The 576,716-nt window shown below is 39.2% G+C and overlaps 10 protein-coding genes and 1 long non-coding RNA gene across 18 annotated transcripts; 3 read left to right on the top strand and 8 right to left on the bottom strand.

Moving 5' to 3' along the window:
* Window positions 1–83,714: 83,714 nt before the first annotated feature.
* Window positions 83,715–99,322, bottom strand: Agpat2 (1-Acylglycerol-3-phosphate O-acyltransferase 2). The gene is made up of 6 exons (XM_065238627.1): window positions 98,607–99,322; window positions 85,856–86,034; window positions 85,302–85,435; window positions 85,025–85,206; window positions 84,791–84,956; window positions 83,715–84,725 (listed from the first exon to the last, which is right to left on the bottom strand). Exons 2-6 carry the CDS (start codon window positions 86,032–86,034, stop codon window positions 84,565–84,567), a joined length of 822 nt encoding a protein of 273 aa, XP_065094699.1. The 5' UTR covers window positions 98,607–99,322; the 3' UTR covers window positions 83,715–84,564.
* A 17,345-nt stretch (window positions 99,323–116,667) lies between these two features.
* On the bottom strand, window positions 116,668–163,332 carry LOC135715289 (1-acyl-sn-glycerol-3-phosphate acyltransferase alpha-like). The gene is made up of 5 exons (XM_065238626.1): window positions 162,565–163,332; window positions 117,887–118,065; window positions 117,668–117,801; window positions 117,407–117,588; window positions 116,668–117,337 (listed from the first exon to the last, which is right to left on the bottom strand). Exons 1-5 carry the CDS (start codon window positions 162,589–162,591, stop codon window positions 117,023–117,025), a joined length of 837 nt encoding a protein of 278 aa, XP_065094698.1. The 5' UTR covers window positions 162,592–163,332; the 3' UTR covers window positions 116,668–117,022.
* LOC135714484 (odorant receptor 24a-like) lies at window positions 128,371–129,970 on the top strand. Its single transcript, XM_065237862.1, has 7 exons — window positions 128,371–128,689; window positions 128,749–128,950; window positions 129,015–129,272; window positions 129,335–129,434; window positions 129,505–129,606; window positions 129,666–129,821; window positions 129,905–129,970. The coding sequence occupies exons 1-7, from the start codon at window positions 128,371–128,373 to the stop codon at window positions 129,959–129,961; spliced, it is 1,194 nt and encodes a 397-aa protein (XP_065093934.1). The 3' UTR covers window positions 129,962–129,970.
* A 5,434-nt stretch (window positions 163,333–168,766) lies between the features above and the next one.
* LOC135714718 (1-acyl-sn-glycerol-3-phosphate acyltransferase-like) lies at window positions 168,767–179,852 on the bottom strand. Its single transcript, XM_065238112.1, has 4 exons — window positions 179,783–179,852; window positions 179,511–179,715; window positions 179,316–179,449; window positions 168,767–169,326 (listed from the first exon to the last, which is right to left on the bottom strand). Exons 1-4 carry the CDS (start codon window positions 179,811–179,813, stop codon window positions 168,767–168,769), a joined length of 930 nt encoding a protein of 309 aa, XP_065094184.1. The 5' UTR covers window positions 179,814–179,852.
* A 5,364-nt stretch (window positions 179,853–185,216) lies between these two features.
* Window positions 185,217–188,525, bottom strand: LOC135714709 (zinc finger protein 436-like). The gene is made up of 3 exons (XM_065238107.1): window positions 187,976–188,525; window positions 187,119–187,918; window positions 185,217–187,065 (listed from the first exon to the last, which is right to left on the bottom strand). The coding sequence occupies exons 1-3, from the start codon at window positions 188,252–188,254 to the stop codon at window positions 186,186–186,188; spliced, it is 1,959 nt and encodes a 652-aa protein (XP_065094179.1). The 5' UTR covers window positions 188,255–188,525; the 3' UTR covers window positions 185,217–186,185.
* Window positions 188,526–196,080: 7,555 nt separating this feature from the next.
* obst-E (obstructor-E) lies at window positions 196,081–198,376 on the top strand. Its single transcript, XM_065238096.1, has 3 exons — window positions 196,081–196,264; window positions 197,644–197,720; window positions 197,786–198,376. The coding sequence occupies exons 1-3, from the start codon at window positions 196,201–196,203 to the stop codon at window positions 198,302–198,304; spliced, it is 660 nt and encodes a 219-aa protein (XP_065094168.1). The 5' UTR covers window positions 196,081–196,200; the 3' UTR covers window positions 198,305–198,376.
* Window positions 198,377–198,406: 30 nt separating this feature from the next.
* LOC135714696 (beta-1,4-glucuronyltransferase 1-like) lies at window positions 198,407–225,656 on the bottom strand. The gene is made up of 5 exons (XM_065238085.1): window positions 225,424–225,656; window positions 210,105–210,371; window positions 209,703–210,051; window positions 198,697–199,263; window positions 198,407–198,630 (listed from the first exon to the last, which is right to left on the bottom strand). Exons 2-5 carry the CDS (start codon window positions 210,323–210,325, stop codon window positions 198,436–198,438), a joined length of 1,332 nt encoding a protein of 443 aa, XP_065094157.1. The 5' UTR covers window positions 210,326–210,371; window positions 225,424–225,656; the 3' UTR covers window positions 198,407–198,435.
* Window positions 210,652–212,333, top strand: LOC135714517 (uncharacterized). The gene is made up of 4 exons (XM_065237897.1): window positions 210,652–210,932; window positions 211,049–211,234; window positions 211,292–212,107; window positions 212,171–212,333. The coding sequence occupies exons 1-4, from the start codon at window positions 210,652–210,654 to the stop codon at window positions 212,331–212,333; spliced, it is 1,446 nt and encodes a 481-aa protein (XP_065093969.1).
* A 343-nt stretch (window positions 225,657–225,999) lies between the features above and the next one.
* LOC135715394 (uncharacterized) lies at window positions 226,000–232,759 on the bottom strand. The gene is made up of 2 exons (XR_010519068.1): window positions 229,564–232,759; window positions 226,000–229,530 (listed from the first exon to the last, which is right to left on the bottom strand). It is a non-coding gene; the product is annotated as an uncharacterized LOC135715394 (long non-coding RNA).
* A 526-nt stretch (window positions 232,760–233,285) lies between these two features.
* On the bottom strand, window positions 233,286–435,633 carry LOC135715142 (beta-1,4-glucuronyltransferase 1). Of its 2 annotated transcripts, none has more exons than XM_065238542.1 (12): window positions 434,796–435,633; window positions 434,156–434,562; window positions 363,078–363,110; window positions 279,085–279,380; window positions 257,522–258,219; window positions 254,563–254,900; window positions 254,310–254,489; window positions 240,515–240,677; window positions 240,185–240,450; window positions 239,952–240,127; window positions 239,760–239,893; window positions 233,286–239,692 (listed from the first exon to the last, which is right to left on the bottom strand). In XM_065238542.1, exons 5-12 carry the CDS (start codon window positions 257,846–257,848, stop codon window positions 239,495–239,497), a joined length of 1,782 nt encoding a protein of 593 aa, XP_065094614.1. In that variant the 5' UTR covers window positions 257,849–258,219; window positions 279,085–279,380; window positions 363,078–363,110; window positions 434,156–434,562; window positions 434,796–435,633; the 3' UTR covers window positions 233,286–239,494. The 2 variants fall into 2 exon arrangements, with proteins under 2 accessions (XP_065094614.1, XP_065094622.1); XM_065238550.1 differs by having other exon boundaries at window positions 435,416–435,633.
* Window positions 435,634–446,222: 10,589 nt separating this feature from the next.
* Hr39 (Nuclear hormone receptor FTZ-F1 beta) lies at window positions 446,223–575,762 on the bottom strand. 7 transcript variants are annotated; one of them, XM_065238512.1, is made up of 9 exons: window positions 574,472–575,762; window positions 492,734–492,775; window positions 459,628–460,805; window positions 459,353–459,564; window positions 449,849–450,168; window positions 449,552–449,788; window positions 449,337–449,486; window positions 449,014–449,271; window positions 446,223–448,962 (listed from the first exon to the last, which is right to left on the bottom strand). In XM_065238512.1, exons 3-9 carry the CDS (start codon window positions 460,716–460,718, stop codon window positions 448,861–448,863), a joined length of 2,370 nt encoding a protein of 789 aa, XP_065094584.1. In that variant the 5' UTR covers window positions 460,719–460,805; window positions 492,734–492,775; window positions 574,472–575,762; the 3' UTR covers window positions 446,223–448,860. The 7 variants fall into 7 exon arrangements, with proteins under 7 accessions (XP_065094584.1, XP_065094593.1, XP_065094551.1 ...); XM_065238521.1 differs by having other exon boundaries at window positions 446,223–448,950; XM_065238479.1 differs by having other exon boundaries at window positions 449,552–450,168.
* Between the last annotated feature and the right edge of the window lie 954 nt (window positions 575,763–576,716).

Raw genomic sequence — 576,716 nt, 5'->3', positions numbered from 1 at the left:
ATAACCGAAATGGGAACATGCATCGTGGGATGATAAAATTTATGTTTGGAACGAAGGATAGGGCAGGATATTCTATGAGAGTCGAGCTACATTTACAAGTTTATTATGTAGAATAACTGATAAACGTACATCAGCCTGACGTACTTCGGCTTAATGCCCTATAACCGAATAATCAAAAAGACAAAACGATTATCAAAGGGGGTTTCGGCCTGGTTCGAATATCCGTTTTGCTGAGAATCTTCCGGTATAGAATTTTTCTCGTTTTCCCCTGAGTGTTTCAGTTATTATTGCTTGTCATTCAGGCCTATTCTGCGAATCGTGTGACTCTCTATTCCTAGTGAGGTGACTCTCCATTTGATTTGCATGGAGTTTCACCTCACTAGTTCAAATTTTTCATCGCAAGAGGCCCCGGTGCGATGGGTGGCCTTCCGATCTGAATTTAGAAAATTTGGCTTGCTGCAGAGTGAATTTTGGTGCGCTCAGCTTGACGATCGTAAGCAATTTTCCTTTTAGCAAAAGCCTCACAAGATCCTATGGGTGTGCAGATGAGCCAACTACAGTGTGTAACACAGATTTTCAGATTTCAATCACCTGAAAGGAATCAGTAATTCTAATAGACATCGAGTCAGAATCTTGTGGATCGGTCGATTTTGCTTGAACACCATATGGGTATGATAACTTCCGCTTTCTCTTTCACCTCCCGCTCCGAATATGAAAATTTAAACGCAATCACAAATGGCAATATAGCTTCAGGGTTGCCAAACTCGTGGGATATTTACACATTGATTGGCACACTTCGACCTACTGCGGCACGTTCAACATTGCGCATGGCACAGCTAAAACACTTGGCACACATTAAGGTGTACAGAGTTGAATACCCCTTGGTTCTTTCTCAATTTGCATTTTTTTTTTCTAAAAAGACAACTCAGTTTTCTCCCACATTATCTCAGACGTCATTTCGATTATTATGCGAGGTATGATGTATTAAAAAAAATCGAATACGCCTTTTTTACAAATACAGCGTGAGTCAAAATGGCCGAATGCCGGCACAAACTTGGTCATAGCCCCTAGTGAACAGTTATGCGAAGTTTCATGCAATTCGGAAAGGGAAATATATAATCGATTCGTCAGTTGAAGTGGAACTACTTTACATTCTTCAGTGTTATAATCGTTATTCATAACACATTACAACTCCCCAGTCTGAACATGGCACTAACAGTATCTTCAAGATTCTGTAGTCAAAAGTACTTTCAAGATCGGAGTGAAATTTTAGAAAGTTTTCATGATTTTGAATAAATCATTCACTCCTAGGAATGCCATTAGGTTTTTACCATTTTGACCAAGCTCAGTAAACTCCTTTTGTGAAAACAATATCAAGCTCTCATAAACCTTGCTCGCCATAAATTCTACTTTTAACAAGTCCCCGACACAGTTGGCGTGATTAAAAAATATTTGCAACTTCCAATTGTCATTAGTCCAGCACTCCTTCCGCCGTGTTTCCATATCGGTACGGAAGTTTTCCCCAAGACCCCAAAACCACAAGCATCCCCAAAGTTCATAAACTAAAAATTACGTCCTCGTTTTCGCACCCAACCGATCGCAGTAGCCACTGAGACTGACTCGAGTGTTGTGATAAGCAGACACTTACCACCAGCCTACTATTTACTCGGTCGGGTATAGCACCAAATTTTCGCATCAAACGACCGAGCACCGGGCGGAAGAGATAAGGAAACCGCTTTGCTACGCCTACTGTGCTGAAACTTTTGGTCGCAGCAACAACTGCCGCCACCGCCACCGGGGGGGAAGGCCGGATGTTTCCTTCAAGGATGCCAATCACACGCCCATATGTCATAGGAAATTATATCCTAATTTCATGTTAATACCGCATAACTGTTGGCTCCTCGACAGGATCGTGTTCGTCGTGGGCTGTGGGGCGAAAACCGGGCGGACCGAAGGAATGCGAGAAGGGTTCGTCAATTACCGCTGCGTGTCTTGGCTGTTTCATGTTACGGACCGAGCGTTCTAAGAAGACTATCTTATGACACGAGAAAGTGCACAGATGCTCTCGTTCTCAGTTGCCAATTAATTGGAGGCGGATGGCAACATCTGCTGTGTGCGATAATGGCATTAGGTTTCACCTTGTAATGGAATTCGCCTCAAGCGTGGAAGAAAAAGAACAAGATTATCAAGGGGAGCACATTGCACTTGTTGATGATCTATAAATTTTCGCTAATACACGATCAAAAAGAAGAGTCCGTCATAAAGCGCAACAAGAACGACCCCATAAAAGAAGGCTACAAGATAACTGTCGCGACAAAGTAGGCCAAATGCGGCGAATTAATCAACGCATGCTTTTATTTCCTGAACTTAGCGCTGTGGGCAGTAAATTGCAGAGCTACTTGGATCGGTGCTCATTTCTTCGGATGGACAACCCCCGAGGCTGTCTTCGGACGGGATATCGGTGGTTTTATGAACGTCGCGACATAGCACTGCAATAAAAATGATGAAGAGCGCAACAGTGGAATAGACCGGAGGGAATTACTCACACACTGACTCTGGTTCCGGTGGCAAAGCAGCGGAGGAATAAAAAGCGCCACAGGGGAAAGTACGACAAAAAGAAACGAATTACGTGACAGTTTTCCTTAATGAACTTGTAAAATTTCCTCATAAAATTGCAGGATGCTATGTCCTGTTTGCGTTTTCTTGGAGAGATTCGATACAGCGGAGAAAAAAAAACTTTTGGGGGAGACTTCGATGTGATCTATTGGGTAACAAGTTGATGACACGTAGTTGTAGACGCAGCATCACGTATAACTTTCACCCGCCAAATCGGAAGATTGTTTACTGTTTGCTTTCAAGGAGTCAAATCAAAGGCGGAGAAGAGAAACTAAAGTAAACTTTGCTTCGACAATAATGGAAATTGGATTTGAGTTCACCGCCGTCGGTCGGTGGTTGATGGTTAAAAAGCTTTATATGCTCATTCGCTGAGCAGGGTTACCAGCAGAACAAGAAAATAAAATCTGACTTTCATTGATTCAGCGATCTTTATAAGTGTTTCAGATTCAGGATTTTACAATTTTTCCATTATACGTTTAAGATCTTAATAAATTAGACTGAAATTGAACAAACCCAAAATGATTGGCTAGGCTATCTAATGCGCCTTGCATTTTTTTTTTTGCATTTTGCATTGGTAACCCTAACCAAGGCTGCAGCTCTAACCAAAGCAGCCCTAATCCTCACGAGAATCCCTACAACGCGTGACGACTGTAATTCTTCGTAGGATTTCAGCCGTGATGACGAAAATAGCTCAAAGGACGAGACGTTCGGCTAGTCGCCATCAGTAGACCACTCGTCTTCTTCCCCGCAGCTGCCCGTGCCCTTTGGCCCATATATGTATTTAATTTTATTTATTGTCTGGCCTGCTTCGGTTTCTGACTTGTGGGCCAAGGGTCTCTCGCAGCCGTGGTTCGTGGCTTACTATGGTACGCGTATGGGGATCAGCGAGCGTTGTCAAGGAATGATGTTGAGGAGAAAGTTTTCCGGCCTGCCACATGTAATCCCACCGCTTGCTCCAGGGATGAACCAATGTTAATTTCAATTTCTGACAGAAAAAAATCCTGACTCCCTGGTTTCATGGGGAGTTTCGATGATTAATAGGGGGGACAAGTTTTGCAAAGGGTATGTAAGTAAAAAAAATCTAATGGCTCCCGGAGTTGAGAAAGCAACCGTGAGTGCGAAGCAACCTCCAATCGACGGACGTTGGGTCCATAAAATGTGCTACATTTTAGCGAATTCAACATAATTTATGTCGGCAATAAAAGTGGAATGAAAAGATATTTAATTCTGTCACGACATACATTATGGTCGCGCCGGACTTTTTCCACACATCTAATGTGAAGGGGTGGATTCTTTGTAGGAACTTTGTAGGCACGGAACTTTGATTGAATTTCATATTATGGTTTTGGATTTTTTTTTAGCCAACTCAAATACATTTCTCTTTCAACAAGGCCGCAACGAAACAAATATGCCACCATCAATCCTTCTGTCGATACACAAACAACAGATCAAAGTCCCATCTACAAATGAGCACCAATTAGCATCCTGGCAGCTAGCTGTGTGCAGAAGCACACGGATCGGAGGATAAATTAATTACCAGGAAATGACCCTGTTGGGCATTCCGATTCGACACCCATCGACATTGGATGAATGCTGATTGCCCCAGCTTCAGGAAATCGTTGACCGTGACCAACCCCTTTTCCGTTTCGGGTAACAACATTCGTTTGTCGATCCTGTCAGAAGCTGGAGCTAATTTCGTAGTTGAATGCTTTTATGGACAGATAATTCCATATTTACTCCTAATGGATATCGAATAAACATAGATTTTTCCACTTTTGCTTGGTTTTGGGTTCCAGAGCAGAAAATGCAACGCGTAATGACACATGTAGCAGGCGGCAAAATTCGGAAGTTGTACTCGTAAATTGCTTCATCCGTTCAGTCCCCTACATAAGGTTACTTCGATGCGAGTGGATGTCGTGCACCAACAAAATAAATATTTCAATATGCGGGGGAGGGCCATGGCGAAGAGAGGGGAAATTCCACGGAAGCGAGAAACTATTGTCAAAGCGTGCGGGGAATGTGATGGCGAGATTGGCTTTTCGGTTCAGCTTGTTGTAATTCCATTGTTACGTGGCAGAGCCTGGCGAGGCGTTAAAGTGATTATTCCTGATAAAGTCCAAATACCGACGGTGACAAATTGAGCGTGTTTGGGAGTAATCGGAAAATGCACCAATTTACGTGTTTTGCTACAATGCAGACTCACTGTAATCAAAAGTGACGTCGAGCCGAGTACACCCGTCGTGCATCCTAAAAGCATCTAGTCACCCGTGTGTATGGTGATACTCCCATCCAAGTCGGCGGAGGTGCAAAACCAATAAAATTTATAGCCTCCAATGTGTGCCGTACCTTTTGACCATGATGTACCAGCCCCAACAGGATAAGAGCTTGTAAAAATGCTGCTTCCTGATGCGATGGTACCTTCCGGATAGGTCAATTAAATGCCAAGCGAATAGGGACATATTATCCTACACAGTGCAGTTCACCGTTTTGTTCGTATATTTGATCTTGGATGACTAATCGGATAAAGTGAGAGAAACAGGAGGTCCCTGAACAAAAGGTGATATTTTATGGACTGGACCATTCGATGATTGGGCAGTGTTTTACCATCGTTACTGGGAACTTGCTGCTCTGCTGTCTAGACAAAATTTATTTAGTGACAAAAACTCGGTGTGGTTCCGAAGAGCGCTCTGCAAGTCCAAAGTTGGTACGATTTATGGGAGCACGTGGCAGAAAGGCTTTTCCAATAGATCCGGCTGCTGTCGTGTGCGCTCAGTAGGATGGTTGAAAAATCGATAATCCTTGAGAAAATTTTCACTTTCCTGAATGTGCCCTCGAGCCAGAGCTTTTTTTTTTTGTAGCTCTCTGCGCTGATGTACTTTAAGCAGCTGCTAGTGGGTAAGAGATTATGCCATCTGGTGGATGGAGATTTATAAGCAGAAGAAAGTACGATTATTCAAATAGGAAAAGGGAGTTCAAGCGATGGGTGTATCTGTTACAATTGAAAATTGAACAATTGAACCTTTGAAATTTTTGAATTGAAAGATTTACACTATTGTAATTAAGGCAGAAATAGAAAAGAAGTAGGCAGCATCACATTATTTAAAGGAACTTATGTTGTACGCCATAACAGTAATTTATTCCTGAAAAAAAAGAAAGCAGTATCAGGTGTAGAATAATTAGGCAAATTACCAACCATTTTCAGCACTCCCCCTTATAGCCTGTCCATTTTTCTACGAACCTTTTTTTCCAGCTCCCCTTCTTCAGTTATGAAAAATGATAACGATGCTGAGGAACTCATTAGGTACATCGGCATGTTCTGTCCAATGAGTGCTGGGGCTAGTTCAAATTTTGCTTTCTCATTTTCCCCTTGCGTGTTTTCGGGAGAAATTATTCGGAATACCATTCTAATTATGCGGTTCGATGGCTCACTTATTTTTGCTTCTTCGTACAATTTTTTACTTGTTTCTACTATTCGCCAATCATGGCATCTAACACGGGGGAGAGGCACAAAACTTTCATATCGAACCTAATTAAATAATTAATTAGAAATGTTGCGGCTAGGCAGAAAAGCTTCAATTTATGATCATTTAATTGAGATTAGAACGAAAAATTGTATTTACTATCGGTAGTCAATAACGGTATTTAGGGTTGCTAATTTTTCAAAGACAGGGAATCAAAAATGTGTTTAACGTTACAAAATAACCTACGAGCCAAATAGTAATGGGCGATCACTGATAAATAATTGCAAGCAATAGAGATAAAATGGAGAGAGAGAGTTTGTCATGACAATCGTCGCAAGCGTTTTGTCTGTATTGTTGCTTGCTCTGTGTGTTTTGTCTCCCAGCTCAAAAGACATTCAACTCTTACTCTTGTTTGTAGATAAGTTAAAGTGAAATCACGTCTCTCTGTATTCCCTTTCCCCTTAATTTCCAGATGCCATCTCGATTCATTTCCAGAAGAAAGCACACAAGCACATTCGCATAAATTAGCGTTCACGTAATTGAATTAAAAGTTGTAATCCGTCCGATTGCCTCCAACAGGATGTAGTTCCTTCCTCTCAGAAGCAGAGGGCTCATGCTTCCACAGCTTCCAATGGCAGCTTTCTCTTCCTCGACGAGGCACATATCAGTGCGAAATGTAATTAAACTTACACCATTTCACCTACATCTCGGTGTAATCAAGCGAAGGAGGATGCTCGTCGAGTCCATAAAACCACACATCCACACACGCAGACGGCTCAGATCATCAACAGCATTTCTTGAGGACGTAAACGATTGCCATCAGAGCCCAGGGGGAAAGCGGCAAGACTGCGAACAAGTTTATGTTCATGTGGTTGCGTGTTCAATTAACTTATTTGCAACGCCACTTCCATCGGTACCGAAGGAGCAGCAACGCCTTGAGGGGGATGATTACAGTGTTTGTTATGATGGGTAAGCATAGCGATGCGGAGTGGGGGACTTGAGTGGAAGAATTTGATCTACCTCATTTGTTCTGCGGTTTCACGAGCAATCGTATTACGGAAAAGTTGGAATTCTTCGCAGTTTTCCTGATGGTTGTTTTTCAAGGGAAGCGCTTCTGTTGTTGCACATGTAGGATTTCTTGGATTTTCAAATGGGTTTTCGTTCGGTGTCGATGACTTATTCAACTGAGTTCTTATTGATGAATATCCGTGGGGGATTTTTATCAATCAAATTGTGATAAATCTATTGTAATCTTTTCCGTGTTATATATCACTCATTTAATGCAATTTTTAAACATTTTCTGATTGCGTGCTCACCTTTAATCAATTTCGATATGTTTTATATTTCAAATTAAACATTTTCATATCATGATAATTTATCATTTTTGATTTTTTCCATGAAGGGTGTCCACAGTTAAATTTATTAATTTAGAAGTACTCACCAAAAATAAGTCTCTTAACCGATTGTCACGAAATTTTCAGGGAATGGAATACTATATACACAGTTCGAAAAAGTAGTGTAAATTTCTGTTCAATATGATGCACATATGAGCGTCACATAGCATATACGTTTACATTACATATCATGTAAAGTTCTGATACATTTCATGGAATGTAGTAAATACTGTATACAAAAGCCCATCATTGTAAACAATATTGTTTACAAGTTGCTCAGTTGCGTGAAATGAAATACAAGTTTACGTGAATGAATGTTTACATCACAATTAAAATTCAGAATTTTTATCTGTGTAAGCTTGGTTTACGTATATTTATATCACAGTTCGCGTTTGGCTTGCAACGTTAGCAGTTGAGCTCGTGCCGTGTTCTGTGTGTGCATTTTTTCTTCCCTTTGTTTGTGCGTGCTGGCGTTCCGCCTTCCGGGCGAATGTTGTCATCGTCGTGTTTGTGCGTTGAGGTTGTGTTTCAGAAATGCAATCGCAGTGTGCCGTGGCCGCTGTTAGGCGCGTGGGTTTTCGGTCGCTGGAGATTTTGGTTCTGATTTCGGCGTTGGTCGCGAGTTGATTCGGCCGATGAAGAGCTGGCGTCGCGAGTGATTGGTGATGGAAAGTGGATGCAGTCCTTTTTTTTTCTCTGCTGAGATCCCTCTAGTTGGAGCAGCTAGAGTGTATTTCGTGGTTGATGGGGTTTGCGCTGCTGTGTGAGAACCGAAAGGCGAGAGTGCTGTTTTTAACACCGGTTGAAGAAGTAGCGCCAGCATAACTATTGGAGCTCTTCGAAATCATCGTGATGTTACGGATTCCTTTGCAACATATCGGGTGAGATCTTACCTTTATTTTTCTCGTAATCCCATTCTGTTGTTATTTATGTTAGTTATACATCACACTTTACATTTACATCCTTACATTATTAGTAATTAGAGATAAAATATATTAGGCCTATTCTGCGCGGCGTGTGAGGTGAGGTGACACGCTGTCACTTCTGAAGTGACAATTCTCGCGTCACTTTTCAAATAGACCAATGTAACATATCCACCATTTTGAGAAAATCGAAGTTGAAGTTCGACAGATTATTAATTTAACTGTTTAAAAACAATACATTTTGCAATACTATTTTTAATGTAGCCAGTGTATAATAAAGTTGAAAATTCAGAAGAAACGGTAAAATCATAATTTTACTTTGAATTTCATGCTACAACATAGAAAAAACCACATAGGACGTTTTGACAAGTAGAGTTGTACATCGGACATGTTACATTGGACGATTTTTCTCAATGACATAATCAATGAGTGTTACATTGGACGTTTTGTCTACATGATACTAGATTCCCTTTCACAGATTTCAGAGTATAGTACCTAACTTTAGATTGGCCCCGCCTTTGAAAAATGAGCACCAATCATGTTAGGCAGTCCGAATGACCGAAGTAACAATCATGTACCCATCATTTCAAACTGTACATTGGACAATTTTTTACCTATGATTATCTTAAATAAATGAAAGTGAATTTGGATGGATGTTTTTGTATGACATACAATGAAAGAAGAGCAACAGTTTGTATCGCTTAACTCGGTTTGTTTACATTTGTTACATTGGTCGATTTGAAAAGTGACGCGAGAATTGTCACCTCGCGTGAGGTGACTCTCCATTTGATTTGCACGGAGACTCACCTCACCCGAGGTGACCATTGTCACTTCACTGTCACCTCACCTAACACGCCGCGCAGAATAGGCCTATATATTTGCTTAATATAACCTTGAAATTTCAGTGTTACATCCACTTGATATTGTGAGCTGAAGAAACATAGAGCTGCATCTTATTATATGTAAAATAATTATTATTTTCATTGCAGAATATCATCTATATAGATAAATTTATATTCATTATTTCATATTTAATGTTCTGATATATTTCATTTCTCTATTACATATATTTTCATTATATAAATAAATACTGGGTTGGGAGGGAGCATCAGGATATCTTTTGACCTGGAACTGGACGATTGGAGTGGTATGACAACCGGAGTCTAGGAGGGAATAAACACTATCATTTTTTGTATCCTACCGATTCGATTGTGGTGGTGTGAATTCTACTCCAACAGTTTCAATGACATTGACGCGCCCTTCTTTACAAACCATCCTGTAGAAAGTTTAATATTTATTGCGAATTGCGTTATCCGATTTGTTGGATCGTATCGTTGGAAGGAGATTCTTAAATTCCCGTGGATTTCGCGTAAGTGTCTCTGCTTACGGGTCCGCACCTCCGTTTTGGCCCTTCATACAGCGATATTGTGAATTCAGATCGGTAGCTCAAATTGATCTTGCTATTAAGTGGACAAGATCTTTGAAGGGATGGTGGCTACCTTACATACATACATACAAGCTTGGTTTACGTATATTCATTTCACTATATTTCCTCACCAAATCAAAATGCCCAAACTTTCTTCTTAATTCCACCGATTAGGTTTTGAACAACGGTTGAATCGAAATTTTTTTTCTGCTTTAAACCATGATTTCAACATTTCCTGCTCCATAGTGACAACTTTAGGATGCTTACGGAGTTCGTACTTCATTATAGCCCAATGTCTTTCGATCGGCCACAACTCCGGTGTGTTTAGGGGATTGAAGGCACGAAATTGACCCCATTTGTCTTGTCACTACTCCAGAGCGTCCTTGGAGTAGTGACAAGAGGCTCGATCCGGCCATAAAATTATAGGAACATTGTGTGATTTGAGAAACCGAAGCAGTCGTTTCTTCAGGCACTCATTCATGTATACTTGGCCATTTACGGTTGTAGTTGTTACGAAAGGCTTGCTTCGTTTTCCGCACGAACAAATCGCCTGCCAAATCATGAATTTCTTAGGGAACTTCAACACGCACTTCTCTTTCGCAGTCACATACTGGATTCCCGGAATTTGTTTGAAGTCCAATTTTACGTATGCTTCATCGTCCATGATACAGCAGTGTGGTTTTGTCATCATTTGTGTGTACAGCTTACGTGCCCGTTTCTAGCTGTTCTATTTTGTCGTTCATTGCGGATTGGTACTTCCTGAACCTTGAATGAACGTAGTCCTGCTCGTTTCTTAGCTTTCAGCACAAAACTCTTTGCCAGGTGCAGTTTTTTCGCAACATCTCGAACGGAATAGTCGGGTTTGCGTTTGAAAACAGTAACCGCTCGCTTGTGGTCTTCAACTCAGTCAGGAAAACTTTTTTTTTTGCACTCACTTGCTTCCGATCGACAGTTAAACTTTCTCCGAAACGTTTTATGACACGTGAAACAGTAGATTGCTGGATTCCCAACATCTTTCCGATGGCTCGGTGCGAAAGATGTGGGATGTTCCTTCGACTCCATTTTCAAAACTACTAGACATTTCACAATTAAACTCACGCAGTGTAAACAATACACGCTGATGCCATCTCAAACAAAATGTCATTAAAATTAACCCAACGGGCAGAATGTTACAGCTTTTTGAAAGTAATGCAATTTAACTGTGGACACCTTTTATCTTGCTCCATTCTCTTCATTCTTATTTTAAATTTCTGATTCTAAACGTGATATGTTTATTGTATTATTTGTTTATTTATCCATGAATAATTCAACTGACAACTAATGTCTAAATGAATAAAACTTAAACTGTTTAGTTACGGTCAACGTTACGAAAGAAGCTAAGTAGCCGATGACGAAACACAAAATTGAGGCTGATTGATCGAATTGTCTCATGTAGTGCATAATTTTTCTTCCATGGTTCCAAAAACAGAAAAACACGTTGACGAAGAAGTCTCTCGATGGCGTACAGATTTAGCTGTACCAGCAATGTTGGGCGGTCGATGCAGCTTTCCAGCAAAAATATCTTGAGCGACAGTCCGTCTCACCTCTAGAGGTTCGATACTCAAGAGATGGCAACGCTCCTCGTACGGTTGCAGGTTCGTTAGGGTCACGCCAACTGATCTAGTTCACATGAAATGGATGTCGTAACTGGACATCATCCTACTCGAGATTTGGCTGGATTGCGCTACTTATTCAAATAAGAGGGCTTTCCGTGCCAAGTTCTCGATCGTAGTAAGCTGCTGCTGTTTGCTGTTCGGTACTCGGTGGTTGCCTTGGTTACCGTCGACAGAGGGCTCGCTTGGGGACTCTCGCTTCCAGAAGAACAAGACGGCTCGCTTGCTCGTCGTTTGGTCGATTGGTTGCTTGGCTGATTTGCTGCTGCCGGGTTGCCTTGGCTACCGTCGAACGACAGAGGGCTCGCTTGGGAACTCTCGCTTCCAAAAGAAGAAAAAGATTTGATATCAGACAGGTGTCTCTGAACCATTCCAGGATGAATACTCTCCGTTCTTCTAATGTCTGAATTCCAGCCAGGAGGTGGATCTCAGAATTTCTAGTCCGCGGGGTACTGTTTATGCTTCCTTATGGAACCCCAGCACCGATGTTTAAAGCATCCGATGTGATGCCTTTCAGAGAGACTCGGAACGTCCTGTTCGATAGGTAGTTGTTAATTATCTTCACTAGGAAGATTGGAAGACCGTAGTGCTGCAATTTGAACACCAAGCCATCATGCCAGACATTGTTGAACGCTTTTTCAGCGTCTAACAACGCCATGGCAGATGTTTTCGAAACAGACTTGTTCCGTATGAGAATGTTTGTTACTCGAGTCAGCTGGTGGACGGTCGAACGACCTTTCCGAAAACCGAACTGTTTCTCGAGTAACAAGTTGTTTTCTTCGGCAGATGTTAGGAGCCGGTGGTAGACTGCTCTTTCGAACAGTTTTGATAACCCTGAGAGAAGGCTGATTGGTCGATAACTTCAAGGAGAAGACGGATCCTTCCCAGGTTTTCTGATGGGTATGACTTTAGCTGACTTCCAGCACGAGGGGAAGTAGCCAAGTCGGAGGCACAGATTAAAAATCAGTGCCAGATGGTTGTAGATTCTGGAGCTCAAGTGTTTGAGTTCCAGATTCAGGATGCTGTCGAAACCAAGGGCCTTCATGTTTTTAGATGATTTGATATAGGCCAACAGTTCGTCAGCCGTAATCTCGGATACCTTGGAAAAAATATTGGGAATCTTATGACCAACGTCTAGCAAGGTCATGGCTGTGGACTTGGATACAGCTTTGTTACTTCGGATGTTAATCATCACTCGTAATAGCTGCAGATTTATGGAGTGCCCCTTTCTGAACCCGAACTGTTCCGGAAGGAGAATTTTGTTTTCCTCCTCCTTGAGCAAACGATTGAGAATGAGTTTCTCGAACAATTTGCTCAGCTCTAAAAGGAGGCTGATTGGTCGGTAGCGGGTTTGATTGGTATAATTTTTGCTACCTTCCAAACCCTTGGAAAGTAGTGAAGCTTCAAGCATCTATTGAAGATAGTAGTCAAAAGAGACATGCTGAGTCTCTTCAGCAGTGTCCGCCGGAGGCACGACACAAGAGGAGGCATCTAGGTTTTGTACGCATTGCACAACCTGATCTGCGAGCGGGCCAAGCAAATGCGATGAAGCAACATGCTCGCCGATCGTATTTGCTTTCTCCTGTGGGGTAATTAAGAGCCGGTTGTCATCAATTTTCAAGACCTTTTCTATCTTACAGAATGTTACAGTTTTCAAGACCATGGCTATCTTACAGAATGGTCTGGAACGGTCGTCCAGATTCTGGAAAACATGCCCTAAACTTTCATTTCAGAGTGAGTGAGTTCAGATCGGCCGTTTTTTTGTCCAGATCTCCAGTCATCTGAAACTGGCGCCCACGCACATTTTCCAAGAGAATCAGTAATTGGGTGTGGGAATCAATAGCAACAAACGTACCCCTCACAGGAATTTGTCGAACACTTGTCGTCAGCCCCGGATATGGCCTGTTGGAGTCCTTCCAACGCCCGGTTGATGTCATCTACGGTGTCAAGCGGCGGATCTTCGTCGATGCCTCTGTCAACCACACGTCCAAATTGTACCCAGGATTGGAGCAGAAGCCACGTTGACTTCAGCCACCACCGACAGGAAATTATCTAGGGTGGAGGGATTTCCCGCCGGAGAGATGAAAGTTGGTTCGTCCGGAAATTCTACAGTGTACAGCCCATATTGTGCGTGATCGAATAGTTGAGTTCCGTTCCGGTTCCGCTAGTAGTCACCCCAACGATGAATCGGGAACTAGTACGAGTCATGGCGGTCAGTTCGTTCTTGAATTGGATTCCTAGTCCGTTACTTGTGGTACACTGGCGTGGGCAGTAAACAGCGATAAACCGGACGTTTCCAGTTGGTGATTCCACCTCCAAACTAACGGCCTCGATTATAGAAGTGCGGATGTGGCGCAGAGTGCAGAATTTTATTCCCTTCCTTACGATGACCGCTACACCACCCCCTCTGGATCTGGTGCGATCAAGCCGGATAATGTTGTGGTCAGGCAACCAGATGGGTCTCGGTTAGAAGACCCAGGTCGATACTGTAATTGCGGAGGAAGTCGGCATGCTCAATCTGTTTTGCTCAAGCATTCCAGGTGACGATAGTTAGCGGTTTAGACGCCATACTGGTTGACCAGGTTGGATGCGCACCACCACAGTTGGCGCATTTTAACGCCACGGCTCCATCCGCAAGGCAGTTGGAAGTCAACCTGGTCTATACAAGGTGTGGAATTGTAGGCCTGAATGTATTGGTGCACTTCATTTTTCACTCGGCTTTCATTCCGCTTCGCACGATTCGTTTCTTTCGTTCACTCAATCACCCTTGTAGTGACGTCATAGCGTTTGTTTCGATCGGCGCTTGCATAGGAAAATTAATATGGATTATAGAATTTATGAATGTTACCAAAATTTATGAATGGTCTGCCACTAAATGTTGAGATAATTTATTGATTATTGAATTATCACACTGTATACCATGATAAAGCAGCCTTTTTATGAGTTTTTGCATGTTTTCAAGTAAGGAGTTATCATAAAATAAAAATTGCAAGCTGATATTTTGCGGCGACTTTACATAAGAATACAATCAAGCAAAAATAGCTAGGATTTGTTTTACTTCTTATTTTTCAAATTTTTTTTCGAGTGTTATGACGTCGTCACCATCGTCTCCCGCAAAGTTTACATTTTTACCTCTACCAACACATACGTGAAAGCTAGATCTCTACACCTTGTATAGACCAGGTTGGTTGGAAGTGGCGTGCTTGAGCACAGTTGCTGCAGCATTTGGCCCCTTTTTACCACCATGAAGGGCTTCTCACCAGGGATGTCCTGCGTGAAGAATTCCGCCTTAAAATCCTTCAGGTAATTGACGGCCACTTCATGCTCGCGCTTGAACGGAGCATCACCTTGGTGCTGATCCTGCTCAGCGTTTTGAGTGGCACTTTCTTCACCACCAGTCTTCAGGAAGCTTCACTTTTGCCGTACTCGGGCCGGCAGAATTCTCGTGATCGATGGTATCACTGAAGTCACCGATATCGCTGGCGTTCGTCGCAGTGGTATTGTCTCGTCCATTCGTACCATCGGACTTACCCTGTTTTTTTTTTCCTTTCTTCGTCAGCTTCACCTCCGTGATGGCTTGTGGGACATTCCCAACATCGGTGGGAAGAGTAGCGTACCTATTCGAAATATGTACCGAGCTACCTTCTCCACTGTTCTTGTTCTCCGCTGTTTTTGGAGTCTACTCCGGGAGCGCTGCCTTCCCATCACACGATGCGACCGACACAACTGACGACGCGAATAAACGCGCAGTAAATCTGCGAACGTTTGGGACAAACTGGAAACTTATCGAACAACTCGACATAGCGAGTAAAAACCGAACTGAACTGCTTGACGGTCAAGCAGAAAACACAAACGCATGAGCTCCGCAATCCAGGAGAACACCGAGATCCTTTCCCAAGTAATAATTTTGGTTTTATGAAGGTTCTGTAGACTATGATTAAGACTTGTATCATGCTTTAAAATTCAGATAAAACTTGAAATGTTACTTGGGCTATGTGTTGCACGCGAGCAAGACAACGTCCAAAAAGGATATAGTCAATGACGATTGGTCCGTTTTTTCGATGATAGGAAATTATTTTAAATTTTCTGATGCTTAGACTACAGAACTACAGTAACTTACCAGCCTTAAGAGCGACAACACAGTGTTTTCCGTTACACAGTTACCACTGAAGATTACGTTTGAACTGTCACTGAGTTAAATTCCGATTTAAGTGTGACTCAATAGCTCGAACACAGTCTAATGGCGGTAAGCTCCAACTCGGATTAACTTTTAATCCCGTCCCTGTTTGGATGATCTGCAAAGTGTTTGCTTAGAACGTGTTGATTAACTCTCATGTCGACATCAAAGCAGTTGGACAGTCTTGATCAGGATTTAATCCGAGGATAATACCAGTTGGAGCTTACCACCATAAGTATTCCTAAGCTACAGTGGGTAGCATTTTGTAGCACCCCATCTCTCAATAAACTAAACCTAAAAAAATAACTCCTGCCTTCAATCATCCTAATCTCCAATATCAATTTACTAAACGGCTTCCCTTCGTCAAGTTTCAACACCATGATGTCGAATCGAATTTGTGTGATGATTGCTTTTCAATCAATCACAGAATTCCCCACCCAAAAATCGAAAGCAACGGAAAAAAAATGAATCCAAACTCCCCCCTTGACCGTTGAACAAACGGAATCGAATCCCCAATCTTCTTGACCTGAGTAAAAGTGTCAGAAGCACTAGCGATGAGGGTGATGGGTGGGTGAATTCCCATTTGGCAGTGCATGTCAACATATTAACAATTTTTCATCAACCAAAAAGCACGAATCGATTGGAGCAAGGAAGCAAACTTTTTTTTCTATCGCATAGATATCTCCTGCTTGGATAGAACATATTTATTTGCTCAATATCACCACCATCACCCAGTCAGTGGGTGGCACATGGAGCGAATGTTTTCGAGAGGAAAAATTACACTCGGAAGGGCCATTACACCCTTTTCATAATTTTTCATTGAGCTGAGAGCACTCGTCGTATCGTGTTTGTGTTTGCCGAGCATGGACTGTTCGTTTTTGCCCGCCGATATCTAAAGCCACAGTAACGGTAGATTGGCGATCTGGGTGGGCAAAAGTTCAACAGTTTTAATAAAGAGATAAAGGGCTTCATGTAGTGTGCCTTTGTGCTGCTGGACGTGTTCTAACGGGGATGGGACTTAATGACATGGTAGGGTCATTTCGGTAGGATTGTGTCAACTTCGTGATTTAATTGTATTCATAATTTTGTAATCAAATTAACTTTTGGATACTTTTCACCCTTTAATGATCCCATCGTCGGGATTAGAAATGGGTTATGGGGATTTAACGTTACATATGGTGAGTTTATTTCGCCAAGTCATGACAGTTAATATACCACTTAAAATATTAGGTTAGTAAAAAAATGGTAACATATTGTAAACAATTCGTTTTTGGTAAACTATACTATAATTAAAAACTTAACCACATAAACAGAAAATTATTACCGTTGAAATATCTCAAAACCTACCAAACAAAAGGAAACAAAGCAAAAATCATAAATAATGCGAACCTTCTGCCTTCCTCGCGATTTAAAAAAAAACAAAAGAGGAGAAACATTCTACTACTATGTATACCTTTTGAGTTTGTTTGGTGGAAGAGAGTGGAGAGAATATTAACCTCAGCCGGCAATAAATTATTCATCCTTTTCCAAAAGCATTATGACCAACAGAACGACGACGTTTTGGGTGGGGGCGAAGAAGTAGCGCTCGGCTTTTGTTGCAAGTCAACTTGATTAAGTGCTCACCGGAAGTTTAAGTATCATCAGTTGCCCGCTGGGTGAGATAGGCTGTATTGCTGTGAGTGAACAATAAGGTTCCTTCTTCACCGTGGTTTTGGTGTTCTTCTCCTACCATTGGCACTTTTCGAAGCCATTTCCGCATTTTCATCGTCATTTAGATTCTTATTAATAGAGTGAAGTATGACCTGAAGTTAACTAAATGTGATTGAGGGGGTGGTATAAATTTTATTCTACCTTTTCTTGTTCTCGTATACCTTAGAGTTATGTAGCCTTAACTCGATAAAAATGAATCAAATATAAGAGCCTTGAGCCAGTGGATCAAGTGTCAGCAGAGAATTCGAATCATGTCAGTCTGAGACCGAAAAATGTATGACTATATGAATAGGGCTTTTCATTGAACAGAATTTGGCGTCTGCCCATCGATACCGTTCATTTTTCTAATAATGGCTTCGAAAGCCTCTATCTAACAATCTCCTGTTGTTTTATTTTCTTTTGTACTTTGGAGAATCTTTATCTGTTCCTCCTTTGATGCCAGATGGGCACTGACTTCAGATCATTCAACACACGCCCACGGCTCTTTTTTCGTGGGCAAATGATCTAGTCCTACACATGATAGGTGAAACCAGCGATCGCATTCATCGCAGGCCACCATGTTATCTCTATCGTCTTTCTTAAAGCAAAGACGACAGTGTCCATTTTTGTTTATTACAAAATTTTGGCTCATCTTGATTATTATTGTCTTTTATTATTTTTATGATTGAATTCAGTTCATACAAGTTTTTTTTTAACTCACGTTTGATATGGTCTTCAGGGTTGGCGTATAGCTTTTGTGTTATTTCGGCCTTCACCCGAGGAGGCTGGATTCTGTTAATAATAAGATGATGATGAATATGATCAGCCTGATGATGATGGAGATGATAGTCAACGTAATGGTGATGGTGATGATGGAGTCGATCAGCTGCTTTCACGTTGGTGTTTTTAATGTTTTCTGATGATCGCTCGTATGACGATTCGTTGCCTTTGCTTAAATTTCAGGTCTCAGGATGGCGTAGTGTAGCGTAAATTTGCTAATGTGCGGCCAGAATAATTTCTCCTTGGTAGTACCACGCCACAACACCACTGGAAACGAGTTTGATTAATAATAGCTTCCTTTTTGGAAGGTTGTAGCCACTTTCTAAACGCAACTCCTTTCTTTACTTGATTTACTTGAACATGAATCTCATTAAAATATTCGACCAGCTCATTTATTTCGTCCAATAATTCGCACATATTACTTGCTTCGAAGGGCTTTCTAGATGCGGCCGGAGCCCTGTCAAGTTTATTGGTTTAACAATGTTGGCACGAGTGCTCACTTGAACCGACGAAATTCTATCTTCTTTATTTTGACCTTTGTCAGATTTAAACTCCGGCACTAGCAGAACCGTTAGTTGTTCTTTTATCTGATCTTCATCAGAGTTTAATGCACTCAGTGTTCAGTGTTCTGAGTGCATTGCACTCACAATTCTTCGTTAGTTCAGCACTACGGCCCACTTGAACTGCATTTTCAGCTATAAAGTTCTCTTCTTCAGAGATTATTCGACTCAAAAGCCCAAAATTTCGTACTATCTGACCTTTTGTCAGATTGACACTTTGGTGCAACTTGACTTATAACAAGCCCAAAAGTTCGAACTATCTGACTCTTGTCAGGGTTCGCGTTTCGGCGCAACGGCCCACATGAACCGCCTACTTGCGATTCTTTGCAGTCAGATTTCAACTGATTGCTATTTGGCTTAACGCCACACTATTTGGCACAAAGGCCCACTGGTACTTCCAACTTGCAGTTCTTTGCAGTCAGATTTCGAAGTACTGGAAGTACGCGGGTTCTAAGCGTTGGAAAACGCCCTCCAAGATTCCTCTCTGGAGCCACCATGACATGTCGCGGCCAAAAGCTAATTTCTTCTCCGGTTAGGGAGAGTCTTTTGCTTACTAGGTCAAACACTGTTTTTGATTTTAGGAGCTACTTTTTTCTCCTGTTAAGTAGAGAAGTTTTCGCTTCTAGGCCGAAAGTTTTTCGGATTCAAAAATGAGAAGAATCTGGAGTAACCTAGGAACTTAGTTTAATTTTTCCATTCTGTACAAGGTGATCTTAAATTTATGTGTTACATTAGCGATCTATAATTATGTAAAATCATTTCCTTAGCTAATTTCTGCTAGTTATAACTGAATTTCTACGCGGGCTTAAATAGAGCTAACCTAAGTTTTCGAGTCCTTATATACTATGTCATTTTCGGAACCAGGATTTCTCAATATGCTCATGAATTTATTGCTTTTTGTAACTCAGATCTGATATGGCTCTACAAATAAGAATTCGAACCTTTGTAACGTTTAACATTAGATTACTATCCTTCGTGAAGGATGAACAAAGAAGGAAAACGAATCTTAATCTACATGCGCAGATATGTCGCGTGTGGGCGTGTTTATCCTACTCGAGCGCATATGCATCCTAAGTAAATAGTGCCGTCGGATTGTGTAAGCAAGCTGTCGTTGTTTTGCCCTACTTTTCATTTCTTTTCCTTGGCCTTGGTATCGACATCAGCTAAGACTTATGCAACTATGCGGGTTGGCTTATAGACTTGATCCTAAATTAATTGCCTCGCGGTAACAAGAAAAAATATTTTCAGTAATCAAAGAAACACATCTTAGTCCTTGTTACTTTTTATGCCTTGTTGTGACAAGACTCGGCTTTGTCCACCGAGGATGATCTTGAAACAACGAAAAAAAAAAATGAGTTAGTTAGTCTTCATCTATCTGATTCCTAATCTTATATTCGTTGTTCTCTAGTTGGAAGTGGTTAAGACTAGGGTTCTAATGCATGGTCAATGACCCAAACCCATTTCTTCATCGAATTTAACCTTACTTTAATTCTAATTTTTCAAATATTTTTTTCTCCTTATTAATTATTCCATTGAAGCGATATCACCTGGTTTTATTAAAAATCTGATTTACAATCCTAAAATCATTTTGATGTACTTATATGCAGAACATGTTGTATATCGTATCATAAAAAATAACACTGAACAAGCACTGATCCATCTAGCTGATAATCTCAAAAATAAATTTCGCAATAATTTCCGGAATCCATACCCTAGGTGGGTAGGGTAAACGCTCATAGGGTGCTGTTACGTTACCAAATACGTTGCTATAGTGGTTTTCGGAGACGTCTAAGCCACAATATGAACACAATGTGCTTTTCCCGTATGCACAATCATTGTTCCAAAAGTGATGGGTCCCGCGGCTTGGACAGGATGTCATGTTCAAACAGCGGTACCAATGGAGAAGGTCCGACGCTGGGTCTGGCGGACTCGTAATGGATTTAGAACCAATTTGAACTGTCAAAATCGAACCATTTTTTACAGTTCTTATAAGAGCTCATATGGAAGAAACAGATAGGGAGTATTGTAATCTGAGTAAAACGTAGTTTTTATTATTTTTGGAAACATATTTATAGTTTTGATGAACTGCGGTTTCCGGATCAATCTCGCAAAAAATCAACCACGCGCGGCGCAAGAAACGATCCTTTAGAAAGCGAAATAAACTTCTCTTCACCGGTGCACTTGCAATGTAGCTGCAAAACTTTGCGTAACATCGTATTTTAACTGCTTAGGAACTTTTATGAAAACCATTGGATTGGCATATTGGCCGCGAAGAATCGGGGTTTCAATTTGAAGACATAATTCCTAAAAAAATACGGTTGTCAAACATTGTCGTACAATTTATTCCCTCTTCATCTGTTGATAGAGATACTTACACTAATATTTCTGAGCATTCTAGCTCTAGAATTCAGGAAATACAACTGTAAATAATACTTCATTCAAGACAATGTCTTTTGACTTTCAAAATAATCTATCCCGTATGTTTTGATATGGGCTTTTTACGATGGCAATTCTAATAAGAAACGAAAATAAAACAACTTTTTCAATTACGTTTGTTATTCCAACGTTCATTAGACAGAGATAAAACATACATGGAGAAAAAACACCACCCAAAATTTGAGTTCTTTTTACTTAATATTGACTTCAGCCTCTCACCCCGTCGAAGTGTGTGGCCGACCCACCTCCACTTTCGCTCTCGAATTTCTGTTGCTATCGGCTTCTGATGACATCGACGATGGAACTCGGCATTCGAGATCCAGTTGTGAGGCCACCAGGCACGAATTATATACCGCAGGCATCGGTTGATGAAGACCTGCAGCTTTTGAGTGTTCTCCGCTGATACACACCACGTCTCGCTGACGTATAACAACACAGATTTTACGTTCGAGTTGAAAATTCGGATTTTGGTGCGTTGACTAATCTGGTTGGATCTCCATACGTTTCGTAAACTCGCACAGGCAGCCCTAGCATTCTAGATTCGTGCACCTATGCCGCTCTTGATCCCGCCGTGCGACGCTATTTGGCTGCCAAGATATTGGAAACTTTCGACCTTCTCCACTGTTGCCCCGCTACCGTAAAGTTGGAAGGGTTGCTCGTGTTGATATCCAACGATTTGGTCTTGTTGACGTTGATGGTGAGACCCGCCGCAGAGGAGCGTTCGGCTAGGTCATTGAGCTTACTCTGCATATCAGAGCGCCGTTGTGCTAGTAGAGCAACATCATCAGCCAAATCGAAGTCGTTGAGATGCTCCATGGTGATAGGCTGCCAAAGCATCCCACGGTTCGGTACACGGTCTATTGCAACTACCATGATCTCGTCGATTACGATGAGAAACAGTACCGTACCCGCATAGGGTCGGACAAGGCTCCGTTATGCAGAACTCTGCACGTGAAAGCCTCATACTGCGCCTCGATGAGGTTGACGATTTTATACGGGACTCCCTTGCGTCTCAGGGCGCCCCACAGATTCTCGTGATTGAGACGGTCGAAAGCTTTTTCGTAGTCAATGAATACCAAATAAAGGGACTCTTGGAATTCATTGACCTGCTTCAGGATGATGCGGAGCATGACAATATGGTCCACACAAGATCTTCCGGCTGCCGTCGGAGAGTTGCGTCGATCTTCTCCTCTATCCGATTCAGGATAACTTTGCACAGAACTTTGAGAACAATACACAGTAACATAATGCCTCGTCAATTGTCGCACACAGTCTGATCCCCCTTCTTTGGGACCTTCACTAAGATGCCCTGCATCCAGTCGGCCGGAAAAGTCACGGTGTCCCAGATATTACAGAATAGTTTATGCAACATTAGTGCGGATAGCATGGGGTCAGCTTTGAGCATCTCCGCTGATATGCGATCGACCCCTGGAGCCTTGTTGGATTTCATGCTTCGGATAGCTGCTTCAATCTCCTGCAGTGATGGGGCCTCGGAATTGACGCGAGTGATGCGCCGCACCCTAGGCGGATCATGCCGAGATGTTGATGGCTGGTTGGCCGTCGAAACTTGAAGAAGTTGTTCGAAGTGCTCAAACCAGCGTTTCAGCTGGTCAGTGGGGTCGGTAAGCAATTGTCCAGTCGTGTCCTTCACTGGCATCCTCGGGTTCATCCTTGCTCCACTCAGGCGTCGTGAGATATCGTAGAGGAGGCGTATATCGCTAGTGTTTGCAGCCAGTGTTTGCAGCCAGTGTTTGCAGCCAGGGAGTTCACCCACGCTCGCTTGTCCCGTCTGCAAGAGCGCTTGACTTCCTTCTCTAGAGCCGAGTACCGTTGACGGGCTTCGTTCTTGGCTCCTCTGGTTCTCGCCCACTCTATCGTGGCTTTTGCTTCTCTACGCTCCTCAATCTTCCGCCAGGTTTCATCTGTGATCCACTCTTTCCTCTGGGTGTGCAGCTCACCCAAGTTGTTCTCGCTTGTTTCTATAAAGGCATTATTGATGGCCGTCCATTGTTCTTCTACGCTGCCACCTTCTGGAACGTACGCAGCTCGAGTCTCAAGTTCTTCAACAAAAGACCTTTTTACCGCTGGATCTTCAAGTCGGCGTGTGTTGAACCGCCGCCCGAGTCTCTCCTCCCGTCGCTGAATCCGCGCCATGCGTAGGCGGATTTCACCGATTAGAAGATGATGGTCAGACGCGATGTCGGCGCTGCGTTTATTCCGGACATCAAGAAGGCTCCGTCTCCATTTTCGGCTGATGCAGATGTGGTCGATCTGATTCTCGGTATGTCCATCACGGGAAACCCACGTGACTTTGTACACTGGTCGATGGGGGAAAATTCTGCAAACAGCTCACCGTTCTCGCTCATTTCGCCGAGACCATGGCGTCCCATGACACGCTCATAGTCCGTGTTGTCGGAGCCGATCTTCGCATTGAAGTCGCCAGTGTAGATCTTGATGTCACCCTTTGGATAGACGGCATTCAGTTGACTGTAAAAATTCTCCTTGTCCTGTAGCTCGGCAGCATCGGTTGGCGCATAACATTGGAATATGGTAAGGTTACGAATCCGTGTTCTAAATCTGGCAACGATTATCCTCTCATTAACAGGCTCCCACTTGATGAGCGCAGCATTTTCCTGGACGCTAAGTAGGAGACCAACTCCACAATGGCGGGGAGCGTTTTCACCTCGAATACCAGAGTATAGTAGTACCTATCCCGACGGCAGTTTGTGTTCTCCAAAGTTTGGTCAATGAACTTCACTCAGTCCCACGATTTCTAGCTTCATGCGTCGCGCCTCGTTGGCGAGTTGTGCCAGTTTACCCTGCTGGGCTAACGTCAATACATTCCATGATCCAATTCGTGTCCGTTGTTTTGCGCTAAAAGTCGTTGCCGTTAAATCAGTTCGATGTCTTTCTCTGTTGGTTTCTGTAACAATTGTAAAGGTTTCAGAGACAGCAGGTGGTTGGCCTAAGGTCTCCTATCCACCGTGATGGGGCTGCCATCTTAGGTGTAGCTTCCGGGGAAGAGCATTTCTTGTTCAGCCGCTGGATGCCAGTCAGACGCTGTTTGAGCCGCACCTCCATGGTGAACAGACGCTCGGGTTGGCGAAGCATTTCCTCTATCACCGTGCTATGGTTACCGCGCCAGTGTTCGTGTCGCACCTCCTCACTCTGCTACTTTCGGATTGACAACATTGCCCAGGTTACGCCAACCAGCTGTGTCCATGTTTCAGCTGGCATTTTTTTGTGTCAAACAGCAAAAAAGGTTATCTTCCATTTAATTCCACTTAATTAATTTTGGTATCCATAACAGATACGTATTTCGACTACAATGTGCAGTCTTCATCAGCGTCATTCCCACTAAAGAACTTATCAAAATCTAACCCCCTTAAGTACTCATCCCTAGGTAAAAAAAAGTCAAGATCATAGGTATAAAAATGAAACTACAATGTGTTGAATCGGAACCTACCTAACTAATAAAAACCAAAGATTTTAGTAAACTAAAGGAGAAAAATCTATACAACTCTCTAATCTCTATAATCTAAAAACTCTCTCATATAATCTTTTGTGATCATATGACTCGAGGAGGCTTGAGGTAGGAACTTGTGAGGATCGGAGCTAGGTATATTGCTCCTTCGAGATTGTCACTCACCATTTTGTAGCTCAAAAAACATGATTGATCAGTGGTAAAAATGTAAATAATAAGATTGAAGCTGAAAGACTACGATATCGTTTGAATACATACAGCAAAACGTTTTGATAGGAAACAGTGAAATTAACGTTTAAATTGTTCATGCCGAAAACAGTCAATGGGCATTTACCCTAGTAAATACAAAAATAGCCATTTATTTAATAATTGGGATTGAAGTTTTTTAAATAGATTTACATTAAATGTTCCGCATTTTTTGTGTTCATTTTTTCACGTTTGAAAATTAATTTTCTTCAACTAATCCTCAGACACTATTTCAGTACAATCAATAGATTTTTAGATAGGGGAATTGACGGCTTCGGCATGACAGACTATTTTCGGCAACCCAAATTGAAACACTATTTTCACTGGATTTTCTTACGAAAACACTTCGCTGAATGCATGCAAACGATTCTTTATGCTTTCAGCTTCAATTTGACTATATTTTTACCACTGATAAAAAGCAATCTAGCAAGGTTTTCTTGAAATGCAACACACGCACTACAAATTGTAGCTGATTTCAAGTTGCCGATAATAGAACAGCAGATTTACATGCAGTTCAAATGGAACGGTTGCCGAAGAAAAACTGGTTGCCGACAATACTCGCTCTCACTAGAGAAGATTGGAGCTTCGTAAAAGCGTTTCAAAACAGTTTTTGACCATTTTTTCGACTGAACTTGTTAGAGCAGCTGGCAGCAAAAGATTGTAAACAAACCAATACTGCATATGTGTGCGTTCCTTAGAGAAAAAGGCTATAGAAAGAAGGTCACTGCTTAGGTTGCCGAGAATACGTAAATTCCCCTATATTTGTTCAGACATAGTGCTCATGAAAATACATATTCCCTTTTTAAATATGACGTTTAGATCAATATTTCGGCAACCATTTATTTTGATTTAAAAAACGGTTTTCGAAGCTGATTACTCATGGAGTAGCCATAACCAGTCTTGTAAGCGGTCACGGTAGTCGACACATTTTCTGTGATAATCGACTGCCTTTGCCTCCGACACTTGCAAAACAAGCTATCATAGTACAGTACCAAACTCAAATGTCATTTGATAGGCTCTGTCATACGACACTGTCGCCGAAGACCGTCACGAATGTATGTATTTTAGTTTCTCTCATTGTGAGAGCTGCTGATGTTGTGCTTGTGTGAATTCTGAAAAAATCAAGCAATGGTGTCCTAGGAATAACATTTCTGATCAGAAATGGTTTAACTTACACCAAACTGAGGAATTAGAACAAAATCACTCATATCATATTATAGTTATTTGATCATTTTCTTTTTGCTCGAATGTTATTCTACCGGTTGTGTTGTGTGAGAGAGACGACGGTAGAGCATGAAAGTACGAATAAAAACAGACTGTCGCGCATGACAACGAAGCGAGTGTCGTAAAAAACGTCAACAGTTTCAACCTCTGGCCATAACAAACCACCATGACATACCTGTCCTTAAGGAACGAATGTTATATTCAAAAGGATGCTTCTAAATGTCGGTCTCAGAGCACCGAACTTTTGATGAGTTTTTCATAGTATACGGCATTTCCAGATACCATAATTTGAAAGCCTCACAAATGCAGGGCGTTGCAGCATCTCTCAGTACTTAAAATTTACATTTATCGAAGCATTACATTTCATAGACATGACCTACTTCACCTACAATCCGATGAAAGTCATTTCACAAAGAAAACTGCACACACTCTTCTCGACCTACGCACCATCAATAGTTTCATTGGAAATTATCATGACTCAGCTTGGTGCCACAAGTCTGCCATAGATTCGTTTAATCAAACAATCACATCCTCAGTTCACATCCACTTCCCATCGGCTAGCCATCGTGCATCGAGCTTCGAGAGCCTGTGGAAGGCAATCATCACACTTTTGCTGCTACCCTCGACAATGGACCACTTGTCATCACTCTGCAATCTGGACGGGGAAAAGAGCCTGGGATGGTGAGTGGGTGGTAGGACGTGCTAGAGCGATAGTTCTTTTACTGCAATATAATGAGCCTCCGGAGAAAATTGCACTCACACACACACAGTTATTTACAGATCCTAGCTTTCCGTTCGTGGATTAACTGGGAAGCCGGTAGTCGCATTATACGAAGCGGCATTTGAACCCATAAAATTCATGGCATTTAACTTTTATGATTATTGCAGTTGTTCGTTTGGCTATTGCAGCACTAAAGCAACATCATCAGCAGAAATAGTAGTGGTGGAAGTAGCAGAAAAATAGTTTGTTTTTCTTGGCCCTTCCTACCTCCGTCTGAAGGGAAGCTTAATCGCTTTTTGATCTGCCCACGTAGTTAGATGGCAGAATGGTAGAATCCATTTCGACTGCAAGGTCGTCGTTACGGAAGATCGAAGATCCCGGTGGCTGGGCCGTTAAATTCAATTGGGTTTTTTTGATAATCGCTTTTTGAAGCTTATCCCTGCGAGCGTCAGAATCGATAGGAGAACGAAACTAACGAAGCGCAACGAAGTGAGGGCTTCTGTAATCCAATAAAGGTAGCAGAATGCTGATGTTCACTCACTGCTGATGGGTTATCTGTCGCTTTTGCCTGTGTGACATTCTGGAAGAATGGAAAAGGATCACCTTAACAGATTTTTTTTTACAAAAGAAACGTCTTCATGTATTACGTAACAGATTATCGCTTGCGTGATGCATCAGGAATTAGAACGAGCAATGCGTTCCCACAATCCAATCTTCTTTTTTTTTCCTTTATTTAACGTCGGTCTCTGTTCCGCAATCTAGTGCCAATCACCGACGGACATCGACTGCCATCCATTGACGGCAATCGAATGTGCAGGAAGGCAGCTTCCACACCTGCGTAGGATATCGCACCCATTCAAACACACATGGGCCGGGACCAACGGCTTTACTTCCCTTCCGAAGGAAGACGTGACCAGAGATTTTTATGACTCAGAAAAATCTCACCGACCTCGACTGGGATTGAACCTAGACCCGTTGGGGTGAGAAAGCAGTAACGCTTACCACTACACCACCGGCGCCGGCTCTCTCATTGTATTTGACTTTTGTCAGCTGCTCAACCCACTAGCAAAGTTTCATAATATGTGATCAACCCACGTGAATCCACTTTTCTACGTACATTCAAATGAAGCACTTCCGAGGGTGATTATCATAACTCAAAGACCTGCGTAGTCCCGAACCCGATGAGGTTATAAAAAGGGATAAAGATCGTTAAGGTGAAAGCGAGACAATGTCGACGAATCATCATAATCATCATCGTCATCATCGTCATCTCTGAGGTACAGGTAGCGTGACATGGAAACATGGAAAACCAGATTCTTTGTTCACCTCTCCGCTGATTTTTGTGTGGGAGGAAAATTCACCCTGCCAGCATGGGAAGACTGTCTGATGCTCATATGAAGGGAGGAAACATAAAAGGGAAATTATTGCTTACATATTTTACAAATAATTTCAACAATGCAATTTCGACACCCACTGGAAGCTCGCTCGTAGGAGGATTGTGGGGATTTTTACGATGTGGTTTGGTGGTGTAATGCAATTTCGGTCGGGAGATTATTTTCGAAATTGGAGTCACGTGGCATAGATTGGTAAATGGGAAAATCATTCTTATTTGACAGCTTTTGACGTCCAGTAGATTGTTTCAATTTTTTTTTCCTCTATGAACGACTATGTATCATCCTTTACTTCTATCCGAAATCGATCAAAAACCACATCAATTTTCGTGACTCGCAGGGCTTCATCCTTTTTCGCTTCAAACATTCCTTCCGGAGATGAATAGTAGACGTTGCCGACCGACCGAGTGGAGAATGATTTTCGGACTACCTTCACTATATGCAGAGATGTAACAAGCTCAACAGAAGTGCGACAGGGGCAACTTTCCCGATCCAATGTAAATCCGGAATTGCCTCGGTCACGAACAGAATTCTAATGCGTGGAGCCAAAAACCGCAAGAATGCTACCCACAGTGTCTCGTCCGTCATATGATATGAGCGACTGAGCACCATCAAGCATAGGAAAGAAATGAGTGCTCAAACGAAAAAAAAAAAGTTCCATCGGAGATCACCGCTCTCGGACGAAACGACCAAGTTTCCTCCCCCACTATTACTTTTTTGGGGGCAGTTTGTGAAATGGATAACATTTTTGGCCATTTTTCTCCTTCGCTTCTTTATAGGCTTCATTGCTTCCGTCAATCGTGTAAACGAATGGATTTTGTGTGCAGTTGCTTACCGCAGTTGTGTGGGCACTGCGAATACAAAGCGAAAGATGGGAATCCATGAAGAATAATAGAAAAACAATGATACTCTTGGTGACCATTTGTTACTGGAATTTGAGAAGTAATTGGCCTTTGTAGGATGGAGGGTGTATGATTTACATTGTTCCATAATATTTTATGATAAAAATGTACTTACATGGGCTGTTCATCTTTACTTTTCACATTATGTACGCAAGTCGAAACGGCTTTTTAACACTAGAGCTCATACGAAAAATGCTTCGTTTCGACTTCCACAATGAGGCCCTAGTTTGTCGTACCAGGTCAGAATACGATTTGAATTTCCTCAGGTACATCTCGTTGACCTATTGTTGTAATTTAATAAATGTCACTTTACTGATATGTTCGCACTACGGCTGTATAACAAGGGTGTTATCGTTCTGATTCTTATTTTGGACACTTTGAACTTCTATGGCATCCCCTAAACTATTCCAAGCACAAACGAAGTGACAGACGACTAAGTGGCGAAGAAATCAATTAAAATGAAGAAAAAAGTTAGAGGCAAATGAATGTAAATGAATGCACGAAATTAATGCAAATGATTTTCCATGCCTGCTTAAGGCCCCTGTCAGAGTGAAAGCTGGTGACTGAGCAAACAAAAGATTGTTTTATTTAACTGTTATTCTTTTTCGTTCAGCTCGGCCACCAGCTTTATCTCTGCCGGGCTTAAGACTTCTTCGTTGCAGGATGGCTCTTGAATTGGCGTTGGCTCCTAGCTCCGATCAGCTCCACTGCCTGGCAGCAAATGACGGTGGGAGCTTTTTTTTTGACGTAGGATTACATCTTTCGGCACATATTGGGGGTGCAATCAAAAAAAAAAAAAACAAGATCGACCGCGCTACGAAAAGTGGTCAGGTTTTGACCATTTATAACTCTGTCAATCGCGGATGGATTTAAACTCTGAACAAGCCAATCGATTGGTAATTTTTCTACGAAGCTGCTAAAATGAATACTTTATCAATTTTTAATAGGTCACTATTGAAAATTACACAAGTGTCCAACTGTTTCAATGATGATCAAAATTATCACCGATTGCCTGCAAATAGTGGTTTCCATAGCATAGTCGCCAAATATTCATACTGAGCACGTAATCCTACGTCAAATCTACGGTCGAGTCTTGTATACTTTAAGTGTATTTCTTGTATTTGTGTGGTTTACATGTATGACTTATCAAGCGACACAGATGCGTCTTTTCAAATTTAGTTCTTTTGAAATTTCAATTACTATTAATTACAGTTCCTAGTCCTATTAGGCCCGTTTTAGAGAATGACCAGCTTGGTGGGATTGGTCTGTAGACGGTAGGAACGATTAGGCAGTCATTGTATGGACGCTGCTCTTCGCCTCCTCTCATTCTTGCGTTACTCTGAGCTCCGATCAACTCGCCGAAATGAAAACCGTCGATTGAGCAGTCGCAGTGCGAGTTTGATTTTTGCATGAGCTGGAAAGTGATGATTCTTGCCTTCCACCCGCTTTTCTGACTGCTTCACAAAATATCACTATTTTGTTCGCTAAATTTCTTAACTGTTTAATTATTTTCACTATTTGTACTATACACCAAAAAATTGCTGGATAATGTCTCCGTCGAATGAGATACTGCATGGCATATTTCTCATTAATGGTTTTGAGAAATATGCGTTTGAAAACACCCCCCATTTTCGTTACATGCCACATTTTCGATTTCGTAATGTGACCTCCAGTATAGTAAAGAAAGACGTTTCTTGAATAACCACTCTATTATATGATCGAAAAACGAAACTCCTTGAACCTTTTCACCATACCACTGAGCTTATCCGAAATTCCCTGAGCGTTTTTGACGTTCCCTGAACTTGTCGTAAGTTCCGACAACTTAAGGGAATTTCCGCAAACTCGTGGGAAGTTAAGTCATTGTCATTGTTCCGGGAAGACCCTAAACCATTTATTTGAATTTTGCTGAACATTTTTCCTAACCAAAGTTGCTAAAACTTCGAGGAAGTTCATTCTGCAATTTTAAAATCAATTATTTGGCAAACTGTTATGAAGATCTATAAACTAACAAGCCCTCAAGTTCTAGAGAAGTTTACTGAACTTGTACTTCTACAATGTTTAACAAACTTTACCGAAGTTCATCGAATTCCAACGTAATACGCTAAACTTCCACAAAGTTCGCTGAACTACTAGGAAGTTCGCTGCACATCTACGAAGTTCTTGGAATTTTTGAGAATTTTGATGATTTTCTGCAAAGTTTTCTTATGTTTTACTAACATTTCCTGAACCTCTACGGAAGTCCTTGAACTATTTCTAGTCCATTAAATTTAACGATGTGCCCTGAGCTTTAATGAAATTGCTCTGAAATTGAACTTCTTAACATCACGGCCCTGAAACTAAAACAAGGTCTCAGAGGTTATAATAGGTTTCCTAAATTAAACCCCTTAACACCAAGGCCTATTGATGTTAATCTCCTTATCAACACAGTTTTTAAATCTATTACAAAGTTCCCACTTTTACGAAGTTTTTATGATTTTTTACAAAGCTCAACTAAGTTTATTTAAAGTTTTCTGAACTTTTGCAAAATTGGTTGAGTTTAATAAAATTCTCTGCACTTCAACGATTTTCAATGTAGTTATAACAACGATTTTAAATTGGCCCACTACTTGACTAGCCTATTGGTCCCAAGTACATCTCAAAGCGTACCCCATTTTAGACGAAATCCTAGTACTACACATAAAATGATAAAATGAGGGGTTCGTGGATTTTCCTACGTTTCGAGGGAACCGAAGATAGTACCAGAGGTGAGCCAAAAATTTGAGCACGTTACTTCGGGACCTTCTGGTCTTAGAGTTACCTCTATGGTTCTACGGTGTTCGTCGAGCATTTACAAAATAAGCTGAACTCCTAAGATGTGATCCACTTCTAGAATGTTTCCAAAATTTCAACGCAGTCCTCTGAGCACCAATGAAGATTCCTGAAGATCTATGATGCTGATTGAAACTGTACTCCGTTCCTGAACTATTACGAAGTGCTTTAAAATCAAATGACGCTCTCTTAGCCTCTACGAATAGCCCTTGATTCTTACGAAATTTTCTTGAATTCCCTGAACTTCTGTAATGATTCAGTTGTATAAATTGGAAACATTGAACATGTTTCTCCCGCCTAAAATTTTAGAAATAACGAGGTGAAGACATGTGAAGACATTTCGTAGATCTCGTCAAAGATTTCTTTAAATACTCCTGGCATCCCTGACAAAGACATTCTTCGGGTGCCAGGGGAAAATAAATCAAGGGAATGCTAGAGAGAATCGTAAGATTATTTAGAAGAATCCCCTGAAAGCAATTCTGAAGACATCTTGGTATGATTCTATGAAAATTCTAAAGAAACTTCCATAGCTTTCTATGAAAAGTAGCCTTGCAAAAATTAAGAAATAATTTGCAAAGGTAATTGAGAAATTAAAAATTTTCGGTTAAGAAATTCCAGATAGAGGATTTAGTAAATAGATTTGTGCCTGCAGCTAAGACTTTTAATGACTCTCTACCTCTGACCAAGGAAAATAACATCGTTTAGTGTTTCACCTCTGGAAATTAGGAATCTACACAAGTAGAGCAAAATTCATACAGCAGAGAAGAAAGTACATAATTCGATCAAAACATAAACAAATATATTTTGAGAATGCAACGAAATTTGCAGTAATTTTACGCCTGATTTCGATTCCCGGTTCATTGCTGTTTTTTTTTTTGGAAGAAAGGCCACCCTAAATTCCACACTTTCTTATTATTATTATTGAATTCGATGGAATCTTTTGAAAAATTACGTTGGTTTTGATTTCCAAACATCGAACAAAAACTTAAATTAAAAAAATAAAATGCATTAAATAAAATCATGAAGGTAGTAAAATGGATTGGGCGTATCGAAAAATTACGTAATACCAAAACATAATTGAACCACTAACAATTATTTTTCACTCGTCAAAAAAGTGACTTTCAACCAAGTGACTATTTCAACGAAAAAAAGTGCCTTAATGGCTTTCAGTCGAAAATAGTGACCTTTATATGACCAGCTTAAAAAAAAGTTACCAGGTCACTTAAAAACTACAAGGGACAACCCTTTGGGGTTCTACGCAATGGTGACGTAGAACTATGGGGTCTTATATTATAAATCTTAATTGTTAACTGCAGCAGGAGCTTGTGTTTTGTGTAGGAACAGGAATTTGAGTAGGATTCTCTTTAGTATGACGCGCTTTACATAGATGGCCCACAGCGACTTACTAAAAGCTACTGATTCCGATCAATAGCGGTCCGGCTTTTTCCTCCTTCTATGGATGCTCATAATTTAACAGATGCGTAGAAAAAGTTCCTATCGTTTGGCGTATTATGAATTAAAATCCATCATTTCTGGATCAAAATAAGACCACTTTCATGTCGCGACCGACTTTCATTTTTGAAATTGCACCCCCCCCCCCCCCAATGTTGCTTTCAAGAACATGGTATGTTAGATTTAAACATATCTACATAGAGCTGGAATTAGGCGTAACAGCATTTGTAAACAATGACTTCTATCGATGATTTTTAGGGATTCAAGGCACGCCCCCGCAAACCGACATTACCGTCTGGTAGGGGAAGTCTTACCCTACGCGATGGTGATGTTGATTTGCGTGTGCGAGCCTTGATTTTTAATACATGATCGAAAGAAGTCATTGTTTACAAAAGCTGCTACGCCCTAATTCCAGTTCTATCTTGATATGGGAAGTGACATCCGATTGATGACCTTGACAAATGTCCTAAAAATACTATTTTACAAATTTATGGTGCTCCTGAAAAGGACAGTTTTGTCGTGATCGTTGAGTAATGCTGACCTATTAGGGTCTTAAACACATATTAGGCTGGTGAGCTGTATGTTTTTTTGGAATGAGGGTGACGCGCTTGACACAGATGGTCCACAGCGACTCTCGAAGAGCTACTGATTCCGATCAATAGCGTTACGGCTTCTTCCTCCTTCTATGTATGCACATGTGCGCTGCAGCTCACTGCTTGCAGGCAGCCTTTCGTTGTGCACTGGAGAACAGTGTCCAACGCCACGCGCTGAAAGCACTGCTGCTGCTGATGGTGACGACCGGACACCACCACACACGGTGATTGGAACTGAATCCGATTAGTGGTTGAGGCCAGCCTTGATAGCTAGCTGCTTGCGGGGAGCCTTTCGTTGTGTACTGGAGAACACCACCACTCACCACGCGGTGATTGAATAAACACCGTTTGGTGAGACCGGATGAAATTCAACTTTGAAATCTGTGATAGGGAAATTGCTTTTCGCAGGTAATCGGTGATAATTTTAATTATCATAGCAACAATTGCACATTGGTGCAATTTTCAACTGAAAAATGACAAAGTCTTTAAATTAACAGATGCATAAAAATATTTTTGATCTATTGGTGACAAAATTTTTAAAATTGGTCCAGGGGCAGCTGAGTTATTAACGTTTAAAGTCTTTCATAATTTTGTTACGTGTTCCATTTTCGGTTTTCACAAAGTACCCCCATATAGAAATCGTAGTCCTACGTCAAAACGACCAGCTTCCAGTCCAATATAAACAGTTTGTATTGTAAAGAATGATGGAAATGTATCTTTGATTGCTCGTCACATCGTTGCAACCATAACATCGGCTACACACTTAGAAATGATTAGCGATTTGTTCAGCTGTTAAAACTTTGGTGAACTTTGAATGAACTAATTTAGGGCCGATGTTTTACCGGCGCCGAAGCTTTAAATCAGGTTGAGGTGTATGGATAAAGCAGGTTAAGCAATTGGCTTTTAATGAATTTGACTGAGAGGTTTCAAATTATCGATCGTCGACTGTATCGAACACGAGTGACAGCAGTGTGCGGTGAAGTCGTTTTCGCTTGTAATGTACATTGTGGTCTTAAGTGGACCCTACACGATTACTTTTATTGACAATAATCGTATTGTCAATACATTCTATATTGACGTCAATATATCGAGATTGACAATATTTCTGAATTCACATCATCAATATTATTGTCAATAATTCCCCTTCGCGTCAATATATTGATGCGTGTGGGGTTTGCTTTAGGCCAATGCCATAGTGAGAGCGAAGAGAAGCGAAGAGGCGAATGTAAGGAATAATAACAATAATGGGAATTTCCATTTTTGATAATATTCCTTAAATTCTTTTCAACGCTTCGCTCTCACTATGAAATCGGCCTTAGAAATAATGAAAGTAGCCGAATATATTTGGATGCGAGTGTTTGAGTTTAACTTAAAGTTAGTACTGGTTACTTAGTCAATTTCTCAAACGATGATAACTCTGGTGTAGTTTTCTGGCAATGCAATAGATTACAAGATTTAAGAGTATACAACTATAGTGCACGCGAAGGAAGTATAGTTCTGTTTCCGAACAGGAGATGCTGTAACTTCTCCTTTTTCTGCAGAGGAGAGGCAAGAGCATGAGGAAATATATAGAATTTTTTTAGATACTTGTGCCATCAGTCACCAGATGGACTAGTATTTTTGTTTTAATTTGAACTAAGTTGTTTTTGTGTGCAATGATCTTTGATAGTGTGCAAAGAGTGTATCATTTTGTAATTTTTTATGCATTTCAGTTTTGAGTAGAGTGAAAGAGATAGAACCAAAACATTCTAGTGCATTTGGTGAAAATGCTAGTACAATCCAGTAGTAGTGTTGACATGTGGTACTCTGAAAAATTGCAATAGCAGGTTCGTCACCAAAGTTTTTGAGGCGTTCCGTCTGTCACTTCATTTGTGATTCCAAGTCTAATCTGTTAAGAAGCCCTAATGTTAAAAGAAGGTCCTGGAATTTTAATAAAGTTTTCTGTATTTAATAAAACAAACGTTCTTCATCGAAGCTCCTCAATCTAGCACAAGTTTCCCACTTTTACGAAGTTGTCCAGAATTATTGCAAAGCACTTAAAAAATTTATGAGATTCTCTGCATTTCTTCGATTTCTCTTGATCGTTTTCAAGTCACTAAAGTTTTAAGAATATCAATAAAGGTCAAGAAAAATGCCCGAACTTCTAATATCTATAGAATTTTACACAGTTTGATGTAGTTCAAAGCAATTATCTGCATTACTACAAAATTCATTGAAGTTTAACGAAGTTTAACGAAGTTCACTGGAATTTCAATAAAGTTCCCTGAGCATTTACAACGATAGCTGATCGCCTATATAATTTGTTGCACTTCTAAAAAGTTACCAGAACTTCTATAAAATTTCCTAAACTTTTACGAAGTTGCCCAATCTCCTGAAATCAAATGACGTTCTCTCTTAAGTCCTACCTTCTATGAATTGCTATTGCAATGGGAAGTCTGGAAGCGTCATGGCTACGCGAGTTTGAAATGACACCAACGTAGCATTTTTCTGAGGAGACGTCATACTCACAAATCATTCCACCAAACCTCACAGCTTGTTAGCGAAGGAGGATAAAACGGGAGTGAGGTTTAATGCCATTCATCTTTGTGTTTTCTTTCACACGCTCTTACTCTCACCCTGGATGACCTCTGAGCTTCTTACCTGGTAACAGGATCATGATATGATTCTAAATTCTAGAATTTTATGTTTCCTGACTCATGAGATCATTATTTTTTTTTTGTTAGTCTGAATTTCCTTGGAATTCTTCACAGCATAAATATCAAGCTAAACATTGCATTAGGTCCTAAGTAACATTGATCGATTCTCGATAACGACTTTCTCTTTCGTAAATAACATGGGTATAGAACCATTTCTTGTCATGTTATGTCGATCTGTGAGCTGAAAATAGCTGGGAATGTCTTAACATGGAAGAGAATCTGTCAATGTTACCTAGGACTTAATGCAATAATCAGCTTGATATATTCGTCTTTTTTCCAAGAGTTCCCTTTGCATCATCCTAGAATTCCCCTAATATAATTATGATAATCTCCAAACTTTTTCAATATCATCAATATCTTTAGAATCCTCTTAGAAATAACTCTACAATTCCATCATTTCTTCAAACTGGAGATAATTCTCAAGAATTCGTTTATAATATTACAAATATTCTTGATAATGTCCTTGGTTCACTCTTCAGAATTACCATCATACTTGAAACTCTCATCTGTTTACCCCGGGAGATTCTGCGCCGTCCCAGAAGGCGACATGCCTAAGACCCTAGCTGCTGGTCTTAGCCTGTCGGCAGCCACTAGGGTGGGCACCAAGGGGCATGAAATAGTTCGCCTCCTCGTGGTGTGCCCTGGAAACATTAATTATCGAACCCAAGGGAGAGATATTGCGGCTAAACGAACTACTGCAGAGTAAGGACGCTGGAACCCCATCCAGCTCGTCCCAGGAGGTTGATAAGCCCTGCACAAACCCTCGTTGTGCAAAGGCAGGAGTGACACCGGGTTCTTAGAGTGCTTAGCACACGCAGCTGGTAAGCGGTCACATCAGTCCTGTTTGGCCCTAGATAGTTGGCTGGCTATCACGTCTGCTCTAGAACTCAGGCGAACAACTAACAGCGATCAACAAGAGCCCTGGACAGCTGCTTACTGTGCAGTAGCGAGTGTCACGTCTGACACAACACTTAGTGATGCGCCATAGCGCAACCGGCCCCCTCCCATGACATAATGCTTTCGGGCGGTTCCGGGGAGGGCAAGGGCCTAGAGCACAGGGTAAGGTTTAGTGGGTCGGGAGTGCTACTTCTCCCATCCCCACACCCTGAGTTATCTTCTTAGGTGTCTAGGAGCAGATTCCCCCTGTATAAAAAAAAAAAAAAAAAAAAAAAAAAAAAAAAAGTTGCACCAAAGACCTCTTTTGTTCCCGGATCCCAGGGTTTCTCGGCGATTTAGGCAGTAACGACGGTGAAATGCAACAGCCGGATGGCGATGGCTGGATGGCGATGGCCGGATGGCGATGGCCGGATGGCGATGGCCGGATGGCGATGGCCGGATGGCGATGGCCGGATGGCGATGGCCGGATGGCGATGGCCGGATGGATAGAGACGATTCTTAATCCATCCCCAGTATTATATACGATGGCAATACAGCAGCTATTTTTTGCGATTTATGTGACGATTTCAACTTGACTATTTTGAACACTGGTGAAGTGACACGTATAGCTAAACCTCCGGCTCGAGAAAGCCGACTCGATCTATCTATGTGTTCAAGATCGCTATAATTGGATTGTTTGTGGAAGGTTATCAATGATCCCCATGGTAGCGATCATTTACCAATCATGTGTGGCCCTCAATCTGCTGAACCATCTCGAGTTCCATTTGATCTAACAAGGAACATCAACTGGCAGAAGTATGCAACAGCGGGGAAAATTGGTGTCGAATCAATAGATACGCTTCCACCATTGGAAGAATATCGATTCTTCGTCGATTTGATATACAAAAGCTCACTGGAAAAAAGAAAAGTTCCAAGTGCATCCTTCATAAGGAGACCAGCCACACCTGGATGGGACGAAGAATGCACAAAATTGTATGTTGAAAAATTGTATGCTTTCAAAGCTTTTTGTAGACACAAAACCTCCACATACTTCGAGGAATATTCAAAGTTTGAGACAAAGCTGAATCAATTAGTCAAAGCAAAAAAAAACGTGATTTTTGGCGCAATTTCGTCGAGCGACTCTCACGAGATACCTCAATGGACACCTTGTGGATGGTGGCTCGCAACATGCGTAACTACTCATCTTCTAATGAGAGTGAAGGATACTCTAACCGATGGATATTCGATCTCGCTAAAAAGGTCTGTCCGGACTCAGTTCCAGCACAACATATTCTTCGAGAAACGGCGGCTTTCTGGATAGACCATTCACAATTCCTCTATGGCTCTACTTTCATCGAACAACTTTTCACCGGAAAGCGATATGATTAAATTCATCTTCTGAAAAAATCTCCCAGACATCGCTAAAAGACGCTTGCTAGACTTATCAATTCCTTACTAGAAAACAACATTATACCGCCTGAATGGAGACTGGTCCAAGTAATAGCCATTCGAAAACCTGGCAAACCAGCGTCTGACCATAACTCATACCGTCCGATTGCAATGCTTTCGTGCATTAGGAAATTGTTAGAGAAAATGATCCTTCGGAGACTCGATCAGTGGGTCGAATCAAATAACTTGCTATCAAATACAAAGTTTGGGTTCCGCAAGAGCAAAGGAACAAACGATTGTCTAGCGCTGCTTTGCACAGATATGCAACTGGCCTATACGTGCAATGAGCAATTGGCTTCAGTATTCTTGGACATTAAGGGGGCTTTTGATTCAGTTTCCATTGAAATTTTGTCAGACAATCTGCACAGATGTGGACTTTCTGGAATTTTTGAATGGTTTCTTGTACAATTTGTTGCCAGAAAAGCAAATGAACTTTTCCCTTGGACAACTGACAACTTCGAGAATTAGTTACATGATCTCAGCCCTCTTCTCTATAACTTTTATGTCAAAGATTTCGACAACTGTTTGGCAGAACAATACACGCTAAGGCAACTTGCAGATGACGGTGTGGTTTCCGTAATAGGTCCACAAGCCGTGGACTTGCAAGAACCATTGCAAAGTTTCTTAGATAAGTTGTCTTCTTGGGCTAGGAATCTAGAGATCGAATTCTCGCCGCAGACAGCAGAACTGGTAGTGTTTACTTGAAAGCAGTACCCAGTCCAAATGCAGCTTAATCTTTTGGACAGAAACATTACTCAATCATTGTCTTTCAAGTTCCTTGAAGTTTGGTTTGATTCAAAGTGTCCTTGGAATGCCCATATTATGTATTTGAAGCTTAACTGTCAACAGAGGAACAACTTTCTCCGTTCAATTTGCGGACCATGGTGGGGTGTTCATCCGGGATACCTCATAACGCTTTATAAAACAACAATTCTTTCTGTTCTAGAGTACGGCTCTTTCGGCTTTCTCTCGACAAGAAAATGTCGCCCAATAAAACTGGTATGAATTCAATATAGTTGTCTACGTATTGCTCTCGGCTGTATGCACTCAACGCATAACATGAGTCTCGAGGTTCTGGCACGAGTAACACCTCTCCAGAACCGTTTCTGGGAGCTCTCTCTCTCAGGATACTAATCAAATGCGGAGTGACAAACACACTTATAATTGCAAATTTTGAAGAAATTCTTGGGCTCGATTTATGAGAATCTTCCTTGGTATACTCCAGACCATGCTCACTTCACCATTAGCAGTTCCTCAATTGAATATGATCTGCCGATGAAACAAGTGATTCATGGGATTCCAGATCAACTTCGAACTATTATTATCCCACGTATTTTACTGAAAAGTACCAACACGTCAATTGCGTGAACAGATATTTTAAGTCGGATCACGTCTCAATTGATCCACTGGCTTCGGTGTCTTCAACAAACTTCACGAACCTTGTTCCATTTATGTTGCTCAGCTGGCAGCAATCAACTTTGCATTGTGGATGATTTCCAACATGCCCGCAGAGCATTACTTCATCTTCTCGGATTGTCTCAGTTCTATCGAGGCTATTCGGTCGATGAAACCAGTCATCTTATTTCCTTTCAAAGGTCAGGGAGCAGATCAGTGTGCTGGTCGAAAGATCATATATGATTACCTTTGTATGGGTCCCTTCACATTGCTCAATCCCAGGCAATGAGAAGGCGGACTCTCTCGCAAAGATGGGCGCAGGAAGGCGAATTTTATGACAGGCAAATTTCACACGATAAATTCAACCATTTAGTGCGTCAGAGTACCCTGTCAAGTTGGCAAATAGATTGGGACAATGGATATCGTGGACGGTGGTTACATTTAATTATTCCTAATGTATCTTAGAGAGCGTGGTTTTAAGGCTTTGACTTAAGATGTGACTTCATTCGCGTGATGAGTAGACTTATGTCCAAACACTACTCGCCAGATGCACATCTCAATAGAATAAACTTCGTGGACAGCAACATCTGTCGGTGAGGAAACGATTACGATGTCATCGATCACGCAGTTTGGCAATGTACGGATAATGACGTCGCCAGAGAGCGACTTTTGAATACCCTCGAGACCCAAGGAAGACAACCCTATATCCCTATCACAGAGGTGTTGGGTACCCGCGATCTCTGCTATATGCAGTCGATTTATGTGTTTCTGCAATTGTCTAGTATAAGAATTTAATTCGTTTGTCTTTTGTGTCTCTTTATTGGTGTTTGTTTCTCTTGTCCCCCGTCCCGTCGCCCACTGGTCACCATACCCGATCGAACTCCAGACGAATCTAGAACCACACTACCGTTCATACTGGTGACATCGCTCTTATGAGACAACGAAACCCCAAGGTTGATAATACTCATTTCAGCTAAAACAATGTTTTTTTATTAATTATGAAATAATTAGATGCCATGATCGTATTTTGAATTGTTAGGATGCAAGAAGAGGTTACAAAGAATGTGTTTGACATACTAAATCAGTTTATTTCACTTCATGAGAGTCACAATCAGCGATTTTTCACAAACTTACCCACTCACTCAGCGATCAGCCAATCGCTGATTGTGACTCATAGAAAGCAAAATTTACAGGTTTTATGTTTCAAACGCATACTGTGTAACCTCTTCTTGTAAGTTACAAGTAAAACATGTCATTATACCATCTTTTGGTTTCATTATTCCGAAAAACATTATTTTAGCTGAAATGAGTATTTGCAACCTTGCGAAACCTATAAGACAACTTTATATGCCCCGGAACCGCTTAGTTCCAGAAGGGAACCCCCTAAACCCCAAGCTGCTGGTCTTGACCAACGGCAGCTTTCAGGGTTGGCACTCAAGACCTTTGTAGGTTCCGGGTCTCAAGGCGTATAGGCGTGGGAGACTTTTCGGACACGGGATAACCTAACCAACACTATGTAAACGGTTAAATACCTGTTTATTAGATTTGATGGCGATAGTTCGGAGGTGGCGCTGGTCCAGAGCACGCCGGTGCAGGCGGTGGGCGTCGATGGCAACGGTGCAGGTGAGACTTTGGGGTTGACGGTGGTCCAGAGGACGCCGTCCCTGCTGGTAGTGGCTTTGGAAGTGGAGATGAACGTGATGGCCGAGCCAATGGCCACGACCAGGGCGATCTTTTGGTGCCAGCGAAGCTAGTAAGACTTCGCGAGGTACTCGGTGACGCAGTGACCAGTGGTACTTCTCGTCCGTAGCACGGTAGCAACCCACACAAAGGTGGTGGCTCCGATCAAGGCGTGTTATTGTGGTGGCTGGCCGGTGGGGACGCCACTGGACAGGGCTTGGCACTAGTAATAGCCAAGACAATGGCGGCGGTGATGGAGGTTGACTGGTCGCCTGAGGCCAGAAGCGGGCCGGATCCCCGGCAGCGTAGGTGCTCGTTAGCGTGACCGACGCGATAGATGTCGCTTGGCGGAGCAGGCACGGAAGGTCATCCAACATGGCTTTTTCCAAGACCGTTCGCGGTAAGGCGAAGCCACGACGTCGAGGTGGCAGAAACTGGTCACTTAGACTCTTCGTCCGTAAACTACACGAACAAGGTTCACTCCGTGATATCCTTTCTGTAGCTCGATCCCGACTCACTTCGCACCGTTGTCGTTCTCTGCTCTCGATCATGCGCTCACTGGCTCTCTCCTGAGAGAGTTTCCGCCCCAACTTCATTCAGGTTCAGTGGATTCATTCCACCCACCATTAGCACTCACTGATTAGCTGTTCGGTCACTCTTCTGATCTCAGCCGCCCGCGCTTACAAACTTGCCGTTACGAATCGGAATAAATCAATTCCCTAATATAAACTTTCTTACTGTTCCGTGTCATTTGATTTTTAAGTCAGCAATGTTACCCGCCGGTAACAAACCCTACCCCCAACCTCCTCCCCTTAACCTATCCTTCGGCAATGTCCCCCCCCCCCCTCGGGTAAGCCGCGAGTATTTGGCTCAACTCCTACTAAATTAAGTGAATTTTGCTACAAACAAAGAACAATAAATTATCGGCTCCGTTAAGCTAACGTGATTGAGCCTTCCATATAAACGAACTAGATAAAAAAATATTTAAAGCAACATGTTTAAAAATCTGGGAACATACTTTTTTAATCTGGCGAGACGACTGAAAATCTGGAAAATTCAGATAAATCTGGAACACTACCAATGCTAGTAGCTACATCCAACAGGTAAACACATCATCGATGCCTCAAAATGAACTCAATCGAATTATTATCGCATTCCGTTTCTAGCCTCACTACACCAAACCGAAGTCGGATGATCATAAGAGTCTCGCAAAGAGTGAAGCCAGAAGTTACCAATCGAACGGTCAAGCGAGGTATTAAACGAGTAAAGTAACTAATCGTAATTTTCCTAGGGCTAATAAACTGCAATTATTACAATCTGAACATATTTAAAAAGAAAATCATACAAACATTTGTAGTTATCAATAAGTAATTCAAAGAATTTTGATTGAAATTTTGTCAGTAACCCATGGAGGTTATTTTTCCCAAAACCTTCGTTGCTGACATGAAATTTTTCACTTCCGAATCAAAGTAATTCGACGCTATCGCAAAATATATGACATTGCTACACTGATGAAATTCATTCACAAATAGTGCTGGTTGATTGGCATTTTCTTTATTTGTGTGACTCTTATAAACATTGACTCGGATAAAAAAAAAGTGGAAGCACCCGGCTCTAAGACTAACCCAAATTTGAGTGAATTTTCACTAATTTTTTGCAAAAAGTGAGATTATTCATACTCAGAGTAAACGGGCTTTAAGAACTGAGTAAATTGACACGCTGACTACGTTTTGCGTCCATTGCTGCGATGGAAGCGCTTTGCCCCCCGTTGGCGATACTGGCATACAATGAAATCACTGGAAGCGGCTTCCGTCTTGATGGAGCAGGCTAATTGGATAGCGGAAGATAAAGTGTTTATTGTGCTGTACCTTTTGACTATAGTTTAAGATGTATTTTATAGTGAACAAGAATACTCGGCTCTGTAAAGTTAATTCGATTGAGCCTTATCTAATAAATTAATAAACAAAAAAAACAAATTGCTCAGGAGTAATATACTATTGAAAATGAGCAATAGACTAGGGGGAAACATATAGATCTGACATTTTTTTTGTAGTAATATTACAAAAAATGGTAGATATCATGATATTATAATACTATAATACTACATTATAGTAGCAATCTCCACCAAATGACAAATAAGTATTTGATTTTTAACAGTGTATAAAATGACAGATCTATTCTGATCTTTTTAACGTCTTCCGCGCCAAAACGAAAACAATCGCCAGCTCGCGAAAGGAATTATTATTTGTGATCAGTCAGGTTTTTGGCTTTTAGGACTTTTAGAAACAATCCACACGACTTCCACAAGTAGTCCAGAGAATTTCAAAAAGAAGTCCATAGAACTTTCACAAAAAATCTAGATGAATTCCCGTAGGTTTTCCAGAAGGAATCCCCCTATGACTTCCAGAGGAAGTCCCGTAGGACGTCCTGAAGAAGACCCATAGGACGTAGCTATTCGATTGTCTTACCGTTTAAAAATAATTTATGATGTGTTTCTTTCTGAAGTTGTATGTAAGGTAGCCACCATCCCTTCGAAGATCTTGTCTTGTATGCAGCTCCACTTAATAGCAAGATCAATTTGAGCTACCGATCTGAATTCACAATATCGCTGTATGAAGGGCCAAAAACGGTGGGGTGGACCCGTAAGCAGAAGCACTTACGCGAAATCCACGGGAATTTAAGAATCTCCTTCCAACGATACGATCCAACAAATCGAATAACGCAATTCGCAATACTTATTAAGCTTCCTACAGGATGGTTTGTTAAGAAGGGCGCGTCAATCTCCATGAAACTGTTGAAGTAGAATTCACACCATCACAATCGAATCGGTAGGATAAAGAAAATGATAGTGTTTATTCCCTCCTAGACTCCGGTTGTCATACCACTCCAATCGTCCAGTTCCAGGTCAAATGATACCCTGATGCTCCCTCCCAACCCAGTATTTATGTATATATATAGTAAACATATGTAATGGAGAAATGAAATATATCAGAACATTAAAATACGTAATAATGAAAATACATTTATATGGATAAAAAAAACTGGTATTCCGCAATGAAAATAATAATTATTTTACATACAATATGATGCAGCTCTATGTCTCCACAGCTCCCAATAAGGAAGATGTAACCCTGAAATTTCCAGGTTATATTATGCAAATAAATATTTTTAGCTAGAATGATACTTGATATGTTTGTGTTGTGTTATGTTGTGGGAGAGCTTGGGATTAAACCCATGATGTTCTGCTCATTAAGCAAAACCGATCCCTCTAAGGTTATCGAGCATCTCAAAACCAAAACACTAGATGGCAAAACATGATTAAGCCCTCACCTAGTATGTAATGAACAACAGAAATACGCGATAATTCATATATTTTCAGCATAAGATGCAATATCACAACTGTTGATAAAAGTAACGGATCCCATCTTATTTAAGACCTGGATGACCTGAAATGTGTGTAACCGGGTTAATACTTATTTAAATGTAATGTAATATTGAAAATGCGTTATAATGCCATGTAACAAGATACAATAAACACAAGATTTTTACAAAACAGATAATGAACGATTCAGATTTCTTTTCAAGCTGACACTATGCTTCCCTGGAGCTGCTCATAATAGCTAACATTAATTAAGTATAATAAAATGTAATTTACAATAATATTAAATGATGTAAAGTCAATAATGAAAGATATGTAGTACTATAAACACTATACAAATAGGATAACCAATAGCTAGCTTAGCTTAGATTGACTGCACTCCGTGATTGATCAGAATCAGTGAAATTGTACAATGAATCAACTGAATGGGGCTGGGAGCGACCGTCCATTCTCATTGTACAAGTTTCAGTGACTCTATATGTTGTAGATCAATAACGGCGCCGGCCATGTCCTTGCAATCAGGTGGGAGTAGGGAAGGAATATTAGAGTGACCTTTGTTGTTTGTGGGCCGTGTTTACCTCTGCACCCCAACAAAAGACACAGAAAAGGAGATTTTGTTAGTAAGTTGGGTTCGTTGGATCAGGATTCACCTTGATAAGTGATGCGACCATGGTTTTAAATGAATCAGTGTTATCATGCATTATACTTGGATTTGCCCGAAGCCAAAACCAAATGGTGTATCATTGGGCCTTATTACGGGTGTCACTACACGGTGATAATAAAGTGATACTCAGAATAAGAGCCGTGATTACCGTACAAATCAAATGGGAATCACTTCACCATGACGACAAGTGACAACTTTTCACCGTGATGTGATATCCGTAATAAGCCCCGTTATAATATAAATCTGAAGACGTTCCATCATCGAAATGCTGAAAATGAACTTAGAGCATGAGCATGAGCAAAATTGATCGCCCGTCGCAGTCGCTGCCAACACCAAAGAGCTGAGTATAAATCTAGTGATGTTCCGTCATCAAAGAGCTGGAAGAAAACTCTAATAATTTAAATCAATAGATCCAGTCTGAATGAAGGCTGCAAAAAGAGAATAATTATACAGCAATGACCCCATTTTGTCAACTAGCAACGTATGTGTATCTTAAACATTCATCTTGAAGGAGGAAGGTATGAAATTACAATTATGAGGAATTATTGAAAAATAACAGTCTGATGCGCGGAGAGATTGACAGGATCGGGTCATAACTGTAATGTGAATATTAGGAAGATTTATCATCATCAAACTATTCTTGAATTGACCTGGAAGAATGCTTGTGAATAATTGTCATACAGATAAATTAAATTGATAAACTAAATGGTTCAAACAACAACTCCAGCCTGTAAAAAAACTGAAAATAGGGAATCTTTACAATGTGGATCCCCGACGGTCTTCTACTCAGTAAGCAAAAGCGGCAGCCACCAGGCTAGTCGAGCTGCTCAATTTAAATATTGAAACCTTATTTTGTGAAGTTCTTAAGAATACCAATTGAAACACAATGTAAACAAATAAAAGTTAAGAGTCTCATCCGAATCAAATGATTCCAAACGATACGCATTCATAGAATTTAAGTTTAAATAGACAAAAGTAGAAAAATGGAACAATCTCACCAAATCAGTCCAACTGAATCCCTTGCAAGCAGCTATGTCACGCTTGGTGTAGTAGCTCCGATCATAGACCCGCCCTACGGGGATCAATCCTCTGGTCGAATGTAGTCGATTGCTCCATGACGCGAACACGAAGCGACCGCTCACAAAATCATACAACGCGTAAACAAACTGAAATCAAAAACTATCACACGCGACGCCACAAATTTCTGTACCGGGAGCACAAGCGAAGAAAAAAACAAACAACGCAGATAGCGACACTTCTTCTGATGCCTGCAAACATGATGCATCACGTTTTCTTTTTCGATTCCAAAACTTCTCGGAAAGCGAGAAAACCACCAATCACACACGTATAACCGTCCGGGAGGCAGAGTGCCAGCGCTAATCTGGCAAAATCAGCGAACGCACGCACAAAACAGAAATAAACTTATACACAACCGTATCCGAACAGGTTCGAAGCTGAACTGATGTGTTTCTTTCTGAAGTTCATAAGAAAATATCTTATAATACTTACCACACGTCATGTACTCTTTGCAGCGGATCTAATCCTTCTTCTACAAAGGATCGGTACATGAGCTTCATGATTCTGAGGAATAGTACCGTTCCTGCACTTCCGTTTATATTTTTTTCCATGTAGTCAATCATGTCCGTATTCATCATCTTTAGCGTCGGCCCAAACTTCATCTTGTCTTTTAACTCGATGTCCGAAATATTAAGTTATCCTTAGTGTGCTCATTCACCAACTCTTTCAGGTGGGGTTTGGTCACGTTAAAATTATCTGAAGTATAGATAACAATGTTTCAAGCTTTGCTTTAAATAACTAATTTATTTGCAGGTACGAATTTCCAAATCGCAGTTCAATAGACGGTTTCTAAACTTATTCACGCAGTGAACCATGTCTTGGACATTAAATGGGACATTGGGTTCATCATGTACCTTAAACCACGGTCCCCACCGGGATGGAATGGCGTCCTGCTCGAGCCCAGCTCGTACCTTCATGGCTTTCAGTAGCCTCGGGTCACCGTCCGAAGCATTTGCTGCAACAGTTATATCTACCTTCCGCAACATTTCCTCGGTGTGCTGCCACCGCTTGAGCACGTCTTTGAACTCGAACCTATTATCCACATGGTACAGTTCGTACGGTGCAGCGTCTGCTGCTAACGGTAGAGCTAGTTGCACGTAGACGTACTATCCTAGTGCATACTTCTATATATCATCACGCATTTTAAACGGCGATGTTGCCGCAAAAAATGTTGGATGTCTTAGTGGTCATTGTCAACGAGTTCGCAGCTAAATATTTGTAATGCACGTTTCCAGATGTGAGGTATTCGAAACAACATATGTCTTTCTCTAATAATGTGTATCGTCTTGCATGCGGTTTGGTGTCCTTTGAAGATCGAGTCATGTCTACAAGGTTCTTCAAAACAGGTGCTCCAGTGATGCTCGAGGCGCTCGATGAAGGGCAAATGTCATGTTGGTTAGTAGCTGGTGTACAAAATAATTAAATAAAATAGAAAATGAAACAGAAACATGAATCACTAAATAAACGATTATTTTCATAAGATTTGACATAAGATGCATCGAATATATACGGTAAATGCGGTGGAGTATCAGAAACGTTTCTTTATCAAACAATGATATCAAAATGTTATTTCAGTTCAGCGAATTATGTTGACCCATTGTGTGCTAAAGAACGAGCTAAAAAATAGTTCATTTGGTAAGCTGTTAAAAATCGCACGCTCTAGGACTTGACTAGGATTTAATTTAGAATTGCACTAGAATATGTACTAGGACTTGTATTAGGATTTGGTCTAGGACATGGATTAAGATTTGGATTAGGACAAGGACTTGGACTTGTACTACTATTAATTGTCTAATTTTTGCACTCGTGCTAGAGTTGTCGCTAGAGTTGGAAACCGAAATGACCCACTCGCGACAATAGATTTTACTCTCGTGGGTCATTTCGGTTTCCAACTCTAGTGACAATATCACAGACAAACAGACAAACGTATTGAATATTGTCTAATTTTGCACTACAAATGTTATGTTAAACTAGATGGATTCGGGATACTCGTGCATAACGTATATTCAGAGACAAACAGACATAAAACATTGAATATTGTTCTCTGAATAACATGGTTGCTAAAACATTACCGCTATCTGTTGTTGACACGGTCATAGGTGTTTTCTGCTCGATAGGCCAACAACCCTATATGGCAATAATACCAACTGAGAAAAATTTAAATTTACCATTAAATGCCTGTTCGATGAACAGTCTGCAAGTGTTTTCTGTTTGTCTGTGGTATATTCGTTTTAAGTCAGGTAGCGCAGAAGGGCTTGGGCTGAGATTTGGATTAGGTGCTGGAATTTGGTCTTGAAATTGGTAGGGCTCATGTCAGAAGCTATTTTAATTTAATTAGTTTACAAAAAAATATGACTCAACTTTAGTTTTTTTTTAAATAATCCTCAACTGCCACTGCCATGATGATCTGCAACAGTCTCATCTGAAAATGAACTCGAAGAACTTGCGCATTCTGCATTGATACTGGTCGTGCTTGTTTTGTACACCACAGTAGCTGGCTCTGGCTGTGATCTACATCCGCCTTGTCGTTCAGGGGAACATTCAATCAGATCGATTGATGATTCGTTGTTAGAGCCTGTCAGTGAAATTCTGCGGGTGGTCTGCGCTCTGAAGTTGTCAGTAGTTGGCATGCGACGCACCGGAGCATCACTTCGGGATGTACTTTCACCACAGTACTCATCATTCTCGTCCAACCAATCTTCTTACATTCCTACATCTGAATGTTTGTCCCGTGAATACCTCGTTCGTTTTCTCCGACAAGGTGAAAGCGCGTAGTGGTACTGACTGCAATGTTTGACGAAATTCCCTATCAGTCATGTTCCTGCCCCCGTTTTCACAATTTTCAATCATTTCTCTGGACAGCATAAAACGCACGTCGAAGCCGCTACTAAAGAGCCACCTTTCTCTCGCGTTACTCGAGTTGGCATTCTTCTGAGCCCGGCCAAAAACTCTTGCAGCTCTGGTGAGTCTGTTCCGCTATAACAAATTCAAACGTATATTTAGGCATGATATTTGGGATGTCATCAAAAATTACATACCGCTGAGTGTAATACCATAGAGGTAACTCTAAGACTAGAAGGTCCCGAAATAACGTGCTCAACTTTTTGGCTCAGCTCTGGTACTCTCTTCGGTCCCAAGCTAATCGATTCACCCCTCGAAACAGAGGAAAAATCAATAACCCCTCATTTTATCTGTCAAACTTTCATAGCTAATCAAAACAAACATTACGTAGTACTAGAATTTCGACTAGAATGGGGTACGTTAATCGTTTGCTTGGGACCAATAGGCTAGTCAAGTAGTGAGCCAATTTAAAATCGTTAGTTTCGTATTGATTGTTGGTAATACGTTGTAAGCCTGTTCGCCAATTCTTCACTTGCCGACTCTACTACAGTCGACGGCAATGATGCTGATTCGTTTGGTGGGGCTGCCGACAACAACCTGGCTATTCCAAACCGTTTCACCGCCTCCGCCACTTTCAAAATCGCCTTTCTCTCACCACTAAAAAAACAGAACTTTCCTGGATCCCTCACGAAGATACCAAACAGCTCTTTTTTTCTGTTCCGCGTCCAGCAGACTATCCTACAGCGCATTCTCGAATTGATTCCTGTATATCGGTAATGTCTTCACCAGTTATATCACCGAGCCCCGAGCTGGCAGCCTAGCCTTGTAGCTCTAAGGCTCGCTGCACGCTGGTTGGGATAAGTCCTACAACAGCTTGAATATTACGCCAAAAGCATGCATACACATTCTAGAAATACAGAAGCTTACTTTAAACTTAAATCTTAATCACTTGTTACTAATCTCACCTGTACGGAGCACTCCATTTTTATGTTTTGTTGTGAAAAAAACCACAACAAAGGTTTTCTTTATTTTGACATTTCATATGCACTCTAAACTAAATTCGTGCGACATCATAGTACCGCTCATGATTTAATATTTTAGTACTGATATTAATGATATTATAATATCACTTTGTACTATATTAGGATATGTCTTCCCCCAAGGCAATAGACTACTGGAAAGTAGAAAATAAATATTAATATGTTGCAAGAGAAACTAATGTTTTCGCCGGTAAACCCCCAAAAAAGTAACAGTAAATTCAAAAGTAGCAATAGAAAACAAAAGAAACAGAAACTCTAGAATGCTCCACAAATAAATGAAGAATTTCCAAATAGAAATCAAAAAATTGCAATAACACCATAATATTGAAAAGTGAGCAAATATTTAAAGAGTGACCACTACATTACCACTATCTGTCCAGAATAAGCAATTTAGGTAGTGGAATTAAATTGACATGACTAATTTTGCTGTATTTCTTACAACTGGTATCCATTGTAGACACCAACGTTAATTTTGATTCACTAGAGGTACACCGAATAATGTTATTCGTTCAATGTTCGAATTTTACACACACATTTTACCTGAAAACAAAAAAGAATAAATCTAAACCCATTCGATGCAAACTTCATCACCCTTATCGAGTGCATTTGCCTCCAAATCTGTCCCCAGGGTATGTCAACTCGTCGACTATTCAACTCTCGACAGGGAAATATGTACACCTGCTCTAACGTCATCCTCGGGATGTTGTCCTCGCTTTCACATAAACAAACCTGGATGGAAACAGTCACCCCTACTGGAAGCCAGTGCTTCGCGTTTAAATATTCATGCCAGAAACATACATATTGGAGCCCCCGATAGACGTAGTGCAATAACAATAAACTAGAAGCCCGGTTCATTACGCGAATCGCACCAATCTATTGCTCCGAGGGCTAAACGCTGCTGGGCGGTGTACAATAGAATAAATCAAAACTTTGCGAGTTCAGGGGAACCTGGAATTACTATGCACAATCGCGCGACGTCGGTCGATGATTGAATGGCGTAGAAAGCATGGGAACGGGTCGGAGTTCCAAATAAACACCGTTTCCGAGAGTGAGGGCAGATTTTTCCTAAACAAATGTATGCAATTATGTTTACATTAGATCGGAATAAAGTAATTAGGGAAAAGAGCTGTGTTTACATTAGAGAAATTGTCCTTGGGGCATGTCGGGTAGGGGTGTTCAGTTACGTCCACGTTTCCTTAGAAACTCTCTTCTAGTTGACTTGCAATAAACATCCCGGACAATTTCCCAAGACGAGAAATACAGGAAAATACATAAATTAAATCAAGTGCCAGACACGAATGCTAACAAATTGTGCCCCTAACCTCACTTTGACAGAAGCAGACGAAAACAAATTGATACGAATGAGTTGGTCGGAGAAATTTGCTCAATGAAAAATTAAATAAAACGAGACAAACGCTCGCCAATGCTCATGCCCTCGTTTCCACCCCTGCTGCTGTCGAGACGAACCGACTTTCATTCGATTAAATGCTTCTTACAGCGACCAGAAAGACAATTATCCTTACAAGCGTCTCTACTTTTTTGTTTGCTTGTTTCCTAGGTCGATGCTCCCGTCCCATTTCTGAGCCGGCAAAGATTCTCTTCAAGGTGTTAAAAAGGGGTTTTATTGCCCTCGACCGGAAAGTTGCCTCTTCCAACCAACCCCATCGCCATTTTAACGCACGCAATTGCTTCGGAAAGTGCCGGATTAGGTTAGACGGCACCAGCTCCGTTAAATTTAACCGGTGAAAGTAATTAAAATTTTACAAAAGAATTTGTTCATTTAGTGCAGGTAGCAAATTGAGGGTTGAAGTTTGGAACCGAAGGGTTGCGGCGGTGGTGTGGTGTTTGGTGGCAATTTATTGCTTAATTTAATGCGGATGTCAGTATCAGGAAATCTTTGATATGAGTTGGAAGAAATTTCCTTCAATTCCACCAACAAGCCAAGAATAACCCGTCAACGGACTGCGAAAAGCTCATGAAGATGCTATCCACCGGATAAGGCGACCCCGATTTGAGCAACATCAGATACCGAAAAGGATCCACTTTCAATTTTCTTCGAAGAGGAAGAAAGTGGTCATTTTGGCTTACTGCTCTCATCCAAGATCACTGAGCCGTGACCTAAAAAGAACCGTATCAAAAAGCATGCCATGACTTTTTCTTTTGCTCATTTCAACAACAACAACAACATCACCATCACAGCAATCGAGATGGGGATTCTGCTTTAAATTTAATGGAAAATTTTAATGGGTCAATATGGTGTGCAGTCGACGGCAGCAGTGGCAGATAGTAGGCCATGCCGGGTTCTTCAAAAGCAGAAAGTCATCCTATCCTGGAGTGTAGGGGTGTGATGGAATTTGTTTGTCGCTTATCCGGAAAATCGAGCCTGATGGAAATGGAAGTATAATGGGGAAGTGCGCTCCCGACCGACCAACAACAAAGACGACGACAACGAGATAATGGCAAAAATAGCGGTGGTCGTATTAAGGAATGTGCTATTGCTAGGGTGCACGGTGTGGCTGTATAAGTCACTGTGTTCAACCTAGGCTCGGTTTGCAGATGCCGGAAAGCGATAAGCACCGGGGGTGGCGATAATGAAAGCGTGGATAAATTTTTAAATTGAAAATCAATACAAATATCATTTTTCTTCATCCGGCTCGCTTTGGGTCGGGGACGTTCATTGTGATAAGTGAGTTATGAATGCTGCATATTATATGCATGAATCAAATGGGAAAATGAATGATCATCACGCATAACACTCATAAAACTAAGTAAAAATTTCTCTCATGAAAACCAAACCATAAGGCAGTAGGTATATAATATATATATGACTTAGATCTAATTTTGGGCCTGCTAAGCACAACCCACCCTTTGCCCCTATTTTTCAAACGGATTTTTTTTTTTTCAAAAAATGGAATCTTTTCACTGCAAATGACTTCTAAATTTATTTTCCTTTCCGTAGATTTGAGTACCAAATTATTGAGATATTTTTGAAAATCAAACGCTGTTTCTTGACCCCATACTCGGCACACGGATTCTAAATTCAGCCTAACGCATTGAATCGCCATTGAATTCACTTCGGCCTATCGGATGACGATACAAATTGATTCGGTTGGAGCGCTTCTTTTGTTTTTGAAAATAATGGGTGCAAACATTCATATCACGCGTTCTTATTAACTTCGTTCGGTACCTTTTGAACTTAAGTATCGTACCAATTCGATAATTGGCTTGTGAAAGCCGAAATCATTGTTTTATTTTATTTATTCTACTCGATAGGCCCAAAATGGGCTATTAGGCCGAACAAGTTCTCTACCGAATAGTCTACAATTTATTTTCGATAAATGTGGGATTTGTTCCTAAATTATCTTGCAACCCTTGCTAGAAGCTAGCATTTCAAATGACTTTTATTTTTGATTCGATTTACGTGCAAAATAATAATTGATTACATCGCAATACTTTGCACATTCCTTGGTGCCATTCATTAACCAACGAAGATCAATTAATCAACAGAGTTAGAATATTGTTTTTGGTTCCAAAAAGTAGTTGAATTTGAGAAGCACACAAAACATAAAGGATATTGAATTTCTGTTCGATTGCAATACTCTCAAATTTATTCTAGTAAGAATAAGAAAACATCGGAAAAATTCTAATTGGAATGTTCGATTGGCTCAGATTTTGATAGTTCATTTGGCTCAAAACATTCTCTCCGCCCATCTCTCCCTGTGAGTATTTCCAGAACAACATGTGAAAAGGGCATACAAGCTTTTTGTAAACAAACCTTCTTATGCCCTTTTCTCGCCACCCATATGACACCAACGCAAACCTTTAACATCACCGGGTAGGGGACACTTTCCCTTTCCCGATGATATTGCTGGTTTGCGTGGGCGACCCTCGGTTGGTGAGAAAAGGGCCTACAAAGGTTTGTTTACAAAAAGCTTGTATGCCCTTTTCACATGTTGTTCTCGATTTCTAGTCAAAACGAAAGTACGGAAGGAGAAGCAGAAGATAAAGAAGGGCAAGATCATATTGACTTGCATGATTATAAGTAGTTGAAGCTGCCAGAGATAAAGTCCTTTGTTGAAAGCTAGCTAAAACTTATATCTAAGCTGAAGTGATTATTCCCTATTAATATTGCATATAATACACGAATTAATTTCGCGGGTCATCATTCAGTACAGTTGGAATTGTGTTATTAAAACCTATGCAAACCGAAATTTTGTAAGTAATACACCACAAACTATTAAATTATACTTAAACTAACAGAAATAAAACTTACAGCTAAAGCTACATTACAACCAATTCAACGTGTGTTGTAAATTGCTTAAAGAAATCGGACAGGGGTTCACAATTCCTAACCTACGGAACATCAGCGGGAATATGCACCCTAATTGAATACTTAAAATTTGCTCTAGCATAGTCAAACAAAGAACTAAAAATATGGTGTTTTCAGCAAAGTTACATACACGATTTGTCTAACGAACGATTCGAACTTTCAAACGGGCGATCAGATCTGTCAAACGAGGTGAGACGCAAACCAAGACAATATAAATTGTACATGGGTTCGGGTCCTTGCTCATGATATGACGCAATCGGATGAGTAGATGGCGGTAGTGTTTAACGTATTTTAAATATGGTGTCTTAACGGCGCCGGTGGTGTAGTGGTAAGCGGGATTACCTCTCACCCCAGCAGGCCTGGGTTCAATCCCAGTCGGCGCCGCCGGGATGTTCTGAGGCATAACATCTCTGATCACTCCTTCCTTCGGATGGGAAGTAAAGCCGTTGGTCCCCGGTTCATGAGTTGATGGGTCGATAGGTAGGGTCCAGGTGTGGGAGCTGCCTTCCTGGCACGTCGGTAGCATTGGTGCTCAGCACGGAAAACAAGATCGACGGAAAAAACAAACCAAAGGAAAAAAAAAAAAAATATGGTGTCTTGGGCAAGAATTTGAACGTTGCTTGTATGAGCTGTCACGTCGGTTCGTCGGTGATGAAACTACCTATAATATCTAATAAAAAGTTAGTCCCCAGGTTTTATATTAAATAGGGACCACTTTAATTAACATTTTCATAAAAAGAAGGACCCTTAAATTTTAAACAACATTTAGGAAGGGATTCACCACCATAAACGAATAATAATACATTTTTCTTGCAAAATTTCCATTCCAGCTCAACTCCGTCTTTGGTTAGGTAGAAGCTGGGAAGTCCATGTTCAGTCCGGTGGACTTCCCAGCTACTACCTAACCAAAGACGGAGTTGACCAGCACTAAAAGATTGTCACCGAGAGGAATTCGTCTGGGAACCTTGAACAGATCAAAAAAGATTTCGGCTGCAATGATGATGTCGATCGGATTGGTGCTGTCAAACGACGGATCTGCAAGTTGAATGCTAGGTGGCATGTCCCATGTCGAAGTATCGACGGATGTAGCTGGTAGATCGACGGTCACCTTCGGCAGAACGATGAATTCGACGTTGGTGCAGTACTCACCAACTCGAGAACGGATAGTGGATGTAAACTTCAGCTTAGCTTGAGTGGATGCTTGACCAAATTCGGTGATCGGCAGGTAAATCTTCTTCTTTTGAGTCTTGATGCGTTGCGAAAAGTGTTCTGTGATGAAGTAGCATTCGCTACCTGAGTCCAGGAGATGATGATCGTCGATTAAGATGATGACCGAAGTGTGAAGCACAACTGATCGACTCGACGACCGTAGCAGATGCAGATGTGGTCGGAGGATCGGTAGCTGGAGCAGGTGTAACAGATTTCGGTTGCTGGGAGCTGATAGGCTTCGAATTCGACGACGAAGAAGAATGGTTCGAGCAGAGCAGGGTATGATGACATCCACGACACTTGCGGCAATTAGTGGACAACGAACAATCCCTCTAGAGATGACCATTTCGCAGGCAATTCCGGCAAAGTTGATGACGACGGACTTCCTTCTCCTTTTCTTCCACCGAAAGCTTCGAAAAATTCCCGCATAGGTACAGAGGGTGATGGTCAGAACAGATGATACAATTCCGAACGCTGAACTGGCTGGCTTCGTGGCTCGAGACGGAACGCTGAGTTGGCTTCTTCTGTGCGATTTACGGTTGTGTTTCGATGGTCTTCGCTTTGATGGATTGTAGCAACGTGACTCATCGCTGAATGAATGACGTCAATTCGTTGAAGGTGATCGCTTGTTTGGTTGAAGAGTGCTCCTCCCAATCTCACCTTTTCGTTGGATCGAGTCGAATGCAGAGCATACGAATGAGTAGGATATCTCAGTATTTCGTACGTTCACCCAATTGCTGCAGAACCTTGACGTTTGCTTCGAATTTTTCCACTAGACTATGGAATTCCGTTTCCGATTCCCTTTTAATTGAAGCGAAGTAAAAGAGTGCGTCCACGTACGTTTGCTTCAGCCGAGCAGGGTCCTGGAAGCGTTCCAGTAGAAGGTTCCAAGCCACCGCTGATTGGGATCGTTTGGATGAGCTGCAATACTGCATTCGACAACGAGGACCGCAGATAATAGAACTTTTTGATGTTAGAGAGACCAACCGACGAGTGAACCAGTGACACAAACAAATCGTGGAAGTTTAACTAACTCTCCAGTTTTCCATCGAAGATGGGGAGTTTAACGTCGGGCAACCGCACCTGCGATGCCGACGGAGGGAATTGCACCTCTGATTGATTGGAAGAATGGTGGGTTGGTGTAATTAGGTTTTTATTTCGGGCCAGTAGAAAACCCTTTACATAACAGTAGGCGGACTCAAGCGACGTCCGCTCCTTCAGGTGGGCCTAGATGGCAGCTTCATCGAGCGTCTCCAGCTCGCTCTTGACGGTATTGTAGTCCATCCACAGTCTGATCAGACTTTCGAGACGGACAGGGACTTCGTCAGAATGTGTCTCATGATCATAGGCGCCTACGAACGCCTTGATTAAGTTAAGCGACGTTACTAAACTTTTAAGACGCATTTTGAGCGACTTGCTGCGGCGCTCGGTCGTCATTGAAGAAGTTGATCTTTGGACGCGTAGTACACAAAAACGAAAAGTAAGGAAATTGGAATGGCAATTACCTGGTAGGACAACGTGGAACTCCGGACAGGACAGTTGAAATGGTGGATGATGAGCCGGGTCTGAAAAGCAGAAGACCACGTAGCTCAAAGAATCTTTCCCTAACATAGATTTAAAAATCGAATTCCATGCGGTCTCACTGAACGATGCTCATTCAATCATCTTGTGTAGTGGTGTCCGGTCGTCGATATTAGCAGTTGTAGCAGCAGCAGCAGTAGCAGCAGCAGCAGTAGCAGCAGCAGCAATGCTCTCGTCGTGTCGTTGAACATTGTTCTCCAGTACACAACGAAAGGTTGCCTGCAAGCATCTAGCTGCATATCCCACATAAGCAACCATAGGAGGAAGATGCCCCACTGCTAGGAATCAGAATCAGTACCTCTCCGTGAGTCACTGCGAGTCATCTATGCCAAGCGTGTTACCCTCGCTCCAAACAACATTCAGCTCGACAGCCTCATCCCTGTTGAACACCCAGCTCAGCATAACTCAACCATCACGACAAAACGGTCCTTCTCAGGACCACCATAAATTTGTTAAAGAGTATTATTTGAACATTGGATTCTACAATCAAGTTTTGCATATTTTTTATTTATGGGAAAAGCTAAAAATTCCGTGCGTTTTGTGCACGAAAATGCGCAATTACGTCATCATAAAATGAGGCTTTTCCATGATACCGTGATAGCATGCTAGACCTTTATTTATGCCTTTTGATGCAAATGTTAAGCCCCTCCTCTTAAGAGAATTAAGCCAAAAAAAATTTGCCGAGTTCTCTTAATAGGAAGGAATTTGCATCAAAAAGCATAAACGTAAGTACCGTCCGGTATGCAGATTCAATTCCCGAATACCAAAATTGATGGGCAGTTCAATCTATTCAAATTTCTACAATTGTACGAAGTAATTGACAATTGAGAAATGTTTTGCGAGTTTATCGATAAAGCCATGTCGCAGAATTTGGCTACACAATACAAGCGCCGATCACGTAAGCGCGCAAAGGAAGAGCAAGCGAACCTCCGAAGAAGCAGCCGAAAACTGATGCTGAAAGAAATAGGTGTTACCGAGACAGGATCAGAACGGCTACAGACAACATTGCTTTATCTACTTGTTGGGATGCTGGAGAAGGGTCGTCAAGATAAGGTAGGACATTTGACTGTATTCCTTTGAAATAAAGATGTACATTGTTTGTAACGCATCTGAGGTGAGTGATAATTCACGATTATTTCTAGAAAAATACGTTTCAAAAGCATAAATTGGTAAACAACATATGGGTAAACCTGTTGTTTACTTTGCGGAATTGCATTGCGATAATGTTGTGCAGGCCAGAATTGAGTAATGATTTATTTCAAGTTCATAATTAACTTTATGAAAGATTAGAGACCCCATTAACTTTACAACAATGATAGGAACTTTAGAGAAGTTCTGATGAATGAAAATAAATGCTGAGAATTTCAGTTAAGCTCTATAAACAAACTGCCAGAACATAGAGAAAGTTAACACGCTGAAAATATGGGAAACTTACTGGAAGCTTAAGAACTACAAAGCAGTTCTTTAAGCACCCGAGACTTTTCAGTAACTTTTATGAAGTTCCTAGAATTTCAGAGAAATTTACAGGTGTCAAGCAAACCTGAGAAATTTAGAAAACTTTAGGCAAAAATTTGCAAATTTTTAAGAAGTTTTAAGCACCTCAGAAAAGGTAGATAGATTAAAAATCTATAATCGTAAATTTAGATAAATTCAAGATAGTTCCATGATGTGCTGAAAAACAAATCGAGAACCCTTAAAATGTTCCGCGAATTTCAGGGAAGTACAGAGACCATCAGAGAATTCATGAAAACTTCATAAATATTTCAGAAACTTCACAGAAGTCTAGATAATTTAGGGGCAATTTAAGGTGTTCACGGGAATTCTATTTATTTCCGAGCAGAACCGAGATTTTCAATATAACTAAGAGCTTTATGGAAGCTTCGAAAACATCAAGAAAGGTAAGAGAATCAAATTGCAGTTCAAATAATTCCAAGGAAGTATTAGAAACCTTAAAAAAGTTTCGAGAAATTCAGTGAATTTTCAAAAACTTTAGCAAAGCTCCGAGAGAATTCCTGGAAATTTTATTTGAGACTTCCATGTATTTTAAGGAAACTTAATTTTTCCTGAGGATTCCCGGTTTTCCAGATTGTTTAAGCTAGTAGACACCGTGACTAATACCGTGAGTTTGATTATAAACTTTCTATTGAATCTTTCCTTTTAAAGGTTCATATCGTACATCAGTTTTTATGAGATAATAATTAAATAAGTCTAAAACATCAAACATTTATTTTATGCGCCTTCCCTTAGGTCACTTTTAAGTCACTATTTTTACAACTATAAGTCAGTATTTGGTCACTTATTTATTCAACATGATCACTAAAATCACTATTTCTGACATCAGTGATCGCTACCAGCTCTGAAAAGTGTTATTGCTTACTTTAAATATCATAAATAAGGATACCGTGATGACTCGTTTTTATCGCCACTTTTGGGCATCATACTTTTAGTTCTCAATGATAACACATAACCGTAATTTTAAAATGTTTCTCATTCGTCTTAAAGATGGATGTTTAAGGTGCACTTTGGTGCAATTAGACCACTGGACAAGAGAACATTTTTATCATTCCACAGTGAAACCATTCCACAGTACAACCAAAATCAATAATTTGGTAAATATACCGTAATAGTTCACAAAATGTTGAAAACTCTAGTATATCAATATTCTTTCAATCATTTGACAGAATCGCAATCATCTGTATGCAACGGATGAACACTGCTTCCACCTTCTCCAAGAACATCAATTGAGGACTACTATGCCAACGCCCTTCACGAAACTGTTCATCGATAGCTCCAGGTGCAACGCATGAGCACCGCTATCATCTCCAAGAACATCGAGGCTTCCAAGCTTCCAACCCATCGGTCCTGTTCAGGACCACAAATGATTGATAAAAGAGTTTACTAAAGACATATCAAAAACAGAACACTCAAATTGTTTCCGAATTTCAACCTATCGAATTTTTTCACTAATAACGAGTTAAGAAATCAATTTAATATTTACTACACTTTTGCTGTGACATCCTAACTACCTTTCGTAATCCTACGTCAAATCTACGTGCCTTGGATACAACCTCTTACTTTTTTAAATAGTGTGTAGTACATAGAGTGATATTTCCGTCTAACGTCCTATAGTGAAACTCCGCAAAGTTTTCCCTTCGGTGGAATGACCTCTTCGGTGAATCGATTTTCAATGAAATAACCGTGGTGAAATTCACACAGCCCGATATTTATTGAATTATGAAGAATGGTTAGCCCGCAGACAAACAGACATAACACTCACAAGTTGTTCATCGAACACGCATTTAACGGTCAATTTGAATGTTTTTAAGTTTGAAGTATCGCCACCTGTGGCGTGCATAGTCAATTCCCTTGCGTTTGACATTTACACACTACCGCCATCTTTTCAGCGTACTGACCTTTACAGTATACTCAACAGATGGCGGTAGTGTTTTAGTGACGATTTTTATATTGAAAAATATTCAATTTGTTATGTTTGTTTGTCAGTAACCTTTTCTGATTAATCATCAGAATGAATCGGTAGTTGTCGATCGAAAATCCCTTTCTAACGACTGTCATTGATCCGTTGAGTATGACTTCTTAGCATACTAATAAGGACATTCTTACTAATAAGGAAAGATGCATAAAGACGTAGCATTTTAGAGTCACCAGACATGTAGGAAAATACGCTACCAAAGGAAGTAGAATCCAAGTTGGTTCTTCATAAAACGTAAACGTTTGTTTACATTTGATGAAGCACCAACTTTGGACCCCCTACTCCCGTGCAGTGTATTTTTATACATGGCTGGTCACTCTAAAATGCTACGTCGTTTATGCATCTTCCCTAAAAATGTTCTCAGACTCTAAAGTCAAATCAACTTTAACAGTTAACGTTTGTTTACCGCTTGTTAAATAATGTTTAACTATATTTCAATTATAAAATTTTGTGTTCATTTTGTACAGCGAAAATTTATTTCACATTCATCGAAGAACCAAGACAAATTGCAACTCCACAAAGTGAATATTCTTTCAAATTGTGTCCCGTTATTTTTTTTTCCCTCTGGATGTGTCACAATGAATCACTCCGAAGAGAAACATAAATGCCAGTCATCCTTCAAAGAACGTTCCATCAATTCAGAAATGTTCTTCATTCGCATCTGTTTCGTATCTACAATCGATGCCTCGGGAAACGAAACCCCGGCTCAAATCGTTCCTAGAGGTACAGAGGCAAAGTTCAAAGCCCGGTGAGCACGGGTGCAATAAGGCATAAAACTAAGCGTTTTATATTTATGAAAGTCAAACTTCGAAAAGGCAAAGGAGTGCAAAGCTTAATGCTGCAGCATAGAACCGATTTTTTGCCGTTTTCTCCTTAAGGATAAAGCCAAGACAAACATGTTTCCATGTCTATTTTGTCAATTTTGTCAAACTGCTGCAATGTCTGTTTTTTTTTTCGGCGCTTCTGCTGACACTATATGGTAAAGGATTCAAAATAGAGGAATCGAATCGACAAACGGCACAGATGGCTTTCTCTCAATGGCTGTCGACTGATTGGCTTTACGATTCAGCAAATATGCTTAGGCATGGCAATAAAAATATCCGAAATGCTATGATTTGATATATACTTTTTCTTATTTTTCAGAAATCAAACTGTGTTTTTCAATTTGATTGCTGCTGGTTTGGCTGCGAAGATAAATTGTCTTTAAGAGGAAAAGATTCTAGTTTTTACCCTAAAGCTTGAAATATCGATTCGATAGACAGGATTCCCATAAAGACACCGAAGGAGCAGCAGCGTAAAGCCTGGAATTGGGGCAGCTCAAATCTTTCGTAATGGGTGCTGTAATGGAGAAATATCGCAAGGTTTCAATCTTCGCCTTACTCTATACGTGTGCCCACACTGGAGGAATGGTTCTGCTTTGTAGTATTTGATCCCTTGAAAGTGATGCTTTTGTTGGAAAGAAACGATGACTTTTCACAATTCACAATCCCAAGTTATATTTTACTGGATGCTTGGCACAGTTTAAAAAAGGACACGAGCGAAATACTGATTTACATATAGATGTGAATGCTTTCTCCGATAAGAATAAGATTTTAAACATTGAATTCAACCTCATTTTCCGGAATGAAAACTTCTCTTAGGTCTTTCTAAAAAATCAATACAGTTTCACCTAATTCGATGAAATTTTCAACTGCTAAAAAACTACAAGGGACAGCCCTATGAGGTTGTACGCAATGGTGACGTAGGACTATGTTGTTACAGGAGCGGATTCAGTTTCGGATTCCTATGAGCAAACTCGTAATTTGTGTTGAGTAAGCTTTAAGCTGTAAATTTAATTATTGTTACTTTTTGTTTATAGGTTTTACAATTTTAGGTTATCTTACATTGATTTGTCCTTTACTTTAATTGATCCGTCGTGTTGTAACAATAGGTGTTTGTTCCAATTTGTGTTTATGAATAAATTCACGTAATCACGATATCCAGGATAACTAGCATATATTTTATTTAATAGATACTTTAGCAATAATAAATTCTTCCTCCACCACTATTCTATTTTCTATGTTTTCTTTATAAAACAATTGAGCTGTCCTATTGAAGCAATCCTTTTATATATGCCCTACCGGAGTAAACCTTTTAAACGTCACTCATTTCACCTCCCTTTGTGAGGGTGGTACTGAACGAGCTCATCTGTGTTGCCAACAATATATGTTATAAATGTTAACTGCCTACTGCCTACAGCCTTTGATTTGTGTAGGAATAGGAATTTGTGCGGGGTTCGCTCTGTTTACACTCTTTAGTATGACGCGCTTGACAAAGATGGCCCACAGATACTCACGAAGATCTATTGATTCCGATCAATAGCGGTGTGGCTTCTTTAATATATAATTTTTGGATAATTTTAATAATCATAGCAACAGTTGCACATTCGTGCAATTTTCAATAGTGACATTTGAAAAATGATACTGTCTTGAATTTTATGCGTTGAAATATTTCTGATCGATTGGTGATAAAATCATTGAAATTGGTCCATCGGCAGCTGAGTTATTAACGTTCAAAATCTTTCATAATTTTGTTACATGTTCCATTTTCGGTTTTCACAAAGTCATATAGAAATCACAGACGTAGTCCTACGTCAAAAAACCTGTGATCATCATTTCTACAGCTGTTTTCCTCGAAAACAAACATCCAGTGTTCTACCAATATTCCGGCTAGAAATGACTACAGACTGGAATATTTTCTAAGTTAAAAGACTTAAAAAAAGGTTTTCAATCAAATTTGCAAGGAACACTCATCTTGATAAACTAAAAACCCAATAAAGACCACTCTCATGTACAACTCGCTTATTTCACACCACCATAAAACCGGTTTCGTTTTTCGATCCTTTTCGTTTTATTTGTCCCCCATTACCATGTTATCTCGTTCCAATTACCATGCATTGAATAACAGAAACATCTCCCAACCCCGGCTCGATCAAATCCGCTCGAGACACAAACAAAAACTGGCACATACGATGATGGTGAAGCACTCGAAAAATTTTATGCATGACAAAAGAAGGATAACCTTGGTAGATGGAGCACAATCACACAATAAGCCAATCACCAATTGCAAGCCTCCCCAGCAACGTTCCATGTAGGTACGTGACCCCCACTCTTTCCAGTGACTCGATCAACCCACAGCCAATCGTGTGCTAATGGACATCAATACCTATATGGCCGTAGCTGATGCAATGGTGATTGGAGGATGACCGCTTTCCACACACACCCAGTGTGTTATGCGGAAAATGCCGAGAAACCTGAGCCGTGTGTTCCAAATGTCATCACGCGGAAAATCTCCGTGCGAAAGACGATAGCTCAATCGCAGCCCACCCAACCTCAAATATACGTTGCTAAAGGCGGCGGACCGGGGGTTAAGCAAACAAATTAAACGGTGAATTTTTGGTTTGCAGTGGACGGATTTCACGCCAACTCATCCAGTGGTTGGCAGCACCCTCTCAGAACCTTATGGAACTTTGTGGGTGTGGAGACTTAGCAATTTTAAGCAACTTTGCGTACTTATTTTTTTCAAAATTTATCTCGCCTAACATTTGATAAGGGTCAAAGTTTTTTGTCGATTTTTTTTTCAAATCGATATAGCTTAAAAATGACAAGCCCTACAAAAAAGTGATGTATGGCGAACTTTTAGCAAATAATCTGAAATTTTATAAAAAAATTTAAATAAAATAAAAAATCGGTTTCTACACTCTAAAAAAATATATTTAAAAATTAAAAGTCATTTTCCCAAAAATGGTACCCCTCAGATTTGCTTGATATTTTTTCTCATGAAAGGCAATATAATTACCTAACTTTTCTTCATACATTGCAAAGTGGGCGCTTTTAAGGAAAAAAAGTTGTTCGAACAACAACTTTTTCATGTTAATTTTTTTTTAGCGTGTTTCACTCAAAGTCGAATAGTAATACGCGCACAACCTTATTAAAATTCGATTAAACTTTATGGGTATACTTTTCGATAATCTGGGCGAAATCTAGCCTAACATTTGCAAATCGTCCAATAAGAGTTCAGAACAAAACGTTCTAATGAGGAACAGCCATCTCAGCATGGTTTGCACTTTCCTGTGATAGATTGTATTATAATATATGCATACACTCTATCCAACTTCTATAAAACCACCCTCAAATTGTTCCAAATCAACAGGTAAACTAAGTAAAAATCACTTAGTATGTTTTATTCATGAAAAGATTTCAATTCATGTATTTGTGATTAATTTAATGTATTAGGTGTGTCCATTAGTAAGCAATATGCATATATGTTTATACCTCATCTCTCAAGTGAATACATATAATAGCGCAGGTAACTTAACGATTATTTAAGGCATGCCTAAAATAATCGTTAAGTTACCTGCTATATAGCAGTTATATAACAACGCAGGTAGTCACATGAGAGATATAAGGTATAAACTTAAAGCACCGCAGTCTGTTTCTACCGACATAATCTAATATTTAAGTTTGGTGATATCACAACAATGCTCATAGTTGCTGTAGTGCATAGTTGTTGAAAGTGTAGTGCTGCATAGTTGTTGAAACGAAAAAGTGTTTATATATACAACAATGGAAAAATCTGCTGAATTGATTATTAAAAGGGTGCAATGTAGTGCCAACATAAACAATCCCAATTGCAGCCGCAATAATTTACGTAATTTATCATCAAGTCTCATAGAGAAAATACATTCATGGGGCTTTGATCATCAATTGGATGTACCAATGCGTATTTGTGAATCGTGTCGTGGAATTTTAGTGCACAATAGGACACCTCTCCCGAAAAAGAGGCGATCGGATGGAAAAGAATCAAGCCATGCTCGGAAGTTTGAAGAGCCGCAACCATCAACAAGTCATCAGCAATCAGAACATCAGGAATTTGATGATACACTAGGTAAATAATAATAACTTTAACTGTTTCAACTGTGTGGTTTAAGGATTGTACATCGAAGATACAACTTCATTTTCAACATTTTTTTAGAGCACGAGCTGGATGAACCGCTTATCGTACAAATTTGATCGATTGGTAGGCCAACCTCGGTGAACAATCTATCAAATTTTCACGACTGTACGATATGCGGTTTATGCAGCTCGTGCTCCACAAACATGGGGAAAATTCAGATGCGGCTTCGATGTACCGTAAACGGGGATGTCTTTGATAATGGAGGTAACTTTGATAATGCAGCTAATCCAAAAAGTTATGACTTAATGCTCTTCGTATTCATTATTTTGGAAGGGAACATCGATTTCCTATCCAAAATATTGCGTACGATGTGCCTTAAGTCATAAATTTTTGGCTTAGCTGCATTACCAAAGTTACCCCTATTATCAAAACCACCCCCGTTCATGGTACTATCACCTTAACAGCGTTATATATTAATGTGTGGTAATATTTTTTTTTCTTTTCTTTAATTTTACAGATACAGATCCATCGCTAGAATCAATCCCATCAGCGGATCAGATCCAAGGTCCATATAATGTGGAACAATTCAATTGTATAGCTTCAACCTTACAGTTATCACCAATTTCATCGAGAAGTATGAGAAGAATGAATTATCGTGTTCAAAAATCTGCAGAGATCACAAAGGCAGTGCGTAAAAATATATTTGGGATGGATTCAGACGATGTCAACAAATCAAATGATTTTGACGAAATGATCATGCAGTTAAAGGAGAAATTTAATTTGCCTTCTACGAGTACAAATGACAAATTAAAAGTGTTATCAGTGCTCCCTAAATCATGGTCAGTGAATCAAATAGTTAATGAGTTTAATGCACCCCATCATACAGTGAAACAGATGAAAAGGCTAGTCAGAGAACAAGGTATTCTTTGTAGTAAGAAAGCAAGAAGTGGTCATGGATTTAATGATACTGAAAAACAAATTGTTTTAAATTTCTTTGACAAAGATGATATTAGTAGGCCTATGCCAGGAAGTAATGATTATGTTTCTGAATATCGAAATGGATATAAAGAGCATGTTCAGAAACGTTTATTGATGATGTCTCTTAAAGAGGCTTTTATGATTTTTGAAGAGAAATACAAAAGTGTTAAAATAGGATTTACTTCGTTCACTCAGCTCCGACCAAAGCATTGCATACTGTTGGATAGTACAGGTACACATAATGTATGTGTCTGTACTATACATGAAAATGTTAAATTGATTATTAATAGTGTAAAATTTGATTCATATAAAGAAATTGCAGACAAAATACTTTGCAGTAGTCCTATTAGAACCATAGATTGTTTTTATCGTACATGTGAAGAATGCATTTCCACAGATAGTATCGTGAGGGAACTTACATCAGTATTAGAAGCAGATGATATGGAAGAAGTTTTATTTCAACGATGGTTGACTACCGACCGTTGTAATTTGGAAACTATTATTAAACCTGCAGATGAGTTTGTTCAATATTTGACGGAAAAAGTTGAAAAGCTCATAACCCATGATTTTATTCATAAAGAGCAATCATCTTACCTAAGTAATAAAAAAATTCTCTTCAAAACGGTGAAATTTTAGTGATTTGCGACTTTTCTGAAAATTATTCATTTATTATTCAAAACTCAGCACAGGGGTATCATTGGAACAATAATCAAGCTACGATACATCCTTTCGAAATTTACTACATAAAAGAAAACAAGTTGGAAAATTTAAGCTTTATTATTATTTCAGAAGTATTGACCCATGATACAATAGCAGTTCAATTATTTATATCAAAATTTTTAGATTTCATTAAACAATCTATTAGTTTCACAAAAATTACTTTCATGTCAGATGGAGCAGCGGCTCATTACAAAAATAAAAAGAATTTTGCCAGTTTGTGCAACTTCAAGTCCAAGTATGGATTGGAAGCAGAATGGCACTTCTTCGCAACGTCTCATGGAAAAGGCCCATGTGACGCAATTGGAGGAACTCTCAAACGAATGGCAAAGAGAGCAAGTCTTGCTCGAGATTATGGAAACACAATCACAACTCCACAAGAACTGTATGACTGGGCAGTTAAACAAACAGATACAAGCATAACAAAATTGAACTTCTGCTTCATATCAAATGATCAATACACAAAGATGTCCGATGAACTCAAGGAGCTGTTCAGTCATGTAAAAACTATACCTGGTACACAAAAATTTCATTGTTTTGTACCTATTTCTCAAAACATAATTTCTACTAAGCGATTTTCACATTCAACGGAAACTCCGAAAAATTTCACTCTGTTTCCGATAGACTAATAATCAATGAAAAACTCAAATTATGTATGGAGAATTATAGGAAAATAAATTATGCACTAAACAAAAACACTAGAGTTTTCATTTATTAAAACACCATTCGAAATGCAGGAAAATCCTCTGTATTAGGCCCTTTCAAATGTTAGGCTAGATTTTTGTTTTAAGCACGCCCAGATTATCAAAAGGTCAAAATCTTTATGCTCATTAAGTTTCAACGGATTTTAATAAGGTTGTGCGCGTATTACTATTCGACTTTGAGTGAAACACGCTAAAAAAAATTAACATGAAAAAGTTGTTGTTCGAACAACTTTTTTTCCTTAAAAGCGCCCACTTTGCGATGTATGAAGAAAAGTTAGGTAATTATATTGCCTTTCATGAGAAAAAATATCAAGCAAATCTGAGGGGTACCATTTTTGGGAAAATGACTTTTAATTTTTAAATATATTTTTTTAGAGTGTAGAAACCAATTTTTTAATTTATTTAAATTTTTTTATAAAATTTCAGATTATTTGCTAAAAGTTCGCCATACATCACTATTTTGTAGGGCTTGTCATTTTTAAGCTATATCGATTTGAAAAAAAAACGACAAAAAACTTTGACCCTTATCAAATGTTAGGCGAGATAAATTTTGAAAAAAATAAGTACTCAAAGTTGCTTAAAATTGCTAAGTCTCCACACCCACAAAGTTTCATAAGGTTCTGAGAGGGTGCTGCCAACTCCGAAGACGAGTTGGCGTGAAATCCGTCAGTGGCGAGTTAGAACGTAAACTTAGATCATGCATGCTTTCATGGCTAATGCCAGAGAATAACTGAGTGAAGTGCAAATTTTCCGAAGCAAGAAAAGCAATGTGGGTTTCCTTTTTATCGGGATGAATGTTCGCAGTGAGTTCGCCTACGTTGCGAATGAATAGGCAGAGTTCCACTCCCATGAGGCGACGAGAGAGAATTGCCACTGCTGTTGGATCAGTTGAGGGTGCGTTCACGGTGTCGCAGTACCACTCAGCGGTTTTCGAAGTTGTGTGGCGCGTGAATGCAAGCGTTATCTAAAGTGCTTCAATCAGAAATACTACTGCTGACTGAAAACGTTGACCATGTTTGAATAGGTATTTTAGATGCGATTATTTCTAATGTTGATACAAATCTTTGTATCGTCACCGCTTATTAAAGCAAGAGCTAATTACTAATTATAATTGTGCAACACACTAAGACAGACATTTCTTATCATCACAGGAGTAAAAGTCTAGATTATACTTTTGCCCTAACACGTTACGTTTTTTAGGTATCGCACTCTTTTTGCCGTTGCACCGCACGTGTATGAGACCAGCGAGTTTGTACCTCGGAGGTGGTCGGCGTTCTAAAAAGGCACTGCCTAAGTATTAGACATATCACTGAAATGAAGGGTGGAACATCGAGATAGTGTTTTAAGATGTTCTAGACAAATGTTGCTTGAGTAATTTTCTATAACTGTTCCTTGCAAAACAATAATGTAACATGCTTAGGTTGGAAGTAGTACCCCAATTCATAAAGAAGGCGGAACTTAAAATATGTGACTTGTAACACGTGTGTGTTACACTCATAAAATAAATCACATAATCAGTGGAAAATATCCATGTGAATTTCACATAACTTTCATATGATCCCATAATTGGAAATTGCACCACTAAATCACATGAACGTTATGTATCCAATGACATCTATATGATTTCTCATATAGAATTTCTAATGCTATGTGATATTCAGGTAAAAATCATTGTTTTTGTTTAAGGAAAAATACTATGTGCATTCCTAATAGAAACTAAGTGAAAACTTTTTTCAGTGTAGGTCACAGTGATGTGCATTAGACTGATGTAAAATTTGAAATTTCCGCTCCACAGTGCTCAAACGGTTCCAAATTGGGCCCTGATTAGCCTCCCAAAATTTGAACTCATTTAGCGAGAAACTGACTTGGCACAAACCACTTAAAGTTTATATGTGAATTACTATAAAGAAATCACAATTTCGGTTCATATCAATCTCAAAGTTCACCAGTTCACTCTACTTAGAAAAATGATAGCTGAGCTTTTTGATAATTTTCTCAGCTACAACTTTGTTCAAGACCACTTTTGTATCAAATATAAGGAACAAAAATTATTAATGATTCAAGTCACTGATGTCTTATGATTATGCTCAATCAATTGTTCAGCAGGCAACATTGGTGTTTCTGGCGCTTAAAATAGAGCACAAAAATCATGGCTGCAGAATACAGTGTTGCCCACAAAAGAGCTGCTTGATCATGCCATAAATTTATCAATCTCTTAAACAATTAATAACTATTTAATTTGACGTTTGGCTGAAAAACAATCTAGCGCAAAGTTGTTGCTGAGAATAGCACTAGGATTTGTTAACAGTACAATATGTAAAAAGGCCAGAAGAAACTTAACAAAAAGTTTTGTTATCCCATAATTTCAATATAAACTTCAAATGGTTTGTGCCAAGTCAGTTTCTTATCAAATGAGTTTAAACTTTCGGATGCTAATCAGGACCTGATTTGAAACCGTTTGAACACTGTGGAGCGAAAATTTCAAATTTTGTATCAGTCTAATGTGCATCCAAGTGAAATTGTGAAATCTAGTAAAAATGCAATGCAAGTCGTATTTATTACCTACGGTATCGGCTATCAAAAAATCTAGACCTGTACGCCACCGCGCCACGCCGATGGAAATCAATCGCTCAAAATTCGCCACGCCGGTGATATTTATTATTCTTTTAAAAAAAACTCTTCTTTATTAGACACAACCGAATGAACATTACAGCGCTGAGTCATCCTTCAACAACAAAAATCATTAGGGTCGGAAAATTTCTCGGTCGGAAAAGTTTCCTTAGCTTTACTTCCTGAAAATTTTCTCATCTTCTACAAGCTTCCATCACTCCCAAGTTCCATATTTTTTTTCCAAGCTCTCTCAATTATATCAAGATATTAGATCACCCATGACCTTGAACCTTTTCTACGTTTTTTTTTCTCTAAACATCTGAGCGAAACAAAGTTTCCAAATCAAAGCTCGCAGTTCTGAAGAGAATTCTATACTTCCACAATACCCACTGAGCTTCTATGAAGTTCCTTGAATTTCTACAAAATTTACTGAGCTTCTTCAATTTTGGCTGAATTAAAAAAAATATCTTAGCATATCTATGAAGTTCTACGAAGCTTTTTTTTAATTTCTACGTAATTCGCTTAAATTCTACGAAGTTCTCATGAAAGTTGGAACGGTCAAAATTGGTCTAATATAATGAAGTGTACACTGATTATGTTTGATATAAATGATTGTTGATTTTGATTTAGATTCTGCGAGACAGACGGGGGTCTTATGCAGGCCAAATCTCAAGTCTCAAGGCCACATCCCATGCTGAATCGTGAGTCCCCCCTTTTCCCATATCATTGCATGCAAAATAATAACCCAATGCAGGTCAATTGAATATGCCTAAATGAATTAGTTGCAATGATAATGGCAGTATAATATACTAATTGAATAACATGAATATTTACCTGTTCTTAATGTTCGAGATTGGTGAAAAGTAAAGGAAGCTGGTAGTTAATTTTACCATCACAGAGTTTTTACAATAGCGCGATGGTATATTATTATGATACTTATGAAGGCTTGTACTCGAAAAAAATGCACCATTTTTATCCGTGTGTAACTTTTTTATCCGTGGGTAAAAATTGATGAAAATCTGGGTACAACTAGTTTGGAGTGAATTGTTTACATGTGCAAAATTTCATAACAATCGGTTCAGTGGTTATTGAGATGTCATCGAAACAAGAAGAAAATCGCCGGAGAATTTCGCGCGCCGTCATGGAAAATCCGACTGCGACCATGAGATGGATCGGAAGACAACTGGGAATCACACATACAACTGTGTCTCGGATGGTAAAATCGTCTAAAGAGTCCCAGACGACCGAGCGGCGGGCTGGAAGTGGAAGAAAATCGAAGACAGCTGACCGTGTGAAGGCCCGGAAGGTGTTGGATTATTCCAAGCGTAATCCGAACCTTTCGATTCGCGACGCGGCTCTGAAGGCAAAGTGTTCCGCCTGGTTCGTTGATACCAGAAGTGTAGCGTCTCGGGGTTGAAAAGTAGGTGTAGTTATTGCTTCGTCGTAGTGTAACAGAATTTACTCCATCATGTCGGTTTCCTCCGGATCTGGTCCGCTGGGGGAATCGACGTCTGATGAAGGAGTGCCTTTTGGCGTACCTTGAGGCTTCCAAAAATTTACTTTAGTGTTGTCCTTAAATTCGCGAAATAGGACACCCTTGGGCCAGATTGACGTTGAGAGGGCTCTTGACTTGAGGTCCGAGTTAAGTTCGATTTTCAAAGAACTTGTATTGTCCCAAAGTATTCATAAAAGAGCTATTTTAAAAAACGAATGTCAAAGATTTAGTATCACGACTATGTGAACACAGCAGGCTGAGCAAAATTATATATCCGCTTTTAAATTAATGCCTCTCGCTTTAAAAACTGCTATTCAGTCCCTGAATCAACAACAAAACTTTTCCTATTTGATTATAGCCTCATTTTCCTCTCATCCATTTCCATTTCCATCCATTTACCGGTCCCACTCAAGAACTGTCCCTCGCTTTCTTCTATCCTGATAAAAATCTCAAAACTGATTACAGCTAGCACATATCTTCAAGAAAGCGAACTGCTCGACTATCTTTCTCAATCCTCTCAGCGGGAGACCCATTCAGCCAGGACCGACAGGACTCCGTCCCACACCTGTATAAACGACCCAAATTGAATATTATCGTTTGAGAAAGTTACTCTCCTGGTTCTCCCCGCGGCGGTAGTTCCATCAGATTGATAATGATGTTCGCTCGTACGGCTCATGGAATGGGACTTTCCGTTTCAACCAGAGAACTTTTCGCGATCAAAGCTCAAGTTTTCCCCAGGTTAGAGATTTGCGGTAATTGAATTTAGATATTACCGAAGTTTTTTTTTCAAATTCAAAAAGAATATCTCTTCTCGAACCGATGTCTTTTCGTTAGAAAGTTTCAAACTTTAAAGAACCGGTGTACTTGAATGGGTTTTATCTTGTAACATTACCCCGGAAAATTTTCACGGGGAAGATAACCGAAAAGATGTCAACTTGTGGGTTCAGCAGGATAAAAACTATACACGAACATTTTGACTTTTGACTCAACCGCAAAAAGTCATCAAGTCTCGGTATAGTATCAAACAAACTTTACCCCCACAGCATTGCGATAATACCTTTTCCCGTAGCATCCGTAATAAACCCCTCCCCGTCCCGGTGAAGCTCAGAGCCCCGGATTATCAGCAGTGACATATCTTCCTCACAGATAGAAAAGTAGGCTTTGAGGCATGTGGAAGCATTTATCTGAGTAGGCCCCGACCGGGTGCGGTTTGATCTAATAGACAGCAAGGGGACTCGCACAAACAGAGACAGGTAGGCAGTTTTTTTTTCCGAAGGGGATCCGAAAGAATCAAACAACTGCAACCAGTCAAAGGTAGTTACGAATGGGAGAGGATTTTCATGTGAAATTGAAAGTTTTTGATACCGATGCCACAAAAGTATGTAATGATAAAGAGAAAATATGTCAAACAACCAGCCGGAAGGGATTGCTGCGTCCAGCGAGGGGGTCGAAATAAATTGCAAGAGGGGATTTTCCGACGTGCTTCATTTGAGGAATTCCAATAACTTCAGCTGCCCTGCATCATACCAGAAATTTGGACTCGAGGGGAGCCAGGAAAAGCAATCAAATTTTTCTTATTTCACACAAATGGTGGATGGTGGCTGGAGTCGACCGACCGCAAGATGGGAATGATAAATTAAAAATCCTCGCCAACAACATCATTCAACACCAAGATAATGTGTTTATTTTGACAACCAAACTTTTCCGGGCTGGAAAACCGCTGTTGAAAAGCAACCGTTAAAAACTGCCAAATCATCACTCAATCATAATTAGATGCAGGGAGTTAATCCGCTTAGAGGCACTCGACTCTCCCCTCACGAAACCGAATCGCCCATCATGCTGTCATGCTGGGAAGGAAGTAAACCGCATAGACATTAGCATCGTAATCTACAGTGGCTATTCTCCTTTTTTTTTTGGAAAGCACTTCAACCGAAAATTAAGAAAAATGAGGAACCCCTCGTCCCTCACTCAGTTGGTTGATAGCGGAAAAACTTTGCGAGACACCTCTCGCCTCTCAGCATGCTATGCTCGGTCGGTGGCTAGGGGGGCGTTCGTGTCAAGTGTCTACTTGGATTGTGGGATAAAGGTGAATTCATCTGCATTTGACGTCTGGACGGCTGGGCATGTTCCGGGGGGTATTGTGAAATGGGGTGAAAAATTGGATCATTTGTTATGCAGTGTGCCTTCACGATGCAGTCACGTCTGTGGAGCGTTGGATAGTACGCCATGCTGCAGGTGCTGGGTCCAATTTCTGGTCCGAATGAGATTCCTATTTGGCTGACATTTTTCCAATCCCATTTTTGCAGTACACTGCCGCTCATCGCAAGTCGGTCCTATTTGCGTTTTTGTCAAAACTGAGTTTTGCTAATCACCCATAGATTCGTTATACTGCATGCACTCAACAACTTTGTTCTGGAAAAGTCGAAAAAACAACCAAACGAGTTGTCCCATTACATAAGAAGCAATGGTACGAAGCTTTCTTTAAACGTGTTTTTTCTCGGCTTGCTGAATTGTTCAGTGTTGTTGCTGTAACAGAGCAAGTAAGTTAATTATCGATGGCGTCAATTCACATAGCGGTAAAATTATTATTTGCTAGTTTTTATGACGATAACATTAGTTAAAAACGAACCACTTCTAAGATGCGGCCAGCGCTACTCAGTTTCTCGAACATGTTGGCAATAGTAAAATGCACGTAGGTTCAAAATTACAAGCCTCCATATAATTTTTCATTTCATTTATATACTTTTAGCAGAACGTCATTTACAAGGCAGTGGTTCTCAATATTTCGTTGATTGTAAACTAGTCACAGAATGTTAATAAACTCGAACTGCACCACAGTGTTGTAGTGAGGGTTTATGTCACTCCCTTACTCTCTTGGCAAACCATGAAAATCATGCCCCATTTTCTTATTGATTAAACCAAGTGTAAGGTATACACATGAATGGCTGGGCATTTTTTTTTTTCAACATTTCTTCGATCTTAGGCCAGCTTGATATACAGATTAATCTGTATAATATTATCTAAAAAACATAAAAACTCCGTAATGCCCAGAATCATGAAAAAAGTGTTACTCAATATTTCTTCAATTACAAGCAGCGAATCCAAACACATAAAGCAACCAACGATACAGACAAAACGGTTGCTACGACTACCATGACAAACTCGTTCTGTAACAAAGCTCGATCCGAGTGGTAGAAGGATAATGATATATTGCTTGCCTGCTTTGTTGCAATATACACGGATGAGGACATAGCTTGATATGAATCGAGAAAAGACATAACAAAAAAATTCCCATTAACACACGTGTATCATCTTCGGCTTTACTTCGTGAAGCAGCTTGCCAAAAATTTGCTTGTTTCCTTCTACCGCCCCGAATGAGTTGGGTCGCACGAGCTGCTTGTCATGAAAAAGAACGGTGAAGATTATATCACAGACAAACAGACATAACACTGGCAATTTGTTCATTGAACACGCATTTAACGGTCAATTTAAATGTTTTTAGTTGGTAATACCGCCACCTGTGGCGCGCATAGTCAATAACCCTTGCGTTTGACGTTTACACACTACCGCCATCTGCTCAGCGTACTACCCATCACAGTATGCTCAACAGATGGCGCTAGTGTTGTAGCAACGATGTTTTAAATTGAAAAGTATTCAATGTGTTATGTCTGTTTGTCTGTGATTATATCATTATTGTTTTCCACTTCTGACATAGCGTTATTATTCGGTTCGTTGATCGCTTGTTATTTTGTCATTTGGAGATATTTTTGATTCCTTGATTACAAGAAACATTAAGTAACGTTTATATTTATTTCCATGGGCAGCCTCAAAAAGTCTCAGTCTTAAAATGTCAGAGAAAATGTCAAACTCCAAAATCTGGAAGATATTTCCAGGCTGTAATTTTGAATTTAGTTTTCCACAATGAAATTACACAGAAATTCTACGTAACAATCAACAACACTTCAGAATTACCATAATAATTTCGTAGCAACACGACACAGGTATTGTTCGGAGTTTTCGCAAATATTCCATTTGAATCATGCTGCAGTTTGCCGGAGTTCTTTTAAAAATTTCTCAAGAATAGTTTTTGGATTCTCTCTTGCAGTAATGGCATAATCATTAACAAATTGACATTTTTTTGCTCTCAATCTCACGGTTATTATGAAGCATATCATGCTTGATATTGATTTTACAAGCTCCTTCGATATTGCGAAACTATTCACAACGTGTAAAGTTGAAGCTGAGAGTTGAATCGACATGATTCCGTTTTATCTCGTTTTCTTCGAAAAAGAAAGTAGAATAATGCTATCTCTTTTTTCTCTTCACCGATGGCAGACACGAAGTGACTGCTGCCAGCCGTTGTGGAAGTTTCGAAAGCATTCGGGTGTAAAGCAAAAATAATGAAACTCAATCTCACCACAGTTTGGTGAAATTTGAACCTGGTGAATTTGGTTAGCTACGATATCACAGCTTGCAATATCAGTTACTGCAAATGCAACAACTGCTGTTTGCTTGTTGATTTTTGTCAACAAAAAAAAAATGATTTTGATTTTTGGTGAGATTTGATTTTTTGTTATTTTCCCAACACTGTTCTTGCAAGACTAAATCAAGGAACTTTGCAATTTTAATTCCAAGATGATTTAAGAAAGAATTCCTAGAGCGATACTCTCTTGCATTCCATAGAAATTCGCTCTAGGAATTCTCTCTTAAATCACCTTGGTGAATTCACCTTTATGCAAAGTTCCTGGAGCTCTAAATCATTCTTGCAAGAACTTGCTTAAATTGTTCAGCATAATTATCTTAAATTGCTTTTGAATATTCTTCACAATACCCTTGCTTGCACACAAAACTCATGTAAATTTAGGTTCTCTGAGAGTGACATATACGAGCATCAGTTTTGACATAAAGTTGAGTCATAACAAACGCGAAATACACTTCAATCAAACCTACTTTTCGACGAGCAAGGAATTTTTCAGTCTCGGAGCACTTAATATTTCAGTGCCAACATTCAAAGGGGCGTAATTGCATTTGTAAACAATGGCTTTAGTAGTCGATTTCTCGCGAATGAAAGCTCACTCATGAAAATGAATAACACCAGCACGCAGAGGGATGTTTACTGTACCAGCTAGTATTTGTAATTTAGAGGAGTGGGCTTTTATTTGCGAGAAATCGACGACTAAAGCCATTGTTTACAAAAGCAATTACGCCCATTTGAAATGTTGGCACTGATTTAATGTTTGTTTACGTCTCATATTTTATGTCAAAATGGATTCCGGTACGTGTAAAATTAGTTATTTCGAAGTGCGTGGAATAATCATGGAAAACTTGGCTGCAATTCTGCCCATAATTATCATGGAGCTCTTAATATATACATATATATATTTTTGTAAACTCTCCTCTACATTATTGAAGTATTCTCGCGTCACTTTTCAAATACACCAATGTAACATATCCACCATTTTGAAAAAATTGAAGTTGAAGTTCGACAGATTATTATTTAAACTGGTTAGAAACAATACATTTTGCAATACTATTTTTAATGTAGTCAGTGAATAATAACGTTGAAAATTAAGTTGAAACGTTACAATCACAATTTTACTTTGAATTTCATGCTACAATATAGAAACAACCACATAGGACGTTTTGACTAGTAAGTTGTACATCGGACATGTTACATTCGGCAATTTTTCTCAATGACATAATCAATGAATGTTACATTGGACATTTTGTCTACATGATACTAGATTCCCTTTCACAGATTTCAGAGTAGAGTACCTAACTTTAGATTGGCCCCGCCTTTGTAAAATGAGCACCAATCATGTTAGGCAGTCTGAATGACCGAAGTAACATTTCAAACTGTACGTCGGAAAAATTTTGACCTATGATTATCTTAAATAAATGAAAGTAAAATTGGATGGATGTTTTTGTATCACATACAATGATAGAAGAGCAATAGTTTGTATCGCTTAACTCGATTTGTTAACATTTGTAACTTAGGACCTTTTGAAAAGTGACGCGAGTATTCTTTCAATACTTGAAATAAATACTAAAAAGTCATTAGGATTATTTTTCAGCATTCTCTAAGTATTCTGCTGAAATTTCGATGCTTTTCTTCTCCAGATTATCTTGGAATGCTACCAGAATCTGATGTTCTTTGATATTTTCCATTGAATTCCTTTCAAACTTTCCACGTAATTCCTATGTAATTATCCTCAGATTTAGTCTCTTCTCGATTTTTTATCAGAATTGACTTGGATTTCTAGTCAGAATGCCTTTTAAGGTATTGTCAGAAATCCCTTGGAATGCTTATCAGAAATTCTTTGGAACGATTGAAATTCTGTTGAAGTTCTCTTTATTTACTACTCAGAAGTTCGAACGCTATTATTTCCTAATAATTATCCTCAGCACTCTGTAAGTAATCTCCCCTCCTGGAATGCTGTTACAAAAAGAACATTCTCGTTCCGATTGAGATTCCCTTATCACCGTGTTCCTGGAATTCACGTCATGTTGTTTTTGTCAAAATTTTCGTTTAATTGTGACCACATGTCCCTACAAATTGCCGTTAAACTTCCTTTAAAATTATCCTCAGAAATTAAGTTGGTCTTCTTTTTACAATTCTCATGGAATTCACCTCAGATTTAACATTTAGTTCTTCTCATAACTTTGCTGGTATTCTCCATAGAATTTTCCTGAAGGTCTCTTCGCAAAGCACATGAAATTTTTTTCATAGGAACTGTTAAATTAATTGTCTGTAACTTTTTCATTTTTCATTCTATCCTAATTGTTTATTGCGAAAAGGGGACGACGAAGCAATAAGGCCTAAGCTTTAAGTAAAATTTAGACAAAACTTTTGGTAGAAACAATTTGTTTTTTACGTTCCCGGCGATTCGACCGTTTGGTTTTGGCCTTTCTCACTTTATTAAAAAAAAATGCTACAAATTAACAACAGGTCATGAAAACACCCATGTACCAAGAGGTAGGTCACTTCGCACATCAATCTTGGGTCATATTTTTTGTCAGTGTGCCGCAGGTGTGCTGATTGTGCCGATCATAGAGCAAGCTGCAATTTTTAGTAAAATACCCATCCCGGCAACCCGGTATTTCTGACACCTTGAATGTTTTGGTTTAAAATCGCAAGGAAAAATCGGATTGGAGATGACGCGGGAAGTGGTGAGTGTGCGAAATTTTAGTGTTTTATTTTCATAGGATGATAAAAATTATGTGGTTTAGGATTTTACAATACCTTCGAAGGCAGACCAGAAACCTAAACTATTGTGCTGTGAAAAGCAACGGTCTATCAGTGGCCGGAAAGAGGTGGAACCGGTGGGGAACATTGTAGGAGACCGACCATAGAGGATGATGAATAGACTTCTGTAGTTTGTTTTGTGTGAGTTGCATCATTATTTGAATTAAGGGTGCTAATAGGCTCTGAGTAACTACCTCTTTCTTTTGAGCCAACTCTAGAACCTACATTTCGTATTTAGATCTATATAAGTGAACTGCTGGTCTGAGTTCCTCTGGTATATTCAATTAGAGGATGGACCTGAATATACAGTCAAACAGCACGTAATGTTGGGAACAACTTCAATGACAGTTAACAATCAGTGCTTCAATTTTATTTACAGCAATTCAATGCCTACGAGATTGTGCCGAATCTAATTTTGGCACAATGTGCTGAGTGACCTTTGTACGTACTTACCCATGTACGCTGTTTACGATGCGTACAAGTTTTAAACCGGAAACGATATACATTACAACCCTTGAGAAAGGCCGAAACCAAACGGTCGAAACGTCGGGAACGTAAAAAAAAACAAATCGTTTCTACTAAATGACTGAGAAAGCCACCCTATAAAATATTTCCAATCAACCAGTTAAAAACACCATTAGCTTTAACCAAAACTGTATAGAATTTCTGCCATAAATTTAGTGATAATTACTCTTTAGAGTACTTTCTACATTGATTTTGCTATTACATCATTATTTCATACATCAGCTTGAATTACATTGATCGATATTACATTTTTTTTGCTGTGTAACAGAAGCTATTTATACAGCAAAAAAATAATTTTGATATCACATCAAAGTGGATGCAATACAATCATGTCGAAAATTTCATGTAATTTTTATGACCACATAAATAAACAAATGCAGTAAAAGCAGCGTAATGTCAGTTCATGCATTGTATTAATGATAATTTTGTCCTTTTTAGCAAGTAATATTACACCATATTTTCGACATGATTGTAGTGCATCCACTTTGACGTGATATCAAAATTATTTTTTTGCTGTGTAGAAGTCGTGAACCTAGAGTTATAAATCGACTACTTTTTTTTACGGTTGTTCCGGATTTTCTGGTAGATCCCCGGGGCCTCCATATCATGAATTCATACTGATGACAGATCTACAAATGTTTTCGGAAGAAGCCTGATAGGGGAAATGGATGTAATGTCGGCCTAAACGCCACTAATTTGGGCCCATACATAAATTCAGCAATCGACTAAATTTTGAATAGCAACCAAAATATACATTAGTATCGTCCCAATGACGCGTTCATTTAGATACAATTGATAAATAGCATATTTTTAGCGATGGGCCCAATCTTAGATCCATAGGCCAACATTAGAGCCATTTCCCCTATGTTTCAAAAACGAAATATTGTTATTTACGCATTCAGTTTCATCCAACCAAAGGTGGCCATCTTCCACCGACACATGTCAAACTGTAACAGCTTCTGTAATACTTCATAATTTATTGAAAACTATATATTTTTCATTATAAGTACATCTAACAGACATACGTTTTCCTTATAGCAACATTACTTTTACATGATAAATTATATGATAGCTCTAATGCAATAAATTCCGTAAACAAAAATCAACAAATGCAGGCCTCCGTCATACACAATGTTTGTTTTTGTTTGTTTATTAATTTATTTGATAAGGCTCAAACGAATTAACTTTACAGAGTCGAGGATTCTTGGTCACTATACAATACATCTTAAAACTATAGTCAAAAGGTACAACACAATAAACACTTTGTCTTCCGCTATCCAAAAAGCCTCCTCCTCCATCAGAACTGGAGCCGCTTCCAGTGGTTTCATTGTATGGTATTGTCGCTAGACTTGGAAACCGAAATGACCCACTCACGACAATCGATTTTACTCTCGTTCTGTACGTTAAACCTAACGTCGCATCTAGTGCGAACTATAGTGCATCATTAAACGAATACAGCGCAATAGATGCGACGTTATGTTTAACGTACAGAACGAGAGTAAAATCGATTGTCGCGAGTGGGTCATTTCGGTTTCCAAGTCTAGCGACAATAGTTACACCAACGAGGGTCAGATCGCTTCCATTGCAGCAATGGACGCAAAACGTGGTCAACACTCACACACTCATCACTAAACGGTTGCTTTCCTAAGTCGAAGACGCATCCACCGAAAGAACTGCAGATGAAGAACAATGAAGATGACCACACAATGGTTGCTGCCGAGAAAACAGACGATCGCGTGGCACACATCGAGAGCTGCTTCTGTCGACAGCCGAGTGAACACTGCAATGTTTGTTGTTGTTGTGTATGTTGACGTTTCACTGCATCATTTTTTTTTTTCAAGAGCTGATTGTTTCAATAATCTAAAGCGTGACCGTCTTATCCCGGGTGCCCGTCTTACCCCGTCGTCCCCTACAGTATTATTCCAAGACCTTAACAAAGTAGAACACTCGGAAACAAATGAAAATTTAAAAACATCCCCACTCAGCACAATTCTTCCAATTTATTTATCCATCACATTTAATTATTATACAATTTTTCATTGTACGTCTGAAATATTACCATCGAACAAGACTGGCGAAATCCTTGGCAAAGCAGCATCGTACGTCGAGAACAATCTCCTGGAAATGGCTTCCTTCTTCTTTTTCTTATAACTTTTCCCGAGATCCAAAAAACTAGTTGAAGGAATCGGAGCTCGTGGACTTCTTCTCGGATCAACTACGTAGGTCGTACTGGAGATAGCCTTGAAATATGGAGACCGTGGTGATTGCGTCAGCAAATCCACAGCTTGCACTCTGTCCGATTGTCTTGACGAGCTTGGTCCTTCCATAATCGCCGGGACCACCCTCGTGCCACCATCCTGTCGGCTCTGATGATCCACGGCGGTCGTGAACCGCTGATCCACCTTCTTCCGAAAGTATTCCTTGTAGCTTGAGTCACCATTCTCCAGCACACGTTGCGTGGTCAGCGAGTTGCAGTAGTAATCGTAGTACCGGTCCAACAGCGATATACAGTTGTAGCAAATCGTCTTCGAGTGGGCATCGTTTTCGTCGACAGTAATCGGAAGACACACGCGGATTTTGACCAGGATCCGATGCTTGCGGGCGTACGCCCCGAAGATGGACACTTGCAGTTCGTCGTTGGAGAGGCAAATCCGACAGACCGGAGCGTGCGAAGACATTTTGTTTCGATTGTTTTGCTTTGACGGGGATTGTTTTTAAACTCGCGACGGGCATGGAGCACGTGATTGTCTCCGCAACGGCTTGCTGTTTTTTTTGATTTGACAGTTGTGGGCATGCAATCGATTCGGACGGGGGGTGATTCAACGGAAGTGTTGTTTTCGGCTCAGAAATAATAGCTGTTGGTTTCATTTGGTTTTGTATTCACTTCTAGAAATGTTATTAAACGTGTATCACATGTACCATATATTTGTTTATTGCTAAAATTTCACCACTCTAAATAGATGTAGCTTTTTAGGAATATTGTTTTCAGTTGTTTGTTTATCTATATACAGAATCAAAGACGCATATATAAAGATCAATTATGCAGTAAATCTTACATTCTTACCGATCCATCTGAGGAATATTTCTCACTGGTCACAATTCGCACAGAAATCTACTACCATTCCAGAGTTGTATCACTACCCGTCCATTCATTGCAATGTTAAGACACGATGTTTTTAATTTATTTGCTCTAATCTTACTTCGTGCTATTCACAGAAAAAATAAAACATTCCTTAAAACCCCATTCGCGTTCTACTCTAGCCTAACGAATAAATTCTTTGGGAAAATTAAATGTTTCGGAGGCTCCAGTTCAATTTTGTTCCTACTCGGTCCAGGCGGGGAAGATTAATTCTTTGAGCAATCATTCTTGCTTTGTGCTAATTTTCCTTAAAAACTAGTCCCATTAGAAAAGGATGGGTGGTTCTGTGGCTGCAAAGATAGGGCACTATTCATCAGAGCTGACTGAGGGATGGAAAGCCTCTTCATTTCTTCAATTCTACGGCTAAAGGTGCGTCGTTCCTTTGATTTCCCATTCCTTTGCGGAAAAGGACCATCATGGATGAAAAGCTGCGGTGGATAAAGGAGCGTGTTTGCTAACCAGTTTTCCTGGAAATTAATACCCCACTCAGACGTGAACAAGAGTTCAAAAGTCTTTTACTTCGTTTACAGTTTTTTTGTAGCGTTTTACGCGTTCCATTTTCGATGGTGGAATTTAAAGACTCTTGCTGAGATTATTAATCGCCAGCGATTCATCACTGAGTGTTTCGTACTCGATTTGCATCAGTTTGTAGACCCGGTCCATCAATCGAGGCATGTCCTCCTTGGTCATGCCAGCACAGGAAATTTCCGGTAGAATTTTGATGATATTTTGGCCTGGAAAAGTAAACAACATTAAAACCGACTCTAAATATGGAGTAATTAATGTTGATTTGAAATACCTCGATTGAAAATTTTCGCCTTTGAATTCAGAAAGTGATACTTGGAAACCACCACGGGCTGGATGTAGCCTTGTGCTTCAATTGCAACGTGGAAGGATCCTTTCTTGAATGGAAGCAAGCTGTCTCCGTTGCCTCGGGTTCCTTCTGGGAAGAATAGAATTTTCGCCTGAAAGTATGCGCATCAATCATATGACAGTTCTAGTAGCGAATTTATCATAAAACTTTTCCACAAACCTGCTTATCATTGATGGCCTTCGATTCCTTATTGATGGCCGTCTTGGCTGAGCTCTGATTTTTTCGATCGATAAACAGGGTCCCCCATAGCCAGCTGGCCAGTCCAAATGGAAACATGTACAGGACCTCCTTCTTTGCCACCACCGTCGCTCGTCCTACGATGGGCCATAAATAGGCCAGCACTACAAGTTACAAATAAACAAAAAATACACAGTTCAGTTTCCGTTGTCCAAAAACTATACTAATTGCCAATTTCCCCTTCTCATTGGTACCTTACCGACTAGGTCCAGCGCACTTTGGTGATTCATTAGGACAACCCCTCCGTGCTGTCGGTTAACGTTTTCCTTGCCGCGAACTTCGAACGAGGCGCCAAGCATTTTCCCAAACATAGTACACAGATAGGCGGGCAATCTAGAACCATGGCGAACAAGTGCAAGAAAGCAAATAAAACTGTCATTATCAATAATAACGGCATCGGCTCGAGTTTGTCCAGTAACCCGGCACAAACTTGTCTCTAATAAAGGCAAAAGCAAGACAAAATGGTCCAAGGGGCGAACCGAACGACGAAACTGTGTGCGTCAATTTGCTTAATAATTTATGGGAAAATTGTCCCTTTCGATTCGTTCAGTTTGCTTATTTGCTCAAATTCTAAATAAATTACGTTAATTATCTAGTAATCCAATCACGATGTAATTCCGAAACATTTCCGTTTGCATGTAAGCAATCGGGAAGAACAATGTAATTGTCTTGTTTGTGCGAGGAAATGTGGCGGAATCGTTCTCGCTGGATTGATGAATAAGATATTTTGTAATACCTCGATTGGATACTTACAAGGCATTCCGGTAGTCCCGTGGCCGGAGAAGCATGAACGGAACTGGTCCCACGGCACATACCACCGACAGTATCACGAAGCAGAAGAATTTGAAATAATACCGGGCGGTTGAGGAGAGTGTGATGATGAAGAATGCCATGAAGGCAAGCCCCAGCAGCTCGCTGTTGGTGGTGGTCATCTGGAATTGATTTGAAGAAACTACTGTTACTGGTGTGTGCGATAAACTTAAAGGAAAGCATCATTGGTTAGATTACTACAGTGGGATGCGATTTTACCGCTCTTTACAATGTTTCCAATTGCCCCAGTTTGTTCCAGAGATTCTTCCATAACTGCTCACAATAGTGAAGCGGAAATTACAATGGCCTTTCATAGATTTTGCACAAAGCCAAAATGATGCGTTCTCAAAAATGGATTTCTACTACATATTTTAAATCATGTGTGCTTGGAAAACGTCAATGAATGAACTCAATGAACTATATAGCATGCCAGTAATATGTTGCCCAATACTCAATTATTGCAACCTTGTTTTCAGAGCAAACTGAGTAGGCTCTGCCTGCGAACGGGTGGTTTTGTTTTCGCTGGTAAAGGCAACGATCAACCCGATTCGTACCTTCCTCAAAATTTACTCACTTTCTACTCTCGATATACAATTTTCACACTGCGCTAACGGATCTATCAACTCTATACTTCCGTCTACTAATCTATCGTATAAAATGACCACTTTAAGTCTGATACTTGACGTTAAGCATATCAGCATCTCCAAGTAAATATTTTGATATATTTTTCTTCTAGAATTACGTTAAAAGTAGCCAAAATTTGTGACTTTCATTCAAACAATAGTAACTTGTTGATCCAGTTTTGTCAAAATTGCTGGTAGAAAATCACGCCAAAACTGCATGACAAATGGGTCCCATTTAGTTGATTGAAACTGATAGGGTAGACGTACCAGTTATGGCTATACGTTCCCATTATGGTGTGTTCCAATTATGGCCTATGGAATTCCATAGGCCATAATTGGAACATACCATAATGGGAACGTATAGCCATTACTGGTACGTCTACCCTATTGTGACAGCCCTTTGGTCGGAGATAATCTTTTATAATGATACATTATAGGAAATTGTCTCTACTAAAACTATGCAATTCAAAGAAAATTCACAAAAGATGATGACATTTGTTTTTAGAGACAATTTGAATGCGTTGTTACAGATCGACAGCCCAGACATGATTAAAAATATATGACTTGATAAGAAGCTACTATCAATACTAAATTTTCCATTGCGTTATGATTTCGCATGCATCCAATAACAAGCTCAATCTACGACATCAAATGATGGTCTAATTACTCTTGTAGGACGGCAATGAAAATGATAAGACTTCTCGTTAGAAGGCACACATGCAGCCCAGGAAATCATTCGAAACCTTTTATAGTGGCACGTAAATAGCCTATCATATGATAAACACAAATCACACATCACTGATTAAGATTCCCATCAGAAACAGATGACTCATCGTGGATAAGCTCGAAATGTTGTTGTTCGACCAAGAAATCGATTCCAGCCACTTCACTTTCGCTGAAATCTTGAGCAACATATGAAATGAGCCAAATTGAAACATGTGGATCAGAAGGGCGAATTTTTGAAAAAAAAAAAATTATGAAGCTGAACTTTATTCTCCTTTTGATATTTCGCTTCGACGTCGTGCTGCTTTTCCAGCATGGCTTCGATATATTACATACGTTGCCTGCCCCGCTCCTGCTGTTCCTCAGATTGCCTCAGTAAATGGATTAACTTCTGCTCGCGCTGCTGTTGACACTGGGATTCGTCCATCTCATCACGGCACGGCTGATCTTGAACATGCTGCCACCGCATCTCGTTTGTATTGCGTTGCCACACTGTATATGGTATGGTTCCCATTAGCTTAGGGGCGACACTCGGAAGATTATCCACAATTATCGGGTTTGGAAGTCGGGCGTTCTCCGAACTCTGAGCCTGTACTTCGTCCAGAAAGCGAACATACGACTGGATGTTAACTAACGGTAGAAGAGGGACATTCGCTGGACTATCGGCACGCCGTTGTTGCTGTCCGAATGGTTCCTTCGCGAAATTGTCTTCGATCCCCCGGCTATACCCAATGGAAATACTGTCGGTGGTGCGAGAGATCGATTCCGTAATTCCAGCTGGGACTCGCTGGTTACTACGTTCGGGAAATTCGTTGATTTCCATGGGCGTTGACGATCCGACAGGCCCACTGCTATAGTCTGATGGAATCTGTCGTTGTTCTTGAGTTCTCGCAACAGTGTCCGTCGCGAGTTTTGGTGGTGATTCGGTGGCCGACGTTGCCGTGAATAAGCAAGTTTTCCGCTTGCAAAAGTGCTCGGCTGCTGGTCTCTCGCCGGTGAGATTGCGAGCAATATGAAAGATGCCTCGCTGGATACGCACAAGACTGGACGGGTGGCAGTTGGTGGCCGCGAACTGTTCCTGGGGGATGCACTAGACGCGAACCTCCTCCCAGATGACCATGGCAATGCAAGAAAATTTGTGTTCGTTAAAGGAAGTATTACGACAAAGGTGCATCACGAAATGCACGAAATGACCCGACAACAACACGACATTGGGTTGACATCGAACTTAAATTACTCTTAAATTGATCCGTGATCGGGTCGACTTGTCTGTTCGGGACCATTTTGCTGGGGTTCTTCCAAACTCGTATATCAAATGATAGTCAGTGACTCAAATGACAGTGACAATGAGCTTCGAATGAGAAAAGGACTCTTCAAATTAGTCATGTGAGAATTCGTTTACACATAATTGATTGAATGGTTGTATTGGTTTATCTTCAATAACAGTAATAACAATATCCATTTGATAACGGTGATGCATACATGCGGGGCTTATTGTAAGTGAAAGTAACTTCGGAATGGGCGTGACTCTCCAGACATTCTGAAATGGGTTGCTGGATCTGGCAAATATTTTTAAAAACTAATACTGTGATGAGATTCCCTATATTTTAAGGGACACTTCTGGAGTTACCAAATATTGAAATTTTCAGAGTAATTATAGCTTTAAAATCGGTATATCTTCAGGAACACATCCATTTGAGTTTTTTGAAAACATTGTACGTTTGGAGAAGCTTTTGATTACATAAAATGACCCAACTTTACTGAAGACTGTGACTGACATACTACCTGACAAGCCTGCGAATATACAGTAATGTTTCATATAATACCTGTGGAAGAGGATTTCTATAGAAAATGGTCAACTTTGATATCTAGTTTCTTTGTCCGGTTACTATCAATTGAGTTGAAGGTACGGCTGAAAGTCTCTTCAACCCAAGGGGCAATCAACTCTGCACACTGTGCCGAAACACAGCATGGGCACATTATGGCACACTTTGATAAGTAGGACACAAGAAATATAATATCAAACGGTATCACTGTTGAGTGTTGACGTTTTGCCAATCGTTGTTAAGGTTAACTACCCGCTTCAATAGTTTGTTTACTCACAAATGAAGCTAGTGAGAGAGTGTCATACATAAAACCTAGGATCATAAAACTGGTGATACAAGGATTCAATCAAGAATTTAAAAATATCAAAAGAGTACCTACTGGTGTTGAGAATCTTTCGAAAAATTCTGTAAGTATTGTCTGAATCAGCAAAACTAAGTCCGTCTCTTCCGAATCACATCACAAATCTAAGCGGATCGTGTCTTTATCTAGAACAGCTTCTATTCGGGCCTCACTTCAGTCGACTTTATCTACACCATGGCCGGTTCTTGTCGGTACGGCAGTCAAGACGGCTGAAATGGGTTACATCTAGAGACGATTTGGTGATAAATTCGGAAGGTTACACCAACAATTTCATCAATATTAAACAAATGGAAATATACGACGGGGATGGTGGAACACCTACGCTATGCTGTTAGTCGTACGAACAGAACTACGAAGGAACTATGAGCATCGAGCTTGATGAATCCTCACATTCAGTATTGGAAAAGTTCACCAAAACTCAATATGACTCGTGATTTCCTTGATGAACTTCGTGAAATATTGCAAACTTTCCCAACGCTGCTCTCATTTTCGCCCACATGGTTTACCCAAAGGTCACCCCCATTGAAGGCGTTATTCCAGAATACAATTCTTATTTTTGAATTTAGCATTTTGTACGAAGCGTACAACGAAGCATCAGAGCGGGATCTTCTGCGATTTGAATCCCGGTCTTGCCGAATATCTTCGGAACGGTAATTTACACATTTTCTCCTCTGTTTTTCCTCTGATATTCTTGTCAGTCATTAGTCTCAATTGGAATGGAATTCGATGGCATGATCATAGGACTTTATAGGGATGACCATAGAATGCTATAAGCTGTTGAATCAAGAATCGCCCACGTCTGTCATCTGTGTGAAGCCGGGTGGATTGGGCGGAATCTGCTCGAGTTCTATAAAGACCTACAAGCACCGGATAAAACGCTTCCGCTGAAGTTTGCGGTGGCCGAGAATCCTATTTTCGAAGCATGACAGATGTTCGGGGGGAGATGTTTGATAATTTTCATCGGTGGTACATTGCGGAAGGTACCACAACGGCATCAGAACGTAGCTTGGTAGGCTTGGAGGTGGTAATCAGCAATACGATAGGCTTGGGTTATATCACAGTAGTGGAGCTTCGGATCGGAAAGTGGCTCCACTTGTCATTTGCGAACACTAGCGTACCTAGCGGTAAAAAGCATCTTCTACCTGCAGTTAAGATAGGCAGCATGCTATGATAGTGTGAGTGCACATAGAAAGCCCGTGTGCAACGCTACCACAACCATTTTTGATTCACCGATTTGTTTGCACTTCATCTTCTGTTCTGTGGTTATATCTTTGAGGACACGCACTTCAGAGTCGATCAGATGTGTGTGGGTGCAAAGAGCGCCCAATGCTTCTCAATGCAGTGTGCTGAACATTCAGCACTATCGCAGGGACTCGTAGTCAGCCATGATGAGTGTTGTGAGGACAACGAACTGGACACTGAAGGTAAGACGTGCGGCGATATCGGGCATATTCTTTTCCGGCTAATGGTCAGTTATTCACAATAGCGATCCTGTCAGAAGTTGCGACAACCCACCTTTGCTGCAACGGAAAATCATAACCTCGATTAGAAGCCGAAAAAGAATCACCCAAAGTTAACAAAGCAGCAAAAAAATAATTAAAATGAGGTTAAATTGTGGCAGGACCTCAGAGGAGAGTGACTTCGATACCGACACACACGACGATGAAAAAAAATCTAACTCGGATGGTGCATCTAGTGCATCTGCATATTGATCGAGATCGCCATCGGTTAGCTCATCTACCCCTCAAGCAATCCCCACCGAAAACGCAAGCCAGGAATAAAGATCACATGATATGCAATGTTGTTTAGATTACAGAGGCTAACACATCGCGCGCAATATACAATATTTCACGATCCAAACAATAATTAAAGCTGTTGTTTGCAATGTTGTTAATGAGACTAAGACCTTTTGAATTGAGGATAGTGTAGTTTGAAATCCTCTCACTAGACGGCACTAATGTTCTTATGAATTTAGTGTAAATGCAAGGTTGACATCTCGAGATCTTTGCTTGATACAAAGATGCTCTTTTCTACATTGTTGTTGAGAAGGCTGCGACCTTTGGAATTGCTAACATTTTAGTTCGGAATTCCCTCGCTAGGTGGCACTAGTATTCTTATAAAATTCGTGTACATTTAGGGTTGACATGTCGTGCAAGTGATAGGCCGACATCTCTAGATCCTTGCTTGATACGAAGTTGCAGTTTTCTGCAATGTTGCAAAACAATGCCAAGGCTGTTTGAATTGATGACAGTTTATTTTGGAATTCTCTCGGTATATGGCACTAGAATCCTTTTAAGCTTGATACAAAGATGCTGTTCTCTGCGATATTTTTACGAAGATGAAAGCATTTTTAATCGCTGATATTCTAGTTCGGAATCTTCTCGCTAGGTGGTATTAGTGATGTTATAATTTTCTGGTAAATGCTGGGTCGATATCTCGAAACCCTTGCTAGATAAAAAGCTGCTGTTTTCTACAAAGTTGTTCAGAAGCCCAAGGTCTTTTGCATTGTGGTCAGTATTGAATGGAATTCTCTCGTTAGGTGCCACTAGTCTTCTTATAACATCTCGAGATCCCTGCTGGATACACAATTGCTGTTTTCTGCAATGTTTTGACGTAGGACTACGTCTTTAGTTTCTATACTGGGGGTCACATTAAAAACATCAAAATTAAGACATGTCACGAAAAATCCCAAACATGGACGCAACGATAGAGCGCAAATTGAACACACGACACATTGCGCATGCTCACATGAGCGAGCTCACCATTTCACCAATGAAAGAAAAGGAGGAGAAAAGCAGTGATAATAAAAACGCTTGCCAAATCGTTTTCTTCGCCATTTGCTTTCGAGCAACGGACGGATAAGCGTCTGACACGACGTATGAGCACCAATACGAAGACGACGATAAAAGCATCCGCATCGACCGGAGAAAAGGCTTCCCGCAATAGACTCTTTTCATGCACCATCGATGTAGAGTGCGCTAGCCGATTTTGAGAGGAAATGTCATTTAATCCATTTGTTTACATCATAACGATGATTTTCAATACTAAAAATAATGTACATTTTATAGCACAACTTGCACATTTCTATCGGAAGTGGTCTTATTTTTGGATTATCTACAGATCTGAACTGATTTAGAGTTGAAATAATCACACATTAAAAATTCAGAAGATCATAACCGCTGAGACAATTTTTTAAATCCTAATTTTTCTCATCAAAAATATATGGAAGCACCAGCCGGATTACTGCAAACCCGATTCAAAAATCAAAATATTCCACGTGGATGATGATTTCAAGCCCTTGCGGTGGATAAACTAATCAGGAAAGGTGAAAATATTGTCCTCTTCCTATGCTTCACGGTAAAAAATTTCCACCCTCATCACTCTTTTCCCTATTTCCCGCCAGAGGCTGAAAAAAATGCTTAGTTTCAATTGGATTCGCCTATAGGCAGCATGACTAGGCCGCCGTCATCCGGTTGGCATTGACTTGCACTGGTGTGGCCACCATTTGAGAAACAGCCGGCCCTTTTAAGGGCCACCAATTCTAAAACGGAAAGAGTTAAGAACTACCCTAATAAAATTGGTATCATTATTTTGCTTAACGACGTGTTTGGGTTATCATCCAAACAATTTGTAGAAAAGTTCGGCAATTTGGGTTATCGTTCGTTTATGGTATTTGTTTATTAGGGTAGATGATCAACATATTTGTTCCGTCCACTAGCGGTCCTACGTCAAGCTTCCGTTCGTGCCCCTAGGCACAGACCCTTCTACTTTTTCAGGAGGCTAATCCTATTGATTTGAGGGCAACTTAGTTTGGAATTCTCTCGATAGGTGACACTAGTGTTCTTATAAATTTCATTTAAATGCTGGGTCAATATCTTGAGATCATTGCTAGATACAAAAATGCTGTTTTATGCAATGTTGTTCAGGAGGCCAAGATGATCTTTTGAATTTTTGACAGTTTAGTTCGGAATTATCTTGCTAGGAGGCACTAGTGTTATAATAAATTTCAAGATTTCTGAGTATATATATATTTCTATTAAGTAGTATGTGACTATAGCAAATCCAAAGTTACATATGCAAAAGTAAATAAATTTAGAAGTCACATGTAGTAGAATCATTCCATTTTTCATACCCGTTCGAAAAAAAACAAGGTGAGGCGCGGATTGAGCTTAATAGGGCGGAAATTAGATCAAAAACCCTACTGATGTTTTCTTTGAAGCCATACGTTGAAAATAAGTTCAAATTCCGTGGTAATTCGTTTTAAGTGTTGATGAAGAAATGGAAATGCTTTACCAGTTTTTGGAACGTTATTAAAAAAAATAAAGTGCAAATGAAAGTGGTTGGTTTTCTCTAAAAAAAAAGTAGAAGGGTCTGTGCCTAAGGGCACGAACGGAAGCTTGACGTAGGACCGCTAGTGGACGGAATAAATGTGAAGAGCATTTAGTTCTTTTAATTGATCAATTATCTATTATCTCAACTCTACCGTTTTTGAATTGTAGGCGTACCAAATTTGTAGTAATTTTTTCAAAGAGAAAGTTGATTAAGAGAATCAATCAAAATCACTTGCACCCCTGCTTCCAAGTTTGGTTACAAGATTACAACTCTGGAGAGCATTTTGTGTGGTCCTTGGGGGCTTGTGGTTCTGAATATGGACAAACGATAACAGATAAATTCTATTCCAACTCTTTACTGATGTAAGCTTGATGGCCCTGAAAAGCTGCTACTGCTGCTATTGCTGTTCACCACGCCGTCCGAAGCAAAAATGAGCCAATGCCATACAGCAGCGCTCTTTTATATCTTTTCAGGTTAAAGCAGAATGATGTGCAACCAAGTGGTATAAAAGCTACAATAACTCCTCCCATTATGAGTAGTTTGCTATCAAGTAGCGACACTGGCTCTTTTCCTTTTGCGTACACGGCGAATGAGAACGACCCAAATTTGAGTTTAGTTCACTCATAATCACCAAAAGTGCAGGAACTCAGCGATGAGTAAATTTGTCTCATGGTTTCCTGTGGAAAACCTAAAAAATCTGCCAGAAAATGAGGAAATTGACGAAAATTTTATTCAGTCTCGGAGTAGTATCAATAGACTGAGTGAATCCAATCTTTACTTTTCTAAAATTCGGGAATTTTTCCCAGGAAAATCCTGGAAAAACCTGGGAAAAGATGAGGCAAATTTACTCATCGCTGAGTTCGTGCACTTTATTTCTTATTTCTGAGATAACTAAACTCAAATTTGGGTCGATCTCATTCGCCGTGATATCACCTTGGAAGATATCGGCGCCGTTGGTTAGCGTGATTACCTCTCATCCCAGCAGGCCTGGGTTCAATCTCAGCCGCACCGGCATGTTCTGAGGCATAACATATCTGATCCCACCTTCCTTCGGGAAGTAAAGCCGTTGGTCCCCTGTTCATGAGTTGATGGGTCGATATGTAGGGTCCAGGTGTGGGAGCTGGGAGGCAGCATTGGAGCTCAGTAGCATTGGAGCTCAGTACGGAAAACAAATCTCGCGTCACTTTTCAATAGGTCCTATATACATTGATCAATTCTCTTCATCGACACTCTCTTTTGTAAATAGCTCGGCTTCACAAATGTTTCCTGCCGTCTTCGTCGAATTAGATGCTAGATTGATGCTTCTTCCATCGAAAACATCCGGCCGTGGGGATTCAAAGTTGATCAAGGTTGAGCAAAATAATTTGTACCCCTGCTTCGAGTTTGATTACATGAGCATTTTGTGTGGTCGTTGGTTCTGAATGTGGACAAACAGGCAGATGAATTCTATTCCTACTCTTTACTGTAATAAACTTGGTTGCCCTGAAAAGAGCCGTTTTGTTGCCAAAGTTGGTGATGATTTAACCTCCGAAACCAAACAGAGTGCGTATCTGTCACTTCAAAACGTAGATGACATCCATGGCCACTTACGCTTGGCGTGTTTAGTGTAGGTGACAGCATCACGGATCTCATTTTTCAGGAACACCTTCAGCACACCTCGTAAATCAGACCGGCGAGCCAGACGACGGATGGTAGTTATCTCGAAGAATTTGCGTTTGGTTCTGAGTATGGCGATGAGTGTGCAAAATATTACGCAATTCCATCCTCCCTATTCGCACGCGCCCGAGGATCGGAGGCGAATGCCACTTCGACTTGTTTCGTCTACTTACTACTCTCTGACGACTGTGCTGGGGAAGCAGCATATGCATGTAGATAATTGGTGGATTTGTTAGTTAATTCGACGATTTTGGACAAAGCTGGACATTTACCAGTTTTTCAATAGTTTCTTGTTGAAAATCAACATTCGGAAGCATTGCTATCGACGCGTTGCCATATTTCTGATCGATTGGAAATAAAATTATTGAAATTGGACCTGCGGCCGCTGAGTTATTAACGTTCAAAATCTTTCTTAATTTGTTACATGTTCCATTTTCGGTTTTCACAAAGTGTACCGCCATATAGAAATCAAAGACGTAGTCCTACGTCAAAATGAAAGTACACCTTTTAAACTATTCTATCGAAAGAAAAAAACTACCTGTGGCTCAGACCATCAAGAGTTGGGCCCACTTCTTTTATATAGTTCAAAGCTGTTTTTTCATGTTTCTTCTGTATTTTGATTCTTAAAAATGTCATACAACTATAGCTAAAAAAAAACGTTCATTTTTTTTTATATTTTTCCATGCAATCACTAAAGATTTAGGAAATGATGATTTCTACAATTTTGTATAACACTTCAATATAAAAAATCGTCAGCCAAAAAAATACATTTTTTAAGTGACGTTCCAATGAGTAATTTAAGGATGATCCCCTCATCAGATGCGCCTTCTATCAACTAAAAACCAAATTGATTTAATTTCATCTTCATGCACTTTTTACTTTTTTTTTCCTGAAATTCACCCTTCTGGACCACTGTTCAATGACTTTAAATGCCGATTTGTCTCGCACCACAAAACACCCACGCAAACCAACTACACCGTCTGATAAAGCAAATTTGCTCTACTGTCGTACTGAACTCAATGAGTCTTAATCTGCGCCCATTTTACATGTTGCTCCAGAAATGTTTACAAACAACTTGCCATCCTAACCTTTCTCTGAATCACGTGCTGATAGTAGAGATCCATCATATGAGATTTTTCCAGCACGCTTTTGCCGGTAGCCAGTCGCATGATAACCACACCGGCGCGTAGACCAATCGCGTGTTCCCTTCTTTATTACAGCTGATTACCAGTAATTGGAAACGCATTCGGTGGCGGCGGGCCACCAAAATAAAATGTTTATCCCTGGTGTTTTTCGATGCCTTGCCGCGTTGTCTGGTTCAAGTGTAAGGTTTCGAACACTTGATGTAGTACATTGACACCGACAGGCCCAAATATTTGCTTGAAACGAGCGTAATTTGAACTTGTGAGTCTTACAACACGTATGGAACATACTGCCAGTCAGCGAGCCCTAGCCAGCCGGCTGTTCATAGTCCGGCTTGTAGATGTATGTCAAATGAATTATATTAAAGGGCAATCAATAAATATTGATAAAACAATCAGCGATAGTGGTGTGAACCAACGCAGCTTTTGAATCATCATCGAGCGAGCTTTGTTTGTAGAATATAGGAAATTAATCGAACTGTGATGATCAAGGGGCATTATCGAGTAAAGAATTGTTTGTGTTTCTTCGACCACCCTAACATGTCACCCATCAAGTGTGCTTGATCAACATTCCCGCTGATGATTAACAACAAAGCGCTAACAACACCACTTCGCCTTCTCGAAACAACGGAACGCGGGATGCGGTGAGGAGGTGTTTTATTGTTGGCAGCTTGTCAGCCTCAGCGCAAATGTGATTAGTAGGTACCTATAGCCATCACGTCGGCGAGTTGCCATGATATTGAAGCAGCAGATGCATGCTCCAAATGACACATGAAACGTGTTCTGCCTCATTGATTTCGATTAGTGGGTGCTCGCTCATGTGTAACCTTTCGACGCGTGTCACGATGTTTAATTCTTACAAGGTTAAAATTGGTCACGTACCGAATGGAAAAACCCTTGAGGGTTGAGGATTCTATTTACAGACGTGTGAAAGCCCCTTAATCCGAAGGTGCAAACGAGAAAATTACTTCGAATGCGTCTGTCAAGCTCGTGGCAAAGTCCAGGATGAATGGGGAATCTATCGTTATCGTGGATTGAATACAGCAGATACCAGGCGTATTTTATTACTCCTCACCGGTTTGGCGATTAGAGTGTAGCAACAGCGATAAACCAGTATGAAAGTTTAAGAAATTTGATAACAATTAATACCTTAGTGCATGAGTATAGGGGGTAACACAGCTGCACCAAATGGAAACTTCGACACGGGTACTAATTTCTTTATCAGACACGATTCAATTGTTTTAAAAGTTAATGACACCCCGCGTAGGTAGGTGTTTTCCAATTGTTGCTGGATTAGAATGATTAGAAGGTGAAGAATATGGCCAACGGTCAACATGTCGAGGCTAATCGCCTTGATTACTAAATGTATGAATGAACTTTGATTCATTTCAAGCAAGAATAGATGACGTACGTGGGGCTTCCAGTACTTAACAATGGATAATTTTTACATCTCGATCAACTATTTCTTAAGCTCAATTCTGCACTGAACTTTAAGAGCACAAAAGGTTGACTTTAATCTGTTTAAAACGTTATACAAAGGCGAACACTGTTTACATAATTCATGAGCAGGCACATCTTTGCTTCCGTTTTCCCTTTCCAATTGCAAACGCTTCCAATACAAAAAAGCAATCCAATATAAAAAAAGCATGCTGTGAGAAAACACAAAGTCGAGCATTATTTTTTCAAACTTCAAACACAAACAAACACACTCACACCGACGTACACAAAAGCTCTCATCTCATCAACCCGCGATCCTTGCCACCTCGTCCTTGTCCTGTCCTTAATCCTTCTGCCACCCACCGAGCCGAGAAAAAAAATCCATGTGAAAAACTCCACCATATGTCCAACACAACCACCAACGTAATAATGTAAACAGGTCAGGCAATGTGAATTTGTCGTCTCCCTCGTTCTCTCGCTGTGGTTGACGGAGTGTGACGTCAAACTCCGTAATTGATTCAAGCAGCGGGAGAACGAAATCCACATCAACCAGACCTGTTTATATCACATTGCCACACCACCACATCAATTTACCTTCGCTTCGATATTGTTTTCGTTCGCAGTTTGGCAGACACGACGCGACTAAATTGGCCCTAAATTGGTCTACACATTTAATTCAATTGATAAACTGCTCCTCCCTCTCCTGGTTCGCTGCTTCAGTTCCACCGCCGGCGACAATGGCACTCCTCAACAACCGGTGGGCTATTTTTGAACACACTGCAATAATCGTACGACCACTTCGTATCGCACTATTCTCACTGATTGCCCAATTGATCAACAATAATAGAAACTGCTACTGCCGGTGTTGCCCTTGCTACAAATCTGTGCCGCGAGCTGATAGCGTTGTTGCTCACTGGAGTTCACTGGAGAGCGGCACATGTATTATATCGGACGGTGCACGTGTCGTGATGCTCTCCGAAGCTTTCACACTTTCACACTAAAGTTTCTACGCACACAAACTTCCGAGTCCTGTTGATAGTTCATGGCATTCGTTTTGGTACAGGCAGAAACAACACAAGCGAGCAACACCCACCCAAACACCGGTGGTTCGACTAGCAACTTCGTTTCACCTTTCGGTACTAACTGATTGGAAAGGATCCGATCGTCACGAAACGTTAGACCAGTAGTTTCCAATGCACTCACTATGAATCCCGCTTCCAAGAACACAACAAAACCGCTTCGCACCGGACGCCGTCACGTTCCTTCCGTGACATGTTCTTCCCGTCTACTGCAGCTGAACGGAGGCGATTGCTGTGGTTTTGTGTCGCAGCAGCAGCAGCAGCAGCATGGCAATATGGTCAGCCAGCGAGCTTCAATGCGGGGCAGGGCAGCCAGCTTTGTAAGTCGGTGGAACTTGATTGTTGAAAAATAATTTTATGATTATTAAGTACTTAATGCAAATTAATTCAGCATTTTGCGAACCTTAGGTATTTCATGCCTGACTCCGTCGAATTAAACAATTAAGGAAAATAACAACTTCGCAGTTTCCTTTCCCTATTATCAACCAGTGCTCTTTTAAGAAGTGATTATATTGTCGTCAGACGTTTCGGACTTGAAAATTGGATGTTCTAGTCTAGTCTAGTCTAGTCTAGTCTAGTCTACACATACACAGCCAGTACTTGAAAGAATCCTGGAAAATGATACATCTATCATTTTTCTTGTCATTATTAATGCCTGCTGCACATCAAGGATGTGAAACAAACAATAAAGCGGCCAGGCCTACTGTGTAGCGTTTAGTTAATTTTTGTGGAAGTGAATGTTTACCATGTCTACTTAATAAGTATAGACAGTGGTTAACATTTAATCCACAGGTAATCAAAGAGCGGGGACATACCGTACCAACCGCTCCGTATGCAGGACGGCACCGCCAACCCACTGCCATCCCTCAATCGATCCAGCCGACCTCAGTCGAAGGACAACAGAGAGCGGTGTGCGGACGTAACCTATACGGAGGGAATGCTGTATTCGCCTAGGTTATAGCGCCCTTGCTCGCTACCATTTTCTTCTAGCGGTTGGGACCTGAGCACTAACTCTTGTCCTAGCCCTATATGGCATATGGTTATAGCGCCATTACTCGCTTTCTGAAAAGAGAAGAAGGGAAGGGAAGGAGAGGAAAAGGACTTGGGAAAAGGAAATGCGGAATTCCTTTCCTCATTAGTATTTGTATCGTCAACTTTTATGAAAATTATATAAATCATTTTTCCTTGGTCAGAGGTATTATTACGACATTTTAATAAGATTGTCTTATCATTTGTTATTCAAAATTTAATGTTATAATGATCAACATAGCTTTGGATTATCCAATATATTTCATAAAAAAAAAAAAAAACACATTTTTTAAGCTGAAATGAGTATTAGCAACCTTGTCATACAGATCTGAAAATTAAATCAGTAGCTTGCTTCTCTGCATCAGACATGCTTAGACGGCTTAGACTGACTCCACAAATCAATGGTTGCTACTCCGTGATTGGCCAGAATCAGTGAAATTGCACAGTGAATGGGGTTAGGAGTGACCGAAAATTCTCATTGTAGGGGAAATGGCTCTAATGTTGGCCTATGGGTTTAAGATTAGGCCCATAGCTAAAAATCTGCTTTTTATCAGTTTTATCTAGATGAACGCGTCATTGGGACGGTACTAATGGATATTTTTGATCGCTATTGAAAATTTAATCGATTGCTGAATTTATGTATGGGCCCAAATTAGGGTCATTTTTGCCGACATTGCATCCATTTCCCCTAAAAGTTTCAGTGACTCCTTATATTAAAGATCAATGATGACGCCGGCCACGTCTTTGCAACCAGGTGGGAGATGGGAAAGAAAGTTAAAGTGACCTTTGTTGTTATGGGGGCCGTGTTTACCTCTGCGTCCTCACAAAGGTCACAGGAGGGAGGTTTTGTTAGTAAGGTGGGGTTCTTTGGACCAGGATTCACCTTGATAAGTGATGTGATGATTGCTTTGATACAATCGCAGTTTGATAAATACACGAATGCGGAGCTATGAGAAAACGAACCAATATTATCAACTCTTTATTGTAAAGATGTCTGGGATTGAACCCATGATTTTCTGCTCAGTAAGCAGAGTAAAATCACTATGAACGACGATCGTTTTTGAATAAACGGATATTGAAATAACGGTTGATTATTTGAAATATACGTATGGTTCAACCAACACTATCAGCGGCGCCGGTGGTGTAGTGGTAAGCGTGATTACCTCTCACCCCAGAAGGCCTGGGTTCAATCCCAGTCGGCACCGCCGGGATGTTCTGAGGCATAACATCTCTGATCACGCCTTCCTTCGGATGGGAAGTAAAGCCGTTGGTCCCCGGTTCATGAGTTGATGGATCGATAGGTAGGATCCAGGCGTGGTAGCTGCCTCCCTGGCGTCGGTAGCATTGGTGCTCAGCACGGAAAACAAGATCGACGCAATCAAGGAAAAAAAAAAAAAAAAAAAAAACCTACACTATCACGAAGACGACGGCGATACGACAACAGTGATTTTGGATCTCACTTTTTGTCTAGGATATAACACCTTTGCCTGTACTGCCGCTTGGAAAGCGAGAAAATAATACTCTTTGCCATTTCGAAGAACCAATATTCCAACACCATTCGAACTTCTACTGGACGATACCCATTTTGCTTCGCGATCGCGAAACACGAAACTAAAAATTCTGTAAATTTGCAAACATTAAAACATTTAGAGATAGGTCTTTGCTCGTCGATTACCTTGCCCGTACTCGAAGGAAATCCAATGTAAGTAATGTTTATAAATACATAGGCGAGACCAAAACGGCCCCACGTGGCTCCTTGCCGCACTCTCACTACCAGTTCCGGGATTCCACGTGGCGTCCTAGACCATCCTACCCTACCCTAGTATATGGCAAAAAAAAAATTAAACTGGAACGAACTCAATTTAGTTGACTGTCCGTAAACTGGGTTCTTCTGCCGCTCTCGAGCTGGCATCCATGTTTCCGTTGGTCGGCTGCTTCCCGATGTGAAAGGGTTCTCAGGCCGAAATTGTTCGCAACGTCACACATTGTCGGGATGGAAGAGGTCTCGGAAAAGTACCGGCCTTACCTGAGCCATAACCGTTGGTTCCGTTACCACTTCTCGAAAACTAAACTGGGGATTGTTCTTCACTAAATGCACTTCAGAACGGGGAATCACGAGAAAACATCTTGACAGCAAAAACGAACGCGTCCGTTCGCCGGCACAGCCTACTTCCGTCTCGGACTTGAAAATTGGATGTTCTCAGGGGACATAAAGTTATGCCGTCTTTTGTGCAGCGATCTTTATCTCAAACTAGCCCTGATGAATATCTCATCAACTGGATCGAAACATTGACGATGATACAACTGTAATCAACACTTTCTTTTTTTTTCAGTCAAGACTATTCTGTAGTTTTCGGTGCTTCCCTGAAGTTAATGAAACTGTTCATCAGGCCTTAAATCTATCTATCTATATATATAAAAATGATTTTCTGTCTGTCTGTCTGTCTGACCCTTATAGACTCGGGAGCTACTGAACCGATCGGCGTGAAAATGTGTATTCATGGGTTTTTGGAGCAGGGAAAGGATTGTTTTTTAACTTGAACCTGAGTGAAATGATTTGTTTCTAAATTATGCGTTAATTTTCGGTTACGGCGTTCGCCGTCAAGAAAGGAATCAAGTTCTATACCCTGCCTCACATTCACACTTCTATCATCGAGGCTAATAGTCGCTCACACCCACAATTGTCATCGTGTTCGACGGAAACGAAGCCAAGAATTCGACGCTGCGCGTGTACTACAAGAAGCACAGGGATGCAAAATTGTGTATGCTGGATGATGATCTTCTGCTAGACTATCGGTTCACTCTGAACGAAGTCCTGTCTCTCACAACTTTCCGAATACGGAACCTTGCTCTGAGACTTAAACCCAAGAAGTCATCAGCTCTGTGTTTATTCGAAATGACACAGTTTCCGTTCGTCTCATTGATCAATCTAAATAAATAAAATAAAATAATTGATCAATCGCTAATCAACGATATCAATCAACTCATGGAACTCACTGGCTCGACAAAAGAAGGTGAAAATTCATCGCTGTTCTTCGACGCACAGTCCTCAGTTTCTTCGCTTGGATTAACACCCTAACTGCACTACCATTTCGACGACTTTAATTCCACCAGATGACTACCTACCCAAAACAACTTCGTATAGGAAATCTCAACGTTCGCAGTCTCGTACGACATATTGATGGTGTCAAGTTAATGCTCGACCGTGACCAATACCATTTCTTCTGCGTAACTGAGACTAAACTGAGACAATCCTCACCGGCTGGACCTATTCGGATTCCCGCCTACAAGTTTATTAAGCATTCGCTTTCGTCCGGACGTGGTAGGAGTACCAAGACGTGTGGAGGGGCAGGAATTTATGTTATCAAGGCGGTGCCGATTTTGAAATCAACTTTCGACCCAACCATTCCTATCACCCAACGGCTTGAATTTCTGGCCATCCAAGCTAGGTTTGGCGATACCAACACGTGCATCGTCGTGGTATACAACCCCTCTGGTTGCAACGCACTTTTTGCCAAACAATATGAAAAGCTTCTACTCGATCTGCTGGAACACCATTTTGACAGGATCTTCCTGGTTGGTGACTACAATATCAACGTCGCCGCGAGTCAACCCACTGCGAACCTACTTGCTTTTAAACGGATTCACACCATCTTCAATCTTACAGCTCTACTACCATTGATCTAATGGTAACCGATCACCCACTGTTCATCAAAAAATCCAAAGCTGTAAACGCGAACTCCATTTCCGATCACGAAGCTGTGTATCTTATCTCCACTTCGTCGTATGAAAGTACGGAATCTCGGTAGGATAGATCCCCTACGGCTGCAAGCTGATTTCCAGGCAAAGGACCTACAGCACATCTACCAAGAAGAAGACATGGACATCAAAACACAACTTCTCACTAGCGAACTTTATTCGCTTTTGAACCAGCATGCTCTGGAGCGGATAATTAGTGTTCGTGACAAACGCACGCCATGGATAACGAATGAAATCCAAGCTGCAATCACCTTACAGGACCTAGCCTATTATCTCTATGTGCGAAATCTGAATCGTGTCAGAGGAGATGCTCAATGGCGAGACTACATCTCCAAAAAAAAGTAGGGCCGGCACCCTAATTGGTGCTGCTAAGAAAAAGTATGCTGATTCGCAGTTTGGCATGGATCTTTCTGCTAAGCAGCTGTGGTGCAACCTGAGGAGAGAGGGCATACATAACAATGCAAAGAAGAATGCGGCCATGGAGGAATTTGATGCTGACCGACTAAATCAGTTATTTGCTGAAGGCATAGGGCTGTACCTTCGCAAGCGAACGCAGAATCCGATCGACCACCCGCAAATGTGGCCGACGGCCAATTCCAGTTGAGGCGCACTAACGTCAACGAAGTCACCACGAGATTGGGACCAACACGAAAGGGACGGATGAAATCCCCATCTCATTCATCAAGCTGCTCTGCCCGTTTATCCTCCCCCTCCTGACTCACCTGTTCAATGCGATTATCGATGCTCAAACTTTCCCCTCCGTCTGGAAAAAGGCCATCGTTACCCCGATACCGAAATCATCGAACCCTACTTCAGGCCCATTAGTGTCCTACCGGCGGTGTCTAAGGTACTGGAGAAGATTCTACTGTCGCAAATAACGGATCATCTCGATGTATCCACACCCGCTCTTCTTGCCAAACACCAGTCAGGATACAGGAAAAACCACAGTACCACGACTGCTCTAGTCAAGGTTGCTCACGATATCCTCAACAACTTTGACGATAACAGGTGCACAGTAATGGTTCTTGTCGACTTTTCGTTGGCTGTGTCAGACATGGTCTACTTGAAACGAAGCTGAGGAGGGAATTCGGGTTTTTAAACTCCGCGTGTAATTTGATTTCATCTTTCCTGGCGCAGCGAAACCAGGTTGTAGACCTGGGTGGTACTCCCTCGAATCCCCGGAATCTCACCGACGGTACGCCACAAGGATCCTGTCTGAGCACCCTGCTGTTTAGCCTATACATCAACAGCCTGCCTGGTGTGCTAAAATGCGAGTATCACCTCTATGCGGACGACCTCCAAATCTACATATCAGGCCCCGTAAGCGAAATTAACAGGCTCGTCGAAGCAATCAACCAGGATCTCCTCGCTTTCGAACGTTGGGCCACTGAGAATCGTCTGTTTCCCAGTCCAAAGAAGATGCAAGCTATAGTCTTTTGTAGAGATGGTGCCATAATCCCTCAAAATGATATCCGCTTCTGTGATTAAACCATTACTTTGTTGAACAAAGTTACCAACCTTGGTCTCATTATGGACTCTAATATAAAATGGACCGACCAGATAAACGAAGTCACCAAAAAGATCTACAATACTCTTCGTACGTTCAGGCGCTTCCGTGGAGTGCTTTCCAGACAGATTCGTATGAAGCTCGTCCAAGCTGTGGTGATGCCGTTCTTCGCATACTGCGACGTCGTGTACTACCCAGGACTGTCCAACGCGCTCAAGGCTCAGTTGCATCGATGCTTCAAGTCGCCGGTGAGGTTCGTGTATGGAATCCGAGGGCGTGACACGACCAGAGAAGTGCGACACACCACCGAAACTACCACCGTCGCATCTGCTGGCCTACCATGAAAGCCTCCCAGAGTACATCACGCAGTACACACCAAAAGGTCGGAACGAGCGAGCTAGATCCTTTGTCCTACCGCAGCACACCACAATTTCCCGAAAAAGTGTTCTAATATTCGGAGCGTCCACCTGGAACGCACTACCACTAGCTACAAGGCAGCAACGGACTCTCACGTCGCTTAAAGCGGCGCTCCGCAGAGCTGATTAATTCTCTAGGCTTATACCAATAGTAGCTATCGATTTAAGAAATGTCAAATGTTTAGACTAATTTCATTCTTAACTCCCCACTAAACTGATTCAAAATGGTTGCTTCCTTGACCTGATTTATGGTTCTGTAACTAACAGGTTTTCGTTATGCTATCAATAAATTACAAATTACAAATTACAATCGAGATTTTACTCAAGAACTCTAGAATTGTTTCCTAGATCGCCATTTGACTAACAGTACAGAGGAGACGAATGGTAGATTTCTTGCAAGAAATCTATGCATGATGACCATTCGTATACTGACTCAGAAATCTATCCAAACAAGCATCAGTCAATCTGGCAACTCTGATTACGGTAAGATATCATTTGTAATCACCAGCACTAAGCAATACTTACTCCATGGATAATCAAACCCCCTCACTGAGACACTGCTAGTAGGAGGCTACCAATTCTCTTCCATTTGTTGATCGCAGAAGAAACCAAATGTACTTAAAGCTCCACTTGCACTTGTCTCTCTACAACAGAACCTTCTCCCTCTCCCGTATCATCATACTGTGTAGCACTAAAACACTGATCGGAAAACTTTTCTCTCTCCCAAGAACCAACACAACCAAAGCACCATTAGGTTGAGCTTTCGCGTACCTTCGACTCATTTCCTCCCACCGACGGCGACTGGTCAACCAACACAGCCTGCCTCGGTATGATGAAATGGAAAGCTAGTGTCACGGTTTACTGTCAGTTAGACAAAGCACCCAATCCACAAGGGTCGTCCCTACGGGCGACGGGTGGTTTCACTAAAGGTCAACTATTTTCCCTTCTTCTATTCGTAGGTGGGTATGTGGTCTGGTCTTCTAGCAAGGGGGCAACAGTTGTCCTCGTTTTACCGGCGCTAGTCAAACGTTGAACTCTGAGAGCGGAGAAAATGGAACTAACTGTCCACGAGGAATGGCTTTCCAATGAATCATTGTCTGCAGGAGCATTTTTCTCACTTCGAACCAAATTAGGTGGTGGGATTTGAGGTGTTGGTGCGATTGTAATCAGGTGCTTGTATTTATTTGCTCTATTGTTGGAACTGAGAAGGTGTTAAAGTTTGAAGGTCGAAACAAAAATAAACCACACGGTAAGTGGAAGGGCTTATGAATGACAACTGCCCGATTGATCAAATTGTGTAACTTATTCATGAGGCAAGAACGTCCGTTCGTTCACACGCACTACCATCGTTGAAATTAGCCTTGGTTTTGACAGAAATAGCTTTCGGCTTGTTTTGGGTTTACTGTTAAAGTAAAGTCTATCTTGATTCATCGTTCATTTCTAGCCTCAAACGAACCCCGTAAATAATGGAAACCTTTGGCGATGGTCAACATTTCACCGCTCTGATATGCGTCAGACGCTTCAGTAAAATTGGTATAGAATCTAATGTAGTTTTAAAACGCATAGTCGATGAGAGTAAGGGGCTGTTCATAAACTACGTAGACAGTTTATGAAGGGGGGGGGGGTTGTCAATTATCCATGGCCCATACAAATTTAAAAAAAATGTATGGACAATTGTCTACGAAGGGAGAGGGGGGGGGGGGGGGTCAAGAATCCCAAAATCCTGTTTACGTAGTCAATGAACATCCCCTAACTCAGAATTTACTTGAATTCAATTCGAATTTTGCGAAAAGTGGGGTAAGTACATAAGTAAAATTATCCTCAATTTAAAAAAAAAAGTCGGTACTATATCAGGAAAATTGACCCAAATTTCAATAAGTCTAGGAGTATCCTAATAGACAGCGTGAAACCTCTCTAGATTTTCGTCATATTTGAAAAGTCTTCCTGGAAAATCAAGGAAAATTTCACTAATCCCCACTTTCTAATGTTGAGTCCAATTCGAAAAAATGCTGAGTTACTCTCATCGACCGTGTAATAGAAAATCTTAAAGCTTTCCTTAAGGGTCCGTGCACTAATTACGTAAGGATTTTTTTTAACCAAACTAGAATGAAAATAAGCCCGAATCAGTATCAGAAATAATGTGGACTTAAAAAATAGCTACGAACTATCATAAACAATTAAACGTTTAATTCTTTGAAATGATAATACGTAAGAAGGGATCAACCCAGCTACGTTTCCGATCATATTTTGTAAGAATTTATAAGACCCCCTTGTGACATGTGCATACCAAATGTCATTGCTAATTTTCCATCATGCATTTTTAGCAGACCACACTTGTGAGAATATGCTGCGTAGCTAAATCACACCCAGCATCGAAACTTCAGTTCAATGCTTGTTCAAACCTACTCAGCATTTATGATGACAACCAAAGGTATGATCGCCATCAGTGTCCGAGTAAATAGCAGTTTGTATACTAGGTGCATCAAGTGTCTCCAACTAAGACTTTAAATGAAAAATATGAAATAGACATAATCAATTACATTTCAACCATCAAACGCGACGTTGCCGCCGTTACGTAATTAGTGTACGGCCCCGTACTCATCGCTGAGTTCCTGCACTTTTGGCGATTATGAGTGAACTAAACTCAAAATTGGGGTGTTCTCATTCGCCGTGTATGTTAATCGAAGCCTTCATCTGAACGGAGAACAATCCGCCGGGAAGTTATGCAACAAGCACTGCAGTTTGATTTTATCTTACACGACCGATGATAGTAACACAGTGAATGAGTAAAATTGAATTGGTATCCCGTTTTAACTTAGTTTCGTAAAAAGTGACATAGAGCTCTAATCAACCGCACTTTTCACGAAACTGAGTCAAATTTAAGTGAGAAAAATTTCTATGGATGTCACTGCATAGAAAATTAGAGTCACTCTGAATTGAGAAGAATTTAACTCATAGCTGCAAAAAGTGGGGATTCTCAAAGGATGTTAAAATGTTCCTCGATTTTCACCAAAAATCAGCTAGAAAATCAGAAAAATCGATGAAAATTTTAAACAAGAGTATACTAATAGCCTCAGATTTTTTTTATAAATTTTCCTGATATTCGAAAAGAATTTTGTGGCAAATCGAGGATAATTTTACTCGTCCACGGAATAAACCTATTTTGGAAATTGTGGTTCTCTGGTTGATGTCATCGGTTAGACTCAAACGATCTAGTGATCCACTACAGCCAGTATGGGAATTTTCGGTGCAGTGAAAGGATAGTACCTAGCTGGCGCCGGTGGTGTAATGGTAAGCGTGACTGCTTTCTAACACCCCGATGGGTCTGGGTTCAATCCCAGCCGAGGTCAGTGGGATTTTTCTGAGGCATAAAAATATCTGGTCACGTCTTCCTTCGGAAGGGAAGTAAAGCCGTTGGTCCCGGCCCATGTGTGTTAAATGGGTGCGATATCCTACGCAGGTGTGGAAGCTGCTGAATGCCGTCAATGGATGGCAATCGATGTCCGTCGGTGATTGGCACTAGATTGCGGAACAGAGACCGACGTTAAATAAAGGAAAGGAAAAAGGATAGTACAAAGTCCGCTATGTATCGTACAGTCTGACGTTTCACAGCAAAAACATAATTTTAATATCACATCAAAGTGGATGCCCTTCAATCGTGTTTCGGAAGTATGGTGTAATTTTACTTGCCAAAAAGGGCAAAATTATCATTAATACAGTACATGTGTTGACATTACCCCCAGCAGGCCTGGGTTCAATCCCAGTCGGCGCCGCCGGAATGTTCTGAGGTATAACATCTCTGATCACGCCTTCCTTCGTGTGGGAGATGAGATGAGGTGCCGTAATTGGACTCGAACAACGAACGTTGCGATTATCAGACCTGTGTTTTCTCCACTGCTCTCTCCATGCTTCTGGATTGATTCGACGACTCTTGCTGCGAACGGACGCAAGTGGATAAAGATGGAGAGTTACCACACTTCGGAAGGGAAGTAAAGCCGTTGGTCCCCGGTTCATGAATTGATGGGTCGATAGGTAGGGTCCAGGTGTGGGAGCTGCCTTCCTGGCGTCGGTAGCATTGGTGCTCAGCACGGAAAACAAGATCGACGGAAAACAAATCAAGGAAAAAAAATCGATCGTGTTCCCACTTGCTGTAATTACAGCCTCCACACGCTTCCGGAATGCACGACAGGTTCTAATAATGTAGTCTGGATCCATTTCTCTCCAGGTACGGGTCAATGTTTGTCTGAAGCTTGCTGTACTCGGGTGGCGTTTAGAACAGGCCTACATGACGTGCCATATTGAGTAATCCAGCGGATTAAGATCGGGGCTGGATGGCGGCCACATATCCTTCGCCCAGAACGGAAGATGTTCCTGCAACCACTTCTGAGTGCGGTTCGAGGTGTGGCACGAAGCCCCATCTTGTTGAAATACAACATTTGGCTTCGGACCGTACTGTTCTTTGAAGAACATACTTACTTAAAATCTCGATGTAGACCTCCGTGTTGACCTTGTCGCCTTCTAGAATGAACACCGGGTTCATTTTTTTACCATCGGAAGCCACCAATCCAAACACCATAACGCTAGCAGGATGCTTGGTCAGATACACATTCTTGTGTTCGTCGGCCACGTCTTTTACCGGAAGAGAACTAATATACCGGTCGGTTCTGGAATTTGATACGGGATCGACAGGATTACCAGAGTTTTTCGCTTAAGGAAGTTCAATATTTTCTTGCATCGTTCAACTCGTAGCTCCCGGATGCGGTTGGTAATCATGTGAGTTTTTTCCCGTGCCCTCGACTTCGCCCCGCAATCTTCCTTTACGATCTTCCGTGCCGTAAAGTCTCTGATCCCGTGTTCCTTTGCCATTTTCCTTATTGAACGCACTGGATTCACCCGAATCTTCCTTTTGATAGCAGCGATAACCCTCGGAACCCGAGCTGACCTCGGCCGACCTTTGGCCACCTTTGCGGATAGTTGTCCTTTCTTTTCTCGGTCTAAAACCATTTTGACGGTCCACCGGGACACTCCCACGGCGATTGAAATGTCTTTTTGGCGACATTTGTGCGTAGGACAAATCACGAATACGCTTCCACTTCGGCATGGTGCAACTGTTAAACTAAGTAAATCATTTTCTTTTATACACAGCCTACTACGGTATGACCTACACAGCAAAAAAATAATTTTGATATCACATCAAAGTGGATGCACTACAATCATGTCGAAAATTTCATGTAATTTTTATGACCACATAAATAAACAAATGCAGTAAAAGCTGCGTAATTTCAGTTCATGCATTGTATTAATGATAATTTTGTCCTTTTTAGCAAGTAATATTACACCATATTTTCGACATGATTGTAGCATAGAGGTAACTCTAAGACCACTGGGTCCCGAAGAAAATCATTATTATTTTTGGCTCACTCAGTACCAGAACAACGGTCCCAAGCAGTCCCAAGCTATTTCACTCACCCCTGCATGTTCTGCATGAATCCATACACCCCTGATGTTATCTGTCAAACTTTCATAGCGAATCAAAACAAACATAGTGTAGTAATAGAATTTCAACTAGAATAGGGTACGTTAATCGTTTGCTTGGGACCAATAGGCTACTAAAGTGGTGAGCCAATTTAAAATCGTTAGTTTCGTATTGATTGTTGATTGTAGTGCATCCACTTTGACGTGATATCAAAATTATTTTTTTGCTGTGTATAGGTTACGTGCATGCAAAGAAAACCAAGGCACAGGTGAAACGGTAACCTTATATGTACGATGGGGCAAACATTATCACGCATACGGTAACTTCCCTAACTTTCAAAAATTGGTAAAATTAGAGGTAATACATTGCCATTGTGTCGCTGGTTTTTCGAGTAAAATTAGATTTGTTTAATCTAATAAACAATAATATTTCAAATATAATTATATACCGTCCAAGCTCAGCTTTACTGTGGATTTTGATGTAATGGTTCAATCGATCGAAATTTCAATCTTCATCACAGTTCGAAGCTTTATGGTTCCTATTTTTCATTAGTTTTATAGTAAGCATAATGTATAACTGTAGCGATTTTACCTTATTCAGGTCACAAAACGATGACATGAATTGACCTTTCTTTTACCACACTTTATTATTCAGACTGCTTTTGTTTCACGCTAAAACTTCATCCAATAAAAACGATGTTTGAAAATCTATGAAGATATGCTGGCTTAATTTAATAGTGAAATTTTGTGCAGATTTGGTGATATTTTATTTTAAGCGTAATATAGCCGTTTAAACACCGACAAGCCGACACGACACTTAATTCTGACTTATGCCCGAAAATCGTAAGTGGCCGATTTGAATGTGCAGCGATCCGAACTGTCAAAACCATAGGATTTTTATTTATCTAGATAAAAATAATGTGTCCAAAATAAATCAGACATGAATCAATTCAGAACTTTGGCATGCCGGTTCATGGCTTAGCTAAATATTTCCCGCGAACACGGAGCCAGATGTCAGTAGTGTGCTTTGGTCAGAAATTTTATTGTTTTTGCTATGGTCATTCATGTCGGTTTGTCGGTGGTTTTACCCCGTCTTCCATGACCCAGCTTAGATACAGTTTAAGGACTCGAAGAGGAATCAATCGATTCAACTTCCTTGCATTATTCTCTTTTCAATTTGACCGAAAAAGAGAACTTGTCCATAATATTTGAATTATTGCACATTATGACATTGCATTATTATCTAAAGTAGGGGAAATGGCTATAATGTTGGCCTATTTATCATTTTTATCTAAATGATCGCGTCATTGGGACGGTACTAATAGTTATTTATGGTCGCTATTGAAAATTTAGTCGATTGCTGAATTTATGTATGGGCCCATATTAGGAGCATTTAGGCCGACATTACATCCTTTTCCCCTATCTGTCAGCCTTCAATAAAATCAAGCACGCTATAACGATAGCTAAATTGAATAGACTCGGCAATAGTGGTGGTACCCAAGTAACAATTTCCAGTTGAAGAAACGCTTTCGTTTTGATTTTGTTCAGCTGCAAGTTGAATAATAATTGCACAATGTGTTAACCACAACTTTTATAAAACCCTTGTTTACACTGGTTTGGACAACCTATACAACTGCAACACAAAGGTGTTGTCTAACGTATTCAGTAAAACGTTTATCCAAAATCAATTTCTTGTTGAAGAAACGCTTCCATTGTGATTTTATTCAACTGCATGCTGAATAATAACTGTACAATTTGTTTATTACAACTTCTGTAAAACTCTTGTTTACACTGGTTTGGAGAACCTGTTCAACTACAGCATTATATGTATACGCGGTATAGGAGTAGAAGCAACTTTTATACAACGTTTATAGATACATATTAAACTCAAGCTTTATTATTTTGGTGAAAGCTCTTATACAACGCTTGTAGACACTTCTTGACAGCTGCTTTGAAATTTAGTAGAGAGTAAACCTGAGAGGCGTTTGTTACACTCTTTTATGACTCCTAAATAATTACTATACAGCAAGCGGTGAAAAGCGTTTATAGCACTTTTTAATGACTCCTTAATAACCGTTGTGTAAGTACTCACAATATTCACAGATTAAAATTAGTTTAACAATTGTCGTGGTACGCCAAAATAATTGCTTGTACAGTTTTTATTAATTGAACTTATTTGTGCACATTGAAAAAATATGTAATTAGAAACAAAATTGGTAAGAAATGTCCATTCAAATCAATTTAATACAGTTGAACAAATTTCAAAACTATATACGTGCCAGATTTGGAAATAATATTTTTGAATCTGGAAGTGTGTTTATGATACCATTATCCATTTGATAAAGGTAGAGTGAACATGCGGGGCTTATTGTAAGTAAAAGTGACCTCGGAGTGGTCGTGAATTACCAGGCATTCTGAAATGGGTCACTGGAGCTGCAATAGAGCTAACACCTTCTAACTCCCGGACTAAACCTGCTTTAATTTAAGGGTAATAAAAAGCAGTTTTCTTCCATAATAACACTGCCGGACAGTGGGGGTTAGATTGTACACACACACACACACACACACACACACACACACACATTGAAAAAATATGTAATTATGTCATATTTCACATTCTGCGATCATGGAGGAAGTAGTAACAAGCATCTGTTTAATCTTTGGTTGATATTCTTTCAGTTAATCTCTCTAATCATTAATTGAGAGAATTTATCTAGAAATGTTATCGTTGATTATATGATATATGTCTTAAATTAATGTTTGCATTTATTAATAACACCTATATATAATTTACCTCTACTCCACCGAGGGTTTTCTCGAAGCAAGATTCGAACTCATGATCCCGGATTGCCAGCCGCTTCTGTTTCCATCTGCTCTATTCTTGAATACATATTTTGATCATATGAGAGAAGTATATGAAACTCATCTTGAGTGACTTCTCTTGCAGTCGAATCATTGCCTTATGGTCATATAAACGTGCCTATCACTTGTGCTATTTTTAGCAACAAAATTGTGGTTGGTGGTTGGTCAAACGTAAACAATCATTTAAGAGTGCTCCAAGCAGCTTTTGAAGCTTCTAACCAAAAAGGCAATAGGCAATACAACTACATTCTTGTACAACTCTGGAAGCTATTATTCAACGTTTGATCAACTCAGGTGTTTTATAAGAGCTCCCAATGGTTTGTTTTGATGCGTTTATTCCACGTTCTATATAGCTCTTGTCAATCGGTTTAACTAAGGTGCTATAAAAGTTATCGTAGGTCTTATAAAGCATATAGTAAACCGAACGTAAACAATCATTTAAGAGTGCTCCAACAGCTTTTAAAACTTTTAATCAAATGGCAATACAACTACATTCTTGTTCAACTCTGGAAGCTATTATTCAACGTTTGATCAACTCAGGTGTTTTATAAGAGCTCTCAATTGTTTGTTGGGTTTAACTCGAATGATCGTTAATCATAAAAAATGCTCTGTTATCTCCGCGTTGGAGTTGTTCTGGATATTCAAGTAACGTTCAAGCATCATGTTTCTTACGTCTTTCATTGAGTCGCCAAGGATTTTACCAGTGTGTACTGTTTAAAGTCATTGTACTGCTCTTTGGTCCATTCAATGCTCGAATACTATCAGAACGATTCGGAGAGTATTCAGTTTATTCAACGCCGCTTCATTCGTTTTGCTCTCCGTCGGCTTCCTTGGCGAGATCCGTTCCGGTTACCAAGTTACAGAAGTCGTCGTCAGTTAATTCATTTGAAACCTACCCTAATCAAATGTGTATGGTTACTTTGCTTAACGACGTGTTCAGGGTATCATCCATACCATTTGCGGAAAAGGTTAATCATTTGGGTTATCATTCGTTTATGGTATATTTTATTAGGGTCTTCAGTCGCACAGGAACATTGCTAGCGCTATGGTTGTAGCGGACACGAATCGACTGCCCTGCTATTCTTGAGTCGGTTGACTTGAACAGTCGTCCCAAGGCATTGCAAAACAATACGATGCTGAGGTTACCTTTCCAACGAACAAATTACGGACAACATAGTGCTTTGATCGCTATACAACGAGTGTTCAACAGGATAGCTTTCGTTTTCAATTTCCACCTATCCCGACAAACGATCCACCGAAAGTTTGTGAATGTTTCATTTTTTTAGCATTTTACTAAAATAGACTGTTATTTAATTAAATTAGTTTAAACATCATTAGGACCTATGTTGTCTGTTGGTGTTCTGCATTAATAAATGAGAAATGACGTATAGTGAGACAAATGCTATTTGTTCAGTATTTCTGACCACCATATAATTAACATACTTCTTTTTCATAGATAGCATCCGTGCCTCTCATACCAATTCATTGCAATGGTCACGACCTCAAAGCTCATCTCCGGACATGTCACAAGTGAACTAAAATGCGTTAAAGTAAAAATAAATAGCATAAACTGGGATTCAGGTTTTCCCAAGGAAGATGCAAACCTCGAAACGTTGGACCACAGACAAACAGACATAACATATTGAATATTTCTCACTGTAAAACATCGTCACTAAAACATTACAGCCATCTGTTGAGTACACTGTGGTGGGTAGTACGCTGAACAGGTGGCGGTAGTGTGTAAACGTCAAACGCAAGGGAATTGACTATGCGCGCCACAGGTGGCGGCACTACCAACTTCAATACTTTTAAATTGACCGTTAAATGCTTGTTCGATGAACAACTTGCAAGAGTTATGTCTGTTTGTCTGTGGTCGGACCATATTTAAACATTTGTTAAAAACAAAAATTACAAGACTGCTTAGTCGTCAAAAAATAGTGTCCAGAAGTTGGAACCGTTTGAACGAAAACAAGAATATGGGTGATTAATTTAGAGCTTTTATATATAGAGAAGACGAGGAAATGTCATACCCGAAATATTCTGGACTACTAGATATTCAATTATAAAAAGCATAAATCTCGATAGAGCTAGATTAAGGGCCTAATAGCCCTCTCTCCTTCCCATGGTAGAACAGGTGATCAACAACTTTTCGGTCCGTCTCATGTTTGATAATTTTAGGCTGTAAGGAACATCTTTTTTCAAGCACTTTGTTGCATCTCAAAGCAACCAAAGCCCTTCTTGGGTTAAACAATGACTTCTCTCGAGAGTTGTGGTGGTCACGTAGGCGTGTCTTTCCTAGATATCATCGAGAGAAGCATTTTTTTACAAAAGCTGTTACTCCCTTCTTCTAGCTCTATTTATAAATGTCAACAATATACAGTTCAAGGAACTCTCCTACCCAAAGCCAAATACGTCTTGAAGTTTTTTTTTTAAATGTAATACAAAATTCGGTGTTGACCAGCTTTTCCCAAAGTTACTAATTCTAATTCTCTGTGATACAATTAAAACACAAAGTCATGCGCAATTTTAAAAAAAATCAGATTTATTAAACAATCAACAATGTAGAATAAACATGATCCCCTGTCCCTAAACTTCTAGTGTCTGAATGACGTTTTAAATTTAGACTAGATTGACGGTTTCTTATTCCAACGGTTGTAACTAGTTTGAAACAGTAGTTCCGAAATGAGCATCCTTAAAGCAACATTTGCACTCCCAAACCTCACAAATTGACTACAACGTGCGCCAATACACGCACGACTTGATTTCAGGTACTGATAAATGCAAGTCCTCTGCTTGTCATGCTCAGCACAATCGAATTGAAAGAATTCCTACGCGGTTCCACACCCTACACAACCGAATCATAAAATAGTTTGCTCCCCCCTATTATAGATGGCAGTACTGTTTCGCTTCTGCACTGAGTGCGTCGAATTCGGCTTGCATCGTCTTTTGACAACTGTCCACCAGTTGGTTGATGTCGTCTTTGGTCATTCCCTTGGTCGAGATCTCCGGCAGAATCTTCACTATCACCCGTCCCCGGCCGAAGCGTTTCTTTTTGTGATCGAGGAATCCATACTTGGACACGATGATTTGTTGAATTACCGACTGCGAATCGATAGCCACATGAAATGAGCCCTTCTTGAAGGGAAGCAGCGTATCCTTGTCGTGACGCGTGCCTTCAGGGAATATGGCCAATTTGAGCTGGAAAGCAAGGAAATCCCAAGTGATTACACTAGAAAAGCACAAAATCCATGTCACATCGAGGCTTACGTTATCTTGCTGGATAGCGACTGCCTCACGCGCCATCACGTCCTTTGCCGAGGAAATGTTTTTCCGATCGATAAACACGACCCCCACGAGATAGGAGGCAATTCCGAATGGCAGAGCGTAGAAGAGTTCCTTCTTCACCACGGGCACAATATTACGGAACTCGCGCAGCAAACGGGACAGCACTACAAAAGAACAAGCATGAATTAGCAATTTATGAAAACAACTCCCTCACCCTCCTCAAAGGGGCGAATCCCAACTTACGCACGATGTCGATGGCACTCTGATGGTTGAGGAGGGCCACCCCACCATTTTTGACATTGATGTGCTCCGACCCCCGGATTTCGTACTCCACGCCGATCCACCGAATGAACTGACACGCAACGATCCCGGGAATGCTGCAAATTGATTACGGCAAGGGAAATCAATTATCAACCTGTTTTGCGACTTGTTGCTTGTCGTTGTCTAGGTATATATACTTACAGAGCATTCAACGGCCACCGGGGTTTGAATAAAAACAGCGGTATCGGTACCACCAGGACTAGGAATGAAACCGTCAAGACGGCCGTCAGCTTTGCGTAGTATTTGAAGGTGGGCCACACCAGGCTCAGGAGGATGCATACGATGATTATTTGAACGCAGGTACTACCGAGGAAGACGTCCTGGAAGAAGAAGAGAATGGAAAAGCTGGTTAGTGTTGTGTGAGTACAAGTTTGAGTTACCTGGCAATTCTGGGGAGGCTTTGCGAATCTGACATATAATACTTGTTGAGGAAGGAGTGATCGTTGGGAAATCAAATCGATCATGAAACTAGAATCATTCTTCGATGCATTTTTTAATAAAATCTTATATAGTGTTGATATCCCTAATATCTGTCATGCAGTATGCCCCATAAAAAATGTGTTCAATAAAAAATGAGAATGTTCAGCCGTACGACGCAACTTAGTCGCGATGCTCTCACAAGAGCGCTGGACAGCACTGAAATCATTCTCATTTTTTATTGAACACCCGTTAGTGTTCCTAATATTAGGCCAAAGCACAGATCTATGTCGATATAATTGTCATATGTGTATATGAAACCCAAAAGAACATGGGACATGCGTCGACCAGAACGTCCAGTAGAACGATTTTGATTGTTATCTCGCAACATCGTTCCAATACCATTAAGCAATTACGTTATCAAATTAATAACAAAATACTAAAGTTTAGGTCATTCCTTGGAATGCAAATATCAGGATTTGTTTTTAAAATGGTATTCATCATGCTGTTTTGTTGAAGATCGAAGTAATCAGGAGACACTACCCTAGTAACCTGTTTGTTTGAAGATATCAACAAGTGCAAACTTTGTTCATTAGTTATCAAAAACTCGTCATGTACAGACTAAAAATATAGTTCTTTCAAGGGGTAATCAACTCTGCACACTGTGCCAAAACACAGCACGGCACACTGTTCGGTACGATAGGGCACACTTTGACTAGTAGGACACAAACGATATAATATAAAATGGCATCACTGTTGAGTGTTGACGTTTTGCCAATCGTTGCTAAGGTTGACTACTCGGTTGAATACTTTGTTTACTCAAAAGTGAAGCTATTGAAAGTATTGATTGTCATATATAAAACTGGTAAAACAACGATTCAATCAAGAATTTAGGAACGACAAACCGGTTTTGAGGATCGCTCCGAAAAATTCTGTAAGTATTCCATGAACCGTGAATCTCTTTCAATCTAGCAAAACTCAGTCCGTCTCACCCGATTCACATTAATAATTCCAGCGGCCCGTGATTTCATCCAGAACAGCTTCTATTCGGGATTGACTTCAATCTAGTTCATCCACACCATGGTGTGGTCGAGAAGGTCTTATCGATACGGCAGTCAAGACGGCTGAAGCTGGTTATCTCCAGCGACCGACGGTTGGTCAAAAGCTACCTATGGTGCAAACTAGTTGGATCCCGTGATCATGAAAATCAAAACCAAACCTGGAGATTATGAACGTCAGTTTATACACAATCGCAGCCATTGGTCTCAATTGATATTGGCTACGATCGGATATCCACAGGACTTTAAAGGGATGTCCATATAATTTTGAATGAAGTCCCAGTATTGCTGGGGGAAGTCAATAGGTATTAACCCCACATATTCCATCAGACCTGGATCGGAGTACGATTGCCTTAGTGCAATAGTATAGGATTTATAGGGAACGGATCATTGCAGTTATAAATGCAATTACATTCTATTCCACGAGTCCGACTTTTTGCGAATTTTGCTGATGCATCTCTGTCATCATCTTTCTGTTGAACTACCTCGTATCAAGGGATCCCAGAACGATGGGTGGTCTACCGATCGGATTTGAGGCTTTATTAAAAACTGGCCCGAGTATGTTGCTCCTGGGGTGGGATTGAATGCTCGCCCGTTCAAATTCTGAGTTACTTAAGTCAAGAATAATATGACAGGGAGCAGGTGGAAATTTCATCCATCATCGATTGGGTTACGCCTTCGTTTCTGTACATCTGCAAGGAATCAGCAGTAGGGACATTGAGCCGGAATTTGGCGAACGGGTTGAACACCGTACAGGCAACAATCAATACGAAACTATCGATTATAAATTGGCTCACTACTTGGCTAGCCTCAGGCTAGGTTCTAGCAAATCGATTAACGTACCCCATTCCAGTCGAAATTCTAGTACTACACTATGTTTGTTTTGATTCGCTATGAAAGTTTGACAGATAAAATGGGGGGTTCGTGGATTTTCCTATGTTTCGAGGGGTGCATCGATTAGCTTGGGACCGAAGAGAGTACCAGAGCTGAGCCAAAAAATTGAGCACGTTTCTTCGGGGCCTTCTGGTCTTATAGTACCTCTGTGGTACAGGTTTGATGGCTTCCACTTCCTCTTCCACCTCCCGATCCGCAAGCGCACTAATGAGAATGAAGGGAAGCTGAATGCTAGCCTTGATCCATCTGATAAATTGAGAATATAAACACAATAAAAAAGTCATAACTATCGGGGTTGCCAAACTCATGGAATATTGACACATTGATAGGTACACTTTGATTGAAACCACATTCGGCATAGCGCTTGGCACAGCTCTCGGCACTGCTCAATCTCTCGACACGGATTAAGGTGTGCACAGTTGAATACCCCTTGAGTTCTTCCTGAATTTAAACCACTTTTTTAAATTCAAACGGTTAAGGGCGATACACGCAGAGAATCGGTAGATGGAAAGGCAACGAATGTGATCATCTCCTTCATTCACGATGACTTACTGGATATGATTCGTGAAAAAGAAACGGCCAAGGTAATTTGGAGCACTCTGGAATGAATCTACGCCAAGAAGTCGGTTTCGCAAACGCTTTTTCGCAAGCAACTCGCAAAGTTGAGAATGGCCGAAGATACATCAATCAAGGACCATTTAAAGACTTTCGACGAGATTATTCGGAAACTGAAGTCAAAACTAGAAGAAAGTAATCTGGTTTCGCAGCTGTTCGTAACCTTCCCGGAATCCTACGACCCGTTAGTCACAGCGTTGTAGAACCTTGATGAAGATAAGTTGACCTTGTATGCCGTTCGCGAGAGATTGTTGGCAGAAGAAATGAAGAATTCTGACCAAAGAAAAGCCGTCAGCGTTTGTTGGAATCAAACAGAAACCACGGAAGTTCACAGTTAAATGCAATCTATGTCACAAGAAAGGACATATGGCTAAGGACTGCAGAAGCAAGATTCATGCGGAAGCGAATGCGGCAAGTGGCGGTAAGGCTGTTGCGTTCATGGGTGTTAGGTCATCTGATAGCGGCGATCGATTACCTTCAAGCTGGACTCAGGAGCTAGTGACCACCTAGTAGACCAGAACGGATATTTCGAGTCCCTTGAAAGGATGAAGAATCCCGTCATTATATGTATTGCAAAAAATGACCAGTCCATAACAGCTTGGCACAAAGGAAAAATCGTCAGAGTCTACAGTCTCGGTGTTCAGTGTGTACCATAGACAACGTTCTCTATGCACCAGATTTGCGAGCAAACCTTCTATGAAGAGAAAAATCGGCTGTGATGAACAACAATGGTGAGATTGTAGGCATGTGTCCTCTGAAAGGCGATTTCTACGAGCTAGACGTTTGCCTGGAGTATGCAACCGCAATCCTGCGCGTAGCTGGAAATGCTGATTTGCGGCACCGCAGGCTAGACCACCTTGAGTTACAAAATCTGCGTAAACTAACGGTAATGACCGTGGAACAAGGTAAACTTGATTTTTGTGATACTTCGATGTGTGTGGACCGATTACGCCAAAAGTTTGGGATGGTTCTCGGTACATCGTCTCTTTCATTGATAATTTCAGCTGCAACAGGGCACCAAATCTCGTGGCTTACCGTGGATCAGGGCAGAGAATACTGCTCAAAGCACCAGTCACGATTCTATTCCGAGAAGGGTGTCCAGATAGAACCAACTGTTGCAGACACTCCACAGCAGAATGGAATCTTCGAGAGATTCAATCGGACGTTAATCGAGAAAGTTCGTATGATTCTGATCGAGTGCAAGGCACCGAAACGTATGTGGAATGAAGCTACACTAGCTCATGAACCGAAGTCCGACCAATGCTGTTTCGCAAAGCAAAACTCCTATCGAGATGTGGACGAATCAGAGGCCTGATATGACGAAACTCAGCGTGTTTGGCTGCAAGGAATACGCATTGGTTCCCACTCTGCAGCGGAAAAGCTAGATTCGAAGAGTCAGCTGACAGTAATGGTCGGCTACGCACCTAATGGGTACAGGCTGTGGAATATGAAGACCCAGAGCTCGCTTGTAGCACGAGACGTAAAATTTGACGTAGACAATTTTCCGTTTATGTCCAACAAAATAACCATAACAATTTTATTAGGGGAGCCCACCTTACGATTTCGCAGAAGAAGCAGATGCTGGTGTTGCAGCAAACCTACCAGACACTAGAAGATTCGAGCAAGAGGGGGAAGAGTCAAATGAAGATGTCGATTCAGATACTGCTCCCTTCGCATCTAGATCCTGGTCATAACCTTAACACGGCGACCACGAGGCACCGCGAACGGGAGCACAAGCTCCCCGGCAAGTAACGAGATTTTTTAGTTGGAACATTATTTTTTGCGTATACATCCCCTGCAGACGATGCCACTTAGTGAAGCTTCAAATACTGCGCTCCCTTCGTGCACTGAACGTAGATCAATTTCCGTTGAAACTTCTACGAGGTCATGCAAACGGGTGCGCCCGTTCTGCGGTAAGTCAAATACAATGTTAACTGGAACAGAAACGTTTTCTGTGACACAGGGAGATGCTCTAGATGTTCCAACTACGTTCGATGAGATCTCCGGTCGAGCTGACAAGACATGCTGGTTGAAAGCTGTGAACGATGAACTGGATTTCTTGCACTCCAATATCGTTTGACGACTTGTGAAGCGTTCTTAGGGAATCAAGCCGTTTTAATCGAAATGAGTATTTCGAGTCAAAGAGGAAAATTTTGGCTACCCTATCTGCTACAAAGCACGCTTGGTCGTTAAAGGATTCCAACAGAAGGCTGGCGTGGACTATGCTGAAACGTATGCTCCAGTAGCAAAGCTGAGCACCATAAGGACAGCACTTGCAGTGTCAGTTCAGAAGCAGTTTCACGTCCATCAACTTGATGTCAATACTGCTTTCCTATATGGTGAACTAAGAGAAGATGTGTTTATGGCAGATTCAAAAGGAGTAGAAGCTCCAAGTAATAATATGGTGTACAAGCTAGCGAAATCGTTATATGGCCTTCAGCAAAGTCTTCGATGCTGGAACGAGAAGTTTAACTGTCTGCTGCTGAAGATCAACTTCGTCCGTTCCAAACGCGACTACTGTTTGTACACCAGGGTGAGCCGAAACGGATTACTCTACGTGATTGTGTACGTGGGTGATCTACTCCTGTTGGGAGACAACATTGGTATGATAGATCAACTAAAGAAAACATTGTCGTTGAAATTCAAGATGTAAGATTGCGGGGAAGTTAGATTTCCTTGGCATTGGAAATTGGCTATGACCGAGAAAAAGGATTTATTACACTTTCGAATTTCTAACGAAATTTGGAATGGAAAAGTGCAACCCTGTGAAAATTCCGATGGAGAAGGGCCTTGCGTTTCCTGAATCGAGCTGTGGTACTGATCAACCCTACCGCGAGCTGCTTGGCAGTATGATGTAGTCAAGTCATCGAGATTGTTGTTTCGCCGCGAGCATAACGCATCAGTGCTGACCGGATATGCAAATGCAGATTGGGCTTAAGATAGCAACGATCGTAATTCAATAAGCGGATTCCTTTTCAAGGTCTACGGCTGTATCGTTAGTTGGGCAAACAGAAAACAGCAAACTGTGGCAATGTCATAAGCGAGGCTGACTACATGACACTAAGCGCTGCGGCATCCAAAGGAATCTGACTGTACGGCATGTTGGAGAACTTAGGGGTACTGCAAGCTGGAGAACCATTCCCAATATTCGAAGACAACCATGGATGTATTGCAATGACAAGTAATGCTGAATGTAAACGTGCTAAGCTCATTGATATAAAGCACCACTTTTTGCAGGACCATGTGATGGCTGGAAATTTTCGTGTGGAACCAATGAAAAGCTAGTAGATACATTCACAAAGGCACTCGAAGCTGGAAGATTCCGTGAAATGAGGTCGCTAATAGGATTGGCAGATTAAGAGGGGGTGTTGAAGATCGAAGTAACTACCCTAGTAAACTGTTTGTTTGAAGATATCAACAAGTGCAAACTTTGTTCATTCGTTATCAGACTCTCGTCCTGTACAGACTCAAAATATAATCTTCCATAATTCCAACCGCCGTGTTGTAAATTCAAGATGTTTTGACGTAGAACTACGTTTTTGTGGACTATACTGGGGTGCAAATAAAAAAAAAGTGTGACGAAATAAATTTGTCATCTATCTTCTATCTTCTATCTTCTATCTTCTATCTTCTATCTTCTATCTTCTATCTTCTATCTTCTATCTTCTATCTTCTATCTTCTATCTTCTATCTTCTATCTTCTATCTTCTATCTTCTATCTTCTATCTTCTATCTTCTATCTTCTATCTTCTATCTTCTATCTTCTATCTTCTATCTTCTATCTTCTATCTTCTATCTTCTATCTTCTGTCTTCTATCTTCTATCTTCTATCTTCTATCTTCTATCTTCTATCTTCTATCTTCTATCTTCCATCTTCTATCTTTTATCTTCTATCTTCTATCTTCTATCTTCTATCTTCTATCTTCTATCTTCTATCTTCTATCTTCTATCTTCTATTTTCTATCATCTATCTTCTATCTTCTATCTTCTATCTTCTATCTTCTATCTTCTATCTTCTATCATCTATCATCTATCTTCTATCTTCTATCTTCTATCTTTTATCTCCTATCTTCTATCTTCTATCTTCTATCTTCTATCTTCTATCTTCTATCTTCTATCTTCTATCTTCTATCTTCTATCTTCTATCTTCTATCTTCTATCTTCTATCTTCTATCATCTATCATCTATCTTCTATCTTCTATCTTCTATCTTTTATCTCCTATCTTCTATCTTCTATCTTCTATCTTCTATCTTCTATCTTCTATCTTCTATCTTCTATATACATAAAAATGAATTTCTGCCTGTCTGTCTGTCTGACCCTTATAGACTCGGAAACTACTGAACCGAAGGGCGCGAAAATGTGTATGCAGGGGTTTTTGGGGCAAGGAAAGTTTCTCATGATGGTTCGAGACCCCTCCCCCCTCTGTAAAGCGGGGCTCCCATACAAATGAAACAGAAATTTCTGCATAACTCGAGAACTAATCAAGCAAATGGAACCAAATTTGGCATGTGGAGATCATAGGGGGTAGCCCCTTAGATAAGATGGGGGGCTACGTACAATATAAAATGTTTTTTTTTAATTGGCGCATAAACTCAAGCTAATATTGAATCCCGAGCAAGGCCGGGCACACTAATCTGCTGAAATAAATAACTTTTGAGAAAGTCTAGCAAAAAGTTCAAAAATTTTACGAAAGTTCTTGCTAAACGATTTTGGTCAATTTTTAAGCGTCCAAAGTTTTCAACATTTTAAAACCTTAAATTTGTCATGAGCTTTATAGAAAAAAAATCTCACGTAACATTTGAAAAGAGCCTCAACTTTTGTAAACAAAACTTGCTAGGACCTATACGTACGAACTCAAGAACGCCCTAACCTAACCAATTTGATAAATGTGACATGGCAGTTGGATACCTGCTGATTTTTAGTACCTATTGATTAGTATACTGCCGTTATACGCATAAGAGTCCCACGGTGCATAAGGATTGCATAGAACATGGGACAGTTATGCGTATAACGGCAGTATATAAATCGTAGATAAAAGGTGGATTCTTCATTGGTGTTGAGTAATTGGCACTGATGAATTCTGATGGTAGTAGGCGAAATACGCGTATCTGTCAAAATATAAGCAACTGTAACGGAATTAAAAGGAAACGAATCAACACACTCAAAAACTCTTCATAAAGGTATTCCGTTAAGAGTTTCGACAAAATTAAAAGATTGATTAATTCTTTTTATGGTCAATCTCATTCGTTAATAACTCGGCTCCAAAAAAAATTGAGCTGTTACGCTTAGTAATATTTTCTTTTAACAGACTGTAGAAAAATTAGCATGAAATGGAAGACAACAAATCAAGAAGACTGGCAACTCTTCCATTTTCTCATACGAACTCTATGAGACACGTACAATCGCGTCATCTGCCGCTCAAAGGTAAATGCTTCGAACGAATTTGATAGCAAAGATTACATCCTCAGACGAAGGGTTTGTGTATTTGCTCATTTTTCTATGCGTTGCTTCCACCTTCACTCAAGCGCAGCGCTACTGTATCTGTCGCTTGAAATTTGGCAAAGTTGCCAGTCTTCTTGATTTGTTGTCTACGATGAAATTTGAATGTAGCCAAATTATTAATTAAAGAGAGAGTCGATGAAGATGAAAGTGACGCGAGAGTTATACTTTAATGGGCAATAAGTTGTGAATCACAATCTGCACAATCTTCTTCTTTTTCTTCTTCGCATTTCAAGCTTATTGCATATCGCATATTTAGCTTATTACGTGCTCTCAACTTAGTGTTCTAGATGCAGCTTTCGATGCCTGTACCATTTTTGCATTGGTATAATTGTGTGGCAAGTCCAATCATACTTTTATGTCGAGAAATTTTCCAACCCGAAAAATTCCTAGACCGGACCGGGAATTGAAACCAGCCACCTCCAACATGGTCTTGCTTTGTAGCTGCGCCTTTACCGACTGAGCTAAGGGAGGCCCCCACAATTTGCACAAATAAGCATATTTAAGAACACAAGCCCGCCCAAGTAACATTGCAAGTTTTATCGAGGTTTTAAAACGTTCTACAAATCTAAAACACGGTCTTCAGAACCCTCATAAAACCCAAATTGTTACTTGGGCGTATCATACTAACTAGGGTGGTTCAATTCTGAGCTCATTTGACTACGATCTCATACCACACTGGGCCTTTGAAGTTTATTTGGAAATTATTACAGGAAAAGTGAATTTTTTGTCCTCATCGTCCTGGCCTTTTCTCATAATGATTTACGTATTAGATTGCCATCTATACTTAAAGAAAATTTTCTCAGCTACAACTTTGCCAAAGATCACTTTTTGATTGAACGTCAGGATAATTAATTGAAAATTGATTAGGAAAATGATATTATTCTGACTTGCTCCATCAGCTGCTCTGCAGGCAACATTGGCGTATTTCGCGCGAGAATAGGACAACAAATCCAGACTACTATGTCATAAGTGAAAGATGCAGTGTTGCCCTGAAACCAGCCGATTGATCATATCAGAAAGATATCGGCTTCGAAATCAATCAATAACCAATTATCCAAACATTAAATTAAAAAGTAGTCCTCTGCAAAGTTGTAGCTAAGCTAACTAGAGATGAACTAGCCTTCGGTTAAAAATCTCTAAAATAAAGATAAAAAAAAAAAGCTAAGCGAACACGTAAATAATTATGTCAAAATCAGGGGGCAACCCCGGCGTAGTGGTTAGCATCCATACCTCTCACGCCGAAGTCACGAGTTCAAATCTCACCCCCGGACAAGTCACGAATGACCCAAGAGCGTTAAAGTGACTATAATAAAAAAAAAAAAAAAAAAATTATGTCAAAAGGCTATAACGATGAGAAGAAGTAAAAGTTCACTTTTCCCATAGTTATTCCATAATAAAGTTCAGTATGTGTGTAACAGTGGAGTATGAGATCGCAACAACATGAGCTCAAATTTTGCGAGAATGATCAAGACTTGATTTAGAATCAATTGAGCTTGGTGGAGCAAATTCTATATTTTGAACCACCCTAATACTCACACTGTACGTTTCAGTTTTAGGACGTGCAGAAACACCAGAGTTATTTATGTTAACTCATCTGTGTTGAGTGTGATTCTCTATTTCTGATCGCAACTAAATTTATCATTGCTTTTAATGTAATAAAAAAAACTACCATTTGTTTAGGGTAGGTACTGGTAATCAACATAAACCAACAAAATAAAAACTGGTAATCAGTTTCCTAGTGAAGTAAATACCAGTACACTTCAAGGTCTTGAATCAACTTTTTTTTTCGTGGCAATTACAATTAGTTTTTTTTTAACACACATATAATTTAATCTCTTTCAAAGGTATACTGAATTTTCTACATGGAAATAATACACAGTAAATCACCGAGAAACGAAAGACTGACGAGAAATTCGACTGTATTTCCTAAAGTTCAACAAACGGATTGACCATGAAATCATCGACTACCGAAATCATAATGCTCAATCAAAATTCAAAGCTCACTTCCTTACCTAAATACTATAATTAACTCACGCACGACATATTCTTCAGCCTGACAAAAATGAAGCTCAGAAAAGCAGATTCATAATCAAAGAAAAACCAGCCATAAATGTCCAAACATTAACCAACCAGCAACGATGACGGTCATACCCAGATTGGTGCACTTTGGCAGCCTGAAGGATGTCTATCCTTTGGTGATTCGCCTACTGAAACTGTTCGGCGCATGGGGCGATCGTCGCCGCCTGTTTGGACTGTACGGATTCTTCCTGTGTCACTTTTTCCTACGCTTGCTGCCGTCAATCATCTATCTGGATACGAGCGACATCCATGCCATGATTCGTCATCTCGGGGAAATTGTGTTCATTTCGATGCTCTATCCAGTGTTTATCGTGTATGTGTGGAAACTGCCGAAACTGATGATGTTAATTAGAATCTTGCGAGCAGCTTTCGCCGAATGTAAATTCAGTTTTTCCTTCATTTGCATCATGTGATTGATAGTTAAATTTTGAAACCAGATTGCCGTTCGTACCAACCACCGGAGTATCGAGAGGCAATTGTGAAAACGAACAGATTCATCCGAAACATCTGCCGATTCTACTTTGCCTATACCGGACTCAATATTCCCGTGTACATAGTAGTGCCTCCCGTGTTAACGTTCTACAAGTACCTCACGTGGAACAACTCCAGCGAACCGTTCTACTTCATTTTTCCCAATGAGTACCCTCGCCCCAGAGGCGGATAATTGCTGTTGTTGAACAATTTTCAAAAAATCTCATTTCAGACTGCCCTACATGGATCACTACCGCGTGTGGCACTATGTCGTCGTCGAGTCACTGATTTCACCTATCTTCTTCTGTAGTGCAATTTTCCTTGCCATGAAGTCAATGGTGTACTACAGTTTGATAAAGTACGTATCGCTGATGTTCAAACTGGTTAGAATTCGCATTCGACTACTGGACAGTGCGGTCACCATTGGAGGAGGTTCACGCTTGCAGCGAGCTGTAGACGATGTAATTAGAGGCCATTATCTGGCTCTGAGGTGAGTGACTTGCTACGAGATTTCATAATGCTAATCATGAGCGACAACAATTTGATTGACAGATGTGCTCAGCTGCTAGAGGAACTGATCAGTCCAATCCTGTTAGCACAATTTATGGGGTGCGTTATCGTTTGGTGTCTACTTCTTTTCTACATCACATTTGTAAGAATCACTAGCATAGCCTACTAGGTTCCGAAATGACATATTCTTAATTCCTTTTTTATTTAAACAGGGCAAAGGAGGCTTGGGAGCACTCACGACGCTTATCTTGTGTGAAATCGTTGCTTTTGAAATGTTGGCCTTTTCGTTCTTTGGATCCGAATTGACGGAAGTGGTAAGCAGAATTAATTACAGATTCCAAATGTCTGACAATTACAATCATGTCTCCACCAGAGCGAATCATTAGCGCACGAGATCTACAGCCATCGATGGTACGATGCCCCGCTCACCGTACAGAAGAAAGTGCTGCTCATGTCAGTGCGAGCGCAAAAAATCGTGGGCATAACCGCACTTAGATTCTACTATGTGAGCATCGAACAATTTGGCAAGGTAATGATGCGCGATTGGCGTCAAAAATATATTTAAAAAAAAAACAGTTCATATTCAACAAATTGCTTTCGGTTTCATTTCAGGCCGTTCAAACCACTTACTCGTTCTATCTCGTAATGAAGAAGCTGTTCGAGGGTTAAGTGAGTCCGATTCACTGATGTTCAATAAGTGTGAAACGAGATCGAATGCAAATGAAAACACTGTCGAAACTACGAGGGGTACGGAGAGTACGTGCCATCTGGTTTCAATTGATGGCAATATGTATGCGTGTTCAATTTAGCGACTAACAATCTGGTGAATCTCATTGAAACTGTAATTATTAGAAAACTATAAACACAATCATTGCTGTTATGCCAAGATGGTCCCTTTGCACAGATCAACAAGTCGAAAAAGTATTTCTCGAACTACGAGGTGTACCGAAAAGCTATAATATCACATGAAACACACATTTTCGATTGATACCAATTGACTCAGCTCGACGAGATCGGAAAACGTCTGTATGAGAGTTATGTGTGTATGTTTCATTCACTTTTCTCGTTGAGGGCTTAGCCGATTTGAGTGCAACCGATTCCATTTTGTTTGCATGACTGATCGGTCATTTGGTTCCGGATATATGAACAAAACAGTTAAATTTTGCTATTAAATTGAGTCACTCACTCACTTTTCTTTGATCCAATTTGAGTTCCAATATTTTGTATTTTGTAACTCAGCAGTTCCACGTCAACCATGAAACTTCGTGTAATTGTTCACAAGGGGCAATGAACCAAGTTTGAGCCGTTTCTTAAGAAATGCCTAAAATTAAAGCTAACACCTATCAGTCATAAGATTAGGGCTAAGACACCAACTCCCTTAAAAGAAGTTCGTAAGAGGGAGTCAGAATTTGTAAAAGTGAGCATTCAGCGTATCTACTCAAAGTTGGAAACAAGGTCGATGGAATGTTATTCCCTACATTTAAAATTGGCCAAAGAATTCACAACTGGATTTCCACTGTTGTTGACTAAAAAGTCAGGACTGCGAGGAAAGAAGGAAAAGTGATTGATCGAAGAGTGCTGTGCTTGTAGATGGAAGCTAAAAAAATCCTCCCGTCAAATTTTTGGATTTTGCGTTGCGCCGGATTTTTTTTACAGTAAAGTGATATTAGTGACAAACAGATACTTGAATTTCCTGAATCTAATTCCACAGTATGCGGATTGTATCAGACGGCCATGAGATATTTCAAGATTACATTTGGGACATTCCGTGCAAGCTCTACAACAAACCGGATTACCCAGTGCAGTGAACCGTCTACGACTTCCCCTTTAACACATCAAGCCAGTTCCCTTGGCCAGATTTGGTGAATTCGTTCCATTTTGTCCTTTATAACATGTTCATACTTTATTTCCGAGTACTAATACTAGTACTAGTGATACTACAAACATTTCCAACTCACTAAATACGCGTCAATCAAGCAATACCGCTTGATTGAATGTGCCAGTACATTATTAATGATTCCCACTAGGAGGCTTCGGAATGCTTGCGTTCTTGCAATGGGCTTCTGGAGTTGCGATAGAGCTGTCACCTTCTAACTCCCGGATCTAAGCTTCTTGCAATTATTTATATAACAGATGGTTGCAGGAGGATTCTATTTATAATGCCACTGCCAGTCAGTGGGAGTTAGATTGTAAATACACACACACACTGCGAGGAAAGAGGGAAACGAAAGTTACATAACAACAAACTGAGGTCACTACAATACGGTTTGAAATACACAACACGGCAGAGGGACCAGAAATCACACAGTTCAGTTAACACAGCAGTGGTTCAACCCGTCGAAGGTTTTGTGGTAAATCGCTCGACGCAACAGTTCTAAGAAGAACAATATGGTGATCCAAGAGACGTTTCTCAGTGGAACTGACAGCTAGAAATCTAGAGTGTGTGAGTGATCTGTGATCAGCCTTATAGACACTTCTCAACAAGGGATAAGGATATGCGATCTCCTCAAAACCTAACGTGGAAGAGGCCATCGTTGACATGGAGACTGCAATCACTCACACACTTCTTATTCAATTACACGAGACTGCCAGGAATATTATTTCAGAGACAATACAAAAACGGAAAGGGATATCACTTAGTAAAACCAAAAAAGAGGAAATTCAAACTCTCAAAAAAAAAATAAAAACAAAGTTGATATTCTATACAAAAGTGGACATAGGTAATGCAGTATGGCTCATACAGGCAGTTGAGGATTGACCCCTCCGATATATGGTTAAACATGTGGATAAAACGTTAAAGAGTGCAAGGCGTTTATTGGCAACACTACGAGTCAATTGAAAGTTTCAAACCCTATTCTACATAGGATCAAAGGTTTACCAAAGACTCACAAACCGGGAAACGAAATGAGGGAAATTATCTCAGCTGAAGGATGCATCACTCATAAGCTTGCCAAATGGCTAGTTAAAGAGTTTCAAAATTGCCTAACCCCTTTACCACTCGCTCAGTTAACAGCACACAGGTATTCGCAAATCAACTTCAGACATCAGGAGAGATTCGGGAAGACGAAGCCATGGTTTCATTTGATGTCACAGCACTTTATCCGACTGTACCAGTAAAGGAAGCCATCTGCGTTTTAGAGGACTGGCTTCTGAAGTAACGTGTGGATTCTACTTGGAAAATCAAAGTTCAGTCTTATCTCAAGCTTACTCATCTTTGTATGGAGGAAAATTATTTTATTTTCCGAGGAAATTTTTTACAAACAAATTAAAGGTGCTCCTATGAGCAATCTGGTTTCCCATTTTTTTGAGAAACCTAGAAAATATCCTGGAGGATAGGAATTTGTTGCCCAAGTGTTGACGTGGATGACATTTTTAGCATTGTTTTTTTTTTTCAAAACTAAAAATTTCATCCACGTGCCTAAAAGGGAAGAATGATCAAAGAATTTGGAGACCATAATCAACGTTCATAAGTACATCAAATTTATTCACGAAAACGAAAAAGATGATAGTCTACCCTTCTTAGATCTTCTCATCGGGGAAACGTCTTCATCCAGTCAAAGTGTTTTTATGTTACTTCATACGCGAAGTTAACGATTTTCAGAGTTGGTTGGAAATGCTAACATGAAGCTTTAGTGTGATGATTTATTAGCTAGAGAATGATTTTAGAAGAGGGTAGGTGGATAGTTCCTCTTCGGAGGCGAACCAGCCTAAGGCTGAAAGCCTCCTAAATAAAGCTAAATTAATTAATTAATGGATAGTTCCGTTAGAGTACGGCAGTATGAAAATTGAATAGAAGTTGAAAATGAGCGAAGGGCCATTAATGCGACAGTTTTAAGATCGACGCACAGTTTTGAAGTATGTCTCCAAGTCCACGGGCAAAAATGTGCGTCCCTCTTTTTGCTCTTAAACTGATTGCGGCTGTGGAATAGTTCTAGCAACGTTTACATCACTACCTAAAGCCCCACGTTGCGAGAGCATTTCCAGTCGATGGTGTGTTATAATGCAGTTCTTCTTTACCCAACTATTGTGTTGCTCAATTTCAACTTCTATTCAATTTGCATACTGCCGTACTCTAGCGGAACTATCTACCTACCCTCTTCAGACCATTCTCTAGCAAATAAATCATCACTCTAAAGCTTCGTGATAGATAGCATTTCCAACCAACTCTAAAAAAAATGTTAAAAGGGAGATCTCAGTAAGCCGCGCTTGAAAGCTGACGTGTTTTTCTTTTGCTGCGTATTTTTCGTAAGCGAATGAAACACTTTTTGGCTTTGGATTTGTTAAATTGTGTGCTAAAATTGAGTTTCAAGTGTTCATAAAGTTATCATTTAATCGTGTTTTGCCTTGAGTGGCTCGGTTGACCTTGAATCTAACCTCCAAAATATACGACGCAGCTTCAGTTCCATTGTTCGGTGTCGATTTTCATTGCCTCCCGAGAGCCTGGTTCTCCGCGTTCGGATGCTACACTTTCGGCATATAGTTCTATTGAGAGATCGGTCCGGTTGGTGAATTAGCCCGGGAACGTGTTGATAATGTGTCCGTCGCGAGTTTTGGTGGTGATTCGGTGGCCGAAGTTGCCGTGAATCAGCAAGTTTTCCGCTTGCAAAAGTGCTCGGCTGCTGGTCTCTCGCCGGTGTCGGAGATTGTGAGCAATATGAAAGATGCCTCGCTGGATACGCCCAAAACTGGACGGGGTAGCATTTGGTGGCCTCGAACTGTTCCTGGAGAAAGCACTAGACGCGAACCTCCTCCCAGATGAACAAAGCAATGCAAGAAAATTTGTGTTCGTTAAAGCAAGTATTACGACACAGGTGCATCACGAAATGAAATGCAAAGCTTAGAGAAAATCAAAATTATGAAACCCATGGATTGGAGGATCAAATTAACATGGTGAAACCAGTCCAAATGCATTTTACTATTAAAAAAAACATAAACTAAATACGTGCCAGGTGTATGTAATACCAATGTCCATTTGATAACGGAATGAGCGTGACTCTCCAGACATTCTGAAATGGGTTGCTTGATCTGCAATAGAGCTATCACTTTCAAACTCCCGGACTAAAACTGTCTACAATGACCATAAATGCGACATTAACACTACCGACCAGTGTGGGTTAGAGGGAACACACACACAACTCTAAAAAATGTTAAAACCCAAATATCTCAAAATGTCCTTGCCCAATTATGGAATAAAAAAAAGTTGATCAGAATGATATTGTCTAAAAACTGCCGAAGACACCATCCTTGTAATTCTTTAAAGCAGGTCCATGCCAAATGACGAATGCTAAGAAATTGACAAAAAAATAGGGCGGACGTCAGTTGCAGCTATTTGGATAGAACCCGTTATCTATGTCTTGATCGGTGATCACGAATCGTTGACACGCCTTAACGATCATAATAATGGAAATGTGAACTTGTTGACTCTTTTGTTCTCTCGCTGTTCACATGGTTAATGGAAACTGACGTCAAACTCTGTCATCAATTTAAATATGGATGTTTACATCATCCATTTAAATAGTTTACATTAGAGTCGGTGTATAATGAGTCACACCAAGAGAAAAACAGTTGAACTCGCATCACGGTTTTCGAAAGATTCCCTTTTTTTCACTTGGCAACAGAGGACATCTACATCAACTTCAAATGACTTCTAGCGAGAAAAAAAATAGCGGCTGTAGTAAATCATTATATCAGTTATTTAGTCAAATTATCTCAACCAAAAATAGTAGAAATTCTCATAAGTGATCATTACCAAACGTATCCCATGACAATTTATTGCTCACTGCGAGTTTATGATCATTACTTCGATTATATTTTATATTTTATTGCAATACCTTTCGTGGACCTTTCATAGCATCGTAATGTTTGTTTACTCTGTACGATAGGTAGCCGGTTTGACAGCTTAATAGGTAGACTTGGCTTCATTCTTGGCGTGACTCATTATACACCGACTCTAACCATAGCAACAACAAACAACGAAACGTAGCAGCAATGTGATGTAAACTAGAGTCGGTGTATAATAAGTCACGCCAAGAGTGAAGCCAAGTCTACCTATTGAGCTGTCAAACCGGCTACCTATCGTGCAGAGTAAACAAACATTACGATGCTATGAAAGGTCCACGAAAGGTATTGCAATTAGATATTAAATATAACCGAATAAATGATCATATACACGCAGTGAGCATTACATTTGTCATGCGATACGTTTTGTAATGATCAGTAATGACAATTTCTACTATTTTTGGTTGAGATAATTTGACTAAATCACTAATATAATGATTTACTACAGCCGCTATTTTTTTTTCTCGCTAGAAGTCATTTAAAGTTGATGTAGAAGTCCTCTGTTGCCAAGTGAAAAGAAAGGGAATCTTTCGAAAACCGTGATGCGAGTTCAACTGTTTTTCTCTTGGCGTGACTCATTATACACCGACTCTAGCTATGGTAATCTATCATGTGACAGTTAGAGATGTGACCCAATATTTTAGAGATGTGATTGATAAAAAAAACGATATTATTTTACGGCGAATGAGAACGACCCAAATTTGAGTTTAGTTCACTCATAATCGCCAAAAATGCAGGAACTCAGCGATGAGTAAATTTGTCTCATGGTTTCCTGTGGAAAACCTAAAAAATCTGCCGGAAAATGAGGAAATTGAAGAAAATTTTATTCAGTCTCGGAGTAGTACCAATAGACTGAGTCAATCCAATCTTTACTTTTCGCAAATTCGGGAATTTTTCCCTGGAAAATCCTGGAAAAACCTGGGAAAACCAGGGAAAACATGAGGCAAATTTACTCATCGCTGAGTTCCTGCACTTTATGTGATTTATGAGTTGACTAAACTCAAATTTGGGTCGTTCTCATTCGCCGTGTAGAGATTTAAGTGCAATTATATCGGATAAAATCAATATTCACGGAAATTATCAAACTAAAGGGTATTTTTGGAAACGGAATTGAATAAATATGGAGCTTTCAACTCCCTCAAACGCATTTATTTTTTGAGAAAACAGTTTAAAATAAATGAAAGTTTAAATTGAATTGTGGATTTCTTTCCAAATGTGGATGAAAGTAATCTTCTGAACGCAGTTAACAACTAATGGTTTTTTTTATAAGGATTGTTGAACATATAATAATTAGTCAAAATTTCAAATAAAAGCAAAATATTTAAACAAAGTTGAGCGCTAGCGATATCCAATATAAGCTATATAATCTAATATAACCATATAATTATTTTAGTTCATCCTAAAAACATCGCTGTTAACAGAAACCTTTTATCTTGGCAAGCTGTCAAGTAAAACCAAAAAACTCGGAACGACGTGAAGCATTAGTGCGAACTGATGAGTAAATTTGGAGCTAAACTGTTTACCATAGAATAGGTCTAGTCCATCTGAACGACTTTGCACTCTATCTAGTTAATATTTTAAGTTTGAGAAATCAATTCAAAATGAATGTCACACTACACCGTCCGAAATTTCTGCGAAATATAGCGCACATAAAATTGACGCTAGATATGGCATAAATTTACGCGATATTTCGTGTAAATTAAAGCGCAATATCGCATAAATTAGCAGTATTGTATGCAAGCTTGTAAACGATATCGCTGCTTATGCCAAGTATAACTCAAAATTAAACGAGTGAATTATGCGATGAACTCTTTACGTTAGGATAGGTCTTGTCCATCTGAATAGCTTTGCCGAAGACGGAAACCTTATTGTCCATCTTTGGACAAACAATGAAAAATTAATGAAACACTAGCGCTGCCTGGTGAGTGAATTCTGAGCTTGATATTTTTCCACAAAATTGGTCTTATCCATGTGAACAACTAGTCCATCTGACGGCAAACAATTCAAACTCTTTACCTTAGGATAGGTCTTGTCCATCTGAACTTTTTTTCCGAAGCCGGAGTCAAGATGTTAAGTTAGGACAAACAATGAAAATAAATATCACGCTAACATCGCCTGGTGATTTAATTATCAACTAAACTCTTTACCATAGAGCTTGTCCATCTGAACAACTTTACCGGTAACGAGATCCTTCTATCTAGTCCATATGTTTAGTAAGGGCAATCAATGAAACATGAATGTCACACTAGCGCTGTCTGGTGAATTAATTATGAGCTGAGCTCTTTAGCATAAAATAGTTCTTGTTCATTTGAACAACTTTGCAGAAGACGGGAAACGTCTATCTAGTCAAGTTGTTAAGTTAGGGTCAACAATTCAAAATCAATGTAACACTATCGCCGCCTGGTAAGTGGATTCTGAACCAAACCCAGTTCCTTAAGATAGGTCTTGTCAATCTGAACATTTTTTTTTCCAAGACGGAGTCCTTTTATCTAGTCAAGATGTTCAGTTAGGACCAACAATGAAAATGAATATCACACTAACATCGCCTGGTGAGTTAAATGAAATAAACTCTTTACCATAGTATAGAGCTTGTCCATCTGAACAACTTCACCGATGACGGGAACCTTCAATAAAATCCATATGTTTAGTTAGGACAATCAATGAAACATGAATGTCACACTAGCGCTGCCTGGTGAGTGAATTATGAGCTGAACTCTTTACCATAAAATACGTCTTGTTCATTTGAACCACTTTGCACAAGACGGAAACCTAGTCTAGTTGTTAAGTTAGGACAAACAATTCAAAATCATTATCACACTAGCGCCGCTTGGTGAGTGAATTCGGAACTAAACCCTGTTCCTTTAGATAGGTCTTGTCCATCTGAACAACTTTGCTGAAGACGGGAACTATCCATATGAGCAGGATCTGTAGATTGCGTTATAAAAAACTTGTGTTTTTCGATAGGTGAACAAACTTCATAAATCAGCTGAATTGCAAATACACAAAAAATACGTAAATTTGTACACGTTGAAACTAAAATACCCTATTAAAAATACTCAAAAATATATATATACGAAATAAAATACAAAATACACCTTTTCAAGTCGGGTAGTTGAATCGAAAATACTCAAGTTGACAGCCCTTCGGTGAATTTAAGATGCCGCAGCTAGATCATTTTCGTTTTAATGCCATCTAAAGAGCATATTCTGTCATACACTATCCATAGTTTTCAAGACCTTGTATTCTTAAATATCTTTGCAGAAGTAATCAACACCCTATGTGGTTGGGATCTCGTGATCAAAATACGCTAGCATAAAAATATGCCACCTCATGGGTATATTTTTACAACGATCCCTCCTCCGAGATATCCGCCCCTTCAACAAAATACTGATAATTTAAACAGAAGTTCTACTAAATTTACTTTAGAAAGTATTTGAAATTTCAGGAATCCATAGAAATTTCGTTAAGATACGACAATTTTAATTTGAGGTCAAATTGACTCCAGGGTACAGACGACGTACGTAAAGGGTGATACGGTCGAAATTTGGTCAAGGGAAAACGCGTGTAAATCGGTGTAATCGTTTATTTAAAAAATCAAATTAAATTTCTTTTTCAAGTTCAATTAGTATAAAATTCAGGAAAAATATTCAGTTAGGCTTCCGCTTTTCCAAATCCGAATTGCCGGGCCGTACGCTTGACCCCTGCCATCAGATTTTGTACAGCCACCTTGTCCACCTTCTTCGCCGCAGAAAGCCAGTTTGCCTTGAACTGCTGCTCGCCCTTAGCAGTTTTTTTGGTCTTCTTTAGGTTCCGCTTGACAATAGCCCAGTATTTCTCAATTGGGCGGAGCTCTGGCGTGTTGGGAGGGTTCTTGTCCTTGGGAACCACCTGCACGTTGTTGGCGGCGTACCACTCCATGGCCTTTTTACCATAATGGCAAGATGCCAAATCCGGCCAAAACAGTATGGAACAACCGTGTTTCTTCAGGAAAGGCAGCAGACGTTTATTCAAACACTCTTTCACGTAAATTTCTTGGTTGACAGTCCCGGAAGCTATGAAAATGCTGCTTTTCAAGCCACAGGTACAGATGGCTTGCCAAACCAGATATTTCTTTGCGAACTTTGACAGTTTCATGTGCTTGAAAACATCTGCTACCTTTCCCCTTCCTTTTGCCGTATAAAACTCCTGTCCCGGAAGCTGCTTGTAGTCGGCTTTGACGTAGGTTTCGTCGTCCATTACCACGCAGTCAAACTTCGTCAGCATCGTCGTGTACAGCCTCCGGGATCGCGCTTTGGCCGTCGTATTTTGTTTATCATCGCGATTTGGATTCACTACCTTCTTGTAAGTCGATAGTCCGGCTCGTTTTTTGGCTCGATGCACGGTTGTAGACGATACACCCAGCATAATTGCGGCATCTCGGAGAGTGAGGTTAGGGTTTCGCTTGAAACTACCGGCAACTCTCTTTGTCGTCTCAGCGGCTTCCGGTTTTCGATTTCCCCCCGATCCAGACTTCCTGGCTGTCGACAAACGTTCCCCAAACACTTTAATTACATTTGTAACGGTTGATTTGGCTACTTTTAGCGATTTTGCCAACTTTGCGTGCGAGTAGCTCGGATTTTCACGATGCGCGAGCAAAATTTTGATACGCTGCTCTTCTTGCTTGGACGGCATTTTGACAACTGAAGAGTGAATTCCAAAATCAAAATAGGAGCAACATTCTACACACACACACCTTCAAAATGAGGGGTGTTCAGGTTTTTTAAATGCAAAATTGAAAGAAATACGTCAAGTTGATATTGACCAAATTTTGACCGTATCACCCTTTAGTTCAATAAAATGTTTTTTGCAGCAGATATCATCTAATATTACAAACCTCTAGTGGACGCACCTAGCCCCGAAAGAGTTAGTAAAATCCATCGACAAATAAAAAATATACAGCCTTTCAAATTAACCTAGATTTTTTCACATTTACTTCTTGACACTTTCAAAACTTTTGATGACGCACAGTTCCACTTGAGCAACCAAGTTGCTATGTATTTTTGTTAGACAGCTATTATAAGTGAATAGCGAAAAAAAAAAATTAAGTATTTAATAGATGAACCAGCCCACGACTGATAATCACTTTAATAAAGATTTAAAAAAAGTTTTATGACGACAGCAATTTTGGTTTTATGAGGGTTCTGTAGAACATGATTTAAACTTGTAGCATGCTTTAAAACCACTATAAAACTTGCAATGTTACTTGGGTTAGGCTTTCAGTCTACCAACCAAAAATTTGGCGAAAATTGATCTTACTTATGGATTTAAAAAAGGGGGTAGAAGGCAACTTTCACATGTAATTTGAAAGAAAAGAGTTATGCTAAAAGAATTACTTTTTGAGAGATTCCTATTCTAAATCATAAAATTTGCTGAAGAAAAATAACCATAAGTTTTACGAAGATCGTTTCTTCATCAAAATGTCTTAAAATATGTTATCTACAACCCTGTGCAATTTGAGCTGCGTGTTAATTAGCTGTTCTATTATCGGCAACTCGAAATCAGCCGCTTTTTGTAGTGCGCGTATTTCATTTAAAAAAACCTGACATAAAAGGTTTTCTCAGTAGTAAAAATTTAATCAGATTGACGCTGAAATACTAAGGAATTGGTCCCTGGCGTACACAGGGTGGGGCAAGGTGGGACAATTGCCCCACCTTTTATAAATAAGATTTTAATTTTCACGTTTACAAAATTATGATATAAAATAAGTTTCTTTAAAAACTTGATTTGAAGGTAAAATAATATCATTTCATAATATAAGGGCACTGGAAACCTTTTATTGCGTCAATTCCTTCGCGATGGTGCCTGAAAATTGCACCACAAAGGTGCATGAAGGGACAAACTTCAATGAATTTTTATGGTCAAAAAATTGCACCACAGTGGTGCATACAAAAAAAAATCTGGTGTAATTTTTTTTCTTCAAGGTGGTTCATGGAGGGTTAAAACAAGAAGGTAAATTTAAGGTTGAACAAATTCACCGTCGTGGTGGTAAATCGAAGAAAAAGCTTTTTATTGAATATTTCTGGTGTAAAAATATCATCAAGGTGGTGCATGGAGGGACTAATCAAAATGAATAACTCTGGTGGAAAAATTGAATCACGCCAAAAAATTGGAGGTTCAAATTTAACTGAAAATTTCTGGTGGAAAGTTCACAGCACTGTGGTGAATGTAGAAGCAAGGTTTATTCATTCTTCTGGTGCATAATTTCCATCGTTCTGCTGAATGCAAGCTTCATTGAAAATTTATGGCGGAAAATTTGCACTATTTTGGTGCATGAAGAGGCAAAGCCTGAAAATTGCACCACAAATGGTGAAATAAACATCACTGGCAAGTTTTGGTGCACCATTCTGGTGATCGGAGGAGCATGCTTTATTGATTTCTGGTGCAAACTTTGCATCGCTCTGATAAATGAAATGAACAAAATATTTCTGGTGGAAAACTTGCACTGGTATGGTAAATGAAGGTACAAACTTTATTTAAAATTAAGCTACATTGAAAATTTCTGGTGGAAAATCTGCACCGTTCTGGTGAAAAGATGGGCAAGATTTTTAGGAAAATTTTTGGTCTTAATTTTGCATTCTTTACCTGAATAGAGAAAAAAAATTAATAATAATTTCTGGTGTAAAACTTGCACCATTCTGATGATTGGAGAGAAGTCGCTTTACTGTAGATTTATGATGAAAAATCTGGAAAGGGCAATCTTTATTTAGTGGAAAACCTGCAACATTCTGATGATAGGAGAAGCAATCTATATAAAAAAGGAAATCTGCACCAATCAGAAGATTGGAGAAGCAATTTTTATTGAACACTGACGGTGGAAAATTTGCATAGTTCTGGTCAATCGAAATTTTCTGGTTTAAAAATACCTGAGGGCAAGTTCGTATTGAAAATTTCTGGTGTAAGATTTGCAACAATCTGCTGTATGGAGGGGCAAGCCTAATTGAAAATTCTTTATGTGAAAATTGCACAGTTCTGGTGAATGGAGGGGCTAGCTTTATTGAACATTTCCGAGAAGAACCTCATGGGTATTGAATTGACCACTTTGTCAAACAGTTTTAGCGTGACTTTCTACCAGCGATTTCACAAAACTGGACCAACTAATTTCTATTTTTATATGAAACGCACAAATGTTGGCTACTTTTATCGTGGTTCTAGAAGAAAAAAATCTCAAAATAATGTTTTATTTCAAAGTTAGAGTGGTAGTAAACATCATTTAACAGCTCGAATGAAGTGGTTAATTCGGAAGACAGTTTCAAAAGAAAAGATTTCTGAGGATGATTTCATGAAAATTCTACGAATAATTTCTAGTGAATCCTGCAGATAGTTCCATGATAATTTTGAAAAGAATACCGAGTGAATCAAATTTTGAATGAAATTCCAAAGGGATGTTGAGGAAAATTTCAAGGTCATTCTGGAAAGAATTCAAAGGAAATTATTCTAAAACATTTGAGGAATTTGGAACTCCGAACACCGAAAAAAAAAGCTCAAAAATATTCCGAAAAGAACCTCAAGGATATTGAATTTTAAGGACAGTTCCAAAATATTTCTGGGGAGAATTCAAAGAAAATTCTGCGGATAATTTCTAGACCATCCTGCAGATAGTTCCAAGATAATTTCGAAAAGAATACCGAGAAAATCAATGTTTGAGTGAAATTCCAAAAGGATTTCAAGCAAAATTTCAAGCGAATTCCGAGAGTAATTTCTAGCTCATTCCGGGAAAAATTTTTGAAACTCTAAAAGAATTTCAATTTCAATGTGTTCTGAGAAAAAATCATGAAGAGTTCTAAGTATAATTTCAGTGAACCTCTGAGAAGAATTTCAAAAGAGCTCTTAGGAGAGTTCTAAAAAAATCCGAGAAGAACCTCAAGGATATTGAATTCTGAGGACAGTTCAAAAGGATTTCTGGGGCGTTCAAAAAAATTCTTTGAATAATTTCTAGTGAATCCTTCAGATAGTTCCAAGATAATTCCAGAAAAAAATACCGAGAAAATTAAATTTTGAGTGGAATTCAAAGGGAATTTGAGGAAAATTTCAAGGGAGTACCGATATTTGCTAGCTCATTCCGGGAATAATTTCTGGATAATACTGAGGAAATTCTTCTGGAACTCTTATGGAATTTTAGTTCCAAGGTGTTGTGAGTAAAAGTTCTAAAAATCATTTCAGATTGAAAAGTATTTCAAAAAGAGCTCATAGAGTTCTAAAAGTTTCGAAAAAAAAAACCTCAAGGAATTCTGAGGATGAACTTTTTTAGAGCTGTACAAAGTTTAAAGTCAGCTTTAAGATTCCCTAATTGAAAAGTGTGAATTAGTTTGCCATTGAACCTTGGTATATTGTTGTCTTACTAAGAATTTGTCAAAGAATCTTCTTAGAAAATTTCAAATCATTTGTTATCGTGGTTAAAAAGTTACAGCTGTTTCTGTGCGTTGCAATAAGTTCAGGATTGTCCTTTATATCATCTTTAAAACATGTTGAATGTTCGGCATTATTTCCTGTCACCCCGACTGGCGGTCATTCCGTTAACAATCCTGTACTCGCTTGTCAAAATAGTTTTGTGCGCTTTTGTTCCAATCGTTACATATACACAGCAAAAAAATAATTTTTATATCACATCAAAGTGGATGCACTACAATCATGTCGAAAATTTCATGTAATTTTTATGACCACATAAATAAACAAATGCAGTAAAAGCAGCGTAATGTCAGTTCATGCATTGTATTAATGATAATTTTGTCCTTTTTAGCAAGTAATATTACACCATATTTTCGACATGATTGTAGTGCATCCACTTTGACGTGATATCAAAATTATTTTTTGCTGTGTATTTTAAACCTTTTTAATGATCCTATTAGCTTTGGCATTAAAGTCAAAATTTGAAAAAATAGAATTACAATTCTCGCTGAAAATGATCAAGTTGAACGGACTCGCAATGGTAATAGTAAAGTGTAACTATAACAGCATATAATACCCTACAGGTGCAAAAAAATAATAGAATTAGCTAAATTGAACAGTAGGGAAACAGTGGTGGATGGACGGCACTTTGAAGTACTCCCCATCCCCAGATTAAATGCACCATAGAAAAAAAAGTTGCTCCTCCTTAACAAAATTCCTGTGCACGCTAGTGGAATTGGTTAAATTTATTCATCGAAGTGTTTTTGTGTGAAAACAAACAGTGGATTTAAAGTTTAAATTTCGGTTGCCGAAAACAGTCAATGGGTGCAAAATAGACGAAATTTAAGCCTAGTTGAAAAACGAAATCGATGACACACTTAGTGACCTTTGAACTATCTAAATGCATAAAGTCATTCATGACGTCGAGACAACATGGTACACCACTGCAGACGTATAATTTGTCTGTCTGAGAGGTAATGTGATACCCAAACAAACAAAATCATTCAATGAGTACATCACACTGATTGGTCGTGAAATTATCAATGACCACACGAAACCATAAAGCTCACCTTCTCAAGTAAGCAACAGCTGTATGATTATCCCACACGCAACATTTTCCTCCATAGCATCATCTTCAGATGAGCAGATATAAAACGGTGAAAGAAAGTATCCTCTCATTAGTTCCACTCTAGCAGTGCACTAAGATTTTTCAAACATTCTCAAAAAGAAAGCAACGATGGCCACTTTGCGCAAATTGGCGCACTTTGGAAGTTTGGAAGAAGTGTTTCCTCTGGTGATTCGCCTGCTCAAACTGTTCCGTGCCTGGGGCGATCGGCGCCGCCTGTTTGGATTGTATGGATTATTCTTCTGTCATATCTTCCTACGCTTGCTACCGGTGATCGCCTACTTGGATACGAGCGATATTCATACCCTGATCCGACAGTTCGGGGAGTTGGTATTCGTCGCAATGATGTATCCACCATTTATCGCCTACGTATGGAAGCTGCCAAAGCTTATGCTGTTGATTGAAACTTTGAAAACCACTTTCGCCGAATGTAGAACATTGTTGCTGCTTTTTTCTTAATATCAAGTGATTTGAGAAGTTCTTTTTTAGGCTGTGGACCAAATCAACCCCCAGAGTATCGAGAGGCAATAGTGAAAACAAATTTATATGTTCGAAAAATATGCAGGTTCTACTTAGTCTACACCGTATTGAATGCCACCGTTTATATCGTAGCTCCCGCTACGTTGGCCTTCCACAAATACTTCACGAGGAACAACTCGACCGAGCCGATGTACTTCAACTTTCACAATGAGTATGCTCAAGATTTCAATGCATATGAAACGTGTTGCTTTCAATAATTATCCTCGCAGAATTCCCTTCCTGAGCCATTACAACGTGTGGCATTATGTCATCGTCCAGTTATTGATGGGACCGCTGCTTTTCTGCAGTGCAACTTTTCTGGGCGTTAAGTCCATGCTGTACTTTAGTCTGATTAAATACGTATCACTTATGTTTAGATTAGTTTCCGAACGCATTCGACTACTGGACAGTTCAATCACGGTTGGAGGGTCGCGTTTGCAGCACGCTCAGGACAACGTCATTAAAGCCCATTATGTGGCTCTTAGGTGAGTGAGGTTATTAGAGGTAACAACAGTTTCAGACTTATCTGTTTCCCAGATGTGCTGAACTGCTCGAGGATTCGATCAATCTTATCTTACTAGCTCAATTTGTGGGATGTGTACTCGTGTGGTGTCTACTTATCTTCTACATCACCATGGTAATAATAATGCAACAATATGGGCTACTAAATTAACGATAAGCTTTGGTTTCATTATCTCCTCTAGAGCATTGGTAACATGAGAGCTTTTACTACTCTAATCCTATGTGAAGTCATTGCTGTAGAAATGTTGGCGTATTCTTTCTTCGCATCAGAGCTGACTGAGGTGGTAAGCTAAATTGCTCATTGCTACTAAATGAATTATTTTTATCAAACATTAAATAATCTCACCGCCATCAGAGCGAATCTATAGCACACGATATCTACAGCTGTCGTTGGTACGATGCCCCCATCACCGCACAGAAGAAAGTGCTACTCATGTCCGTTCAGGCTCAGAAAATCGTTGGCATCACCGCCCTCCGTTTCTACTATGTGAGCATCGAACAATTTGGCAAGGTACACAAAAAAAGCAAAAGTTCATTGAATATGTGCTGACTAACGGCTCTTTGTTCCATTTCAGGCCGTTCAAACCACTTACTCGTTCTATCTCGTGATGAAGAAGCTGTTCGAGGAGTAAGTGATGCAGACTCAACACTATCCTATGTTTCAAACATCAATCTAACAACTCATATGTGTTTGCGTGAGAAACGTAAATGAAATGCAAATAAAAATATCATTCAACTTTAGTAAAACGACCTCAGTAGGCTGGCGACCCTGAATGACAATCAAAGAACACAGCGCCCACTTGGACTGTTTGTGCATTGCAATCCAACTGCAACCGCGCGTAGTAACCGTTATAGTAAACAAACCAACTACTCGTGGTAGTTATCGCTCACTTCTCTCTCTCTCTCTCTCTCGTTCTCTCTTTGTTTACTATGTCTGTCTTTTTACTATTCGCTTGTGCTAGGTAGGAACGGTAGGAACCTATTTTTGCCACCCTACCCATTCAGGTGTATGTAATCGGCACAATGTGAATATATTTGAGTTGGTGCTATTTTTTGCTTCCGTGAACTCTCGGAGCAATAAACCGGCGGCGGTTACGAAAATAAATTCGCGCCGAAGCGACATCGTTGCCTATACGTAGGTAGGGGTAGACGGGGCAAAACGGTTGACCTTAGTTTTATATGTCAAAAAATTTCAATGTATATTGAAACATTGTCTACCCTAGTTCTTTCATGCCTTTTCTAATACCTACGCATTGATGCAATTAAATGTATTGCATTTTGATTTTTTTTTAACGTAACTTTTTCACACCGTCTATATTGAAGGGACAATCGAGTTATAGAATGATTGGCTAATACAATAACACAAACACAAGCAAATCGTCCATAATTTTGATAGTATTGACGAATTATTCCATCAACTGTAATATAGGGCCCTGTTTAACTACATCAATTCGAAAAATAGTTTATAAATTCATTTACGGAAGTTATGAGTAGTTAACTATGTAGTAGTATCAACAATCAATACGATTAACGTACCCCATTCTAGTCGAAATTCTAGTACTACACTATGTTTGTTTTGATTCGCTATGAAAGTTTGACAGATAAAATGGGGGGTTAGTGGATTTTCCTATGTTTCGAGGGGTGAATCGATTAGCTTGGGACCGAAGAGAGTACCCGAGCTGAGCCAAAAAGTTGAGCACGTTTCTTCGGAACTTTCTAGTCTTAGAGTTACCTCTATGGTAGTATGTAGTCTACACTGGCTTGACGAAATAAATAATAGTAAGCCAATATTAACAAAAAATATGCTATATAGCAAATAGTTTAGTAATTTTCTGAAAGTTGTTGACATTTTAATTGTCGTAGGTAACTTTGTAGCAAGGGGTGGTCACTAGACTGATGCAAAATTTGAAATTTTCGCTCCACAGTGTTCAAACGGTTTCAAATTGGGCCCTGATTAACCTACGAAAGTTTAAACTCATTTGATAAGAAACTGAATTGGCACAAACCATTTGAAGTTTATATGGAAATGACTATGGGAAAACAAAACTTTTTGTTCGTTGCCTTCTAGCCTTTTTACATATTGTACTGTTAACAAATTCTATTGCTATTCTTATGGGAATTTTTATCGGCTACAATTTTGTAGAAAATTGTTTTTCAGCCAAACGTCAAATTAAATAGTTATTAATTGTTTAAGAGATTGATAATCTTAAGGCAAGATTAAGCAACTGTATTGTGGGCAACACTGTATTATGCAGTGTGACATAGTAGCCATGATTTCTGTCCTCTATTCTATGCGCCATAAACACCAATGTTGCCTGCTGAAAAGTTGATTGAGCATAATCATAAGACATCAGTGACTTGAATCATCCTTACATTTGATCGAAAAGTGGTCTTCAACAAAATTGTAGCTGAGAAAATTTTCAACAAGCTCAGCTGTCATTTTTTAAAGTAGAGTGAACAAGTGAATTTAAAGATAGATATGAACTGAAATTATGGTTTTTCCATAGTAATTCCCATATAAACTTCAAATGGTTTGTGCCAAGTCAGTTTCTTACTGAATGAGTTCAATTTGGAACCGTTTGAGCACTGTGGAGCGAAAATTTCAAATTTTGCATCAGTCTAGTGGTCACGGTCACTCTACACATTTATATTTTCTCCGAGTGCTTGTCATCGATCTAACTTTGTTTATTTGTGAAAAATTAGATGTTTGGCAACCCGGTTAATTTGACAGTTCAAATGTTTTGTTTTGAAGGAACAACACAACAAGCAGTTGAGACCAAGGGGCAAGTCAGCTGTACTCAGAGCAAATAGTTTCACAGCGAGTAAATTTGAGCAACTCATAATTGATTAAAAACCGATCAAAGCAGTCTAGCTTTTAAAAAAAAAATAAAAACCATCAATGACAAGTCGAAACAGACGTCATCTACCTACCTGAAATTTTAAATGGTTAGCATGGTTTTAACAATTCAACAATTTAAAAGCACATACCTTCCCTTAAAATTATTTCCAAAATTGTCATGAACCTCTCGGAAATTTGTTGAATATTTCAAAAATACCCTGAGTTTCTCAGAGCTCATTTAATGTTTCAGCAATTTTATAGAAATTATATGATCTGCTCTGATGTTTTCAAAGCTTGCATAAAGCTTTCCAAATTCTTCTGATACAAATGAAACTGTCCCGAAGCTATTAAATTTTCCTGAAATTCTTGGGACTTGTTACGTTTCCAAACTATTTTTGGTGCTTCCTTAGGTTCATTGGAGTCCTCTGAACTTTCTTGAAATTCCCGGGTTCCCGGGTTTAACTGAATATAATTAACCTGTTCTTAATTTGTTGTAGCTTACCCTTACAGATATTTAAACTTACACTAAATTTTAGACTTTTCAGAAGTTTCAGATCTTCTTAAAAGTTCCTGCAATTTTCTTGAAGCTAATGTAATTGCAATAACACGCTTAAAAGCATCCTTGAAGTCCCGGGGAAGTTGAAAAACAAAGGTGGAAGAAGACGGAGAACCTTTCTAGTGAAACCAGAAGAAAGGAAGTCGAAATAACTTTCTGGTATGAAGCGGAAAATAATTTACGGGGTATGGTGAATGAAAATTTCAGAGGAAAGTTGGAACAAGCTTCTACGGGAATATTAAATAAACTTCAGCAAGATAAAAGATGAACATTTTGATGGACCCATTTTTTCACCGATTCCCAAGAATTTCCTTAATGAGTCATCAGATGTTGCTTGATTCATGGGTAGCCAAAAAAGGTGAGTAAATCGAAAAATTAGTCGAAAGAATATCAAGCATATGTGTATAGCAGACTCAAAAAATTTGGGATATTCAAAAAGATAAAGTCTCTCACATTAGTTTTCTCTGACAGTTCAGCACGGGCGGACAATAATCGTTTTGAATATTTAAAAAAATCGGTATAAAATCTAAAAAATCAGTATTCCAAGAAACCTTATCTGTACCAATTTCAACAATCAGTTTAAAAACCGATAAATCGGTATATCTGGCAACTGTGTACCCCGGTTGCAAATGAATGCTTGGGAGGGTGCTAGTGTACAAGGTAAGAAAATAGAACCCAACGACCAGTTCACTTTTTCCTACTTTTGACTAGTCTCCTTTTCTTCTTCTAATGTTGTCAAAAATGGAGGAGCAAAACCTGGGGGTAAGACAGCTTTTGATCATGAGTAATATTTAAGTTAATTTTGAGCAACTCTGAATAACTCGAGTTGCTCAATATGGGATGCACGGCAACACAGCAACCTTGCTGTGTTTATTCCCCAACTGTCAAAGAAATACGTTCAACGGTGATAAATATTTCTAAAATCTGCACCTTCCCATTGTCGAAAGGTGATTCCTGATAAATGTGGGCGTCGTAGGGGAATAGCTGTATAAATAAAGAGAGAAAATGGTGGTTTATACACCCACAAACCGACATGAATGATCATACAAATTACAAAGAAATTTCTGATCAAAGCACAAAACTGACATCTGCCGCCGTGTTCGCGGAAAATATTTATCCAAGCCACGAACACGCGTACAAAATTTATGAGTTGGTTCGTGTCTAATCTATTTCGGACAAATTATTTTTATCTAGATGAATATTTCTATGGTTTTGACAGATGGGATCGCTGCACATTTGAATCGGCTGTTATGGATTCTCGATCAAGAGTTAAGTTTAAGTTTCATGTCAGTTTGTCGGTGGTTTACACTGGATAACCATCCATAGATAGATCCCATGACCTTCCTACTGCTTCGTGCCAATCCTTTGTTAGCCGTTTTCATCCGAATCTAGTGCAGGTTGTTATCGGTCAACGTTGACCATAGCATTTGCAGATTCAAAATATGATAAATTTGTCGAAGTACATTTGGTTAAATTAACCACAGTTTGAATCTTCGAAAGGCATCAAAGTTACGACTCCTACTTTGTAATAGTATTCTCTGACTTTTGTCTGAATGCCCAAGAATTAATGCAGAACTTTGAGGCAGTAACCTTATAGTTCTGCAATAATACTTGGGCATTTAGAGAAGTCAGAAAATAATACTGGTTGTCATGATTTTCTGAAAAAAATATCTATAGGCATTTCTATTTTCCACTAAGTTCGACCCGAGATTAATAGAAAAATAATATTTAAAATTTTATGTTGCCATAAAACCAAATCAAGCTCTCATCCATCTTTAATTCTCACCTTATTCATTCTTATTTGAAATGATGCAATTTGCAATTGTAGACATGCAGACATGATTTTCCAAGCACATGAAGGCCTCATAAAGCACGTCTTTCCGGATGATACGGATACATTTTCATGTTATGCCATCTTCGGATATGGAATTTTTACCTTATTTCCCTTCAAAGCAAAGTTCTTAGATTTCGCTTAGATTTCATGCTGTGAATGAATCCAATTGATTAAATTACGATTTGTATCAAGAAATCAATACAAAAAATTAAAATTCTCCTTCTCCTCTGACACATAATGTTTATTTACACTGTGATTTGTATTTGTTGATGTCTATAAGGCCAGACTACTTTGATCATTGTTGAGTAATTAGGAGTTACTCAAATTTACTCGGAGCAAAAATATTAACTTTGGGTACAGCTGGCTTGCCCCTAGAGCAAAACCACTCAACAGTAAAGCCCCGCAGTATAAGCACAGACAAACAAGCATAACACTCGCAACTTGTCCATCGAACAAGCATTTAACGGTAAATTTAAAAGTATCGTAGTTGGTAGTACACACTACCGCCATCTGTTCTGCGTACTACCCACCATAGTGTACTCAACAGATGGCGGTAATGTTTTAGCGACGATGTTTTATTGTAAGAAATATTCAATGTGTTATGTCTGTTTGCCTGTGGTAAAAGTATGGACGCTTGTCAAAAGTTGTTCCAATCGAACCGTCAAAATGCACCGCTTGCTCGATTGGAACAGCTTTTTTCAGTTTTGTGGTTACAGTCGTCCATACTTTAACTAGAGGGCTAATTACCCAACAGGGGTAATAAAGTATGAGAACCGAATGGTGAGTTTAATAATATTTACCTACTTCTGGTTACAACTAACTTACTTTTGGGTAGAAAGCTAGTATAAAATCCCATACAAATTGCACACAAGTAAATGAAAAGTACTTTGACTCGCTTTAACTACTTTTAGGTTCCTGCACAATTGACAACGGAATGAACTGCACAAACAAATTTGACGTTGACACGACAGTGCCGTGTTTACTAAAAATGAACACATGAATAATGCTTACGTAACATTTAAAAATGGCCTATCACCTTTTGTACACAAAACTTGTTAAGCCCTTTACGCGCGAACCGAAATATGTGCACGCAAACAAACAGCACCATCGGGTAGGGAAAATTCTCCTCTTCCCGATAGTGGTGCCGTGTTTACTAACAAGTTGTTTATAAAAGTTGACAGATCCTTTTCTAAAGTTACGCGAGCATTACATCATGTGTTCATTTATAGCAAACATGGCCCTGCTCAACATCAAATTTTTATGTCTGTTGCCGGTGCTAGAACGCACTCAAAAAAATCCACACGTCATCATCATATGCCTCACACTTAATTTTGCACTTATTGTGAAACACATCCATTGCACGTGTGAATCTAATGCCTATACACTATTGGTACGAATTGTGACATACTCGGAGTCTATAGTGGACCTTACACGGTTGCTTTTATTGACAATAATTGTATTGTCAATACATTCTATACTGACGTCAATACATTGGTATTGACAATATTTATGTGTTCACATCATCAATATTATTGTCAATAATTCCCCTTCGCGTCAATATATTGATACGTATGGGGTTCGCTTATGCACAATACGCGTACAATATTCTACTTTATCGACTTCTACTTTGCCAACTTCAAAATTAAATCGACAAATATATAAACAAAGCTGCCAGAAGACAGAGCATATTCACAAGCCTTTTTTTTAATGGGTCTGATTTGGGAATTGATCCTGGACTGATGGAGTGTGCTGCTTCAGTTGTCTTCGTTCGATCTCGCTGGGATACGATTGTTCTCATATATGAGGGTAGTTGATAAGTATAAAGTCATAACTCATGTTTTCAATGTTTCCATTGCATAACAAGCATTGCAATGCAAAACACTTCAAATCCATCTGTTTTGAACAGTAGTATGATTCACTGTGCAATGCACTTGCATTGATAGAGAAAGATTTGCAACATTTAAAAGTTTCGAAATCAACGTGACACTAAAATATTTGAAATTTTGCATATGAACAATCAAGTGTTTAAACACTTCGATCAGACGTGTGGACTTTTTTGAGTACACTATAATCATGATGATGACAAATAAATCGGTCTATAATTTGAGTGACCATCCCAACCAGGCAACAAACAATTTGAACTAATTAAGAGCTGAATAAGCCATTTAATAGATGAAAAAGCATATTTTTGCATGAATAAGCTCAAGCTCTTACTCAACTCTCAATGTTTATTGGGGTATTTTAAAGTTAATTATTTTTTTCCTCGGTGCTCCCGTCGAATTCCCGGTTTTATCCCGGTTTTCCCGGCTACTTTTCAAATTGCCGAATATTTCCCGGTTTTCTTGGTTCGCTGTCCAACTTAGTCTTATTACAAATAAAAGGATTTTTTTCGATAGTCAAATTATCAGCTTGTTGATAGGTTATTGAAAATTTCTAAATAAATTTTGGAAAGTTGCATCTTATGATCATTCTTGTAAGCAGTATGAGCAGTTTATAAAAATATAAAATATGTGATTCTAATTTTGCCTCGGATGGCGATATTACCCCGTCTACCCCTACGTTGATTTGTCGACGACGACGGTTAACTACAAACGGAGATAATCGTTGCCCGTTACGTAAAGTAGTAATTAGAGGAATTTCCTCAATTGACCGGTTGCAAACGTCGGATCGAAACAAAAAATAAACCAGAGACAAGGTATTGATTGAAAAGACATTGACCTGGTGTTAGAACAGGCGGATGATCGATAGTGAAATGACACGGATTGTTTTTCTTGGGTATTGCTATAGCTTTTTGCGTCAAATGAAGCTGTCGGTTGCAATCCCAAGTAACATTTCAAGCTTTATAGCGTATTGAAAGCATTCTACTAGTCTAGATCATAGTCTACAGAACCCTTATAAAACCCAGATTCAAGAACAATATGTGAAAAGGGCATACACACTTTGCATGCCCGTTTCACGCCAACCGAAGGTCGCCTTGGTAAACATTGATACTTGAGAATGTTAAAGTTTCTTTGAATTTGCAATAATTGACAACCCTAATAAAATGAATATGGTTAATTTGTTTAACGACGTCTTCGGAGTATCATCCAAACCAATTGAGGAATAGTTCTATCATGTGGGTTATCGTTCGTTTATGGTATTTATTATTAGGGAACTTACCACCTGACACAAACATGCTCCTATGATCAAAACGCGTAATTTTTGTTTTGTTCTTCAATTTGATTTTTCTAGAAATATTGAAATATTATATCAACATCAAATTGTTAGTCCGAGTCTTGCATAAATTCACTGCAAACATTCAATTGGATTTTTTTTCTTCATGCGGTTCCCCTTAATGTAAATACTGCTCGATGCAATAAACACGACGAGCAATAATTCACCGCTTCGCGAATGGTTAATGTTACAGAGGGGTTCAGAGGGGGTTCTCTCGCTATCGCGGGGAATTCATATTTATAACCACTCTATCAATGTTCAGTAGTAAAGAAAACTGTAAACAAAGATCAAATGCGAGTGAAAGGAATTACCAATGAGATGACATGATATACGATGAAGCCTATACAATAAATGGTATAACGACCTGATCTCTCTTCTTCTCTGGCTATATTACGTCCCTACTGGGAAATTACCCCGGCTCTACACTTAGTGGTCTTTGAGCACTTCCACATTTGTTAATTGAGCCATTATTGCATTGGTACTATTACTGTGTGGCAAGTTTTATATCAATTAAAACTTTTTCAAACCGAAAAATTCTTTGACCGAACCGGGAATCAAACCCAGTTGCATCCAGCATGGTGTGGCTTTATAGCTGCACATTTATCGACCTAGCTAAGGGAGGTCTTAAAACGACCTGGTACCCGTCTTATAAATGCTACACCGGGGGTTTGTATCCCTTCGTCGAGCTGAACATCGATTCGCTTCATACCCATAAAGCCGGTCATTCCGGTCATTTAGCGCAAATGATTTTAAACTAATCAACATAAAACTTGTAGGCAAAGAAATAGATAGAAAACAACATATTTATTAAGCAATACGTTTTATTTTCATTGCATTGACCGCATTCGAAGAAATGGTGTTCGAAGCAGCATGTAGCCCTAATAACATTACTTTTTTTTTTGTTGGGGAGGGGAGTAAAACCACTGCGTCCATTATTTGAACTTTTGTGGTACCTCTATTTTCTGTTTGTATCAAGCAAACCGACCACTATTTAACGAGTGGAATGCTAATTCCTTGGACACATCTTTTCCCAGTCCGGTATAATATAGTTTCTAAAACCAACTAGCTTTCCAGGATTTGCAGACCAAATTTCACTAGGTTGCAAGCTAATACTTCCAACAAATTTAGATCTACGCTTGTGTAATGCACCACAACTGCAGGGCAGATGTTCCGAGGTTTCACGTTCCAAATTACAGAAACGACAGATATCACTCTGAACCCGACCAATGTTATATCTACTAGGACAGTGCCCAGTTACTAGGTCAACTTTGACAAGTTGTAACTTTGTTCTCTTAAGATCAATTGAGCTGAAACGTTCGCCACAGAATTACAAATATGGGTTGATGCATATATTATGTCACGCTCTAAGGGGGGAGGGGGGGTGTCTAAGATTTTGAGACAAGCAATGCATTAGGTATAGGAAAAACGTGACTATAGGGGGGGGGGGTAAATATTTCCTCGATTTAGCGTGACATAATTAATGCATGGGCGCTATGTTCAATTTTACGATTACAAAATACCAAATTTTTGGAAGCACCTGCCAGAAAGTGAGACACTAGGTAAAATTGTTCAAAATAATACGGCATGCGCTGCTATTATATTGAACACAACTATATATACTAAGAGCTCTTTTATTGAGCTCTAAGAGCTTTTTGGTGTATATTATATTAGAAGTTATAAATCTTTTCGACTGGTTGCAGTTTGTTACAGTCATCCAATTGGCCATCACCCTTTGCTCTTCCCAGCACTTGAGTTTCATTTTTACCGAACAGTATGATATTCCACAGTATGGTTCTGGGCCATAAAACTGTGAATTGGAAACTAAATTTCCTAGGTCGTCTGTCCTCTCATTCCCTTCAATGCCACAGTGTTCTGGTACCCAATATAAGTTTACTGAGTTCCGTTGACACAGTTGCCGAAGCGAGAGAATACATTCCCAGACGATCTTTGATGTACATTTGTAAGCACTCAGTGCTTTCAGCGTTGCTTGACTATCAGACAAAATATACATATTTGCACATCTGTATTTCCTCCTCAGACAAACATGTACACATTCAAGTAAAGGGTGATACGGTCAAAATTTGGTCAAGGGAAAACGCGTGTAAATCGGTGAAATCGTTTATTTAAAAAATCAAATTAAATTTCTTTTTCAAGTTCAATTGCCGGGCCTTACGCTTGACCCCTGCCATCAGATTTTGTACAGCCACCTTGTCCACCTTCTTCGCCGCAGAAAGCCAGTTTGCTTTGAACTGCTGCTCGCCCTTAGCAGTTTTTTTGGTCTTCTTTAGGTTCCGCTTGACAATAGCCCAGTATTTCTCAATTGGGCGGAGCTCTGGCGTGTTGGGAGGGTTCTTGTCCTTGGGAACCACCTGCACGTTGTTGGCGGCGTACCACTCCATGGCCTTTTTACCGTAATGGCAAGATGCCAAATCCGGCCAAAACAGTACGGAACAACCGTGTTTCTTCAGGAAAGGCAGCAGACGTTTATTCAAACACTCTTTCACGTAAATTTCTTGGTTGACAGTCCCGGAAGCTATGAAAATGCTGCTTTTCAAGCCACAGGTACAGATGGCTTGCCAAACCAGATATTTCTTTGCGAACTTTGACAGTTTCATGTGCTTGAAAACATCTGCTACCTTTCCCCTTCCTTTTTCCGTATAAAATTCCTGTCCCGGAAGCTGCTTGTAGTCGGCTTTGACGTAGGTTTCGTCGTCCATTACCACGCAGTCAAACTTCGTCAGCATCGTCGTGTACAGCCTCCGGGATCGCGCTTTGGCCGTCGTATTTTGTTTATCATCGCGATTTGGAGTCACTACCTTCTTGTAAGTCGATAGTCCGGCTCGTTTTTTGGCTCGATGCACGGTTGTAGACGATACACCCAGCTTATTTGCGGCATCTCGGAGAGAGAGGTTAGGGTTTCGCTTGAAACTACCGGCAACTCTCTTTGTCGTCTCAGCGGCTTCCGGTTTTCGATTTCTCCCCGATCCAGACTTCCTGGCTGTCGACAAACGTTCCCCAAACACTTTAATTACATTTGTAACGGTTGATTTGGCAACTTTTAGCGATTTTGCCAACTTTGCGTGCGAGTAGCTTGGATTTTCGCGATGCGCGAGCAAAATTTTGATACGCTGCTCTTCTTGCTTGGACGGCATTTTGACAACTGAAGAGTGAATTCCAAAATCAAAATAGGAGCAACATTCTTCACACACACACCTTCAAAATGAGGGGTGTTCAGGTTTTTTAAATGCAAAATTGAATGAAATACGTCAAGTTGATATTGACCAAATTTTGACCGTATCACCCTTTATGGCTACAATTTCCGCTTGAAACACTGTTCGAAAATGTCCCATCGCAACTGAAATATTTGTTCAGGGGCCAAAGATTCCTGCACCTGTTCGTATTCCAATTTTTGATCTGTGAAAAATATGATTGAGTCTTGACGAACGTTAGGACCACTTGTTTCCCAATCCGAACGTGCCGTTTCACATACGTTGAAGGGAATCTCATGGCTATCCTCTGGTTTCATCCTGTCTACATTCATACTCATCACTGGTCCTTTTTGGAAGTATTGTAAGATACTTACATGACCAACAAGATCACCTGGCATTACATTCAAGAGCCATTGTCCAATAGAGGAAAAATACACGGTATCGACATAAAAGCATGTAAGTTATACTATGATGAACAGCAAAGTTCACCCAGAACTGCTATTCTAGTTAGTAAAACATTGAAATGCTACCCTAATTCAGAATTCATCAATTCAACTTACATGTTCACGCATCCATTATCTAATTTTCAGATTACGTATCAATCCGAAAAGTCAACAGTTACTTCTCTCCATAGCTTAGTAACAAAATTTGAAAAATCTCTTTCAGTTAAAGAAATTGCACTCTGCTCTTTCTTGGATATTGAAGGAGCTTTTGATAACGCATCCTATTCCTCTATGGTTTACGCCATGAAGGCAATTAACTTCGATAGTCGCATCGTCAACTGGATCCAGACTATGCTTGCAAAATGGGAAATCACTTCTGGGCTGGGTAGCTCATCTATAACAGTAACGGCAACAAAAGGTTGTCCTCAAGGAGGAGTTCTCTGACCACTGCTGTGGTCTTTAGTTGTAGATGATGTTCTAAAAAGCCTGGAAGCAAAAGGTTTTGAAGTTGTGGGCTTTGCGGATGACATAGTCGTTATAGTAAGAGGAAAGTTTGACGTTATCATTTCTGAAATAATGCAAGAGGCCCTAAAGTTTACCCAGTTTTGGTGCATTAAAGAGGGCCTAAGAAATAATCTACCAAAAGTCGTAATCATCCCCTTTACTAGAAAGAGGAAGATTAAGGTTCAATTTACTTTGATGCTTTTTGGAAAAATTCAAAAGCAGTTTTTTACGACGCATTATTTTAGATTGCAAAAAGCTCGCACTATTCGATTCCTTTTGATATTTTACACAAAACGACGCGAGCAATGCAATCTAAAATAATGCGTCGAAAAAAACTGCTTTTGATTTTTTAAAAAAATGCATCAAAGTTAATTGAACCTAAACCTAAAAGAATTCAATCTTGGAGGAGAGCAGATCCATCTTAGTGAACAGGTCAAATACCTAGGAGTTATTTTGGACGCCAAGTTGAATTGGAATGCTCAGCTTGATTATGTGATTAACAAAGTAACCAGTGCCCTGTGGGCATGCTACACAACTATTGAAAGAAAGTGAGGTTTGAAACCAAAAATGACAATGTGGATTTACACATCAATAATCCGTCCGAAAGTAGCTGATTGTGGAAGGACATTCATCGCGTGAAATGCCATTGGAGAACGGCGTTCCTCAAGGGTCAGTACTGTCGGTCACCCTGTTCCTGGTAGCAGTGCAACCGATCTTCAGAGTGGTGCCGCATACAGTACCGTACTCCTGTATGCAGACGATATTTTGCTCGTAGTACGGAGGAATAACGAGCAACCTCTGTATCGTGATCTGCAAGCTGCAGTGAGAACTGTCTACAAGTGGTCTAAAAGCGTCGGTTTCAGAATCTCTGCAACAAAATCCAACATTTTTTATTGCAGTCCAAACGCCCGCCGAGAGCCCAGCTACAATATCTGCATCGATCGGTTGTACCGAAGACGACGCTACTGAAGATTATCGGTGTTACTCTCGACCGGACACTGACTTTCAAACAACATTGCAAGACAGTTAAAACTGCATGCGACTTTAGGCTACGAATTATGAAAATGACTCTTTCTTGTGCATCGGTTCGGCAAACATCACTTCGCGGCTTCTCTGCGGCATTGTACTTCTCAGCAGAGCGAAGGACTCCGTTATTCAAAATCTTGCGCCCGTCTACAACCGGATGATCCGGTTCGCCTCTGGAGCGTAAGTCACCAGCCCGATTCCAGCGATTATGGCTGAAGCAGAGACCTTACCGTTTGACCTCCTGGTTCTTCATGATTTAGCTCGTGTTGCTATTCGTATGCTGGAGAAGGAACACAGAAATATCGACCTTCCAGTTGTACAACGAGCAACCGACCGTCTTATGACGGTTGATCAACGACTCCCGAACATCGCTGAGCGGGCGCGTTTCGCCAACCGAAGGTGGCACGTGGCATGAACCCAAACCACGTATTGTATGGGACGTGCGTCCCATTGTACAGGAATTACTTTCAAATTGGTTCAATCGTGCTTCGGTTGTCTACACTGACGGATCAAAGTGTGACAACGCAGTAGGTGTAGGGTTATCCTGTGACAGTCTGCATAGAGCAGGCCTTTGCTATCAAATCGGCTCTCAACACGGGTACATCGAACGAATTGGTCATCCTGTGTGACTCGAAAAGTTGCCTTTAGGCCATAGAAAGCGGCAAGTCACAGCATCCCTGGATCCAAGAGATCGAAGGGCTGTTAAGGTGATTCGCTGTGACATCCTTATTCTCGTAACAACTTCGAAACTTTAAGTGCACACAGATCAGCTTCTGCGACACGTGCAACATTTAAATTGTTACTCCACGTTTGCTGCACTGCAGCATACATGAAGTAGCAATGTCAAGCGAAATGGGGTACTGATATCCGAGATTTGTTTAATTGAAAATTCGAAGTGGAAGTGCATCTATTGCCTACGTGGCGGTCATTTGTGGAATCTACAATGAATCACCTTAAGAAACCGCCCGATACAACTTTGTTGGATTCTCGGCCACGCTGGCATCCCTGGCAATGAAGAAGCAGATCGACTCGCCGTCGAAGCACTCAACGTCGACATCCCGAGGAAGGATACCATCAAGGCATTGAACCATGCCATTCGTCTGCTATGGGAAGAACGCTTGGCGCAATTAATGGAAGTCAAGTTGCAGGTGGTTAAACACGAAACCAAAAAGTGGACTGACCAGCAAAGTTCCACAGACCAGCGAGTGCTCACTTGACTGCGCATCGGCCATGCAAGGCTTACACACGAGTTGTGGCTGAAAAAATCATCACCACCGGTTTGCAAATGCTGTGGGACTGTCGTGGATGTCCGTCACGTGATTTTACACTGCAGGAAGTTTGAAACAGCCAGAGTGATATACGATATTGAATCAACCAGCGTACATCCGGCGTTATGCAACGACGATGGCAAGAAAAACAGTTGCTGAAGTTTCTGCAGGAAGTTAATATGTATCGAAGAATCTAAAGGAAAAACAGGAACTGAGAAGACGATGAAGGGAAAACAAAAGACGGAACGGATGAAACGTGGTGAAGAAAACGGAAGAAGATGAAAAGGAAAACAGAATGGAAGCTGACAAAGAAGATGGCATAAGAAAATGTAGCAACTGAGAAGATGATGGAGAGGAAATATAAGAAGACCGAGCAGAAGAAGATTAATAGGAATGTAGCCACCGACGAACCGACATGCCACTGGAGCATTTCGTTTGTCCGCAATTCGATTTGTCAAATGAGCGATTTGATCTGTCCAACGGGCGATCAGATCTGTCAAATGAGGTGAGACGCCAACCAAGTCAACATAAATGTTACGTGTGTTCGTGTCCTTGCTCATGATATGTCGCGATCGGATGAGTAGATGGCGGTAGTGTTTAACGTATTAACGTTCGTCGGTGATGTAACCAACCAGTGAAAATTAACGATTTTAAATTGGCTCACTACTTGACTAGCCTATTGGTCCCAAGCAAATCGATTAACGTACCCCATTCTAGCCAAAATTCTAGTACTACACTATGTTTGTTTTGATTCGCTATGAAAGTATGACAGATAAAATGAGGGGTTCGTGGATTTTCCTATGATTCGAGGGGTGCCTCGATTAGCTTGGGACCGAAGATAGTACTAGAGCTGAGCCAAAAAGTTGAACTCGTTACTTCGGGACCTACTAGTCTTAGAGTTACCTCTATGATGTAACTGAGCGAAATCAATGTAAAAAGGTAAAGATGCGAATGAAGAAGGCGAACCAGAAGAATGTCCGCAAAAGGCAAGAAGAAGACACGGATTCAAAGCGAAGCAAGAAAATTACGAAGGAGGTCTAAAGAAGGGAGAAGTAATTACTTGACTAGCCTATTGGTCCCAAGCAAATCGGTTAACGTACCTCATTCTAGTCGAAATTCTAGTACTACACTATGTTTGTTTTGATTCGCTATGAAAGTTTGACAGATAAAATTAGGGGTTCGTGGATTTTCCTATGCTTCGAGAGGTGCATCGATTAGCTTGGGACCGAAGATAGTACCAGAGCTGAGCCAAAAAGTAGAGCACGTTTCTTCGAGACCTTCTAGTCTGTAATAGCATAGAGGTAACTCTATGCTATTACACTCAAACACTGAAACAGACACGAATGCATCCGCTGGATGTAAAAAGTCTTAAATAAACAACAACAACAATTATTTTTTCTATAAAAAGTGAATCATTACTCATAGAAAATAATTATGCAAAGTTTGATGCAAATCGGAGCAGGTCGAGTTTTTCCGATTCGTCATTTGGCGTGGAACTGCTCTATAGATAACCTAACCAGCGAAACATTTCATTCTCAATAACTCTTCGTCAATAATTCAAGAATATGAATCACAAATTCGGTTGCACATGTGCCCTTCCACAAATCACCGGCCATAAAAGGGTCTCCGGCTTCAATTGCCGATCCAGACGCGGCCGCATCCCCCATATAACGCTCCTTCCCCCATTGTTGTTGCGGTGACCGTTTCGTTCCGTTCCCTTGTGAGCAATAATTTATCATCACACAGTGACAGTCCTGTCGGTGGTGGTCAGGGTGCCCTCAGCGAAGCACTGACTGGTTTCAACACATTTCTGCACTCTACATCCTACAGTACACAATTCGTCCGTCAAACCCTCCAGGGGAGGTTAACCTGCTGTCTTCCCCCGTCCATACCGCACATACTATAATACCCATCATCTGCGTGGTCTGCAGTAGCATTATTAAGTATTTACCTTTATTGCACTAATTATTGCCTCCATCGCCGTGCCGTGCGGTTTCGTGTCGGTCTATACAAGTGGCGTTCGAACCACTTGCGTGATGTATAACAACGATACTTCGATAGATATGGCCTTGTTTTAGAATCGCAATTCTCTGGCACTGCAGTAACTGTCAATCTTAAATGATGCTCTTATACTGCTTGTATTGCTTTTGATTTGTTTTATATTCGCCTCACATTGACCTAGTGTTTCATCGATTTTCTCTCGAAATCTTGTAATAATCTAATTAGTATTCTATCAGTGATCTCTATATCTGCACTTCTTTCCTGTTAACTGAACACTGATTTCATTCTATCGATTCCACTAAATAGAACTTTCACAGCACTTTTTAATACATGAAAATCATGTCAAGAAAGCACGCACTTCGCGACGATGTATAACTTCTGCAAAATATCATCGTGTTTTGGCACTCGACTAGGCTTGTCACATCCGCTCTCTGCGTATGATTTTGCTCTCCTTCACCGCGCATAAAAAAATCACATTCTCTCACGCTTCCTTTTTTTCCTATTTCCTTTCAGATTGAAACCACCGTCACCGTCGTCGTCACTGTCGTATGACAGATTTTCACGCGAGCGCACTGTGGCTCACTCTCAGCTCTTGAACTTCAACTTCTCACTAAGCTATCGTTCCCTCATGATACTCCGACTCCTGTGTGTGTGTGTGTGTGTGTGAGTGGGTATTAGGATAAATGAAATCACACGTTTCTGTCACCATTAAGAATCTTGGCACGGCAATGAGAATCAAGAAAACGATCTACCTCGTGCAACGGTTGAATCGCGACTGAAACTGCGTATGAACAGCGTACGATTCTCCATTGCCATAGCGTAGAATACCGTGCAACCGTCCGTCCGTCCGTTCCCCTTTCCGTTAACCCATTCATCGCACATCATTGCCAACATGCCGAGCCGTCTACGAGCGCAAAACCATTACCGTTACACGTAGCGATCAATGTATGGGTTGGGAGAACATCAGATTGATTCTCCGAGTTCACGCAGCTATCAATAAATGTAAAACGAGGTCTTCTAATCGAACCAAAAATTTCACATCCTCTACCCCAATTTGAAAAGATCACCCGAAACCAGTACATCCCATTCTACGGTAAATGCTGTAGATATGCCACACGAGCACATACGAAATACAAGCACATGGCTAGTGCCGAGGGGCTTAACTGCGGTTTACCCAGTTGGAAATTGGGTAGTTAATAACTAAACAAAAACAAATGCTTCAGAGCAGCACTAAAATAAGGCAAAGAATATGCATTAAATCGGTACCAGTGCAGATCGCCACCGCGCACCGCTGATTGGAAGCTTGATGGTTGAGGTAGACCGCATAATCGAAAAGCGGCAACCGATCCTATTAAGCAACTAGACATTGACTGTGGTGATGAATCTAAAGAGCAACGTGGATGCAGACGGATCAGCAGGAACTGTCCAGAGCGTAGAATTAAAGTTCGTTTTGATTCGGCAGGGTTGTAGCCATTGGCGGAAATATGGATGGATGGGGCATGGCCCTCCCCTGGAGAATTTAAAAAATAAATACCGGAGCAATCTATTGTTGCATTAAAGACTGGAATGCGCAAAAATTGGTCGACAAAAAAATCGTTTCTTTCAGTCAAAATTCATAGCACAAAAATTTTCTTATTTTTCTTTTGGTAGTTCAATTCATATATTTAAAGGAAAAAATGTTCGTTTATTCTTTTGGTTTGCCAAATCCGAACTGCCGTGCCTTCCGCTTAACCCCGAGCTTAACCCCTTCCATTGAATTTTTCACAGTGGTCTCATCGACCTTATTCGCCGCCGAATGCCAGTTAGATTTAAACTGCTGCTCGTTTTCCATGGATTAATTAGTTTTTTTTTTTAGATTCCGTTTGACCAAGGCCCAATACCGTTCAATACGGCGGAGTTCTGGGCTGTTGGGAGGGTTGTGGTCTTTGGGTACCACAACCACGTTGTTCGCATCGTACCACTCGATTGCCTTTTTCCCATAGTGGCAGCTCGCCAAGTCCGGCCAGAACAGCACGGGTCTATTATGTTGCTTTAGGAATGGTAGCAGCCGCTTTTCCAGGCACTCCTGGACGTAGATCTCTTGATTGATGGTTCCCGTAGTAATGAAAATGCCGCTTTTTAGATCACACGTGCATGTGGCCTGCCAGACGAGATATTTTTTTTCGGGAACTTCGATAGTTTGATGGTTTTGAAAATTTCAGCCAACTTCCCTTTTCCTGATGGGGTATAAAACTACTGTCCCGGAAGCTGCTTGAAATCCGCCTTCACATATGTTTCGTCGTCCATGACGACACAGTCGAACTTTGTGAGCAGATTCGTATACAGCCTTCATCTTCTTAAACGTCTACAACCCGGCTCGTTTCTTGGCCCGCTGCACAGTAGTATGGGAGACATTGAGCTTGCCAGTGACGTCCCGGATGGAGAGGTTAGGATTCCGCTTATATTTCACCGCCACCTTCTTCGTCGTCGCTGCCACGTCCGAATTACGATTGTCACCGCTTCCAGGCTTCCTGGCGGTCGACAGACGCTCCCCGAACACTTTTAAAACGTTTGTCACGGTCTATTTGGTCACATCCAGCAATTTTGCCAACTTGGCGTGTGAGAACGTCGGATTCTCTTGCTACGCGAGCAAAATTTTGACACGCTGCTCTTCTTGCTTGGACGTCATTTTGAAAACTGGAGAGCAAACGGTGAAATCTCATCATAGCAGCCATTGAATATACACTCAACTTCCAAATGCCGCATTTCAGGTTTTATTTATGCCATTTTAACAGAAATACACCAATTTGAAGTTGACCAATTTTTGCGCGTTCCAGACTTTACATGGAGGATTTGGTATCCAGACTTTCTAAAATACACTCTGATGCGAATATGAACTTCTTAACTAAATGCCTGTTCACCGCTGATGATTGGCTTTCATCTTTTATTAGTTATTTATTTGATACACGCAAACGTCTCATATCAAGGTTGAATCTCTTCATTCGTTTTGAAGGTATACCTTAATTTTTAAAACATTTGGAATTCTGCGAAGAAGTGTATCTGATGTTCAGAATAATGAAAACTGAAAAACATTCAGAGAACTTTATTGAACACATATTGAAAATCCATCTAAGGTTCAGTGTAGGGAAAATATCAAAAAATCACATCTCACCATAGAACAAGATCGTTTGATTTTCGTGGAGAAAAATCAATAAGCAAACACTGCGGTTGATATTGCAAGTTGTGATATCGCAGCTCGAAATATCAAATCCACCGTAAATTTCACCAAAATGTGGTGAGATTGAGTTTTATGATTTTTACTTACTTACTTACTTTTTACCGTACTTTCACTTCATGTCTGCCATCGGTGAAGAGAAAAAAGAGATAGCATCATTGTACCTTCTCTTTATAAGAAAACGATGTGCAACGGAATCATTTTGCGCCGATTCAACTCTCAACTTCAGCTTTACACGTTGTGAATAGTCTCGCAATATCAAAGGAGCTTGTAAAATCAATATCAAGCATGCTATTTTGCTTTAACATCACGCGTGATATTGAGAGCGTATGAAAGGGGAAAAATATCAATTAGCCAACGATTATGCCATCACGGCGAAGGTTCCTGTACTTTTACAAAGTTTCTTTAATTAAATTCCATGGATTCTAATAAAGCTCTCTGCGCTTCTTCCCAATACGTTTAACTTATCCCTGAGCCTCTATGGGGTTCCCTAAGACCTTGTACAAAGTACACTGTTGTACCATAGAGGTAACTCTAAGACCAGAAGGTCCCGAAGAAACGTGCTCAACTTTTTGGCTCACCTCTGGTACTATCTTCGGTCCCAAGCTAATCGATACACCCCTCATTTTATCTGTCAAACTTTCATAGCGAATCAAAACAAACATAGTGTAGTACTAGAATTTCGACTATAATGGGGTACGTCAATCGATTTGCTTGGGACCAATAGGCAAGTCAAGTAGTGAGCCAATTTAAAATCGTTAGTTTCCACCGGTGGGTTGTACTGCTTTAAGCTAGTAGGGGAATTTACGTATTCTCGGCAACCTAAGCAGTGACCTTCTTTCTATAGCCTTTTTCTCTATGGAACGCACACATATGCAGTATTGGTTTGTTTACAATATGTTGCTGCCAGCTGCTCTAACAATTTCAGTCGAAAGAATTGTCAAAAACTGTTTTGAAACGCTTTTACAAAGCTCCAATCTTCTCTAGTGAGAGCGAGTATTGTCGGCAACCAGTTTTTCTTCGGCAACCGTTCCATTTGAACTGCATGTAAATCTGCTGTTCTATTATCGGCAACTCGAAATCAGCTACAATTTGTAGTGCGTGTGTTTCATTTCAAGAAAACCTTGCTAGATTGCTTTTTCTCAGTGGTAAAAATATAGTCAAATTGAAGCTGAAAGCGTAAAGAATCGTTTGCATGCATTCAACGAAGTGTTTTCCTAAGAAAATCCAGTGAAAATAGTGTTTCAATTTGGGTTGCCGAAAATAGTCTGTCATGCGAAGCCGTCATTTCCCCTACCACAAATTGTACTTTTATGCGATTTACTCAAATTTGGGTTATTGGGCAGAACCCCGAGACAAAAGTACTTATTGTTGCATATGGACTTACGCTCACATATTGATCTATCGCAATCAGCATCTTTCTGGTGATGTATGCAGCTTGAGTAAATATGAAATTAGAGAGAGAAAGAGAGCGAAAGACGAAGAAAACGAGAGATCGAAATAAAGGTAAAGTTTATTACAGTAAATTCGTTTCAAATAGATCTTTGCGATCTACGAGTTAGGAAAGAATTTCAAGTTACGGTGGTAGATTTTGGAATTTTGCATGGTAAATGTGATTGAAGTGGCCTAGATTTCCACCGAGTTAGGAAGAATATCGTGTTGACGAGAATGAGACTTAACTGTATTTGAAATGTGATCTGATTTCAACGTAAAGTATTTATTGATTCATAAAATTAGCAGCCCATGAGCAGGGTTGTGAACCGATTACCGCCGCTAACGTCTGCAATGGAGAATTTGCATTTCAGAGATATCCACTCCCAAATAGTTTTCATTAAGCAATTAGATTAAGATCGTTAAAGTAGATACATGACAATTGCCAGTATGCAATTAACGAATTACTCCGTTACAAACGCAATGCAAAACAACGAAACCCCGTCTGGGCATGAAAGGATTAAACCCTGGCACAGAGCGACACAGCCTCGTTCTAGGCTTGTTACATATTTATCACTAACAATAACAATAAAAAAAAACTTTATGCTTATTGACTTATGCTTCTCGGACGATATTCCTTCAACGCAACCTTATCATAATTCTGATAAGCACTCGATAAAATTTATTTTCGGCTACTTTATTTTGTATAGATAGGTTAGGTATGCGATTGGGCATACACTTCCAAGAAGAATAAATACAAAAGCTTTAGTCAATAAATCAAGGACGGCCGGTCAGACGGCTGCTAGTAAACTAAAATAAATGCTAATCGGAATAAGATTTAGCTGACTTTGATATATTTAACACCTGGTTAACAGGTAGATAAACCATTGTCACGGACGATTTAGATTACAAGGTTCCGTACTTAGGTACCGTAAAGCGCCATAATTCTACCCAGCGCCTAATTCCACGCATTTCGCCAAAATTTTGCACCTCCCTATATGTTGTATTCTATTTAAATTATATACAATTTATTCCTAATTGATTATTGAGCGTTTTAATAGAATAATTGTATACCATATTACGTTGTTTTTCCTTTTAATTCTACTACTATTGTATCACTTTCACTAATTTACTTTTAGTATTTACTTTCACAATCACTTTAAAAAAAAATCTATGGCTAGTCACTGAAGAAGTTTCCAAGTAGTAAACGAAATACGTATCTGTTATAGTTTTTTTTTTTTAAAGTGATAGTGTAAGTGAATTAGTGAATGTGAAAATGATACAATAATAGTAGAATCAAATTTTCAAAACTTCCTTAGGTGCGCAGAATTATGGCACTATACGGTACCCCTTCGATTTATTTATCTAAAATAAAAAGTACCGTTTCAATGAACGACGATAAGCGCATTTATTCAACCGAAACAATGGTGAACGGTGATAAGAAATAAAGCAAACTCTTAAATGGTTTAACTAAACTTTTCACTCGACCGTCTAATCAACGGATCAACTAATTAGTCTTTTTATCATCATCATACACAACAAACCGTGGTCGGCTCGTTCGCACCCACTTCGGATCGACAAGGTTGGCCTCCATCTCAGCCGAAAGCCTCTCGTACTCCGCCAACATGGCATCCCTCGTCCGCTTTATCAGCTCATCCAGGTTGTCCTTGGTCAGGCCCGTGGTCGGAATCGGTTCCAGTACATTCATGAGCACGTGTCCCGGCTTAAAGATGTACTTTTTGGCTTCGATGAAGTACATGTGTGAGAAGACGACTGGAATAATTGGGACGCCTGCTTGGATGGCCGTGTGGAAGCCACCCTTTTTGAAGGGAAGCATTCCCCGTTCGGGATACCGGGTGCCCTCCGGGTAGAGATACATTTTAAATCCTTTCTCCACCATCTTACGCTTGCAGGCCTCCAGAGTCTTCATGGCCGAGGGGCGGTTCTGGCGATTGATGAAGGTGATACCGGCGAGCCAGGCTGCGGGACCGAACGGAAGGATGAAGAGCATCTCCTTTTTGGCGATGGAGATCACATCGCCCATGATGCTCCACAGTATTTCCAGACCTGTGGGGAATTAATGTCAGCAGATGAGTCATGATATGGTTTTCTTTGACGTCTTTGTTTTCTAGATAGTGGTCAGGTTTTAAACGATTATAACTCGGCTATTTCATGATATATTTTTAATATTTTTAAATCAATCGAACGGAATTTGCAATAGGGTAAACTAATGATTTTCAACTAATACTTGTGAAAAATTGGTGAACGTCAAGCATTGTCTAAAATATGTATGGAAATCGATGAATCAGTTAATCACGAGCATCCCTTGTGGATTTAACCTCCAGTGAATCTCAAGCGTGAGATTTGTTTTGCAAAATCGTACGCTCAAGAGTGTTCAATAAATGAGATTACATAATGGTTTTCCGAACACTTAATTCAGTACTGGTGTTCCAAGGGAATTCTGAGCTGAATGCCAAGGGAGTCGAGGGTACAATTCTAAAAAATCTGAGAAAGAAATTACAAGCTTATTTGCTGGAGTATTTCGAGAGCAGCGCCTGTGGTGTAGTGGTAAGCGTGATTATCTCTCATCTCAACAGGCCTGTTTTCAATCCCAATCGGTGCCACCGGGATGTTCTGAGGTATCTTGGGAGCCCTCGTTCACTCTGACCCAGTCGAGCCAATCGCCGTTTCCTGCCAGTCATCTGTGGTATCCTGCCGTCCAAGTCGTTCCGGCCCTGTGGTCGGAGATAGGGCGAGGGTCTCCCATCCTGGCTTTTCAGGCAAGTATGCGTGCTTTCTCGGTGATTCTCCTCGTGATCAACATTTGGATTTCAGCGCAACACCCACTCAAATTCATTGCATTCTGCCGAGGAACGGACAGTTTGTGACAATCCTTCCTCAACGACTTCCGAGCTACGCATTTACTATCAGAATGCACGAGGACTTCGGACAAAGATAGATTCTTTCTTCTTAGCTACAACTGACTCGGAATATGATGTTATCGTGCTAACTGAGACTTGGCTGAACGATTGCATCTTGTCTACTCAATTATTCGACGAATCTTACACTGTGTTCAGGACAGATCGTAGCTCTTGGAACAGTCGAAAAACTCGTGGTGGAGGTGTATTGATAGCCGTTTCCTCTAAATTGTGTTGCTGTATTGATCCAGCTCCGATAAGTAATGCTCTCGAGCAGCTTTGGATCAAAATCAAACTGCAGAACTATGATGTCAGCATTGGAGTGCTTTATCTACCACCTGATTGCAGAGACGACCTGTCGCTCATACAGCAGCATACTGACTCCATTGATTCAATCCTTTCCGGCTTGAGGCCTCATGACCTTGCTTTCCAGTTTGGAGACTATAATCATCCTGAAATGCACTGGGTACCATCAGAGGATGGTGGCCTCACAATAGATTCCCATACATCGAGATTAACGAATGCTAGTTGTGCATTGTACGATGCCTTCTGCTTCCAGGGTCTGACACAAATCAATACTGTGAAGAACTCCAGTTCACGGATTCTCGATTTAGTACTCATGAATGACTCAGCGTTATCAAGCTGTTGCGTATCCGAAGCGGCTGAATCGCTCGTAGAAATCGATACTCCACATCCTGCTATTGACGTCACCGTTTCTATTTCGGTACCAGTACCAACGTTCTGGTCTGCCTGTTTAAAGGGTGATACGGTCAAAATTTGGTCAATATCAACTTGACGTGTTTCTTTCAATTTTGCATTTAAAAAACCTGAACATCCCTCATTTTGAAGGTGTGTGTGTGTAGAATGTTGCTCCTATTTTGATTTTGGAATTCACTCTTCAGTTGTCAAAATGCCGTCCAAGCAAGAAGAGCAGCGTATCAAAATTTTGCTCGCGCATCGCGAAAATCCGAGCTACTCGCACGCAAAGTTGGCAAAATCGCTAAAAGTTGCCAAATCAACCGTTACAAATGTAATTAAAGTGTTTGGGGAACGTTTGTCGACAGCCAGGAAGTCTGGATCGGGGGGAAATCGAAAACCGGAAGCCGCTGAGACGACAAAGAGAGTTTCCGATAGTTTCAAGCGAAACCCTAACCTCTCTCTCCGAGATGCCGCAAATAAGCTGGGTGTATCGTCTACAACCGTGCATCGAGCCAAAAAACGAGCCGGACTATCGACTTACAATAAGGTAGTGACTCCAAATCGCGATGATAAACAAAATACGACGGCCAAAGCGCGATCCCGGAGGCTGTACACGACGATGCTGACGAAGTTTGACTGCGTGGTAATGGACGACGAAACCTACGTCAAAGCCGACTACAAGCAGCTTCCGGGACAGGAGTTTTATACGGCAAAAGGAAGGGGAAAGGTAGCAGATGTTTTCAAGCACATGAAACTGTCAAAGTTCGCAAAGAAATATCTGGTTTGGCAAGCCATCTGTACCTGTGGCTTGAAAAGCAGCATTTTCATAGCTTCCGGGACTGTCAACCAAGAAATTTACGTGAAAGAGTGTTTGAATAAACGTCTGCTGCCTTTCCTGAAGAAACACGGTTGTTCCGTACTGTTTTGGCCGGATTTGGCATCTTGCCATTACGGTAAAAAGGCCATGGAGTGGTACGCCGCCAACAACGTGCAGGTGGTTCCCAAGGACAAGAACCCTCCCAACACGCCAGAGCTCCGCCCAATTGAGAAATACTGGGCTATTGTCAAGCGGAACCTAAAGAAGACCAAAAAACTGCTAAGGGCGAGCAGCAGTTCAAGGCAAACTGGCTTTCTGCGGCGAAGAAGGTGGACAAGGTGGCTGTACAAAATCTGATGGCAGGGGTCAAGCGTAAGGCCCGGCAATTCGGATTTGGAAAAGCGGAAGCCTAACTGAATATTTTTCCTGAATTTTATACTAATTGAACTTGAAAAAAAAAATTAATTTGATTTTTTAAATAAACGATTTCACCGATTTACATGCGTTTTCCCTTGACCAAATTTTGACCGTATCACCCTTTATAAAACAAATTATAATCGCCTCACTAAAATCATCCAAACCAGAATGGTGAACCTCAGAAATGAGGATTTTGCCAATTAGATCCGCGCTCTCCCAGATTGTGCTAAGCCATTTTGGAAGTTTGCAAAAATCTGAAAACCCAAACCTAGGCCCATTCCACCGTTGATTTCACTAGACGATAACTCTGTGGATCGTTTGATAACTTCTGCAGAGAAGGCTACCGAGATAGGTCGAAATTTCGTCAGCTCGCATAATCTAGGACAATACATTGTCAGTCCCCATGAAGATATTGTCAACAACCTTCATCAATCTCCCAACGATTTCTCTGAGGTGATGGAGATCACAGACAAAATTATTTGTCGGCTAGAACATTCCAGGTTTCCTTGAAAGGAGCTACATCCGACGCCCACAACATCGCTGCAGGCGTTCCCCAAGGTACTATCCTGGGACCCCTGCTGTTCAATCTGTACACCTCCAATATGCCTGCACTTCCAGAAGGCGGAATTCTGTCTCTGTTCGCAGACGACACCGCGATCATCTACCAAGGTAGAGTGATCAGAGCGCTAGTAGCGAAACTCCAAAGGGGCCTGGATGCCCTAACAGATTACTTCACCAGCTGGAAGATTTGTGTCATCGCGGCGAAGACCCAGACCATACTATTCCCCCACTCTAAATCACCAAGAATTGTTCCGGCTGAGGATGTCAAAATCAAGTTAAACGGCACAATGGTGGAATGGGCCTCAGCAGCAAGCTTATCTTCAGGGAGCAAGTTAACAAAACTGTCGTTAACTGTAACGGCATGATCAGACCCCTGTACCCGCTCATAAATCGTAGACCTAGCCTGTCCCTGAAGAACAAGATTGCTGTCTACAGACAAATCATCCTCCCAATGATGGAGTACGGCATGTCTATCTGGAAGAGTTGCGCAAAAAATCATCACTTAAAACTACAACGGGCCCAAAATAAGATTTTAAAAATGATCCTGAACTAGTCGACCAGGGTGCGAACATCTGAGGTTCATCGTCTGGCTGGAATGGAGATTCTGGAAAACAGGTTTAGTGGATCTATCAAACGGTTCAGAGAGCGAGCCTCAGTTCAACCGGCTATTCAGGAGCTGGTACAGTAATGATAGTTATGTAAATTGTAGTTAGGTAGGTTATCAAATTAATCAATTATAAAATCACCACACCCCACTTCGGGGGAAAATGTACATTAATTTACAGACACTTAATTTTAAAACAAAACCCATTGGATAACTAGAGCTGAAAAGCCCATCCGGCAAATCAATCAAAAAGGATACCAAATGTACTGCACACCAATATTTTTTTAATAAAGAAGTTTCACCCTATTCGATTATGCCGGTAATATGCGTTTGATTGGCGAGGAGAGAATACTCAAGGTTTTGTTTATAAAAGCTGATAGTACCTTTTCAATTGTTGGTCTAAAATGTATTGAATTGGTTACGCTTTTTGATAGATAGAAACTATATCCGCCAGACTATGAATATAGGCGACTATATACCTAACTACTTAAACTACCCAAGTAACATTTTAAGTTTAATAAAGTAATACAAAGCTACTATAAAACAACATTCATAAAACCCTGGTCAAGGCTACTTTGCCATTGATGAATCGACCAAAACCTCATTAAGACTAGAATCTGTCTAGTTGGACCATCCTGGAGAAGGTTCTGAAGGGTATATTTTCCTAGCTCTTCGAGATTGAATTACTGCCAAAAGGTTGTATGACGAACGTATTAAGAACCATTTGAAACCCTTATTTAAGCTACAATAAAAGCTATTTGATAACAATAAAAACCTTTTTAAAGCCATTTTCCCTAGCCTCTTGCTTAATCCACAAGAAAAAAAACATCAATGAAGATAGAAAAAGATTCAAAACTACCAACCGATCTTAACAATATAATTGAAATATAAACTGATCATATAAAAAGCCTATTCAATTTCCAAAATTATTAAAATTGTTCTCATAAAGTGGCCAAGTTGTAGGTGCCATATTAAATCCTATTTATGTGAAATGTACTTGAAAACATCGAATAAAATAAGTCCGCCGTCGGAAAACGTTGATCTGACTTATTATTTTTAATCGAGAAGAAAAATTTATTTTTCTTCAGATTGATCATTAAGCTCAGCCGAGATATGTTTTATGATTATCGTATTTCAAATATCTGCTCATTCCTAAATTGACCAAAATAAAGTTATATCCATGGAAATACACATTGAAAACGAAGTTTGTGAAAATCAAACTAAATAATTGTAACATGGCCATTTGTGAAAAAGTTGTTTTGCTTTAATGAAATCCCTCACAAATTCATAAGGTTTTAAAATAGCTTTTATGAAGAAAACTTCCTGACTAAATTGTATTTATCTAAAGCCATTTTGCTTGATCCTATCCTGTTCATATTTATGGCAGCATTTATGGAGGCAAAGTTGCCTGCAAAGAGTTAAACGTCAAAGTTTGTTTATCTTTCGATAGTTGCGTTGTTCGATCATTGCGTTCTTCCAGGGGATTTTCTCCCGCTGAATTGGAATCAGTTATTAAGAAAGTGTGCGGAACTGTTTGACAACATTTCGCATATATCGCAACAACTGGAAGCTCAAACGTTCCCGTAAAATATTCCCTTTTCCGGATGATTCCCGAAGTGCACCATCAAACGATGCAGTTGAAATTAAGTACGTTTGCATGAAATTTTGAACCTTTCGCTGAATAAAATTACTGCTATAAATCGGAAACCAGCGGTTTGCTGTAGGTACAAATGCAAATTATTTCGTTCGTCCGATCTGGAGAAGGTCTGGTTTTAGACTGCTTCATAAAGGAGACGGTCGACACCGGTCAGAACGTGATGCAAGATGAACCAGATGCTCAGTCGTTGCTGAAATTGACTTCCCTTCGATCGTTAACATCGCTTGAATTTGTCATCCTACTTCGTCTACTCTTCGAGATTTCTTTGTCATAAATATTACTTTTATTCACTATGAGGATCCAACTTTTGAGTTCAATTTGGAAACATAGTAATAGGGGATTTTATGGTACACTTTAAAAAGTCTAAACAACAACAATATATGCTTTTTGCTCTCATTTAAAACCGAATTGTTTTATGGTTACTTTTATAATGACAGAACAACTTTATAGAGTATTTTATCAAGGCATTAATAAACAATAGCTAATGAAGTTTATGATTGATTTACATAACAGTTTTATGGAGTTATTAAGAGCTGCTTCAAATTTATTTTTTAAACAACTTTCTCAACAGACTATAAAAGGTCTTTAAAACAGTAATAAGCTGAATTACTAACCAGGAATGTTTTACACTTTGAAATGCTGTATTTAAACTAAATGGATTGTTTATTTCCATTATAAAACCAGAGTGGATGCCAAGTAGCTGCTGAATTGTTACTTGGGTAGGTTGCCAAATCACGAATGATCTGGTGGTTTGATCGCAGACAGGCAACTCTGAACCTTTCGCTCCTCGAGTGTTTGAAGACCGGCCAGGTAGTGAATCTCAGAATTACGTGTTCGCGATGGACTGTTAAGGATCATTCTGAGGATCTTGTTTTGGATCCTCTGAAGCTTTACGTGGCGGCACTTACCTCAACTCTCCCAGATTGGCATACCATACTCAATAGCCGGCAGGATGATTTGCTTGTGGACAGCAAGCTTGTTTTTAAGGGACATGGTGAACTATCAGAGGGTAGAGCGACCTGATCATGATGTTAGTTACACTTGGTGGATGTCTTGTCCACATGGGATCGGAATAGCAATTTCCTATCGAGGATGAGACCAAGGTAGACTACTTCACTCGACCATTCAATAGGAATGCTATCAAGATGGATCTTGACGTTAACAGATGGAACAAGCCGAGGTGAATTCGAGTGTGGAATGGGCCTAATTTTTAATATGCTTCATCTACATAGTATAAAATCGAGTTGTTTGTTCTGAAATAAAAGGAAAAAAAAAGATGAGGTCTGTTTGTCCCATCTTGCAGGGTGCCTTCCATTCATTTTGACTAAAAAAATGTTTTAAGAAATTATGGAATAATAAGATATTATGAAATTATTTTGATTGTGTAAACAACAAGAAGAGATTGTTAAGTTTGTGTTTGACACATAATACCTGCCAATTTTGCTACATGAGAGTCGCAATAAGCCATTTTGTAATTTATCTCACCCACTCTTCGCTCTTCACTCTTCGCGAAGAGGCGATCAGAAAAACGCTCATTGTGATTCTGACTGTCAAAGCTAAATTTGCAGGTTTGATGTATCAAACACAAACTTTACAATGTTTTCTTATTATTTACACATACAAAATATCATCAAAATATCTTATTATTCCATAATTTCATAAAACATTTTTTTAGTCAAAATGAATGGAAGGCACCCGCTTAAAAGTAATCGCATATCAGTTCCATTATGACAAATGTATTAAAAAACAACAACCAAAGGCATTTAGCAAGTATTTTTAGTATGAATTCTTATTTTCGTGCTGTTTTATACATAATATTGAATGAAAATAATGGAAAAATAATAATGGCATATTAAAGCGATAAAAAAAATAACCAGCCTGTTTTCCATGGGCTTTGATTAACTCTTCCCAAAACTGTTTTTTTTTCCTTCCTCTACCAATGGCAAAATAGTTTTCAGCAATGCAGCTTTTCTGTCCAGGTCAATTCCTCTGGGTTGGCTTCTCTTTATCAAATGTTCCTCCAGGTTGAAGTGCTCCACTGAAACCACTTTTTCCTGCTTGGCTGTTAATATCTTACAGCTTTTCAAATCGTCACCGCAACTATAGGAACCTAACGCTTATAACGTACCGCAACTATTGGAGCGTTTCCCCTAATATAGATTAAAGCAGCCTCTCTTGACGACAACTTTTCGTATTTTCTCGATGTATGGTCGAGGACTCAGCTTGTTCAGCACGTACTGGGAAACAGTAAAAACGTTGGGGAAGAAATGCTGTGGAAGCATGTCCAATACCTCAACTTTTTTTTGCGCCTTCAACCACAGCTGTGAAGTCTGGGTATGTCACCGGTGGGTTTCGTCTCATTGCACCTTCAACTGCGGCGTGGAATCTGTCTGCAGCCATGAAGGTGTGTCCCGATGAGGTGAAGGAAAATATTCCAATTTTTGTTTTGGGATTCACAGTTGTCCAGCCACAAAACAAGCGTTTCCACATCGCTAAATCTGGTGATAATCCTATGAAAACACCCAGCTAGGTCGTTAGACGATCGGCCGCTCACAGCTTCAGTCCACACACATGCCAGAACAGGAATTGTCTGCGTGTACTTCCCGACAGGAGTGAAGGTTTCATTAAAGGCTATTAGCCTTTGTGAGAACATATCCTGTTTAAACAAAAAAATTGGTGTCATCTTTGGAGACCTATTTGGCACATTCCATGGTAATTCTCCAAAATTGCAGCATGAGCACGACTCCGTTTCTCCACCATATCGAGCTTCCGGATTGCTGTTTTGGTCTTTTTTCTCGGAGCTTGGCTTGACTCCTCGATATCTTCGTCCATCTAAAAAAAAAGCTGTCGTCTGAATCATGAACGTACCTCGGTGAACACCGGTTTTCTGACACTGAATCGTTGCTGGGGATCTTTCTTGCACCACCAATGGAGAAGATTCGAAAAAAAGACCGTTGCAAAGTCTCATGCTCGTAACACGAAAATCGCTTACTGTCCCTAACTTCAAGATCAAATCCTGGTCACTCTTCATCGGAACTTTCACCGTACCCATAAGTTTTTATTATTTTCAAAGCAGACATTGTGTAAGAACCCAGAAATAATTTCTTTTGCACAGAGAAGAACGCGACAGATTTTATTTTCGACCGTATTAAAACAACGAACGCCGATAGCAAACTAAACGCGTCAAGGCATGCTAGGACTGATATGCGGTTACTTTGTGACATGATAGACAAAATAACCTCATGTCAGTCCCATCGATATTTTTCTCTACAATGGATTAAATTTTTAATTTATTTCACCTAGTAGTATGTTTTCATTACTTCTCATAGTATAACGTAAAAACATAATACAACAAACATGAGAAACAGGCTGTAAAACGATTAAAATTATTTCACCTTTCATCGCTGTTTTCTCGGTTTGTTAGTTTTTCATATGGGACTGATATGCGATTCTAGGCAGCATAGATGATGGAGGTGTCATCTGCGAACATTGACAGGATACCACCACCCAGCAGGGGAGGAACGTCTGACGTGCAAATGTTGAATAGGATAGGCCCACACAGGCTACCCTGAGGGACCCATGCATCAACGTTGAACGTATCAGAGGGGACATTGTTCAAGTAGACCTGCAATGATCTGCCCGACAATGCTTAAATAAAACAGCAAAAAAAGGTTATCTTCCATTCAATTCCAGTAAATTAATTTTGGCATCCATGACAGATACTTATTTCGACTACAATGTGCAGAACTTATCAAAATCTAACCCCTTAAGTACTCATCCCCTAGGTAAGTCAAGAACACAGGTATAAAAATGAAACCATGATGACTACCAAGCCTTTGGGATTTTCCTTATTAGAGAGTTGTATAGATTGTTCTCCTTTAGTTTACTTAAATCTTTGGTTTTTATTAGTTAGGTAGGTTTCGATTCAACACAAAGTTACAAGCGTTCAAAAGCTAACACTTTATCAGCATCCATATTTTTTGATTTTCACCCAGTATAGTCGACAAAGGCGTAGTTCTACGTCAAAAAAGCTGCGATAAAAAAGAAAACACACCGTTGACTACAAGGCGCATAACGACCATGATAACTTCCAAATTATCAATTACCTACTGCATCCAACAGAATGTTATCGAATGCACTGCTCATTATCGACTCGAAACGAACAAAAATAAGATAAGCCCACAAAATCACTGTCTTATCGAACATATTCCAAATATCAATTGCGCAACAATCACGTCACACACTGAGCCCCGATTAAGCCATTCCAGTCCAAATATTGCCCTTTTTTTTATCAGCAAAGCCGATTTAGATAAACGGCACTTTAGCCAATGCATTCAACTACTTTCGGTGAATCCCACTGGTGAAAAACCAAAAGCTACTCACCCAAAATATCCATTGACGTTTGGTGGTTCGCCATGACGACCGCACCTTTGGCTTCCTTCAGAATCCGAGCATTTCGCAGTTCCCAAGTAATGGGCAACAGGGTCGAGGCACGTGACGCCACCGCTGAGATGAATCTAAAAATAATGGAATTACTAATCATCGTTCGTAAGAAATAAAAAATCGGTTCTATCGCACCCAGCGTTGGCGGGATTCCGTGGCCTTAAAAGCGAAATCGGTGCAAACAGTGTCGCGAATGCCTGCGTTGCGTAGTAAATCATGCCGAACTTGGCGTAGTATTTAAATTTGTTGCCATCGCTTCCCACTTTCGAGGCTAAAATCAACAGAAACCAAACGCCCAGTCCGATCAACCATGCGTAGATGTAGTATTTGACGAAAAGTTCTGAAAGAAACAAAGTCAAACGGTTAGCTCGTTATTAGAACGCGTGTTCTAAGCAATTTAAACCTACCGACGTAGAGGCACAGTGAGCAATCCGTCATGATTATCGACAGGTCTATCCAACGATCAAAGTTCAATTTTTCAAAATCTCCCGCACAACGTATTGGGGGTACATCCACTCGAGTCGTACCACCGTCTGATACTATTCCCGAAAAAGTTTAATCTAAACAGAGCGTAATGAAAACAACAACGAGAGTGTCGTTCATTCGCCAATAATCACAATAAACGGTAATCAGTTCATTCAGCAAATTTGATAACCGCGAGCACGGTTGGTATGTACCAATTCGGTGTTGCTCGATGATGATGCCAATGATGGTCTTTAACACTCCGAATACGATGTCTCCGAAAAAACGTGTAACGGCAAGTTTACAATGGCATAGCTTAGCCATTTCTTGATGAATTTTAAAAATTGAGGTATTCCTAGAATTCCTAAGGTCTGTAGATTATTTTGGTTGTAAAAACACATTGAAAATTGAAATATTTTTTTCAAAATGCGAAAAGAGTCGTTACACGTTTTTTTAAAGTTTGTTTATGGATTTTGCAAATGGCTTAAGATCTATAATCTACATTAATGAGCACAAATATTCAACATTAGTTAGAATACCTTCATGGTTTCTATACATGGATCCTGGAGACACCGGAACGGTCCTCCGGCAGATCCGGAACATCCGTAAAAGTGGTCAATCCACAAAACTGAGTCTAGAGCTCCGTGTTTTTTAAACATTTAGGAACTGTGATATAAGATAGAATTTGTGGTCGTGACAAAAACATGGACCTGGATGGTCATAGAACTATCCTCCGGAAGAAACGGAAAATCCGTAAAAGTGGTCCAGTGGTTTCTTATGTCTCAGTTTCATGTGTTTAAAAAAGAACTGTAGAGCTCTAGGATCAGTTTCACAGATTAACAAATTTACGGATGTTCCGGATCTTTTGGAGGATAGTCCCATGGCCATCCGGATCCATGTTTATGTCACGACCCTAAATTCAATCATAAATCGCAGTTCCAAGAGTTTCGAAAAAAAACCACGGTTTTTTCACAGTTTCATGGATGATTCACTTTTACGGATGATCCGGATCTTCTGGAGGATGGTCCAATGGCCATCCAGGTTCATGTTGATGTCTCAACCCTAAATTCTTTCATATATCACAGCGAAGTGTGTTCGACAAAACTACGGAGCTCTGGAATCAGGATTATGGATCTTCCGTAGGACGGTCCCATGGTCATTCGGGTCCATGTTTATGTGTGTGTGTGTGTGTGTGCGTGCGCGTGTGCGTGTGTGTGTGTGTGTGTGTGTGTGTGTGTGTGTGTGTGTGTGTGTGTGTGTGTGTGTGTGTGTATGTGTGTGTGTGTGTGTGTGTGTGTGTGTGTGTGTGTGTGTGTGTGTGTGTGTGTGTGTGTGTGTGTGTGTGTGTGTGTGTGTGTGTGTGTGTGTGTGTGTGTGTGTGTGTGTGTGTGTACAATCTCACCCCCACTGTCCGGCAGTGTTATTATGGAAGAAAACTGCTTTTTATTACCCTTAAATTAAAGCAGGTTTAGTCCGGGAGTTAGAAGGTGTTAGCTCTATTGCAGCTCCAGTGACCCATTTCAGAATGCCTGGTAATTCACGACCACTCCGAGGTCACTTTTACTTACAATAAGCCCCGCATGTTCACTCTACCTTTATCAAATGGATAATGGTATCATAAACACACTTCCAGATTCAAAAAATATTATTTCCAAATCTGGCACGTATATAGTTTTGAAATTTATTCAACTGTATTAAATCGATTTGAATGGACATTTTTACCAATTTTGTTTCGAATACCTCTTGATTCATCTACTGGCAGCACTTACTGGCCCTTACCGGCGACCAACTCGTCTGCCCACAAAAGGCTACGTCTAAATCTCAAAGCTCTCCGGACGTCCCCTCGAAAATGCAATCGAGATATGTATAAGAACAATCTTCAACTGGAACGTACTCACCAAATCAATACATCCGGGAGCATATTCCCGATGCTTATTTTTCTCTCGCATGCCCGTCGTCGTCGAACGGCAAAAAAAAAGGAACTCGGTGAGCAATTTTGTGATACGGAATTTTCACTGAACATAAACCGCGAATTTACGAATTTCACCACTCCCAACTGCGAAACACGTTCAGAAGCACTTTTGGCACACTTTCGATCAATTTCTTTCGAAAACACAAAAAAAAAAAGTTGCAAACGAGTCAACATCAACACCGATTGTGCCGAACTCTTTCACGCACCTTTTTACGCGCAGCAGTAAATAAACTGAAATTAAAAATTATCACTCGCGATGCCACTAATTTCTGGTCCGGGAGAAAATCAAATAACGCAGATTGTGACATCTCTTCTGATGCTTGCAAACATGTTGTCACGCACGTACTCCAGATGAGAATCCGCGATGTACGCAACTAGAAGAGCCTTTGCCTTTTCGTCCTTTTCTTGAAAAGCTTTCCTCTGCGCTTCGTCAGCTGGTACATCCTTCTTGATCATTTCCTTCACGCCGTGAGCCGACAACTGCGTTTCGACCTGGAACCTCCACACGTCGTATCCTTCACCAGCAAACTGGACTATTCTTACTTTCGCCGCGCTTGACATCTTCACTCCCGTCTTCTCCGTAATTCCGTAACGAACTTCTGGATTCTTCAAATCAATTAGCTTCAACTTCAGAGGCCGGACGTAACTGGGCCCATAACCTCTAGAGAAAGACGTGTGTTCAGTAGGAAGTCTGGTTTAATACTCATTCGGGTCCATGTTTATGTTAAGACCCCAAATTCATTCTAATATTACAGTTGCACGTGTTTTCGAAAAAAAAAGTGGAACTCTTGGATTCATTTTATGGCTTACTTGCTTGCAATCATACTAAGGCCTTGTTGTTCTCTGCTGCCCGAAGAAGTCGCCTCCACTCTACTCGATCAATGGCCACACTTTGCCAGGCTCGTAGTCTGCGAAGGGTCCGCAGGTCGCCTTCTACTTGGTCGATCCACCTTGCCCGCTGCGCGCCTCTTCTTCTTGTTCCTGTTGGGGCGCTTTCGAGAACCATTTTCACTGGGTCGTCGTTCGGCATTCTTACAATGTGGACGATGGATGGTTCTCCCAGCAGCTGGTGCAATTCGTGGTTCATTCGCCTCCTCCACGTTCCGTCATCCATCTGCACTCTACCGTAGATGGTACGCAACACCTTCCGTTCGAAAACACCAAGGGCGCGTTGGTCCTCAACGAGTATAGTTTAGGTCTCGTGGCCGTAGATGACCACCGGTCTAATCAGCGTCTTGTAGATAGTCAACTTCTTGCGACGGCGAATTTTATTCGACCGGAGCGTGACTCCGGAGTCCAAAGTAGGCACGATTCCCTGCCATAATGCGTCTTTGTATTTCTCTGCAGGTATCATTTTCGGCGGTCACCAGTGAGCTCAAATACACGAACTCATCGACCACCTCGATTTCGTCACCGTCAATCTGAACTCGTGGTGGGAGGCATTGTCTTCCCTAGAACCTCTTTCTTTCATGTATTTTGCCTTTGATGCGTTGATGGCAAGTCCAATCCGCCTAGCTTCAGCCTTCAGTCTGATGTACGTTTTCGCCATCGTCTCAGTTCCGTGCCATGATGTCAATGCCATCGGCAAAGCCAAGAAGCTGGGTGGACTTCCTGAAGATCGTGCCACTCGTGTCTATACCAGCTCTTCTGATCACACCTTCTAACGCGATGTTGAATAGCAGACACGAAAGTCCATCACCTTGCCGTAACCCCCTCGAGAGTGTCCCCGATAGTCGAACAACACACATCACCTGATCCATCGTCCGTACTCGTGCATAATCTGCCATAGCTGATCTCGATCGATTGTGTCGTATGCGGATTTGAAATCGATGAACAAATGATGTGTGGGCACGTTATATTCGCGGCATTTCTACAGAACCTGCCGAATCGCGAAAATTTGGTCCATGGTAGCGCGGGCACCCATGAATCAAGTCTGGTATTGCCCCACGAACTCTCAAATGGTGACAGGTGACAGGCGGCGGCATAGTATTTGGAATAGTACCTTGTAAGCGGCGCTCAGCAGTGTGATCGCGCGGTAGTTGCAGCAATCCAACTTGTCACCCTTTTTGTAGATTGGGCATACGGCACCTTCTATCCACTCCTCCAGTAATATCTCCTTCTCAAAATCTTGGCAATTACCCAGTGCAACGCTCTAGCCAGTGCTTCACCACCGTATAATAGCTCACTTGGTAGTTGATCTACACCAATTGCTTTGTTGTTCTTCAGCCGACCGATCACCTCGTCAACATATTGAAGATCAGGGGCCGGTAGCCTATCGTCTGCTGCGCTTGCTCCAAGGTCTGTTGCCGTGCCACCTTCGTTTTCTGCTTCTTCACCGTTGAGGTGCTCGTCATAGTACTGCTTCCACCCCTCAATCACCTCACACTCGTTCGTGAGAAGGTTACCGTCCAAGTCCTTGCACATATCGGCTTGCGGCACGTAGCCTTTGCGCGAACTATTTAGCTTCTCATAGAACTTCCGTGTGTCGTTTACGCGGTACAGATTTTTCATCGTCTCGCGATCTCGGTCTTCCTGCTGACGCTTCTTCCTTCGAAAAACCGAGTTTTGTCTTTTCCGCTCTTGTCTGAATAGTGCATTTGTTTCTGCGTTCGATCTTCAAATTTTTGCTAAGTTTTAACTATCTTAAAAATTCGTTCAGAACTCTTTATAAGATTTTATTGGAACGTTCTTGAGAATTTCCTTTATTCCCCTTCACAACGCTTATTTCAGAATTCTTCTAAAATAACTTTAAGATTCTTTCTGAGAGACCATAAATTTCTATATAACAATCCAGAAATTCTCTGCAGAACACTTCAAAAAATTCATGGAATTCATGCTATTGTTTATGATTATGCCAGGAATTCACTGCTGTTTCATCCAATAATTTTAATTACAATTCGCTTAAATTCTCCTTCGAATTCTCATCCAGTTCACTTCTGAAATGTATAGGAATTTTTCTCAGTATTGTTTTGAAGTTTTCCTCTAAATGCATCTGAAAATTCACTTGCAATTCTGCTTAGAATAGTTTAGAATCTATTCTTGAGATGCCCTTGAGATGCCTTTTGAATTCGGGTCCGTCTTTCAACTTTAAATTAAAGATCTGTCATCTTTATTTCCTAAATGTCTCTGACTCCAGAATTTGCCGTCAGCTGTGGCCGTAAAATGCATCTGATCTGTAAAATGAAGGATTTGTTTAATCACATTTCATCCCCTGGCTCGTGCACCTTCTTCCCTTGTCAATTACGAAGAACGTAGAAACTCATAAATTCTCACCCAAAATCACCGACATAGGCTAATAAGGCTAATAAGAAATAGCATAGACAGGGCCGTTTCTTTCCACTAATTTAGGTTGTACAATTATTCTGCAAGGATACAACTACAGCTTATAATTTATTCATATTCGCGTATTTATTTTACATCGACGACAACGACGACATACGTGAGACCAAATGAATATCAAATGACGCTAATTATACGTGTTTCACTTTGTTCCTTATATTTGTGTTACATGATTATATATGCCCACGAACGAACACTACCGGCTAATAATGCTATACGAAGTCGTATGTTGTCATATTTGTGAGAAAATTTATAATAATAAGAAAATAATAATGATGCACTCTATCAGATTATTTTGATCAGTAAAATTTTCGACTTATGTGTGTTTGCTATTGCTATTTTAAGTGCTAATACCACTTGAGGGACCCCTATGTACTCCGACCAAATATCATACAGAGTACTGAGTAGGAAGTCAAGTATTGTTGTACGACTGTCTATAATGTCGGGTTCGGTGTTCAACTAAATGAAACTGAAAATTGGTAGATGAGCAACTGTTTCCACACGTTTGCCAATCATTTGAACTTAAATCACCGCGATTCGAAGCGAATTGAATAAAATCACTTGAAAATCAGACTCCGATCACACAATTTTCCCAAAATAATGTCATTGATCTTGAATCAAAATACACAGGGTAAGTGGCTCTAATGTTGACCTATGGAACTAAATATAGCGCACATCATGACAAAAATATCTTATGTCCTTCATTTTTTCTTAGAACAATGCGTCATCTAGACAAAAACTTTATATTTTTAGTTGCTTGTGAAAAAGTCAAACAAGGGGCCACTCAGGCCGACATTAGGGACATTAAACCCTTTCCCATTCAATTTCATGTAGGTAATACAAGTCACATGAACGCCGACCACCAGTGATCGGAGACATATCGAATAAAATCCTATGAAAATTGTGTGAACCTAGCGCTTGTTGCTTGTTGAAAAAAAAAAATGTTTCATCAGATCACTCAAACACAGCAAAAGTCCATTCACGATCTCTACCTACCTTACCGCCCTAACTCATGGAATTGTTTCGCTCGGAGTCGTTCAGAGCATGGCCACCGACTCCATTCCGACATCGTCGGCTGCATAAGCCATTACCTGTTCCATCAGCTGATCCTGCTGCACTTGATCGATCATTATGATCACATCGGATGGATCGTCCCGCACCTGTGCTGTGCAGTGTATCTTCGAATGGATGGTCAGTGCTTCCCTGCGCAGAAATTTAGCATCGCAGGCGATGCACGAGAAGAACTTGTCCTCGCGATGGACCCGCTCGTGGCGAAGCAGTTTATCTTTACGGGAAAATCTCTTCGAGCACTGTTTGCACTCGAACGGTTTGTGATTACTGTGGACTGCAGTTAGATGGCGATCCAGTTCCCGTTTTCGAATGAACTTTTTGTCGCACGTGTGGCAGCGGTAGTTTCGGACGTCCGAATGGGTTAGCTGGTGAGTGTGGAGGGTGTTTTTCGACAGGAATTTCTTGGGACATTTTTGACACGAGAAAAGCTTGGTCTGAAGTGCCGGGGAGGAGCTCGAATGGGATTGGCTCAAGGGTAAGGTTATGTTGGAGAATGTGGAGACGGCCGAAACGGGAGCAGCATTTGGGATTCCGGGATCGTCTTCTGCTGGAACTTGATCGATTTCTTGATAGGGATCCAAAGCGATGACCATGTTCTCAGCGTCAAACTCGGCCTGGCCCATCGTACCAATCGGGGCGGTTGATATGATATGAGCCATTTGCCGTTGAAGTTCCATTTGTTGCTGCTGCTGTTGTTGCTGGTGTTTGGCAAAACAGATTCGTTCGTGGCTAAGAAGCTTGTCCTTCCGAGCGTAGGTATTATTGCACTTGCTGCAGGAAAACTGCTTCCCCAGGGACAAGTGTATGTTCTGATGCCGAACCAAATCGGCTTTGTTGGCAAAAGATCTACGAAAAATCAAAACTCAAAAAGTAGTCACATTTCATATCAGAGAACTTACCTTGGACACACATTACAAATATGCGGCTTGTAGCCGGAATGGATTCTGAGATGCTTGGTCAGATTCGTATTTCTCGAGAAGCTCTTCCCGCATTCATGGCAAGCGAAGGGCCTCACTCCGCTGTGTACGAATGTATGCTTTTTGAGATCCGATCTCCGGTGGAATCCCTTATTGCACTGAATGCAAATATACGGCCGATCGATGCCGTGCACGTCGCGAATGTGCGTAATGAGAATGATGCGAATAGTTGTCTTGAATTCGCAAAACTGGCAAGCGTACGGTGCCAACAGATCGTGATCCTGCGTCTCGTGAACGTAACAAGCATTGGACATGGCGAATGCTACATCACAATATTTGCACATGTGAACCAACTTTTTCAACTTGCTATCATCCATATCCTCCGATGAATCATTATTTGTTGTCACTTTGAGGCTTTCGTCATTTGTATCATCCGGTCCAGCTCCGTCCTCATTATCCTCCTCATCGGAGAATAACTCCTGTAAACTCTGATTTGAGCTTTCGTAATCTTTCGTTGGGTCAACGACAATCGTCTCAGCGGATTCCTCCTCCTCCTCCGGCACATTGCCCACATCTTCTGCAACAAAATCATCTTCCAATATCAGTTCTTCTCTCTTGAACACATGTGGTTGCGGCGGTTCCGGAACGCTTTCCTGAACAAACACCAGCTGCTTAAGTTTCTCATCATTGCGGATACAATTTTCTCGGAATTCCGCGCAACTTTCCGTCTGCAGCAAACACTGCTGGCAAATGTGCGTCGGAAGAACATCAGCTTCATTAATCTGCAATACAAAATCCACATGAATCTCGCAATCAGCCCAAACCATCATCTCACCCACCTGAACTTCAAAGAACCGATGGATCTTACTGCTCAGCGTTTCCTTGCCCGGTTCGTTGAATTCATCGCCGAACACACTGATCAACTGGGTCCCATCGCCTCCGAGGCACAGTCGACAAAAGTCCATATCCAGCACCGCTGCCGCTGTCGTGTGGCCATTCTGAAGGGAGACCACCTGGAGGAACGTCCCGTCCGATGCCGCCACGGTGGCTGTTGAATCGTTTCCAGTCTGGAAATTACTTCCTTCGGTTGCGTTAACTTCCTCCTTCACCAATAACATACAAATTCTGCTCACAAGTGAGAAATCCGAACACTTATTTCAATTTTAAGAGTTTTTACATAAAACGCAATCCCAACGTAAACAAAAACCTATCCCGTTATCATCAGCCCAAGAGAAATCCAGCTGATATTCACTGAATTCGACCTCTATTCCTCCCAATTACACACTCTAATGATAGTTTTTCTATTTCCATCGAATGACACAATAGTTTAAGAACATAAAATTCGGTTTAAAAACAGATTTTACTGAAAATTTTCGGGAGAACAACAACTCCTAGACAGATTTTTTGTTGTTGTTTTGGCTGTAAACCATACAAAACGATAAATCAAACGAAAATCGATCGCATCAAGCGAGATATCTCGCGTATCATTTGAAACAGGCCAATAAGTCATCCAGTATGTGATGTGAGTGCTTATATCCCTAAAATAAAATACCGTATCAGAACGATAACCAAAACACTTGAACTATTCTTCAAATGGTTTGTCGTGAACTGGTCGAGATTTCAAGCCTCTTCCATGATTCACGACGTTAAGAAAAATAACGATACATATTATATTAAGGATGCCCAAGCGATTTAAAATCAATTTCCGATCCATAAAATTTTTTCTCAATACAGATCAGCATTAAAATTGCCTTATATGAGACAATAAAAATATTCCATTCAGATACAGGCTCTGTTCACGGAATACGCTAGAAAGCTGCACGAAAGGCTCAAACAAAAGCGAAACGATGCTAAACGATAAAAAAGTGGAAGATGGATTTTGTGCGGTGACAGCAAAACGAGCTCCCAATCCTGGAAGTGGATTCTGTAAATGCTCCGGGGAGGGGTCGGTAAATGGATATTTTCGAACCAGTTTAGATAAATAAAGTCAAATTCTGTCTCAATTCGTAACAAATTAATAAGTATAAGGTACACCGGGGCAAGCTGAAATGCACCGTGATGTTGAAACGGATAGCGTATCTATTAGCAGATGTGAATAACTGTGGTTATTTTTTAGTGGCATTCACAGTTAATTCACAGACAAACAGACGTAACACTAACAAGTTGTTCATCGAACAAGCATTTAACAGTCAATTTAAAAGTATCTCAGTTGGTAGTACTGCCACATGTGGCGCGCATAGTCAATTTCCTTGCGTTTTACGTTTACACATTACCGCCATCTGTTCAGCGTACTACCCACGACAGTGTACTCAACAGATGGCGGTAATGTTTTAGCGACGATGTTTTACAATGAGAAATATTCAATGTGTTATGTCTGTTTGTCTGTGGTTAATTGTTTATGTCGAGATTCCAACAGCCGAGTCAAGGGCCAACCCTTAGATGTGTGTCATTAGGTGAGAAAATCATTTTCTAAAAATTTCAGCTCATTCGGATGTACATAGAAAAAAAAGTTGTTGAATATTACATCCACACTGCTGCAACCAGGTCAATCCATCGGTTGTGTAATATAACGTTGTACGATGTACATCGATTTTGCGAACAAAATTACATCCATTGATGTAATATTGTATCTGCTTTTTGCTATTACATCATTATTTCATACATCAGCTTGAATTACATTGATCGATATTACATTTTTTTTTGCTGTGTAATACGAGTTGGCGCTTTTGATTAAAAATTGATATGGCGATATTGGTTGAAATGCAAGGAGAAATAACATTTCTTCACTCTTTCGTGTATATAACAGGTTCAGCAACCTTGATTAAGCTCAACGGACACGAATTGGATCATGGAATGTATTGACGTTAGCCCACCAGGGTAAACTGGCACAACTCGCGAACGAGGCGCGACGCATGAAGCTAGAAATCCTGGGACTGAGTGAAGTTCGTTGGCCAAACTTTGGAGAACACAAACTGCCGTCGGGACAGGTACTACCATAGAGGTAACTCTAAGACCAGAAGGTCCCGAAGAAACGAGCTCAACTTTTTGGCTCAGCTCTGGTACTATCTTCGGTCCCAAGCTAATCGATTCACCCCTCGAAACATAGGAAAATCCACTAACCCCTCATTTTATCTGTCAAACTTTCATAGCGAATCAAAACGAACATAGTGTAGTACTGGAGTTTATACTAGAATGGGGTACGTTAGTCGATTTGCTTGGGACCAATAGGCTAGTCAAGTAGTGAGCCAATTTAAAATCGATAGTTTCGTATTGATTGTTGACTACACTCTGGTATTCGAGGTGAAAACGCTCCCCGCCATTGTGGAGTTGGTCTCCTACTTAGCGTCCAGGAAAGTGCTGCGCTCACAAGTGGGAGCCTGTTAATGAGATGATAATCGTTGCCAGATTTAGAACACGGGTTCGTAACCTTACCATAATCCAATGTTATGCGCCAACCGATGCTGCCGAGCTACAGGACAAGGAGAATTTTTACAGTCAACTGAATGCCGTCGTGGATAAGGTTCCAAAGGGTGACATCAAGATCTACACTGGCGACTTTAATGTGAAGATCGGCTCCGACAACACGGACTATGAGCGTGTCATGGGACGCCATGGTCTCGGCGAAATGAGCGAGAACGGTGAGCTGTTTGCAGAATTTTGGGGGGCTCGCTCTTCCCCCATCGACCAGTGTATAAAGTCACGTGGGTTTCCCGTGAAGGACATACCGACTATCAGATCGACCACATCTGCATCAGCCGGAAATGGAAACGGAGCCTTCTTGATGTCCGGAATAAACGCAGCGCCGACATCGCGTCTGACCATCACCTTCTAATCGGCGAAATCCGCCTACGCATGGTGCGGATCCAGCGACGGGAGGAGAGACTCGGGCGGCGGTTCAACACACGCCGTTGAAGGACTTGAGACTCGAGCTGCGGACGTTCCAGAAGGTGGCAGCGTAGAAGAACAATGGACGGCCATCAAGAATGCCTTTATAGAAACAAGCGAGAACAACTTGGGTGAGCTGCGCACCCAGAGGAAAGAGTGGATCACAGATAAAACCTGGCGGAAGATTGAGGAGCGTAGAGAAGCAAAAGCCGCGATAGAGCAGGCCAGAACCAGAGGAGCCAAGAACGAAGCCCGTCAACGGTACACAGCAAAAAAATAATTTTGATATCACGTCAAAGTGGATGCACTACAATCATATCGAAAATATGGTGTAATATTACTTGCTAAAAAGGACAAAATTATCATTAATACGCGTGCCGCGACTTGAGTGAAAAGAACTTACTTTTGGGTACTTTTTTTTACCGTGTACACCAATTCTATATTTAGTTTGCACTTTTATGCTCTGGTACTCTCTTCGGTCCCAAGCTGATCGATGCACCCCTCGAAACAAAGGAAAATCCACGAACCCCTCATTTTATCTGTCAAACTTTCATAGCGAATCAAAACAAACATAATGTTATACTAGAATTTCGACCATAATGGGGTACGTTAATCGATTTGATTGGGACCAATAGGCTAGTCAAGTAGTGAGCCAATTTTAAATCGTTAGTTTCCACTGGTTGTTAGAACCTTTTTACTCATGGTTTAAGAATTTTAATGATAATGTGTGTGTGTGTATTCAATCTAACCCCCACTGGCCGGCAGTGGTATTATGGAATAAATTTGCTTACAACAATCCTTGATGTAATAATTTAAAGCAAGTTTAGTCCGGGAGTTAGAAAGCGATAACTCTACTGCAGATTCAGCAACCCATTTCAGAATGCCTGGTAATTCACGTCCATTCCGAGGTTACTTTCACATACAATAAGCCCCGCATGTAAACACTACCGTTATCATATGAATAATGGTACTGCAAACACACTTCCAGATTTCGAAATGTGATGTTTCGAAATCTGGCGCGTATTTAGTAATATATGGAAATATGCATTTATGATTGATTATAAATCAGATGGATCTCACCAAATTCTGTCTCCGAAAAAGGACCGGTTTGTTCACTCGCGGTAGTCGCAAAAATCTTCCGCGTTGTTTTTACAACCCAACACGACATTTTGAATAACATTCGATGTTTTTCATTTGCACCGAATTTTTACTTGACACCTCATTCGCGTGCATCCTCCGGAAGGCAGAACGCCAGCACCAAGAAAAGAAAAAAATACCCGGTAAAACCATAGAGGTAACTCTAAGACTAGAAGGTCCCGAAATAGCATGCTCAACTTTTTGGCTCAGCTCTGGTACTCTCTTCGGTCCCAAGCTAATCAATTCACCCCTCGAAACATAGGAAAAACCAATAACCCCTCATTTTATCTGTCAAACTTTCATAGCGAATCAAAACAAACATTGCGTAGTACTAGAATTTCGACTAGAATGGGGTACGTTAATCGTTTGCTTGGGACCAATAGGCTAGTCAAGTAGTGAGCCAATTTAAAATCGTTAGTTTCGTATTGATTGTTGGTAGAACTCTACTTGAGAGGGAGGCAAAGCACCAAAAACAAGCGAAATGAAAAACCGACCGACGCGACACCACAGCAACACAGTTACTCGAAACAAATTCTTGTCCCAGATTTTTCACGTTAATTACAATATCACTAAAAAAACTTCTTAAGACGTGATAGATCTTAATTTACACTTATCCAAACGCGATAACTAATATTTGTTTGATTTGGTACAATTAAAAAATATGCGAAAAACAGATGAAATCAGCGCTAGCGAAAACAAAACCCTAAGAATTTTAATGATAATGCCCTACTAAAAATGTTATGGTTAATTTACTTAACGACGGAGTATCACACAAACCTTTAAATCACCCGAAAAAAAAAAGAACGATAGAGGTACAATGAAATATATTGTAGCCATGCAATAGAATTGATTGTACTAAAAATAAATTGTACTGTCCACAACGATAAAATAACCATAGAATTTATTTATTCCACAATAGAATCTATGGTAAATGGGGATATCTACAATAGAACAAGGGGGTTGTTATGTATCTTAACCATACAAAAAATCACTTTTTCCCGAACAAACTTGAGCCATTTTTCATTCATTCTATTGTTTTTTTTATTGTTGAAAACTCATGTTATATGGGACGTATTGTAGATCTATTTTAATAACAATATTTTGAATTTACTTGGTTGGAATACATACAATAAGATCAATTGCTGGCAAAAGATTTCGTTGTGATTTTATATTATGTTATGGTATTATTATTTTTTATCAGGGTGGTTATGGTAGTCGGTCAACCTGACCCGGCCTGTGGAATATTAGAACTTTTACTTTGTGGCCAGTTTACCTACTTCTTCGGACATGCATCAGTGTGTGCGCTGACAATTCGATTTAGGAGAATGCACTGCTAGACTTGGTGGAGATTCACGGTTGTGGTTTGAGAAAATTGGATTTTATTGTGGCAACATCAATAACCAATTTTGACACATGCATACTGCGCAGGCGCAGAAAAAGTTCAGTGTTGCCAGTAACTTTAAAGATCAGAAAAATTGTAACCATTGGTGCCAAACAGTGCCAATGACTGTGCCTAAGTGTGCCCAAGCTTGTTTTTGGCTGTGCTGAGTGACAAACCTTCATATCACGCGAGCTTCCAGTTGACCAAATCAGAATTATTGTTTAACTCCTACCCTCAGATTATGTACACCCAGCTCGTCCGCCTGCACATTGCTGTCGGTATACCACTCCTTGACTTTTTTTTCCGATATGACAGGATGCCAAATCTGGCAAAAACAGCACGGAATAATTGTGTTGCTTCAGGAAAGACAGCAGACGTTTTACAAACATTTGACCCCGTAAATTTCTTGACGATCCCGGTTGCAATGGACGCCATTTTGATAACGGAAGAGCAAATGTCCAAATCGAAATAGCGGCATCATTCTGCACGCACACACCTACAAAATGAGGGGTGTTCAGGTTTTTTAAATGCTCGATTAAAAACGTTAAGGGTTGTGTCCAAAGCACGGCCGCATTGTTGACGTAGAACTACGAAATTGTTTTTGATGCTCCATTCACTAATATATTAATAACAAAATAAACGGTTTAGAAACTTAATTCCAAAATGAACAATTCATTATTCAAATTTTTGCAGTTGGGCGGTTAGTGAATAAACCCGGAATTTGGATAACCTTTGGCCACTTTCTTGTTGGCTCGACACATTCGAAGCGTTCAGCAACTGTCCGCGTCTAGCTGATGCAACGTTTCATGCAAATCGGAGAAGGTCGCGTCAGAACGATTGGTCATTTGGCGTGGAACTGCTCTAAAGCGTTTACCGTTATAAAACGGAGCGAAATGTTGAAGAAAAGTACATTGGAAGTTTTGGGTAGGGACCAAATATTATCACCAGGCAATGATTAATTACATTCATTTGTCTCTTACTTTTTCCATCAAAAGAATTCCGTAAAAAAAAGTATGAAGCTTTTGTAGATTTTGATATTAACAAAAACTTTTATTAGTAACTCAAATCTGTACCTCTTATGCATGACGAACTAGAGCGGGCAGAACTTGTTATTACTTTTCAAAGAATGTAATTTACATTCACTGAAAAACATTGCTGGGTTCTGTTCACTCTGGTTCACCATGCATAAGAGATACAGATTTGAGTTTTACGCAAAAGTTGTAGCTAATAAAAAAGTTTCACACATAATTTCACGAAATTCTGTTTATGAAAAAAGTTAGAGGCAAATGAATGCACTAAATGAATGTAAATGATTTCACTTAACGTCTTCTTTTAGATCGGTTGGAGCATATTAAATTCTAGTTGATTTTCAATTTTGAACAACAAATCAAGCACAATAATTGTATAAGCAGATTATTTTAGGCTCCGTTTATTTCAGCATTACGCATCCTCAGAACTAGATATCGTAAAATCCAATGAAAAAAAGCACCATTCATCGATTTACAAGAAATAATTCATTCAAAACCAAATTGACCGGTTTAACCAGAAGCTGATCATCGGCAGCATCGTCATCAACAACAGCAGCAGCAGCAGCATAACACAAAACCAATCGATTAAATGTCAAGGCAACCTTTGCTCTTCTTCGGCAGATATGTACGCGCCTACTAAGATGGAACTGGTAGCTTGATCTCAAAATCGCATCACATATGCCATGACGTTCCTCTCCACTTTGTTCATGTTAAAAGAAGCAAAAAACGTGAAGTTCAACGTGATGCATTGCCTATTTGTAGGTTTTTTTTTCTCACTGCATTATTTATCTTGTTAGTCAGTCCCATCGGGAACTCAATATATCACGCGAAAATGCTCCGACTACCGTGAGATCTATTTATCTTAGGTGGGCAGTTTCATTGTTCTGGCCCCCGGGAAATTCTTATGAATAAAAATAGCCTTTTGCGGTCTTCCTTCCTCTGGGTGACCTTTACGAGAAGCTTGAACTTAAAACCTGAAGATGCTTCCACAAGGGACAGTCTGCTAATATTCAGAATAATCGAGCAAAGGCCCCCGCAGCTTCTTGCCGCTCGCTTCTTATTTCAGAAGATTTATAACGAAACCTGTGCACGTATTCTGTCAGACTGTGCCATAAAACTTGTTAGAATCTGTACGAGGATGGCACACAAAAATTCAGATCGTAGAAAATTGCAAAATCTCGATGATTAACTTGAGTTATTGAACTGTAAATACATTTAATGTAAATCTACTGGTAAATTTTTAGTGAAATTGAACGAACAATTCACATTTCTCCTACCCCTAATGACGCCAAAGCCACATAGCACTGTGACGCTTGGTTCTGCCGCTATCGGGTGGCGGTGATCTTTGCTGTCGCGTCGAGATTCACCCCCAAAAGCAGGAAAGCAGATGCTGTCGCCAAACAACCACCATCACCACCACCACCACCATGATCACCAACCTGACTCAGGCTCTGGGCGGCTGAATCACTTCCAGCAAACAAAACAGCAGATCACCAACCGTGATCGCGTGGATCAACCCCTTCAGCAGTTTGCCTCGATCGGTTAGTGTGAATTTGGATTGCAGTGAGAACGGTTTGAATCAGCGAAATAAGCGCGCCAAAAGTAAATCGAACGAACGTCGGTTAATCGAAAGATGGCTCTGTCCAGAATACTTCCCGCGGCAGTGATCGTCTCTGTGGCCCTGTTCTGCATTCACGGTAATAATGGATTGATTGGTGTGTTTGATTCCGTTGAAAGCGAAAGGTTTCCCACTTTTGTGAAGGTTGCCAACGGGTCTAGAACAAACAGTTAGGTGATAATTGATGATCGTGATCGAGTGCCGATCCATTGCGCAATGCGTGACTTGAATGGTGTGATCATTGTCGATTTCGTTAATAAGATTTACGTCGGCAGCTATTGAGTGATGCTCTCCCTGGTCGTGAGGCGCGATATTGAGTGGTTCGTAACGGGCATGTTTTACAGTGAGAAGGTCGATTAGCCGAGTGATGAATTTATAATTATGAAGATGAGCTTCGTAGGCGGTTCACCTTGAATGTTGCTATCCCACGTTGTGCGATGAAATTAGCGAATCTCTGTCGTTCGGAGTGTGAATTAAAATTCTTTGATACTTATGAACTGTTGACTGTATTTGGGACGAAATTTAACACCTTTTTTTCTAATGTTGAATGCAGTCAGAAGGAAGACTAGTGTTTTTTGATCAATATTTTATTTGAAGTGGAGAATTGTCCGAAATGTGATCGTCTTAGTATGTAGTTGTTTTAATTCATACACAAAGCTTAGGGTGCCTAATGGCCTCCAAAACTTGACGTGTTAGGGTAAAGTATATTTTAAACTTTAACTCAGGAGACCATAGCTAGTGGAACGTTTAAAAAAAATTACGGTTCATCGAAAAATGAGTAGGTACATCAAATGCCAGCTCAACAGCATAACATCAAAAGATTTCTTTCAAAGGAGTTGAAAATCTCTAGTTCGAAGGATCATCAGAAATCCATGCCTAGAAAAGAAACCGTTAATGGCAATGCTAGGATAGCTTTAAATTCAAATTGAAACGACCTCCAAGACAACCAGTTTAGAAATCATTCTGAGTAAATTAGTATACTTTAAATCCGAGGAATGTCGAGAAATCTACGATGGAAGTGACGAAAGTAAACTGCGGATAATGGAGTCCAACCTGTAGTGTCATAAAGTCCTCTGCAACTTTGCTAAAGTTGGCGAACACTCAGCAGCGAGCGGGCCAATTTGTTATGAACTCATCGTGAAAAGTTTAATATCTACTATTGCAGAGTGATTGGATAATAAATATCAACGACGACCAATAAGGCAAAATAAAAAAAAAATCGCTCGATGAATCATAATTAATTAAGCAGATTTATCACATGATTAATTTTTAACCTTCCTACTCCAATGAAGTTCAGCAGCCTGACATATTGATTTACATATATTCAAATCCATATGGATCCAATCAAGGACATTCTCATCGTTTCAATTGTGCTAAGCTTAGCAAAAATGTTTTCCTAAACCAGTCCACCGATTATCACCTATCACTAATCATTTGGTTGATTTCCCCGCCCCACAGCAAACAGTCAATCATGCCCGGACAAAAACGGTCGATATCCCGTTCCGGACGAGTGCGACGCCTACATCGAATGTGTTGTAAGAGATGCAATGTTCCATTTAATTTAAATTTCAAACCACTCAAAGCACCCCTCTCATTGCAGGACGGCAACCCGGAGCGTAAACTCTGCCCCGATGGGCTTCTGTTCAACGAAAAGTTGAACCTATTTTCCTACCCGTGCCAGTACCCTATCGATGTGGACTGCGGCAGCAGAACACGTACCCAACCGGCCATCCCAGGCGAAGAATGTCCCCATCAGTTCGGATACTACAAGCTGGGCGATCGAGCCGATTGCGGTCGATTTATGAACTGTGACAACGGTCGAGGTCACAGGTTGGAATGTCCGTACGGTCTAGCCTTCAACAGTGCTACCTATCAGTGCGATTGGCCCGATCTAGTTGAGGATTGTGATGAAGCGGCCTACCTTGGATTCAGCTGCCCAACACAAGCCGATGGACTCATCGCCCCGATTCGATTCTACCGGGCTCCGGACAATTGCCAGAAATACTTCCTTTGCGTCGACGATAGGCCACGTGTCAATTTCTGCGGTCCAGAGCAAGCTTTCAATGAGCTGATTAACGCATGCGACGGAGTCGAGAATGTTACCGGGTGTGCCTTTTAAAGGCTAAGTTGCCATTGGATACGGGATTGTAAATAATGCCATGCAAAATACTCAATCACTTAGCATGTAGGATTAAGTCACCAGAGAAATAAAAAAGTGTAGTTTATGTAAAAATGTAACTATATTCGAGCTCACAGTCTGCAGTGTTTGTCCTCTCCGTATAAAACTTTCAGTTCTTCGAAAATCACGTCCTCGACGAAATTCCTCTGCGTCCGTTCCAGATCTGGTCGGGCAGCTTCAGTTAGGTTTTTGAATCCTGGCCTATGAACCAGAAATCCGTTATCAAGAACGTGAAAACTGTACCCCAGCACGCACATGATGTAACCCTACAAAGGAAAATAAAGCTGATTTAAAATCAAAAGACTTCAACGAACCACATTCAAGCGACGAACCTGCGTCATTTTATCGAATTTACCCTCCCAATTCAGTCGCTCCTGGTACTGTGGCTCCATTTTGGTTCCCACGTAAATTGGTTCCCACAGGTCAAATCTCCCCTCCCGCTTGGCCGTCGATAGGATGTCCATCGATTGCTCCGTTTTGGCGATTGCCAACCACTCATCGTAGTTGGGAACGGTATGGCACTGAGGGCAAATATTCTCGTGAAATTTGATGGCATCGCCTCTTTTCAGCATCTGCAGCAGTTCGATTTTGTCCTCCGGAACGGATGACGAACCGGACACTTCAAACACCGGTAGCACGTAGACGCTGGGCACGTCCAAGGTATGACGATACGCCGGATGGACGATCATTTGCAGGAACATTTCGATGAATCCCGGATTCGGGTAGAGTTCGATGTCGCTTGCCAGAACGAAGTGAGTTTGCGCGGCGTCCCGTGCGATGTTGCGCCCAACGTTGACCGGGTAGGTGTGGTTGGAAGGGCTATCAACCGTTGCCATGGGGAAAGAATGGTTCGTGGGACATTTGGCGGGTCTTTGAATCAGGTCCCGGTAGAACTCGATCTGAAAGTAATTGTGAATTGGAAAAACTGCTTTGAAATATTTCTATTGCATGATGTTGATAGGGTGGTCACTGGTCACGATTTTGTCCTGGGTGCCCATCATATTTTGCACGGTTTTACATGAACAACAAAATATGGTTAGTAATGGAATACCGGCATGGTTGATTTCAGCAATGAAAAAAAAAAAGTTGCGGAATTTTATTTTAAATGCAGAAAATCGGAACGACTCTTCAATTGATAACAGAATTCGAAATTTGAAAAAAATTGTTTGGCTCAAGAACGCAACAGATTGTCCAGTAGTGTACTATAATTTAAATAATTTTTGAAGCCAAAATTTAACGTGTAGAAGTATTAGAATTTTATGTTTGCTAAGTTACATGCAAGGGGTAAGACAACTTAGATATATTTGAAAATATCATCAAATAATTCTAAGTAAAGGGGCGTAAGTGACTTTGATCGATTCTCTTCATCGGCTTTCTCTTTTGATAACCACGGTTCTATAAACAGATTTCGCTATTTTTGCCACATAGTTTGATAAAGCAAACGCATCAAGAAATGTGTTTACTACTGAGTTCAAGCTGAACATTGCATAAGTCTTACACACTTCGGAAACTGCATGTTTTTTTAAGTCTCCTAAGACCAACACATGTAAGCGACTCAAATGACAGTCAATTGTGTCCGTTAGGATTTTTACATGACGTAAAATGAATGAAAATTGTAATTTTACTCGTTTAAGTTTGCTGACATGTAAAATTATAATGATACCTTATTCGATTGATGAGCGTTTTAGTAGAATAATTTTATGCGCTATTTTTCCTTTTAATTCTACTACTATTGAATCACTTTCACGTTCAGTAATTCACTTTCTATTTCACTTTCACTATTTACTTTCGCTATCACTTTAAAAAAAAAAACTATAACAGATACTGATCGCGCAGGGGCGGGATCCCTACGTTGTGTTTTTGTAATACGGATTGATTAATAATAAAGAACACCGATTGTTTTGCCGTCCTTTATACATATAAATGACGTTGCACAAAACAGATACGTATTTCGTTTACTATTTGCAAGATTCTTCAGTGTCTACCCAGGAAACAAGTATTCTTTCAACGATTTTAATTCAGTCTATCCCAAGGAACAATTCAAGCTGAACAGTAAGAACAAATGCTGATTATTGGTTGATTGAAGGTGTACAAAGCTGATTAACAGCAGGCTGAATATATAGTTGATTAGTAGTGCGTGAGGCTAATTGTATTCCCATAATGCAACCTCAATAAGTTAGCTGATCTAAATATTGAACAAGCCTTATTTTAACTTAACACTATTCCACAAATGAGCAATGCACTACACATATTTTGATAGCCTGATTTGTTAAATGTACTTGTCACTCGTTGCATTTCCGGCATTTTAGTTCTTCTAAATTCACTGCCTACTTTTTTAACCCAAGCAGCGGCAGCATTAAAGACAAATTAGAGGAGTTTTGTAGGAATAGCTCCAGGTTTAAGTGGGCTGCGACGACGTCGGAAGTATTAGCATTTGTATTTATGTGTTTTGACAAAAACAGTGTCCATATTGTGTCAACTACACTTGGAACTGAAAGGAATGTTTAACTGTCACCAGTTGTTGTTTACAATTCTGCATTGCTGTTTAATACTCTTCCGGTTGCTGTAATTCAATTTAAATTTGACGTGTTTCAAGTTAATGATCATACCTTTTGCCACACATATGCTTAATTGGTCCAGTAGGTATGATTGATGCCTGTGAATCAGTGACTGCTGGTTCGAATCCCGAAATGCAAAGGTAATTTTTAGACTTATAATAACAATATACATTAGTAAATCCAATTAGTTCGTCAGCACCTTGTTGCAGTTCCATAAAAATATATAAGATATGGAGCGGACTTGATTTTTTTTTTTTTTTTAACTAGAAGGCTGAACAAAGGTTGGAAAAAACTGATATTTAATGCCTTAAAAAGCTTATAATGTTTATAACTGTTAAGCTTTTGGCTGACTAAAATCACCAGATGTAGATGTTCAAAAGCTGAACAAAGGTTAACGTGGTCTATTTACAACAATTATTCAAACTAAGGCTGAATTAAAATCGATTGAACAACACTTGTTAAGCATCAAATTGTTACCTGGGATGTTTGAATAATTGTAGTACATAGACCACGTTAGCCTTTTTTCAGCTTTTAAACATCTAAATCTGGTGATTTTAATCAGCCCAAAGCTTAACATCACTATAAATTATAAGCTTTTCAAGGCATTAACCAACAGGCTTTTCCAACCCTTGTTCAGCCTTCCTGGTTTTTTTAAATGATGGGCTTCATAACTTATACTTTTTATGAGACTGCTTCAGAATCTTGCTGACTAATTGGATTCACATATTTATATTGTTATTATATCTAAAAATTACCATTACATACAATGTATCAGGCTATCAAAATATTTGTAGCGCATTGCTGGTTTGTGGAGTAGTATTAAGCATAAATAAGTCTTGTTCAGTCTTTGGATCAGCTAACTTACTGAGGTTGAATTATGGGGATACAATTCACTTTATGCACTACTAATCAACTATATATTCATCCTGATGTTAATCAGCTTCGTACACCTTAAATAAACCAATAATCAACTTCTGTTCTTACAATTCAGCTTGAATTGTCACTTGGGTAGTCATAGACTGGACTGGACACTGAAGAAGTTTGCAAGTAGTAAACGAAGTACGTTTCTGTTATAGTTTTTTTTTTTAAATTGATAGTGAAAGTGAATAAGTGAAAGTTAAAGTGATACAATAGTAGTAGAATTAAAAGGAAAAACAAGGTATAAGGTATATAATGAGACGTATTTTTCAGCTACCTACGGAATGTTCCGTCTAATGGCCATAGGAAAAGGGATTTACATTACAGATTCATCCAAATCCGCAATTTGATGTTGTTGAATTCTGGCACAACATGTGAAAAGATTCAATGAAACAAATGTGAAAAATGAATTTAAACGTCAATGATTCGTGGATTAAAACTCATTCAGGCAAAACGATAGGAATATCTGGTACAGTACATTTCGTTTACCAGATGCTGATGTCGTACCTGAATGAGTTTTAATCCGTGAAAAATGGACGTTCATTGTCATTGTTTACATATGGTTAATTGACTATTTTTAAATGTTGCACTTGAATTCAGTTGTCCTAAAATAAAAGTAATACAAACAGTAGTTTTGAAATTGTTGATTTCATATTCAAATACGCATACACAGAATGAGCACGGCATCAAAGGTGACATTTCTTTTAATAAAACTGCTTTAGAACTTTAAAGTTTGTATCAGTCGATCAGCGAATAGACAACACACTCAGAAATGCCTTATTTTACACGTGACGGAATCCATCTTTGACATAAAGGATAAGAAGTAAAGAAACATGTCATGTAAAATTAAGTGCTTCGAGACTAAAAAGTTCGTTACTTGACGAAAAGAACGTTTGATTGAGCTGAATTTCGCGTCTATTATGACTTAATTTTATGTCAAAATTGACGCTCGTAAATGTCAGCCTCAGAGCACCTAAATTTACATGAATTTTTCTAAGTGTGAATTAACGAACCTCTCACGACCGATGACGTTGAGTTTTGCTTGAGTTGGGCCAACGCTAGTTAGTGTTATTTTATGTCTTCCCACACTGAACAAAGTGTGCTCGCATAATTTTGAGTTCACGCATGTAAAATTATTTGTCAAGCAGTAATATCATAGAGGTAACTCTAAGACCACTGGGTCCCGTAGAAAATCATTATTATTTTTGGCTCACTCAGTACCAGAACAACGGTCCCAAGCAGTCCCAAGCTATTTCACTCACCCCTGCATGTTTTGCATGAATCCACACACCCCTGATGTTATCTGTCAAACTTTCATAGCGAATCAAAACAAACATAGTGTAGTAATAGAATTTCAACTAGAATGGGGTACGCCATAGAAGTACTTGGGACCAATAGGCTACTCAAGCAGTGAATCAATTTAAAATCGTTAGTTTCCACCCCCTGGTAATATCAACCGGTCAGCACTCGTGTTTATTTCAGTTACCGTGAGGACGTAATTTGTTACTAGCCCGGTTCCTTTCAATTGTTTCGGCGTAGTGGTTAGCATCCATACCTCTCACGCCAAAGTCACGAGTTCAAATCTCACCCCCGGACAAGTCACGAATGACCCAAGAGCGTTAAAGTGACTATAATTTAAAAAAAAAAAGTATCATTATTTATGTACGATCCTTATATTTGAAATGACATTCATCTATTGATGGCCGAAAAGTAAAATATTTGTAATCGGTTATATCCTGGGGGAGACGTGCTGTCAAATCACCATACTGATCATTCTTGTATGAAACTGGTTCCAAACGTAAACAAACGCTGTAGGTTTCTTATGGCTTGTTTACATTTGGAAACCAGTTATGCGAAGTAGGCGACGATTGTTCGTATTTGACAGCCACCTCCCCCCCCCTTGGTTATATCTTGCCGATAATATAAGCATTAACTTCACCAGAGGATCGTTACTCATCGTTTCAAACATGTGCTGTGCTCTCATTGGTGGAAAAATGATGGCACAGCGAACCAAAAACTAATCGATTAGTTGTTAATCGAGTAATTACGAAAAAAGACATGTCTGATTTTGGTGTGATTGTTTTAATAAAAAATTGGTGGGGTTGTGTACAAGACACAACCGCATGGTTGACGTAAACTACGTTAAGCTGTGTAGTGAAATTCTCGTGCGTTTTTCTAGATATTGTTTTAAAATACAGTAGAAGTAACCTATGATTTCGGACCTATGTACATATTTTGGATTTCCTATTTAGTAAAACTTGGTTAAATTCAGGACCTCATAAAAATGCGAATACATATTCTATTAAATTTGGTTCCTAAATAACAATCAGATATGAGTAAGGCTTTCTTCAGGTGATTCATTGAAGCGTTCAACAATGACCGTCATGATGGCTGATATTCCCTAGCACTTCAAGATTTCTAGGACATAAATCTTGGACGGTTGTGACATCACTCATGAAATTGAAACTCCTTATGTACTGGACTGCAACAAACGTGAAGTTCCAGTTTCTTTGTTATAAGTTTTGTGAGAGCTGATATCTGTACTTTTGAAATTTTTATGTGGTAATGAGATTGATCAGAAATAAGGTTTCCTCAGCGATTCAACTTCAAAACGCTAAGCACAATTTTGTACCAATGTTATGCAACATTTCATAGTTGATCGGGATATCTATTAGCCATGAATCCCTCTACTACTAATACTAAGGCTCTGAACCATTTGGTGGATTATTTTAACTTTTGGTTAAAATTTGACAGATGGAAAGTTATCGATTAACTTAAAGTTAAATTTTGACAACCTAGGCTAAGTTCTTCTCGAAAACCGGTCGATCGACAGCACAGGGATTTTCGAACATAGAAAATATCTGTCGAAATGTCACTTTTAACCACGAGTTAAATTAAACTCGGCAAATGGTTCACAGCCTAAGGCTATGTTCCATTTGTAAAATTTTCACTTAGATTTGACACTTCGAAAATAAATTAAGATGTTCGAAAATCCCTCTATTGTAGATCGGCCGATTTTCGAGAAAGCGAAATAAGTCTGCTGGAATAGCAGGTTTATTTGAAAATTTTCCATCTGTAAAATTTAAGTAAACATTCACCAAATGGAACAAAGCCTTAATAACTTGAGCACAGAATCGTTTCTTGTTATGTTTGTTGTATTACATGTGAGATAAAAATTTCTTTTATCGATATGTGTGCTGAAAATACCTGAGCCGAGTGGATTCAAGGAGAATGTCGACGAAGAGAATCTTGTCAGTGTTACTTAGGACCTAATGCAATGTTCAGATTGAATTGTTTTGCTTAGCTGTAGCAATGTAAACAGAAAATCGATGAAGAGAATCGAACATTACCAGTAGGCCCTTTTGAACACTCACTTTCGAATTTCAGAACCTCTAGCACTGAAAAAACTCGACAGTACCTCTATTTATGCTACACAGCAAAACATAAATTTTAATATTACATCCTAGAGGATGCACTTCAATCATGTTGAAAATCTAATGTAATTTTTATGGCCACAAAAATAAACATTGCAGTAAAAGCAACAATCAATACGAAACTAACGATTTTAAATTGGCTCACTACTTGACTAGCCTATTGGTCCCAAGCAAACGATTAACGTACCCTATTCTAGTCGAAATTCTAGTACTACGCAATGTTTGTTTTGATTCGCTATGAAAGTTTGACAGATAAAATGAGGGGTTATTGGTTTTTCCTCTGTTTCGAGGGGTGAATCGATTAGCTTGGGACCGAAGAGAGTACCAGAGCTGAGCCAAAAAGTTGAGCACGTTATTTCGGGACCTTCTATGGTAAAAGCATGATGTATTCATGATAATTTTATCCTTTTTGGCAAGTAATATTACACCATATTTTCGACAAGATTGAAGTGCATCCACTTTGATGTGATATTAAAATTAATGTTTTGCTGTGTAAGAGATAAGCATTGCAAGTCCCTCCTACTTGAAGAATTATGCAATCGAACGGCTGGCTATGCCTCGCCCCCATCAGCAAAAAAAACTGGGGTTGTATAAACCGTTCTATAGCATAATTTTCCAAGTAGGAGGGACTTTCATAGCTAATCTAAAAGCATAAATAGAGGTACCGTCTGATAATTTCAGTGCTTGGAACAGAAAACTGTAATCTGTGTAGGAAAATCCTTCTTATCACCACAGAAACACCCCGTTCCCGTTTTCTTATGCAAAATAATGAATGTACGTTCACAAAACGCACGAAATCTTCAAAAAAAAAAAACCATATTAAGAATTGTTTTGAATTCAATCAATAGATGAAAGATGTACCGATAATTAAATGTAGGGATTTCAAGCTAAAATGTTCTGATCGCGAAATATTGATGATCAATACCGAAATTGTCCAACCCGTTTTGTGTGGTGTGCTGCTGATTTTCAGTGTTGCTCAGTGGGAACTTTCATAAATAACGTAGTAGTTGAGGGAGGAGAGGGGTTTCAGAAGTTGGGACCGGCCATGTATTAGGTGTATTGCCAAACACGCTCCGAGGGGGAAGGGGGGTTAATTGGTCAAACAAATATACGTACTTTATGTGTGGCCCTAATTTTACTTCCAATGCTGTGTCGCAATGGGCGAGTTAAATTTATCTCGTGGTTAAAAGTGACAGATGAGTTATCGAATAACTCTGCTGTGCGAGCGTGGTTATTTCGGACCGTGACTGAGCTCTGTTGGAAAACTGATCAATTTCCGGCATTTCCGAACATTGAAAATAACTTGAAATGTCACGATAAAAAACTCGGCAATTCGTACACAGCCCACGAAGTATTTCTCAATTACTTTTTCTAAGGAACGTATTAGCTTTTGTAAACAATGCATTTGATCGTCAATTTTGCGTAACTGGTAGCTCACCCACGCATGCTAACACTACCATGAGATAGAGGAAATTTTCCCCTACCGGATATAGTGGTGTTAGCATAGAGGTAACTCTAAGGCTGGAAGGTCCCGAAGAAACGTGTTCAACTTTTTGGCTCAGCTCTGGTACTCTCTTCGGTCCCAAGCTAATCGATGCACCCCTCGAAACATAGCAAAATCCACTAACCCCTCATTTTATCTGCCAAACTTTCATAGCGAATCAAAACTGTTTGTGTAGTACTAGAATTTCGACTAGAATGGGGTACGTTAATCGTTTGCTTGGGACCAATAGGCTAGTCAAGTAGTGAGCCAATTTAAAATCGTTAGTTTCGTATTGATTGTTGGTGTTAGTATGTGGGGTGAGCTATTAATTATGCCAAACCAACAATAAAATGCGTTGTTTACAAAAGCTGATATGTCCTTTCGAAAATTAATCGAGATTTGTTGTTATCATTCAGCCAATGAGCGCTTGCGCCATCGAGGCCATGCTGCTACCAGCAGCCAGTGATCTCGACGGGAACGACGCGCAAAGTTCGAGGTGTAAAACTCGAACGCTGTGCGGTTGACAGGAATCGCCTTCCTACTGCTTCTGCTGTTGCTGCTGCTGCTACCTGTTTACCGGCCGTCCGAAGCGAAAATTAGTTGAGGCAGCGCTGTTTTATAGCTTTTCAGATTCAAGCAGCACGATGTGCATCCAAATTGTTCTTGATTATGAGGACTGGGTTTGGGGAGAACGTTTATTTCCAGAAAACAGTGATAAAATTATCACTTTTTATTTGTCCATTTTTTAAACAGTTTTTTATGAAAAATTAAAAAAGCGTTCATTGCAACAGCTTACGAAAGGTATTTCCTTTCGATTTGTGTATTTGGATTTTAATTTCATCTATAAATGACAAAGTTATAAGCGTTCAAAATCTTACACCTTTTCGTGGCGGTCGCAATTTTAGGTTTTCGATTTACCCCCAGTACCTTCCCGTAAGACGTAGTCTACGTCAAAAACAATACAAAACGAGAAACTGCAGAAAATTATACAGTATATAGAGCTAGACATTCATTTGGTAAATAATTACTCTGTTTAATGGTTTATTCTTAAATTTTTGGTATACAAATTTGTTCCTATGGTATGTTAAATTTATTTTTCCCGGTTCTCTCGTCGGATTCCCGGGTTTTCCCGGTTACTTTTCAAATTCCCGGATATTTCCCGGTATTCCCGGTTTTCCAGGTTCGCTGGCCACACTGTGTTGCCTACGCGCCTACCACTGGGCTGATTTTATGTCAACATTGACGCTCGTATATGTCAGTCTCAGAGCACCTAAATTTACATATTTTTTTTCTAATTGTTTGTGTGTATAGACGATTTCACGGATGGATTTGAGTTCACTCACTCGTCAAAAAGTGACACAACAGCGGGGCCCAGTTTACTAAAAATGAACACATGAATAATACTCGCGTAACATTTGAAACGGGCCTCTCTACTTTTGTACACAAAACATGTTAAGCTCTTTTCGCGCGAACCGAATACGTCTACGCAAACCAACAACACAATCGGGTAGGGAAAATTCTCCCCTTCCCGATAGTGCTCTTAGTTTACGTGGACGTACTTCGGTTCTCGTGGAAAGGACCTAGCAAATTGTTTACAAACGTTGATGGGCCCTTTTCAAATGCTAAGTGAGCATTATTCATGTGTTCATTTTAAGTAAACAGGGCCCCACTGTTGTGCCAAATTTTGTTTCAGTAGATGAACAAAAGTTCACCCGTGCACTCGTCTATTAGATGCTAGATAAAAGCTTCTTTTATCGATCTGTGTGCTGAAAATACCTGAAAATGTCTTTGCATGGCCGTGGATACAAAGCGAAAGTCGACAAGCTTCCGGTTTTGGAGGCGAACCAGCCTAAGGCTGAAAGCCTCCTAAATAAAGCTAAATAATAATAATAATAAGTCGACAAAGAGAATCGTTACCTAATGCAATGTTCAGAGTTATTACCGAAAGAGAAAGTTGTTGAAGAGAATCGATCAAAGTCACTTACACTACTTTCCTTCTAACCCCCTCATATAAAAAATAGAGCTTTTTGTGTTGAAGAATGTTTGTTCTACGTATACTTTTATTTTAAAGGCTAAGTCAAGAAAATATCAAAAAGTATTACCCAAGTAACCAAAAGTTCTGAAAAAAGGCTATTTGTGGCTTAAGCAGCTTGGTTGAACGTGGTCTATATAATTCTAAGCAGCCTCATTTTTAAGTCGTTATAAGAATTTGAAAGTTCCGGTACGTTAATCAGAACGGTCCTACGTTTTTAATAAGTAAAAAAAAAAAGGTTTTTGTCCTCTACACCAATTCTATATTTAGTTCGTACTTTTATGAAAGTTAATTCTACAGTCAGGTCTTTATGAAAGTTATTCCTAAAGGCAGGTATGAACGTGTATTGATTTATCATACAATATTACTAGGTGAGCTGATTGAAGAATTAAACCCAGTCCTACCATAGAGGTAACTCTAAGACCAGAAGGTCCCGAAGAAACGAGCTCAACTTTTTGGCTCAGCTCTGGTACTATCATCGGTCCCAAGCTAATCGATTCACCCCTCGAAACTTCGGAAAATCCACTAACCTCTCATTTTATCTGTCAAACTTTCATAGCGAATCAAAACAAACATAGTGTAGTACTAGAATTTTGACTAGAATGGGGTACGTAATCGATTTGCTTGGGACCAATAGGCTAGTCAAGTAGTGAGCCAATTTAAAATCGTTAGTTTCGTATTGATTGTTGATCCTACTGCGTAAGAGCCCCAACATGAAGAAATATTCAAGATTTTAAGCGAAATATTCGAGATATCAGTCTTTGGCACCCTGTTCGGTGGCCTGCAGATGGTCTTTGACAATGGAATGTATTAAAATAAAAAGATCAAGGATATACATTTTAAGCAATTGCATTAGTTTCAATATTTGGGCTTCACATTTTAACGGTTGTTCCATCTCACAATACGTACTCACCGGCTTCGGTGGAATCCGTTCGAAGTCAAAGTACAAATGCACCGATGCGTACTCCTCCACCAGATAGGACTGTCGTTCGCAGTACATCAGATACCGTAGCGCTTCAACCGCAACGTCAAGCTCCTCACCCGGTGCATACACAGCCACACTCAGCGGGGCCTGCCATCGTTCCAGCAGAGGAATTATGTTATCCAAAAACCGATAGTCCCCGTGGGTGGTGTAGGTGATGCTTTCGTAGCACTCCAGCTGGCGTTTCCGTTTGGGGGTGATGAAGTTTTTCAGGACGTAAAAGTTCCCTCGCGTCTCTATCCGGTACTCGGCCCCTGTCGATTTGCAGTGGAGAAGAGATCTACTTTGAATATTATTTAAGAATTATTGCACTGTTGAATGATCGATACTCACTTTAACGCATCTAGAAGTTCGGAATCGTTGATGAACGATTCACTGCTCCAGTTTTGGTCGTACCGATTGACGGTGCTGCCGGGTTGTGGAATGAGAAATCCGATGAAGCAAAATATTATGAAGAAAACAATGACCATGGGTACGACTAGTTTCAGAATGAAGGGCCTTTCGGGCAGTCGCTGAATATTTAACCGCTGGTAGGCTACCTTGCTATTTGTCATCTTCGCTGCATAGAAGTCTAATTGTTGTTCTTAAAAAATCATTTGGCTGAAATGAAAGAAAAATAAAGTTGTTGAATTCGTTAAATTGAATCAAAAACGACAAATTGGTACACGCAGCAGACGACAGCAGCGACAAATGCACTGGATTGGAAAAGTTAGCGAGACATGCAGCATGGTTTTCACAGACTGCATACGGTAGTCTTAATTTTCCTTTGCAGAGAAACTGTTACACCAATCTTGGGTTGCAACTTCCTCTGCAAGTGCTGCGGTGCATCATTCAGTTACAGTGAGTTGGTCGGAACGGATGCACGTTGTATTTTGCCATGATGAAGCTTTCGGTTCTTTCGGTCGTGTTGACTTTGCTAATTGGAAAGTGCAGAGGAAAGGGAATGGAACCAAGTTTTTTCACCATCGATATGAATGATATCCTGAACGAAAATCTGATGCCAGCCACTTTTCTGATGCTGGAAGGTCCAGCTGATTCGGAGCAACTGCCAGCCGAAGGAAGAACGGAGTCAGTGGCGAAGGATGCGCCAAACAGTTTGGTAAACCTGACGCTCGAAGATGGAACTTTTGGGACGGCGTTTTCGACGATGGGTTTCCACAGGTAAATTGTAGTTGTTTGTCGATTTATCATAAATTTTTTTTTTCACTATAAAGCGTATCATCGTTCCCATCTCTTGGCCTGTTAATTAATTCCAATTACCTGTTTTATTTTCTCAGAAAAATGATCAACAGCTATCTGTGCAACGGCTTCGTTGCCAACCAGATCATGTCGGAGGTGATGCCTGGCACTTTCGGAATATCCAGACGAGTTGGAACCAGTCTAATGGTTGCGGAAAATCCATCGTCCAAGGATGCAATGCTCTTCGATCAGGGATCTTCTGGTTACGTTGATTGGTTGTCAAAGTATGTCTTCCCGAACAACCTGATTGCTTCCATTTATCAGTTCTATTCCATCTCAAGATCGACCACCTTCGACGACATCTACCGGAACTACCTTTCGCCTTCGATGTCCGTGAACAACACCGATCTCTCCAATCACCGTTCGGACGGGACCCCCATCTCGAACCCTCGAACCGGTGAGGAGGAGTACTTCGATGAAGGAGTCATCACAGGATACGCCGTTCAGCAATCCGATCCCCATCCGCAAATTATGCAACCTGCCCAGCCACCCTACCACGGAGGCTACAACCCGTATCAACAACCACGCCAACCATACAATCCCAACCCATATCAACATCCCAATCCCCCACCTCCTCAGTATTCTCCTCAACCGGCCGCCAGTCAAAACCATCACCACCAGTATGAACTGCTCCAGGGGGAAACTCCGTACGACAGTGCCCGCGGAGACTACTCCTACCATCCGGCAATCGAATTCGAAGAGAAGAGTATCGGCAAGGGTCTGGGTCTGAAGGACCTGTTCGATATTGCCCTCACCACACTGGCATTCCTCTCCTTCGGAATGTTCATCCTGCAGGTGATCATGTGCATTACGATGACCAAAAGCGACGCCAACATGATGATGATTCCGGTTGACGGGGACGTGGACGGAGATGGGTCGGTGGAAGTGCGGAGAAGAACTGCCCGGTCCCTGCTGGATATGGAAAGTGCTCGACTCAGGGAGATCAACGACATCGCCCGCCGAGTGCTGGATTCAATGGATGCCGCAGTGTTTGCGAAACGTGACGACGGGCAGTGCGTGCAGCGGGAGATTTGCGAGAGTCACCACTTTTCGAAGGAGTTGAAGTACACCAGACGGTACTGGATCGCTGTTTGGAAGTGAGTTGCTGAAGTTGCTGAAGACTATAGCATGACTCAGCTAATATGTGTGTTCTATTTCAGTTTGGGAGTGAGCTGGCTGACGGGGAACATGGTTGATGGGCAGGTGAGCTCCGGAGCTATTCTCGGGTGCCTGCGAGCTATGCTGATTGGATTGGGAGGAGGAAACTGTGACAAAGTGTATGCTTGCAATGGGATCAAGAGAAGCAAGTTTAAGAATTATTAATTGCTAGAGTAAAGTGTTTGAATTATCATGTACAGTGTATCGCAAAATTGAGTGTACACCTGAATGGATAATTGAAACACTTAGATAGATTTTTAAAATGTTGGCGGGTGGTTGAACACCTATTTATTGAATTATCGGTATAGTTTTGGACTTTATTGCTAGGACCGGTAGTTTGAGTAATTTGAGCAAAAAGCTAAATTTTTATGTTTTTTCGAAGTGGACAGCTTTTAGTAAAACTAACGGCAAATGAATGATCTTTATTATAATAATAATTTCATAATTTTGCTTCATTGTATTTTTTAAGAAAATGTGCTTTTTGGAGAAAGGCGTTTTTCTAACTTCTTACACACTCAACCAAATTAGCCCAATACGATACCGATAACCAATAACTGTTGGATGAGCCAGCAGTAAGAAATTCAGAAAACTATCTTAAATTGTATTCATTTTTCTAAAGTTTAAGGACCCCTGTTCGATCAATTTTAAGATACACTGCATCAAAAAAACGAAAAATCTCAAGCATTAAATTCGATTCAATAAAGTATCAGCTTAACAGAACTGTAACAGGATAATATTCTTTGTCATCCACAAATTTCCCAAGACTAAAAAAAAACTCTTTGGGATTCAGAGACAATTTGGTGCATCTATAACAGCTACAATTCTATAAATTTCCCTAAGGAGCTCACCACACCGAAAAAAATACGTTTTAATTTTACTAAAAATATTGAAAAAGGATACCCAAAATCATAAAAAAAAAATTAGTTAATTTTTAAAAGAAAAAGAAACCTTTTGATTTAGTCCAACATTTTTTTCATTATGAAATAGACGACATATTTGTATATGGTAAATGTTGGCTTCGGCACCCATTGACTGCTTTCGGCAACAAAAATGCAGCCATTCCATAGCTAAACGATATAGTGGTTCTCAGAATTTTGTAAAAATTGGTAGTTTTGTTCCTTATCGCAAAATATTCGAACCGTATTATTTTATTTTATCATTAGGGTGACCATTTCCATGTAGTACGAAAAACCGATTATTTGTCCCGCAGTCATCATCGCAGGAGATTTCCAACGCAAGAGAGCCTGCTGGAAGCTCTGGCAAAGTTGAACGTCAGTCTGGCCAACTTAGGAACCATCAGCACCTTCCGCAATGATGGTAGGGAATCCATTATCGATGTCACTTTCTGAAGTCCGTCGCTAGTGGCAAATATGAACTGAAGAGTGTGCAAAGAGTACACCCATAGTGACCATCAGGCGATCCGGTACAGTATCGGCGAAGCAGTGTTGGCAAAATCAGAAATCAATTGATATTTTTCCGCTCTCATGCACTCGCCATATCACGCGTGATATTGGAACAAAATATCATGCTTGATATTGATTTTACAAGCTTCTTTGATATTGCGAGACTATTTACAACGTGCAAAAATCAAGCTGAGAGTTGACTCGACACAAAAATGATTCCATTGCACATCGTTTTCTTAGAAAGAGAAAGCATAGTTTGCTATCCCTTTTTAATCTTCACCGATGGCAGACGCGAAGGGACTGCTGCAAGCCGTTATGGAAGTTTCGGTTGCATTCGGGTGTAAAGCAAAAATCATTAACCTCAATCTCACCACAGTTTGGTGAGATTTGCAGTTGGTGAGTTTTGTTAGCTTGATATTTCGAGCTGCGATATCACAGCTTGCAACCGCAGTTGTTTGCTTGTTGATTTTTGCCTACGAAAATCAAGCGTGATCTTGGGCGTTGTGGGCTTTGAATTTTTGATATTTTCCCAACACTGCGGCGAACGGACACCGGTGGAAATGCGAAGGACGAAAGTAAGCGAGCGGAAGTGGAAGACGAAGGCATTTAATAAGGATCTCTTCATCGAAGCTCTAAGGGTAGACAGCAGCGTCCAGGGCCTAAGCGCGAACGAGTTGACCGAATCGTTAGCAAGGGCATGTGACACAACTATGCCGGGAAAACTGGAGCCAATGAACAGGGGGCGTCCAACTTATTGGTGGAACGAGGAAAGCATCCTCCGTGATACACTGAACGAAAACATCCGCAATACTTCAACTGATTATTGTATTGCTCGAGCCCTTTAACAATATGCTGTAGAATTTCGGATGATTTCCTTATGGTTGAATTCGTCATGAACTGATGACCATCCATATGACTGTCCTCCAAATAAATGATGATATTTATTTGAAAATTGGCTGTACAACATGCAGGGCTCAGAGGACATCAATTTAAGGATAGGATGACTTGCAAGCAAATGCTTTAGAATAGATTATTAATTCGATTATTTACATTTCTATAAGGGAAACGCTCATATAGTAGCGGTCAGTGCTGATACAAATCCTTTCTTCTACACTCAATTTAGCTGAAAATGAAGAAAACCTTAACAGATAGACCAACTACCTGCATGAATTTGAATTTTGATATAAACAAATTCCCTTGATCTAGGCAATCTCTGAGTATCAAAAATAACATTTGTTTTTCTTCATTCGTGGCTGGATTCTCATTATCGCCTCTGTTGTTGTAAATATTGATATTCGTCTTCATCTTGGTCGGGATGATATTGAGGATCAAATGCAAAATGATTATTTTCATTTTAAACAAATATAGCACTGAAGAACGTGGTTTTTAGACATAAGTCGACGGCAAATTATTGCCTCAAGCTGAACTGATGATAATATCGATGATTTAGGCAGTGTAGTCGACAATATTGAAAATAATCATTTTGCCCAAAATGTCGTTGATTATTTTGCTTTTGAGGATCACTTCTGATTATGACAATATTGGGTTTGATAATCGAGCACTGGTGAATATCAATAAACGCGTATTCGTTGATGTATAATAAACTCATTTGTTCATTTCGCTCGTTTCGTAACTACGAAGATGTTCAAAACAAACGCAATTCATCGACACTGGGTTGAAGCGATACTCCTTGCATGTGATGGTAAATGATAAAAACAGACACTGGTAGCGGTACGTTAGAAGCGTTAGGTTCCTATAGTTGTGCATGGAGACTCAATACACAACTATAGGAACCTAACGCTTCTAACGTACCGCAACTATAGGAACGTTTACCCTATTGAATAGCCATGAACAGCCATTCATCATGGATACAAAAATTCCTTGTTGGTTGGTAGAGGAAACTTCTTCCACCACGAAATAAACAATTTACGGTTTCCACGCTTTACCAATACTCGTACCACCTCTGATAGCGATGGCTATGCTTCCACTTCGTTTGTCTGCTCAAAGCAACAAATGACGTTCGATAGAATTATTTACATCATCTGTTTTAATGATTTGCGTTAACGGGCTGCGCCAATACCAAATTAATTTCAAATTAAAAAGACTACTGAACCAGCTGAAGGCCCTATCCCTTTTCATAAGAAATGTTCATCCTGTATTCGAGAGGAAAATCATCTGATTTCCAAACAAACGTCGTCCGGTTGCAGCTATCATTCGAAAAGACAATTTCGATGTTTCGATTTGAATGGTCTGAGGTTTCATTCGAACAGAGGACGGTGGTTTGGTACAGTGTAGTTGTCTTCTAGCCAGAACAGGGTGGCCAGACCTACCGATTTATAGGTAGTCCTACCGATTTTCGGGGTGCCTACCGATTCACAGACGAAAGGTTCAAAACTACCGATTTTTCACTTTTCCTACCGAGAATCAAAGATTTTTAGATTATAATTAGAAAAATTGATTTCGACACGTTTAGAGCAGAAGAACTGAAGGACAGTGTATTGTTCTGGAGCAGAGTCATCCCCCCCCCCCCCCGCTCACAAAAGTTTCAAGTATCGGGAAAGCCTTCTTAAGTCGACCTACCGATAGCTACCGATAAAAGTTTTGAGAAGCTACCGATAATGAAAAAAATAATCTGGCCACTCTGAGCCAGAAGGCGCGTTCAGAGAGCAAGAACTGAAGCAGACAGAGAGGAGCGCAGGGTGATGTTTCGAGCGGCCAAGGCTGCACTAAAACGAAAGATAAAGCTGAGCAAGTTAAACAGTTTCAAGGAGCTGTGCCGAGACGCCGATACCAACTCCTGGGGCGATGCATACCAAGTCGCGATGCCGGTTGAAATGTGCTAAAAGTCATCATGGAGGGACTTTACCCACAGCATGATCCAACGACCTGGCCACCTACACCATATGGCGAGGAAGCTGGAGACAACGTTGAACAAGTCTCTAACGCGGAACTCCTAGCAGCAGCGAAAGGGTTGAAGGCGAAGAAAGCTCCCGGCCCGGATGGAATTCCCTACGTGGCGTTGAAGGCGGCGATCAAGGCGTTCCCGGACATGTTCAGGCTGGTGCTGCAAAAATGTCTGGACGAGGGTCAGTTCCCTGATAGGTGGAAGGTACAAAAGCTTGTGCTGTTGCCGAAGCCCGGAAAAACGTCGGGGGATCCAGTCGGAAAACTATTGGAGCGGATCATCCTGAACAGGCTGACGAAATGCACAGAGAGTGAACACGGATTGTCGGATAGGCAGTTCGGATTCCGAAAAGGGATATCGACGGTGGATGCAATTTGAACAGTTGTTGACAGAGCCGAGAAAGCTTCCAAACAGAAGCGTAGAGGAGATCTATACTGCGCAGTGATAACGATTAATGTGAAGAATGCATTCAATAGCGCCAACTGGGAGGCCATCGCCGAGGCACTCCATAGAATGAGGGTTCCAGGCTATCTCGGCAGGATTCTAAGTAATTACTTCCAGAACAGGGTCCTGGTCTACGAGACAGACACGGGGCAGAAATCGCTTAGGATCACGGCGGAAGTTCCACAAGGCTCTATTCTAGGTCGCACGCTGTAGAACGGGATGTACAACCATAGAGGTAACTCTAAGACTAGTAGGTCCCGAAGAAACGTGTTCTGCTCTGGTACTGGTACTATCTTCAGTCCCAAGCTAATCGATGCACCCCTCGAAACATAGGAAAATCCACGAACCCCTAATTTCATCTGTCAAACTTTAATTGCGAATCAAAACAAACATAGTGTAGTACAAGAATTTCGACTAGAATGGGGTACGTTAATCGATTTGCTTGGGACCAATAGGCTAGTCAAGTAGTAAGCCAATTTTAAATCGTTAGTTTCCACCGGTTGATACAACGGCGTGTTGACAACGGCGTGTTTTGCTGCCCAAAAGAGTCGAGATCATTGGCTTTGCGGACGATGTAGACTTAACGGTAACAGGTGAGACCCCGGAAGAAGTAGAAATGTTAGCGGCCGAGGCGATAGATACGATTGGTAACTGGATGCAAGGAGCGAAGCTGAAGACAACCCACCGCAAAACAGAAGTGATGTTGATCAGTAACTGTAAAGCAGTGCAGCGGGTAGAAATCAACGTTGGAGAGCACACCATTGTTTCGAAGCGCGTGCTGAAATATTTGGGAGTAATGATCGACGACCGGTTGAACTTCAACAGCCACGTCAAATATCGGTGTGAGAAGGCGATGAAGGCCATCAACGCAATAGCTAGAATCATGCCGAACAGTTCTGGTCCAAGCAGCAGCAAGAGGCGTCCTCGTCGATACTGAGGTACAGAGGTCCAGCCTGAATTAAAGCGCTGAAAACGAAGCAGAACCAACGTAAATTGAGCAGTACGTTCCGGCTTATGGACCATAGCACGTGGTCTTCGAATATCCCAGATTTGATGCTCGCCCTTAGCGCGGAGAATGTCGTCGAAGAAATGTGTCGAGAGGAGGGCACATTTAACGCCATCATCAGAGCAGTTACGCAGATCATGTCAGCGCTGCAGCGAAAATGGCGAGAAGACCAGCTAGAAAGTAGTGATGACGAAGCCAGGAGAACTCTCCGTCGGAGTAGGCTGAATCCATCGCTGAGGGTTAGCCGAGTAGAACGCGACGCTCGGAGCTAAACGGCTCACAAACGGGAGAGACGATCACCCTAATAAAAATGTTAAGGTTAATTTTCTTAACGACGTGTTCGGGGTATCATCCAAACCATTTGTGGAATAGTTCAATTATTTGGGTTATCGTTCATTTATGGTATTTTTTATTATGGCAGTGAACTAAAAGCGCCAATTAGCTGAACTAAAGTGAGATGCATAATGCACAACCCCCTCCGAAGTAATACGACAATTGATCCCGGGGGAATAGGGCAATGCGTCCAAGGAGGTTCTAGTGCGGTAAGAATCCCACACACCGTGTCAGCGCGATCTTGCGCCCGGTCAGCCAGGTTTTTTCCTTGCAAAAAAAACGCACACACCAAGAATTTCCAGAAGTATTCCAAGGAAATTATTAGAGGCCCTTCAACTGAATCTTGGAAAGTAACTTCGGGAACGGTGTGGAGAGTTCCTAGAGAATTTACAAGAGAGTTCAAGTTAACTCTCAGCAGGACTTTATGACAATTCAGCGAAGAATTCGATGATTATTCTGAAGGGTATGCTAAGGAAATTCTGAGAGATATGAAAAGAATTATAGAGAAAAATATAAACAAGCTGTTTCGAGAATAATTAGGAAATGGAAGTGAGTTGAAGAGTAAATTATTGATAAAATTTCACAAAACTCTACTTAGTTGTGAGATAATTTAAATGGCATTCTTGAGAAATGTCCAAAGAAAACCTGTCAAGTGCTCCAACGAAATCCACTGCAACCCGTTATTTTAAATATATTATGGTATATCCAGTGTCCTTAGTTTAGTGCATGTCGTATTACTCCATCAATATTGAGAAATAACGAAGTATTCGATTTTTTTTTACAGTTGTCAATCTTGTATTTATCGCAAGGATCCGACTCTAACTGTAAGGTCCCGTTATTTATACCCTTCGGAGTGTTGGAACACCGTCCATTGGCGCGAACCTTTATCAGTCAAAATTGGATTCATTAGCAACAAAATTAAGGAATGACACCGATAATGACCATGCATCAGAACCCTAGTCTTAAACACTTTAGACTAGGGAACCACGAATAGAAGATTAGTATCATATAGATGAAGACTAACAAACTTATTTTTTTCCTTTTTTCAAGATCCTCCTCGGTTTACAAAGCCGAGTCTTGTCACTATTAACAAGGCATAACAAGTAACAAGGACTAAGATGTGTTCCTTTGATTACTGAAAAATCCTGTTCTCTTAGTTTGAAGTAGTCAGGACTAGGAATCGGTGGTAGATCTTACAACCCGTAACGTACCACGAAAAGGTGATCTACCCACGTTACGGGGCTTGCCTTTATAGCAAGGAAGCAATTCTAATTGAAAGGTCCCGCTATGTATACCCTTTGAAGAGTTAATACACCCTCCAAAGACAAGCCCCTTTTCTGTTAAAATTTGATTCTTTAGCAAAAAAATCAAGCAATGACTTCGATATTGACCATGCATCAAAACACTACACAGCAAAAAATTAATTTTAATATTGCATCAAAGTGGATGCACTTCAATCGTGTCGAAAAAAAATATCATGAACTGACATTACGCTGCTTTTACTGCATTTGTTTATTTTTGTGGGCATAAACATTACATGAGATTTTCGACATGATTGAACTGCATCCTCTTGGATGTAATATTAAAATTTATTTTTTGCTGTGTATTCATAATCAAACAACGCATAAACAGCGACAAGAACTAAATAAGATGCGTTCCTTTGATTACAAAAAAAAAATCCTGTTCCCCTAGTCTGAAGTACAGTCAAGATTCCTATAGTACGGAGTCAGATATTCTAGTCACAACTTCGAATTCAGTCTGATAAGACGTCTAGGAGTGGTTTCGAAAAATCCGCTGAGCTCTAGAATCAGATTCATGAATTGACCACTTTCACGGATATTCCGGATCTTCCGGGTGGACCATCCCGTGGTCTCCAGTCTCCATATTCTAGTCACAACTCCGAATTCAGTCTGATATTTACAGTGTTGGAAAAGTTCGCGATATTTCACGAAGTTCACCAAGGGAAAAGTTCGCGAGTCATAGTGAGTTTTCGCGAACTTTTCCATCACTGGTCTGATAAGACGTCTATGAGCGGTTTCGAAAAAAACTGCGGAGCTCTAGGATTTGTTTCATAAATTGACCACTTTTACGGATTTTCCGGGTCTTCCGGAGGATCAGACTGCTAAATGTTCCCAAAAGGTGGCAAATTTTCTGTTTAATAACTTTTCAGAAGACATCAAGTTATCTCTTCAAATTACCCTACAACACTAGCGTGCACAGGAATCTTGTTAAGGAGGGGCAATTTTTTTCTATGGTGCATTTAATCTGGGGATAGGGAGTACATACTGCAAAGTACGTGGTAGATGGTGCTGTCCTCCTCCCACTTTTTCCCTACTGTTCGATTTAGCTAATTTTATTTATTTTTTGCTCCGGCGGTGGTTCATCTTCTTTACATTACATTTGGCAATTTTTGGCACCTTCCGCCAAGTGTTTTTCCAGCACAGGATCGTAGTTAGCCACCAACTGGGTGGCACACTTTCCGCTCCTTCCACAAAGTGGTCGGCTACCTTTGCAAAGAATGCGCACAATACCGATTAAATGTTCCATTATATAGCGATTTTGTTGCCGCTTTGCCTTACTAGCAGTAATCATAGCTGTTTTTTTTTGTGGTCCAGTTCTTCGTCGATAGCCTTCCTGGTTTTGAAATTCTTCCACGCTTCCATACTTCCAACATGGGTATCACTGCTATTGTGTTTGCCCAGCATCTCGGTCGATTTCTTCCAATTTCTGAACCCTGTAGGAATCGTTGTAATAATTTTTTGCGGCATGCTCTTCTTTACAGGTTAAAAAAACAAATCAAAGAAAATATATTCTTCAAGGTACTGGTATCACCTTTTCTTCAGTTACCTTTCTGAAATTTTGTACAGTACGTTTTTGTATATTTTGAAGACATCGTTACAATTTTTGACTATTTCAAGTAAGTATTTTTGTAAGCCCTTATAGGTTGTTGAAGTCACTTTACTGTTACCGTTGCGAGAACGTTGAACTTGGTCATTTTCAGCGAAAATTGTAGTTTTAATTTTTTTTTCAAATTTTGACCTAAATGCCAAGGCTAATAGGATCATTAAAAGGTTTAAAAAATATATAACGATTGGACCAAAGGCGCACTATTTTGATAAACGAGTACAGGATTTTTAACGGAATGACGACTTGTGCAAAGGATTGATCATGTCAACCACGATAACAAATGACTTGAAATTTTCAGAGAAGATTCTTAGTCAAATTCTTACTAAGACAACAATCGTCCAAGGTTCAATGGCAAACTTGTGCCTAATTTTCAATTAGGGAATCCAAAAGCTGTCAGTTGCGAAAAAGTCCATCCTCAGAATTCCTTTGGTTCTTCTAGAATTTTTTAGAACTCTATGAGCTATTTTGAAACTCTTCTCAGAAGTCCTCTGGAATTATTTTTAGAATTATTCTTGACTTTTACTCAGAACACCTTGGAACTGAAATTCCCTTAGATTTTCAGAAGAATTTTCTCAGTATTATCTAGAAATTATTCCCGGAATGAACTAGAAATTATTGGTACTCCCTTGAAATTTTCCTCAAAATTCCTTTGGAATATCACTCAAAATTTAATTTTCTCGGTATTCTTTTCGGAATTATCTTGAAACTATCTGCAGGATTCACTAGAAATTATTCGCAGACATTTCTTGGAATACTCCCCAGAAATTTTTTGGAACAGTCCTCAGAATTCAATATCGGATTTTTTAGAACTCTCCGAAGAGCTCTTTTGAAACTCTTCTTAGAAGTCCACTGGAATTATATTCACAATTCTTCATGATTTTTTTCTCAGAACACCTTGGAACTGAAATTCCTTTAGAGTTTCAGAAATTATTCCCGGAATGAGCTAGAAATTATCCTCTGAATTCGCTTGATATTTTGCTTAAAATCCCTTTGGCAGTTCACACAAGATTTCATTTTCTCGGTATTTTATCTTGTAACTATCTGCAGAATGCACTAGAAACTATCCGCAGAATTTTCTTTGAATTCTCTCCAGAAATATTTTTTTTTCTCAGGACACCTTGGAACTGAAATTCCCCTAATGTTTCCGTAGAATTTCCTCTGTATTCTCTAGAAATTCTTCCCAAAATGAACTTGAAATTATCCTCGGAATTTCCTTGATATTTTCCCCAACATCTCTTTGGAATTTCATTCAAAATTTGATTTACTCGATATTATTTTCGAAATTATCTTGCAGCTATCTGCAAGATTGACTAGAAATTATTCGCAGAATTTTCATGGAATCATCCCCAGAAATCTTTTCTTTTGGAACTTCTCTTCAGAACTCAATACCCTTGAGGTTCTTCTCGGAAGTCAAGTTTAAGTTGTCCGTCCATTTACCAAAACATTGTAGTTTTTCTACGAGAAATGTCCAATAAAGCTTGCCCCTCCATTCACCAGAACTGTGCAATTTTTACATCAGGAATTTTCAATTCAGCTAACCCCTTCATGCAGCAGATTTAATCTTACACCAAAAATGTTCAATACAAACTTGCCACCAGAAAATTTAACACCAGAATATTGTACACCAGAAAATTGTACACCAGGAAATTTCAATTGACCAGAACGATGCAAATGTTTCACCGTTAATGTTCAATAAAAATTGTCCTCCAATCTTCTGATTGGTGCAGATTTCCTTTTTTTCCATTTTCCACCAGACATTGTCAATATAGCTTGCTTCTCCTATCATAAGAATGTAGCAGGTTTTCCACCAAATAAAACTTGCCCCTATTTTCAGATTTTTCAGCATAAATTTTCAGTAAAGCAGGTTCCCTCCAATCATAAGAATGGCGCATTTAAAAAGCTTGTGCCTTTTTACGCTTGTTCCTTTTTACGCTTGTGCCTTTTTACACCAGAAATTATAATTAAAGTTTGTTCCTCTATTGAGCAAAAGGATGCAAATTTGAGACCAAACATTTCCCGAAATGCTTGCCCATCCGTTTACCAGACCAGTGCAAGTTTTCCACCAGAAATTTTCTGTTAATTTCATTTGCAGCGATACAAATTTTGCACCTGAAATTTTCAATAAAGCATTCTCCTCCATTCACCAGAATGGTGCACCAATAATTGTCAGTGACGTTTGCTTTACCATGCACCTTTGTGGTGCAATTCTCAGGCACCAGAATGGTGCAAATTTTCCACCATAAATTTTCAATGAAGGTTGCATTCATCAAATTATGCACCAGAAAAATGATTAAACCTTTCTTCTACATTCACAACAGTATTGCGAACGGTCCACCAGAAATATTCAGTTAAAGGTGCACCTCCAAATTTTTAGCGTGATTCAATTTTTCCACCAGAGTTTTTCATTTTGATTAGTCCCTCCATAATTGATGATATTTTTACACCAGATATTCAATAAAAAGCTTTCTCTTAGATTTACCACCACAAAGGTTCTTTTATCCCTCCATGAACCACATTGAAAAAGAAAATACACCAGAATTTTTTTGTATGCATCACTGTGGTGCAATTTTTTGACCAAAAAAATTCATTGAAGTTTGTCCCTTCATGCACCTTTGTAGTGCAATTTTCAGACACCATCTCACAGGAATTGACGCAATAAAAGGTTTTCAGTGCCCTTATAGTATGAAATGGAGTTATTTTACCTTCAAATCAAGTTATCAAGAAAACAAGTTATTTTATATTGTAATTTGGTAATGTGAAAATAAACATCTTATTTATAAAAGGAGGGGCAATTGCCCCACCTTGCCCCACCCTGTGCACGCCAGTGCCCTACAATAAGCGTTTGTCTTCAATTAGCTCTAATAGTCTAATCCCATATGCTACGCGTATTCGTTAATGCCGGTCCCTATTAACCGTACTATAGGAATCTTGACTGTAGTTAGAACTAAGCTTCGGTGTTAGATCTTATACCAGGAACGCACCACGAAAAGATGATCTACCAACGTTACTCGGCAACGAAATTAGTTTATTCAGACATTGGACGAAGAATCATAATTCTGGCTCATAATAAATGTTCTAGATTTTAAGTAACATTGTTTCTGGAACATAATCCATTCGAGATGGCGAACATAGGGTAAATGACGGCTTCGGCAGTTATTGGCAGAATTCGGCAACAAAATGTAGAGTAGTCAGCAGCAAGCAAATGTTAACAAACAAACACTTCATATGCGTTGCGCCAAGCAAATTCTCATAGCACGAAGCTTGGATTGACGAGAATACGTAAATTCCCCACCATCGAAAAATGCTAAATATGGCAAACTTTTAAAAATCAAGGATCCTGGTGATAACAAAACATCTTTAGTATTAGTTAGAGCTCACAATATATTGGACAATCCGAACAAGAAAAAGGTTTCTTGTTGCAAACATCAGTTTCCCAGAGAGACTCCAAATTGAGTCTCATAACCGTCCACAAGAAAAACATGGGGCCAAATGGAAAAAGCGGTATATCATTTCATTTCATTCATGAATACAAACAACAGTTTCACACTTCGATACCGAAACAGTTCTAGACCAACAATTTAAATAGGTGGAACAGCCAAACGTAAGCAATGGCTTTAAACACAAAATTCTCGAGAATCAAAACACTCCCACGTAAACTAACAATGCCATTCGATAAAGGAAGTTTGCTCTATCAGATGATGGTGTTAGGTTGCTTAGATGTGCTTTGATTATCGAAGAATTTGCGTTTAAAGCTATTGTTTACGTTTGGTAGTTCCGCCTATTTCAATTGTTGGTCTAGAATTGTGCTTCATAAACCCACACAAGGCAACGTTCATTACGTATATTTCAGTCGATAACACTGGAATGCAGTAGCAATTCATTCTAATAAATACCATTTTAATACGTGCCCGAAAACTAAAATGCTAGCGAAACGTTACGTTTATGACGCCACAAGTATATAAGTGAATGTGTAAATGTTTACAAAGCCCATCAAATATTCTTATCAGACTCCATTACTCACCAAACAATTGACTTGGCCACCGTACAACCTGTGACTTACATTCTTCGCAGTGATAACAAACCAGCACTTTTATTCAACGCAAAATTACTGGTTTCATTAAATGGACTCACTCACAACGTATACACATTTTTTTTTTCTAATGACTCAAGTCAGAAAATTCCAATCTAATCAGTTAGAGAGGGATTTACCTCCAAAATCCATAGCTCCATTGCTTGAACCTGGCTTCGTGCACTTACCCGACAAAAATAAAACGCAGTAAGCGTTGCTCGCAATTCTCAGCTTAACTGCAGCACGTGGTTTATGACGTTCAACGAAGACGTCGTCGTCGGTCGCAAGGACAACCCCACCGACGAAAGCAGCCCAAACCCAAGTTCGCGCTCTAATTGGATGTTTCTACAAACAATTCAAACCGTCGTCGCCCGTCACGCTACATTAGCTTCACGCTCGCTCCAACGTCTGCAACAGCTTAGTCAACATCGGCAATCGAATCCGTCTACTGCTGACTGTGGCTGCGCGAATCTTTTAGCACCCGTTCGCGTCGACCACCAAACACTCAACTGTCGCGGCACGGGACTTCTATTTCCAGGTTTACGATTTTCGGATGCGTTCGCTTAGATTTCCGATCGATAGCGGGCGTACAAACAGGTAGACAAATGGCTGATAAGTGCTATCGCGGACGACACGTGATTTATGGCAACAAATGGTAGATACAGGTAACTCCGACCGTTTTCAATCGAAGCAAGCCAACTGGATGGAAATGGGCGCTAGGGATTTCTCATATCTTCCATCAGCTTGGTAGGTCATGGGGAAACTTTTTGTTTAATACATTTATTTCACGGATTCGCTCACTAAAAAGAGTTGGGCGCTTGTGTTTTTTCCTATGTTTTCTCACTTTTTTCACAGATATTTTGTTGTTATCAATGCTCACGCGTTGATTGGTGACTTCCATCATTTGTATGTATTTGTGTGTTTATTTTCATTGTGAATGTGTATGTGTGTGTGTGTGTTTTATTTGTTGGATCTAAATGAGGAGTGTTTAAATCTTTTTTTGTAACCTGGATGGGTGTGTTTACGAGTGATATTGGAATAGAATTAGATTTCTCTACGAAAAATGTAATAAATAAGTCGTACCTAAGTTGCTTGCTTTCGTAGTAAACATATTTCCAATAACATTGACAGATATGAAATGTTCTGTAGTTTAAAACTCACGCTACATTATTGTATGTTGCATTTTTTTTTTGTTGTTCTCACTGTATTTTGCCGCTATCGTAGTTGTGGTAAAAATTACTCGTTCTATTCATTTTCAGTAATTTCGATAACGGGTCTAGACCTATGGGTAGTAAAACTTTGCAGCGCTTCGCCCGGAAAACAAAAGACAGTTGAAAGAATCCTAGCTAAACTAAACCCTACATGCAACGAAAGTGTGTATAAACATACTAATTCTTTTGTATTTGATACAAGATGACTTACGGCCGCTGGTTCGTTGCGGAAAAAGATCCATAAATTAACAACAGCGTCTAAATGGTACACTCTACTGAACACTAGAATTGAGTGAGAATTTAAATTCAAGACTACAACTAAACTGCAACTAGAAAATATGAAAGAAATACACATAAGTTTGTGTTGTTGCTACTATTTAAAATGAGCACTTGTTCCAATCGAATTTGGTGAACCTAACCTAAAACGCTAATTTCAAACAGTTTGAGGAATAAGTCTTTTCCCTTTTACATAGAGGAAAAGCACGGTTTTAGATTGCATTTGTTGGATATTATTGTGTAGTGGAACGTAGGTTTATATACAAACGAAAAAACTAGACGACTACTTTTTAGTCATTGAAAATGAACCTCGACAGAAAAGTGTATTCCGATGAAGGATGATGTGAATGAGATTTCTAATATCTATACAAAAATGGTTCCCTATGTGGTAATACTCTCTATACAGACACAGGAATTTTGGTTTGTGTTGTATGACGTTTGATTACTAGTGTCGTTTTTTTTTGTCTTTTTTCATTTTATTTTTCCAATGCAATATAAGGCACTCATCTTAGAGAAAGAAGAAATCATTTTATGGAAAACAAGATATTCTAATGGTTGGAAGAGGAAGGTTTTCGGTTGATGGGTTGTTGCTTTGGAGGAGTGGAACGTTTGACTGTCATATCCCAAAAGTACCATTAACAAAGATTATCAACGTTTGTATTGTCATTACCATGGTCGTCACAGAATTACAATAACTAGGAATACAATGATTCATTATGTAAGAATTTGAATTTAGAGTCTGATAATAGAAACTAGAAAGGGTCTAGTGTAAGAGAGGAGCGCACTGGCTGGTTTTGAGCCAAACGAACTGTCAAAACCAGAGCCAATCGAGCAGCGCCTATCTTGATTGCATTGGCAGTGTTGCTAGAATTCGCCAAGGCGTAGGTTGCCAAGGCAGACTGTTTTGAATCCGCTCCTCTCTTATACTAGACCCTCTCTAATAGAAACCATGCGTTAAACAAATCGTGACAACTTGGTTTGGCAGACGACGTGTTTGGGCAGGGCTGAAAAATTTTAGGATGATCATTCGATAATGACTAAACAGCTTTTATCACTGTCATGAGATAAAATTACAGCCTTATTCTCATATTTTCATTAAAATTTTCACCACATTTGGACGAATTAAGAAAAATAAGAGTATGTTTGTTGGTGATCATACCTTTAGGATTTACTTTTCATCTGTAAAAAAATCGAAAAAGTACATAATAGTGAGTTCCAAGGACAAGAGAGAGAGAGCGAAGTAGTTGCTATACAGCCAAACAAACTGTCAAATTCCGAGCCAATCGAGCACCGCTTAATTTGAATCAAGAAGGCCGTGCATTTGAATTGACGTGTTTTGTTTTTGTTGCTGATTTATTTTTCAACAAATTTCACTGAAAATTTAGTGTGACGAACGTAAAACTTCTTAACTAGTGGACACCCCGAAACTTACTCAATAATTTTGCGTGAGTATGAAAAAATTCTGTGCTAGGTTGAAAGGATTTATTTTTGGATTACCGCGAGTGAAAAAACCTGTGCAATTTCGGAAACGGATTTTGGTTAGATCTATCTGATCATAAATCAATTATGAATGATTTTTTCCAATAACTACTAAATACATGCCGGATTTTGAAACCGTACGAAATCTGAACGGGTGTTTGCAGTGCCATTACATGCGGGTGACTACCAATGAAATGAAGATAGGCGCTGCTCGATTGACGTTGACAGGTAATTTGACCCAGAACTTCACTCTTATCTTAGATACTCTCACTAGAAAATACCTCGGCATAGATTCAATGTATTGGCCCTTATTACCGACAACTTATCACTCACGGTGAAGTGATTCCCATTTGATTTACACGGCAATCACTTCACCTTGAGTGACAACTGGTCACTTCACTTCGTTTTCACCGTGAAGTGATACCCATAATAAGGGCTATCGTATTTGCTTCTCTCTTATTCTGGACACCGTAATTTCCACATGGCAAAAATAAAAATGAGAAAATGATGAACAGTTTTTCCCATCAAACTTCACCCATATTACCGATGTCAATTCACGGTGAAGTGACAACTTATCACTCACGGTGAAGTGATTCACATTTGTTTTACATGGCAATCACTTCACCGTGAGTGACAACTGGGCCCTTATTACGGGTGTCACTTCACGGTGAAAACGAAGTGAAGTGATCAGTTGTCACTAACGGTGAAGTGATTGCCGTGTAAATCAAATGGGAATCACTTCACCGTGAGTGATAAGTTGTCACTTCACCGTGAAGTGACATCGGTAATAAGGGCCCTGGTCACTACACTTCGTTTTCACCGTGTAGTGACACCCGTAATAAGGGCCGAAATATTTCTTTAAAACTGAAAAATGACAGCACTCTCTTGGCACATGACAGTCAGTAACTGTTCTTTAAGTAAGGGTACAGACTTTGATGACTTCGTACAAATTTCCTATTATCTTATGAAGTGTAGATACTTGGAATACTACTCCCATCCATCCCGACTTAGGTTTGCACGTGATTTATGAACAGCCACTAAAGGCGTTCAAAGTGGTGGTTGACTGTTAATATGGTTGCAATTTATGCAATTTTTCAAATGCTTGTTCAATGAAAGCTCAAAACAGATCGCTAATGTGAACTGTCGAAAGCTAGTCAAACACTCAGAAGTCTTATATTTACTATTCTCATATACCATCTGGTATGTATTGTCGGTCTGGGGTCATTAGGCCGAATGGATCATTAGGCCGAAAACCATTAGGCCGAATGGGCTTAAATTAGAATGTTTGAATTTGAAATATTCCTTGCAACAATTCGCAACACTCTGGGACTTTGAAAATTAACAAAGATCTCTGTATGAGACATGAAAATTGTTGGAGGGGGTGGGGGTTGGTTATCACCAACGGTTATTCCGCCAAAGCAAAAATTTCACCGAATTTCAATTATGATCTTTTTAAAGAACGGAAAATGCTTAAAAAATAACAACTTAGGCGAATATGAACGGGTTGATGTCCTTTATATCGGTATGAATTTTCCTAATATTAGGCTTATGCTTACATTCCAAAATTAAGCCATTTTGATCATTTTTTTCATTATCAACCGACAATAGCAAGTAATTGTCCAGATAACGCATTATTCTAAGAAAAATAATAAAAAAATTAGATTTTTATCGATGGACCTGATCTGTTGATCCTTAGGCCAACATCGGGACCATTTCCGCCAAAGTGAATAATGCAGCAATGTACAGAACCAGTACCATTTCAAAAAAGTCTGACTACATGTTTCATCCACAAAACCAACATTTTTATAATTATAAAGGGAGAACTACTCGCGTTTAAAAAAGGAAAACGACTGTTCCAAAAAAAAGAAATACAATAATAGCAGAACTTTGGAAGATCTGCTCACCGGGCCGATTACACTGCATTGAACAATGCGCTTGCGGAAATAGATTGGCACTGTATCGAAACGGCCGCTAGTGTCAATGATGCTGTGGATTGTTTCAGCTCTGCGCTGGAAGAAGTTATTTTCCGCACTGTCCCAGCAAGACGTCCCCCGCAGAAGCCTCCATGGTCGAACCCACGCCTACGTAAATTAAAACGTCAGCGCTCCGCCGCACTCCGAAGGTACTGCAGCTCTCGCTTACCGTTCTACAAGCAACAGTTTAAATTCGCAAGTCGTCGCTATCGAAACTACAGCCACTTCCTCTATAATCGGCACGTGAGACGCACGGAAGCGAACCTTCGGTCGAACCCGAAAGGTTTTTGGTCGTTTGTAAATTCAAAACGGAAAGAATCCGGGCTGCCTTGTTCCATGTTCCTCGGAGATGATACGGCCTGCAGCGAAAGTGAAAAATGCAGCTTGTTTGCTCGTCAATTCAAACAAGTCTTCCACGATTTTTCCGCTTCACCGACACAGGTGTTGGTCGCAACCTCCGGGATGCCACGTGATGTTTTTAGTTTTGACATACCTCACATCACTGAAGACATGGTGATAACCGCAACACGCAAAATGAAGAACTCATTCGCCGCTGGTCCTGACGGAATTCCCTCATCAGTTTTAAAACGATGTGCAGTCAACCTCTGCCTTCCACTTGCGCGACTTTTTAATTTCTCGGCACAGCAAAGTGAATTCCCCTCCCGCTGGAAGCTTTCCTATCTGTTTCCAATTCACAAAAAAGGAGACAAACTGAATGTCGCTAATTATCGTGGGATTTCCTCCATGTGCGCCTGCTCTAAACTTTTCGAGATTATTGTAAATGATGCTCTGTTTATGTGCTGTAAAAATTATATCGATACGGACCAACATGGTTTTTACCCCAAGCGATCGGTTTCCACGAACCTGGTGCAGTTTACCTCTGACTGTCTGCGAAGCTTGGATGCTGGATGGCAAGTTGATGCTGCATACATGGACTTAAAAGCCGCTTTTGACAGGGTGGATCATGAAATCCTGCTTGCTAAGTTGGAGATACTAGGTGTCTCGTCTACGGCTGTGAAATGGTTCAGATCGTACTTAGTGAATCGCTCTGTACGAGTCAAGATTGGCGCGACAGATTCAAATGTTTTCTCCAACAACTCGGGAGTCCCGCAAGGCAGCAACCTGGGACCTCTGCTGTTTTCGATCTTTTTAAACGACATCGCTCTGTTGTTACCATCTGGATGTCGTCTTTTCTACGCAGATGACGCCAAAATCTACAAAATTATCAAAAGCCTCTCGGACTGTTGGGATCTCCAGCATATGCTATGTATTTTCGCTGACTGGTGCACGAGAAATTTGATGGGCCTGAGCATCGAAAAATGCAACGTCATCTCCTATCACCGTAAAAACGAACCAATTATGTTTGACTATGTGCTCTTTGGACGTTGCATTGCCCGTGTAGAACAAATAAAGGATCTCGGTGTTACTCTGGACTGCGGACTCACCTTCAAAATCCATTATAACGACATCATTTCCCGAGCCAATCGCCAACTGGGTTTTATTTTCAAAATTGCCGATGAGTTCCGGGACCCGTTATGCCTCAGATCACTTTACTGCTCACTTGTGCGGTCTATATTAGAATCAAGTGCAGTTGTATGGTGCCCTTTCCAAGCCACTTGGATCGTTAGAATCGAATCTGTTCAACGAAAGTTTGTGAGATATGCTCTTCGTTTCTTGAACTGGCGTGACTCATCGAACCTGCCACCGTACGAGGAGCGTTGCCGTCTTCTGGGCATCGAACCGCTAGTGGTGCGACGGACGGTCGCTCAAGCTATGTTTGCTGGAAAGCTTCTCATGGGTGACATCGACTGTCCAACGTTGCTGGCCCAGCTAAATATGTATGCTCCTGAGAGACCTCTTCGTCAACGCGAATTTCTGTTTTTGGAGCCACGAGGCAGAAATTATACGCAGAATGAGCCAATTCGTGCAATCAGCCGACAATTTAACTACTTTTATTGCGAATTTGACTTTAACGTATCAGCAAATGTGTTTCGTCACCGGTTACTTGACCGTTTTCGTTTCGTTGACCATAACTATTTAGATTAAGTGTTATTCATTAAGACATTAATTGTCAGTTGAATTATTAAATAAACAAATAAACAAATAAACAAATGTTCAAAGGAACAAAATCTAGCTTTCAGAATCACAAGGAACTAACTTCTATGGTCGATTATATTCACCGATTTTATCTTCTGTTAACAACTCGACCAGATTATTTTGTGAGTTTGCAATTAATCATATCGGGGCTTATTACGGATGTCACTTCACGGTGAAAACTTGTCACTTGTCGTCACGGTGAAGTGATTCCCATTTAATTTGTACGGCAATCACGACTCTTATTCTGAGTATTACTTCCTTATCACCGTGTAGTGACACCCGTAATAAGGCCCATCGTCAGACTATTTTCCACAGAGATGGCGCTGTTCCGCAGGTAGAAAGTAATAAAAATCTCCATATATAAACTAAGAGAAGTGGGAATAATTCTCCTTCGATGCATATTCAGGTAAAAGAAAGACGACAGCCTAAAGAAATTATTCATGGACTTTGTCGTTCACTTGTTTGTCGGAAATTATTGTTAAACCAGCTACAATCAGAGGTGGCAACAGTACATTTTTTGAAAAACTATCGTCCAGAGCGAAACAAAACAGCAAGCACACGGGCGGCCGTTTATAACTACATTCCAAGCGAACAGCGGAGATAGAGAATAAATAAAATCTCGCAGCTTGATTTTTCCAAACAGTTTATTGTAATGAAATTTTAGCTGCAGGCTTGCGTGTGACAGTAAATTACCAACTCCCTTATTTACGCATAATTTTAACATCAATGCTTATGACTGGTTAGTCTTCATTCTTATCTTTTATTTCCATGCAATAAACATCAAATAAATGCAGTAATAAGCCAGAAATCAGCAAAATTCTACACGACATAAATTTATGTCGCGCGTGCCGCCGGTCTTGTCTGCTTTTTTGTGCGAAAATGTTCTGTCGCTGGCAGAAAACAGTTTAAAAATGTCATGACATTTTTACCGCTTGCCAGTTTGTTTTTGTGTGTCGTCAAAATGGTTATCGCAAAAAGTATCAAATGTTAAGGAAAAAATGTTAAACTCCAGGACTCGTGCCACCACTGGCTACAATTAAACAAAAATGATTTTTCCCCATACAGATTAACCCGCTTTACTATCAGTTCCCAGTCAAATTTGAGAGAGAAAATTCACTCTCACGAGCTCAATCTCTCAACATGCCGTGTATTTTGATGACACTCGATTTGTCATTTCTCTCTCATAGACTACAAAATAGAGTACCTGACACTGCAAAACATATCTGGTACCTCTATAAATGCATTTAGATTAACATCCGAAGTCCCTCCTTTTTACATATTCTGCACAAAATATACTTTCTGTCCCACCCCATTTATAAAAAACTGGTGGGAAACCCTGTCAGGGGCGGGCTTAGAAAGTATTTTTTGTGCAGAATATGAAAAAAAGGAGGGACTTCTGATTTTAATCTAACTGCATATACAGAGGTACCATACATGTTTTGACCGCACTGCCCTCTGTTAACAATTAACGGAACTAAGTGTATGCGTTATTTCTGATAAATGTCACCATTAAGAACAGCAGTGACATCGGAAGGAAAATTAACGCAGAAGCATGCTAACATGATTAATTCTAGATATAGCTGGAATTAGGGCGCAACAGCTTTTGTAAACAATGACTTCTCTCGATGATTTCTAGAAACTCAAGGCTCGCCCAAGCAAATCAATATCACAATCAGGTAGGGGAAGTCTTCCCCTAACCGATGGTTATGTTGGTTTGCGTGGGCGTGGCTTGAATTCCTAGAAATAATCGAGAGAATTCATTGTTCACAAAAGCTGTTAGGCCCTAATTCCAGCCCTATCTAGAATTGCTTTAGCTTACCAACACATCCTTTTACGGAACTGAATTGTAAAACAATTATGAAATTGGTAACCCAAAATCGATGAAGAGAATCGATCATCGCAGTTTAGCCGTTATAATTTTGAACGCTTCATGAAATTTGTGAAATAGTATGTGACTAATTTTTTGCAAACAGGCGGCAAAACGTCTTTCGGTTAAATTAACCATTCCTTTGAAGTGTGTTGAGTACTTGGCACTGATGAAGTCTAAGAGTAGTAGACGAAATTCGCGTATCTGTCAAAAGATATGCAAATATTACGTAATTTAAAGGAAATAAACCAACACACTCAAAGCTCTTAATTCTTTGAATGTTTTGGCCGCGAAATGATCCGCTCCCAGTTCATAAAGTTGGAAACATTTTCAAGATCTCATTCAGAAAAATAAAATAAGTTTCACGATCTTGGCTTTATTTTTTTAAATCTCAACGGTTCAACAAGGTGACACACACAAGGTCATGAAAATTAATTTGAAAATATTTTAAGCAATCTTGCAAATGTTCATTTCTCATATAATGAATTTTTTGGCATGATGAATTTATAAGATATTATAATAATAATTTGTATATGTAGAGTTTGTAAAGTTTAAGTATGACTCATAAAACCTGTCTATTTCGTTTTCAGATAGTCACAATCCACGATGAGTGACTCTTCGAAAGCCAAATTGACAGGTTTTATATATAAAACACATGTTTTACAACATTCTGTTGTAATTTACAAATACAAATTTACATTTTATCATATAAATTCATCACTTCAAACATTATATTGCATAAGAAATGAGCATCTGCTATAAACTATAAAATCCCTAGAACAACTTCTTACCACACTAGATCATTCTATCGTCGGGAGCAGTAAACACTAAGTTTAGGTTCGAACATAATTAGTGTAAATATTGGAATTCTCGATTACTTTTTCGAAAGGACTTATCAGCTTTTGTAAACAATGCATTTGATCTTCAGTTTGGCGTAACTGGTAGCTCACCCACGCATACTAACACCACTATCAGGTAGGGGGAAAATCACCCTATCTGATAGTAGTGTTAGCATGCGTGGGCGACCTACCAGTTGTAACCAGTGGTGTGTCTGTCTGAGATTAGTGAGATTGTCGCGATTAGTGTTTCGTATTTTATGTATAACAATATGCCAAGGAAATGTTTGAATACAAGCTACCAACACCACCCATCGCCCACAAAATCACCCATTGGACAGTACACAGCCACACCACTAAACGACAGGAAGATCATCTACCTACCACCAGATGGCACTGTTTACTGGATTTGGAGGCCATGGCAGGAGGTGGCATAATGGGGCCATGATGAGGCGAAATAGGGCGGAAGGACGATGGCTCATCGAGGAGGAGAGAGAATAGGTCAGCCGCCATCGTTGAGAATCATTTTGATTGGCGATACTCAACAGCGATACTTCGTAAAGCAAGTTCAAGCAAGTTCGAATGTCAGTAAGAACCGGGAGGACGTGAAAAAAGTGAAGAAGGAGAGTCGCGTAGTTTACCGCTGGAAATTCATCCACGGCGTGGTCAGACCCCGTAGTGTCCGTCATTCGGCATACGGCGCGGTTAGACACGGAGCATCTTCCGATACGAAGGTATCCGGGAATACAAACCAAAGGCCCATCGATCGTTAGACGCCACGAGTATAGTGAGGAGAAAGAGAGAGAGATCGAAGAGCCGTCGCGGAAAGTACCGAAGTACGCGACCGGCTTGCGAACCAAGTCGAGGGTTCAAAGTCGAAGAAAAGGAACCGACTGGACTGTGAAAAGTGCCCAGAAGGAAGCTGAGGAAGGTGAAGGAGTGGCTGTGGAAGGACCAACAGCGAGCCCGCGCTGAAGAACGAGAAGAAACGTTAGGCGAAACGAGGTAGGAGATAGCAAATATACTATATTAACAATATGATCCACTCTCTCGCTTAGCTGACGAACCAAATTTTTAGCGATGAAAGCACCTCTGTGGCCAAAAAGGCTACCAATGTATTTGTTTATCGTCACGAGGGGTAAACCAAATGAAAATTTGTTTAATATTTCAAATGAATGTATTTCAGCATATTATTTTATTTGATGACAACAGTGAAATGTCAGACAAATTTTAAAGTAATATACACAATGTAATTAATGAAAATAATGCGACTCTTACGTTTGTAATAAGTGCTATATTCGCACCCCTCGATTGTAATTGAATGATTGTTGCTGACATTTTTCAACGCTAGATGGTGCGTGATGCAATTTTTTGCGGTTCGCCATTGCAATAGTTGGAAAAGGCATGACTGGATCATATTGTTAATATGATATATTTGGAAATAGCCAATAAGAAAGTGGGACGAAAGTGGAAAGAATAAAGGTACCTGTAGCTAAACAAGTGTTGTGTGTGTTGGATATTTGAGTGTATCCTGGGCCACGATATTCGAGCGCGCATACCGACCCTGAGGTAGTGTAAAGGAGGGTCTCATTAGTGCTGGGCAGGGAGTACCCCATCTGTTACACAGTTACGCCAAACCGACGATCAAATGCATTGCCCCTTATTACGAGTGTCACTTGACGGTGAAAACGAAGTTAAGTGACCACTTGTCACTCACGGTGAAGTGGTTGCCGTGTAAATCAAATGCGAATCACTTCACCGTGAGTGATAAGTTGTCACTGCACCGTGAACTGACATCGGTTATAAGGACCATTGTTTACAAAAGCTGATACGTCCTTTCGAAAAAGTAGTCGAGAATTGCTTTCTCTTTGTCCTCATTTAACTCAAAAGTCGAACGTCTTCGGTGGGAGAACATAGCTCCAGGCCAACATATACCAAATATTAAGGCCAGAAAAGTGATTGGCTAAGTAAGCTTGACATTAACCGATCATTGCATAACCAATCAAATGCATTACTGACAACTAACCGATGACTGTAGGACGGATTTATCTTTCTCTCTAGTTAGGTAGTCATTAATTACTACCAAGCAATGGTGAGAAAGAAACATTCGTCCAATAGCCATCGGTCCATTAAACCCTTTTGGATCCAAACTAGTTTCTCCTAAATAAATTTAAATGGCTCCCATTTTGATTTTGATGAAACAGTTTCCAATCGATCAAGGATTGCTTCAATTTTGATTGCTTGATTTGGTAAAGGTAGCTTATGACCCTGCCTATTGACCCATCAACTCATGGAGCGGGGACCAACGGCATTACTTAACTTTCGAAAGAAGGCGTGATTAGGGATGTTATGCCTCAGAAAATCCCGGCGACAGCGACTGGGATTGAACCCAGCCCCTTTGGGGGTGAGAGACAATCACGTTTACCGCTACACCACCAGTGCCGCTAAAACCCCTTATTATTTTAAACTGTTCTGACCCTAAAGAAAAAAAATAAAGATGACATGCTTCACCCGAGCGTCTGTCCACCATGAAAGTGTGGCTCAAATAGAGTCTGACTGTCATACAGCGGCTGAATAAAAAATGTTTATCCTTAAAAGCTGCAACTAAGACGGCAGCCCTATCACGGTAGACAGGGGACCTTAGGCCCAAGTAGGTGAGTTATTTGCCATTAATGTTCCTGAAAAGTGCACTATTTTGCCATGAGAAATGCCAAAACAACCAAAATACGGGCGGATTTGGACAGGTTTGGACCTGTTTCATACGATCGGAAGGAGTATGCTGGTCATAAATGCCTTACCAAATTGATTTCCTACACAAGTGATCAACATTTGTTGATGTGAATTTTGTGAATAAACACGAGAAGTATTTCTTATAGTAAAACTCATAGTTAATTTTCGTCAAAAAAAAATAACACTTCTGCTTTGTGTATCATCTATGTATTAAGCGCCTCGACTTAGGCCAGCCACCTACAGTGTCCGAAAATTATAGCTGTTACAAAAACCGCATTAATTCAGTATTAATTTAGGGAAAGCTTAAAGAAGTTCATAAAATATCTCTAATGACATCACAGTAACATTCAGAAGACTTTTATGGAATTCGAAAGAATTTCCCAGGTACATATTACAAGGACATTCTAACAAAGTTATGAAGTCTTTCAGAAAAATTCAAAGCACTTCTGGGTATGCCCAGAGGACCCCAAAAAAATCAAAAATACCTTCCAGAAAAAATCCTACAGACCTTCTAAAAGATGTTATAAGATTTTTCACAATAAATATAATCAAAGATCTGATTTGATCTCTTGATTCCATGGAACATTTTTTTTTAATTTCAAATTAAACGATTTCAACCCAAACAACAGTCAACCACCGGTTTTTATTTTTTTTCCTCACGACTAGAATCATTCCTAACACAAGGGAGAGAAGGGAGCTTCAGTGCTGATTTCAGATGCGACGTGCCGGACGTGAATCAACAGTTTTAATGTTTAGTTTTACTCTTTATCAAAAGGACACCAAATTTCAACACCGTGCGACAGCTATACATTCCCTTTGAAACTGCCAACGATTCTATTGGTTTTTTGCGTTGCGTGGTGTATGTGTGTATGTGTGTCGATTGATCCGAGAGGCAATCCTTGCCACTGCCGTCGGTAACACTAAGAGCTTTTCGTAAAACAGTTCTATTTTCCGCATTGATTTTGGTAGATAATTCCTACTCTGCATCTTCGTCTACAGAATGTTGCGTTTGGTTATTTTTTATTTTTTGTTTTGTCACTAGTGGTTTTTCTATTTATTATTTTTTGTTCAGTGTAAAAGTGATTAAAAAATATCCAACGTTTTTTAGGTTATTTTATGATCTGCTCTGCTTGCAACGATTGAACTTTCTACTTTCTTGGATCGTTTTGGTTAATGTTTCATTTCCCAACTTGCTTCTTTTCATAAAAGTACAAAAATTTACCACATTGAAACGTTACTCTATTACTTCCACTATAGAAAACAGCCTATAGCTTGCGTTGTTCTTCTATCTTCATCTTCTTCTTCGTCTGCTTCTTCTGCCTAAGTCCAAAGAGTATATTCAGACAGTATCACCTTTCTGCTTACGCGTCTAAAACTCATACTTTCCGCCTTTTGATTGCTCCTTAAAACGTCTATTATTGCATTCAGAAACACACACTACCACACTTTCAAAGTGCGACCATTCTAAAATGTACAAACCACATCGCGATCAAATTCACATTCACGCTTACCTATTTCCGTCTGACATATCCCTTCCGTTTACCCTTCCGCCGTCGACTACCGACGTGGGGTCGCTCCTGAAGAGACAGCAGAAACCCGGCCCCACCTGTGGCCATAGACGAGATCAGCAGGGACGAAGAGACGGACATCCCATCCAGACTGAAACCACCACCACTATAACCGTTACTTGGCGCGGCGAGCTCTCTGCTGTTTCGGCTCCAGCTCACCTCACCATCACCACCACCACCTGATTTTTCCTTATACTATTGGGCCGTATGTTTCCCCTTCAACTATACAGCACAGCCTTTCCGGGTACCGTACATAACCTGCAGCTCCGGGTAGATGATCTTCTTGATCAGCTGATTGGTTTTCGCCGCGAGCATCGCTCGCTTCGGGTCCTTCTTGAGCACCTTGATGCCCGGCTTATGCACTAGGAATGCATTGTCCAGGATGTGGAAATCGTAGTCCAGCACGCAAAGCGAGTATCCCTGTGGAGCGAAATTTGAGTTAAGCTTGGTCCTAACATCCTTGGTCACCAATAGGCTTGCACTGTACCTGCGTCATTTTATCACTTTTGCCTTCCCAACTTAACCGCTCGTCATAGTGGGGATCAGCGTGGGTTCCAATGTAGATTGGCTCCCAGTGGACAAAATAGCCCACCCGTTTGCCTATGTGGAACACTCCCAGATCTAAAAATAAAATTGCTTAAGTTTACCAAATCCAATATTACCAAAAAAAAGTACAAACCATCCGTTTCGTTGACAGCGATCCATTCCTTCGATTTGGGCACCCCATGGCAGCTGGAGCAGACCCGCTTATGGAACGGTATCGCTTTGCCGGTTCGCAGCAACTCCTGCAGTTCGGTTTTATCCCGTGGCACCGGCGAACTGCTGTCCACTTCGAATATCGAAAGTGGGAACACCCTACCGTCGGAACATGATTAAATGGATTCAGAAAAAAAAAACAATATGTTTACGAACCTTGGATTCTTCCGCTGCAGCACCGGTTCGTTTCTAACTATCATCTCTAAGAACTTATGCACTAGGCCCGGGTTTGGGTACAATTCGATATCACTAGCTAGTAAGAAATGGGTCATTGCCGCGTCGCGGGCAATGTTCCGACCCACGTTGACCGGATAGAGTAGCTTCTTCTGTGTCTTGTAGAGCTGCGAGCTTGACACGTTGAAGTACGGCGCCTGCAGCGAACAGTTGTAGGGTGGTTCTAATACTTTTTCGTGCTTAGGAACCTGCAATAGTAAAACAAACTTGATCAAAACCATCGAAAAAAAAAACATAAACCAATATACTCACGTTTTTAGGAATATGTTTACTACTAAAATAAATATGAAACGTGACAAACTGACGAACTAAATGACTCTCTGGTAAGCAGTCTCTGAGATACTTGATCGCATTGACGGTGGGCATGAAGTCTGTACCTGGAGCGTGCATCGCTAAGCTGACCGGTGCGTTCCACCTGGAAGAATTGAAATAAGACGATTGAAATATTTATTCATGTGATAGAATGACGTTGAAAATCTTGATAAATATGTTTTATTCACAGTCACAATATTCTTTCTAAATAAAGCATTGGAACCTTGCCAGATGTCGTTCGTTGCACTTGATCCTCAATGAACCAACTGTTGAAACTCCAGAAAATTCAAAACTTCATCCCACACCTAACACTCTTACAATTCTCATGGCTTCAGGCATTCAGATCCTGGGAACCTCCTAAACTGTGAGGATTGGTAGCACTACGAGAAATGCAGACGAACTTTCCCCACAGTAAAACTTTCGATACTCCAGGAACTATCGCAACTGTCCAGGATCTAAATAAAGAGCCAACGTTAAATATTTCGCCAAGGCCTGAACCGAGGTCAAGTATCTACGATTTTTTTTATAATTTCTTCGTGGAGGCTCCCTTGTCCTCAGCGCCTGTAAAATTCCTGGAGTACAGCAAACCACGAGGTCCCCCGGGACTCTTGGATGTTAAGGTTTGGTATGATTTAGGAAATCTGCAGCATTTTTTCCTCTATTCGGGACCTAAATCCACTGCGACCAATTATTTGATCTATTGTGGTATACCTCGTGTCCTTCGTTTAGTGCATGTCGTATTACTCCATCACTATTGAGAAATGATGAAGTGATCGGTTTTGATATAGTTGCCATTCTTGCCTTCATCGCAAGGAATCGATTCTAATTGAAAGGTCCCGCTCTTTATACACTCCAAATATTTCACACGTTTGATCGAAGTGTTTAAACACTTGATTTTTTAAATGCAGAATCACATTTACTTTAAGTGTATTTCACCTTGGTTCGATGTGTTATACACGTTAATTTAGAGTGTTTCAAACTTTGAAATGTTGAAAGTTTTTCACTTTCTATTCAAGTGTATTTCACATTGAATCACGCTACTGTTCAAAACAGATGGATTTAAAGTGTTTTGCATTTCAATACGATTTGAATTGCTTGCTCAGAAAGGTAAACATCGAAAACAAGAGTTGTCACTTTATCCTATTAACCCGCCTCATATATGAGAACAACCATGGCACAGTGAGATAGAACGAAGACTCCGGCAGCAGCTTACCCCAACAGTCCATGATCGAATCCCAAATCAGACCCATTAAAAAGATATGTGAAAGCTCTGGCCTCTGGCAGTTTTGATTATATATTTGTCGTTTCAATTTTAAGAGTCGGTAAAGTAGAAGTCGATAAAGTAGAATATTGTAGAATATTGAACTATGGTGTGCAAAGCTATTGATATCACCATATGAGACACATAGAATACAAGTGTGTCACAATTCAAATCCATAGTGTTCAGGCATGGTTCATAGCATAAGATTCACACATGCAATGGATGTGTTTCACAATAAGCGCAAAATTAAGTGTGAGACACATGATGATGGCGTGTGGAATTTTTTGAGTGTACCCTTCGGAGTGTTGGAACAATGACATTTATATAAGGTCTGGGCCAATAGGCAGCTTGCTGGTGTTAGAAGCAAAAATGTTGTAAACATTGCTGAACATCTCCGAACAGATAGAAATACGTCACTGCCAACATAATACTGAGAACAGATAGAAATACGTCACTGCCAATAGCTGTTTCGTGTAAAGGGTGATACGGTCAAAATTTGGTCAAGGGAAAACGCGTGTAAATCGGTGAAATCGTTTATTTAAAAAATCAAATTAAATTTCTTTTTCAAGTTCAATTAGTATAAAATTCAGGAAAAATATTCAGTTAGGCTTCCGCTTTTCCAAATCCGAATTGCCGGGCCTTACGCTTGACCCCTGCCATCAGATTTTGTACAGCCACCTTGTCCACCTTCTTTGCCGCAGAAAGCCAGTTTGCCTTGAACTGCTGCTCGCCCTTAGCAGTTTTTTTGGTCTTCTTTAGGTTCCGCTTGACAATAGCCCAGTATTTCTCAATTGGGCGGAGCTCTGGCGTGTTGGGAGGGTTCTTGTCCTTGGGAACCACCTGCACGTTGTTGGCGGCGTACCACTCCATGGCCTTTTTACCGTAATGGCAAGATGCCAAATCCGGCCAAAACAGTACGGAACAACCGTGTTTCTTCAGGAAAGGCAGCAGACGTTTATTCAAACACTCTTTCACGTAAATTTCTTGGTTGACAGTCCCGGAAGCTATGAAAATGCTGCTTTTCAAGCCACAGGTACAGATGGCTTGCCAAACCAGATATTTCTTTGCGAACTTTGACAGTTTCATGTGCTTGAAAACATCTGCTACCTTTCCCCTTCCTTTTGCCGTATAAAACTCCTGTCCCGGAAGCTGCTTGTAGTCGGCTTTGACGTAGGTTTCGTCGTCCATTACCACGCAGTCAAACTTCGTCAGCATCGTCGTGTACAGCCTCCGGGATCGCGCTTTGGCCGTCGTATTTTGTTTATCATCGCGATTTGGAGTCACTACCTTCTTGTAAGTCGATAGTCCGGCTCGTTTTTTGGCTCGATGCACGGTTGTAGACGATACACGCAGCTTATTTGCGGCATCTCGGAGAGAGAGGTTAGGGTTTCGCTTGAAACTACCGGCAACTCTCTTTGTCGTCTCAGCGGCTTCCGGTTTTCGATTTCCCTCAGATCCAGACTTCCGGGCTGTCGACAAACGTTCCCCAAACACTTTAATTACATTTGTAACGGTTGATTTGGCAACTTTTAGCGATTTTGCCAACTTTGCGTGCGAGTAGCTCGGATTTTCGCGATGCGCGAGCAAAATTTTGATACGCTGCTCTTCTTGCTTGGACGGCATTTTGACAACTGAAGAGTGAATTCCAAAATCAAAATAGGAGCAACATTCTACACACACACACACCTTCAAAATGAGGGGTGTTCAGGTTTTTTAAATGCAAAATTGAAAGAAATACGTCAAGTTGATATTGACCAAATTTTGACCGTATCACCCTTTAACACCAATAAGCCCTTTGGCCCAGACCGTATATAGACGTCATTGGTGTTGGAACACCCTCCGCGCGCCCCTTTGTCAGTCAAAATTGGATTCATTAGCAACAAATTCAAGCAATCACACCAATAATGTCCATGCATTAGAATCCTAATCTTAACCACTACAAACTAGACAACAGCAAATAAAAGATTAGGAATCATGTCACTATGAACAAGGCATAGCAATTAAAAAGGACCAAGATGTGTTCCTTTGATTACAAAAACAGTCTTGTTCCCCTAGTTTGAAGTAGTTCAAACTAGACTTTGGTGGTAGATCATAAAGCAGGTAACGCACCACGAAAAGGTAATCTACCAAGCTGGACATCTTCAGCACAGACAATTCCTGACTTTTCCAGGGTTCTCGCAGTTTCAGGAGTGTATTTAGTAACTTTCAAGAGATTTGCGGTCTGAATGTATCCAGAGTGTCAGGATATCCGATATGCTACGGGAGTTACGAATTCCTACGATTCCGGAAGTTCCTGGAAAACTCCTACAGTACCAAGAGTTATTGCAGAGCTGAAGTTTTGAGTTTCAAAAGTTCGGAAAAGCTATTGGTAGTTTCAGGTGTTCCTAAAGCTCTAGCAATTGCTTAAGCTAGACAGTTTGAAGTTTTAGGAGCTCACGCAATTTGGAATGTTGTCGGAGCTCCGTTCGTTTTTAGAATTTACAATGTTTGCGCAGTTCATTGTACTTCCTGAAGCTTCAATTGCTCTTGGATTTCCGGAAATTTGTTTAAGTTTAAGTACTACTAGTAACTACTAGTAACAATTTTGGTAGATTATGTTCTCATATAAATGTAATTTTCACTACAATTTTATATGTTTCGAATTGAATGGTCAAATTATTCCAACGATCAAAGGATGATGTTTAGGAACAGTTCATGTGAAATAAGTTCCCACGATTTCAGGGGTTTAAATAGTATCGAAGCTGACAACATCAGGAAATTTTGCATTATTGTATTGGTGCCGACCCATCTTATCGAATGCCATTTTGTCAAATGTTAGGTCGACCGAATATATGTTAAAGAAAACGTGAACCTAATGTTTATGAATTGAAGGACTTCGGGCAAGTTGTACCCATGGACTACATAGACAGTTTTTTAGAGGTTTGGACCCCCCTCGTCCCACAGTGTACCAGAAATTCAATTTAAAACACGAAACCAATATACATATCTTAAACGAAGCATTTTCAAGGCTCGGTACCTTGGAAGAAGTTTCTTGTTATATCGAAAACTATCTAATGGCATAAACCAGCGTTTCTCAATCTACGGCTCACGAACCAGCGGTGGTTCACGGGCATCCCTCAGGTGGGTCGCATTAATTAAGACATTTTAAAATATCGTTTTATCTGGTCTATCTGTTGGGATCAGGGGTTGAAACAGTTGACGTTTTATACTACACTTGCTTCGTTGTCGTGCGCGACACTCTGTTTATAATCTTACACTAAGTGAACCCGAGCAGGAACGAATATCTCGATACCTTAAGTTGGTATGGATGATCCTGACATAAGAGGTAAAATTCTAAAAAATAATACAAATAAAAATGTTCCCAGAATACCATTCCAATACCAAATTATGGTAATGCAATACCAATACAATACCATACAGGTATTATTTTGGTATTCAAATATCAGTTTTAGATATTTACAAAGTATTTTTCATGTAATTTTTTGGCATTATTCTTTGGTATTTTACCTCTTATGCTGGTCAATACCAAATTTTGGATCAGATCAGAATTAGGTACTCATTAGTTATTTTCTCCTGCTCGGGAAGAGGAGACAATACGGAGGCGAAAACGATCAACTTTTCTGTCAAACGCGAACCAGCTCGAGATTGGCTGATTTTTAGTGCGTAATATAGAGATAGATATAAATAGAGATAAAAGAGTAAGAAGCTATGTCTCCTCTTCCTCTTAGGTACACTCATGCTCTACCGTCGTCTCTCTCACACAACACAACCGGTAGAATAACATTCGAGCAAAATGAAAACTATCAAATAACTATCATATGACATGTGTGATTTCGTTCTAATTCTTCTATTTGGTGTAAATTAAACCATTAATTCGTGACGGTCTTCGGCGACAGTGCCGTATGACAGAGCCTGTCATATGACATTTTAGTTTGGAACTGTACTGTGATAGCTTGTTTTGCAAGTGTCGGTGGCAAAGGGATTCGATTATCACAAAAAATGTGCCGACTACCGTGACCGCCTAAAGGGTGTCCACGATGAAATTGCCACACTATGAAATTGCTCTAACTTTTTAACCGTTGGGTAGAATTTAATGAAAATTTGGGTGGATTTAGTTCATAGTGCATTATTTACATCCTGCAAGTTTTAAAGTCCTGTGATCAAAAATCGCGGAAATGGAGTCGAAAGAACAGCTCGTGCGTGATAAAATCTTGCGCATTCATCACGAGAACAAGGATCTCTCGCATCGTTCCATCGCTAAAACGTTGGGAATCGCGAATTCCACGGTGTCGCGAGTGATTAAGCGGTTCGAGGAACGGTTGACCACCGATCGGAAGCCCAGAAGTGAAGGAAAAAGTATTCCGTACAACACCAAAAATCACAACCGCGTAGTTGGGGCCTTCAACCGAAATCCGAACGCCTCCGTTAGGGATGTGGCTAAGAAGCTGCACCTAAGCCGAAGTTTTGTCCATAAGGCCAAAACTAAGGCTGGGCTTCGAACGTTCAAGGTACAAAAGGCCCCTAATCGCGACGAGAAGCAGAACAAGTCCGCCAAAACCCGTGCCAGGAAGTTGTACCTCAACATGCTAACGAAAGTTGAATGCTGCATCATGGACGACGAAACATATGTGAAGGCCGACTTCAAACAGATCCCCGGCAACCTGTTTTTCACGGCCAAGGATAAGTTCAGCGTTCCGGAGCATGTCCGCACTCAGAAGATGTCCAAATTTGCGAAGAAATTCCTGGTTTGGCAAGCCATCTGCACGTGCGGGAAGCGGAGTGCACCTTTCGTGACCCAGGACACGATGAACGGACAGGTGTACATAAAAGAGTGTCTCCAGAAGCGGCTGCTTCCTCTCCTGAAGGCCCACAACGTCCCAACAATCTTCTGGCCGGATTTGGCCTCATTCCACTACTCCAAGGACGTGCTGAAGTGGTATGCGGACAATAAGGTCAATTTCGTGCCGAAAATGTTCAACCCTCCCAACACTCCGGAGCTCCGCCCCATCGAGAAGTACTGGGCGATTATGAAGCAGCACCTTCTTAAACGACCTAAGGTAGTGAAGACAGTCGAGGAACTGAAGAAAGTATGGGTTTACATACAAAAAACGGTTGATTCACAGGTTGTGCAGAATCTTATGGCCGGGGTTAAGGCCAAGGTGCGGGCATTTGCGTATGGACTGTAAATAAAATACGAGTAAAATGGTTAAATGAAGTTTAATAGTTATTTCTCAATCCCTGAAAATTTGATGGCAATCGGATGAAAACTCGAATTTTGCGAATCAATTTTGTGTGTGGCAATTTCATCGTGGACACCCTTTACAAGACTGGTTGGGATCAGGGCTGGCAAATGTCATTTTCAATGAAAGATCTCACGCGATATTTACAGAGATACTTCTGTCACTATCATTGGATGAGAAAACGATGATAGAGATTTTCTTCAAAATCTCATCGATTTTTTTTTGTCATGACAAAACGTGACAGTGTTGTGATTATCGTAATTACTAGCTCATTTAATGCTATTAAAGTTACTTGTACCGAGAAAATCTACCGATTACATACGGTTGTTTGCTTAAATTCATCTAAATCAGTTAAAAATATTGATGTCAAAACCGCATAAGAATTATTCTCATGAGTGCTTGATCATTGAAAAATGACAAGAAAGCTAATGATAGGTAGTTCCGTCTCGTGATAGTGAGAGGACCTGTTTTCTCATCGTCACATAAAGGCCGTGATATTTACCAGCTCTGGTTGGGATAACCCAAATTGAGCCGCAATAACAACCTATTAGTTCTTATTTTTCCCCAAATACCGTGGAACTAAACGACAAAATCGAAACATTTTTCGAGCACTTCAAATAAATGCATTGAGTTTTTGATAGATTTTGCCTCGCCAAAATATGTACTCAGATGTTATGTAATACGTACAGTTTTTGAGAAAAACGGGTTTGAATTCATGAAATTACGTATTTTCAAGGATTTGATATCAACTGTTCTTATTAGATTTTGTAGAATTGATTTGCGTGAAAATAGATTTTTTGAAGGACGCACAATTGTTGAGAAAAACGAGTTTAAATTTACGGAAATACGTAGTTTCATGGAAATTTGTAATCTGTCTTTGTGTGTTTTCTACAAAATTCAACATTTTTTTTCAACAATTATGTGTGCTTCAAAAAATCTACTTTTAAACATAGATTAAGCCAAGTCTGTTCTAAAAAAAACAACCAAATTAGACAAAGTGCGGGGCCGTAAACTAACTAACCAGATAAGCCGAATAAAAATGTCCATGAAATACGTATTTTGGTGAATCTATACTCGTTTTTTCAACAATTGTGCGTTCGTCAAAAAATCTACTTGCTCGCACCTATCCAGGTATGTCCATTCTACAAAATTCAATCATATTCTTCAAAGAGCTAATAGAGTAGAATTTCAACTTGGAAGAGCACACTAAAAAAATCCATGAAGATACGTATTTTCGTGAATTTAGACACGTTTTTCTCAAAAGCTGTACGTGTTACGTGAAATCATAGTTCATATTTTAATTCAACGAAATAAAATCTACTAAATTCATTGCAAATGGTTAAAGTTCGTAAGTGCCGACTAGTGACAATTAGACCGTTCTTAATCTGAACCCTTTCGAATTTAAACCCCACTAATCTGCACGCCGTACAAATTAAAAATATGGCTCAAACATTTAGATCATGGAGTAAAGTGAAACGGAACGCAGAATCAAAAGTAAACCCCTTTAGTATGAATAGTAGCATTGAAATTTTCTTTAACTAATGTAAACCTCTAAACGGATTCTTACATTTTTACATCTGTTGAGGTGTTTTGGGCGATTTGGCGCTTTCAGGGTTGATCCATCTTTTTTTGGGTGCAAATCAAAAAAATGTGTAACAGAAAAGTGTTAGGTTTTAAACGCTTATTGAATAGGCATTAATTAATGGATTAAAATTCTTTTCATACCCTTTGATTCAGAATTGATGTAAGTTTTGTGTGGTATATAGATTATAGTTATCTATCATTAGTAAACTATTGAAAATTGATCAAACTCTTAGGCCGCAATCAACTAATCATGTGCTCGCTTGCTATGACTATCGAGTGAACAGAGAGAGACGACCGGTTGCGAGGTTATAACAGAGCTTACCTCAATGTTTTGTTTCAGATCGTCTGGGGATGTGACGGTTGTCAACATCGTTAGACGCTGTACTCGACCGATGAGGCTCACTCAAAATTTAGTGAGATTTCTCTCAAAATAGTAGAAAGTGAGTAAATGTTTTCCTCATAAATCAGCTTGAAAAAAACAAAAAATTTACGTCTTTTTAGTCTATGAGTAAACTAGTCCACGGCCAATCAGAGTAACTCAAAATTGTAAAAAAAAATTGGAATGAGTAAATGTTTCCTCGATTTTCTAGGAAAAACTTCTTGAATACCGTAAAACCAACAATCAATACGAAACTATCTATTTTAAATTGGCTCACTACTTGACTAGCCTATTGGTCCCAAGCAAATCGATTAACGTATCCCTTTCTAGTCGAAATTCTAGTACTACACAATGTTTATTTTGATTTGCTTTGAAAATTTGACAGATGAAATGAGGGGTTCGTGAATTTGCCTATGTTTCGAGGGGTGAATCGATTAGCTTGGGACCGAAGATAGTACCAGAGCTGAGCCAAAAAGTTGAGCTCGTTTCTTCGGGGCCTTCTGGTCTTAGAGTTACCTCTATGGTAAAACCAACAATCAATACGAAACTAACAATTTTAAATTGGCTCACCACTTTAGTAGCCTATTGGTCCCAAGCAAACGATTAACGTACCCTATTCTAGTTGAAATTCTATTACTACACTATGTTTGTTTTGATTCGCTATGAAAGTTTGACAGATAACATCAGGGGTGTGTGGATTCATGCAGAACATGCAGGGGTGAGTGAAATAGCTTGGGACTGCTTGGGACCGTTGTTCTGGTACTGAGTGAGCCAAAAATAATAATGATTTTCTTCGGGACCCAGTGGTCTTAGAGTTACCTCTATGGTAAAACTACGTTGAATAGCTAAAATTGCATTTAAACGGCAAACACATTGAATTTGATTAACGGGTATCCCTACAGTGCCCAAGAGTGACCCCATTAGGCATAATATACGTTAGGCATAAAATACTTTGCTGCTATGCAACTCTATAAACCTGTTTCGAGCATGGTCAACAATGCATAAATTAGGCTAAGCGTTGAATAAAAAATGATACAAGTTAAACAAACATAGTTTGTTTAATAAGCATAGTTTGGAATCCATTATTTATCATATCATAAGTGACGTTGCTACATATTTACTTAAATTCAAGATTAGTAGCGATAGCGGTTAAGTTATCTAGCAATGAAAACTCAGCATAGTTTTGAACTATATCTTGAAATCAATCGCATCTAGAAATAAAAAAATCACACATTTGTTGTGATATATTCTTACACACATATTGCAATTGTCAAAGAAGAGAAGGTTTTCCTCAAAGAACAGCTCATGAAATAAGAATGGTGAATTGTATGATTTTTCATTTAATAACAAAAAAAAAACAGCTAAGGTTGAATAAAATATGATTCCAAAGAACAGCTCATGAAACGAAGAATGGTGAATTCTGTGGTTTTTCATTCAATAAAAAAAACATACCTGCTACTTCCAGGATTTCCTGCCATACTTTTCGATACAACGATTCTGTTTTTGTTGTCATCAAAATGAAAACTAGCGGAACCTTCTTCTGAGCATACTTCCATGAACAGTGACGAGGTGCCGAAACAAACAAGGAACTGTGGCAAACGTACCATCTGTAACCCAATACTTTGCCTGTCCAAGACGTCGCAAGGATTCATGAGTTCCAAAAATTAAGGCTCTTTCATTATTGTCACCGAAGTCAGCAATCAATTGACGGTCCCCATTATCATCCTTCTGGAATTCATCGGGTAGATTATGCCTAACATCCATTATGCCTAACGTCCTTTATGCCCAACGCCCGTATGCCTAGCGTCGTGTATCCAGTGCCCAATGGCACCACGCTATGCAATGCAATTGTGAGTTGAGTTACTTTTATCGACCGTGTAGACGGGTAATTATTTTCTCGATTTTCGTCATATTTTTGAGGAAAATTTGACTCACTCAGTGAGTACCACCACCTTCTACGATTCTAAGTGGAATGTTCAGTGATGTCATGGTGGTTAGAACTGGTGACCCTTTAGGGCGCAAAAAGTAATTCTAAATGAGTAATCAAAGCCAAATTTGCTATGATAAAACTGGTTTGCAGTCTTCATCAAAGCTGTTCAGATAGGTAAGGCCTATTGGAAGGTTGAGTTCAGAATTCAAGGCGGCACTAATATGTAAGTCATTTGTTTTCAAATTATTTGCTTAACTTGACATCTTCACTAGATAAAAGGTTTCTGTATCTGGAAAAAAATTCAAGTGAAAAAGACTTATTGGATGGTGTACACCACTCTCGTGTACACCACACTCGTATTGCTTGCTTTAATTAGGCAGTACGACTAGATAGAAGGTTGCTGAGAACATGACATATTGCATAGTGGACAGCTCGGTTCTAAATTCTCACACAAGGCGGCGCAAGTATACGATTTGACTTATACTTACTTGCTTTAACTTAAAAGCTCAACTAGATAGATGGTTGCTGTTTTTTGACAAAGTTGATCAGATTTATAAGACTCATTGTATGGTGGCCAGTTTGGTTGAAAATTTCTTCACCAGAGTACGAAGTGACTTGCTACCTTTGGCCGAGTTGTTCAGATGCACAATACTTATTGGATGTTGCACAGTTTAGTTCAGAATTCTGTCACCAAGTTAGTAAAAATGCATTTGAAATAATGATTCTTTAAACCGAAATTTTGATAATTTCTTCTTATTCTTCATAGCCATTACGTCTCTACTGGAACTATGCTTTTGTCTTCAACTTTAATTTCATCTGCTGCTTTGGGACTGCAGTCGTTACTTGTGAAATTGAGATTACACGAACGTAACGTATTGGTTTGTAACGTATTGATTTGTCACTATATTTGCATCTTTCATGGCGAAAAATTCCGGACAAAGACTTATCAAAATGGTTCCATAATGTTTGCAAATTTAAATACAGCCCTATGCCTTGTGTAAACGGTGGTGGATGAGTTCAAACTCACAAAAATATGTTATTATGAAATAAGTTAATTGACGTTAAATTTATTGAATTACAGCGTTCGTCATTTGATATATTTTTGTTTGAACACAGATAACAGAAAAACTCAAATAAGATTCAACTAATCTGTAATTTGCAACAATGGTGTTATGTATTTATATGTACTTTAAACCGGTTTGTTATATGAAATGCATTTGAAATAGCGTATTTTAAGCTTGGTTACTGTAAATAAGCATAATTTAGTAGGTACCTGAAAATTGGACATGTTTGGAACCTAATTTTTAATGGGATCGGCACTAAATTCTGAAATAAGAAAAATGAATTCAATAAGGTTATTAAATGTCCCCTAATTTCAAAACTTTGAATTGATTTTTTTAGGATAAAATTTACAACTCAATAATTTTGTAATTATTAATTAAATTATTAAGCAAAAAACAATCTCGTAGCTCTATGTTCATAATGCGGTCGTGTTTGGGACACGACCTTTGATTTTTTTCATTACAGTCACTTTAACACTTTTGGGTCATTCGTGACTTGTCCGGGGATGAGATTTGAATTCGTGACTTTGGCGTGAGAGGAATGGATGTTAACCACTACACTACATCTCGGCCGTCACGCTCTTGTGGCATTCAATATTTGGATTGACTATTTTGGCGTTTTCAGGACACTTTAAAACCAATTTTGGCCATTTTTCCAGGCCAAGACAGCTTGAAAAATTTAATCAGGCCCATTATGACTTCCATTGGTAATTTTTCGCGTTCTTTGATTTATTTTGACGTTTCAAGATTATTATCAGCGTTGACAGGACGGTTCAAAGATTTTAAGTTAATGATGGCATTTTAAAGCTATTCTAGGTCATATTAGTGATTTAAAGCCTTTTTGTAAACAGGCTTCTACAGATCACTTTTTCGAAACGTTTGATACAAAATAGTTAGAATCAAAAAAAAATATTAGAGACACCTTAGTTTAAATATAAAAAAATTGTCTAGCTAAAAAAATATGTCTTCAGCAAAGTTGATTGAATTTTTTAAATATCTTTGCTGAAGAATGTAATCACCAAGTTATAGTTAGATATCTGATTTAAGTTAAAATGAGGACCACCCTAACCATAATTTTTATTAAAAGATGGCCCATTTAACATTAACATTAACCCCCTGAAATGAATAGAAATGTAGTAAATACTTTATTCCCGCTAAATTGCCATTTGAGTCCATAGGGAAGTGGTTAGTTAAATATGAATTGGGAAATCATTAGATTTCTTGCGTAGCATTTGAAAAGGGCCTATCCTCGTTGATCGATTCTCTTCATCGACTTTCTTTTTGGTTTACATCAACAATAGGCCCTTTTCTCGTGTTACGCGAGTTCAAGCAATTCCCTTAAATGAACTCTACTACCTTTGGCTTACAGCAGTGATGACCAAAGTGCGACCTGCGGATCTCTATGATGTAGCAACCTCAGTATGAATTTATTTTTGCATTACGAATGTATGACCGAAATTATTGGAAAACACACAAAATTCAACCTAAAATATGACCATCGAACAAAGATACAGCCATAAAAAGGGGAGATGAGCACCACTAGCTTACAGTATCTGTATTCCTGAAGAAACTCAAATGGAATAAAAATGCAAAATACGACCAAACAGTTGAAAATAGTAATCAATTCATAAGGGCCTAACACCAATGATCATCGATTTCCTCTTTTGCTAATAACTCACTTGGATTATCATTTCTCGGTGCGTTTGCCTTTGCTTTTGATAGTCAATACATGGAAAAAATTCAGAAAATTGTTTCCCTGTAGCTGTAGCAATTTAAAGAGGAAATCAATTAACAGAATCGATCATCGCAGTTAGGCCCTTATTGAATGCTCACTGTCGAACTGTTTTCGACTGAGTTAGGCTAACTGTCGAGTTTTCGAAACCGCATTCTTCTAACAAATACACAATGCAATAATTCAACCTGATTTAGAGCTACTAATAGACGGAAATTCCTCAGTTCTTAAAAATATCTGGCGCCTCAGTTCCTTTCATTTCGGCAACATTCAAATGCCGAAAGCCCTCTAGCTTATCTCACCCCCCTTAACACAAAGTATTTCTTCCCTACCGAAACGAAGCACCTCACAAACGGTTCATATACGATTACGGAAGGCGCACATTTCAACTTCCATTTGATGATGTCATTAAACGATGACTCGTCGTGCCACAAGCGAGGAACCTTGACCTTGACGTTGCAACGGCGGCAAACGATCATATACATAATAATAAAAGGTACTCGCTCAGGTGTCCGCCTGAGTCTTCTTCCCACCGCAAAAGCACTTACCTTTCCAGCAGTGGTATCAGATTATCGAGGAACGTGTAGTCCGCATGAGTGGTATAGGTGATGGTTTCATGGCAACGCAGCTCGCCGTGCTCGGCGTGGACGTAGTTCTTCAGTACCCAGAAGTCGCCCCGCTGGCCGATGTACGGGTTGTAGTCACGATCGTGACAGTTAAGCAGTGACCTGAGTGAGAGAGAAATGTCATGTTGTAAAACAAATTGCAGTTAATGAAGACATCGTATCGCCGGCTTCTCACCTTAGCTTCATGTCGAGATCGATCGACGCCGTGGTCGAGAAGATATCACTAGCATTGAGGAGACCAGCTCCGGCGCCATTCGGGGCACCTACGTCCTGGTACAGGATTTCGGAACCGGCAGCCTTGTTGTTGTTGTTGTTGTTGTTATTGAGCAACCCACTAGGGCCACCGTTGTTGCTCTGGCTTGGTTCTGTTGGCACATCGAATCGACTATCATCTACATTAATGTTATTATTATTGTTATCTACATCGCGTCCGGCCGCGTCCAACAGCAGCTGGTCCTGTTGGTTCTGGTTCGTGGCCTGTTGCTGTTGCTGGGGCACCTCCTGGACGCTGATCTGCAACGAGAAACGAGAATCAAGAAGCATTCAACACAACTCGTGTAAAGCAATATTCTGGAAACGCATAAGATATGATCGTTCAAAGGGCAAACTAATTCATATCAATCAGAAGTTGAAAATTGGTGCGGAGTGGTATGAGAACGAGAGCATCAATTACAAGATCGATTTTGCTTCGATGCTCAGCAGGGTCCCTTCTGCTGACTGACCGACCGACCCGGATCGATCAGTTCAGCATTGAGCCACATTCGTGGCGGTGTGGTGTACTTGCGTCGACATGAAACATGTCATTATCGTCATTTTCGTTTCGTTTCAGCGAAATTATTCCCCATCCGAGAACCCATAACCGACGCAGGTAGGTACATTTAACCGGCAAAATTTTCCCGAGGTACGGAAACGGGGGAACTACTTTGGTACGTAAATTGGAGTAATAGGTTAGTAATTTTACTCAGAACGTACCAATGTTCATTATGTGAAAGCGACTTTATAGTAGAAGGTGAAGTGCGGATGGTCAGCTGATGGATTCGTTATTTTAGTTGAGCATGTATGAATAATCGATTAAGGTTGGAGATCGTACTTCGGTCAAGGAGCCTTCAAGGACGAACTGCTGTAGTACAATTACTGACGGTTGAGGAAATTCAAGGCAAGGAAATAAATAAATAATTGTTTCAGTGTGAAATTGTATGTCAAATCGAAGGCAGTTTCCAATCCAAATGGTCACATAAGTACCAAATGATGAATTTTAGTTTCCCCTCTCCGAATTTCATAAAATTTCCCATAATTGTTCACCAGGAGCAATGAACTAAGATTGTGCCGGAATTTGGCATTATGACCCAGGCCTAATTTTTCAAAATGGCGTATTCGATATTTTTCAATAAACCATAGCACGAGAACGGCTCATCCAATCGAAATGACATCTGAGACTAAGTTGTTGAAAACTGGATTTCCTTTTAAGCAAAAATAAAATCCTTATTAAATATTCAAAAAGCTTATAGTACGAACGGGCTCACTCCATCACATCATTGTAAATTAAGTATCACTTTCGAACGTCAAAAGCAGTGCTAAATCAATTCCAGACACAACAAAGGAACACTCAAAATCGACCTCCTTTCCGAGGAATTCCTTCCGTCCATTCATCCTATCTGGAGACAACCATTTGCATTTAAACCCACTGGCACGCACTTATTCCCGGCACAGTCATTAACACCAACAGTCACGTACCGAATTACGACGCATCTGTGTCTCGTTTTCCGATTCGTATAGCGACCCGAGCAAAGTAAAATAACAAACTGACATCATCTAGATAACAAGTTTTGTTATTCCTGATATATTATTTTGTTTTTAGTTGTTATCGCGTTACTAATTTAGTTTTTTTTTTCCTTTGGTTTGTTTTTTCCGTCGATCTTGTTTTCCGTGCTGAGCACCAATGCTACCGACGTGACAGGAAGGCAGCTCCCACACCTGGACCCTACCTATCGACCCATCAACTTATGAACCGGGGACCAACGGCTTTACTTCCCATCCGAAGGATGGCGTGATCAGAGATGTTATGCCTCAGAACATCCCGGCGGCGCCGACTGGGATTGAACCCAGGCCTGTTGGGGTGAGAGGTAATCACGCTTACCACTACACCACCGGCGCCGTTTACTAATTTAGTTATCAACCTTGAATAATAGTGTTATCAGTTATCGTAAAAAAAAAATTTTGTTTGCGTTTCAAAATTCCATTACACCGCTAATCAGAATTCAGTTATCAGCGTAAGGCTTTAATATAAAATCGATAACATAATTTGAAATAGGTTGAATTGGATTGTTGAAAATGTCATTAGTCATTTTTGTGATATCCAACGAGTACTTTTTGTTATGTTGGCTGTTAATTCAACCACAATGATAACATATTCAGTTACGCTTGATAACCGGGTATTAGTACTTGTTATAAAACTTTGCTCGGGTATGGCTCACTGTTCGATCCTGGTGCAAATTTATCATCACTTACTGATGTCATTCAAGATCTATGGATTTGAGATCACTCAAATTTGCATCTTGGCTGAGGTTTTTTTTTTTAATTCCCCCGTTGCTATCTTGAATCAAGGACAAGAATTCAGGTCGCACCTCCCGGTAGGTACGCGATCTCTCTTCAACCACACCAGGAAATAAATGCTTTGCGTTCCGGTGACTAACGCGATGAAGGGGATTTTATGCATCTTTTTTCGGTGGCTAATTCTACTCAGATGTGGAGGGTACTCAAACTCATGTGCAATTAAATATGATGTTTATTATTGTTTGGTGAGCGGTTGGTTGCTTGTTCCAGGAAACCGTATGCATAATTGAACATTTCCCAGAATTGATGCTTGTTAAATATTAGCCAAGGTGTACTCATCATCATTATCGTCGTCGTTATAATCATCTTGATCGCGCCGTTTGTTGACCGCCGAGGAACTGTCGCCAAATTTTGTACCGTTGGATGGTGCAGAATAAATTGCTGTTATCCATTCGCCAAATTCTCCCTCCATAAGAAAGTACATAATATCAAGTAACAAATGGGCCGTTCAACTCTCGGACACGAAACATCGCTTAATTTGAAAGCCATTAATTGTAAGCGAGTAGCAGCGAAAAACTTACCCCATTTTCCTGAATTTTTAAAACTACACTATGCTGCTGCTGTGATTGCGTCTGTTGTTGAATCAGCATCGCTTCCCGCTCCTCCTGCCGTAGCTGCTGGGCCAGGTGGGCCGGAATGTGAGTCCTGTACTGCGCGGCCGGTTTCATCATCGACTCGTCCGAGATGATGTAGGCCGGTCCAAGGGCGAAATTGCCCCCACCGATCAGCAGGTGACTGCACAGGTACAGCAGCACCGCCACATTGATCAGGATGCTGCACCGCAGCAGCCAATTCCTCCGGGTCAGCATTCTGATTAATTTGATCTTCTGGTCCTTGAACTGTTTCATAAATGTGATTTTTTTGTTTGTCTCTGTTTCGTTTTCGGATTTGTGCGTCGCTATAGAATCGTTCAGAGGGTCGTCTCGAGAACGGTGATTTATTAAGTGTATGTGATTCAGTCGAGGGAGGGAGGCCGTGAAGCGGACTTCAAAAGGAGAACAGCAAAAAGTTACTGCTGGCTATCGTGGTTATTATTGTTGTTGTTCTTTTGGTCCAATCAGTTCCGTCGATCCAGTCGAGCACGCGTTTACGTCATTTTGATCGGGCCGTCTCTCCGTTTGCTTCTGCCAGGGGGACTTGCTCCAGCGGTAGGCATAGATGGAAGGAGAAAAAAAAGAGTGGTTGCCACGTTCTAATCGTTCCGGGATGGTGATGAAATCTGGAAATAACGCAGAGAGAATTGGAATAATGATTGTGACTCATCTGATTGATGTTGGGATGATTATTGGTGTATGATAGTTTCATTTTTTTTATTGGATGGAATGTTGTTAATTAAATTAAGAGTTTAATTTTCTGTAGCTGTGATTCAGCGCAAAGTGGAATTTTGATATTGGGTGGTTCTGAGCCGTGGGTAGAAATTCGAAGGGCCTGAATAATGTAACTCGATGGGTTGTTGATGGGTTTGGAAAATCATTCAGTTAGATGTACATAACTAGATTTTAAGATCGGGAATACGTACGCTTCATGATAGGGGAAATACCTCTAATGTTGGCCTATGGATCTAAGATTGGGCCCATCGCTAAAAATCTGCTATTTATCACTAATGGATATTTTTGGTCGCTATTGAAAATTTAATCGATTGCTGAATTTATGTATGGGCCCAAATTTGAAGCATTTAGGCCGACATAACATCCATTCCCCCCATAAGGAAATTTTCGACAATGAATTTAGCTACATTCAAATTCTTTCCCAAGACGCCATATTTAAAATGCGTTAAACACTACCGCCATCTACTCATCCGATCACGTCATATCGTGAGCAAGAACTCGAATACATGTAAAATTTGTATTGTTTTCACGGCCAACTACAACAGCTCAGCGACTGAATTCAATTGACTCAGAGCATTTTCTTTACATACGAAATTTACACATATTTGATAAAAAAAAAGCTGCAGCTATGAGTAACTACAGTTTTTTTTCTCTAAATATGAGTAAATTTCGTATGGAAAGAAATTGTTCTGAGTCAATTGAATTCAGTCGCTGAGTTTTTTTTTTAATTGGTCGTGTTTGTTTGATAATTCGAATCGCTCATTTGACAAATCAAATTGCGGACAAACGAAATGTGATACAGTGGCATGTCGGTTCGTCGGTGGTCTTACGTCAATAATGCGGCCGTGCTTGGGAAACGACCTTTGATTGATTTTTTTTTTCATTATAGTCACTTTAACACTTTTGGGTCATTCGTGACTTGTCCGGGGATGAGATTTGAACTCGTGACTTTGGCGTGAGAGGAATGGATGTTAACCACTACACTACGGCAAACATACTTTTGAATATAAAAATCAATAAATGATCCATAAAACATTGGAAAACGTTCCATAAAAACATCCAAATGATCCATAAAACATCGGAGAAAATCCTTAAAAAAATGTGAACGATCCATAAAAAATATCAATATGATCCATATTTTATGTAAAATTTAGCAACATAATTGTAAAAATGTACCGCTAAATTTATAAATAATGAGCCTGGGGGCAAGACAGCTTTCAATCATGAGTAAAACCGGAGTTAATTTTGAGTAACTCCGAGTAACTCACGTTGCTCAATATCTTATATACACATAGCAACCTGATTGATATATTGAAAATAATGTTGAAACCGATGCTGTCAAGCAAAGTAAGTTGACGTGCTTTCTTGGAATTTCTGTGTAGGGACTTTTGAGACGGTTCGATAGGTTCGGATTAGGCTAAATCAATTCAATAAATTCAATTCTTAGAGCAATATAGTTATCGTTTATATATTTTTTTAAACTTCCAGAAACTCAATGAAAACGTAATTTACACAAATATATAAAAATAATAGCGTACATACAGGCTGCACGATTTTCAAAAAGATAAGAATACAGTGCCTTCCTATTATTGGTTACAAATGATTTTTGCATGTTATGCTGTCTATATATTCATCGAAAGCTCCATTCAATTTATAATACTACTCGATCATTATTTAGGGATTAGACGCTTGATATTTCATGAAATGTTGTGCTTGAGGAAATAAACATATGAGGCCGTGTTTCCAAAAACGGTACGGCACTGTTTATGGTTGTTGACCATGGCATGATTATTAATGTTAAGGTTCCACAAAGGGTAAATATTTTTTTTATTTCTTCATTTTGAAATATCCTTCGATATTGATTCACCATTAAATACATCCACTTACCCATGTTAATGAGTCAAACTTCACAACTGCTTGTTTTAATAAACATTAATTCATTGCTAGAGGCAATACATCTGGCAACGCTTTTTCAATGATACATTTACGATTGCTGGCAAAGCGCTAAAGTTGAAGTGGTTTTCTTGGTGTTCAATTTTGTTCACCAAGAGTTTTGAGAAGCAGTTGTTTTGAATTTCGTGTATTCGATTGTGTGTAATTGTGGTATGCTTCGAAGACAACAAGTAAGTGAATATAGTGAATGTGCTTTAGCCGGGAAGTTTTCGACCTAAAATAATGAAATACATGTGTTAAATTTTTGTATTAATAATGTGTGAATGTATGTGTATACTAATGATGATGATTGAAGAATATTTCAAAAATAAGAAGAATACAAATTTAATTGTTGAACCTTAACAAACTCCACGAAGCTGGTCATAGCTGACCTAATCTGGCCTAGAATCAGCAACTACATAATATACTACAATCAGCAGTCAAGGACCACCAGGATATACCACGAAGGAAGTTTAAAGCTCCTCAGGTTGTACCTCAGGTAACCGAAAAGGAGCATTTTTGGAACGGGTCACTCCCGTCACTCCTGTATCGTCCTAGGCCATGTCGATCCTCACCAACGAGGAAAGGCGCCTGAAAGGCATCCAAGCCACACACGAACGATAAGCCTCGTAAAACCGTCGTGCAGTCAAACCACCACAGGAGCATTTCGTTTGTCCACAATTCGATTTGTTAAACGAGCGATTCGATCTTTCAAATGGGCGAACAGATGCTTCAAACGAAATATGCTTTCAGACGATATTTTCTTTGATCAGAAAATCGAGGCTACTGCGATCATTTTTGAGTAAATATGAGTAACTCAAATTTACTCGGTGCAAATATATTTACTCAGAGTACAGCTGTCTTGCCCCCAGGAATGAGCATTATAATTGTACGAATTACCCATAAACATATTGCAATTGATCCATAACACATTCAGCAGTGAACCTTCAACTTAAGAAAGTGATCCATAGAAAATCAAGTTTGCGCACTTAAAAATATAGCCATGTTCGGATTAATGAAAGCAACTTCCTCAGAGCAGTCGCGTTTTGGACAGCTTGAAGCTGAAATAGGTTTTATTAACCTAATATAAAATCTAAACCAATCTTAATGCTTGTAATAAAACCTATTTCAGCTTCAAGCTGTCCAAAACGAGACTGCTCTGAGGTAGTTGCTTTCATTAATCCGAACATGTTTGAAGAACAACATCGGATATAACCTCAAAATGTCAGAGGGATCAACACCACCGTTGAGTGAAGAACAGAACAGCGATCGAAACTGTACGCTTTGTGAAGGCCATGACCACGTAGATGATATGGTCCAGTGTGTCTGCGATTTCTGGACCCATTATAGTTGTGCTGGTAAGACAACAGCTGTAACGGAGATTCCGTAGACGTGCTCGAAGTGCACAAATATGCTGAAGGTGCCAAATAGGAACCAAGAAGTCTGTCCCAAAGAAACCACCTAGCAGATAGAATAGTGCAAGAAGTGATGCCGGATTCGAATCTGGAAAAGAAAGTACCAATGAGGTCAGCCTGGAGGAATGCCTAGACCTGTTGCAGCAGGAGAAAACGCTGGAGGAAGAGAAATTCCTCCATGAAAAGCGATAGGAGGCTGAACGGGAGATTTTTCAACCGAGATTTAGGATTTATGGATTCAATTATTATTTTAGTTAAGCACGCAAACCATGTAGATTGAGCTACTTACTAATTACTTAGGGTAAATCAAGTATATAGCGTTGAGGAACAAATTGTAGGTTACCAGATTTTAGGATAAAATTGTAGTATCTAAATTAAGCAAATATAGAGTTATTAAATTCAATATTTACACGAATTCCACCTCCAACTAACCTACTTCAGTAGCTAGTTCACTACAAATCACTACAATTTAATTAAACGGTAGGCATAGTAACAAATTTAGGCAATTAATTTAATTTAGCTGTAAAACGTGTTCTAGATGGTTTGGAATTGTACCTTCCTTTCTTCTTTTTTTCTCGTTCTTACTCCAACCTATCTAAAATCACAGGTTACTGTCATTTCTGACAGCGACCGTTATCGTAACTCTCCAAATCTCCCACAGGGTTGTCGCTGGGCTTGGCTGTACAGGGTTATCCCGATATTTCGAACAGCCATGATCCATGAATTAGACTATATTATTCACGTTTTGGACACTAATATTAATTTTGATTCACCGTCTAGAATTAGCTTCCAAAAGAAGCTTCTATAATAATCTTCTTAAGAAAATATGAAAAATAAATGTTAATTTTATGGATCATACCTAGGGTAGGTGTTCCAGTTATTAGTAGACGTTCTTATTATGGTGTGTTCCAATTATAGTCTATGGGATTTACATATTTTTTATGTTTTGGACCCCTTTTTTAATTTGATCAATAAACCTTGAAAAATTGCTACATTACTACGTATCTACTCAGGTTTTCTGTTCCTCCCATGTTTTTTTTGTCAGAAGAGCGGAACGATGGGCGAGCGTCTAGAATAAGCTTCAAAAAAGGAATTTCCTAAATGAAGCTTCCAAAACATCATGCCTATATTTTTAAGTGCGCAAACTTGATTTTTTATGGATCATTTTCTTTAGTTTATGGTACATTACTGAAAGTTTTATTGATCAATTGCAATATGTTTATGGGTTATTCGTACAATTTCAATGCTCATTGTTAAGAAATTTACCGGTAAATTTTTACAATTGTGTTGCTAAATTTCACATAAAATATTGATAATATTGATATTTTCTATGGATCGTTCACACTTTTTTAAGGATTTTCTCCGATGTTTTATGGATCATTTGAATGTTTTTTATGGAACGTTTTTCAATATTTTATGGATCGTTTTATCAATTCTAAAGGTGCATTCTTAGGGCTGCCTTACACTACACCTGGGCCGTCCTGCTGTTGTATCATTTAATGTTAGGACTGACTAATTTGGCGTTTTCAGGACCATTTAAAACCAATTTTGGCCATTTTTCCAGGCAATTTAAAGAAAGCTTGAAAACTTAAATCTGGCTCATTGTGACTTCCTTTGGTCATTTTGGACCATTTTGACGTTTTAAGATGGTTATGGGAGCTGTTGATTCGATTTTAAGACAATTGTCAGCGTTCACAGGACGGTTCAAAGATTTTAAGGTAATTTTGGTATTTTAAAACTATTCTAGGCCATATTAGTGTTTTAAAGCCTTTTTCTTAACAGACTGGTGTTTTGACGTATGAGGTTATTTGTGCGCTTTCGTGAATATATTATTGGATTTCAAAGCGTTTTTATATCCCATTTAAGAGTTTTTGGATTTTTTTTATTACAATATTGGACTGTAAAGCTATATCCAAATACTTTATTCAGTTAAAATGTGCGTCATATTTTTTGCTACAACTCTTCTGACGATCACTTTTTTGAAACAAGTCACTTTGAAACAAAATAATTAGAATAAAAAAATGTGTTAGAGGCACCTTAGTTTAAATATAAAAAAAATTCTAGCTAGAAAAATTATGGCTTCAGCAAAGATGATTAATTTTTTTAATAACTTTGTTGAAGAATGTAAATACAAAGTTATAGTTAGATATCTGATTTAAGTTGAAATGAGGACCACCCTAATAATAATTTTTATTAAAAGATGGCCCGTTAGACCCGGACTCATTTTTTTTTGTTTTCCAGCATTTGCATCGAATGACTTTATGCAGTTTCTCAAACAAATTATTCGATGGATCACATCATTCGAGCAGTTTAAAATAGAGTTTCCTACCACTCAAACTTTGCCGTTGCACAATATTTCGATATTTTTTTCTTCTAGAACCTCGAGAGAAAAGGATCTTAGTTATACCAACAATCAATACGAAGCTAACGATTTTAAATTGGCTCACTACTTGACTAGCCTATTGGTCCCAAGCAAATCGATTAACATACCCCATTCTAGTCGAAATTCTAATGCTATACTATGTTTGTTTTGATTCGCTATGGAACTTTGACAGATAAAATGAGGGGTTCGTGTTTCGAGGGGTGCATCGATTAGCTTGGGACCGAAGAGAGTACCAGAGCTGAGCTAAAAAGTTGAGCTAGTTTTTTCGGGACCTTCTGGTCTTAGAGTTACCTCTATGGTTATACTAAGCTAGAAAATCACTGACAGAGAAGGTCGTCCTAAAACGGATCGACAATATGATTAATCCTAAATACGGACAAAAATAACCTAAGCAGACTTACCAGCGTTTCTATTACATTAAAAATGTATCTAAATTCAAAATTCAGTCCCCAATAATCGCACTATGGTCGAAATCGCAAAATTTCACGACAAAAATCGATATCTCAAAAACTATGCACTCTAGAGGTTTGAAGTCTTGGGAAAAAATTGTTTACAAGATAAGATCTTCTTTTTGGCGTAGGTGGTGACTAGGGTGGTCCTCTTTTTTTTTAAATAAAAAATCGTAACTCATATTTGCTCCTTTTGGAGGAAAGTGTCCTGGAAAAATGGGCTTTGTCTTCACAAAAACAGGAATAACTTTCGTAAAACAACAATCTTAAAAGATGCGTCCACTCATGATCTTGAAGTTCTTTCAAGATGGCTCTCAAACTAAAACAGAAAGAAAAAAGTTGGAGCAAAAAACTATTTTTCTCAGAACCACCCTATCTGAATTTAGAAAAACGTTCATAGAATGTGTTGATGAGATATAATTTTGATGTCTTGGGCAAAGTTGATTGACATTAAATTATCTTTGACTTTTTAGAAGCAAAATATTCCCCTACAACATATAAATAAAAAATTACGATTTTTTATTTAAAAAAAAGAGGACCACCCTAGTCATCACCTACGCCAAAAGGAATATCTTATCTTGTAGACAAACTCTTTCTAAGCCATTAAAGCCCTAGAGTGCATAGTTTTCGAAATATCGATTTTTGTCGTGAAATTTTGCGTTTTCGGCCATAGTCAATCGGTCTAAATCTTGTTTATTTTTGTTCAGGGTATTTTTTATTTTTTGAAAAATTTACTAATGTCGTGATTTGTGCTAAATTTGGTTACAAATTATTAACCACCAACATTATTGATAGATAAATACAATTCAAAAACATTTACATGCCGCTATCAGAAACTTCGACTCTGCAATATGCAAGCGATTTATGTTTTTCTGCAAATGTCTAGTATAAGAATTTAATTCCTTTGTGTTTTGTCTTGGATAATGCGTACCACCGGTACTTCGCGTACTTGAAGGTTATAAAATAGACCCGTCACGCAAGTGAAAGTGGTCCTTAGCCTTTTGCCCAGTAACTCCTATCCCTTCCTTCCTGCGGCGCCGGCTGGGGTACGAGTAACCTTAGGGAAGATCGGGTAACCAACCCCGGTGGGAACTTTGGTCGTATGCTGACAGGGAAGGACATACTGCATCCTTTTCGGAGGTTGTGGCTTACAAAACCCGAGCGTCTGCTCTCCATGTTAGGAGCGGCTCAAACAGCGTATGACTGGCATCCAGCGGCTGAATACGAAATGCTTTTCCCCGAAAGCTATACCCAAGATGGCAGTCCCATGACGGCGGATAAGAGACCTTAGGCTAACCACCTACTGTCTCCGAAACCTTCAAATTGTTACAGAAACCTATAGTGAAAGATTACGAACTGATTTTATGACAACGACTTTTAGCGCTAAGCAACGGACAAGAATTGGAACATGGAATGTACTGACGCTAGCCCAACAGGGTAAACTGGCACAACTCGCCAGTGAGGCCCGCCGTATGAAGCTAGAAATCCTGGGACTTACTGAAGTCCGCTGGCCGAACTGTGGAGAACACAAGCTGCCTTCGGGACAGGTACTTTTATATTCTGGTATACGAGCGCCCGAGCACAGGCTGCGCTCATCAAGTAGGAACCTATCAATGAGAGAATAATCGTTGCCAGATTCAGAACATGGGTCCGAAACCTTACCATAATCCAATGTTATGTGCCAACCGAAACAAGCGAGAACAACCTGGGTGAGCTGCGCACTCAGAGGAAGGAGTGGATCACCGATGAAATCTGGAGGAAGGACCCGAGGAGCCAAGAACGAGGCCCGTCCGCGGTATTCGGCTCTAGAGAGGGAAGTTAAGCGCTCCTGTATACGGGACAAGCGAGCGTGGGTGGACTCCCTGACTGATGAAGGCGAGAAAGCCGCCACAACTGGCTATATCCGCCACCTCTAGGATGTTTCACGACGCCTGAGCGGGGCAAGTATGAACCCAAGGATGCCTGTGAAAGACGCGACCGGACAGTTGCTCACCGACCCCACTGACCAGTTGAAACGTTGGTTTGAGCACTTTGAACAACTTCTCGAAGTTTTAACGGTCAACCAACCATCAACATCTCGGCATGATCCGCCAAGGTTGAGGCGCGTTTCTCGCGTCAACACTGAAGCTCCATCATTGCAGGAGATAGAAGCAGCCATCCGAAGTATGAAGTCCAACAAAGCCCCGATCGCATATCAGCAGAGATGCTCAAAGCTGACCCCATGCTATCTTCACAAATGTTGCATCAACTATTCGTCAATATCTGGGACACCGCAACTTCTCCAGCCGACTGGATGCAGGGCGTTTTGGTAAAAGTCCCCAAGAAGGGAGATTCAACTGTATGCGACAACTGGCGAGGCATCATGTTACTGTGTATTGTTATCAAAGTTCTGTGTAAAGTTATCCTCAATCGGATACAGGAGAAGATCGACGCGACTCTCCGACCACAGCAGGTAGGATTCCGTGCTGGAAGATCCTGTGTGGACCATATTGTCACGCTCCGCATCATCTTGGAGCAGGTCAATGAGTTCCAAGAGTCCCTGTACTTGGTATTCATTGAATACGAAAAAGCTTTCGACCGACTAAACCACGAAAACTTGTGGGGCGCTCTGATATGCAAGGTAGTCCCTGATTGAATCGTCAACCTCATCGAAGCGCATTACGAGGCTTTCTCATGCAGAGTGTTGAACAACGGAGCTTTGTCTGACCCGATTCGGGTAATCGCGGGTGTGAGGCAAGCATGTATATTATCACCACTACTGTTCCTCATCGTAATCGACCGGATCATGGTTGGAGCCGTTGACCGTGTACCGAACCGTGGGTTGCTGTGGCAGCCTATTACTATGGAGCATCTCAACGACTTCGATTTGGCTGATGATGTTGCGTTATTAGCACAACGGTGCTCTGACATGCAGAGTAAGCTCGACGACCTTGTGGAACGCTCCTCTGAAGCAGGTTGACAAGACCAAATCGTTGGATGTCAACATGGAAAACCGTTCCAATTTCACGGTAGCTGGGCAGGCAGTGGAGAAAGTCGATAGCTTCCAATATCTTGGCAGCCAGATAGCGTCGGACGGTGGCACCAAGAGCGACATAGGTGCATGGATTAAGAAGGCGAGGGCTGCTTTTGCCAGTTTGCGAAATGTATGGAGAGCGAATCAGATCTGTCGACGCACCAAAATCCGAATTTTTAACTCGAACGAGAAGTCTGTGCTGTTATACGCCAGTGAAACATGGTGTGTATCAGCGGAGAACACTCACTTTATCAACCCATTGCTGCGGTACATAATTCGTGCCTGGTGGCCCCACAATTGGATCTCAAATTCCGAGCTTCATCGTTTGTGCCATCAGAAGCCGATAGAGACAGAAATTCGTGAACGTAAGTGGAGGTGGGTCGGCCACACACTACGACGGAGCGGAAACGAAATTTGAAAGCAAGCACTGGACTGGAATCCAGCAGGACATCGCAGCAGAGGCAGACCCAGAGGCTCGTGGCGGCGGAGCCTAAACAGTGAAATTAAGCACGTTGACCGAAATTTGACTTGGGCACAGGTCAAGGCCAAAGCTAGTAATCGCCCAGGATGGAAATCTTTCACAAAGGCCCTTTGCACCTCTGGAGGTGCGCAGGATCGTTAAGTAAGTAAAGCCTCTTTAAAGGGTGTCCACGATGAAATTGCCACACACAAAATTGATTCGCAAAATTCGAGTTTTCATCCGATTGCCATCAAATTTTCAGGGATTGAGAAATAACTATTAAACTTCATTTTACCATTTTACTCGTATTTTATTTACAGTCCATACGCAAATGCCCGCACCTTGGCCTTAACCCCGGCCATAAGATTCTGCACAACCTGTGAATCAACCGTTTTTTGCATGTAAACCCATACTTTCTTCAGTTCCTCGACTGTCTTCACTACCTTAGGTCGTTTAAGAAGGTGCTGCTTCAAAATCGCCCAGTACTTCTCGATGGGGCGGAGCTCCGGAGTGTTGGGAGGGTTGAACATTTTCGGCACGAAATTGACCTTATTGTCCGCATACCACTTCAGCACGTCCTTGGAGTAGTGGCATGAGGCCAAATCCGGCCAGAAGATTGTTGGGACGTTGTGGGCCTTCAGGAGAGGAAGCAGCCGCTTCTGGAGGCACTCTTTTATGTACACCTGTCCGTTCATCGTGTCCTGGGTCACGAAAGGTGCACTCCGCTTCCCGCACGTGCAGATGGCTTGCCAAACCAGGAATTTCTTCGCAAATTTGGACATCTTCTGAGTGCGGACATGCTCCGGAACGCTGAACTTATCCTTGGCCGTGAAAAACAGGTTGCCGGGGATCTGTTTGAAGTCGGCCTTCACATATGTTTCGTCGTCCATGATGCAGCATTCAACTTTCGTCAGCATGTTGAGGTACAACTTCCTGGCACGGGTTTTGGCGGACTTGTTCTGCTTCTCGTCGCGATTAGGGGCCTTTTGTACCTTGAACGTTCGAAGCCCAGCCTTAGTTTTGGCCTTCTGGACAAAACTTCGGCTTAGGTGCAGCTTCTTAGCCACATCCCTAACGGAGGCGTTCGGATTTCGGTTGAAGGCCCCAACTACGCGGTTGTGATTTTTGGTGTTGTACGGAATACTTTTTCCTTCACTTCTGGGCTTCCGATCGGTGATCAACCGTTCCTCGAACCGCTTAATCACTCGCGACACCGTGGAATTCGCGATTCCCAACGTTTTAGCGATGGAACGATGCGAGAGATCCTTGTTCTCGTGATGAATGCGCAAGATTTTATCACGCACGAGCTGTTCTTTCGACTCCATTTCCGCGAGTTTTGATCACAGGACTTTAAAACTTGCAGGATGTAAATAATGCACTATGAACTAAATCCACCCAAAATTTCATTAAATTCTACCCAACGGTTAAAAAGTTAGAGCAATTTCATAGTGTGGCAATTTCATCGTGGACACCCTTTATTAGTTTTTGTTTGTCTTGTCCCCCGTCTCGATGAGTCTCATTGTCGCCCAACTAGAACCGCACTACCGTTCATACTGGTGACATCGTCCACCCCCAAGCTCCTCTCCTGATCCTATCCTTCGACAAAGTACCCCTCTAACCTCGCAATTACTACTAGACATACAAATAAGTTAATTTTTTTTTACAAACAATGAACATTGAACATAGATCGAAGAGCATTATAATGTTAATGGCTATTGCTCACAATGTTTAATTCAGCCTTTGTTTTCAAAAATTGTTCAACATAGACCACGTTAACCTTTGTTCAGCTTTTAAACATCTAAATCTGGAGATTTCAATCAGCCGAAAGCTTAATAGTAATTCAAATTTTAAGCTTTATAAGGCATTAAATAACAGTCTTGTTCAACCCTTGTTTAGCCTACTAGTTTTAATGTTTAAAAATCATGAAAGACCGCTTCTTATATTATAATTGTTATGGAACTGTTTTACCTTGATGCTGACAAATTGAATTTACATATTTATATTGTTATTACAAGTCTTAAAACTACCTTTGCATTTCGAGATTCAAACCGGCACAGGCGTCAACCTACTGGACCACTTAAGCACATATGTGGCAAAAAGGATTTAAGTTGAATAATAGCAACCGGAAAAGAATTATACGGCAATGCAATATTGTAAACAACAAATGATGACAGTAAAACATTCCTCTCAATTTCAAGTGCAGTAAATAAGTGCGTGATTTATTTCGATGGTAATTTGTATGCTATTAAGTACACTAATTGGATTATATTTTTGGAATGTGAATTTGTGAATCCAACCTTGACAGATCTTTTAATGTGTCCGAAAGCCAGAATGATTCTAAAGTTATTGTAACTGCGCTTAAGATCTCTGAGCCTACCTGAAATTCTCTAGAACTAGTTTACTTGATGTTCTTTAAAGTTTTCACATTTTCTTTAATCTCAACTGAAGATTCGATAAATTCAGTAAAGTTCTTGCAATTTTCCTGAATGAAACTGCCATCTTTGATCTCTACTGTTGTTCTCGATGTTTTCTTGAAACCTTTGGAATAATCCTGAAAATCCTTTATATTCTTGACATTTATATATTTTGCACAACTTCTTGATGGTTCTCGCGATCTTTCTGATGTAAATGGAACTAACATATAGTTTTGAAAATTATTCATAAGGTCTTGGAACTTCATTAAAGTTCAAGAAATTATCCTGACGGGGGGAAAGGACTTCCAACTTCTTTAAACTTTGTTCTTCGAACATCTTCCTAGTTCCTGAAATTTTTCTGAAGTTAATCTAGCGGACCTGCAATTGTCAAAAATTCCCTGAAATTTCTGAACTTCTTTTAAGATTCCACAATTTTCCAGATGTTCATGAAACTGATCTGTTGTTATTATACATTTTTCGAAATCATTGAACGAATCGAACATTTTCTGCAATTTCCATGTAACTTGCTTAAATTTTCATAAAACTTGCTGAAAAGTTCCTTCAACCTCGGCATCGGCAACAAAACCTGGACGTTGAAGGTCGGACTTGAGCAGGAAAACGTCGCATGATCGATAAGGAAGTAAGTGATCCCAAAGTCGACAGCTCTGAGAAGCCATTGTTATTATCAAGACGAACGAAGTTCTCATATATTACGTGCATGCACGTGGCGATTCATCCAATCCGTTGTTGGCCCTTCATACAATGGCAGGTTGAGTAAAATTAGAGGTTATTAAACTTGATCAAGTCGAACAACTAGGATTGTCCACAGTCTACCGACAGTTATCTTGCATATCACGAATATGACGAACTAGAGTGCTTAGAACGTGTTATTGTTTTTCAGTGAATGTAATTTACATTCACTAAAAAACAATGGTGGGTTCTGTTCGCTCTGTTTCATCAGGCATAAGAGATAAAGATTTGAATTATTGACAAAAGTTGTAGCTAATATCAAAACCATCAAAATTTTAATACATCATTTTACGGAATTCTGTTGATGAAAAAAGTTTGAGACAAATGAATGTAAATGAGTGTACAAAATGAATGTGAATGATTGCACATGCCTGGTTGTTAGCTCAAACCCTTAAAATTTTGTTTCATTTAGATTCTATTTTTAAATTGATTGCAAAGTTTATTTGAGTCTCCATCTCTTACAATATTAAGCAAGCTCTTAATTCTATCAAACTAAATTAAGTCTAGAATCCTGGAAAAATCAAGAATTCATAAACTTAGCTTAGTTAAGCTGGTTTGAGCTGGCTTTCTTATTTACATTCAAGTCACTGGACCATCACCAGATTTGGTGTTTTGAGTCGTTTACATTAGCAAAACTATATATTTTGCTCGTTGATTACTTGGCACGAAATAATTTAATCAAAATTAAACAAATTATTATTCATTCAGCCAGACATCGCTATGCACAAAACATTTATAGCCTTTGTTCAAATATCAACAATGGTCGAAAAAGATAATACATTTTACCTAGGACAAATTATGTTAGTTTTCTCAAAAGATTATCATAACCTAACCATATGATTTTTAAAATAAAGTTTACACCTCAAACATATGCTTATGAATGTTGAATAACATTTTCCGCATAATCACAACGGCAAGAAGAGGGCAAAACTATTTAACATAGGTCTTAACAACTACAGAGCAATTTTCAAGCAAACAACCCGTCCAATAAAACTGAACTACTAGAGCGTACATACTTGGAAGTTTTGAGTACCCTTCAACAGAACCTTAAAACTTATCGGATAACTTTTAAGACTTTACAAAACCGACGAAATCTTAAAACCGCTTGATGCCATCTTTGAATCTGATTTCACGCTCCATGAACTTGAACCGCTTCAAATAAAAAATAATAATAATAGAAATCCCACAAACATACAAATCGCTTCGTTTGCCACCATAATTCGGTTAATTTGTCCACATTAAAACAAAGCCTTCCAACTGGCATCCATTCATCAGCAGCTACTCTTTTTTCGTCTTCTTTCATTAAAGCCGTTTTCCCAAGCGCCTGCTTTATTCAAACACATTTCAGTGTGAACAAAGATTTATTGTTCAACCCTTTGCTTGCTGCATTTCATACTCCGATTTCGTTATTGCAAACCTTCATATAATTAAGCGTTTGAGTCAATCTTGAGGACTTTTACGCGATCGGCGTGAGGTGATAAACCAAACCAACCTCGACGACCAAAACGCATCGCATCGCGTAACGATTGTATTATTTGCGTTGAAATTAGTATGAGGTCAGCTTGCTGGTTAGATTATTGTTATTTTGAGGTTGTTTATTTGCGCAATTTCAATGCATGCAACTCGTCAATGTCAATCGCGTTTGAAGTGTTCCGTTTTGCTGAGTTTTATGAACCCGCTGCGTTTCTGTTTTAACTCCCTAATGAAAGCAACGTGGAGTTAATCTGCAAAAAGGGAAAATTTATTACCACGTCAGCCGGGTGCCGTATCCGATCAGCAAAAGAAGCAACAAGCAATCGGATCGGCAAAGAGTTTTTGTTACCTAAGTTATCTAGAATCTGGCTACCTATCTATAAAGAAAGGCAGCGGAGGAAAGCGGGAAGCTTATCATGATTTCTTCAAAGGAAAAACAAGCGTCAAGCCAATCAAGCACACCTGACCAAGCCATGGGAGGAACTCTCTTCTATTTGAGTTGACTAGGCTTGGACGGCTGTTGCCATTTTGTATGTAGGAAAGTTGTTTACAAACAGTCTGCTTGGCTAGTAGTGCTACGCTTGTTTACTCAATTTTTTTTTAATTAAATAAACATGGGACAATGAATGGTACTGTGACGGATGTAGTAAACAAGTTTGTTTCATAAATTGCTTACCCTTTCAAGAATGTTTATTCAAAATATTGATATACTGGTGAAAACAATACATTTTGATTGTTTTGTTTATATATCATACATTGTAGCACTCGAATAATGATGAGTAGAAACTTCACACAATATCCGAATTCAAAATGAAGAGAAGAAGACTTCTTTTAAGGTAGGTACAAATGTGCAATAGGTGCATAATAACTGCTAAGAAAAGAAGAAGAAAGGTGTATTTTAGACAACTACGAAAAACCAAAGTGGCCATCGAATAGCAAGCTGGCACCACTGCCAATCCAGACATCACCCACCGTGCAATATAGCTGAGAGTCTCAGCACACTAGGCATGGATGAGAAACTCAACTCGGGTGCAATCTCATCCGTCACTGTCACCCTCCGGGGAAAGCATCAGACGACGGGGCCGGCCGGCTCCTGTCCCAGTCGGTCGGTCGATCGTTCAGCACAGGAATCATGCACCGAGGTAGTCAGTCAGTCAGTCAGTTAGTCAATCTGGGCTGTTGTACGCCCTTTGCATAAAGCTTCCTACCCTGTGGGTGTTGCTGCACGTTATCGTTTTGGAATCTTGCGGAATGTGTCTTGAATTTCACCTGACCAACCAAACACAACAATGCTCTTTTAATCCGATGCGTGGCAGTTTGCTCGATTACATGGCGCCTAGGTTCGTTTATTTTCAGTGCAGTAGACAGCCTAGGTACGTGACTTTGTGGGTGGGAAAAGACAATTATGCCCATTAGATTTTCCGATCGCGTACACGGCCGATGAGAGTAGCTCAGGCATAAACCGGGGTTACTCAGTGCGTGAGTGAAATTTTCCAAAATTAAATAGGATTAGTGACCTTTATTTACCTCATATTAACTGACTGAACCACAAGGGTGCAAAATGCTGTTGACAGTTCAAGTAGTTTTTCCTATTAAATCGTTTGTCATTTTGAGTCAAATTCGACTCATTGTTGAGTCAGTCTCATTGGCCGTGTAATAGGGCTTCTCGGAAACGGAGGAGATGGGAAACTAAACTACGATTGGAATCGCGAGCGCGAAATCAATTTGCATAGAACACCCATATAAACTGGGATATTCGTCACCTCCGAGCTTGTTCATTCATTTCCGAAACCGTTAGGCGAGATGTTGGAGATTTGTTTGGAGAACCATACAAACACTTTCTCACAGTAACTTGTGTCATCCAACTAGGTTGAACTGTTCATAAAATTTTAAACGACTCTTTTCCATATATATATATTTGCATCACTCGGATTAAACCAAAGTTCCAAATTCCAGTTGTTAGTCCTAGCGGGATACGGCAAAGTCAACCGGTTTTCGCAAACGAATTGCTTTCGTTTATATGTTTTCGGAATTCTGTTGCGTCAATAAATTATATTATTCTGCAGAACTCCTAGGTGGCATGCATTGGAATTTTCCACGGTCAGTCGAGCTGTGGTCATCTTCACCGTCTTTTTGAGAACGCGACGCAAGTAAAATGTTTATATGGGTCATGGAAGATGGGATTTTGATAAGAGCAAAAAGGTTTTTCTATAACTTTGAACATTAGGAAGGGCCGCTTCTGAAACAAACAACCACTCCGAATTAATTCAGATACGACTTTTACTAAAAAGTAGCCGAGTAAGTATTTGCTAAATAACTGTCCCAAAGACACCAGTCCGCATCGTGCTCTTTTGCCGTGCGGATCTATTTTCTTTTTGCTGAAGGAAGTGTTACTAACTACTCAAAGCTACAACAAATTTAAACAGCACTTTTCAGTGCTCAATATATCTGTAATTTTTTTACCTTGTTTGACTCTTATTCCTCTTCGATCCGTGTTTGGACCCTACCCGAGGTAATCCTTCTTGGATATCGATTTTCAAAATTCCTCTTCGGTCCTTCAGGTTCTTATAGTAATCTGCTTGGAAGTCGATTTGGATAAAAATTTACTGCCGCCATGGCACCTAAGCGCAAAAGAAAAGGGCAATCTCTTGATCCCCCTTCGGATGAAATTAATTTGAGCAATCAATTTGATTTGCTCATGGATGATGAGAATGATTCATCATCCAGGACAAATTCGCAAACTTTTCCGGCTTAATGCCAAGAAGGAAAAGATTCCCCTATTGCGATAATCACTTCCGATTTCTATGCTCTTCGCACGGAACTTTTGAACTTTGTGAAATTTAAGCTTTCACTGCAAATTGGCCGTCGGGGTGAATGCCGTGTATTGGCTGAAACCTTGAACGGACTCAAATGTCTTCTCAAATATCTTACTGAGAAGCAGCATAATATTTTTTACCTACGACACCAAAACTCTCACGCAAAGGACGACTGTCCTGTGAAGGAAGATCCTAAGAAATTTAAATGCTCAAATTGTGGTGAGAACCACAATTCCAATTGTTGGGAATGTAAGACTTGCAAAGCGATCCTTCAATCTTGTTCTAAGCAACAAGTAGGAAACGCTCCACGTTTCCGTCCAGGTACAAAATCCTCTGCTGTTAACAACAGTCAGTGAGGAACAAATTCTACGTTCGTACCCGTAGGTACAAATATCACCCCTGCTTCAAATTCTTCATCTATACCTGCTCTCCTCACTGCTAACAATGTTCAGCGAGTAAATGGAGCTACCTATGATGCTATTGCAGCGGGTAGAAATCAAATGACTAGCCAACGTAATTCCAACGAAAATTTTGAAAATTTTGGCTTAGGAAAAAAATGATTTTTTTACAGAATTCATTAATTGATATGGTTTCTGATATGCTTAAATCTAACTCCATGTTTGATGCAATTCAAACTGGAGTAAAATTTGCGAACAATATTGTCATGACTTTGAAATTCAGCAATGGATTTTAAATTGGAATCCTCGATCTCTTAAAGATAATGAAGACGAGCTATTTAACTTTTTGAGAGTTCAAAACGTGCATATTGCCGTTTTAACTTATAAACGTTCCTTAAACCTGACCATAAGATTAAGAGGGATGCAAATTATTTAATTTATATAAATGATCGTCTTGATGCAGCCGGTGGCGGCGTTGCCATCATTGTTCAAAGACGAATCAAACATAAAATTCTTTCTTCATTTGAAACCAAAGTTTTTGAAACTGTTGAAACAAAATTTGGACAACTTACTTTAATAGCTGCCTTTTTGCCATTCGAATGCGTAGGTCAGCAAAAAAAAGCTCAAGGGTGACCTTCAGAAACTTACCCGTCATAGGTCTAAATTCTTCATTATTGGTGATTTTAATGCAAAACACCGCTCATGGAATAATGCTCAAAGCAATTCCAATGGTATTATTCTGTTTGATTATTGTTCTGCAGGTTATTACGCTATTCAATATCCAAACAGTCCAACATGCTTTTCTTCTGCAAGAAATCATTCCACTATTGGGATTGATAATCCCAACAGCTCTATTTTCAATTACCATAAAGCTGATTGGGAGCAATAGAGAACATTTATGGAATATAACTTCGATCCAAACATTCCTTTGCAAACCAAAGATGAAATTAATTATGCTCTTGAATCTCTGACTACTTCTATATTTGAAGCAAGAGCTGCCTCAGTACCAAAATGCGAGATTAAATTCGATTCAATTATAATAGACGACGATCTTCAGCTCTTGATCCGTCTGAAAAATGTCCGTAGGAGGCTATATCAAAGAACACTCGATCCAGCCATGAAAGTTAACTGGCGGGATTTGCAAAAACAAATTAAAAATCGATTCTCTGCCCTGAGGAACAAAACTGTTGAAAACAATTTTTCGAAATCAGACCCGAGTTCCAAACCCTTTTGGAAACTCACAAAAATTAAAAAAAAAAACCTCAAAAGCCTTAAGCTTAAAGCTTAAAGAAGGTGGTCAAATTTTGATCACAAATTCGGAAAAACTCAGAAACTTGCTAAGCAATTCGAGAGTTCCCATTATTTCAGCTTGCGTCTTACTAGTCCTATTGAGAATCAGGTTGCTCGGGATTATCTGAATATTTTCTCTCTGGAAAATATGTTTGATGATTCCTGGGGGACTGATTTGGACGAATTAAGATCTATAACTAAAAAAAATCATAATATGACAGCTCCAGGTGATGATGGAATTTTCTATATCCTTATCAAAAAACTCCCAGAGAGTACCTTATCTTTCTTGGTAAAATTATTTAACAGATGCTTCCATTTGGCATACTTTCCTGACAAATGGAAAAATGCAAAAGTTGTTCCAATTTTGAAGCCGGATAAAAATCCAGCTGAAGCTTCTAGCTACCGTCCAATAATTTTGCTTTCTTCAATAAGTAAACTTTTTGAAAAGATAATTTTAAATAGAATGATGCTTCACATCAATACGAACTCAATTTTTGCAGATGAGCAGTTTGGATTTCGCCATGGGCATTCAATTACTCATCAACTCTTAAGAGTTACCAATTTAATTCGTTCAAACAAATCTGAAGGCCACTCAACTGGAGTTGCTCTTCTAGACATAGAAAAAGCATTCGACAGTGTTTGGCATGAAGATATGAATGCTAAATTGAAAAAAGTTTAATTTTCCACTCTTTATTATGAAATTAGTTCAAAATTATTTAACTGACAGAACTCTGCAGATAAATTATCAAAATTCCAAACCGGATCGACTAACTGTTAGAGCTGGAGCTCCTCAGGGTAGCATTCTTGGTCCTATTTTGTATAACATTTTCACTTCGGACCTCCCTGATTTGCCTCAGGGTTGCCACAAATGTTATTTGCAGCGGACTGCAGAAAAGGTTAGATATTTTCTCTTCTTATTTACAAATATGGAAGGTTTCTCCCAACGCTGCCAAAACTCAACTTATAATATGTCCACATAAGCCTAGAGTTTCCTAGTAGTAGTCACATAGTCACTATGAACGGAGTTCCAATTTCCTGGTCAAATCAAGTGAAATACTTGACCAAAAATAAACTTTTAAAGATCACATTATTGAGGGCATTCAAGCGAAATGTAACAAATATATAAAATGTTTGTATCCTCTTATAAACAGGAAATCCAAACTTTGCCTGACGAATAAACTTCTAATATTCAAACAAGTTTTTAGACCGGCCATGCTTTACGCTGTGCCATTATGGTCTAGTTGTTGCACTACCAAAAAAAAAAACTTCAAAGGATTCAGAACAAAGTTCATATAGCAAGGACAAGGCCTTGATTTTATCACATGCAATGACAGCAGCTACCAACATATAGAGTACTTACAGAGTTGCTAACTCAAAATTCACGAAAACCCACCCACTGATGTGCGATTGTAGGCAGCATAATGTTTGTTAAGAAGTTATCAAGTTTTTCGCGGCTCATTATGTGTTTTCGATGCTCAGTTTTAAAGTATGAATCTTAAAAGTTTTCCATTATTTCACTATGAAGCCTTCGAGGAAATATCGCTTACGAAGGATCCAACTTTCTAAATTCCGTGCAAATATTGACTCACTGTGGATAGCTGAAACCCAAGCTGAGCTGCTACCCATTCATTGGAAGGAGAATGTAAATATATGGTTATCCTTATGAGACGTGTCACACGACCAGCGCGCTGCCACAGGATTCATTAGCAAACGACCGTCCTCGAGCCATTTCCCTTCAGTGATGTTTAAAATGGGGGGCGTATGTCGTTTCAGTAAACCCGAACAGTGTTTACTTTGGCGTACCTCGATATCGGTATTTGATCAGCACTTAAGTTGATTGAGTCTTTACAACTATGGGATATGGGTGTTTGTTTCCGCCGCAGATGCAATTCGATGCGTTCGGGGAAATATTTGCACTACCGGGTTAAGTATATATGTGTGGAAGCAAGAACCCGATACTCACCACCAGTAGACGATCCTTAGCCTAGCCTACAAGCTTCGAATGGCGGGGCCCTTCGAGGGCGCATCGGTTACTTCCCGGCGACGATGGCATCTAATGCGCCCAGTTTCGCTCCGTTCCGTTTCACCAATCTTGATGATGTCCCATGAACGCTGATGTCATTCGGGAGACCACCTTCCAAGTGGAATATGCAACTCTATGCCCCGATGATGATGATGATGGTGATGAAGATGTTGATAGCACCCGTCGTCCGTCCGTCAGTCTAGTTGCAGTACAGGCAGTAAGGTTGCATAGATCGGCTGGAAAACACAAGGAGAAAAAAAGTAACGAGATGGCCATTAGTGTCATCGTCAGGTAATAAGCTTGAGAAAGATGGTGCTGCCCGTGGGGTGATTTTTTTATGGACACGTGCACCCACCGCACTCGCCCATAGCCCGCATGGCGAAAGCATGGTCATGCGCGCACATTTCATAACGTAATAAAAAGAAAAAAGAACAGCATAGATGAGTGTTGCCGACGCGGAAAACTGAGCTGGGGATTATCCTATTATGTGTGACAGCTGATTAATAGGGGTTTATTAGCGAGCGACTTTATTAGCCTGGTTATAACTACGAAGGTGATTGTCTATGGAGGTGAGAAATGTCAACAATGGTGATTACCTATAGACATAAAATAGAAACCTGAAGAGATGCAAAATGGCTGCCTTGGGCAAAGTTGTTCATGTGAACAAAGCCTAATATCCTGCTTTAAGATTTTGCAATCCAATTTTGAAAAACATCGATTCGACTTGATGAATCACGAATTGTGGGGCGTTGACTGTCAACCAACCTTCTCAATATCTTGCATTGTGATTTTTGTTCAGAACATTTGCTGCCATCCAATATTCAAATCATAACGGTATGTGCCGCACCCCACCGATATAAAAAAGCACCCCTTCAAAAGTGCAAAACAACCATCAAATCAATGTACCTACAATGCCCCCTTTCTAGTAAACACATCCATTTAATCCGCTCACCTTACCATTCCAGAGCAAACAACTTCAATGAAGTATCACCCCAAGCCAAGTTAATCTCCACAGTCAGCCAGCCATCCAGCATCACTAGAGCAGAACCAGTCAACATTTTCGCAATTCTACTAGCTGCGGGTGCGAAAACCCTTTTACATTGTCAATGGCGAAAAGTGTTTCTAGACCCTTATTTTCCCGATACGATTTTCGTACGCTACCCAAACATCAGTCCCTCCGAACCCCATCCATGTGTTCATTTTCACATAATACATTTGTAATTAAGGGTGAAAATGTGCAAAACTCTTGCCGGTTGGAGGAATCCTTCCCGGTCGGTTTCGTATCGAACGTCTGGCACAGCTCACAACCCATGTTGGGGGATGCTGCCCTTCCGTAATTTATGGACCAATTGCACATTTCCGTCCGGGTTGTGAAATAACATGAAAGCACAACAATACCCTCACTTGTCAGTCTGGCAGTCTGGATGCAGCAGTGTGTCTGCTGGCTGGCCTGGCTTCGGGTTACGACAGCTCTAGGAATGGAGGATTTAATTTGAATTTGTCGAACCCTGTTTCAGGGGGTCAGGTTCCAAGTTCACCCTGCACTCCACATCGGAGAACGCTTGCATTGGCCGACCGTCGCAATCGGGGGCTATTATGTAGAATAATTGTTGTATTCCGAGATGGTGCGACACGTCCCTTGTAGTGCTAAATTGGAATCGATTATCTCATACTCCCGGAATGGAAAAGTTCGGATGCTACCCAGACAGTGTTGCTAGTGGCCATGCAGCATAGGGATGCCGTTATTGTGCTATTAATCGATTGTTGATCAATCGAATTTGCATTTCTCGTTAGACTGCGTCGTTTAAATATGCATGGTGCTGGAGATGATAAATGTTTAATTAAAACATAATAAACGAAGGAAATTTTGATTTTGTTTATTCTGATTTATTGCTAAATTTGGATCGATTAATCAATAGACTGGATAAACAAAACAAAATAACTAAAAATCTTGATGAATTGGTTTGTCACCAAAAGTATAATTGATAATCTTTACATTACTTGTGAAGTGAAAAATTTGGCATCAAATATTAATTATGAATAGCCTGAAAATAGCTTCCATAAGAACCAACAAATGTCATAACGAAATTGAAAAAAAAAAATTTGTATGTTTCAGTAGAGGGTTCAATAGTCGGTCAATAACTTTCCAAGCCTTTGATTTGGATGGAAGGGAAATTTCCACATAGAATTGTGCAATTTTACGAGTGACGTGAGAGAGTACGAAGCGAAAAAAATAAAATCAGACTTAAAGCATAACCTGTTGTGTTATCAGGTGAAACGCTGCAAGAGTGACATTCATATCTGCCATTCAGGACACATGAAATTTCGGTTTTCGACATGTATTATTCCAAATGCATGATGCATGCATTTTATTCTAATTATTCTATAATTATCTCAATTAAATCACAATAATCGATTATTTTCCGACATCCCTATTCGGAATGGGCAATCAAAGCAATAACATATGAAATGAGTAACACTGGTTATCAGAAAAATTGAGAACCAATTTCAATCCAATTAATAATTCATTGCTTAATTAGCCTCGATAAATCCGTCGACCGGTCGACATCATAGTACCGGACAATTTCGAGTGACAAATATAAATGAAGACATCATCCTGGTTCGCTTGTTGCGTGTTCCTGGAATAAATTAAAATCAAACAAATAACATAGGATAGGTGCACCAGTTATGGCTTTACGTTGCTATTATAATGTTTTTCCAATTATGGCCTATGAAATTTCGTACAGCCATAACTGGTACACTTACCCTACCTTGATTGTGTACATCGCTCTCGAATCGAACTCAGTAAATGCTCAAATATTGATCTGAGCAACGTCAAACAAACTACACGTCTTTATAATAAGCATTAGCGTCACAAGCCGTTGTGGACGTTACTGCCACTAAACTGGCCGAGACATGTGTAATAATCACATTGCCACCGTTTTGAAAACGATCGCTCAGTACAAAGCACACGCGTGGTCCATGTCGTGCGGTAATTATTTTCAACAAATGCAGCATGTACCGAGCACGGGGCTGCTCTACTAATCGTCTTAGTAAATGGATTGCATTCTAATCGATATGACAAGCCACACTACACTGACACACCATCGCATCGTGGCTAGAAGTGTGCTCATTTATTTATAATATGTATGCTTTCCTTTCGGAGTCGTGTCGTTCAACTTGCTCCAAACGGCTTCTTTCAACAGTCAGTCGGTGGCTGATGATCTAGTTTTAGATAGTGTGGCTGATTTATTAGAATATAAACGACATATTCTATTTTAGTAGCCTGTATGGCTGTCCAGTTTTTCTCTTAATAGCTGTGATCGTAGGAAAAAAATATTCACTGATGTATTTATATAGCAGCGGGTTAAATGAGAAAATGTGAAAAACTTCAATCTGTTGCATGGCAGTGTTCACAACAATTGCAGATTATCAATTTTGAGGGTGATGATGTTTTCGGAAACGTGAAAACAGATCTCTCCAAATGGAAATGATGTTTATTTCAGATCTAATTCATCGAAAAACAGGCGTTGAAGTAGACTACTACATCTAAGCTATTGCACCACCCGAAAGAGCAAGCATTCAAATGCTTTGCTCTCAATCTCATTGATGCTCACTAGACCGTCGTCGTCGATTTCATAAGCGCCACATTTCACACCTGTGCACCCAGCGGTCATAAATTACTACCAGCTCATTATGTAGAATGCGGTGCACATAAAATAAACATGCTAATTATCTCAGTACACCTCAATAGACCATTCACAAGACCCATTTTTCATCGGTGGCTGTCATTTTCGCTAAATTTCTATCGCTGCACTATTAAACGGCAATTTAGTTCACATTTGCCTTATCTCAACTCACTTTGGGACAGTATGTATCTGTTTTCGAACAAAGCAGGAACAACGCAAAAAGCAAATAGTTTTACCATTCCAGGTACAAGGCACCTACCCACGACCGATGACGACAATTTTATCACATTGCGTGACAAGTTCGTATTATATTGACGAGGTTCCTCACTCTTGGCCTGGCAGTGATGGCGCACGTGATCGCCTCAACTTTGGTATAGGACATACGAAATGCCTCTACACATTCCTACATGGGTCGTCTAGGAGCGCCGGTGAGCGGGTCGAAATTATTGATCCTCTTGGCAACAAACTTCTCCCCCGAAAAAAAAAGTGGAGCACTGAGCGGAGAGCAAGAGGAGAAACAGAAATGCCAACTAATGCCATCATAGGCATAGAAGTCAGCCGCAGCACCACCGTCAACGTTTAAGTATTTAGTAATGGGCCGGTCGATGCTGCATTCTAATGAGGTGACTTGGATTCGAATGGAGGTACTTTTCCATGCTGCTTTCATTTGACACGGGACAACGGCGGTTTTGGCGGATTAAATCAGCCGACGACTTTTGGAGTTGAAAAGAGTACGCAAAATACGAAGCCCGATAATTGTGGTGATTTGTACTGTAACACAAACGATCGCTCCACGATGATGATAATGATGATGGGATTTGCATGTCTCCGTGGTTTCAATAGTTGGATGAGTACCAGCAGATTGATTGCCGTGCAGTTCGCTGAATGAGAATCATAGTCAACCTTAGATTTTCCTCTAAACACAATCGCCAATTGGCTTCTCAGATAAGAATTGATTTAAAACGAGTTGATTGTTGCGCTTTTAGCCGGAAGCAATTATAGACTTTTCATCAACAAAATCGGCATTGTTACCTAAACACTCATAAATTCACCGTGTGGGTAGGCGCTGTTGACATATATAAAATAAATAATTGATAGCAACCATGCACAGACTGTATCCGTCAAATCATTTGCAATCTATTTGTTACGTACAAAACAGGGCATCGAATAAAATTATACAACTCTATTTACCATGTCTACGCAAGCCTACGCTACACTTCCTATAGTGCAAAATAGGACCATTTCATCTAAAATAGAATGCAAACTGCTTTAGATCATGTCTCATCGTGGTGCGCCAGAGAAGAATTGAACATACAACCATCTAAAACTACCAGATTATACCGTTTATACGAAAGAGAAAATTTTCTATAACATAACATAAAATTGAAAGGAACAACTTTAGAACTTTTACACACAGTCAAGTATCTTGGAATAATTATTGACAGCAAACTCAATTGAAATTCACATCTAGAGCCGATTGCTAATAAGGTTACAAATAAAGCAGTTCCACAGAAACTTTGCATAATTGTTTGTTATGAACAATATTGTTAAATTTTCAAAATGCCGTCTATGAAATAATTCCTGGAAATTGATCAGAAAAATAATGCTTTTCTGGGCAAAATAATTAAAATCATGTTTTTAGTAATTACAAGCAAAAATTCCAAAACAATTATAAAAACCTAAATATTTAAAAATGTGCTTGCATGATTTAATATTTTTGTTTCAAATAAGCTAATCAAAATGCAAATTTTAGCAATGTTTAAAATTATTGACTTGAAGTGTCCAAATAAATCGTTTAACCAGAACTTTTGGTAACATTTTTTTCAACTTTTTGCTAAACTTTTTCTTTTTACTCTTATACTCAGCCAAGTAAGACCTCTTTCGATGCGTTCGCAAGATTTTCTAATTAATCTGAAGAGAGCTCCCAGGGTATACCGATAATAATTCCAAGAGCATTCAACATTGACCAACGGAATCTTTCGGATCAGATACAAAACTTCAACAGATTCTCTTCACTACTTCTGTTTGCTCTAAATTAATTTAAGTAAAATACTTTCGTTCGCGTCGGTGTTCCAACCTCTAATGGCGGACGATCGATCGCCGGCTGGCTGTTGCTGCTCTCCGCTAGCCGTCGTCGTCCTCTTTTCTCCTCTACTCTCCTCTACGTCGATTGGTACGTAAACCCAAGTATCAATTTTGGTTTTATAAGGGTTCTGTAGACCATAATTTAGATTTGTAGAATGCTTTAAAACCGCGATAAAACTTAAAATGTTGCTTGGGAAAAGTTGGTAGCGCCCTAGGAGCTTCATCAAATGTTACACACACATGGTCCAACAAAGTAACCAAGAATTAAGCAACGAGGAGTGAGTGGCCCCCAAACCAGCCTTCTTTGATCCAATGTTTTGCAAATTGCGTGAACATGTGAAAGGAAGCTGATTGGAAGCTAGGCGCTTAATACAAAGTGTTGACGTGTTAGTTTGTTCACTAAAATGAACTATGCCCATTTTGTTATGGCAAGTTTTGCTAAAAGATATGCTCCTCGAAATTCACATCAAAGGTTGATTAATTGAGTAGGAAATCAGTTTGGCAAAGCATTTTTGACCAGCATAACCTTCCTGTCGAATGAAACAGGTCAAAAACTATACAAATCCGCCCATATTTTTTTTGTTTTGAATTTCTGTATGGCAAAATAGTGAACTTTTCATGAAGATTAACGGCAAAGAACTCACCAACACTGGGAGACCGTGAGCTCCTGCCCACCCCACAGTGGTGCCAAGGATATCAAAACACGCGCTTTTTTATTTACGCTGAAATGGTTGATTAAATGTACTAGGTGTCTTCTTAGAAGTTTCTCGGGTTACAACACTTCTTCTTATGGTAAAAGAAAATTAAAGATTAATCCACCTAAAATTGAGATGCAATTTTTTTTTTTTAATATGATGTGATACAAAATAATTGTGCTAGGCAAAACTGTAGAGAACATTACTGTGATGAACTTTGCTGAAGACTATAACTTTCTAGTTCTTATAACTGCTGAGATATGAAGGTAAGAGAAAAACAAAATAAAAAAAAAGAAATAATTATTCATAATGCCGATTATACTGAATCTTTTAAATTAAATGCAATATTCTAACTATTTACAAATGCTGTACTTAACCATCAATAATCACTTCAAAGCATAAACCAAATCCCGCTTATTTTAAATGCACTTTTGGTCCACATTACCACTGATCTGGTAACACTAGTGTGCATCTTTCCAATGAGGTAAAGATCCAGACCAGCCCTGGGACCTGGTAGCCTAATCCAACTACCTCAAGGTTTTACCAGTGCCCAGGGAAGGATAGCTCCTGAAATTGACCCCGAACATATTTTGCAATGATGCAAAAAAAAACTCAAGATATTTTAAATAGATTTTCAAAATCCAGGATTTAGACAAATAAAAACTAAGATTATTGATCTACAAAAAGTTGTTGGGATCCAATCATTACTGTTACCGATTGTTTGTCTTTTTTGTACTAGTTATTGTTAGTCATATGATTTCTGCATGTCCTTGTTCAAATTTAAATGACTAGAATTGCTAGAAGTAATAGTTCAGTTGGTAAACTAGAAGAAAGGGACAATAGAAGACCAACAGGAAAGGTATAAGTAAGTATCAAAGGGATGTACTCTTTTACTTGCCAAGTAACCAGAGAAGAATGTAGTAGCGGTAAATAAATAAAAGGTTAATTTGGAAAATAGAAGTGAGGAAGTAAATTAAACATAATAAGATTTCACACAAGAGGATCAGGTATGGAGTTAAAATCATTTGTGATGGCCCTGCGACAGGCACGTGTATATAACTTAAGAGCGTTATTTGTATGACCAATAGAACCCGTAAATCATAAACCAGAAACGACCTTCAGGGAAGGATACGAAATAGCTGTCTGGGACCGTTTCGTTGTTTGAAGAGCCAACTTCGTTCTCGCACGAGGTTCAGGAAGAGAGATCTGGGCTGGTCCTCATTGCACTCATCAAAGGGATTGCCTAGACATACCCACGGAACCAGTTTCGTCACCAATCGGATTACCGGTGCCATAGTAGTGAGCAACTGGAACCTACTCTCGCCACGGATCATCTCCGGCAATTGTGGGCGGTTGACAGCATCATCGCCACCTTATCGGCGCCCAATCACCACGGTAATCGTCGTCCTTCTCGAGCCCAAACACCACCACTACCATCCAGCGTTGTTCAGCAGTTGCCGGCCGGCCAGGTATAGTTTGAACGAAAACACTACACACCACACACATACACACAGCATGGAAAATTTAGGGACTAAAAAAATGCGAATGCCAATCATTAGCTTTTTATTCAATTATACCACACTATCCGAGTCCTGATTAGTCAAGTAAATCTACACCAGCCAACCTTGACTATACTTAGTAGTTCTCCAAATCGAGCTAGCCATGAAAAGTGTTCGTTGGATGACCCAACCTCACTGGTAGGCCGTTGCTTAGCCAAGCCCGCCGAGGTGTTTGTCTGGTAACCATTTAGGTACCCCACCCTAGCAGCAACATTACCAATACAATTTAAGAACTCGGTCTAAGAAAACTGTTCACCATTTACAGAATTCGATCAGTTAACAATGCTTAAACGATTCGAAATCGGATCCTGACTAACCTCTTAAAATTTGAACCCATTTGGTGAGAAACTGAGATGGCACAAACCATTTGAAGTTTGTACATGGGAATTTCTATGGGAAAACCAAAATTTTTGTTCATGTCGATCTAATAATTCACCATATCGGTCTGCTTCAAAAGCTTTCAACTGTGCTTGTAGGAAATTTTCCCAGCTACAACTTTGCTGAAGACCACTTTTTGATCAAATGCAAGGATCGAAAGTTATCAATGGTTCAATGCGCTGATGTCTTATGATCATGCTCAATCAACTGCTCAGCAGGCAACATTGGTGTTTCTGGGGCGTTGAATAGGACACAAAAATCATGGCTACTATGTCAGACTGCAAAATACAGTGTTGCCTACAGAGCAGCTGCTTGATCATGTCATAAGTTTACTAATCTCTTAAATAATTATTAACTTTTTCCTGTTTCGTTTTACATAGAAACGATTCTCAGCAAAGTTGTAGCTGAGAAAATTTTCTATAAGAATGGCTATCGAACTGTTTCGCAGCTCAATATGGAAAAAGACTAGAAGGCAATGAACAAAAAGTTGAGATTTCCCATAGTAATTTACATGTAAACTTCAAATGGCTTGTGCGAAGTCTGTTTCTAACCAAATGAGCTGTAACTTTGGAAGGCTATCAGGACCCGATTTGAAACCATTTAAGCACTGTGTAGCGAAAAAGTTAAATTTTGCATCAGTCTAGTAGCCACCCTGTGAAAGGAGGGCAGGGTAATTTCAATAGACATCACAGTATTCTAAAACAAAAAGGAAGACGTTTTATCCAAGACACGACCGTAGATTTGACGTAGGATTACCAAAAGTAGTGTTGATGTCACAGCAAAAGTAATGTAAATATTAAATTGATTTCCTAACTCGTTATCAGTGAAAAAGTTCGATAGGTTGAAATTCGGAAGCAATTTGAGATTTCTGTTTTTGAGTCGGTGTCCATTAGACTGATGCAAAATTTGAAATTTCCGCTCCACAGTGCTCAAACGGTTCCAAATTGGGCCCTGATTAGCCTCGCAAAATTTGAACTCATTTAGTGAGAAACTGACTCGGCACAAACCATTTGAAGTTTATATGGGAATTACTATGAAGAAACTGATGTCTTATGATTATGTTCAATCACCTGTTCAGCAGGCAACATTGGTGTTTATGGCGCGTAGAATAGAGGACAAAAATCATGGCTACTATGTCACACTGCAGCATACAGTGTTGCCTACAATACAATTGCTTAATCTTGACATAAAATTATCAATCTCTTAAAAAATTAATAACTATTTAATTTGACGTTTGGCTGAAAAACGATTTTCTGCAAAGTTGTAACTGATACAAATTTCCATAAGAATAGCAATAGAATTTGTTAACAGTAGAATATGTAAAAAGGCTAGAAGACAAAGAACAAAAAGTTTTGTTTTCGCATAGTAATTTCCATCTAAACTTCAAATGGTTTGTGCCAAGTCAGTTTCTTATCAAATGAGTTTAAACTTTCGGAGGCTAATCAGGACCCGATTTGAAACCGTTTGAACACTGTGGAGCGAAAATTTCATATTTTGCATCAGTCTAGTGTCCATGTAGTACAAGCCAATCCCTGACGATTTGTCTTGTATACAAGCTCTTACTTGAACTCCTTAGTTAACTCTTTTATCACTCATTTGTGGTCCTGAAAAAGTACCGCAATTGATGTTCTTGGAGAAGGTGGAAGCAGTGTTTATCCGTTGCATACAGATGATTGAGATTCTGCCAAATGATTGAAAGAACGTTTACATACTAGTGTTTTCGTCATTTTGTAAACTATTACGGTATCGGTGTGATTTACGAAGAGCTACTGATTGCGGTGCGGCTTCTTCCTCCTTCTTCGGTGAACTTTTCGTTGTGTACTGGAGAACAATGTTCAACGCCACGCGCCGATGATGGTGACAACCGACCGGACACCACCACACACGGTGATTGAATAAGCGCCGTTCGGTGAGACTCAAGTGAATTTGATTTTGAAATCTGTGTTAGGGAAAGCGGTTTTTGCAGACAATCGGTGATAATTTTGATCACCATTACAACAGTTGGACATTTGTGTAATATTCAGTAGTGACATATTGAAAATTGATAAAGTGTTCAATTGAGCAGATATGTAGACAAGTTTCCACTCGATTGGCTTGTTTAGAATTAAAATCCATCCACTATTTACAGAGTTATATGTGTTCAAAACCTGACCACTTTTCGTAATGCGGCCGAACTTGCTTTTTTGAAATTGCACCCCCAATATGTTGCCGAAAGACATAATCTTACGTCCAAAATGATATTACCTCTCATATAATAAAAAAATAATGCATGGAGAAAATATATAAATGTGACAGGTCATGATCGCAATTTGCGAGAGTGTTGGTATCAACTGTCTTTTATACAGACGGTTCAAGATTGAACAATCGTCTGGAAGTATGGATAACTAGTCCTGGGATATTTTCAATAATTGTTAAGTTTCGATTATATAGAATATATGTATCGAAGAAAGGAGTACCACTACATACAGCCAACAGACTCAAAAGGTGACACTAACTATACTGCATATTTTCTAAAAATTTCTAATTTATTCTAATTCTAATAGGTATTTAAATGATTTTTTGGAATCCGTGGAATCGCATCTGTAAATGCATCTCTTGACAATTGTGCAATGCCACTGGACCTTAGAAATATTTCGAAGTACTGGATCTTGATCATTTTTCATACTTTCTAGTACAATTTCTATGATTACAATTTTATTCGTTCTAAGCAAAATGACCCTAAACCGCAATTACTGGAGGGTTTTCAAATCATGCGGCCCATCTGAATAGTATCTTTTGAAAATGCATATTCTTATCCACACAAACGTATAAAACAGTGTTTAAGTTCACAAATTAGTATGACAAACATCAAGAAGTAAACCCAAGTGTACCTCTCTACTGGGTCAGAGTCGAGGAACAAAGCAAGACATACTACTACAACAAAACATCGGTTAATTTCATTGCACTCGTGTGAGATGTGACCTTAATGGACCTACATTTCAACAGAGCCAAGACACGATGAGACGAAATTCAACCGTAGCATGAAATTGTGCTTGCACTTGTGTGAGCCGGTTTGTACGTGATCGCGAAATTCAAAACTGCAAGTCTAGGCATACATGTGTAGGAATGTGTGCAAATGCCAATTTTATGCTAAAAACTGTTTCACTAGCGATCATCTGCTGTTCCATCAGCTGTGCAGACCACATTCGTTATTCGCTGTGTTTTACACGGATTCCTCCATACCTTGGGCGTCCAATTTTCGTCGCACTCGTGCATTCGACTGCACTCAGCACTGCGAAAGTTGAACTCATCCGCGAAAATTTCTCATGACTCTTTTGTGTGATAATTTTAGTGTGTTACTGAACCATCTGTTCTTCATCGTCTTGCCTCTACCCCACGTCCCTGGGGCCACATATGCTCTAGTTTCCCCCTACGTTCCCAAAAAAAAAACGTAGCGAAACATGAAACAGGTCAAAATCTGTCAAGTAACGGCGAACGTCGGTCGGCCGGTTGTGCGAAAAATCTTTTCTCGCGAAAAAGCACGTTTTCGTGTCGCTGGTTTTGGAATTCGCGCGATAGGAAAGCGCGTAGCATAGCGGCGGCGTGATCAAATGGAACGGCGAGAAAGGGGGGAAATGTATGAACTTTTAATCAGGAAACATCTTTCTCGTGTGTGTGCTATGCATTAAGTGAAATGGGTTCAAACAATAACAGCAAGCAGGCAATAAAAAAACTGAAATAAGATAAAGAGAACACTGTCGTCATCGGTTGGTTGATTCGACATTGTTCTGTTTCATTTACCGGATAGTGGAAGATCATGATCGATGGTGATGGATAATTGAGGTGATCGAATCTGGAGCAATCCCCGAGGGAGTATGCGTCAGAGTCATGCTGATGTTCCGAATAACCTTTTAGGGTAGTGAATCATGGAAATTCGTTGAAAGTTATGTGAAGTTCAATCGTTTATATCGATTTTGGCGATCCAGATTTAAGGTCTTTGGTAATTCTTTGATCATAGATTGATCGCTCGTTTTTGCATTTCCTGATATATACTTTTTTCTACTGATCCAATAATAGCGTAAGTATACCAGTTTTTTACCCAGTGGTTTCTCTAATTAGCCCTAACTTTTTTTTTCATTCAAGTACAATATAACACAATACATTTTATAGCGAAGTGACTAAAACCATTTAAGGAAAATTGACTACAAAATCAGTCAAAAAAAAGTCTTGATAAATCAAGCCATCAATTGTGCCTGTAAAGCAAAGCCTATTGAGATAAAATGCCCCCACTTGAGTAACAAACCATGCCACCGAGCCTCCCTCCACTTCCCGTAATATCGTTAATGCATCAAACGCCTCCAGCAGGAAACACACGTCATGTTCGTTCCTGGTTTGACCCGAATGAAAACAACAGCCATTAGAAAGGGGTAAGGAATTAACTCCTGTGCATGAATCACGCACTTTTCCCGGTCACCTTTATGCCATGGACTTTTCCGTTTCCACCTCCTGTTCCGTTTCCGCCCTCCTTTCCCGGGAAGAACGCTAATTTGATTACGTGCGTCGGGAATATTATTAACTCGCAACGATCGCTAATTCGACAACGGACGACGACGACGACGTGCCACATTACTGGTGACGGCCGGAATGAAAGCAAACAGCTGCTCAATGGTACTTCCGGCCATATGTGTGGGCACAATCAATGAACCATATGAAAAGCTCGACTTTTACTATAGCTTTTAGTTTGCGCGGTCGGTTTTCCCTAGTAAAAATTTTCTTCGTCGCCTACTAGACGCCAACTTACCTGGCTCAAGACGAAAACAAAAGAACAAAAAAAAGTGATTCGTGTTTGGCTCGCGCTCTAGAAATAACCTGTCATTAGTGCTAATTTGCTTGTAAATTATTGTAGATTTCTGGAAGCGATGACCTTCGTGTGCGGAATTTCACGCGCTCACGGACGACCGGCCGGCGATAGGTCATAGCTTACTATGGTCAGTTTTGATCGGTAACGTTTTCGTGAGCGGTGGCCTTCTTTGCATATTTACAGCTGGAAATGTAATTACGTCTGTCCCGGTGGGTCGGTCTGTCGGTCGGTCGTGGAAAACACGAACGGAAATCGATTTTCGCTTCGGCTACCTTATTACGACCAATGCAGGAGGATGCAGACAATTTATTTACGTGTTTGAATGTGTAAACTGGAAAATTCGGTGGGATTCTTATGATGAGCCAATGCATCGTGTCAGAGGAACGTCAAAACAGTTACTTAACACTTCAGTGCGAACAAAATGATTTATAGCGGCATCACGTCGCCGTCACATATGTATTTGACTTCTTTTCGCTGAATCTTAGTCATTAATTACCCGCAAAAAGAGAGGATAGAAAGCAAGAAACGGAATCTCGAAATTGGGTACATTGTAAGCTGGGGTTTCTTCCTGTGTGTCATCGAAGCAAGCGCGAGAACGATACATGTCAAAATTCACACGTAGTTGTCTGATTTTGCACGTTGTTCGATGTCGTGCCATTTCCCACCAGCGCATTGACAGAGCCCGAGATTTTATGATAGATGTTCGCCAGCCCGGTGTCTATTTTCCCAGAAAAGAGCCGCGTTTCCTTTTGTCGCTATAATGCCGAGGTTTACGGCGAAGCTGAAAAATCTAATCACCGTGGCACGATACCGGAGTTGAGGAAGATTTGGCGGATCGCGCGGCGCGATGTGCTTGCTGGATAATTAAGATGTTCCTAGAGGCGATGCGTAGCACTACGAGAAACCCAGCCTTTGTTTTCATTTGGACAAATGGTGAGCATTAGTTTAACGAACTCCAGCGTGTCTACTGTTTAGGATTTTAAGAAATTGTGGCTTGCAGTGGGTTTGAAATTTCTGTATTAATTTAAGGAAGCAGTATCAATACCACTTCAAGGAACGGTGAAATCTCCATTTTCAATTTCATAAATGGATTCCATTAGAGCTGATGTACTTTTGTCACGCTCTTCATTAAAGAACATGTTCCAGAACAATCAAACAAATAAATAAATCCATAATTCTTAACTCAAGCAAATTCATCGAAAGACACTCTACACCGGAGCAGTTGAAAACTTCACTCAAAAATACAGATACACACTTCATAAATCGTGGGAATGTACCAACCTGATGCCAGTGCATACCACAATGGTTTCAACCGCTTCGTTTTCAACTCATCACGAATTAGTTGTTTTACCTTATGGTGTCAGTGTGCCTGCGAATCGAGCTTATTTCTGAAACATTTTAGCACATCCCAGAAATCTGTTCTGTTTGCCGTAGAGATTCGCATTGTGTAGGCTTTGCTGTCTTGCTGTTTGCTTTGCAAGAATGGCTTATCACTGCGGAGCCATCTTTTGCTGTGTACATGATGAATTGAAGCACGACGGCGGATTTAAAAAAAAAGTGGTTGGAGAGTCCAAATGCGACGATGCGAATCGAGAAAGAATGGGTTCTAATGAGTCTTAGTTGGGTTGTTATGAATGATTTAATATTAATATGTAGCTGGAAATTTACCAATAATGCTAACGGAATGATAAAGATATACTGAACGCTATTAATCATGAATCTGTTAATTAGTAAAAGAAATAAAAATTTCAAGACGTTGAACAGTAAATTTATGGGAAAACATTCGGAATACACATGCATGTGGGTTAGACTGATGCAAAATTTGAAATTTTCGCTCCACAGTGCTCGAACGGTTCCAAATTGGGCCCTGATTAGCCTCCCAAGATTTGAACACATTTAGTGAGAAATTGACTTGGCACAAACCATTTCAAGATTATACGGGAATTACTATGGAGAAACCATAATTTCGGTTCATATCTACCACAAAATTCACCAGTTCACTCTACTTCAAAAAATTATAGCTGAGCTTGTTGGAAATTTTCTTAGGCACAACTTTGTTGAAAACCACTTTTCAATCAAATGTAAGGAACAAAAGTTATTAATGATTCATGTCACTGATGTCTTATGAGTATGCTCAATCAACTGTTCAGCAGGCAACATTGGTGTTTATGGCGCGTAGAATAGAGGACAAAAATCATGGCTACTATGTCACACTGCAGAATACAGTGTTGCCTACAATACAGTTTCTTAATCTTGCAATAAGATTATCAATCTCTTAAACAATTAATAACTATTTAATTTGACGTTTAGCTGAAAAACAATTTTCTTCAAATTTGTAACTGGTAAAATTTTCCATAAGAATAGCAATATAATTTGTTAACAGTACAATATGTAAAAAGGCTAGAAGACAATGAACAAAAAGTTTTGTTTTCCCATAGTAATTTCCATATAAACTTCAAATGGTTTTTGCCAAGTCAGTTTCTTATCAAATGAGTTTAATCTTTCGGAGGCTAATCAGAACCCGATTTGAAACCGTTTGAACACTGTGGAACGAAAATTTCAAATTTTGCATCAGTCTAATGTGGGTGTATTTACAACCTGTAACAGTGGCATTATGTCTGCAATCATTTCTTATGACTTGAATCCGGGATTTAGAAGGTATCTCTACCGTAGCTTTTTATAGTCCATTTCGAATAAATTTTCACACACAAATACTATTATCAATACATTAACTTTGCTTATTATAAACCACTGATAATGTTCTGAAAATTTCAATCAAGCAGTAGTGCAACACTTTAATTGACACGCAAAAATATTAACTGAGCAAACTGGTTGAACAAACTGCCCTTCTTCCGGAGTTGCAGCCTTTCTTTATGCAACGAAAAGGAGTGGATCTCGATTTAGTCCTTGTCACCCAATGGACTTTTTCTTCCATTTTTGTAATTCTGCTTCACATTATTAATTATTGCAAGTGTATATTTTAAATGTTTCACAAGAAAATGACACAGCAAAACACAAACACGTCAATTTAGCAGCGCGGCCTGCTTCGATTACTACAATTTGCAATGCTCAATCATAACTAGCAGGGCAATGAAATAGTCACACAGGAATGCAAGGTGCCAAGAGACATAGATTCTACAAATGCGTGTGCATCATACACCCCATAAAAATGTCAAACAGGAACATGGCCGGCGGACCCTTAAGGATACCACGCCGTATGACGTTCTGGTTACTTGTCGTTTCGTACCCCCGTGGGCAATAATGTACCACGATCTGCATAATTAATTATTGATTTAACATTAAACGTGCTTGTAACCATTAACATGCTAGGTGCCGTCACACCAGCAGAGGAGTTGCCCGGCCGGTGGTGCTTTCGCATCCGAGTAAGTACGCATGGTCACGGAACGAATGAAGAGTTCTGGCACACCGTAAAAACTAGCTAGTTGAAATGCCATCAATGACTCCATGGAATTTGACGACAGCAAACATGATTTCAAGACATACCAACTTGACGGGCGGATTCTCAACGATAATGATGGATTGGGGGGATTCTCTATCGCAACTATTTAAATGGTGCCACAGAAAACAGACCCCAATAGACAGACAGTGCCCATATTCTTCACTCTTGATTTTTATGACACGCATGAATAGTTTGTCGTTTTGCGTACACGCAAGCAACCGACCGAGCGTGACGCATGTTTGCTGCATATTTATAATAGAACAACACATGTCTACAACGTCGACGTCTACCTAGGGAAGGTGGGGGTAAAGTGGGCAGGCGGGGTAAAATGGTAGGTACTGGTTTCGTTAGGAAAATTTACAATATCACTGTTTTAATCATGCACCTTTTTTTTTGCTATCTAATTTCGTAAAGCAATCGGAACATTCAGTGGTTTTCTAAAACTATCAAATGATGTAAAAATAGACAACAAATGTCAAACCATCTTAATAACACGATCTGATTAAATTTTTATAATGTCATAGCGGGCTCCTAATTTGGGCTCATACATACATTCAGAAATCGACTAAATTTTCAAGAGCAACCAAAAATATCCATTCGTACCGTCCTAATGACGCGTTCATCTAGATACAATTGATAAATAGCAGATTTTTAGCGATGGGCCCAATCTTAGATCCATAGGCCAACATTAGAGCTATTTTCCCTATTTAACTTTTCAGTACTCGGGACGCAGAAAAAATTAAAAACCTACTGACTTTGAAACTCACTCAACGTGAAACTAAATATGTTTCTTGAAACTTAATTCCCAAGTCCAATAGACCAATACTTGAAGAATTTTTAGGAGAATATCAGGTTTTAAGAAGTGCCCTCTAAGCGAAAGTAACATACATTTTGTATAACGCTTTAAAGATTTTGCAAGCAAAAGGTATAAAAGTCCATTTTCAAAATTCAAGGTTTTCAGCCATACATTCACGTCTTAAGATGTTTAGAAATAGTTTTAATTATCCAATTGCGAATATTTTTAAAAAAAATATGCTGACCGATGGGGTAAAATGCACAGGTATATGGGAGACAAGTCTTGTAAATGTGATAACGTGAACTGATTCTTATATTTTTTCATATGAGGATCATTCATACATAACTAACAATCTGAAACTTTTCGACATTTGTGAGTGGTGAAAATCGTGCTGAATAATTCTCGATCTTTAGTTTTTTTATTAGCTGAGGTCTTTTCAAATGTAATGCTTGTGTTTCAAACAAAATATTCAGCTCTGAAGACAGCACTTTAAGATACTGCACTACAAAATAATCACCGAAAATGCTTTAACTAACCTTACGATTGAATTTTTGTCCATTTTAGCCCCACCATCAAAAGCGCAGCTACAAAGCAAGACCATTCTGGAGGTGGCTGGGTTCGATTCCCGATCCGGTCAATTAATTTTTTGGGTTGTAAAATTTCACAACTGCCCTCGGCATAGAATATGATTGTACTTGCCACACAATTATACTAATGCGAAAATGGTACAGGCATCGAAAGCTTAATAACTGTAGAAGGGCACCTAGAACACTAATTTGAGATCGCTTGAAAGCTTGAATAAGCTTGAAATGCTAAGAAGAAGATGAAGAGGAAGAAATAACATAAGTTAATCTAACATTATGTATAACTATGTAGATACTCAGAATCAATCTCCTTTGGGTGTCCATTTTACCCCCGTCACACCCCATACGACACAGATATGAGGATGATGAGCTTCGTTGTCTGTGGTGGCTATTTTATAAGGCAAGATTGCGTGTCAAGAAGCGAAAGTTCTACTAAAGGGTTGCGCTATTGGCAACAATGTACCACGTTGATCCACATTTTGCGTGTGTCGACGCTTGGGACGCAATTGAGCGCTTGCTCGTCGCACGTATTTCCCCGCAAAGCACCCATAGTAAAAGTTCCATTATATCATTTGATGACGGACGCTGCAATCAGGAATTTTCCGTGAAAAAGGTCATTAAGTGGATGTTTATGGTAACAACAGTTTTGCGTGGTTGTTCCCTGCATGATGTTCTATCACAAATAGATTGCAAAGTTCTTTATAGTTATAGTTATAGCAGAAGCAAAGTTTAAATCGACGGTCAGACTACAACTACGCACCTGGAAAGAGATTTCAGATGTGTGAAAAACGAAGTGCAGTTTAAAGTTATTTTAACCCCTATTGATGTTGGGGACAGATCATAATTTCCCCTGAAGAAGGCTACCAACAACAGCCGAAACGTTGGGCACGTAACAACTTATCGTTACCAGACTGCATAGCCGAAACTTCGGTGCAACAAATCAAGGATGAATTTTCAAAAGGACGTATCTGCTTTTGTAAGCAAAGATTCAGACGACAATTCGTCGAAACTCTTAGCTAGCCCACCACCATCAGGAAAGGTAAAGTTTCTCCATCACGATGGTGGCGTTTGTTCACGCCGAAAAAATAAGAAAAAAAAGTTTGATGACCGCCGAAGCAAACGGTCCATCGTCTGCACAGACGCCCGCAGATGGTGTATGGGTGTACATATTTCTGAATAAAATTGGACTATTTCGTATTTGTGGATTTGCTGTGTTTTCCTATGCATGATTTCTGCACCCCCAGCCCTGAGTATCGGTTAATCTATCATGGCGTCAACTGTGTTAGTTTGCGTGGGCAAGCTAAGAGTTTCGACAAATTGACGTTTGAATCATTGTTTGCATAAGCGGATACGACCTTTTGAAAATTCATCCATAAAATTTCAGAAGAACGATTTGTAATTGAAGACCAGCTTTACTTAGCAGTAGTATTTTACTGTACAAGTGCTAATAGTTTACACCTATATGAGACATTTCATAAGATGTTATTCAAGGGTAAACGTACTAATTCCTTCAAATAAAAATAAAAAGGATTAAATTTTTTTTTTTACATAAAGCGAGTTTTTTTATTATCGATATGTCAGAGGTTGAAATAGGAGAATTGTCAATAGGGGAAACACACCTATTTTGGCCATCAAACTTATCAACTAGATGCTTAAGTCAGATGACGATTTGAGCACAGACAAACAGACATAACACTCGTAATTTACTCATCGAACAAGCATTTAACGGTCAATTTAAAAAAATATCGTAGTTAGCAGTACCGCCGCCTGTGGCACGCATCGTCAGTTCCCTTGCGTTTGACGTTTACACACTACCGCCATCTGTTAAGCGTACTACCCACCCCAGTGTACTCAACAGCTGGCGGTAAGGTTTTAGCGACGATGTTTTACAGTGAGAAATATTCAATGTGTTATGTCTGTTTGTCTATGATTTGAGTGTGAAACAAACGATAGAAATAATTCCGCACATCGAAGGTACGTGAGCGAATCGGCAATCATCTCTTTTGACAGTGATGACGGGGGAAGATTTGGTAAAAGGAGATGATCAACCCGATTCGTGCTCGCTGTCCACTCTCTACATACAATTTTCACACAGCCGTACCACAGACAAACAGACGTAACTCTTCATTGTGTATCTTCGTTCACGCATTTACCGGTTGATTTGAATATTATCAGTTCCGCGAACTACTCGCCGCAGCGCTGGCATCGGATCACTTTGACGTTTCTATACATTCTATAGAACTTTTATGCAATATTGTTTGCGAGTTAGCGAGTAAGCTTGTTTTCCGCGAGAAGCCTGAAAGATGTCACTATGTCCTATGTTTTGAGATACTATGTTTTCAAGAAAAACTTTTTCAAAGAGTTACGTCTGTTTGTCTGTGGCCGTACTCTAACGGAACTATCAACTCTATACTTTCATCTCCTTATCTATCGTATAAAATGACCACATTAAGTCTGATATTTGATGCTAAGCATCTCCAACTATATATTTACTTGTTTTTTTAAATGTTTGAAATCAGTTCCAGGCAAAATAGGGAAACAAATTGATTTTTTTTTTGTATGGGCAATGATTCACATTTTGCTAATATTCGATCATTTTGGATTTAATAAAATTTTCAAAATGCCACCAGTGAAATTTTTCAAAAAACAAATTAGAGCAAAGGCATTTCTGATCGAAATAACGTCTGATACAAAATTGTAGTGAAAAATAATGTCTTTCTGGGAAAAATAAACAAGAAATGTATTTTTTTTTTTATTTTAAGTTAACCTAAAAAAAGTTTTTGTGAAAAAATATGAAGTTTTTTTTTTGTTCAAAAAAAAAGGAAATGCAAGATGCAAACTTTTGAAATATTCAAAGGCATGAACACTAGAAAAAAGGCAAAAATCACATGGCAACTTTTTTTTTACAGAAAGTGATTTAAAATATCTCAAACATTGTTTTCTGAGTATAAAAAACGTTTTAACAAAAAGTTAAAAAAATTTACACTAAAGTTCTTGTTCAACGATTTTGGTCAATCTGTAACTATCCATAATTTTAAATATTCCAAATGTTTGCAGTTTTCATAAGTTTTTTATTTTAAATAATAAATCGGCGGGGCATTTTAAGATATTTTTTTACACGGTTAGCTAGCTATTGTGCTAAAAATTTCAACAACAACAATGTTATTTTTTAAATCTTCTACTAAAAAAAAGCATGACTCTTGGACTTAGAAAACATTTTAGAATTCTGATTATTTGATGATTGAAGACATTTCTGATGATAGTGGCGAACGAATTTTGAAGAGGATTGTACAGGAATTCTAGGGATAATTCTTTTAAAATATCTGACACGAATTCCAACTGAATTTGCCAAGAAGTTCCAGATATTTTTCAAAAAAATTGTAAAGAGATCGAAAGATAAATTTTAAGGTAGTTTTGAAGAGACTATTATCGGGAATATGAATCAAATTCCAGGAAATTCCAAAGTTAATCTGTAGAAATTTCGCGGAGCATTCCAAGGGAACTATGAGGAGATTTCAATCTTGATTAACCAAACGACAAACTTAATGATGATATGGTTACAATCTTGATGCTACTCCTAATAATCACTTACGTCTGAAAATCTATTAAATGTTAATCAATTAATCAATCAATCAAGGAGAACATTTTCCATATTGTTTTTTTCAAAAATTTCTAAAACTATTCTTAGGGAAAATTTTCTAAGCTACAACTTTGTCAAATGTCGTTTTTCAGCCAAATGTCAAATTAAATTGTTATTAATTGTTTAAGAGATTGATAATCTTATGGCATGATCTGCTTCTACTGCTGCTGATGTTTGCTGGTGCTTGGTCGGAAAAGAAATCTTGTTTGCACGGTGATGCATGCCTCTTTTAAAGCGGCGAGCGTTGATGTGGTCGTCGCTGATTGGTGGATGTTGTAGCCTATTGATGGTCGTTCTTCGCTGCTTGTTGGTTGTGTTCGTATCAGTTGACTTTCGGCGGAGACGGAACAGGCCCTTTGATACTACAAAGATTTTTTCGATATCAATAGATTAAAAATCGATCAATAAATTGCTAAGCAATAATTTTTCAAACATTGCCAATACACCGTTAAACATTTTACCGGAGGCATCGTATTCGGAGTGTTAAAAAACAACAGCAATGTTATTTTTAAGATCTTCGACTGAAAAAAAGCATCACTCTTGGACTTAGAAAACATTTTAGAATTCTGATTCTTTGATGAATGAAGACATTTCTGATGATAATGGCAAATTAATTTTGAAGAGGATAGTACAGGACTTCTAAGGATAATTCTTTAAAAAAATCGAGGCGAATTCCATCTGAATTTGCCAAAAAGTTCCAGATATTTTTCAAAAAATTTGTAAAGAGATCGAAAGATAAATTTCAAGGTAGTTTTGAAGAGACTTTTATCGGGAATATGAAAAAAATACAGGAATGTTAATCAATTAATCAATCAATCAAGGAGAACTCCAAGAATTTCCAAATTCCATTTTAGTCTAATTCTAAATATAGCTTAAATAAACTATACGAGAATTAATAGTATTTTAGAGGGAATACCAACCAATTCCCGGGAGGGTAACTACAAGGATAATTCACAGAAAAATGTTCACCTTCTTTCCGAAGGAATTCTGAGTAGTTCTCCAAGGGATTCTGAAGAAACTTACAAGGAAATTCTGATGTGAGTTTCAAGAAAATTCCAAAAGATTCTTTTATAAGTATTTTGAGAAGAATTTCTTGGGAATCCCGATTTAAATCTTCGTGGAATTCTGCGATGATTCAAAATCATAAGGACATACCAATAGATTTCTGAGGAATTTTAAGAAAATTATGGCGATAAATTAATGCTACTTCTCGAAAAAATGGGAAAAGCTAAACATCATGAACAACTATTTGAGCAACTTGTTGTCTGAGAAATATATGAGCTTTTTTCATGGAAACTCGACAACTTCACGAATTAGTTACATGGGTCTCCCCCAGGGCTCATGTTTAAGCCCCCTTCTTTATAATTTTTATGTAAAAGACATTGATGGCTGTCTTGATGAAAATTGTTCGCTAAGGCAGCTTGCAGATGACGGGGTTGTGTCCGTTATAGGGCCAAGTGCACCGGACCTGCAAGGACCATTGCAAGATACCTTAGACAATTTGTCTACTTGGGCTATGAAGCTGGGTATCAAATTCTCTCCGGAGAAAACTGAGTTGGTTGTTTTTTCTAGGAAGCATCATCCTGCACAGTTACAGCTTCAACTAAAGGGTAGAACAATCACTCAAAGTATATCTTTCGAGTATTTAGGTGTCTGGTTCGATTCCAAAAGCACGTGGGGAAAACATATTGCGTATCTGAAACAAAAATGGCAGCAAAGGATTAATTTTCTTCGTACAATTACCGGAACTTGATGGGGAGCACACCCGGAAGATCTGATCAGGTTGTACCGAACAACCATCCTTTCGGTTTTAGAGTACGGCAGCTTTTGCTTCCAATCCGCAGCAAAAACACACATCCTTAAGCTGCAACGGATTCAATACCGTTGCCTTCGTATTGCGCTAGGCTGTATGGACTCGACTCATACGATGAGCCTCGAAGTACTCGCGGGTGTTCTCCCACTGACAGATCGTTTCGCGGAACTGTCTTTCCGGTTTCTTATCCGTTGTGAAGTAATGAACCCATTGGTAATAGAAAACTTTGAGAAGCTGCTCGACAGAAATCCTCAAACAAGATTCATGAGTCTCTATTACGAGTACATGACGCTGGAGATTGGCCCTTCTTCATTCAATTCCTGTCGTGTTTGCCTCCAAGACTTTTATAGTTCCTCTGTAAATTTTGATCTGACCATGTTGCAATAAATCCGTGGAATACCAGATCACCATCGGTCGATGGTTGTTCCCTTAATTTTTGCAAACAAGTACCACCATGTTAGTAACAATAAGAGTTTTTTCACAGATGGGTCAACTATAAACGCTTCCACTGGATTTGGAGTATTCAACGAATTTCATAGCGCCTCATATCAGCAGTAAAAACCCTGTTCCGTATACGTTGCGGAACTAGCAGCCATATTCTACGCAGTAGAGAAAATTGCCTCACTACCATCTGATCACTATTTTATTTTTACAGATAGCCTTAGCTCGTTGGAGGCTATTCGATCAATGATGTGATATGAAGCACTCCTCGTATTTCCTGACCGAAATCCCAGCAAAATTGAGTACTTTATCTAACTGCTCCTATACTATCACCTTATGCGGATTTTTTCTCAATTACCCGTCAGCACGTCCTCACCAACAAAAATGGAATGAAAGTGATCTGGGAAGATGGTTACATTCTATTCTCCCACAGGTATCGAACAAGCCATGGTTCAAAGGATTGGACATGAGCCGTGACTTTATACGTGTCCTATCAAGGCTCATGTCCAATAACTACTCGTTAGACTCGCATTTCTTCCGAATCGGGCTCGCAGGCAGCAATTTGTGCGCTTGTGGTAGTGGATATCACGATATCGACCACGTGCTTTGGTCATGCACCCTCCATTGTGTTGCTAGAACCGAGTTATCCGCATCCCCCAGGGCCCGAGGAAAACAACCTATGCGGCCCGTTAGAGACATCTTGGCGAGCCGAGATCTCGAATATTTTAATTTAATTTATGTGTTTTTAAAACGGATCGATCTGAGGATTTAGTAGTTAGTGTCATCTTGTGTTCCCCCAAGTTGTTAGCTGCCCATCGGTGTACCCCCATGTTTGTCTTTTTCATCAGTTGGTCGCTTAGTTCGAGATAAAGAGCACATTTGATTGTGTTCTCAATCCCTACCCTGCCATTCATTTGTTACAATTTGTTACCCCTAACCTCGAGATAGCCGCGAGTAATCGGCCCCCGCTTTACAACGTTAGTTTTAAGAAATTTTGTAATCTAAACAATGAATATCGGCTCCGCAAAGCTACGGATAATGAGCCTGGAAAAATAAAAGCATTATAAAAAAAAAAATCCAGAACAACATGTGAAAAGGGCATACAAGCTTTTTGTAAACAAACCTTCTTATGCCCTTTTCTCGCCACCCATATGACACCAACGCAAACCTTCAACATCACCGGGTAGGGGACACTTTCCCCTTCCCGATGATATTGCTGGTTTGCGTGGGCGACCCTCGGTTGGTGAGAAAAGGGCCTACAAAGGTTTGTTTACAAAAAGCTTGTATGCCCTTTTCACATGTTGTTCTGGAAATGGTGATTTGGTAAACATTTTGGAAAAGATTTTTTTTTTGTCTAAGAAAATTGCTCAATTATGGTGCGGCTCAAAATTGCAGAAAAGTGTAACAGTGAGATATTGAAAAAAAAATATCTCTATACGTTAAATGTAAAATTAATATCACTAACATGAGGAAATTTTCTAGATTCTGAGACATAAAAAGTATTCTTGAGATCATTAAGGAAAATTATCACGATCATACACGAGACATATTTTCGAAACTGTGGGACATTTTTTTTTAAATTTCAGATTTAATTGAATCGCGTAAGGTAATTTACGTATTCTCGTCAATCTAAGCAGAGTCCGCGCTTCAATTAGCATTTTCTCAGCGTCACGCACACATAAGACGTAATTGTTTGTTTGAATGCGTTTTTAAAATGCAATAAACTTTCCAGGTGAGTGTGACTATTGTCGGCACCCTCTTCGGCAACCTTTCCATTTGAACAACGTGTTAACCAGCTGTTCTATTATCGGCAACTTCAAATAAGCCGCATTTTATAGTGCATAGATTTCATTCATTGAAAATATGGCATAACAGGATTGCTCAGTTGTAAACCTGAAATCAGATTGCAGTTTAAAGACTAAGGAATCGTGTAAATACATTCAACGAAGTTTTTTGTTAATCTTTATTAGAGAGATTTTTAGCCGTTGGCATAGTTCATCTCTATAAAATGGGAGGCCCCAGAGGGGGATTCTGCCAGCAAATTTTGTTACGGAGAAGGCTTACAATTCACATGTACTCAAATAGAAGCAATTAAAACATATTCCAGTAAAAAGACAAAGAATACAGGCAACGAGAAAAAAAAACAATCTGGTACATCAAAGTTAGGTAAGGTTTTGAAAGAGATCGGAGCTCCACCGTAGGAGGGGTAATCCCCCGTCCGGTAGAGATGTACCGTCAGCCAAAAGAAAGCTAAAAGGACCTAAATGTTGTTGTATATCCCAGCGTCCTTGAGGAAATAAATAACTTTAGCTGAAGTGGAAGGTTCGTCGCCCAGTATGTCCCTAATGCTGTTGGGAAGTGCGTACTGCTCCCGTAGTTGTTGGTATTGCGGACACAGGCATAGGATGTGTTCCACCGATGCTGTGGTTCCGCAAACGTAGCACATTCTGTGGAACTGCGTCCCACCAAAACCATGTGAGATCCTTGTATGGCCTGTCCTAAGACGAGAAACCACCTCTGGTCCCGTAGTTTCGACATATCCGTCCACTTGCTCGTCGTTCCTTTGATTCTTCGGATGAAGAGGGATTGGGATTGGCACCGCTCTGCTTCCCAGGCTTCCCACATTTTGCTGACTATCCATCGCTTTATGTCCTGTAGTGGCACTTCGTCGGTGTAACGGGGCCAGCTGGTCCAGACCCTGCCAGGCTGTCGGCTTCGCTGTTTCCTAGGATACCGCAGTGCCCAGGGATCCAAGAAAACACCGTGTTCGGAGGTGTGGCCTCCACAATACTCTGTATCCAGGGGTGAGTCATGGTCTCCGATGTAAGGGCTTATGTCACACTGTACGAATCGGATACCACCAACGAAGTGTTTTAATGGCAAAATACAGTGAAATTAACGTTTAAATTTTGGTTTCCAAAAAAGTCAATGGGAGCCGAAGCCGACAATTACCCTACAAAGCAAAGTTAAGTATTCCGAACTTGAAGAAATATTTAAAATTTCAAGAGATATCAGACAAAAACATTTATTAACAGAATGTGATTTATAAATGTATGATCAAATGCCCAGTTATTTCCCAGCTTCTCCGGGTTGTGTTTGATTCCCGATTAATTCCCGGTTCTACCGGTTTTCCTGGTTGAGTGCCAACCCTGTAGTAACTGTAACCAGCTCGTTTTTGTTTGCTAACCTGGTTAAAATGTTTATATTTAATTATCTTAAAGATAAATCGTCCAGCTCAAACCTTTGTAGGGGTAAGAGGTGGGAAAAAAAAAAAAAAAAAAAAAAAAAAAAAAAAAAAAAAAAAAAAAAAAAAGGAGTTTTTGGATTGAATTAAATGTAATTCAATCCAATCTAATTAATATGAATTTCTTCTGTAAGGTCCATCATAGGATGTAAACAATAATATAACGAACCCAGGTGGTCCATAAAAGGTCAATGATGACTTCAACTTGTAATGCAGATTTTTGTGGGTAAACCGAATAATTCTCTTATTTTATATATCTGTCATACTATACAAAGGATAAATTTACGCTTAATTAAAAGTACACAGAAAAAAATTATGAATTATAACTATCGCGTAAAATCTCCCTTTGTTTGATTGTGAGCTATACTTGGCATAAACATCGAAATCGTTTACAAGCTTGCATACAATATCGCGTAAGTTTATGCCAAAGCTAGCGTTTATTTTATGTGCGCTATATCTCGCAGAAATGTACATGAATTTTTCGAACGGTGTGTAGCTGAAACAAAGATTAAGCGTCAATGGTTAAAATAGCTACTAAAGGCGTCAATAATAGGCGAATTTACCCGTCATTTTTAAAAGATAATTGACACCGCCTTCAACCAGCAGTTGTACAGACCTCACACCTCACACTAGACAAAGGACAGCAAAGAACACCCAGTAGAAGAGTAGGGAAGCTCTTTGTTTTTGACGTAGGACTACGTCTGTGATTTCTATATGGGGGTACACTTTGTGAAAACCAAAAATGGAACATGTAACAAAATTATGATAGATTTTTAACGTTAATAACTCAGCTGTGCCTGGACCTATTTCAATAATTTTATCACCAATCGATTAGAAATATTTCTATGCATCTGTTAAGTTTAAGACTTCATCATTTTTTCAAATGTCACTATTGAAAATTGCACGAATGTGCAACTGTTGCTATGATATTTAAAATAATCACCGATTGCCTGCGAAAAGCGATTTCCCTAACCCTAAAGTAGAATTCCATCCGATCTCACAAAACGGTGTTTATTTAATCACCGCAGTGGTGGTGTTCTCCAGTACATAACGAAATGCTGCCTGTAAACAACGAGCTGCAGCCCACATGAGCATCCATAGAAGGAGGAAGAAGCCGCACCGCTATTGATCGGAATCAGTAGCTCTTCGTGAGTCGCTGTAGGCCATCTATGTCAAACGCGCCATACTAAAGAGTATAAACAGAGAGAACCCCGCTCAAATTTCTATTCCTACACAAAACACAAGCTCCTGCTGCAGTTAACAAACATAATTTATTATATAAGACCACATAGTTCTACGTCACCATTGCGTACAACCCCATAGGGCTGTCCCTTTTAGTTTTTTAAAGCTTCCACCAGACGGGACGGGAATCGAACCCTCACTGCGATGCACTCACAATACGTCTGAACCGCACGACCACGAGGATAGTTTTTTTTTTATTAACTCGCAACAAATGTTGCTGACACAAATCCCATCGTCTGTCCTCTGCTTAACTCTGACCTCCACTGATCGTACTTCAATCGCATTGAGGAAGGCAATTCAGTCGCAAAATATCGTCATTTGTATGCAAATTCCCCGGGGTCTTCCCACGAGCCGCTGAAAATTTGCACTCGTCTGCAGAAACCCCCACTGCGGCCCTCCATATCTTCGTTCATTTCATTTAACATCACACACCTAGTATAGTAATCAAAATTAATTGAACCTTCCGAACCCTGGGTCACTGAGACTGAGATTTGATGCTCGTTTCTGCAAACGTCTCGTGTAATATGTCATATCCAGCAGTGAATATGGCACTTTCCCGCAGTCACACGGTGGTCAGCAGGCAACATCGTTGTTGTTGATCTCAGTTTGGTTTGCCTGTGTATGTGTGTATGTATGTGCATCTGGTGCAGTGTTTACCCATCCACCCGTATCGGTGATAGAGCTGGCTATTTTTGAGGAAAGTATCCCCATGAATATGAAATTCCTGTGTATGCCCTTCTTGCACCCACCCATTCCACGGTCAGTTGGCAGCACCGAGCAAACCGAAATCCCAAAAGTGTTTTACGATAGACATAAAATTGAGCGACTCCACTACGGTCACGAACTACAGGTCTAGGTATAGGTATAGTAGTTTGTGTCACGACACACGTTTGCACGGATTTTTGCTCGATATGTTTGCTCGGTAGGATAGGGGTTGGGGGTGGATTTTGAGAGCCAAGCAACTGCGGGTGAATTCAGCTGTGGAATGAATATTTCATAAATTTGCTCGTCCTTTTCTGAAGACGGACCTCCATGGGATGGTTTGAACCTGATAGTAGCTTTTCGAGAGCACATGTGAATGGCAATGTTGATTTATTTACTGTTGCTTGAAGGGCCAAGAAAGGCTTGCTATTTTTGTACAAACCCTATTCACGTGGGAATAAATTCCGTGCGCAATGATAATTTAATTCAGTTGGTTTTCAGAACAAAATCGATCGTAAGTTGGTAAGAATTCTTACCAAAACTTGTTCGAGAATTATTTTAATCCATTTATCACCGGTCCGCAGTTCCTTAATTGGAAATATCTTGGCGCCCGTGTCGTCGTCGTCGTCGTCGGTCGGAGGATGTCTTCTTGCATTCTGTAATTGTCAAGTGACGTTGACAGGGTACAAATCGTTTGGCTATTATTTTTCATTTGAAATCGATCCGCAATCGGTCTTCTCCTTAATTCAATCTATATTTAACCTCCGGCACGTAAGCCAAGACAGTTGCTCCTTTACCGAGAGTGCAGCCCCCTTTTGCGGATCTGGAGGACAAATCTGAAGAATGTGCATCGAATTAATTACATCGGGACAGTTTTATTATCGGAGTCTCTGCTTTAGCTCATTTCTTCCAGGCACTTGATGCTACACAAATACGGAAAAGGTGCCCAGGCTGTCCTCTGATATATTATACCCGTATTGGACAACGATTTGTTATAATCGACGTAATCCTGTGGCAAGCGTGAAGGTGACTGGTGAAGCATAATAAAGGGAGTGTCATCTAACCACATGAGCAGATGATACTAACGCTGAGCTGTGGCTGTGAACATACGAATCAATTCACTAGTTGGTGGCTAACACTTCCTAACTTAATTGAAAGATTTAAAACATAGAAGTTTATGAATATTTGAAGCATTTTTAGGTGCATTAAATGTGATCGGAGCTATTCAATATGGTCATTATGATGACAATAAATTTAAGTTAAGTCTAAAAGCTAACTAATAATAAAATTGATCTTTACATTGAACTGATCGTTTGATCTAATGTGGGGCACAAAATTCATTTTTTTATACAACGGCATAATAGAAATTTATGAAACTTATGTATGTTTTTTTAAGAATATTAAGCTGATTGTAGTTTGGTTAACTTGTGTTTAGTTTGTATTTTGTTTGTGTTTTTTTTAATGTTTGTTTTTGTAATAATTGTATAATTACACCGCTGATATCAAGTTGAATAGGAATTAGTTCATGTTTTAGGAATAATGTAAAATTTGTATCGTAAATGATATTTCAAACCTCCTTCGCCCTCTCCCTATCCATAAAATTGTAAATCTCCACTAACCTCGAGACGACCACGACTTTTCGGTTCAATTCCTTTAGCTCTAGATTTAAGACAGAGAGACTAACAGACATATATTTTAATACGGCGATATCATAATCCGACAGCCCTGGGTTTGCCCTAACCAAACTCAACACCTTCAAATGCAGCTTCCGATCCTTAGTTCCACTACGACGCTTGCTATGATCCTGACGATCGATAGTATGCCAATCACGGCGTTTGAGAACACTGCACACGGCCGATTTAGCCAATTTCAACGACTTGGCTATTTTTGAACCTGACCACGTCGGATTTTCCATGTGAGTGTCCGAAATTTATTTTCGTTTCGCGGGGAAATGGCTCTAATGTTGGCCTATGGATCTAAGATTGGGCCTGTGCGGTGCACATGTAAACGGAACCGGGGCGAAAATTAACTAGGACGATCCAACTTGGCAAAACAACAAATTCCCAACCTACAGCGTCGGAATAAAGGCAATAGGGTGTCCGATAGGGAAGTCGAACCGGTGTTCACACTAGATTACCACGGGTGGGGTCCAGTTGTGAATCGGATCGATCGGACGGGACGCTATTGGCCTTCTTGTTGGCTCCAGGTGCAACGGCTAGAATGTGGACTGTATGGCAGCGATTATCAACAGCAGCGATCGTGTGCTCCAGTGGCAATGGACATGAGGATGAAATTATGCTCGTTTGGTGATGGTTGAATATTAATTTATTTGATGTTTCTCGTTCGGCAGTTACAATAATAGTGATGCGCTTCGCGCGAAATGGTTTGCTTTTATACATTTTATTCTCTGCATTCGTACCGCTGTGTAAAGTTGACTTCTCGTTCTTGCGTAGAATTGACGATACTGGGAGGAGTCTGCTTCGCTTCACAACAGTGCAAATCGTTATGTAGAGGAGTATAGGGAAAATTAATACATAGATTAAACGTTCGGAACCGAACAGGGCCCATAGCTAAAAATCTTCAATTTATCAATTTTATCTAGATAAACGCGTCATTAGCACGGTACTAATGGATATTTTTGGTCGCTATTGAAAATTAAGTCGAATACATAAATGGGCCCAAATCGTGACGAACTTTTCAGCACTGAAATAGGAATATAACCATAACCATAAGCCATATAGGGCTAAGACAAGAGTTAGTGCTCATGTCCCAACCACTCGAGGAAAATGTAGCATCATTTAACTTTTTTAGATTAGATGCTCCCAACGACCAATTATTTATAACAACGGAACGTACGGTACGAGATGTCCACGTTTCATCCATTTATTGGATTCTGTGAAGCATCGTGTTTAAATCTTTGATTTAAACAGGCCCGATGTTTCTGAATCATCTTGCCCCTTAAATGCTGCACAGTAGACCTGGCCGTTTTGATATAATTTGCGCATCTCTGATGTACAAAATATACCAAATAGACAAGAAAAAGGATGGAGGTATATCTATCATTTTCCAGGATGCTTTCATGAACTGGCTGTGTTGGTGTTAGATTAGATTAGATTAGATTAGATGCTAAAAATAATTGCTCGCAAATAATTGAAATCATCAATCATGGTATACTTCATTAGTCCGATGTGTAAAATTTTAAAGATATCTAGATTCTTAAATTTACCCAACACCTGTATTACGTCTTTAGATTGGATTTTTACAGCAATACATTATTTGTCTCTTCAACTTTCGACCAGAAAAGCCGTTTGCGTGCTAAAATTTGTTGAAAAATTTAAGGAACGCCATCTTGAAAATTATCAAGATCCAAAATGGCAGAATTTTAACACAAATGTGAATTATTGCTCATAACAAACAATTACGTAAAGTTTCATAGAAGAAATCAAAGAAGTTCGAAGTTGAATTATCTGCAAGCTCTGTCCAAACATTGAAAAAAAAGTCCATCGAATGAATTTCCCGGGAATGGTTTCCTGTTTGGTGTGGTCTATTTTTTAATGAAAATATGTAAACATTTAGCTTGCCCTTTTTTAGCTACTTACCAGTAACATTTCCAATTTTTTGAAGTAATACAAAACTTCTATAAAACAACATTCATAAAACCCTGGTCAAGGCTACTTTGCCATTGATGCATCCACGAAAACCTCATTAAGACCCCATTATGGAGAAGGTTCCGAAGGGTATATTTTCGAAGCTCTTCAAGATTGATTTACTGCAAAAAGGTTGTATTTAAGCTACAATAAAAGCTATTTGGCAACCATAAAACCCTTTTAAAGCCATTTTCACTAGCCGCTTGCTGAATCTACTAGAAAAATAATCAATCAAGATAGAAAAGGATTCATAAATACCATCCGATCTTAACAAAATAATGGATATATAATCTTCTCATGTAAAAATTCTATTCAATTTTTAAAATTATTAAAATTGTTCTCTTAAAGTGGCGTAGTTGTAGGTGCCATATTAAATCTTATGAGAAATGAACTTGAAAATTATTTTTAATTGAGAAACAAATTAGTTATTCTTCAGATTAATCATTAAGCTCAGCCGAAATATTTTTTATGATTATCGTATTGCAAATATCTGCTCATTGCTAATTTGACCAAAATAAAGTTATATCCAAGGAACTACACATTGAAAACGAAGATTGTAAAAATCAAACAAAATAATTGTAATACGGCGGTGGCTAAAAATTTGGTTTTCATTGGCCATTTGTGAAAAAGTTGTTCTGCTTTAATGAAATCCCTAACAAATTTATAAGGTTTTGATATGGCTTTTATGAAGAAAACTTCCTGACTGAATTGTATTTATATAAAGCCATTTTGCTTGATCTTACCCCGTACAGATTTATGGCAGCATTTATGGAGGCAAAGTTACCTCCAAAAAGTTAAACGTCAAATTTTGTTTATCTTTCGATAGTTGCGTTGTTCGATCACAACAGGTTTACTCCAGCGTTCTTCCAGGCGATTTTTCTGTAAGTACAAATGCAAATTATTCTGTTCGTCCGATCTGGAGAATGCTGGTCTGTTTAAGACTATTTCATAAAGAATCAACACTGCAAACGCCAGCAGCTCAGTCATTGCTGAAATTGACTTCCCTTGGGTAGTTAACATCGCTTGAATTTTTCATCCTACTTCGTTTACTCTTCGAGATTTCCTTGTAATAAATTTTGCTTTTATTCCCTATGAGAATCCAACTTTAAGTTGAATTTGGAAACAGAGTAATTGGGGATTTTATGATACACTTTAACAAATCTAAACATCAACAATATATGCTTTTTGCTTTCATTTAAATCGAATGGTTGCTTTATAGAGTATTTTATCGGGGCATTAATAAACAATTGCTAATGAAGTTTATTATTAATTTACAGAACAGTTTTATGGAGGGATTGAGAGCTGTTTTAAATTTACTTTTAAAACAAGAAAGATTTTGACTTTCTCGACAGACTATAAAAGGTTATTAAAACAGCAATAAGCTGAATTATATACCAGGAATGTTTTACCAGTGGCGTCGCGTCCACATGTGCAATCTGTGCACGACACAGGTGTAAATAATTTAAAAAAAATGTGTTTAGATTTTTATAGATTTTCTGGTCACTGTTGTACTTCTTTACTCCAGACCACCAGCAACCATTATAACACTATTTTTTTAGTGTGTCTCAATTAAATCTTCGACCTTGGTTTGCTTCAGAAAGGATTAAATTCAGTTCAGAAATCATTGCATTAGGGATTAGGCGGACCAATCCCTAATGCAATGATTTCTAGGCATTTCGATATCACTACCATGACAACACTCGTTAAATAGTGCACCTAAAAGCGAGCTTTTTGCGTGGCGGGTGACAAGTTTGTTTTTTTTTTTTTTTTTTTGGTTTGTTTTTTCCGTCGATCTTGTTTTCCGTGCTGAGCACCAATGCTACCGACGTGCCAGGAAGGCAGCTCCCACACCTGGACCCTACCTATCGACCCATCAACTCATGAACCGGGGACCAACGGCTTTACTTCCCATCCGAAGGAAGGCGTGATCAGAGATGTTATGCCTCAGAACATCCCGGCGGCGCCGACTGGGATTGAACCCAGGCCTGCTGGGGTGAGAGGTAATCACGCTTACCACTACACCACCGGCGCCGTTTGGGTGACAAGTTTGTGAATGGTCAAATTCGTGGTGTAAGCCAAGCAGACCTTCTATCACCTCTTGAAACATACTACAAATTTTCCACAATACATGGCGGTTGCACCACATTTGTGAAGTATGGGTGCCTAAAGCGTGCATTTTTAGCTGTGCACTTGGATATCTGATTGCAGGCAAAGAGAGTAATGTAGGAAGAGAGCGCAAAAGCTCGCTCTCACTCTCTAGTCAGTTGTAAATCTCTCATCCGATGGTTGCGTCTCTGCTAGGAGCTTCATCAAAGGTGACACACAAGGAAGAACTATGCCAATTTTGTTATGGAAAGTTTTGATATAAGAAATGCTCCTCGTGCATATTAGCGAAATTCACATCAAATGTTGATTAATTGCGTAGGAAATCAGTTCCGGTCGTATGAAACAGGTCAAAAACTGTCCAAATCGACCCATATTTCTGTATGGCAAAATAGTGAACTTTTCGTGAAAATTAACGGCAAAGAACTCACCAACACTAGGAGTCCGTGAGGTCCTGTCCACCTGTGATAAAACCATCTCGGCGCCGGTGCGTTTGACGGCTCCAGAAGTGTTTGACGGATATTCTTCATTACACTTCAGTCGAAAGAGTTAGCCTTGTGATAAAAACGAGAATTATTCCAAATTTTTAGTCATCTTGCCAGATACACAGACAGACCACGTATATTTCCAGATTTTTTAAATATGTTCCAGATTTGCCCAGATTTTTAACCATGTTACTTTAATTATTAAGGCCATCAACGTTGGACATTATTGGAATTTTAAGGTAATTCTGAAAATATTTCACAGTTAAGTATGAGGCGAATTCTTTGTGAAATCAAAGGAAAATTTCAAGCTACTTCTGAGTAGAGTTACATCCATCTTTGTGGGCTTCTGGGTCGTGTGGCGTCACCCATCATTTAGGCGTATTGTGAGTGCCACGAAGTGAGGGTTCGATTCCCGCTCCATCCGGTGCAAATTTTGGCAACCTGAAAATTTCCCTACTGGTCTAATGAGTGTGATGTGTTGTCCGTTGTCTAGTGTTAAATATTCAGTCTGTGCAACCTCTGGTTGAAGACGGTGTCAATTGTCCTGTCAACTCTGATGACAATTGAATGGAGATTTTGTCAATAATGGAAATACAATCCGGAAGAGAAATCATAGAAAATTCTTATGATGAAACTTAAATTTGTATGCTGATACAAATCGTGAGAATAATTTCAATAGAATTCTGTCCAATGTTTCTATGGAGATTTATTTTAATAAAATTTTAAGTGCAATTTCTGGGAGACTTTCAAAACCATTTTGGCAAAGTACTTGATTACTTAGGTAATACTGAAAAGGATTTCAAAACAATTGTAACCTTACCTACATAGCAGTTTAAAGGGAATTATTGGATAAGTCTGAGAAGAGTGTTACGGTCATTCTGTAGAGTGTACCAACGGAATTGTTAAGAATATTTTAAGAATTTCATAGAGAAAAATGGACAAAAATCGAGCCTATTCTTGGGAATTATTACCAATTTGAGGGAGTTGTGGAATTGGAGAGTGATTTATAAGAGATTACAAAAGGTAATGCTAAGAACTCTTAGAATGTTACTGGAAAAGGTTAGATGTTTTCAAGATTATTTTAGGGGAATATAGAAAAGAAATATGATGGAATTCTAGGATGATTCAAATTGAACTAAAAAAAAAAGGCGAAGGTATCCTGTGAAGAGTTCCAAGAAAATTCAGACTAATAAAAAATTCATGATCTGGGACGCAGGAAAAATATAAATTCCGGAATTAAGAATAATTGCAAGATCCTGAGACTTCAAAAATTAAGCTACCAGACTTTCATTTCAGTAATATAATAAAATTATTCTTTGGCATAATGGTCATGCGAATAGTAGAGTTACCCGTAGTTTAGGTAAACTGTGTGTGAGTTGCACGATGTTAGCCTTTGATTCCCACTTCAGCCCGGTGAATTTTGCTTCAAAATAAGATTGCCTACTGTAATATTAGAATTATTTAGAACTAATGAAATCTTTAAATTCTGGTACTGCATCAAATAGCAAGGACTACATCGACTATTTGTTCAAAAAATCCATCCCATCAAATTTCCTTGATTCTTTGCTTCTCATTCTTTTTAAAAAAAGTTACAGTTAAAAAAACAATTCTAACCATATTTTCTGCTGTCCACCTCTATTTTTGAAATGCTGCGTAATGGATATATTTGAACTTTTTGGGCACACCGTGTCAATACTTTTCAACTTTTGGATGATTTTAGCAATGCTAACAAGTTATTTGCTTTATTTAATTTATTTAAACATGTAATTTATAACCTGGAATATAATATAAGTACTAGAATACATTAAATAAATTTAAGATTATCATACTGACCTATTTTTATGGGAGATTGGCACATCACTTTGATTTCAATAGCATTATGTTAAAAAGAGGATTTTTGGAGCATTCCAGATTTTATATTTTACCTGGTCCAGATTTTTCTGAAAATGACCTCAGCACGGAAAACAAGATCGACGGAAAACAAATCAAGGAAAAAAATGTCTAACAAAGTGGTTTGTCATTAATTTCTGAACAACTTTTTTAAAGACCGCACATTGTTAGTCATTCATCCTAAAACGTTACTATTCAATAAAGTTGCAGAGACATATTCCGATAGCCGACAATTCAAGGGAAAATCTTTAAATCGTAATATCTCACGAAACCCTTTGATGAATGATTAAGATTTTCACAAAGACTACGTAGAATGACCAACTCTATCGACTGGAATACACAGGATTGATGGACATTGTATGTTAATAATAACGGTCGCAGGGGCACCATGGATGCAGTTGAAAAAAATTGTTAGAAAATTCTTAGAAGGAGACACGTCGTCTAACCCATACAGCATTAGCGAACTCAATGTCGAAATCATACCGCACTTTACTATAATTGACTGTAATTATCCAAATCAATGCATTGAAATGTATACTGTTTACCCCAATTCTCAACCAAAGCCAGCTTGGTGCTTTTATCCAGCCCAACTCATCATAGTTCGTGAGCGACCAAGTTGTTAAAAAAAAATTTACTCGTGAAGGTGTGCTCAGCTCCACGTACAATGTGCTCAAGGGAATCTTCGTATCAACGCAAAATTTATTACCCCCATCCGTCGTCCACCGGTCAGCAGCTTGGAAGTCTCAAACTTACTTTGATAGCGAAAACGTTGCCGCAAGGGGAAACATAATAATGAGCAAACGTTTCATTCCCTCATTCACACCGAAATCACGCAGCCATCGAGCACGTACAAATCAATTCTATCTGCCTACAACCACCGACCAATGCTTATTTTATTATTTTGTAGCAAGTTCGCCCTCCCGGCATCATCGAGGTTCCGTGATCCGAACTTGACACAGATTCATACAATTTCCCTCTCCACCATGCGCCGCCGGTCAGTGCTGAACGTTGCGCTTTTGTTTCGAAACAATTGGATAACCAGGTATATGCGGCCAATGGTCGCCACATCGCATTCAGTGGACGAAAACGAAACTCATTATGTAAAACAAAAAAAATTTGACAACTCCATCAGTGCCCAAAAGATTTGCACCGGAAGTCCGTCGGCCGCCGTGCGATCGTACAAATTAGTTTCAAGGAAGAATCGAATAACGACGGGATGACCTAACATAAACATTAGCCAAGGTCGTCCATCTCTAACGCTGGAGATCTAAGCAATTCCTTCGCATCGCCGTAAGGTGGTCATAAAAAATAGGCGGAAAAACAACCACACAGATGATGATGATGATGATACCGATGATGTTGACAGTGATGAGGAGCCCACAGGGAGATGATCTTGGGTTACACACGTTTCAATTAAAAGTTATGAGCAACAACAAGATAAGACCGAGACCGGCTCGATGAGGACGACCTAAAGGACAGCACAGAGGGCTCCTCTTTGACGGATGGTGTTTTACCTCACAATAGTGTCCGAAGTGACGCGTAGCATTCCGCCACAGGGAACAGACGACGACGATGATGATGGCGAGTCGTGATGTAGTGTGAGATTGGCGTGTGCCAAGGAGCGCACTGCATGATGCGATTAACCGCTCAAGAGAGGGACGCGCGGTTAATTACCTGGAAAGAGAAAGGAGAGTGGAGAAAAATGTGATTATTTAATTTTTATTCATAAAGATATTTATTGCTGGAGGAAACTAGACGGAGACTAATTGATATGAAAGTGATAAAAATCTTGAACAGCAGAAGCGATGGAAGTGAGATGTTATCTGGGAGAAGAGTATAATGAGTCGAAGGCTAGCTGATGTTGTTCAATTTATTTAACTCCAAACCAAATTTTCTTACATTAAAAATAAAATATCAAGTCAACATTAAATAATATAAATTAAGAATTCGAGAAAATTTAAATACTAGATTTTGAAAATTCCAAAAAGTCAATGTAACGAAAAATGTGAAAGCCAAATTCATGTTAAAAATTCTAGCCTAACGAATTTCCAGACATCAACTTTTAAACCATCACTGCAAAGATCTTATGTGCAGAACTATCAATTGGACTTTTAATTAAAATTAAAATTTAAAATTTAATTATCATTACTGTGGTGGAGTATTTGATTGTAAGATAGGGTAAACTATCCTACCTACCTAACCTACTAGCGCCAAAACGTAAGGAAGAATTATATACATCTGGTTCAAATTTTGATTTTTCGCAACAACGCTCTGCCGTTACTCGCAGTTTATGTATCAATTCAATACAAAACATGTATAACTAGTCACTTCTACATTAAGAGAGCACAGTTAGAGAATAAAAGGTATAGTTACTGAACTCTTGCTCTACCTGACTATTGATTTTTAAATAAAGCCAAACTGAAAAATAAAATTTTCAGACCCATAGAGTAAGTGTTCTTGTAATAGTTGCAATATGTCATTTTAATAATGTTGGAAAACCAGATACATTTTTTCCAAGCGATACATACTTATGGATTTCTTTTCATCAGGAAGCTTTTAAAACGCCTAAGTCTAAACTAGAAGTGATCTGCTCGATCAATTTGGGAAAATTTCCAGCTACTAAAAGATCACCAAGTCTCGATTTTTCTTTCAGTTTCGGCGATATCACGAAACTCGACCAACAAATTACTATTTGTGAATCAAAAAATTTGGCTACTTTTCTCGTTGTTACAGAAGAAAACACCTCAAAATGTTGTTTTATTTCGATGTTCGAGTGGTAGAAAATAAAAAAAAATATTTTTAGAATTATATATGTATTATCCAGTAAACTGCATGAAACGTCAAAGTCAGGCCAAAATCTATCCTTCACGATTTATGATTATTTTTATGTTCGAGAGGTATTCAACTAATAAAATATCTTGAAAATTATATAAAAAGAGTGAAGTAAGTAATACTAAACTACCTTAGCAACCTGAATTAACATGAAATACTTTAGTTTTTCTCTGAAATTTACATTTTCCTTCATTCGTATACTTACCCAGGAGTCTCCTTAATAAAGAAACAACAACAACAAAAATAACTCACACAGGATGGCCCATCATAGCTTCATCAAGACACGATTTTTTTTGGAAGTGTAATAAAATATGATGCTATGATATGCCTCTTTCTTAAAAAAAACAACACTCGAGATTTGCTACTCTTCCAGCAAAATGATTGATCTTCCGTTTACTGGATAATCAGTAAAGTGCTATCAATTTTTCATTGGACTAAATTGCTGATCGTCCAGCAAAAATATGTTGCTAAATGGATTGCTTAACATTCAACTCGGAAAAATCCAGCAAAATATTTTCAGCGATTACAAAATAAGTGTGAATCGACGCAAAAATGATTCGGTTGCACCTCGTCTTCTTAGAAAGAGAAGGTCTTATAATGCTATCTTATTTTTCTCTTCACCGATGGCAGACACGAAGCGACTACTGCCAGCCGTTATGGTAGTTTCAGTTGCGTTCGGGTGTAATGCAAAAATCATGAAACTCAATCTCACCACAGTTTGGTGAGACTTGCAGCTGGTCAGTTTTGTTAGCTTGATATTCCGGGCTGCGATATCACAGCTTGGAATATACATTGCAGTTATTTTCTTTCCGTTTTCTACGAAAATCAAGCGTGATATTGTTCTTTGGTGAGATTTGATTTTTTTTATATTTTCCTAAAACTGATTATAAGTTTTATTTATTTCAAAGTATATGTGTTCTGTAGATGATCAGGAACGGGTTTGTTCACCCAAAACTCAAACCGTACCCGCACCCAACGGGTCTGAGTCAGGCACGGGTATTCAGAAGTCTAAATTGTAGGGTTCGTGTCGGGAACGGTTATTTAAAAAAAAAATCACATTTCGAGATCGGGAAAATTGTATGAATCGGGTACGGGTAGGTTTCGGGTATTTAAAATTACATATCCGAACCATTTCTAACTCCAATGCAATGTTTCTAAATTTAAAAGGGAATTCTGAGGAATATTACAAGATGAAGGAGAAATTGTCACAGTCCAAGTCTGTGGCATGAAATAATTTATAAGATCTAGGACTAACAGAGATATTCCAAATTCATCCGATTCTCAAAACTTTTGAGAGATTTTGAAGACCATTGTCCAGTGTTGGTCAAATCAAATGATATTTTTTCGCTCTCATACACTCTCAAGTTGAGAGTTGACTCTACACAAAAATGATTCCGTTGCACATCGTTTTCTTAGAAAGAGAAAGCATAGTTTGCTATCTCTTTTTACTCTTCACTGATGGCAGACACGAAGTTTCGGTTGGGGGGTTCGTGTGTAAAGCAAAAATCATGAAACTCAATCTCACCACAGTTTCTTGAGATTTGCAGCTGGTGAGTTTTGTTAGCTTGATATTCCGAGCTGCGATATTACAGCTTACAAAATCAACCACAGTTGTTTGCTTGTTAATTTTGGTGTACGAAAATCAAGCGCGATCTTGGGCAATTGTGAGATTTAATTTTTTGATGTTTTTCCAATACTGCCATTGTCTTTATCTAGGGGTCAATATGATCCCAGGCAATTTTTGCAATCTTGATTATTCATCAAAACGATTTTTCCTCAGGCATTTTTGCATGCTTAAGTCTTATTGATATGCCTGCCTCGTAGTTGAGACGTATTTCGAATTTTATTTAATACCCCTTTTGAATGATTTTCGTAATGAACTTGGCTTTATTTTAGAGGTACAGACAAAGGGTTAAAAACATTCAACTTATATTTTCTACGCCCCGAAATCTTGAAAATGCCTCCAATGCTGAAATGTTTCATGGGACGGGACAGAATTTTGTAATTATAGCCTTGGAACATTAAATTTTCCCAAGTCAGAGATTCAAAAAAAAATATCCCAGTTTCATTAACTCAACGAGCACCAAACCGAAATCACATTTTTCAATATGATATGTTTGATGATGATGAAGGGATATCAGTTCACCTTTCTTATGATTTATTTGATTATGTCACATGGTGGATTGTGGATTATAAATTTGTGTCGAGTTGGTAGACAAGCCGTTTTACCAAGTTGAAACTGTTTGATTTCCTCTTGCGTTAGTAACGATAACCTAACCTTCGCCTTGCATATTTTTCCTGAAACATAGTTCATTTTCAGTTTGGTACTCGAAGAGTTAATTTATAAATTTGAAATTATAAGAATTATACTCAGTTTGAGAAGTTAAGCATTTCTAAGGATACTCAAAATATAGGGTATCTTACATACCTTATTACAAGGTTTTATTTATTTGTCTGCATCAACAGGCTATGTATAGCCCCAATGATGATTTAAGTAACTTATGTAGGTAAATCAAAAAATAAAAACTAAGAATAAAATACATAAAAAAACACACAATCATTCACGGTTAACTGTGCCAGAAAAGAACGATGAGAAGTATCTTCGTAGCAGCTGTCGAGGCATATGGAAATCGAAGATGCCCGAGACTTGATTGAACACTCGTTGCAGCCCACCTATTGCACCTTTCATGCCATAGTTTGTGCGCTGAAGTGGCAATCTCAGCATAACGTTGTTACGTAGCGCACGGGGTTGGACGTTAATGTTGACTTGCCCCAAGATTGCACTGCAATCAATTCTACCTTGTAAAGTGTCCGCAATGAACAGGGCTCTAGAGGTGTCTCTTCTAGTTCGGAGAGGCTCCAGATCAATCAGCTGGCAACGACTTTCATAGCTGGGCAGATGAAATGGGTCTCTCCAAGGCAGCTTCCGCAGAGCGAATCGAAGAAAACGGCGTTGAACGGACTCAACTCTCTCAGCACCATTGTTGTAGTTTGGACTCCAGACCACAGAACAATATTCCAGAATGGATCGCACCAAGGAACAGTACAGTGACTTCAAACAGTAGATATCGGAGAAATTCTTTGCTATCCTGAAGATAAATCCCAATGTCCTAGACGCCTTGTCGACAACGTACGAGATGTGCTGCTTGTACATAAGTTGAGAATCCAGAATAACACCCAGATCTTTCACATGGTTCACACGGTCGATTACAGTGCCGATAAGTTTGTATTCAAATGTGATTGGTTCTTTCTTCCGAGTAAAAGTGATCACTGAACACTTAGTGGGGTTAACCACCATTCGGTTCAAATTACACCAGCTGGCAAAGGCTTCGAACTGACCTTGAAGGAAGTGACAGTCATCAATCGAGCGGATTCGTAGGTAGATTTTAAGATCGTCTGCATACGATAGTCGTGGGCCTTCGATGACCAAGTTCACGTCATTAAAGTAGAGTAAGAAAATCAAAGGTCCCAGGTGACTTCCTTGAGGTATTCCTGGCGTAGCTAGATATATATTGGACCGGTTGTCACCAATGGCAACCATCAGTTGCCGATCAGTGAGATATGAACGAAACCATCGCAAGAGGTTGCCGCTGACCCCAAGTCTATGCAACTTGGCAATCGCGATGCCATGGTTTAGCTTATCGAAGGCAACTGACAAGTCGGTGTATATGACGTCTGTTTGAATCCTCTCTGCCATGCTTTCCGTAAGATACGATGTCAAACACAGCAGATTTGTGGAAGTAGAACGACCGGAAGTGAAGCCGTGTTGATCACCACTTAGATACTGCTTACAATAAGAGAGTAGAGGCTCCATGATGACTAACTCGAATAACTTCGAAACTGCACTCAACGACGTAATTCCACGATAATTGTCCACATCCCGTTTGGGTGGAGGATAACTTGGACATAAGCGCCCATTTTCGTCATATCGAGCAGAAACATCAAATTATTCCGACATGAACTAACCAATCATACGTTTGGTCACATAACATATGTGGAACTCGATCAACAAAAATCGACCCCATTTCTGTGATTTCAAGTGGTATTCAAGGACATCGATCTGCCAAATGGATTATACCAGCTGTAAAATGAGAAAGGGGATCAAGGGGCTAGTCAATTTTATTATTATTCTAACGTGGTTTATAATTCTATGTCTTTTTAGCACTCCTGAACTCATGCCTTTGTACTTCCTTAACCATTTACATACCTTATTTATAATTATATAGCTAGCTTTAACAAAATCATCACCTTGCTTTACACTGCAAAATATGACGTTTGCATTTAAAAAGTAGATAATTTTCGCAGATTTTTTATGTGATGATCTGCCACCCAGTTGAGTACTTAAGGGGGTTAGGTTTTTTATAAGTCTTTAGTGAAAATGACACTGATGAAGACTGCACATTGTAGTCGAAATACGTATATCTGTCATGGATAGTAAAATTATGTAAGTGGAATTAAATGGAAGATAACCCTTTTCTGCTGTTTTATTTAAGCATTCCGCTAACAACCTAATTTCATTACTTCAAATATCTCAAATTTCATTTAAAATTTCAATCTCAGATAAATTTAACATGAAAACTCACAATTCGGTTTGCCTTCACTTGGTACGTATTCCCTTCATTTTAGGGAAAATTACAATCAATTACACTTAAGTCTTTTTTAAACGGGGGTTATGTACCGTGTAAAAAACCGTTTAAAAAACCTACCAATATTTTGATTTTTCACATGCTAAAATATTTTTAAACGTTCAGGTTTTGATGGTCCTAATGTTAGTATGCCAGCGTACATATACACATTTTTCAAAATTTCTGTATTAATACTAAAAATTGTAAATTTTTTATGTATGTCACGCCTCAAAGCAGATAATGAGATTGAAATTTGTAGATAATTTGGATAAATTATATCAAGTATCGAGAAATCATTAAAAACGTACATTGTAAATTGCGACTAAGTAGCGCAACCTACGTAAAAAAAACATGTAAAAACGACGTAAAATACCCGTTTGAAAGAAGACTTCAGTGTATTGTAAATCTATCAAATAGTTTTTATAGGTTCAACCGAAACAACTTCCATACTATCATTCCGCCTAGTTTGTTTTTATGTGTTGGAAAGTTTTTTTTTTAGTTATAATAAATATACAACTTGAAAACCTGAAGATGTACCATAAGATGTCTAAAAATAAAATGTATTTCCTACAAAAATTCAATTCATGGGACAAGCGAGACGATATAGTTTTATTTCGTGGTTAATGGATACCGGACTTTTCAAGCTCCACATAACTTTAAGGAACTCAAACTGAAAAAGTCTGCCCTGGTTTATGTAATCGGACCCATATCCACTGTGTCCAAGCACATAAAATCAATTTAAATGTTTTCAAAACAACCATAAAAGAGCTACAAGCTAATCAAAAACGATCAGTAACGCCTGCTGCAACCAAGAAACGTCAAACAGAACGTCTGAACTGTTTTCGCTGTACTCGCACTGCTGCCTTCCCACATTCGCTTATCTAACATGCCGCGAACAGTAGGCGCTTGCCAGCCATTTATTTATATTTTCGAATTTCACTCCACTTCTACAGTCCATTTAACAACGTCTTGTTTTATCTCCATAAGAATGCTGACATAAGATAAACTACCGCTGCCCAACGATCATCGTAGTCGAAAGATACTACCAAACTGCGTTCGGTTGGTCTATTGCCAAGCCCACCGCTGTTGATGAAACATAATAATGATCCAAGCAAGCCCGGTGGCGTCTTTGGGTGGCTGTAAGTATGCAATTTGGCATGCTTTCTGGTCCTATAAAGAAAGATGGAATATGGCGTCCAATATGTACTCCCTCAATTCCAGATACACAGCGGTGCCTTGTTCCATGGCAACCGGCGCGACTAATGGGAAGTTTAATAGACTCGGAAGAAGCATTTGAAAATATGAGCAATTCGTGATAGGATCTTTTCCTCAGAAGACGGACCACCGTCGTCACGTTGGAATCTGTTTGTCTCGAAAAAACATTTTAAACTGGGCCTTCAGGCGCACACTCAAGACGAGACGAAACTGATAAGCGGCAGCCAAGGTGCATTGCAGCGACACAAGTTGTAAACGAGGCAAAATGAGAGGATCTGCACGTCACTCAAAACCTCAACAAACTCCCCCATCCATGCAGTTGCTATTTGCTCGCTTCAAAGCGTAATTAAAATACTTCCCATAAAAGTTCTTGAAGTAGTTTGAAAAATACAGCAACCTAGCGGAGAAACGATAAACGGCACAATAAACGCCAACTTCGACGGCGACGATTGCATGTTTGTGATTAATTGCTCCCTGCGCTTCGTAACCATCGCCGCACTGTTTGTCGCGGTGTATTTTCAAAAGCAAAGGTTGGGAACATATTGTTTGTAGTTAATAAGGAGTAAACAAACAAAAAGTTTGTTCAACTTTTTCCCCGGTGGCAACATTGTTGCAGCGGTAAGCAAGAAGGAGACCGAAGGACTCTTTTTACCATTCTGTAGTGAATAGAAACGGGAGAGTGTCGGTGTAATTACTATTACTGCATGAACTGGGTTCCGCTTCAATGCCTCCAATTGTGGCAGCATGACGTTGCTTTATGAACGCTGCTAAATCGATTTCCTTCCGTTACACTTTTACCACTCTTACCTAGAATGCACACACGTGTTCGTTATCTATAATGAAATTTTCCATCAGTTGGAAGGTACACCTGGTCGTTGGCACGTATTCACCTCTATTCATCAAACAGAGAAAAAATGCTTTTCGTAGGTCAGAATCCAGCAGGTGGCCATTTCTACTGAGTCGTGTCGTAAGCATCCAAGTGCACATTGATTGCGCTGCAATGCGTAGCCTACTTCGATTGAAGTTCACGTTTTGACATTCATAAATTTATAAAAAAAATATAATTAGCTGCCAACATTGGGACGGCCGTCCATTAACGGTGAAACGAATTTGTGTTACGGATAAGGTACCCGCAATCACAATGGCTAATCGTCTATCACCAGTTGGAATCACTATCGAAAATAGAAACGATAATTGAGCCTACATTGAATGTAACTACTCTCTCACGTCGTCGCGGCATACTTGGACCTGAATGCGAGTAATTCAAATCTATTTCCAGCTCGACTTACTAAACCTTTCTCCGTTCCTCAGTGCTCGTGTGCATAATGGATCGTGGTGCCACGGCAAAGTTACACCATTTTCAGCTCCCCATTTGGAATAATCGCTTGTAATTGTTGAGCTCACTGAGGGAACTAGGTGATGGGTAGCAGTACTTTTAATTGCTGACAAATATTTCCCGAAAATAAAAACGAACAGAACTGGAGTGGCACAACGCTTTCTCACCCTTTGCTCGGATCTGTCGGTCGAACTTGGAGACTGCTTGTTACCTACTTACATACATAATGTGATCAGATGGCGAAGAGATATTAAAAGGTCTCTCAACAGCAACTGGAGAACCCGTTATTTCTGATATATGCGTTGGAAGGTGGGAGATTTGTCCGTACGGAATGGGACTCAGTCGATTTAGTTATGGTGCCTTAATTTAGCATGTTTGATTTTCGAAACTATTGGGAATTTATGTGATGATTCAGGGGGGGGGGTCTTCACACTGCATTTAGATCGCCGATTTATTAATTTCAATAAATAATTGATTCTTCCTTTTGAACAGCTTGGCATAACTTTTGATTACATATTAGAACAGTCAGAACCAGTAATTGCTTCTAAGTTTAATGACTATTTCGTCGAGAGCTGAACTGATCAATGAACCGGACGAAATAAAACAGCCGATTAATAGTAATTGTAGATTTAATGGTTTTCACCCAATTACATTAGATGAACTTAAAAATATTTGATTTTCATTAGGAAAATCAGATGGAGTTGACAATGTTAATGCTAGAGTTATCCAAGATTGCTTTCATGTCATTCGACACACTCTGCGGGATCAATCATTGCAATCTGGGCACGTGCCGCATATTTGGAAAGAATCTTTAGTTGTTCCTATACAAAAAGCTGCTGGGACGATTAAAGCCGAAGAGTTTCGTCCCATCGACATGTTGCACACATTAGAAAAAAAATTAGAACTTGTTGTAAAAGGCCAGCTGTTAGAATATTTAAATAGTAACTGTTTGTTGATACCGGAACAATCGGGATACCGGGAAGGCCAACTTAGTGTTAGCTAAATGGAAAGAAAGTTTGGAGCATAAAGATACGATTGTTGCTGTGTTTTTGGATCTAAAACGCGCTTTTGAGACAATTTCTAAGCCCTTATTGTTGAGAACAATCAAGCGCTTTGGAATTTCGGGTTCTGCATACAAATGGTTTGAAAGCTATTTATCTAACAGAACACAAAGGACTAAAAACAGTCAGTGATTTTGTATCTTGTCCCGTTGACAATGACCTTGGAGTGCCTCAGGGAAATGTATTAGGCATTAGCATTAGCATCGAACAAGTTGCACAATATCGTAGGTAGTACGAATTCAAAACTATTAAGAGCAAGACGGATTTCTGTAACTGGACAGATAGTAAGTAGGAAATAAATACTATCTCCCAGATAAAGAAACATCCCGCTCCAACAGTTAAGGATTGTCCTGGCCACGTCCTTACAACTGGTAGGGATAGGAAAGGTATGTTAGTCCAACATTTACTTAAGAGAGATGCAGAGAACTCTACGACCCCTCATAAATGTCTCGGGAATTTAGGAATTATGTTAGTAGGGAAGGTATGATGAGACGATTGATCGCGTTCAGGAAAATAAATATCTTGGCGTGATTATTGATGACAAACTCAAGTTCAATTCTCATATTGACAATGTCATCAAGAAAATTGCCAAGAAGTATGAAGTGGTTTCCTTGGATATAGTCCTGGCACTGCGGAAGCTTAAACGTGTAAATCCCAGGTCACGGAAGTATTCTCGAGGACTATACTTGGACTCTTGATAACTAGTTACACCTTTGAATGTTTTTGGTTGATGCCTATAGCATATTTAACAGGACATTTATATCTGTAATTGTAACCAGCTTGATTTTGTTTGCAAACCTGGTTAAAATGTTTATATTTAATTATCTTAACGATAACTCGTCCAGCTCATACCTTTGTAGGGGTAAGAGATGGGACCATCATCATCATCATTGAATCCACTCTTCATGCACCAAACGCAAATCATATTTTTCACTAAATACAATATTATTGTATAATCTTCGATAATCCTAAAAGGACTCGTGATGTTCAGATGTTCTGATTTCTGATTACTCGTTTGAAGGGATATTAGTTTCCATTTCTTATTGTTTAATCAACCATGTCACATGGTGACAGGTTCGATGATGTGTCCAATTTTTGGTTTTGTCGAATCGGTGAACTAGCCGTTTTAGTAACCTACAAATGGTTTATGGCAGTTGGTGGCTCAAAGAGTATTTTGACATTTCTAGATAAACATTTCAAAAACGACTTTCTCTTTCGTTAATAACTCAGCTGTAAAACCTTTTCCGTTTTGGACGCTAGATAAGAACCTCCTTTATCGAACTATGTGGTAAAAATAGCGCCAAACCTGTTTGGATAGGACTGGTTATCAAAAGAGAAAAACGATGAAGAGAATCGATCAAAGCATATAAGACTTTTTGAAATGTTCATCGAGATATGAATATGAAAAAATAACAATGTATGTAATTCGACTAAACTTCCAAATAAAAGTTTTGTGTTGTGACAAAATGGACGACTATTGATAAAACAGAGAGTGCACTTTAAGAAATACAGAGGAACTATCCCAAAGTGTTTAAAGGTATAAACTGACTGAGTACAGACTCAGAAATTATTTCCAACTTCGGTAATTATTACCAAACTTTGACGTTCGGTAAACCATTGACCCTCATTTCAAATGCTGTTTTACTAAATTTTAATTTCAAAACACTGTCGGCCTTGTTTAAATAATTGAGTCTTGCCATTGTGGTGAAGTTTTCCTTGCTTTAAAGTTTTAAAACTAAAGAATTAAAATGCCTGATTTTTCGCCGAACCAGCTGTTTGAGCAAGCGACAACAAGCGAAATTTATATCATTTTAAACTGCTGAATGCTTAAATAAATTTGATATCTAGTTTGATTAGAAGTATTTAAGAAAACACCAGATCCAACTTTAAAATTTGATGAATAATCACAGGCTTAAAAAAGAAAACAAATAACCACACACTTAGTTTTTTCTACCGAGCTCAGCTGTGCAAATCTCGGCAAAAAAAGTTTCACAGAGATCTCAGCAAACATTTCATTGATTTGCTGAGATTCAGCTAAGCATTATCCGAGACTCAGCAATCAAATGTCACATTTGCTGAGATCTCAGTGAAACTTTTTTTTTTGCCGAGATTTGCACAGCCGAGCTCGGTAGAAAAAAAACTAAGTGTGCAGATAAAGATTTATGTAATATCGGACTTTAAAAAATCCAATTCAAACAATTTCCCTCAGAATTCCATGGGAATTTTCCTCGGACCTAAGTTGAAATTCCTCTGAAATCTTTGAAATTCTTCTTGGAATTCTCTTGAAACTCTCCTCGAAATTCTATTGAAAATTTATTCAGAATCTCCTGGAACGATAATCAGAATTTCTTTGGAAATAGTGATTAAAATAATCGATTTTCTCAAAGAGCGATGATATTTCTTTAAATTCCCTCGAAATTCTCTAAAAAAATCTCTTCACTATCTTTAAACTAGCTTGGAATTCGTCAATTTATTTTAGCTATATCTATAATTAGAATCTTTTGGAACCATTATCAATGTTTGCTTAGAGCTCACCTCAGAATTCTCTTCAATCGATTGAATGACAGACTATCATTAGCACTCCGAACACGATGCCTTTGATAAAATGTGTAACGAAAAAATAGCAATATTTGAAAAATCATTGCTCAGCAATTAATTTGAAGATTCTAAATCTTTGAAGTTCGGAGTTTCAAATGGTGCAAATGGATTTGAAATTAGTCTATAAATCGCTGAGCTATGATTTTTCAAACATTGCATTTTTGCCGTTACACATTTTACCTTAGTGTTAAGTTTGTTAAGAAATTTTCAGCCGGAAGCAGATTTGTCCCACGCTACTGGTACTTGATTATTTTATTTTTAGACTTGTAGAAAAGATACAAATCACTAATAAAATCAAGAATATATGATTTCTAGATATTTTAAATAGATAAACTCTATCGAAAGCAAACGTCACTTTTCAAAATTCTAAACTATGCACAAACTCTTTCTGAACTTTGAATGATCTCAAGGGCGATTTACGTAGATCCGCGGTAAGACAATAATAATGAAATTATGCAGATTTCCTTTACAGATTCTTGTCAGGCAGATACAGATTCAAAAAAATTTACAGATTGAAATAAGAAAAAAAAAATGGCAACACTGACCCGAACTAGCAACTACACGGCGAATGAGAACAACCCAAATTTGAGTTTAGTTCATTTATAATCGCCAAAAGTGCAGGAACTCAGCGATGAGTAAAATTTGTCTCATGGTTTCCTGTGGAAAACCTAAAAAATCTGCCGGAAAATTAGGAAAAATCTGCCGGAAATGAAGAAAATTTTTATTCAGTCTCGGAGTAGTACCAATAGACTGAGTGAATCCAATCTTTATTTTTCTCAAATTCGGGAATTTTTCCCTGGAAAATCCTGGAAAAACCTGGGAAAACATGAGGCAAATTTACTCATCGCTGAGTTTGCCAAAAGTGATTATGAGTGAACTAAACTCGAATTTGGGTCGTTCTCATTCGCCGTGTAATTACGCGCAAAACCTTGGTGCAACGTTGCCGGATGGGGAAGAGCTGCCCGAAGCTCATTTTGAGGACCGCTGGAGTAGTGTTAAGGCAGCCATCAACAGTGCAGCAGAAGTTCCAATCCTTTGGATTCAGGGAAAGGAATCGACGAAACGATTGGTTCACTGACGAGTTTCGGCTGGTTGCAGCAAAGGATTCGACGAAATGTGGAGCGATACAAACAGAAGTGATGACAGCAAACTCATCTTTATCATCAGATTAAGAAGCGCCAGCTGAAAGGGTTCGATTGCAAAGACACTGTATCATTTTCAAGAGACGCGGAAGTTCTACAAGAATCTCAATACATACCGCGAAGGCTTTGTGCCGCAACAAGAAATCATAGAAAATCATCTAAGTGTTCCTCAAAATTTCCGGATCAGCATTGGACATCTTTAACATTCACTTTACTAACAAATCCACGAAGCTCACCAGACTTTTCTTGCGATTGTTGATGTTGTGCTTGTTAGTTTTTAAGGGTCGAAAAATGATGATGAAAATTCGATAACATCATAGATGAATAACTTATCGACTACGATGATGCACGAGACCGGATGAGTGTTCGAGCTCTTCTTATTTTGTTAATCGATTAAACAAGTGAATAAGACCGCAGTAAAATTATTTTGAATTTTGTCCTTTTGTTCATCACCAATAAAACACTCAGGGAAATCCATAAACAGTTTGAAATTTTCCGAACAAACTTCTTGAATTCAAAAAGGGGTGTTCTTGAAAAACAAACAAGTACCTTTGATTTTTTTTTAATTTATAAAATATAGAGCTTCTGACATTTTCATAATATGTGAATTTGGATGTTTACATGTGCTAAATGATATTAAAACTATTACTTTGAAGAAATATTGAGGAAAAAACTTATTACTGATAGGTGAATAAAATTAGTCATACCCAGAACAAATGCAGCTCTGGAAATCTTTTAAATAGTACCTGCCTATTCCTCAGCCCTGCTGTCACCCAAGACCTTAACAAAAGAAATATAGTCATCATCCGCATCAAGAATGTCAGCAGTACGGTGATACCATCGCTTGAACATCTACATTGATCAATTGACGGAAATTCATTTGCATAATTCCCATGCGACAACACGTGGCACCACACACCAGTCAGTCGTTTGTGAGTGAATGATCGAACCAACAACGACCATCCATCGGATGCCCATCTAATTGATCAATTCCATTATCACCGAACCGGAGATGCCAAATGGATAGTTTTGAGGTCATGGGTTTGCCTTTCCCCCCCTCGCCTCGCTTGCCCCCGCCTCACACTATTCAAACAACAATTAAAACACTTTTATTCCATCGGCGAACGATTACGAGCAATCAATTGTGTCGATTCATTTGCGTTCCGTGACTAGAACGTGTTTACCTGATGCCGGAGCGTTAGTGAGGGTGGTTGTGTGAATTATTGCTAAACAGAAAAACAATTTTCGCGTTTCAACGACGCGAGGAGGATAAGATTATACCCAGCTGATAAGAGTGCCCTGCAGACTGAACCCGTGCGCTCGATGAGCACCTCGACTATTATTTTTATTGCCATCGACAGCTCAAGTAGGTACCTACCGACTCAGTCGAATGGAATGGTTGAAGGCTCTTTTGGAGTACTTAGGTACCTGTTCTGTGTCGAAGCATGCAACTTACTCACTCATTCACAATGGAAACCATTGAGCGGCGATTGCAGCAAGCCGTGATATTTCGGATGCACCACACTCACGCACACTCCGTCTACTTGGATGATATCATCATCGTCTCCCCTCAGCTAATAGTGATGACACAATTAGCGCCTACTTTTGTGAAGTTGTTGTTTAAATCCCATTTCCATCTCTATCGAGTTATGCAAGGAGCTATCATTTTCCAATTAACAATGGCACTCATCGTGCGTAGTAGGCGATCCATAAATTGATTGAGCAAAGCGAAGAGAGAAGAGTGAAACTCACTCCAGGAGCATATTGCCCAATTAGTCTAATAATGATAATAACTCAAAAAAGCTGTGCTCCGCTCTCGTCAATTAAATGTGAACTATTAGACACTTGTTGTTTAGTCAGTGCTCTCTGAAGAGTCATCATCATCACCATCAATACCTCGTCGTCTTCATTATTATGCGTGATGATGGCACCTGAAAGTGAAAATTGGGGGCACGAAAAATTAGTCAATTTCGAAGCGTGGTCACGTAATAGTGCAAAAATTATGTCTATTTCAATGATACTTTTGATTGAGTGGTTTTTGGCGTTTGAGTTGAGAGGTTATTGCAATCATCTGTGGTCAAGGCGAATATTGGTTTGTGGTTGGTAGATTATGATTACTGTAACGGTTGTTTATGCTAGCTTATGCTCATCATACCAAAAAGGTCAAGACCCAAGAATAATCTGCAAAGCCTACCTAATCCTCTTGGCATTATCATCAGAAACGGAAACTTTGCTACCACAACTGTGCTCGTCTAGGCTTGGTCAATTTGTAATACGATGCACTCCATAAATAATGCGCTTACAGCCAACGAGTTGAGCGAAAACATCTGATCACAGAGCACCACATTTGTGGTTTTGTTCGTCGTAGTCCTGTCCCAAAAGATAAAACCACCTCACCAGGCTAGGTTGGAGCAACAAATTCGCAGAGGCATCCAATTAAACCTGGTGTAATCCGATACTGTCGGGCTGTGTTCTCTTACATTTTATTAATAGTAGTTAATTATGAGTTATCGTCCAAGTACCGATACCTCTGTAAACGAGGGGCTTATCAACGGTTGCCATCTTCTTGCACTAGTCGAGAGTGTAGTGTATTGTTCTCGTTGAAGTTTCATTAAACAACCATAGAATTGCCATTTGTGTCCTTTTGACATTCACCAATGGATAAGTTTCTTATCAGAACAACACAGCAAAATGATAGCTCTGTTCGTTTCTGTACGCTATATTATGCACTCCCTCCGAGTCGGATTGACTTGCATGCGACCGGAGTAACAGGATAAGGTGCAATAATACAATTTTCCACCCAATTAAACCATTTGTGTCTCGTTATCCAGGCATAGGTGTACGACCAGCGCGGAAAGATAGACGTGGCAATTGGCGTCTTTTATCTCAATTCGAGCGACAATGTCATGATGCGATTGAGCTACCTACAGAGCTGTCGTCCAAGTGCCGTAGGTCTAAGCAAGCGTGGTTTTAATTGCAGTTTTGCTTTTCTCACTGGTGTTAGCACAAACAAGGACCAGTGCTAGTTTCATTTCACGCGTGGTTTACTATAATGGACATGTGCATGACTCTCCAGCTCCAAATTGAACTCGCATTGAGCAAGGATGCTGTTACCTCCAACAATCGTCATACTATTTGAATTTCGCCATAAAGTGTCATTGACTCCCCCGGGGGGTGAATTATATCACTTTCATCCGAACCGTTACCGAACGGCCATCACAGTGAAAATGATCTTCATGATCAGCAAGTGGAAAAAGCCGCACCTGCGGATATTTCATCTGTGCACACACACAATTATTGCTTATTGACTCGTGCGACCGCAAAATTTACACCAATCTCGCAAGAAACAATCATCATCGGACTCGGAGAGAAACCCACTCATTTAGAAAGGTGAGGTGCGCACGCGCGTGCGGTCAAAAAACGCGCAAAGTTGCGCGATTTATCGGCCTACTATGACCGTAAGTACGGCAAGGGATCGCAGGAGGCTCTGATGGTGCTGCTGATCCTCAAGTTCATGGGCTTCAGATCGTGAAGGTAAGAGACTGTGAAGATGAGGATGATGATGATGATGATGATAGGCCGGCCAGGGTTGATTGGATCCACGCTGGACCTAGGCCACATATTTATGTGGCGGGTGTTTGTGTAGATGGTAGCAATTGTGTTGTGTTAGCGAGGAATAAGCGGTTATTGATGGGTCGTCGTCGTATTTTTTTTTTGTTCTCTTGCTATCTAAGTGTGGGGATCCATTGCTAACTAATGGACGGGGGTCATCGATTTGTTGATCTTGACTTTGGAGGAACATGTGGATTTTTTGCGATAAGTGTTTTTCAAATGATTGGTTGATTGTTTGGTCAAGGTTGAACAGCTTTGGATTACCGGAAATAAGAAATTGGAATGACGACGGGACGTCGTTTGGAAAAGGGCGTTCACTGTTAATGGTTAGGTTGGTTATCTTGATTAACGAGACTTTCAGTCAAAAGTTGGATCGTTTCAATTCTTATTTCTGTATACAATTGATTTTGTTTGCCGAGTTTTGCACAACCGAACTCCCTGCAAATAAATGTCACTGAGATCTCAACGAAGGTGATGTATGGTAGTTGACTCTCGGAAATTTGTTTGCGGAATCTCAACAAGCAAACATCACTTTTGCTGAGTTCTCTAAATCCGGAATGTGTGTAGATTGTCTGAACTCGTGCTGCCGTTTTCTGGATCAATAGTCTTGAAACGTTCAAGTCTCAAAGCTCTGAGAACACTCCAAATTGTACAAAAAAATTCGGGAACACCAACCACTCTAAACATTGCTCAATTCTCGGAATATCAAAAACCGTAGAAACATCCGGAACCCCAAGAACTCGTGAAATTCCAGATACTTCCGAAACTCCAACATTTGCGAGTTCCTAGGACGTCAAGAACGAATTTGAGGTATGATTCCATATGGAGTTAAAATAATGTTTTAGTTTTTGCCGAGACATTGTAAAGTCAGTGTTGGTTGTAAAAAGCAAACATTTGATTTCACGGCCCATATGTGGCATAATTTGTGCGACGCTGTGCGCATTTGTGCGATAAAACTAAAACGGTAACACAAGTGCTTGACTCACTGCTGATAAACAGTCTGTCATTTTGTAATGACGATCAAAGCATATTGCTAGTCATCTCACTATGATCGTCAATGCAAGAAATATCATGTCACTAAGGGTTTTAGTATAGGATACTCATTAAATAATAGTGGTTTGGTCTTACAAGTTTAAAACAACCCGAACAATGCATAAGGTCCTCAAAACATTGATCGATTCTCTTAATGATTTTTCTTTTGAGCGTCAAGGCCGCGTATCATTCGTTTCAATTTAAGGGAAGAAGCTATTATCTAGCAATAAATATGACAAACACAATCAAAGGCATTTTTGTAGCCAAGTTATTAGCGAAAGAGAAAAACAATGAAGAGGATGTATCAATGTAGATAGGCCCTTATACATTTTTCGGGTTGAAATGTTGTTATTGAACTCAGAAAAATACAACCACAATGGGGTTGTACGAACAGCTGACGTAGGACTACGCTCACATATGTTAACTATTTTGATCGAACGTTATTTAAAATTCCCGATATTATTATGACATCCGTTGATTTCTTCCGAAGTGTAATAATTGATCAGTGTCCATTTTCCGTTTATTACTAAAAAGATTTTTTTCAGTTCATGTGTAATTATTCATGTGTTAGAAAATATTCCAAACTAACTCTTTCTTTGAAAATTTTGGTGACCCTGAAAAGGGTCGATTCGATGGTTTGTGGCTCTGAAAAAAAGCCGTTCTGATATTTCATGGTCATCAAAAGGACCATTTTGGTGATGTGGTTGGTTTAAGGGGTATAATTTTTGTCATCCTGAAAAGGAAAGTTTTCGTTTGATACGCATGGTTGTCTGTCGAGCGGCAAGCAAATCACCCAGCTGTTTGCCCTAGGAAAAAGTGTAGTCTTGATATTAGACGGATCTGCACTTTACGATGAAGAACACGCACTATATTGTGACGCCACTAATCACAGGTTCGTATTCTTCTGGCAGCGGCGGGTTTGATGCACAGTACCGGGTTGTTCGATCTTTGACGTGGTTGGGGAATTCTGAAATCTGTAAGCACTTTCGCACTAGACATTTTCCGATGTCGTCAAACTGAATCGATTGGTTTATGGCAATCGACTCTGCGTCCTTCCAATCAAAGGGTACTTTATAGTATAATAGGTCCAACCATGATACATTTTAGATCCAACCATGATTCAAATTCAGGGCTAAATTTTACGTTTAATTACATCTCATTTAAAAAAAAATCTTCCGTATTATTATAAACTAGAAGGGTAGACTGATTCACTAAACACACATTTTGCATGGACATATTCATAGGAAAAAAAACAGTGTGAAAATTGCATAAATAGGTCCAACCTAAATCCATTACCCTATTCATGATTTCTGCTCGATAGAACAGAAATGGGTGATAACGACGAAGTAGTGCTCTACCAAGTCTCAAAAATTTGCGACTCTTTATCAAACGCATGGTACGTATGGATAGGTAAATAAATTTAAATGTCATCAATAGTAGAACCATTCCATTAAATGTTCATATCAGTTCAAAAAAGAGAGATAAACCGACGGAAATTGAACTTATGTCTTATAATTCCAAAACTGTCAAAACGAAATTGGCAGTTAAATTTAGACTCTAAAACTACACACTTAGAAAAATTGATTTAAATTTAGGTGCGCTGAGACTGACATATACGAGCATCAATTTTGACATAAAATTGAGTCATAATAGACGCGAAGGTCAGCTCAATCAAACGTACTTTCGAACTTTTCAGTTTCGGAGCACTTAATTTTACATGACATGTTTGTTTACGTCTCATTCTACAGGTAAAGTTGGATTCAGTAACGTGTAAGATTAGGTATTTCTAAGTGTGTACTACTTTTTCTTTAGCCGTATTTGATTAGGTAGACAGATTTTTAATCTATTATTATACCTAATGGCACCTTCTACTGCGTTGACTAGATGCAAAATGTACCTAGGTGACTGGTTTTATCATATAAATAGCTGTATTTGGTTTTAAGACCATCATTCTAAGCTAGTCTTCTTTCTTGTATAGAAGTGTCTTATATTATCTCAGTCTCTCTCATAAATATTGCTATTCTAAATTTTCTATTAAATTTTTGTTTCAAATGAAGAAAGAATTTGTTGTTTGATATGCAAATTATGAACTCTAAAAAAATAGCCCGCCTTCATTATCTTTAACAGATCGTGCATTCCAACTTAAAATTTAATTTAAAATTTGATTTAAAATCCATTTTTGAATTTCAAAGTCATGACGATATTGTTTGCAAATTAGACTTAACGAAGGATCTTTAGTTTTTAGCATATCAGTAATCATGTCGATTACTGATTTTTGTTAAAATTTCGTTTTGGAGAGGTAATGCCACCTAAGTCAAAATTTTGATTAGAATTACGTTGGCTAGAATTTAGATTTCTACCAGATGTCTCTTCAAGAGACATCAATATCAAAAGTCGCTTCTGAACCCATTCGTGTTGACCATTTGGGAGTTCAGGCACGTAACGGTTAATTTCAGGCATGCTTAGATAATTACTATTAAAGAAATCTATAACAGTCTTTTTGTCGAATTCATTGATTCCAGGTCTACTTCGTGCACTAGTGGTACAATAAATACCTTGACATTTTTTTTCATTTTCATTACCGTTGCATTGAACTCTACTACGATTTTATTTTTTGACCAAGAGTAACACTGATAAAACATTTATCAGCTCATGTCTATCATCAGGAGATGAAGAATTAAACTTATTTTTTATTTTTGTTATCATTTCGTCGAATGCTTCTGCTTTCCATAAATCCATATTAAAAAATGTGTCGTACCGCTGTCTGATTTTGTTACACGGTAATTCATGGTCCACAAAAATCTTATTCCTTAATGAAATTTGTGAAACATTCAATGTGTAATAAGGTATTTTTTAGCCTGCAAATAAAAATGGCGTAAATTTATATTATCGATCCGAGCATCATCATCAGTTTTCTGGCCACTTATTGGTGGTTCATATGGTTGATGGTTGTGGATCACACAGGGTCGAGCGCGGTTTTTTGGATGTATATCTATTGTGCTGAACTAATGCACGACATGACTAACAAATACGCATCTGTACATTCAGTTGGTGAGTATATTGCATAGATTGCATTTTTTGAATTAATGCTGGTGTTAAGTAACGTAGTTTGTTTCGGTTGCACTTGGGATTCGAAATATCAGCACTGCATTTAAAAACATTTAAGAAGCTTTTAAGATTTTTTCCTGGAACATGGATCATCAGAAGAGGGATTAAGAGATTGCCCTTTTCTTTTGCGTTTAGGTGCCATGGCGACAGAAGAACGTTTCTCCAAATCGACTTACAAGCAGATTACTATAACAATCCGAAGGATCAAACCAACCCGTATTTGATTAGGTAGACAGTTTTATATCTATTATTATACCAAATGGCACCTTCTTGACTAGATGCAAAAGGTACCTAGATGACTGGTTTAATCATATATATATATATAGCTATATTTGATTTCATGACCATCATTCTAAGCTAGTCTTCTTTCCCGTATAGAAGTGTCTTATATTGTCTAAGTCTCAGATAAATATTGCACGCACACTTAGAAATACCTAATTTTACACGTGACGGAATCCATCTTTGACATAAAGGATGAGACGCAAACAAACATGTCATGTAAAATTAAGTGCTCCGAGACTGAAAAGTTCGAAAGTACGTTTTATTGCGCAGAATGTTGCGTCTATTATGACTCAATTTTATGTAAAAATTGATGCTCGTATATGTCTCAGAGTACCTAAATTTACATCAATTTTTTTAAGTGTGTGGTATGTGTGTTACATTTTCATAACTGCTATTCTGAATTTTATATAAAATTTTGCATTTCAAATGAAGAAAGAATTTGATGTTTGATACGTCTACAAGCAATGATTGATATGTGAAATAATTTGCGTCCTTTTTAACCTTATGGTCAGATTTAAGGAGCGTTATGCACGTTAAGAGCTCTAAAAAAGCCTAAACACTCCAAAACAAATCGTTTCAAAAACTAGAATATGGTCGAAATGATGTTGTTCGAAAATAAGCACCAATATAATTTTCCTGAGGAATATTCCAAAATCTCGAAGTACTCCCAGTATACCTGGTAAACAATAAAACTCTATCCCAGTTTTACTGGTAGAAATGGGACAAACGTACTTTTGCATTAAACAACTTAAGCATGATGGATCATTGTGCTTCATGATTCATTGTGACTATTTTAAAGATGCATTTTTAGAGCTGCTGTAGCACAATTGAAATTTATCGAGACCATTCAAATTGAGATCTGCTTAAACACAATATTATCAAACATCCTTTGAAGTCCTTTGAAATTTACTGAGAATCTGTAGATCAGCATGCGGTGTAGTGGTAAGCGTGATTGCCTCTCACCCCCAAAAGGCCTGGCGCCGCTGAGGCATAACATCTCTGATCACGCTTTCCTTCGGAAGGGAAGTAAAGCCGTTGGTCCCCGCGTTCCATGAGTTCCTGGCGACGGTAGCATTAGTACTCAGTACGGAAAATAATCCATGGAAAAAAAATGTAGATCAGCGTCTGAAATCACTCAACTTTTCATCCTAAAACTCTGGCCGACAAAACCAAATACCGTGGCTTCCATCTTTCCATCTCGTTAACCAGAGCTGAATGCATACATTTCATATTTTATACGTTTTCCCAGCCTGATTCCGTTGACGCCAGTTCATCTCTAGGCACACGGAATAACAGAGCCGTAATGTTTCGCTTTAATGAATTCGAATAAAATGCTTCAAGTGTAGACCGAAGAGTTGTTATCGGTTTGATGTATGGTGCATCGAAGCGGCGTGAGCCTTTCAGAACTGTACAACATCACCACTCGCAACATTGAGAGTGAGAGGATGATTGACGAAGTCAGACCCATAGCAAATTACCGACCCAAGTTGCATCGCCAGTGATGATGATGACGGATGAGACGTTACGTTACGTAACACGTAAATGTGTGATTCATCAGCTTCTCGAGTGTGTGAAACGGGTGAGACAGCACGATCTGGAGAGGGTTTCCTCCTTAATCAATCATTCAAGCGTAAGCTCTGGTTCTGGAATAGTTGATCGTGAAATCATTTGCACGGTTCAATTGATTACAATGCAAGGCAACACCCTTACACTCCATTTTACAGTTATTTGTATAAATTCATGATCTCACCATACATGGCAAAACGTCATTATGTCAGTCTTATCCAGCACCAGTACTGCCGAAACTCGCTTGATTGTCCACAGCTAACGAACGGAAGAAAATGGAAGGATGTTTTATCGAATTCAATTTCACCTCGTTGGCCTTTAGGTGACAGTTCCCTATTTGCCATTCATTCCGGGCAATCGACTTTACCTACTCTCTTCCCGTCCTTCTAGTCCAAGGGGAAAATCGGACAATTCGACACCAATGGATCGTTTTCCCAATGCATATTGTTGTCCTTTTATTTTCTACTCACCCACATCTTCACCCCGCAATGTGCTAGAATGTAGACAGACCACGTTATCATCAAACATGGATTGGCAACGATTCATTCGCTTTGAAGCGCTTTATGGATAGGCCTCAGCAGCTAGCCCATTTAGCTGATAACTAGCATGAAATAGCCATTCGCCGTTGCCGTTTATTGTTATTGTTGTTGATGATAAACACCTTTTCCCATATTGGTACCATAGATCTATCTACCATAACGTAAGGAGGAGCATCTACCGGAACGAAGCGATGATATCTTTTGTAGTGTAATAGATTGTGGTTGATGAAGCGAATCGTCGTCGGTTGGGATGCTTTGATAGAGCATTTTGGATGAAATTTTGTTCTTTTCCTTACTTCATCAGTGGTTGACCACAGACGCTTGGGTGGAATCATCGATCCATTATGCTCAACTGCTCGTCCCGATCCCGATCGTCTCTAGTAATTATGTTGATAATTTTATTTTATTTTCTCAATGGAGTATTAAAAAGCACAGATTAATCGCAGCTTCTTTATCCGTTATTTTGAATCAGAACGCTCCGAGCACTGTTTTGGGATCTCACACGGAAACCATTCTATGATATCATATATTATCAAAGAAATGGGGATTTCGGTCTAAGAAAACCACGAAAAATATTCAAGATCCTAAAAATTTAAGATAAATTCTAACAGATTATACTTTTCTGAGATGTTGGAAAATAAATAAAAATTTCGGACATGATAAAAAATCGGGTTCCGGGCATACAAGTATCACGAATTAAAAAATAGGAAATTGCTTTGTGATCCATTGATTTATAGCGCCTGTAACATGGTAACGACGCATGGTAGTCCAGTCGCATAGGAGTATTGAGCGAAAACCCAAAACTTGATAACTTCAAAATATATAACACAAAATCAAAAAAAAAAACCACATAACTGATTTTTTGATAACTTGTGTAAAAAAAGCCTAAGTTTTCAAGGAAAAGTATGAAAATCTACTGTGGCCTCTATCTACAAACTATGAAAACCATAAAAAAGACCAGAACAATCAATGTCTGTATTGCAAATATCATAATATTAATATTATAGTATTTTTAATTACCTTTTATTTGATATTTTGGTTCAAAAGTTATGAATTAAAAAAAAAATTAAAAAAAAAATAGTTTTGGACCCCAATGAAAAAAAAACGGTTCTATTTTGCGATAAGGGACAAAACTACCAATTTTTACGAAATTCTGAGAACCACTATATCGTTTTGGTATGGAATGATGTCCTGCAAATCGCAATCTGTAATATTCCGGGTTTCCCCAGAGTTTTATCAATTTGACCTATCGACCCATCAACTCATGAACCCGGGACCAACGGCTTTACTTCCCATCCGAAGGAAGGCGTGATCAGAGATGTTATGCCTCAGAACATCCCGGCGGCGCCGACTGGTATTGAACCCAGGCCTGCTGGGGTGAGAGGTAATCACGCTTACCACTACACCACCGGCGCCGTTAACCACTATATCGTTTTGGTATGGAATGGTTGCATGATGTCCTGCAAATAGCAACCTGCAATATTCCGGGTTTTTCCGAAGTTTTATCAATTTGACTGAATGTGCGATTTATATTTAAATTAATGTATAACCCAAAGAAGCCACTAGATCAAATAGATCATTACTACGACAGCAGTACTTTTTGTAGATCGTGAAATTGTTTCTGCGTTCAAAATCTTTATAATGTGTATATATCTAGATAGTTAACAATGATAATTCTCTAAGAGAATTTTACAGAACATCATCGAAATGTTCCCAAGAACTTTCTTAGAATCATTCCTCTCATCATAAACTTGTGATTTTCACTAAAATAGTTAAGCTTAAAAATAGTAATATTACAAATACTAAAATCTGTACAAAACATTCCACAACATTCTTGGAAATAGATCATCATCAAATTTTCAATGATTCTTCCAAGAATTCGCTGAAGATTCCTTCCATAATTCTATTTCAAATCTACTCGAATTCTCCTTTGAATTCCCATGCAATTATCGTCAGAAATGTTTTAAACTTCTGCTCAGAATAATTTAGGACCCTTCCCTGATCTCTATTTAAAATTTAATTCGTATTCTCTTCAGAATTCCCATGATACTTTCTCAGATTCTCAATAAATTCATCTCATTACCCTTGAAACTGTAATCAGAACTCTTTTGATATTGTAGCCGCTAAATTCAATACCGTTGGAATTCTTCTCGAAATATACATCGAGTTCATTTGAATTACCTTGAAATTATCCTTAGTAATCACCCAGAATTCTTTGAGAACTAACCGCAGAACTTATTAGCTTTGGAGTTTCCTTAGAATTCTCATCAGAGCTCACATACAAAAAATCAGAGCTTATCAGTATTGGACCTGTAATCCTCCTCCAAATGTCAAAGAATTCTTCGCAGAGTTCTCGTTAAAATGCACCTGGAGCTCTTATCTCAATTATATCGGAATTCTCCCCCGCTTTGGAGTTCTATCCACATCTCCTTTGAAGCTCTTTCGGTATTCTTCTCTGAAGAATTTTGGTGTTTTCTCTAGAATTCCTTTGGAATATCCTTAAAAAGTCTCCAAGGATCATAATATTTTTTTTTTTTCGGAGAAAACAATTCGGAGCATTTTTACAAACTTTTTACAGTTTTTTCAGGTGTTTTCAAACTCCGGTGCACTAGTCACCCAGTTTATAATTGTTTATTTTATGAAATACTAGCTGAGTGTGCCCGGTCTTGCTCGGGATTCAATATTAGCTTGAGTTTATGCGCCGATTTAAAAAAAATCATGTTATATTATACGTAGCCCCCCTCCCCCCTATTATCTAAGGGGCTACCCCCTAAGATTATCTCCTTATACCCCCACACTCGCCCCCACATGCCTAATTTGGTTCCATTTGCTTGATTAGTTCTCGAGTTATGCAGAAATTTCTGTTTCATTTGTATGGGAGCCCCCCCCCTTACAGAAGGGGGAGGGGTCTCGAACCATCATAAGAACCTTCCACGGCCCCAAAAACCCCTGTATACAAATTTTCACGCCAATCGGTTCAATAGTTTCCGAGTCTATAAGGGTCAGACAGACAGACAGAAATTCATTTTTATATATATAGATAGATATGCGTATTTCATCACAACTACTGTAGACTTCCTCCGTGCCAAGTACTCAAGCACCACTGCACAGTTCACAGAGGAGTAACTAGAGCCAAAACCTGGCCAAAAGTTTGAAAAATAAAATTATTGAATAACAAGTCTTTAAAGCTTTATTTCATTGTAAGGTGTTTCCTAGTAGAGTCTATTTTCTTATCACACTTCGCTGTTTCAAGAATACAAATCTAGAGGATTGTAAATCTGTAAATTTCTAACATTGCTTGCTTCTCCACAGCAAACAACAAGTAGTAGTTTCATCTATGTGCATTCACAAAAACCTTAATAATTTAGTTAGTAAAATTGCGAAATTTAATGCGAAAAAGGACGCTACAAGGATCACCTTAACGTGTTCACCATAGCAGATAACTTGACAGCTAACTTTGAAAAAAAATACTTTCTTACATCTAGTGCCAGTCGAGTAAACTTGCTTATTCCAGCACTTGTTCTTGTTTAACATTATTTCGTCCAGTTCGTATTCCCTCCCCATGGACATGGAGGTTGACGGTACTAAAGCAAAGGGTTATGTTTAATTTCTTTATATTTGCAGCGATGATGATTTCCTATAGTGACACATATCACCTTCTTAATGCTTCAGTATGCCTCTAACGATTAATCCTTGGTTGTTAATAGAATTTCCTTGATGAAATCGGCTGCTTCATGCAGACTGAGCAATTCTGATTATAGTATCAGATTTGTTCTGTATACAGATGAACTGGGAGGGCTTATTAGAAACTTCTCACCAATAAAGTAATGATCTTTTAAAAATTTTGCATATAATTTTATTAATATTTTATTTTATTTAAGCATATTATTTTTGTTACAGTCAATTAGCATTCGCATACGATACAAGAGATTTAATATTACTTGCTCGTTTTTGCGTAAAATAATCAATATTTATTTTACTTGTAAATACCTTTGAAAGTTTTTTTTTCAAGTTTTTTTTTGTGATCTGAAAATTTACCCAGTTTGGTTAGAAGTTTCGAAGCTAACGCATGTCCACAGGCCTAATAGAAAGATAGGCAGAAAAAGTGTATCATAAAGAATGGTTGCATGCAGAGTTGCTTCCACTCACTTGCTATAGATGAGTGATTTTCGGAGTTTTGAATTCGTTAGATGTTGTAATGGAGATTTGTGCTGTTAGATGCGGGCGGGTGTTTGACGCATAGAGCCTGTCAATTTCGCTTTCAGAGTGTCGCAGTCAGCGGTTTTATGATTCGTGAGCGCTCGCGATTCGTAGAATCATTGATTGTGACTGCAAGTGGATTTGACGGGTTTTGTGTGTCGGACACTTGCTTTTTGGCCTCTTCTTGTGTCTAACATGTGCAGAGTATCATTATAACGTCTAATTGTTTTGAGATTCCTGGTGGCGTGAAATATATTTGTGAGAATATCTTTTTGAGATTTTAGCAATCACGTTTAGTTTGTAGTTTAATTATCGTAAATAATAGTTATTCAAAGCGCTGTGGATTATAAGATGCTCGATGACCCTCGAGGGATCGATTTTGCTTACTGAGCAGAAAATCATGGATTTAACCCGAAGCTCTTCCACAGCACAATAAATCGCCACCATCATTTGTATATTTGATATTGAACATTAACCTCGGAAACTATTTGCATATCAAGCGAAAACGTAGTCCTGTATTGTCGCGAAGCGTTATGGTTCTGAGATGCTCGATGAGCCTGGAGGGATCGTTTTTGTTTACTGAGCAGAAAATCATGGGTTCAATCCCAAGCTCTCCATCATGACTCTTAAAATTCATTATCACTAAACAAAATTAACATGTTCTTTCGATAGCCGGCTATCGAGAGATTAAATAAACAAAAAATAAACAATACATACTTTTGGTTGCATCGCCAACTTGAGGTGAATCCTAACCGAATACCCTACCCAACCCTCCAACTCCGTAGCACTTATGAGGGTGTCGCTAAGTCGGTGGCCTCTCGTTAAGTAAGTACTACATCAACATTTCCTTCCCTATCCCTAGTTATGGTAAAGATGGGCGTGGCCGGGAATAGCGACAGTCATGCTTCTGTTACTCTTGTTTAGATTGGAACCAATGTTTACTCCTCAGCATTATTCCTGAAAGTAGTCTAACTGAGAATTTCAGAAGAGACGTGAGTGTCGCTAGTATCCAATCTACGAAGTATATCATAACAACGCTAACGCTAACGCTATTATTTCGTCCAGTTCGTATTTCTACACAAATAAGTATTCTGTGTGATTATAGCTCAATTTATCAGTATTCATAAGTATGGATGTTCGAAATAAGGATATGTACAACAGCACCATTTTATAATATCATTAGTCTATTTGAATTTTATGTGTATTTGGGGCACACCTTCAAAATCTGTTACAGCATAATATATACTTTTGACTCTAAAATCTAAAATTGCAACCGTCACAAAAATGTGTCAAGTTTTGAACGCTTATAACTTTGTCATTAATACATGAAATTAAAATCCAAATACACCAATCGATAGGAAACAACTCTACGTATCTGCTGAAATAAACACTTTTCCAAGTTTTATTTAGTATTAAGAGAAAAAACGTTTTCCCTAACCCAGTCGTCATAATCGGGTACCACTTGGTTGCACATCATTCTGCTTGAATCTGTAAAATTATAAAATAGCGCTGCTATCGCTCAAGGTTTCAGCAGCAAGCAGTAGCAACAACATCGTCCGAAAAATCGAAAGTTATAGGTAGATATGCCTTTTCTCATTAAAAAAAATCAAAATAAAGTAGCATCAAAGGCACATTTTGAGTTCTGCCTATGTTGCCCTTATAAAAATGCAATTTTGTTGTTTTTTCATGCAATATGGTCACAACTCAAAAAAAGAACCCAGTTTTGCATGGCAAATGGGCACACCTCAAACAAAACTAACAGTACAAATCGTTGGACTATTTATCTTTGTTATCTAATATTTAATAGAATCAATGAAACACACTCAATTCAGTCCAATGGAAATTTAAAGATTTTTAAAATTGAAACATAACACAGAAATCAAAAACCTTTTTTGAACCAACCAACCAACGGGAAAAAGTTGAGAATTCGAAGTCACCTGGAAAAACTCGTGAATTTCATTGACAAATCAGGAAAAATGTACTTAATCTATTTTACTAATTTAAGATTCTTGGGCCAGACTAGATTTTATTTTTCGAAGGAACAGGGTAATACCAAGGTATTTCAGAGAAAATTAAAGTGAGTTTTAGTAAGATCTCTTAGAGATTTTAGGCTTTCACTGCAGACCACTGTGAGAGTTCAAATTTAGAGTAAAATTTTTAAGTAGCTCTGTGTAAAATTCCAAATCAATTTTGAAGATCCAAGGATCCATGAACAAATTTTTTTTCCCATGATTTTGTTCTCCGTCGATCTTTTTTTCCGTGCTGGGCACCAATGCTACCGACGCCAAGGAGGCAGCTCTCACACCTGAACCCTACCTATCGACCCATCAACTCATCAGCTTCCACACCTGGAGGCAGCTTCCACACCTGGACCTTACCTATCGGCCCATGCACCGGGGATCAACGGCTTTACTTCCCTTCCGAAGGAATGCGTGATCAGAGATGTTATGCCTCTGAACATCCTGGCGGTGCCGACTGGGATTGAACCCAGGCCTGCTGGGGTGAGAGGTAATCACGCTTACCACTACACCATCGGCGTCGCTTGTCCGTGAACAATACCACAAGAATATAATTTTGAGGGTACAATTCCAAAGTAATTGTGAAAATAATTGTAAGGAAATTCCAAGTGCGAAACGATTTTCTAGAGCATTTTAAATAAATTTCTAAGCAAAATTTTAGAAGAATTTAGAGGAGAACTCCAAGATAATTCTGAACAAATTTATAGACAATTCTGAGATGAATTACATGAGAATTCTAAAGAGAATTCAAGTGAATTTTAAATAGAATTAAGCTTCGAAGAAAATCTAAGGATGCTTTTCATGCTTTTTTGGATTGATCTACAGATAATTTCTAGACTGTTGTAAATACATTTTTTTAGGGACTCTCAGAGAGAATCTCAAAAAGAAGAAATCTGAAATAATGATTCGGAAGAAAATGTTTTAGAACAGTCTAAACAATCCTGTAAAGGATTTTGAGTATATTTTCAAAGTTGTTAAGGTAGGACTTTCTTTAGAATGCTAAAAAAGCACACACAAACGAACATCTTGCGATCAGAAAATTTCAGCTTCAAATCCCTCCAATAAATATTGGTACTACTCTCATCTACCGATTGAGTAAAAAATGTGCACTAAATAGAGTTTTTTTTTTGGATTTCGTGCGTTTTGTGAACGCACATCGATCATTTTGCATAAGAAAACGGTTTGATTCTGTGGTGAGAAAAAAGTGATTTCCCTATCAGAGATTTCAGATTTCAGTACCAAGCACTGAAATTATCAGACTGTACCTCTATTTATCCTTTTAGATTAGCATTGTAAGTCCCTCCTCCTTGGAGAATTATGCTATGAAACGGCTTACTATACTCCGCCTCGATTATTATTTCCCGGATTTTTTGCTGTTGGGATGCGGGAGGAGTATTACCTACTATTCTAACCTATATTTTGCATTATATTACGAACGCGCGCTGTATAGTGATGATGCATGATAATTTTTATTAGAGTTTTCCTCCAAATAGAAGAACATGATCGTAATACCTCTTCTTCTCCTATTTCGCTGAAATATAAACCAACATTTTATCCGTCTTCTGATAAGGTAAACACAACTACCTGTGCTTGGCTTCAGAGACCTAATTTAATACTAATGATTGAGCTACTGAAAAATAACGTACTTTTCCGGGAATTGTTTTATCTCATTCATTGCATTTCCAACAAAAACCCTCCAGAAATCAATAATTATTTGGAGAACTTGTTTATATTTCGACATTTGTTCCTATTTTAATATTCATATCTGATTACAAATTAGGAACCAAATGTTATAGACTATGCATTCGCATTTTATGAGGTCCTGAATTTGGCCACTTTTTACAAAGTATTAAAATCAGAACTACTGTATTTAAACTCAATATCAAGAAAAATGCGTCAACCATGCGGTCGTGTGTTGTACACAACCCAACCATTTTATTTTTAAATTTACAAAAAGTTAGCTTTAGTAATAAAGTTAATGAATTATTCTCGTTAGGACATTTTTTGTCTTTTTTTACTGATGATTTTCTATGTAAAAATGTTCTAAAAAATTGTAGAACTCATCATTTCCATAAACTTTGCTGTGGAAGAAAAATTTATGGAAGCCCCCTTAAAACCGATTTCTTGGCTTTATTTAAAAAAAAATTTAATTTCTAGATGACAGCAACACACTATTCAGTAATCTACAAAAGATACATGGTGTTTTACTTTTAAAAAAATCTCAAAATAGGGTAATTATTTTCAAAACCTAATACCGAGATGAGATTCTACATATTTTGATGAACATTTCTGTGCAAAACGAGTGGAGAGGCAATTGTTAATTTCCCATGTGGGCTCTGAAGTTGACCCATAAGATATCAGGAATTCATCCAAAATATTTCTAAACCTTTTTGTAGCAAACCCGTAAGACCTCTGACCAATAAGGGCTACGGACTGCACTCTTAGCACCTCTAGATACCTTAGAAATTTATCTACAAATTTTATGCATTTTTTAAACCTAACTCCGTGAACTTTCAAGCAAATCACGAAAAAAATTGTGTAAAATAAAATCACGTAAAAATAGAATTCAGTGCAGCAGGAAAAACAACCACCGTAAACAACACTTCCAAATTTTTGAGTTCACCAAAGCAAACGACCATCCACAGTGGGTGAACCAATGGCTACTTTGTTTGTTCCCGTTCCTTGGCGCAAGTTGCTAAATAAAAGCACATGTATTTCCATATTCTTTGCCATGACGATGACGATGACGATGGTGGTGTAGCAGCCCACCACGTTTCTAGTAAACAATAACAACAACTACAACGTCATTCATCATTTTTATTCTGAGTCGGTTGGGTGCGTTCCGGCGTTGTTGGTATACAAAAATCGTTATTATTGCCACCTACCTCCCTCGCTCGCTCGCTGGAGGAGGTGGTTTTAAATGTCACGGTTATGAAAACCCCGATGAAATAATATCCCAACCGGCAACACAACAGCAATTGAAGCAGTTATATGATATTCACTTTCTTTTGTTGGTGTTATTGAAGCACATTTCTGTGCCTGTTTTTCTTCTACCGGACGACGGTGTCATTGCTTCCAATATTTCATGAACTCTGAATTCGGAATCGAAAAAAAAATAAAGCCAAGAGGAAGCAACGAATCAAGTGGCAGCAACCTCGCGAGCTTGACGGGTGTCGTCGTGAAAGTAGCATAATGCAGAAAAAGAAAATAATTCGGAGAGCCCCGTATAAATAACGGCAGCGGTGGTGGTACGGCTGTAAAAAGGTGGCGAAAGGTGTGCAGTTATCGATTACTCTTTTTCTTTCTTTTTTTTTGCCATGCGAGAGTCACGATGCATTTTTATTTGTTTTGCTGTTGCATCACAGCCACCTTTGATTAGTGACGATACGACGATGGATGAGCCAGCAGCATACCGAACATGTATGTAAACACGGATATCGGCCGATGCTGAGTAGGCATTGCATTTTATCCGAGCAGTGTTGACATTTCCTTGAGCGTCAAACGTGGCTGTAAATCAATTTTTGATGCATCCGATTCCGACGGGAGACTTACGGCTGACATATGAGCATATGGGACCCGCAAACTAAATGGCAAATGTTAAATGTTAAACGTGACAGTGCTATGACAGCCATTTATCCTGCCATCTCAGGAAGCCTTGAGTATGATGTAACTTGCTGGCTGTGAGCGGAATCTCCTACTGCTTGCTGACATACATAGTAGCAGAAATAGCAGCTATGCCGCTGTTTCTGGAATGATTATCTTCCCATCGAAATTTCACCATCATTCAACGGCACATCTGCGAACCGAGAAATGGGAACAATTTCTTCGGAAAGCACTGGGAACCCTCTTCCAGCATGCTGAGGACGGCGCAATTAGAACTCACGACCTGCTTCATAGATGAATTGTATACTTGCTTGAAGAGTCACGCAATGGCTGCTATTATGGTCAAGAGACGAGGGGTCCCACTTTAGCTATAAGTACTTTCATTAGCTGAAGGCTATGCCGATAGAAGACACACGGAAGCCGCTTCTAAGCTCCCTGATGATGTCTAACACGGTGTGAAGAAAACTCGTCTGACAAAAGAAAAATATCTTGCGGTTAACGAACTCTCCCAGCTCTAGACTTTCGATCTCGCTTCCTCTTTTCTCCTGTCCAGGTCCAGTAGACCCAACGGGTGGAAACCATCGAACGGACGGTGGCCATTCAGAACCAATTCACACCTTTCGGACGCACCATACACACGGATCGAATTCCTGACTCCCCGGTGGCGGCGACTCCGTGGAATTAGACAATGGGAAGATCTAAAAAGTGTGTAGCAGTCGCAAAAACGCCACCCCACGGTCCCAATCGGGCAAATCGTCATCGGAGTGTAGCGAATAATGCGAACGGGTTGAAGATCTCTTCTCATTTTCGTTTTATATGGAGGTACCTCAAAGAACTAATGAATATTTGATTTTACCCCAGGCCGACAAAACGATTCAAACTGATTTTTAATTTTGCAACCACCATGACTACCGTGGAATGGAGAGCATTAGTCTTCAACATTTTCACTAAGGAATGTGTGATCGAAGCAACCCCGTCGTTCGGTACGCGGAATCCTAGTTGGCAGTGCCGGCCATTAGGCTCGGTCATATCCCCCGTACAAAGGAATTAGTCATGGCCGGCTTGAATAAACTCGATGATTATGCTCTTTATTGTATGGTTTGAATAGAATGGTTCAGAGATGGCATAATACATCAGTGAGATGTGCGGGTGCCGCACAATTTCATCGCTGTTAGTTGCCATACAGAAGCACGGAATAATCATTGTCGCGGTCTAGACGGATAAAAATCACTTTTCTGCATCTCAAGATCTGTAATCGTCAGACCGTTGATCCAGTATCATTAATAAACTCTCTTTTGTCAGATTGGGAATAAAGTGGTGGGATAAGCAAACAACAATTATTAGCAATAAAGGGCCGCACCGGTGGAACCGGCTCAATAGTTTCCAAGTGTGATAGCGATCTCTATACACCTTGCGAACAGGAGATGGTGACCGGTGATTGAAGAACTTTTGAAGACCTTCTGTTCGACCGCGGCCGGCACGTTACAGATGATCATAATGATGATGTTGATTAGCCGAGGAAAAAGAAATCACTGTAATGAACGATGCGGCACATCGTTAAACTGACACTTTTGTACACATAAATTGTGTTTTTTTTTTTATGATCCAACCTGTGCCGAGCAGTAATTATGTCCCTGCACGGTGCCAGCAGAAGGATGGATCGCAATTAATATTGGATCGTCCGATCGGGTTCTGTAACCGGTGCGTAATTGATGGTTCTCACTGACGGCGCCGTAGGGCCAGCAGTGTGCAAAGCTCTCAACAGATGGTTGAGAAATAGAAAATGAATACGACTTTCGATCGTAAAGTACAGGAATTGCATTCTGCTGCGTTCTAGGCTGTTCTCCGGTTTGTACCCTCTAAGAGGAATGATAACGTCAATTAGCATACACGCATGCTGCTGCGGGCATATGGCATTCGCATTATCCGGCCGACGACGACGCACGGACGTTGGTTATGTGCATGTAATTGATATCATTCCATTGACGATCATGATTTATTATGGGGTAAATCAATCTTGCAAGCATGTGTTGAGAGGTTCTGTTTTATTGTACATGTGTCAGCGTCAATTGAACATTGTTGCTAAATTACTTTCCACCAGAATGTAGCTACTTGTGGCAGTTTGTAGCGATCCTAGTATGTTGCTTGATGAGCTGTAAAGGTTGGCTGACCAACTATAGTTATAATTTTAACATAACGTCAAAAATGAAAGTGCATTCAAAAGCTTAATAAACAATTCAAACTTGGAAAATATTCTGCACTGAGCTGATTCCATTACTAAAACTTTTCAAAATTTCACTGAATCAAGCTAAGAGTGTATAGAATCACAGTAGGCATTGGTTGTCAGGTTAAGTTCATTTGTTTACATCATGGCTTCACCGGAGCAAGCACGTCCCGATTCCCCGGAAGAATGTAAAATTAAAAAAGGTCTAAATTACCTAAAAAGTTCCTTGTCTGGCAAGCAATCTGCAGTTGTGGGCTGAAAAGTGAAACTTGCGTTACTTCTGGACGGTGGTACAGGGAAAATGTCGTCACAGTGGTTCCCAAGGAGATGAATCTGGCCGGAACCAAGGCCAATTGAGGAATACTGGTTAATTGTGGAGCACATACTCAAGCAAAAGGGTGTATGACCTGAAGGATTTCAAGCAGAAATGGAATTTAGCAGCCAAACAAGTGGGAACAGGGCTCGTGCAAAAGATGATGGGCCGTGTACGAAGAAAAGTTCGAGCGATGGCCTATGGTAAGAAGGAAGACTGAAACAATGGTCTTGCAATAAGCATAATACTTACTAATGTATAGCGATTACATTGAACTATGCAAAATAAAGCGCTTTTTAAACCCCAAAAAGATTTTCATGTCCGGATTTGTTTCGTGTTCAACCTTTAGTATACAAAGTCATTTGCTATGAATTTTAATTACTAGAATTAGTTTTCAGAAAAAAAGCCGAAATGAAAATGCACTGTGCAGTGAAGTGAGACTGAGCGATGAACGTTACAACCTTACGATACACTTTTTTTTACGGATATTGTCTTCCTAAAAGTTGTTTGACATTAAATCGGCATTTGTTAACATAACAAAAATTGGTGGGGTTGTGTACAAGACACGACCGCATGGTTGACGTAGACTACGTTAAGTTGTTTAGTGAAATTCTTCTAGATATTGATTTTAAATACAGTAAAAGTAACCTATGATTCCGGTCGTATTTAGATATTCTGGATTTCAAACTTAGTAAAACTTGGTTTGATTCAGGAACTCATAAAAATACGAATACATATTCAATTCCTATAGGTTCCTAAATTACAATCAGATATGCAGCATATGAAGGAAGGTAGGGCTTTCTTCAGGTGATTCCTTGAAGCGTCCAACAAAGGCCATCATGATGGCTGATATTCCCTATCACTTCAAGATTTCTAGAGCACAAATCTTAGACGCTGTTGTTTTTTTTTTTTAGACTTCATTTAAGAGATTTTTAGCATTAGGCTAGTTCATCTCTAAGACGCTGTAGTGACATCACTCATGAAATTGGAACTCCTTGAGTAATGCACTACAGCAAACGTGAAGTTCCAGTTTCATTATTATAAATTTTGTGAGAGCTGATATTTGTGCTCTTAAAATTTGTAAAATTATATGAGATTTATTAGAAATAAGGTTTCCACAGCGAGTCTCCTTCAGAACGCATTTTCCATCAGATGTCACTGCTGTTGTTTGCGGTGATATCTATCGGAAGCTACGCATAAGGGGCTGTTCATAAACTATGTAGACAGTTTAGGGGGGGGGGGGGGGGGGCAATTATGCACGGCCCATACAAATTTTAAAAAAATGTGTGGACAATTGTCAACGCAGGGGGAGGGGGGATCAAGAATCCCAAAAAACTGTCTACGTACACGCAAACCAAAAATCTATTACAATGAATGTTAGTTCTATTTCCTATCATCCTCTGCTCATGAACATCGCAGCGAATGTTAGAAGTTGACCTTACAGGCGATGTAATGGTTTTTTGCCTTTTTTATTTCGTGTTCTGTCTGTGCTTTCACCTACACAAGCAAGCATTTGCCTTGATTTCTATGTATAACATGGTAGAACGACGCACACCCTTGCCGCGAATCTCTCCAGCAGAAAAAGCATACGAAGTCGAGTGTGAAAAGAAAGGAGCGCTTCTTGTTTGCTTTTAGGCTATCCACATTCAGAAGCATGGAGAGAGCAGTGGAGAAAGCACAGGTCTGATAATCGCAACGTTCGTGGTTCGAGTCCAGTCGGCAACCTTTTTCCTATTTTTTTTTTTCGACATAATAAATTTACCTCACTAATACTACTAATGCACTCATTTTTCGGTCTCCAATTTTCTTGCATTGGACCGCAGCTAGGTATATCGCATCCTCGGTTCATGCGGTCTCCACTTACATCCTCTGATGATGAATCCCACATAATTGTAAGCGAATCTTACATCCACCGGTTGGGTGTAGTTAATGAACAGCCCCTTATCTGTTTTCCGTTAATCGTTCATAGAGGGCAGTGCAATGCAAAACATGTCTGGTATCTCTTAATTTGCATTTAGATTAACGTCCGAAGTCCCTCCCTTTTTACATAGTTTGCTCAAAAAATACTTTATTAGCCCCGCCCCTGAAAGTATTTCCCACCGTTTTTATGAATGGGGTGAGGAAGAAAGTATCTATAGTGCAAAATATGTATATGGATGGATATCTGAATGCATATAGAGGTACCAGACATGTTTAGCAGTGTGAAGTACTCTATTTTGTAATATGTGAGAGGGAAATCACAAATCGAGTGTCATCAAAATACATGCCAAATACCTCGGGATAGAATTTTCTCTCATAAAATTTTTTTGGCTCTCTGTGGACGGTTTAACATGTACGAGAAAAAATCATTTTCATCTAATTTTAGCTTGTTGCACTAATTTCCTGGAAAAAAGTGTTCGGCACAGTTCATGAATGATTTCTTTAGGTTGTTGTCAAGGTGGTCAAGGACCTCCGTTAAATGGTTAAATTTAACTCGTGGTTAAAAGTGACAGATGGAAAGTTATCGAATAGCCCTGCTATCCTAGCGTGGTTATTTCTGACTGACTAGAAGTTAAATTTTGGCAACCGTGACTGAATTCTGTTTGAAAACCGATTGATCGAAATCAGATGGGTTTTTCTAACATTGAAAATAACTTTCGAAATGTCACTTTTAACCACGAATTAAATTTAACTCGGCAACTGGGACACAGCCCAAGAATTATTTGTAGAACGCGGAATCGTTATCACATCACTCAGGCGAGGTTGATGCACTTCGGAGTGCTTGCGCCATCGAGACGACAGGGCCGTTCCCGTTGCGGAAGGTTCGGGGGTTCAAAGTGGTGAATTCTGCGGTTGACAGGATTCACTGCCTTTCTACTGCTGCTGCTGCTGCTACAAAGTTCGAAAAAGTAGCATAAATGTCTGTTCAGTATGATGCACATAAATGGAGCGTCACATATAAAATAAGTAAAGTTCTGAGACATTTCATGCAATGTAGCAAATATTGTATACAAAAGCGCATTGTTGTAAACAACATTGTTTACAAGTTGCTCGGTTGTGTGAAATGAAATACAAGTTTACGTGAATCAATGTTTACATTACTATTTAAATTCAGAATTTTTATCTGTGTACCTTTTCCCACGCCGTCCGAAGCAAAAATGAGTTGAGCCACGATGTGGAACCAAGTGGTACTCGATTATGACGACTGGGTTTGGGGATAACGTTTATTTCATGAAAATAGTGATTAAATTATCACTTTTTATTTGTACATTTTGCAACTGTTTTTTTATGGAAATTCTGGAAAACATTTATTGTGGAAAATATTGAGAGTTATTTCCTATCGATTGGTGTATTTGGATTTTAATTTCATCTATAAATGCCAAAGTTATAAGTGTTCAAAATCTTACACCTTTTCGTGACGGTCGCAATTTTAGGTTTTCGATTTACCCCCAGTACCTTCCCGTAAACGTAGTCTACGTCGAAAATTGAGGTGGTTTCCCATTAAATTTAAATTTAACTTTCTTAAGGGGGTAGTACACTCCTTAACATTTAAATTTTTGGGCCGCCAGACTGTACTACTCCCTTAATTTTAGATTATAAATGATGCCAATCTTAGACAAAGTTGTAGAAAATACGATAGTTGCTGGTCACCTCAGGAAGAATAACTCGAAATAATATGTATGCTTGCATATTTTTTATTGTATTCATTGTTGTTACTCGTCTCCGTTGAGTTGTGGGAAATCCTCAAATATTTTCATAAGCCAGCGTCATATTAAAATACGAAAAATCTGCTCATGTTTATACGAAAGAATTCAATTCCTACACTTAAACGGCACTCCTACACTCCTTTCAAAACAGGAACTAAATATTTGCATTCGCATTTGATTAAAAAAAAATATGCAATACAAAAACTAAGAACATAGGGGAAATGGATGTAATGTCGGCCTAAATGCCCCTAATTTGGGCCCATACATAAATTCAGCAATCGACTAAATTTTCAATAGCAACCAAAAATATCCATTAGTACCGTCCCAATGACCCGTTCATCTAGATAAAATTGATAAATAGCAGATTTTTAGCGTTGGGCCCAATCTTAGATCCATAGGCCAACATTAGAACCATTTCCCCTACATGTATTAGAAAAGCATGGCTAGTGTATCGAACATCCGATTGAAAAAATTATGCGTGTTTATTATTAAAAAGCGATCAACTTCCCATCAGTTTACGGTACTTATGAATTTTTTTATTCGTTAATTGCTTAATATACATAAAGAGAGAGAAAAGCAATAGAATTTTAATTTTAATTCCATTACCTTGTTTGTTATCCTTGACAGATACGCGTATTTCGTCTACAATGTGCAGACTTCTTCAGTGTCCTGTACTAATGCTCGACTAATACTAAAGAAGTCTGCACATTGTAGACGAAATACGCGTATCTGTCAAGGATAAGCAAATAAGGTAGTGGAAATTATCAGTTTGATAAGATAGCTTGAAATCCTTATATTCATTTGAAATCTATGAGGCTTGCTGTCTTCAGCAAACTTGTTGTGAACGACAAAGTCTCTCGGATTTGAAATGTGTTGACACTAATTGATAAGTGTGATGTCTAACACATATTTCTTTCATGAGATGCCTGATATTTTAAAATTGAGAATTATTTCAATTTTGAATGTCCCGCAACTCGAGTTAAGTGAATTTTTAAGGATTACGATGTTTCTACTCCGGACATTCACCTGAAGCTCCCCTAGCAGCACACTTGTCATTTAACTGTTGTGGTTACTTGTATGCACCTTATTTCAGTCACAATCAAGTTGCAGCAACCTATTTTGATGGATGTGTGTTGCTTGGGTCGTTACGTTTCTGGTCGGGAATTCCAAAATTTATATTTTAAATCAAGCCCCCAAGCCAACCGGATAAGCCGTCTTTGTTCCCTTTGCAATCCCCTAACCACTTAAAAATCAACAACTGCCAGCATTACCCTCAATAAAATGATGCTCGTATAACTCCCCACGATAATCACCGACCACAATCAGTAAACCATAAATCTCACACTTGCTGCTCCCTTCAAACTCAACTTCAAATCACTTCGACCAATGCTACAGAGACCCACAGCTGCTGCAAATATCCACCCCGGGACCACACCGAGAAATGCGCTCCCGAACGGCTACCGAAAGCAATAATTGTACTTTTAATATGCCTTCACTGTCGAGCGCACTTGTACACTTGTACCCGCGTTCCCGTCCGTATAGGTTAATTCAATTCCTTAGCTCATAACCCGCTTCCTCAAACATGTAGTAGCGATAAATTTCCAGCGGTAAGTACCAAGATTTTCGCTCCTTACTTCATGCAACAACCCCGTAGAAAGGATCCGCTCCTGGGTCGAACTGTTCTGTTCTAGAGTTTTCCGCTCCCTTCTCGGAAGGGAACGAAGATCAACAGCTGAACAGCTGCCAAAGTCTCGCAAACCAACAACGGCGGTAACGACGAGACGACGACGATGACGGCAAGACAGATGCGACAGCTCACACAGCACCTCTTATCCTAATCCAAGTCGTTCCGACGTAGTCGACATATAATACAACAAAGCGCGTCGAGCATAAGTGCATATTATGCGAAACGCTGCTCAGCCGCCGAACGGCGAATGAACGAACGAAACCGAGGGGATATCAGATTGAATTAAATTAAATTGAATAACAAAATGAGAGGATGGCATAAATAAGAAAACTGCTAGACATACCCCGAGTCAGCATCTCTTGGCATAATTCTGACGCGGAGGAGATATCACTTACACTTCGTTTGCTGCAATCAATGGGGTAGACAGGACCAGCATCCTCTGCACTCACTGTTTTGTCTGGAAGCACAGTCTGCCATGACTTCATAGGCTGCATTCTTGGATTTTATTTGGCTCAATATCTCAGCACATGTTATTATCTACCAATATCCTTCCTCAGCAGGAAGGAGGAGCTGAAGAACGCCTTGGAGATTCGTATCGCGCATAGCTTCACATTCCATCAGGGCTGTACTATGTGCGGTGATGATGATCAATAAAAAAGTACGATTATTATTTCAACATCAACAACACACAGAAGCTTTGGCATCATCACAGTAGGCTGCGGAGAAGAAAAAAAAAATCCACAACTACTCAAGGCACACGGGCGGCGCCACGATTCATTAAACGTGAAACCGATTCGATACGGCCTGCGGCGGTGGCGTAGGAATCGCTGATGGATGATCGGAATTCCTCTCGATGACGATAATATCCAGCACAAATGGGGATGTTTGAAACAATCACTCCAGAAAATTAACTTCAGTCGGTGCTTTAATTGATGGAAAATTTAAACGCATATTTTCCAAAGCCTGCCATGGGAACAAGGTTTGTAGATATCAGTGCCGTTTCGCGAACGTGGAGTCGTGACGGGTAAATGGTTATTTTTGACTCTAGGTAATATTGTTTTGAATGTGTATGTTAGGAATTCAGAACTTCAATTAATCACCATCGGTGAGCAATTAGTGTTACAGCAACAAATGTGATTAGAAAAAAGTTGGTGAACAGAAGAAACCTTATAATTACCTCTTGGTCTAGTGAGAGATATCGAACATCGAGATATGGAGTTTTTTCTTTGATGTGTTTTCCGTACTGAGTACCAATGCTACTGACGCCATGGAGGCAGTTCCCACACCTGGACCCTACCTATAGACCCATCAACTCATGAACCGGAAACCAACGGTTTTTCACTTATCTTCGTGATCAGAGATTTTATGCCTCAAAAAATCCCGGCGGCGCCGACTAGGATTGAACCCAGGTCTTTTGGGGTGAGAGGTAATCATGCGTAACACTACACCATCGGTGCCGCTGAGATATGGAGAGTTGACTGTAGTCCGTTTTCAAATTTTGATGGTAATTTTTTTAGATAAATTCATTGGCACCCTAACGAACACTTTCGTATTTACGATGTGGTATCTTTGGAGACAACATAATAGCTTTGACAACCGATCGCACAGCTTTTAGCACTGAAGGAAAGACGGTACAAGTTTATCGCCCCCAAAAGGCCGAATCACACATAAAACATAAAATTTCAACAATAACTTCAAACGGCTGCAAAGCGTTGAAGAAGGTTACACATACTAATGAATGATTACAACGCCAAATAAAGTTTTGAAACGCTAAAAATGTCTTTAAAGAGTTTAAAAATCCAACCAACGCCGAGTACGTCATAAAAACGATAAAAGATAATACACGCTAAAAAAGGCTTTACAACCACAAAAAAAAGCATAGTAAATATAAAAAAATAACCTTAAAATGCTGTAAATGGTTTTAAAACGCGTAAAAAAAGCGCGCATAAAAATAGCAAAAAATCATACAATGGTTTTAAAATTATAAAAAGGTTTTGAAAAAGCAAAATCTACTTAAACTCCTAAAAATGGCTTAAATCCCGCAAAACAACAAGAACACTTTACACAGCTTGAAACCGCGGACAATTTTAATCGCCAAAAAACGCGGCGAATTTTCAACGCCAATATTGCCAAAAAAATATAAATTTGGATCTTCGCAGGGTCCTCAAACGGCCGTCGTGAATCATGGCTCATGATTGCTGACTTGCAGTACTATTTAACTTAGAAAACAAATCTCGGACACTGCTACGGCATCGCACATAAAATTTCTACTTGATTACTGTATCAAACGTGAAGTGGCAGTTAGTTTCATTATTGTATGTTTTGTGGGAGCTGACATTTGTGGTCATGGAAGTTTAAAAGTAATAGTGCGATCCATAATAAATGAGGTTTCCACAGCAATTCACCTTTACCGTTATGTGCTTGACGGGGTACCTGGGTACCCTCCTCCTATTTGAATAACAAGGTTTAGAAAAAAAGTTTTAAAACAATCCTCACACACATTAGGGTTATATCATGCTTAAAAAAAGATAACCACGCCGCCGAAAAATTTGCGCTCTGAATTTTCCAACAACATTGAAAATAACAAATTCTAAAGAAAATTTATGAGTTTTTTTTTATCATTGAAAGCATTTTGGCTAATGAAGTATATTTTTAGTAGATGACTTGAATTTTTCACCTCAACTTCAACTTTCAGCATTACCGAACCATCTTCAAAAAATACCGTGTCAAATCCTGCTTAAGAAAACGTATACTAATGATTTCCTATATTTATAGAGCTAACGTGAATAAAAATAAATAGTTCCTGCCGTTGCACATCGGAGGTACCCACCGTCAGGTGCTAATTAAAAACCTTCTTCTCGGCTCATACGAATTCATTTAGCGTCCACCGAATAAAACCTGCACGCTTCACGACTTCTAAATTGCCACCAGCCTACGAAGTAGGCATTAACTCTATTTTTATGGGTACTACGCTCCCCTTCTCCTGATTGAAGCTTCCAGTTTTATGTTCATGCGTCCGGACTAGTTGCGAATTAGTCGCAATAAATAATTTGATTGAAAATACGCTCTCCAACACAGTACACTTGTGCCCATACGCGACAAGCATTCCCAATCAAACAGAGGAAACACCAAACGCCTGGAGTCCCATCAAAAGTCAAACTTTTAACGCAAAACTCCAAGGAACGAGTCATTAAATTTAAATTTCATTCATCATCCAAGTTCACCTTGACCACGACGACGGGCCGGACGAACGAGATAAACTGATCTTCTTTTTTTTTATGCCACGGCCTGCTCTGTTGCTCCACTGCTGTTGGATGTCCATCAATAATGTTCGGAAAAACCGAAAATGCTCGCCGAAGACCAACGACGACGACGACATTCATTCAGGGCCAAATATCGATCCGATTAAAATGGTCGTGGATTCGATGGCTGTTTATTTTTGGTTGGTTTTGGTCGGAACCAAGGGGCTTGACAACTTTGATATATTTGAAAATATCATCAACTAGATATCGAAGAATATATTTAAGTTTTCTTAAAAAACTAATACATGTAAAAGATAGAGCTTTTTGGGCTGAACATTGTCTGTTACATGGATACTTTTGTTGAAAGGTCTTAATCAAGAAACTTAAATTAAATAAAATAAAAAAATGATATATTCAGCCAAGGTGTCCCGCCCCCTGGTCGAAACGCGTTCGTTTGTTTGTTTTGGTTCGAGGAATACGATTGTTACATTATTACATATTTCAGTATGGTGATACAACACCGCCAAAATCGAGCAGCAACATCGATTGGTTTGGTGATGAGAACTTCTAGGGCATTGCGTGTTGTGAGTCGATGGTCTTTTTTTCGATTTAAGAAACATTCTGAACGGAAGAAAGTGGGTGTTTTTGCCTCATTGCTTGAGTACCCTTCTGGAGGATGTACGATTAAATAAATGATTATGGATATTTTGGTAACCTACCTTTTATGATTTTGAACTAGTCAGTTGAGTGTTCTGAAAAGAAAGAGAGGAAAACAATGGTTTAGCTTTTTCACAAATTTCTACCTCACTGGATGAATGTGTCATGAGAACTGCGTTGGGTAAAACGAAAAAAAAAGTGTGGGCAAGACTAAACCAAAAAAACTACTTTTATTCAAATGTTGCTACCGAAAAAGGTAGAAACAGAAAAGTCATGCATTTGGCATGTGGTTGAGTTGAGAGCATTTTTTAACACATCCCTTTGAAAGAAAGAGTTGAGCAACGCCACGCCGACCGTCGTCGCCATCCATCCATTAGCTAGTAGAAGGCTAGCTAGTACTTTCGCTGCATATTAAAAAGCCGCAGAAATTCCCCGGCCTCAACCTCAGATCGTTGCGGCCCAAATTGAAAGAATGATGAGAAAAGTGGTTTTCCTTGAAAGGATTCCCCGTGTTTCTTTTGAGCTTCCTCCACGACGATGCACGACTTCGATTATACTCCCGACGAGTGAAGTAGCAGTCGAACGGCGGATACACAGAACTACTCGTTCGCTAACAAGTTTTATTTAACAAAAAAATAATCATACAGAAGGTTTGCATTTTTGCACTTGCTTTCCGGTTGATTTTCGGACGCATTCGGGTTCTTAATTTAGTTGTGCCGTTCAGTGCAGTTGAATTTGAATATATTTTATTATAATCCTAATTTTGGATGAGAATCATATTAAAACTTGTACTGGTCGACTGAGTTTATCCACTGGCCTATTTTGCGCAGGCACAGGGATTTTCTGTGAGATTGGGTGACTCTCTGTCACTAGTGAAGTGAAAATAGTCACCGCTTGTGACGTTTCTCGTCACCTGATTAAATAGCAAGGCGACTTTCCAGACTCAAGGTTCTTTGAATCCAAACTAATTCAGTTTGATCAACTCTAATTGTGTATACTTTGACCCCTTTAACTACATTTTTGGATGCAATAGTATAGTAACGAGTTGAGGGAGAAGAATTTAATTTTGGGTGATTTTTTCTTACCGTGCATAAGAAAATCAAAAGTAGGCTCAGTAGGCTCCGTCGCGAACGGTTCATTTTCTGTTTGCACTGTTATTTTTTTTCTCTCCCTTCAGTGTGGTTTGTTTTGTTTTCGGCTGATGGCATTATTTTTCGGTTCACGGGTCAATAATAGTAACATGATTTGGCAAATCACAGATAATCATGACATTTGATTATTTACAACAAAATTAATGAAGGAAAGAGACATACTGATGTAATGATTATGTGACATTTGACATTTATTGTAAATATGATTGACCTGTGCACCGAATAATACACCTTCAGATTGTTTATATGAAATTGTAAACTAATTCAAAATGTAAATATCCATGAATATAAGAACTTAGAACTTACACAACCATAAAATCAAGACCAACAATTGAAGTAGCCTCAACTTCATTTTGTAAACAAACATTGTAAGGCCATTTTCTCGCGAACCAAAGGCCGCCAACGCAAACCAACAAAATGAACAAGTAGGGGAAATTCTCCTCTACCCGATTGTGTAGTAGGTTTGTGAAAGTATGTTTTGGTTCGCGAGGAAATTGCCTTACAAGGTTTGTTTACAAAATTGAGTTGAGGCCTTTTCAATTGTTGGTCTTGAAATGTACATTGAATTCATAAATTATTGTTTTCGAGGCTGACAGTATGTTGCAGTCCGATTTGATAATACGATACTTACTGCATTTGAAAGTGTTCTCATAATTGGTGTTAATTACCAGGCATTCGAAAAAGGGTCACTCAACCTACAACTACTGGACTAAAGCTGCAGTAACTACCATAATGAGGATATTTTTAGGCAAGGCATTTGCAAGTGAATTCCTTCCATAGAGCAATTATATATCCATTCCAATGAGCGAAGTACACAGCTCAACCCTCACAAATTTAGATGAAACTTTTCACATATGAGGGGGTTAGAAGGAAAGGGGTCTAAGTGACTTTCTCTTTATCGACTTTCTCTTTTGATAGCCACAGCTTTATAAACAGATTTTGCGCTATTATGCCACATAGGGGAATTTACGTATTCTCGTCTATCTAAGCAGCGTCTGCACTTCTACTAGCATTTTCTCAGCGTCACGCACATATATGATGTGTCTGTTTGTTTACATTCATCTGCTGCTTGCTTCTCTATCCATTCCAATCGACAGAATTTTTCAAAACGTTTTGAAAGCGTTTTTACAACGCTCCAAACTTCTCAGGTGAGTGTGACTATTGTCGGCAGCCTCTTTTTCTTCGGCAACCTTCCCATTAGAACTGCGTGCTAACCAGCTGTTCTATTATCGGCAACTCGAAATCAACCCCATTTTGTAGTGCGTATGCTTTATTTGAAGAAAAATGTAGCATTACTGGATTGCTCGATCGTTCAAATATAATCAGATTGAAGCTGAAAGGCTAAACAATCGTTTGGACACATTCAGGGAAGTGCGTTGATGGGAAAACATAGTGAAATTAACGCTTAAATTTTGGTTGCCGAAAACAGTCAATGGGTTCCGAAGCCAACATTTACCCTAGTTTGATAAAGGAGATTCTCATCTAGCATCCAGAATGGCACACGAATCAAGTAATGTGTTTGCAGCCGAATTATTAACGAAAGAGAAAGTCAATGAAGAGAATCACTCCTTTCCTTCTAACCACCTCGTATGTTATTATATGAGAGTTCATATATAGGCCAAGCCAGAAGGTCATTGCGACTCGTGACTAATCTTTCAATGGTGAATGTCTTATTACATATACATAAAAACTCGAAAATCTTTTGTTGTATCGAACGTGTTTTAGGAAAAATTTTAATAGAAACATCAACTAAGCGACTGTATTGAGGGAAACTATTTAACTTTCGGAAAGTTTGCTAACATTAACTTTACAAAATTATTTAAAAGCCTTACGACGCAGTGGCAAAGCCTGATAGTGGCTAGGAGGCCGTTACCCTTCCTAATGCAGTAGGAAAAAGTTACACAATGTTTGTCAATTTTGGAACCGATTCATGATCTATTGGCTACAAATAAAAGATGAAGGTGCCTAGAATGGACGCTGTCCAGGATTTCTTCAATTGGGCTATTTGGGCTAATTGTAACGGGTTTCGATAGGGCACAAAAGGACACTTCCAAAACCTCATGTGCTGAAGTAAATATACATCACGCCATGGACCGCAAGGTGAATCTGGCCACATCCAGATACCCGGAACCGGTTCTGGTAGGGCCAAAAAGGACAGATCTTAAACCTAATGTGCTGTCCGACGGCTCAAAATTTATGATTTTTCATCCTGAGTAAATAGACATTATGTCATGAACCAACAAGTAGATCTGGTCACATCTGGATACCCGAAACCGGTTCCGGCAGGACTTCAAAAAATACACTTTTTAGCCAGATTCACCTGTAGGTCCATGGCATGATGTCTAGTTCCTTCTGGATGAAAAATTATAAATTTTGAGCCGTTGGACGCTTCCAATACATGCGGTTTTGGAAGTGTCCTTGAGACCCTACCAGAATCGGTTTCAGGTATCCAAATGTAGCCAGATCCACATTTTGGTCCAAGGCATGATTTCTATTTACTTCTGGATGAAAAATTAGGTTTATTTCTGGAAGTACATGAGGTTTTACAAGTGTCCATTTGTGCCTTTCGGAACCGGTGACAGGTATCCTAAATAGCCTAATTGGTAAAATCCTTATTTTAGGAACCAAATATGGACCAGTTAGGTCTGTGTCACAAATGGGAAAACAAAATTAGGAACCTTTATCTTTCTTATGAGGCCAATAGATCAATAATCGGTTCAAAAATTGATTTTTGGGAGCGAGTTACAGTCTGGGTCTTTTTAGACCCCAATGCACACTGTGTCACTTTTTAGTAGCGCCACTCCTAGATATCGCTGAAAGCTTCTTTAAACAGCAAAATGTTCGTTTCCGAAAGTTAGGAAAAGTGAGGCTGAGGAATTTGCAGGCATCGATCATATTTTGATACAAAGTTACAGCTTTTTAAAATGACCCCGGGTCAAAGAAGACCCTAATGCATTAGGAAGATTAAGGGGTCAAACCTACCTTCGGGACCAAAAAAGCGAAATTGTGGTATTTTTTTTCTCGGAAAGTAAGCGACATATTTCAAATCGGTTTTCACACATTTATTGTTCTTGCATTCGTCTTCGAAAATCATTATATTATATGTTTCCTTGTGGTGTTTGTTCCCCAGGGACGCCACTCCCAAAAGCAGGCTTGTCACTCCTCAAACCCACAGGAGGTTTTAAAACACTATTGTCCTGCAAGTTTAGTCAGTCGAGTGAGTTGCGGCAGGAATAGGGGGAGAGGTAGCTCATCGATTCTTCCGGTTCGCCTCCTAGCATCGTGCTATAAGGTACCAGGCGATAACCAGGGTAGTTGATCGATAGCTCGATGACGTCATTTCGTTGGCGTCTGCAATGGGAAATTCTCATAGCAGGCGTTGACGATGGGACGTTGTCGAGTTGTTGAATAGCAACTATCGTGGTAACTCACCGATTACCTGTCGATCTGCCAAATTTGGAAAGACGTCTGCATTGAATTGTCTCATATAATAATATTCCGCCCACTATATCACAAGAAATTGCGAGTAGCTGAGTGGAATGGAGATAAGTTAAGCATTGGGTACAGGACCAAGTCTCCCCTGGGTGGTGCCAAAAGATGAGCGCAATAGAATCATCAAGTTACCATAAGGTACGGAATGAGACTATTGCATGGCTGGGTAGTCAAAGTCTTCCATTCGTTAGTCATTTCAGGTGGATTAGAACAGGTTTAGGTTTAGGGTGGGCGTTGGCCAGATTTGGATTTTTCAGATGTAATCCTGGATAGGACCCTATCATTGAACGTCGCGTGAAAGTGGAACTTAATGAAGGCCTAAGTACTTTTTCGTAGTTTTTAGTTTTCGGATTTGAAAGATCGTCGGTTACAGTGGCCTGCTTACTGAGCAGAAAAACGCGGTCCCAGGTCCTTACATATCAAAGAGATTTTGAGCAACGGTATTATGTGATATGAGGGGCTCGGTGGCCTTAGAGCAACCGTTTTAGCTTACTGAGCAGAACATCATGAGTCTAATCTCAGGCCCATCCACATTCAAGATTCGTCAATCGTTTTATTTGTTAATATGACTACATGGCAACTCGGTGATTAAAAAGGTGCTCGTCTGCCTAGTGGCAAACGTTTTTGCTTACTGAGCAGAAGACCGTGGATTTAGTCCCAAGCTCCTTCGCGTTACATGATCGTTAGGACATCAATTCAGCTTATCGTTTACCAAAACGAACCCTGCTGCAAACCCAACCCTCTTATCCAACATCCCAGTGATTCCTCGTGGAAGTGCTTCCATCAAAGCGAGTGTCATGTCAACACAATCCTTCCCATTCCTTTCTTGACCTGTGTTTGGGCGCGGCCGGCGCTGGTTTTGCCTAATTTAAGATCACCAGTTGAGGATGATTGCTAGTCCCAAGCATCGTCTATTGGTTCTCTGTGTAATTACAGCTGATCTGGCAGTAACAGAGTAGCAACCGTGGGCGGTCAATCAAGCTCAAGCTCAAGCTCAAGCAAGCTCGAGTGAGTTGCGGCAGGAATATGGAAGAAGTAAACAAAAACTCCTCGAGAGAGAGGGAGAGTGAATTTTAGCGAGAGGATGATTTGACGTGAGGTGCGCTTTTCGAGACTTCGGATGATTTTTTTTGTTCGCCGCAAGAAGCTCAGAGTTCACCCAGAGTGAGAGTAAAGCTGGGTTTAGACAGGGCAAGTCAATTGATCAAGTCAGTTGAATTGAACGTTTAAACCATGTTATTCAACTGACTTGAACAACTCACTTGTATTGAAAAAAAAGTTGAACCAGGCTCAACTTTTCAATCCAATTGAATCCAACTGACTTGCCCTGTCTAAACCCAGCTTAAGAGCGTGTCATAGAAAATATGAACATGAATGGCAGAAAACTTCACTCTCATTTTATCCCCCTTCGCTCACAAGCTATGAAGCTCAGTGGAATGAATTGGGAGTAGGCATTTTACTGCTCAGAAAAATTCTATGCTCGGCTCATTTCAAACTCGCGAGTGGGGCTCCATCAAGCCTGCCCAAAAGGAGGCTTTTGAAAAGACGTTCCGCGGTGGCCACGCAGGCTCGAGCAGAAATTATATGAAATCAAAAATTTCAAAGGAGTTGCATTAACAATCAGTCAATTCAAGCGGTGACTGACGGATTAAAATAAAAAATAACAAATTGTCGGTTGTAAAAACTAAAAAGAAGTAAAATACTGTCTTTAATCAGCTCTAAAAAATCGAATTTTAATAATATGCGAACAATCAAGGCCTTAAATAAACAGTTTCAAACAATAAACAACTGAAAAAATCGGATGCATTGAATTTGAGTAATCACGGACACCTACTTTGAAAATGAGTTTAATCGCGTTTAAAGTTTGAAGTTATATTCCCGGTACCAAGGGCATAGAACTCTTCAAAGTCTCATAACTTCGTCAAGTTTTATCGGATCTACTTGGGAAAATAATCTTCAATAATAATAAGTTTCGAATTAATAAGAAAAATCGAATTTTTCAAACTTTTCAGGTATTCATAACCTCTTAATCTTGACATATTCGACCTCGCGATCCCGAAATGGCAGTCTTTTCTTCACTTAATGTACTCTAAGGAAGCCTTAGCATCAATCTTCAAAATCACAAATGGCAGCTTCCACAAAATATACTAATTTGAAATTACTACTTCTTGGTTGCTGCGCTACAACAAGTGTACGTTTTGTGAAAGCTAACATTTGTGTATTTTTCTAAGCAAGCTCCAAGCGGCGACAAATTCAAACAAATTTCATGTCAGCTCTGGAATATTGAACCCATTTGGGATTTTTTTTAATTCATTTTAAAAGACCAAGCCGATAGATTGGTCTCTGAATAGACTTATGAGGCCGTTTTAATCTTTTTGGAACCGTTAGGGTTTTTAAGGAGGCAATTTATTTTTATCATCAGTCAAGTCTCATTAATTTAAAAGTTTAGCATGCAGGCATTGATTTGTTTCCTTACTGATGTGGTCCCCTATGATTATAGGAAACAGGTTCCGATAGGGCTTGTTTTGGAACAATATGATAGTAGACTTATTTCATAACAATTGGAATCAAACGGAGTTTTCATTATGATAGGAACAGCAAAATTCAATATCGATTCGCTTTCATTTTGTTATCTGCCGTTGCTCGGGTTATCCGCCATCAAATTAAATACAAGTTTTAATGTTCACAACATTCTTCTCAGAACGGAGTAAACATCGTTTCATCTCCGTTTCTAAGCTCTCCGATTTTCGAGTACCGGAGCACAGAACAAACACAGCCATAAAGATTCAAGATTTAGTCCACCTCCATGTCTCCAGCCAGCCCCATTCGCAACATTTCCCGACCGGGTTGTGAAATTGCATCAACGAATCGACACCTTCTGCAGCAGACATTCTTCCTCCATGCGACAGAACGTTTGATCCAATTTAACCTGTATAAAAAATATACTCTCTAAAGTGACAGGCTACTAGCAGCGTAGCAGTCGTTCAGCAATAGGGCGGTCCGGTTTGAATAGTTTTTGCCTTCAGCCATGCGATAGAAAAATACAAGCTACGACCGCACAGGACCATATCTGTTCAGCATTAGATGAGAGTGAGAAGAACAAAACTTGCTTCAGGAAAATATGAAACATGCCTGGGACGGCAAACGAACGATCCTTACGGAGGCGGTTTCACACATGTGTCTTACCAAGGGAAGGAGACTCTCTATGTATATACTTGATGCTGAAAAAGCTTGTGTCCCCAAGTGCGCTCGGGAAAACTTCCAAAACTAACAGCATGTGCAGGAGACCCCCTCATGTCACACCATTTAGTTGGATTTATCGTAGATTCTAATATAAATACCAGCCAGCCGGGTAGACAGACGGACGCACAGCACAGCAATGCATTTGGATACCGAATTCAAGTAGTTCAAAAGGGATGCCCTTATAGTTACTAAATTGCAAAAATTCGTCATTTGGGAAATTCGAACTGGGAACTACGAAAATAGTTTTTTTTAATGACCATCCCTATCATTGCAACAAAACTTTCAAAACAAACCGCTCCAGTATAGATATTTATTAGAAAAACACGCGCCTACTCTGCAGAGAACAAGTAGCCCGTACGGCATGGCATACTGCGCCGCGCGTATCAAGTGCCGGCCGTACATCGCCTGCTACTGCTATAACCGATTCTATTGGCGGCCTAATTTCGACAGCGCCAAAGCCGATTTTGAGACTCCTGTGCTACTGCTGGCGCTGGCACACCACATATGTATACATTCACCGCCAATCGCTCCAATCAAGTAGGCCAAACAGGAACATCTATGCAGTCGGTTCTTCTTACGGTCTATTCACCCACCCACCCATCCACCAAACCCGGTGCGCTATGCATCGTTTAATTAAGATACGATTTGAGAATTTGGAAAATGGCCAAATAGTGTTCTGTTGTTGTTGCTGATGTTTGTTGTGGTGGGTGGTTTTGTTTGCTGATTCAAAATTGCTGTCCGGAGAGATTTTTTGCCCCAATCAAGAAGGCCAGTTTACCGGATTCGGAATCCCAAGGGCAGTAGACCTGGCTCAACCGAAGCAACCCGTGCCAAAGGTATCGAAGCGCAAAGCGATAATGACTGGCTCCCGCCGCCGCTCTCGGCCAACATGATTCTATTTATTTTATTATGATAAAACTTTATTCCTGTTCATGCCTATTCGCATTAAGTTCAACGTCAAAACAAGACCATTTCCGTTGCTCGCAGGAATCTCGGCTGGTAGTGCGGGAAAATATGATTTCGATTCCACTTGAAATGGTCGGTCCAGTGTGAGAGGTTGGGGAAAGTCAGGAACAAAAGAATCGCAATTTATCTTCGTTCTTTTCCCACGGCGAGTGCGTGGAGGGATTAGCCACCCACACGTTGGCAAGTAGGGTTAGGGGTGACGCCAACGAAAGAACGATAATATTCGATGGCATTATTTGGCTTTCTACCATGCAGAGAGGCGATCATTTGGAAGTAAAAAGGGCAGACAGAAATTCCTTCATCGCCGCGTCGACCAAACTTATCGGGATTGCTTTTATCGAAAGAGAATAGAAATTCCTGTATCTTGGTGATTTTCCATTAAAAGATATTCAACCATAATGGGATGCCTGAAACTTCAACACTATTATTTAAACTACATTAAGAAACGAATAAAATGTTCTTGGCATAGGTTGGATGCATAACAAATAAAGGCCTCAGCAGAACGCCTCCCTTTTGATTTCCCATCGAAGAAGGAAACGATATTCCGTTATAATTAAGAGCCACTAAAATAGTATTTTCATGTCAAGTAGGCGGGGTTACTGCAGCCAAGGTAGAATCGTAGCACTCGGAGAAACACGAAAGCAAATTCTAGCCGCGGTTGCTTTGTTTCAACCGATTCTCGGGTTACACACACGGGTTAACCAATTTGTGAACGAGCGGAAATGGCTACCAGAAGTGTGTATAGCAACATGTTTTGTTTTATTCCTTTCGTGGAAAGATGGTGATGGTGCTGATAAATCTTTTCCATCAATGCTAGTACAATGCTCTGCCGATAAACGCATCTAGTTACTAGCTTCCACCGGACAAGCTTTTGCTCTTCGGAGAACTAGAGTTCGTACTTGCAGCTGCACGCGATGATGGAAGGAATAGTCAGACATCGATCGCATTCGACTGTTTACTGTCTAAAAATGCACGCAAATTATTGTATTTGCTTGTACGTAGTTATGTAATTCATCGACCTTCGTTAACGAGCAAAACCTATCTTTGCAACAGCATCGATTTCTCTCCGTGCTTACTTTGCTTGCTACCAACATAAACGGTTACACGGAAATTGAAGCTTACGCATATTTTCCCACTTCCGACTGATCGGAACTCGGATCGGTGTCTAAGCTGGTTAGCCGAGCCCGTTCCACACCTAATACACAGGAAAAAACCCTGCGGCACCGCCAACACCTTTGTGCAGCGCGGGGCATGTTTATCTAGTGCAAATGGGTTTTGTTTACAATCTCCCATATACATGTGCTCATGTGAGCTCTCTCTCTCTCTCTCTGTATGGTCAGACAAGCGCGTTCATTTCTGTCAGTTTCTTCAAACAAACCGGTTCTCTACTGCGCCCCCGAACCAGTCCATTATGAGCCAACCTATATTCATAGTTCCATACAGGCTCTGGTTTGTTACGTCAGACGCGGAATTGCAGAGACCAGCAGATCACAAAAACCGCATTTTTGTGCGGGTTGCTGGCCATGATCTACATGTCGCAGATCCGAAACGAGAGTGACATTTGAATTTCGCTTCTGCCGCATGGGTGGCAACACTTCCAATCAAATTGGGTCAAACCTGCGACCCGAGGTCATTAAATGTGCATGCCATGTTCGTTCGGATGCAATCTCCACAAATCCTGACTAATTAAAATCCATTTAAAAGCGATAAATTATTCCTACAAAGCCACAGTTTTGGACCCCACACAACATCAACGACAGCGGTCATATGTCATTAGCTTCCGGCCTGGGAAGAAAGTCAACCTAGTTCAGCTAACGAACTTTTAATCCGTTTATGTGTTCATAGCATCTATTCGTAATCACACAGTAGAGCGGACCGGTGCGGTGGTGGCACATTCCGACATGCATGAAATTTAGAGCAAAGCATACAACACGGCAGCAGATCTTAGTAGCCAAACACCTGTCACCGCCTGCGTCGTCGCATGGCAACAACAAACATACAATGCACCTCCCGGTTGTGCAGTGCAGCATCATCATGTACCACATGATTTCCACCACCTCTCACTGGTTTTTCTTCTACTGCCACACGTCATCATGTGATCATGCCTACCTGCACTTGTACTTGGGCTCAGCAGTGAGACCGGCGATAGAATGGTCTCGGTAGCGGCTTGATTTGCATATCAAACGAGCATCAAGTTCGCATCATTCCTTCCCTTTAAGCCACAGAATTACCGCTCAGCCGTTGTCGTCGGTAGCTAGCAGTCAACACTCAGTCAGGTATCAGTATCTTTTGTGCTTGGGTGTCGTGGTGGTGTGAGATTTAGTAGGCATCACGGGAGGTACTAAGAAACTTAGTTAACCACAGTTGAGGGCTGCAGATTAGACGCGAAGCACAATAAAAAAACATATGGGAAAAGCATTTTGAATACGATCAGTAGCAGTACTACAATACTAAGAGTGGACTAAAACTATAAGATCGCAAGATTCGAGAAAGTTCCAATTACGTTTGCCATAGAATTGAAGATTCATCGCTTTAAATTAAAAAAAAAGAATCTACAAGACAAAATTTAAAAAAAAATTAAGAAATTGGAGAGAATCCAACTAGTTGTAAATATTTAAACGAACTACAATATGCCATTTTGTCAGAGGATTGCTAACTCTTCGAACATCGAACCAAAATCACATGCTTAACTGTTTTTGAAATATGTTCGGTAATTTTAAACGGATTTGTGACAGTTTCATATTGTATATATAAATATATAAAATGCTATATGATATATGTAATAAATATATTATGCTATATTCAAGATGGCCAGTAGAGTGATGCAAATTTTGAAATTTTTGCTCCACAATACTTAAACGATTCCAAATCGGATCCTGACTAACCTCTCAAAATTTGAACCCATTTGGTGAGAAACTGAGATGGCACAAACCATTTGAAGTTTGTATGGGAATTACTATGGTAAAAACAAGATTTTTGTTCATGTCTATCTAATAATTCACCATACTAGTCTGCTTCAAAAAATTTCAACTGTACTTGTAGGTGATTAAATGCAAGGATCGAAGGTTATCAATGGTTCAATGCGCTGATGTCTTATGATCATGCTCAATCAACTGCTCAGCAGGCAAGATTGGTGTTTCTGGGGCGTTGAATAGGATACAAAAATCATGGCTACTATGTCACACTGCAAAATACAGTGTTTTGCCTACAGAGTAGCTGCTTGATCATGTCATAAGTTTACCAATCTCTTAAATAATTAATAACTTTTTCCTGTCTCGTTTTACATAGAAACGATCTACAGCAAAGTTGTAGCTGAGAAAATTTTCTTTAAGAATGGCTATCGAACTGTTTCGCAGCTCAATATGGAAAAAGACAAAAAAAGTTGAGATTTCCCATCGTAATTTACATGTAAATTTCAAATGGCTTGTGCGAAGTCTGTTTCTAACCAAATGAGTTGTAACTTTGGGAGGCTAATCAGGACCCGATTTGACACCATTTAAGCACTGTGGAGCGAAAAAGTCAAATTTTGCATCAGTCTAGTGGCCAGTGACTTTTTATTTTAAATTCCCGGTTTTCCCGGTTCAAATCTAAAAAAATTCCCGGTTGTTGATATTCAACAAAAAACGAAATTGTACACATTTTTTAAAACGTGGTCAACTGTAAATTTTTAGTGATTATTTGTGGGAAAAATAAAAGCGAAATTACAGAAAGTGTTTTCTAAAGCTATAGGAAACATTCAACTTCATGTGTCACTTAATGTATTCAAAACAATTTATTGATGTTTCGAGATACTTTGATAAATCGAATTCTACCACATTTTATGATCGATACATCTTATGATTTCAAAGCCCTAGAATTTATTGAGTGACAGAGATTAAAATGCTAACTGGATGAATAGGTTTTAAGAATGAATTGTGAAGAACTTCAGATTTATAAATCTCTTAAGATTTAATTTAAAAAAAAAATGATTCAGAAAAGTGAACCTGATACAAATGAGAATTAGAGCAAATTGATAGTGATATCGGATAAAGAAAATGTGTATTCACTCACAAACTTAAAATATATGTGAAACCTACTGACGTTTGAGCTCGCTCAACGTGAAACTAAACATGGTTCATGAAATTTAATACCCACGACCAATAGACCGACCAATACTTGAAAAAAGAAATTACTGAAAGATTATTTACTAAAAAGATACATTCCCAAGATTCTGGGGCTTTGAAATTTGTTTAGAGTCTGAAAATAAAAATTTCCTTCAAAATTTGGGATAAATAACAATTTTCGTGATTCAAGATTTGGAGAAAAAATAGTTAAAATCTGAGAGTTTAAAAATTTTCCAAGATCACAAATTTGAAAAATATATATCATATTTATTAAATACTCGTGCAGTCATAATTGTCAGGGCTCTGAGACTTAGAAGCCTTTTAAGGGTTAAAACAAATTACAGAACAATCGATAGAATCTTGCGGACAAACCCTGGTATTTTCAGTAAAACTTAAAAGTATTCAAAGTGTTGATTTCAAACAACTATTGAGGAGGATTCCCGCATAGTTTTCGAAGGAGAAGTTCTGAGCAGAATTTCCAGAATTATTCTGACATGAAGTCTTTAGAAATTGTTAGAAGAATTTGGAAGAATTTCTGGGGAGAAGATTGCAAGTTCTAAATTAAATTATTAGGTAATTTTTGAAGAATCCCAGGAGAATTATGATGAGAATTCAACAAGATACAAAGTTCTAAGAGAGTTCTGGCGATAATTTAAACCCTAGTGTGAAAGATTCATCAAAGAGCTCAAACAAAATTTATTGCAAAAAATTAAAATACTCCAAGGGGTTTCTAAATACTACAGTAATTCCAAATTTCGAAAGATCTATGCTCTTTTGAAAAGAGTTAAAAGAAATTTTTTAAAAGGATTTGAATGAAATCAAAGTCTCCGAATAGATTTGGGGGAATTCTAAGACAGATTTCCAACAATTTTCTTAGAAGGGGTTTCAAGAAAATTCAAAAAAGAATTCAACGGTAATTATTACAAAGAGTGTTTTCTGATTAATTTTAGAAGAATTCTATGATAATTCAGAGCAGGATTCCAAGTTCATTCTGAAATTCATATCATGAGAATGTTGAATAAAATTAAAACCCGAGAAAAGAATAGTTCAGTTTCAGTTTTTACAAATATTTGTTCCTGAAGTCCAGCATCTTCCATTTTTTGTTTTAAGGTCCATGCACTTTACATCTGAAATTGAATCGCAAAAATCAGTTTGAAATATTGCTTAGTGATTAAATTCTAAAAACAATAAAGCGGGTATCTGAAGAAAATTTATAGAGAAAGACATTCATTTGGTAGAAAATCACAATGTTTTAATGATTTATTCTGAAATTCTGGTGTGAAAATTTATTCCTATGGTGTAGTTAATTTATTTTTCCCGGTTCTCTCATCGAATTCCCGGGTTTTTCCCGGTTTTCCCGGTTAATTTTCAAATTCCCGGATATTTCCCGGTATTCTCGGTTTTCCCGGTTCGCTGACCATCCTGTATATTACAGGAACTATGCTTATAACTCTTTGTCGTTTCATCTATCTTATGTAAAAAAAACTGAGGAACACAATGGTGCTATCAAACATAATATTTAGTTGCATTTTCTAAAAAAAAAGTAAGAGGTTGTATCTAAGACGCAACCGCAGATATTACAGGAACTACGCTTCGAACTTTTTGTCGTTTAATCTATCTTATGTAAAAAAACTGAGGAACACATTGGTGCTATCAAACCAAATATTTAGTTGCATCTTCTTAAAAAAAGGTAAGAGGTTTTATCCAAGACACGACCGTATATTTCACGTAAGATTACGTGCTCGGTATCAATATTCGGCGACTGTGTTAGAGAAACCACTTTTTTTTGCAGGCAATCGGTGATAATTTTGATCACCATTGCAACAGTTGGACATTTGTGTAATGTTCAATAGTGACCTATTGAAAATTGAAAAAGTGTTCATTTTAGCAGATTCGTAGAAAAATTTCCAATCGATTGACTTGTTTAGAATTAAAATCCATCCGCTATTGACAGAGTTATAAGTGGTCGAAACCTGACCACTTTTCGTAACGCGGTCGATTTTGGTTTTTTTGAAATTGCACCTCCAATATGTTGTATCCTACGTCAAAAAAAAAGCGACAAAAATGAAAATTACAGAAAATGTAATTCAAAAAGCAGAACTGTAACTTAACCTCTGGCCGATTGAATTACCGGATGGGACTGATATGCGATTACTTTGTTTGATGGGACAAACTTTTTTCATTATCAAAGTCCGTAGTTTTATCACATAATATGAAAGTAGATGCCAATTGATGGTGTATAGTGTTGTTACCTCTAAATTGACGAAAATCCATATTAATAAATTTTAAACCCGATACTCTCCTCCAAAATCATACGACAGCAACTACAAAGTCTGAATAAAGTAGAAAATGTTCAAACCATTCAAATCCAAATTTCCAAACAATCAAACCACACAAGCGCACAACCTTTCCAACAGTGTCCCCAAATCCATTACCTCTGGGGAGTGTGACCTTTCACGAGCTCCTCCGCAACCTACCTTACCTTTACAATAGCAACCAAACACCAAACAAAGTACCTCAACCCCTACTCTCGGCTCAGCGGCTCCGATCTGGGTAGGTACACTAAAGAGCATAGAGTGTGCTTCTGTGGTAGGGTAGTTAGGTTATGCAGTGCGATTTTTCCGCATTCACCGCAACAACGACGCCGACGACGGCAATAGCGATTCTTGTTACTATATTGCACTAGGTACCCACTTTTTTGCGACCAGTCACAACAATGCATCTATTGCCGTGCAGCTGCCACGCTCCGCCCCGCAAGTATTTAGTGACTTCACGTATGCAAAGGGGAAGCACATAACTAACTCCAAAGGTTTCGAATTTGTCTTCCTGCAGCTTTTGTACCTACTGGCATCATTTGCATACAATCGCTAAATCGTTTTACCGCTCCGGTTGCCGGCGCTGGGCTCTAATCTCCGGGATGAAGATGATTCGGTCTGCGGATTTATGGTTGACCACTTGACGAATGGGATTAGGTTGGGAAGCTCGGCTCCGTCGGTCGTTAAGATAGCGCAGGCAGGCAGTGAAGTTTATTAAATCATCACATCCCAGCAGTGTGGCTGAGATTGGGGTGGCTAACCGCATGCTCCGGTTAGGACGATGATGAGGATGGTCTCAATAGCTCAATAGCCATTTCCGTGGAACGACGGTGACGACGACAAGAGGTTGACTGGTTTGACGGATGGCGCCGATTTTGTGCCGCATGCGATAATTGAGACGTAATACGCGGTGGCAAACAGTTCCTGCGTTCCGACATCTACAAGTGGAGCGAGCCGAATTTCCAACCAGCCAGCATTCAGTGAAATGAAGAACAATGAATGGTTTGCGGGCTGAAGGCTGAATCAATCAGAAAATAAACGCCTGGCGGTATTGCGAATTTGCAAGCAAAAGTGAACTGATTGAGAGTGAATGAGTGCGGGGTTGGGCTTGCCAGATTGGATCATGGTACGGGACCGTTCTATGGATTCGGCAAAGAGGTTCAGACAGGAAATGCATGTGGAGAGCAATAAAACTGCCGGATTAGTCAATCAAGTATATGGTGCGAAATTGAACGGTGTGGTCGAGTGGTTGACCTGATTTTTGGACCACACTGGTAATGGAGAAAAAAAATTACCACAGAGGGGAAGGCTCGAGAGTGCTGATTATGTTGTATGCGTTGTTTGTGAAGACGAATCTCTATCTTGTTGTGGGATTTGGTTTGCCTCTGGTTGGTGCTGAATTGAGTGGACAAATTACAGCTCATCACTTAACAGTACATCCTTTCATTAGAACGTACCGATGTAACATAATTTGTTGGAACGGGCCAATTTCGAATAAAACCGAAGGCCAATTTGGGTAATTTTCCTGTATGATGTTAGTTTTATAGCGCCCTTTATCACATTTTCGAGTTTATTTTGTAACAACTTTAATTCTAGTCTTCATTACTATAAACCTCTTACAACGGTTGTGACTTGTACTTTTATGGGAAAAGTTGGATTAAAGGACATTTAATAATATTTTTTTTTAAATTAAACTTTCTAGAAAATGTTTCAGTCATAATTACACTGTTCAAGTAACAGTAGCCAAAAATTGTGTCTAGGAGTATAGGTTCGTTAAAGAAAGAAGCCAGAATTTGTTCTATAAAGCTGCAGAATGATATATTAAAAAATTGAAGCGATGAAAACGCTTCTTTAGGCGATTGAGACAAGTTCTAATCTCATATTTAGTTGACGTTTCTATGCAGCTGTGATTCTGCTGTTAAAATTTGCGTGAATTTGAATCAGCATTGCCAGTAATACCGATTTATCGGTATTTGTACCGATTTTCGAACTTAATACAGATATACAGATAAGGTTCATCAGTATACCGATTTTTGAGATTTTATACCGATTTTTTTAAATAATCAAAATGTGTTATGCTTGATACTCTTTCCACTAGTGCTTCCATTTGTCTAGCCGTTTTTGGCTACCCAGGAATCGGCTCATCCCGGTAATTCCTGGGAATCGGGAAATACAAAAGTCTGATAGTCCTAAAACCATCTTCAAGAAAAACGGAATCGCGCTCTAAAATAAAATTACCCCTGCACTATTTCTTGTTGCACACCCTCAAAGTTGGTGCGAATGTTATAATTGTTGCCTATAATTCTACGAAAACGAGTTTGTGTGATTTTTGAGGGAATGTCTGTCTCTAAAAGACCTTACATACAAGTGCCAAAACATTGAGTTTTATTTTACACGGGCTTCAAAAATCTTAAAACGAACTTTTGTCCCATCTTACTCTAAGATTTTTTTTAGAATTCTGACACTGAAGAAATTAATTCGATGAATAATTCCAAGGAAATAAGGCTTGTCAACGGCAAAATCTGGACACCCTTAAACACATAGGGGAAATGGCTCTAATGGCTATTTACTCTACTCTACTCTGCTTTTACCTACATGAACGCGTCATTGGGAAGGTACTAATGGATATTTTGGTCGCTATTGAAAATTTAGTGGATTGCTGAATTTATATGGGCCCAAGTTGGGGCATTTAGGACGACATTACATCCATTTCCCCTACATCTCTTGAAAAATCTCATCAACGAGTGAAATATTTCGCGTTAGAGTGGTGGACGTATGTCTGTTCTTTCTGAAAATACAGCCTTTGTTTACATTAGAAGAGCTTAGTCGAAATGGCGTCCGAAAAGAAATTGTGTGCAGCCGCAATGAAAATCCGGATCTCTCGATCAGAAAACTTGCCAAAAAGCATGATTTTCCTGCAAGCACTGTTCACAGCGTTTTAAATCATTCGATACTCGTCAAACGGGAGCAACACGGAAACAGCAGTCTGGTACACTTTGGACGTTATCATACTTGCAGACCGGTTTGAATGTGTGAATTTAAATTAGATGAACATTTTTGATGTATGGATGCCCAATAGACTGATGCAAAATTTGAAATTTTCGCTCCACAGTGTTCAAACGGTTTCAAATCGGGTCCTGATTAGCCTCCGAAAGTTTAAACTCATTTGATAATAAACTGACTTGGCACAAACCATTTGAAGTTTATATGGAAATTACTATGGGAAAATAAAACTTTTTGTTCATTGTCGTCTAGCCTTTTTACATATTGTACTGTTAACAAACTCTATTGCTATTCTTATGGGATTTTTTATCAGCTACAACTTTGCAGAAAATCGTTTTTCAGCCAAACGCCAAATGAAATAGTTATTAATTGTTGAAGAGATTGATAATCTTATGGCAAGATTAAGCAACTGTATTGTGAGAAACACTGTATTCTGCAGTGTGACATAGTAGCCATGATTTGTGTCCTCTATTCTACGCGCCATAAACAGCAATGTTGCCTGCTGAACAGTTGATTGAGTATAATCATAAGACATCAGTGACTTGAATCATTTATAATTTTTTTCCTTACATTTGATAGATAAATGGCCTTGAATAAAGTTGTAGCTGAAAAAATTTTCAACAAGCTCAGCTATCATTTTCTAAAGTAGAGTGAACTGGTGAATTTTGAGATATATATGAACCAAAATTATGGTTTCTCCATAGTAATTCTCATATAAACTTCAAATGGTTTGTGCCAAGTCAGTTTCTCAGCAAATGAGTTCAAATTTTGGGAGGCTAATCAGGGCCCAATTTGGAACCGTTTGAGCACTGTGGAGCGAAAATTTCAAATTTTGCATCAGTCTAATGCCCAAAGTGTGCAATTCTCACTGTGCACTTGGATATCTGATGGCAGATAAACAGAGGTTCTCACTCTCTTGTCAGTTGTGAATCTCTCAATTACCGATAGTTACGGCGGCGCGCCTGTCAAAACTTATGAGCTTCTCATGGTTTCGGAAGTGTTTGACGGATATTCTTTATTACACTTCAGTCGAAATAGTAGGCCTTTTGATAAAAACGAGAATTCAAGCTGAACATTGCATTAGGCCCTAAGTAACATTGACAGATTCTCTCCGTCGACTTTCTCTTTGTATCTCTACGGCCATGTAAATACATTTCCAAGTATTTCCAGCACACAGATCGATAAAAGAAGCTTTTATCTAGCATCTAAAATGACAAACACAACAAGAAATGGTTATGTGCTCAAGTTATTAACCAAATAGAAAATCGACGAAGATAATCGATCAATATTACTTAGAACCTAATGCAATGTTCAGCTGGAATTAGTTAAGTTTTGCAATTCCTCCTACTTCGGTTAGCGCGAAAAGGGCCATACAAGTTTTACTTATACAAGATGATAGGTTCTTCAAATGTTACGTTAGGTAGTGGATAATACATTGATGGATAATAAGGCTGTCCACGAGACAGTTGCGATCAGCTGACTTTTTTGCTTACCAAGAACTTTTGACAGATCACAGTAAAACTGACAGTTCACTCTCATATGAATTTCTGCTTTGTTTATGTTTACATTCAGCACCATTAACACCAGATCACTCACACACTCTTGATTTCTAGCTGTCAGTTCCACTGAGAAACGTCTCTTGGATCACCTTACATGTCCCTCGAATTCATGGAGCATTGAAAAATAAAACAAAAACTAACATGAGATGGTAAACTATAACGAACAAAGCTTGGTGCACAGGTAAACAAATGAGGCACGCGACGCCTCTGGGTGACGTGAAGGTGAAAAACTACAACAGATATAGGTAGAGCTGGAATTAGGCGTAACAGGTTTGTGAACAATGGCTTTTCTCGATGATTTTTAGAAATTCAACAAACATTACCTTCGGGTAGGGGAAGTCTTATCCTACCTGATTTTGAGGTTCATTGTGGGCGAGCCTTGACTTTCAAGACATCATCGAAAGAAGTCATTGTTTACAAAAGCTGTTACGCCCTAATTCCAGCTCTATCTTGATAAGGAAACTGAAATCCGATTGATTGGGAACTGATCTTGACAAATGTCCAGAAAATACTCATTAACAAATTTATGGTGGTCCTGAAAAGGGTCTTTTTGTCGTGTTGGTTGAGCAATGCTGAGATATTAGGGTGCCAAACATAGATGAGGCAGGTGAGTTGTATGTTGTTTGGAATGAGGGTGACGCGCTTGGCATATATGGCCCACAGCGACTCACGAAGAGCTACTGATTCCGATCAATAGCGGTTCAGCTTTTTCCTCTTTCTATGGATGCTCATGTGGGCTGCAACACGCTGCTTTCGTTGTGTACTGGCGAACACCACCACTCACCACACGGTGATTGAATAAACACCGTTTGGTAAAACCAGATGGAATTATGGAATTCGACTTTGAAATCTGTGTTAGAGAAATCGCTTTTCGCAGGCGATCGGTCATAATTTTAATTATCATAGCAACAGTTGCACATTCGTGCAATTTTCAATAGTGATATTTTGAAAAAAGTCTTAAATTTAACAAATGCGATGAAATATTTCTGATCAAATGGTGATAAAATTATTGAAATTGGTCTAGGGGCAGCTGAGTTATTAACGTTTAAAATCTTTCATAATTTTGTTATATGTTCCATTTTCGGTTTTCACAAAGTGTACCCCCATATAAAAATCACAGACGCAGTCCTACGTCATAGAAATATTACATAGGAGGCCAGATCTTTAGGTACGTACTGTTGCTCGTAAAACAATATTCATGCATACGTCCATGCATCGACAAGGAATGAAATCATTCAAGGTGAAAACTGTGCCGAACCGCAATGATAAGCAGATTAGGATGGTCAAAACACGTGCTCGTAAGTTGCATCTCGAATATTTAACGAAATGAAGCGAATGTTGTCCATGCTGTACCGAAGGAGGCGAATCCACCTAACTGCATGTAGTTACGTCCTATCGAGCGATATTGGGCTCTCGTGAAGAGAAAGCTCTCCCAGTGCAAACAACAAGCAAATTTCTAAAATCTTGGACAAAAGCAGCAAAATTGGTTGCAGAAGGTCTGCACTCAAAAGTTCGTCAATTTTTAATGATCAACGACGCACAAATAAATAAGTAAAATCAAAATATCCTGGATTAAACACTGACAGCAAATTTGTTTTATTACAAAACTTATGTGTCCAGATTTTGTCACGAACAAGCCTTACTAAGCAAATTTCGAGGGCCATTCTTATGATAGTTTGAAAAGATATCTGAAAAGAGAATTGCACGGGGCATTCTAATGGAATTCTGAAAGATAAGTTCAATGTAATTCTGAGGAGAATTCTAATATTAGAATTTCTGGAGAATTTAAGGAGAGTTTTACGGTAATGTTTACATTTGAATTCTAGTTGTAACTGACAAAGTTTGCTTGAAAATCGATCAATATGTCGATAGGAAACTGAAAAAAAATAACAAAAGTTGCTCTACAGCAACACATAAGATAAATAGATCTAAATTCAAATAGTACTCATCATGTATTTGTCAACTCTCCACAACTCGTTGTCAACTAACTCGATGTTATTGAACTATAGTAAAACTGAATTTCATGGCTACTACGATGGTGATTTCCTATGGGATATATGCCTATAACTCGATAATTCTATAACTCGATGGTCCCTTAAATATCGATTTGTAGATATTCTAACATTATGGGCCTATTCGTATTCAGCCTAATAGCCTATTACTGACCTTAATTTCTAAAGCTGATTTTTTTTTTATCTTTGATTTGTTTTCCGTCGATTTTGTTTTCCGTCGATTTTGTTTTCCATGCTGAGCACCAATGCTACCGACACCACGAAGGCAGCTCCAACACCTGGACTCTACCTATCGACCCATCAACTCTTGAACCGGGGACCAACGGCTTTACTTCCCTTCCGAAGGATGATCAGAGATGCTATGCCTCAGAACATCCCGGCGGCGCCGACTGGGATTGAACCCAGGCCTGTTGGGGTGAGAGGTCATCACGCTTACCACTACACCACCGGCGCCGCTCTAAAGCTGATTAAAATCTATTAAAATATCATGTATTTTTTATGAGTTAGCAGTGTTTGTCCTTCATACACAGAAAAAAAAAACCTTTATGTTTTTAGCTACCGACAAATTTTACCAAAATCTAATTTTACCACAATTTTACCACCATTTAGCAAACTCAACCCCAAAACCCTAAGAGTATAATAATTACGTACCAAATCAAAATCAACTTTTCACGAGAATCAAACCTGACTATTGCTAGCTAAAAGTGCAACCTATATATTAAACCATTTTGTTAACGATTTACCCTCAAAGTACCACCATAATCCATTTCACTTCAATCCATTCAACAGCCCCTGAAGACAATAACAACTCTTCCCACTGATTTAAAAACGCTCAACGAAAAATAATAGCCCGTAACTTGCACGAACCGCTCTGCTATAATGTAACCCTCGTCAAAAGTAATCAACAATAGATGCAACTTCACTCCCCGCTCAAGACAACGCTTCAAAACACAAATTTGATAATCACAAGGCGCAACTAACTCTCCATCACCGTCCATGGATGATCATCGTGTCGTAGCCATCGTAACTTTAGTGCCATTGTAAAACCATAGTAATCGTTGGTAAATTCGAAACATCCGAACGTGACAACTTCCAATTTCGGCGCGGTGAATGAAAGTGAAAATTTGCGCGCACGACTTTGCTCGCATGCATCTTGCACATTGCTCGCTCGATCGAAGCAGCTAAACACCGCCTGCTGCCACCGGTTACCCATACCAACCAACCTACCGAGCATACATTGTGGGCGCGACGACGACGACGACGTGAGATGCAACCCAAAGTGCCGAATATATATGATGCGGTTTTCAAAGCTTTTCTCCGGAGGGTATTATGCGATCTTCGCGCAGGTTTCGGAACGTTTCAACGCTTTCGAGCCAACCCCTGGCATTCACCAAATTGGCGTTTTTGCTGAGTGCCTATTGCGTGTTTAATCGTTCATCATTATCGGAAGTTTGTCTAATTTGGCAAAATTGTAGAAATATGCTAACACTTTGGTCGTATTCCCACGGCAAGGCCATTTATCTGTTCCAAATCGCACCTGTTTTTCCCTACTTTTGCTGGCGTTCGTGCAAATCGCTATCAATCAAGATCTGCGCATGCAACAAACTCCGTTAGGGGAAGGGTTGGCTCACCAAGCAGAGCATTATGGAAAAAAAGAAAAACCGTGATCACGTACCACAAAATTTCAGCGCCCGACCCCGAGCGATCGATTTGTGCCAAACAGCAATCAATGGGATGCTTTCGAAACCTGTCTTAACCTTTTCCGTTTTCACAAACAAAGTAGACAACACCACAAGATCCAATCGAAGAAGTCTGCAGCAACAACGACGACGAATGGCCAAGATGGTCGTGGATTCTGGTCGAGGATGAGTCGTGAGGCTCTGACTTGGAACGATAATTTGGGGGCTACAGCAGGTTGCGAAAATTGTGGGAACTGATCGTGTATTGTTCCCTCGGTGTAGCTCCTCCTCCCTTGGCCTGTTGCTGATCCTATCAGTCGGGGGTCCCTCGCTCTTGTTGGTAGAATAAATAAACAAAAGCGAAAGAAGTTCAAGTCTCTCTGTTTAATATAGACAGGAAGGTGCTTGAAGTGGTGCTTTGACGTCGAGTGCTCTGGCCTCTGGGGTCGTGCTGAAGGAGGTGTGAATTTTGATGTTAATTTTTTCCATTGATGGTGGTTCCGGTGGCAAGAAGGACCGCACCTTGAACTCCGTTCGATATTGGCTTAGTTTACCGGTTGGTTATGATTGAAGATAATGGGTTCTGTGTCTATCTTCACGAATGGGAAATAATGAGGTGGCTCACGTGCCACTAATCTCTTCAGTTTGAACTTCAGTCAACTTTCCTGGATTTGGATTGAACTCTGTTCTTACTTCCTTTCTTACTTGCTTACTTCCGAAAGACTTCCAATTATTCCCATGAGGAATTCGGGGATTGTCTAGGAAAGCTTCCCACGAGACTCTTTAAATTTACTAGTAAAATACAATTCTATATACTTACTCATGTCAAAATTAGGTTACTCAACTTGACCTGAAAGTTCTGTTGACTAACCTTCGAGGTATTTTTAACATGACCTGCCTGGTCTCTGGATTTATCCAGAAAATCGTTTATATATTTGTTGATATACGCTTTGAACATGTTTTTTATGTTTTCATGTAGCACCATTGGGCACTGTAGGGATTCAAAGTGAGCGCCGTTTGAATACAATTTTAGCTATTCAACGGGGTTCTGCGGTATTCAAGCAGTATTTCCTAGAAAATCGAGGAAAAATTTACTCATCCACTAAGTAACCCATTTTTTGAAAATGTGTTAGTGTAATCATATGTCTAGACAGCACAATTTTGAGGAAAATTTTACTCACTTTCTACTATTTTGAGAGAAATCCTACTCAATTTTGAGTTAGTCTCATCGCGTATGGCGTTTAACAAGGTGACAACCGTCACAGCCCTAGACGATCTGATGCAAGACGTACAGGTAAGCTCTTTTATAACCTCGCAACCGGTCGTCTCTCTCTGTTTTCTCGATAGGCATAGCAAGCGAGCACGTGATTGGTTAATTGCGGCCTAAAAGTTTGATCAATTTTCAATAGTTCACTAATGATAAATTACTATAATCTTTATACCAACAAAATCTTACATCAATTCTGAATAAAAGGGTGTGAAAAAATATTTAAATCCATCAATAAATGGCGAAGTTATAAACGTTTAAAATCTAACACTATTTCGTTACACAATTTTATGATTTGATGACACTTCAAAATCCTTCTAAGAACTAGAATTTTAGTAGGGCAGATGGCCTCTCACTTTATCATGTTGATTGTTCTCAACAACGATTTCTTATTGATATCAAATGATATGCATATAAGAAGACGATTTTCTACGCGACAAGCAATCGTCCAAAGCGAAAGCACATGTACCGTGCCGATTCAAATTTCAGACACTTAAACTCGAATTTCGGACCCTTTTAAAAGTTGATTATCTCGGTCGAATATGATCCACATGTCTTGTAAATTTTAAATTTTTTTGACTAGTGCCCTCCACGATCATCTAACATTATTACTTTGTTTCTAACTGGATGTAATATTTAATTAAAAATGAAAGTGTCCGAAATTTGAATCGTCCGAAATTTGAATCGGAACGGTAGCTCTTTTTGGAAACTGTTCTGTCTCAGCTATGGATTTCTACAAGATTTTCAGAAATCTATATGCAGCGTGGCTCAATTCAGGTCAGTTGCATAATTCACCAAGAGAAATTCTAAACATCCGTGAAGTCATGTGCATTTTTATTAAACAATCAATTTTATCAAGACCAAAATCAAATTCGAATATTGCAATTAAGTTGCATGAAGGGTCGCCTTATGGGTGTCCACTTTTTTCGCGTACAATTATCCGTAAATGTAACGCTGCCAAGAACCATTCATGGAGATAAATTTTCAAAACTGCAGATTAGTGTCCCTGATAATGCTATATGGGGAAGTAGAAGAGACTTTGCTGTCCTTAAAGAACACTCATTCATTTCTGTGCTGTTATCTTAACATTCACAGACAATCGACACCGATTTCTTCACAAATGTAAGTACCGGACCGACAAAACACCTTTCCCACCAAATAGCCACAACATTGCAACAAAAGAGCTTCCTGCTCCCTTCAATCAAAGCCAACAAGTTACACGTCTACCGTAGGCAGCTGTCTGTTCTGACATTTGAGAGTCATTAGAGAGACGACGGAGGTAGGTAATTGCTTTTGATTTGTTGCTTCAATTCGCACGCTTAGTGCACCTACCTGGTACGATGGCTCCAGCAGTTCGATTTCTTCCTCTCAAACCACAGAACAAACACTGCTCACATTCATGTGAACCATTTTAACACCATCCAGGGCCCCAAATGAGAAAGGGAAGAAAGCAACAGATAATTGGCGTGTGGCATCGGCTCTAAACTCGATCAATAATATATCGTGTGATGCGAATCCTTTCCCCCTGATGCAGTCCCATACTATCTATATGTGAAGCTATCGGTCCCACAATGAAACACTCTATTCTGGAAGCTTATTGACCTTTGCACGGTACCGTTTCATTCTGCCATTCATTCTCTCAGGCAATGTCGAATTAATTATTTAGCGTTTCCGCGCCAGAAATACCCACTTCCTATACATCCATATTATTATTACAATCATCAGCCGTGGTCCGTTTCTGATTCTCCACCAGAATCTCGGATCGCTCCGATTTTGATCAAGTTTCGCAAAAGTTCGGACTCTCCGAAGCATAACTTACTTAATAAGCAGTTCGTCAGTTTTAGAGAGGAGTGCCTTTCCTCTGTTATTACAAGGCATTATGCAAAAAATAAAAACGAGAAGCACCCGGGCTACTTGAGGAGAGGGACTATAGAGCAATAAAATCAACAACATTCGAAACTGAAGACGGTATACATGTTCCATTGCATCGCATAGCTTCGTCTTGGGAAAGAGGAATCAGCCGGTTCAGTCATTTTGCCGGAGGAAAACAAAAAAGAAAGACCTTAACGAAATCGACGGACAGTGGAGTACCCTCTTTGCCGGTGCACTTCTTGAATGCCGGCCAAAAAGACAAAATATTACTTAATTGTTATTTAACCGCAAGACCTACCGAAAATATTGAAACTAACTTTGAGTCCTCTCTCTCTCTGCTCGAGGGTAAGAAAGTGCACTGGGTGGGTCAGACGGGGCACCATTTTACCGTGTACATCAGTTTCACAAGTCGAGCGGAAAAGTTGCTGGCCACACCGACAAGACACCACCACCGACCGGAGCAGTTTCATGTGGCTATGGCAAAAACGGTGGCGAAATAGAAAGGAAGAAGATGATACTTATTTCAGCAGTCAGCACGAGCAGTAGCGTTTTTGGGCTAAAGAATTGCAATGTAGTAGGTTCCTACTCTGCTACTACTTAGGTACTACACAGTCGAGATTTTGTGGTTCGTTGGCGAAAGAGAATTGCCGCAAAATTGCATTTTATTGCTGCGGCACTTGAGATAGAAAGTAGCAGCACTAGCTGCTGTTGCTATAATAGCCACATAGGCGTTGGAGCGTGTGATGATGACTGTGGGCGATGAGGATAAATTGTTGTTGGTTTTCGGAAACGAACTGTTTTGCGATGGCGTAGAATTTCGGTGAGGTGATGATCGAAAGAAATAGTGCAAACTTCTGTTACGCTAATTGAGTCGTAAATTAAATGTCACACAAATGTTACATGTAAGTTTGCTAATCAAATCATGTTTTAGGCGAAATGGTGGTAAAATTCCAAGGCCGGGGAAAATTCTCCCCCTTGTAGTTCAGCTACTATAGTTGATATGGTGGAGAAAAAAATGCAACCATAGATTGAATTTTAAACCTACTATGCGAATAGAAGCAAAAAATATATCTCAGAATGTTTCCTAAGGCTGTGGCCTATTTACTGTGTTAAAGTTAATATGGAGCTAAAAGTAACAGTTCGAATGCTATTTTCCATAGATGAAAATTCGTGTTGTCGGAAATGAAGTTGATGAAGATGAAGTAGGTTGCATCGTTTTCGTTCTAGTGAAAATGTTATAAATTTACAATTTCATTTTTAAAAAGTGTTAATTTGAAAGTACAGAAGTGATGTTGAAAAGTGCATTAAGTGCATGTGGTGCCAACTGATCTAACCTACGCGTAGATACACTCAGCTAAGTTTATTAACCTTTTCGTTCCTCTGTCCTCGATAGGAAATATCCTTCTAATTCAAGACGATCGTTTCAAAACTTACTAAATACTTTTTTTTTAACTCTTTATTTGTTCCAAATTCAAAATAAATTACATTTCATTTTAACCTAGGTGCTCCAGTTACTACAGTAACTTACCAGCCTTAATTGTTATGTTCTTTATCTAATTGTTTTTACATTGTTCCTGTCTTGGCAATTCAGTATTTTAAACAGGTTTTTTTAAACCTGCATGCCAGTATAACAATTGAAATCTTAAAATTAAAAACTAAAACTAAATCTAACCCATAATTTCAGGCAAAAATCGTTCCAATTGAGGATTGCAACGATTTTTGCCTGAAATTATTAATTATTTTGTTGGACATTTATTCTAAAGTCTCAACATTCGAAATTCTATGTACTTCGGTAGTACTGTACCAGGGAGGTAACTTCAAAATCATCTTCAGAACTTTGTTCTGAATCCTTTGAAGTGCTTTTTCCTGGTAGTGCAACAACTAGACCATATTGGCACAGCGTAAAGCATGGCCGGTCTAAAAACTTGTTTAAATATTGGAAGTTTATTCGTCAGGCAAAATTTGGATTTCCTGTTTATAAGAGGATACAAACACTTTATAAATTTGTTACATTTGGCTTGAATGCCCTCAATGTGATCTTTAAAAGTTAATTTTTGGTCAAGTACTAACCCAAGATATTTCACTTGGTTTGACCAGGAAATTAGAACTCCGTTCATAGTGACTATGTGACTACTACTAGGTTTCAAAAAGGAAGCTCTGGGCTTATGTGGAAATATTATAAGTTGAGTTTTGGAAGCATTGGGAGAAATCTTCCATTTTTGTAAATAAGAAGAAAAAATATCTAAACTTTTCTGCAGTCTGCTGCAAATAACACGAAAACTTCTTACTTTAGCGGAAATGCCTGTGTCATCAGCGAACAAAGATTTGTGGCAACCCTGAGGCAAATCAGGGAGGTCCGAAGTGAAAATGTCATACAATATAGGCCCAAGAATGCTACCCTGAGGAACTCCTGCTCTAACAGGGAGTCGACTAGATTTGGAATTTTAATAATTTAACTGACAGAACTCTGTTAAATAATTTTGAACTAATTTCATAATATAAAGTGGAAAATTAAACTTTTTCAATTTAGCAATCAAACCTTCATGCCAAACACTGTCGAATGCTTTTTCTATGTCTAGAAGAGCAACTCCAGTTGAGTGGCCTTCAGATTTTTTTGAACGAATTAAATTGGTAACTCTTAAGAGTTGATGAGTAGTTGAATGCCCATGGCGAAATCCAAACTGCTTATTTGCAAAAATTGAGTTCGTATTAATGTGAAGCATCATTCTATATAAAATTATCTTTTCAAAAAGTTTACTTAATGCAGAAAGCAAGCTTATTGGACGGTAGCTAGAAGCTTCAGCTGGATTTTTATCCGGCTTCAAAATTGGAACAACTTTTGCATTTTTCCATTTATCAGGAAAGTATGCCAAATGGAAACATCGGTTAAATAATTAAACCAAGAAAGACAAGGTACTATCTGGGAGTTTTTTGATGAGGATATAGAAAATTTTCATATTTTGAAACTTTTTAGTTATAGACCTTACTTCGTCCAAATCAGTCCCCCAGGAATCATCAAAAATATTTTCCCGAGAGAAAATATTCAGAAAATCCCGAGCAACCTGATTCTCAATAGGACTAGTAAGACCCAAAATTAAATTATGGAAACTCTCGAATTGCTTAGCAAGTTTCTGAGCTTTTTCCGAATTGGTGATCAAAATTTTACCACCTTCTTTAAGCGCTGGAATAGGCTTTTGAGGTTTTTTTCAAAATTTTTGAGAGTTTCCAAAAGGGTTTGGAACTCGGGTCTAATTTAGAAACATTATTTTCAAAATTTTTGTTCATCAGGGCAGAGAATCGCTTTTTAATTTGTTTTTGCAAATCCCGCCAGATAACTTTCATGGCAGGATCGCGTGGTCTTTGATATTGTCTCCTACGGACATTTTTAAGACGGATCAAGAGCTGAAGATCGTCGTCTATTATAATTGAATCGAATTTAACCTCGCATTTTGATACTGAGACAGCTCTTGCTTCAACTATAGAAGTAGTCAGAGATTCAAGAGCATAATTAATTTCATCTTTGGTTTGCAAAGGAATGTTTGGATCGAAGTTATATTCCATAAATGTTCGATATTGCCCCAATCAGCTCTATGGTAACTGAAAGTAGAGCTTTTGGGATTAAAATTTATTTCTTGGGATATTTCAAAAGTTACTGGAAGGTGATCAGAACCGAAGTCAGCATGGGTAACCAATTGGCTACAATTGGTTGACATGAATAGTTAAGACCAAATCAATAGTTGAGGGATTTCTTGCTGAAGAAAAGCTTGTTGGGCTGTTTAGATATTGAACAGTGTAATAACCTGCAGAACAATCATCAAACAGAATATTACCATTGGAATTGCTTTGAGCATTATTCCATGAGCGGTGTTTTGCATTAAAATAGCCAATAATGAAGAATTTAGACCTATGACGGGTAAGTTTTTAAAGGTCACCCTTGAGAAAAAAAATTTGCTGGCCTACGCATTGGAATGGCAAATAGGCAGCTATAAACGTAAGATGTCCAAATTTCGTTTCAACAGAAACTCCCAAAGTTTCAAAAACTTTGGTTTCAAATGAAGAAAGAATTTTATGTTTGATTCGTCTATGAACAATGATGGCAACGCCACCACAGGGTCCATCAAGACGATCATTTCTATAAATCAAATAATTTGCGTCCTTCTTAACCTTATGGTCAGGTTTAAGGAACGTTTCAGTTAAAACGATAATATGCAAGTTATGAACTCTCAAAAAGTTAAATAGCTCGTCTTCATTATCTTTAAGAGATCGATTCCAATTTACAATATTTAATGCTTTAAAATCCATTACTGAATTTTAAAGTCATGACAATATTGTTTGCAAATTTTACTCCAGTTTAAAAAGCATCAAACATGGAGTTAGATTGAAGCATATCAGAAATCATGTCAATTAATGATTTCTGTAAAAATTCCATTTTAGGGGCAGTAATGCTTACTAAGTCAAAATTGTCAAAAATTTCCGTTAGAACGTTGGTTAGTATTTTGATTTCTACCCGCTGCAATAGCAGCATAGGTAGCTCCATAAAGTCCCTGAACATTGTTAGCAGCGAGGGGAGTAGGTATAGATGAAAAATTTGAAGCAGGGGTGCTATTTGTACCTACGGGTACGAATGTAGAATTTGTTCCTCGCTGACCGTTGTTAACAGCAGAGTAATTTGTACTTGGTCGGAAAAGTGGAGCGTTTCCTACCTGTCGCTTAGAACGAGATTGTAGGATCGCTTTGCGAGTCTTACATTCCCAAAAATTGGATTTGTGGTTTTCACCACAATTTGAACATTTAAATTTCTTAGGATCTTCCTTCAGTCGTCCTTTGCGTGAGAGGAATCACCACAATTCATGCATTTAGCTGACATGTAGCAATTTTTAGTTCCGTGACCCCATCCCTCCTGGCACTTACGGCACTGGGTGAGGTTTTGGAAATTTCCTCCAGTTTTCCTGAAGTGTTCCCACTTCACTTGGACAGGGAGCATAAGGCTAGCTTTTTCTAAGGCCTTAGGGTTGTTTAGTTCACTAGACTTGAAGTAAACTAAATAAAAATCATTAGAAACCGTTGCGTGAATCGCCAGAACGGGATTTCATTTTCATTTTGATTACTTGGAGTGGCACATCTCCAAGTAATTTTGCCAGTTCATCTTTGATCTGATCCAGGGATTCACCACTGGGCAGTCCTTTCATGACAACCTTGAACACACGTTAAGTTTTGGTGTCGTAAGTAAAAAAATTGTGCTTCTTCTCAGTAAGATACTTGAGAAGACATTTAAATCCGTCCAAGGTTTCAGCCAATACACGGCATTCACCCCGACGTCCAATTTGTAGTAAACACTTAACTTTCACGAAATTCAAAAGTTCCATGCGAAGATCATGGAAATCGGTAGTGGTTATCACAATAGGGGGAATCTTTTCCTTCTTGGCATTAAGCCGGGAAAGTTTACTAGAATTTTTCTTGGATGATGGATCATTCTCATCATCCGTGAGCAAATCAAATTGATTACTCAAATTAATTTCATCAGAAGCGGGGTCAAGAGTTTGCCCCTTTCTTTTGCGTTTAGGCGCCATGGCGGCAGTAAATTTTTATCCAAATCGACTTCCAAGCAGATTACTATAAGAATCTGAAGGATCGAAGTGGAATTTTCCAAATCGATATCCAAGAAGGATTACCTCGGGTAGGGTCCAAACAAGGATCGAAGAGGAATAAGAGGAGTTGAACAAGGTAGAAATTTTTTACAGGTTGAGCACTGAAAAGTGCGATTATGCGATTATCCAAATCGACTTCCAAGCAGATTACTATAAGAATCTGAAGGATCGAAGAGGAATTTTCCAAATCGATATCCAAGAAGGATTACCTCGGGTAGGGTCCAAACAAGGATCGAAGAGGAATAAGAGGAGTTGAATAAGGTAGAAATTTTACAGGTTGAGCACTGAAAAGTGCTGTTTAAATTTGTTGTAGCTTTAGGTAGTAGTAACACTTCCTTAAGCAAAAAGCAAATAGATCCGCACGGCAAGAGAGCACGATGCAGACTTAACTACTAAATACGCTTCAATCAAGTATTGCACTACTGCTTGATTGAAAGTTTTAGTACATTATCAATGGTGTATATTTGCATCGATAATGTATTGGAGCGGGACTTATCATGTGTGAAAATAGCTTCGGAATACTTGCGTTCTTGAAATGGGCTATTGTAGCTGCGGTAGAGCTGTCACCTTCTTCATAATAAATGATTGCAGGAAGATTTTATCAATAATGCCACTGCCAGACAAAGGCTGTTAGCCAAGGACGAATCAGCATTCTAATCTACGATTCCACATACTATTAATAACCTTTTACACATGAGAACCTCCTATCGATCAGAATGAATTGTGCATATGTTTAGGATCAACAAACATTTTCAGGCGCAAAGGAGCAACCCGATCGAGCTGACAACGTTTCTTGATATTGACAATTCTGCTTTGGTCACTCATTTGAGCTAACAGTTACAGTCAAGGCAAACCACACACTTAGAAAAATTGATGTAAATTTAGGTGTTCTGAGGCTGACATATCGAGCGTCAATTTTGACATAAAATTGAGCCATAATAGACGCAAAATTCAGCTCAATCAAACGTACTTTTTGTCGAGTAACAAACTTTTCAGTCTCGGAGCACTTAATTTTACATGACATGTATGTTTACGTGTCATCCTTTATGTCAAAGATGGATTCCGTCGCGTGTAAAATTATGAATTTCTAAGTGTGCATGCCAATTGGCAATAACAATGCTGTCAGTGACGAACATGTGTACAGGGTGCGTGACGAATTTTTGCAGTAAATGACATATTTGAGAAAAAATACACCAGTTAGCTATTCTAGCAATGAATATTATGTGATTTATTTTCTTTCGCAAAATATGGAAGTTGTAACTAATTTTATTGAAAAAAAAATCGCCTTCCCTTTCGACGACTGTAGCTAGACGCTTCCGGAAACTGCCATATGCACGTTTGACAATGTTTTAATCCATAGATGTCATCACTACCTTGATTTTAGCTTTTAGGGACTTAAGTGTGGTGTTAGGGGTTCTATTGGTATTCCGTTCGACGATGCCCCGTACAAAATAATCCAACGGATTGATATCGGGACTGCTTGGGGGCCAAATTTCTCTCTCCCAAAATTCCGAAATATTTTCCGCAAGCCATTTCTGTGTTTTATTAGCAGTATGAGCAGGTTCTCCATTTTATCACTTTCCCAGGCCTTTTTTTATATTATACACTGTTCTTTCAGACACATTTATCCACCGAATTATTTCTATTACGCTTACTCCGGCGCGCAACAAAGCGACAGCGGCTGACCGATTGCTCTTTTGTTTCGACATCTTTACGTTTACTCAACACTGTTTGTTTACATCTTACACCTAACAGTATGAGCAATTCAGTGCTGCCAAATATATCTAAATCATGATCCGCAAGCATGAGAAATTACTATTTGAAATTTACTGCAAAAATTCGTCACGCACCCTGTTGATTTTTAAATTAACTAAATATGTAACGAAATTAAATTACTTGAGCAGGTGAATCTTTGTCATTGACGAAAAATGAATGAGATTTTGACAAAGGTTTTTTTGAGGATCAAGTCTGTCAGTGACTATGTGACGAACAATTTTGTCAATATCGCGCGAAAGTCTATCAAAAAAAAAAGTTCATTCAAAGAGCAAGCAATTGTAAGTTTACATGCGTCACATAGATGTATTTTAGGTTTTAGTTGAAAAATACAGCAATAACAGAGTGGCAACAAATTCAAACAAAATTCCCCGAGATTTCCAGGTTTTTCCAGGTACATACACTACATTTTCAAGTTCACAGTGCTGGTTTTCGATACAAATCATCTCGAAAACAAATTTCATCTACTGTGACGAGGTTAATGACTGATTCATGAATATTTGAAATGAAGTGAAAATCACTGCCTTCACTTCTCGTTCACTCCAGCATAGTTCTAGATAGAGCTGGAATTAGGGCGCAACAGCTTTTGTAAACAATGACTTCTCTCGACGATTTCTAGGAATTCAAGGTACGCCCACGCAAACCAACATAATCATTAGATAGAGGAAGCCATCCCCTATCCGATGGTGATCTTGATTTGTGTGGGTGAGCCTTGGTTTTCTAGAATTCTTCGAAAGAAGTCATTGTTTATAAAAGCTGTTACGCCCTAATTCCAGCTCTATCTAGTATTTTCGCGACATTTTCTGAACAAAGTAGGAAACTTTTCGTGTACCTTGTAAAGTGATGGTACTTGACAATCGATTCCAATGTATAACTCATTTTCACCAAAAATGCTAATGGGACTGTTATGCCGCTCAGGGCAGCGCAGTTTACTTTTAAATTGTGTGCTTATCCGACAAAGTTAACGAATGCAAGCAGTGTGAGTTGCCTCCAAGATAGTAACCGAATGTGGTCGTTTGCTCTTTCTAAGCTTCCTCATTCATCGTGTTGTGCAAGATATGTGGATAGGGAAACGAATTGTATGGTGCTGCGCTATAGGAATCAGCCTGAACAAGCAAAAATTTTACGTTCTGATTATAGCTTATACAAGAAATTGGCATGGTTCGACTGGGAATTGATGTGTGTTATGAATGGCTTTTCAGGCTCGACAAAATCAAAATACTACTTTTCACACACCGTTAAAAATGTACTCAAGGAACAATTTTGTGGAAATAATTAGAATTGTCAATCTATACGGAGTGATTAAAATGCATCAACTCTCAAAATATAACAAAAAATTATACATACCACTCAAAATAACATGTCCTGCATGATCTACCTAACTTTAACTTTAACTTTTCTGTTCGATCAAACAACAATTTTCATACCCTGCCAAAATTCACTGCTGCAGCATCACCATACCGGTAATCGGATCCTTGAATTTCCTCTGTCTCATTACGCCCCATCAACCGGAAAACAAAACCATACTATTGTCGCGTATAACCACAAACTTGCTGCACAGGCTCCACAAAATACGAAGCCATGTAATTTTATTACTTCGAGAAAAGCAAATTTTCCCCCGCGGTTTCACAATACCGCGCTCTGCCATTCCACCAATTTTTCGCGAGTGACTGACGATCCGCTGCATCGTAGTAATTTAACGAGATGCGCGCTTCCTTCTTGCAATCATTCGTCTGATTTCACCTCCACCCAACGACGAAAATGGTGGGTTTGAAAATTGAATTAACTCCCGTCCCGACAACGTTCAACTTTAATTCATAATTATTGTGAAACAATCCCTGCAATCTGACCCACCGCGCTCTCGAAGCAAAGCAACAACCCATCCAAACAATTTGGCGCGGATTTTAAACATTATTATTAACTTTACTGGTCTGTTAACTCCGGCAAAAGCTGAGGAGGGTTGAGGAAAGGTGATATGCTACCAACCACCGTTCGCTGCTGGCTCATTGCACACTTTTTATTTGGCAAGCAGAAGCGCATAGTATTCAACCAACAGAAGAAACGTGATTGCAGCTCTGCTCTGTTATCTCCAACCGAATCGCGTGCTTTTCACTGGATGTTACAGCAAAATAGTTGAAAAGTGAGTGCTTTCAAGAAGCGAAAAAAAAAAGATTCACTCTCGATTTTTTCCCGCCCGATTAAATTGACTTCACCGTGCATTGCTTGTCTGGGGTTCAGTTTGTTGGGTCCAAGTAGCAAGCGTGTTACCGTAAATTTTCTCGTTTCAAATTGATTTTAAACAATTAGCAACCAGTCAGTCAATGGTACCGAACCGGATGATGTTCAATTGCAGCCGGAAAATAGTGATCCAAGAGCGTCGATTCGAGTTGCTAAGCAACGGGAACCGATTTCAAGACGAATGAGATTTAATCGATTTTCGCAAAGTAAGCTTAGAAACGAGAGGCGAAAAAATTGCATAATGAATTGGTGGATTTGGGCTTGGGGAGGGGAGGAAGCTGATTGTGATTATACAGCGACTGACCGATTTTTTATTATACGAGCGAATTTTGCAAATTTCCTTCAGACTAGAAGAGCCAATGTCGAACCGCGAACGTTTACGGTTCGCCGTGTGATGTGAGAGAGCGATGCGATGCGATGGTCAGGCATTGTTGGTTTCAATCGATAATTCGACCATCATCGGAGCGACGCGAGGATACTGCAAAAAAAAGGCCGCGGCGCTCGAAGGCTTCGAGGTTGCGCCGCTGTTGGGTTATGTTTTGGGTAAATATTATCGTTCCATGATTGCCTTCAGACCCGACCTGTGCAGTTGTGCAACTTAATTAACTGAATGTTTATCATTTTGCATTATTATGGGCTTCAGCTCTGAACACTAGCACTGCTCTCCAACATACCTGGAAGGAATAGAAAATGATACAAAGTGTTAGTGAAATTCCACAAGCCATGGCAGTTAAAACAGAAAACACAAGACACACGCATTCACTCCAATTTATCTCAAGTTCAAACTCATCGCAGCAGACGAGACGACCTAGTAAACCATGCTAACCTAAATTCACCCGAAAAAAAATCGAAAACAAATTATCCACTCGACGTGTTTCTAATTTTCGCCTGCTTGGATCTGTGTGCACTCTGCTTGCTATCTCGCCATTCGGGGAACCCCTCTCCGCTAGAGGCTTCTCAAGAAGAGCCTACTACCGTGCGCTTCGAAGAGCCACTCATTCAGATAGAATCGGTTGCACGTGTTCAAATCGAAAACCGAACGCTATATGAAAGCTTCTCCAGCAGCGGCCTTGTTAGGTATTTATGGTAAAAGAAAACAACGCCGGCTGCAGAACAATCAATCTCCTCTGGTGAAATATTCTACCCGTAATTCAGACGAGTAAAAGACCGCAGCCATAGCAACTGTGAAACAAGTACCGGTACTCCAGTTCGGCTCTTATCACACTTTCGACTTCCGCTCAGAGCAAGAGTGGGTCACTTGAACGACCCAGCCCAGCACAACGCGGTAATACTTCTCGCCCTATGATACAATTATCAAATTACCTAATATAAAACTTGCTCAACAGAGCTCTTCTCTGTTTTCCCACTTGCGCCCAGCCAAAAAATACATTTCAACAACCCTTAATTTTCAACTATTATGTACCAACACTCACCCGCAGAGGAAAACTAAGATAATTGGAAAACAATTGTCTGCTTGTTGCTAATTGGCGTGTTTTCTCGTCGCAACTCTTTAGCCCCTTCTCCATTTATTCCAAATCAGAAGAAAATAGCAATAAGCCGAGGAGATTTTTCATTTGCACGTTCGCGCCTACTTGTCTTCCGAGCAGTCGCATTTGTTTAGTCTGCGCCTACTGTGCCTATTGCTTTCAAACAAAACGCACGCACCCTCCACGAACGAAGAAGAAGCGAAAAATGTTTCTATGGCTGTGTTAACTAAATCAGGTCAAGTGATTAAAATTGGAGCCATCTTTTTTATGAGCGGCTTGCGTTTTTCTCACTTTTATATTTTGTTTTCCAAGGCATGCTTCGTTTGTTGGCAATTGAATCTTTACGCTTTTACACCCACCCACACTATTGGCTTGGATGGTTTTGGACGGTTGGTGGATTAGCAAGCAATTTTCCTGCATTTTCTTTAGACCTTACGCTGTGAAGCATAGATGGATTAGTCGGAAAAGAGGGATTTTGAGCGGAATGGAAAACCGTGGCAAGATTTACCATGATTTAGTAGATGTTTGTTTTAAGGGGAATGCTGATGTTCAGAACGTTTTCATTCAGTTTTAATTAACAACAAAAAAGCAAATATTATAAATTAACAATATGGTTCACTTCCAGAATTCCCATATATTTCTAAAAAGACGCATAAGTAATACCCTCTCCCGGTGAGAAAGGTGACTAAAAACATTCGTGGCCTTATTATTTAAGCGTGTAATCAATTCATACGTTTAGTCAAATAAAAGGTGTGGCAAACAGTATTAGCTTTCTCATGCATGTTACACGCCTACCCTGACGTCATGACATTGTACTACGTTCAGACTATAGTTGATATTAATAACGTCATAACGTTACATAATATGATATCAAAAGTGCCTAAATAACGTTATATCTGCTATAGTTTGAATGTACAATAAGCTTAGAGGTAAAACAAACAAACAAAAGAAAATGCAAATTATATCTGCCATCCCTCTTTACATACCACATTGGCAATTGACAGGAGGAAAACTTTCAACACGGTAATAATCGTTAACCCAATTTTGGGTAATAGATTAACAAACACGGTAAGAAAAAAAACACTCAAAAACACTTGAGTTAAAAAAAAAACCTCAAAAACAAACCAAAATTAAAATGAATTCGATTTTAAGTTATAAGTACTCAACCGTCATGTTTTCACTATTGAGAAATTGTAACTTATTTTTGGATGAAAATCATAGCAACCTGCGCTGCCTTTGATACCGAGGGGGAAGACGGCTTTCATTTGAGTACCTCTTTTACTCAGAGTTGCTCCGAGCTACTCTGGTTTGCTCTGGGATCTGATCTAATTTGTGACGAAAACAGAATTAGTAGGGCATATAGTTTTGGAATCTGACCATGCAAATGTCAGTTCGATAACGAAACGAAAGCAATGAATGAAGAAAATAATTGGATGCAATATTTAAATAAGGAAATGATCTCGTTTTCTAAAAGTTCATTGAAGTTTTGGCTATTTTCTTTTCTTTTCACTCTGATGATGGCTTTCTGCAGGGCACTTTTCTCTTTGCAATGGTAATGAAATTAACCAGGATTTTGTTGCCGTAGTACTGGGCATGCAGATGTTTAGAGCAAGCGCATGGATATTCCCTTCCGGCTACCAGCTCCGGTGGGAACATGTACTTGAGGATGAATCCTGTAAGGGTCCCGATTGCTAGAACAGGAAAATACAAACGTACAAACTATTTCACCAAACCCCCACAGACGCCCCCTAGCCCCTTTTTTTTGTATCAAAACAGCAACGTTCCTTTACACCAAAACATTGATTGCTTGGGCTGTGCTGTCAAAACAATCGAGATAATAAAGTCGTTCATCAGAGAGCAAAAGAGTTCCTCAGAGTTACTCTGGATTGCTCTTATTTTCTCACTGTCTTCCCCCTCGTTTGATACTGTCATTTTTGTGTGCTTCATCGCCTTCGTTCGTGCTCCTTTACTGGCGTTGACGGCACCGTCGAAAAATGGTCTCTTCTAGAAATGATTGACAGTTTCTTAAGGTATTTTTCAGTGAAGTGAAAGGATAGTACCATAGAGGTAACTTTAAGACCAGAAGGTCCCGAAAAAAATGTGCTAAACTTTTTGGCTCAGTTCTGGTACTATCTTCGGTCCCAAGCTAATCGAAAGACTCCTCGAAACATAGGAAAATCCACGAACCCTGTCAAACTTCCATACAGAATCAAAACAAACATAGTGTAGTACTAGAATTTCGACAAGAATAGGGTACGTTAATCGATTTGCTTGGGACCAATAGGCAATTCAAGTAGTGAATCAATTTAAAATCGTTAGATCCACCGGTACTATTCGTACTATCACGAAGTCCGCCATGTTTCACGCACAGTCTGAAGTTTACTTATGGATTTTAACGTAGTAGTAAAGAGCTACAGAGTCGCTGTGAACGCCAATTGCATTCAATTGATGGTTAGGTAATTTTCACTTAATGGATTATTGATGAGGATTTCTCAAAATTTAGTTTTCATAATTTATTTAATTTTAGCTAGCCTCATGAAAGCCACATGATGAGTGAAAGAGAACTCAATTTTTAACTAACTTTAAAGTACCCATTATTGGGTGAAAAATATAAATTTTAAAGATAAGTGACATACCATTAAATTAGCAATTTTTACCCATTAATGAGTATCTGTTACCCATTAATGGATAACAGTTACTCATTAATGGGTAAAAAACTACTAAAACTAGTTTAGTCACTTTTCTTCAAAATTGACCTTTTTTTTACTTATAAATGGGTACTTTCAAGTTAGTGTGTTGGGTACCTCGTTCTCCATGCAGCAACATGTGCAAAGGCGTACAAGCCAAATGTATGCCATGCGTTTAAACGTCGGTTGTTCCCAAATTGCAACATGCCCACTCAAACTAACTATATCATCTGATAGAGTAAGTTATCTCTCAGATGTTGGTGTCAGTTTGCCAGATTGAGTCAATACTCATGAGAAATCGTTCAAAGTCATTGTTTACATTTGGTAAATAGGCTTTTTTTAGATGTTTCTCTACTTACTAGCTTTCTCTATCATACGTCAAAACCATCATAACTCAAAATAAAAACGATAAAGTTGAGTGTTGTGGACTGGACTATGGAGAGTGTTTATGTGCAATCGTTGGAAATTTATAGAATTTGAATAAACCAGTTTTATTACGATGAGTAAAATGTACCCAAATTCTGGGGAAATGGTTATAATCACATGTTTAGAATGGTGCAGGTATAAAAGGGAGATTTTTGCGGTGTTCAAATATCCTACAATACTGTGGACCCCCGCTTATCTGAATGACACTTCGTGCATATTAACGGGGTTTATTTTTATTTTGAACTTCTTGTAACCCTATGACCATTAGAAATTTGAGTTTCTGGTAGCCTTATTTGCGGTATTGTTTTGATTCTGCTTTCCATTTTGCATCGTTTCATTCCGTTTTTTATTACGCAATTACAGCGGAAGCGGAACGGCAGCGCAAAAAGCGGAAAAGTTCAATCTGAGTAAGCCTACTTGTCGGATTGAAAACTATTCAGAACAAAATTTACTCCGGCTAGGCATCTTGATGTCATTTGTGACAACTGCCAAACTGCTCATAAAGACGATAATAAATAAAAACTGAAAATGTTCATGCATTTCCAAATGGTTTCCTACCATTCCCATATATTCGAAAGTGACTGGCCCTCTGGATGTGGATGATGTCAAAAACAACAAAACATGATTAATTGAGTACATGGGACTTTACTTACTTTTGGCTTCCCTCATAGTACCTAGTTGGGTGAAATAAACTTTTTTCCTTGATTTGTTTTCCGTACTGAATACCAATGCTACCGACGCCCGGGAAGCAGCTTCCACACCCACCCTTTGTGATCAGATATTTTTTACCTCAGAAAATCCCGGCGGCGCTTGAGATATAAACTTAATTTTGACTATTTTTTTCTTACCGTGTGGTTAAATTTTACTCAACAGTGAGTTGTTTTTGATAGCCTTGCTACGCTCAATTTACAGTGTACTAGTCACCTTTCGCGTCACTAGAGCCGCTAGTATCGGGAAAAATCGTGTCTTGGGGATATTAGAAGAGTGAACCATATTGTTAATTTATAATATTTGAAAAAAGGCAAGTATAACGAGGTAGGAGTTGAACAATGCATCATCAAAAAAATTTAGTAAATCCAAATACAAGACCTTAAGAGTTTTGTAGAGTGAGTGCACTACATATTGTGCAGCTTCCCGAAACTTAACCTATTTTATTGATGACTAGTCAATCCAGCAAACGACGTACTACCTAGCTGTTTGATATAAGCCCAACGGTACCCAAGACCAACAAAAAAAAATCTTTCAATCGGTTCAATAGGTCAAATGAGCCGTCTTACCGAAATTGAAATTCCAGTCATACTGCATAGCTATTTTTCAAATTTATAAAAACAAGTACTGCTATTTTTATAAGTATGTTAACATCGATAAGAGTATTATTTCAAAATTTTAGGCCATGTAGTAAAGTAACAAATTTTTCGGAATCCTTAGTTTTTTTCCAGATCCTGGATCATGACTTTTTTATTTGTTTCGGTTATTTTCTGCATCTGACTTTCCTTGTTTTTGTTTTACTTGGAACCCTTGACAGGACTTCATTTAAATTTTCTAAAAAATCTCATTAGAATCAGAATCATGATGATGATGGTCCCACCTCTTACCCCTACAAAGATTTGAGCTGGACGATTTATCATTAAGATAATTAAATATGACATTTTAACCAGGTTGGCAAACAAAATCTAACTGGTTACAGTTACAGATATAAATTCCCTCTAGAGTTTACAGTTGCTTCACAGCGATATAGTTCTTAGTTCGCCTTTTTGTCCACCTAAAATATTCATAAGTATTACAAGCAATCAAGAGTTTTTTTTTCCTTTGGTTTGTTTTTTCCGTCGATCTTGTTTTCCGTGCTACCGACGTGCCAGGAAGGCAGCTCCCACACCTGGACCCTACCTATCGACCCATCAACTCATGAACCGGGGACCAACGGCTTAATTCCCATCCGAAGGAAGGCGTGATCAGAGAAGTTATGCCTCAGAACATCCCGGCGGCGCCGACTGGGATTGAACCCAGGCCTGCTGGGGTGAGAGGTAATCACGCTTACCACTACACCACCGGCGCCGTTAAGCAATCAAGAGTTAATGAACAATCAACAAAGCATCCTATTACACTAGTAACCCCGCAATCTGATGCTATCATAATTTTCAGCAATGTCAGGAATGCTAACGAACCACCAACATTTGCTAGAAAACTTATTACTAACTCAAGGTACCTTCCAAATAAGCTCCAAAATTCCTTTTTTGTTATCGAATGTTAAATTCAGTCCTCTATATCCGTAATATGCGCGCGAAGCTCAAACCTTTGTAGACTACTTTTTTTAAATCTACTACTATTAAACCAAATATTAAAAATCCATCCATCAGTGGCGAACAGAAATAGTTTTTGCAGTGCTACAATAATTATTAAAAAGCCGTTATGACATATCCGTACAAAATAATCCGTTAGAGATATCTTCGTCAAGATACATAATTTGTCAATTCATAGAAAAAATCACTGGATAACTGTTCAAAAGACAGATTTAACGTGTAAAATGCAGTGTCTTTTAAATTCTGTAAGTGTAGCTGAACGTTTGATTTGTCTAGACATCGAATTGAAAACATTTATTCCTTTAAAATATAATGAATTTTGTGAAGCACAAGTCAAGAAATATCGTGTTCTTATTTCAACCGCGTTTCTAGTATTATATCTATGAAAGTCACTTCCTCTTTCAATTCGATCACACAAATATCGAGGCAGCAAACCGTTAACTACTTTTAAAATGAACACCATAGTCAAATATACAATTCTTTGCTTCACCTACAACCATTGTAAAGGCGACATCAAAGTTGAGGAAGTGAATCTATTACATGTCAAAATCAAACGCATTATTTTATTCTGCAAGCGCTGTAATCTCAATATTTGTGTTTCATTGGCCAGAAATAAAATGGAAGGGCAAAAGTCTAGATGAGGAGAGATGATTGATTTGCATTGCTGTATTTTACTGGCAATAGTTAAATCGTTTTTCAGCTGTCATAGAATTCCATACTTTTTGGCAATTTTAAAACACGTCGGAAGTCATTAATATACATAATATATAACAGGGGCCCTAATACATTTTCCTGGAGCACTCCAAGGTTATTCCCCACGGGACAGTCCGTTGAGTTCTGTCACGCAAATAGCTTTCAAACCATTTATATGCAGTACCATAATTCAACTCGGTTTCACAAGAATGACCTTCCCGATATCCCGATTATGATGGTATCAACAAACTTTTACTATTTAAATACTCCAACAGCTGGCCTTCAACAACAAGTTCTAAAATTTTCTCTAATGTGTGCAACATGTTGATGGGACGAAACATTCGGCTTTAATCGTTCCAGCAACTTTAGGAATACGGACCACTAAGGATTCCTTCCAAATTTGTGGCACATGTCCAGTTTGCAATGATTCATCAATAAGGTCCAGCAAGATGTGGTTATTGACATGAAAGCAATCTTGGATAACTCTAGCATTAACATTGTCAACTCCATCTGATTATCCTAATGAAAAACTAACAACTCTAAGTTCATCTATTGTAATTGGGTGAAAACCTTCAAATCTACAATTACTACTAACTGATACTAACTGATAAAGATTTCAAAATTTTCCATAAATCTTTGCTGTTGTTTTGATGCTGATCAATATTTCTTTGAACATATTCACAACAAGTTTTCTTTATCGATTGTGAATACTTATTACGTGCGATTGTGTTAGGTACACAACTGATGATCCAGGTCCAATGATTGTCATTATTTGATCTCCAAAACATGCTGTACCATTTGTCCCTTTTCCTTTAAAGACGCAAAAGGTCCAAATTGTACCAACTGTTCAAGTTTTTCAAAGAAACCAACTTTTGCTCAACTACCTAGTTGATTGGTACACGTTTTCAAAGCGTTATTAAGAACAGCTGTAGATTCATCTAAGTTACTAGCCGCGAATGGAAAATCCACGCTCCTCTCAACAAGATTCGAAAAGCCAGAGTCAAGGATTTTTTTTAAATGTCGCATAGCTGAACGCTATCAATCGTTTTAACGATCTAACAGAAATCTTTAAAAAATAAGAACATTTCTAAGATTCTTAGGATTTGACATTTGTTTAGAGTCTTGGAATAAGTTTTTTCTTTCGTGATTTGTGAGTTATAAAAATACAATCTAGGTTTATGAGAAAGAAAAGCAAGATTACAATTTTTATGCCTGCAATATGGGACTGTGAAATACTCTCAAAATGTGGTTTATGAAAAATTTACTAGATTCCAAATTTAAAAAAAAAATCAAGATCCCACATTTGAAAAAAAATACAATCCCTGGAAAAATGTTTATGGTTCTAATAATTTGAAGATTGTTTTATATAATTTTGAAAATTCCAAATTCTGAGAAGAACTTGGAGAAAAATTCAAAGGAACTCTGACAAGAATCCCAAATAAATTCCACACAAAATATTTTTTTTTCGGCACGTTCTTTATTAAAAAAAAATATTGGGTAAAATTATAAAAAAATCTAAGAAAATCGGGGGTTTCCTGAGAAACTTTAAATGTAAAAAATATTTTATCTATCTCATCATGAAAAAAATTGGACCATCAGTCCAACCGAAAGGTCGATGTTTTGTGGTTTTTTGAGTCCAACTTTATGCCATGATGACTTACAAAAAATGTTTTCGCACGTGAATTTTCTTTATAAAATTAGAACTAAATGTTATTTACTTAGATTTTATATATCTGTTTCCAATACTTTTAGAATAATCAAAACATAATTATTTTTTTCGGAGCGTTTAACGAATCCTGAGGAATTTTTAGTAGAATTACAAGGGAGTTGTCAGCAGGGATCTTTTCAAATTCCCTAGGACACAGTTTGAAGATTTTAGGACTTTGTAAATTTGTTGAGATCACAAATTTATAAAAATATCATTGGATTCCAAACTAAGAACTGAGAGACTTAGTTTTTTTTTAAAGATCCAAGTCTTTTGAAAAATTGCTGCTCCGGCATAAGATCAATTTTCACTATTCAAAGGCACAACAAAAAATCAAACTCTTACCTCCGATAAACACAGTCTGTAAACTGCCGCTGGAATCATAATTGCCCCATGTGTATATGAAACTCCATAGAAAGTAGGGCAATTATGCGTCCACCGGCAGTAAACCACTACTTAATAAAAAAAAATGCGATCCTAATTGGTATTCCCATCGAATTTATTTGCCCCATTATTGTTCGAGGAATTTTCTGCAGATAATTCCAGAAATTCATTTTCAGGAACTATTTTTTTTTTCAGTTCAAAGAATCAAAAAATAGTAAGTAAAATAGATTTGGGTCTCATAACCAAAGTAGTCAATTAACCTTTTATTTAGTGACTTTCGGAAAATTCCATGTTTCTGCGACTCATTTTAAGGATCAAAAGACTTTGAACAATAAATAAATATGAAACTAAGCGCTGATTTCATCATCTGCGCTCTAACTCTTAAACCAGGTCCCATATAGTTAAACCTGATTTAAGGTTTGAGCGCTGGTAAAGAAACCGGCTAAACATTTTTCAAGATTCAACCTACAAAAAAGTAAAAAGGTAAATAATCATTTATTTGCTGAGTTAGGGGGAAAGTAGGACTCCCCTGATTCCCTCTGGCAATGTCTATGGGATGGTATAATCAGCAGCCTAGCAGTCTTAACCTAATATATTGCGTTTGACAGTAGCAGTAAGCATACTTATCACCCCATAGCGTGGGTAGAACACCTTTTCGTGGTATGTTACGGGATGTAAGGTCAACCACCGATTCCTAGCCCTGACTACTTCAGGATTTTTCAGTAATCAAAAGAACACATCTTAGTCCTTGTTACTTTTTATAACTTGTTAATAGTGATAAGTCCTCGGGTTGCCTGGACCGAGGATGATCTTGAAACAAGGAAAAAATGAGTTAGATAGTCTTCATCTATGTGTTTCCTAATCTTCTATTCGTTGCTCCCTAGTTTGGAGTGGTTAAGACTAGGGTTCTGATGCATAAACTAAACGGTCGCTTATTGAAACTTTCCGATTATTAAAAAAAAATCCAACTAACCGTAGACAACACGGCAGTGTAAGGACAGCTTGTAGGTAATAAAATTGGATTTTCGGAAAAATTGTTTGTAGAATATCTTATTTCATTTCAAAGTTGTTATCGTAATAGAATGACTTTGCTATATTTTCCTAATTTTTTACTATGAAAATTCAGATCGTTTTCTAGAATTTACTGTTTGATTAAATTCTTGCAGGTCTTATCATGTGTTAGTTATATTAAATTTTCTTAAAAAAATAAGAAATCATCACTTTTCAAATTTTAGATCAGATTTTATTTACTAAAATAAAATATACAAAGTTGCTTAACTATACAAAGTCTTTACCCCCGCGGTAGGAAGAATGCGTTTACCTGTAGTTAAGATAGACAGCATGCTGTGATGGTTTCGAGCGCATGGCTTACTGAGCAGCAAAACGTTGCACTTTTCGAACCACCTATTCTTTCCCACTTCCACTTCTGTTTTGTGTTGGTAGTTTTAATCATCCGCTTGGAAATTCATCTAAGGCGATAATGTTTCAGGTCTGTTAAGAATTTATTTTATCCGGTAACAATTACTCACAGTGAAATTTTTTAAAGTGACAATAAATTTTGTTACGATTAAAGAGCGAACCTGTGAAAATTGTACTATTTCAAGCTACTGAATAAACGCTCATTATTTGCGAATAATGGACAGTCTATGGGAAAATAGACTGCTGTACGAAACTGCCTTCGCTTCAGTATAAAATTTTCATAAAAACCAGCCCACCATGCGCCGTTTTTGTTTTTACTCTCAAGCTCACGGTACCATGCAATGCTGCATCATTGCTAGTAATTCGGTTAGCAGTATGTAGAAACAGAAATCCACCGGTTCAAGCTAATCCATTCCGCAATCTATCCCATCATTTGTTTGCGTGTATGTTTGTTTACCTTTTCGGTAAATTCATCATGTGGCCTCCATTCAAGTTTGATTTTCCTCAGCTCTGATTGTATTTGTATAGGCTAATAAGAGCGTACGCGCAACAATGAAACTACTCTTCAAAGGCACACGTTGTGGAGGACTTGTTTACATTCATCCTTCTAGCTCTCCCCCTCCCTCTATCGAGTCGAGGATTGCAGCATAATGATTGAAGATCGAGCCTGAAGTTTTGCTAAATTCAATCAATGAATGCCCATTGGATTGATTCGACCGCATCGAAGAAATCCAAAACGTTTCGAACGAACGAAGATATAATGCCGAATCGAATCGGATCTCGCAGAACAGAGTAGGTATAGAGAGCGCAGCTCATTGGTGAGTTTCGGATTTCTCAACATCTCCGGCTGGACAAGTTGCTTCACGCGATTCAATTTACCTCGCAGCGCAAAAAAAAAATTACTTCGAGTAACTCAGCCGAAGGTCCACCGTCGTCGTCGTCGTCGTTGTGAAAATCAATTATTCTCAAAGCCGTGTTCTGCTACACATGAGCTTCTCATTCGGGTTCTATGTAGAATCAACCATATAATCAAGTATTTATGGAACAACGATTGTATAACTCGGATGACCATAAAGCGCGCGCCAAACGTAATAATATCGGTCATAACGTTACTCAATCTTCCAAACTCGCGAGCGCACATGGCGTCCAAGCTCATGATTTAATAAACAACAAAAAAACACCTACTCACAATAAAGAAACCAGATTGACCGGTATGAAAAAGAAATATTTGCATAATTTACACTTGCCACTATATTTTCCATTTCCATCCGCTTGATATTATTTAGCTGCTGCTGCTGCTGCAGGCCAAGACGGTTTTGTTTTGTTCGGTTATGCGTTTCAGTGATCGAAACAGGCCGGATCATGGCAGAGACACGGTGGACTAAGGAAATGAATGATCCGATTAGTTCGGCCTCGTGCATTCTTCCAAACCTTAAGGTGCTTCCAGACGCAATAACGTGAGTCAGGCCAAGTTCGAGAAAGTAATCCGGCCGGTTTGTTGTTTACGAAAAAATAAAGACTCTTTGACCTCGGCATAGATTTCTCCGCGCTCCAGCAGATCGTGACAGGCAGTTGAATGATTTAAAGCAAGAAAATATCACCGATGATAAATGATTTCCGCGTGTCTGCCTTGGCAATGAATAACGCAAATAGTTTCGAAGGTCTGGACGGTCAGAAATTCGAAATATTTGAGTACACCCGAAAATTAAACTCATTATTCTCCTGCGATGTATATTCATTACTGCGGCTCACACCGTTCAACTATTCGATCAATCTTCATTAGTAGAAGCCATAGGAAAAAAAATACACGATATTACGCACTCCAGCTCAGCTGGACCTCAACAGCAGAGCAGTTGGACGGAATGAAGCTAATTAGCACATCGAGTATCATTCACATTATATTTTCAAACGTCAATCGAGCTGCAACAAGTATCCAAACAAGTCGGTGATTCACTTCGATCTCTACTGGTTTTGCCTGATGTCAGCGGCGTTCGGTGGAAAAACGATGATGCAGCCGTGGTAAATTTTTCGGGGGTGTTCACGGGCCTTACATAAGCTGCTACTCAAATTGAGAGGTAATTGTAGGTAAGTTGTAAGAGGCTTAATTTCGTGTTTCGTTTTATTTAGTTTTGAGTGTCATACGCAAGGGAGTTGAGTCCAGTTGTGACTCAATAGGTCAACATTGGTTTCCTTACCCAAACAGCGCCTTACATCGGAATGTATTTAAATCAACTAAAGTACTTTTGTAAACAATCGCTTCAAACGTCAATTTATCGAAACTGATAGCTCAGTTTCGATAAATTTACATTTGAAGTTAATGTTTGCAAAATTACAACGTCAATTTGACTATTTACTCGAGAAATATCAAGTACTTGTGAAAACCATAAGTATTATGCAATTTTTGTATATGTCTATACCACCACTTAGCGGATCAAGTATGGTTGAAAATAGTTTTATTTTTCACACAATAACTACTCACATGCAATTTGTTTATTATTTTTTCGTTGAATGTAGAACCCAGCAAAAAATTACAACTAAGAAGTGCTATAGCTGTTTCTAAGAGCAGTACAGTGTGAATGATTTTTGGGTTAATCTTCCTTCCATACTAAGTCGTTTTCAAGTGCATTAGTTTGCAACATGTGAGTGAGCGTTTGGTTGAGAGAAGCACATAGCTGCAAACTTAACTTAACGTTATCCTATTTCAAGGCTGTGGAGTTGGAGTCGGACCCATGTTTGAGCATAAGGAGTCGGAGTTGAAGAAAAAGAACCGACTCCAACTGTTTTGAAAAAGTCATTTGAAACTAGAATCTAATTTGCTCAACGCGCAACTTTTCGCTCATAACCGATTGGATTTAATAATGGGTATCATGTAAACTAACGTGAACCATCTAAGTCCAGCTTTACCGATGATTTTGATCGAACAAACCTCTGCGTAAACGTAATGCTTTAAAACAAATTATTTAAAGTTTCTCAATTGGCATTGTGTAAAATTATAACTATTTTCTAGATGAACACGGTATATAGGGCACATAACAATTTATCCCAGCTCTTTTGAGTGAAACAAGCAAGTGAGACAAAAATATAAAATCTTAAAGAAATATTATTTTTCCAGTCAAGGAGCGATTTGAAAAATTAAAACTAGCCTACAAAATAATTTCAAACGTAATAGGGGAAATGGCTCTAGTGTTGGCCTATGGATCTAAGATTGGGACCATCGCTAAAAATCTGCTTTTTATCAATTTTATCTAGATGACGATGGGACGGTACTAATGGATATTTTTGATCGCTATTGAATATTTAGTCGATACCTGAATTTATGTATGGGCCCAAATTAGGAGCATTTAGGCCGACATTACATCCATTTCCCCAAAATCTTCAAAAAAGATTATCTTCCATTTAATTCTACTTAATTAATTTTGTTATCCATGCGTCATGAGTGCTGCGTGCTGTCAACGATGTCAATTGATATTCGTAGTAAGTATGATATCAATATCCATTATGTAAAGGGTGATACGGTCAAAATTTGGTCAATATCAACTTGACGTATTTCTTTCAATTTTGCATTTAAAAAACCTGAACACCCCTCATTTTGAAGGTGTGTGTGTGTAGAATGTTGCTCCTATTTTGATTTTGGAATTCACTCTTCAGTTGTCAAAATGCCGTCCAAGCAAGAAGAGCAGCGTATCAAAATTTTGCTCGCGCATCGCGAAAATCCGAGCTACTCGCACGCAAAGTTGGCAAAATCGCTAAAAGTTGCCAAATCAACCGTTACAAATGTAATTAAAGTGTTTGGGGAACGTTTGTCGACAGCCAGGAAGTCTGGATCGGGGGGAAATCGAAAACCGGAAGCCGCTGAGACGACAAAGAGAGTTGCCGGTAGTTTCAAGCGAAACCCTAACCTCTCTCTCCGAGATGCCGCAAATAAGCTGGGTGTATCGTCTGGGTGTATCGACGGCCAAAGCGCGATCCCGGAGGCTGTACACGACGATGCTGACGAAGTTTGACTGCGTGGTAATGGACGACGAAACCTACGTCAAAGCCGACTACAAGCAGCTTCCGGGACAGGAGTTTTATACGGCAAAAGGAAGGGGAAAGGTAGCAGATGTTTTCAAGCACATGAAACTGTCAAAGTTCGCAAAGAAATATCTGGTTTGGCAAGCCATCTGTACCTGTGGCTTGAAAAGCAGCATTTTCATAGCTTCCGGGACTGTCAACCAAGAAATTTACGTGAAAGAGTGTTTGAATAAACGTCTGCTGCCTTTCCTGAAGAAACACGGTTGTTCCGTACTGTTTTGGCCGGATTTGGCATCTTGCCATTACGGTAAAAAGGCCATGGAGTGGTACGCCGCCAACAACGTGCAGGTGGTTCCCAAGGACAAGAACCCTCCCAACACGCCAGAGCTCCGCCCAATTGAGAAATACTGGGCTATTGTCAAGCGGAACCTAAAGAAGACCAAAAAAACTGCTAAGGGCGAGCAGCAGTTCAAGGCAAACTGGCTTTCTGCGGCGAAGAAGGTGGACAAGGTGGCTGTACAAAATCTGATGGCAGGGGTCAAGCGTAAGGCCCGGCAATTCGGATTTGGAAAAGCGGAAGCCTAACTGAATATTTTTCCTGAATTTTATACTAATTGAACTTGAAAAAGAAATTTAATTTGATTTTATAAAAAACGATTTCACCGATTTACACGCGTTTTCCCTTGACCAAATTTTGACCGTATCACCCTTTATATCCATATATGAATACAGCTGAAAATTTTTCTTTTATCTCAACAAATCAACTTTTTTGCACAACCATTGCATTATTTAAATATTACTGATGAGTTTTCCAAAGATCGGTACTCGATTAGCTGGCGTATATGAGAAAAAAAAATGTTGCAAAACTTTGAACATCAGTAGTCCCTGTACGAAATCAATGTCATTTGTGGACATTGATATTCTAACTGTGTGAGCTGATACTGACATCAGGTAGCCAGTGAAATTCATCATTTTGTAGGTATTTCGACTACAATGTGCAGTCTTCATCAGTGTCATTTCCACTAAAGAGATTTTTACCTATGGGATGAATGCTTACCCAAGTAACATGGTAAGTTTTATAGTGGTTTTAAAGCATGCTACAAGTCTAAATCATGGTCTACAGAACCCTCATAAAACCAAAATTGCTACTTGGGTAAGGCGGCTAGATTTCGATAAATTCTTTAGTGGAAGTGACACTGATCAAGACTGCATATTGTAGCCGAAATACGTATCTGTCATGGATACCAAAATTAATTAAGTGGAAGATAAACATTTTTGCTATTTTATTTAAGCATTCCGCTAGTAAGCATTCCCAATTTAATTACTTCATTAATAAATCATTCAACATTATTCGAAAGCACTTTCGTAATCCATTGGAGGCGAACCAGCCCAAGGCTGAAAGCCTCCCTAATAAAGATAAATTAATTAATTTCGTAATCCATGCATTATACAAAAAATGCGCAGACTTTTTTGCTTACTTTATTATTACTTCGGTTCGGATTTGAAAATAATAAATAAAAATGTTCATTTGAGACAATTTTTTTTGTGAAAATTGTGATCATGTTCTAATTCTGTTGAAAATGATCGAAAGTTGTGCAAATTTCCTTGGAGCTTGCATCAGATTTTCATTCAATTATGTTGGAAGTTGTGATTAATTTCGAAGAAAGCAATAGATTTCGCTAAAATTGTGATCTATTTCATTCAAAGTTTTGAGCAATTTATTTTATTTTGTTACTTCATACCTGTATTCAAATGCTAATACAAATTTTATCAAATGTTAATAATTTGTAAAAAATTCTCCATTTTTTCTATGCTTTAGTAGTTCACTCGAAACTGTGACGAATTTATAATTAATGTGTGTCCATTTTCATTGCCAAAGTCCCAATTTTGTTAGAAATGGCGACATATTTTGGAAGAGATTGCTTATAGTATAGGCCTAAATTAGGAGCATTTAGGCCGACATTCCCCTATGCTTTAAATTTTTATGAAATTTTAACCTTCTGGATTTTTTGAAGTAATTGTACACGCACAAAAAAATCCTTTTACATCCAATGTAAGGTTGAATTTTTAAAATCATCTGCATATGTTTCATATATCAAATGTAATGACAGTTCTTGCAATGGACTGCACCGTACAAGCAATTTTGACCAGTCATGGTGACCAGCATATCCCAATTAGCGATTAGGTTTTTTCACGAATATTTTTTAAGCATAAAACCAAATGCGATTGATCCTAAGACATCACTAGATTAAATTAGTCATTTCTAAGAAGACAACAGCATTTTTCTGGATCTTGAATTTGGATTTGTCAATGAAAATTCGCCTAAAACTTTACAGAATTTTAATTGATTGTTCACAAAGATTTCCTTTCAGATGAGATCTGTGCATAATTTTTCTACCATAAATTTTCTAGAAAATTTAATTATAGCAGTCCAGAAATTTTCTGAGAACACTCCACACAATAATGAAATTTATCCTAAGATTCTCTTTGAATTTTACACATTTTCTAAGAATTCACTGAAACTTCCTTCCATTTGATACACATTCGCTTGAATTTTTCTTAAAATTCACATGTAAATCACCTCAGAAATGGCCCAAAGTTTTGCTCAGAACTATCTTGGAGTTATCCTTTAAATTCTTCTGAAAGTTACTAGGGATTCTTCTTAAAATTCTTTTGAAATCGTTTTCGAGATGCCCTTGAAAAATCCTCGGAATTCCCTTAGAACTCCTCACACAATTCCCTTGGTATTTTTCACGGAACCTGTAATCTTCTTTACAATCGCCAAGCTACTTAACATACTTAAAATACTCTGAACGCACACAAGTGACTTGGAGTTCTAGTCAAACCCTTCTAGAGTGTATCGCAAAACACCGTAGGACATTTTTTCAAAAATACCTTGGTGTTTTCTCTAGTATTCATTCTAAAATCTGCTCAAAATTGATTGGAAAAAATAGTCTAAAATAATCCTAATATGGTTAATGTCTCTAATGATAGCCGGCGCCGGTGGTGTAGTGGTAAACGTGACTGCTTTCTAACACCCCGATGTGTCTGGGTTCAATCCCAGCCGAGGTCGGTGGAATTTTTCTGAGGCATAAAAATCTCTGGTCACGTCTTCCTTCGGAAGGGAAGTAAAGCCGGTGGTCCCGGCCCATGTGTGTTGAATGGGTGCGATATCCTACGCAGGTATGGAAGCTGCCTTCCTGCACATTCAATTACAAAAAAAAAATCATAAAAGGAGATTTTAATCGATGAGCCCCCCTAGTTCTTCAAAGTGACTGTATCCTGAAAATCTAGTCTAGGTAGTCCAAAGGTCTTGCATTTTTCTCAAGGTTCAACATTTTATTTCTCCAAGAGAGAGCGAAGTATATTTTTCCCGATTTGTTATGGATATTCACAAGTTTATCCAAGTCTTTCTCCCAGTTTGCAGAATGCATAATCTTTCGTCGAAAAATAAGCTAATATAAAAATTAAAAAATTATTTTAAAAACATAACGGAATCTGATCATGTCACGAAACATTTCAAATTCTGCATACTTTTTATGCAAATGTGTAATAGAATCTTACCTTTCCTGGTTGGGTGTATAGAGTGTACTGTCGTGGCAGCGGTATGGCACCTGTCATATCGCCACCACACCAGTGGACACCTGTCTAACCGAGCCAAAAACATCTACGATCTTCACCTTTCAATGATTATGCATTCAATAGGATTTGCATTCGACACACAACCTTTTTTCACTTTCTTTCAGTTTCTTGCCCTTTTTGGTTTGTTCCAAGTCTACGTTTAGAGTCACTTGATGGATGGAGTGCAGCAAAATTAAATTTAGCAACAAACGATAACAATCGAATTTCCCATGTTTGCTTCGAGTTAAAGGGTGATACGGTCAAAATTTGGTCAAGGGAAAATGCGTGTAAATCGGTGAAATCGTTTATTTAAAAAATCAAATTAAATTTCTTTTTCAAGTTCAATTAGTATAAAATTCAGGAAAAATATTCAGTTAGGCTTCCGCTTTTCCAAATCCGAATTGCCGGGCCTTACGCTTGACCCCTGCCGTCAGATTTTGTACAGCCACCTTGTCCACCTTCTTCGCCGCAGAAAGCCAGTTTGCCTTGAACTGCTGCTCGCCCTTAGCAGTTTTTTTGGTCTTCTTTAGGTTCCGCTTGACAATAGCCCAGTATTTCTCAATTGGGCGGAGCTCTGGCGTGTTGGGAGGGTTCTTGTCCTTGGGAACCACCTGCACGTTGTTGGCGGCATACCACTCCATGGCCTTTTTACCGTAATGGCAAGATGCCAAATCCGGCCAAAACAGTACGGAACAACCGTGTTTCTTCAGGAAAGGCAGCAGACGTTTATTCAAACACTCTTTCACGTAAATTTCTTGGTTGACAGTCCCGGAAGCTATGAAAATGCTGCTTTTCAAGCCACAGGTACAGATGGCTTGCCAAACCAGATATTTCTTTGCGAACTTTGACAGTTTCATGTGCTTGAAAACATCTGCTACCTTTCCCCTTCCTTTTGCCGTATAAAACTCCTGTCCCGGAAGCTGCTTGTCGGCTTTGACGTAGGTTTCGTCATCCATTACCACGCAGTCAAACTTCGTCAGCATCGTCGTGTACAGCCTCCGGGATCGCGCTTTGGCCGTCGTATTTTGTTTATCATCGCGATTTGGAGTCACTACCTTCTTGTAAGTCGATAGTCCGGCTCGTTTTTTGGCTCGATGCACGGTTGTAGACGATACACCCAGCTTATTTGCGGCATCTCGGAGAGAGAGGTTAGGGTTTCGCTTGAAACTACCGGCAACTCTCTTTGTCGTCTCAGCGGCTTCCGGTTTACGATTTCCCCCCGATCCAGACTTCCTGGCTGTCGACAAACGTTCCCCAAACACTTTAATTACATTTGTAACGGTTGATTTGGCAACTTTTAGCGATTTTGCCAACTTTGCGTGCGAGTAGCTCGGATTTTCGCGATGCGCGAGCAAAATTTTGATACGCTGCTCTTCTTGCTTGGACGGCATTTTGACAACTGAAGAGTGAATTCCAAAATCAAAATAGGAGCAACATTCTACATACACACCTTCAAAATGAGGGGTGTTCAGGCTTTTTAAATGCAAAATTGAAAGAAATACGTCAAGTTGATATTGACCAAATTTTGACCGTATCACCCTTTAGCAACAAACGATAACAATTTTGTTCCGGTGGTGTCCGCGTATGTGAATCGAATTTCCCATGTTTGCTTAGAGTTAGTTCTAGATATCATCAGGACGTGTCCAGGATTATAACACTCGTGTTTCCAGCTCAATCGAAGTAAGTCTCTTCGGATTTTTTGTGTGTAATAAACTACCAAGTTATTAACGTAAAATAGAAAATCCAATGAAAAAAATAGACGAATGAGCATTTTTGTGTACACCAACTGCAGTGTATCAAAAATAATATGAAGAAATCTTTAGAGTTCCGTAATTCACCCAATACTGGACGGTTCGATAATCTAGGCTGTTTGAGGACCGCAATAGTAAGCAGTAATAATCAACTTTTAAAAATGACCGGTTTTGTGAACTAAGTTTCCGGATTTCGAGCCCTACGGTACCATTTTTTTATGAAACTTCACTATTTTAATCAAACAACTTTAGGATGAACACTATAACGAGTAACAAGTATCATTATCAACTAATACTATTAGTTTAGTTAAATAATAGAATTTGACATTCTTAAAAGAGTTCCAAACAAACCGAAAAGTCAGTTAAAGATCAAAACCCGTGCTTGAGAATAGCTTGAGCGTACTCAAATATAATTAAAAGTAGGGTGTTTCAGAAAGTATGGGCACGGTTTGACCTATTTTTCTTAAGGAGCTTAGTTTTTTGTTGCATGTATTATCTGTATTATTCGCTTGAAACTGGATGCATTAATTACGTGATTTTGATTGTACGCAGTCCAAAAATCCTGCACATCAATTGTTTAGTCATATTTGTGCAGCCCTATTTAGTTTTTACGATTTATTTCGCTGATCTGTAGATCATCATTGGCAACTTCGGCCACCGAATCACCACCAAAACTCGCGACGGACACATTATCAGCACGTTTCCGTTTCCAAACTAGCCCACAGTGACGAATCTCTCAACAGAACAGAACTACACGTCTAAAATGTGGCATCCGAACTCGGATAACCGTGCTCCCGGGAGGCAATTTATGACACCGAACAATGAAACTGAAGCTGCGTTGTAGATTTTGGAGGTTAGATTCGAAGTCAACCGAGTCACTCAAGACAACACACGATATATCATTAAATTATAACTTTATGAACACTTGACTCATTCGCTGACGAAAAATACGCAGCAAAAGAAAAACACGTCAGCTTTCAAGCGCGGCCTACTGCGATGGTGCTGTTGTCTCGAAACTAAAAGATCACGTTTTCTTGTTTTGGTATTCATTTGATGGTTTACAAAATATTTCGATAACTCATATGTTATCAGTTAGTTATCGATTCTTGCTCATGTATTGTTCAATAAACTGTCAATACAATTTGAAAAGTGCCTCATTGCAACCGGCTCTCTCCTATAAGACAAAGTTCTCCACGTTTCTTGATGGTTCGAATAAATTCAAACTAAATCCAAAATGTGGAATATTTACCACAACCTTCATGGATTGTTCATCCAATTTAAGCATATCTCGTGAATCAGACTTTAACTTGCTGTGTTTCCATTTCTAAAACACATAAAACTCTATAATTAGTCACAAACCCAAATTCCATCAGATGGACTCCATCACAGCACTGCAATCACCTGCACCACCCAACCACTTCAGCCGGAGGTGGCAATTTTTCGGCCTACACCTCAGAAAGCTATGCGCAAGATCCCATTAGAGCCACTAAAAGAAGATATTAAGCCAAGGGCTGCCGTTGGGCTCTCTTCTTACGGGCGTGTACCTTCATATTCATCATTAGAAATAAGCCGGCGCGCGTGTTCATCAGATGGATTAATGGGGAAAAGTTAAGCTGCGGTAGTGACTCAGAAGAGAAAAAAAATAGGCATGTTGAGAAAACATGTGTGCGGTTACCCGATAGCACAGATCGGTACCTTCTACCAATAGGAGGTACAAGTAACCAGATGAAAGCGCTGCTGCTAAGCTCTTCAAGTCTGAGATGGTGATGAAGTGCGCTTCTCTTGGCAGATTGATGCATGCTTGTGAGACCTCGGTGGAAAAGTGCTGCTTGGGCTCGGTTGTAAAACCTATCGAGGGACTCTTGAAAGGTCGGGAAGGCCCCGAGGGGGAGTGGCTTAAACAGTGGTAATCATCGACAAGCGATGGATTAATTGAAGGTATTCCAGCGTGTGGGGTACCTTCCAGGAAACATGGGCGGAAAACCTATGCTTTCGTTTGTTTCCCGCTCTAGTATTTGGTAGAGTGCTTCAGATTTCCGATTAGTGGCTAATTGCCATGATTTGAAATGTTACTTTAAGTTTTAGGACCCTCAGCAGCAAAGCGATGACAACATACCCAACCAAAATGTCAAACTATCTTCCTCATTTTCAACCACGTTATGCTGAGATGCTTGGAATTGCTTAGTTTGAGTGATTTTTTGAAAGGGCAAAACGTGTCGTCACTCATAGCACTCGTGCACTGTATCGGTTCCACTAATGAGCAGGGATGAGGTAATAGCAATCATGCTGTAGCTCGTTTGTAATAATTCCAGATATAGGTACATGAAGGAAGTTGATTAAACTGACTACGACGACCCACTTCAGAAATTAGTATATTTCTCACCTTAAGAAACTTAGTTCTTTGAAATCAACGACAATAACGCACTTAAGTTACCGCTACTTCGCTGAATTAATCATATGTCGTTAATCGTTTACATATTTATGAGCAGCAAACAAGCCCATTGGCGACCATACTCTTGCAGATAAGCCATCCGACTTACTTCACATACAAACACACACAGGCACACCTATCTGCCACAATCATTCAACAAACATCTTGCGGGTGGCTTATCTTAATCTTTACACCGAGGAAAAATATGCTCCATTATGAGCCCTAGTCTTAAGTTTACGATATTTTTCCCTTTTCGTTTGATGTCGGTAGAAAAAAAAGCCGCAAAACGTGTGAACAGTAGTGGCTTGGGCAATACCGAGCGCTTAAGATTATATTGACGACATGCAAGATGGATGTGTGGTAATTGGATGGAATTATCTTTGAAATTCAACTGTCACTTTAATGATTACGTGTTGGTTTTTAAGATTCCGACTCTTCTTCGACAACTTGGCTAATTACAGACAAAAAATGTTGGTGTGATTTTTTGGAAAACTCAACCTTAAATTGATCATACTTGTTAAGCCGGAGGGTAGCACTGGAATGCCTTACAATGGAGCATTACTGTTCATTTCATAAGTATAACCTGTTTGCCTGTATTTAAATCATGTCTAAACAAATGTTTCATCCAGGAAGCTGATTGCATTGAGCACTGTCTTATCTGATCATTTCTTGTAGCAAACTAAGATTCAGAAAACTCAAATTTACTAAGGGACAAACCTAGTGGACAGGTTTTGAGAGATCATTCATAACATATGTATAGACCGTACCAGTGGGCAGCTAGGATTTTTGTCTAGGGGTGAGGTTTTGTAAAAATGACGATTAAAAAAAATATTTTTTATTGAAATACCAGTGACATCCACCGAATCAATTTCCACAAATTTTACTAAAAATCTAGTTTCCCAATGTTATAAATATATTTTTTCCGGAAAAATACTAAATATTCTATTTCCGGGAATTTCACTTCATGAAGAACAATCAATAAATAAAATTAAATTTTCAGTGGAAGCCGGTGGAAACTTTATGTAGAGGTTGGAAAGAGCTTCCAGAGAGGTCAAAAAAAACTTCTGGAAGAAGCTAAAAGATACTTTCAGAGGAAGCTAAATGACTCTACGGGAGAAAAATATCCAAAACGGAAGACACTCTGCCGGGGCAAGTCGCAAGAGACTTTCAGAGCATGTCTGAAAAAAACCGGCTATAAACTTCCAGGAGAAGTTGCAGGAATCTTCCAGAAAAATCTTACAAGGAAAGACAGAATAACGTTCCAATGGATGATGGGAGAAAGTTAGGAGGAAAATTCCAAGAATCCTCAGTACAAAATTCCGGAACTAGTTTTAAGACACTTGCAACGGAGCACAGAAAAAATAGCGGAATACCGAATCTTCCGAACGCTCTCTGGAGAATCCTTCAAAAGAAATTAGAAGAAACTGCCGGAAGTAATTAGATGAAATTCATGAATAGTCTATCCATTTTCCGGATATTTCAGGCTACCAGGGAATCGGAAAACAGTTGATGCCTCTTCCCGGGAATTTCCTTGAATCAAGAAATATTGTTATCCAATGTCCAAATATAATATTCGAAAGTAATATGTTAGAACTAGTACTCCTGCCAGTCAACTTATTCAGCATAAAACATTGAGATTGTAATGTTTAGCTTACACCCAGAAGATTTGCACGATTTCCTCCCGGATGTTTTTTTTTCTGGTTTGCTCTGGTATCTTCTGGAAGTTTCTTCCAATTTCCCCTTGAAGATTTTAACCAGATTCTATGGAAGGGTTCTTATGATTTCTTTCGGAAGTTTCGTTCGACTTTGCAAGAAAGTTTCTTGAAACATCTCCCAGAAGTATTTTCCAACTTATCTTGGAAGAATCTTCAATCTTTCCCCAACTTTCTCCGGAAATTTATTCCATCGTTCAACGGAAGTTCCTTCAAACTTTCCATTCCAACAGCATCTTCTGATTTCCCTCAGAATTTCTAGTGGCTTCCTCTGGAAGCGGCAGATATTTCCCATTTCACCCGATAGTTTCTTCTGACTTCCCACGGAAGACTCTTCTGAATTATTCTGAAAGTTTGTACCGGCTTCCCCAGAAGTCTCTGTGACTGCCGTTGCTTTATGACTCCCAATAATTCCCTCCAACTTTTCCAGGAAGACTCTTCTAACTTCCTCCAAAAAATTCGCATAGCTTGCTCCGGCTTCGCTATGAAGTTTATTCGTCTCGAAGCATTTCTTACTTTACAATAAAAATTCTTTCAACATTTCCAGGAAATTTATTTCTACTTCCCCCAAAAGTTTTTCCAGCTTCGTCCTCCGGTACATCTCCGGGATTTTTTGTTTACTTATTTTATTTTCTTCTGACTTCCCTCGGAAGACTCTTCTGACTTCACATGGTAGTAGTTTCCTACTTAACTTAAAGACAATCTGGATTCCCCTGGAAGCGTCTGGTGATAGAAAGTCTGTTATTGTAAATCCGTCTTCAGATCGGCATCGACGGCGGACTGACTAGACTGTCATTTTAAACAGTCTCCAGAGAGAGAGAGACTGTCCACCAAATGGACAGTTAGATAGGGAACCTAACCGGTATCAAACGGGGACTACCCAGAGAGGTCCCTAATAAGAGCGTAGAGGCTATAAGTACTTGTACTGAATAGACACAACTCCTTTATCAATCAATTTCGTTGGCACGGGTTCTAATGGGGAGACTTCTGGAGCGACTTATGCTGAAGTCAGCGTGACAAAATAATCAATACTTCGCGTATAGAACTTTGTACTCAGCGATCGATTGAACTGCAGTGCACTTGACGTGGCGTGGTGCCTCGATACAGCGTATCGGTGACGTAAGCATAACATTATATGCGCACCGTATTTAATTTAACAAATAATGGACACATCTTTTATTTCGTGCACCACAGTCTTCAAACTTCCCGGGAATTTTTTCAGAGTTCCCCTGGAAATTGATTTTTACTATTCCCGGCAGTTACTACCAACATCTTCCGGAAGTTTCTATCAGCTTCCTTCGGAAGTGTCTACTGGCTCCTCTGGATAGGTCATGGTTTCTGAACAAAAACCTATTTCCAGGAAGTCGAATCCCGGGAATCCAGAAATGTGAATTTTGGCACTACTCATGAAGGAAGTTAGAAGAAATCTGAGGAAAGATTTTTTTGCCGGACCACAGGATGTGTCAGTTGTCTGCGCCTGCTCGGTCCAATAGATCCTCTACTCGAACGCCAGAAGAGACAACCAATGATTGTTAAAAAATCACTGCTTACACATTTGAATAGGGATCTCTTGGGGTAGCATGTTACCCATGAAATTCTGGGCTTGTTGTGTTGCTAAATCACTGGGTTGACTGGGGATTAGAGTGATGCAAAATTTGAAATTTTCGCTCCACAATACTTAAACGATTCCAAATCGGATCCTGACTAACCTCTTAAAAATTGAACCCATTTGGTGAGTAACTGAGATGGCACAAACCATTTGAAGTTTGTATGGGAATTACTATGGTAAAACCAAGATTTTTGTTCATGTCTATCTAATAATTCACCATATCGGTCTGCTTCAAAAACTTTCAACTGTACTTGTAGGGAATTTTCCCAGCTACAACTTTGCTGAAGACCACTTTTTGATTAAATGCAAGGATCGAAAGTTATCAATGGTTCAATGCGCTCGTGCTCAATCAACTGCTCAGCAGGCAACATTGGTGTTTCTGGGGCGTTGATAGGACACAAACATCATGCCTACTATGTCACACTGCAAAATACAGTGTTGCCTACAGAGCAGCTGCTTGATCATGTCATAAGTTTAGCAATCTCTTAAATAATTAATAACTTTTTCCTGTCTCGTTTTACATAGAAATGATCTTCAGCAAAGTTGTAGCTGAGAAAACTTTCTATAAGAATGGTTATCGAACTGTTTCGCAGCTCAATATGGAAAAAGACTAGAAGGCAACGAACAAAAAGTTGAGATTTCCCATAGTAATTTACATGTAAACTTCAAATGGCTTGTGCGAAGCCTGTTTCTAACCAAATGAGTTTTAACTTTGGGAGGCTAATCAGGACCCGATTTGAAACCATTTAAGCACTGTGGAGCGAAAAAGTCAAATTTTGCATCAGTCTACTGGGGATGCTTTGTGGGTTGTTATTGTCGTTGCATCGGACCGACTTCTTCGCCAGAATCTTCTGTTACACTATCCCAGTCAAAGTCGCTGCTAGTTTCAAAATCCGACTCCACCATGCTACTATACAGATTTTTAGTGGTTTGTTTGAACTTGCTCCTTTCTAGTGCTATATCCTGCCATACTTCAATGAGAATTTTGCTCCTCTCCACGTCCTGTCGAATACAATTTTCTTGGGTTCTGGTATTCTGTACTTGAGTGCCGTTTTCAAAATTCCGCCTGGATGTGCCCGTAGTAGTTGAGCCTTGATATTCTTATCTTGTTGTTTATCGTATATTCACCCAGCCACTGTGGCCACTACGACTACTCTCTTGTGGATGCTCTTCGTGATGATTGTTCCAGAACGTGAGTGGATCATGGTCTTCCAATTTTCTTCTTCTAGCAGATCCCATATCACAAAGGGCTTTCCCGATAATCTGTTATGATGGCTCTGTTTTTATGAAAATTAAATGAAGTTCTATCCCTCTAGCATGACTACATGTTGATCCAGCGTGCAGATAGTAAATATCGTGGTCTTCTTCAAAACTTCATCGTCTTGATCTGAAGAAAAGAAAATCGCCACTTGATCAAGCCAATTGCACACATTAGACTCAATTATTTAGAAAAAAACAATTCATAGTTAAAACCATAATTCTAAACTACAGAATTATTTCATTTTGGCCATTAGTTAAATTCCAACAAACTTTTGGTCCGCTACATCACAACTGGCATCACTAGTGTGCATCATTCAAAATGTACAAATACAGACAAGCCCTGGGACCTACTTGCAGTTAAGCATCTTCCGCGGTTTACTGAAGTTTCCTGAACTTCTACGAAACATTCTAAATATTCTCTAAAATTTACAGAACTTCTGAGAATTTCTCGAAATTTCTCAAAATATCAGGATATTTTTAAAGAAATTCTGCGACATCTAGAGGAATTCAACAACTAACAGAACTTTCCTGAAAATCTCTAAACTCATCTGAAGTTCGTTGAAGTCTTTTGGAGTTTCTAGAGCTTAACAGAACTTTCATGAAGGTATGTGAAAATTTCGGAGCTTCTCAAAATTTGGCTTAATCTCTCTAATGTTTGCTAATCTACTCTGCAAATTTCTAAACTTCTTTGAAATTTACAGAACTGAGAAGGTTTATCAACTTATCAGGAGTTTTTAAAGAAGTTCAAATAAGATGAGCAAGTTAACAGATGATGGGACCTCCCTTAGCTCAGTCGGTAAAGGTGCAGCTACAAAGCAAGACCCTGCTGGAGGTGGCTGGGTTCAATTCCCGGTCCGGTCTAGGAATTTTTCGGGTTGGAAAATTTCTCGACTTCCCTAGGCATAGAAGTATGATTTGACTTGCCTCAAAATTATCCAATGCAAAAATGGTACAGGCATCGAAAGCTCTCAATTAATAACTGTGGAAGTGCATCTAGAACAGTAAACTTAAAAAGAGCTCGCAATAAGCTAATATGCGATATGCAATAAGCTTGAAATGCGAAGAAGAAGAAGAAGTTAACAGATGAATCTGAACATTTCTGAAGTTCCTCGAACAATTGTGGGGCTCTAGATCAACATGAGCTTTTCAAAACTTATTTGAAGATAACTGAAATTTTCGGAGCTTGTCTGAATTTGAAAGAAGTTTCTGCAATTTGCTGAACTTCTCTGAAAATTTCTGAACTTTACTGAAGTTTGCTGAACTTTGTGAATTCCTCAAACTAAAATTTTACCGTGGTTTTTGAAAGCTGTAAAAGTTGGTAAACTTTCAAATGACTGTTACAGGTAAGAAATCAATAAAGTGGACGAATTTCATTTTTTTACCATTAAATTGAGTTAACAGACCAAAGTCTGCACAATTGCGGGATACAATTTCTAATTTCTGCATTTTTAACTGATACTCAAACTTCTTCCGAACAGTTCCGTAGTTAAAAAAATACCGACCAGCGAAGGCCTGTGAGGAGAAATTCGCGAATCTCATGTCCGGGCAAGTTACAAATGACCTACAATGTGTTTAATAGACTATTATAAAAACAATCAATGAACTTTATAATAAATTCAGAGACATCCAGAGAGTTCGAGTTAACATAACTTGTATTCGTTGTCTTGTCGATTCTTGAACTTTTCAAGCAATTCAAAGCAAACGAAAATCTTTGAAATTTCCTGAGCATCTCTGAAATTATCTAAACTTCTCAGAAATTCACTGAACATCTCTGCATTTTTTTTTTCAAATTCTCGGAAATTTTCTGAACTTTGCTGATCTTTGCTGAACTTCTCCAAAATTTGCTAAACTTACGAGAAGCGCTCTAAACTCGTCATAAATCATAAAAATAAATAAAAGAAATTCAAGGGCATCAAGAAGAGTTCAACAAGTTACCAGAACTTACCTGAAAATCTCTGAACTTTTCTGTAGTTCCTTGAGCTCTTCGGAGAATTTTTGAACATTTTAAGCTCTGTAGAAATTATTTAAACTTCACTGAAGTTTTCTGGGCATCGCTGAAATCAACTAAGTTTCTCTGAAATTTGCTGAATTTCGCTAAAACTTTCTGAGTTTCAATTATGTTCTCAAAACTACACAGAAGTTCAAAGATTTTTTTGAAGAAGTTAAAGGAACATCTAAAAAAGTTCACCAAGTTCAAAGAGATCGCGCCGATGATTGGCACTCGTGTTCCAAACAGAAACCGACGTAAAATAAGCAAGAATAAGTTCGCAGAGCAAACATCTAAACCTGTCAGAAGTTTTTATAAATTTTCTGGAGCATCTTCAACATTTTGAGATTTGTGATTTGCAAACTTATTTCAAGATCTGTGTTTATTATCTGCTCTGAAATAAAAATTCAGAATTTGCGAAATTAGCAGAATTAGCAGAATTTCTTTGAAATTTGATAGCTAACATTGAAGTTCTCAAAGCTCTTCTGAAGTTAAGAAAAGTTCGTCGCAAGCCTCAAAATTTCAGATATCATCTAGAGAAGTTCAATGAAAATGTTTAGTTTTTTAGGAATTTCAAAGAACTGGGTACATGTAAAGAAGTTTAGATAATGTGTACAGAAGTTTAGTGAACATCTAGAGAAGATCGGGAATCATCAGAAGTTCAGAAAAATCCTATCAAAGTTCGTGAGAAGTTCATCTAAAGAAGTTCGAAGAAAATCTAGAAAAGTTCATGAGAAGTTCAGGGAATATCTAAAAAAGGGAACGCCAAGAGAAGTTCAGTTAACGAGAATGCTTAGAAAAGTTCAGAGAACATATTTAGTAGTTAAGGAATTATCGAGGGAAGTTCATCTGGAACATCTACAAAATTTCAAAGAACGTCTATAAAAGTTCTTGGGAAGCTCAGAGAACATGTGGAGCTCAGGTAACAGCTAAATAAGTACGGAGAACATCTACGTCCTTGGAACATCTAGAAAAAAATCAGTGAACATTTGGATAAGTTCGAGGAGCATGTGCAGAACTACAGCAAATCAGATAAATCTGAAAAATCGGGCACACCTAAAGAAAACACATAGAGAATAGTTGAAGATGCTAATTTCAAATAACAGACTAAAGTGGTAATTTTTATACAATAGATGAGGAGATGAAAGTATAGAGTTGATAGTTCCGTTAGAGTACGGCAGTGTGAAAATTGTATATAGAAAGTAGAAAGCGAGCAAGGACAACTTTTTGGGAAGGTACAAATCGGTTTGATCATCTCTCTTTACCAAACTCCCTCGTTGGAGAGGGATGGTGAGGGGTATTCCCCCCAGTGATGGCGGGTTATAAGTTATAAGTTCAGAAAATTTTGGAGTTTGGTAAAGAGAGATGATCAAACCGATTTGTACCTTCTTAAAAAATTGTCTTTGCTCGCTTTCTACTCTCCATATACAATTTTCACACTGCCGTACTCTAACGTAACTATCAACTCTATACTTTCATATTCTCATCTATCGTATAAAAATTACCACTTTAGTCTGTTATTTGAAATTAGCATCTTCAACTATGTAAATCGTTGACTTAACGCAGAATTGATACAAAACATATAAATAGTTAAAGCACCTAGAGACGTTCAGAGAACATCTAAAAATGTTAAGAGAACGTCTAGCAAAGTTGTTGAGATATTCACAGACCATATTGAGAAGTTCAGGGAGCATCTAAATAAGGGAAGAGAGCGTCAAGAGAAGTTCAGCGGACGTCAAGAGAAGTTCAGTTAACGAGAATGTCTATAGAAGTTCAGAGAACATCATGAGACGTTAAGGAATTATAAAGAATTATCTAAAGAAGTTCATGTGGAACATTTAGAGGAGGTCAGAGAATGTTTAGAAAAATGTTTTTGAAGTTCAGGAAACATCTAAAGATGTTCAGAGAACATCTAGACTATTTCAAAGAACGTTTAGAAAAGTTTTTGAGAAAAGTCCAGAGAACATGTTGAGTTCAGATAACATTTAGAGAAGTTCAGAGATCGTCTACAAAAGTTAATGAAGCATCTACAGAAGCTAAGATAAATTCTATAAACTTCTTTAGAATTTCACAGACTATTTCGAGAAGTGCAGGGAACATCTAAAAAAGTGGGTAGAAGGATATGCATTACTAATATCAAGATGAGAATTAGTGCGAAATGTATTAACTAGAGAAATTTATGAAGAGAATAAAATTGATAGCTCCGTTAGAGTACGGCAGTATGCACATTTTGAAAAGAAGTTGAAATTGAGCGACGGCTGTTTCAATGACAGTACGAATCAACAGAGCACTTTTTTGCCAAGCTTCCTATTTAGGTATCTAATTAATTTCAGGCAACGTCGAGAGAAGTTCAATGAACTTTAAAAGATGTTTAGCGAATGTCAGCAGAAGTTGAGAGAATGTTCAGAAAGTTCTTGAGACGTTCAGTAAACATTAGCATTAGCATTAACATCGAACCAGTTGAACAATATCGAAGGTGGTACGAATTCAAAACTATTAAGAGGATATCTATTAGTAAGTAGGAAATAATTACTACCTCCCAGATAAAGACATATCCCGCTCCAACAGTTAAGGATTGTCCTGGCCACGTCCTTACAACTGGTAGGGTTAGGAAATGTATGTTAGTTCAAAATTTACTTAAGAGAGATGCAGAGAAGATCTTGAGACGTTCAGCGAACATCAAAGTAAATCTGAAGATGGTCAAGGCGTTCCCAGAGCAGTTCTGGTAACGTTTAAAAAAGTTCAGGAAACATCCAAAGAAAGTCAGAGAACATCGAGAGAAGTGAAGAGAACCACAAGAAAAGGTCAGTGGACGTCAAGAGATGTAAATATAATGACAAGAGAATGTCTAGCGAAGTACAGAGAATATCTAGAGAAGTTCTGAGAATGTAGAGAAAAGTGTTTGTGTATAGGGAACACCTATCAGAGTACATCTAGAGAAGTTCAGGTAACATTTAGGGAATGTTCGATATTTTTTAAATTGCTGTTATGGCTCGAGTGACACTTGCCTTTGATAAAAGAAACGACTACTGAGGATTCATATTTCTAAATATTTAATCTATCAATTAAACAATCATTGGTCGTCATTGAAAAGCAATGCAACATCTGTCAATCTAATTGAAACTTTTATTGGCTCTGTTGTCTTGTGAATTTTAGCTATAACGGCCTCTTTTCTGATTTTTATCTAATAATCTACACGAAAACTATATTTGAACGAAATTACTAGAACGGTATAAGGAACATTATGCCGTAGATTACACATTTTTGTTTCATATGGGTGGAAAGTTCGTAGAACAAATACTTTAAAATTCTTCACTTTTTAAGATATCTTTGAGCATGAAACTAAGTCAAACTTCAATTAATTCACTTTCCACACAAAGTTGGTAGATAACACATTAAGCTTAGCTATGAAAGTTGTTACAACAGTTTTCGTTGTTTCAGTCTCGAGATACAAATATTATAAGCCGTAAATTACCTCAAAAACATAAAATTAGCTTGAAGCACCTCTAAATCATCACCGATTTTGCTGAAAATTTGCACAGAAGTTCAACAAGGAACAGTAATCACGGTTGACCCGTTGCATCTCGAACATTTCTGTTAAAATGAGCAGGTCTAATCTATATAAGTTCAGAGAGAACGACTTGAAAAGTTCTTAAGAAGTTCAGCAAACATCTAGAGAAGTTCGATGAATGTCTATAAAAGTTAAGGGAATGTTTAGAAAAGTTTAGAAAAATTCAGAGTAGTTCAAGAAATTTCAAATAAGCTTTAAAAAATTTCAGAGAAAATTTAAGGAAAATTCAGAGAATGAAAAGTCATACGAGATAATCCGATTTCATTTTTACTCTTCATTCCTTTATTTAACGTAGGTCTCTGTTCCGCCATCTAGAGCCAATCACCGACGGACATCGATTGCCATCCATTGACCGCAATCGAATGTGCAGGAAGGCAGCTTCCACACCTCCGTAGGATATCGCACCCATTCAAACACACCATGGGCCGATATCAACGCCTTAACTTCCCTTCCGAAGGAAGACGTGACCAGAGATTTTATTGCCTCAGAAAAATCCCACCGACCTCGGCTGGGATTGAACCCAGACCCATTGGGGTGAGAAAGCAGTCACGCTTACCACTACACCACCGGCGCCGGCTTCATTTGTACTCTTGTACGATGCAAAAATGATACAACGGTCAAAAGTTTGCACTATATACTATGAAACCTAAACGTCATGCGATGAAATTCATTCTTATATGCAGTTTTGACTAAATCTGTTGTGTTTTATGATTCTTACTGTGCATTGATATACTGCCTATAATTGTATATCAGTCCCATACGGAAAAAGTAGGCATTGAGAGAATAGCAGTCGAAGTTACGAAGTGATATTTCCACGTATATTTTTGAAAACATCATAGATATCATCATTGATATTTTTTCAAATTGAAATCAGTTGCTATGAAGCTAACATATTTTGTTATATTTGTGAAAAATATGACAATTCAAAGAGCAGAACTGTAACTTGACGATTGAATTTCGGGATGGGACTGATATGCGATTACATTGCATGTAGGGACAAATGATAGTGTTTTCACATTTTTCATTATAAAAGTCGATAGTTTTATCACATATTATGAAAGTAGATGCTAATTGATAGTCGATAGCGTTTTCTCAAAACTGACGAAAATCTATATGAGACTGATATGCGATTATAGGCAGTATACGACTTCTAGCTGTTTGGATGCACAAACAAAGTTATAGCCAAAAAATCTGGTTGCAGGGTCGTCCATGAAAAAAAGGACCATATTCTCTACAACTTTGCTCTAGACACTATAGCATAATATTGATTATAGGGGGAAAAACCCCACTTCTAGGGTAACTAAACAGTTTGTGATGGATTTTAGAACACTCACCAACTATGATTTCTAACACAGAATCATTTAGAAGTAAAGAGAAGAATTTTTTTAAGAAATCTAAACAAAAGTTAAATCTACCTTCCGACATACTTTTTCTCATTTTCCCCTTTTTTGCATTTTTTTTTTTAAAGCCGTCTGGCATTGAAAATCCAAAATATAACGTTAAGTCGCTCGTCTCGCTAGACTGAAACTGCAGGATCCCAAAAGGCACGGCATTGTAGAACTGTTTTCATCCGGAAACGATGTAAAACGCTTTAAAACCATCACCAGTTACCATCTTCCGAGGGCCCATAATCAAAATGCCATCACATTTGACTTTGCCTACAACCTTCCTCAGACATTCCTTTCCATTCTCCAACATACTACTCACACGAACATCAAGACGACTCGATCGAAAAAGAAACAACCCACAAAGTCAAACTTACCGAAGTGAAACAATCGCCTGAAAAAAATCTCCGGATGTCTGCGTTTTACTCCACAATCTACAAAACTCTTGCCGCGCACTATCAGTAAATAGAAAAGACCGTCGTCATTCGCAGACAATCACTCGTTGTTTTCCTCCGCGTTTCACTTCTTCTGCTGCTGCTGCTGCTGCTGCTGCTACTGCTCTCGTTAATTACGATCGCGGAAAATTACACTTTCCAAAAGATTGGTAAACAAAAATTTTTCTTCACCCACAATATGTGTACATGGATAACAATTTCGAAAACGTCACTTTTCAACACCGCACTCTGTATACACAGCTATCTCAGGGCCTGCTCTTGTGCAACATAAAATGCTCGCTGGACATACTCTTCCTCACTATACTCTCGCTCTGCTCCGGATGAGTGGACTTTCCGCATATTATATGTGGGAGATTCGAATTTTTTTTACTTAGATCTTGGACAAAATAAAACAAGAGTCTGTTGTTTACACTCAAAAATCGCTTTCGCCTATCGGAACAATACACGCGAGACGTTATTGCGAGCGAGAGCTGAGGGATCAAACTCACGTTGTTGTGCAACTACTATCTCGTCGAGGGAGAGCCACCGCTGCTCACCAATACAACACATTTCTCCAACTCACCACTTCATTCAATGTTTTTTTTTTCGGTTGTCGCGTCCTCGTCGCCACTGTCTTGCAGATTGTGTCACCCACACTCACCACACGCGTTCCCGATTCTCATAAGCTGCTATTTTGCGTGTCTTTTGACAACTACTCTTATCCGGGGTTGCCCAATCGCCGAAAAATCATCCCCTTAATCCGTCGAATGCCCCTCGATCACCTTTTTTTCACAGCAATTGATTTAATCCGATCTAGTGTGTTGGATGCCTATGCCAATGTTATCGTAACTTTCCGATAATTGGTTAAACCCCGGGAGGAAATGTCAATTTCCGAATGGATTTTGTTGGAATTATTTATCAAACGAAACGACCCCCACTGACTGAGTCTCGAGTGCTATAAAATTCCAGCGAACACTCTTTGCTTCGATTGCCTCTTATCTCAATTCACGCACAAGAAACATTCAACCTCCGCTAGCTTTTTGCCTTATCGAGAGGAAAATAAAAACGTCAAAAAAGTCATACACAATCTGCAATACACTCCGACTGAAGACCAGCCGTCGGGATATTTTTACTCGCTTCCCTAGCGCGTAATTTCGTTCACGAACAATTTTCGCTTACAAAGTGTTTAGCTTCTTTTACTACCGTGGGATGAGCTAATGTCAAAACTGTAAATCTCTTCGCACTGTTGTTGTGTTTCACTGCACCGCCGCGTTGTGAGTGGATAAAGGCAAAACACTTCCCATCAAATGCAATCGGAATGGCCCAAAATTGTCTCTTTTTTTATTTTCGTTTGTTCCTCTCCACCGCGCGTTGGGAAAGTTCCGAACGACCGTAAACGGGATTACGCACAACCTCACCGACCGGACGACCACGAAAGACTGAAATTCTGTTCGAGAAAAACCCACCACCACTCAGTTAAGCCAGAGCCAGCTTTTATGAACTATGTGAGATAGAGAGAATCAGTGTTGTTCATCGATCATATCATGAATGAAAATTGAGGGAGCAAAGAAACGTCATCAAGAGAGGGGTTTTCCGTACAAAACAAGAGAGTATGAGCAAGCATAGCATAGCAGGCGTGCACACATGGTGTTTTGTTGTGATGGTGTTCGAATTGGAAAAAGGAGTGGTGAGTTTGGACGGTTCTGTCATGCTGTGTGGTGATGAAAAAGGTGAGAATGAATTTAGAGTGTATTTTGCATTGCGTGAATGGGCTACGCCGGTTGATGGTAAAGCTAGAAGCTCGTGTAAACCATTTTTTTCAATCACAAATTTCCCAATAATCAAATCTCAAGTACGCAAACAAGCTACACGCCAACTATAGTTATGAAATCATTCTCGACTAATATATGTGATAGACGCGTGAATGCATAGGTGAAGGATAAGAGAAATGAGAATCAAAGGAGTTTTAATGCGCATGTTTAAATATCGTTGATCCTAGAGTCGGTGTATAATGAGTCACGCCAAGACTGAAGCCAAGTCTTCCTATCGAACTGTCAAACCAGCTACCTATCGTGCAAAGTAAACAAACATTACGATGCTATGAAAGGTCCCCGAAAGGTATTGCAATAAAATATAAAATATAATCGAAGAAATGATAATAAACACGCAGTGAGCATTCAATTGTCATGGGATACGTTTGGTAATGATCAGTAATGAGAATTTCTACTATTTTTTGTTAAGATAATTTGACAAAATCACTGATATAATGATTTACTACAGCCGCTATTATTTTTTCTCGCTAGAAGTCATTTGAAGTTGATGTAGAAGTCCTCTGTTGCCAAGTTAAAAGAAAGGGAATTTTTCGAAAACCGTGATGCGAGTTCAACTGTTTTTCTCTTGGCGTGACTCATTATACACCGACTCTAGTTGATCCTAGTTACCGGTTGAATACCATCTAGCTATGATTATTGTCAGTAATACTTACATTGTGCTGAAGATGGTGCTACCTATTTTACCTTTTATGTGACACCAATCATTATAGAAGCCAACCTTGAATCGTAGACGAGGTTCATTAACAATATACTCGTTTCGAAAAGGGGCTCTATGGTACCACTCATCCTGTGTTTTCATCTTCTTTTTCTTCTTTAGGTTCGCTCACCACCCGAAGTTAACGCTCGGTGCGGTTAGTAATATCAAATATTGTTACATGCAAACGAAAAAGAGATACAACCAGGATTAGTTTTTTTAAAGTAATAGTTTCATCTGAATACCCAACTAACCATATCTCAGGGACATTATCTCATTCTGAACCTACATTTAAAGTTATCTTGTAATTATATGGTTACTTGGATACTTACATAACAACGCCCAACTATGGACAGCCCATGTTTAGCATTCTTTGAATCAGGAAACACCAACATGATTATCTGCTAGGAAACACCAAATAATATTGTGCATTTCCAATCCAATACACTACACAAAATGTCAAATTTGTCTCGACCCCGACCTCGGATTTGCATGAAACATTGCTCACATGTTGTTACAAAAAATTCGAGATGATGCCGACAAAATGCGCCAATTTCTTTAAGTGTATCCCGTTTATGATAACCAATTACCCAACTCATCATCTGTTATACATCCTCTCTCACGGCGTTATCACATACATCGATAGGAAGAGATCGGCTCCTGTCCACACAGCCGTTTTGCAAGAACAAATACCCGTAGTAGACAATGGGACGGGTATTTTTGTTAAAGCACTACTATCGTGTGGTTGGCGTCAAAAGTGCTGGCGAAATAATTTCGGTGGTTGCTAAAAGTGCGTGGCGATAGATCAAGTTCCCGTGAAGGAGGACCACACACCTGATTGACAGAAGGAGTAATCAGCGTGATCTGTCTCTCAAGGTAAATTCAAGGCCATGATCTAGGCAAAACAGTGGGCTAACATGCTCTTTGCAGGATAGTTGCATGCACCCTCCCTCATGATCAGACCGCCATTCCTGGAGCAATAAGAGGACGCCTCCATACATCACAATCATAAATGGACGCAGGAGCTCGTATCATCGCCATTAGTGCTCAATAAACGCATGTGCTTGTCAGGAAAGACCGTGAGCTACGTACAATACGAAAGGCTTTCTAAAGGTAAACCCAATAAATAAATCCCTGATGATTGATCGGCTAATGCTGAGTCGCCTCATCAGAGGGCCTTTTATTTACAGCTTCGCCCCATACGATATCCGGCAAGTCTACGCCAAGCCCACTGAGGTACAAGCAGCTTTACTGTCGTCGTAAAAGACCGCTGGAGACCAGAATATCGGTATCGAGACGACAGAAGAGCGGTTAAACCGCATCGCACCAGAGGAACTCGCAATACGTGGTCGTGGGTAGTGCATTGCGACTGCCGTCGCTTGCAACCGATTAGCTGTTGGAGAGCACCGGAACGTGCGACATTCGTGCAACAGTGAGTTGTCACGCGACAATTGGTGATACACGACTACATCACGCAACAGTGCAGCAGCGCAAGCAACGCAACGACATTGAATGTTGCGCAACAGTCAACAGTGCGACGAGTGACATCGGTGGCAGAAGTGCAGTTGCATCATTATCACGGGGCCCCCACCGATAGAGCAAAGTAGAAATGCTTTTGTGAGAGGAGAAAATTGTATCTATGGTTAAAGAATAGATGTAAGCTTACTGTGCAATCCGTTACTATTATTTAGCAGCACACCCCACCTTCCTCTATCTTTTGTCTTTGAGTTATGTTTGATGAATGAAGACTTTACGTTCTTCTTATGTGGTACCGATGCGCTATTGAATTGACCCTATTTGCGTTCAGTATTATCGATAACTTAATTATCCGACAATTATCCAAGTTACAAGGAAATTGTCACAGTGTACGGTGCTACCAATGGTTGCAATTGTCAATTTTCATATAATTAATATTTTTCCTTAACAGTAACTTTTGTAAAGGGCATATTTAAACACATTGAATATTTCTCACCGTAAAACATCGTCGCTATCTGTTGCCATCTGTTGAGTACACTGTGGTGGATAGTATGCTGAACAGATGGCGGTAGTGTGTAAACATCAAACGCAAGGGAATTGACTATGCGCGCCACAGGTGATGGTACTATCATAGAGGTAACTCTAATACCCCGGACAGACTATGGCTTATATCATGTAATATAGGCTGTCTTGCAATGAGCACTCATACATCTAGTTTTCACTGGAAATCCTATGTATGAGTGCTCATTGCAAGACAGCCTATATTACGTGATATAAGCCATAGTCTGTCCAGGGTATAAGACTAGTAGGTCCCGAAGAAACGTGCTCAACTTTTTGGCTCAGCTTTGGTACTATCTTCGGTCCCAAGCTAATCGATTCACCCCTCGAAACATAGGAAAATCCACTAACCCCTCATTTTATCTGTCAAACTTTCATAGCGAAACAAAACAAACATAGTGTAGTACTAGAATTTCAACTAGAATGGGGCACGTTAATCGAAAAATCGTTAGTTTCCACCGGTACTACCAACTACGATACTTTTAAATTGACCGTTAAATGCTTGTTCCATGAACAACTTGCGAGGGTTATATATGTTTATCTGTGGTGCGATCACACAATATGCGATTAGATTTACATTTGCTTGAATCGTACATACACAAACATTATGGGATCCTGATTTACTAAGAATTGAAATTCAATTTTTTGGCCGTAAGGCTGCAAATGATCTAAAGCTAATGTTAACATCTTTGTGGGTTTCCGTAAAATGCAAGTATGATTTTTTGAGCGACATTGTTAGTAGACGTTAAGCTCAAAAAAAAGAAGTTTTAACTGATAGTACCAGCCGGCGCCGGTGGTGTAGTGGTAAGCGTGACTGCTTTCTCAAACCAATGCCGGTTGTGCTAAGGCCACCGAGCCCCTCATATCATATTATAGCGTTACTCAAGTTTTCATGACTATTCAGACCCGGCACCGACGACAACGAAAAGATTTACAAAATACACGATAAACAAGCGATCTAACCATACATTTTTAATATGAAAGGATCTGGGAACGCGTTTTTCTGCTCAGTAAGCAAGCCACTGCAACCGACGATCTTTGAAATCCTTAAACTCAAAACTACGAAAGAGGCCTTTAGTAAGATCCATTTTCACGCGACGTTAAATGTTTCGATTTTCTCTTTACGCATGGTTCAGGTAATCATAACAAGCTATGACCGACGTTTAATTTTAAATATACTAACGGTACTGCCTACGACTACGACGGCGATTACGACAGCGACTACGACGGCGCCTACGACAACGACAACAGCGAATTTGTAACTTACTATTTGTCTAGGATAAACACCTTTGCCCGGCACCTCCACTGGTTCTTCATGTCCGCTATCTGTCACTGTTTGCAAAATATCTAATAGCAATTACCTTCCAATACCAATACTTCTTGTATTGCCATGGTCATCTGGGAGGAGGGTCGCATCTAGTGTTTTCCCCAGGAACCGTTTATGGCCACCAGCTACTGTCCGTCCAGTCTTGGACGTATCCAGCGAGGCATCCTTCAGATTACTTACGATCTCCGACACTCAATGCAAATCGCAGGCACACTTACGCTAGTTGCAAAAAAAACACACCCGTACAAAGAAACGGATCAAATAAACGTCCTCTCCTAAACCATCATCTCATATCACAGACAAACAGACATAACACTCGCAAGTTAATCATCGAACAAGCATTTAACAGACAATCTAAAAGTATCGTAGTTGCTAGTACCGCCACCTGTGGCGTGCATAGTCAATTCCCTTGCGTTTGACGTTTACACACTACCGCCATCTGTTCAGCGTACCAAAAATTCACCACAGTGTACTCAACAGATGGCGGTAATGTTTTAGCGACACAGTGTTTTACAGTGAGAATTATTCAATGTGTTATGTTTGTTTGTCTGTGTTTGATTTTTTTATGGTAATGCCTTGTTCAGACTACAGAGTGATAACAAACAGGTGGAAACTAAAGATTTTAAATTGGCTCACTACTTGACTAGCCTATTGGTCCCAAGCAAATCGATTAACGTACCCCATTCTAGTATAAATTCCAGTACTACACTATGTTTGTTTTGATTCGCTATGAAAGTTTGACAGATAAAATTAGGGGTTCGTAGATTTTCCTATGTTTCGAGGGGTTCATCGATTTGCTTGTTACCGAGCTGAGCCAAAAAGTTTAGCACATTTCTTCGGGAGCTTCTGGTCTTAGAGTTACCTCCATGGATAAGGCCGGTTCCTCGGTAATTTTTGTCAAGGTGGTTGTATAAAATTTGACTCGGAAAATTTCATCGGATACAACAATGTTAGTTAGGAGCAACCCTGTATTGATGATCCTCTGAATATATTTACATGAAACTATTGATGGAAATATTAACGAAACTTCTGTCGTGTGGGATGCACTTATCAACGGAGGACACTCAAAAAGTGCCGGTGAAATAGAGAGAGATTTTCAGACTTGGCCTTGGTCGGATCTGTAAAAGTGCAGGTTTGTATCAACACTAATTCGTGCTAGCCCGCCCTTCAACTAGATCCCGAATGCTGCTTCTACCCGGTTGGAGGAATTTCTTCTAGCTTCTCGGAGGAATTTATCCAATCTTCTCGGAGGAATTTCTTCTACCTTCTTGGAGGAATTTCTTCTACCTTTTTGGAGGAATTTCATCTACCCTCTCAGGGGAATTTCAACTGCCCTCTCAGGGAGCGCCAGTAGCATCCTCGCAAGAAAGAGGATGGTTCTCACTTACTGAGTTGCACCATTTTCGTGACTGGACCGAGGTTTCTAGCCTCGGACACGGTTCCACGAATCTGTCGTTCAGCTGGTGGTCCGATGTAGTAACCGGACCGAGGTTTCCAGCCTCAGTCACGGTTCCACGAATCTGCTGCTCCCTCTGTTGGTCCGCTAGTGCTGCTATGCCTTCTGCTGGTGGTCCTTTGCTGGTCGTCCGCTCTCTCCACAGTCCGTCATAAGAACCCCGGCAGCGAGCTTAGGTACCTCATATTTATACCTCTAGCTGTATCAAAATTCCCGAACCAATCAGATTCTGTTTACATACGGTCTATAACGCTTCACGCTCACTCGATTCTACTCATTTCTATTCCACACTAACTCTATCTACTACATTCTTCCCCTCTCCTACTCTCCTTAATTGAGATTCGGGGCATTTTATCAACCCTCTCAAGGGAATTTCTTCTACCTTCTCTGAGGAACATCTTCTACTCTCTCGGAGGAATTTCTTCTACCTTCTCGGAGGAATTTCTTCTGCCTTTTCGGAGGAATTTCTTCTATCTTCTCTGAGGAACATCTTCTACACTCTCGGAGGAATTTCTTCTACCTTCTCGGAGGAATTTTTTCCACCCTCTCGGAGGAATTTCTTCTACCTTTTCTGAGGAATATCTTCTACCTTCGCAGAGGAATTTATTCTACCTTCTCGGAGGAATTTCTTCTACCTTTTCTGACGAATTTCTTCTACCTTTTAGGAGGAATTTCTTCTACCCTCTTGGGGGGAATTTCATCTACCCTCTCAGGGGGATTTCAACTGCCCTCTCAGAGAGCGCCAGTAGCATCCTCGCAAGAAAGAGGATGGTTCTCACTTACCGAGTTGCGCCATTTTCGTGACTGGACCGAGGTTTCCAGCCTCGGATACGGTTCCATGAATCTGTCGTTCAGCTGGTGGTCCGATGTAGTCACGGTTCCACGAATCTGCTGCTCCCTCTGTTGGTCCGCTAGTGCCGCTATCCCTTCTGCTGGTGGTCCTTTGCTGGTCGTCCGCTCTCTCCACAGTCCGTCATAAGAATCCCGTCAACGAGCTTAGGTACCTCATATTTATACCTCTAGCTGTATCAAAATTCCCGAGCCAACCAAATTCTGTTTACATACGGTCTATCACGCTTCACGCGCACTCGATTCTACTCATTTCTATTCCACACTAACTCTATCTACAACACATATCAACAGAATTTCCTTAACGCAAGTGGAATTGAATCGGCCACACACTAGAAAATGGGGGGGGGGGTTGAAATCTCTCAAAAACGGTCTACGTAGTTTATTAACAGCCCATACAAAAAATAATATGGACTGCAAGCATAGAGTCAGGTCTCCGTATTAAGATATACTTCTGAATGATTTTTTTATGGTATGATCAGTTGTTTCTTTATGTTATATTATATTTCCTCCGTTAATCGCGCCAACTTTTGTAACACGAGTACTCACGCGTTGTACTTTGTACAACAGTGTGAGTTTTCCATTTCCATTTTGCAGCCGAGCTACCAATCGATCTGAAATCAACGAGTATTCCTCAAAAAACTTGCTTTTAACTAAACAAGCTAAATATTTATTACAGTTAACCCCCAAAATATGCGGATAATAGAGAAAATGTAAATGGAAACCGCGTAAATGGTGTCCATACTACGAGGGTTCTGACTTAATTGGTTACAACATGGAATATCTCGAGATCCTGACCAGATAGAAAGTTACTGTCTTTGCCAAAGTAGTTCTAGAGATCATAACCTTTTTGCTGGTGGACAGTAGTTCAAAATTTACTCACTACATAGCGCTAGTATACATGTGAAGTTCTCGCATGTGATATATCTCGAAATCATGACCAGATAGAAAGTTATTGTCTTCGAAAAAGTTGTTCAGGAGTTCAAAGCCTATAGTTCAGAATTTTTTCACTATATGGTGGTAGTATATACGTGAAATTCTCATATAAAATATCTCGAAATCCTGATCATATAAAAAGTTACTGTCTTCGGTAAAGTTGTTCAGGAAGTCAAGGCCTTTTTGCTGGTGGACTTAAGTTCAGAGTTTTCTCACTTTGCAACGCTAGTATACATGAGGAATTCTCGCATATAAAATATCTCTAGATCCTGACCAGACAGAAAGTTACTGTCTTCGGCAAAGTTGTTCAGGATGTTAGGATCTTTTCGTTGGTGTACAGTAATTCAGAATTTTCCCTTTACGTGGCACTAGTATGCCGGTCATTCAGAGATATTTTATATGCAAGGATTTCACGTGTCTTTCAACGTCACCTAGTGAGAAAATTATGTACTTTCCACCAACGATAGGGTTTGATTGCCTGGACAACTTTGCCGATTACAGTACATTTTTAGCAGGTCTTGAGATATATCATATGCGAGATTTGCACGTATATACTAGTACCATGAAGTGAAATATTCTGAACTACCGTCCACTAGCCAAAAGGCCTTGATCACCTGAACAACTTTGCCCAAGACAGTAACATTCTATCTTGTCATGCTCTCTAGATATTTTATATGAGAGAATTTAACGTGTATACTAGAACTACATAGTGAGAAAATTCTGAACTATTCTACACCAAGCAATAGGCTTTGACCTCCTGAACAACTTTTTCAAAGACAGTAACTTTCTATTTGGTCAGGATCTCGAGATATATCATATGCGAGGAGTGTATATGTATATAAACGCCACGTGGTGAGAAAATTCCGAACTACTGTCTACCAGTCGAAAAGTTTTGACCCCCTGAACAAGTTTGCTCAATACAGTAACTTTCTAGCTGGTCAAGAACTCGAGCTATTGTATATGCGAAAATTACACGTATATACTAGTGCCTCGTAATGTGAAATTTCTGAACTAGTCAACCAACGAAAAGAGCTTGACTTCCTGAACAACTTTGCTGAAGGCATTTACTTTCTATCTGGTCAGGATCTAGCGATATTTTATACACGAGAATTTCACATGTATACTAGCACCACGAAGTGAGATAATTCTGAACTATTGTACACTAAAAAAAGGCTTTAACCTCCTGAACAACTTTGCCCAAGACAGTAACTTTCTATCTGGTCAGGATCTCGAGATATTCCATGTTGTAACCAATTAAGTCAATCCCACGTAGTATGGACACCGTTTTTGCGGCTTCCATTTACATTTTCTCTATTATCCGCATTTTGGGGGTTAATTGTAATCAAAGTTTAGCTTTTTTAGTTCAAAACAAGTTTTTTGAGGAATACAAGTTGGTTTCAGATCGATTGGCAGCAACAAAATGGCAATGGAAAACTCATATGTGTTGTACAAAGTACAACAGCGCGAGTAACGGGGGGTTAACTTTTATGCATACCGTAAAACGGGGTGTAATTGATCAGTGGGGCAAAATTGATCGCTGAAATTTCTCGTGATATTTTTTCATGTGTAACATGTTTTTCGTTACTAAGCGTACGAATGTATCTTTGTATGCATTGTAAAAATATTATGCATAAGTACAATATTGGGTATACTCAGCGATCAAATTCACCCCGCTGATCAATTTCACCCCGTTTTACGGCACCTTCTTTGAAAATGTTCCCACCTAGACGGACCTAACAAATGCGAGATAGGAAGAAGTGACCGTCGTAATTAATTTTAGGCTCATAGGTTGAAAGAACTTTAGCATGTCCAAAATATATTCGTTCCCATTCAGTGTGTCCAAAATATATTATGGACACTGTCCAAAATCAAGTGGAAGGGTCTAAAATATGTAAATATCATGATGTGAAAAGAATTATTTCTCGAGTATATATCAATAAATAAAACATCTAGTGACATTTTACATCCAAGATGAGTAGCTTTCGAACACAACCGCATGTAAATTGCATAATAATAATAAACAAATAATATTATTTTGACATAAACGTGATCTCACTTCCTCTAAGGGTCCAAAATCAGTTGGTTACCCTAGCTTTCAAGAATTCGAGCCCCCAAGGATTAAACCAAACTGAAACAATAAATTGCAGCTATACAGAAGTACACATTCAGCTAAAACCTTGAAAACGGTTGATAGCTAAACTCGTCCTTTCCTAAGTAAGTATTTTGAACTTACCTCAGAAAACTTCGACTTATAAAATCTTGAACAGACCAAAACAGGTAGCTCCAATTTCTCTGACGGAAGGATATTCTAACTTTAACTAAAACAACTTTAAACTGGCTAGTAGAATTCATTCGAACTTTTTTTCTGGCAAACCTACAAACTTTCCTGCGAGCTCTCTGGGCTTCTTTGGAGTATATATTTGGAATGTCTACGGCTGTTTCCATTTTTCATGGAATTAGAAGAAAACAAATCCTGCATGAAACTATTATAATATTTCGAGACTTGAGAACTTTTCAAAAATAGACCTGCGACATTTGTAGTTCAAAAGTCTTTACAAAATTAATTAAGTAGTAAGTCATCGAAAAACCCATATTTCTTTTCAAATCTAGAACAATTAAATTGCAGGGTTCTTATAACAATCCATAAATGCTCGTCAACCAGAGGACGTGAGGTAATCTTACAGTTTTCTTTAAACGAAAAGCAGAATCTGTAATAAATCACTGCATATACAGATTCTGTAATGTGGATACGTTTAAATGCATTGTATACAGTTAAAGAAAGTAAAAATCCGCTTGTGAACCGTTCCTGGCACCGTAACACTTCTGCAAGAAACCCCATAGTTCGGGTAGGAATTTCGGATCATCAATTCACTCTCTAGCGGTACGTTATAAACTGATATTTATTTTAAAAATATTCAATTTTGCTCCCATTCTGAAACGGCGACCGGGGCCAATTAGTTACTAATCGACCCGAGTCACCCACACGAATAGACACAGAGAGAATGTTGCTTAAATTGGGAGGGGATTTCTTCGCGGCGGTTCCGAAACACAAAATAATAATTCTAAAAATTCGTTTAAGTACAATAATATAATGTGTTTGTTTGTGAGTGTGAGTGTGTGTGTATGTGTGTGTGTGTCTGCCGTTTGTATAAGGATAAAAAGTATCGCTATTGAAGTATTGTTTCACGATTTTGATGATTTCAGTTTTTAAAAACACGTTTTGGCAACGCAAAAAAAAAACATTTATCATAATAGTTATAAAAAAACAGTTACGGATTTTTCAACAGGGTTCGAGTAGAAAAAAGTACGTTCCTAAAAATACTGCAATTTTCCATTTTAGATTTTTGTTTTACCTTCTTCTTTATCGTTTTGCGCTGCTCCATGCTTCCGATTTCATTTTAAGTAGCTGTATATTTTGCTAGATGTTTTGTTTTTCTTTTTCTTCCTCGTAACGGTTGCATTTTGTTTACGCTAGTACTTAGGTTTACACTTAAATCATCACAAATTTCCATATTTTCTTGGAAAACATTTTCTTCGTTCTTGAAAGATTTTTAGTTTCTAAACAATATTTACACTGAAAAAAAAGGACTGGATATTCCTTCCTAAAAACGTTAAGAAATGAAAGCACGTCTCGCTCTCACAGAAATCTTAATTGGTTTACACACTTGTTGCTTGTGTGCTTCATAGTTTATAAAAAAAAAGCTGGAAATGCCCTCCAAAAATTGTTTACGTTTTTTTTCAGTTTGGAAGTTACACATTTAGAAAATAAAACAGTATTGCACTCCACATACAATATAAACAATTTTTGTTCTACTCTCATTTTTGCGACCTCCTTCACTTTAAGCTAATTGTTTTAAAGGGTGATCCGTTGATTCTCGGTGTTTGGTTGTTGTATATTGCAACTATCAAAGATTTACGTTAAACTTCAATTCGGATCTCAAAAAACACGTTTCAAAAAAGTTCTCCCCGAGATGAACGACCACCACCGCTGTTCTGTGCATTTCGTCTAAAAGGTGGTCGTTTCGTTTTGAGAGTTTTGCTCGCAGTATATACTCATTAACTAACACTAGACTAAAAAGTTCAGTCATTTACGCTTACTAGTTGTTACTACTTTATTCGGTTTTTCTGCTTTCAGTTTACTATGCTCCGGTATATAAAATAATCTTACGCTATCGCAAAAATTGTTATTTTTCCTTCTTGTTGTTATCAGAAAAAGGCACACTTTTTCCTCATTTTTTCTTCGAAATGAATGTAGCTAGAAAAAATTCTTTCCGTGTAGTGTTTGCTGATGATTTCCTACGTAACCATGGCAACTAGTCTCCGATAGCGATATAATCGCGTTATATCGATCAGAACGGGTTGCTGCGATGGAGTGTGTCTGTGTGTGTATGTGTGTCTTAGTTTTATTTTCACTATGCAGTGAGAAAAAGTTGGAAACCATTATTTGTTTTGATTTGTGATGAGGGGGGAAATATGTTTTCCAAGTGTGAGATGGAATTGTGCCTATCTTAACGTTAAAGTTGAAGATCTTTCGATGACACGATTTCTTAACTGCTACAACTTATGAACAATGTTTATCTCAGCTTTGAACGCTTTTATTGTATTTGAAATAAAGCGTATTATCCATGCTCCGCCCATCCTCGAAGGCGAATCACGCACACGGCGATCGGGAAAACTTAAACACTTCTCGAATCTTCCTAAAAAAGCGTAACTTAACAAGAAACTTGTATCAATCAACAATACAATGCCATTCGTTTTGTGTCTAGTGGTGTAAAAATGAAAAAAAAAAACTACTCATGTCTACTGTCTACTAATCTTATCTCTGCTTAAGGGAAATTTCAACTTATCTATGAGCTCTTGCTTAAAATTCTATAAGGAAACTTAATGGGTATGTGTATAGCATTACAAATCTTTTTCAAAGGGATTGCGAGTCAGTGTACAAACGAAACTTAACTCTGCTGGGAAACGTTTTGAACGATTATGAATGATTTCCGTTAAAAAAATATTACATATGAGTAGTTTAAATAAAAAAAAATCTTCTTGCAACAGACAAATATAAAAATCGTAGGCAGGAAAAATAAAAATCTTTTAAATATCTGGCTAAAACTACGTAAAAAAGAATAAAATAAACTCGCTCTACTTATCAGATTAGGAATTAAAATCACAATGTCTAAAAAGAGTTTTGATTTCGGTTCACTTTTGTTTAGTTTGGCTAGAAACAAAAAATTGAAGCAGGCTCGCGTTCGCATGCTTCGATGTTTGCCGCACTCGCTTGCAAAGACAGATGGATGGGAAACGGGGGAAAGAAAGACAGAGAGAGAGAGAGCTGTGAATGCGTGAGTGTTTGTGATAGAATGATGACCTAAGGCGTTCCCGCGCCTACTTTGATCAATCCCATTTTCTAGCCCGCGACGTCGAAAGCGCGGCTACTTATTGGGGCACTGTTTCTTTTCGTCTAAAAACACTAGAACTTATGAGGCACGATCAGTTGTTTGTCTTTCGCTCGAGCGAAATATTCGCTCAATGCTCCCCTCGGAGTAGTTCCATCAGCAGGTTGAAGGACGGTTCTTCGCCATCCTTCGGTTTGATTGTTAGCATCTCCTTGCCAACCTGGAACGAAAGCTGCAAATCAGTTTGACTTCTGAAGTCTTTCAATCCGCTTAGTAAACTTACCTGACAGGTCCGCTGTAGTTCCGGAATCCGTAGCAGTAGTTCACCGAACTTGGCCGGCGTTTCCGGATAGTGCGCTAACGTGTACGCTTGAAGGGCTTGGAGGGCCTTCTCCTGACTGGCACGAACCTTTTCCGATTCCTTCAGTTCCGACGTGTCCGACGACAGCAGGACGATCACCTTCATGGCCACGTACTCGTAACGATCGACCCGAAGCCTTCGAAGGTGATCGGTGAGGTTGAGCATTCGTTCAATACAGGTCTAAAAGATTCGGTAGGAATGTATGAGTATTCAGAAATGTTTAGGACTATGTCACAAGAACCAACCTGCAACCCACTGTGTTTGGCCTGTTCCAACGTGATGGACTTCCCGAGGGAGATCTTGATCTCACCGGGAGTCGCCATGGACCGGAAGCAGCACGAAAAAAGCAACAGCTCACACCACGAGTTTATCAGCAGGCAGATTTGATCGTCAATCTTCATTAACCAAAAATTCAAATTTAGCACAAACCTAACCTCAATGCTGTGTCGTTTATAATTACCGAGATGTTCTTGAAGAGGGGCAAACTTTTGCACCACTTGACGATCTTGTACAGCCTGTGATCCGCGATGTTGCACAAATTCGCTATCAAATCCGGACTGCTTTCGCTCGAAATGCCCGCACTGGAGAGCAGCGGATTGGCTGCGATGGCTGCACTGCTCACCGGGGGCGCCGGTTGATTCAACCGCGCCAGCTCAGCCGCATTGTACTGCCACAGATGTTCGACGTCCATGATTTCCTGCAGAAGTTCCATCCATGCAAGCTTGGAATTTCTATGAAAATCACTTAGAATACCCACCTGCAATAGCTGTGGAATGCCCGGTCGCATGTGGTTGCCGCCACCAGTGAAGCCACCGCCGCCCGCCGACATACCGCCACCATTGCCGTTGGAATTGCTGTGGAAGTCCTGCTGGCCAGATTCGATCTTAAGCTGCTGGCCGGCTAGATTTACGGCACCGCCGGAAGAAAATGGACCACCCCGATTGGCGGAGGGATTGGAGTACGGAAAGTTGCTGCTGCCATCACTGCCCGCCAGCGAGGGACTGAGTATTGTTCCCGGAAGCGTGTACGAACACTGGTACGTCGACCGGCCGCCACGGGTGCGATCCTCGCGAATGGCTGTAAAGAAAGGGGGGGAAATGGAATTTAGTATTTTCTGAGCGTTGACGATAACCGGTTTTCTTAATGTAACAAAATGATGATACACGAATATAAAAGGAGGCAAATGCACGATAGAAGAAATCCAGATATTAAAAAACATCTTATCTGAGAAAGCATTTAAGCATGGATTTTACAGATCAATCTTGAATGTGTGAAAACTATGTGAATATCCATGACTTAATTAAGATCCATAAATATTTTGTTAGCGTTAGGCAAATTGATGAAATCAGATGATCTGGTGCTGAGTTCATTTGGAGACATTATCAAGAACAGTGTTGAAAGAAGCTTAACGTGATTCCAGGAAGAGTTCAAAAATGGCCGTCATAATATGCCCTATCACTTCAAGTTTTCTGGAGCACAAAGCTCGGACACTGTTGCAACATCACTCATGAAATTGTTGCACCCTGTATATACAATTATTGTAGAAGTTCAGGGAATTTCGTAGAAGCTTAGAAAATAACGAATAATTTCAGAATACTTCTTAAAACTCCAGGGATTTTCGTTAAAAATAAAGGGAACTTCTGCTTATCGGAGATTTTAGTCAACTCCTGTCCAAAGTAAATTCAGAAAAAAAAATCCATCAATGAAATAAAACGGATTTTGGTAACATTTATCATAATAAGACTTCTTATTAAGACATGTCTTCAAAACTGTGGTCCATGGTCCAGAAGAACATCTGGAATGTTTATTCAATATTCTGAAATTACCGAGGAAGCTGAAAGTCCACTGTAGTGCTCTATTAAAACTAAAATTCCGTTGAGATTTAAACAAATTTAAACTCCAGAAAATGATTTGATCGTACTTTTAAAGCTTTTCCATTTACAGAGGACATTTAAAGATCCAAAACACTAACGGAGCACTTCATTTGAAGACAAAACGACCGAAAATCATTTGGATAAATGAGTCATTAAGCCGAATGAGGGAAAGTGATAGAGTGTACTTTAAAATTGTATCTGAAAAAAAAAACTTTTTGCGAAATCAAAACACAATTTACTCATCAAAATTATTAAAATTAGGGGAACTTCCTTACCTATTGTCAGGGGGTAAATGGGGGTAAATTGAGTGCTGCTTTTTTGCATGAAGATGCAGCACATTACAGAGCATCGTTTTGCCAAAAAATAATACTCTAAGGCGTCATTTAACCTCAGACGATAACAGGTAAATAAGTGCAGAAGCCGTCAAGTCCTATAATAAACATTATTTTAGGCAAATTCTAAAGATTACCAACTTTTTTTTCTGAAGATCTTTGATATTTAAAAATTCTAGATTGAAGATCATAGACATTTCAAAAATAAAAAAAAATCTTGAGACGAACCAGTCTAATACCCCGTACAGACTATAGCTTATATCATGTAATATAGGCTGTCTTGCAATGAGCACTCATACATCTAGTTTTCACTGGAAATCTTATGTATGAGTGCTCAGCTCATTGCAAGACAGACTATATTACATGATATAAGCCATAGTCTATACGGGGTATAAGGCTAAACACCCACACACCCACATTTTCTCTGCTATGAAAGTTTACACATATTTCTTTACCATCTATCGCAGTTTTCACAAATAATAGTCAAACGTATAACAATTTAATTATTCCGTAATAATTTTGATGGAATAAATAATGGGGAAAAAATTCCCGATTTAGTCAGTTACCCGTTTTTGTCAGCCTAAAATTTGAGAAAGGGCTGCCAAATGCTTGAAAGCACTGCATAATAAATCAAGCTTCCGGGACAGGAAAATTATTGCCATCCCGAACTTAGGTTTTCGAATTCTAGATTTGGAAACATTTTAAGATTCTGGAACGTGCAAAAATGTTCAAGATCTTCTACTAATAAAAAGAATCAAAATGTTTGCACTAAGGATTTTTCCTCGAGATTTGAGACTTTAACAAAACATATTAATGATCCAGGACTAAGGAAAATTTTGAGCTGATCGCACTTTAATAATACATGATTTTCAGTTTTTGAGTGCACCAACTTTCAAAACTAGATTTATTGCCCTATTCACACTTGAATCGGTTGAAAAATACTTTTAATCTTCTAGTTTACTCGAAATCTATCCATTGGAAGCAATATTTTGATAATTGTGTTTGTTTTGAGAGTTGTTGCACAGGTAGATTGAGGTTAAGGCGACGCCACTGATTGAAATACATAAATAAAAGGGAAGGGACGGTCCAACAGGGCACCCGATTGAAGCGATTTGGACGGGGAGAGTGGGATCGCCAACTCCCTGTTGATAACATTTCGTGGATAATGGGCGGGCTCTTCTCCCCACTCATTGAGGCATCTTCCTGTTTGGGGGCTTGTCTCTTTGACCAATTGACTGATCAAGTTGCTGGAAGGAGATTCTATATTGTTCCGTAGATGCGTATAGGCGACTTTGTCTATCGATCTACCCAATCCGTTTTTGGCCCTTCATACAGCGACATGTTGAGGACAATCAGAGGTTATTAAGCTTGATCAAGACAAACAGAGAAGAGAGCCCACTGCTATCGGACTTAGTTTCCGTGCTACAATGGGTGGTAAACCACTATCATGCTATCATGCTATTGCGGGATCGAAGTGTGCCCTGCTTCTAAACGGTTGTAAATAATTTACAGTTGTCAAATCGTTCGTCTTTTTCTCAATTATTGGCTGGAGGTGCTCTGCCACTCATAATTTTTTTTTCTATAAAAGTGCACGAATATAGAATCTAATGGCCAAGCGAATAATAGCTGTGTTTCGCTTTTCCACTGTTGTCGGTTCCGTCGAAAGTTTAGTGTTTTCTCCTGTGGGACCGGAAGAATCGGTCACCTTGTTTATGATGGAGTCTCAGATGATGTTTAGTGTATGTTATGAAGAAGAAACGGTACTACGATCAGGCTTGATGGAGCCTCGCTCGCGAGATTGAAATGAGCCGAACGTAGCACTTTCTGAGTTCTTGATACGTCCTCTTCAGTTTCCGTTTGATCATCCCAAATACAAATTCTATCGGATTGAAAAAAGGGCAGTAGGATGGCAGGAATATGGCATAAATGCCCAATGACCGGAGATAGGAAATTATCGCAGCGTCGCAATGAATTGTAGCACCATCAATAATCCAAACAGAATGGAACCCAGGGTAGCACTGAACCGTTCCAGATTCCAAAGCAAATTTTCTACAGCATTCGAAAAAAATTGCTATGTTAAAAGTCCCTTCTGTCGAGAATGCTTCATTTAATTCGTCTTGTCCAATGAAGCATAACAGTGACATTATGCGTTTTCTGACAAACTCACCCCTGCAAATCAAACGTTCACCTCTTACTCCATATCTTCTAGATCTAAACATTGACCTATTATAAAAACTAACTTCATCTGAGGCAAACCGGACGACGTCTTCGCTACGTATTTGAATAGCTCGTCTCTCGAGTGCTTTCCAGCTAAGCCCTTCCCTGATGCAGAAATGGCGATCCGGAACGCGTCTTCAAACAACCGCTTTGCTTCGTCCAGATAAAGAATCGGTTTGCAGCGATACAATTCAACCAGCCATGTCCGCTTATATACACCAAATTTTTTCACTTCGCGTTCGTATTCCTTTCGGGACAAACATCCGTTCTGTTGATACGTGGAAATTCATTTGGAAATGGTGATAGATGATTGCAAGCTTATCTTTGGATAGACGAAGGAAAAAGTATCCGCAAAGCGCATGATATGCTGTATTCACCGAGGCCCGCTTCTGCGAAACTTGCAGCAAGATATCAGACATGGTGGTACAGATAATCAATAGACCTGATACAAAATACGGGATACATTAATTTTATGATTATTCTCGAGTCAAAATGTTTTAATAATTTCCTGCGTAATCATGGGATATTGTTGTGTTTTATTGCAATTTGACCGATCATTCACTGAGACGATGATTGAGGAAAAAATACCTGTCAACTACGATCCTCTCAGTAGTCTAAAAATGCATGGCATGAGCTATATCTAACTTAATCATTTCCCAGGATGCTTTCTGCACAGGGTGCGTTTGCATTAGATTACATTAGGTTAGATTAAAAAAAATATTGTTGTAGATTTTTCATCGAGATGCTGAACTCGCCAAAATTTTCAAAATTTTAGGACATTGAAAATATTTTGAACTTAGAATCCTAATTTCATAAAACATTAAAATCCCAGACTTTGATTAAACATATCTTGGAAAAAACTATCAAGATCTGTGGCATAGAAAAAGTTTCATGATTCTGGGGCTTTGAAAAATAATCGACATCCCAGACAGATACATTTTTCAAGATCCTGAATCTCAAAATGAAAGTCGAGGTCTCAGACTTCGATAAGACATTAGGCTTTGATAAAATTTCCCTGAGTTTTCCAGGATTTTCGAAGACTTCCGCGGAAAGTTTCCAGGATTTTAAAGACACCAATTCTAGATTCTATACCGAAAAAAATAATTAGAAAACTTCATTTCTAAAAAAATGTCATACACAGATAAAATTGCAAATGTATAGAGTTTGAATTACCATAATTTGAATCAATACAGTACCCTTTCGATATTAGCATGGTTCAATTTTGGCAACAAAATCACAAAACCGTTTGTCTTTGGCATGGGATTCAATTTTGGCACCGTGCCAAAATCGAACCGATTTTGAAAATAATGTATTTTTGTCCCTTGTGATTAGAATTTTAAATAAAAGATTAATTATTTAACGTCTATGGTCCAAAATAAACGAAATAATAAATTAAATTTCAACATAAATCCGTTTTATTTTGGCAGTTTGGCAACACTAATCATTCGGGCTGGTTGCCACAATCGAATGGGTACTGAATATTTCAGAATTTAAAATTTAATTTTTAACATAAATGCTGTTGTTTTCACAACAAAAGATCTCCTTAAGTATTATTTTTTCCATGTGTACCTCATTTGATTATGGCAACATTTTATGTTGATAACAAACATGAATAACCAAGGGCGTAAGGAAGTGCAATTTTTTGAATGGACTAGTAATATTTAAACGAAGAGAAATCTAATTCCAGGAGTCAATAATTTGTTTTACTAACGTCGATTTATAGCTTTTTTACTAAGTCTATGAAAACAAACAATTTGCAAAATCTAAAAGTTATTTTAAATTTATCTAGGTTCACAATCTTTAAAAAACTTCAAAATTAAAAAAAAATCCCTTACAATTCGCTCAATAATACTCTAGAAGTTATCTATTCTTTGATTCACTCTGAAACTCTCTTAGAATTCTAAATTACGTTTGTTGTATTACCTAAGAGATCCCCAAATAATTCTCCTGAAACAAACTCTCCTCAGTATTCACGAAATATTATCCGCGAATTCCGATTGTCATCGGAATTCGCTCTAAATTCCCCACAGAATTCTCTTAAATTAGTCCCTCAGTATGATCCTCAAAATTAATACTTCTTTGAGTTCTCTAAAAATAATTAATACTTCTTTGAGTTCTCTAAAAAATATTAAAGGAATATTCCTTTAAACATTAGCTCTAAACATTAATGAAACAATCCTCAAAATTCCTTTGGAATTATCCTCAGAATTTTCATTGAATTCTTATCAGAATTTTCATTGGACTCTCCTTCCTCTTTTGGAATTCTACCCTCAAGAACCTTGTAGTTCTCCTCATAGCTCCCTTTCAATTGGACTCTTTGGTAGAGATGAACCAGCCGACGGCAGATAAGATAACTTTGACTATATGTTTAGTATTACTTCTGCGTGAAGTCAACGATTTACATAGTTGAAGATGCTAATTTCAAATAACAGGCTAAAGTGATATTTTTTATACGATAGATACGATTATCATCTCCTCCATCTATCGTATAAAAATTACCACTTTAGTCTGTTATTTGAAATTAGCATCTTCAACTAGATAAGATAAGATAAGATTCTCTTTGGAATTACATTGGAATCATCAACAGAATTCTGTTGAAATTTTACATTCAATCCCACTTACAATTCTGTTATGATTATACTCAGAACTACTTTTTAATGCTCCTTACGTTTCACCTGGCATCTGGAGATCAACAAAACTAACATGAAAGAAATCCGCAAATACCACTTCAATTTTCCTAACAATTCTTCCCTTGGAATTCTCCTCTGGATGTCCTTATCCCTTGGATTTCCTTGGAGACTCTCGTCAAATTCATTCATTAAAGTTCATAAGCAGTGAAACCTTAAAAATAAAATCTGGGTTCTTTGAAAATATTCAACGTCTTGAATATTTATTTTCTTTCCAGATTCTTGAAAATTTCTCCAAGTCTGATTTTGTTAGGTCCGGGTATTTAGAACAATTTAATTTTTTTTCGTCTAATTCATGTCTCAAGACCCCAGAAAAAAAAAAACATTTCTAGTTTCAGAATGCACGTTGTTACTGAAGGTAAATCCACTCCAGAATTACTTGATACGAGAATTTCAAAATTCCCTGAGAATTACAGGATTTTTCAGGTAAAATTAAATTCCCTGAAGTTTATCGGTTTTCCAAGTTTTTCAAGGTTTTTCAACGTGTTAAACAGAAATCAAAACTTAGACCTTGAAATAATCCAAATCTTAAGCTAACAATAATTTACGGATTTGAGGTTTAGTACAAATATGAAATTCTGGGGCTTCAAAGATTTCAAAATCGACTCGAAGACTTGAAAAAAACAACAGATTATTTTTAGGGAAATGAAAAAAAAAAGAATTTTCAAGTTCTATGTAGTAAGCACATTTTACAATGTTAATAGACTTCAAAGCATTTTCTTATAAGAATTTTTAAAAGATTAATCTTTCAACATTTTCTAGAATATTGATTTTATTTTTATCAAGAAAAATATGAAATCATCTGCAAAATTTATTTCAGTCTCCATAGAAATCTTCAGAGGGCGAGATAAGCGGATGGAATTCGTCTAATTTCTATTAGAAATATTCATAGGATTTAATATTCTAACTAGATCAAACTACAGAGTGTTGTTATCGAATATAAATTCAATCTTTATTTTTCGTGTGCTTTTCAAATTCAACTAGTTTGTGGAATCAAAAATTATATCCCAACTCTAGGGGGAGAGGTAGCTCATCGATTCTTCCGGTTCGCCTCCTAGCATCGTGCTATAAGGTACCAGGCGATAACCAGGGTAGTTGATCGATAGCTCGATGACGTCATTTCGTTGGCGTCTGCAATGGGAAATTCTCATAGCAGGCGTTGACGATGGGACGTTTTCGAGTTGCTGAATAGCAACTATCGTGGTAACTCACCGATTACCTGTCGATCTACCAAATTTGGAAAGACGTCTGCATTGAATTGTCTCATATAATAATATTCCACCCAATATATCACAAGAAATTGCGAGTAGCTGAGTGGAATGGAGATAAGTTAAGCATTGGGTACAGGACCAAGTCTCCCCTGGATGGTGCCAAAAGATGAGCGCAATAGAATCATCAAGTTGCCATAAGGCACGGAATGAGACTATTGCATGGATGGGTAGTCAAAGTCTTCCATTCGTTAGTCATTTCAGGTGGATTAGAACAGGTTTAGGTTTAGGGTGGGCGTTGGCCAGATTTGGATTTTTCAGATGTAATCCTGGATAGGACCCTGTCATTGAACGTCGCGTGAAAGTGGAACTTAATGAAGGCCTAAGTACTTTTTCGTAGTTTTTAGTAAGATCGTCGGTTACAGTGGCCTGCTTACTGAGCAGAAAAACGCGGTCCCAGGTCCTTACATATCAAAGAGATTTATGGTAAAATCGCTTGTGTATCGTGTATTTTGCGAAACTCGTTGTTGTCGTTGGTTCCGGGTTTGAATGGATACACAAATTTGAGCAACGGTATTATGTGCGTTTTTGCTTACTGAGCAGAACATCATGAGTCTAATCTCAGGCCCATCCACATTCAAGATTCGTCAATCTTTTATTTGTTAATATGATTACATGGTAATAACAGCAACTCGGTGATTAAAAGGGTGCTCGTCTGCCTAGTGGCAAACGTTTTTGCTTACTGAGCAGAAGACCGTGGGTTTTGTCCCAAGCTCCTTCGCGTTATATGATCGTTAGGACATCAATTCAGCTTATCGTTTACCAAAACGAACCCTGCTGCAAACCCAACCCAAGTGATTCCTCGTGGAAGTGCAGAGGTGTTCTCGGCTTCCATCAAAGCGAGTGTCATGTCAACACAATCCTTCCCATTCCTTTCTTGACCTGTGTTCGGGCGCGGCCGGCGCTGGTATTGCCTAATTTGAGATCACCAGTTTTTACACATTGATTGCTAGTCCCAAGCATCGTCTATTGGTTCTCTGTGTAATTACAGCTGATCTGGCAGTAACAGAGTAGCAACCGTGGGCGGTCAATCAAGCTCAAGCTCAAAAATTATATCCCAACTCTATTGATTAATTGATCTTCGCTGGTTGATTAACGGCCCCAAGAAATTAGCAAAATATTGCGAAGCACACAATTATTATTTTACACGTTCATCGAAATGAAAAGTCATGTGAAACGCTACCGTCTGGTGCAAGGTTGCAACATATTTGACACACAAAACCCTGCTGCCGAATTGTATTTTGTTTTCTCCACCCATCTTGCCCTTTGGGGATTTCTAATTTTCCATACCTAAAGTTTTCGTTCCAATTGGAATCTTCTGCCATAAAAATAATTCTTCATGTCATTCAATTTCCTGTAAGACATTGTTTATCTTTGCTAGACCAACAATTGAAATAGTCGGAACAACTAAACGTAAACAATGGCTTTAAACGCAAATTTCTCGAGAGTCAAAACACATCCACATAATCTAATACCAGCATCTGAAAGAGAAAACTTCCTTCGTCGAATGGCATTGTTAGTTTGTGTGGGTGTATTTTGATTCTCGAGAAATTTGTGTTTAAAGCCATTGTTTACGTTTGGTTGTTCCGCCTATTTCAATTGTTGGTCTAGATTGTATATTCTGTTTAATATAATTTGTTTCTCATAGTTTATCATTTAGCTAACAAAATTGATTGGAGATTAAACAATGTTTTTCATTTGCATAATCACCAACCCAAAATCGTCGTCTTAAATCTGTATTTGAATGTTCCACTTTATCAAACATCAAGCTCCATAGAAATACCACAGAACACAAAGTAGAAGCTTGGCAAAGCACTAAATGCTCCGCGGAGCCCTATTTGAAAACCCACATCTTAAATTAAAAACAAAAACCCCAAACTCACCTTCCAGCTTCATCCCCTTCTGAAGGCACTTCTCGAACCGGCACGCGGGACACTTTTTCCTCGTGGCGATCGTCACCGGGCAGGCGGCTCCCCTAAGGCACACGTAGTTCTTCCTGTTCTGCACGGTCCGCTTGAAGAACCCCTTGCACGACTCGCAGGAGAAGATTCCGTAGTGAAATCCGGAGATCTTGTCCCCACAGATGGGACATGGGCTGCAAAAAAACCAATTATTAAGAATTGTCCGAACCAAACGCCTCGAAAATAACTGTACAAACCTATTGATCAGTTGCTGCCGGGAGATCCCCGGGGACGGCAAATGTTCGCTATCAAAGACCGGCTCATCTTGGCTGGCAAGTTTCAGTGCCTGTTCGTTGTCGATCATCGGTTTGTATAATACTGAGTGATGTAGCGGGGAACCGTTGTAGGACCCACTGGCGAACATGTTGTGCCGTCCCTGGATGGGGGAATGCGTCGGACTGAACTCGGAACTGTACGAGTAGCAGCTACTGTGCGATGCGTCGCTGTTGTTGCGACTCAGGGATGGGGTGTAGGGAGCATGTCGGGAGGTGAGCGGGGATTGACTCGGAGAACTGTGGGTGTAGACGGAGTGGATGGCAGAATCCGGACTGGGGTTGGCCGGAAGAAGGGTCGTTTTTGAGCGTACCAGGAGGGGTGAATGTACTGCTGGAAGATTCTCGGCCAGCCCGTGTTCGTACTTGAGGTTTATGACATCGGGGAGTTTCTTAGCGTTAATACTACTACTGCTAGTTGGAATGGAATTGGCGTAGCTGGAAGCCACGTTGTGATTGATTAACGGAATGCCCACTTCCGGTTTGATTACTCGGTTCGGAAGCGGAGAGCTACTGCTACTGTGATTGGCGGTCAGAGCCAGCGGTTCCGTTATGCCAGGCCCCGTCGGTTCTTCCTTGGCCACTACGAGTGGCTCCGTTTTGGCTACCGTCCCTGGCCCACTGGGGCCACTGGAACTGTTTTCGTTGTCGATCATCATCGCTTCCGGTTCGGACAGCTCGCCCTCCCAGGACATAGGCCGTGGCAATCCCTTGCTAGCGCGACTATCCTCCCTCATGTTGACCTTGGCCGTCTTTTCAATGTTCGATAGTTCTGTATCAGACTCGTCGGATTCTTCCATTTTTGGCACGGTTATTCTGATACCAACGTTTCCGAAAATCGTACCGCTACTGTTGGTGCTGGCATTCGGAGTGTTGCTGCTGCTGCTGCTCCCGGAACTGGTTCCCGATGGTGCCGGAATCATGCTGCTCACGTTGCTGGTCGGATTGAAGTTCGGATCATTCTCACAGTTGATCGTCGTTACCGAGACGTTTCCTCGCGACTCCGTTGATGTCATTCTGCTAGCTGCTTCGATAATTATTCTTCACACATACACAACACGACATGCGATGCTACGACAATAATATGGAAGCAGAAATCATTTCTGGAAAGAGTCAAATAAAAAAAAACGAGATAAGTCACAATGCATGAATTCATCCGGATGTGTCAAGGTCATTATCAAATAAGGGTCTTAAGATATTCAACGTCACATGTCGGTGAAATATGCCACTCTAGGTCTTACAGTTCTACGCCACACCTGGAATTCTATCCAACGTTCTTATCAGACTGCCACCTTCCAAAGTTCCAACCAGACAACAAAAGATTAAAAGCCAAATCCTACTCACTACACATTGCACGGTGGTCTTCCTAGCAGTTTGCCTAGTTTTCCAAGAATTCTAAACTTTTGGTACACTCACACACCTTGCACAAAAAAAAATAAGTCCCATCCTCTGCGGATATCACATTTCAAAGTTTATTTATGCTGAAACCCCCCGAACCAACCACCAAAATCCAATGAACACACAAAATAAAACTCCTCATTCCCGGACACCCAACTTGAAAACAAGTTGCAAACAGAGTCTGGTTCGCTAGCTCTAGCTACCATTCCATTCCGATCCGAATCCCGAGTCCGCGTCAACCTCACACACGTTCACCTTTCTTACTGTACTTTCAACTAACTCGCTCACTCTTCCGAGTTTAAATAAATCCACGGGTGCACGGGAATAAAAAAAAAAAACACAACAACCAACCGCCACACCATCATATTACCAACACTCGCTGAGCTGAATCAGATGAATAAAGACTACAGAGTCTCACTCGATCCATTCAAACACATTCCATCACCCACCGCACACTGCTAGGAAACGCTCAACGAGCGCTGGTCGTGATGGTGGTGGTGGTGGTGGTGGCAGCAACAGAAGTGCCAGGCTAATGTGTAGACACAACGACCTTCAGATATGTTGGATTTGTACGCAACGACCTTGCATGTGCGTCATCGTTCGTCGTCGTCAACAAACCACACCAACACACCCGTGCACGGAGCACAGGGGGAGAATCGCGATAAACACCACCACCACACCCGTCGTCGTCGGAGCGAACGACAAAGCCGGCCTCTTGCCACCCCATCGAATCGGTCGTTCCATAGAGCAAATGCGATGGCATGGTGATTTGCATTGGAAATTAGTGTAGTACCTACCTACAGTGAAGACGGACCGAACGAATGCAAAATGAGGTGGGCAGGAACGAACACTATCCTATCTATATAGTAGCGCTAGTAGCGCGCAATTCGATTCATGTGAAACCCGGATGGGCTGCCAGTTGGGTGTTTTTTTTTAAACAAAGACAACATATGGACACACTTGGCACGGAGTTTCAACAAAATCTATTCCAGATTGAACAATGAAATTACCAATTTTTCCGGCATTTCCCACTTTTCAGGAATGAGTAGCCACTAGACTGATACAAAATTTGAAATTTTCGCTTCCCAGCACACAAACGGTTCCAAATCGGGTCCTGATTAGCCTCCCAAAATAAGATCTCATTTCGAAAGAAACTGACTTGCCGAAAAGCATGTTGTTCATTGACTTTTAGTCTTTTCGATATTGCCCTGAGTGAAAGTTCGATAGCTTTTGTTGTGGGAAATCTCCATAGCTACAACTCTGCTCAATATCATATTTCAGCAAAACGTCCAAATAAATAGCTATTAATTATTTAAGAGATTCATAATCTTATGGCATGATCAAGCAGCTGCTTTGTGGAGAACACTGTATTGTGCACTGTGACCAGCGTTGCCAGATATACCGATTTATCGGTATTTGTACCGATTTCCGAACTAGATACCGATATACAGATAAGGTTCCTTAGAATACCGATTTTTACCGATTTTTTTTTTAAATAATTAAAATTATTCTTATTTGTCCGGAGACAGTTTTTGTGAGAGACTTGTATCTTTTTGGGTACCTCATATTTTTTGAGCCTTTAAAATTCTAAACAATCATCTCTAAGGATGCCTTATGCTTGATACTCTTTCGACTTATGTTTGTATTTCCACGCCGTTTTTGACTACCCATCAATCGAGAAATAGTCGATGGCTCTTTCCGATAATTCCGAGGGAATCGAGAAATATTTTTTAAACATTATTTAACTTCCGGATGTTTTTATTATTTTTTTTTTTTTTCCTGAAGTTTCATCCAACTTTCCCTTGAATTTTCTTCCACCTTACCTTGGAAGCTTCTTCAGCCTTTGCTAGAAAGATTCTTTCATCTTCTCCTGCCAGTTTTTTTTTTCAAATTTCCCGGAACCTCAAGGATGCGGTCAGATTTTTATTGCGAATCCACACTAGCTGCAGGAACATTTAAGAAGTTCTGAAACTTCAGAAAAAATCCAGACTATTTTGTAAGTTTCGATAAATTAAAGACAGTTCAATAAACTTCTGTTAAAATTCGAAAGCCCGGCAATTTCAGAAAAGTCCAGCGAACTCCAGTGAACTTAAGGAAACATAATAAATATTTTTGGAAACTTCACAAGTCCAAAGAACTTCAGGGAAGTTTAATGGTTTTCAGGAACTTTAGTTAAGCTCAGAGAACATCAGGACAGATCAATTAATTTCAATGAAATTGCTGAAATTATAAAGGAGTTCCGAGAAACTCAGGCAATTTCCGAAAACTTCAGCAATGTCCTGAGGGGCTCATGCAAATTTAGGAAACGTTAGGAAGTTACATGAACATTAGATCATTGTGAGAACATATTAGTGAAAGTTTTATGCTTTTTAATGGCAATGTTATAGGATTTAATTAAAACGAATTTATTTGCTTCCGTATTCGATCGTAGCTAGCTTTACAATGTCTGCCTCGAGTGGGAGTCGCCTTCTCCGCGCTATTACTCAGACACTAAACTGAAATGTGTGAGGGGTATGAAAATGGAAATGAGGGGTAATAACTCCGTAATAACTACACTGAATGTTTTCTCTTCTACAGCTCGGCCATCCTGCGGAACTTTTCTCCCACTGATACCTAGTCCCTATGCTGCGTTACAAATGATTGTTTGATCTTCGTTTTCCAGTCGTTATGCTATTCAAATTCATGTTCGTCCTGAAATAGATAAAAGCTAGCGTTAATCCTCTCTATCACTGCTTTCGGATTCAACTTCTTGATCTACATCCGAACTACTACCAGCTTCATGTGACTTATACATTCGCATATTCTGTGGATCAAAAATTCCCTCAAAATGTTTCGTCGACACTTGATACCCATCTATATCTGACACAATATATCTATTCTGATCAAGAACCTTTTTCACTCGGTAAGGCCCTTTGAATCGAGGCCTTAGCTTTTTGTTTTCCCCGACTACTGGTACACTTCTAATAACTACCAAATCGTTCTCCTTGAATGTAGTCCTGAGACTTCTACTATCATGACACTTCTTATTGTAATCCTGCACTTTTCGTATGCACTCGGCTGCCATGTTCCGTGCATCTTCCAGATTTAGCCGATCAGATGACTCCAGCAGGTCCTGGAAGTATTGAACGGCATCATGGTTAATTTTTCGGTGTTGTTGCACTCCATACAGCAGCTTAGATGGAATCGACCCAGTTCCTCGGTTGATCGAATTGTTGAGAAAATACTCAACATCGTCTTAGAGGACTCAGCTAGTTTAGCCAATACTGGAAGCAGTGTACGATTGTACCTCTCGACTTGGCCATTTGCCTGAGGACATGCTGTTGCTACAAGAGTATGCGAAAATCCATGGGAATCCGCAAATTGCTTGAACGGTTGCGATGTAAAACAAGATCCACGGTCAGTGATAAGGATTCTTGGAGTACTGTAGTTGATGAAATATGATTTCAGATGTTTCATTACTTCTTTGGAGTTGGTTGTTTTTGTTGGGTACAGCTTCACGAACTTTGTGAATCCATCTACCACCGCCAAAATATACTTGTTCTTCCCTTTCGTCATCTCTAGCGGACCCAAATGATCTGCATGTAAAGTCCAAAATGGTCGGTTTCCTTTGGCGATGTTTTGAAGCACACCATCATTTTTCCTTGCTTTTGGATTAAAAAGTATACAGGATATACACTTTTTACAGTGTTCAGCTATTTTTTCTAACATATTTGGAAACCAGAATGCTCGCTTGATCAATTCTATAACTTTATCCTTTCCGAAATGCCCCATTGAGTCGTGGAATCGGTATACAACAGAATCTTCCATTGCTTGAGGCACGTACAATAATAAACGGTTTTTCTCCTTTCTGAACAACAAGTTATCTCGAACCTCGTATTTTTTTAAGTCTCCATTTGTTGCTGATGCTTTCAATGCGCAGATGACAGGATCTTGAATTTGAGCCACGTACAGAGCGTTCTCGAACGAATTATCTTCATTGATGTCCTTGGCCAAGTCAACTGTGTGAACGTACATCCTTGAAAGGGCGTCGACGTGCTGCATTTGCTCCCCAGAACGATGCACGACCTTGTAGTTGAACTCCTCGAGGAACATGGCCCATCTTGCAATTTTCGAGTTGATATCCTTTTTCTCCAGCGTTTGCTTCAGGGATTTACAGTCAGTTACTATTTCAAACGGAATACCAGTAACATAGTGTCTAAAGCGCTTCAACGCATATACTATTGCCAGGGTTTCTAGCTCAAAAGAATGGAGCTTGCTTTCTGCGGAATTTGTTTTACGACTGAAAAACATGACCGGGTGATATTTATTGTCAATCCGTTGACGCTGCATCAAAATACCTCCAAATCCTTGCGATGACGCATCTGTGTGCAACTGCGTATCAGTATTTGGAGAATATATGCAAAGCACAGGACGCGATATCAACAACTTTTTAAGCTTTTCTACAGCTTCCAACTGCGGTGCTCCCAAAAAATACTCAGCATCTTTCTTAAGAAGATCGTAAAGAGGACTAGCTATCGTAGAAAATCCCTTGATAAATTTCCTGAAATAGCTCATCAATCCCAGAAAACGTTGCAAGCTCTTCGCGTTTTGAGGAACTGGTATTTCGCGAACTGCTTCCACATGCCGGTCACAAGGGCTGATTTGATTGAAGCTGATGCTGTATCCCAGGAAGTCAACACGAGTGACTAGAAAACGGCTTTTCTCCAGATTTAGTTTCACTCCGTTATCTTTGAGAGTAGCAAAAACTCGACGCAAAAGATCTAGATGCTGATGCACAGTTTTTGAGCAGAGCATTATGTCGTCCATAAACACTATCAGTTCTCAAGACTTGACAAAAGGATGCAGAATCTTAGCCACATAGCGCGAAAAAATGGCGGGTGCGTTTGTGTACCCAAATGGAAGCTTGTTGAACTCAAATTGTCCGTTTTCCGTGACAAAAGAAGTGTACTTTTTTGAATCCTCGGTAAGGTCCACATGGAAAAACCCATTTTTCATATCCATTGTAGAGAAATACTTCATTCCATCTAACTTTGCAATCTGGTCCTCGATTACCGGAAGAGGAAAATGATCTCGTTCAACTAACCGATTCAAAGATTTGAAATCGACGCACAGTCGGAAAGATCCGTTTTTCTTTTTCACCAGAACAATCCTACTGGAATAAGGAGAATCGCTTTCACGTATAATGCCTTTATCTAGCCATTCAGCCACTATTGACTCTACCACCTTTCGCTCTGCGTGACACAACCGTTGTGGTGAGACGTTATAATATTTCTCTTCCCGCAAACAAATTGATGCTGTAAATTGTACCGCTTTTCCGTAGTCCGACTTCTTGATGCAATAATTGGTCTGATAAGCACGCAAAATTTCTTCACGGAACTTCACAGTCTCCTCGTTATCACCAACAATCAAGCAAAGTTCTTCTTCGACCGACTGGTTTAGAGCATTCTCTCCGAATGCTGTGTTCATTAGTACACTGTCGTATTCACTTTTAGGTTTTTCTTCTGATTTCGAGAATCGTATAACCGATAGATTGTTTCGTTTCATAAAATCTCGACCTAGAATTGCACTAACTTCCATTGTCTCATCAGGAACAACATAGAAAGAAACGTCATAAACTAAGGATCTGAATAGAACTATTTTTGTTTTTAAACAACCTTCAACACATATTTTCGAACTATTCACACCTATTATTTCTCGATTGTTTGCTACCTCTTTATCCAATCTAACTAGAGCTGCCAGTGCTGAATGCTTAATTAGGCTTACCGCACTGCCGGAATCCACCAACAGCTTGAGTTGCTTGAGACGTCGTCCAATAATCGCTTCTCCTTCCATCATTCCGTCTTCATCCGTATCGATTCCTTCGTTTGCCGCCGGCTGATCCTGATTAGATGCAGAAATCATAGCGACTCTCAGCTTCGGTGCAAAAGTTGACGGCTTCTTGTCTGGACAAGTATCCTCCTGATGACCAACCTTGGAGCAGCAAGCACACCGAGAACGACGTTGCGGTTTGGGGCAGTTAACGGATTTGTGCCCTGCAATGCAATTGAAACAAACCCAATCACTAGACCCAGCTTGTGATGTTACTGGTACCAGTGCTGCTGTTCTTCCGTCGTTACCTGTCGGACGGCTTGCTTGCGAAATGCGAGCCACGTTGTAGTTTGGTTTCTTCATCCGGAAATTTGCTTCGCACCACTTCAAACGCTTCAAGAGATCCATAACTGTTCGGTATTCCGCCGATACTATTTGCTCGTAAAGCTTATCACGAGACAGCCCACTAATGATGTATTTGATGAGCGAAGACTGTGACATTTGTCCTTTACTCGCAATGTTCTGCATTCTGAAGACGTAACCTTCGTAGCTTTCCTGGTTGCTTTTCATGGCTGCCATCAGCTCTCGATGGATATCGGCATCATCGACGTAGTTTGGGAACGTTGCAGCTATCATCTCTTTGAAATCATGGAAATTGAAAATGTCCTCCTCCACAGAGTTGTACCACAGTTTTGCTGATCCAGTCAACCTTGTGGTAGCGTACAAAAGAGCAGCTGCATCGGTCCAATTGTAGAGTGTTTTGTAATGATCCAGTTTGCGTAGCCATGACGTAACAGCATTTTCGCCATTGAATTCGCTTATCAAAGCCTTCACTTCCTCCGGATGGAGCGGACGGGATTGAGCTTGCGGTGCGTTCCTCATCAGCCAGTTTTCTTCTTCCTCCTGTGAATCGTATTCTCGTTCGTCGACGCCATGTCGTCGTCTTCGTCTGGGCATCCTTCTCAGTCAGGTTTTTACGTCTTAGACAGAGAATTAGCCTCCTCGTAACCGCACACCGTTTAAAATCACGTAATCCAACTAGCGAATCGAAGCTCAACGTATAAAGCCGCGGTGTATCCCACTTCTGAAATTTCTATAGGATTTAATTAAAACGAATTTATTTGCTTCCGTATTCGATCGTAGCTAGCTTTACAATGTCTGCCTCGAGTGGGAGTCGCCTTCTCCGCGCTATTACTCAGACACTGAACTGAAATGTGTGAGGGGTATCAAAATGGAAATGAGGGGTAATAACTCCGTAATAACTACACTGAATGTTTTCTCTTCTACAATGTCGATTACTTTTAATTTTTTTTTTTTTTTTTTTTTGTAAAAGTGAAGTTTTATTTGTCAGTTTATCATACAAAGTTTTTTTGTTTTAACGTCAATTTGCTACATCAAGATGAAAGTTCAAATCAGCTATATCAATTCTACCGTTACAATCGTTAACGAAGCAGATATATGTAATAAACAAATTCAGAATTGCCACTCTATGTCTGTCGTTTATTCCTAATAGGGCAGGTCTTAGCAAGTCTTCGAACTCGAGTCGCCTCTTCTCGTTCACCAACAAGTAAAGCTTCGTCCTCTGCGCTGAAGTAAGTTGCCTCGATGCAATGTTTCGCCATGTGCGTGACCAGTCACTTGCTGGATGTTACGTTCCACCCTTGGTAGCTCAGTTTGCTGGACGAAGTACTGGTGAATTTGATCGGTGGAGGGGTTCTGTTGGATTTGGTGGGGAATTTGGGATAAGTTTGATAGGATTTGTCTAAGGTCGGGAAGATCTATTGAGATGGCTGGGCGGGGATTATCGTGGAAAAGAAGGGATCTATAAAAAGGAAGGGATTCGATCTCTTGTAGGTGTCGGTTGATTGCGAGTGACTTACATTTCAGAGCTGGTAATTGCAGCTTCAGGCCTCCATTCTCTTTGTGCGTGCCAGCTGCATCATTGGGACACGGGCGACAGTCCCTCTCCAGAGGAACGTACCCATTGCTGATGTGATTTTTGCCGTATGCACTCCCAACGGCGGTAGTATGGACGCGAGGTACCATATCCTAGACGTTCCGAACGTGTTGAGCATGATGACCCTTTGGTGCAGCGTCAGCGTGCGCAGAGAATGCAGCCACATTTGTTGCGCGAACTTCCCCACTAGCGCATTCCAGTTCATCGTTGTCATCAGTCGTATTGAATTTGCGAAAACAACACCCAGAATTTTAACTACATTGACTGTTTGTAGCCACTGAGTGTTGATTCTGTTGCCTTCGCAAAGCCCAACATCGACGGCAACAGTTTTCCGCAAATTTAATTTTGCGCCAGCAGCTCTCTCGAAACGAGTGAAAAGCCTATTTATCTCATCGATTTGCCTGGTCGATGTGACGATCACACTGATGTCGTCCGCATACGCCACCAGCAGATCATTCTCGCACACTCTTTCGAGTCTGCACACTAGTGTATGCAGGTAGAGAACGAAGAGGTGCATGGATAGCGGATCCCCTTGCCGTACAGAGCGTTGAATTTCGAACGGACGAGAAAGGTGCCCATTGATCAACAGTCGAGAGGTGGACCGGCTGGCAGTTCGAGAGAGTAGTGCGATGAGATCCTGGTTGAATGAGATCTTCAATGCTGATGTTACAATAAATTCAAGAAAATTGTGAGAGCACTTAAGAGATTTCGTAATCTTCAAGAAACTCCAGAGACCTTCAAAGATGATTAGAGATATTCCGGTAGTCTTATTATAATATGGAATGTTCCGAGCGCTTTGAGGATGACCAGAGAACTCCAAAAACAGCCCTTTATTTCAGAAAAATTACAAGAACTTTAAAGGAATTTCGAGGAATTATGGAATATTCCTAAGTGCATTTCAGGAATGTTCCGAAAACCTCAGGGAAATTGCGGAGTCTCCAGAGATGTTGTATGAATATCAGAAATCTCTTTCTTCCGGAATTATGTCCTTGTTTCTTTCGACTGTTCCCGTAAGCGCTCTGGCTTCCTACTTTCTTCAGATTTTTCTTCCAATCTACCTTGGGAAGTTTCTGCCAGCGTCTCCAGGAAGTTTATTTTGTCTTCTCAAGGAAGTTCAATTAATTCTTCCAGAAATTTCTTTCGTCTTTTTCTGGAAGTTTTTTTTTTTGTTCGACTTCTATTGGAAGGTTTTTCCAAGCTTCTTCTGGCTTTCCCTGGAAATGGCTACTTCTGGAAATTTACTTCCGATTTCCGAACTTTTCTGGCTTCCTTTGGATGTGACATCCAATTTTTTTCCGATCGTTTATTTAAATTTTCGCCACAAGTTTCTCAATTCGTGTCTTGGAAGTTTCCCGCATGTTTTCCCAACTTTTCTTAGAACTTTCCTCCAACTTCATCCACAGGGCTGGTAGCAATCACTGCTGTTAAAAATAGTTATTTTAGTGACCATTTTGATGAAATAAGTGACCAAATAGTGACTCAACCTTGTAAAAATAGTGACTAAAAAGTGACCTAAAAGTAAATTTTAATGAAAACTCTTAGGAATTTCTGAGGAGCTTTAGAGGAAAATTCCAAGGGCATTCTGAGCATAATTTCATAAAGTTTGTGGGAGAAAACGAATCCGGAGTAGGGTTTCTTATTGTGGAGAATTCCAAGGAAAACTAAAAGAAAATTGAATTCCGAGGATAGCTTCACCAAAATTTTGAGGAATATTTCAATGGGAATCTCCGTAGAATATGGAATGGACTATTTTGAGGTTTTCAGAACTACTTGAAAATTCCCAATTTTTTCCTGAAGTTAATGAAACTGCCTTGTAGTTCTTTTGTAGTTTGAGAAACTAGCCTGAGACTCACAATACTTCTCATCAAATACTTAAACTTCCCTGAACTTTTTAGGACTTCCTAAAGTTTCCTAAATTTTTTCAATGATCATGGATCTCCTCTAAACGTTTAACAATTCGCTGAAGTTCTCTAAACTTCTTTAAGATTTATGTGACTTCTCTAATGTTAACGGAACTGCTCTGAGGTTTTTTGTTCTTTTCTGAACTTCTCAAAACTTCTCTAAAGTTTTAGCATTTCTCATGAATCTTGTTGTATTGCGCTGAATTTAATTGAACCGCCCTAAAAATGATTAAGCTTCAGTGAGCTTCTGAACGTAAGCGAAGACCGTCTCTGAAGTTATTTGAATATCTGGGAACTGCTGTAACTTCCCACTTATTTTCTGAAACTAAAGGAACTGGCCTCATCAATGTGCATAAAAAATCCCGAAGTTCGCGGATCTCTCCTTAAGCTCCATAGATTTCTATAAAGTCCTCGAAAGGTTTGTGAAGACCACAGTCCTTCTGTGAAGTTTTCGAAGTTTTTTTTCTAAATTTCTGGAACTTTGTGCTACCGCAATTTTCATGGAATTAGAACGAAATAATTAATATAGTACTATGATTTTCATTAAAGTTCACTTCCCTTAAATTATCGACACTTATTTAGAACTTTTTCAATAGTCTAGACTTTCCTGGTGGTATTTAAACTGCCTAAACGATTATTGAATTTCCTTAAAGTTCTCTAGACTGCCCAGAATTTTCAGTATTTTTTTAAGAACCCGCAACTTTACTGAAATTCAATTATTTGCCTTGAAGTTTCGACAATTTCCCTTAAGTATTATAAACGGTCCCTAATTTTCCCTGAACTTATCAGTGGTTACCTGAAGTTCTCATAATTTGTTGCTTAATAATCCGACAATTTGTTTGATATATATTCATAATTCCCTGAGTTTCTCGCATCTTCTTTAAGGTTTTTACAATTTCCTTGAAATTGCTTGAACTGCCCTTTGATTCTATAATCTGTCTTGATGTTCTCGAAGCTTCCCTAAAACTTTCAATTTTATTGAAGATCTCGGTTCTCGGTGCTCGGAAATAAATGGAATTCCCGTAAAAACCTTTAAATTTCCCTGAAATTCTCTGAACTTCTGTGAAGTTTCTGAAATATTTCTGAAGTTTTCATAAATTCTCTGAAGGACTCTGTACTTCCCTGGAATTCTCGGAACATCTTAAGGGTTCTCGATTTTTTTTTCAGCATATCATGGAACTGTTCTGATTTTTTCTAAATTTACGATTAAAGATATTCAAACTGCTTCAAAAGTCTGGACTAAAGCTACGGAAACTGCTCTTAAGGTCTGAAATTCCCCAAAAAATCTCTAGATCTAGCTTTTCTGAGGTACTTAGAACTTCTTAAAAAAATGTTTTCTATATTTCTCAAGTTTGCTTGACACCTGTAACGTTCTCTGAAATTCTAGGAACTTCATAAAAGTTCCCGAAAATTTTCGGATGCTAAAAGAACCGCTTTGAGGTTCTTAAAGCTTCCAGTAAGTTCCCCATATTTTCAGCGTATTAACTTCCCTTATGTTCCCGCAGTTTGTGTATGAAGCTTCACTGAAATTCTCATCATTTCTTTTCATTACTCATTAATTCGCCAAAGTTCCTATGAACTTGAAATAAATTATTAATTTTTTCCTTGATTCAGGCAGCTTGAAAATTTTCAATATCTTGAACTTGTACATGCAATACGAAACTTCAAGATATTGAATAATTTTAGATCTTGGAATTACTCAAATTGGGTAAGTTTTTTACAACTTTATTAAGTGAATGATAAACTTCAACATTCAATTGATTTGATTGTAAAGCTGTTTCTTTAAAACTGATTGACATGTCTTAAAAACTTTTGGGTAAATTGCTTTTGCTTTTGATCTACAAAAAAAAGAATATTTTTAACGCATTTAAAAATGTAGCTTCATTATAAACCTGGAATTTATCCGTTAAAATACTGGAAAAACCTGGAAGTCAGATAATTTTATTTAGAAAAATGAATAGACACACTGTAGATAGAGAAAGACGATTAAACGCCTAAAGCAAAGAATGATCAATCTTGAAATAAATTCACGCTAAAAAAGCTGAAAATAGTGACTGATTACAAGAAATAGTGACTTTAGTGACTTGGTCTTAAAAAAAGAGACTTTTTAGTGACTGGCATGAAAAAAGTGACTAAGTCACTAAAAAGTGACTCGCTACCAGCCCTGCATCCAGGAGAGCTTTTTTCGTCTTTCTATGGAGGTTTTTTTTTAGCTTCGTTCAGAAGCTTATTCAAACATTCCAGGGAGTTTACTTCCGGAATTTTCCAATCGTAGTTCAAAAGCTAAAATTTTGCTTTGATTAACGGCGTTCTCAGTCTTAAAACACTGTAACGACTTAGATGTAATCTGCCCGACATTTCGGCCATGGGTTGTGGCCTTTTCCAAGGGAAAATATTGTTTGTCGTTATTGTCAAAAGTTAAGTCGTTGTTGCGGCTGATTTTCCATATGTTGGTTTCATTTAATGATTTTTAATTGAAAAAAAAACTACTTGGTCACAATTTCGATCACCATTTGAGAACAACGATAATTTTAAAAATTAAATTAAAAAATTAAAGAGTGCCATTAAACAAAGCGATTCTCCTCAAGTCCCAGTCGTCACCATTGTTAAAAAATTTGCTTTCAAAAAAACGGCAAAAATATAAAATTATTTAAATAGTAAATACCGATAAATACCAATTTTTTAATACCTTCGATACCGATAAGCTTTAAAACAATCTGGCAACGCTGACTGTGACATAGTAGCCACGATTTTTGTGCTCCATTTGGGCATTGGGGTAGAGAGTTCCCATCCCAAAACAGCGTCCACCACACTGGCGGACAAACCCATATGTGTGCTAATCGATTCCATTAGAGCCCTATCTGCTCTAAAATCCCCGGTGATTCGTCACCCCTGGATTCAGGATATCCACAAGCCACAACATGGGCAGTATTTTCTTCTTCACGAGAGCATGTCTGATCTGCGGAACTACACTCATGGTAGATCACTTCGTCTGTGTCTGCCCGCATCTCCAGAACGTCCGGACCAGTATGGAATTGTTCAGGATGCCCTATCTACTAACTGAAATAGAGAAGTGGCTCTACAACCAGCTCTACAAACCTTTCAGATTTGTATGGACCATCCAGACCAATAAGCTGGATTACCGAAGTGAAGCAATCGGTTAAGTTGTGTAGTACGATGCCAGCAAATAGTGACGTCATAATTTGCGTTTACGTTGTTTTCTTGATTTACTAATACAACAATATTTCATGATCTGCTGCACCTCTTTCTGTATATCATTGCATCCACACATCCAGACATTCCCTTGTTTAGGCCAGACTTTTCATGTTTCGTCCAGAGTTCTCAATTCACCTTAGTTCACAATGTTAGAGAAAGGAGGCATCAAACGATTTTACCGCTAACGGAAATTAAAAAAAAAAATGTATTCATCTGGAAATGATTCAGGCAGATGATCAAAAACTTAGGGAGCTGTTAAATCTTAACTTTTTTAATAAGTTTCTGGTTTAACCAAGCAATGTGGTTAACTTATTGGGTTTAAGTAAGAGACACAACAAAATGTGGAGGTGAGCTGGTATTTCTTGAAAGTATTTTGGCCCTGCCACACTCGTCACAATTTTTCGACAATGCATGGAATTCTTGTTACAAATAATCATGTTAAACTTAACTTTAATCATCCAGTGGTGGCGGGGGGAATACCCCTCACCATCCCTCTCCAACGGGGGAGTTTGGTAAAGAGAGATGATCAAACCGATTTGTACCTTCCCACAAAGTTGTCCTTGCTCGCTATCTACTCTCTATATACAATTTTCACTCCATACTTTCATCTCCTCATCTAGCGTATACAAATTAACACTTTAGTCTGTTATTTGAAATTAGCATCTTCAACTATTAACTTTAATGATAATGGCTTGGTAAAATAATAATAACAAAAAGTTCAAAAATCTTACCAAAAGTTGCAGCTCTATAATAATTGTTAATTTTTTAGTGTCCAAGTTAAAATTCTCACAGAAGGTATCATTTTTAATAAGCTTTTGAATGAAAAATATTCAAAAATATTGGATAGGAGTTTTTTTTTTGTTATTAATTTTTTAAAGATTTTTTAGGTTTTTTACCCAAAACTACATAAATTTTATTACCGTTTATATTTTTCCTGAAAAGCAGTAATTTTTTCCTACAACTTTGTGGCAGGCGTCATTTCGATTGGAAGTGAAGTTTTTGAGTTAAGATTTGTTGAAAAATATCCAATACGCCATTTTGCAGTTTTTTGCGCTATTCAAAATGGCCAAACTGTAGCTCAAATGTGAATGATTGATCATAACAAACAAAATCGGAGAAGGTCAAGTCTGAAATTATATTTTTGACTTAGGATTCAGTCTTTCGGCAACATATTGGGGGTGCAATTTAAAAAAAAAAAACCAAAATCGACCGCGTTACGAAAAGTGGTTAGGTTTTGACCGCTTATAACTCTGTCAATAGCGGATGGATTTTAATTCTAAACAAGCCAGTCGATTGGTAATTTTTGTACGAAACTAAATAAAATGAATACTTTAGGAATTTTTAATCGGTCACTATTGAAAATTACACAAATGTCCAACTATTGCAATGGTGATCAAAATTATCACCGATTGCCTGCAAATAGTGGTTTCCCTAACATGAACATGCTTTATATTTGTTCCCCTTTCACGACAAAGTCACGAGTTCAAATCTCATCCCCGGACAAGTCACGAATGACGCAAAATTTTAGGTCTATATTATTCTATTTTAAACATTTTTAGGCTGGAACTTGCGAAACCTTACACTTGATTTTTTTTTCGATGCACTGAACATAGAAAACAATTCAATAAGTAACAATTAGAAAAAGAAATATGCGTGACGCTGAGACAAACAAAAACATTAACAATTTTCAACAGCCCAGAATATTTAAAAAATCGATTGTTTGAGATTTTGAAATTTGAAGGAATCTGATACTTGTGGAAAAAAGGATAATCAGAATTCTAGGGCAATTCACACTCTGAGACGTATTTGTTTAGAGGAATCAGAATTTAAAAAAATGATGTTGTGGAATTAGCAAACTAAATGATACTCTAGAATTAGATACAATTTAGAATTCAAGACAAGAAGAAATATTGTGAATATATTGCTCCTTCTATTTAGAAACCTAGCACTTTTTTATATATGTTTATTTTCTGTACCGCCACGTAAACGTCAATAACCGACACCAGACAGGCAAGTCCACCTAGACCCTACATATCGATCTCATGTGTTGATGGGGAGGGACCAACGGATTTACTTCCCTTTCGAAACAAGATGAGATCATATATTGTTTGCCTCAGAATATCTCAACGACCTCGCGTGGGATTAAAGAACCACTGGAATCAGAAAGAAATCACGCCCACCACTTTACCTCTTCTAGGTTCTCCAAAATATCCTGGTAAGATCTTGATGTTCTATACATTCAATGTGGTTTGGTACGCACAACATTTCAACACATCTTCCGAGATTTGTAACGTTTCATGATAACATGCGCATCATAGAATGGTAACAATAAGATATTAAATGCTCTCCAAACAGAAGTTCCACATGCTCAATAAAAGTCTTGAACGATGTACTGAAAATCTTCTTCTTTCCTTTATTTAACGTCGGTCTCCGTTCCGCAATCTAGTGCCAATCACCGACGGACATCGATTGGCATCCATTGACGGCAATCGAATGTGCAGGAAGGCAGCTTCCACACCTGCGTAGGATATCGCACCCATTCAAACACCACATGGGCCGGGACCACCGGCTTTACTTCCCTTCCGAAGGAAGACGTGACCAGAGATTTTTATGCCTCAGAAAAATCCCACCGACCTCGGCTGGGATTGAACCCAGACCCATTGGGGTGTTAGAAAGCAGTCACGCTTACCACTACACCACCGGCGCCGGCTTACTGAAAATCTGTATGAGTTAATTAAGCTCACGAGAGCCTCTTGACAACATACAAATTATGGAATGGTATCAATGGTATCAAGATTAATGGTTTCCAAATCATTATGGAGTGCAGATCATGAAGTTCAACAGACGCAATGAAATCTTTAACAATGCTCTGAAATTTTTTGTGACTCCAAGAAATTCCAGAGAGATGTTGGACGACATGCACATCATCGAAAGATATCAATAAGATATTTAACGCTTTTCAAACAATTCTGGAGTTAAGATCATGAAGTTGTACAGACTCAGTGAAGTCTTTAACAATGTCCTGAAAATCTTTATAAATTCGTGAATTTCAGGGAGCCTTTTGACAACATGTACATCATCAATCATCAACATCATATCAACTGTTCTAGAGATCTTGAAGTTCTACAGACTCAATGAAGTCTTGGAATAATGTCTTGAAACTCTTAATGAGACCTGCCATTTTTGCATTGCTTACGTATTTTTTGAATGGTCCCACAGTGAACACTTCTAAATTGACCAAAATCGTAGAATATCAACTTTTAGTAAAATGTTGGAACATTTTTTCCACAAATAATTGTTATACCTTTTTATGCAGAATATATATTTTTAGTCCAGAAAATCGTTTCCAAAGCACATAAATATTGCTTGAAAAAAAAACCTAAGCCTAAAAAACTTTAAAATGGTTTACATAGTTGAAGATGCTAATTTCAAATAACAGACTAAAGTGGTAATTTTTATATATTTATGTATGGTATAGAATTGATAGTTCCGTTTAGAGTACCTCAATGTGAAAATTGCATATAGAGAGTAGAAAGCGAGCTAGGACAACTTTATCGTTTCATAATTTATTTGATAAGACTCAATCGAATTAACTTTACAGAGCCGAGGATTCTTGGTCACTATACTAGTCAAAAGGTACAACAACATTAAACACTTTATCTTCCGCTGTCCAATAAGCCTTCTCTATCAGAACGGGATCCACTTCCAGTAGTTTCATTGTATGACAGTATCGCCAACGGGGGGGGCAGAGCGCTTCCATTGCAGCAATGGACGCAGAACGTGGTCAGCACTCACACACTCATCACGAAACGGTTGCTTTCCAAAATCGACGACGCATCGACCGAAAGAACTGCTGATGAAGAACAATGAGGAGGACCACACAATGGTTGCTGCCGAGTTAGCAGCTGATCGGGTGACACACATCGATAGTGGTCTGCTTCTGTCGACAGCCGAGTGAACACTGCTAGGACAACTTTAGGAAGGTACAAATCGGTTTTATTATCTCTCTTTACCAAACTCTCCCTTTGGAGAGGGATGGTGAGGTTTTGATGGTTTTTTTTTTCTGAAAAAGCATTCCAGTTTCCAACAACTTTGTCTCAGACGTAATTTTGATTAGATGAGCCGACTTGAAAAATTAGGCGAGTGACAAAATGGCCTGATTCCAGCACAAACTTGGTTCATTGTCCCTAGCGAACAATTATTATCATTTTTGCAACTGTGGATATGAAGACAATCACATCACCAATTAGCTTTGCTTGTATTCGCCAATTAGTTCCATCGTTATGGTATATTGAAAAGTATATAGGTTAGGATTTGCAGGAGAATTTTTAATTTTGTATGGGCAAATGTACGCAAGTTTCTGAAGGGATGAGCGAGAGTAGTGAGTGATCGAGCTGTGCTGATGGTTCTTGTGAAGATTTTATCTATTTTTCAACTCGACACGGTTTTTTGGACTGTAAGCTGCTTTATCAATTACCACTGAAGATCAAACATATGAAATTCTACGCTCTGGATTAACCACAACACCACCTTTAAACGATCGATTTTTGGCGAAATATGTGATTGGATTCTATCGACCGGTAGCCATTGCTGTTATTCGTTTCTCGGGTTTGGTTCATCCGTCGTTCGTGTTTGTATAGTTGGAACTCACAACGTGTTTATCTAGCCTTTCTGTCAATCAAGTCAGCAAAACAAACCAATTATATTATGGTGAAAGGCAAAACAAACTCATCCCTTCCCCTGGGGAAAGGCAATGACGGAAATGTGCACAAATGATCGCGAGAGGACAAAACTGAAGATCAAGTAGAAAACTTTAATGATCTTCTAGCCCGTATGCAGGACATGTTCGAGAACACCAACGCGAAAATTGATTCGTTCAAGAAGGATCTGCAAGTGGAAATTTCGACGCTACGTGAAGATGTTCAGCTGTACAAGTCGGAGTGCACCAGTGAAATCAACAGGCTCTCTTCATCAGTTACCAAAATGCGCGCTGATGTCCGGCAGAACTACGACCGAATCCGAGCTGTTGAAAAGTGTAACGATCTACTGCAAGCTGGTATTCCATACGCTGCAAACGAGGACGTGAATGAGATCACAAGAAGGATTGCGGTCGCTCTTGGATATGGTGAACAAAACATGCCATTGATCTACGCTAAACGTTTGGCCAGAGGACAAATCGTTATCGGTGACTTTTTTCGTCGGTATTTCTCTGGGCGCAACCTATCATTGATTCACGTTGGGTTCAATGTTGATAGACGAATCTACCTCAATGAAAATCTACCAGAAGAAGCTCGGAAAATCAAGGGTAAAGCTATCAGTCTGCGTCGTTCGGGAAAATTGCATGCCGTATTTACCAAGGATGGATGTGTGTTCGTCAAGCCTGCGGTGGATGCTGAGGCAGTTTTGGTGCGTTCATTGGAGGATCTGTTCGAGCTATCCTAAAAGTTATACCTTTCCTTCAAAGCTTTTGTTTCTCCTTCCAAAACATTTCCATGATTCCATTCCTATGTATATCCGTCTCTTCTTCCTTCCTTGAAGTCAAAGGGGGATGGGTTCTCACCAATTGTTGCTGTTATCACTGTTGCTGCTTGATCTGGTTCCTGGTTGCTGCGGATACTGCTGCTGATGATGTGCTGTTATTGTTGTTGCTGCTGTTGCTACTGATGTTTCCGTGGTTTATACTTGTCTTCACTTGAACCACTTCATAGTTATCAATGGATTGAGATGTTGAAGATATCAATGAAATGTTATTCGAATGCTTACTCATTACTCTATTTAATTGTTGATTCCTGTGGGTTAGGCTGTATGACGCATTCGTGCTGGATTTCACTTCCTTTGGTTTCTCTTGATGTTGGGTAGTGATTCCAACAATGCTCCTGCAAATAGTTGTATTCCTCGTGTTGTGATGAACTGTGCTCTCAGGTCAAATAATTTAAATGTGTGTCATATTAATATCCAAAGTCTTTGTGCGCGTCAATTAAGTAAGTTTAATGAATTCAAAGAGTGCTTTTATAACAGCAAAATTGATATTATTTGTTTGAGCGAAACTTGGCTTACGGCAGATATACCTGATTCCCTTATAGCAATTGATGGTTACAATATTGTTAGAAATGATCGCAATTACAGCCGTGGTGGAGGCGTATGTGTATGTTATATAAGTTTTTTGAAAAGTAAATTACTCTCTGCTTGTGAGATATTCGTAGGAACTGGTAACATGTCTCGCACTGAATTCATGTTTTTAGAGATAATGCATAATACTGCCAAGTTTCTACTGGGAGTTTGTTATAACCCTCCTAGGACAGACTGCTCTGAAATCCTATTTGATAAATTATCTGATCTATCATTGCAGTATCAAAATGTAATACTATTGGGCGATTTCAACACTAACTTTAACACAACTGATAGCCGAAACATTGCTTATCGAATATGGATTTCTGATAGAACTCCTTCTAATCACCACCAATTTAAGCGTCTTCGGAACAGAGTTACTCATTTAATTAATACAGCAAAAGTTGAGTACATATCTGTTAATCTCACTTCCACGAATTCCAGCAAAGACTTATGGAAAAAACTGAAATATATTAACGTGGGTAAAAATCCACAACAAATCGAACAGTTTGATAATAGTCACGATGAAATCAATGAATATTTCAGTTCTAATTTTACTATTGACCATGAATTACCCCCTATTCCATTAGAAAATGAACATGGTTTTCAGTCCTCACCAATTTCTGATAATGACATTATTATAGCCGTAAATTCCATAAAATCTAACGCAGTTGGGTTAGATGAAACTCCATTAAAATTTATAAAGCTTTTATTTCCCAATATTTGTTCAATTTTATGTCATATATTTAACCTGATTATATCTTCTTCCAAATTTCCACAAGCTTGGAAATCGTCCAAAGTAATTCCGATCAAAAAGAAAGAAAGGAATGTTAATTTGTCTAATTTAAGACCGATAAGTATGTTATGTGCCTTATTGAAGGTATTTGAAAGAATATTAAAAAACCAAATCCAAAGCCATATTGAAAGATACAATCTCATGCACCAGTTTCAATCTGGTTTTCGCCGTGGACACAGTACAACTTCTGCCTTTCTGAAAGTGCACGATGATATTCATTCGGTCATTGATAAGAAAGGTGTAGCTTTCTTATTACTTATCGATTTCTCAAAAGCATTCGATAGAGTGTCACACACCCAGCTTTTAAAAGAGTTATCTTCTTAATTTCCGTTTGCTCGTTCAGCTGTTAGTTTGATTCATTCATACCTTTCAAAGCGAACGCAAGCTGTTTTTGTGAATGGGACGTAATCCAAACAGATTCCTATTATGTCTGGCGTACCTCAAGGTTCAATTTTGGGTCCTCTGTTGATTTCTTGTTTCATCAATGATCTACTATCCGTTTTGAAGCACTGTAAGATTCATATGCTCGCTGATGATGTACAACTTTACTTAGCCTTGGAAGGCGTACCTATGTCAGTTATGTCTGAATTTATAAATTCTGATTTGTACCATATTTATCAATGGTGGAAAACTATTTTTTTGCCAGTGAATGCTTCCAAAACAAAAGTTATGTACCTATCAAGAAATGTTAATAATAGTATCTTACCATATTTGTTCTTAGGTACCGAAACATTAGATTATATTGAAAAGGCACCCAATCTAGGATTTATCATCCAAAATAACCTTGAATGGGACAGTCACATTAATAGCCAGTGCAGTAACTGCAAACTGCACCTATTTAAGTCATTGCTCCTCCCTCATTTCATGTATGGTGATGTATTTCTATTGAATGCATCTGCACAAGCAATTGATAGACTTAGAATTGCGTTAAATTGTTGTGTTCGATATGTTTACAATTTATCACTCGAGTTTCACATCTGCAGCATACACTAATAGGCTGCCCTTTCTATGAATTTATAAAATTGCGATCATGCTTAACATTGTTTAAAATCATAAATTTCCGTTCCCCTTCATATTTGTTTCAAAAACTTACTGCTTTCCAGAGTAATCGTAATATAAACATTGTGATACCGCGATACAATTCTTCACATTACGCCAATACTTTGTTTGTCAGGGGCGTTGGGTTTTGGCATCAATTGCCTCACGAAATCAAGAATATCAATAGTGTGGGTGAATTTCAGCGGGAGTGTGTTAGATGGTTTAACAGGAGGAATCAACAAAATTAATAGGACTTTGAATCAGGTTAAGAATTGCAAGTAGTGTAAGCAAACTGATGAATTCGATGAACTATAACTAATTGTAGCACCTAAAAAGGAGAATTCCTTACGCTACAATGATTTGTTTCAATAAATAAATAAAAAATAAATAAATAAAAATGACGAAACTTTTCATTTGCTTGTCATAAATAGCTCAATTTTAACCAACTTTGTAGAATATTGAAAATCAGAGATAGAAATTCTCACTAAGCTGCACGATAAGCATTTCCTCACTCAAGCTACTTTTCGGTGAGTTGTGTACCGTTCACATTTTCATCTCTCCTTTTTCACTGATAATTCATTATCCTCTCTCATACATAATCCGAAAATATCTCTCTTCAAAAAACAACGAAAATACTTTTTCATCACCCATTTGGCTCTGAAACTACCAAGAGCGAAAAAAAATACCACCCCAAATTGTTCGGTTCCAATCCAATGTGATGTTAACAGTTGAGGCTTGGAAATTCGCCGTCTCGTTTGTTCTTCCGCTGATTAAATGGTTGACGGAGTGTGCCGTCATCCTGTGTTATCCATTTAAACAGCGGCAGAAGGAAAGGGACAACGTTTTCACATAGCCTCACCTGTTTGCATTTCGTTCGTTTCAACCAGTCCAGCAGATTTTTTTTTTATTTCCTTTTTATACCTTCTGTCATATCATAAGGGTCATCCATAAATGACGATGCAATTTTCTTACCAATTTTAGACCTTCCCCTCCCCCTTCGTGGCGTTTTTTCTATACCTTATGCATGGTCCGTTACAAATGTTGCAACTCTCTCTCCATTACTCCTCAGATTCTACGTAATTTATGGATGTTCCCTAACTTTTGTTTTGGTTCTTAATTTCGGATCGTCGTTGGCGTGCGGAAAGTGAATTTTCAGGTGTATGAAAGAAGTGAAAAATCATTATCGGCATCAAGAATTCACTGAAAAATAAACGATTTATCTGCCGCTTATGCTCTCCGAAAAAAATAAATCGCTGTTGCTTTTCTCGCGAAAACTGCTGTGAGCGTATAATATTCTCTCGCTTCTCACATTCTCATCTATTTCTCCTAGCAGGTGAAAAATAACGTTTCTCTTCTCAAGTAGGCGAAAATTTCGATCTCTGTTGAAAATTGATTCGACTTTTGCTTAAAAAGTTATTAAACTTATACTTTGACGAAATGATTCACACTCATAACCTCATAAAACGCCTTTAGGTAGGTGCTGAGCAATAGGCCTATAGTAAAATAATAATAACTTTTATAAAACTGTTAAAACGATTTGCGGTCTTGGACAAAGTTGTTCTGCATAGTATTTTTTTTTAATACAATAATAAAGATATAAAAAAAAACAAAAATTTAAATCCGAGGGTTGGTAAACATTGAGCAATTCTAAATTTTGTGGCATGCATATTAATAGTTTGGTGTCATTTTGCATACATTTTCCCAGAAGAGACGTAAGAGACAGCCAGGTGCTGAAAATCTGTATAATAAAGCTAAACTGACTAACAACATTTTTCCATACAAAAGTTTAATAAGTTTAATTCTCTCGCAAATCCAGATCATAACCGAATTCGGACAAATTTTTCACGGTTGTTGAGGACCTCAATGCGCATCGAAAGAGCAATGAGCATGATGTTGTGATCCACCATATAAACTTGACCCACCCTAATATAGGTATTAAACCAAACGACGAATCATTACAAAAGTTTAATAATGTGGATACATCAACAATTCTACCCTAAATAGATAGATTATTATAATTTATCATTTTAAGATGACATTTTAGATGTATTTCTGAGAAAATTGGTTAAAATGTAGTTCTTACGGAAAAACATTTGGCAAAGAATAATATAACATAGGGGAAATGCAGGTAATGTCGGTCTAAGTGTCCCTAATTTGAACCCATACATAAATTCAGTAATCGACTAAATTTTCAATAGCAACCAAAAATATCCATTAGTAACGTCCCAATAACGCGTTCATCTAGATAAAATAAATAAATAGCAGACTTTTAGCGATGGGCCCAATCTTAGATCCATAGGCCAACATTAGAGATATTTCCCCTGTTATTTCAATTTCAAAATTATGTCGGACAGTATATTTAGTATGCACCTACGAATGGAATTCCCAGTAGCGAAACAAAATCACAAAATGCTAACTTCCCTAAATTTCACACTTGCCAGCAACACTGCCCTTCCTTACCGTACATGTTGCTTGTTTTGAACAAACACCACCAACTCGGCATGTACACAACCGTAGCACAGCAGTAAGAAAGGAAAACTATACACACAAACAAACGATGGTGACCGCGAGACATTGAGGAAATGTCGAATCACAAACAACAGCAAACAAATGTATCCAACGACTTTAAGGTGTATTAAGGGGAGCGAGCTTCTTTCCGTTTTCCCTGTCTTGTTCCGTGTTTTAAAAAGTCAAGAGAAGGAAAAATCTCCGAATCGAATCGAACCGACTGATTTGTTGCCACCAGTTGGAACGATTTTCGCTTCGGCACTTCAACTTGAAAGAAGGTTGCAGCTCTTCTTTTCACATGGGTAGCTTTGTTTGAATGCACTTTCGAAACGCAATAACCGAAAATCGAACCAGACTGATGTGTTTTTTTGGCTTACCGCAAAGAGTTAACTACCTTTCACAAGAACATGTGGTTTTCCACTACGCCTGTGACACCCGATACGAATACAGTTTACACACAGTATATCTTGGCCGCCGACTGAAAGCGACGGCGACGGCGACGATGACGACGACGACGGTGGTAGCAGCGATTCAGTGACTGCTCCACCACGCATGTGTGTCACCGCACGACCCCCGAGAGCACACCTTCCCCCCGTTGCTGTTGCTGTTGTTGTCGGTAGGATCGTCCTCAACAAAAACGCCAATCGCACATATGAAGGTACCGAGCAAACAAAACCCGTGCTGGCTACACAAGCCACGAGGTGTGAAACATCATCTTCGAACCAAACTTGCGACGATCGGCAACATCAACTAGGTAGGTACAACACAACCGGTGTTCTGCGAGCGGCGAACGGGGATCCAACAAACGATGATACATTCATCTTTTTTGACATTTTCCAAACCGAACAAGGCCAGATAGATTATAAAATGCTGGCTTTCATTGCTGTGCTAGGCTGCGGGGGGGACAGGGAGGAGGTGGAAAGAGTTTACCGCTCGTCCACCCGCCCACTGCTCCCGTTGTTGTTGGGACGGCAGATGGGAATAAGAAGTAGGCTTCTCATAGCCATGCAAGAGTGCGCGGCCACCCTAGACTAAACATGGCCACCATAGGGTGGTGCTGGTGGTGGAAGGTATCCAAGGGGGAGTCGATGGAAAGGTCGTCGACGTGAGCCGACTCTTTTCCCTGGGAGGAGGCGGAGGAGGATCGAGTCAGTGGAAATATGGGCTGACGACTGTGTTTTGTGTGTGGTGTCAAGTCAAGTGCGACAGAGGAAGAGAGCGAGAGATGAGAGGTGATAACTGGTTGTGGCGCTGGCGCTGGGGCTGTTGGCTGGGGACTGCGGGGGGCTAGTGGTACCACGATGACGAAGTACGGAAACCGTTAATCGGCCGAACACACTGACAGGCAGAGTGCGCGAGTCATTCTTCGCGATATTGTGACTATCGAAGAAGAAGAGTGGACAAACGAGCGAAAGAACGAGGAGAAGGTCGTGGTGCGGTGTGTGGATGTGGAGCGTTGGGCCGTTGTAAAAACAACTTCTTTTTTTTTTCGGAGTCAGCATACAGCCTCGAATGACCTAGAGACAGTGGGCTGACGATGACGATAAACTAACTATTTATCGCATCGTTTAAAAGTCAGCGCACTAAGTCTGAAAACTGCGTGTCGATGCTGTGACACAGCACGACTGTCCCGTTGCTGAGAAGCGAGGTTTCTCACAGCATCGATACGCAGTTTGCAAGGCTTGGCATTCTGAGCGTTAAATGTTACGGAAATTGGAGAAGTAGTTCAACTTTGATTAAAATAAATACTTCCAAGACGTGAACATTAAACAAAATCATCTGAACTAAATCATCCTGTAATATATTACTATGATCGAAGATTTACGGAGTCTTTATTTATGTTGAATATTATTAAAATACAACTAGGAATCACGGCCAACAGCTTTTCTAAAGAAGTTTGCAATGGTATTTTCTCGAGAGTCGAAGCTCACCTTGTCAAACCAACTGCTTGTATTTTGTGTAAGAATAGGAATTTGAGCGGGGTTCTCTCTGCTTATACTCTTTAGTATGACTATGATTGCCCTGAAAAGAAGAACCTTTTGATATGAATTTTAGTTGGGACATGTTCAGAAATTTAACTCTTTTCGAAAGTCTTGGTGGTCCTGAAAAGGGCCGATGGTAGTACAGGCTTAAAGCCTTTGGAAGATGATGATGACGTGTAGGTAGCTGGATCAGCAAATCGGACCGGACAATCCCATATTCTTCGGTTCAATGATTGGGCAATCGCAAGTGTCTCGGCCCGTCTGCTGCTGGACAGGGGTGTCCACCCAGCTAAAGCTCCTCCCCTTTTTAGTTTTTCTCGTTAAGCTCCTTCTCTCAACAAGTTGGTAAATCTTGGCCTTTAGCAGAAAGACGCTTAATACTTTTTTCGGCGAAATTATGAACCTGTTTCACGTCATGGTTCTTCTCTATGGCTGTTCAGATTAATTAGTAGTTTCATTTATTTTCTCTACTGCGCTAAACCAAACGAGTAGAAATAAGAAGGGATGTCAGTTACGGGCTCGAATAATTGAAAATTTGATATATATGCAATCGAACAGCTCGATTGCTAATCGATCAAAATCACTTGCACCACTGCTTCCAAGTTTGGTTACAAGATTACAACTCTGGGGAGCATTTTGTGTGGTCGTTGGGGGCGTGTGGTTCTGAATATGGCGATGGGTGTGCAAAATGTTACGCAATTGCATCCTCCCTATTCGCACACGCCCAAAGATTGGAGGCGAATGCCACTTCGACTTGTTTCGTCTACTAACGGCATGCATGCATATGCATGTACGTAATTGGTGGATTTGTTAGATATTTCGACGCTTTTTGACAATGCTCAACATTTACCACTTTTTCAATAGTTTCTTGTTGAAAATCAACATTTGCTATCGATGCGTGGAAATATTTCTGATCGATTTGTGATAAAATTATTGAAATTGGTCCAGGGGCAGCTGAGTTATCAACGTTCAAAATCTTTCATAATTTCGTTACATGTTCCATTTTCGGTTTTCACAAAGTGTACCCCCATATAGAAATCAAAAACTTAGTCCTACGTCAAAAAATTACAGACGTTGCAAATGAAAACTTTTACAGAATCTCAGTAAGTTAAGCTTCATGAACACTGTAAAAAGAATTTGCAATCAATAGGGCTAGCAAGCTTTCAAACGAACAGTTCCAGCTACTGAATTCAATAAATTAAATTGCACAACATATTTTTCCTGGTGTCAAATCAACAGCTAAATATGGTAAAAAAGGAATATCGGCCTGATAGATTTCAGTAATTGATGTTCATGGAAAAAATCAGAAAACCAGGGTCCTTCTATTCAATGAATAAAGTAAATTTTAAGAATTAAAAAAAAATCAAGTTTTCATAATTAGCATAATTTAGATAAGTCTGAACTTTTAAATGTTTTTAAATGTCTCAAGATTTTTAAATTTATCTAAGTTACATGTAAATTATTCCAACGGCACTAGGTAGTATTGATGGATGGAGCAGATTTTTTAAACAATGAGATCCACGGAATAACATTAGAATTACCGAACTAACAATTTTTTCCGAAGCCTCCCTTAGCTCAGTCGGTAAAGGTGCAGCTACAAATCAAGACAATGTTGGAGGTTGCTGGGTTCGATTCCCGATTCGGTCTAAGAATTTTTCGGGTAGGAAAACTTCTCGACTTTCCTGGGCATAGAAGTATGATTGGACTTGCCACACAATTATACTAATGCAAAAATGGTATAGGCATCGAAAGCTCTCAATTAACAACTGTGGAAGTGCATCTAGAACACTAAGTTGAGAGCACGCAATAAGCTAATATGCGATAAGCTTGAAATGCGAAGAAGAAGATTCTTTTTTAAAGATAACATGAGATTTAAAAAAAAATTGGCTACCGTAAGAAGACAGAGTGACATTGGGCCGATTTTTTTTTATTGATGCAAACATCTTGAATATACAGAAAATGATGAATAGAATATGTTTATTGAGCTCCTGGAGTAAAGTGTCGATAACATTAACCAGTTGTTTTATTTAAATGGAGCTGTAAAGTTAAGTGTCATAAATAGTAGCAAAAAACCCGTTTCAAAAAATGTCCACAGGCAAACAAAACTTTGAACACACTTTAATGTGGATATACGAGGCTTACACGCGATCTCTAGCCATACATATGAAGTGCACTGTGATCATAACCAAGTGTACTCCTAATAGCTACGTTACATTCACAAATTTTAAGATATTTCAACCAAATTTATGTTTTGGCCCAATACCATGTTTTACATTGGTCTATTTTTAATTTAATTTTATTAATATGACCGTCCTAAATATATCATTGATGAGAATATGCGCATTCTTTCAATTGTGTATGTTGCATGGTAGGAAACGAAATTTTTGGAATTTTTGGTCAAATGTCATCCCCACTTATGGTTTCTTCACATTCTTGAACTATGCGAGATTACTGACGTTAAATATGGCGTATTTTAAAGATCTCAGATTTAAAAAAAAAAACTTGACATTTCACGATTCTGACACTTCGAAGCATTGGCTGGAGAATTATGATGATCAAAAACGAATTCTGGGGAGAATTTCAATGTAATTTGAACATAAATTACAGGTAGTTTTGAGATGTATTTCAAGAAAAGGAGAAGGAGAACTACAGGTGCATTCTAGGCATGGGGATTGTGAATAGTATTCAAGGGAACTCAAAAACAAATTGGAATGAATGAATTTCAAGAAGCATTCCAAGCGGATCAGAAAGGGGATTCCAAATGAATCAACCATGAGGCAAATTTAATGATGATATGACACAACCCTAAAAGTACTACTAACAATCACCATCGGTCGAAAATCTCTTAAATTCTGATCAATTTATTATTAAAAGAAAAAATCCGAGTAGAGCTGCAAAGAAATATAGATAACAATGCCAAGAGAATCTAACCCAAATAACAATTTTGGTTTTTTGAGGGTTCTGTAGATCATGATTTAGACTTGCATGCTTTTAAAACCACTATAAAACTAGCAATGTTACTTGGGAATTCTTACTATAGCTAAACAAAATCTTTGCATAACTTTAAGCTAGTTTGAAGATAGTTTCAAGGGAATTCTTAAAAGAATTTATAACAATTAATCAGAAAGTTTGGGAGGATTTAGCTGGAAATGTTGAGCATATTTCCAAATAAGCTTTGAGTAGCTTGCCAGAAGATTATGAAAACAATTCCAAGAGAATTCTAAGGAGAGATAATTTCAAGGATCCGTCTAAAGAACATTTAAAGAAGCATTTTAAGGTAATTGTGATGATAATTTCTATGGAATTCTGACGTTAAATCCAAAAAAAAAATTGGGATAACACGTTTCTAAATTGTAAATAGCATACCACAAGATTTCGAGAGAAATTAAAGCAGTTTCTGAAAATTACTGAAAAATGTAGAGCTAATTTTAAGAGTTTTCTGGATATTTTTATGGATAAAATTTCAATGGATTACCGGGCAAAATAATAAGATTATTGAGAGGAATGCTGAAATTAAAAGAAATTATGCCGACATTTTTGAATGATCCTAATGATCGAATCCTTGAGAAATGTGCAAACATATCTTGAGATAAGTTTCAAAAGAAATAATCTAGTCAACATTCAGATTCCATACACAGAACATAGTATGTCCCTAATTTGGGCCCATACATAAATTCAGCAATCGACTAAATTTGCAATAGCGACCAAAAACATCCGTTAGTACCGACCCAATGATGCGTTTATCTAGATAAAATTGATAAATAGCAGATTTTTAGCGATAGGCCCAATCTTAGATCCATAGGCCAACATTAGAGCCATTTATAATTTAAAAAAATTATATGTTAACGTTGCAATCATATTCCCTGTTATTTCACGGTTGTTTTCGATTCACGGTTACTTCCCGGTTCAGTGGGACTACCCTGCTTATAACAAAAAAAAAATGCAGACTCGACCTTTTCCGATTCGCATACAACTTTGCACAAATGTTTGTTTTGGACAATTCTGGTTAATTTAACATTATTGCTGCTTTCAAAACATTTCAAAATAGCATATTCGACATTTTTCAATTAATCCTAGCACGAAAACGTCACTTCTATTTTATTTATTTTTTTTTTATTATAACGAAGCAGTGTAAGTATGCATAGATTAGTAAAATTCACAACCGGTTTTTCGAAGCATCAGCTCACATCTAAAAAATCAAGTTTGACGAGCATTTTCTCGACTGTTTATTTGACTAGTAAAAAATAGTAAATATATTACGCCATATTTTTATAACAGCTTAAAAAACCAACCATCACACCGATCCAGAAGCCGCTAACAAACAGTTCAAGCAAAGAGTCAAGAATGAGCTCCGAAAACAAACTCCCCCACTGAACCCCCGACGTTCTTTGGTTTGCGACGACACGTCACGGAGAAGCGACCCACAAGTGCTGATCCTGGAGACTCCTTTTATCACAGATACAGATAGGAAATCCTTCCTGATGCAAAGGAATCACCATGAATCAAGATGTATTCAAGGAGAGGCAACATGTTAATTCAGTTGAAAAGTATTATCTGTACGAGGTGGAGGAAGCGGTCAAGGGCTTGGTGGATATCATCCTGATTCAAGCAAGAAAGGGTGAACCAGCAGAACCATGCAATTTCATCCGGTTGACATTGCTCATGGATTCATTTGGTGAGTTCGTTCCTATTTATTAATTCACTTATGATGATGATCATCAACAGCATTGAACAGCCAAAACACAGGTGCAGATTTAGGTGAAAGGGGTTGACAAAATTGACATTACTGTAAATCATATATTTTAAAACATTATATTATATATTGAGTTGGGGAGGAGCAGCCTAAGGTAATCACAGGATTTGTTGACTGGACGAGGGTTCATGGATTTGCCAGTCCCTTGTCACGTGATTACAGATGGCTGGCTATCTGGTCGTTTTGTCTTCCAAAGGTCTTCAATGAAGCTGATGCATCCTGCTGTAACAAATCATCAGGAAGAACTTTACAACCGGTAAAGTATCTGCAGACATCGGTAATCCTTGCACTGATGGTGGGTTCCATCCACATCACATCACATCGCATCAGCTCGCATCTAAAAAACAGTCATTGCATTCCCTCTGCCATGATACACATAGACTGGCCCACATTTATATGAGGGAAATTTTTTACCATTTTTTTCAACGGGCCAACCCCTAGATTTGTGCCATTAGGTGAGAAAACCCTTCTCTGAAAATTTCAGCTCATTCGGATGTAACACGAGCTAGCGCTTTTGATTTAAAAATTATATGGGGATATTGGTTGAAATGTATAGAGAAATAATATTCCTTCACTCTTTCGTGCACAGTAAACTCTATTGAGCTCAGAATTTCAGCACACGTTGCTTAAACTATAAGAAACAACTTTTCTCAAGACAGCATCACGATTCAAGTTAGTAGTATGGGGATATTAATATGCGAGCAGAATGCACATAATACAGGTAGCTTATGCGACGTATCAACTAGATTACCTCTAAAAATAAAAGTTCATATTTTCCACATGTTAACATCCAGGCTCGTGTCTTTTAGTGCGATAACCACTTTCTTAATGTTTCAGCCTTTTTTTACGTTACACGGGCTTGTGCTTGTGGTTTAATGTTCTTAGAGGAGATTTTTTTGAAATTTTCTTATACGAAATGCAATATACATTCAAACGTGAATATCTCAATAAAACTAACTGGAGTCATAAGGCAATCTTCAGCGAAGTTGTTACGCATTAATTTTACTGCAAGTTTTGAAAATCTGAATCAAATCGAGAATAAGGGAACTTTGTTATGATCGATAGAGTGTAAGAGTGTCATTATTTCATGTATTTTATACAAATTCCCCATACAAAATTCAAACTAAAAGCGAGAATGGTTTTCTCACCCACCTAAAGGCACAAACCTAGCAGTTGGCCCGTGGAAAAATAGAACTTTTATTTTTGTGGGCCAGTTCAATACACACAATTACTGCCTCTTGCAATTTTAATCAGTGCTTAAAAAAACACAACTGTTTGTAATTTTCGAAAATGCGCCTTAATACACAACCATTTTTGGGAAAGAAAAAAAAGAATCTCGCAGTCTCGCCATGATTGACGTACTAGCTTTTTGCGAATTTGATGAGAATTCGACAACTTTCTCAGCAGCACTTCCCAACATCAAGCAACTAAAAACTAGAACAAAAAATAATATGGTTGGCTCGGGTCTAAAATAATCTATAAATGTTTTGGACTTGCAAAGATTACAGTTTCATATTACAAATACTTTATAGTTTTATATTACAAACTTCAAACCAAAATACTCACCGGTACAAAATAAATGCATATTAGAACAGGACTGTTTTCATTCTGTAAATAGATAAAACATAAAATAGTGTTAATTATTTGTTTAAGATTTCGATTTGATTTGATTGCACACACTAAAAATAAGAACACTAAATGAAAATTACATGCGACATCCACAACGATAATAAATGGAGCATGCATTGTACATTATAATTGAACAGCTTTTGGTATGTAACTCCTTCAAACATGTAAATTTACAAACTCGGCATTTAACTTTACATGCAAGTCACGTAAACTAACATGATGCTCATGTGCATCATGTTATCTTCCATGTTACATGATGTAATATTACACGTTTTCTTTTTCGTGAATTGGAATTCTACAATAATTTTTTCTGCTGTATAACTGACTTAGAAAAATTGATGTAAATTTATGTGCTCTGAGACTGACATGTACGAGCGTCAATTTTGACATAAAATTGAGTCACAATAGACTTCCGGAGTGAATCGAGAGAAGAGCGCTTCTGCTTTTGTATCAAATCCTCTACAAGTTGGTATAGTTTGATTGCGAAATTGAGCGTTTATTCGCGAGAAAACGTCAATTGATGTCATTGTTTACAAAAACAGATACGCCCTAATTTCTAATCAATCCAGATTTCCGGTGGAGACATGTAAGAAGGGCCTAACTTGAAACGTAAACAACAACGCACAGTAAACTTAAATATCAGATGATGTCATCTGGGACGGGACTTGACAAACGGGTAGCAATTTCGAGTCAATTTACTGTTTAATCCGAGCCAGTTGCTGATTGGTGATTTGACAGTAGAAATCGTGGAATAAAAACGACAGAGGGATCACATCAATCTGGCTGGACGTGATGCCGGAATCAATGTTAACGTCAATGGCGTTGTTTATTGTTTATATTTGCGAAAGGAAAGTTTGAAAATAGGGTTACGGTGTGCTCTAAGAGATGGATATTATTGTTTGTTTATGGTTGTTTTATTGTGTTAAACAAAAATGATGTACAAGGTGCTAAGCTGCGGTAGAAACTCCGAATCAAATTCGAATTAAAATAGAAAAATCATTTTGCAATCCTGACATCATTGGTCAACTCCTTCAAACACCATGCACTAATTTTCGACAGACATTCATCAAAAACATTCAGAAGAGTGAGAAGCTGGATTGTCAAGTCCCGTTCCGGGGTGTCTTTAATTCGCGTGAGATTGTTGTGAGCCGTGGAAAATCGATGCTTAAAGTAACTGTTAACGTTTCGGAACAGACCTATCTTTGATTTCAGCGAAAACTTTCCCATTTCAGCCCACAGTACCAACATTTACGAAAACCGAAATCCATTGAAATCAATTCTGAATTCACCCAACATAGACACAGCAATCGACGTTCCCCTTTTCAACAGCACCTCAGGCCGCCGCAACAGCATAATAAAAGTAGATGCAGCGTCGTCATTGGAATAAACCACCATCGTAACGCTAATAACCCAGCTGGCCGCCGCCGTCGATCCGAATTCGAATGCAACTCGGGCAACTGACGCGACACGACGAAAAGCAGAGCACCCCCGGCCAGCTGTTTCGTGCGCTGGTTGGTTGGTTGGTTGGTAGGTAGGTAAGTCGCCCAGCTTTAGCCAATCTTGTTGTTGCCAATAATAATTGCTTCTTTCGCCCGCCGCCGCGAGACGACGGCAACGACGATGGACGACGATGAACCATTACCATTTCCACGATTCGTGTGTTTTTTTTTCTTGTCGGTTGTTCCTTTTCATCGCCATTGTTGTCTGCCGGGATGCTGCTGTCCTAGAGGTCGTCTCTGCGGTGACGCACCCACGCGCGCCATCCGTGCTCGATTGTCATCAGCCATCTAAACAGAGTCAGACGACCAGAAATTGCTTCCATACGTTCTATCCAACCAACCATCCACCCGAAAAACAAAATAATGATGATGATGGCGATGATGATGGCGATGATAATGGGTGGAAAAATGTGTGCAATAACAAAAGCAGACGACGACCACGGATTGTGTGAGTGTGCATTTATTTTAAAACCACGCAGATCGAGACCTCTAGAGTTGATATGATCAATTGAACTGATCTTGAATATCATTGCAAAATCTGCCACGAAAGACGGCGAGAGCGGTTCTTGCTGTAATTGTTGCACTCTTATTATATAACAACACACAAGACAAGACGATGGTGAACCTTGCAAGCGAAAGAGCATCGCCGTCGTCTCGGTCGTTCCATTAACCGCAACAACTGCACAACCGATGAGGACAACGAACGTCTCCTAAGAAGTGCTAAAGAGATGCTTGCACTTTTTTTTTTCCTTGTGGCTGCTCCGTTTGTCTCCGACGCGGTGTTTTACCCGAGAAGCGTGGGAGATTCTGTGTCTGTGCTGCTCGCTTGTAATTGACATTGAAGATGAGTAATTATTGTGAAGTCAACCACCACCGGTAGGGTTACAAACACGTCTACCTTTCAACGAGGTAATTCTATCGATTTGATTCGGAAGAGTAGGTACGAACGAAGGCGTTTGCTGGGAACATGGACACATCCTACCCATCACGGGATGAACGGTCTACAACTGTTAATTGGACAGGTTTCAAGTGATAATGAAGCACCGATTCGGTATAAGCAAGCGATATTTTTTAATAACAGAATAATAATAGTGACGGTCGCCTGAGTTTACAGTAAGACACTTTTTCTTAGTGTTTTAAGATATGAATAAAGATGTACACTAACTGTTCGATGGGACTTCCTTATTCTGTCTGTTGCCACACTAATCCGGACACATCAAAACTGAAGTAAAACACAAAATTCACACTTATGTAACTCCATCCATTAGGATTTGTACAGACTCCTCAGATACCGTCTATGTCCAAATTTGTTAGAAGTGTTTGATATCTTTGATTCCTTGTTTTTTTTTCAGAAAGCTTCCGCTTCATCAGAGCCCAATATCTTTCGATTGGATGTAACTCTGGACAATTTGACGGATTTTGGTACAATATTCACTTGATTTGCTTCGTACCACTCAATCACATTTTTAGCATAATGGCATGATGCTAAATCGGGCCAGAACAAAGAGTTTTCTTTGTGGCATTTGATGAAGAGTAGCAATTCTGTAGGCACTCTTTCTGGTAAATCTCCTTGTTGGTTGTGCCTGTAGAGACGAAAGATTGACTCTGTCGGCCACACGTGCAAATTGCATGCCAAATAAGGTATTTTTTGGGAAATTTCGATGCCTTCTTCGTCCTGAAATACTCAGTTGTAGCATTTTTGGCCATAGCAGAATAGAAAGCCGGCCCTGGAAGCTGCCATAAATCTTGCAGGACATAAGTTTCATCGTCCATAACAACGCATGTAAACTTCGTCAAATATTCACAAGTCAGGAACTCGTAACATTGGCGTGAGAGGTATGGATGTTAACCACTACGCCATAATATTGCATTCTTGAAATTCTTTCCAGAACAATCAACAATATTCATGGAAATAGATGATTTTCGTAGTTGGGAATGCTTAACATAAAATATCAGAATTAAAGTGGACATTTTATACGATAGATGAGGAGATGAAAGTAAAGAGCTTATCCGTTATAGTGTGGCAGTGTGAAATTTGTATACAGAAAGTAGAAAGCGAACAAGGGACAAGTTTGAGAAAGGTACGAATAGGGTAGAGCATCTCCTTTACCAAGCTCATCCGTTAATGAGGGATGGTGAGGGGTGTTTCCCTCTGCCACCACTGGCAAAAGGGATAGTTTTTAATCGAAATGGTGTTCTAAAGTTTTGCGGTTCACTGGGCACCCTGGTTAAAATTTTCAATTTTTAACAGATATGTATATTTTGTTAAAACTACTGTAGACTTTCTTAGTGCCAAGTACTCAATTTAAACATTTTGATGATATTTTTAAATTTCACTTTATTTTAATAGAGAAACAGTTTCACTTTATTTTAACAGAGAAATTTTTAGCGAAATAGTGACTTTAGTGACTTTTTGGTGTAAAAAGTGACTTTTTAGTGACTGGCTTAAAAATAGTGACCAAGTCAAAGTGACCTGCTACCAGCCCTGCAATATGAAACAGATCGCTAATATTAGGAAGAGCGCTACTTCGTCGAAATCGTCCATTTCTACATTCATCCGTAGGACGAAGAAAATCCAATGGCGTTTCAATGCGTTTGGACGGAATTGAAACTCGTAGGACGAATTTGGAATCAAGAAGCAGTGTTAGATTTTTAACAATATCTCAACAATGTGTGGCTCTTTAAAGATTAAAAAGATTAAAAATATAACTATCAAATTCAACGGTATTTATGGAAAGGGAAATAAATTTAGATGTCATCTTAGATAGAAACGTTTCATTTATTGTAAAAACCCGTTCAAGAAAGAGAGCTAAAGCGTGAGTTGTGCTTAGTAGGACGGGAATTAAATCAAAAACCCTACGTCGAAAAAAAATTTAGCATTTGTAGTAAAAACTAAATTTTCTTTTTAACAATTGAAGATTTACTAAAATCCGTTAACGACCAAAAAAGTTACAACTGTTAAAAAAAATCTTTTCAGCATTTTGGAATCGAAGATGGTGACTTCTGGTTATCAAGTTAGCCTAAAACACACTGCAATTTAAGTATTTTTAACGCCATGGTGGCAATTGATTTTTTATTTAAAAATCTTAGGCTTTTCCCGGTTTTCCTGATGAATAATTCGACAATTTCCCGGTTTTAAAAGACAATTGGAAATTTTCCAGACGAATATTTAATTTCTTGTGTAAATGTAATTGGAAAATTGATCAAATTTTCCGATTTTTTTTATAATTAGAAATTGAAACCGTTTTATTTAACCAAAACTATGTTGGATCCCAATTTTTTTAATCAGATAAATTAATCATTAGATTTTAAGAACAACACGGTCTAATAATTATTTCGAAACACCACATCTAATTTTAATGATTCTGTATAAATGTATTCATATAGATTTTTGAATAAATCCATAAATGTTCCCCAACACCTTCGTTCGCGAAAACCAGTTTTGAAGTTTTAAAATTCATATAAATTAGAGTCATAATGAGGTGAGCAAAGCCTTTTTATAGAGAATCAGAAGCGACTTTCACACTTTCTGTGAAATATTATTTTCACCGTCTCTTTGAAAATTGTGCAAACATGTGCAATAAGAGTGAATGCAATTATTGGAAAATTCATTCACTCGAACTAGCAACAAAATAGTCATGCTTGGATGCTAAAAGATAGCCGAACGAGTGTTAATTTTACCCAGCAGATAGACTCGGGACTTGAAGCAGTAGAACGAAACGGGCGAGAAATTCAAGGAATATGAAAAAAAACGTCCTCATGGAGTGCAAACTCGAAAATAATAGATTGAAGATTGATAGGCATAGATACCATACGTCCAATTTATTCGACTAAAAATAAGGGTTGTGTCCAAAGCACGACCGAATTTTTGACGTAGAACTACGAGATTATTTTTGGTGCTCCATTCACTAAAATATTAATCACAAAATAAATGGTTTATAAACTCTACTCCAAAATGAACAATTCATTATTGCAATTTCCGAAAATGGGCGGTTATTAAATAAATCCTAAAATTAAGATTCAATTTTTAAAATTAGAAAATCAGTCATAACATTCGTAATATTTGAACGGGATCCAAGAGAGAAATAATATTGTAGTCTCACTGAAAACCGGTCAATATCGCCAAATTATCCCAGAAATATAACTCTCTCTGTAAAAATGTGTGGTCCTGAGAAGGAGCTTCATCTGATTGTTCGATCTCCAGCTAGTGATGTACCGAATAGTGCTATTCGGCCAAGTATTCGTCGTTTACACCAAAATGTTAACCAATAATCGGCCATTTTCCAGCTGACAAGGGACAATGTGCTTGAGTACAGTGTTCACTCGGCTGTCGACAAAAGCAGGCCACTCTCGATGTGTGCTACGCGATCGTCTGTTTACTCGGCAGCAACCATTGTGTGGTCCTCCTCATTGTTCTTCATCAGCAGTTCTTTCGGTCGATGCGTCGTCGACTTTGGAAAGCAACCGTTTCGTGATGAGTGTGTGAGTGCTGACCACGTTTTGCGTCCATTGCTGCAATGGACGCGCTCTGACCCTCGTTGGTGTACAACAATTTGCCATACAATGAAACTACTGAAAGCGGCTCCAGTTCTGATGGAGGAGGCTTTTTGGATAGCGGAAGATAAAGTGTTTATTGTGTTGTACCTTTTGACTATAGCTTTAAGATGTATTGTATAGTGACCAAGAATCCTCGGCTCTGTTAAGTTAATTCGGTTGAGCCTTATCAAATAAATTAATAAACAAAAAAAAATGTGCTTGAGTAGCATTTTGAGACTGCAAAGCTTAACATTCGGTGCATCGCTAATCTCCGCTACGTTGTCCGATGCAAAAACGAGCTTCGGTACGACATCGACAAAGCTCAAAGCAGCACCTGCGAGAATGTTCAGCACGACGGCAGAGAGAGAGGCATAATATCCTCCTCTTGCTCCTGTTTACTGCTTGCCACGCCGTCCGAAGCGGAAATCAGCAAATTCACGACATCAGCGCTGTTTTATAACTTTTCAGGTTCAAGCAGAACGATGTTCAACCATGTGGTACTCGATTGTGGCGACTAGGATTACGTCTTTCGGCAACATATTGGGGTTGCAATTTAAAAAAAAAAACCAAAATCGACCGCATTACGAAAAGTGGTTAGGTTTTGACCACATATAACTCTGTCAATAGCGGATGGATTTTAATTCTAAACAAGCCAATCGATAAAAAATTTTGCTACGAATCTGACAATCTGTGCTGCGAATCTACAAAATGGAACACTCTATTAATTTTTAATAGGTCACTATTGAAAATTACACAAATGTCCAACTGTGATCAAAATTATGCCTGCAAAAAGCGCTTTCCCTAACACAGATTTCAAAATTGAATTCCATCTCTTATTCAATCACCGTATGTGGTGGTGTCCGGTCGGTCGTCAGCAGCAGCAGTGCTTTCGGCACGTGGCGTTGAACATTATACACAACGAAAGGCTGCCCGCAAGTAGCTAGCTGCAGTCCATTCACCGAAGAAGGAGGAAGAAGCCTCACCGCTACTGATCGGAATCCATCTTCGTGAGTCGCTGTGGGCCATCTATGTCAAGCGCGTCACCCTCGTTCCAAACAACATACAGCTCACCAGTCTCATCTGTGTGAAACAGCTCAGCATTACTCAACCATCACTCACGACAAAACGGTTCTTTTCAGGACCACCATAAGTTTGTTAAAGAGTATTTACCAAAGTCGGCCGCGGCATGAAAGTGGTCTGATTTTGATCCAGAGATCATGGGTTTTAATTCTTAATACGTCAATCGATAGGAAATTTTTCTACAAATCTGTTAAAATTAAGACTTTATCACTTTCACTATGTCACAATTGAAAATTACACGAATGTGCAACTGTTGTTATGATAGTTAAAATTATCACCGATTGCCTGCGAAAAGCGCTTTTCTTAACACAGATTTCAAAATTGAATTCCATCTGGTCTCACCGAATGATGTTTATTCAATCACCGCGTATGGTGAGCGGTGGTGCTCTCCAATACACGACGAAAGGCTCCCCGCAAGCAGCTATCAAGGATGCCCTCAACTGCTGGTCGGATTCAGTTGCTCGTCGTGAGCCGCTGTGGGCCATCTATGCCAAGCGCGTCACTCTCGTTCCAAACAACATACAGCTAACCAGCCTCATCCGCGTTGAACACTCTAATATCCCAGCATTACTCAACCATCACGACAAAAGGGTTCTTTTCAGGACCCCCATAAATTATTGTTGTTTGAGAGTTAATTGTCATTGAACGTTCGCTCACCTTGCTGACAGCCACATCACCCCCAAAGCTCTTTGATAATGTACCCAGCAACAAAACATTTGTGGTCAAATGCGTAACAGTATTGAAGTGGTACATACAAATTCTCGCAATGACCGAATACCACAAGACCATGTCAATTAACCAGAAAAACTTCAAATTAAGGTAAGTTTTTCTCCAGGGCGCTAGAAAAAAGCAAAAGAAATCTCGAATTTATATGATTGATCGAGAATATCTCGCGATTGAAAAATTTTAGCAAGAAATTCCTGCTATCAATTTGCGCTTTTTTATCTATTGAATAAACCAAAAATACCATGCGTTTTGTGCACGAAAATGCGTAATTTTGTCATCAGAAAACGGGGCGTTTCCGTTATGGGAAAAGTGGGTTCCCTAACACAGTCGCCGAATATTTATACCGAGCTCTGAGCATGCCAGACGGTACCTACCTTTATGCCGGTTGATGCAAATTTTAGGCCCCTCCTATTAAGAGAATTATGCCGAATTCTCTTAATAGAAAGGGCTTAAAATTTGCATCAAAAAGCATAAACGTAAGTACCGTCCGGTATGCTCAGTTTCTGTGCTTGATGTGTTTTCTCTAATACATAGTTCATTTCCGCACCGCTATCATCTCCAAGAACATCGAGAAAATCCACAGCATTGTTCTAAGCTGACTTCCAAGCTTCCAACCCATCTGTCCTTTTCAGGACCACAAACGACTGATAAAAGAGTTAACTAAAGAGTTCAAAAGTAAGAGCTTGTATCCGAGAAATATCGTTCAGGATTGGCTTGTACTACATGGACACCAAAAGAGCACCTCAAAAACAAAACTCTCAAATTGCTTCCGAATTTCAACCTATCGAACTTTTTTACTGATAACGAGTTGGGAAATCAATTTAATATTTACTATGCTTTTGCTGTGACATCAAAACTTCCTTTCGTATTCCTACGTCAAATCTACGGTCGTGTCTTTGACCTCTTACTTTTTTTATGAAAAATCGGAAAACTATTTATTTAGATTCGTAGAGTTATTTCATATCCATTGGCGTATTTGGATTTTAATTTCATCTATAAATGATAAAGTTACAAGCTTTCAAAACCTAACACTATTTCACCATTTTTTTTTATTCGCACCCCAGTCCAAAATATAGAAATAACTATAGATACCCAATATATTTAGTAATGTTTTACTTGTTGCATTATTTAGTAAGACATTACTTGTTCAACTTGCTGCAAATTTTTGTAGCGTATACATTTTAGTTAGTATTTTAGTATTGGCCTGCTCAATTTTATAAACGATAACTTCTTATTGCCATTACCACCTATGTAAACTTCAGAAATTATTTAAATCATTGCAACAACATTGTATTCAAACGCCCGACTTTGTTCCGGTTTTTCCTAGTAGACTTGCCATGTCGAGACTGTTGGCTGCAAAATGCATTTGGGATGAAAAAATGGCCATTTTTCAGATGCCGAAAAATAAGCCAAACTGTTGTAACTATTTTTCGGCGTGAACGGATTTAAGTAAACTTCGAGCAGTCCTAAATAATATTTTTTTGACTACACAAAAAATTAGCTAATTTGGATCATTGTACATCGAACTTCGAGCAATAACAGATTTGAGTAAATCCAAACCAAATAGCGAAAAAATAAACGAATTTCAAATTTTACCTCTCAGAATGAACAATTTTGAAAAATTCAGCGAAAGACAAAATGGACGAATTCCAGTACAAACTTGGAAGCTTCATGGATTTTTTGGGGATTTAATGTGTCACACACGTACGTTGCAACCTCTTCTTATATCTGAGCAGTTTCAGGCCAAATAGCGAAAGAATAAACACATTTTAAGCTTTACCACCAAAAATTCCATGAAGCTTCATAACAAAAAGTTCAAAACTTTTACTACGATTTTGGAAAATTTTAAAGTGTTCATTATGTCAACTTAAAAAAGTAAGAATTTTTGATAATTGAAAGGCTTAATTGAACAGAATTTTATAAATGCTAAAAACTTACTTTTTTGCTATTGAATTGAAGTTTTCTATAATTTTTGAAAATTTTGTTTTTTCAGTGTATATTTTTTTCTGAAAAGGCAATTCAATTTCCTACACCTTTATCTCTTTTTTTTTCCTTTGGTTTGTTTTTTCCGTCGATCTTGTTTTCCGTGCTGAGCACCAATGCTACCGACGTGCCAGGAAGGCAGCTCCCACACCTGGACCCTACCTATCGACCCATCAACTCATGAACCGGGGACCAACGGCTTTACTTCCCATCCGAAGGAAGGCGTGATCAGAGATGTTATGCCTCAGAACATCCCGGCGGCGCCGACTGGGATTGAACCCAGACCTGCTGGGGTGAGAGGTAATCACGCTTACCACTACACCACCGGCGCCGTTGCACCTTTATCTCAGACGTCATTTTGATAAGATGATCCGATTTGGTGCTATGATTTGTTGAAAAATATCAAATACGCCATTTTCAACATTTTTGTTTTTTTGCGAGATTCAAAATGGCTGATGGTCAAATGTGAACGATTTGCCATAATGAACAATTATGCAAAGATTCATGAGAAGGTCAAATCCGAAATTCAATTTTGTTTTACTATTTGACCTGGAGTTGCTCATTTGGCGTACATGTTATTAAATAGGTGAATATGAGCCAAATCTCAATTTTTTAACTAGATTCCCCCATTCGACACCAGTTCTACCAAACCAACGCACCCAATTAGTGGTCAACCTCTGGGCATCTACATTAAACCCCCTTTCACCAGTCATTCCACTCCTTTCTAACCGAAAGAGGTAACCTGAGAAGATCGCTTTTCCCCACCCTACCTGCCCCCTGCCACTTCTGCGGCGCCTTGTTTTATTTATTATTAGCTGTGTTTTTAATCGCCATACATTAATCTGCATAATATTTGCATGAAAACGACTCCTTCTTTCCTCCATTTCCTCGCGGAATCGCGCACCCGCTAGCGAATTGGTTCAGATTTTCTCAGTCCACAACTCAACTCTCCCCGGTCGGTCGCGTTTGTTGGTCATATTTTTTTTTGTCCATTGGCCGGCTTCCTCTCTCAGCTCATTTGACACCACTTTTGCAAAATGCACACCAAACTGACCGCCACTTGTTTCCATTCGGATTGAAGCGACTTTCGAAGTAGCGACCAACAAAAAAAACACGAGCCGGAGGATGCGAATACTGAAATGGATTCTGCCACCTTTCCCCGACCAGCCGGTGTTGCATAGTGGGGAAATTGTTTCTTAAAACCAAACTATTCTCATTTTAAAATTTTTCGAGGCAGTCTGATGTCTCTTTTTGAATAAACCATTGCTGATGATTTACAGAAATTGACGCCGGTAGATGCCGTAATCGACATTTATTGGATTATAGTGTAGCCATATTTTAAGCAAATTGCCCACTATTCCACGGCACAGAGCAGAGCGGATTATAAAATCCGACAAATCAAGTGAAATAAAATACCACGAAGTTGGCAGTCCGTTTCTCCTCTGCCCAGCGCTGAGCCATGCGACCCGTGCCGGTTTTTCGCACGGGATGAACGCGGAATTAACGATCTCTGTCTTCTTCTATAGCTTTCCGATGACTTCTTAGCTAGTTCTGCTACTTCTTCTTATGATCGGATGACCACCACACAGCAGGTTTGATGTGCCAAGTTTGTTCGAAATTAGTTCTAGTTTTTTTTTTTCGGTGTGTGTGCTTCCACTTCGCGTGAATTGGATAGGATTTCAAGGCCGAGGTAACGGTCCGATGAGTCAAGTCTTTTTCCTCTAGCTACCTAGTAGCTAGGGTAGATGGAATTGATTTCTCGTTGGGAAGCCCGTTGTTGAAATTTAGCTTCAAACGAACCCTCTGCCTCGGGGTTCATCATACATACTGGGAGCTTTTGTTTGATTCGTTTGCAAAACAGCTGGCTACTTAGTAATTGTATAACTGCTTCACTCACAAACAGCTTCAAATCAGCTGCATAAATGTGTGCAATTGCTATACTAACATCAACAAGGGATGGCGGCCACGATTGAGAGAAAGTCCCGGCCGGCTTCTCTCTCCCTCTCTCTCTCATATACATATCGTTGCCGGCGAGCAAACTCAAGCTTATTTGACCTTGAACTTTGTGCGTTTTATATGACTTGCTGACATTATGTTATTTAATTCACTTCCATGCTACTGTTGGTCTGTTTGTTTTGCCTACTTGAGTCTTACAATTACGTCTTAAGGATAATGAATGTTATTCGAAATGTCTATACTTCAATCACGAGTAAGAGTTTGAACTCGACTATTGAATATTGTAATTTATTAAATACTAGATTTAATCAAAATCTTTATAAAAAAAAGTAATTCTCTGTCAATTCCACTATCTTAATAACTTATCCTTGACAGCTACTAGTATTTTGTGTACAATGTTCAGACTCATACTGAATTACTAACTGAAGAAATCATCGCATCTTACCGATTGAATGCTTAGCCTAGGTACATGTTTAACTTAAAAAGTGAACTAGGTAAACACTCTTAAATCTAAATAAAAATAATAATAAAAATAATATTTTCGCCAATCAAACCATGAAAAAGAACAGTGCATCTAATGCATTCTGAATAAACTGAAAATAAACTATATAAACTAATGCTGTTTTGACGTAGGCCTACGTCTTTTGGGAAGCACGTCAATCCAGGGAAATGCAACGAAAATGGATCAGACTTCAAATGCTAATAACTTGGCTAATTATCAATGGATTTTGATGATTTATATGTCGATCGATTCGGCAGTTTTATAAGATTTGTGTGATATGTCACACATAATAAATTTTAAATATTAAAATAGCTAAAAATTAGAAAATATGGAAACATTCAAATTTCTCAAACATTTTCTTCGACCACAAGGTGCTGACCCCCAACACAGCCATCAGAAAGTTGGTCCCTAACAACACAAGCCGAAGCCGCATAATACATCAGCTAAATACAGAAAAAAGGAGGGACATAGAATGATAATCCAAATGTTTAAGTAATCGAGAAAGTTTTAAAGGGTGATACGGTCAAAATTTGGTCAATATCAACTTGACGTATTTCTTTCAATTTTGCATTTAAAAAACCTGAACACCCCTCATTTTGAAGGTGTGTGTGTGTGTAGAATGTTGCTCCTATTTTGATTTTGGAATTCACTCTTCAGTTGTCAAAATGCCGTCCAAGCAAGAAGAGCAGCGTATCAAAATTTTGCTCGCGCATCGCGAAAATCCGAGCTACTCGCACGCAAAGTTGGCAAAATCGCTAAAAGTTGCCAAATCAACCGTTACAAATGTAATTAAAGTGTTTGGGGAACGTTTGTCGACAGCCAGGAAGTCTGGATCGGGGGGAAATCGAAAACCGGAAGCCGCTGAGACGACAAAGAGAGTTGCCGGTAGTTTCAAGCGAAACCCTAACCTCTCTCTCCGAGATGCCGCAAATAAGCTGGGTGTGTCGTCCACAACCGTGCATCGAGCCAAAAAAACGAGCCGGACTATCGACTTACAAGAAGGTAGTGACTCCAAATCGCGATGATAAACAAAATACGACGGCCAAAGCGCGATCCCGGAGGCTGTACACGACGATGCTGACGAAGTTTGACTGCGTGGTAATGGACGACGAAACCTACGTCAAAGCCGACTACAAGCAGCTTCCGGGACAGGAGTTTTATACGGCAAAAGGAAGGGGAAAGGTAGCAGATGTTTTCAAGCACATGAAACTGTCAAAGTTCGCAAAGAAATATCTGGTTTGGCAAGCCATCTGTACCTGTGGCTTGAAAAGCAGCATTTTCATAGCTTCCGGGACTGTCAACCAAGAAATTTACGTGAAAGAGTGTTTGAATAAACGTCTGCTGCCTTTCCTGAAGAAACACGGTTGTTCCGTACTGTTTTGGCCGGATTTGGCATCTTGCCATTACGGTAAAAAGGCCATGGAGTGGTACGCCGCCAACAAGGTGCAGGTGGTTCCCAAGGACAAGAACCCTCCCAACACGCCAGAGCTCCGCCCAATTGAGAAATACTGGGCTATTGTCAAGCGAAACCTAAAGAAGACCAAAAAAACTGCTAAGGGCGAGCAGCAGTTCAAGGCAAACTGGCTTTCTGCGGCGAAGAAGGTGGACAAGGTGGCTGTACAAAATCTGATGGCAGGGGTCAAGCGTAAGGCCCGGCAATTCGGATTTGGAAAAGCGGAAGCCTAACTGAATATTTTTCCTGAATTTTATACTAATTGAACTTGAAAAAGAAATTTAATTTGATTTTTTAAATAAACGATTTCACCGATTTACACGCGTTTTCCCTTGACCAAATTTTGACCGTATCACCCTTTACTGCAGTCATCGTTTGGCTGCCGAGTGATAAACAGGGGTGTTAGTTGCGTTGTACACTGAAAACGAAACTAACGCAGAGAAGTGAATAACTTTTATTCAGTTGTGAGTCACTTTTACTCATTCGTATGATTTTTTTTTTTTTTCTTAAAGCGTAGGTTATTCGACGCATGAGTAACCTACGATTTAAAAAAAATCTCAATACGAATCAGTTAAAGAGACTCATTGTCTGAGTAATATTCGTTTTCAATGTATTAAGCTTGCCATCCCGGTTGGAAATTGGATATTGGATATTGGATAGTCAAGCTCAGTGTGCAATTTGCTTCAAATTTAACTTGACAGCACGGCCAAAAAGCAGGTTTCTGTATTCAGATAAGTTATTCGGATGAACAATACCTATCGCATGATATTGGCCTCTTAGTTCAGAATTCACTCACCATGTAGCGCTGGGAACATTTGATTCAAAAGGTTTGCTTAAGCAGTCTACATTCACTGGAAACGAATCTTATTCAGAGTGTGAGTCAGTTTTACGTAGGTTACTCATGCGCTGAGTGAAAACGCTTTTAGAAATGTATCCTTACGAATGAGCAAAAGTTACTCACTCTCTGAGTTAGTTTCGTTTTCTGTGTTTCGACTAGATAGGAGATTGCTATCGCTAGTAATTTTATTCAGATGGATAAGACCTATTGTATACTGGACACAGGGTGACCAGTGAACCGGAGAATCGGAAAAAAAGCCGGAAATTCTAAATCACCGCGAGAAGTCCGTGAATTTCGATGATGAACCGGGAAAAATATACATCGTCCTCTTTTTGGAAAATAATAATCTTCTCAATTAGTAGATTTTCCGGATACAATCACTTTGAAGAACTTATTCAATAATTTTGATGAAAAATCCAAAGGAATTTAGAGGAAATTTTAGAATAAATTCTAGAGATAATAAGGTATGTAAGATACAAATTCAGGGCTGTTACAAGATTTTCTAAATTTGATCCGCGAAATCCGCGATTACTCAAAAGAAATTCGCGACTTCAAATACTAATCCGCGACAAAAAAAAACTGTTTTCATTGCCTAAAAATACCATTTGTTTACTTCTACATGACATTTCAAGCTTATTACTTATAGCATGCTAGATTCTCGCCTGCTCTCAACTCAGTGTTCTTTGAAGTACTTTCACATTTTAATTGAGAGTTTTCTATGCCTGTACCATCCTATCCTCAATTTTCCAACCCCAAAAATTAATAGACCGGACGGGAATCGAACTCAGTCGCCTTCAGCATGGACCTGCTTTGTAGCTGCATCTTTACCAAAGGAGTATCGTTGTAAACTTAAAAAAAATAAAAAAATTACAATCTATCATCTTCATCTATTTATGTATATCATAAATTCTTTTCTTTAATTAGTGAACATAATAAAACAACCTTACATTATGAGATTCTATTGAATAATACCTATAATTTCATTTGAAATGCAAATTTTCTTGAAAGTTAACCTCTTCGTCACTGACGTATTTTGGTGTCTCAATGTTGTAGTTAATTTGGCTCTAGTTTTCTTAATTTTTGACCGATTAAAACCAAACACCCTGCACATAATCGAGAAATTACCAGAGTTTCATAAGTCACATTTATTGATCACGTCGCGGTTCTGTATTTACACGGATATTCCTTGGGGTCTGAAGAATCGTATACATGTGACTGTGTGGATCATGCACGACTTATTACTATGTATACCGGAAATTATAGGTTTTCCAAATCGTCCAGGACATCAGTTGATTTGTACTACTGAATCAACCATTACTGCAATAATGTCTGTAGTATCAAAAAATGTCCAATCAGATTCAAAGTGTCTATGTGGATCATGCATGATCTATTTCCGAGAAATCCAGATGTTGTAGGTTCTTCAAATCGTCCTGGAGTTCAGATAATTTGATCTACTAGATCAACCGAGATTGGGACAATGTCTTTAGTATCGAAATATTTCCAGACAAATGCACAGTGTCTATGTGGATCATCCATGAACTATTGCCATGTATAACAGATGTTTTAAGTTCTCCAAATCGTTCTGGAGTTCAGATGATTTATTCTTCTAGATCAACCATGACTGGGATAAAGTCTGTAGTATCGAGATATGTCCAAACAGATCTCTGTATGGATAATGTTTAATTATTTTCACGTATACCAGATGATCTAGGTTCTCCAAATCGTCGTGCAATTCAGATTTTTTTGTTTTACTAGATTAACAAAGACTGGGATAAAATCTGTAGTATCAAAATATCGATATGGAAATCCTAGAACATTTGCCATACACGAAAATAGGTTGGAAGGATCCACATAGACACTGCAAATTTGTTTGGACAGATTTCGATACTACAGATAATGAATTAGTCTTAGGTGATCTAGTAGAAAAATAATCTGATCTCCAGAATGATTTCAGAACCAGCTGAACATCTTGTATACGTAGCAATAGGTCGGACACGATCCACATAGACACTTTGAATCTGTTTGGACATATTTCGATACTACAGTCGATTATTGCAGTCTTGGTTGATATAGTAGAACAAATCAACTCAACTCCAGAACGATTTGGAGAACCTAGAATATCCGATATACATGGCAATTACTCGCATATATACGATTCGTTTATGATTTGACAACGAAAAATTCTATGTTCATATTGGAAATAAAAAAAAAAACCATGAAAATGTCTGACATTGGACAGAATTTCCGTGTAAATCCGGTGTGACTTGGAATTGAGATCATTTCTAGATTATTTGCAGGGTGTTTAGTTTGAATCGGTAAAAAATTGAAAGCCAAATGAACAACAAAATTGATGACAGCTAAATATTCCGGGAATGAAAGGTTACAATGAATTCCACAATTTATGTGACAGTACATCATTCTATTCTCAATTTTCACGACATCATTTAATGTTTCCGCGATTTTCGCGACTGAAACTTCAAATCCGCAACAAATCCGCGAAAATCGCGAAATCCGCGAGATTCGCGATATCCGCGCCTGTTTTAACAGCCCTGCAAATTCCAATGGAGTTTTTTAAATTACTTTTATAGAGTTTTGACTACAACGCCAAGTCATTTCACGACTATTGAAAAGAGGATTACAGGTTAATATCTAATGAATATTCTAAATAAATTCCGAGAAGAATGTAAAGAGAGTTCTTATGAGAACTTCAAAGAAATTCCGAGAGTATTGAATTCCGAGGGAATTAGAAAGATAATTTCAAGTGAATTTTAATGAAATTTCAAAGGGACATCCGTGAAAAATAACAAGGGTTTCGAATTTTCAATTATGTTTCTAAACCATTTTTTTTATCATTTATATATTCGTGAATGGAACAGCAAAATAATCATGTAGTTCTACGTCAACAATGCGATTGTGCTTTGAACACAACCCTCAACTTTTTCGCAGTTCAAACCTAAAAAAAATCCTGGTTTCTGGCACGTGATCGACCGTTAGTTTTTCAGTCGTAACTCAAAAACGGTGAATTTTTCACCAATGCAAGATAAGAAATTATCACTCACGTAAAGATTTTTTTTTTTGAGAAAATTTTCATTTAAGGTAAAATTCTTTTTCATCCTTACCATTTCACACAAAAACAGTAATATTTATATATTTGGTTCATGAGCTTTTTTTAAAGTTTGTTATCTCCAGCAAAATCTGACAATTTCAACTAAAATTTTCCGGAAAAATTTACCATCCCAATTTTTTTTTACTCAAATGTAACTATACCCAAGTAACATTTTTGGTTTTATCATGGTTTTGAAGAAATGTTACTTGGGTAAACTCTACCTGTGGGCAAAATTTCATAAAATTTAGAGACCCTGCAACCTATTTTGTCCGGTACAATAATAAAAAAAATCCCAATTGTTTTAGAAATCTTTATTTTTAAAATTGGGAAAATTTTGAAAATCTCGGAACTAGAAAACGTTTTAACACTCCGTAGTCTGCAGAGATTTAAAGAAATTTCTATGATTCTGAGGCTTTGACATTTTTTTCCGAGATTTCAACATTTTAACAAACAAATAAATAAAATCTTTATAATCAGCTCTGGAAAATTTTCAAGGCTTGATACTTGGAAATTATTTTCAGATTTAAAAAGGCTTTAAAAATATTCCATCGAATTCTGATGCAAATACATTAGAGTTTAGAGGAAAATATATAAATAATGTTGGTGTTGTTTAAAAAAAAATGCTGAAGAGAATTCCTATAAAATTCTTGGAAAAATTGTAAGGTGAGGTTATCTGAGATAAAGTCCTAAGGAATTCTGAGATCAATACCATGGGATTTCTGAGGAGAAGAAAATAGGTTCTCGATTGAATTGCTATGTTATTCTTAAAATAGTTCTAAGGTAGTTGTGAGGATAAGTTCAAGAAGAATTCCTATGTGATTTTGATGAGATCTTGAGGAGAACATCAGGCTAATTTTAAAGAGATTGCCTAGATAATTATTTTGAGAATTATAAACAGAATTTAAGGTAGCAGAATTCAATTGAATTCCTAGAAAAATACCAAAGGAATCGTATTCTGATGATTATTTAAAAAATTGAAGAAATTTTAAGGAAATTTTCAAGAACTTTCTAAGGGATTTCTGAGGAGAATTCCAATGGATTTCTGAAACGAGTTCCGATGGATTTCTGTAGAGAATTTCAAAGGATTTTTAGGAGAGTTTTGACTAGAGTTCATAGAAAATTCTGACATCGAATTTTCAGAAATTTTAAGGAGGCTTCCGTGGAAATTCTTTGAAGAGTTTCAAGGGAATTCCAAAGAAAATCTAAGGTATTACGAGAAAAGTTTTCTGAAGGTTTTCAAGAATTCCATTGTAATTTTGAGCAGAACTAACATGAAATTAACAGCAAAAAACAAACAGTTTTTTGGGGTTGTTTAATTTTTTTTTCATATTGGAAAAAAGATTTACGTTTAATTTTTTCTAAAAATAACGAAAAATTATGTACAAAATCCAAGCAAATCAGTATTTTCCTGTGATTCTTAAGAAAATTTACGTTTAAAACCATCTTATTCTATTTCATAATTTAAAAAAGTTGGATAGTAAACAAAATCGTAAGGTTTGGTTTTGTGGTATTTCATACCCAAATTTTTACCAAAATCAAAAAAAAAAATTGGTCGTGTATTTTTTAAAGAATCAAACAAAAAACTGATTTTCTTGGATTTTTAATATAATTTATAGTTAATTTTAGAAAAATTAAAATGAAAAAAAAATGCATGATAAGTTTGGTTTGACATCTTTAAAAAAAAATTGAATTCATGACCATTTTTAGTTGAGTTTCGGTTTTACGCATATTTGTTTTTCCAAAGTCCGGCAGCTACAATACCATTTACGTTTATAAGGCATTGGTAACTTTAGGATACCTGGACCGGTTGATAGCTCATTGGATCGGTTGGGATGTTCGATGAGGTGTATGGTGATTCTTCCGTAATGGACACAGCACAGAAAACACTCTTGTTACATTTAACATAACTCTTTACTAAACAGGACTCCAATTTACATTTATTTACATTTTCTTCTGAACACTAATTTGGTCACACAGGACCGTCTTCGACCTTGTATTACTTAACAATAGTTTTGACCTGTCACTACTCCTAAAACAAAACCTGAACCAAACAATCTGTGGTGAATTTATACATATACAACAAATACATCTTCACCGAAATTCTCTCGCGCTCACCAGCTATCGGCTGCATCGATGACGTCAATGTAAGTGCCATTGAAAGGGAAAGTGATTTCCCTTGTTCATCTGGCTGACCGTCGACCGATTGGCAAAACAAAGGACATCCAAAACAACAGTCTGCCGTACTGCTGGTCGGTTGAGACGGTGTGTTTTAGGGTGGTCCTCACAGACAGTAACTATATTGCTTCCAACTCCAACAAAAACATTTTTTCTGTTCACGCACCATATCTTTACAAATTTTATTTAATTGGCGAAAACTCCAACACCCCTTATTTTTCTGAGTCACAACAAATGTAAAATGACAAAGTTAGAACATTTTTTCTGCCGTTCATACTGGCGATAACGCTCTGATGTGACAACGAAAACCCACCCCAATTTCCTCCCCTGACCCTATCCTTCAACAATGTACCCCTCTAACCTCGGGTAAGCCACGAGCAATCGGCCCCACTGCTACTAGACATAGAATTAAGTGAATTTTGTTACAAGCAAAGAACTATGAATTATCGGCTCCGTAAAGCTAACGCGATTGAGCCTTCCAAATAAACGAACCAGATAACGGCCATTTTTATCAGAAAAAAAATAAAAAGAGTAAGGATTTGTTTTTATAAAGCCTTGCTCGTTTTAAATTATTTATTTTGAAACATAAATGCAGTGGCGTCGCCTTAATCAGAATTTACCAGTGCACCAGCTCGCAAACGTGCCCCATAATGTTTTTGCAGTTGCAAATAAACTGCAAAATAAGGTAAATAAAAAGAAGTACCGCCATGGCTGATTTCAGCAATAGGTGTCACTGAAAAACTACAAGGGACAGCCCTGTTAACTGTAGCAGGACTTGTGTTTTGTGTAGGAATAGGAATTTGAGCAGGATTCTCTCTGTTTATTCTCTTTAGTATGACTATGATTGCCATGAAGCTTTTGATATGAATTTTAGTTGGGACATGCTCAGAAATTTAACACTTTTTTCAAAAATCTTGGTGACCCTGAAAAGGGCCGATGGTAGTACAGGTATGAATACCATGCTACTGTTGCACCTGTAGTTTTTGGCATACTTTCACTGATTGATTCCCGGGGATCCTTGTTCAGCCATAGCAAGATGTGCGTGTGAGGACTTCCACGGTGCTGAAATTCAATCGTGTCAATCAGCTTGTTGAAGTACACACAGCACGTGACTCTTTGTAGTGCAGTCAAGTTGTTGTTGCTAATACTGTACTGAATTCGGTATTGATTTGAGGAAGGACAGATTTCGCTCAATGCACTGCTCCATGAATAAGGTGGTCCTTAAGGTTGACACGTGTAATGTTTGCGGTCCCCGTGCACGTAAAAGTGCATTGCAAGCCTTAGGAAACTCTAAGGCGAAGAACTTTCATTGTCATATATAACAAATGTTGTGGTTTGGCCACACGATTGTCTTGACGACGAGTTTCACTGGATGCCATCATGAGATTTGTTAAAGAGCCTGAATTTATAAAGAGACGACATCTTATTCATTTGACAGGTCTTCTGCTCGATTGGAATGACTTTTCCTATGACTTGACAGATAATCGATTGTTCCAATTTCGACATGTCTCTTTATAATTCAGACTCTTTAAAATATGTCACCCGAACCCCTGACTTGAATTTCCGTAGATGGCCAAAACATATGGCAGGAAAAGCTATCTCTTCGCCGAGCTCGTTATATATTAATGACAGAGGAACCCTGTTTTGCGCGGGAGCGGTCTCCAGGCATTTGTTCTCATTCCAAAGGAGCTTTTCCTGTTGCCCAATCAGCAATTCTGTCTCATTATCCACGACAATGGTCTCCAGCTCAATTTGAGGATCCACTGCAGGGGTTTCAAGATCATCTATGGCGATCTGATCAATTCTGATCCCGCAGCGGTACAGTAGTGTCGTAATCTTATAAGAAAGCCACGATTTAACCGAAGTTTCCTTTATGAAGCCGACGACTGCTTTTTGATGAACACGTTCAAGGCCTGATCATCATCGAGCTGACGGGGAAGAGAACGTCGTCTCTCTTACACAACGCAAACGGTAGAACAACATTCGAGCAAAAAGAAAATCATTAAACCATTTTGTAGATTTTGCCTACGGATCCGTATTTCCGCAAAAAATTGTAAAATCCGTAGATCTACGGAGATTTCCGTAGATCTGGCATCTCACGCTAAATATCACGAGTTCAAATGTCATCCCCGAACAAGTCACGAATGACCTAAAATGTATTAAAGTGACTATTATACAAAAAAAAAACTTTGAAGACTATTTTTAACTATGGTATCCTGAGATAACATTCCAGAAATGATTTAGTTGATTCAGAAAATTGAAAACTGCAACGAAATTCAAGCACTGGATTTTTTTTTTAAAGATTTTGAGCCTTTGATTGGTAACAAATTTGAAGATCCTAGTTTAAGAAAAATGTTTAAGATTATGGGACCAAAGATAGCTGAAAATGCAGCTGTGAGAAGTGTAAGACCACTAAGTTTGACAGTAGGCAGCATATTCCTGCCCAAATAATTTGTTACCGTCTTGGGCCCGCTGATATCTGAGATGCCTACGCGAAAATTACGTTTTTTTTTCAGTGGAAAATAGGTTTAAAATTCGTACTCTATACGGCGTACGAAAATTTAATATCACAGATCACTAACAAAAAATCACGTGTCTGATTATCACTGGAATCATTTAAGAAAATCTTGGATTTCCGTAATTCTGGGACATTTTCTTTTTCCTTCGATCTTGTTTTCCGTACTGAGTACCAATGCTACTGACGCCAAGGAGGCAGCTCCCACATCTGGACCCTACCTATTGTCCCATCAACTCATTAACCGGGGATCAACGGCTTTACTTCCCTTCCGAAGGAAAGCGTGACCAGAGATTTTATGCCTCAGAAAATCCCAGCGGCGCCGAATGGGAACCCAGGCCTTTTGGGGTGAGAGGCAATCACGCTTACCACTACACCACCGGTGCCGCTATTCTGGGACATTGTTATTTATTTTAGATCTCCAACTTAATTGTTGATATACCGTACCAATGAATAGTTCAGAATTACGAGCTTGAAGAAATATGAAATAATCTAAGCAAAATATTCGTGATATCGAACTAGGAATTTTTAACATAACAGAATTTAATTAATATAGGTTTCAAAAATATATTTAAAATAATATTTTTACCGATTGTCATCGATTCCCGGCTAGTTACTACTTTTCCCGGTTGAGTGGCCACCTTGATTTTAAGCCATGCCGTTTGAAAGTGAGTGCAAATGAGTGTGAAATTTTGTCCCTACAAGAACTTGTATCTCAATTTCTAAATCATTTAAAGCCATTTGAATTCAGGGGCCTTAAATGATCCCCAAGGCAAAGTTATTGCAAGCACCATTTGGCCCTGATCTACTCAGCATGCACCACACGAATGCAGGTAAATTCTTCGTCGTGATCATCGGATTGACCAAGAATCACAACCCTTTTCTCACCCCAGCGGTCAATTCGTGCCATTCTCTTGCGTGCTTTTCTTTCAGAGCACAAATCAGCACGCATTCATACCAACCACATTACCAAGCCAAGCGGAGGAGACCAAGAAAAGAGACAGGTGAGTGTCGTTCATGTTTTGCCCACTCCGCTTCGTTGAGGCAAATTCACGCAGAAGTTGCCGAAGGAGATCGAGCAGATTAAATGAATTAACGGTGAAAAATATATACTGTCTCCTCATTCCGCCAACTCCACCGGACCCGGACCGGACCGACAACGATCGGTTCCATTCTCTTCTGCTCCGCCGCGATGGAACTGGATCCAAACGGCAACAACGAGTAGTGGTTGGCCATCACCTCGTCTTCTGCTTGAATGCGCGGTCTCCTCTTGCGAAGATGTGACACTCTTCGCGAGGAGAGCAATCAGTAGCGCCTCTCGAACTGGGTAGAAGAAGTCGAGGCCCAGCACGTCCTTCACCCCCTTCAGGTGACGATGCACTTGCAACAAGCAGCTTGCAGGACGCGCACCAGCACCATGAATGTGGTCAAGCAAGTTGGCGAAGGAATTTCAGGAATCCACCATCTCATTATGCTGCGCCAAAAAATAATAAAAATAACAATCAAGTGACCTCAAAAGCCTTTCGTCGCCGCCCTCTCCGATCAGTGATGCATTCCACCAGAGTTGTAGTTTGGATCTTTTTGAAATTCGACTCACATTCCACTGGTTCGGCTGGATTTAGGTGATGGAGATAGTAAGGACCCTAAAACGGTGCGAAACAGCCAAACCAAGAGGCATTCGTCGACATAGCAGCCGTCCATGTAGATGAGGTAGTTAATGAAATCCGAGAACGCGGCGAGACATTGAACTTTGTTGAATCGATAGCTATTGGGGAGTTTCTGGATGCGATGAGTTAGTCGGGAGCGGGGGCAACGAAGAGAAGCGTGGTTGAATTTTTATGACGCCCGCTTTGCATATCACGGGTTAATCGCATAGAATTGTTGTGGGAGGGAGGAGGAGGGGGTAAACGGACAGGCAATGACGTGGAGGTGATTGATTATGCGGGAATGTAACTTGATAGAAGTTTGCGTTCATGGCATGTTACAGAAATAAATTTTTGATGAGCTAGACAAGTTGCGGCTTATTTTCTTTTGCGGACGCGCGCTGGATTGCGATTCAAAAAAAGTGTATGACACGTCGTTACAAAAATGAAAATTAATTTCGCAAAAATACCGTTCCTCATTGTGTCGAACGAATTTTAAGACAATTTTAGAGGACCTGTACGATAACTACAAACATTCTTTGTGGAACAAATCCAGAAGCCTTCAATCGCAATCAAAAAGGGTTTTTTGGTTAAACTTAGAGTACTTGAAGCAACTCCAGAGACTTAGTAAGTCAAGTACACAAAACTGCCCGGGAACGACTGACACAAACTACTGCTTAAAACATGTTAGTTATTTGGATCACCGGTAGCACTTTCTTTAAAAGGTTTACGAGTTGATAAATCATAAATAAAATCGATTAGCAAACTCCATCTCCTCCGGTGGCACAAAAAAAAAAGCTACCAAACATCATTGAAACCTGCACGATCACCTTCAAATGCTATCCAAGTCAAACGCGTAGTCTCCAGCATCCGCAATCCGTGTATGCAAATCCGACTGCAATTACTTAGACACAACAATGAATGCAAGCGCGCGCAATCATCATCTCGTGTACAAACACCGCGAAGGAAACTTTAAATCAACAATAATAACAAACTAACAACCAACCACCAGTCAGTCCGAAGTGGGGCGGATTAGCTGGGATGACCTTGAATATCGGCTCTGACTGAGCCGCTGCTGCTCTGCTACTGTAAAGAGGAAGTGCGCTGAAACTGTTGCGATCGTCAATCAATAACAATAAAGACCTCCCTTCAACAGATGCCCTCAGGAACATGATTATTAGGGTTTCTTTGTTCGACTTCGAAATGAGATGTGTTTACATTTGCATGGCTCTTTCTACGTGATTGAAAAGTACATCAGCACGGTTCAATTTGGTTCGAAGATTGGTTCCATACGTGTGACTCGATTTGCTCATTGGCAACGCCGTGTGTGTCACTAAGGAGACGCCTTGCTTGGAATTGGAAGTTCTGTGTCAATGACTGCTGGAGGAAATCATCATCATCATCATCATCTGCGTGGTTTTTTTTTCGCAGTCCTCTCTCTCTGTGTCTATGACTTTACATTGAGATGAGGAAAAGAGGAGCTGGGTAGGCGGCTGGCGCAGAGAGTAGGCTGCGAGTCAAGCACGGCAACGGCCACGATCTCGACGGCACACGGCACAAGTGAATGAACTCTAGCCACCGAGCGAGCACTCGCTTTGGCACTGACTCACTTTGGAAAATTGCCGTGAGGCACGGAGAAAATGTTCTGGCAATTTTTGTGGTTGGGATTTCCCGACTGCATTTGCGATCATGCAATTTTCCAATGGTTTTACACAATTTTCAAGAAATGGTGAAAAGTTTTAAATGTTACAATATTTTTCAGTGTAACCTCCATTCGACGAGGACAAGATCAGGCTTGCTTGAGTTTCCAGAGGGTAGGTGGAAACGAGAAGCATTCTTGCGAAATCGCATACATTTATACAGACACACTCGCTCACATGCACTCGCTCGCAGTAGGCTCTGCTGGAGAGCTTCGCTCCGCTTTTTGAAGGTAATTTAACTTTCAAAATTGCTTTAACCTACAATCGGAGGATTGTACATGTAGGTACGACTTTGCCGCGGCACGTGAGTCGAAGTGATCGTTCGGTTTGTTCTGAACTGCTTTTTTGCACACAGCGGATTCGAACGGATCGAAGTCAGTCAGTCAGTCAGCAGCCACAGCAACAGCGCGCCGGTGACTGATGGAGTTGAAAGCCATCAACTCCTTCCTGCGCCCGCGTCGGTGGGTGAGTGAGTGGGTGACTGGCGGTGGTGACGGATGCAGATTGAATCCGTTGGCTTCTACTAGGTAGGGTGAGCCTTCGATCGTAATGTACAGAGCACAGTACGCCGCGAGGTACTACTTGCTAATGGCATTCCGTCCATTTAGAGGGGTAAAGACCGAAGTGTATAAATGAAGGAGTCCTTAACCTCTTTCTGGTGGAAGTTGGTAGCAATCATCGGATGGTTTGAAAAGCTGTTGTTTATTGATCAGCTTATATTGTTTGCAGAGATGTAGCTTTTTCTTCACGTTTCATGAACTTCCTCAGACTTTATCCGCTTTGAGTCTAGATGCCGAAGACTTCGAAATGAGCTTTTTTTTTAGAAATCTGGAATCTAAGATAACACACAATGAACGAATATGAAAATTGTGTAGGCTTAGAAATCTCTCAACTTTCTGCTGTGAAGTGTTCGTAGAAAAATGTTGAGGACAGTGGTTAAATGAAACCAAGTGAACATGACCTGTACCTATAGCCTAAAAATTTAATTTACATTTGCAATTGTCTTATTAAGTCTCTGCATATGTTCTATAAGTGTTCTAACTTGTCCAAGAAGCGCTCTGAGCTGGTCTTACAAGGTCACTAGATTTGTTGTTAATTGTGTCGTAAAGTCTGTTAAACTTTATTCCACAGCCACAAATCCTCTCACAAGTCGTTAGGATTTGTCAATAAGATTTGTATTGTCTTTATTACCGTGTAAGTCCCATATTTGACGCATTTATGGAAATATCAAATTCAATATTAAAAAATACAACACGCGATGAATTGCTTTTAAATTTTACGTTTCACTATTTTAAAGATTTGAGAATAGGAGAAAAATATAAAACTTGACCAACTTATTTATAAGAGAAAGAGAAAGATTAGTAATTTCCATTTAATTCCACTACCTTATTTGCTTATCCTTGACAGATACGCGTATTTCGTCTACAATGTGCAGACTTCTTCAGTGTGTTGTTCTAATACTCGACTTTCTATTGATTCTACAGAATAGTAAGGTGTTGTCAAGAAAGATGAATTCGTACAAATCTAGAGATTTCGAGGTGGGGACATAGGGTCATTATCAATTTAGGTTCAATTCGAGCTTTCAGTGCTTGCCCGGCTGTCCGAAGACATAAAACAACTTTTAGGAATTGGAACATGATATCCAACGATTCCCATACAGCCACCAATCCAGTTGCAGGGCTGGAAGTGCTGGTAACTCATTCAAATACGGTTTGATATTGAAATAAATTCCATTTTTTGTAATGGAACCTAAAATTACATTTCATAAATTCCTCTAATTATATCGATTTGAATAATTTTCTTTTGATAACATTTAACATGATGACCAGAAGATATCAATTTTAAAATTTTCTGGGTTTGCCTGGAGTTTTGTAAATTTTACTGTTTGTGCGACATACATTTAAACTAATGTTTAAACCAATAAACCAACTAGATTAAATAGGGTTAAATAGATCATTACTACAACTGCAGTATGTTTCGTAGATTTGGAATTTGTTTCTGCATTCGAAATATTAAAAATTTCTATGTATCTAGGTAAGTTAACCTTGATTATTCGCTAAGAACTTTTCACAGAAATTAATAACAATGTGCTCAAGAACTTTTTTAGGATCACTAATTTACTTGAAGTCTGCTTAGAATTCTCATGCAATTAACCTCAGAAATGTCTTAAATTTCTGTTCTGTTCTGTGATCTTGGACGCTGAATTCGTATTCTCTTTAGTGTTTCCATGGTGTTTCTTCAGAATTCTCAACAAAAAATCCATTTCAGACTACCCTTGAAACTCTTCTCACAGTTCCATTTTGATTCTATTGGAATTCTTCTTGGAATTTCATTCGAATTCTTTAGGATTCTCTTGGAATCAGACTCAGAAATCGCTCAAAAATTCCTTGACTATTCGCAGTTTTTGGAGACCTTTGAAGTTCACGAGATTTGCTTAAATAATTTATTAGAACTTATTTTAAAAACTTATTAGAATTCAATTCAAGAATCCTTATCCAATCGTCATAGATTTTTATTCAGAACTCCCGTTACAATGTCTCTAAATTATCTTGACATTCTTCCAAAAAATGTTTTGGAGCTGAATTTTGCGTTTTTAATAATGTAATATCAAAAGTGAAGCTCGTTTGTGTCAGTCTGAGGGCCAATTGTTTCACCTTCGCTTAAGCCTAAAAATAAAATTTTATGATCTAGGCGGAGGCGAACAAATTGACCCTCAGAGCACCTAAATTTACAAGAGACTTTCGTAATGTGTAGTTTGGCATTCTTCTCTAAAATATCTTGGTATCATCCGTAGAATTCCTTGGATATTCACTTCAAATTTCCTTTGGAATTTTCATTGATATTTCTAGATAATTCATTGAAGACTTCTGAAAATCTAGCACAGACCGACATCCTTGAAAAGTTTCCAAGTTTGTTGCCCGGTTTTTTAAAATTCCTTGTGTGTGTTCGGTTAAAATTGTTTATTTTTTGAAAGATATGCATATTTCGTCATAACCACTTATTGCAAACAACTCAATTTAAACATTTTGATGATATTTTTCACACCCTATATTGGATGGGAAAAAGTGAGTTTAGTGACTTTTTGGTGTAAAAAGTGACTTTTCAGAGACTGACTTAAAAATAGTGACCAAGCCACTAAGAGGTGACCTGCTACCAGCCCTGCAGTTGATAAATACCGTTCCGATAATTATAAATACACTAATGATAAATCGTCATTTCAAACTGCGTGAAATATTTCACAAAATTCTGGCTGCATCCTGATGTTTACATCCTACTCTAACACGTGTTGTCAGTTTTTTTTTAGTTTGAATATTTTACGAGGAAATGTAAAAATGCGTGGTCTTACTTCTGAACAAAGAAACGGATTGTGCACAAATGGTGTACCGTGAGTGGACTTTCCTTAAAAAAAACTGGCTAAGGAGGAGAGTGTGAGCGTTGGAGCAGTACAAACCGCATTACGGGAGTATGAAGAATCATGCACTTTCGTAGATTCTCCGAAGTGTTCTCCCTTCAACCGACCGGATAGAGATCAGCATCAGTACAAGATGTGGCGGCGAAGAAGATCGGTGCTCCGGCAACAAGTGTCATGCGGGCCAAGAAAAGATTGGGATTGGAAACTCATCGGAAGCAGAAGCAACTAAAACGAAGCAAAAAGCAGGCTGCATTTGTGAAGACGAGAGTTCGGAAGCTGTACGACTCAATGCGTTGCATAATCATGGATGATGAGACATACGTAAAACTCGATTATCAGACTCTGCCAGGACCGCAGTTCTACACTTCGCCCAAAGGAAAGGATGTTCCTGAATCGATCAAAGCCATTTACACCGAAATATTCGGCAAGAAGTTTGTTGGCAGGCGATATGCCAGTGTGGAAAAATGTCTCGACCATTTATAACGACAGCCACTATGAATGGCAAAGTTTACGTGAAGGAATGTCTGAAAATAGATTACTACCCTTCATCAACCAGCATGACAAACCTGTAATCTTTTGACCTGATCTTGATTTCTGCCACTATTCAAAAGATTCGCTAGAGTGGTACAAGAATGATAAAGTCACATAGGGTTTTGAATCTAATTTCCGTCCTACTAACCCACACCTAACCTCTCTTTTTCAAACGGATATGAACTCGAAAATTGACTGATTCTACTGTGGGTGACTTCCAAATGTATTTACCTGTCTATACCGTACCGTTGGAATTGATAAAGAGTTACAAATTATTGATATATTGTAAGAAATCTATCACTGCTTCTTGATTGCAAATTTGTTCTACGAGTTTCAATTCCGTCCTAATGCATTGGAACGCCATTAGATTTTCTTTGTCCTATGGATAAATGTAGAAACGGGAGATTCGCTAGGAGCGCTTCTTTTGTTTTGAGAACATTGAGCGTAAATATTCATACAATGCGCTCTAATAGGCTTTATGTTGTAGAAATAAACGTATTATTGATTTGTGTACGGTGAAATCATGGATATTATTGATGATTTCTGCTCGACAAAACGGAAATGGGCGATTACGACGAAGTAGCGCTCTACCCTATGTGCCAAAAGAGATAAATCCGCCATATTGCCCTGAGGCTCGCCCTATCGAAACTTTCTGGGCTTTGACAAAAGCAAAGCTTAGGAAACAAGTTAAACCAGCGTATACAGTTGAAAAAAGAAAGCTTGGTCTAATGACGTAAAAATGGTAGGTGAAGGTACTGTGCAAAGGCTAATGAGCAGTGTCAATGGGAAAGTTAGAAAACTCGGCTACTCTCAACCTTATATATAGGCAACAAACGCTACTGGAGGTATCAACTGATCAAATAATCCGATAGCAGCTCCAGCATACCGTAATTGTAAGTTCAAATTATTTCCAAGAGAAGTTCAGAGAGCCCATCACAACATGTTCCATGTATTCAAAACATTCTTCAGGTCAAAATCATGGTCCATAAAACTATGATAAAACCAAGACTGGTACTTGGTTTACTACATCTATGACCCTCTAGGCATCGTGGCAGCCTTTGTTATTCATGGAAAGGTTCTTGTACAGGATGTCTGGAGGTCCAAGATAGAGTGGGATGATAAAGTTCCCTGGGAGATTTACTGTCGTTGGAAACAGTGGCTTGCTGTACTCTGGAAGATGAACACTATCAAAGTCAATCGTTGCTATTTCCCAGGTTATAGTTCCAATTGGAGCTCCACACGCAGCAGTTGCCTACTTCCGAGTTGTTGACAACGGTCATGTTAGATGTTCCTTGGTATCCTCAAAAACGAAGGTTACACCACTTCAATCTTTATCTAAACCGCGCTTGGAGCTCGTCTGAGGAAGACGATCGAGGAGAAGCATTTGATAAAGATTCAACGTACCTGTGTTTTTGGAGTGATTCATCGACAGTATCAACGCCTGGATTAAGTCAGACGCACGCCGCTACCGAGATTCTCAGCTTCTCGTCGGTAGAAGAATGGCGGTGGATACCAACGAAGCTCAACGTGGCCGATGAAGCTACAAAGTGGGGGAAATGACCGTCCTTCGAACCTGACAGCCGATGGTTCCGTGGACCGGAGTTCCTATACGACAACGAGCAAGAGTGGCCGAGGGATTGCCGCGACAAAATCGAACCGACAACCGTAGAACTTCGTCCTGCCTTTGTTTGCAAGCATCTTGTCATTGAACCGATGGTGAAAGTCGAACGATTCTCGCGATGGGAGCGGCTAATACGAAGTGTTGCATACGTTCTGCGATACATCGACAATCGCATGCGGTTGTATAAGAAAACTCCATTGCAGCTGAATGAATTGACACGGAACGAGCTACAGAAAGCTGAACGGTGTTTGTGGCGGATGACGAAGCACAAACTTCAGTCAGTTCCTGCAAAATGTCGTCTCCTGGATCGAACCAGCTCGCTTGCTAAACTCACTCCAGCGATTGACGAGTTCAACGTGCTCCGTGTTGACGGTCGCATCCAAGCAGCTGACTTAATTGATCACGATGCCAGAAACCCAATTACCGCGAGATAGTCGTATCACTAAACTGCTGTTGGATTCATATCATCGAAAGTTTCAACATGCGAACGACGAGACCGTGGTAAATGAGATCAGACAGAAGTTCTGGATAACGAAGTTGAGGGTGCTGGTGCGTCTGGTGCGGAAACAATGTGCATGGTGCCGTGTATACAAAGCCGTTCCGGTTGCACCTAGAATGAGATCTCTTCCAAAGGACAGATTAATGCCATTCTGCCGTTCATTTAGCCTGGTTGGAATAGATTACTTCGGGCCATACACGATCAGAATATTGCGTCGACCAGTGATGCGGTGGGTCACTCTCTTCACGTGCTTGACTATCAGAGCAGTACATCTGGAGACAGCTGCCACCTTGTCGACGGATTCGTGCAAGAAAGCGATTCGACGGTTTGTAGCCCGTAGAGGTGCTCCACGTGAAATTTACACGGACAACGGGACCAACTTTGTGGGAGCAAACAAAGAACTAACTGAGGAAATACGAACGATCAATCAGCAGCTAAGCAGCACCTTTACCAACACCAACACACAATGGAGATTCAATCCACCAGCGCACTGCACATGGGGGGATGCTGGGAGGGGATGGTTCGCTCAGTGAAGACTGCTCTGGGAGCACTTCCTACCGAACGCATACTTGACGAAGAGTCGTTCGTAACCATGCTCGTCGAGACCGTTGTCTTTCATCCCACTAGAGACCGCTGAACACGAATCCTTGAGCCCGACCCATTTCCTCCTCCTTAGCTCCGATGGAGTACGGCAGCCAGTTAAACAGCCCGTGGATGAAATATCTGCAATACGGAGTAGCTGGAACATGATTCAACACACGCTGGACAACTTCTGGCGATCAGAGAATATCTGCCGACTATTAGCAGAAGAACAAAGTGATTGCATAACGTCAAAACTATGAAAGAGAGTGAGCTAGTCGTCTTAGTTGATAAAAATGCACGGAACCGGTGGCAAAGGGAACAAGTTGTACCCAGGAAAAGATGGTACAGTACGAAGGGTGGATGTACAGACATCTGGCAGTATTTTAAGACGACCAGTCGTAAAACTAGCCGTGCTAGACTTAGATCCGAGCTACGCCGAAGCGATAGTTCTGGCGACACGAGGGGGGCGGGGGAATGTTAGGAACGAACACCCCTCGAACAGAAGTAGGGCATTTCGATGATAAGTGCAGCTTCGAATGCGCTACTTACTCACACGCATACAAGTAAGGAACAAGTGAGTTGCAGTCGGGATCTAATGTGACGAGGAGTTGAACTTAAAGTAACTTGAATGTAAAACTTATATTTATATTATACTAAAATTATATCTATCCACCATAAATCTAGATCTTAGCCTAATTGTTGATAAGATGATTGTTCCTTACTTGTATGCGTGTGAGTAAGTAGCGCATTCGAAGCTGCACTTATCATCGAAATGCCCTACTTCTGTTAGAGGGGTGTTCGTTCCTAACATAAACCTTGATTAATAAAAATAGAACAATAGATCTCAATGGAATCGGCTAGAAGATCTCAAGGCTCAAATTCCTTCATTCCGTCCGTATGATCTCGAAGACTTCTCAGACTCTCAACTTCATCTTAAGATCCGGTCTACAAAAGCATAATGAAAATTTGATAGTAGTTTTAAGAAAATCGACCCACAGGCAGTGTTGGAAAATCACATGAATATGTCCATCACAAGGTTACTGGATATTTCTGAATGTATTTGATCACGATCAAACATTTTTGAGATTTTTACAAAACTGTGCCAATTGTTACATTTTTTTAATGTTATTACCGGGGGATCGTCTGAAAGCACGAGCACAGCTCAAACAAAGGTTATGCTGAGCGCTATTAATCTCTTATCAGGGTGTCGACTTAATGAAGAAACCCAAATTCCCTGATATTCCCTGATTTTCCAGTAATTTAAAAAAAAAGTCCAGATACGGTGGTTATATGGTTTTGTCAACACGACCTCATCAGTTATTACTTTCCTCAGATATGTACTACCCAACAAACAATTCTAGCTGCAGACCAGCCAATACAGGCTGTATTTGCTAGTCTGCAGCCAAAATTGTTAGTTGGGTAGTGCTGGTAGTGGATATTTTTCATGAAATACCACATGGACCTCTAACCCATGAAGAGTGGTCCAGTACAATCTCAAATTGAATAAAGCGTTCAATAGATTTTATAGGATGCAAAAATGACAGAAATCGCGTGTTGCCAAGAACGGGAAGGCACCGCATTTTTGTTTTTTCCTTGTTGAACGTCGTGAAATATCGTGTTCTTTTTCAATCAACGCTAGGGGCTAAAATTTACACAGTTCTCCTACATCTTGCATATGAAACACTTGTCTTTAATCCCTTTATAATTTTCTCCCTTGAGTACACTTTGAGACCCAGCTGCACAAGAAAATTATTCCGGATAATACGCTTAACAATACGCTAATTCATGGGCAGATTCCTATGATGGGAAATCGTAAAAACAACGCTTTCACCTCTAAAATTCAGTACCTTAATTTCATCGCAATTGCAATACTAAAACTTCATTGAGAAGATAATTTTCCAAGCTTCGAATGAAGAACTATAATACTGAATAACGCCACTCTTTGCTGTCGAGACAATGTTAGTATACGTTTCTTGAATTATTATTCAATCATAAAAGTGCTATTCCAAGGCCATTATCGTAAATACTCATTTAGTTTATTATCTGAGCTAGTCAGGCTGTTGAGAACACAATAAGGAACAAGAACTACAAGTGATCTTCTTCTCTTAACTCTTTACCAGTCTTGAATTTGTTAAAAAGCGCTCCAATGCACCCAAAGGATCTACGTCAGACGCAATCATTCGTGACATCTATTAAGAGACTCACATATCCATTTGGAGGATATATTTTGCAACAAATAACAACGTCTAGTGCCTACGGATGTTGATTTTTTTATCAACCTCAGGATCTCAGTTTAACTAAGGAATGTGTCAACACCCAGTAGGAGCTGAATTTATATTAAGCGCAAAATCATTAAAATACCCTTTTTGCTCAATTTGCAAAAACGCCACATCAAGCATTGAGCAACCACAAACTCGCAACTCTATTTAAAATTTTAAACCATCTTCAAACTACACCGAGTAATTCAGTTGTTTGAACTAGCAAAGTTTGTCATAGTTTTGTGATTAAGAAATATTTCCCTGAATGTCAATTAAATTCCCTTAGGTTCCTTGATTTTCCAGGTCCAAAAATGAATTCCCTGATATTCTCTGATTTTCTAGATTTTTTCAGGTAGTCGACACCAAGCTTATACTCGATTTTTTGAGAGCAAGAGACCAGAGAGAACACGCAAAAGTTTGAAAGACGTGCAATGTGGGTAGGAGTGCAGAAAACAATCACAAAGAGAGCTCAAAATTAGCACAAGAGAAACTCATTTCATTATAAACTGTTCCAAAATCAATGTAAACCTAAGCAACATTCCGGGTGTTAGTTCCGTAGCATGGTACAATATTATACTTCATTCAAACTTTAAAAAATTTCATGTTTTTTTTTTGAAAATAAGCGAATTTTTCATAATTACAAGCTCATTGCACGTATCTTTATTATTAACGTGCAAACACACAGATGTACGTGTTTATTCGGCGGTGCTTTGTGCTGTTCTCTATCCCTGGTTATAACTGCAATTTATGGTCTAAAAATAATTTAATATTTATTAGAAAGTATTGTAAATGAGTGAGTTTATTAATATTCAAGAGATGTCCAACACTGCAGCGCTGTACATTTGTTTCTTGAGTGCAATACCATCACACGAACATCATATGGAAAAAATTGAGTAATAATGTTAAAAATAGTTAACCATTCTTACTACTGCACTGTGGAGCGACTTCATACAAAACCGGTCGTAATGAAAAATGTTCCATAACCAAAATATTTTTAAGTAAATTGTTGCAACAGAATCTACATTTTGCGTTGAAAATAATGTATTGAAAATTCAATATTCTAGGGTGTCCTTATTTTTTTGTTTATTATACTGCAAATATCATGAAGAAAGAAAATAATAGACCGAGATCTAGGCATTGTTAGTATTTTAACATGTTATGCGTCGTTAAATGATAATTCTAATTACCAACAATTTACAATGTTTACTGCCGTCATATGGTTCAAAGTAAACAATAATTACAAATATGTTAAATACCTGAATTCACTGCAAAAATCTATCATAAAAGACGAACTGCACAATACATACCTGGAAGTAAAAAGAGAAAAAAAAAATTAGTTGAAAAATTATGAAATAGCGAAAGAAAACATGTTTTAAATCCGAAATTAAATGATCCATGATCACTACCTACTTTTAACATGTGTAATTTTCTAGAATAATAATTACTGTAAGCTTGGCCATCAAATAGAAAACAGGCCTAGAATACAATATTTTGTACCTTTTAAGTGTAGTTTTAAGATGTATTGTGTACTGAAAAAGAATCCTCGCTCTGTAAAGTTAATTCAATTGAGCCTGATCAAATAAATTCATAATCAACAACAATATTTTAATAGTATTATCAAGAGAGTTATAAACTATTTAGTTCATCAAAAACATTTGCCAACTCTGGTCAATTCTTCTATAATCCATGTTCATCTTAGCACAGTATACACCCGAGTATAGTTGCATCACGTTTGCCATACAAAATTTCAAAAATTACATTTGCTACTCCCAAACTCGATGGTACTTTAAATCGATAGCATAAACAAACAGACATAACACATTAAATAATTTTCACAGCGAAACATTGTCGCTAAAACACTACCGCCCTCTGTTGAGTACACTACCATGAGCAATGCGCTCAACAGATGGCTCTAGGGTGTAAACATCAAATTCAAGGCCAACCAACTAATCAAAAATTAAATTACCGTTAAGTGCGTGTTCCATGAACAACCTGCGAATATTATGTTTGTTTTTCTGTTTCTATAGTGTTAGGAAAACTTGACTGTATGCATCTAATCTTTTCGTATTATTCAGCTGGAAATGATTAGCTATTGTAGCGACACAACTTATCCGTATATGCTGCCTGTAACGGCAACTCATCAGTCCTAGCATTTCAGTAATCAATGACAATACTCCGTTTGTACTGAAATTCATAAGTTCATAAAACATAATTCCCCAAATTACTCACATTCTTCTTCGACAGCAAACTCGCTGCAACTACAATATTTTCGATAATTAGGACCCACACAAAATCACTAATGCAGTGAAATAATCGTCCACCTCTACATAAAACTGCGCTGCACCTTCACACAAAAAGAGATCATGGTATTAATAACATCAAGAGTCCACATCAAGCAGCCCAAGGTCATCAAGCGATCTTTAGCCTCCCCTTCGCTCTCTCTCTCTCTCTATCTCTCTGTCCGACTCGCAACCGATCATCATCATCATCATCATCATCCGAAAGTCTTCCCATGGTCGTTGCCTTGCTCTTTGTGTGCTACCGTTTCTCTCTTCTGTTTCGATTTACGGTAAATTGAATCTCGTCCATCCTCGTCGCAGCCCTCCTCGAGCCCACCACGTTTTGTTGTTGTTCTATGATGAGTGCTGCTGGTAGGGTAGCAAGTACTTAACCAACAGCTAGCCAACTCCCGAGCAGAGAGATGATACGGACAGCTGAACCGCATCATGAATAATGACTCATCGTCGACCAGCAAACCGGTGCGACAACGACGACGCGGTGGAGATTCCTTCAAAAGGTTAGCTTAGTATGTAGTTGTCTGCGGTTGGTGCAGGTCTCAATTGTTCATTTGGGGCGGAAAGAGTGGCTGGTGCGGTTTAGCGAAAAGAGCTTCAACTAACCTTTCAAGTCGTAGCTGTGCCAAGAGAGGAGAGAGTGTGCGGTCGGTGGTGCTGGTGCTACTCCATTTCAAAATGCATGCATGAATTAAGCATTAGTCATTAGTGGTATTCCGTTGCGGGCAGTTGGCGGTGGCGATGCTGCTTGGGGATGGTCCAATGTGACTTCTTCTGCTGCTTTGAGTCACCCAGAAAGCCGACGTTGATAAAATTACTCATTCCACACATGTGGCCAATTTGGGTGGCGATTGTTTGACTGCTCAGTCGCAGAGATATTTCGATCATTTCCGCCCGTTTCGTTTGTTCAGCCTAGATCTGACTCAGACGTAGATATCCTTGGTTGGCTAGGTGGGCCAACAATTGTGTTTAAAAGGTATTCAAATTCGTATGGGGTGTTTCCAGGCCCAAACGATGTGAAGATAACGATTTGTGGACTTTTTGCTTTGAAGGGTTAAATTTTATCAGGTGTCAATTAACAACTGAGTAAGTGCGTTTAGAACACTATGTTGAGAGCACGCAATAAGCTAATATGCGATTAGCAATTTGCTTTAAATGCGAGGAAGAAGAAGAAGACCATTGCCGGATAATTTTCAGTTAAGATTAAGTTTACACATTTTTGTTCCCAAAGTCCAACATCATGAATAGTTATCATACACTTGACGTCAAAATTTACACAGATTGAGTAACCAACTTCTAGATTTTGGAAAAAAAAATCCAAGAATTATAAAAAAAAGTTGTTGTTTCTTAACTCTATTCTTCTTGTAAAGGGTGTCTACGATGAAATTGCCACACACAAAATTGATTCGCAAAATTCGAGTTTTCATCCGATTGCCATCAAATTTTCAGGGATTGAGAAATAACTATTAAACTTCATTTTACCATTTTACTCGTACTTTATTTACAGTCCATACGCAAATGCCCGCACCTTGGCCTTAACCCCGGCCATAAGATTCTGCACAACCTGTGAATCAACCGTTTTTTGCATGTAAACCCATACTTTCTTCAGTTCCTCGACTGTCTTCACTACCTTAGGTCGTTTAAGAAGGTGCTGCTTCATAATCGCCCAGTACTTCTCGATGGAGCGGAGCTCCGGAGTGTTGGGAGGGTTGAACATTTTCGGCACGAAATTGACCTTATTGTCCGCATACCACTTCAGCACGTCCTTGGAGTAGTGGCATGAGGCCAAATCCGGCCAGAAGATTGTTGGGACGTTGTGGGCCTTCAGGAGAGGAAGCAGCCGCTTCTGGAGGCACTCTTTTATGTACACCTGTCCGTTCATCGTGTCCTGGGTCACGAAAGGTGCACTCCGCTTCCCGCACGTGCAGATGGCTTGACAAACCAGGAATTTCTTCGCAAATTTGGACATCTTCTGAGTGCGGACATGCTCCGGAACGCTGAACTTATCCTTGGCCGTGAAAAACAGGTTGCCGGGGATCTGTTTGAAGTCGGCCTTCACATATGTTTCGTCTTCCATGATGCAGCATTCAACTTTCGTCAGCATGTTGAGGTACAACTTCCTGGCACGGGTTTTGGCGGACTTGTTCTGCTTCTCGTCGCGATTAGGGGCCTTTTGTACCTTGAACGTTCGAAGCCCAGCCTTAGTTTTGGCCTTCTGGACAAAACTTCGGCTTAGGTGCAGCTTCTTAGCCACATCCCTAACGGAGGCGTTCGGATTTCGGTTGAAGGCCCCAACTACGCGGTTGTGATTTTTGGTGTTGTACGGAATACTTTTTCCTTCACTTCTGGGCTTCCGATCGGTGGTCAACCGTTCCTCGAACCGCTTAATCACTCGCGACACCGTGGAATTCGCGATTCCCAACGTTTTAGCGATGGAACGATGCGAGAGATCCTTGTTCTCGTGATGAATGCGCAAGATTTTATCAGGCACGAGCTGTTCTTTCGACTCCATTTCCACGAGTTTTGATCACAGGACTGTAAAACTTGCAGGATGTAAATACTGCACTATGAACTAAATCCACCCAAATTTTCATTAAATTCTACCCAACGGTTAAAAAGTTAGAGCAATTTCATAGTGTGGCAATTTCATCGTGGACACCCTTTATTGCATTACGTTCCAAATAGAACTTTTACGCCCCTTTCTTAGCTTAGAGCTATTTGAACGCATCCATATTTGTTAGTTGAGGGCTTTCTTAGCCTGTACCATTTAAACAAAGTTAAGGCATTTTATTTTAAATGCAGAAAACCGGAGAAAGATCCTCTCACCCACACCCTCTATTTAAAACAAAATAAATTTTCAGATTGTCAAGTCGATAAAAATGGAACACACATAACCAGCTGTAACATTTTAACTATCATACCAAATGACCTGAAATTTACAGTATTGTTTAGTCCATAACGTACACATGTAATTTTCTTGAAGGTCTGAGAGGTGCTTTATCTCAAGTAATAGTCATCAGAACAACACACTGCTTAAAAAATGTTGTACCGTTTCCAATTTGATATCATCGGTTATGCTAGGAAATTCTTTCGTCATTGTTGCTATTCACAAACCAAGATTTTTGCGACATATTATAATTCAAATCATTGCGCAGTTGGTCAGAAATTACACTTCAAATCATCAATGATCATTCGATCAATTTTGACTTAAAAAAATAAAATTTTCTAGTACACTTCTAAGATTCATAGTCTGTTAATAAATTGAACAAGGAATGGAAAAAATAAGTAAAAGTTAACAAAATGTACTTTTTCACCATTGTACAATATTTTTTTTTATTAAAACCCAATTCAAAGCTTGTATTCGAAACATGAAATACGTTATACTTTTCAGTACTCTCTAAAGCATCTTCTCTTAAAATTTAAAGTTATTTGGTATAATCAAAAAGTATACCTTTTATGTTCCAAAATTTAGATAATTTTATGAAGTCCAAAATTTGGAATATACTCAGAATTTTGAAATGTATTTAAGTTACATGCAAATTATTGAAAGGACGTGTGGTCGAACCTTTTCTCAAGCGCAGTGCTATAGTTTTCTCCCTTGATGGCAGTGAGGTTACCACCGGAATCTAAATCTAGTAACACCAAGTAGAACGGCAGCTTGATCGTAATTGCGTAGTGATATAAGGATCCCGATGGCCTTGTGGCGACCGATTTTGCATACTGAGCAGAAAATCATGGGTTCAATCCCAAGCTCCTTCACATTATAGAGCAATAGTGTAAATCGATTTTATTTTCATTCTTAGTATGAGATAAAGCGCAATGAAATTCGGTTGGAGGAACCAGTACGTAAATGAAATAATATTTGAGTTTAAGGGGGATTTCCGATTCAATTGACCTAAACTTTGGATTTTTTTTCCAGGGAACTGGTAAGAGTTAGAGACCTGAGTTTTTTGTCAAATCTTTATTCATTCTTGCTCTACAACTGGGAATTTTTTCAAGTCCAAAAATCCAAAATGGCGTCCAATATGGCGGCTGCCCGGCGGGTACTTCCCAAAACTGCGAGCAGCCTAGAGGTCGCATATCGTCACCTAGAAAGAAAATCGGCTCAGTTTCTTGAAGAGTATAGTTCAGAGAATGAAATGAACTAGAATCTTTGAAAAATCTCAAAATTTGACAAAATGGCGTTAACTAGGTAAATGACTTTTTTTCAAATGCCCGCCATTTTGTCAAATTGTGAGATTTTTCAAAGATTCTGCTCGCAGTTTTGGGAAGTACCCGCCGGGCAGCCGCCATATTGGACGCCATTTTGGATTTTTGGACTTGAAAAAAATCCCAGTTGTAGAGCAAGAATGAATGAAGATTGGACAAAAAACTCAGGTCTCTAACTCTTACCAGTTCCCTGGAAAAAAAATCCAATGTTTAGGTCAATTGAACCGGAAATCCCCCTTAAGGAAAGACGTGTTCATCGGAAATCCATAACAAATTCTTGCAATTGTTGTCATTGTGGTTGAGGTCACTGCCGGGATCGAAACCTAGTAACAACAAGTTGCACGGAAACTTGACTTTTGTGATATAAGAAGCTCGGTGGCCTAGTGGGGACCGATTTTGCTTGCTTGTTTTCCGCCGATCTTATTTTCCATACTGAGTACCAATGCAACCGACGCCAGGGAGGCAGCTCCCACATCTGGATCCTACCTATCAACCCATCAACTCATGGACCGGGGACCAACGGCTTGTACTTTCGAAGGCGAGATCAGAGATTTTATGCCTCAGAAAATCCCAGCGGCGTCGACTGAGTATGAAACCAGGCATTTTGGGGTTTGAGGCAATCAAGCTTACCAGTACACCACCGGCGCCGCTCACGCTATTGGACTGTTAGGACATCAATTCTGCATCTTCTTCTTCTTCTTTGCATTTCAAGCTTATTGCATATCGCATATTAGCTTATTGCGTGCTCTTAACTTAGTGTTCTAGATGCACTTCCACAGTTATTAATTGAGAGCTTTCGATGCCTGTACCATTTATGCATTGATATGATTGTGTGGCAAGTCCAATCATACTTCTATGCCCAGGGAAGTCAAGATATTATCCAACCCGAAAAATTCCTAGACCGAACCGGGAATCGAACCCACCCACCTCCAAGCATGGTCCTGCTTTGTAGCTGCGCATTTACCGACTGAGCTAAGGGAGGCCTGCATATCGATTATCAAAACGAATCCTGCTGCAATCCCTACCCTTTTATCAAACATGCCAGTGTTTTCTCGTGGAAGTGCAGAGGTGTTCCCGGGCTTCGTTAAAGCGAGTATTACGTCAACATATTTCCACCTATTCCTTTCACGACCAGCCAGCGCTGGTATTGCCTAGTTTTAGATCACCAGTATTTACACATTGAGGATGATTGCTAGTCCTAAGCAACGTCTGTTGGTTCTCTTTGTAATTACAATTGATCTGGATATAACGAAATTTCATCCTCGGGTGGTCAATTAGGCTCATGCTCATGCAAATTATTAAAAGGACACTAGGCCGAATTGATAAGTTGAGCTTGGAAATTCTTTTAGAAAACAATGAGATCTACAAACATTTGAATACTCTTTGTTTAAGGCTTAATAAGACTGGAACAGTTTTTCACATTCTTAGCTTTGCGAGATTTTTAACTTTAAATATTGCGTATTTTGAAGATCTTAGATTAAAAAACTGCCATGGCTCATGGACTTTGATAAAATTTTAGGATTCTAACACTATGAAGCACTGGCTAGAGCATTATGATGAGAATGCTAAATTAGTTTTGAGGGCAACTGAAGAGGAAATCTAGGGATAATACTAAAGGAACTCTGAGGAGAATTCCAATGAAATTTTACTAGAAATGTCAGGTTATTTTATTTATTTATCGCCGTCTTCGACTAGTCGTAAAGACTGAACTTTTCTACTTATAAACTAGAGATTACTATTAGTTATATTTCTAAAACCGTTTTTAGTCAAGTTAAAATTTGTCACAGACAACATTGAACAAGCGAAGACACGAATTGAGAGGGTTGATGTAGCCGTAGTTTGTTCTGTGGTATGGGACTGCTATTAAAGCTGAGTTCCGAAACCGTAGAGGAAGAATGTTCAGCGGAATCTGTGTGAGAAGTTCAGGGCAGTCGATAGATCCTCCAAAAACACAGATAGTGGCTCCAATCCTATGAGCTTGCATCGGTCGGAATAAGAAGGAAGATTGGTCGGATCGTTCCAGGGAAGTTGTCTCAGTGCAAAACGTAAGAACCGTTTCTGTACCCGTTCTATCATGAGAACATGGCCAAATCGGATCTGCGAGTTCCAGAATGCTAGAAACCAACGAGCAGTAGAGCATTTTTAAAGCGTGAATGTCGGTGAACTCAGAAGCGTGGCGACGGATCAATCCCAACACAGAAAAAGCTTTTTCAGTCGTAATGCTCACGTGTTCGTTGAATCTGAGCTTCGAGTCGATAGTAACTCCGAGGTCGCAGATGGACGACACACGTTTCAATGATGCCGTTTCCATCCTGTATTGATGAAGAATAGGGTATCTCATGTAAATTGTAAGGATAAGTAACTGTGAGTAGTATTGAAGCGGCTATTCTGGAGATTATGATTATGAACTCTAAAGCAAATCGAAAGGAATTTCAGGGAACATTCTAAGGGAATTCGTGGCCTCTTTCCTTTAATGTGAATTAACCCTAAGGCAAACTTGACTAAAATTGAAGACTTCAAATCAAGAAGACTGGCAACTCTGCCAAAAATCAGGAGACAGTAACGGCAACGCCTCTTCTGAGCAAAAGTGGAACCTGTGTATGATGGTGTGTGTGTGTTAATTCACGAGTGAATTCACACACAGGTAGAAATAAATAGCTGTCAATAATTGGTTTTGTTACCATTGTCGTAAAAAGTGAAAAATTTCTTTCTTTGCTCTATGCTGACAACGAGTAAAATTCCAGCTGAAATTGAACAGATGCGTAAGTAAATTTGTTTTGAAAATTAAAACTATGGCAATGATGCCATTCACAATGATGGTGGGACCTTCCTCGATCAGTAATTTGCTATCTCAGTATTATATGGTGTATTAGTAAAATGCATGCCCGTTTTGCATGACTTTGGCACCTGGCCACAGTGGAGGAAGTTAAGTTGTGACGCTCGACAACTTGGCACAGTACTCGCGAACCACTTGAATATCACTGGCCAATCCGACACTGTTGTTATCACTCTCTGAAAGGGGTCGATCGATTCCAAGAATTGTTAAAGCATACAGAGGATCACTATCCGGTGGTTTCATGTTCTGACAACATCTAAAATGGAAATATATTCTTTATCAATAGCTACCGTTTGGGATTGTAGTCCTTCAACCTTTCATTTTCATTTTCTCCAACATTAGATCCTGCTACGCCTTCTGTTGGATCGTGATGTAGGTACCGGATCTTTCTTCTTTTTTAATCCTTGAATTTTCAGCAGCTTCCGAAAGATGGTAGTTCACTCAATAGTGGTGAAGTAAAAGTTATTTTCACTAGGTATCGATCCGAGTTTCAATCCTCTACTTGATCCACCATAACATTTTTTTTTTCGGCTTGGAGTTGAAAAACCATTGGCTTGCTGGGATTAGGATACAAATTGCCGCGAAGTTTTGTAGAGCAAAACAAAAACAACAACGAGCACCGTGGTATGATTATTCGTTTCGGTGACATTAGTCACTGTTTTTTAGCAGTCTCACTAACACTTTTGATTCAAAGTTCCACCTTTGATTGGCGGAGGCGCTGTTATCAGTGACGTTTGACATTTGTATGTGAGAAGGGAACAGTTGCCAGTCATCTTGATTTGTAGTCTTCGCTAAAATTCTGAAACAACAACTAATGATCAGCTGCGGCTGAAAATCTCTTAAATGTTGATAGATCGATCAATCAAAGGGAAATGTTGAGGAGAGTAACAAGGAATTATGGATAATAATTCCTTGAAATCTTATTCACAAAATAGCTCAAAAAATTCTATGCAGAATCTCCTGCTAGTTTGAAGATAGCTTCAATTTCTAAAATAATTTTGAGGGAATCTCAATAATTTTCCGGGAGAGGTTTCGCAAGAAATTTTAAGCAAATTTTCAAAGAAACTATCCAATGTTTGTTTTATGAGGGATCTGTAGACCATGATTTAGGCTTGTAGAATGCTTTAAAACCTCGATAAAACTTGTTATGTTATATGGGATGAGTAGTGACAAAATTTCCAAACGAATACTAACGAGAGTGTCAAGAGAATTCCAATATAATTTCAAGAGATCCTCTTAAGGATATTTTGAGAAGATTTCTGAGATGAAATTCAAGAAAATTCTAGGGAGAGTACATTTCCCTATTTTGTTAATGACATATCAAAAGATTTTAGAGGAACATTCCAAACGAATTCTGAAGATAATTACGGAGAGGAATTAATCAAATTCTCGCGAGAATTATAAAGAATGAAAAGATAATTTAAGAGTAAATTTCAATAGTTTTCTGGAGGGAATCCCGAGACTACTGAGGTGAATAATACTATTGAATGAAATGCTGGTGGTAAAAGAAATTTTGAAGATTTTTTTCCTAAGCAAATCCTTGACAAATTTGAACAAATATCCAAAGATGAGTTCCTAAGAAACAATTTAGTAAATTCAAACATTGAACAAATTCCAAAATTATGTGTACAGAAATTCAATTGTTGATTATGGAGCTAGAACTTTCATAAAAGTGTAATAGCAAGAAAAATCTTGAATGCACGTACTCAATATCCCATAAAAGGAGAAATTTTTTAAAATTTGTGACATGAAAAGTTTTTAAGTTTTCAAAAATATTCAAAATGCCAGACTCTGAAACATTACTATTTTTTATCTGTGGCTTAATTTTTGGTATCCTAGGGAAAAAAATCCGGGCTTGTAGAAATATCCGAGATTTCAAGAGAAACATTCAAGATATCGGGCTTAGAATAATAATTGACAGAATTCACCTTAATAAAGATTACAAAAAATGACAGTATTCGGAGTACAACAAAACATTGTAAGATTTCAATCAAATTCCCGGTTCACCCAGTTTTCTTGATTCAGTGGCCACCCTGAAAAGGAGATTAAGTTTGTTGAACATGGATGATACTACAGAACCATCATAACATTTGCACGGCATTTATAGCATATTTGTCCTGAATAATTAACTTTCAAAACTGCCCGGAACTGTGGCCTCAGTGTCCGAATTTCCGTGCCTTAAAGCATTATGATCGAATGCAGTGTCCAAAACTCGAATCGAATTGCATTACCTTTGCAATGAGTCATCAACTTCATCTAGTTGAACTTTTACCAGCTAGCAAGAATCGAATTTGTTTTTGTTCTGCTCCGCCGAAAGAAACATCTGGTGAAAAACCGAAAAAAACTGCTAGGAATCGGTGCCACTATTTAATTTTTTTGTTCATACTGGTTGTACCAAAAAACAAAAACTATAGCTCCTTCCAGTGCAACTTTTTCGACCAATTCAATGCAATCAACTGCCCACGGATTTCTGAAACACAGAACCGTACATTCGCGCTGCGCTGGTCCAACGAAGGCTGTCACGCCAAGTGAAGTGGAAACCGACCACCTAGACCTAGAAGCCGGGTCCCCTAGCAGTCTACCGCTGCACTCCAGTCGACTTGTTACCGCTCTCTTCCCAGCAGCCTTTCCGTTCGGTGCAGCAGTTAGCGTGGTGGAAGGTGATCTGGAAAAGCGTATCAACCATCGTCGTCGTCGTCGTCGTCGTCATCCAAGTCGCTTGAGAGAGATAGGAGGGACACGAAAGAAGAAAAAATGTCGGTTACATTGAAAATTGGCACTCCTATCTGTGGATTTCTATCTATCTCTCTAAACCGAGTGGTTTCCATTGGCCCGGACACGGCGGCGATTGCACGGTTGCATACAAATGTCCGAGCCGTAGAAATTCATATGAAATGAGCGCTAATAAGTAGCAGCACCCCGGTCTCGGTCTCGGCCTCGGCCAGGTCCAGCAGAGTGATAGAGCCATGAATGCATGCATGCACCACATACCTTTTCCCACCCTGTCTATGGCAGGTATGGGATTTGGGGGGTGATCTATCGAATGCTGGAAAGGCTGACCAGCTGCTGGGGAGTGGGAGCAGGAACAAGCAGACCGTGTTGGAGCTGCAAGGTAAACCGTATCGGGTTGCAGCACCCTATCACTTTTGAGAGGAAATATTTCACTGCTTAGTAATAGCCATCGTCGCTGTTGCTGCTGCTGCTGCTGCTGATTTTGCTGACCGGTTCAACTTTAGTAACAGTTCTATTCAAGTCTGGTGGAGTGATTTTAATCGCCTTTTCTGGAACAAGCACTCAATTTGTACCGAGATTTCACTGATATCAGACCCCACGATCTGAATGCAATGAATTGGTTTAGGGAGGCTAATTAGTTGGCTGATTCTTTCGAAATGAAAAAAAAATCGGCTACTAAGCTCTGAGTCACCCCCCGGCTGGGGTCAACCTGCATCTATTCGTTGTGCATTCGAATCACGCGGCTCCATACAACACTGACAGCAGTCAATCATCGCTGAAACGGTACGGACTCCGACGGGATAAATTATGCGTCTCAAACATACAAACGCACATTCCATGCATACATTACAGTGTCATTGCAGTCGCCGTCGCCGTATGGATCGATCTTTATTGAAACGAACATAAAGGTGCAACAGGCAATGCATATTTCTAGACCAACAATTGAAATTGGCGGAACAACCAAACGTAAACAAACCAGATGCTGGTGTTAGATTGCTTGGATGTGTTTTGCTTCTCGAAAAATGTACGTTTCAAGCCATTTGGTTGTTGCGCCCATTGCAAATGTTGATCTAGATTTGAACTCGGTGCGAGCCAGTTGCGATAGTATTTGCAATGCATAATGGATCGCTATACTTCGCCGTCCGTGATCATCAGGCCTGCAGTTTGTGTGAGGATCGCTCACCGTATGAGATTTTTCCGAAGACTGCTTATGCAATATGGCAAATTCATAGATACTGACAACCAAACGGTAGGAAACCACATGATACTTTTTTACTGTGAGATCGTGATGTGAATCAATTTTTTTTTTATTTGGTGATGTTTTCGTACATCTTAATCATTAAAAATGTTCTGTAATAGAAACATTGATGGAATTCCATCTGAATTGTCGCACTGAGTCACCTTGAGCGATGAAATTTTTCAAATATTTCGGGGTAATACACAAATTTATTGAAAGTGTTGAAGATATTCTTATGTTATAAAAAGGTTAATGAATGTTATAAGAAATGTGAGATGAGAAAAGAGGGTTTACAAAATAATAAATAAAGCAAGATATCTAAGAAGATGTGCAATTCATAGATATGAATGCACCACACGCTATGTCTGAAGGCACTTTTTTTGCAACTTTCATGTACCTCAGATTTTTTTTCACAGAATGTTAGTCTTGATTCTAACAATCAAATATGTGATGGTTTTAAAATATTTCATCTTGGGTTTTTTGAGAACAAGTGTTTTGAAGTTTACAAAGCTGATTATGAAGGCTTATACGGACTATTGACCATACAACAGCATACAAATGCAGTCAAATAAGGTTCAAAAGTTGATTGCATTAATCCAAATAGCATTAAAGGAGTTTTCTTTGACTCCCAAGTAAGATCCATATTGATTTTGTCGACTTTGGGATAAATCAATTAATAATTGTTCGTAATCAGCCACGTAATCATAGTAGGCGTTGATTTTCGTCCTATTTCGAGTGTTTTTTTTTATGGATGTATCGTGTAGAAAATCTGGAAAAATTAAAAAAATCTCATGCAGAAAATAGATAGCTCGCTTGTCGTGCTTCGAAAAGTGACTCTGTAAAAAAAATGAAGCCACTTTAGTAGCGACGATCGTTGAAAGATTTTTACCGGAGTTAAATAAAGGAGATAGTAGGTATCCGAAAGTTTTGTGTCTTGTACTCAGCAGTTGGCGAAGGTGGCATTTAACACTAAATCATCAAACGTCATACATGTAGTGAAAACCACTTTGTCGCCAAAAGCAGGCAAAAAACTAGCCGAGGTTATTTTTGTAAACGTCCCAGGAAGACCAGGAATCAATGTTTTTCAATATAAAATCCCAGTTCTTTAATAAATTTTTTTACACGAATTGTTAATTACCTTTCATTTAATATTTTGATCTTTGAAATCAGCCCAATAGTTCAAAAATTATAAATTAAAAAAAAGGCATTTAAAAATAAAATAAAAAATAAACGATTGTTTGGACTACTCTAACGTTCAAATGGTCACCCTGATGACACAAAATAAAAAAATTCTAAGAACCACTATATCGTTTTGCAATGGAATGGCTGAATAATAGTAAATTCAGAGACGACGCAATTGTTTAATAATTTTATTAATTTAAACATTATGAGATCATGACAAAGCTATGATATCTTACGGTACCGAAAAGGGAATCTTACTTTACCAGTATTTTGACAACTTTAGTCCCATTTGAATCATTTTCAGCTGAATTTGTTTCGATCCGTAACAGTTTAGTATCATCAATAGTTCGTAAACTTTGTAAACGACTAAGTATACTTCAAAACACTTTTTCTCTAATAACCCAAGATGAAATATTTTTGAACCATCACAGATTTGATTGTTAGGATCAATGCTAACATCTTGTGAAGAAAAATATGAGGTACATGAATGTTGCAAAATAAGTGCCTTCAGACATAGCGTGCACCATTAGATGTAAAGAGTCTCTAATAAAAAAAAAACTCGCTGAAACCAACCCAGTAGATTTTCGAGGTTCTAAAATATTGGATGATTTAAATTAATATACCTCTAAAAATTCACTTTTGGCTTTTGGCCATATTGAAATTAGCAGCCATTTGGATTTTTTCAAAGAAATTAGTTTTTCATAATCTCCCACCAATTTAAAAACTAAGAACATCATTTGAAAGCTAAGATTGTTTCCTATTAGATGATGTCCGGTCATTAGGTCGAATAGTCATTAGGTCGAATGATTTCCAGCTTACCCATACTTAAGTCAATTTTGACGAACTTCCTTACACAGTTATGTTTTAAAGTATTTTTCCTTCTTACAAACATGAGCAGTTCTTTATGAGATTTATTGGTTTTGTTATTTTAGGCATCATGAATAAGACATGCCACCATTGTCGTTTTCCTTCTTTCAGAAGCTGCTCGTTATTTTCTGACACCATTCTATGTGACTTTGATTTTTTTCCGAGTTGAAGATATTATATATTTCCTCTGAATTTTCAAAGATTAGGGTTTGGATGGAGATGGATTAAAATGAAACATTTTTAAAGATTCTTTTCTTTTTTGAAACATGAGCAGTTTCATGATTTTTTGCACCATGAACAAACTGTGCAATCACATTATTTTTATAGCTGACCATCCTTTTCTCACACCAATTTGTTTGACTGGTTGATAGTCTACTTTGACATATTATTTCTACAGTAGTTTTTACTTCTTCTTCTTCTCCTTTTTATTCTTCTTCCAGACATGAGACGGCATATCATTTTTAAATTCCCTGTTTTATCCTGGTTTTCCCGATTTAAAATTAAATTTTTTTTGGTTTTTTAATATTTAGCAAAAACCGAAAGTGTTCATGATATTCGAAGTGATTTTTGGGGGGAAAAAACATCTTCAGTTGCAAAACTATAGGAAGCATTTCTTAAAGCTGATAGCATATTCAAGCATGATGTATTTAAAAAAAAAACTCACAATCAGGTTTTGATCCATTGCATACATTACATTTCAATCATCCCACAATTGAGGATAAACAAATAATAATTGGGACCTCCCTTAGCTCAGTCGGTGAAGGCGCAGCTACAAAGGAAGACCATGCTGGAGGTGGCCGGTCCGGTCTAGGAATTTTTCGGGATGGAAAATTTCTCGACTTTCCTGGGCATATGGAGATGATTGTACTTGCCACCAGGGTCGAAAAAATCATCAGCATTCACTATGAAATGAATGTTTCATCCATAGTGAACTTTGATGAATTTTAGTGATTTATTTCAGCCCTGCTTGCCACACAATTACACTAATACAAAAATGGTACAGGTATCGAAAGCTCTCTAATAATAACTGTGGAAGTGCATCTAGAATACTAAGTTGAGAGCATGCAATAAGCTAATATGCGATAAGCAATAAGCTTGAAATGCGAAGAAGAAAAAGAATAAATAATCATGAATCTGTTCTTCCAACGGGTGTTCGGCCATTTGGCCGAATGCCATTTTACCGAATGCTGTTTGGCCGGATGGGTCGTTTGGCCGAATGCAGGTTGTCAGAATACTTGAAAAGAGATTTCCAAGTTTTGAACACTACTAGATTCCTAAAGTGCAGTCCTGTGGACTTTTGTTTTTAGCTTTCTACAGTTCTGGTTTTTTTACATATCAGATTTTTTGTTAAAGTGTATATGTATATGTATATAACTGAAATTTTATATTGATGATGGATTCATTATTCTTTTATAGATAAGCTTTAAGTTATTTAATTGGTATTTTTAGCCACCCTTTTTAACGTGAGTTCTTGTTCTAGTTATTTTGCACAGCAAAATAAATAATGTTCCTTATCTCACAAATACAAATCTTTAATTTGACAACATCAACGTGTTTCTCTTCCGTTGCATCTCAATAAAAACGGATAAGTATGACAGTTTCCATATCTGAGAATAAATTAAAGAACATCTCGCTGCTGGACATCACGACTAACATTTGAAAATGAATACACAGTTCTTTAGTGGGAATGACCATGATGAAGACTGCATATTGTAGTCGAAATACGTATCTGTCATGTATACCAAAATTATTTATGTGGAATTAAATAAAAGATAACTCTTTTTGCTATTTTATTTAAAGCTTTCCGCTAACAACACAATTGCATTACTTCATTTGAAAATGGTATAAAATTTTGATAATTTTTATTACTATTACTATTAATTCGCATTAACTTGAGAACGGCTGGACTTGGGAAATAAGTTATTTAAAAAATATTGAAAATTATGCGCAAAACTCAAATAAATTATTATTTTACTAAAAATAATGCGATTTCATAAAATTTTTAATTTAACAAAAAATCTAAAAAAAATACATAGAATTTCTTTAAAGCAAGTTACCAGCCTACACTTTTCATCAAGTTTTAGAACATTTTTTCAGTTTTCTTGATAAAATTTTTATTATAATAGAAATTGGGTGATTTGAGGTAATCAAAGTTTTACGTTTTTTTAATATTAATTTACTAAGTTTTTTATTTCAGTGTATTTTTTCCTTAAAGATAATTTAACTACATACAACTTCTTTTCAGATGTCAACTTGATCAGATCAAAAGTTTTCGTGTTATGATTTTTTGAATTACTGTGAAGAAAAACATATCATATTTAAATGAAAAATACAACCATTAGTAGCAGCAAATATATGAGTAATGTTTCATTCAAATCGGAAACACTCATGTCCAGCCGGTTTGCGTTTTGGGCTGGAAATGCTCACAGTAAACGCAGCTTGTCATAAAATTAAGACACATCAGAATTTAAAAAAAAATAGGACATTTTTTCTTCTTTAAGGGGGTATTCCCGATCTTTTTTTTTTCAAAATATCAAATTTTTTTTTTCACGTTTTTTTGTACTTTAGACTATATACTTTCATCCCCCCAAGCCGTTTTCCGATCAGCGAATTCGGTGTCCAGGCATAGCTGACTAATGGTAAGAACCCCCAAATGGTTTTAACTGAAGTCAAAACTTTAAACGCGTTTTTCTCGAAACCACATTTTTTTATCGGGCGAAGATTTTTCTCAGAAACTATAAGAGATATTGACTTGAATCTTTGCGCATTTTGTTTCTTATTAAATTCTTTGGAGCTTCTCCCATTTTCAGCCAAAAATATTAACATTTAACATTGTTTGAAGCACCTTAAAGCTGCAAAAAAGCGGGCTAAAAATCGCCTGTTTTTTCATATGGCCGCCATTTTGTTAATTTGCAAGATTTTTTGCTGCCAACGGGAGAAGCTCCAGAGAATCTTATGCAGATTATTAATTTCATCACGAAATCTGTTTCAGATGAAGCCGTTCCAGAGAAAAGTCTTCGCCCGTCCAGGCGTTTCCGGCGAACAGGGGTCTGTTTGCCGCCATTTTGTGACGTCAATAATGTCTTTTTTTATGTCGGAAAAAATTTATTTGTAAACTTTAATGTTCAATAAACAAGAATCCCAAAGAGTTAGGCGCATTACTATTCATTTTCCTTGAAAAAAAATTAATTGAAAAACAGGCCGAAAAAAGGCAAAAGATTGGGAATACTCCCTTAAGACATGTGCAGTTCTTTGGAGTTTGGCATTCGGTAAAACGGCATTTGGTTAAACGGCATTCGGCCAAATGACCCGGAACCGTCCAGCCAACTGAATGGGACATTAGACCAAATTGAATACAGAAAAATTTTGAATTGGTTTCGAAGCAAGACAATATTTTAAAACTCTTTAAAATAATGAAAATAGTGATAAAATAGTGGCTAACAGTGACATGAAAAATGATTAAATTATTCCAATCTTTCGTTGACTGCGACCCACATTGAGAAATTTTATAAACTCACAATCACAACTCATCAATAACATTTTTCAGGCTCCTTTAAAAAATAAAACAAATAATGGTAATTTGATCTCGAAAAATTATTATTTAATTATATTTATACTAATTCAAACAATTTACTAAGATGATTTTAGATTCAGATCTCGAACTTAGACAAAGGTTCGGACTTAGAAAATTTTTGACAATTTTGACAATCAATTTTAAAGATTTTGGATTTAGAAACTTGTGTAAGACGAGGCTCGGTAGCTCAGTGGTTACCGTTTCTGCTCACTGAGCAGAAGGTCGGGAGTTCAATCCCAGGCCCGTCCCCTTCCTTGCAATTTTTCACTTTGCCTTATTCTATACCCACTAGATTTTAATGAAAACAAATTCTTCTTTAACACCGATCGCATCACTTACCACAGTGTCGGTCCTGATCTAAAAATAGAAATTGGATGAGTGCGCGCGCGCGTGTGTGTGTGTGTGTGTGTGTGTGTGTGTGTGTGTGTGTGTGTGTGTGTGTGTGTGTGTGTGTGTGTGTGTGTGTGTATGTGTGTGTGTGTGTGTGTGTGTGTGTTTGTGTATTATAATCGCTCTACCAAAAACGGATCCCTGCGTGTGCGTGTGCAACCTTTCCCCACATCCAACATCCCAGTGATTTCTCGTGGAAGCGCAGATGATTTCTCGGTTTCCTTCACAGCGAGTACCACGTCAACACATTCCTTCCCATTCCCTAGTTGACCTGCATTCGGACACGGCCGGCGCTGGTATTGCTAAATATTAGATCTCCAGTTCTTACACATTGAGGATGTTGGTTCTCTGTGTAATTGCAGCTGATCTGGTAATAACAGAGCAGCAACCGTGGGCGGTCAATCTGATTTTTTTTTTTTTTTTGGATTTAGAAACTTGTGTAACACGTCAAATTTTTAGAACTTTGGGACCTACACAACTTTTCTAGATAGCAAGCAAAGAAAAAAAATATTCTCGAAGGAGGAAAATTTTCCAATACCTTATTACGTTGTTTTTTTCCACTTAATTCTACTACTACTTATAGTAGTAGTAGTAGTAGTAGAATTAAAAGAAAAACAACTGATACAATTATTCTACTAAAACGCTCATCAATCAATTTAAATTTTCCAAGATGGAAATATCGAGGACATACAAATTTTTGCATGCGTATAGAACTTACGAGTATTTGAGAACTGGCGACTGGTGTATAGAAGGGACTGTCTTGACGAATCCTGGCTCTTTCAGTCTTCTAAAGCAACTCTCTGATGTTTCGGTGATATATTACACCATCTTCAGGGTTTCATCTACATCACTGTTTTGTCTAGGACTTAAATTCTCGATCTCGAAAAAAATTCTAAGATCGTGGCAAATATGTTTAGAGACTTTGGACAGTGTTTCAACGAAAAAAGAATTGCGCGACATTGAATAATTTTCATATTTTGAATATATTTAATGTAAGTTTAAAGTCATAGAAAAATTTAAATGCTACTAAAACGTAAATAACATTTTATCATCATGGATACCGATTAATTCTCTAAAATCTGGTTATGTAAATTTTTTGATTCCAGATTACAAGTCCGGAAAAAATACAATACAATTTAATGGGCTTAGAAAAAAATTAAGATTCTGCGACATGGTTTTTTCTCGATGTTTGGACGAATACTAAAGTTACCGAGCTTAAAGATTTTTCGAAATTCTAGTCTTTGAAAAAATGCCAAGAGCACTCGATTAGAAGGGCATAACACAATTGGGAGATTGCCGTAAAAGCTCGACGCAGATGTCGCCACTGCATAATGATGATAATGTTGACAGACTGCATATAAAATTCGTGAAAAATAGCATTAAAATCCTTCCAATATAACATTCGAATTGAAGAAGAAAATGTTTTCACGATCAGACTGATGTGCATCTTTGACTTTTCCAGATGAACTTTCATAAGATATATTCATTTCATTTCACAGCTCCATCAATGCTGCATCGTAAATATGATGGTAAACAGAAGTAAATTGCTCAATTACTCAAAATAAAGATGATTTGCCATCTTGTTATGACTTTGATGACCATCTAGCATCATTTTATAGCATGGTGCGTGTAGAGTAAATCAAGTTCCGTTGCGTTTTCCGTCGAAAATTGTGAGTATCAATATGTTTGCCTTAAAACGGCCAAAATGAACATTGATTGAATATTGGCGTGCTATACAACCAATTCTCCATTACCACCAGCATGATACAACCTTTCCTAAGTAAATTCACTTAATTTTCACTTTGAGCTTAGTGGAAATCGCACATATTCACCATTGTCCGAAAAATGCAGCTGCAGGAGGTAGCCTCTACCTGTGGGTGCAAACTTGTAATGCATAATTTTCCATGAAAACATCTCCGATCCATACCGAAATAATAACAGTTAGTGTGCAAACACGTTTTCTTACACGATTCAAGCAAAAGTTTCCACCGGAAATTATTAGTTTTTCTTTATGTACCGATTTGCCCCAAAAATCGTCTGTTTTACTTAGAGAATTTGGAAACTATCCTCCTTCTAGTAGTTCTCCCTTCGAAATGTAGGTGGCGAAAGCTTGGAAAAGTTTCACTGCAAGACGCCAATTATATCAATGGTTGATATATTAGTGAAAAGTGGTTTGTGCGAAGTTTCTCATCATATCAGAATTATAACTTAGTCAGTTATAATTACTATCAATACATAAAATATGTGTTAAAGATTCCAAAATATAAGTTTATTTACTATTTTCTGTTTCTAAGTGACGATCATTAGAGGGATCTGTGTGTGAATATTGTTTAAATCATAAACGGCTTACATCGCGAATTTCTTCAGTGATAACCGGTGCCTCGTATTCAGTTATCTCTTTGGAGTATTTCAAAAAAGATTATCTGATCTGCTGCTCTATGGGAAAAGTAACAAAAAAGTCCGTTTTAATTGATCCACAGTTTTCAGGGGATAAAGGTTCAGGTTGTGGAGCAGCTTCATATCTTAAAATAAAATAGGTTGCTGGGAAAGCATTAGGAAAAGTTTTGCCTATGGTGAAAACATTCAAAATTTTCATAAAGTCTTCCAAACTTTATTGGGTAAGCTTGTGCCTTATGTTAAAATTCAGTACCATACACATTATGCCTTTGACACGAACGTTGTCATGAAATTTTGCCGATTGATCGTAACTCGAAGGCGTATTTTCATGAGAAAATACAAAGAGTACTTTACCGGCCTCATGGAGCGAATAGCATCGACAGAACTGTCCGACAGTGCTGTCATGGTAAATTGAGAGCCGGTTACTCACTTAATTTTCATATGTGCGGGAGAAAAAACCAAAGTCGGTCGCTGCATGAAAGTGGTCTGATTTTTATCCAGAGATGATGGATTTGAATTCTTAATATACCAATACTATTTTTACGGTAGTCATCATTGTTACATTGGACGTTTTGTTCTACATCATAATAGATTCCCTTTCACAGATTTAATAATAGAGTACCTAACCGAAACATGCCCTGCCTTTAGAAAATGAGCACCAATCATGTTAGGCAGTCCAAGTATCCGAAGTAACAATCACGTACCCATCATTTCAATCTGTACATTTGACAATTTTTAAGCTGTGATTATCTTAAATAAATTAAAGTAAATTTGTAAAAGTAAAAAAATTCCGTGCGTTTTGTGCACGAAAATGCGTAATGTTGTCATCAGAAAATGAGGCGTTTCCGTTATGGGGAAAAGTGGTTTCCCTAACACAGTCGCCGAATATTGATTGCGAGCGCGTAATCCTACTGTCGTGTCTTGGATACAACCTCTTAATTTTTAGTGATCACTTAGCAGTGTTTCTAGTGATCGGATTTGGAATGTTTTGACAGCGATTTGTTTTGAAAGTACTCGTGTTTCAGTGGTAAAAGTTTCGTTAGCTGGAAAACGAGAAAAGGAAATTGATTCTGCACACATCGAAAGCCCGACGTGGCCAATTCAAAATATCGCAAAAAAGTGGAAAATTGCCGTTTCTACCGTGGGAGATGTTCTCAAGCGGTTCCGTGATCGCAGGAGTGTGGCCCGGAAGGTTCAAAGCAAACGTCGTGCTGTAAATTTTGGCTCGGCAGCTGAACTGGAAGGTGCCTCCAAGCAACCGAACAGGATCATGAAGCAGAATCTAGTGGCCTGAACATGCACTCGGAAGTTGTACGACCGGGTTCTGACGGTGTCTGGCAGGCTCCCGGACAAAAGTTTTAGCCCCAGCAAATTCAAGTTTAAACGGCGCCGGTGGTGTAGTGGTAAGCGTGATTACCTCTCACCCCAGCAGGCCTGGGTTCAATCCCAGTCGGCGCCGCCAGGATGTTCTGAGGCATAACATCTCTGATCACGCCTTCCTTCGGATGGGAAGTAAAGCCGTTGGTCCCCGGTTCATGAGTTGATGGGTCGATAGGCAGGGTCCAGGTGTGGGAGCTGCCTTCCTGGCACGTCGGTAGCATTGGTGTTCAGCACGGAAAACAAGATCGACGGAAAAAAACAAACCAAAGAAAAAAAAAAAAAATTCAAGTTTGTTTTCGCCGAAAAATTCGCCGGTAAACTGATCAACTGGGAAGGAATTTTCAGCTCCAATGTAAGCAAGAGTGCCTGGAGAAATTTATACTACCTTTCATTAAGGCTCACAAAGGTCCCGTGAAGTTCTGCCCAGATTTGGCAAGCTCCCGAGCAAGAACGAATATCTCGATACCACAAAATAAAACCAAAAAAATATTTCCACAATACCATCCCAATACCAAATTATGCAAATTCAATACCAAAACGATACCACACAGATATTATTGTGGTATCCAAATATAAATATTTGTTATTTTCAAAGTAACGTAATTTTTGGTATTAGTCTTTGGTATTTTATCCCAAGCAGAAGAATGTTCTCAGTCTTGTCTACCTTGAATAAATAAGATAATAAATACCGATCCGGAACATCATTCATCGTATCCTCCAAAGAATTCTGCTTGTATAAAATCTTCCGATTTTTCTGATTCGTCATCGGAAAACTCTACCGACCACGAAAACCACGAGAAGACGGCAACCAAGCATCGGGCTCAACTGTCACATAACACAATAAAAGGGTTCCACTTGAGCCGGAAAAAGTGAAATATGTGCGAGGTAACCTTATTTTTTGCTGCAAAATCTTTGGCTGATGAAGCACCACACATTATGAAGCGAATTCTGGCATATTATGGAAAAAGAAGCCAGAAAAATGACTCCTAATTAATTAAAATGACCTACAGTTGATGAATTCCAATTAATTATTTGACTTAGATTAAAAAAAAAGTGAAAAATAAATGGCATAACCATTGCCAGAAATATGGCAAATTTTATATCTAATTTATAACAACAATTGATTATATATAATTTTTTAATAATTTTAATATAATCATATCAACGTCTGTTATAATTTTGTTACCACTTGACGAATTTTTGTTTTGATTTTTGTTATTTTAACAACTAACCAGCCAATGTTTATAACACGTTCTGTTACATTTTTTTTGTTAAATAAATAACTCCAGTTGGTATAATTTTGTTATGCCTTTCTGATCGGGCATGAACATTTGTCTAGACCATTTTTCGAAATGTAAGTTTTGAACACTTTCATGATCACGAAGCAAAAAATCCAGGATATTGGTACCAGATTTTTTTTTGAAGCCTCAGAGAATTTATGATGAATTTATCTATGACTATTTCAAGATCACGGGCAATGAAAAAAATAAGGAATTTTTTAATCTGATCTGGACAAATTTAGCAGATAACGGACTTGAATATATGAGCTGAGTTAAAAAAATCAAAATCGGTATTAGTTATTCCATCAATATGAATTGGACAGTTCTGGTCTGTTTACAACTCTTCTTGTCGGACATTACACACCGATTTTCAATTAATATTTTAAACACAAATTTGTTATGAAGAGTTCTTTGAGCGTATTGATCTATTTGCTTTTATTTCCAATTAAATTTATTGTTTTTTTTTAATTAAAAGGAAATAAATAAACACACTTAAAAAGCTCTTCATAAATGTATGCGTTAAGAGGTTCGACAAAAAAAAAACAAATTTGTTACCAAATCAAACTGTGATTTGATTTGATTTTTTAAGAGTAAATTCTATGCACTCAACATTATTGATCGTAACAAAGTGACTTTAGTGACTAAGTTTTTAGAAATAGTAACTTTAGTGACTTTTGGGTGAAAAAAGTGACTTTTTAGTGACTGACTTGAAAAATGTGACCTGGGCATTAGTTCCCTTATGCCTCAGAAAACCTGCTGACTGGGATTGAACCCAGGCCCATTGGAGTGGAAGGCGATGACTTGGAGCAGAATGAAAACTTTGAGATTAAGTTTTAAGAAATTATGAGTCTTCTGGGAGGAAGAAAGGAAGTTCTGTATTAAATTTCGATGTGGTTATGATGAAAATTGTAAAGGAATCGTGAAGAGAATAGCAGGTGTATTTTAAGGAGAATTCAGAGATAATTCAATGAGAATAATAGCAGAATCTAAAGATTTTTCAAGAAGATAATTTCAGATGAACACTGAAGAAAATTCATAAAAAAATCAATGCTAAGGAAAATAACAAAAGTATCATATTCAGATATTCGCATGTGATTATAATCACTCAGGATTGCTCAATAAATGAGATGATTTTTCGAATACTGGATCATTTTAGCCTACACCACCTAGACGACGGTAAACAATGCCTTGTACTGACATGTTACCTTAACACATTTCCATCTAAATTGGAGAATGTAAATCAATTCCAAACATTAGCTACGTCCCTGAATCGAGATGTCACACCCTGGCCCCAATTTTGCGGCCAATTCCACAATGCATCGCACCATGCACAAACATAAAACCCCCCACAGAAAGCCGGTGCTGGAAAGATATCGAATATCCGGCAGTGCTCTCTCGTTCGACGCAGCACGAAAACTTTCTAAACCTGTCCACTCGAAGGTCACCCATCTTTTTTACAGTGGTCCATTCGAGCGCGCATATGCAATTAGCTGGTCACCCGCCGCCCCCCACCTTCATCACTCGGATGCTGCGCGATTTCCACTCGGCTGCTGCTGCAGCTGTCTGTGGAGCTGGTCAAATGCATCTCGCTGACCGTGACTACGACGTACCTACAATCTCCTAACAACTTCACCTCGGTCAGAACAAGTTCTCTGCGTACTTTTTCTCTGTGTCTCTCCCGTCTCTCTGTCTTGGACCGCAGCCGCACGGCCGACAAAAGATTAATGAAATAGTTGCCGCCGCTGGGCAGCGATGTTCTTAACGTCGGACGTCGGTCGACGTGAACTTTGCACGAACCAGTTCACCTCTCTGTCCGTTTGCGAGTCCGTGTGTCTCTCTAGTTCTAGTCGAATAGTTCCACTACGGGCTAGTAGCGAGTGGCGCAAAAGGGGGTCACGACAGAAATCAATCAAACCGCGACTGACAGCAGCCAGCAGCCTCAGTCTCACAGCAGTTCGACTTTCTGACCAGATGATCTGCCAAGGTTCCAGTTCCAGTGTCAGTTTTGCTTCGATTGACTTTCGACGAGCGGCGGGAAATGAGCCAGAAACCGTTATCTTCTGAAAGTATTTCCCCCCGCACCCAAACCTCCGGTGGACCCAGGCGGCGGTTCCTTTTGGTGTGCTGCTCGCGTTGAGTGCGGTTGGTACGACGACAAGGTTCTGACCAATTGGTTGACTCGCTTCATTTGCTTCAACCAGAACGATTTGTTAAAAATTAGCCAATGTCATTTGAAGGGTTGAATGTCTAATGCAAGTTAAATCGTAGAGATCAAACGCAACATCCATGAACATTCAAGCAAAAGTCCTCCCATCGAATTTCTTTATCTAAATCCATCCTTGCAGTAATGCAAGCGCCAGTCATTCATACCTACTTATAGCAAACGCGGTAGTGTTCAGTTGTTGCGCCTGCTGCTGACAAACAACAACAAAAAAGTACTAACCCTACTTAAGTAGTGCTTAAACACAACAACCCCACCCCACCCCGCTTGCTGCACCCATCTAGTCCCAGATACTTAGCTGTCTACTGCTACTGCTCGGTGGCGGTCACGAAGACTACGTCCGTCCATTCGTCGTTGTTGATCAAAACGATCGTGCTCTAATGCTGCCATCGCCTGGTGATATTCTACATTGTAGTCGACGATTTTTGTTTAAAGTGCCATTAGATGACGAGTGCTTCTCACTCTCCTTGCTCGGTGCTCGCTTCTCGCGAGTGTCAGTCACTTTACCATTAAACCATTAAACCGCTTTTGCACGCTCGCGCTGCTGCTGAATTGCTGTTTTGCTTATTTATTTTCTGCAACAGCAACAGTTGCACACAGTTATCGAAACGCGAAACCTTTCAAGGACACGCGATTCATGCGCCAATTTGACCGCCTATCTGCCTACCCTGCTTGCCTCCGAGCGCTACCGTTCTCTGGGTTTCGTTTAACTTTTTTTGCAAGGAAGTTTAATTTTTTTTGTACTCTACAGATAATTGCAGGTATGCAGATGCTTTGCAGGAACGTTCTGCCCACTTTAATGTTGTTTTAATTTGCAGCCAGAAAATTACAAGCCTGCCGGACCGACAGTAATGCCCCGGCCTGACGACTGACTGCATGCCGGTATTAAGGTGAACTTTGATTCGCAATTATTTACGGGTACTCGGTCTATGGTAGCACATTTTTTTTGGGGTTCATGACTCATGGAAGTCGGTTTATCCTAAGTTTCCTGAGTTGGAAAAAGTACCGGCTTGAAGATCGTTTGCAATCGAAGGAGATTGCACCACTATTAGAAGATGAATTTTTGTAAATTCTAAACATATTTTCAATATATGTATTTGCGTGGATTTATCATGCAGCATTGAACTAGCAATGTTCCTTAACCGATCCTCGAAAAAGGTATTTTAAGCACCAAAAAGTCATCTTTCGAACATTGGCATCTATCTCTTAAGAATTCTCTTGGAATTATCCTCAGAATTTAACCAAGAAATCTTTTAGAACAGGGTGTTCATTCAAATTTAATTTATAACTTCCCGTTTATGAAAAACAATCCAAAACATCTATAATTTAACCTATTCAATCCCACGGGGTCATATATGACCCCTGCCCACATAAAATCAACAGTCAGAAATCAACGCTTAGAGATAATCATATAATTTCTTCAGCAGAATTATTCTACAATGCCTCTACTATGCAGAAAAATCTGGGATGAGATTTTCATTAACCAAGATCTTCAAAATCTCATCGAACTATGAATTTTCATTACATTAAAGAGTTTCCTGCAAATGTTTCTCTGTAAATGGTGATTCTGTATGTTGGATTTGAGCAAGAGAAATGTAGTATTAAAAGTTCTTCAAATAACATTTTGTGGGACTCAAATATGTGTTACCAAAATATATATGATTCTCTAAATTATCCTGGAGATATTTTACAGGTTGATCGAAATCTTGTTCGATGTCCACCCTGAATTAATTAATCCTTTGGACTTCACGAAGCCTCATATCATAATTTCAGATGTGCAAAATAACATTTATGATTCTGCAAATCATCTCGGAGATCTGATGAAGTTCTGCATACTCAATAAGGTATTCAAAGATGACTAGACTAAATGTTGGAATGGGTGAACCTTCGTGGAGACCCGTTATATAATATTGGTTTATTGGGTTCTCCAAAGTGCCTGGAGTTCAGTTATTTATGTTTTACAGACTAGGACAAGGTATTCTACGATGTCCCAACTAATATTGTGAACCCGGTAAGTACTGAGTGGAGGGATTAATTCTTTAATTCATGTCGGGACCATTCATCTCATGTCATTTGTTTAGTTCGTTGATTGTGTCCGGTCTCGCTGAGCTGCTTTTATGAGAATTTTGAGGGAATTTCAAGGAGCTTGGCAATACATGTTGAGCATAATTCCAATGAAACTATGAGTAAAGGGTGATACGGTCAAAATTTGGTCAATATCAACTTGACGTATTTCTTTCAATTTTGCATTTAAAAAACCTGAACACCCCTCATTTTGAAGGTGTGTGTGTAGAATGTTGCTCTTATTTTGATTTTGGAATTCACTCTTCAGTTGTCAAAATGCCGTCCAAGCAAGAAGAGCAGCGTATCAAAATTTTGCTCACGCATCGCGAAAATCCGAGCTACTCGCACGCAAAGTTGGCAAAATCGCTAAAAGTTGCCAAATCAACCGTTACAAATGTAATTAAAGTGTTTGGGGAACGTTTGTCGACAGCCAGGAAATCTGGATCGGGGGGAAATCGAAAACCGGAAGCCGCTGAGACGACAAAGAGAGCTGCCGGTAGTTTCAAGCGAAACCCTAACCTCTCTCTCCGAGATGCCGCAAATAAGCTGGGTGTATCGTCTACAACCGTGCATCGAGCCAAAAAACGAGCCGGACTATCGACTTACAAGAAGGTAGTGACTCCAAATCGCGATGATAAACAAAATACGACGGCCAAAGCGCGATCCCGGAGGCTGTACACGACGATGCTGACGAAGTTTGACTGCGTGGTAATGGACGACGAAACCTACGTGAAAGCCGACTACAAGCAGCTTCCGGGACAGGAGTTTTATACGGCAAAAGGAAGGGGAAAGGTAGCAGATGTTTTCAAGCACATGAAACTGTCAAAGTTCGCAAAGAAACATCTGGTTTGGCAAGCCATCTGTACCTGTGGCTTGAAAAGCAGCATTTTCATAGCTTCCGGGACTGTCAACCAAGAAATTTACGTGAAAGAGTGTTTGAATAAACGTCTGCTGCCTTTCCTGAAGAAACACGGTTGTTCCGTACTGTTTTGGCCGGATTTGGCATCTTGCCATTACGGTAAAAAGGCCATGGAGTGGTACGCCGCCAACAACGTGCAGGTGGTTCCCAAGGACAAGAACCCTCCCAACACGCCAGAGCTCCGCCCAATTGAGAAATACTGGGCTATTGTCAAGCGGAACCTAAAGAAGACCAAAACACTGCTAAGGGCGAGCAGCAGTTCAAGGCAAACTGGCTTTCTGCGGCGAAGAAGGTGGACAAGGTGGCTGTACAAAATCTGATGGCAGGGGTCAAGCGTAAGGCCCGGCAATTCGGACTTGGAAAAGCGGAAGCCTAACTGAATATTTTTCCTGAATTTTAGTATAAAATTGTATTGTATTGAACTTGAAAAAGAAATTTAATTTGATTTTTTAAATAAACGATTTCACCGATTTACACGCGTTTTCCCTTGACCAAATTTTAACCGTGTCACCCTTTAGTGCTCCAAGAAATTTCCAAGGCAATACTAAGGAGAGTTTCAAGAGAATTCCAAGAGATCCTTAGCTGATTTTTTGAGAATTCTGAGGTGAAATCCAAGGAAATTTTTAAAGTAAACGTTTCTTAATTTTAACCCTTTAACACACAAGTCGTTTTTACCTACGGACAATGCGCGATTTTTCCAGAAGTAACCGAAAGATTATTCTCATATTATTTGCAAACAAGATGTTAAGGATATTCCAATGATCATTCTAGTGATATTTAAAATACGATACTGATAAATATGTTGATTCAAAATAAAGGCCAAGGAGAATTACTAAAACAAATCTGATAAACATCCTAAGGGAGCTCTGACCAGGATTCCAAGATAATTATGGGATAATGTTGTAAGGAATTCTGAGGAGATGAAAAGGAAGTTCTGAATTAAATTTCTCGTTAATTCTTAGAATAATTACATGCGAGTTGTGAAAAGACCTTAAAAGAAGATTCCAAAGTGGGGCATGCTTACATTCAAATCAGTTTCAAAAGGCACAGGATCTTCTAGTTTCACTGATTTGTATCCATTGGAATCAATATTGTTTTATTTGTTTACGTTTTGTGAGTTGTTGAACAGGTAGATTGAGGTTAGGGCGACGCCACTGAGTAATTGTATTATTTTTCTTCCCGTATATTATAGTTTCTAGTATGAAACATTGTTGGATTTATATACGGATTCCCTCTTGATATTGTTTTAACATCTATATATATAAAAAATAATTTCTGTCTGTCTGACCCTCATGACTTGGAAACTACTGAACCGATCGGCGTGAAAATTTGTATGCAGGGGTTTTTGGGGCAGGGAAAGGTTCTTATGATGGTTCGAGAACCCTCCTTCCTCTGTAAAGGAGGGCTCCCATACTAATGAAACAGAAATTCTCGATAACTTTTTCAAAGGGACGTATCAGCTTTTGTAAACAATGCATTTGATCGTCGATTTGGCGTAACTGGTAGCTTGCCCACGCATGCTAACACTACCATCAGATAGGGGACATTTTCCCCTACCTGATAGAGGTGCTAGTAAGCGTGTGCGAGCTACCAGTTACGCCAAATCGACGATCAAATGCATTGTTTACAAAAGCTGATACGTCCCTTTGAAAAAGTTATCGAGAATTTATGCATAACTCGAGAAATAATCAAGCAAATAGAACCAAATTTGGCATGTGGAGCTCATATGGGGTAGCCCCTTAGATCAGAGGGGGTGGGGGACTACGTACAATATAACATGCTTTTTGTTTTAATTGGCGCATAAAATCAAGCTGATATTGAATCCTGAGCAAGGCCGGGCACACTCAGCTAGTAGACAATAAATAAGAAAAACAGTACTAAAGTTCTCGGACGACTATATTTTTTATTTATTTATTTATTTAATACAAGTATTAAGCGTAGTACAAATAACCACATGTGTTCTCAAAGCTCGTACTACACTGAGAGATGATCAGTTCCGTCTCGAAAATAATTGTTTACATTGATTTTTAAAGTATACGTATGAGGCAGCTTGTTTGCAATTCATAGGCAGTTCATTCCATAATTTCGCAGCACGTTGATGAAAAGAGCATCTGTAGATCTCTGTACGACATCTAGCGAGTGTTAAATTTCTTGAGCGAGATGACCTCAAAAATGAAAAGAAATTATGCAAATAAACAGGACCTTCATTCAGAATTTCGTAAGTTTGGGTACATACTCTCAGCTTCACGTAATTTTCATAAGTGCAACCTAAAATCCCCTTGTGATTGATGCCAATATGTTCAAAGCGAGGAATTTTATAAACATATCTTGTAACAGCATTAAATGCAAGTTGTAATTTTCGAGTATTATTGGAGGAAGTAGATGTATATAGAACATCAGCATAGTTAAATAGCGGAACTAGAAGACTTTGAGCTAATTTCAAACGAATATGTTTAGGAGTACAGTCTCTCAACAGCACTAATGAATGCAGACCATAAAATACTTTTTTTGAAACATTGTTTACTTGTGCAGTCCAGTTCAGAAGCGAGTCCATTATTATTCCCAAATTCTTAACAACATCTAAATATGCTATTGCGGTATCACCTATCATAATGCAAGAAGCATCTGAAATGTTTACTGATCTACTTTTAAATATGATTGCTTGAGTTTTGTTTGCATTTAATTGTAAGCCGTTTGTTACACTCCATTCACAAATTTTTGAAATATCCGAATTAACACAACGTACGATATTTTGTAAATTTTCGACTTTACCAGAGAGGTATAACTGAACATCATCAGCATAGAGATGGTAAGCACAATAATTTAAAATACTTGGAAGGTCATTGATGAACATGGAAAATAACAGTGGACCTAGAACAGATCCTTGTGGTACACCACTTGTTACATTAAAAAGTTCCGATTTTGTATTATTAAATTCAACATATTGCGTTCGTCCCTTAAGATATGAGGAAAGTAAGTTTACAGAAGTTGTATCGAGATAGAAAAAACTACGTAGCTTCCGACATAACAATTTATGATTGATAGAATCGAAAGCTTTACTAAAATCCAAAAGAACTAGAACTGTTAGATTACGTCTGTCAAGCGCAGTTTTTATATCGTTTTCTATTTTAATCAAAGCTGTTGTAGTACTGCAATGTTTACGATAACCAGATTGTAAAGGACATAGTAACGTATTATGAATCAGATAATCGTTTAATTGTTTAGTCAGAAGACTTTCAAAAATTTTGGAAATAGCAGGTAGGATGTTAATCGGTCTGTAGTCCTTGTTGTTCATTGGATTATCAATTTTTTTTTTCCAATAGGTACAACACGTGCTATCTTCCAAAGCTGTGGAAATTTCAAAGTTGTTATAATGTGATTGTATAAGTTCGTTATGGTAGGAAGAATGACAACAAGAGTTTTTTTTCAAAACGCTGAGTGGTAACTGGTCAAAGCCGATAGAATCACTGGACGCGGAATTGAATCCGGTCAGGACTTCTTTATTCGTTACATTCCTAAATGAAAAAGAAGATGACGAGGACCTACCAGCCACAGATTGTTCATCAAAAGTAATAGGAGCTTGATTTGACATGAAGAACTGATTCAATGATTCGGCAGTGATGTTACACACATCACCACCACCTGCTTTACTTTGAGTTTTTGAAAGTCCCAAACGTTTTATATTCTCCCAAAATTTATTGGAAGAAAGAGAAGGGTTAAGGAGCCGAGAGAAGTGAGTGTACTTAGATTGTTTCACTACACGGTTTGACCTATTTCGCAACCTTGCAAAAGCATTCCATTTAGCTGCGCTGGGTTTATCTGTTTTCCATTTATCATAAGCTTCAGATCGTTTTTGGAAGATTTTTGATGTATGGATTAATCCATGGAGCACTAGGATCAACAGTAGTTTTCATTTTCAACGGGGCATGATCATCAATGACAGAATAAAGCATATCGTTTAAAATTTGTAATTTTCCATCAACTGAGTTGCAGTAATAAATAGCATCAAGATTGTACCTTTGCAAGTCAGCTATTAAACTATCGGTGTTTATCTTGTGATATTCTCTTGTCCAATACACAGCTGGAGGTTGATGAGGTACCTTAACTCTGTAAGAATTGGTGTCAAGGCTACCATTGAACGTTTCCTGATGGAATGATAGCAAGGTTTCAGTTGATATCTATCGCCTTAAATTTACATAATTAGACAACATTCTCACTTTCACCCTGTTGATCAAAATCAGTGCCGAGATTTGTCATTGTCATTGACAGACTTTCGCGCGATATTGACAAAATTGTCCGTCACATAGTCACTGACAGACTTGATCCTCAAAAAAACTTTCGTCAAAATCTCATTCATTTTTTCGTCAATGACAAAGATTCACCTGGTAACAAAAAGTGTAATTTAGTACATTCTGTGTCACATTATTGTTATCCAAGTAGCTCAGGACGTAGATACTTGTTCATTAAAATTGATCCATGTAATTGTTTTGCTCAATTTATTTAATTTCGTTACAAATTTAGCTAATAAACAAATCTGCACATGTTCGTCACTGACACCATTGTCATTGACAATTGACATGGTTTGCCTTGACTATGACTGTTAGCTCAAATGAGTGACCAAAGCAGAATTGTCAATATCACCGTGTACTGTCGAGATTTTGCAGCACTGATCAAAATGCTCTCGAACTAAGGCAATTCACTTCTCGGAGAAAATAATTAAAGACTCAAATGAACATTAACATTGTACCATCAAACGGGATAAGCTTACAACAATCTTCAACAGCGGATAAAGGCGGGTAAAAACTAGAGTACAGATCAATAGTTAAATTGTATTCCATAGTAAGTTTGAGACGAACAAGTTCCTTGAATATTAAAAATGTATCGATGATAAAGAATCGAAACGTTAGAGTAAGGAAAAAAAGCATTCTATGTATTATTCTAAGGATCATAAATCCACTTCGACCAGCAATCCTATCCTTAGTTGTATTAGAGACCTCAGATAGCCTAGTCAGTAAAGGCACAGTATTACCAAGCTGGAGGCGGCGAGTTCAAATCCCCTTCCGATCGGACATTAGAGTATCATTGTGCTTGCCACAAAATAATCAAATTTTAGAATACAAAATGCTCGTTTGGTAAAGAGTACCGGTCTTACCCCATAAGGGTGACGGTCTTACCTCGCACTGTTTTTTTTCCGTGTTGGGTATTTTGATCACTGCGACCAGTACTTAGATCTATTGTGATATATTCCCCGTTTTAATATTGCTTTATCAGCATGTCGTAACACCATTTTATGAAGCGACCGACATAGACTGACCGAAAGCATTTTCCCAGTCAGGTATTACATTTCGAATGAATTGCACTACTTGGCTGGGAACTGAATTCCAAATATCAAAGGGTTCTGTCAGCCCCTTATCCAGAAATATACGCCTCTTATTGAAGATTGCTGTACAAGAGCATAGCAGGTGTTCAGAGTCTTCTTTTTCTATGCCACATAATCGACACATGTCATCTTGAAGTTTTCCTATTAGCTTCAAGTGATATTTACATGGACAGTGCCCTGTTATTGAACCAGTGTACATACTGAGATCTTTCTTTGATAGTAAAAGAATTTTGCTAGTCATTGAAATGCTCGGATTAATAAACCGTTTCGACTGCCTAGCAATGATAGTGTTGTTCCAATTGGTCTCCACTTTCATTTTTTCCCATTTCTTGAACTCCATTCTAAGAGAGCAAGCAGAAACTCCACAGAATGGTTCTGGTTCTATAAATTGTTGAGATGATCCAAGCCTAGCTAGTGTGTCGGCTTTCTCATTCCCTTGAATTCCACAATGACCAGGAACCCAAAATAAGTTCACTTGGTTTTGGCAGGCCAATTTTTGGAGTGACATTGCACATTCCCATACAAGTTTAGAATTACATGTTGCTGATTTCAAAGCATTTAGTGCTGCTTGGCTATCAGACATAATGCAGATATTCGAATGTCTATAATTTCTACCCAAGCAAATTTTAGAACATTCAAGAATTGCTTGGACTTCTGCTTGGAACACGGTAGGCCAGTAGCCCATAGATATTGAGATATTTATACCTGGACCTGTTACCCCTGGTTACGATTATCCAATCTAGAGCCGTCTGTATGAAAGACAATTGATCCTGGACAAATGTTTGGTCCCCCATTGTCCCACAAATCGCGATCCGCATCTGCTACATTGTAAAGACGATCGAAGTGATATTTTTTTCTTCATCCAATCCTCATTTTGTAACACAATAGAATCAATATTGAACATTTTTAGGATGCTCATATGTGCTCTAAGATCACCTTCAAGGAAGTGCTGTGACCGTCGGATCCTTAATGCATTCCTTTCGGCTTCTAATTGTTTTTTTTTTTTTTTTTTTTTTTATTATAGTCACTTTAACGCTCTTGGGTCATTCGTGACTTGTCCGGGGTGAGATTTGAACTCGTGACTTTGGCGTGAGTGGTATGGATGCTAACCACTACGCCGGGGTCGCCTCCGGCTTCTAATTGAATAAATTGATGCAACGGAAGCAGATAAAGTAGAGAATCTAGTGCCATACTTGGTGTGCTACTCAATGCACCAGTTATTGAGAGAGTAGCTAGTCTTTGCAGCCTCCCCAGCTTTTTCTGAGCTGATTTTTCATTGGTTTTAGGCCACCAGGTTATTCTGGGTCTTACAATCGTCAAATAAATCCAGTGGATCATTTTAGGTTTTAGTCCCCATTTCCTACCAAAAGTTTTTTTACTTATCCAAAGAGCATTTGTTGCTTTATTAATGACTTGCTCTAGATGCGAATTCCAATTTAGTTTGCTGTCAAGAGTAACTCCCAGATACTTTTTTTTTTTTTTCCTTTGGTTTGTTTTCCGTCGATCTTGTTTTCCGTGCTGAGCACCAATGCTACCGACGCCAGGAAGGCAGCTCCCACACCTGGACCCTACCTATCGACCCATCAACTCATGAACCGGGGACCAACGGCTTTACTTCCCTTCCGAAGGAAGGCGTGATCAGAGATGTTGTGCCTCAGAACATCCCGGCGGCGCCGACTGGGATTGAACCCAGGCCTGCTGGGGTGAGAGGCAATCACGCTTACCACTACACCACCGGCGCCGCTAAATCCCAGATACTTGACTGTGTTTGAAATTTCTAAAATTATTCTTTTCACTTTAATACTATTTATGGACTTTTTTTTTTCATCGTGTATAAGTACGACCATTTTTTTTTGTAATAAACAGTGATTAACAACATAACCTATTCAAACTTTGCCACCACACAATTTCTATTCCAAAATGTCTAGATATGGACTCTGCATGTGAACGATAGCCAAATTAGCTCTGTATTATTTTAAAATGGTCTTAATGCTTAAGGGGCCGGGCTTACCTCCAGTTCCCCTACACATTCATGCGTTGGTTGGTATAGAAAGCTCTCAATTAATAACTTTGAAAGTGCTTCAAGAACACTAAGTTGAGAGCGGACAGAGCCTAGAATAAGAAGCATGTCGTATTATTTTCTCCATCACTATTAAGAAACGATGAAGAAGAGTAAGGTGGGGCAAAAGTTAGTGAAGTCTGTGATCCAACAGCTGTTTGAAAGGTCTTTTAGAGACAGGCTTTCATAAAACAAAAAGTTTGATTTGAGATGAAAAATTATATCCTTTGTACTAACTTCCTTGGTAAAACCACGAGCATATCAAAAGTGAGAGAGTTGCATCATGATTTGCTTTCAAAATTCCACCGACAATTGCGCAACACAACAATTTACACTATGGACAAATCTCGAGTAATCATGACAAGCCATTACTGAAAACAAAACGAATGAAAAAAGGACTGCCTCACGATTACATCACATTAAATGTGGTTATGTCAGATAGTGTATAAAGTATTTCAAAGTTATTTGACACCATCATCACTCCGAAAAAGCCATGCACCACCAGAACTTTTATCACAACGTCAAACTGTGACATTTGAGAATGACGTCTCACTCACCCCCACAACACAACGAATGACCTTCCCGAAGCAAAACGAAACAAATCTTTCATAAACAAATCCATTAACAAAAAAAAATAAAACCGAACAGAACGCACAAAAACCACCTTCAGAAGGCCAAACAGGCAGCCACCGCCGCGCCGCCACCTGATGATTCGTTCGCAGTCGGAAATTTTTTGTTCCCCTTAATTTAACGCAACATCTTGCACAACAATACACACAACCACACAGGAACGCCTCCACACGCGTTCAATTTAAAATAAGGTTGAAGGAATTTGAAGTCGTTCGTTGCTTCTTTTGCTTCTTCTTTTCATTCCCGTTCTTATAAGAACCATCGCAGCAAAGTCCTTCAAGGTCTTTCGCTTCTTTGTGTTGCTTTTTTTTTGCTTGCTACCGTTAAATGGTTTGCCATTTTTCAACGGCTGTGTGCGTTCTTAGCTTTGTAATTCGTGAACTCTTTTATTTCCGCAGCGATTTGACTAGGCTTCGGCAAACCCTGCAATCAGCCAACAATTATTTTGGTTGTTTTTGCAGCAATGTGAGAATGAACCAACCGCCTACTTCACTGTCCCAACGATGATAACAACACTTTTTTTTACTCAATGATGACACGCTAATGATCGGCTTCGTCTCCTCGCACTCTCCCACTCATCGCCTTCTATGATTCATCTTTTTATAGAACTTTGCCTCCCTCTGCATTCGCCACTGTTCCTTCCCACTCTGCGCTCGCCGCACTCCTCGGCCCAGTGCGTATGTGTAAGCGAGGAAGGTTGAACGAGGAAAAAATCGCCAAAGTTCAAGGTCATTGAAATGTCGTCAAACCGAAATAGGGTCGTCGCTTCTTCACACCGTGGTGGTGCTCACGATCAATGTGGACGGGCTAGCATTTGTTGAAACCCAACGTGAGGAAAGAGGACGAGTATGGGGAAATTCAACACAAAAGATCGTGTGGCCTCGAACACGAATACACACACACACACACACGCATACATACAGCCGCTCTCAAATGCGGGGAGTTTGAAGGACGCTGCTCTGTTTCCTCCCGTGGGAGTGGTGGGTGTCCGGGTGGGGTGCGATCGTAGCAGCGGCCTCGGGCCTGTGTATGGGAAAGAGGAAACGACGAAAAGATGACCTTCGCGAACGTGTGCGTGCGAGGTTCGCCGTCGTGACATTGTGCCCAACAACGACCATGACGCGGTGCTTTTATTATGGTTTGTTTCCTTCCTACCACCATTCATTTGGGGCGGTCGATGTGGTGGTGTGTGTGTGTGCGCGGTGGATCTTCTTTTGTGTCTACTAGCCCGCTTGCGCCATGTTTGCTATCATGATGGCTTGCTTTCCCCCCCGCCTTTCATCCGTTGAATATATGGATACGAACGACTCTCTTGTTCCAAAAACTTGCCTTGGGGATGATCGCCGACCGAATGGCTGTGGGGAGTTTTCTAGCTTTTCTACGTCTTTCCAATGTCGGGGTCTTCCGATGGGTGGTGTTGTGCCATTTGAAATGTGCCTTTTTTTTCTCATCCTCTTTTGCGTCTTGATCTTTTCAGCAGCCGTGCGCAGTTTGTTGACCAATTTGGAGAGCACGGCTTTCTTCTTGATTAGAAACGACGATCCGAAGTCTTGGTCTGCGCTGCTGCTGCTGGTGATGGCTATTCGGTTGGATGTTTTGGAATAAATTAAGCCAAACCGGGATTTGGAATAAATTATTATTTTGAATGCATAAGAAAAATTTTGATTGCTCTTCGGAATCGTTGGGTTGTGAATGGAGGATTGAACAAAGGTGTTGAATATCAAGAGAAATTCAAATTTGTTGTTGACTAAATTGTTTGGTTTTCAACTGAGCTTTAGCAATGGGACCAAAAGTTGAAAATTTTTCATCAATTCTCCTACTTAACTTTTGTTCATCGATTTTTCTCAGGAACTATGATGTCGTTTGGTAATGAAACCAGAAAATATTGAAAAATTTAGAATCCAGATTGAAAAAAAACATTAAAATCACAGACCATGAATACAAATATCCTTGAAAAATATCAAGGTCTCTGGCATAGAAAAACTTTCAAGATTCAGAGGCTTAGAAAATACTCAAGATCCCGACTCTCAGAATGGAATTTGGGATCTGGGACTTCGACAAGATTTAGCTAGTGCAAAACAATCAGGAGCTACAGAAAATATTGAAGATTTTGAACTTAAATAGGGTGTCTCCTTATATTCCTAAATATCATTCCCTGAGTATTCCAGGTTTTTCCAGGATTTTAAAGATTTTTTTTAAATACCTACCTTTGAAAATATGCTATTTTTGATGAAACAATTTGTATTTACTTAACTTAAATGCCATAAACAGGTTAGAACAGCTTTATATTAAAAAATTAAACTTTTTTAATTAAAACATACATTTACTTTAAAGTATATTCTCAACAGAATTGGAAAATTGTTCAATTGATGTAAGGATAGCCGTTTCATTCTAGATTGTAGACTGATTAAAATAATTAACTACATTTACAAAAAATACCTACACAAATTAAATTGTAAATGTATGGTTTGAATTATCATAATTTTAATCAATAAATTTAAGCTGAACAATGCATTCGGTCCTAAGTAACATTGATCGATTCTCTTCATCGACTTTCTCTTTCGTTAATAACTTTGATACTGAACCGTTTCTCGTCGTGTTTGCCTCATAAAATGCTAGAAAATTGCTTGCTTCATCGATCTGTGTGCTGAAATTAGCTGGGAATATCTTAACATGGCCCTGATGATGCAAAGAATGTCAATGTTACTTAGGACCTAATGCATTGTTCAGCTTGAAATTTTGATTGCTTTTCGGAATCTATGGGATGTGAATGAAGGATTGAACTAAGGTGCTTTAACAAGCCCAGTAACGCCTGGTAGATTACCTTTTCGTGATACTAAGATCTACCATCGAAGCCTAATCCGAACTACTTCAAACTAGGGGAACAGGATTGTTTTTGTAATCAAAAGAAACACATCTTAGTGCTTTTTACTTGTTATGCTTTGTGCCTTAGTGATACGACCCGGCTTTGTCCACCGAGGATGATCTTGAAACATAGAAAAAATGAGTTAGGTAGTATTTTTTTCATCTACGTGATTCCTAATCTTTTATTGGATGTTATCTAGTTTGATGTGGTTAAGACTAGAATTCAGCTGCATGGTCATTATCGGTGTTATTGCTTGATTTTGTTGCGAAGGAATTCGTTTTTGACTGACAAAGGTGCACGCCTTTGGAGGATGTTCCAACACTCCGAAGGGTATAAATAAGAAATCATAATTTCTCAATAGTGATGGAGTAATACGACATGAACTAAACTAAGGACACGGGCTATATGTTTACCACAATAGATCAAATAACTGGTCGCAGTGGGTTTATGTCCCGAACATAGGAAAAAAAAAGGTGCTTTAATTTTTAACAGAAATGCTGGAATTTTCAGGGGGTATCATTTTACAACAATTTGCATTTTAGCTTTATTGCTAAGTCAAAAATAACAAAAATTTAAAAAAAAAAGTCCTAAACTTCTGAATCTGTACATGTGTAAAAAAGCCAACTCTTTGATTCACTCAGAAATTCTCATTACATTATTAATTGAGTTCACTGCTTTACACAAAAATTCTCCTGTAGACGAATTTCACGCCAACTGGTTCGTCGCATCTCCTCAGTTTCCGCTGAAACTTCCTGGGTGTATTACCTAAACCGCTTTACGTAACTCACTAACAAGACTTACACAATTTTAGTAAATGAGTGAAATGCAGAAAATTCTCTGAAAATTTGATTAAAAACAATATCGCACTGAAAAAAAACAATCAAAAATTAAAAGATTTTTCCCAAAAAATAATCTTGAAATATCATTTAATTATCTACAATTGCTCGACAATCATTTAAATTGCAAGTACGTGTAAGGTGTACGATTTGAACAAGAACTTTTAAAATATTTTTTTTTATATTTTTATATATTTGTTTAATCAAATTTAAAACAATTTTTTTTTTCAATCAAAATTGACCAAAATTGTGCAAGTCATTATGATTTTTTGAAAAAAAAAAACATTAAACAGAGTTCAGCCTTTTCAAATGATAGTCTAGATCATGCAATGAAGTGAACAAAGTTGCTTAAGTAAGCTGAGTCTTTACACCCAGGAAGTTTAAACGGAATCTGAGAGGGTGCTACCAGCTTTGAGATGAATTTCACTAACTATTCTCTTAAAATTTCCAATGAATTATCTTCGAAATTTCCTACAGTAGTCCTCCTGGAGTAGTCCCGAAAATTCTATGAAATGATCCCAATAATTTTCAAGAAAATTTAGGTCTCTAAAAAATATTACAGGAACTCTAACTTTAAACTCTTTTAAATATTTTTTAAAATTTATTTAAAAATTTCGTTGGAAAATTCTTCAAAATTCCTTCGGAATAATCCTCAGAATTTCAACGGCACCGGTGGTGTAGTGGTAAGCGTGATTACCTCTCACCCCAGCAGGCCTGGGTTCAATCTCAGTCGGCGCCGCCGGGATGTTCTGAGGCATAACATCTCTGATCACGCCTTCCTTCGGATGGGAAGTAAAGCCGTTGGTCCCCGGTTCATGAGTTGATGGGTCGATAGGTAGGGTCCAGGTGTGGGAGCTGCCGTCCTGGCCCGTCGGTAGCATTGGTGCTCAGCACGGAAAACAAGATCGACGGAAAAAAAACAAACCAAAGAATCCTCAGAATTTCATTTAGTTCTGTTTAAGATTCCTTTAGGATTATCCTTCTTTTCTTGGAATTCTACTCCCAAGATCCATGAAGTTAAAATCCCTTAAATTATCCTCAAAATTATTTTGCAATTTTATTCCGAACTTTCATAGAATTCTCTTTGAAGTCCTCTTCAGAATTCTGTTTTTTTTTTCCTTGATTTGTTTTCCGTCGATCTTGTTTTCCGTACTGAGCACCAATGCTACCGACGCCAGGAAGGCAGCTCCCACACCTGGACCCTACCTATGGAATCATCATCTCATGAACCGGGGACCAACGGCTTTACTTCGTTTCTGAAGGAAGGCGTGGTCAGAGATGTTATGCCTCAGAACATCTCGGCGGCGCCGACTGGGATTGAACCCAGGCCTGCTGGGGTGCAGAGTTCTGTTGGAAATTTACTTTGAATCCTACTCAGACCTACCTTGGAATTATCCTTACGTTTCACCTGGCATTTGTAGTTCAACAAAACAACATGAAATGAATCCTCAACTATCATATCCCGTTTTCCTAATAATTCTTCCTTGGGAGTTATTGTCTGAATTTCGAGTTCCTTTGAAATTCTCATAACATTTATTCATTAAAGTTTATAAGCTGTGAAACTTTTGCTTAAGTTCTTAAGTTTTAAGTTCCTTTAAAAAGATTTTTTTAATATTAAATAACCGACATCTTGAATGTATTCGATCCAGATTCTTGAAAATTTCTCTAAGCATGATTTTATTGGGTACAGGGTCCAAATTTTGTTTTCTAACCCAAGAAAACAATTCAGGTTTTAGAATGTATATTTTTACTGAAGGTAAATCCACCTCAGAATTATTATGTTTCTTACTCAGTGAAAAACGAGCAAGATAAAGTTGGTTGTATTGTAAAATGTTTTGAAATTAATTCCTTGAAACTTTCCTTAGAATTCCGTTGGAATTATCCTCGGAATTTGCATTGTATTCTTATACGAATTCCCGATGGATTATCTTCTACTCACAAGAACCATGATGTTCTCCTTACAAATTTCTTAGAATTCGCATCAAAATTACTTTGCAATTTTCATCAGAACTTTCTTGGAATTCTCTTTGGAATAACTTTGAAATCTTCATCAGAATTATAGTGAAAATTTATTTTGAATCCCACTCATGATTATCTTGGGACTCTACTCAGAACTACTTTTGAATTATCCTTACGTTTCACCTGGAATCTGGAGTTCAACAAAACTAGCACGAAAGGAATCATCAAATATCACTTCAAGTTTTCCTAATAATTATTCTATTGGAATGCTCCTCTAAATTCCGAATGCCTTGCAAATTTTCGTTAAATTCATTAATCTATACGTTTACTTTAGTCCATAACTAGGGAAACTCTTGCAAGTTCCTTTAAAAAAAATCGTTTTTTTTTATAGTCACTTTAACGCTCTTAGGTTATTTGTGACTTGTCCGGGGTGAGATTTGAACTCGTGACTTTGGCGTATGGATCTTAACCACTACGCTGGGGTCACCCTCCCTTTAAAAAAATTTTTCTTTTAAAATATTCAATGTCCGACGCCTGGAATGTTTATTTTCGTTCTAGATTCTTGAAAATTTCTCAAAGTTTGATTTTATTGGGTACAGGATTTAAAAAAAAAACTTACAAGTTTTCTTTTTTCAAATCCATGTTTCAGAAACACAAAAAAACAATTCAGGTTTTAGAATGTATGTTTTTACTAAAAATAAATCCCCTCCACTCCACTTATTATATCCCTTACTTAGTGAATAACGAGGAAGATAAAGTGCAATCATAAAATGTGTTGAAATTAATTCATTAAAACTTTTCTTAGAATTCATTTGGAATGATCCTCAGAATTTGCATTGAATTCTCATCAGAATCCCCATTGGATTCTCTTCTACTCACAAGAACCTTAGAGTCTTAGAATTATCCTCAAAATTATTTTACAATTTCTCTTTGGAATTATCTTGGAATCATCATAAGAATTTTGTTGGAAATTTACTTTCAATCTTTCTCATGATCCTCTTGGGATTCTACTCAGAACTACCTTGGAATCCTCTTTACGTTTCACCTGGAATTTGAAGTTCAACAACACTAACATGAAGGGAATCACATTTTTTTCAACAAATTCGTCCCTTGGAATTTTCCCCTGAATTCCCCAATCCCTTGGAGTTCCTTGGAAATTATCATCAAATTCATTCATCGAAGTCCATAAGCTGTGAAATTTTTGGAAGCCCCTTATTAAGAATAAAATCTGGGTTCTTTGAAAATACTCAATATCCGACGTCTTGAATATTAATTTTCGTAATATTTAATTTAAAAATTCCCTGAGGATTACTGGTTTTCCAGGTTTTTAAAGGTCGTGTAGAAAATTTATCGGAGTCTTTAGAAAAGTACACTCTTAACCAGTTTAAACCAGTGGCGTCGCGTAACCTCACTTTTTACCTGTTCAACCGTTATTTGAAAACGTTATTTAGGGTCATGCTTACATTCAAATCAGTTTCAATAGGCACAGGGTCTTCTAGTTTCAATGATTCGTATCCATTAGGAGCATTTTTTTTAATTTATTTAAATTTTGATAGTTGTTGAACAGGTAGATTGAGGTAAAGGCGACACCCAGGCAGGCATGGAAAATATTTGCATTCATTTCGTGCATTAATTTACATTCATTTGCTTATAACTCTTTTTTTTTTCAACAGCTTTCCGCAAAATAATGTATAGAGCTTTTTTAGGTTTTGTTATTAGCTACAACTTTTGTGAACAAATCAAATCCGTATCTCTTATGCATGATGAAGCAGAGCGAACAGAAGCCACTACTGTTTTCAGTGAATGTATTTTACATTCACTGTAAAACAGTAACAAGTTCTGCCCGCTCTAGTTCGTGATGCATAAGAGATACAGATTTGAGTTATTAGCTAAACTTGTGGCTAATTACAAAACCTATAAAAGCTCTACACATCATTTTGCGGAATGCTGTTGATGAAAAAAGTTAGCGACAAATGAATGTAAATGAACGTATGAAATGAATGCAAATGATTGTCCATGCCTGGCGACACCACTGGTTTAAACCCATTCATAAGTGCCATATTAGGGAGATTTAAAATAATATTTGAATCCAGAGCGATTCAAATGATGAACCTTGCGCTAGTAACTTATTTTTATACTTTATTCTAAACATTGATGCTAAAAAAAACTTGGCTTAATTAATGACACATATTTGAAGATAGGAACAGTGCATCAGAGTATGTATTTTATATTTGTGATTAAATAATTCTAACCAAAGTTTTTGTTCGAAACTCTGCCTATTGTGTGTCTATTTTTTGTAAACAACATATAATTAGGGGCTGTTTGCAATCCACGTGGACAGTTTTATAGAAATTTTAGAACACCTCCTCCGCCAGCGTGGACAAACTTCCATACAATTAAAAAAAAGTAAAGATCATGGACAACGCCTTCCACCTAAAAACTGTCTACGTGGTATATGGACAGCCTTCATGTTTGGAATTATTTCGTCCCTAATGGAACTTTATGCCGACCCTCAATTTAGTGTTCTTTGAGCACTTCCATAGTTGTTAATTGAGAGCTTTCTAAGCCTGTATCATTTTTGCATTAGTTTAATTGTGTGGCAAGTACAATCACAGTATGGTCTCTCTTTATAGCTGCGCCTTTACCGACTGAGCTAAGGAAGGCCCCAATTGTTAAAATACCATTTGAATCAGATTTTATGTAAGATTTGGTATCAAAATTTTAATTGTTGATCAATAGTTTGGTGTTAAAAATTTATCAAATTTTATGGCCAAAACCAACCCATCACGTGCTTGTTTGTTATGAATATCGAGTGTAGACAGACTAGTCGATAGTGAATCCCTAACACGGTCTTCAATTACATATACCGAAACACTAACACTATCTCAACTTTAACCATTTAAGTTCAACTAGATAGAAAGTTGTTTTTCTTTAACACAGATGTGCAGATGGACAAGACTCATTAGATGGTGAACAGTTCCGTTAAGAATTACACCACCAAGCGCCGCTAGTGTAACATTTTGCATGCCTAACGTGACTGCTCGAAAAGATGGAAGGATAGAAGTCTGTCACAATTCTGAAACATTTCAAATGCATTTCATCCAGCGGGCCTCCCTTAGCTCTGTCGGTTAAGACGCAGCTACAAAACAAGGCCATGTTGATGGTGGCTGGGTTCGATTCCCGGTCCGGTCTAGGAATTTTTCGGGTTGGAAAAATTTCTCGACTTCCCTGGGCATAGAGTATGATTGTACTTGCCACAAAATTATACTAATGCAAAAATGGTACAGGCATCGAAAGCTCTCAATCAATAACTGTGAAAGTGCATCTAGAACACTAAGTTGAGTGTACGCAATAAGCTAATATTCGATGTACAATAAGCTTGAAATGCGAGTAAGACGAAGAAATTTCTTCCAGCGAATGCCATTCACCAGATGAAAAACAAACATACTTGAGATTCTTACAAATGTAACCTTTCAGTCCTACCTACGTCAATAACGCGGTCGTGTCTCGAACACAATCCTTAATAATTATTATTATTTTAAACCTAAGCCTTACGACAAAATTTTCAGGTCAAAGTCACTGCTATCTGTCTTGTTTTACGAATTCCTCGTTGGCCACTGCACGCTAATCCAGTCCACTGCTCGAAAATAAAGGAGAAATCAAAACCCGTAACCAGTGAAGTGAGCAGCAAAAGTCTCAAGATAAAAATGAAGAAAAAAATGTTCCAACTACTCTCGCAAAACTTACTTCTTGGTCCCAAGGGTTTCAACTTTTATCCAAAGAGTTTTGTGATTTTTGCCTGCCTTTCCTCTCGCATTCAGCAGTGACTACGACGACGACGACGACGATGAAGACGACGAGCGCACCAGAGTTTATTGACACTGGTCGACTGTGCTGTTGCTTCTCGTCTACTACCACTACTGCATCGGAAAACACTCACTGCTGCATCTCGATACAGGTAAGAACCATCATCGCCATCATCAGGAGAGTTAGAAAGGGAGTGTGTGTGCACAGAAAGCGCAGAAAAAAAATAAATAAAACAACACGATCGCCGATTATGCTGCTATGACTCTCGGCACTCTCTTCTTTCTTCCAATCAGCTTCCTTTCACACGTTCACGCGATTTGCACAACATTGGATCAAAGAAGGCTGTTTTGGGGGCCACTCACTCCTCGTTGCTTGATTCTTGGTTGCTTTGTTGGACCTTTCTTTCGCCAGCCACGACCTCCAAGCAGGATGGTCTCTCTTTTTTGCTTATTTCTTATTCCACAAACACCTTCCCATTGTTGTTGTTGTTATAACATTCGTTTCACCTCGCCTTCCTCGATGTCACTGTATTGGTGCGCGGTGTAAAGGAATCGAAATCGAATCGAGGCGAACAAAAAATGAGTGAAAAATCTGCACTTTTACATTGCTTAAAACCCACGAATCAGACTGCATTCGTCACTGACAATCGCCGAAATTTGCCACAGTCAATGAAAAATCTTCGGATTTTCAGTCAAGCAGTAATTCAAATAGAACAAATCTAGCACCAAAACTTTCTGTTTTTTGTCATGTCCTGTATGAAAATTTAATCAACACCAGTGACTGCATTCACTTTTGACTATCGCTTCTTGTTCCTTTCTCTCTTCATGAAATCAGCTCCCAAGGTCGATTGTTTCTTTCCCGCGACGGCAAAAACAAAAACACAAAATTGCACAATGGAAAAAAAAACAACACTACGGAACGAACCTAAGCAATCGTTGAATGAACTAAACAACACAAAACACCCGAACCGAGAGCAGTTTTTCAACAAGAACCCTTTTTATTCGCTTCCGTCTCGCTCTTTCTTCTTCGCAGGAAATCGCACTCACTCGTTTTTAAACTCGACCTTGCTACTAATAATCCCCGAAGAGTGTGTATAGTTTGGAAGAGTATACTATTTCAAAAATACTATTATTACTGAATAGTCTACAGTGCGAATGGGAACAGAAGAACGGAAGATAAAACCGAGAAACGCGTTCACTCTCGCTGCCGACTCGAACTGAACTCGTCTCGATTGCACGCGGAGCACTGAGCCGAGCCGAGCAACACTGAGCAACGACCGAAAGTTGTGTTTGTTGTGTGGTGCAATGTGCGAAGGAATGGGCGAGAGAGTCATATTGGAATCGACCGTGCGAGTGAGAGCGGGAGTTGGAACACGTTTCGGTAGGAGCTGGACGGAGATATACGTGCGAGGGAGTGCAACAGAGAAGCAGCAAGTGCCGTTATTCATGAAGTTTGAAAACATACCCACATTACCAATCAGAAACAGGTCTACTTGGAAGTGTGAGTAAAGCAGGAATGAGACCAACATTTCCAGTTAGAGGTAGTTCTCAATGCTCAGTGCTCGACGCGAGGTAGCGTTTGCGATGGGCTTCTTTCATATAAGAATGGAAACTTATGTGAAAACTGAGAACAGCATTTCGAATCGCCTGTTTGAGTATTAATGCCGCTAGGAAAAAACGACATTCGATCGGCGGCCCAGAGGGTCGAATTTCATATACCAATCAACTCAACTCAACGAGAACGGAAAATGTCTATGTGTGACTGTAACAAAATATTGGAACTCATGTTTATCGGCAACCACTGAGCCGAATTGGACGCAACAATCGCCAAAAGACAGGTGTTATGGTCTTAGGTGCTCGTAGAAAGTTGTGGCTTTAAATTGAGCCCCTTGGACTGCGAACTTGTTCTCAATGAACAACAGTTACTGTTTTATCCGATTTTCAATTTAATTTATTACGTTGAAATGCCTGTACAACACTTAGAAAAAAAACATAGTTCATTCAAATAAAGCACGATTCATTTCAAACAAAATTTTGAATAGAATATAGATCAATAAAATCCATAGAGTAAAACAATAAAAATATAGAATTTAAATAATGTCACCAGTTTTATTGAATTAAACATCGATTTTTATTGATTCAAAAAATGTTTACTTGAATCAACCTGCAGCATTTTTTTTTAAAGC

Source organism: Ochlerotatus camptorhynchus, unplaced genomic scaffold, assembly GCF_037179485.1.
Source record: "Ochlerotatus camptorhynchus isolate MF236.1 unplaced genomic scaffold, CSIRO-AGI_Acam_v1.1 ptg000045l, whole genome shotgun sequence".
NCBI lineage: Eukaryota > Metazoa > Arthropoda > Insecta > Diptera > Culicidae > Ochlerotatus > Ochlerotatus camptorhynchus.
Note: the sequence above shows the minus strand (reverse complement) of the source record. Positions and strands in the feature narration are given on the sequence as shown.

Excerpts from the sequence above, each read along its gene's own strand:
- Agpat2 (XM_065238627.1), bottom strand. The coding sequence starts at position 86,034 with ATGACCACCACCAACAGCGAGCTGCTGGGGCTTGCCTTCATGGCATTC. Across the intron at positions 85,436-85,855 it reads CGGGACTACCGGAATGCCTT|ATTGCCCGCCTATCTGTGTA; the intron begins GTAAGTATCCAA and ends CCATGGTTCTAG. Across the intron at positions 85,207-85,301 it reads AAGTGCGCTGGACCTAGTCG|TGCTGGCCTATTTATGGCCC; the intron begins GTAAGGTACCAA and ends TGTAACTTGTAG.
- LOC135714484 (XM_065237862.1), top strand. The coding sequence starts at position 128,371 with ATGACGGTCATACCCAGATTGGTGCACTTTGGCAGCCTGAAGGATGTC. Across the intron at positions 129,273-129,334 it reads GGCCATTATCTGGCTCTGAG|ATGTGCTCAGCTGCTAGAGG; the intron begins GTGAGTGACTTG and ends TTTGATTGACAG. Across the intron at positions 129,822-129,904 it reads GCATCGAACAATTTGGCAAG|GCCGTTCAAACCACTTACTC; the intron begins GTAATGATGCGC and ends GTTTCATTTCAG.
- LOC135715289 (XM_065238626.1), bottom strand. The coding sequence starts at position 162,591 with ATGGAGGCAATAATTAGTGCAATAAAG. Across the intron at positions 117,802-117,886 it reads CGGTGGCCGTTGAATGCTCT|CATTCCCGGGATCGTTGCGT; the intron begins GTAAGTATATAT and ends ATCAATTTGCAG. Across the intron at positions 117,338-117,406 it reads TCGCTATCCAGCAAGATAAC|CTCAAATTGGCCATATTCCC; the intron begins GTAAGCCTCGAT and ends CTTGCTTTCCAG.
- LOC135714718 (XM_065238112.1), bottom strand. The coding sequence starts at position 179,813 with ATGACGGATTGCTCACTGTGCCTCTACGTCG. Across the intron at positions 179,716-179,782 it reads CTCACTGTGCCTCTACGTCG|AACTTTTCGTCAAATACTAC; the intron begins GTAGGTTTAAAT and ends TGTTTCTTTCAG. Across the intron at positions 179,450-179,510 it reads CGGAATCCCGCCAACGCTGG|ATTCATCTCAGCGGTGGCGT; the intron begins GTGCGATAGAAC and ends CATTATTTTTAG.
- LOC135714709 (XM_065238107.1), bottom strand. The coding sequence starts at position 188,254 with ATGTTATTGGTGAAGGAGGAAGTTAACGCAACCGAAGGAAGTAATTTC. Across the intron at positions 187,919-187,975 it reads ATCGGTTCTTTGAAGTTCAG|ATTAATGAAGCTGATGTTCT; the intron begins GTGGGTGAGATG and ends TTTGTATTGCAG. Across the intron at positions 187,066-187,118 it reads ATTTGTAATGTGTGTCCAAG|ATCTTTTGCCAACAAAGCCG; the intron begins GTAAGTTCTCTG and ends GATTTTTCGTAG.
- obst-E (XM_065238096.1), top strand. The coding sequence starts at position 196,201 with ATGGCTCTGTCCAGAATACTTCCCGCGGCAGTGATCGTCTCTGTGGCC. Across the intron at positions 196,265-197,643 it reads GGCCCTGTTCTGCATTCACG|CAAACAGTCAATCATGCCCG; the intron begins GTAATAATGGAT and ends CCCGCCCCACAG. Across the intron at positions 197,721-197,785 it reads ACGCCTACATCGAATGTGTT|GACGGCAACCCGGAGCGTAA; the intron begins GTAAGAGATGCA and ends CTCTCATTGCAG.
- LOC135714696 (XM_065238085.1), bottom strand. The coding sequence starts at position 210,325 with ATGACAAATAGCAAGGTAGCCTACCAGCGGTTAAATATTCAGCGACTG. Across the intron at positions 210,052-210,104 it reads GAACTTCTAGATGCGTTAAA|ATCTCTTCTCCACTGCAAAT; the intron begins GTGAGTATCGAT and ends TATTCAAAGTAG. Across the intron at positions 198,631-198,696 it reads AATTCGATAAAATGACGCAG|GGTTACATCATGTGCGTGCT; the intron begins GTTCGTCGCTTG and ends TTTCCTTTGTAG.
- LOC135714517 (XM_065237897.1), top strand. The coding sequence starts at position 210,652 with ATGAAGCTTTCGGTTCTTTCGGTCGTGTTGACTTTGCTAATTGGAAAG. Across the intron at positions 211,235-211,291 it reads TACGTTGATTGGTTGTCAAA|ATCGACCACCTTCGACGACA; the intron begins GTATGTCTTCCC and ends TTCCATCTCAAG. Across the intron at positions 212,108-212,170 it reads TACTGGATCGCTGTTTGGAA|TTTGGGAGTGAGCTGGCTGA; the intron begins GTGAGTTGCTGA and ends GTTCTATTTCAG.
- LOC135715142 (XM_065238542.1), bottom strand. The coding sequence starts at position 257,848 with ATGAAACAGTTCAAGGACCAGAAGATCAAATTAATCAGAATGCTGACC. Across the intron at positions 254,901-257,521 it reads TAAAAATTCAGGAAAATGGG|ATCAGCGTCCAGGAGGTGCC; the intron begins GTAAGTTTTTCG and ends TTCTCGTTGCAG. Across the intron at positions 240,451-240,514 it reads GTAAACATATTCCTAAAAAC|GTTCCTAAGCACGAAAAAGT; the intron begins GTGAGTATATTG and ends TTACTATTGCAG.
- Hr39 (XM_065238479.1), bottom strand. The coding sequence starts at position 460,718 with ATGACATCAACGGAGTCGCGAGGAAACGTCTCGGTAACGACGATCAAC. Across the intron at positions 449,487-449,551 it reads CCCTCTTCAAGAACATCTCG|ATTGACGATCAAATCTGCCT; the intron begins GTAATTATAAAC and ends TGGTTAATGAAG. Across the intron at positions 448,963-449,013 it reads AACTACAGCGGACCTGTCAG|CTTTCGTTCCAGGTTGGCAA; the intron begins GTAAGTTTACTA and ends ACTGATTTGCAG.